The sequence below is a fragment of the Microcaecilia unicolor genome, chromosome 4, assembly GCF_901765095.1.
Source record: "Microcaecilia unicolor chromosome 4, aMicUni1.1, whole genome shotgun sequence".
NCBI lineage: Eukaryota > Metazoa > Chordata > Amphibia > Gymnophiona > Siphonopidae > Microcaecilia > Microcaecilia unicolor.
Genome location: NC_044034.1, coordinates 253,094,999 through 253,544,606, shown reverse-complemented (window position 1 = coordinate 253,544,606; position 449,608 = coordinate 253,094,999). Strand labels below are relative to the sequence as shown.

General features: G+C 43.7%; 4 protein-coding genes across 6 annotated transcripts; 1 reads left to right on the top strand and 3 right to left on the bottom strand.

The window, feature by feature from the left end:
- Positions 1-23,210: 23,210 nt before the first annotated feature.
- Positions 23,211-34,008, bottom strand: RPL31 (ribosomal protein L31). The gene is made up of 5 exons (XM_030201430.1): positions 33,918-34,008; positions 33,318-33,424; positions 24,185-24,310; positions 23,897-24,009; positions 23,211-23,281 (listed from the first exon to the last, which is right to left on the bottom strand). The coding sequence occupies exons 2-5, from the start codon at positions 33,422-33,424 to the stop codon at positions 23,250-23,252; spliced, it is 378 nt and encodes a 125-aa protein (XP_030057290.1). The 5' UTR covers positions 33,918-34,008; the 3' UTR covers positions 23,211-23,249.
- An 8,909-nt stretch (positions 34,009-42,917) lies between these two features.
- NPAS2 (neuronal PAS domain protein 2) lies at positions 42,918-291,455 on the bottom strand. Of its 3 annotated transcripts, none has more exons than XM_030201427.1 (21): positions 290,257-291,455; positions 202,669-202,722; positions 191,901-192,049; positions 181,777-181,868; positions 163,792-163,881; positions 151,117-151,231; positions 149,734-149,847; positions 133,662-133,780; positions 129,427-129,509; positions 121,166-121,272; positions 118,112-118,259; positions 104,448-104,532; positions 100,449-100,590; positions 91,917-92,026; positions 88,640-88,732; positions 84,612-84,758; positions 77,130-77,345; positions 68,077-68,237; positions 54,481-54,573; positions 50,744-50,894; positions 42,918-48,569 (listed from the first exon to the last, which is right to left on the bottom strand). In XM_030201427.1, exons 1-21 carry the CDS (start codon positions 290,574-290,576, stop codon positions 48,402-48,404), a joined length of 2,757 nt encoding a protein of 918 aa, XP_030057287.1. In that variant the 5' UTR covers positions 290,577-291,455; the 3' UTR covers positions 42,918-48,401. The 3 variants fall into 3 exon arrangements, with proteins under 3 accessions (XP_030057287.1, XP_030057288.1, XP_030057289.1); XM_030201428.1 differs by having other exon boundaries at positions 84,612-84,746; XM_030201429.1 differs by having other exon boundaries at positions 88,640-88,711.
- Positions 291,456-379,797: 88,342 nt separating this feature from the next.
- PDCL3 (phosducin like 3) lies at positions 379,798-416,745 on the bottom strand. Its single transcript, XM_030201425.1, has 6 exons — positions 416,521-416,745; positions 405,172-405,292; positions 399,152-399,242; positions 392,754-392,897; positions 391,917-392,125; positions 379,798-382,844 (listed from the first exon to the last, which is right to left on the bottom strand). The coding sequence occupies exons 1-6, from the start codon at positions 416,524-416,526 to the stop codon at positions 382,702-382,704; spliced, it is 714 nt and encodes a 237-aa protein (XP_030057285.1). The 5' UTR covers positions 416,527-416,745; the 3' UTR covers positions 379,798-382,701.
- Positions 416,746-417,003: 258 nt separating this feature from the next.
- On the top strand, positions 417,004-422,097 carry LOC115469110 (putative nuclease HARBI1). The gene is made up of 3 exons (XM_030201424.1): positions 417,004-418,595; positions 418,738-419,132; positions 419,624-422,097. Exons 1-2 carry the CDS (start codon positions 417,896-417,898, stop codon positions 419,127-419,129), a joined length of 1,092 nt encoding a protein of 363 aa, XP_030057284.1. The 5' UTR covers positions 417,004-417,895; the 3' UTR covers positions 419,130-419,132; positions 419,624-422,097.
- Positions 422,098-449,608: the final 27,511 nt, after the last annotated feature.

Here is a 449,608-nt window from a genome sequence, read left to right as displayed (position 1 = left end):
CTCACTGATGGGTGACGTCCACGGCAGCCCCTCCAATCGGAATCTTCACTAGCAAAGTCCTTTGCTAGCCCTCGCGCGCCCGCGCGCACCGCGCATGCGTGGCCGTCTTCCCGCCCGAAACCGGCTCGAGCCGGCCAGTCTTCTTTTGTCCGCACTCGGTACGGTCGTGTTTTCGCCGTGTCGAGCCCCGGAAAGTCGACCTCGCGCGTCCTTTTCTTTGACGTGTTGTTTTTTCTTCGGAAAATCTTTAAAAAATTGTCGGGAAGTACTCCGGAAGCCCCTCTGGTTTCGTTTTGCCCCTTCCCGTATTTTCAGTCTTTGCCCCGGTAAGTTTTCTTTCGTCGTCGGGGTAGGCCTCTTTTCGGCCTCGGTCGAGATTTTCTCCCTAAAAGTTTTTGGTGCTCATTTTCGTCATTTCGGATTTTGATTTCGCCGGCGTGATTTTTCCGCCCATGACATCGAAGCCTTCCAGCGGCTTCAAGAAGTGCACCCAGTGCGCCTGGATTATCTCGCTCACTGACAGACACGCGTCGTGTCTTCGTTGTCTGGGGGCCGAGCACCGCCCTCAGGCCTGTAGTCTGTGTTCCCTTTTGCAAAGGCGGACTCAGGTAGCGAGATTGGCCCAGTGGAACGTGTTCTTCTCGGGCTCTTCGTCGGCATCGGCACCGAGGGTATCGAGTGCATCGACGTCTTCAGCGTCCAGAGCTTCATCCTCGGGTGCCAGTGCATCGAGGCATCGGCCCTCTGCATCGGCGCCGGGACTTCGGATTGCTGCATCGACGTCGGTGGTACCGGGACCTCGTCTGCTGATGTCGTTGGACGGTGGTGCATCGTCGGGAGTGCAGGTGAGGGCTGTCCATTCCCCTGCTGGTGGCGGTGAGCTTTCGGGTGGGTCTCCTCCTACCCTGAGGGCTCCTGCGGTACAGCCCCCCCGAGACCGACCTCCTTCGGCCTCGGCCCCGAGGAAGCGACGGCTGGATTCTACGTCCTCCTCGTCGGTGCCGGGGAGCTCCGGTGACATGCTTCGGAAGAAGTCGAAGAAGCATCGACACCGGTCTCCTCCCCGCGTCGGCACCGAGAGCTCTGGGTCGCCGAGGGAGTCGGCACCCAGCAGGCATCGGCACCGAGAGGACCGCTCACCCTCTGTTCAGGAGGTGTCGATGCGCTCCACTCTGGACAGCCCGGAACAGCCTCCTCGCCCGGAACAGGTTCTGACGTCGACGCCTGCATCGACCTCTCTGCCTTTCTCTGCAGCCGCTCTGAACGAGAGCCTCCGGGCCGTTCTCCCAGAGATTCTGGGAGAGCTGTTGCGCCCTACCCCTCCGGTACCGGCGGCGCTTGCGCCTCCAGTACCGTCGAGCGTGGCGCCGGCTGGCCCATCGCCCGGGGTGAGGTCCCCGACGTCGGTACCGCGTGCGGTGCCGACTGCGGCCACCTCCCAGGAGGGCTCCCCGACTACGTCGGCGGAGGGAGCTTCGCCGATGCGGGCGAGGGAGTCTACCTCTCGACGCCCCCATCGTGGACGTGGCTCCACAGAGTCGAGCCGGGCGAGGTTACAGACACAGGTTCGTGAACTTGTGTCTGACACCGAAGGTGAGGCCTCGTGGGAGGAAGAGGAGGACCCCAGATATTTCTCTGACGAGGAGTCTGAGGGTCTTCCTTCTGATCCCACTCCCTCCCCTGAAAGACAGCTTTCTCCTCCTGAGAGTCTGTCTTTCGCTTCCTTTGTCCGGGAGATGTCTACGGCCATCCCCTTCCCGGTGGTTGTGGAGGACGAGCCCAGGGCTGAAATGTTTGAGCTCCTGGACTATCCTTCTCCACCTAAGGAAGCATCCACTGTTCCCCTGCACCATGTCCTAAAAAAGACATTGCTGGCGAACTGGACAAAACCATTAACTAATCCCCACATCCCCAAGAAAATTGAGTCCCAGTACCAAATCCATGGGGACCCAGAGCTGATGCGCACTCAGTTGCCTCACGACTCTGGAGTTGTGGATTTGGCCCTAAAGAAGGCTAAGAGTTCTAGGGAGCATGCTTCGGCACCCCCGGGCAAAGACCCTAGGACCTTAGACTCCTTTGGGAGGAAGGCCTACCATTCTTCTATGCTCGTGGCCAAAATCCAGTCTTACCAGCTCTACACGAGCATACACATGCGGAACAATGTGCGGCAGTTGGCAGGCCTGGTTGATGCTCTCCCCCCCGAGCAAGCCAAGCCTTTTCAGGAGGTGGTCAGGCAGCTGAAGGCGTGCAGAAAATTCCTGGCCAGAGGGGTGTATGACACCTTTGATGTTGCGTCCAGGGCCGCTGCTCAAGGTGTGGTGATGCGCAGGCTCTCATGGCTGCGTGCCGCCGACCTGGAGAATAGACTCCAGCAGCGGATTGCGGACTCGCCTTGCCGTGCGGACAACATTTTTGGAGAGAAGGTCGAACAGGTGGTAGAGCATCTCCACCAGCGGGACACCGCATTCGACAAGTTCTCCCGCCGGCAGCCTTCAGCATCTACCTCTACAGGTAGAAGATTTTTCGGGGGAAGGAAGACTGTTCCCTATGCTTCTGGCAAGCGTAGGTACAATCCTCCTTCTCGACAGCCTGCGGCCTAGGCTAAGCCCCAGCGCGCTCGCTCTCGTCAGCAGCGTGCGCCTCAGCAAGGCCCCTCGGCTCCCCAGCAAAAGCAAGGGGCGAGCTTTTGACTGGCTCCAGCAGAGCATAGCCGAAGTCCAAGTGTCAGTGCCGGGCGACCTGCCAGTCGGAGGGAGGTTGAAAGCTTTTCACCAAAGGTGGCCTCTCATAACCTCCGATCAGTGGGTTCTCCAAATAGTCCGGCAAGGATACACCCTCAATTTGGCCTCAAAACCTCCAAATTGTCCACCGGGAGCTCAGTCTTACAGCTTCCAGCACAAGCAGGTGCTTGCAGAGGAACTCTCCGCCCTTCTCAGCGCCAATGCGGTCGAGCCCGTGCCATCCGGGCAAGAAGGGCTGGGATTCTATTCCAGGTACTTCCTTGTGGAAAAGAAAACAGGGGGGATGCGTCCCATCCTAGACCTAAGGGCCCTGAACAAATATCTCGTAAAAGAAAAGTTCAGGATACTTTCCCTGGGCACCCTTCTTCCCATGATTCAGGAAAAAGATTGGCTATGCTCTCTGGACTTGAAGGACGCCTATACGCACATCCCGCTACTGCCAGCTCACAGACAGTATCTGCGATTTCAGCTGGGCACACGTCACTTCCAGTACTGTGTGCTACCCTTTGGGCTCGCCTCTGCACCCAGGGTGTTCACAAAGTGCCTGGCTGTGGTAGCAGCGGCACTTCGCAGGCTGGGGGTGCACGTGTTCCCATATCTCGACGATTGGCTGGTGAAGAACACATCCGAGGCAGGAGCCCTGCAGTCCATGCAGATGACTATTCGCCTCCTGGAGCTACTGGGGTTTGTGATAAATTATCCAAAGTCCCATCTTCTCCCAGTGCAGAAACTCGAATTCATAGGAGCTCTGCTGGATTCTCGGACGGCTCGCGCCTTTCTTCCCGAGACGAGAGCCAACAACTTGTTGTCCCTCGTCTCGCGGGTGCGAGCGTCACAGCAGATCACAGCTCAGCAGATGTTGAGATTGCTGGGCCACATGGCCTCCACAGTCCATGTGACTCCCATGGCCCGCCTTCACATGAGATCTGCTCAATGGACCCTAGCCTCCCAGTGGTATCAGGCCGCTGGGGGTCTAGAAGACGTGATCCACCTGTCCACGAGTTTTCTCAAATCCCTGCATTGGTGGACGATTTGGTCCAATTTGACTCTGGGATGTCCTTTCCAAATTCCTCAGCCACAAAAAGTGCTGACTACGGATGCGTCTCTCCTGGGATGGGGAGCTCATGTCGATGGGCTTCACACCCAAGGAAGCTGGTCCCTCCAGGAACGCGATCTGCAGATCAATCTTCTGGAGTTGCGAGCGATCTGGAACGCTCTGAAGGCTTTCAGAGATCGGCTGTCCCACCAAATTATCCAAATTCAGACAGACAACCAGGTTGCCATGTACTACGTCAACAAGCAGGGGGGCACCGGATCTCGCCCCATGTGTCAGGAAGCCGTCAGCATGTGGCTCTGGGCTCGCCATTACGGCATGGTGCTCCAAGCCACATATCTGGCAGGCGTAAACAACAGTCTGGTCGACAGGTTGAGCAGGATTATGCAACCTCACGAGTGGTCGCTCAATTCTCGTGTAGTGCGACAGATTTTCCAAGCGTGGGGCACCCCCTTGGTGGATCTCTTCGCATCTCGAGCCAACCACAAAGTCCCTCAGTTCTGTTCCAGGCTTCAGGCCCACGGCAGACTGGCATCAGATGCCTTCCTCCTGGACTGGGGGGAGGGTCTGCTGTATGCTTATCCTCCCATACCTCTGGTGGGGAAGACTTTGTTGAAACTCAAGCAAGACCGAGGCACCATGATTCTGATTGCTCCTTTTTGGCCGCGTCAGATCTGGTTCCCTCTTCTTCTGGAGTTGTCCTCCGAAGAACCCTGGAGATTGGAGTGTTTTCCGACCCTCATCACACAGGACGAAGGGGCGCTTCTTCATCCCAACCTCCAGTCCCTGGCTCTCACGGCCTGGATGTTGAGAGCTTAGACTTTGCCTCTTTGGGTCTGTCAGAGGGTGTCTCCCGCATCTTGCTTGCTTCCAGGAAAGATTCCACTAAGAGGAGCTACTTCTTTCTATGGAGGAGGTTTGCCGTCTGGTGTGACAGCAAGGCCCTAGATCCTCGCTCTTGTCCTACACAGACCCTGCTTGAATACCTTCTGCACTTGTCTGAGTCTGGTCTCAAGACCAACTCTGTAAGAGTTCACCTTAGTGCAATCAGTGCATACCATTACCGTGTGGAAGGTAAGCCGATCTCAGGACAGCCTTTAGTTGTTCGCTTCATGAGAGGCTTGCTTTTGTCAAAGCCCCCTGTCAAGCCTCCTACAGTGTCATGGGATCTCAATGTCGTTCTCACCCAGCTGATGAAACCTCCTTTTGAGCCACTGAATTCCTGCCATCTGAAGTACTTGACCTGGAAGGTCATTTTCTTGGTGGCAGTTACTTCAGCTCGTAGAGTCAGTGAGCTTCAGGCCCTGGTAGCCCAGGCCCCTTACACCAAATTTCATCATAACAGAGTAGTCCTCCGCACTCACCCTAAGTTCTTGCCAAAGGTTGTGTCGGAGTTCCATCTGAACCAGTCAATTGTCTTGCCAACATTCTTTCCCCGTCCTCATTCCTGCCCTGCTGAACGTCAGCTGCACACATTGGACTGCAAGAGAGCATTGGCCTTCTATCTGGAGCGGACACAGCCCAACAGACAGTCCGCCCAATTGTTTGTTTCTTTTGATCCCAATAGGAGGGGAGTGGCTGTGGGGAAACGCACCATATCCAATTGGCTAGCAGATTGCATTTCCTTCACTTACGCCCAGGCTGGGCTGGCTCTTGAGGGTCATGTCACGGCTCATAATGTTAGAGCCATGGCTGCGTCGGTAGCCCACTTGAAGTTAGCCACCATTGAAGAGATTTGCAAAGCTGCGACGTGGTCATCTGTCCACACATTCACATCTCATTACTGCCTGCAGCAGGATACCCGACGCGACAGACGGTTCGGGCAGTCAGTTCTTCAGAACCTGTTTGGGCTGTAGGATCCAACTCCACCCCCCCGAGGGCCCTGTTTGTTCTGTTCCAGGCTGCACTCTCAGTTAGTTGGTAAATTTTTTTAGGTCAATCTCAGTTATGTCCTCGCCGTTGCGAGGCCCAATTGACCATGGTTGTTGTTTTGAGTGAGCCTGGGGGCTAGGGATACCCCATCAGTGAGAACAAGCAGCCTGCTTGTCCTCGGAGAAAGCGAATGCTACATACCTGTAGAAGGTATTCTCCGAGGACAGCAGGCTGATTGTTCTCACAAACCCGCCCGCCTCCCCTTTGGAGTTGTGTCTTCCCTTGTATTGTCTTGCTACGTACTGGACTGGCCGGCTCGAGCCGGTTTCGGGCGGGAAGACGGCCGCACATGCGCGGTGCGCGCGAGGGCTAGCAAAGGACTTTGCTAGTGAAGATTCCGATTGGAGGGGCTGCCGTGGACGTCACCCATCAGTGAGAACAATCAGCCTGCTGTCCTCGGAGAATACCTTCTACAGGTATGTAGCATCCGCTTTACTGACCTGCAGAAGGTATTCTCCAAGGACAACGGTACATAGATTACCATATCTCCCCTAGGAGTTGTATTCTCTATACTGTTTTATCCAAAAGCTTCAAGAAGCTTCTGAATGCTGGACAGTGTCCCTACCAGGGCGCGGTCAGCATGATGTTACTCATCTGTGGTAATCTACCGTATTTTTCGGACTATAAGACGCACTTTTTCCCCCCAAATTTGGGAGGAAAATGGGGGGTGCGTTTTATAGTCCGAAGATAGACTTCTCCCTACTCACGCAATCTTCCCTGGTGGTCTAGTGACGTCGGGACAGGAAAGAGCCTCCTCTTTCCTGCCCAGTGCGCTGCTCTCCATCCTCCTGTATGCAGCCTGACGGTCTCGGCGAGATTCAAAATGGCCGCCAAGACTTCAATTCTTGGCGGCCATTTTGAATCTTGCCGAGACCGTCAGGCAGCAATGCATACAGGAGGATGGAGAGCAGCGCACTGGGCAGGAAAGAGGGGGCTCTTTCCTACCCCGACGTCACTAGACCACCAGGGAAGATCGCGTGAGTAGGGAGAAGTGGTGACAGGGGCGGGGGGAGGGCGATCCCGAACTCGGAGGGAGGGAGGGATTCGGACAAGATGCACCGGAGCACCTAGGTTTTAGAGTTGGGAAAAAGGAAAAAAAAATTTTCCTATTTCCCTCCTCTAAAACCTAGGTGCGTCTTATGGTCCGGTGCGTCTTATAGTCCGAAAAATACGGTATGTCTTGCTGTCCTCGGAAAACACCTGTTATAGGTCAATAACCTTGCTTCCCTTCAGGATAATGCAGAATACTGACAACATGCCCACCTTACTCTGCTTTGAGGCTGTTGACTCAAAGAAAATCTACTTCAAGAAGTAAAGAAAAATGTTGACCTTTAAAACGGTATACTATTTGGGGATAATTTTATAAGAAGGGTGCCTATGTGAAAAGTCCAAAATAAATGCCTATTGTATAAAAGCACTGAAAATATAGCTGAAACAAGTCTTCCATGGTAGGAGATACAATGAAAAGCACAACTAACGCCTATGTTTACTAAGGTACACTATGGGCATGTTAGGGTTTTTAACACATGTAAATGGTTTATGTGCATTAAACGCTAACACCCATAGAAATGTATAGGTGCGTTAGCATTTAACACACCTTAAATTTAAGGGTGCATTAGAAACGCTAGCGCACCTTAGTAAACATACCCTTAAAACCTGTAGCTATTAGTATATCACTATATATCTAGGACCATCAGAAGCATTCATCTTAGAGACTAAAGTTGAAAGATACTTGTAATGCCTTTAATTCCTCATAGGTCCATATTATTTTTTATTTTTCTTCCATAGTAATCCTTCTTATAGATAATCCTGTATAAAAGTACATTTGCGTACTCTGGTGCAAAGTTTTAAAAGAGCTCTTTTTTGCACATAGAACAAGCACGGTTCCTGGCCGGTTAAATTGTTTGTGCAGGGCTATTCACTGATATTCAGTGGCACTTGACTTGTTAGTGCTGCTGAATATCACCACAAACTGCTAAACTGAGAGCTGGCTATTTTGTGGGTGGTAGGGAGAGGAGTAATCTCTTTTGAGGTTAAGTACTGATAGCACTTAACCAACTAAGTTAAGTGGTCAAATTGGACTACATAAAAGTCCTATCTTTGGGGCCCTTTTTACTAAGCAGCGGTATGCCCACTGCGGACTTGCCATGTGGCAATCCAGAACTACCACCAGGCACTGGTGGTTGTTCCATCCCCAATGTATGACATTTCCGGCACTAGCGGAAACATTTGAAAAATATTTCTGCAGGGAGTTATCAAGCAGTAATGGGGCAGCACCAGGTTAGCACAGGAGCCCTTAACAATGAGTAGAAGTACTCCCCCCTCCCCCCCCCGAAATGGCCATGCAGCCATTTCATTTTGGCTATTTTTATCTGCTGCAGTAAAAGGGACCCTAGTGAGTGGCAAAAACGACTGCTGCTAGCACAGAGCCTTTTTATCGCAGCCTCGTGAAAAGGGCCCCTTTATGAGGTGTTGCTTAGGCGGTTAAGTGCTGAACCTAACCAAAAAAGAAATAGCCAGCTTCATAAATCCAGATATTCAATGCCAGTGCCCAGATATGGTCTGACATTGAATATCCAAGAGTAATGCCGCCACCGGCTAAAATTAAATGCTCACCGTTGGCAGCTGAATATCTTACCCCACACTTTCAAAATGGTTATAAAAGTATTCTCATCAAAACTGTCAGAAAAGGATCCAGAGTTACTAATAAAGAAAGACATTTATTTACTAAAAGACTACATTCTTGTCTCTTCCTCCAGTAGTTTAACTTCAGTTCTCTTACTCTTGAAAGTATCTATCAAGCAAGCATTGATGCCTTCAACTGATATACAGTGCCTTGTACAAGTTCACATGTCCTTGTATGTTTTTCACATTCTGCTGTCTAAAAATGCAATTCAAAATGTCTTAAAGTAGGTCGTTCTTTCACTGATCTATACAACATGCGCTGCACTTTCAATATGAAAATACAATTTAGAAATACTCAAAAACTAATTAAGAATAAAGAAAGACCTCAAAAATCTTGATTACATGTTTTCATACCGTTTATCTTAGAAAATACAAACTAGCTCTGTTTTCAGAAATTGTGTTAACAAGGCCCGTAATAAGATAAATAAAAACCCACTGCTTAGTCAAAGTTGATTTCAATACTATTGAATGAACAATCTGTTTCTGTTGTATAAAGTGAATGTTTGTATGTTTGGGAAGCTCGCCAGGTGCCCTTGGCCTGGATTGGCCGCTGTCATGGACAGGATGCTGGGCTCGATGGACCTTTGTTTTTTTCCCAGTGTGGCATTACTTATGTACTTCAATCAAAGGTCTAAACAAGCCAAACATGATGCTGTCAAAGGTACTGTAGAATAAACCTACTTGAAGGTGCAGATTGGTAAATGACTATAAGGAAATTTCGGTTCCTTTGGGGCATATCAGATCCATCACCAAAAGGTGGAAACTGTTTGCCATCACTAAGACACAGCCTCATATGCCTTCCTTAGAAAACTGCTGAGAGGTGTCACTATGAAGCCTGAGTTTATTTTGAGTACTAAAAAAACATTCTGGCTGGAACTAGAGAAAATGTTGACTGTTCAACAATTTCAAGACTATTTTACAATCCTGGGCAGTATAGGAGAGTAACAAAAAGAAAGCCACTGCTAAAGACAAGCCATATAATATGCCCACAGTGTTTGCAAAGAAACATTTAAGGGACACTGCACACATCTGGGAGGTAGTTTTGTGGTCTGATGACAACAATGTGGAACTTTTTGGTCTCAGTACTAAATGAAATGTGTGTTGTAAAACTGATTTCATTGGTTCTTTTCCTCACTTCTTTGTTTACTGTGTGTGCTTCATACCTGTGAGGAATTTGTTCTCCTTTGCTATGTTTGCGTGTTGTAAAACAAACTCAGCGCATTGCCTTGCTAACACCATCCCTATAGAAAAGAATGATGTTGGCAGAATTATGTTGTGAGGAGTCTTTGCAGCAGCGGGTTCACGAAGAGCAAGGCAAAAATAGATCAGCAGTTCCCACAACTGGTCCTGGAGGCACACCTGCCAGTCAGGTTTTCAGGATATCCACACTGAATATTCATGAGATAGATTGACATGCAGTAGAGGCAGTACATGCAAATTCTTCACTGTGGATGTCCTGAAAACCCCGACTGGCTGGGTGTGCACTACTCAAAAATAGTTGGTAGTTGCCCAGTAGTTAAACTACATTTTAAAGTAGCTAATTACTAAGTAGTTCAATTACATTTTAAATAGTTAACAACAAAAAATCTTGTTGTGTTTAAGTTCTTCTGCACTGCTAGTGCAGTTCTCTTGTGATAATTTCTTTGGTTCTGAAGAAAGTGATGGGGATAAAATGAGAAACTGCACTGTGATTGGATGAATAGGAAGGAAGCATTGTGATTGGATAAAATGAGAAACTGCATTGAGGACATTTCTTTTGTGTTATGGCATAGTTAGTGTTTGTTGTTGATTTAGGAATCAGTTACTGTTTAAATAAGCCAGAATGAATAGTTTAGTAGTGAGGGAATTTTATAAGAAACTGAGACTGAAAAGTGATAAACTGAATGAGAAAAGTTTTGTAGCAAACTAAATTCTCGTCATTCTTTCTCATAAAAGCATTGATGTTTTCAACGTGAGATCATGTTTTGCCTTGACAGCATCTTCAGGAGAACGTATGAAAGCCTATTGCTTGGTCATCTGGGGTTAGAAATCTCTCTCCCTGCTCCTTTCTTGCTTACGGATTTCTAGCCCGAGATGACCGAGCAATAGGCTTTCATACATTCTCCTGAAGATGCCGTCAAGGCAAAACGTGATCTCATGTTCAGAACATCAATGCTTTTACAAGAGAGAATGAGGATTTAGAAAAGTTATTTTGAGCACGCATGTCACAGTTTGATATATCATATGCCAGCAAGCACCACAAGATAGGACACTGGACCTTACATATGGACCTACTACAAGATATAAGATAAGGTACACAAATATTTGTAGTTGAAGTGATAACGAATAGAGACTGGCAATAATTTGAAGTTGCATCCAGTTGCTTTGGTAGGAAGGACAGGTAGGGTTCAGTGCAATGATGGTATAACAATTGTTGTGCTATAAGCTGGAACCCTTATAAATGGTTGATTTTGCACTTCAATGCACACCAAGCACTAAAAAAATTTTAAATTAAGCATTTGAATATCTACTATAATAAAACGCAGCCTCAACGTTCTGAGGACACTGAAGTCACTCACACACCGGTTCGTGGTTTCATGGTGGTGAAGCCACACAACATCTTCATGCCCCGTCCTCACGTCACACGTGATGACATCGAGGGCAGAACACCAAAACAAATTAACGCATGGCGAGTAGTTTCCCTACGCCTCCCCTTCCAACAAATCCCAGCCACCACCGACGTGCAGATGAACCCGGCCCCTTTTGCCACATAGCCCCGCCCCTTACAACTTACCGCCCCGCCCACAGTAGCACACGCTTAACCTCACCAACCTCCCTCCCCCCGTCACCTCCCCTCCCCTTACGCGTGTATCCCTGGTAGTCTAGAGGTACCTGTTCGGTCGGGCCAGGAAAGAAAGAGCCCCCTCTTTCCTCCGTAGCGGTGGCTTCCTTGCTGCATCGTGTGGGAGTCCGGCTCTCGGCGTTTGAAAATGGCTGCCGAGACTTCAAGCTGCCTGCCGAGACTTCAACTCTCGGCGGCCATTTTGAAACGCCGAGAGCCGGACTCCCACACGATGCAAGCTACCACCACCGCTACGGGCAGGAAAGAGGGGGCTCTTTCTTTCCTGCCCTGACCGAACAGGTACCGTAAGGGGAGGGGGAGTCCCATGCCCGCTAGCGCCCGTTTCATCGGCGCCAGAAACGGGCCATTTTTACTAGTTATTAAATATTGTTCATAGTAATGGTTTAAGTATTCACCAACTGGTATGAACTAGTGAATGCAGTTAAAAATTTTTTTTTTTTTTTGCTAGTAGTTATTCTTTTTTTTTTTTTTATTTATCTTTTTATTAGAGTTAACAATTTTCAGAGCATACTTTAACGCATATTGACAATATATGCCATACATTTTGCAGTACCAACAAGAAAAAAACAAAAAGCCCCCCTAAACTCCCCCCTCCCACCCCTCTCAGGAACACATCATCAAAAGGTTACACATTGTTTTGCCACAAGAGTCACCAAATATACTCCTCATCCTGTAAGCCCTCGCCACTCTACATAAGTGGACCAGGTTTTAAGAAATCTCATCATTCCTCCTCTTCGCATGGCAGTCAATTTATCCATCATACAGCAATAGTCCACCTTGGTAAGTACTTAGTCCACAGTGGGCAGTGTTTGTTGTTTCCAATACTTTGCAATTAAAGTCCTGGCTGCTGTAACAATGTATCGTAAAAGTGCTGAGCAGGAGCCTTTACTCTCTTTTGCAACTAAATTTAACAGACATATGTCAGCATCAAACTTTATCACCAGCCCCATCCCGCTCTGCAGTCTGGACTGTAAGTCCTGCCAGAACTGCTGTATCATTGGGCATTCCCACCAGATATGCCAAAATGTACCTTCTGCCCCGCACCTACGCCAGCAGACTGCCGATCCATTTTTAAAAATGCGGAAAAGTCGGCTCGGGGTCATATACCATTGATACAACATCTTATACCCATTTTCCAATAAAGGAGTAGCTACTGAAAATGCCAATAAACGTTTAAATATTCTTTTCCAGACCAGTGGATCATATGTGGCACCCAGTGTCGTCTCCCATTTCTTAATGTATTTGCCCAGTGGTTGGGTCTTATGCAACATAGCTCTGTAAATGCGGGAAATCCCCCCTTTGCCTTCCCCTGATCTCATGGCTAACTCAAGCTCTGTGTCTGCAAGGGCTAAGTCCTCTCTCGCTTTTCTCTGTATAAAGTCTCTAATCTGCATGTACGAGAAGTAGTCTTTGTCCCCTAACCCAACTTCCTCCTGAAGTGTGTGAAATGAATGGCACTTCCCATCTTCCCATATTTGGCCCAGCAAGCGCAACGAGGCTGCAGACCAATGTCTATATACCCCATCTGTCCGACCTGGAGTGAAGTCGGTTGCAAAAATGATAGGGGTCATCACATGATATTTACGCCCAGGGAACCATGCCGCTCTACATCTAACCCATTCCCCCAGGATCACCCCCATCGGACCCCATATTCCCGAAATAAGGTCTCGTATGAGCGGCAAGGGGAGCCACGCTACTGCCCATATTGGCACCCCTTTTAAGCCCCATTGCGCATCGTAGGTCCACAACTTATTCGGGCCTCTCTGTACCATGGACAGCATCTGAAATAGGGCAGCTCTATAATATAGGCTAAAGTTAGGCACTCCCATACCCCCATCTTTCTGTAGTTGAAAGAGGACACTACGGGCCACTCGAGGTGGTCTTCTACGCCAGATAAAGGCGAACATTTTCTTATGAAGAGTGTGAAAAAATGTGTATGGTATATGAACTGTCACTGCCATAAACAGATACAGGAGTTTGGGGAGCAGTGTCATCTTAACCGCTGCTATTCTACCCATCCATGACATGTGTAACCCTCCCCATCTGTCCAGTTCTTGCAAAAGTTCGCGTAGTTTAGGTAAAAAGTTCTCCCGAAATAGGTCCCCAGTGTCTGGCGTTAAATTAACCCCCAGATATCTAATATACTGAGGCGACCAGAGGAGATGGAAGGAGGTTTGTAGCTGCTCCTGTAGCTCATTCGAGCACTGTATGGGCATGATCTCAGACTTCTGCATATTAATTTTGAGACCAGCCACCTGGCCGTATCCCTGAATTATCTGCATTACAGCTTGCAACGATATCTCAGGCTGCGACAGTGTCAGCAGTATATCATCTGCATAAAGCAGTAGTTTGGTTTCATGCCTCCCAATTCTAATGCCTTGTACTGCAACTTCTGCTCGAATCAAGATTGCTAGTGGTTCCATGGCTAGTGCGAACAGTAATGGGGAGAGGGCACAACCCTGTCTTGTACCTCTAAACAATTCAAAAGGCTCTGTTGTCGTGTCATTAATTCGCAGCCGACTCATCGGCTGTTGGTAGAGCGCCGCGACCCAGCTTAAGTATTGCCCGCCAATTCCAACCTTCCATAGCAGTTCAAACAGGAAGGGCCACAGCACTCTATCAAACGCCTTCTCGGCGTCCAGTGACACAAACACTGCCGGGTGTCCCAATTGTTTAATTCTATCCAGTAGATATTGTGCTCGCCTAGTATTGTCAAAGGTCTGTCTATTTGCTATGAACCCGGCTTGGTCCTCGTGAACCAGATATGGGAGTACTTTCTGCAGCCGGGCAGCCAAGATGGTGGTCAATATTTTATAGTCAGTTCCCAGCAGGGAAATAGGCTGATATGAGCCACAACTTTGCGGATCTTTATGTGGCTTTAATAATAAAACCACCTCAGCTAGGCGCCAAGATCTTGGGAGCCCGGTATCAGCCTGTATAGTATTGAATACTCTAAGTAGAATTGGTGCCAATAACGAGTTAAAACATTTATAGAATCGGTTATTATACCCATCTGCTCCTGGAGCTTTTCCACTAGGCAGACCCTTGATTGCTGATGTCACCTCTTCTAGCTCTATGGGGGCAGATAGCATCTCATAATCATTCCCCCTGAGAGTTGGCATATCTATGTTACTCAAATAGGCCCGAATGGCCTCCTCCTCCATCCCCTCCTCTGGGCTATAGAGTCTCTGATAGTATTCCACAAAGAGTCTCTTAACCTCTGCCGGTTGATCCCAAAGCCGCCCATCCTCTGTTCTCACTCTACTAATGACATTCCTTTGCCTTAACTATCTTAATTTATATGCTAGTAATTTACTAGCTTTGTTATTGAATTCATAAAATTCCTGTTGTGTCTTCTGCATCTGCTCTTTAATAACCTTGAGGTCCAAGTCCAGCAATTGCACCCTAGCTCTATGCAATTCCTCTTGCTGACTCGGGGAGGCCTGATTCTGTTTGGCTAATGGGTCTAACCGATGTATTGTTTGTCTCAGAATTGTTTCTTTTTCCTTATGGTCTTTCTGTAGAAAGGCTTGTATGGAGATCAAGGACCCCCTAATCACTACCTTCAGGGTTTCCCATAGAATCTCTGGTGCTATGCCCGGGACATCATTAAATTGCAGGAACTCCCTGATCTCTCCTGCGAGTTTCTGAACAATTTTTGGATCGTCTAATACTCTATCAGGGAGCTGCCACCTCAACTGTCTATCTTTTACTGGGAATCCCCGGAGTGTTATAGAGAGAGGGGCGTGATCCGACCATGTTCTTGTATGTATTTCTGAAGATTCCACCTGCATAGTCACACCCGCGCTTCCCATCCACATATCTATTCTTGAATAGGAATCATGGGGAGCCGAGAAGCATGTATAGTCCCTCTCTCCCCCATGTAACACCCTCCAAATATCCACCAGGCCCCACTGATTTAAAAACTGAAGCAAGTTATCCCGATCTGATTGCGCATAGTTCGCTGTCCCACTTGAGTTGTCTAACGAGGGGTCCATCGTCAAATTAAAGTCCCCTCCCAGCAAAAGCTCCCCTTGCACATTGCGTGACAGCTGAGCGCCCAGTGTCTCAAAAAAGGCTCCTTGCGCGTGATTCGGGGCATAAATGTTAACTAAGGTGTAGGTATGACCCCCGAGACTCCCCACCACAATCACAAACCTGCCCCCCACATCTCTCTTGACCATTTGTATTTCCCATTGGTGCCCTTGTTTAAATAGTATCCCCACACCCGCTGTTTTTGCTGGTTGCCTATTAGATGCCAGGAATTGGAGTGGGTATCTAGGGTGCTGTAGCAGATGTTCATGTCGGGGTAACAGGTGTGTTTCCTGTATAAAGAGAACTTCAGCCTTCACCCTTAGTGCCTCTCGGAAAAGCCTCCTACGTTTTAGAGGAGAGTTAAGACCTCGTACATTTAATGATAAGCATGTAAACCCAATCATGGTGGGGCCTTATCTGTAATTCTATCAGCCTTCCTCCTGATCCGTTGCAACTTATCTAAACCATGTGTAGTGTTATCAGTTTCCTGAGAGATCCCCAAAACCCATCCCCCTCCCTCCTCCCTTCCCCTATCCTTCTTTAACCGATGGGAGAACTGTATCCCACCTCCAAAATTGTGAGAACGGTGACTACCCATTCGCCAGTAGATATCCAACTATCCCATATCCTTGTCTATAACTACATTCTTATCTCCCTTACTTTCCCCATACATATCAACTCGTGGGCACACACATCACATCAACCAAACCTTGAGCCTCAATGTTCATAATACAGCAGTCAAGTTATATTAAATCGTGCTGATGTCAGCTGCTTCTCAGATTGTTGTCTAGTGAGGCGTCCCTTGCCTCTCGCCACTCACGTCCAACGTTGTCTTATCGGGCGTGCATCCCCCTCCACTCTGGTCTGTTCCTCCGGGGGCCTCCGGGGTGCCTCTACTTCTGGCCATTTTTCCCGAGCTTCCTCCGCAGTAGTACCCCTGTGCCATTTTCCATCTTGGTTATATGTCAAAGCAAAAGGGTGCTGCCATCTGTAGGGTATTCCTTTATCTCGCAGGTATCTGGTATAGTTCCGCAGCTCCGCCCGTCGTTTTAATGTGGCAGGGGCAAGGTCTTGATAGATTTCAATAGGGAGGGATTCCCAATGCACCACTTCCAATTTCCGTGCCTTACGGAGGATAGCTTCCTTTGTTTTGTATTCCGTGAAGCATGCAATAATGTCCCGGGGCACGTTAGCTTTCGTGCGTGCCAGCATTCTATGCGCTCTGTCTATTTTGATCATGGAGGGCGTCACTTCTTGCCCCTCTTCAGATAGCAGCATACTCGCAATTTGCTGTATGGCCTGTTCGCAGTTCACATATTCAGCTTGCTCCGGTATGCCTCTGAAACGTAAATTAGCTCTCCTCCCTCGGTTTTCTAGGTCTTCCACCTTCTCACTCAGGGACCTGCACATGGCCTGTTGCGCTTCCAGCGTAAGTTCGACGGAGCTCAGGGCTTCCTGCTGGCTCTCCATTTGTTCATCCAGCTCCACCACGCGGTGTCCCATCTCGGAGACCTCGCCCCGGAGCTCAGCTGCTAGGGTCGCGAAATCTTCGCCGACCCCTTTAATATCCGCTCGAATCACCTCCAGCAGTGCCCAAAAGTCTCTTGCAGAAAGTTCCCCCTCCACCGCAATATCTACTGGTGATCTATCGCGTCGGGCCTTGTCGGTTTTCCCGCTTTCTTCTGCGGGCGCCATCTTGTCCGCCAGCTGCAGCGGCCGGTAAGAGAAGTCTTTTAAAGATTTGCGGGGTCCAGACGCCTCTTTGCCTGCCATCCCCGTGCTCCGCTGCTCCGCTGCTCCTCTAATGCTCACTAAGTCCGATCGTGTGTTCTGATTTCGCCACCTGTAGTTATATATTATCGATCTTCGTTACTGGCGTGTGGAGCTGTTCTCTCACACAGCCATCGCTCAGCGTGACGTCACCGCTCCCCTGCAGTTAAAATTTAATGCCAAGAAGTGTAGAATGTTGCACTTGGGGCTAATATTCCAATTAAAGTATGAGTCACTCCTTTGTTGGTAAAATTTCACTGACTTCCTGTTGAACCATAATTCCACTGGTTAATTAACTGCATATGATGCATAATAAATATGGGGAGCTGAGCTTTAGTCTCAATTGCTAACCTTTGAAAGCTAATCAAGAAATGTATTATGTCCAATAAAAAAGGTAGCATCTTATTTTCTTTTCCATGTTTTATTTTGTTTGATTTCTATTGATAACCTTACATCCAAAATACTAGTTCATAGGCTGCCTTCATCAGTGGAGCCAAAAGCATGATTATTTTGCAAAAATATGGGATGAAAGCCAGTCTTATGTAAATCTGTTTTTGAAAAACTTTCTAATCTTCTTATTAATATTTCCAGCATCATGGATTCTTCTCATTATTTGTGACCATCTCTAAGAAACAGATGAGATTTGAATGAATTCTGATAAAACCAGTAGCAAACGCTTAGGGCCTTCACTGAATCCCCTTCCCTCTGCACATGCTTTTTTTTTTTTTTAAACCGGATCAGCAGATTGGGTGGTGGCATGGCAACAGTGATGTGACTCCGCCTCCTGAGCTCCCCTCAGGGCCTTCAGTGGAATTAGTGGATTCCTAGCTGCTTTTATATTTACCTTGGAGAATTCTTGCAAAATGAGCTCTATAGAATTAAAATGAGATATAATTTGTTCTCCAGTTGGAAACTATCGTGCAGAGTGCAGACACTCTCAGTAGTCTCCTCTTTCTCCTATTCTTTTCAACATTTATATGAGTAGCTTCCATGTGGGTCTCCAGAAATTAGACCTGCATTCTCATGTGGATATTTTTAATTCTTATACCAGCAGAAAAAGATCACACTCAAAATGTTGCTTGAATTGATTATTGCATTACTGCCGTGGAAAGCTGGAGCTCTTCACTTAAACTAAAACTTAAAGTATTATGATTAGATAACTACTAGCTTTTCTGAGAAATCATTTGAATTGAATTTAGATATTATTTTGGATACCCTTACCTTTTTTATATCCGACCTAGGCAATCATGTTTTCATTTTAGGCACAGTACTTAATCAGTTCTGCTTTTCTGAGAGTCATTATAGCAGTCAAATCATACTAGCTGTCTCTCTAGATCTTGCCTCAGTTTTCGATTGAGTAGCTCATGACATTTTGCTTTTGTGATTCTGTACTATAGGTATTATTGATGTGTTACTTTGTCCTTTTTTTACAGGATTGGATGTTTGTGGTATCAAGAGATTAATGCATTATCTAAAAAGTATTCATTAGAATGTGGTGTTCCTGAAGGGTCCACCCTATCTTCTGTTTTATTCAATATACTTTTGAGTCTGTTGGGCTCTTTGATGCAGGTTTAAGTGCTTATATCTATCCAGACGATATTTTGCTGGTAGCCCAGGTACTTCCAAAGACTCTTGATTGTACTATTACAGCACTGTTTAGATTTGATGTCAACATGGATGAAAGAAAATTATTTAATTCTAAACATACCTAAAACACCTGATTATAGGGAATTTGGATTGCCCTGAACCTATTTTATTTGGGACACCTATTGCACCTGTCTATTCTTTCAAATATTTAAGGATAATTATCATCAATTGACATTATTGCAGCAAATTTCAATTATTTATAAAAAAGTTTAAAAAAAATTTTTGTACCACTTGTGCTCCTTAGAGAATATGCTTGAAAATAAAGCTATGCACTCTTTGATTCATCTCTGCTTATTTACAAATTGGATTATGGTAATGTTGGTTACACAGGTCTTTCTAGTATTTCTTAACAATTACAAACGCCACAAAATTCTACAATTAGTCTATTGGGAAATGCACATCGCATGATCATGTTAGCGATTTTTTTTTTGTTTAAGTTCATTGGTTGCCAGTAAAGTTTCAGATTATTTAAAATTCTGGCTCATTAGGACTACTATGACGAGGTTCTGAGTTATCAAATATCATTAGTGTTGCCTCTTAGATCTCTAGCCAAGTTCAGGATGGTAATACCTAATAATTTTCTTTCCTTTAGTTGCAGCAGATGAATCCAGGAACTTGTGGGTTGTATCCATCTACTAGCAGGTGAAGATAGAGAACACCAAAAGCAGACATTGACCCTCTGTGTACCAGTCCTTCTATCTTCAGTATAGCAAGAATTCCAAAGCAGAGAAGAAACAGGAACATCACTTAACTCACAATAAAAAAAACACACTTAACCGGAGTGAACAATACTCATAATAGAGTAACCAATAGCACTATCTAATGCAGATTTTGCTAAAATTGACCACAGACTGCAATAGGGAGGGATCCTGGATTCATCTGCTATGACTAAAGGAAAATTATCAGGTATGTCTTAATTTTTCCTTCCTTAGTTTCAGCAGCAGATGAATCCAGGAACTAGTGGGATGTACCCAAGCACTCCCTAAACTGGGCAGGAAGTTGCAGCTCCCCAAGAACTGCCGCTCCAAAATGCGCATCCTCCCATGCCACAACATCCAGATGATAATGTTTAGCAAATGAAAGGTGTGACGCACACGTCGCCGCCCGACAGATGTCCAGAAAACAGGAAAGGCTCTGTCCAAGAAGCCTGTGCCCACATGGAATGCTCTTTCAAAGCCTCCGGCGGAGACTTTCCAGACAAAAGGTAAGCCGAAACAATCGCTTCTTTTAACTAGTGCGCAACTGTGGCCTTACACACTGGGAAACCTCATCATGGCTCTGAAAAAAGGACTAACAAGTGATCAGAGCAGCGAAACTCATTTGACATCTGTAAGTACTGCAAAAGAACACACTGGACATCCAAAAGGCGCAGCTGCCGAAAAGACTCCGGGCAGTCCTCCTTCCGAAAAGAAGAGGCTGATTCAGATGAAATGCCGACATCACTTGAGGAAGAAATGAGGGCACCGTGCGAACCATGACTCCTGATTATGAAAACTGCAAGAAGGGATCCTGACACGACAGGGCCTGAATCTCCGTGCCGACGCCAGGGCCACCAAAAAAAAAAAAACCAAACGCCTTAAGCGTAAGATCTTTTTGTGAAGCCTAAGTGGCTCAAAGGGTGCCGACTGCAAAGCATGCAAAACAAGTTGCAAACTCTAAGTAGGGCACAGAATACGCAACGGAGGACGAAGCTTCAACACTCCACGCAAGAAGCGCACCACATCCGGATGAGCCGCAATCGACGAACCCGCCACTGCTGCCACTTGCACCCGAAGAGAATTGTAGGCTAGACCTTTCTGCAGACCCTGTTGCAAAAAAGCCAACATCTGGGAAACCGAAGCTCGCATAGGCAACCACGTATGCGCTGAACACGCTTCAAAAGTATGCCAAACCCAAGCGTAGGCTGTAGTCGTGGATCGGTTGTGAGCTCTCAGTAAAGTAGTTATCACTTCATCAGAATAACCTTGAAAGAGCCAAGCCGTAAGACCAAAGTGACAAGGATCTTCCATAGCCACAGGTCCCTGATGCAGAAGGTCTAGGAGAGGAAGACAGAAGCAGGAAAGTATCAGAAAAAACAGCACTGGTAAGCAGACGGGGAGAAAAGGGTAAGGCAGGTACCTGAACCATAAGTATGCCTCCAAAGTGAGAACCATCAGCCACACACCCCAGCTCAACTGGAACACCCAGGTGCCCCCCCTAAGCAGAGAATCCAGGAGTTGGTAAGCTCCGTCCACCATCTGCTGGAGATAGAGATATACTAAAGGTAGAAGGCCTGGTACACAGAGGGTCAATGCCTGCTTTTAGTGTTCTCTATCTCCACCTGCTGGTAGATGGATACAATGCACCAATTCCTGGATTCATCTGCTGCTGAAGCTAAGGAAATATTTTTTTTAAATGCTCTCTAGTATAAATATTTGTTTACGTTCCTGTACATTATTTGGAGTTCCTTTCTGTTTTAAACTATTTACTATCGTACACCCTTGTGATCCTAAAAGGCTAAGCTGGTGGCTCCCAAACCCGTCAGATTTTCAGGATACCTACAATGAATATTCATGAGGGATCTGCATGCACTGCCTCCACTGCATGTAAATCTATCTCATGAATATTCATTGTGGATATCCTGAAAACCTGACTGGCTGGGCTACTTCCAGGACCAGGATTGAAACCAGCAGCAGTATATAAAATTTTAATAAACTAAACTTTTGAATTGCAAGTCAATATAAGGGTACGTTGGTTTTTCTTTTTTTTTTTAGATTGAGATAGATATGTTCAAGATTTTTTTTTTTAAATGAAGAGTATTTCCAACGTGTAGTCAGTTTTAATCTTTGCACATTTGGAGCACTGCAATGCCTTGTATGCAGGGTTATCTGTTCAAATCAGCTGTTATAGAACACTGCTGCTAAATTAATTTTTAAAGCCCTTAACAATGATGATGTAACACCACTGTTGACACACCTCCATTGATTACTGTTTCAAGCTCGAGTCAAGTTGGTTTGCCTGGTGTCTAAGTCATTTGAGGGGATAAGTTCTGAATGTTTTTTAGGGCAATGAACCACATGTCACTGCACTTCCCAACTACACTGTAGAAAACCATTACTCTGTTCTTTTTGAAACAGTTTGTCTATACTACTACAATTTCAGTCATCAAATAATCATTTTTTAAAATTAGTAAAGACTTATTCAGGAAATTTTCATTTTTTGTATTAGTATATGGATGAAATAACTAGTTTAGACATTGTTATACTTCTTGTTCATCAGCTACCTTCTTGTAATCTGCATGGGAAGTGGGCAAACTCACCTATTCTTTTTGTTCTTTTCATTAGCTTCCAGTTAAAAAAAACCATTGTATTTTCAAAACACTAGTGTTGGCATTTAAACAACCCTGTTTACTAAGCCATGCTAGTGCCAACAATGGGCATTGCCGCGCATCTGAGGGGAAAATGTTTCACTGCATGCCACATTGCCAGTAAGCTGCTAATTTATACTTAATCCGCTGCGGTAAAAAGGGTCATGGCCCGTGGGGAAAACGGCCCCTTTTTACCGCAGTTTGGTAAAAGGACCCCTCAGTTTCTAAGATGCCTTTTTAAAAATGCCTTACATTATGCTTATATTCCACAATCATCTGTCAAATTCATCGTGGATAACATCAAAAACCACCAGCTGCTTTAACTAGGAAACTACAGAAAAAAAGTTTAGCTTACAGTTTATTCAAATAGTATCCAACTTCTTCCTGAATCTCATGTAATTCATTTCTAACCTCACCCCATTAGGAAGGAATTCCACATTCTAGCTGCCTGATAAAAAAAAAGTGTGTACCCTATTTATATTTCATCTGTGATACTGATGGGAAATTAAGCATAAGATGACTTTCAGAACGAAGACCCTTCGTTAAAAAAAGGACATGACACAAGAAACATAAATGGAGGAGCTAAACCATGAATGATGCCCTTGCCTCTATTGGGAGCAAAACAGTTGCATGCTCCCATTTCACAACTTGGCTGATGTATTCTGAAGCGTTTGATGGTGCCTACACCATAACAGCAATTCACATAAAGTAAGTTACAATAATCAAGTTGACTTATTGTTAAGGCCTGAACAGTTAACCTATACTGATGTAACTGTTGCAAAAACACCAAGTGAGATGCTGCTCTTTTTTTTTTTTGAAATATTTTGGCACTTATGCACAGAGATGCTATTATTCTAATTATTTAGAAATATAAATCAGCACATAACTGTTCACACATACTTTATAGAATTATCTTTACTGGTGCACTACTACCCATTCTTATACATGTTTTACAAAAGGCTCTGCTCTCAGGGAACTTTTTACAGAATACCTGGGAATTTCTTTACATCCTGACTTATGCATTCCCTTTCTAAGCTAGATGTAGTAAATGCTACTCTCAAGCGAACTGGTAGGGTCTGTTGCAATTATGAATATAACACAATAAATAATTTAATTTTGATTCTTCAGGTTAAAGTAAGTAACATTCAATACAACCAAAACAGTTTTATAACTTTATTTGAACAAATGCAGAACTCCTCAGTTTTCATCTACGTTGACAGTCTGCAGCCCTGAAAAATAAAATCAAATCAGGATATTTAGTGCCATGCTGCAATTACCCAAATCAAATTATCCTTCATTATATGTCTAATTTTGCTGCAAATCTCTCAAGCCTTTTGATATGAACTGTTGTCTAACATACTATTGTAATTCTGATGCAATGCGGGATCTTTTATACCCTTTTCACATGTATTTATCATTTTGATGTCCCACGTGGTTCAGCACTTTTAAATAGTAAGTCATACATATTTTTGAAAACAATTTTTTTTTTAAATTATGAATGCTCGTTATTTATTCATACCGTTAATTTGAACATATATAATTAAAAACCAAACCAACAGCCCCCCTACCTCTGACACAGCCTGTTGAGGTAAACGTGGCCACATCAGGTGCTTTGTTTAAATAAATTGCACTTTTCTATATTTGCTATTCTGCGCTGTTTACCTGCTGCAGTTGGTTGCAGATCACCGCCTCGCTGTACTGCATTGCTGCAGTTTACTTTCTCATTATTTGTGGTAGAAGCAGCGCACTGCTCTACCGCACAGCTTTCTGCATCGGCCCGTGTGTCTTACCATTAAGCCATAGACATGCAGAAAGCCTCTGCAGAAACAAACTGTCACGCTCACCTTTGAAAGTGGTGACTGGTACATAGGTGACCAGTGTGTATAGCTTATTAGGTGAATCTTCATCCTCATTACGCTTTCTGGAGAGACGCACGCGAACGCGGTAGGGAACATTCCTAAAACAAAACCAAAAAAATACATACACTTCAGTGCTCAGAGACTTTCTAAAGGAAGTCTCTATAAACTTTCAAATCTGATAAAATATGAAATCTAATCGTGATTTAAAAAAAAAAAATCCCCAGCAATAAGCAAGACATCTCAATTTTGGTAATTTAAGAAACCCTAACTGACCTTATTCCTTTGGCCCAAACAGCTTTGTTCAGTCTGGTGTCAATTCGCACATCTGGAGTCCCCATTTCTTTCATAGCAAATTTACGAATCTCTTTTAAAGCACGGGGTGCACGCTTCTTGAAGCCTCTAAAAAAAGGAAAAGAAATATTCAGGAAGTGGCTTGATGAGAGAAAGGAGGAAAAACACTTCAGAAGCTCAGCAACCTGCACTATCGTGAATATGGGACTTTCAGCTGAGCAGGCTTCCTCACCAGTCTTATGTAATTATATTTCTTTAATTTTCTTCAAATGTTTCTTACTTTAAAACCATGGTCTTATAACATATATTAGTTCTTAACTTGAGTAATGAAATTAGAATGCTTATCTGAAAAATGAAGATTCTTACTGGTTCGCTCAACAGAGCACCACTGTTTCACTTAGAGCTTCTTCAGGAGAGTAACCCATAACAAATACCAAAAACACGTCCTCTTTAGTGCAGCTGTCGCTTCTATAAGAACACGGTTTTAAAATAATATGAGAAAACTGAAAAAATGAAATTACAAGGAGAGTTTTTTAGATTTCAACAATTTTTATTGATGATCCATCAAAGTGATCAACACACTCAATATACAAGTTGTGAACAAAACCATCTGAATGCGAATAAGGTAATAGTCGCACCATCAAAATTTTTAACATTTTTCTCTCCCCCCCTACCCAATCCCGTAACCCACCCCTCCCTCCAGATTTATTATTATCTAAGTTTATTTATTAAAGTACATAAGCATATGAAACTAAATTCCCAAAACGGTCATATAAATCCAACCACAAAAAGTCAAGGTTCAGTATAGCTATGCATGCCCTGCACCATTTTGTAAATGTAACAATAGTCTCTCTAAAATCCCCCAAGCGCGAGGCCATGTCTCTTATAGCCTCTCGCTTCCTATGTACAAACATTCCCGTAAAGGATCATCCAAATATAACTCATGCAAGACATACAGCCTTCAAACAGCCCACATCATCAAGTGACGCAGAAACTTATCCCCCAGAACACCCCACCTATACTCACCCCTCCCTAATGCTTAAAAAAAAAAATCAACAATCTGGAAAGGAATTTAAGACAAAACTTCGAGCTCTAGAGGACAAAGACTGTATATATGGCTCCCAAGTTGCAAGGAATTGCTGGCACCTCTGAGAAGAGAACCCAACTACCCAGCGTTCCAGCAACAAAAGCTCATGTAGTTTATTACGTCAATGCCAATAGTCAGGTGCTGACTCTCCCTTCCACATGCACAAAATAACCCGTTCCCCCAACATACAGGCTTTTGCATACTAATTGTTCTGCTCCCTTACTATTTAAAGCAAAATTCTCATATTTATCCAAAAGTGCTCCCAGTGGGGAAAACAGTATCCGGGTCCTCAACAGGACTTCCAAAAATTTAAACAAGGACCCCCAAAATATCTGAACCCTGGGGCACTCCCAGAGAGAATGAAAGAGCCCACCGCTCGCCCGCATTTAGAGCAAAGAGACTCATCCACTCCTCCCATTTTAAAGATTTGCTTTGGTCAGATACGCTCTGTGTAAATTACGATATTGACATTCACGCAGATCCACATTTATAGTCAGTGTAGGGAATACAGGCTGTTAGCTTATTAGTGTTAAGGCCGGGTGCCTAAAATCTTGTACCCAGCCTTATCCTTACTTGGAGTCAACCTTGTTAGTGCCCTATACTAGCCCGAAACCAAAAGACGTTCCCCCAAGGAGGTTCTTTTTAAAGACTGGTCAGGAAGACTGCTCAGCTGAAAGTCCCATATTCATGACAGGGCAGGTCTGAGGGGTCCTTTTACAAAGCTGTGGTAAAAAAAAGGTGGCCTGTGGTAGTGTGGGTGCGTCTTTTAAGCGTATGGTGGGCCATTTTTTACCGTGGTTGGGGAAAAGGCTGTCACCCCCCCCACAGTAGAAAATTATTTCCTACCATGGGATTTGCCGCACGCAAAACTTGGAATTACTGCCGGGCGAACGCACTACCTCGGCAGTAGTGCTGATTGGGCATTCAACTACCCGTGTGTTAACTGGACCACACCTTTGTAAAAGGGCCCCTGAGCTTGTGAAGTCTTTTTCCTCCTTTTTTGAAAAAAATATATTGGTTGATATACTTGGACTTAGTGACAATAAATATAACTTGTGTTTGCTGAATACTGGATTATTTCTTAGAGCAAGTTTATTGCTTATGTGTACTGATGGGAGAAAGGAAATTCACATCAGGAGGTATGATCACTGGGAAAATGCAGTACTACTACTACTAAACATTTCTAAAGCACACATAAAAACCAAGGAAGGTTTGACATCCTGTTCAGATGACATGTAAAAACACAGACTATATGTAACAAAAGGTACATTGGTTGCTAGTGATGTAATTTATACATTTTCTATGACACAGACTCAAAAGACATTATGCCTCCCTCCCTAGTTTGTTTGATGGCGATGGTGGAGGGGCGGGAACATTTTTCAGGCAAAGCAATGGAAACTTTTCTACATTCTAGTTACATGAAGCTATCCAGTAAAGGGAGAGGAATATGTTTTAACTGTTAGTTGTGTAAAAAAAAAAAAAAAAAAAAAAGATAAGATTGGACATCCACCTCCAGTACCACAGTTCCCTCCCTTCTTTAGGGCCTATTCTTTTTGATTCACCAATCCCTGCAGTACAATCTTTTCAATATCTAGGATTAATTTTAGATTCCCACCTCACATTCTCGCAACACATTTCAACCATTCGCAAATCAGGTTCCACAAACCAAGATCAGACAGAAGTACTTTGGATTTTGAAGTGTTATATAGTCTATTCCATGATTTGTCAGTTGAAACTCTCTGCTCAGTGGGTGGCGGCTAAGAAAGAAAATAGAATATGAGGTTATTAAGAAAGGAATGGAAAACAAAAATGAGGACGTTATGCCTTTGTATCGCTCCATGGTGTGATCGCACCTCAAATATTGTATTCAATTCTGGTTGCTGCATCTCAAAAAAGATAAAATTTTTCTTCACTCAATGTGTAATTAAACTCTGGAATTTGTTGCCAGAGAATGTAGTAAAAGCAGTTAGCTTAGCGAGGTTTAAAAGTTTTGGATGGCTTCCTAAATGAAAAGTCCGTAGACCATTATTAAAATGGACTTGGGGAAAATCCACTGCTTATTTCTAGGATAAGCAGCATAAAACATATTGTACTTTTTTGGAATCTTGCCAGGTACTTGTGACCTAGATTGGCCATTGTTGGAAACAGGATGCTGGGCTGGATGGACCTTCAATCTGTTCCAGTATGGCAATGCTTATGTACTTATGACTATTGCAAAGCTCAATATGCTGGACTCAGTCCAATCTTAAATGGCTACAATCTCATCAAAACATGGCCATCTATCTTTGTGCAGAGTTAAAGACATGATCATATAACTCCACTATTTTTGCAGTTACACTGGTTACTGGTGAAATACAGGATCCAATCATGATTTTAACTTAAGACACTACATACTCGTAATCCTGGTTACCTATCATACCTTACGATACCGTATGTCCCTGCATGTTCCCCTTCTTCTTTCAATGACCACAGTCTAGTTTTCCCTAAACCCTTCCATGTGAAATGAAAATCCATAAGTAACTGGGCATTTTTCCTTATGGCGCCCATCTTTGGATTAGCTTGCCTCTGCCCCTTTGGTCTGAACTTTCAAATAAATCTTTCAGAACATTACTAAAAACTTATTAGTTTTGGCTTGGCATGCGGCGAGCCACTGGGAGTTTAGGTGAATGGCCCAGATATTTGTAGGATTTATTCAAAAATGTTATCAATTATTAAACACTGCTATTTCCATCCATTTCAGTAAGGCCAACACACAATCCCTCAACCACAAACATTATGCACAAACGTGCAAACACACACCCAGAACCTTACTGTACCATAACAGCACTAACTCCGAGGACTCAAAGAGCAAGAACATTATGCATGAAAAGGCAGCACTGTAAATATTACACTGGGCAGACCTTAATATACCACCCATATGGAAAACACAGACCGTCAACAATTTGAAACAAGGGATCATAATATCACAATTCCTCATGTACAACCACAAAACAACCTTTTAGGGTGGATAGTGTTCACAATGAGCTCCTTTTATTAATGACCAGATAAGAGATAAGAGTTTTCAATTTTGGCACAGTATAAGTCATCACAAGAACAAAATATTTATTTTTAACTTATAAAACCTCTCTCTCTGCCCCAATCCAACACTGCCTGCCCCAGTCTTGCCCCCTAACCACCATCCAACATGTCTCCCCATCTCTCTCTCTCGTCCCTTTATCATCTACTGCATCATCACCCCTCTGTTTCTCCTCCCTCACGAGTCACCATCATTTCCTATTTCACAAAAAAAAGTCTTAAGAATTGCTAAATGAAGCATCTATATATTTTCATAATCGGGTGACCAGGCAGTACCATGTGTTAATGCATTGCTAAATCTCCTCCTAGGACTCTCGTTTACAACCACCCTCTCCTGTTCAGCAAAGCAACAAGAGACCCAAATACTCTTCCCGTCCCGTCCCCCTTCCATCACTTGCTCGATCCTCTACCTCCCTCGGTTGGTGACTGACTGAAAAGAGCCGCATGCTGCAACACTCAGGCTCACAGTCACAGCCCCAGGCTCTGCTGCCGAACATACGGTGCAGGTAGTGGGGAAGGGGCTGCCTTAGGGAGATAGCAAGCAGGCAGCCGGCAAGAAAAGAAGTGAGCGGGCTCAGCAAGGGGTAGGCGCTGGCGGAAGATACAATTTTGTTAATGGCTGATCCAGGGCTGAATTCGAGGAGGAGGCAGGCGGGGAAGGTCACGGTTTGGCTGGGGAGGCGTAGCCTTCCCAAGCCTCTTATATGGGGCGCCTATGGGTACAAGCAAACTTGTCTGGTGGTTGGAGAATCCTTTTTAGCATAAAGCTAAGGCAATGTGAACCAGATGCCTGCCACCTTTAGTCCATATTGCTTGGAGCCATATTATTGCTAAGGGAATTACTAGAGGCCAAGGTTCCATATCTCTCAAAATTAACCCTAACAGAAGATGAAAAATGAATAACTAGTTAGTCATATAGAGGCAGAGAAAAAAAAAAATACGTACCTGAAAAGGTAATGCTCAGCCTTAAAGGAATAGCCAAACAAGGGAAAATGGAGAACGCAATAAAAGCAATGGGGGGCTCACTTTCAAAGCACTTAGACTTCTAAAGTTCCGTAGCTTACTAAGAAACTTTGTAAGTCTAAGTGCTTTAAAAATACACCTCAACGTTGCAACCTAAAGCTGACATCTATGAGCCTGCCCTGGACTCAGGCTAAAGGAGACAGGGGCATAATCGACCAGAAACGCCTATCTCCATGGGCGTTAATCTCCGAGAACGGGTCCGTGAAGGGGCGGAGTGAACCGTATTTTTAAAAAAAAAATAGACGCCCATGCTTTATTCGCCAAGGTGTGAGCTGGGCGTTTTTGCTTTTCACCGATAATGGAAAATGAAATCGCCCAGCTCAAAAACGAATAAATGCAAGGCATTTGTTCGTGGGAGGGGCCAGGATTCATAGTGCACTGGTCCCCCTCACATGCCAGGACACCAACCGGGCACCCTAGGGGGCACTTTTACAAAAACAAAAAAAAAGGTAAAAGAGCTCCCAGGTGCATAGCACCCTTCCCTTGGGTGTTGAGCCCCCCAAATCCCCCTCAAAACCCACTGCCCACAAGTCTACACCAGTACTATAGCCCTAAGCGGTGAAGGGGGGCACCTACATGTGGGTACAGGGGGTTTGGGGGGGGTTGGACGACTAGTAGCATTAAGCAGCACAATTGTAACAGGTAGGGGGGGGATGGGCCTGGGTCCACCTGCCTGACGTCCACTGCACCCCCTAACAACTGTTCCAGGGACCTGCATACTGCTGCTTGGGAGGAGGGTATGACATTTGAGGGTGAAAGTAAAAAGTTGTGAAACATCATTTGTTGTGGTGGGAGGGGGTTAGTGACCACTGGGGGAGTCAGGGGAGGTCATCCCCGACTCCCTCTGGGGGTCATCTGGTCATTTAGGGCACGTTTTGGGGCCTTATTCGTCAAAAAACAGGGTCCAGGAAAAGTGCCCTAAATTCTAGCTACAAACGCATCCATTATCGGCGAAGGGCGCCCATCTCTGTTCGGGTGATAACCACGCCCCAGTTCCGCCTTCACCACGCCTCCGACACTCCCCCGTCAACTTTGTCCGCATCCGCGACGGAGTGCAGTTGAAAGCGTCCAAAGTTCGGCTTTCGATTATGCCGCTTTATTTGTTTTTGTGAGAAGAACGCCCATCTCCCGATTTAGGTCGGAACTTGGGCGTTATTCTCGTTCGATTATAAGCAGGTATGGGGCTCATTTTCAAAGCACTTAGACTTATAAAGTGGAGGAGCAGCCTAGTGGTTAGTTCAGCGGATTTTGATCCTGGCAAACTGGGTTCAAGTCCCACTGCAGCTCTTTGTGACTCTGGGCAAGTCACTTAACCCTCCATTGCACCAGGTACAAATAAGTACCTGTATATTCTGGCAGCATCTCAAGTCCCATTCTCTTATTCCCAGAAACTATGTTTGAATGATGGAAAACCCATATAAGAAGGAATAAACACTGATAGAAAAACTCTTACCAGAAAGGCAGTTTAAGGGAAGTACCTTTACCTTTACCTCTGATATCCCTCCATAGAAACTGCAGCTCAGGAGGGGAGGAGAGACCTCAGCACCACTGGGTATCATCCCAGCTCCAATGAAGATACGGCCTCCAAAACTGAACACAATACTCCAGGTGGGGCCTCACCAACGACTTATACAGGTGTATCAACACCCCCTTTCTTCTGCTGGTCACACCTCTCTCTATACAGCCTAACAACCTTCTAGCTACGGTCACCTCCTTGTCACACTGTTTCGTTGCCTTCAAATCCTCAGATACTATCACCCCAAGATCCCTCTCTCCGTCCGTACCTATCAGACTCTCCCCGCCTAACACATACGTCTCCCTTGGATTTCTATTCCCTAAGCGCATCACTTTGCATTTCTTCGCATTGAATTTTAATTTCCAAACCTTAGACCATTCTTCCAGCTTCCTCAGATCCTTTTTCATGTTTTCCACTCCCTCCCGGGTGTCCACTCTGTTACAGATCTTAGTATCATCCGCAAATAGGCAAACTTTACCTTCTAACTCTTTGGCAATGTCACTCACAAATATATTGAACAGGATGTAAAAAGAATTGAAGCGGTGCAAAGAAAAGCTACGAGAATGGTATGGGATTTGCATTACAAGACGTATGAGGAGAGACTTGAACTAAACTTGTATACTCTGGAGGAAAGGAGAAACAGGGGTGATATGATACAGACGTTCAAATATTTGAAAGGTATTAATCAGCAAACGAACCTTTTCCAGAGATGGGAAGGTGGTAGAACGAGAGGACGTAAAATGAGATTGAAGGGGGGCAGACTCAAGAAAAATGTTAGGAAGTATTTTTTCACGGAGATAGTAGTGGATGCTTGGAATGCCCTCCCGCGGGAGGTGGTGGAAATGAAAATGGTAACGGAATTCAAACATGTGTGGGATAAGCATAAAGGAATCCTGTGCAGAAGGAATGGATCCTCAGGAGCTTAGTCGAGATCGGGAGGCGGGGCTGATGGTTAGGAGGCAGGGATAGTGCTGGGCAGACTTATACGGTCTGTGCCACAGCCGGTGGTGGGAGGCAGGGATAGTGCTGGGCAGACTTATATGGTCTGTGCCAGAGCCGGTGGTTGGGAGGCGGGGATAGTGCTGGGCAGACTTATACGGTCTGTGCCCTGAAGAGCACAGGTACAAATCAAAGTAGGGTATATACAAAAAGTAGCACATATGAGTTACCTTGTTGGGCAGACTGGATGGACCGTGCAGGTCTTTTTCTGCCGTCATCTACTATGTTACTATGAATCCTCTAGAATATTTAAAAGGAGCCAAAACCATAATGAGACTCCACTGCTCAACAGAGCCAGATATCACTGGATCAGAAGCTGGTTGAGAAGCACCAAAAGGAGCTCCCCGGTCCATCTACCATCCACTTGGAGTCAGAATACTGAACACTCCAGTATGCACAACACCCTTAAGGGGCAAGTCACAAGAACTACTTTTCTTCTGTCTCCATCCACTGGTGGGTAGCTATAACCTAATAGTCATGAACTGGGCTGGTATGGACACTAAGGAAGCATATTTGCTGCCCCACCACTTACATCCCCTCTTCTCCGAGTCCAATCCTTCCATTTTCTCTCACCTTCAGCCCTGGAGCAGGATGCCTATTCACACACAAGTCCTGCATCCCCAAAGCAGGACATGCCCATGCAGACCCCCAATTTTGCAGCACAGGCACAGAGAGGCAAATGCACGCATCCTGCCCTGCATTACCAAGAGCGGAAGCAACCCCTGAACTGAAGGGGTTGAGTCCATGAAAAGTGAGTCAAGGTTAAGCTGTAAATTGTGAGATCAGAAGCATTTGAGTATTTCACTTTTGGCAGACTGGAAGCTGTGGTTATTTCCTGCCCAGTCAGCAGGGAAGGAGGAGGAATTAAACTGCAACAAGAAAGCTCAGTCAGCACAGAGGGAGGAGGGAAAAGTAATTAAGATCAAGGCTGGGCTGCTCACAAGCTATTAGATAAAATTCTAAGCTATAAGAGGGAGCTGCAGGCATAATCTCATGGGGGCCAGGAAAGGCAGGCGGGATGGGGTGCAGAAAAAATTATGTTTCAACCACATTTGAAGACCCATGTCTCTACCATGACATGGTGAATTTACACTATGCTAAAGCCCTCACTGAAGAGTCAGCAAAGGCCAATCCTGACCTACTTACTTCACCTCAGAAATCAAGAGTACCACCCAACCCCTATAACATATGAAATGCTCCCCAATAACAAAAAACAAAAAATGAAATACCTCTATACGAGGAAGGCCATATCATGATATGGCATCACCGCTCCGTGCGGCAGGAACAATCAATGCATTTCACCTAAGCCCTATACTACGGTTACAAGTTCCATTGAGCGACAGAGATAAACCTGAGCACCCCAGACACTTATTTCACGTCAAAGTGTTCGGCACAATGCGGCGAGAAATACTCACACTCCATGGATTCGTTTGTGCACGTTGATGGTGTATTCCCTCGTAACCACCTCGTTGATGGCAGATCGGCCCTTCTTCTTTTCTCCGCCTTTCTTTGCCGGAGCCATCTATATGCGAAAAAGAAAATAAAGGCATGTCAGTCACTGGCGCTCCACTCCCGGCAGCACTTCCGGGATCCGCTTACCCCCTCTGCCCAATCCCTGCAGCCCTGGGCCGCACAGACAGTGCGCTACCTGCTTCCCACCGGGGGCCAGAGCTCCGGCCCCTGCAAAACAGGGCGCGTGACCAGGCCTGCGTGTGCCAAACAGCGTCTCACACCTCCACGTTCAGCACCCATCTCCCCCTAACCCAATACACGCCCCCCAAATTCAGCACCAGTCTGCAACTCCGCATACGGGCTCTGCAGAGACCAAGACAGTAATGTCCGGGCAGCCGGCTCAATATTGAGCTGCCAAACATCACTTGAAGGGAAAATACAACTTTCCCCGGGTAACAGAGATGCTGCACAAATATTCCACCCGAATCAATTTAGGAACTCTACTACCAATTAGAAGGATGATGCTCGATTAGAAAACAGAACTCGAAAAAAAAGACACTCACTTCTACAAATAAAATGTCAGAAAGGAAGTAGAAAGGTATTGTGGGAAAAACAGCCCACCCCCGTCCCGACCGGGAGTATTTGCTTCCAGGTCATTAAAATAGACTTAAAACAACGGAAATTAGGAGGTTCAAGGAAGTAGAAGAAACAAGAGACGGGATGACGTATTTAGGTTGAAGCCGCTGAGGTGAGCCTTTGTTTCCTCTTCCCCGCGCAGCCGTCATCTAGTACACTCACAACAAAGCAAAGGAAACCGAATGAGCTGCTGCATCGTCGTTGTCGTTCTTTATTGTTGGTAGCATTTTTATTTAAGCTCACAGTTAGAGTACTAATTTGTTCTACATTTTAAATCATTCTATTATTTGGCGGAGCTGGCTATAGGCACTCCCAGCAAAGGAGCCAACTTTTCAAAATTATTGGGGGTGGTAAGCCCAATGGAAATAACCCTCCCCCCCCACACATACAGGGAATTTTCTCAATATTGGGGGTGCTCATGCACCCACAGCACCCACAGAGCTGGCTTATTCGTGCAGAGATGTTTTCACTTAGTAAATGGCCACCAAAACAGACATCAATGTTATGAGAATCAGGTACTTAACAATCAGACTTACTATTTATAAATACAATTAAAAAAAACATTCATTAAGTTGAAATTGGGAGTATTTAACATTTTTTTCTTGTGCCTGCCTACATCAAAAGAAAAAGATGGCATGTGGGAACTTGCTCCTTTTTGTTTTGTGGAATGCAGTGGTATATTACTAAAAGTGCACTTGCTATTTTTCATTACTACTATTTCACAGATATTATTGAATAATGAGGTGGGGCTTCCTTCATGCAGATGTTCTGTCCAGAGGCAGTCTAAATGTGCTAACATTGTCCAGTTCAGCACACTATTAGCCATCAAGTTAATACAAAGTTAATTATGTTCAATGGGAAATAAATCTGTTGGCTCAGGCTAATTGCTATGTGAATATTCCATCACTGTTTCGTTATTGATACCAAGTATTACATATTAAGGGTATTTGCTGTAAACTTTGTTTTAGTTCGTTTATCCAGCCTTACATGCACATAGTTTTGCTTTTTAAACCCAAAGGTGAATCCTAAGGGTAGTTGAACAATTAGGTATAAACTGTGTTGCTATTGTTTGTTTCTTTTTACTTTACTTGTTTTGGACTACTTTGGGTCCTGCTGATCTGTACATATGGTGTCTGGAATTTTGGAAGTTGGAAATGAGAAAATAAATTTTGGATGTACTCTGTAGAAGTTGTTGTTTACTTTTGCAATGTGTGCATGGATGCCTGTTCTGATGACGGCTGCATGGAGGAGAGGGAAAAGGAGATGAACCTAATTGACTTCAGCTTTTTTACATCATGCCGTCTTTTAATCTAACCTCTTTGGCGTATACTGTATGAAGGAGAGGCCAAGGAGTTTAGATTGAGATCAGGAGATGGCATAAACCTATCTGGCCTAAGGAGGTTTCATGACAGGAGGCGGCATGAGCTTGTCTGATCCATTATCTGGGCTGAAGCTAGTGGGCGGAGCCTGCCACTATATTGGCTTGTCTAAAACAACTGCAACTATATGAGTTTTATATTGTTTTATTAACCCTCCTAAGTTTTGCATTCTCTCTGTTAGGAGGGGATCGGGGGAGGGGGAGATGTAAGGGGAGTTGAGGGGAGTGGTTTGGGGAGTTTTCGAGGGGTCAGTGAAGGGCAGTGGCGTAGCCACAGGTGGGCTTGGGTGAGCCAGGGCCCATCCATTTAGGGTTCAGGCCCACCCAACAGTAGCACACGTTTAGTGGTATCTGGTGGGAATTCCAAGCTCTACCAGCTGAAGACTTCCCCCTGATGGTAACAAAAACGCTACTCTCCATGATACTGGCACCTGTGCATGCTCAGTTTTCAGGGCATGCCTGCTGCAGACTGCCAAGGTGGAAAGAAGCGTGTTCCCGCCAGCTGAGATATTTTTTTGGTGGTTGGGGGGAGGGGGGACACTTGGTGCCCACCCACTTCTTGCCTAGGCCCACCCAAAATCTGTTGTCTGGCTACGCCCCTGGTGAAGGGAGGAATGGTTCTATTCAAAATGATTTTTGTCAGTGCTCCAGAGCTTGGTTTGTTATTTGCAATGCTGTATTGTGGAGTTCCGTGCTGCACTATCCCCTAGATTTAGGGTTACCATATGTCTGGATTCACCCGGACATGTCCTCTTTTTGAGGAAGGACATGTCCGGGCAACCGGGTGGGTTTTGCCAATCTGCCCGTTTGTCCGGATTTCTGGAGAAACGGGCGGGCCATCCTATAGGACGGCCCACCCGCCAGCCTGCCCGTTTCTCCAGAAATCCGGACAAACGGGCAGATTGCTAGCCTCCCCTCCCCTTACTTACTACTGCCCTGGTGGTCTAGTGACCTCTTCCGCCTTCGGGGCAGGAAAGAGCCCCCTCTTTCCTGCCCGGAGCGCTGCCCTGCATGCATCCTTCCTGTTCGTGATCTCGGCGCTGATTCAAAATGGCCACCAAGAGTTGAAGTGACCTCATGAGACTTCAACTCTCGGCGGCCATTTTGAATCAGCGCCGAGATCACCAACAGGAAGGATGCATGCAGGGCAGCGCTCCGGGCAGAAAAGAGGGGGCTCTTTCCTGCCCCAAAGAGGTCACTAGACCACCAGGCCAGTAGTAAGGTAAGGGGAGGGGGGTGACGGGGAGGGGGAGTGATGGGATGTGTGACAAGGGGGAGGGGAATATGTGACAGGGGGCGGAGTAAGGGCGGGGTGTGAAAGGGGTGGGGCATGTGTCCTTTTTGGGGGACAAAATATGGTAACCCTACCTAGATTCTATATAGCGCGCCAAAACCGGGGCAGATTCAATAACAATGCATGTAACTGAACAAGCTTAATAAGCTAATGAGTGCTGATAACAGCACTTAAACAATAATGGGCACTAATTTGCACTGATTAGAATTTACACGCACAACTCACTAAGGTATTCTGTAATGAAGTGTACTGAACTTCTAATGCACACAGGCAAAAAGGGGCATGGAAATGGGTGTTTCATGGGCGTTCCAAAATTTATGCATGTTTGTAGTTATAGAATATGGCCCAGTGTGTGTAAATCTACAGTGGGGGAAATAAGTATTTGATCCCTTGCTGATTTTGTAAGTTTGCCCACTGACAAAGACATGAGCAGCCCATAATTGAAGGGTAGGTTATTGGTAACAGTGAGAGATAGCACATCACAAATTAAATCCGGAAAATCACATTGTGGAAAGTATATGAATTTATTTGCATTCTGCAGAGGGAAATAAGTATTTAATCCCTCTGGCAAACAAGACCTAATACTTGGTGGCAAAACCCTTGTTGGCAAGCACAGCGGTCAGACGTCTTCTGTAGTTGATGATGAGGTTTGCACACATGTCAGGAGGAATTTTGGTCCACTCCTCTTTGCAGATCATCTCTAAATCATTAAGAGTTCTGGGCTGTCGCTTGGCAACTCGCAGCTTCAGCTCCCTCCATAAGTTTTCAATGGGATTAAGGTCTGGTAACTGGCTAGGCCACTCCATGACCCTAATGTGCTTCTTCCTGAGCCACTCCTTTGTTGCCTTGGCTGTATGTTTTGGGTCATTGTCGTGCTGGAAGACCCAGCCACGACCCATTTTTAAGGCCCTGGCGGAGGGAAGGAGGTTGTCACTCAGAATTGTACGGTACATGGCCCCATCCATTCTCCCATTGATGCGGTGAAGTAGTCCTGTGCCCTTAGCAGAGAAACACCCCCAAAACATAACATTTCCACCTCCATGCTTGACAGTGGGGACGGTGTTCTTTGGGTCATAGGCAGCATTTCTCTTCCTCCAAACACGGCGAGTTGAGTTCATGCCAAAGAGCTCAATTTTTGTCTCATCTGACCACAGCACCTTCTCCCAATCACTCTCGGCATCATCCAGGTGTTCACTGGCAAACTTCAGACGGGCCGTCACATGTGCCTTCCGGAGCAGGGGGACCTTGCGGGCACTGCAGGATTGCAATCCGTTATGTCGTAATGTGTTACCAATGGTTTTCGTGGTGACAGTGGTCCCAGCTGCCTTGAGATCATTGACAAGTTCCCCCCTTGTAGTTGTAGGCTGATTTCTAACCTTCCTCATGATCAAGGATACCCCACGAGGTGAGATTTTGCGTGGAGCCCCAGATCTTTGTCGATTGACAGTCATTTTGTACTTCTTCCATTTTCTTACTATGGCACCAACAGTTGTCTCCTTCTCGCCCAGCGTCTTACTGATGGTTTTGTAGCCCATTCCAGCCTTGTGCAGGTGTATGATCTTGTCCCTGACATCCTTAGACAGCTCCTTGCTCTTGGCCATTTTGTAGAGGTTAGAGTCTGACTGATTCACTGAGTCTGTGGACAGGTGTCTTTCATACAGGTGACCATTGCCGACAGCTGTCTGTCATGCAGGTAACGAGTTGATTTGGAGCATCTACCTGGTCTGTAGGGGCCAGATCTCTTACTGGTTGGTGGGGGATCAAATACTTATTTCCCTCTGCAGAATGCAAATAAATTCATATACTTTCCACAATGTGATTTTCCGGATTTAATTTGTGATGTGCTATCTCTCACTGTTACCAATAACCTACCCTTCAATTATGGGCTGCTCATGTCTTTGTCAGTGGGCAAACTTACAAAATCAGCAAGGGATCAAATACTTATTTCCCCCACTGTATGTGCTGGGATTTATGCCACATTTTCATTGGTGTAAATGGATGCATGTAGTTTTAGGCACCAAGATATCAACTAAGCTTATTCTATAATCGGCACCTAAATCTAGGCGCCAGTTATAGAATACACTTAGTCAGCACTGATTTCAGCGCCAATTTTTTAGGCACCATATATAGAATCTCCCCCTATATGCCTTTCTTTTTGCTTATGATGACAATAAAGATATTTCTATATAAAAAAATAGTAAATGCTTATGACTGCCAATGCATGTGTTTTTTTTTATTTGACAGCTTCTTTATTTATTTGAAACCTTACCATATGTAGGTATATATCATGAAATAAAATTGAAAATCATCAAAACAGCAAAAAAAATACTAGGCCTTGGCTGGGGCCCAAGGGCTCACATTTTGAGGATCAAGTGAGCAGGCCAGGGATTAAGAGGGGATGATGAGAGATTTAGGGGCCCTACTAAGCCACGTAAGTGCTTATGTGCGTCAATTTGGAGTTACCGCCCGGCTACCGCGTGGCCCTTGTGGTAATTTCATTTTTGATGTGCATCCGCTACACTTGCCAGAAAATATTTGTATTTTGTGGCGTGTGGGCTGTAATTGGGTGGTAATCGGCATTTTACACACGTAGACCATTACTGCCTGGTTACTGCATGAGACTTTACCACTAGGTCAATGGCTGGGGATAAGGTCTCAGACCCAAAATGGACGTGCAGAAATTTTCATTTTGCCGCATGTCCATTTTCAGCAAAAACTTTTAAAAAGGTACTTTTTACAGGTGCTTATGTACTTATGACTAGCTGTAGAAAGCCTCTGAAGCAGTGTTCTGCTAAGACCTTCATGGGCATCATTTTTTTTTAACAGCTAAGGGGCCCTTTTACAAAGGAGCAGTAGGACTACTGTGCAGGTAGTGCGTGGCAAAATGGCACTGCCGCATGGCACAGTGTGGCGCCCTGCAGTAGTTCTGTGTTTTTTTTCACTTGGCGTTTCCCGTACCAGAAAATATTTTTCTATTTTCTAGTGTGGGGGGAGTAGGCGTGCCCGGTGGTAATCATCCATCAGTAGGCACTGTCCGATTACCACCAGGCTAGCGCGTGAACCCTTACCATCTACTAAATAGGAGGCAGTAAGGGCTAAAGCAGTAAATAATCTTGTGGCAATATTTTAATTAGCGCACGGCCATTTACGATTTCCATTTATAATAATGGAAATGCTGCGGTAAAAGTGGCCTCGGCGAGCAGCAATTTTCACATGCCCACACTACGGCAGGCCACTTTTTACCACAGCTTTGCATAAGGACCTCTAAGTGCATAATTCATGTTTTTTTTTTTCGTATTTCATTGTGTGTAGTGAGCCCCTGAAGAAGTGTTCTGTGAAGCAAAATGAAGAATTTCGTGGGTGTCAAGCTTTTTTACAGCCAAGTGCATAATTCATGTTTTTTTATTTCATTGTGTGTGGGGATTTGGAAGTCTGGAGTAGAGAATGATATTTTGTTTCTAATGTGTTTCTATATTTTTGAGATTTTTGGGACGAATGATTGTGATAAGAGTTGCCTTGGCACAGTAAAAAATAGGGACCAGTATCTGAAGAATTTGTAGTTGATATCATGCAAACCAGAGTGGCTAGGATATTTTCAGGAATAAAGTTAAGAAATACTGGTGTAGGGGATAAAAATGATGTGCAATGTTAGTAGCTGTTCTCTGGCCTAGTTAGAAACAGCCATAAATTAGGGCGTCTTGAACCTGTGTTTGGGAAAACCCAAAGCAAGTCTAGTTTTTAGGATCACCATAATAAATATAAGGTACATTTTCATATGTGAAGTCTGTAGTGTATGCAGATTTATCTTGTGCATTTTCATTGGGAAGATCCTGAAATGGTCCTTTTACAAAGGCGCGCTGAAAAATGGCTTGCAGTAGTGTAGGCACAGGTTTTTGCAGCGCGCCACTCCATTTTTCAGTGCGCCTGTGAAAAAGGCCTTTTTTTCAAAACTTTTTGCCGAAAATGGACGTGCAGCAAAACGAAAATTGCTGCGCATCCATTTAGGGTCTGAGACCTTACCGCCAGCCATTCACCTAGCGGTAAAGACTCACGCGGTAACCGGGCGGTAATGACCTACGCGTGCCAAATGCCACTTGGTGTGCGTCAGTTACGCGCACCAGAAAATAAAAATTTTTTTTCAGACTTACATAGCGGACGCACACCAAAAATGAAATTACCACAAGAGCCATGTGGTAGTCGGGCGGTAACTCCATTTTGGCGCACATTGGGCATATGCAGACGCTTATGCGGCTTAGTAAAAGGACCCCTAAGTATTTCAAGGACATGTTTGAGAAGGTCTGCTATGTTTCCTTTATGAGAAAACTAGCCGTTGAGCCCGTAAAAACGGGCTGGTATTGGAGTTTTCCTCCCCCCCCGCGAGGTCACCACCGCTCCCCCCCCCCCTCGGAGTGGCCGCCGCTGCTGCCACTCCTCCACCCGGCCCGGGCCCTCTCTTCGCTTCTGAACTTACACATCCGTTTGCCGAACGCAGCAAGGCACATCAGCTGAGCTGCCGTGGGCCCTTCCTTCTCTGCTTGTGGCCCCGCCCTCCTGTGACATAACGTCAGCAAGGGCGGGACACAGGCAGAGAAGGAAGGGGCAGCTCAGCTGATGTGCGTTGCTGCGTTCGGCGAATGGATGTGTAAGTTCAGAAGGGAAGAAAGGGCCCGGGCCGGGTGGAGGGGTGGCGGCGGCGGCGACTCCGAGTGGGGGGGGGAGGGGTAGCAACCTCGGCGGCGCAGTTTCCCTCTCTGTCCCGCCCCTCCCGTCATCACGTATTGACGCGGGGGCGGGACAGACAGGGAAGTCTCTACTGCGCATTTGCGAGTGAGTACGGTCACTCGCCGTTTATATGTTTGATTTGTTTTAAAAGGCATTTTCATAAATGCAGTAGTGCTTTACCCACAGAAATGTCCTTTTATAACACTGTCCTCTTGATATGCAAGTAGCCTTATAGATATGTATTTTTATTTGCATTTTGGAGAAGTATTCCAGGATCCAGATGGGAATTTTGTTTATACTTAAAGACTTTTAAAAACATGCACATACATTTTCACAAAAAAACTACCTGCACCAGATAGGGGTTGTTTTGGAAGCGAACTTGCATGTGTGTGTTTGGTTTGGAAAGCAGTATCACTTATTCACAATTCAGCATGCACGTGTATGCAGGCTGCAACAAAATTGCAAAAACACAGCTATAGAGAACCCTGGCTAGGTGTGACCCCTACTGGTTGCTAGGTATCAGTGGTTCAGAGGATCTTTCCCCACCAGCTGACAGTATTGCTAAGTACTTCATTCGTTCCTTGCCATTTATAACAAAACACACAAGAAAAATCTTTTGAACTTGTGAAATAAGTTGGTATTTCATATGCAAAATAATATCCATATGATTCTATTCAAAAATTTTATTTTACATAGAAATAGGTCATTATTACAACAACTGTACAATACTTTTCATAATTACATAATTTTCTTTTTCTTAAAAACATATCAACATAACAATCAATACAAAAAAAACAAAAGCAAAAAAAGTGCTTCTTTTAAAAGAAATATTTACTCCTAAATAGTATCAGGAAAGAGATGCAACATACCCTTAAATGGGTCAAAAACAAGGTGCAGCTTCCTCCTGGATCTCTTGCTATGAACTCCTAGGATGTGTTGGTTATGCTGCAAATAGATCCTTACCAAATCACCAGACAGTCTGAAAGGAATATCAGCTGTATGACTGAAACTGATCATGGTCCAGTGTTTTATTTAAAGCAACTATCAAGATGAAGGTTTTTAGCCAAATAATTTTCTTGCAGTACCTGTGCACATATGCACTGCCTCCACTGGATACAAGTCTCTCTCATGAATATTTATTATGGATATCCTGAAAACCTGACTGGCTAGGGAGCCCCAAGGACAGCTTTGGGAATCACTGCCCTATATTGTAGCTGCATTTTGTTAAGTCCACGGGCTGGAAAGTTGCAGGACCTTCAATAGTTCCAGCCCCTCCAGGGGTATCTATGGTCAATTTTCAGTAAACCATCTTGGAAACAATTGTAAATGTCTAATCTACATGTTTGTAATTATTCCTATATCCAGATGTACTGTATGTATAGCTAGCGCTGCTGAATATGAAAGTATAAATTATACATATAGGTACATATATGTATATGTACAATATTGGGGCTTCTACATCTAAGATATACACAGGGCGAGATTAATGCAAAGACAAATTAGGCCTGCGCCTAAAGGTTTTTTTTTGGGAGGGGGGGGGGGGGCTCAGATGTGCTCAGGATTCAGGAGGCTAGGATTGGCCACTGTTTGGATTTTTTTTCAGAATGCCATAGATTTGTATATCAATTGCCTCAAAGCCAGAAGGATGGCTAAAGCGTCTGGATATTTTTTCCGAGCTTAGCCTTCTATAGAGTGTGTGCCGAAGAGTGAGACTACACAGGTGCGTAAGCATGAGACACATGCATGCGTGTGTCTGAGATTGAGCGTGCATGTATATCCACGTGTATAAATCTGAAGAATGAAACTCGGGCATGTGTGTGTCTGAAGAGTATCCCCCTCGTTCTGGAACTGGGTGCTTAAATTTACACACTGATTGTATATATGTTTTAAGATTTGTAAATTATTGTGTGTGTAAATTGTAAACCGTTGAGAACTTTTGGATTGTATGGTATAGAAGAGATTAAAATACATTTAAAAATACACAAAAAATATGTGCATTTATAGACTACTCGCATGGGTAAGTGCACACTATAATGTATGTAAGTGGGCATGCCTAAATGTAGGCACATTGATGGCAACTTATTCTAGTATTCTATAATGGCATCTTGGCACACAGATGCCATCACAGAATTGGCAGAGCATGGCATTGGTGCACCTAAATTGTAGCACCCAGTGATAGAATTGCCCCCTAAGAGTGTATGATTGTGCATGTGCCTATGACTGAAGTACGAGAGAGTGCAAGCATGTGTGTGTATGTTTCTGTGTCTCTGGTGAAGACAGTCTCATATAAATACAGCTTCTCTTTTAAAACTTTGAGCTGGGGTGGAGAAGTCCTGTATCTGTGTACATGCCAAGTGAAGGGCCATTTTCAGCCCGTGGAATTTACCCAGCTAAAGTCCTTTGAAAACTGGCCTAATACAGTCTCTACTCTGTCCGTAACCTTTTATTGTCTTTTGCTTCTTACATTGCTGAAGTTTATAAATTTATACCTCAGACACCTTATCGTAAATCTCACTCTTTGAGGCTGTCCACATTTGACATCTCTGGTTTGTACCAAAGGCACAGGAGGGTGAAAATGTTCCCTTAATTCATTTTCTTTTATTTTTCTTATCTCTCCTCCCCTTGTCCTTCCCTAATCCTATTCCCTGCAGAATAATCTACCTTCTGTTTCAGACACTGCTTCTCACCCATCTCCAGTATGCACAGTTAAAACAGCATATGTCCTTCCTTTCACCTGATGACTGCATATATACTGCTATTGGTAAATAGCTTCCTCATTTAAGCACAGCACTCTGGCTGTACATGTGGTTCCTTCTCACATAGCCAGGGCCACCGAGGTGGAGGGGGGGGGGGGGGGGCCGGGGAGAGGCAAAATTCTCCAGACTCAGCCTCGGGCCCGGCAAGATTTCTCCTGACTGCTTTCGGGTCTGTCCTCTCCTGCTCCTGCATGCTGCCCAGGATCCAGATGACTGCATTAACGTGATATTGCGTTAATGCAATCATCTGGGCCTCAACTCCCAGCACGGACAGGAGCAGCGCAGGAAAGGACAGAGCGAGGGAGCAGACAGAAAGGTGAGGGGGCGGCAGCCCGAGTGTCGGAGGGGTGGGGGCATGGCATGGCATCAGCGGCCCAGGTTGGGAGGGAATGGGGGTGAGGGTGCGCGCAGCTGTCCAGGCCTGCCCCAAGCTTGGCTGTGTCTCTCCGCGGCCCTGCACATAGCTAGGACAACTGGACATACTCCTGCTCTGTCGCCATACTTGTGCCTCAATTTATTAAATCCACTTGTTTCAGTCTGCAAGCCATCCTGCTGACTAATGATCACTTTTGGAAGAAAGTTCCTTCAACATACAATTTTGCGCTGTGGAGGGAGGTGAGAGTGAGGACAACTGTTACTGGCCACATCATTAGCCCACATGAACTGAGAGATACTGGCAGCAGCAGCATATTAATAGTCCACAAGGGAAAGGTGAAGGAGGAAGCAGCATCATCACCAACAAACCCCCCCCCCCCCCAAGTGAACAAAGAGGTTGTGAGGTTTAGATGTTAACAAATAGAGGCAATGAAGGGGACTGTCCTGAAGGGGGATGATGGAGGGAGAGAGTGGAGGGGTCAGGCCTAGGGGAAGGAGAAGGGAGAGAAAACACTAATAGGATGGGTATGGGTTAGGAGGAGGAGAATGTGGTCAGGGAAGACCCAGGGAATGGGGAGAAATAATCAAAGGGTCAGACCTGAAGGAGAAGGGTGGAAAACAGAGAGAGAGCAGTGGGATAGGGCCTGGGGGAGGAACAAGATTGCAGTGGGGTCAATGACTGGGGTGGTGAGAGGCAAAAAAAGCAGAAGGGGTGGGCTTGGGAGAGTGGAGGGAATGGGCCTGGGGATATGGAAGACAGAGAGAGCGCCAAGTCTAAAGGGAGGCTGTATGAGCAGAGTGGAAGGGGCATAGCATGGCAATGGAACAGAAAGTAGTTGGGGTCTGGTATGGGAGAGGAGATAAGCGTGAAGAGATCAGGCCTAGGTGAATGGGGGAGAGAGAGTGAAGGGAGTCACAGATGTAGTGTAAGTAAGGTGGGGGGGGGGGGGGGAGGTAGGTAGAGAGAGTGGAGGAAGTAAGACCTGAAAATGGTGTGCAATGGGGATTAGACACAGATGAGGAGTGAGAAGAGGACAGAGTCAGGCTTGCTGGGTGAGGGATTTTTCACACTAAGGGACTGGGGTGAAAGAATGGAAGAACTACACTTATTATATACTCTGACAGTATTCCTGGAGGAATTCTTCACAAACATAAAAAATATTCTGCACTCAAGATTTGCAAAGAGACCAAGAATGGCTGAATTGAAGAACATACAAGTGTGATATGTCAGGTTCAAGGAGCCACATACTTTGCATCTGCTGTTTTGTATAGATGGACATGAGGGACCACCCCCCACCCCGCCCCAAAAAAAAGCCGTTAAAGAAACAGTATCCAGATAGAACAAGTTGGAAAGCGCATACTAGTTTGGCATATTGCCAAATTTCTCCCTTTCCCTATGAACATAAACTTACAAAAGTCCGGGTCAGACAAGAGCCTGATGGTACTTCTCTGTATAGATGTGCAAGGCCATCACAATGAATGTTTCTTTGCTAAGCTCTGCCTCCTCTATGTGCAGGGGACGAGGCTTGGCAAAGGAATGTGCACTGAAAGCAGAGTGCAGGGCACTGGAATCTTTTTGGTTGGAGGGGCCAAATGAGTTCAGGGGAAGGAGCTGTCAAGAAATAAAGGATTATAATTTTTTTGTGTCAAAGGACAGATAAAATGGATATCTGAAGAGTAGATTGAGCTCCAACCGTGACTGCCAGTGACAAAAATGTCCTGGATTTCTCAGTGCTGTGGTGGCAATTATATAAATCATTTCAACATGTAGTGCAGCGTTTTACACTCTCAAGTGAGGGTTTATTAAGTAATCCAGGGATATATGTGCATAAAAGTAGGTGCTCAGACGACATAGGACTAGATTCAGTAAATAGCGCCAAATTTGAACACCGAGCAGTATTCTATAAACAGCCTTCTGAGTTGGGAGCTGTTTACAGAACAGTGCTTAGTACCGGTTATAGATTTTACAACCGAAACCTGGTGTAAATCCTCACACCTAAATTAGGCCTCGATCTCCCGTATTCTATAATACTGCACACATTTTAGTGAACGCCCCTGACCTGCCCATGCCCCTTCTATGGCCACGACCCCTTTTCAGTTACGTGCTAAAATTCTACGTGTATCTTTATAGAATAGAACCTAGCACGATGTGTGCGTAAATCCAAATTTGATGCCAATTGGTGCCAATAATTGATAGTTAGCACCCAAATATTGGCGCTAATTGGCTCGTTATTCAATTAAATTGCACATGCAAAGTGGGGCATGTCCAAATTTGCATGCTCAATTCTGAGCACCATTTATAGAATTTGAGGGAGTGCTTACTTTTATGCGATATAGGCACTGGTGTTTGGAGGAGGGAAGAATGGGTGGTGGGATTGGCACATATGTGTGCATTTTATAAAATACCCACATATAAGCCAGTTCCTATTAGTTAAATCTTTCTTGGCTTTTGGGGTAGGCTATTTTATAAAGGCACATAGGTGCATATGCTGCATTTATAAAATAGGCGTGCCTATCTACCTCGACGGCCTAGGAGCCCTGGTGTAAAATTACTCTGCACAAGGATAACTTTCAAAGGCATTTTCACAGGTAAAGCAGTGTTTTACACACAGAAATGCTCTGGTACAAAACTGCCTGTTCAATATACAGGTAAATTTACATTCATACAACTTACATATGTATAAGGTCACCTGTTATATGAAGAGGTGTTCCTGGGGGTGGCGTTGAGGTGGGGTTTGCAATTACATGTATACTTCAGAAAATTCAGACATATGCATATATTTTAACCCAGAAAAATTGTGCTCTCCAAAGAGCAGGCGTAATTTTCCTGAGGTAATTTTCAAAGTGGAAATATGCACGTACTTGCTTTGAAAATCCAGCAAAAGTGTGCACAGAGAAAACACGTACCTTTTACTCATGGCACAGTTATAAAGTTACTCTCCTGGAAGCAGTTTTTAAATAGCCGATGCACTTGCACAGTTACAGGCACTTTTGGTGTACATGTTTTATATTAATTCTCAAACAGAAAGAATGCTGGTAGTACACACAAAAGCACATGTTAAAGGTCCCTGTGTACTTGGCATCTGCTGTTTTGTGCAGACGGTTGAGAAGGGGCAAAAGGTAAGTGTTTTTGTTGAAATGCTATGTACGTATGTAATTTTGCTCCCCTGACCTAAGCTAGCCTCTGAGAACATCTCCTCACAGGCCAGCTACAAGTACATGTGTTATGGAAGGCCACACATACTTTTAGCTTGCCAGAACAGGCCAAGTTTTCAGCTAAGTCATTTCACTTCGGTAAATGGCTTTAAAATTTGTCCTCCACTTTTGACATGAGTTGATATGTTTTCATACTATAATTCTTATAATCAGTCCAGGTCTGATTTATAATTTCTTGTATATAGTCATCAGGGTAAATAAACCCTTTCCAGTTTGCAGAAAATGATGAGTTCTTTTTTTTTCTTTCATCTTTGTAGATGTACAAAAACATCTCTTTTGAGAGATCTCTCCTCTAGATTTTAATCCAACATTTGTGAAAATGCCAAAGAATGTCTGGCAATCAGAGACCAAGTGCCTTATATATACAGTTCCCAATTTCTGTAGTTTGAATACTTGTGGTGATGTACCCAAAATATCTTTCTTTTACCACAAATTGAGCTGAAATGAGTTTGCAGGGCACGGTGCTCATGCTCTATTAATGTACATCTCAGCCTGCTTCTGTGAGACTGAGCATTTCTGTAAAAAAAAAAAAATGCCAAGTGTTTTATTTTGCAAAGTCCATTTTGAGTAGTGCTTTGCGATGGGAGGATGAGGCTGATAGAGCCTGAAGTGCATAGTGCATGGTGAAGCTGGGTTGGGCTATTCCACTTGCAGACTGTGCTGGTGGAGTCTACCGTGAGGGCTGTTGCAGATTTGAAGAGTCTGATAGGCTGCCCGTTCTCCTTGGTGCATGCTGCTGCTGTGGAGGATGGTATCCCATGGTTCCTTGCTGCTGTTGGTAGGAAGGCAAAATCAATGGCTCTGGTTGCTCGGTGTGCATGGAACTTTGCGTCTGCACCTGCAGGATTGCATGAAGTTAATTTTTTAATGGAAATTACATTCTTCAAAATCTTATCATTGAATAAAAAATATATAATTTAACATGACTAAAAATAATAGTAATTACATCACTTTTAATTGTAAATTATTGTATTACAATAAGAGGGGCATTTTCAAAAGAAATGTCTAAGTCGGAATTTGGATGTTTTACAAAGATGTCCAAATTCGGAGGCGGGGAGAAGGTCATTTTCGAAAAAAGATGGACGTTCATATTTCATTTCGAAAATACCAAGGACGTCTTTAGATTTGGACGTCTTTGATTTTTGGCAATTTTCGAAACCAAAGACGTCCAAGTCTAAAACGTACAAATGCAAGCCATTTGAATGTGGGAGGAGCCAGCATTTGTAGTACACTGGTCCCCCTGACATGCCAGGACAGCAATGGGGCATCCTAGGGGGCATTGCAGTAGACTTCTTAAAATGCTTCCAGGTACATTGCTCCCTTACCTTGTGTGCTCACTACCCCCCCCCCCCCCAACTGTACACCACTACCATAGTCCTTACGAGTGAAGGGGGCACCTATATGTGGGTACAGAGGGTTTCTGGTGGGTTTTGGAGGGCTCTCTTTGTCCTCTACAAATGTAACAGGTAGGGGGGTATGGGCCTGGGTCTGAAGTGCACTGCACCCACTAAAACTGCTCCAGGGACCTGCATGTGCTGTCATGGACCTGAGTATGACATCTGAGGCTGGCAATCCATATTTTAATGATGTTTTTTGAGGATGGGAGGGGGTTAGTTACCACTGGGGGAGTAAGGGGAGGTCATCCCTGATTCCCTCTGGTGGTCATCTGGTGAGTTGGGACACCTTTTTGTGCCTTATTCGCAATAAAAACAGGTCCGGGTGAAAATGTCCAAGTTTTAGTCTTGGACGTCTCTGCTTTTTTCCATTATGGCTCAAAGACGTCCAAGTCTTAGGAACGGCCAAGACCCTCCTTCACCACACCTCCAATATGCCCCCCTCAGATTTGGACGTCCTTGCGATGGACTTTCGCTAGAGACGTCCAAAATCGGGTTTTAATTATGCCAATTTGGACGTCTCTGAGAGATGGCTGTCCAAGTGCCGATTTATGTCGCAAGATGGACGTCCATCTCTTTCAAAAATGAGCATGTAAGTCACATATATATAATGTTACTTTAAAAATAAAAGGCATTGCACTCTGGTAAGTAGGTTTGTTTCCAGTCTGCTGTAGGGAGGATCAGGGAGAAACAGAACTGCAATGCCCAAGCTATTTGCTTTACAAATCTCTACTTTGAAGAAGCCTGTGGTAGTTTACATTTACACCAAATTGTTATATGTGAAAGATTTGGAAAATAAGATGAGTATAATTAAAATTAAAGCATGATATTTTGATAAAAAGAAGAAAAAAATGTGTAGGTTTTTCAGACCGATGATTGGAGCATAACATATGTTTGTGTATCATGGGTGCTAGGAGAAAAATCAGAGCATTAGGCAGCATCACGTTGCATTTTCAGATAATCTTCAGAACTGTCCTGATCATATTAATGGCACAACTGATGTCTCTTGTGCTATATAAAGTACCATGTTACTATTTATTTATTTTCTTCTTCCTATTGAAGTCAATTTTCAAAATGATATATACAGATAAAAAGCATTTTACATATTTTAATTGGTTATCTGAAAACTGCCCTTTCTTAAAGCAGCTGAAAGTTCATGCCCTGCTCTACAGCTGTAGCATAGCCAGATCGCCAATTTTGAGTGGGCCTGAGCCCAAAGTTGGTGGGGCTTCTGCCCACCTGGGTCCACCTGTAGCTATGCCAGTGCTCTTCAGCCTGAATACTTTTAGCCACACTAAGAAGCAGAATTTCTAGGGGTGTGTTTAGGATGACAGAAAGACATACAGTGCAGAGACTGCATTTTCAAACAGCTGTATTGTTTTCCATGGAAAGTGTAACTGCAGAGAACAGTAGGTGAAAATATTTACAGGCACAAAGCATCTGGAGCAAGTTTTTAAAGTGAAATTATGTACATACTCTCAGTTTGAAAATTACTGCAAAGTCTGCAGGTTAAAAGGTACTCACAACTTTGCTTCAATGTAGAGAGTATGAAAATTGGCCACATTCTGTGCTTTGTAGGGAGAACACAATATCTCTGGATGTCACACTTTCTCCTTACCTGAAGATAGTGTTGTTGCTGGAGTTGTATGGGCTGCTGCGTTGCAGGGAATGCTGGATGTAATACTGCTTGTCCCATCAGAACGATAGGCGTACTGCTGTTGCTGGTTTGTACTTCCAGGCTTCCAAACATTTGTTGATCTTGAGAATATCTATTAGAAACATAGACAAAGAGGGGAAAAGCATAAATATAAATGGCCTTTCCGGGTGTGGAATGTAGTCCTTTATAATGTAAACATAAGAGAAGGCAAAATAATCACAATGTTCAATCTCTGCTGTATTGCAGGTGCTCCCCTATGGGTCAGAACTGCAGAAATAATTGAGAACTTTGTCATTTTCCCTGATCTCTTTGGTTCTTATTATTATGATCTAATACATTCCAACCTCTAATCAAAATTTCTTGGCCCTGCCTTAGCAAATAAAACTTAGTAGAAAGGGGTATACAATCAGTCAACCTGAATTAGGATAAGACACCCACCTCTGTATTATTAATAGTCAGTCTAACCATAGTAAATATCAGTGGTTTCCAAACCAGTCCCATTGACCTCATAGCCAGTTGGGTATGAGATATATCTGCATACCCGGGGCTCCCAAGATGACCATAATTTAGCATCAACTTTTACAAAATACTGCAGCTAAAGTTACATTGTACAAAGGTAATAGCAGTTGGCGGATTTGGATTTAAAAAAAAAAGGTTTGGACAAGCTCCTGGAGGAAAAGTCCATAGTCTACTATTGAGATAGACATGGAGGAAGCCACTGCATGCTCTGGGATTGGTAGCATGGAATGTTGCTATTAGCATGGAATGTTGCTATTATTTGGGTTTCTGCCAGGTACTTGTGACCAGGATTGGCCAATGTTGAAAGCAGGATACTGGGCTAGATGGACCATTGGTCTGACCCAGTATGGTTATTCTTATGTTCTTAAGATAAAGATAAAATGAAGTAGCTTAACAGAGTTATCAGTCAGCAACATTAAAAAGAGTAAGAGAGCTACTAAACAGAGCCAGTACTGCCAAGAACCTACTTCTATGTGTTGGCCAAGGTTGGAAAGGCCTGAGTAAACAGGTGGTTCTTCAGTCATTTCCTAAATTTAGGGTAGGAGAATTCACTATGGAGTCCAATTGGAAGAAAATTCCAGAGGGTAGGGGCCAGATTTTAAAAAATGCACTGTGTTGGGTAGCAGCAAATTGACTGTGATAAACAGAGGGAGTAGACAGTCGATCTTCAGAACTTGATCTTAGGGTAAGGGCAGGAGTATAGAGAGATATCATGGATAATAAACAGGAAGATAAACCAGTATGTAATGCCTTGTGGGTTAGAGTTAGAATCTCGTATCCTGTAAAGAATAGGAAGCCAGTGATAATGGAAAAAGAGAGGAGTGAGGCGGTCAAACTGACAAGCAAATGACAAAAGTCAGATAGAGGTATTTTGGACTGCTTGAAGCCATTTGAGTAGAGCAGAAGAAAGACCAGCATAGACACTATTGAAGTAGTAAAGTCTAGATGCCATTAGTGTGTAAAGAGAGTGGCACAGAAAGATTAATCTCATTCAATCAGTAGTTTCCTGACTGATTAAATGAGACCCAGTGAGACGACTTGACTCACTTGGTGCTCAAAGGAAAGTTGGTAGTCAATGTGGATTCCTTTTGCTATGTAGGGATCCACAAGATTAATTGATAGTGGGAGAAAGCGAGGATGTCCCGATATCCATGATGCAAAGGTTTCATGGGGATTTATTACCAGATGATGAGTTGAAGGCAAGGCAAAACAGCATTTAGGAATCTTTTGGGTTTTCACTTTCCTTTTCAGCTGCTTTTACTCCCATGTCTTATGTGCACTTTTCCAGGGATAGCTTAACCCCTAGCCCTCCTCCTCCCTTACTTAACTTCTGGTAGACAGAATCTGATTCCTGGGGCAGCCAGTGGTGTTCCTTGGTCAGCTGCCACCTGGGGCAAATCGCCGCTGTGCACCCCCCTCCTGGATTCAGCATGACACCCAGCGTCATCCCCCCCGGCACATCACCTCCAAGCCCCCCCGGGTGCATTCTTCTTACCTGCTGGGGTGCTTGGAGCAGCCGCACGGCTGTCAGCTCCGCTGGTTCCCTGCTCCCTCTGCCCTGGAATAGGAAGTAACAGCAGAGGGAGCAGGGAACCGGCAGAGCCGACAGCTGTGTGGCTGCTTCCTACATCCCTCCTGCAGCGTGCACCTGGGGCAGACCGCCCCCACTGCCCTGCCCGTGGTACGCAGCTGGGGGCAGCTTCTCTTCAAGGTTCCCTTTCATCTATAGTGCTCTACTTGTCCTAGGGCTCCTCCTCCCACTCTGTGCCTGGAGCTTCCTAATATAGGATTAGTCTTCTTCACAGAGTCAGAAACGCCCTCCTCCACAGCTTGAGAGCAACTAATGCAGGGGTGGGCAACCCTGGTCTGAGGGCCACAACCCAGTCGGGTTTTCAGGATTTCCCCAATGAATATACATGAGATCTATTTGCATGCATTGCCTCCATTTTATGCAAGATCTCATTCATATTCATTGGGGAAATCCTGAAAACCTCTGGGTATCCCAGAAGTGGTGAAACTGAAAGGGGGTAGGTGCAAACCCCATTTGCTCCTGCCCCACCACTTTTGTAATACAAAAGTGCCAAACAGAAGCAGCAGGTCAGTTGGTGCTGCTTTGTATCATGGCAGCGATGCAACAGGAGTGAGTGGAGATTGATGCTGCCTCCTTTTGGATCTACTCCGCAAACACCTGAGCAGTCCACTGCAGATTTATATAAAGAAAAACACTGGACCATAACTTTCTAGGAAACACATATTAGTACCTAACTAAAATGAGTAAATTAACTCAGAATCATTTCTCAAATAACCATGTTTTTAAGATTTTTGAAACACCAGATAGTTAGAATTGATACAAATTTCCAAAGGTAAGGAATTCCATACTGCCGCTGCTTGATAATACAATGAAGAATTAAATAAAGATTTATATAATTAAGCATCAAATTATGTGTATTATAAGAAGACTTAGACTGAAGCAGACTAGCCCACTTCTGAGGGAGGGGTTTTGACAATGGGGCAGGGTTTGAGGGTCAGGGGATAGAACTTTAACAATGGCTTTTTTAAAAAAACTTAATTATTAGCAAGGGGTAGTGTAGGGGCTTTAATTTGCCCCAGAAGCCAGTAGGGAGTTTTTGAGGAAGTTGGAGAACATGCCAAAAGGCCTTGTAACCCCTTAAGCAAATGGGCCATGAACATAACCTGGCAGCTTAGCCTTAAAATTCTCCCAGAAGAAAGTTAGATAAACCTTTTGAGACAAAACTAATGTTCAGAGTGAACTGAAAGGCATGCTCTTGTGTTCAGCTTTACTCAGGCTCTTAACAATGAAAACATTGTTCTATCATTCTTCTATATTCTTTTTCATGTGTCTGACACTGGCCAATGAGTTTGTTCATTGGAGGAAGAAAAGGGAGACTCATTACAGAACCTTTTTGTAGTTATGAGACCTGAGATGAGTAAGGCTAAATTGTTCTGCTCTCAATGTAATGTGCATGCTCTCTCTTCTTCAGTCAGGATAAACATACCATGCTTGAACTTTGTAGTTACCACCTGATATTTTGTCAAATTTGTCACACTTTGGGACCAACAGAATGATACATTAATGTGCACCAGTAGCACTGCAGGGGCCCCTTCCCACCCCATCAAACCATCTCCAGCCTGGTACTTCCTGCTAACATGCAACCTACTTAGCTTGCTGTCCGGCCACAATAACGTCAGAGGTTTGTCTTGTGCCACAGGAACTGGGCATCATTGGCTGTATAGGCTGACTGAGCAGCAACCTTGAAAATAAAATAAAATGAAACAAGAAATGTCTTAGTTCTAAGAAATGGAATAGTTCATATTTGGAACCATGTCTAGCCTAAACATGTAAGCCAAAAACCCTCTAATTTCAGTGCTGCATTGTACTTACGGGTCTCTGTTTCTTGCTGTAAGGCGCTGAAGGTTACACAGAATGCAGCAGCGTGATTGATACTACAGCATCTAATTATATGTATGTGACACTCATATTGAAGCAACTGCACTGGTAGGATACAATTCAAAGTATTGACACTTATTCACCAGGATCTCTATGAGACACCACCGTGGTACTTTTTGAAGGTTTTGAAAGTATATCAACCATGTCGTGCTTTGTGATCTGTGAACACGAAGGTGCTCATTTTCAAAGCACATAGACTTACACAGTTATGTAGAGGCTCATTTTCAAAGCACATAGACTTGCAAAGTTACACAGGTTACTGTCAGGCTTATTTTCAAAAGAGAAGGACGCCCATCTTTCGACACAAATCGGAAGACGGGCGTCCTTCTCACAGGGTTGTCCAAATCGGTATAATCAAAAGCCGATTTTGGATATCCCCAACTGCTTTCCGTCGCAGGGATGGCCAAAGTTCACGGGGGCGTAGTGAAGGCGGGACTTGGGCGTGCCTAACACATGGACGTCCTTGACCCATAATGGAAAAAAAAGGGCGTCCCTGATGAGCACTTGGACAACTTTACCTGGTTGTGTTTTTCTTACGACCAAGGCACAAAAAGGTGCCCGAACTGAACAGATGACCACCGGAGAGAATCGGGGATCACCTCCCCTTACTCCCCCAGTGGTCAATAACCCCCTCCCACACTAAAAAAAAAATCTTTAAAAATATTTTGTGCCAGCCTCTATGTCAGCCTCAAATGTCATACTGAGGTCCATCACAGGAGTATGCAGGTCCCTGGAGCAGTTTTAGTGGATGCAGTGTACTTCAGGCAGGTGGATCCAGGCCCATCCCCCCTACCTGTTACACTTGTGGTGGTAAATGTGCGCCCTCCAAAACCCACCACAAATCCACTGTACCCACTTCTAGGTGCCCCTTCACCCATAAGGGCTATGGTAGTGGTATACAGTTGTGGGCAGTGGGTTTTGGGGGGCTCAGGGAAGTCTTGTCTCACTAATCTACTGCATTTCTTTGAAGGGGTAAACAAACATGTTGACAAAGGTGAGCCAATGGATATTGTGTATCTGGATTTTCAGAAAGCGTTTGACAAAGTCCTTCATGAAAGGCTCCAGAGAAAATTAGAGAGTCATGGGATCAGAAGTAGTGTATTGTTATGGATTAACAACTGGTTGAAAGATAGGAAACAGAGTAGGGTTAAATGGTCACTATTCGCAATGGAGAAGGGTAGTTAGTGGGGTCCCTCAGGGATCTGTGCTGGGACTGTTGCTTTTTAACATTTTCATAAATGACCTGGAGGTGGGGGTAACTTGAGAGGTTATCAAATTTGCTGATGACACAAAGTTGTTCAAGGTCGTCAAATCGCAGGAAGATTGTGAAAAGTTGCAGGAAGATCTTGCGAGACTAGGAGACTGGGCATCTAAATGGCAGATGACGTTTAATGTGAGCAAGTACAAAGTGATGCATGTGGGAAGGAGGAACCCAAACTATAGCTATGTCATGCAAGGTTCAGCGTTAGGAGTCACGGAACGAGAAAGGGACCTGGGAGTCATCATTGATGATACGTTGAAATCTTCTGCTCAGTGTGCTGCTGCAGCTAAGAAAGCAAATAGAATGTTAGGTATTATTAGGAAAGGGATGGAAAACAAAAATGAAGATATTATAATGCCACTGTGTCGGTTCATGGTGCGACCGCGTCTAGAGTATTGAGTTCAATTCTGGCCCCTGCACCTCAAAAAAGATATAGTGGAATTAGAAAAGGTGCAGAGAAGGGCGATGAAGATGATTAAGGGGATGGTACGACTTTCCTTTGAGGAAAGGCTAAAGCGGCTGGGGCTCTTCAGCTTGGAGAAAAGGCGGCTGAGTGCAGTGGAACAGATAGATGTGGAGCGTCTGCTTATGCTTTCCAAAAATACTAGGACAAGGGGGCATGTGATGAAGCTGGAGTGCAGTAAGTTTAAAACAAACAAGAGAAAATGTTTCTTTACTCAGCGCGTAATTCGACTCTGGAATTCGTTGCCAGAGAATGTGGTTAAGGCGGTTAGCTTAGCAGAGTTTAAGAAAGGTTTGGACGGCTTCCTGAAAAAAAAGGCCATAGAATGTTATTAAATGGACGTAGGGAAAAATCCACTATTCCTGGGACAAGCAGTACAAAATCCTTTGCTCTGTGGATATTATCGGGTGATTGTGACCTGGGTGGGCTACTGTCGGAGACAGGGTGCTGGGCTAGATGGACCTTTGGTCTGTCCCAGTGTGGCGATGCTTATGTCTTAAGGTAAGGGAGCTATGTACCTGGGAACAATTTATGAAGTCCAAAGCAGTGACCCCTAGGGTGCCCGGTTGGTGTCCGGGCATTTCAGGGGGACCAGTGCACTACGAATGCTGGCTCCTCCCATGACCAAAGGGCTTGCATTTGGTCGTTTCTGAGATGGGTGTCCTTGGTTTCTATTATCACCGAAAATCAGAAACGACCAAGTCTAGGGACGACCATCTCTAAGGATGACCTAAATTTCAAGACCGTATTATCGAAACGAAAGATGGACGTCCATCTTGTTTCGATAATACGGGTTTCCCTGCCCCTCCATTGGGACGTTTTGCAAAACTTGAGCGTCCGTTTCGATTATGCCCCTCCATGTAACTTTGTAAGTCAATGTACTTTGAAAATGAGCCTTTTTGGAGGTTGAGCTCTAACCACTAGGCCACTCCTCCACTCCTTAGGCGCAAGCACTTAACGCTAGCTATAGAGCAGGCATAAATGTATGTTCCTATGTTCTGGAGATAGATATGTAACCTATAATATTTAAGTTAAACGTGTCTCCTGCCCACTCCCCGCCCACACTTCACCCATGTGTACCGTATGTGCAAAATACACGCTGTAGGAGATATGCACACAGTTACAGAATAGTGCTTAGGCACAGCTTTGGCATACAAGGGTGTATGTGTGCACACATTGTTGTATATGCCATTATTCTAATCATATACATATGCAATCTGTATGTAGATATTAACATGTACTTTACAGAATTACCCTCAATCTGTGCTAAAGTAGCTGGAAGCATCTTCCCGTTTCATCATGAGAGTAGCAGTTCTGCCACTTCATACTGTCTCTGTCAGTCCAGTCTAACCATTTCATTGTTAATATAAATGATTTTATTCAAAGAAGCTTTTAGAATTTCAGGACTGACCATAATATTGCTGAGAATGCACAGAATGCAAAAAAAAAAAATCAAAGTTAGCAAAACAGCTTGAAGGTGAGGAAAATGCATCCAATCTTACTATCACAATGGTCAGTGATTAGGGTTTATTTTCTAATCTACAGTGAAATAGTAAATTCTCCCACTATTATACCATGGGTTATTTCCTGCAGTATCTACTGAACTGCACCATCTCAGACCCGGAGATTAATTAAATACTTTGTGAAATTTCCTTGAGTTGCAATGACCAGGAAATTCATGCATAAAGGGGCAAGACCCTTTAGCATGCTCCCCCCTCAACCCCTCAATGTGGCCTGTGGAGGCAAGTTAAAGTTCTCATGTTACTTCCTGTCAGGAGTATAAGGGGAAGTCCATTTTTGGGGGGGCCTGGGGATGCATGCATTTCCTCTCATTTCTTCCCCCCTCCAGGAGAAGTGGGTCAGTTGGTGCTAAGTTGTATCATGGCAGCGATGGAGACAGAGATTGATCCTGCCTCTTTTTGGATACATCACTTCTGAGGTAAAACTGAGGAGGGATGGGGGCACAACATCCAAGGGAGGGATTTTGACAATAGGGCAGGGTTTGAGGGTCAGGGGATTAGAGTTTAAAAACTGATTTTTTAAAAAACTAATTATTAGCAAGGGGTAGTGCAGGGGTTTAATTTGCCCCAGAGGCCACTAGGGGCTGATCTTAGGACATGTCACCATATATGATAAATGGCACCTCTGTCCTCACAGGCTCTCCAGCATTAGTCAAGAGAGCTGAGGATAAATCCAAGATGGCCGCTCAGGGATACAATACCAGCAGTAAAAAAAAAAAAAAAATCTTTAAACCATTGTCAATAAGATTACTAGCTAGAATTAAACAAGAAAAATCCACAACATGAAAATGAGACAGATTCATAAGTAATCATGAAAGGAAGGAAAAAGCCTCAAAGAGCTCTGAATCATATAGATTTATAGAGCTGAAACAGATCAAATGATCTTCTCTTCATCATTGGCAAAAAACCTTCCCAACAGAAAAATATATCTTCTTCAAGATCTTTTAAATCATCACATTCTTTCAGTTTTTATCTTAATGTGCTTTATAGGACTGAAGCAAGCTTATACAGCACATTAAGATAACAACTGAAAGAATGTGATGGTTTAAAAGAGCATGAAGAAGATATATTTTTCTGTTGGGAAGGTTTTTTGCCAATGATGAAGAGAAGATCGTTTGATCTGTTTCAGCTCTATAAATCTATATGATTCAGAGCTCTTTGAGGCTTTTTCCTTCCTTTCATGATTACTTATGAATGTGTCTCATTTTCATGTTGTGGATTTTTCTTGTTTAAATCTAGGGAATATATAATTCCACACCCAAAACCTTTTTTTTGTTCTAGTGAATAAGATTACTAGCTACAGAACCCTTAAACAAATACTGCACTATGGATTTTTTTAGGAAGTTGGAGAGCCTGCCAAAAGGCCTTGTCATCCCTTAAACCAATGGCCCGGGAACATTACCCGGTACCTTAGCCTTTAAATATTCCCAGGAAAAACTTAGCTAAACCTCTTGAGGCAAAACTAATGTTCCCTGAGCAGTGCAGCTTGTGGAGTCTTTTCATGAGCTGTACCACTGATTGATATAGTGCTGAACCAAATTTGCATGTGAAGCATTTCTGATCAATGTGATAATAATGGGTGACTTTAATTATCCAAATATAGACTGGGTAAATGTAACATCGGGACACGCTACAGAGGTACAATTCCTTGATGAAATCAAGGACAGCTTTATGGAGCAGCTGGTGCAGGAGCCGACGAGAGAAGGAAAAATTCTAGACTTGGTCCTTAGTGGAGCGCATGATCTGGTGAGGAACGTTATGGTACTGGGGCCGCTTGATAACAGTGATCATAATATGATCAGTTTTGATATCGACCTTGAAGTAACTGTACATAGAAAGTCAAGTACGTTAGTGTTTAACTTTAAAAAAGGAGACTATGATAAAATGAGAAGAACGGTAAAAAAAAAAAAACTTAGGGGGGCAACTGAGAGAGTAAAAACTGTACAACAGGCGTGGACGCTGTTCAAAAATACCATCCTGGAGGCCCAGGCCATACATATTCCGTGAATTAGAAAAAAAAGACGGAAGTCCAAAAGACAGCCAAGCCTGGTTGAAAAGTGAGGTGAAGGAAGCTATTAGGGCTAAAAGAAACGCCTTCAGAAAATGGAAGAAGGAACCGTCTGAAAATAACAAGAAACAGCATAAGGAGTGTCAAAGCAAATGCAAGGCGCAGATAAAGAAGGCCAAGAGGGATTACGAAAAAAAGATAGCATTAGAGGCAAAAAAACATAGTAAAAATTTTTTTCGGTATATTAAAAGCAGGAAGCCGGCAAAAGAATCGGTTGGGCCGCTGGATGACCAAGGGGTAAAAGGGGCGATCAAGGAAGACAAAGACGTAGCGGAGAGACTGAATGAATTCTTTGCTTCGGTCTTCACTGAGGAAGATTTGGGTGGGATACCGGTGTCGGAAATGGTATTTCAAGCGGACGAGTCGGAGAAACTTACTGACTTCACGGTAAACCTGGAGGATGTAATGGGGCAGTTCAGCAAACTGAAGAGTAGCAAATCTCCTGGACCGGATGGTATTCATCCTAGAGTACTGATAGAACTGAAAAATGAGCTTGCGGAGCTACTGCTAGTGATATGCAACTTATCCTTAAAATCGAGCGTGGTACCGGAAGATTGGAGGGTGGCCAATGTAACGCCAATTTTTTAAAAAGGCTCCAGGGGAGATCCGGGAAATTATAGACCGGTGAGTCTGACGTCAGTGCCGGGGAAAATGGTAGAGGCTATTATTAAAAACAAAATTACAGAGCACATCCGAGGACATGGATTACTGAGACCAAGTCAGCACGGCTTTTGTGTGGGGAAATCTTGCCTGACCATTTTACTTCAATTCTTTGAAGGAGTAAACAAACATGTGGACAAAGGGGAACCGGTTGATATTGTGTAGCTGGATTTTCAAAAGGCGTTTGACGAGGTACCTCATGAAAGGCTACAGAGGAAATTGGAGGGTCATGGGATAGGAGGATATGTCCTATTGTGGATTAAAAACTGGTTGAAGGATAGGAAACAGAGAGTAGGGTTAAAGGGTCAGTATTCACAATGGAGAAGGGTAGTTAGTGGGGTTCCTCAGGGGTCTGTGCTAGGACCGCTGCTTTTTAATATATTTATAAATGATTTAGAGATGATAGTAACTAGCGAGGTAATTAAATTTGCTGATGACACAAAGTTATTCAAAGTTGTTAAATCGCGACAGGATTGTGAAAAATTACAAGAGGACCTTACGAGACTGGGCGGCTAAATGGCAGATGACATTTAATGTGAACAAGTGCAAGGTGATGCATGTGGGAAAAAAGAACCCGAATTATAGCTACGTCATGCAAGGTTCCACGTTAGGAGTTACGGACCAAGAAAGGGATCTGGGTGTCGTCGTCGATAATACGCTGAAACCTTCTGCTCAGTGTGCTGCTGCGACTAGGAAAGCGAATAGAATGTTGGGAAAGGTATGGAAAACAGGTGTAAGGATGTTATAATGCTGTTGTATCGCTCCATGGTGCGACCGCACCTTGAGTATTGTGTTCAATTCTGGTCGCCGCATCTCAAGAAAGATACAGTAGAATCGGAAAAGGTGCAGCGAAGGGCGACTAAAATGATAGCGGGGATGGGACGACTTCCCTATGAAGAAAGATTAAGGAGGCTAGGGCTATTCAGCTTGGAGAAGAGACGGCTGAGGGGAGACATGATAGAAGTATATAAAATAATGAGTGGAGTGGAACAGGTGGATGTGAAGCGTCTGTTCACGCTTTCCAAAAATACTAGGACTAGGGGGCATGCGATGAAACTACAGTGTAGTAAATTTAAAACAAATTGGAGAAAAAATTTCTTCACCCAACGTATAATTAAACTCTGGAATTCGTTGCCAGAGAAAGTGGTGAAGGCGGTTAGCTTAGCAGAGTTTAAAAAGGGGTTGGACGGTTTCCTAAAGGACAAGTCCATAAACCGCTACTAAATGGACTTGTGAAAAATCCACAATTCCGGGAATAACATGTATAGAATGTTTGTACGTTTGGGAAGCTTGCCAGGTGCCCTTGGCCTGGATTGGCCGCTGTTGTGGACAGGATGCTGGGCTCGATGGACCCTTGGTCTTTTCCCAGTATGGCATTACTTATGTACTTAAGTACTTATATATTTCTGTAAGCTGCAAAGAGCACATATTACTGCCACTTCACAGCTTGGAGTGGAGGAGTGGCCTAGTGGTTAGGGTGGTGGACTTTGGTCCTGGGGAACTGAGGAACTGAGTTCAATTCCCACTTCAGGCACAGGTAGCTCCTTGTGACTCTGGGCAAGTCACTTAACCCTCCATTGCCCCATGTAAGCCGCATTGAGCCTGCCATGAGTGGGAAAGCGCGGGGTACAAATGTAATAAAAATAAATAAATACCCAATAGGCTCCTTAATGATCTGTCTCTAGGATCAATATCCTCCTATCATACAAATAATATTGGTTAACCATTTAATCAGACTTGTTATACCGCATTTTTGTCATGCAAATCAAAGCAGTTTACAATCATATTAAAAACCAATGGAAAAGGAACTCCATAATTAAAACAGGACAGAAGACAGTTCATTAAGGACTGCAGTAAATTCCAGTCACAGCTCTCCTCATCTCAGGTTTTATATCTAGAAAGCCACTGTTTTACCATCTCCTGTGTATACCTTGAAAAAAGACTCAGGATTCCAAAGTTTATAGCCTAAAGGACCTCTAACATATAACATTTGACAGACCCGAGTGAGAGATGAAGTGGTCAGTCCCAGGCCCTTTATGGGGTAACACCTATAAAATATTGTACTTCACCATTACCAGGAAATGGTATGACTGCAGAACTAAAAAGAAAAAAAAGTGGTGGGTGCTGTATCCAAGAGATTACTAGAGATTGCGAATGATCCCGGGATGTCTCCAATCTCGTCTCTATTCCCCTCCTTCCCCCCTCCTCCCTCCCCTTCTCATGCGCCTTGTGGAATGCCCACTCAGTCTGCAACAAACTGTCTCTCACCCACGATCTCTTTATCTCTCGCTCCCTTCAACTGCTCGCCCTAACCGAAACCTGGAGCTCACCGGAAGACTCTGCCTCAATTGCAGCCCTCTGCCATGGAGGCTATCTCTTCTCCCACACGCCCCGCCCAGTTGGCCGCGGCGGAGGCGTTGGGCTACTACTCTCACCCTCCTGTAGTTTCCAACTCCTCCACCTACCGCAGTCTCACTGCTTCTCATCCTTTGAAGCCCATTCCATCCGGCTATTCTACCCGCTACCACTCAGAGTGGCAGTCATTTACCGCCCCCCTGATAAATCCTTCTTTTCCTTCCTCACCGACTTTGATGCTTGGCTCTCCATCTTTCTTGACCCTTCATCTCCGTCCCTCATTCTCGGAGACTTTAACGTACACGCTGACGACCTATCCGACCCCCATGCTTCTACGTTCCTCACCCTAACATCCTCCTTCAACCTCCAGCTGTGCTCCACCACCCCTCCTCACCGTGACGGCCATTGTCTTGACCTCGTCCTCTCCTCCTCCGGCTCACCCTCCAATTTCCACGTCTCAGCTCTTCCTCTCTCCGATCATCACCTGATCACATTCACACTTCTTCACCCCCCCCCCCCCTCCACCCCGTCCAACTTTAACCACCACCTCCAGGAACCTCCAGGCTATTGACCCCTCCACCTTATCATCTACTATCTCTAATCTCCTCCCCTCCATCACGTTCTCCGAAACTGTCGACAAAGCGGTCTCCGCTTACAACACCGCTCTCTCCTCTGCTTTGGACACCCTCGCACCATCCATCTCCCGTCCCACAAAGCGCACCAATCCCCAGCCCTGGCTGACTCCTTGCATCCGTTACCTTCGCTCCTGCACCCGATCTGCTGAGTGCCTCTAGAGGAAATCTCGTACCCTTTCAGACTTCCTCCACTACAAATTCATGCTATCCTCCCTCCACTCCTCCCTATTCCATGCAAAACAGGACTATTACACCCAATTGACCAATTCTCTCAGCTCCAACCCTCGTCGTCTCTTCACCACCCTTAACTCCCTCCTAAAAGTGCCCCCCGCTCCTACTCCCCCTTCTCTCTCTCCTCAATCACTGGCCGACTATTTCCGCGACAAAGTGCAAAAGATCAACCTTGAGTTCACGACCAAGCCACCACCTCCTCTTCACCCTTTAACCCTCTCCCTCAACCAACCTACCCAGGCCTCTTTCTCCTCTTTTCCTGAGATCACCGAGGATGAAACTTCCCGCCTTCTTTCCTCCTCGAAATGCACCACCTGTTCCTCTGATCCCATCCCCACCAACCTACTCAACACCATCTCCCATACTGTCTCCCCCTCCATCTGTCGCATCCTCAACCTTTCTCTCTCCACTGCAACTGTCCCTGACACCTTCAAGCACGCCGTTGCCACACCTCTCCTCAAAAAACCTTCACTTGACCCTACCTGCCCCTCCAACTACCGCCCCATCTCTCTTTTACCCTTCCTCTCCAAAATACTTGAGCGCGCCGTTCACAGCCGCTGCCTTGATTTTCTCTCCTCTCATGCCATCCTCGATCCACTTCAATCCGGTTTTCGCCCTCTGCACTCGACAGAAACGGCACTCTCTAAAGTTTGCAACGTCCTGCTCCTGGCCAAATCCAGTGGTCACTACTCCATCCTCATCCTCCTCGATCTTTCTGCCGCGTTTGACACTGTCAATCATGATTTACTTCTTGCCACGCTGTCCTCTTTTGAGTTCCAAGGCCCTGTCCTCTCCTGGTTCTCCTCTTATCTCTCCCACCGCACCTTCAGGGTACACTCCCATGGATCTTCCTCCACTCCCATCCCACTATCTGTTGGAGTTCCCCAGGGATCTGTCCTTGGACCCCTTCTCTTCTCAATCTACACCTCTTCCCTGGGCTCGCTGATCTCGTCTCATGGTTTTCGGTACCATCTTTATGCTGATGACACCCAGCTATACCTCTCCACACCTGACATCACCGCGGAGACCCAGGCCAAGGTATCGGCCTGTTTATCCGACATTGCGGCATGGATGTCCAACCGCCACCTGAAGCTGAACATGTCCAAGACCGAGCTCCTCGTCTTTCCTCCTAAACCCACCTCTCCTCTTCCTCCACTCTCTATCTCAGTTGATAACACCCTCATCCTCCCCGTCCCATCTGCCCGCAACCTCGGAGTCATCTTTGACTCCTCCCTCTCCTTCGCTGCGCATATCCAACAGACTGCCAAGACCTGTCGCTTCTTCCTCTTCAACATCAGCAAAATTCGCCCTTTCCTCTCTGAGCAAACCACCAGAACTCTCGTCCACGCTCTCATTACCTCTCGCCTTGATTACTGCAACTTACTCCTCACCGGCCTCCCACTCAGCCATCTATCCCCCCTTCAATCCGTTCAGAACGCTGCTGCACGTCTTACATTCTGCCAGAACCGATATACTCATATCACCCCTCTCCTCAAATCACTTCATTGGCTTCCGATCAGATATCGCATACAATTCAAGCTCCTCCTCCTTACCTACAAATGCACTCAGTCTGCGGCTCCTCACTACCTCTCCACCCTCATCTCCCCCTATGTTCCCGCCCGTAACCTCCGCTCACAGGACAAAGCCCTTATCTCAGTACCCTTCTCCACCACTGCCAACTCCAGGCTCCGCTCATTCTGCCTTGCCTCACCCTATGCCTGGAACAATCTTCCTTTACCCATACGCCTTGCCCCCTCCCTACCCATCTTCAAATCTCTGCTTAAAACTCACCTCTTCAATGCTGCCTTTGGCGTCTAACCGCTTGAGAAATATAGAATGCCCCAATCTATCCACCCTATCAGATTAACTCGTCCTCTAGATTGTACATTTGTCTTTAGATTGTTCTCTTGTCTTTTAGATTGTAAGCTCTTTGAGCATGGACTGTCCTTCTATGTTTAAATTGTACAGCGCTGCGTAACCCTAGTAGCGCTTTAGAAATGTTAGTTATTATTATTATTATTATGTGCATTCGTTAGCGAGCCTTAAAAAAAATTAGCAACCCAAAAAAACTATTTAACACGTCAGCTTATGAACTAATGCATGTAAAGTCAATTTCCATATATTAAAAAATTCTAGGGCTGCACGTTAATCACAGTTAACACCGCGATTAATGCATTAATTATTAATGGCAATTTAAAAATGTAATCTCAATTAATAATTAACCTGTCTCCCTCCCACCCCACCCCCCCCCCCCCCCCGAAGATGGTCTGGCATCTCTTCTTCCCCTCCTGGACCACCGGCAGCTCTCTCTTACCGCCCCTTCCCATCCAGTTTATGTTTTCAGTAAGTCTTTGACCCTGCAGTAGCAGCAGCCATACTGAAAAGCTGCCTGCAGCCTGCACCAGGCCTTCCCTCTGACTCACCCTGCTTCCTTCTGATGCAACTTCCTGTTTAGGATGGGTCAGAGGGTAGGCCTGGTGCAGGCCGCAGACAGCTTTTCGTATGGCTGCTGCAGGGTCAAAGACTTACTGAAAAATTGAAAATGTAAACCAGGTGGGAAGGGGAGGCGAGAGAGAGCTGCAGACGGTCCAGGGGAGGGAGGGAACTGAGAGAGAACCTTGGGCGAGTGAGCAGCGGTGGTGGGGAGGGAGGAATTGAGAGAGAAGCTTGGGGGGGGGGGGTGGTGGTTGGAATTGAGAGAACCTCAGAGGGCAGAGGGGGAGGAGAGACAACATCAGTGGCTGGTGGGGGGGGGGGGGGGGGGGGGGAGGACAAGGGAGAGATAGGACTGGATCAATGTGTCCTCCTTTTTCTGGAGTCATATAGAGGCATATTTTCAAAGCACTTAGCCTTCCAAAGTTCCATAGGTTTCTATGGAACTTTGGAAGGCTAAGTGCTTTGAAAATATGCCTCATGGTATCCTTAGGGAGAGAGAACCGTGGACAGGGCTAAAAGGGAAGGGACAGATGCTTGACTGTGCATGGAGGGAAGGGGGAAATATGGAGAGATGCCAAATTGAGGGAGAGAAAGAAGGAAGGAGGGAGGGAGGAGAGTGGAAGGAGAGATGTTGGGCTCAGAGAGACTGACAGAGAGATAAGTGACCTGGGGTGGAGAGAGTGGAAGGAAGGAAGAAAATGAGTGGTATTGGTGGGGGGGGGGGGGGGGGTTAGGAGAGAGGGAAGAGAGATATAATGGACCTGGGGGTAGAGAAGAAGGGAGAGAGAGTTGGAGCTGGAGATGGGAGAAAGGAAGATGCTGGGACCTTAATCAGTGGCATAGCTACGGAGGAGGGGAGAAGAGGGGCTTTGGAGACCTGAGGCCCCTCCAAAGCTGCTGTACCTGCTCAATGGCTGGTGGGGTAGTTCAAGCCCCACCAGCTGAAGAACTCCACTGCCTGAGTCACCTCCTTCCTCCTCATACTACCTCAGGAGTGAGGAAGTCAGCGGGGTGCCTCCAGCCACCAACGCATGCATGCCCCAAGAATGCTCAGTTTGTACATGAACTGAGCATGTTCAGGGAGTGCCAGCATTGGTGATTAATCACGATTAAAATTTTTAATCAACATGCAGCCTTCAAATATTCTAATGAGCTCTGAAAAATTATTAATCAAAAAAGTTTGAAATGAATCAAAACAATGCCTGAAAAATTGGGGGAAAAGTCTGAAAATGATTCAAAAACAAACCAAAAACATTTTCCATGTGAATCTGTTTTGATTACCCATAGAGCAAAACCACCCTGTACATGTGCAAGAAGCAGCTGGATATCATTCTTTATAAAACGTAATTTGAATCCAGAACTGGATTTAAGATGTGTTCCAGTGACATGAATATGTGTTCACAGAACTGATTCTCAGTGATTACCAGTCTCTTTTGAGTCTCTTCATATCTTTTACAGTAATTCTACAACCTGTGGAAAGGAGGCGATAATGATCAAATGTTTTTACATAGGTAACACGTGCTTGCCTATGTAAAAATGCAGTCTGATTATTGTCTTGTCCTTACTCTGGGTAAAAGTATGTATGTTTCAATGTGCTGCACTGACAGCAATCTACCAACCATTTCTACAGTATCTCCTGGCAGATGAAAGTGATGGAGAGACAAAGAACCTCCTTACCTGAGCTGTCGGTCATGGCTGAAATCTGGACTAGTGTGGCACTGACTGTTATCCAGCGGTATAGCAGCAAGTGGCGCCATACTCAAGCCTTGTGAGAGAACTGTAGAACTGCACAGTTGTGAAGACAAGTTGCTAGTGTTAACTTGAATCGACTTCTGACCCTACAAAAATGTTTACAAAGACTGTATTTGCCTGTAGATGATTATACAGTAGTTTATGCTTATGAATTCCAAAAAAAAAAAAAAAAAACAATTCAAGAGATAGCAGTTCTACAAGGAGGCTGGACCACTCAATCTGGTCTTAATTTGGAACCTCTACTTCCTTGCATCTACAGTTGCTGAGGAAAGTAAGTCCAGTAGCAGTTATATGCAACTCCCAGTAGGAAGAAAGTGGGACCAGCAATGGTGTTGATGATTCAGTGAACCAAAGGCTAATTTTTGGAGATAGCTTTGCATGATGTGTATTTGTTGTGATCCCATCTCCCAACCCACAGTGGGTTCCTGAGCACTCCTTGCTTGCCTTGCAGGAGTGAGTAAACTGGGAGGGAAGGGGAAAGGTAGGCAGGAAGAAAGCAGCTAGAATTTCAGAGGGGAAAAATCTACCTTCCTTCCTTCACTCTGTGCAGTGGAAACCAGAGTAGCAGTGGCTGAAGGCCAGCAGTATGGGGACAAACTGAGAACTATGCTCCCAGGTCCAACGGTTGTCCCTCCTCAGGCTGTGTGCACAACCTGTTTAGAAAGGAAGCATGCATGCTATATGGAAAGGTGGCGGTGGGGGGGGGGGGGGGGGGGGGTGAAAAAGCAGTTGTGGGAACTGAACAGCTTTCAGTCTGTCCCCAAGATATTGGCCATCATGCAGAAGCTACTGCTCCGACTGCATGGCAAAGATTGGGGGAAACGAACCTGAACATTTGTAAAGGTATAAGGAAGGCACAGTTGGGAAAGTTGGGGTGGGGAAAGAGGGAAAGTGGAAGGATACAGGTGTACCCAGCAGTAATCGGGCAGTGCTGCAGGCTGCCCAGTTACCACTGGGGTTAACATGAGAGCCCTTACCGCCACCTCAATGGGTGGCGGTAAGGGCTGCCCCCTCCGAAATGGCCACACGGCCAGTGTTTTACTTGCCGCACGGCCATTTCCTGCAGGAAGGTGAGACTTCCCTTTTACCAGCTGCAGTAAAAGGGGGCCTCGGTGCACGTGTAAGACATGCGCCGATGCCAGCGCTGGCCCCCTTTTGCCGCAGCTTGGTAAAAGGGGCCCTAAGAGCACTGTTTACTCAAATGCGTTAGCATTTTTAGCATGTGCTAAAATTAGTGCACGCTAAATGCTATTGACACCCATATATTCTATGGTTGTCTATAGTATTAACGCTTGCTAAAAACACTAGCGCGCCTATAGCGTGGCTTAGTAAATGGCCCTAAAAATGTGAATGGACAGAGGAGATGGTAAAAGAAGAGGCCTCTGAGAGAGGATGGCAATTTGAAACTTGGACTCCAGTCTCAAGTGGTCTGTCATCTGAAAGATTCTGTAACTCTGTTCCAGGCGTAGCAAGGGCGGGGCGGTCCGCCCTGGGTGCATGCTGCTGGAGGGTGCAGAGAGCAGCCGAGTGCCTGTCGGCTCCGCTGGTTCCCTGCTCCCTCTGCCCCGGAACAGGTTACTTCCTGTTCCGGGGCAGAGGGAGCAGGGAGCCAGTGGAGCCAACAGGCACAGGGCTGCTCTCTGCACCCTCCAGCAGCCAAGAATGTACTTGGGGGGGGGGCTTGATGCGCCGGGGAGGGGTGGTGTCATTGCGCCGGGGGGGGGGGTGTCCTGCTGCACACTGGGGGGACGGACGCCGCTGCACCCGGATCGCCACTGACCAGGACACAGATACTGACCAGCTTCTCCATGTCGACAAGGGCTATGAAATGCACAGCCATCTGCTGAACCCAATCCTGCCTTCTCCCCCCTCCCCCTTCATGCCCTGCACTGCGCCTACAAAATGCAATTCAGCCTGGTGGCCCTGGCAAGATCCTGTTTGAGGAGCACTATTCTTAGAATAACCAGCATAGGAAGATCTAAATTCTCATCTGCCCTTGGCCATGTAAACACATAAGGTTGTCCCTGGGCTTATTTCGCAAACTTAATTTTAGCCAGTAAAATAATTACTTTATAGAGTAATCTCTCAAGTATGCATGCTGCTTGGGATGTAAATGAGACCATTTCAACCTCAAAATCATCACTTGCAGACAGATGTTACAAAACAGTCACCAGTTTTCCAGATTTTCATAATGGAACTCAGATGCAACAGGCAATAGAGTCTTGATTATCCGATGTAAACAAGTCTGACAGGTAGTTGGATAATACAGAAAAAGTGGATGAGGGATAAAAGAGAGGCATATTGAATGCATGTTTTAAAAGAGGAAGCAGTAACAAGAGTTTACTAGCTCAGGGCTACTTTTACTAAGTTGCGCTAACGATTAGCATGTGCTAAATACTAAGAAGCCCTTAGGAATAAAATGGGCTTCTTATCATTTAGCACACTGTTTAAACATTGCAGCGGACTAAATCCATTAGCATACCTTAGTAAAAGGAGCCCTTCATGCACCCAAGTATTTTACTAGCACTGCTGTTTTTTTTAACTAAACGCGACACCAAGAAAGAGAAAGAAATCCGCATGCATCTCATTCATGATGTTGTGATGTCACCTCGGTATGTCAGATAAACCAGAATGCTGTGATGTCACCTCATTATGTCAGATAAGCAGGACTCTACTGTAATTCAATAGGATGGATACTAATTTTACATTATGCCCAATAATGCAAACCCACATATCATAGTTATCTTTACACTGGCAGAAGAACACTGCAGGACTTTGATGCTTTGTCATGCAGCTATTTATGATTTTATGATTTTAAATTTAAGATTCTATGTCATAAGTAAACTTGGGAGCTTTCTAATAGCAATGCAAGGGTATATTTCATTGAGATAACGACTGTAGAAATGTGTTGTACCTAGGCAGAAGGCTCTGGCAGGTTACTCAGTTAAATTTGGTACTTGCTGGATACAAGATTACAGTAAATAAGTATATAATCCAGGCTATCTGAAATTACAAAACATTTAGTAATAATTAAATGTTTGTAAAAATAACTTCATTGTATTTAATATACAGAAACAATATAATAACTTTAAATATTGTGAAATGTGCTCAGAAAAACAGAATGTAACATGGTAAATGGTCACTGTTCTCTATCATCACACACAGTTTTAATCTTAACTGGTTCTACTGATATTATTCTTAAATGACATAAATCATCCCAGGACTTATCTTAATTCTCGATGAGATATTGATCAACTCCAGTCTGTAATCTGAACTATGCCACCTCCAACTCTGCCGTATTTAATATTGCTCAAGCTGTTTCCGCAATCCAAAAGAGGGCAAAGTTCATTCCATAGCGTCCCACAGATCAATCCAGAGGTTTGTGGGTTGTGTCCCTCTACCAGCAGGTGGAGATAGAGAGAACATCCGAGGTTTGCTATATGTGGACCTGTGCAGCCAAGTAAACCTCAGTATTCTCTCTATCTAGCAGGTGGAGGGACATCTCTGTGCAGCTCTAGTTTGATCTGGCTACTGGTGTCCTTTGGGCCTAGTTTAGCACAGTCAGGGGTTGAGTGGCTGTTTGTAGCCTGGTGGTGCCAGGTCCCTCCCGGTCTCCCCCTACCTTTCCTCCATCGCTCGGGGTTGTGGGCCTGATCGGGTGTTGCCTTTCTCTCCTGAGTACAAAAAAAAAGGTAAGCGTCTCTTTAAGAGACTGTTTTTGTTTAATCATACAGAGGAGCTAGACGGGCTGCCGAGTTTGTTTGAGGGGCAGGCGTTTGTGGAGCATGTCAGTGCCTTCTGAGGCAGCTGAGCGCTGCTCCCGGTGTGGGGGCCGGACAGCAGCGTCAGGGGAGTGTGAGTCGTGCCGCCGTCAGCCCACAGCGGGTGTTCAGCGTGATGGGGGTTCCCCTCAGGTATCCGGTTAGTCGGAAGCGCAAGGGATAGTTTCAGCATTTTCCTCGGGGACAGTTAGTGCAGCGCACCATTGGTGCGTGCCATTTTTTCCTCGCAGGCGTGACCAGCTCCGCACATGGTGGTTGACAGACAGGAGGCACAGCGCGCTTCTGTGGCACAGGCTCCAATGGAGGAAAGCAATTTAGAGGGAGCAGGGAGTCCCTTTCAGTTCCTTTTCCCCCCGATTTTGTTTTATTAATGCACAGTGTTTTTCTTCTGAAGAAGTCAGGAGCTTCTCTTGAGGCAGCCCCGTCTCTTCCTCAGCAAACTTCGGTTGCTGCACCCTCTTAGTTTTTCCTGCCAAAACGTCCCCGGGTGGAGATTTTGGATCCCGAGGAGTTATCTGACACAGATGGCCCGGTTTTGTCTCCGGGCTCTCCCTCAGAATCATTGGATTGGGCAGATGAGGTCACCCTGCCTTCTGAAGAGGGGGATGACCCGACGGCTGCCCGCCTTTTTCGCAGGGAAGAGCTTCCCTCCCTGATTATTAGGGCTTTTGAGGTTTTGGCCATTTCACCCCCTGAATCGTCAGGGGGAACAGATCCGGTGCCCTCTATTATGTCTGGCACCAAATGCCCACCTCATTCCTTTCATGTGCATGAGGCCATGAAAATCCTTATTTCGGTGCAGTGGGATATGCCGGACAGTGGGCTTAAGGTTGCTAGAACTATGTTGCGTCTTTGCGTGCTGCCTGCTGCTGACTTAGACGTGCTAAAGGTTCCTACGGTGGATTCATTAATCACAGCGGTCACTAAGAAAACTACTCTCTCTGTGGAGGGTGGCACGGTGCTCAATGACACTCAGGATTGTAAGTTGGAGACTTGCTTGAAGCTGTCCTTTGAAGTAGCGGCCCTTTCACTGCAAGCTTCAGTTTGTGGCTCCTATGCGGTGCGGGCATGCTTATCGTGGGTACAGAAAGTCTCCTCTCCAGAAGATCTCGTGGCTGTTTTGCTGGCCTTAGAGTCCGGTTTAGCCTTCCTTGCGGATCTTCTTTATGATCTTTTGAGGGCTTTGGCGAAGGAGGTTTCCCTAGCGGTCACCTCGCGTCGCTGGCTGGGGTTGCGACATTGGGCTGCAGACATGGCCTCTAAGTCACGGCTGGCAAGGCTTCCTTTTAGGGGAAAGCTTTTGTTTGGGACAGACCTAGAACAGATTGTGAAGGACCTTGGTGACTCTAAGGGCCAGCACCTCCCGGAGGACAGGTCCAAATTTGTGCGACCAGACCTAGACCTAAGTTTAGGGATACATGTCGTTACCGTCCAGGTTGAGGGGCCTTTTTTCAGAGAGCAAGGCCTTCTCAGATACCTCAGCCCTTTTGAGGTGAAGGGCGGGCCTTTCTTTCTGGTAACAGACACCAGCCCGCAGCCAGGCCTGCCCAATGATGGGCCCTGGTCCACCTCCAGCCAGTTATTGGGGGCAGGCTGTCCCTATTCCTGGTGGAGTGGACCAGGGTAACATCTGACGGATGGGTCTTGGAGGTTATCAGAGACGGCTAAAAGTTGGAATTGGCTCGTCCGATAGTAGACTCGTTTCTGGAATCTCCTTGCAAATCTCCTGCCTAGGTGCGGGGCAGTTCGTCACACTCTCCTCAACTTACAATGACTGGGAGCCGTCCAGCCTGTACCCTCAGTAGAAAGAGGGTGCGGTTGATACTTCATTTATTTTGTGGTGTCTAAAAAGGGCGGTTCTTGGAGACCCGTCCTAGATCTCAAGTGCGTCAACAGGTCTTTACAGGTTCGGCATTTCTGCATGGAAACCCTCCGCTCGGTGATTGCAGCGGTACAGCCAGGGGAGTTTTTGACAGCTCTCGATCTCAAAGAGGCCTGTTTACACATTTCATTTTGGCCTCCCCACAGGCGTTTTCTTTGCTTTGCAGTGCTCAGTCGTCATTTTCAAATCAAGCGATGCCCTTCGGTCTAGCCACATCACCTCTGACTTTTTCCAAGGTCCTTGTCATAGTGGCGGCCTATCTCACAAAGGAAGGGATTCAAGTCCACCCTTATCTAGATGACTGGCTTGTGCGGGCATCTTCTGTCGAGGAGAGTCGACGGCAACCGACAGAGTGGTCAGGCTGCTTCAAGTTTGGTTGGGTGATCAACTTCCCAAAGTGCAGCCTTACGTCCTCCAAGACGCTGGAATATTTGGGAGTGTGCTTCGATACCCGAACAGGGATAGTTTCTCTTCCTTCAGCTCGAGCACAGCGGTTGCAGGGTCAGTTGCAAGCTCTGTTCCAAACTCCGAACCCGCGAGCTTGGGACTATGTACAAGTTCTGGGTTCCATGGCCTCCACCTTGGACGTCGTAAAGTGGGCCAGAGCTCACATGCGCCCCTTGCAGTGGCACCTTCTGAGCCGTTGGTCTCCTCTCTCGGAGGATTATGAGGTTCGGGGGCCATGTTCGACCCGTCTGCACACAATCATGCACTGGTGGTTAATTCAAAAGAATCTGGTGTCGGGCATTCCACTGTAAACCATGGAATGGAAGATCATGACCATGGATGCATCGCTGTCTGTTTGGGGGGCTCATTGCCTCCAATAGACGGCCCATGGAATTTGGACCTCGACGGAGGCGTCTTGGTCCATCAACCGCTTGGAGTTTCAGGGGATTCGTCTGGCCCTTCGGGAGTTTCTGTCTCTTCTCCGTGGTTGCCCAGTTCGAGTTCTCTCGGACAATGCAATGGCAGTCGCCTACGTGAACCATCAGGGAGGCACCAGGAGTGCACCACTAGCGAACGAGGCGGCCCTAATCTGCCGTAGGGCAGACATTCATCTCTCTCTCTTGACGACAGCTCATATAGTGTGGTCACAGAATGTGCAAGCGGACTTTCTCAGTTACCACCAGTTGGAGCCGGAGGAGTGGACACTCTACCCTGGCCTTCGATCAGATAGCTGCCCATTGGGGGATGTCGGTGATGGACTTATTGGCCACCGCATTCAATGCGAAGGTTCCCTGTTTCTTCAGCAGAGGAAGAGAGCTGGGCTCGGAAGGCATCGATGCTCTTCTACAACGTTGGCCTAGGTGCCTGCTCTATACCTTTCCCCCATGGCCTATGGTGGGAAGGTTACTGACTCGCATTGCCAGTCATCCTGGTCGACTGATTCTGGTGGTCCCGGATTGGCCCAGACGTCCCTGGTACGTGGATATGGTCAGACTCCTGTTCGATCATCCTCTCCGGCTCCAGGTGCAGGATGGTCTCTTGCTGCAGGGACCAGTCATGATGGAGGATCCCTCCCCCTTTGGTCTTACAGCCTGGCACTTGAAAGGGCGAAGTTGAGAAGGAAAGGGTATCCGGATGCAGTTATCGCTACGATGCTTCAGGCTCGGAAAAGATCCACCTCGATAGCTTATGTTAGGGTGTGGCGTACCTTCGATTCGTGCTGTGCGAGTTCAGGATTGTCAGTGGCTTCGGTATTGGTTATCCTCGCGTTTCTTCAGGAGGGTGTATAGAAATCACTCTTGTTGAGTTCTCTTAAGGTGCAGGTGGCAGCTCTGGCATGCTTTAGAGGCTGGCTTCAGGGGGCGTCCATCGCCTCCCACCTGGATGTGGTTCGTTTTTTGAGGGGCGTATATTGGTTGCGTTCTCCGCACGTGCCAGTTCTGCCATCCTGGAACCTTAATCTAGTTATAAAAGTGCTTCAGCATCCTCCTTTTGAACCCTTATCGGGGCTTACGGTTAAGGATGTAACCTTGAAGGCGATTTTCCTAGTAGCCATTACTTCGGCTCAGAGAATTTCAGAGTAGCAGGCTCTTTCTTGCAGAGACCCCTTCCTGCGTTTTACGGAGGCGGGCGTATCGATTAGGACAGTTCCTTCGTTTTTGCCCAAGGTGGTTTCTCGTTTCCATTTGGGGCTGTTTCTGCATTTGCCGACTTTTCGCCGGGAAGATTACCCCGAGCAATTCTGGGCTCTTCGCTGCCTCGACGTGAGACGGGCTCTTCTCAGGTATTTGGAGGTGACGAATGAATTTCGTCTTTCTGACCATCTCTTTGTCCTTTTTGGAGGCAGTAAGAAGGGTCATATGGCTTTCAAGGCCACCATAGCCTATTAGGTGCGGGAGGCCATCACTTTGGCCTACATGGCATTGGGCAAGCAAGCCCCTGCGCAAATTTGAGCTCATTCTACGCGAGCTCAGGCTTCCTCCTATGCAGAGTCCCGTTCGGTTTCTCTGGAAGATATCTGCAGAGCCACTACATGGGCTTCGGTCCATACGTTCACTTGTCATTATTGGGTGGATGTGGCAGCTCGGCAGGATGTGGTGTTTGGCTCATTGGTGATTTCTGCCGGGTTGGCGGTGCCCGCCACAAGTCTCTGGATTGATCTGTGTGACGCTATGGAAGGAAAAATACAGCAAACCTTGGAGGTTCTCTCTATCTCCACCTGCTGGTAGAGGGACACAACCCACAAGTACCTGGATAGATCTGTTGGGACTAATGGAAAGAAAATTATCAGGTAAGAATTAATTTTTCCTTGATTATTGTGATAGCTAAAGTGCCACAATTATAAAGCAGCATTAACACTGCACTCCAACATGGATCCATGTTTCACCTTTCCAGCTTCATCAGGGGAAACTTTCAATAGGAGGTGGGCAAGCACCCCCATTTTCAAAATGATGCAGCTAGAGTCCAAACCACTAGCTGCACCATTTTGAAAACAGGGGTGCTCGCTCGCCTCCTATTGAAAGTTTCCCCTAAAGAAACTGGATTAAGACTAACAACTGTGTGCAATGATAGAGAACAATGAACATGAATTTCACATGTGGTTACATTTTGCTTTTCTAATCACATTTCACAATAAATTGTTTTTGCATAAGAAAAACATGGTTACTTTTACAAACATTTAATACATTTTTTTGTAATTTCAGATAGCGTAGATTATATAATTATTTAATGAATGCTTTAACCTAGGATATACAAAAAAAAAAAAAAAAACATTTTTATTTTTCTCAAGCAGTATCTAATTGATACAAGATTACAGTGTCAGGAGTCAAGGCACACATGGGACACTGATGGATAAAATGTTATTGTACCTGAGTTGACAGATTAGAGTCTCTTAGTATTTGCCGAGATGAGGCCGGCTGCTGGCTCACTATTTGGGAAGCTGTGATTTGCCCTTGAAGTTGTGGGCTATGGATAAGTTGTTGCTGTGAAATGACCCCTGACCTCTGCTGCAGCTGCTGTTGCTGAGGTTCTTGCTGCTGGACATTGCCAAAGCTCAGAGACACTGTCTGTGGCTGTAAAAACATCTGTGAAAAGAGAGCAAAAACAAAACTAAAATCCTCTATTGAATTTTCTCTATCTTCAGCTAGTTTTTCTATCCTAAAAGATTCTAGAATACATTTCCTTTCAGAAGTGGGGGGCATAAAAATTTGGGGGCAGCAATATGGCTCCGGCATGGCAGAAGAGCAGTATCAGAAGGGGGAGAGGGCAGGACCTTGGTAGCACTTCAGTGTGGACCTGTGCTCAAGGTCCTGTGATGGTGGTAGTAGTCATGGCAGAGCCTTGGGAAGGGGAAGGAGATTTTGGCCACCTAGGCGGCAGGGGTTGGGGTGCAAAGGGAGATGCTGGCCACCTGGGGGTAAAAGGAGAAGAAGAAATGCTGGCCACCTGGGAAAAAGGAGGTGGGGGAAGGGGGAGGGGGAGAAGCAGGGCGCTTGGGGAGATATGGAGAACAGCAGAGAAGTTGGATTACAGCAGGGTTTTGATCTGTCCTGGGGTTTGGGTGGGGGGGGGGTAGTGCTTTGAGCTGCCTTGGGAATGAAAGTGGGGGGGGCATGGCTGAAGGTTCAGGTTTGGCATCAGATACCCTTGGGCTGGCTCTGTGTGTGGAGAAAAAGATGAGAGACAGAGGCATAAGAGTGAGGAAAGACTGAGAGACAAGCTAGAGGAAATATGTGAGGAAAATGGAGAGAAGGGACAAAACTGAAGACATAACAGAGTGGACACTCGGGAGGGAATGGAAAACATGAAAAAGGATCTGTGGAAGCTAGAAGAATGGTCTAAGGTTTGGCAATTAAAATTCAATGTGAAGAAATGCAAAGTGATGCACTTAGGGAGTAGAAATCCACGGGAGACGTATGTGTTAGGCGGTGAGAGTCTGATATGTACGGACGGGGAGAGGGATCTTGGGGTGACAGTATCTGAGGATCTGAAGGTGACGCAACAGTGTGACGAGGCGGTGGCCATAGCTAGAAGGTTGCTAGGGTGTATAGAGAGAGGTGTGACCAGCAGAAGAAGAGGTTTTAATGCCCCTGTATAAGTCGTTGGTGAGGCCCCACCTGAAGTATTGTGTTCAGTTTTGGAGGCCGTATCTTGCTAAGGATGTAAAAAGAATTGAAGCGGTGCAAAGAAAAGCTACGAGAATGGTATGGGATTTGCGTTACGTATGAGGAAAGACTTGCGGACCTGAACATGTATACCCTGGAGGAAAGGAGAAACGGGGTGATATGATACAGACGTTCAAATATTTGAAAGGTATTAATGCGCAAACAAACCTTTTCCAGAGATGGGAAGGCGGTAGAACTAGATGACATGAAATGAGATTGAAAGGGGGCAGACTCAAGAAAAATGTCAAGAAGTATTTTTTCATGGAGAGAGTGGTGGATACTTGGAATGCCCTCCCGCGGGAGGTGGTAGAGACGAAAACTGTAATTGACTTCAAACATGCGTGGGATAAACATAAAGGAATCCTGTTGAGAAGGAATGGAACCTCAGAAGCTTAACCGGGATTGGGTGACAGAGCCGGTGGTGGGAGGTGGGGCTGGTGGTTGGGAGGCGGGGCTAGTGCTGGGCAGACTTCTACGGTTTGTGCCCTGAAAATGGCAGATACAAATCAAGGTAAGGTATACACAAAAAGTAGCACATATGAGTTTATCTTGTTGGGCAAACTGGATGGACCGTGAAGGTCTTTTTCTGCTGTCATCTATTATGTTACTATCCACCTTATAATCGAAAGAGAAAAACGCCTAGATTTCGACCCAAATCGGGAGATAGACGTTTATCTCACAAAAACGAATAAATCGATATAATCGAAAGCCGATTTTGGACGTTTTCAACTGCACTCCGTCGCGGATGCGGACAAAGTTGATGGGGGCGTGTCAGAGGTGTGGCGAAGGTGGAACTGGGGCATGGTTATCGGCCGAGGAGAGATGTACGCGTTAGGGCGATAATCGAAAAAATAAAGGCGTTTTTAGCGAACATTTAGGACACTTATGTTGGACCCTTTTTTCACACGAACAGGTCCCAAAAAAGTGCTCTAAATGACCAGATGACCATCGGAGGGAATCGGGGATGACCTCCCCTGATTCCCCCAGTGGTCACTAACCCCCTCCCACCACAAAAAAATGATGTTTCACAACTTTTTATTTTCACCATCACCACCTCCCTGACAGCAGTATGCAGGTCCCTGGAGCAGTTGTTAGGGGGTGCAGTGGACTTCAGGCAGGTGGACCCAGGCCCATCCCCCCCTACCTGTTACAATTGTGCTGCTTAATGCTTATTAGACGTCCAACCCCCCCCAAACCCACTGTACCCACATGTAGGTGCCCCCCTTCACCCCTTAGGGCTATAATAATGGTGTAGACTTGTGGGCAGTGGGTTTTGAGGGGGATTTTGGGGGGGGCTCAACACACAAGGGAAGGGTGCTATGCACCTGGGAGCTCTTTTACCTTTTTTTTTTGTTTTTGTAAAAGTGCCCCCTAGGGTGCCCGGTTGGTGTCCTGGCATGTGAGGGGGACCAGTGCACTACGAATCCTGGCCCCTCCCACGAACAAATGCCTTGGATTTATTCGTTTTTGAGCTGGGCGCTTTCATTTTCCATTATCGCTGAAAAACAAAAACGCCCAGCTCACAAATTGTCGAATAAAACATGGACGTCTATTTTTTGCGAAAATACGGTTCGGTCCGCCCCTTCACGGACCCGTTCTTGGAGATAAACGCCCATGGAGATAGACGTTTTCGTTCGATTATGCCCCTCCACGTGATAGAGGGAAGAAAGACAGAAAGAAGAGACCCAAAGCAAGAGCCCGATGACAAAGGCAAAAGAGAGCTAGAAATAGGAAGGACTGAATATTTCTTATTCATCTGGGTATGGTATTAGCAGATTTCTATTCCGCTTTCAACTAATGCTACAAAGTGGATTGCAATAAGAATAACTTCACATTACAAGGAAATTACAATGTAATTATTTGCTTCCGCTTTGCATTGTTAGGGTTTTTCTTTTTTACACGGTAAATGTTTTTTTTACTTTTTTAAAGAGGGTTGGGGGAGCAGGTATCTTCACTTAAGTTTAGCACCTCCAAATCATTTAAAAAAAATAATGAGGTGAAGCAATGCAGTGAGCCAGAAGGCAGTGTTTTTTCTGAGCTCCTCAGCTTGCTCTCCCCCTTTGGGTTCTATCTGGAGATATTCTGCTCCATATAAGTATTCTTAGCACATAAGGTGGTAGTTTAAAGATGCATGGACAAATCTGTATACAAAAATGCTTTGGATATCTCCAGGATAAAAGATTGGTCTGTCAGGTCTAAATTAAAACTTAATGCTGGCAAAACCAATATATTATAGTTTTCAATGGATCTTACTAAAGTTCCCAAGGTGATTATAGATAATAGTGGTTTTCAGTTGAATGTAGAAAGAATTTCTAAAGTTCTGGGTACAATATTGGATTCATCTCTGATTCAGGCTAACAGTTTGGTTAGAAAAGCTTATTTTAAATTTCAACTGCGTTTTTGAGATCTTATTTTCTGGAAGATCATTTTAAAATTATTGTACAATTAACAATCATGTCTTTACTAGATTATGGAAATTCTTTATATTTGTGTCTCTCATCTAAACAAGTTCTTAGACTTCGGATGATACAGAGCTCAGCAGTTAGGATGATATTTCAGAAGTCTCATTTAGATCATGTGAGTCCACTATTGGACACAATGCACTGGTTACTTGTGAAATTTTGAGTTGTTGTGGTAAATGTTTTGAACTCGAGGGCAGCCACTAGAAGATGTAATTATTTACTACATGGTTTTCCTTCCATTCAGTAGTTCAATTTAAAGCAATGTTTACCCAATCATTTTTTTTCTAGTAATCCACCATTGGAACAATTTACCTAGAGAGATACATCTAATAAGGAATTATCTTCTGTTTTGTAAAGTTTTAAAAAACATATTTGTTTTCTAGACCCATAGGGTTTTAGAGAAAAAAACCCCATAATAATGATCACTAGAATGTTACATTCATAGTTTTATTATCTGTGCTTCCTGATGTTTCTTATCAGCTTCCTATTCAAGACAATTCAGTGGTGAGTGACGTCTTAAGGCAAAAAAATTACAGATGCGGTGACTATAGCATTGGGCACGAGGATTGACCCATTAAACACAAATTTGCAATCTCTGTCTATCTCAGTGGCCGAATTTAATAGCTGCATTGAAAGACGAGTGGAGAGACGGTGAATGGAATCTCTTCTGCAGTTTTTCTCTGGGTAGAGGGATGAGACAAGGCTGCCTTCTCTCTCCAGCCTGTCCTATACCAGCTTAACTGGTGTTCCCATTGGTAAAGAGCAAGTTAACTGTATGACCTTTGCAGATGACATTATGTTCATACTTACACAACCAGAAAAGGCCTTGAATGATGCACTGTGTATATTTTTAAGCCATTTGGGGGATCTATCAGGACTAAAACTTGATGCTTCTAAGTCGGAGGCACTTCCATTAAATTTTAGATTACTGGGCTTCCTTTCCGCTGAAAGAGGCTCAGGGGACCGTAAAGTACTTAGGAGCGTACATACATTCCAATATGCAACACTTGTATGAGAATAATATACAGCCTCTTCTTAAGAAATCTATTGGCTGCATGCCTATGTGGAGTGCATTGGTTGTACCTTCTGAAAACTGTACCAATTTGGCTATGTAGGGGAGATATAAAGAAGTTTCAGAAAGTGCTTTCAGAGACCCAAAATGGACGCGCAGCAATTTTGATTTTGCTGCACGTCCATTTTCGGGGAAAAAAAGAGGCCTTTTATACAGGCGCACTGAAAAATGATTCTGCGCACACCCAAAACCCGCGCCTACACTACCACAGGCCACTTTTTACCGTGGCTTAATAAAAGGACCCCTAAATTCCTGTCTTAAAATTTCACTTGTGTGTAACATTGAATCAGCACTGTTTAGAAGGGGAGGCCATGTGGATAATTTATCAGAAGGTAACACAGTTCTGTTCATTAATTAGTGAAAAAAGTAATCTTGATTTTGTGGACAGCACATACTGCACCACAATTCTCGCAATGGAAAGCTCTTATGTTTGATCTTGTCCTACTGGAAAGGAAAAGGGTAGACAACGATGACACTTATACATGTAACATTTTCCAAAATATTTGTGAACCATACTGGAATACTTTAGCTCATAAAGAGCACAGTTTGCTTCTGAATAGATAAGTTGGTTTGTTCATATATAAAAGACACTAAGGGCTGATATTCAGCCAGCAAGAGGCAGCCCGTATAAGTACTGCAGTTGCCGCTGACTCCAGATATTCAATGCCAGGCCATTTCCAGTGACCGGCACTGAATATCCGAGTTTCTTTTGGCTGGTGCTAACTTAACTGGCTAAGTGAATATTCAATACTGGCCAGTTAAGTTAATAGGATAGGACTGCTATATTTATGTGGTTCAATTTGCCCGCTAAATTTAGCCAGTCATCGCCGAATATGGCCGGTTATCATGCGATATAGCTAACTTTCCGTTGCTGACTGTGAATATTCAGCGAAGATAACTGGTTATCTCGCACTGAATACTCACGGTTAGGTGCCAAAATGATATTTAACTGGTCAGCAGACATTTCTGGCCAGTTCATAGCTTTGAATATCGGGGGAGGTTGTTGTTTCTAGTAGAATTTCATGTTTTTTTTAATGGGTATTGAGGTGGGTTTGAGGAAAATAACTCTTTTGATTACACATTTGCTTAAGGTCTGATATCTTGTTTAATTTGTTTGGAGTGATATCTGGCTACATTTCCATTTTTTCTTCTTGCTTTATTTGCTTTGTGCTGAAATTGCAATCAAATAACTTTTAATTCTTTTTGATCTGGAGGGATAATGGGATGAAGGGATTTGTCTAATAAAATGGAAAATGCACAGTACCATTAAGATATAGTAGAATTATAACTACGATGATACAGGTTTGGCTTATTTGCTATTTGAATCATGCACAGAGCAGAAACCGCTGCGTGCTTGGAACCACAGTTGATCTGATGTTTAAGATACATTTATATTCTTGATTGTAGTGAATAAAGAGAGTTAAAAAAATAAAAAACATTAATGATGCTGTGTGCATTTCATTACTGTACCAGGCCCCAATTTTGCTCTGCCAAAGATCAATATTATTATAGACCCAGAGAAAAGCCCTACCTTACTCTCAGGATTTATTCCTGTTGCCCCATTTCAGTCTCCCCAAACAATTGAATCATCATCTGTTTTCATCCCTTCATCTATACTCTTTCAACCAAATCCCCTATCTCACCTCAAAATCCTTTTAAAATCTCCTTGCTGTCCTTCGCTGATTCACCATCTCTTCTCCTCTCCCTGTTTATTTTCACTTTCTACCTGCTGATTCACAATCAACCTGCTTTCCCCTTGCAGATCCCCCCACTCCAGCACCAGTATGGGTTAGCAGTGTTTCAGGCCATATGCTTCTTTCAAGCTGCCTGGCATCCACACTACCGCTTTGAACTGCAGAAGTCAGAAATTCTGGGATCTTGCTGTTTTCTGAGGTGCATGAATTGTCATCATGGCATACAGGGCAGGTCTTAGCAATTGCGGGGCCCTGTGCCGAACAGTTCAGTGGGGCCCCCAACCTATGCCCGACCCCCGTGCCCCTCCACCCACATCTGTGCCCCCTGCCTGCGCCCCCTCCCCACCCACCACCATAAGCCATAATTTATCAGAGTTTAAAAGGAGGTTTAGAGCTCTCGGAACCCCACCTCACCCCATACCTTGATGTGCATCCACCAAGTTTCAGCAGAGAGCAGCAGACAGTGGCAGCGATTTTCATAACCTGTCGGCTGAAGAGCCCAGAGCCTCTTCGCTGCTGCATCCCACCCTTGTGGAAGAAGGAAGTGACATCAAAAGGGGCAGGACGCAGCAGCAAGGAGGCTCTGGGCTCTGCAGCTCACGAGATATGAAAATTGCTGCCGCTGCCTGATGCTCTCTACTGGAACGTGGATGCACATTAAGGTATGAAGCAGGGATGTATTCCGAGACAGGAGGACAGACGTGCCAGCGATACGGGGCCCCTAGCAGCGAGGGGCCCTGTGCGACTGCCCCTGTTGCCGCTGCCTAAGACTGGCCCTGATGGAGGAGTGGCCTAGTGGTTAGGGTGGTGGACTTTGGTCCTGAGGAACTGAGTTCGATTCCCGGCACAGGCAGCTCCTTGTGACTCTGGGCAAGTCACTTAACCCTCCATTGCCTGCCGCATTGAGCCTGCCATGAGTGGGAAAGCACGGGGTACAAATGTAACAAAAAAAAAATACCTGGATGTTAGACTCCTGGACCATGCACAGCTGCTCCTGGATTTTCTGTAGCTCCTCCTGTTGCCACTGAATGTTGGCTTGGATGATCCGCGTCCGCTCTTCTAGTTGATCCTTGATGGTTCTGAACATGCCGAACTGTGCAGAGAACTTTAAAAGCATGAAAAAAAAGAAATATGCTATCGTTCTTATACCTAACTGAGATTTGAGCTCCAGAAAGCTGGTTGCTTTTAATTTCAATGATTATCCTCAGTGACATTTTATGAAATACAAGCATTTTCTCAGAGCTGAATTTAAGATTTTGGGTGCCATAGGCAGGACCAAATGATGAGGGCATAGATCTTCTCTTGTAGCTCGGAGATCTGAGAGGGACTTCCAGGACAGTGGAAAGCAGGAATGGGGGTATCGGCCAATGTGGCCTAGATCTGGTGCTTCTTTGAAGTGGCACCAGTGGATAGCCCTAAAATAAATGGGAGATGGCACCTTTTTGGCTTGGATACTTTGCGCCTTCAACATTTAGCATCATAGGCAAATGCCCATGTTGCCTATACCTAAATCTGGACTTGCGTTTTCTCACTAATTATGCTCATCTGCCTTTAGAATCACCAAGACATGCTGGAGTAAACATTGCTGACCACCGGTGGCATTATTCATGGATATGAAATGCCAGGCCATGACCAGACTTTGGCACTGAATATCCGGTTTAATCGGCGCCGGCTAACACATGGCCACTTGTTGATATTCAGAACATAAGCAGCCATGGGTTACCGCATAAAGGGGCCCTTTTACAAAGGCGTGTAGGTGCCTCTGCGTGTCCAATGCATGTCAAATTGGGACTACCAGTCGGCTACCACGTGCCTCAGGCGGTAATTCCATTTTTGACGTGTCCAAAACAAGCGGTAGAATATATTTTCTACCGTGTGGTGTTTACCCGGCAGTAATTGGCAGTTTACACGCGCTGATGCTTACAGCCCGGTTAGCGAATGAGACCTTACCACTAAGTCAATGGGAGGTGGTAAGGTCTCAGACCGAAAATGGATGCACGTTCGTTTTAATTTTGCCGCACATCCATTTTTGGCCACACAAAAATATGAAGCCTTTCTTCCAGGCATGCTGATAAATGGACTTGCACACGTCCAAAACACACGCCTACACCAGCGCAGGCCGCTTTTAGGTGTGCTTTAGTGAAAGGGCCCCAAAGATAGGACTGTGTTTTATGCAGTCCCATTTGTGCGGTTACCCTGGCCGGTTAAGTGCTGAATATCGGCACTTAACCAGCCAAGTGCCAACTCTGCCCCCGGAACGCCCCCCCTAAATAGCCAGTATTCGTTTAGGTGCTAACTGCTAATTTTCAGCAGCAATAGCTGCTCAAGTGCCGCTGAAAAATTGGTGGATTGCCCCGAAGAAGTGATTTAACCAGTCCGTGGCTGTTTCTGGCCAGTTAAATCATTTTGAATACCGACCAGAATGTAAGTAATTCTGTAACTATGCAACCGTATATGAGGCCAGATTGGTGGATGTTCTATATAGTAAAGTAGATGCCCACTTTCCTTTACAGAATATTAGTGCAACCAGATCTAAACATGCATTGCCAGCCACACAGCTAGCGTTAAGTGTATGGGCCTGTGTTTCAGAGGTACATGTGTAACACAGTCTTCTATGAATTATGCCCACGACTTTACCCCCATCCATGCTGTGCCCCAACTCCACCTCTCTGTATGCCCAGCTGTAAACTACGTGCTACTGAAGATATCCATGTAGCTATAGAATAGACTTAGGTGCACATCTGACATTAGACTAGGTCGATATCTCACTTGTACATGTTCATGTGCACACACACACATGTATACTCTAGCAGTTACTTTATAGAATTACCCCATTCAGAGTATCTTTTATTTGAAAACAGCTTGAATGAGAAGCAATACATCATCCAAGCACTGTTCCCTCTAAGCTGAGCAGGAATCCTCCAACTGCATTGCTGCCAGGATGCAGGGCAAGGGCAGGTAGCACTCCAGGCAGGAAAGAGGGGGCTCTTTCTTGCCCCGAAGAGGTCACTAGACCACCAGGGCAGATAGTAAGTAAGGAGAGGGGAGGGGAGTCCCACGGCGCCGCTCACCTGCCCGTCCGCCCGCTTGTCCAGAAATCCGGACAAATGGGTGGGCGGGCAAACCCCCCGGGACATGTCCTCAAAAAGAGGACATGTCCGGGGAAATCCAGACATATGGTAACTGTGTGTGTGTGTGTGTGTGGTGGTGGTGGTGGTGGGGGGGGGGGGGGGTTCAATGTTGTGTTTTTAATCTCTAGGGACAGGCAGGTTTCCCTGGAGTTCTAGATAGCATGTCTGTCCCTTACTATTGAATCTGTGATAGTGAAACAGCACCCCCCCCTTCCCACTGGCAAGAACGTACATGGAGGACATCCCACTCAGCTTAGAGGGAACAGTGCATCCAAGTACCTTTATCTAGTATAACAATTCATGTACAAGTCTGTCTTAAGTGTAGCATGCGTACTCAAAAAAGGGAATTTTAGTAATATCGACTTAAGTAGCCAAAGAGGGGTGTGGTTATGGGCATTTTGTGGGCATTCCATAATTGACATGCACTGACATGACAGGATTGTGAAAAATTACAAGAGGACATTACGAGACTGGGAGACTGGGCGGCTAAATGGCAGATGATGTTTAATGTGAGCAAGTGCAAGGTGATGCATGTGGGAAAAAAGAACCCGAATTATAGCTACGTCATGCAAGGTTCCACGTTAGGAGTTACGGACCAAGAAAGGGATCTGGGTGTCGTCGTCGATAACACACTGAAACCTTCTGCTCAGTGTGCTGCTGCGGCTAAGAAAGCGAATAGAATGTTGGGTATTATTAGGAAAGGTATGGAAAACAGGTGTGAGGATGTTATAATGCCGTTGTATCGCTCCATGGTGCGACCGCACCTTGAGTATTGTGTTCAATTCTGGTCACCGCATCTCAAGAAAGATATAGTAGAATTGGAAAAGGTGCAGCGAAGGGCGACTAAAATGATAGCGGGGATGGGACGACTTCCCTATGAAGAAAGACTAAGGAGGCTAGGGCTATACAGCTTGGAGAAGAGACGGCTGAGGGGAGACATGATAGAGGTATATAAAATAATGAGTGGAGTGGAACAGGTGGATGTGAAGCTTCTGTTCACGCTTTCCAAAAATACTAGGACTAGGGGGCATGCGATGAAACTACAGTGTAGTAAATTTAAAACAAATCGGAGAAAATTTTTCTTCACCCAACGTGTAATTAAACTCTGGAATTCGTTGCCGGAGAAAGTGGTGAAGGCGGTTAGCTTAGCAGAGTTTAAAAAGGGGTTGGACGGTTTCCTAAAGGACAAGTCCATAAACCGCTACTAAACGGACTTGGAAAAATCCAAAATTCCAGGAATAACATGTATAGAATGTTTGTACGTTTGGGAAGCTTGCCAGGTGCCCTTGGCCTGGATTGGCTGCTGTCGTGGACAGGATGCTGGGCTCGATGGACCCTTGGTCTTTTCCCAGTATGGCATTACTTATGTATGTACTTATGTACTTATGCCCCTCTGCACCTAAATCTACGTGCTGGAATTTATGCCACATTTTCCTAGGTGTAAATGGATGTTCATAGTTCTAGGCGCTGGGATAGCAACTAAGAGTACTCGATATACCTAAATCTAGGCAAGGCTTACAGAATACGCTTAGGCAGAAATTTATTCTGTGAAGATTTTCCAGGTGCCATATATAGAATCTAGCCCTATGCACATAAGTCTACCCACATATGGAGCAGACAATTGTGTAAAAGCCTATTTCCATCATTTTACATTTTGAAATGGTTTTTAAAATTGTCCACTCTAACCATAAAATACCCATCAGGTTTTACCTTCAATGCCATCTCTAGTTCAAGCATAGCAAAGGCTGTCAAAGGTAGTCTCCACTACATAAGAACCACTATGGACGTTCTAATCCTGAAGATCTTGGCTACCCACACTCCACACTTTACCATACATTTCAAATTCCAGACTAACCTGTCCCATAGGCGGTGGTGGACTTTGCAGAGCAGGCTCTGTTAGTAACTGCTGGGGAAGAAGCTCGCAGGACTGTTGAGAAGGCAAAGAGGCCTAGTTAAAAAAACATACAGGCACAACATTATGAGGGAACAATTACATCAAAGTCTAAAGTACATCTCTTGATATGAAGCCAAAGCTCATTGATTAAAGTTAGACAATCAGCTGCAACATCCAGCAACTACCCTTTTCCTCACTGGAGAGATGACTTTTAGAGCTTTGTAACTGAAGCAGCACTGGGAAAATATGGACAACTTTAAATTTGTTTTTGAAATCATTTTCCTAAAAACCAAGTTCCCTGTTTGGAAGAAGGCTTTATCATGTGAAATAAGCTTTTGAAAATTTTTTTTTTTTTACATTGTTAGCCTTTAACTCTTAACATTGAGCTTAAGCTATGGGCAATTCCTTCAACAGACATTACACTAACATGGTAAGAGTCACATAAATATGCACACATCCAACTGGAACCCTGTTTTCAGATTAGGGACTTGGAAACAGGGAGGTCAGCATTAGAAGCCATTTATCTAATCTAATCTGATCACTTACAGGCGTTTATTCTCCTGGGGGTACAGAGTAGTTTACAAAAGGTTAACCAGAATAGTTATTGGGAATTACAATCAACACACAACAAATTTTAACCCTCCATTGCCTCAGGTACAAACTTAGACTGTGAGCCCTCCAGGGACAGAGAAATGCCCAATGTGCCTTCATGTAACTCACCTTGAGCTACTACTGAAAAAGGTGTGAGCAAAATCCAAATTAAAAAATAAATAAAATAGTCACAACATGGTGATTTGCTAGGTATACTTTAGGAATTAACTAGATAAGTAGCTCATTTTAAGTAGAACGGCATACACAGTCCCCCAGATAAGATCATAAACGTTGTCATACTGGGACAGCCCGAAGGTCCATCAAGCCCAATATCCTGTTTTTGACAGTGACCAATCCAGGTCACAAGTACCTGGCAAGATCCCAAATCAGTACAATACATTTTATGCTGCATAAATCTGTTTTACTCCTTTGAGATCTTGCTAGGTACTTGTGACCTAGATTGGTCACTGTTGGAAACAGGATACTGGGCTTGATGAACTGTTAGCCTGTCCCAGTATAGCAACGCTTATATTTCTTATGTTGCTTTTTTTTTTTTATATTAACAGCCACATGCGGGGCCTTCACTTACTCTCTCAATACTTTACACAGAGTTTACCATTTCTAAGATTATTTTCCTTTTTACATGTTCGCTCTTATCACCCCTTTTTGGCACTTGATATCCTGTTTGGGGCTTCTATATCTGAAAATTAAGTTGTTCGATTTCATTGTAGATGTATTTTTTGACAACATATTCTAGAAAAAAAGCCTTCAGCATCTTTAAAAAAAGCAAACGGTGTGGTAAAAATCCATATCCAGCATGGATACTTACTCATATTGGCCTGGATTCAGTAAATGCTACTCAAATTTGGGTGCCGGAAAAATTCAGCATGGAGCACTACTCTATAGAGTGTGCTCTGAGTTGAGCGTTCTCTGTAGAATAATGCTTACAGCCCATTCCTAAGCCCAAATTTGGGTGCCGATAATTATACCAGCTGAAACCTGGAATAAATGCTGGCGCCCAATGCTTGGCATTTGGGCGTGGCAACGGTGGTATTCTATAACTTTGTGCACAAAGTTTTGGAATGCCACTACCATGCCCCCTTACGAGTCACACACGCTAGGGGATTTAGGTGCGTAGGAAGATGCACGCGCAAAATCTAATGCCAATTAACTGCAATAATTGATTGTTAACATAAATTTATTACTACATAGCTTGTTAGCTAATTAATTTGCACATGCATCTAAAATCTGTGTGCAAATTTCAGCACCATCCCCCAGATTCTATATAGTACGCAACTTAATTGGCTTAACAAGCTAATCAACAATGATAACACTTAACAAGCAATAATAAGCACTAATCAGTAATAATTAGGATTTATGCGCACAATTTGCTAAGCATATTCTTTAATCAACTGTACCTAAATTCTAATGCATGCAGTTCAAAAGTGGTGTGACTATGGGAATTTCATGGGCATTCTATAATTTATGTGCGTAGTTATAGAATATGGCCCAGTGCGCACAAATCTACACGCAGGGATTTACACCACATTTTCACTGGTGTAAACGGAGGCGCACAGTTTTAGGCTCTGGGATATCAACTACGCATATTCTATATACTGCACCTAAATCTAGGCGCTGCTTATAGAATACATTTAGGTGGAAATGTTTACCGCACGGATAATTTAGGTGCGTTATATAGAATCTGGCCCCATATATGGAATCCAGGGGATTATTAGTAAAGAACAGTGACGTAGCTACGTGGGGCCTGGGGGGCCTGGGCCCCCTCAGATTTGGCCCTGGACCCCTCCCCCGGCGTCGCCAACCCTCCCCCGTCGCCTTTGAGTACCTGTGTTGGCAGGGGTCTCCAATCCCCGCCAGCCGAAGTTCTGTGTCTTCAGCCCATCCCTGGGCCAGCGCGTTGCTGCAGCCTGCAGCAGCTGATCTGATTCTGCAAGTGGGAAGCCGATTCTCTCTGCGTGGTATGAATCGTCCTGACGATTCATACCACGCAAAGAGAATCGGCTTCCCGCTTGCAGAATCAGATCAGCTGCTGCAGCAGTCTGCAGCCACGCGCCAACCCAGAGACGGGCTGAAGAGTCTTCAGTGAAGACACAGAACTTTGGCTGGCAGGGATTGGGGATCCCCGCCAGCACAGGTACTCGACGGCGACAGGGGAGGGTTGGCGACGCCGGGGGAGGGGTCAAAGATGGCGGCGGGGGGGAGGTAAAAAATGGCGGCACGGGAGGGGGGGGGGGAAATGTGCTCTCTCACCTTGGGCTCTGGCCCCCCCTTCCCGCCGAAGTCTGGCTACGCCCCTGGTAAAGAATAACATAGAACCTGCAGTAAACAGTGCATATGCTATTGTAGTACATCACGCTCTAAGTCTGTACCTTAGGAAATGTATAAACATACATTTATTTTATTTATTTATTGCATTTGTATCCCACATTTTCCCACCTCTTTGCAGGATCAATGTGGCTTACAGTACATCATGAATAGTGGAAATATATAAGAGAATATACATTTAGTATTACAATAAGGATGTTGGGTTACATGACATATAGATTTGAGGGGGAACTGTATATTTTAAGATGTGTGTTTGGTACGGTATGTGAAGTACTTGAAGTGATTTTGCTGGTACACTTACCTGAACTGAGGCAGGCTGATTGAGTCTTTGTATGCTTAAGTCCTGCTGCTGACAGGGCGTCCTCTGAATGGGGGCTGTGCTGGATTCGACAATCAGTTTTGTTGGCGTGGCTATAAGAAAACAGTCATTCAGCAAACAGCATGTAATTAAAAAGTAGCATATTACTCATGATGCAATAAGAAGAGCTGGCCTATAAAGTTGCAGTGCAGTGGTTCTGAATCCAGTACTTGAGATCCAGCCAAAAAATCTGGTTTTCAGGCTATTTACTGCCTTTTGAAGAAATTCATCCAAGGAGGTGTACTGAAAGTATTACCCTGGCATTGACAATAACAGCAGTATACGTTGGTGCTCATTTTTGAAACAGGAAAACACCCAAAAAAGTGGCACAGAGGGGCAGATGGACCTTTTTTGCCAAAAAATACAAATCGCTATTTTCGAAACCCATTTTAAGATGTTTTTCTATACAGTTTGTATGCAGTGCGTCCAAATCACAAGAGGGTGTGACAGGCCTGTTGGGGGGGCATGATTTGGGTGTTCCCCAAACCTGGATGTTTTTCTGTCATAATGGAACAAAGCAAAAACATCCAGGGCTAAAAGATGTTTTGGTCTAGACACGTTTCAATCACGACTAAGTTACAAAAAGGTGCCCTAAATGACTAAATGACCATTAGAGGGATTAAGGCACAACCCCCCTTACTCCCTTCACTGGTCACTGACCCCCTCCCACCCCCCAAAGATGTGAAAAAAACCCAGTACATACCAGCCTCTATGACAGCTTCAGATGTTATGGCAAGGCCTATTACAGCAGCAAGCAGGTCCCTGGAGTAGTCTAGTGGTCGGTGCAGTGTACTGTAGAGAAGGCAACCTAGGTCCATATCTCACTCTGTTGCACTTGTGATGGAAAGTGTGAGCCATCCAAAACTCACAAAAAAGCCATATATAGGTGACACCTGCAGCCATAAGGGCTATTGTAATGGTGTACAGTTGGGTACAGTAGGTTTTGAGGGCTCACCATATAAAGGGGTAAGGGTGAGATGTGTACCTGGGACCTTTTATGTGAAGTCCACTGCAATGCACCCTAAGGTGCTCGACTGCTCTGCTGGGATGTCTATGTGGCCAGTCTACTAAGAATGCTTGCCCCCCATACATCCCAATGGCTTGTTTTTGTGCATTTTTCCCTTGGATTTTTTTTTCAAAAATGGTACCAAAAGATGGACGCACAGAGCACAAAAACATCTAGGCTACATAACTTCTGTGGCAGGCACGTGCATAAATTATACTAATTTTCTAAGGGAATGTATGGGCAGAAAGTTGAGCTGTCTCTGTAGACAGTAGGGGAATGTAGCCACACTGTACGGCGACATCATCCGAAAGATCCAGTGTGCCAGAGCTCTCCTCCGTGCTCGGTAGGTCTCCTCCTCCTAAGGGGGTCTTTTACTAAAGCTTAGTTCGAGTTATCTCCAGCAGAGCCCATTTTATTCCTATGGGCCCTGCTGCAGATAAATCAAGCTAAGCTTTAGTAAAAGACCCCCTAAGTTAGATGGTTAAAGTATGATTCATCACTGGCAGGAAAAGCGGACAGGAAAGTGTGGCTGCATTACCCTGCTATCTACAAAGAACTTCCATTACAGGTAAGCAGCTGGGGAGAATCAGGCACGCTTTATGGTGAGGGTCACACTGTTGAGTGTTTGCCAGTGACCCAGAAAAATGTATAGGATGAACAGAACTGTCAGAAAGTGAAGAGGTTGCCTGTCCAAATGTAATGTCCCCGAAATATGGAGAGTCCAGACAATAGTGCTTGGTAAAGGTATGGACCGACGACCAGGCAGCAGCCTTACATATATCTGCAATTGAGTTAGTTCTAAGATTAAGAACAGAGTCCACTTTGGCTCAGAGGTGATGTGCGCTGACTTTAGCTGGATGGTGATGATTTGACTGCTGATAACAGAAGTCAAGCAATCAAATACCCAATTGGAGATGGACCACTTAGTGATGGCCAGGTCTGGGTTGTTAAGCTGAAAGTAACGAAAAACTGAGAAGTGTGACCAAGGTCCTTGGTTCCATGTAAGTAGTAGACAAGAGCACGCTTACCCCCAAGTTCTATAAAAAAGTGCTACAAACTGCATGTGCAATTTAATTGATTGAGCCAATTAGTGCTGAAAATTGAGATCTTAACAAGCAATTATTGATGCTAATTGGAATTATAATTTACACGTGTGAATTTAGGCATGAGATCTGCGTGTAACTTTTACGTGTGGGTCCAAAAAGGGGGAGCAGCCATGAGTGGGTCATGGGCAGATCAGGGGCACTCCTTTAATTTACATGTGTTATTACAGAATAAAGGGAATCTGTGCCTAATTTAGTTGCGGGGATTTATACCAAGTTTTCGTTGGTGCAAATGGTCATGACTAAATGAAGCTGCGGTTCCTGGTTCTGGATTCTTTACCGCTAGGTCTATGGCTGGCAGTACGGTCTCAGACCCGAAATGGACGCGTGGCAATTTTGGCAAAAAAAGGGAAAAAAGGCATTTTTTTGTAGGTGTGCTGAAAAATAATTCTGTGTGCGCCCAAAACACGCGTCTACACTACCGCAGGCCATTTTTCAGCGTGCCTTAGTAAAAGGACCCCTAATATTTTTCCAGGAATCAAAAGTCAAAATGTCAAAGAAGAAACTTACTGGTTTTAGTTGTCAATTGAAATGCCTTAAGATGCTTTCCAAGTACTGCTGCTTTAACACTATAATGTTCCCAGTTCTACAATAGTGGTTTTATATAAATCTCAAATTCTCTACCCTTCTGGGCACAGTTCCAGTTAGCATAGGATGAATGGTCATCAGATGAACTTTCAATTAACTGATTAAATAGACTTGTGTAGGGATTCTGCACTATTGAAGTGTTTGCATATCAGAACCTTTCTATTTGGGACAATTATTTTTTATTGGTATGTTATGAAAAATAACTACACCTCAAACGTTTTTTTCTTTGTTTACAAATAGGATTATTTGTACATTTTCCACCACTTCAAAGGGATCTAGCCAGCCAGAGACATAGCCAAGCGCAGGCCTGGGCCCTTTCACTTTTGCCTCAGGCCCATCCAACAGCTGGGTACATTATTTATGTAGCTGGTGGAGATTCCCCTGTCAGCTGAAGAAATTACATGGCTGCCTCAAATCAGCTAAAGAATGGAAGTCAGTAATTGCACTTTAAACCGAGGTATTAGCCCCTGGATTCAAAAAGATTGTCCAAAGTTGGACGTGGATCCGAGATCTGTGTGCCAGGATGAACAGATGGATGTAGAAATGTTATCAGAACTTAGGGAGGCTAACAGACTGGGGAACACAATAATAATGGGTGATTTCAATTACCCTGATATTGACTAGGTAAATGTAACATCAGGGCATGCTAGGGAGGTAAAATTCCTTGATGAAATCAAGGACTGCTCTACAGAGCAGCTGGTATAAGAGCAAACATGAGGAGGAAAAATTCTAGACCTAGACCTTAGTGGAGCGCATGATCTGGTACAGGAGGTAATGGTGATGGGGCCGCTTGATAACAGTGATCATAATATGATCAGATTTGATATCAGCTTTGGAGTAAATACACACAGGAAATCCAATACGTTAGCATTTAACTTTCAAAAAGAAGACCATGATAAAATGAGAAGAACGGTGAAAAAAAAACTTAGAGAAGCAGCTGCAAAGGTCAAAAATTTACATCAGGCATGGATGCTGTTCAAAAACACCATCCTAGAAGCCCAGGCCAAATATATTCTGTGTATTAAAAAAGGAGGAAGGAAGACCAAATGGCAGCTGGAATGGTTAAAAAGGTGAAGGAAGCTATTAGAGCTAAAAGAAAATCCTTCAGAAAATGGAAGAAGGATCCAACTTAAAATAATAAGAAACACCATAAGGAATGGCAAGTCAAATGGAAAGCACTGATAAGGAAGACAAAGAGGGTCTTTGAAAAAAAAAAAGATTACATTACAGGCAAAAACACATAGTAAACATTTTTTTAGGTATATTAAAAGCATGAAGCCGGCAAAAGAATCAGTTGGACTGCTAGATGACAGAGGGGTAAAAAAGACACTCAGGGAAGACAAACCCACAGTGCAGAGATTAAATGAATTTTTTGCTTCAGTCTTCACTGAGGAAGATGTGGGAGAGATACCGGTGCCAGAAAAGATATTCAAAGCTAATGTGTCAGAGAAACTGAATGAAATCTCCATAGACCCGGAAGATGTAATGGTGCAATTTGACAAACTGAAGAGTAGCAAATCACCTGGACCGGATGGTATTCATCCCAGAGTACCGATGGAATTGAAAAATGAACTTGCAGAACTATTGTTAGTAATATGTAATTTATCTTTAAAATCAAGCATGGTACTGGAAGATTGAAGGGTGGCCAATGATACGCCAAATTTTTAAAATGTTTCTAGAGGTTACCTATTGCTTCAAGAGTGGACTTTAAGAAAGCTTGCTTAGTTCACAAGATTTTTTATGGATGTTGTCCATTAGATCATATTAATTTAATTCAGAACATATCACAAAATTGGCCCACTCAGTCAACATTCTTTAAATTTAGATCTTCCTTCACTGAATAAAATTTGCTATAAATGTTTTTTGGATAGCTCTGTTAGCTATTATGCTGTCAAACTATGGAACTCTATTCCTACTTGTGACATTTCAGATTATTATTTGTTTAGGAGATCTCTAAAAGATTTCTATTTCAGAAGTATTTTGATTTTTGACTTTTGCCTGTGTTTCACCATTCACTGATACTGTTTGTGTCTTGATTTTTATTGTAACCTGCTATGACTCCTTGAGGGAAATTAGCGGGATAGAAACGCTGGAATAGAATAGTATAGCATTTAGCATGCGCTAAAAATGCTACTGTGGCTTAGTTAAAAAAAACCCCTTTGTGCAGCTGCTGCAGCTACAGTGGGCACATGAGAGGTAGGGGTACCAAAATTACAACCATGTCCATTGGTTTTCAGTGTCTATCCTCGGTGCAGTGGGTGGGTTGGGAGCACTTGGGGCGGGCCACACAGGGCGCGTTGCCAGCTTGGGATGCTCCAGTAACTGGGTATATAGTTGAGTATGCAGTTAGGAAGGCTTGCACCTAAATGCTGGAGACACATATGTACCCTACAGTATTCTATAAGTTACACGCATAAGTTTGAGTCCCGTCCACATTCTACCTATGTGTATGCCTAACTGTAAAATACACACTACATAAGATATGCACCTAGGCACAATCATTTACTTGTGAAAAAGCATGTAAATGCTAGCACCCGTTTTATAGAATTACCCCTATATGTGTGAAAATGACTTTATAAAATTACCCCATACCCCCAGATTCTATATAGAGTGCCAAGATTTCCATGTGGAAATTGAAGCATATTCTATAACAATGCGCATAACTTAATTGGTTAACAAGCTAATTTGTGCTGATAATTGGATGTTAACAAGCAATTATCAGCATTGGCAATAATTAGAATTTCCGCACAGAACTCGCTAAGTGTATTGTGTAATGTGGCTCGCGTAAATTCTAATGTATGCAGCCAAAAATGGGGCATGGCCATAGGCATTCCGATAAACTACAAGCAGGGATTTAGAATATACCTGCTTTGTGTGTAAGTTAGGCACCGGTATTTGCACCAAGTTTTACTTGGCGTAAATGAAAGCAACTAGAGCTAGGCGCTGTCATAGCTACTAGGTGTATTCTATATACTGCGCATAAATCTAACAACAGTTTTTAGGATATGCCTAGATTCCGCGCCGATTTTTCTGGTGCTATATATAGAATCTGGCCCGTTATGTTTTCTACAGTGGACAGAGCATCTGTTTAGTATTCATCAGCATTATACTTAGATAGAAACACTGGGCCCAATATTCAAAACGAGCAATGAGTTTGCCAGCAGATGCTGAATGCATAACTTGCTTATCAGGTTATTTTTGGCCATTACCTGGATAAGACTTATTTATTTATTTATCTCACTTGTACCCCACACTTTCCCCAACAGTGTCAGGCTCAATGTGGCTTACAACGGACCACAGAGGCAGACGCCAATGCAGTAAAATGAAGCTAATATAGCAGAAAAACCTACAAGAGATATTGGGGAAGAGTAGGAATGGACGGAAGGATTAGGGAAATCTGGAGGGAAGGGGAATGTGTCCAAAATGTCTCTAGATCGATGCACTTCCAACAGTGGAGACACATGCAGAGGCAGTGGGATAAGCACTTCCAAATAACATGGTCTTTAGAGATTTCCTGAAAGTTAGATGGTTGGTGATGGTTTTAATGGTCTTTGGCAAAGAGTTCCAAAGCTGAGTGCTGATGAAAGAGAAGGAGGTAGCATACGTGGATTTGTACTTGATGCCATTGCATTCTGGATAATGAAGGGTAAGATATGAACGGGAGAATCGAAATGTATTCCAGAGAGGTAGGATGATGAGATCAATCATGTAGCCAGGTACCTCACCGTATAGGATTTTGTGAACTAGAGAGCAAAGTTTAAAGGTGATTTGATCTTTGACAGGTAGCCAATGTAGTTTCTCTCGGAGGGGCGTGGCACTTTCAAACCTTGACTTTCCACAAACCAATCTGGCCGTTGTATTTTGGGCCATCTGCAGTTTCTTAAGTAGTTGCTGCTTACGTCCTGCATAGACTCCGTTACAGTAATCCAGATGGCAGAGAACGACGGACTGTACGAGGTTGCGAAAGACCACTCGTGGGAAATATGGTTTAACGCACTGATTGGGCCAATTTTACCTGGATAATAAGTACTGAGGGGGTCTTTTACTAAGGCGCACTAGTGTTTTTAGTGCGCACTAAAAATAGGTGTGCGCTAAACACTAGAGATGCCAATAGGCGTCTCTAGCATTTAGTGCGTACCTATTTTTAGCCCGTGCTAAAAATGCTAGCGCGCCTTAGTAAAAGACCCCTGAGTTTGGGAAGGGGCAGAAGCAGAGCTGACAATTATCCATTTAACAGTGATATTTAGCCACTTAGGACCTTAATTCTGTAAATGGCACCCAAATTTGGGTGCCAAACCAAAATGCGCAGTAAGCAGTATTCTATGAATAGCATGCCAAGTTGGGCACCGTTTACAGAATAGGGCTTAGTGCCGGGATCCGCGCCCAAAAGATTTACACAAACTGAACCCTTGCGTAATTCCCTGTGCCTAAGTCAGGCACAGACCCCCTGAATTCTATAACACTGTGTGCAAATCCTAGAAACACCCCTGACCTACCAATGCCCCTCCCATGGCTGTGCCCTGTTTTGGATTTGCATGGAAAAATTTACATGCATATCTTTCTAGAATAGCAACTACAAAGGTGTGTGCATACATTCCAATTATTGCCAATTAGCGCCAATAATTGTTAGCCAATTATCGGCGCTAATTGCCTTAAGCAATTAAATTGAATGCTCAGTTTGGGTGTGCACTCAAATCTGCACTTGCAATTTTGAATGCTTATCTATAGAATCAGGAGTAAATGGAGACATTATCTTTTTAATTTAGGCAAGAGCGGTCACAGCCTAAAAGTGTATTCAGCTGCGCTCTTCAAGTGAAATTCAGCTGTGCTCTTTAAGTGAACAATGCTGCTGAATATTCATATGAATTTAAGCGCCAGGATAGATGTTTATCTTTAAAATAGTGAACACCCTGGCCAAACATTTGGCTAAGAGAGGGTAATTATACATGAGCATCTCTGGGAAAAGGAGACTAAAGTCACCACAAATAAAAAATGAAGTTTTAATGAATTCTGTTAGAGCAAGCAATTTGTAATAGAACAGTCCAAACTGCAGACTTTTATGTGAAAAAATTAAAAAGCTATAGAAGTTCAAAAATGTAACTTTTTCAGACTGCTTGTGAACCCACGAGATGAAAAAAAAAAATTGGCCACTCTCATATTTTGGGTCCGCTACTTTAGTCACCTGTTCCCAGAGATAGTCACATATACAGATCCATCTAAAATTAGATGGCAAGAATGCGCATAAATGCCAACATGTTGACACATATGCCCATACGTAACTAGCATACCAGCTAAGCACTATTCTGTAATCATGTGTGTGTGTGCCATACTAAGTAGTTTACGGGTGGTCATTCACATAGGTGGAATTTGGGTGCAGCAAGAGTGGGGCACACAGTTATATGTGCAAATTATAGAATGCCATATGAATGCATACTTTACAGATCCAGGTGCGAACATTTACAACAGTTGTATGGCTGGTGTAAGTGTTTGCGTCCAGCACATAGGCCTGTTCTTGAAATGTTACACTGGTATTCCATAAGGAAAAGTTGGTACCTACCTTTCTTTACAAAATAGGCTCCACGTAGGTGCCCTAAATGTAGGCCCCTCTTTATAGAATTACCCTCATATTGTGTTAGAACACATGTGATCTGGAGGCCGCAAAAGTCTTGCTATCTAGTGTTATACTTTAATGCGTGAAAACCAAGTTTCTACCCTTTCACCTGGTGTTTGCATTGAATTGGAGGAGCAACAGTTCAGCTACAAGAGAACATCACGTACATGCAGGTTCTGACATTGGAGTTTGAGAAGATTTGTGAGAACTCCTAGAAGACACTGAAGGCGTATGGCTTCTGTTGAGAACTGAGGCATCTACTTCAAGTGTGGTAAAGCGCTGTTCTCCATCTAAATTTAAATATTTCTCCTGAAATACAAAAAGGTAAAAATTAAAATCATGCTTTGTCCAGGTATACTTTTGTTTGATTATTCAATATTCACAAAGAGTACAGGATTTGAGTGTGTAATAGGTTCAATACTCATGGACCCTGTCCCATTTCTTTTGGCATAGCTCCTGATCATGCCATTCCCAAAATGGCGGCTGCAACCTCCCACAGCAATCTTGTGAACCTGCTGTGGGAAGTCGCACCTGCCATTTTCACAATGCAGCCAGTGTGGGCAGGAGGAACTCGGGATGCTCCTGCCCTAAAGGGGCCACTAGTCCATTAGTGCTTTTAGAAGGTAGGTGGGGGGGAGGCGGAGTTGGTGTGCGGGCCAGGGAGGAAACAGGTTTTCTGTTGGGGGGGTGGGGGGAAGCTGGTTCGTGGGGATGGGTTTGTGGTGGCGGAGGGGCCATGGTTTCAGTTTCGGTTTTTGCCCACATATTCAGTTTTGGCTGGAACCAAAACCACTGGTTCTGGTTGGTCTCCAGTTGCTTTGCTGTCATTGTCATAATAAGTAGCATAGAAAGTCCCAAATAAACAAACATTGAAAGAGCTAATGAACTGAGTAGAACGACATACAAAAGGATAACGGGGGTGGGGGTGGGTGGGTGGCTGAGGTGCAGGGTCACTACAGAAGAGAAATGGTTGAATGGATACGATTACATGAAGGGGAGGAATACTGAGAGGAGATTAGGGATTATCAGATGGTGTACTTACATTATTTTATACTAGCTGACAACTGCAAAACGTTTGCAGTCAAAAGAATCTTTGTACTCAAATAATCCTTATCCCTGAACCCCTCTTCCCTCTACCTTTTAGAAAAAGGTTCTATGTCGGCAGATCCTTTCCTAAAATACCATTGGAACTGAGCACATTTCTGATCTCTACGTTGCATGTAAAATGTAGCTCCATGTGAATTATATATCTAGATGGTCACAACGGAGGCTTTCAAAGTAATTAAAAATATCTTTAAAAATCTATACACATAAAAATTAGAGCTGTACCGAATAGCATATTTTATTATTCGGCCGAATACGAATAATGAAAAATATTATTTGGCCAAATACAAATAATGGGCACTGAGTTTTAACATAACAAATAATAAAAGGAGCAATGTGAAATCAGAGATCAAGTGTTTATTTCAGTAGGATTTAGCACACTATAGCCCTGGATTATTCGTATTTGAATTTAAATTACTATTTGACCCATCTTGATATAGCGGAATTAGAAAAGGTTCAAAGAAGAGCGACCAAAATGATAAAGGGGATGAAACTCCTCTCGTATGAGTGGTGTAGAATGAGTAGAAGTAAATCGATTTTTTATTTGTTCCAAAAGTACAAAGACTAGGGAACATGGAAATAGTTTAAAAACAAATAGGAGGAAATATTTTTTCACTCATCGAATAATTAAGCTCTGGAACTCTTCGCTAGAGGATGTGGTAATAATGGTTAGTGTATCTGGGTTTAAAAAAGGTTTGGACAAATTCCTGGAGGAAAAGTCCATAGTCTGCTATTGAGACAGACATAGGAAGCAACTGCTTGCCCTGGGATTTATAGTATGGAGTGTTGCCACGATTTGGGTTTCTGCCAGGTACTTGTGACCTGGCTTGGCCACTGTTTCGAAAACAGGATACTGGGCTAGATGGATCACTGGTCTGACCCATATGGGTACTCTTATGTTCTTATGTTGTTAACCACCAAAGAATGAAGGCATCTGAGGAAATCGAGCACAAGGAGTATGGAGAAGACATGGGAGGAACAAGTATGAGAGGTATGGAGAGAGAGAGAGAAGAGGTAAGAGGGGAAAAGTGAGCACTGGGGGGATGGGCACTGACAAGCGAGCATAACTGGTGAGGGAGAGCATGAGAAGGATTGATCGTGAATGGAAAAAAAGACAGGAGTACAGAAAAAGAACTGAGAGAAGTGCCAGTGGCTGCAAAGGAAGGAGTATAGAGAAAACTGTGGAAAGAAGGGGTAGAGAGGCAGCATGGAGGTTATTAGATGATCCTGACTGTACAGATATACTTATAGAAGCCATGAGGTACTAGCAGGCAGATGATCTAAAGCCCCGCGCAGTTCCAAACAGCGCTCTAAAATAGCGCTGCAACAGCGCGGGGCGCTATTAGACCTATTATCAGAGATAACGTATGCAAATTTAAGCAGCGCAATTATCTCTGATCATGGGGTAGAAGTTCGGGCGAATTGTGCCCAGCATGCGCTCAGCACAATCCTCCCGCACTTGTTTGACAGGTCTGGGCTGTCAAAAGCCCAAACCTGTCAAACACAGGGGCTGGAGGTCCATGGGACCACCAGGCCCTGACTACCCCTGCCCCGAGCAACGGGGGCTGGAGGTCCAGCGGACCTCCGGTCCCCCTGACGATCCCATCCCCCCAGGTTCAGGAAGGATTGGAGATCCGGTGGGTCTCCAGCCCCCCCAAACCCCCAGAAAATGGTCCCTGGTGGTCCAGTGGCCGCCGGCCAAACCCCCTCCCAGCGAGCAATAGGGGAGGGGCTGGAGGTCCGGCGGACCTCCGGTCCCCCCCTGACGATCCCATCCCCCCAGGTTCAGGGAGGGCTGGAGATCTGGTGGGTCTCCAGCCCCCCCAAACCCCCAGAAAATGGTCCCTGGTGGTCCAGTGGCCAATTAAACAGTGTCCGTTAAAAAGAACCCCCTACCGGCCCCCCTACCTTAGTTGGAGGAGATAGGTAGCCTGCCTCCCTCCTCTCCCTTGGGTTGACACAGCTGCAAAATGGCGGCTCCCAGTCCCTCCCCGTGCATCCTGGGATGCGCTGGGCGGGGCTACAGACCATATAAGGGAATCACTCCCTTATATGGTCTGTAGCCCCACCCACTGTTTAGCATGTATTAGCATGCTACTTGCGCAAAGAGCCCTCGAGCGTGTTGCTTCACATGCTCGAGGGCTCTCATCATGGGCTGGCGCTAGTATGGCGCTAGCAGCCTCTAGCGCCGGCGTTTGCTTTTGATCATCTGCCTATAAGAGAGGTGAGAATAGATAAGAGAATAATGTGATCGAGCATACTGAAGGCAGTGGACAGGTTGAACAGTACAAGGATGCTAGAATGTTGAGAAGAAATAGAGGGTTGAAGGTGCTTAGAGAAAAGAAGTGGCACAGTTTCTGTGGAATATAGTGATCTGAATCTGGAGTAGAAAAGCCACGAGAAAACAAAACAAAACTTCTAACTGTAGATGATTCAAAAGGGGATACAAATATGTTGTATGGTGAAAGAAACAGAAGAGTAAAAAGATGATATGACAATGCACCTGCAAGTTCTATAGCAGTAACAAAAGGAAGTCATTTTCACAGACACGGTTCCAAGTGTTTTTTTCATATCATAAAAAGAAGAGAGACTGAGGAATAAATCTTAAAGAGGAATCTACCAAATATAAATGAGATCAGTTTGCATTCACTGTAGACTCAGTACATGTGACTTCATCTCATGCATATTCACTGAGGATACCCAGAAAACTCAGCTGGCTGTTGGGCCCCCAGGACAGGTTTTAGAAGCCCTGCTTTATGGTTTATGTCACTGGAGTTATAACAGGAAAGCAATAAATAAAAATAATACAATAAATAAAACTTGATTCTATATTTAACTTTCAAACAACTGGCAAATAGGGGGCAGGTACAAGTGGCTATACAATGACATTCCTTTAAAGTACCAAGGAAAAAATGCTAAAGTATCCAGAAATGTCACCTTTCTATATATTGTACCTCCAATCATGTATTGCATCTTGCAAATCTCTACCTGCTGCATGGTGGACCACATTCTCTCTAGGTACAGTCTACTTTGCAATTACTTTCTCAAGAAACCATGTATACCTTTAGTGGTGAAGAGGTGATTACTTTTGGAGCCGAGTCTTCCAAACTCAATTTCTGTCTCCTTTCCACTCGGACATCTGTGTAACTAATAAACAAAATGAACAAAAAATGCATAGACAAAGAATTTCTACTTCTGGTATTATGGAATCTATTACTCAAAGACAAAACACTACATTTCTTGTACAGTTATGACTACAGTCTCAGCCACATCTGTTTTCATTCATGTGCTGAACAGCCCATAATTAATCCACTTCTTACAGGCTCCAGCTCTATGTGTCCTTTAATTGCCCTTTCCTATGTATATTTCATAAAGCGATTTTATTTACATGGTTCCAATCACTCTTGCTTTTTAGTCTGCATAATTCTAACTACAATACAGTATGTCCTACACTCCAAGGTATCTCATTTTTGATGAATATGAGTTTTGTCTGACTTACCTGGTAGGTCCCATGATGTATAGTTCTGATGCACAATATTATAACAGGAAGCCTAGTTTAAGTGGGGAAGTAGGTATCTACTTAGACACTAAAGACACATACATAGAGGGCCAGAGTCTATAAATTGCATCCAAAATGTGCACTAGAAAAGATTGGCGCTAAGCACGATTCTATAAAGAGTGTATACCCTTTATAGAATCGTGCTTACCACCAACAACCAAAGCTTTAAGCACTGGAGTTACACCTGTTGAAGCCAGGTGTAAATACTGGTGCCTAAGTTGGGCACATTGAGCCACTATTCTATAACTATGCGCACAACTTTTTGGAATGACCTGACATGCCCATGGCCATGCCCCCTTTTGAGGTACGTGCAATGGGAGTTAGGTGTACTGCCAACAAATTCTAATGGCTGCCAATTAACTTCAACAATTGGTTGTTAGCAACCAACTATTGAAGGTTCACAGCTTGTTAGCCAATTAATTTGCATGTGCATTTTGGAAGCATGCCTAAATTTAGACACACAAATCTGGGTGCCATATATGGAATCTAGGGGATACTGTATGTGTGTGTGTGTGTGTGTGTGTGTGTGTATAGAGAAACAGATATATGCATATGCATATATATGTGTGTGTATATATACACACACAGGGTAATGAGCAGCAGCTGGGGGAACCCGGGGCGGAGGAAGACATGGAATGGGATAAAGAGGAAGTGGGGGAAGAGGGGGAGGAGGAGTGCATGGAGGTCTCAGGTCTTGCTCAGACTCCAGCAGGAAAGGTAAAGGGTTTTGTGGCATCAGTATGGGCTAAACTGTGGACAGTTGGAGAAGAGAAAATAATACAGTGGCGAAGGAACTGGTGGAGAAAGCTAACCCATTAACTATCTGAGGATAGAAGACAGTGCCTGTGAGGGTTATGCTACAATTGGGAACAAGGCAAGGATTTACTGCTTTGTGGTATTCTGAATTAAGATTGAACTGTGTTGAGAAGGTGAATGTGAAAACCTGAACTGAATCTTTCATTATTGGTGATGAAACTAAGTGAAGACTAAGACTGTATTGAAGGAAAAGATTCTGTGAAAATAAAACCCTGTATTTTCAAGAAACTATGAGAATGCTGAGTTTTTGTGTGACCCTGCATTGAGCAGGAAAAAGGCTCAGGCCAGCCGGAGAGCGGCCAGACCGGGGCAATTACCAAACAGAGGAGAGGTGGTTTGGATCCTATACATTGGAGGGAGACAGCTAAGCTAAGCAGGGTTAGCCCTGGCCCCCAAGTGGAAGGAGGACCCTGGTTATACCATATGCAGTATATCAAGAAAATGTACTAAATAAATAAATACTGCTAATAGTGTATTATGGGTGAAAAATGTTACTGATGGTTCTTTATATTACTTGGAAAACATATATATATATATATATGGCAACAAGGAGAAAAAAATCTGAAGGAAAGGCTGAGAGAAGATGAGTAACAGAAAAAGGAAACAATTAGAGAAGAGAATAAATGTGGAAAAAGGAAAATTAATTAAGGGAATGCTAACAAAAACATCTAAATAAGAGAATAAAGAAAATAAGAAATAAATTGAAGAAAAGGTCAAGGAAGAAACAAAGGAAGATGAGACAGAAAACTGGTCACAAAAAATGGGGGGTACCAGAATGGATGTCATCACAGTTTGTGGAGTTATGTGCAAGATATTGGTTGTTTTCAGGTATCTGACCATGATCCTGCATGGCTGGATTTGGGTGGGTTTTGGGAAGAAACTAAAAAAGACTTCTGGAGACTTAGGGTCCTTTTTATAAAGGCATGGTAGGGCTACCACGCACCAAATCGGCCCTACTGCTCGGGTAGTACAGGAGCCAGTGGTAGTTCCAAAGTTGGTACATGCTGTCTCCTGCGGAGGGCATTCCCGGCAGCACAGTCACATTGCTGCGTGCTGCCCAATTACTGCAGGGTTAGTGTGTGAGCCCTTATCGCCAAGTAAATAGGAGGCGGTAAGGGCTCATTCGGTAAATGGCTAGCTACTACTATTACTATAAATCATTTCTATAGTGCTACCAGTCGTACGCAGCGCTTCACAATTGAACAAGAAGAAAAGACAGTCCCTGCTAAAAAGAGCTTACAATCTAAATCAGGACAGACAGACAGGACCAATAAGGATAAGGGTAAGACAGACAGAAGGACACATAGGGAAAGGGACTATTGAAGAGAGGAAGACAAGATAAAGGTTATGAGCAAGTGCCAAGTTAGGAGTCAAAAGCAGCATCAAACAGGTAGGCCTTTAGCCCGGATTTGAAGACGGCCAGGGATGGAGCTAGTCTTAATGGCTCAGGAAGCCCATTCCAGGCATAAGGTGCGGCGAGACAAAAGGAACGGAGTCAGGAGTTAACGATGGAGGAGAAAGGTGCAATTAGGAGAGATTTGCCTAGTGAACGGAGTTCCTGGGAGGGAGTGTAGGGAGAGATGAGGGTGGAGAGGTAGTGAGGGGCTGCAGAGTGAATGCACTTATAAGTCAATAAGAGGAACTTGAATTTTATACAGAAACGGATAGGGAGCCAGTGAAGTGACTTCAGGAGAGGGCTGATATGGGCATAACGACTTTGGCGAAATATTAGTTGTGCAGCAGAATTTTGAACAGATTGAAGAGGAGAGAGGTGGCTGAGTGGAAGACCTGTGAGAAGCAAGTTGCAGTAATCTATGCGAGAGGTGATGAGAGTGTGGATAAGGGTTCTGATAGCATGTTCAGAAAGGAAAGGGTGAATTTTGGCGATATTAAAAAGGAAGAAACGACAGGTTTTAGCAATCTGATGAATATGTGCAGAGAAGGAGAGGGAGGAGTCAAAGATGACCCCAAGCTTACGAGCAGATGAGACAGGAAGAATGAGTGTGTTGTCAACAGAAATTGAGAATGGGGGGAGAGGTTGGTTTAGGTGGGAAGATAAGGAGCTCAGTTTTGGACATATTGAGCTTCAGGTGGCGGTGAGATATCCAGGTAGCAATGTCAGAGAGGCAGGCAGATACCTTGGACTGGATTTCTGCCCAGATTTCTGGTGTGGAGAGGTAGATCTGGGAGTCATCAGTGTAAAGATGATAATGAAAACCGTGGGAAGAGATCAGAGCACCAAGGGAGGAAGTATAGATGGAGAAAAGGAGAGGTCCTAGGACGGATCCTTGAGGTACACCCACTGACTGCGGGATAGAGGAAGAGGAGGATCCACCAGAGTATACTAATTTGGGACTCAGCACCTGGCCATTATTGCCGAAAATAGAAATTTTCCTTTTTGGCAGATGTGCTAAGAGGTGGCCTGAGTGCATGGGAAAATCATCCACTAAAAGTAGCGAAGGACACTTTTTAGCGGGCCTTTGTATAAGGGCCCATTAATGAGTCTTTATTAGGAGATTATTAAATAATGATAATGGGGAAGTAAATGATAGCTTCTCTGGGATGCTTTAAAAGAAGCAGTGAGGGGACATTTAACAAAATGAGGAGCACATAAAAAGAGAGAAACAGACCATCAAGTTCTTAATGTAAGAGAAAAATTATGTCAATTAGAACTTCACCAAAAACAGCACCCAAGTGAGGTATTATTTAAGGAACGTCAATAAATTCGCACAGATTTGAGAGTTGCAAATAGCAAAAGGTAGATTTCATGTGGAGACAGTTAAAGCAAAGATTTGTTTTAAATTTGGTAAGAAGTCTGGCACAATGTTGCTAGATGTCTGCATAACAAGAGAGTAAAATAAGTTATTATAAAAATTATACTGATGTGGAGACTGGTTCCCAATTTAACGCATTTTATCAGAAATTATATAGTGCTGAAGGGGATTTCAGTAAAGCTGTAATAGACCAGTATTTAGATAACACTGAGCTTCCTAGGCTGTCTCCAGTAGACTGAGATATGTTGGACACCCCCTCACTTTCACATATATTGAATGGGCAGTTAAACATTTGAAAAGTAGAAAAGCTCCGGGACTGGATGGATTCTCTCAAAATTCTATAAAAGTTATTTGTAGGGGATATTGGGGAATTATTGCTTAGAGTGAAAAACACTTGCTGCAGGGTAATCCTTTAGGCGGGAGTTTTGATCTCATTGAAACTGGGTAAGGACTTGCATTATGCAATTCCTATCAAGGCTCTGGTAGAGTCAGAGCCGGTAAAAATGTACCAACTCCATCTTCAAAAGAAAAAAGTTACAACATTTATAATATATGGTTAAATTTATCGTTTTATATTTACATATTTTTTTGCCTTGTTAAAGCCTAATATTAAATCACTTTTTCCAGGGCCATTAATCAATAGGAATTCACTAACCCAATGTGACACATTCTATGATTGATTGATGACTAGTATTTGAGCCCTCAATCACATATTTGGAATTTTGTTTGACAATTTTTTAAAATATAAATTCATAATGTCAAAGAAGCTTCCCGTGAAGTCAGCTGTACTTGAGCATTTCACCATAACTCAAGATGGAAAATATTTTGTGTGCCATGTATGACACAGGACCCAGATGATTTGATGACAAGATCAGCACTTATTCAGGCAGTGATAAAAATGCTCCTCCAAGATCTTCCAATCTCAAAAGACATTTACAGCGCTTTCATTCCAGAAGTATTCAAAGCTGTGGGAGAGAAAGATGACTGCAAAAGCAAGGAACCAATGCCCAGTACTTCTAGCCAGGCAATAGGACCAGAAAACTTCACAGGCATCACATACGCTGTGTTGTGCACAATCTGCAGCTGGCAATAAAGCGAATGCTACATACCTGTAGAAGGTATTCTCCGAGGACAGCAGGCTGATTGTTCTCACTGATGGGTGACGTCTGCGGCAGCCCCTCCAATCGGAATCTTCACTAGCAAAAGTCTTTGCTAGCCCTCGCGCGCCGATGCGCACCGCGCATGCGCAGCCGTCTTCCGGCCCGAACCGGCTCGTGCCGGCCAGTCTCATATGTAGCAAGACAAAGAGAAGGGAAGACACAACTCCAAAGGGGAGGCGGGCGGGTTTGTGAGAACAATCAGCCTGCTGTCCTCGGAGAATACCTTCTACAGGTATGTAGCATTCGCTTTCTCCGAGGACAAGCAGGCTGCTTGTTCTCACTGATGGGGTATCCCTAGCCCCCAGGCTCACTCAAAACAACAACAATGGTCAATTGGGCCTTGCAACGGCGAGGACATAACTGAGATTGACCTAAAAAATTTACCAACTAACTGAGAGTGCAGCCTGGAACAGAACAAACAGGGCCCTCGGGGGGTGGAGTTGGATCCTAAAGCCCAAACAGGTTCTGAAGAACTGACTGCCCGAACCGACTGTCGCGTCGGGTATCCTGCTGCAGGCAGTAATGAGATGTGAATGTGTGGACAGATGACCACGTCGCAGCTTTGCAAATTTCTTCAATGGAGGCTGACTTCAAGTGGGCTACCGACGCCGCCATGGCTCTAACATTATGAGCCGTGACATGACCCTCAAGAGCCAGCCCAGCCTGGGCGTAAGTGAAGGAAATGCAATCTGCTAGCCAATTGGATATGGTGCGTTTTCCTACAGCCACTCCCCTCCTGTTGGGATCAAAAGAAACAAACAATTGGGCGGACTGTCTGTTGGGCTGTGTCCGCTCCAAATAGAAGGCCAATGCTCTTTTGCAGTCCAATGTGTGCAGCTGACGTTCAGCAGGGCAGGAATGGGGACGGGGAAAAAATGTTGGCAAGACAATTGACTGGTTCAGATGGAACTCCGACACAACCTTCGGCAAGAACTTAGGGTGAGTGCGGAGGACTACTCTGTTATGATGAAATTTGGTGTAAGGGGCCTGGGCTACCAGGGCCTGAAGCTCACTGACTCTACGAGCTGAAGTAACTGCCACCAAGAAAATGACCTTCCAGGTCAAGTACTTCAGATGGCAGGAGTTCAGTGGCTCAAAAGGAGGTTTCATCAGCTGGGTGAGAACGACATTGAGATCCCATGACACTGTAGGAGGCTTGACAGGGGGCTTTGACAAAAGCAAACCTCTCATGAAGCGAACAACTAAAGGCTGTCCTGAGATCGGCTTACCTTCCACACGGTAATGGTATGCACTGATTGCGCTAAGGTGAACCCTTACAGAGTTGGTCTTGAGACCAGACTCAGACAGGTGCAGAAGGTATTCAAGCAGGGTCTGTGTAGGACAAGAGCGAGGATCTAGGGCCTTGCTGTCACACCAGATGGCAAACCTCCTCCATAGAAAGAAGTAACTCCTCTTAGTGGAATCTTTCCTGGAAGCAAGCAAGATGCGGGAGACACCCTCTGACAGACCCAAAGAGGCAAAGTCTACGCTCTCAACATCCAGGCCGTGAGAGCCAGAGACTGGAGGTTGGGATGCAGAAGCGCCCCCTCGTTCTGTGTGATGAGGGTCGGAAAACACTCCAATCTCCACGGTTCTTCGGAGGATAACTCCAGAAGAAGAGGGAACCAGATCTGACGCGGCCAAAAAGGAGCAATCAGAATCATGGTGCCTTGGTCTTGCTTGAGTTTCAACAAAGTCTTCCCCACCAGAGGTATGGGAGGATAAGCATACAGCAGACCCTCCCCCCAGTCCAGGAGGAAGGCATCCGATGCCAGTCTGCCGTGGGCCTGAAGCCTGGAACAGAACTGAGGGACTTTGTGGTTGGCTCGAGATGCAAAGAGATCTACCAAGGGGGTGCCCCACACCTGGAAGATCTGTCGCACCACACGGGAATTGAGCGACCACTCGTGAGGTTGCATAATCCTGCTCAACCTGTCGGCCAGACTGTTGTTTACGCCTGCCAGATATGTGGCTTGGAGCACCATGCCGTAACGGCGAGCCCAGAGCCACATGCTGACGGCTTCCTGACACAGGGGGCGAGATCCGGTGCCCCCCTGCTTGTTGACGTAATACATGGCAACCTGGTTGTCTGTCTGAATTTGGATAATTTGGTGGGACAGCCGATCTCTGAAAGCCTTCACAGCGTTCCAGATCGCTCGTAACTCCAGAAGATTGATCTGCAGATCGCGTTCCTGGAGGGACCAGCTTCCTTGGGTGTGAAGCCCATCGACATGAGCTCCCCACCCCAGGAGAGACGCATCCGTGGTCAGCACTTTTTGTGGCTGAGGAATTTGGAAAGGACGTCCCAGAGTCAAATTGGACCAAATCGTCCACCAATGCAGGGATTCGAGAAAACTCGTGGACAGGTGGATCACGTCTTCTAGATCCCCCGCAGCCTGAAACCACTGGGAAGCTAGGGCCCATTGAGCAGATCTCATGTGAAGGCGGGCCATGGGAGTCACATGAACTGTGGAGGCCATGTGGCCCAGCAATCTCAACATCTGCCGAGCTGTGATCTGCTGGGACGCTCGCACCCGCGAGACGAGGGACAACAAGTTGTTGGCTCTCGTCTCTGGGAGATAGGCGCGAGCCGTCCGAGAATCCAGCAGAGCTCCTATGAATTCGAGTCTCTGCACTGGGAGAAGGTGGGACTTTGGATAATTTATCACAAACCCCAGAAGCTCCAGGAGGCGAATAGTCATCTGCATGGACTGCAGGGCTCCTGCCTCGGATGTGTTCTTCACCAGCCAATCGTCGAGATATGGGAACACGTGCACCCCCAGCCTGCGAAGTGCCGCTGCTACTACAGCCAAGCACTTTGTGAACACCCTGGGCGCAGAGGCGAGCCCAAAGGGTAGCACACAGTACTGGAAGTGACGTGTGCCCAGCTGAAATCGCAGATACTGTCTGTGAGCTGGCAGTATCGGGATGTGCGTGTAGGCGTCCTTTAAGTCCAGAGAGCATAGCCAATCGTTTTCCTGAATCATGGGAAGGAGGGTGCCCAGGGAAAGCATCCTGAACTTTTCTTTGACCAGATATTTGTTCAGGGCCCTTAGGTCTAGGATGGGACGCATCCTCCCTGTTTTCTTTTCCACAAGGAAGTACCTGGAATAGAATCCCAGCCCTTCCTGCCCGGATGGCACGGGCTCAACCGCATTGGCGCTGAGAAGGGCGGAGAGTTCCTCTGCAAGTACCTGCTTGTGCTGGAAGCTGTAACACTGAGCTCCCGGTGGACAATTTGGAGGTATGGAGGCCAAATTGAGGGTGTATCCTTGCCGGACTATTTGAAGAACCCACTGATCGGAGGTTATGAGAGGCCACCTTTGGTGAAAAGCTTTCAACCTCCCTCCGACTGGCAGGTCGCCCGGCACTGACACTTGGATGTCGGCTATGCTCTGCTGGAGCCAGTCAAAAGCTCGTCCCTTGCTTCTGCTGGGGAGCTGAGGGGCCTTGCTGAGTCGCACGCTGCTGACGAGAGCGAGCGCGCTGGGGCTTAGCCTGAGCCACAGGCTGTCGAGAAGGAGGATTGTACCTACGCTTGCCAGAAGAGTAGGGAACTGTCTTCCTTCCCCCGAAAAATCTTCTACCTGTAGAGGTAGATGCTGAAGGCTGCCGGCGGGAGAACTTGTCGAATGCAGTATCCCGCTGGTGGAGCTGCTCTACCACCTGTTCGACCTTCTCTCCAAAAATGTTATCCGCACGGCAAGGCGAGTCCGCAATCCGCTGCTGGAGTCTGTTCTCCAGGTCGGAGGCACGCAGCCATGAGAGCCTGCGCATCACCACACCTTGAGCAGCGGCCCTGGACGCAACATCAAAGGTGTCATACACCCCTCTGGCCAGGAATTTTCTGCACGCCTTCAGCTGCCTGACCACCTCCTGAAAAGGCTTGGCTTGCTCAGGGGGGAGCGCATCCACCAAGCCCGCCAACTGCCGCACATTGTTCCGCATGTGTATGCTCGTGTAGAGCTGGTAGGACTGAATTTTGGCCACGAGCATAGAAGAATGGTAGGCCTTCCTCCCAAAGGAGTCTAAGGTTCTAGAGTCTTTGCCCGGGGGCGCCGAAGCATGCTCCCTAGAACTCTTAGCCTTCTTTAGGGCCAAATCTACAACTCCAGAGTCATGAGGCAACTGGGTGCGCATCAGCTCTGGGTCCCCATGGATCCGGTATTAGGACTCGATCTTCTTGGGGATGTGGGGATTAGTTAGAGGTTTTGTCCAGTTCGCCAGCAATGTCTTTTTCAGGACATGGTGCATGGGGACTGTGGACGCTTCCTTAGGTGGAGAAGGATAGTCCAGGAGCTCAAACATTTCAGCCCTGGGCTCGTCCTCCACAACCACCGGGAAGGGGATGGCCGTAGACATCTCCCGGACAAAGGAAGCGAAAGACAGACTCTCAGGAGGAGAAAGCTGCCTTTCAGGAGAGGGAGTGGGATCAGAAGGAAGACCCTCAGACTCCTCGTCAGAGAAATATCTGATGTCTTCCTCTTCTTCCCATGAGGCCTCACCCTCGGTGTCAGACACAAGTTCACAAACCTGTGTCTGCAACCGCGCCCGGCTCGACTCAGTGGAGCCACGTCCACGATGGGGGCGTCGAGAGGTAGACTCCCTCGCCCGCATCGGCGAAGCTCCCTCCGCCGACGTAGTCGGGGAGCCTTCCTGGGAGGCGACCGCAGTCGGTACCGCACGCGGCACCGACGCCGGAGACCTCACCCCGGGCGATGGACCAGCCGGCGCCACGCTCGAAGGTACCGGTGGCGCAAGCACCGCCGGTACCGGAGGGGTAGGGCGCAACAGCTCTCCCAGAATCTCTGGGAGAACGGCCCGGAGGCTCTCGTTCAGAGCGGCTGCAGAAAAAGGCATGGAAGTCGATGCAGGCGTCGACGTCAGAACCTGTTCCGGGCGTGGAGGCTGTTCCGGGCTGTCCAGAGTGGAGCGCATCGACACCTCTTGGACAGAGGGTGAGCGGTCCTCTCGGTGCCGATGCCTGCTGGGTGCCGACTCCCTCGGCGACCCAGAGCTCTCGGTGCCGACACGGGAAGGGGACCGGTGTCGATGCTTCTTAGATTTTTTGCGAAGCACGGCACCGGCGCTTCCCGGCACCGACGAGGAGGACGTAGAATCCAGCCGTCTCTTCCTCGGGGCCGAGACCGAAGAGGGTCGATCTTGGGGGGGCTGTACCGCAGGAGCCCTCAGGGTAGGGGGAGACCCACCCGAAGGCTCACCGCCACCAGCAGGGGAATGGACAGCCCTCACCTGCACTCCAGACGAAGCACCACCGTCCGACGACATCAGCAGACGAGGTCCCGGTACCACCGACGTCGATACAGTCGTCCGATGTCTCAGCGCTGATGCAGAGGGTCGATGCCTCGATGCACTGGCGGCCGAGGATGAAGGTCTGGACGCTGAAGACGTCGATGCACTCGATACCCCCGGTGCCGATGCTGACGAAGAGCCCGAGAACAAAAAGTTCCACTGGGCTAACCTCGCTACCTGAGTCCGCTTCTGTAAAAGGGAACACAGACTACAGGCCTGAGGGCGGTGCCCGGCCCCCAGACACCGAAGACACGAAGCGTGTCTGTCAGTGAGCGAGATTACCCGGGCGCACTGGGTGCACTTCTTGAAGCCGCTGGAAGGCTTCGATGTCATGGGCGGAAAAATCACGCCGGCGAAATCAAAAGTCGAAATGGCGGAATTTGGCACCAGAAAATTAGAGGAAGGAAATTTCGACCGGGGCCTAAGTAAGGCCTACCCCGACGACGAAAGAAAACTTACCGGGGCGAAAAAAACTCGAACTAGAGGAAGGGAAAAACCACAAGAGGTCTTTCCAAAACAATTTTTAGAGTTTCTAACAGAAACGAGTCGAAAACAACGCGCGAGGTCGACTTTTCGGGGCACGAACGGCAAAGCACAACTGTACCGAGCGCGGAGAAAAGAAGACTGGCCGGCACGAGCCGGTTCGGGCGGGAAGATGGCCGCGCATGCGCGGTGCGCATCGGCGCGCGAGGGCTAGCAAAGGCTTTTGCTAGTGAAGATTCCGATTGGAGGGGCTGCCGCGGACGTCACCCATCAGTGAGAACAAGCAGCCTGCTTGTCCTCGGAGAAAAGACAGTCTACAAGAAGAACATGCTGCTGCTCTGATTGACAAGGTGAAGAATGTAGTTATTCCTGCCAGAACACCTAAAGTTGTTTCCATTTTGAAGAGATGTGATGGAAAAGTAGCAATGATTGATCAAGCTATACTCTGGGGCAGTATCACCTGAGGATGAATTTGATTTTGAAAGATCTCTGGATCACCAGGAGCGTGCAAAGTGTCTCTGCACAGAAAAGGATTCCACTGAATCCACAGAGAAGAAATTGAGCTCCTTGAGTATTGCATTCAGTTCTGGTCACCGTATCTCAACAAAGATACAGCGGAATTAGAAACGTTTCAAAGACGAGCAATCAAAATGATAAAAGGGATGGAACTCCTCTCGTATGAGGAAAGGCTAAGGAGGTTAGGGCTCTTCAGCTTGGAAAAGAGCTGAATGAGGGGGGATATGATTGAGGTCTATAAAATCCTGAGTGGTGTAAATCGATTTTTTTACTCATTCCAAAAGTATGAAGACTAGGGGACACTCAAGGAAGTTACATGGAAATATTTTTAAAATGAATAGTTAAGCTCTGGAACTCTTTTCCGAAGGATATGGGAAAAGTGGTTAGCGTATCTGGTTTTTAAAAAGGTTTGGACAAGTTCCTGGAAGAAAAGTCCATTGTCTGTTATTGAGACAGACATGGGGAAGCAACTGCTTGCCTTGGGATTTGTAGCATGGAATGCTGCCACGATTTGGGCTTCTGCCAAGTACTTGTGACCTGGCTTGTCAACTGTTGGAAACAGGATACTGGGCTAGATGGACCATTGGTCTGACCCACTAAGGCTACTCTTATGTTCTTATGTACATTTCAACTAAATTTCTCACTTAGTAAAAGACTTACTCTCATTTCTTCATAAAACAAGTTTCTGATTTAATCAACAAATGGTCTTCTCTATGTCTATGTTGGTGGGGAGGGCTAGATACAAAAAAAATGATGCTCGTCCCAAAGATTAACTTCACACTACGTATGCTTCCCATACTTCTCCACCCCAGCACATACAAAATGCTTGAGAAAATCTTGTCTACATTTTCATGGGCCAATAAACAACCATGCATTGCAATGAAGAAGTTGAAAATGTCCAAATCTCATGGTAGATCAATTTCCCTAGATATCATGTAGCTTTCTTTTATGCCAGAGCTCATAATGGAATTACTACTATGGACATTTCTTCTGCACCATTGTGGCTAAGGTTTGAAGCTGAACGATGGTCTAAAACTCCCATACACTTTCTCCCTATAACCTGTCTTGAAAAACAGTTCTCTAATGAATTACTGACTTCCTCTCAGATTGCTTTTTCTGAAGTGGACAAATACATTCAAATTCCCTGGTCTTCCACATTCTCCTATGGAATAATCTGCTCTTTCAAATCCAAAACAAATGTTTGAACTGGCCGTCTTGGAGAAATGCTGGTACTGTATTGGTAAATAATCTTATAGATGGCTCTTCTTGGCTTCCTTTTGCCTCTTTTGATAAACAGATACGGCCTGTCACCTAATCATTATTTTCAGTAGATTTAATTTAAACATTGCATATCCTTTAAGTTGTCCATCTCTACAGTTAATCCTGAGTTACCAAGTTGCTGGGAGCTTTGTCAGTCACTCTCAGCTGGTCCTAAGATTGCCTCTAAATGGTATGTTACTGCAACAATGGAAATTCACATCGAGTCTTGAGCTAATGCCTCATGGGAAAAAGACCTAGACATTACTACTCCTGGGGAAAAATGGCAAATACTGTGGCCCTTTCTCATCAAATCCACTTGAGCTGCAGCCATTATTCAGTCCATATATTTCCTCCTACACAAAGCACTATGGACTCTGTACAAGCTTGCCAAAATTTCTGAATCTTCAGATAGGGAGCCCTTTTACTAAGTCGCGCAAGCGTCTATGCGCACCCAACGTGCGCCAAAATGGAGTTACCGCCTGACTACCATGTGGCTCTTGCGGTAATTTCATTTTTGGCGTGTGTCTGATACTCGCGTCTGTAAAATTTATTTTGGGCGCGCGTAACGGATGCGCGCCAAGTGGCATTTGGCATACATAGGTGATTACTGCCATTTTGCCGCACGTCCATTTTTGGCAAAAAAGAAAGGCATTTTTTGTAGGTGTGTTGAAAAATAATTCTGCACGTGCCTAAACATGCGTCTACACTACCGCAGGCCATTTTTCAGCGCACCTTAGTAAAAGGACACCTAGGTGACTACTTGCCCTCTTAAGCTATGTGTCCTCTTATAAAATGAACCTCTATATGAGTAGGAGGATTGGCAAATATAATAAATGGGATCATACCTCATCACAGTGTGTGTACATACAATGAATTCAGGCTTGGAGTTCCACTGGTGGTAGGTAATATAGTAGTGTGTCTGAAGCCAGATCCATTGCTGTCCTTTGGTCAGAAACCGATAGCAGCAAGATTTCCCCTTGCCAAACTGCATCACTGTTAGCAGGAAATACACAGTGCACATAATAAATTTTAAAATTGTGAACATGATAACACTCTCTCAAAGAATCATTCAGTAACAGAAGATGGCAGGATCCTGATCCAAAAAAGCTAACCAGAATCAAAACTATAGAACTTTCAGGTATGAGCTTTTTTGGATTGCAATTCCCATCCAACATAACTTGCTTAAAAAGAATTAAGATAGCATCAGGACAGTCTGGATAATGCCAGGAAAATCTGGGTATGGCCCCACTGAGTGGTACTTATCCAGGTAAGAGTTGCTCCTACCCAGATAGATACCACAGATTTAAAAAAAAAATTGTGGGCTGTGGTGATATTAAGTCTAGTGAATAGGATGCATTATAAAGCTGCACTCAAAGTAAAATATACTCAGATTACAAATGCTGAACATCTCATAGGCCTCAAAAATGCTGCAAACATTTGGCTATGATAGCTTGGCAGAGTTAAAAAAGGGGTTGGACGGTTTCCAAGAGGAGAAGTCAGTAGACTGATACTAAATGGACTTGGGAAAAATCCACAATTTCGGAAATAACTTGTATAAAATGTTTGTATGTTTGGGTAGCTTGCCAGGTGCCCTTGATCTGGATTGGCCACTGTCGGGGACGGGATGCTGGGCTCGATGGACCTTTGGTCTTTTCCCAGTATGACATTACTTATGTACTTATGTAAAATGCACCATCATTCTGGACCATTTTAGATAATTATGAAACAGAAATGTACAACGGGATTACAGTCAACTGCTGAAAAATGCAGTGTACAACTGACACCTTACAGAGAAAGGACTATGGAGCTCTTTCACTAAGCTGTGTTAAGCAGCTAGCATCAGTTTCACTGCATGGTAGACATTAGCACGGACCTGCACTAACAGATACTGTTCATTAAAACCAGCCAATGAGGCAAAAAACTTGCACTAGCTGCTTAACACAGATCCTGCTTAACACAGATCCCGCTCCCCCCGTTTTCTATTTCTGTTGATGGCTCTCTCATTCTCCCTGTCTCCTCAGCTTGAAACCTTGGGGTCATCTTTGACTCTTCTCTCTCCTTCTCTGCTCATATCCAGCAGATTGCCAAGACCTGTCGTTTCTTTCTTTACAACATCCGTAAAATCCGCCCCTTTCTTTCCGAGCACTCTACCAAAACCCTCATCCACACCCTTGTCACCTCTCGTTTAGACTACTGCAATCTGCTTCTTGCTGGCCTCCCACTTAGTCACCTCTCCCCTCTCCAGTCGGTTCAAAACTCTGCTGCCCGTCTCATCTTCCGCCAGGGTCGCTTTACTCATACTACCCCTCTCCTCAAGACCCTTCACTGGCTCCCTATCCGTTTTCGCATCCTGTTCAAACTTCTTCTACTAACCTATAAATGTACTCACTCTGCTGCTCCCCAGTATCTCTCCACACTCGTCCTTCCCTACACCCCTTCCCGTGCACTCTGCTCCATGGATAAATCTTTCTTATCTGTTCCCTTCTCCACTACTGCCAACTCCAGACTTCGCGCCTTCTGTCTCGCTGCACCCTACGCCTGGAATAAACTTCCTGAGCCCCTACGTCTTGCCCCATCCTTGGCCACTTTTAAATCTAGACTAAAAGCCCACCTCTTTAACATTGCTTTTGACTCGTAACCACTTGTAACCACTCGCCTCCACCTACCCTCCTCTCTTCCTTCCCGTTCACATTAATTGATTTGATTTGCTTACTTTATTTATTTTTTGTCTATTAGATTGTAAGCTCTTTGAGCAGGGACTATCTTTCTTCTATGTTTGTGCAGCGCTGTGTACGCCTTGTAGCGCTATAGAAATGCTAAATAGTAGTAGTAGTAGTAAGTGCAGGAGGGGCTGATTGTGACATCTAATGTGATTGCGTGGCTGCACTTAATCCCACTTAACGTGAAGCACAGCCTCACTACCAGCAGTCTGTGCTTGGAGGTGATTATACGGGCTGGATTCAGTAAATGGTGTCGAAAAAATTCAGTGCTAAGCGTTATTCTATAAAGAGCATGTGTCTTATATAGAATAGCGTTTAGCACGGATTCTGCGCCTAACCTATGCCTGTTAAAACCTTGTGTAAATGCGGCTGCCCAAGTTAGGTACGGTTAAGCAGTATTCTGTAATTCCGCATGCAATTTTCAGAGGCCCCCGATATGCCCTTGGTCATGCTCCCTTTTGAGATACATGCCATGGGAGGTGCTGTGCCTTATAGAATAGTGCACAGAGAGATGCGCAAGCTAATCTTAATGAATGCCAATTAACATCAATAATTGGTTGTTAGCATCCCATAACTGATAGTTCAGAGCTCACTGTCCAATTTATTTGTATGCACATCTTGGAAGTGCACCCAAATTTGGGGGGGGGGGCACATCTTTGGATGCCATATATAGAATCCGGGGCAGTGTAGGCATGTGTCTTAGAAGGGGGAGGGAGTAAACAGACTAGGGGAGGAGAGGTCGGGGGATGTGTCACCATGGCATTTTGTTTTCATTTTGAATATTGGGCCAGCATTGCATTGCCTTTTCACAGATATCATGGGTGCTCCTGTGCTATCTGCCAATGTATGTGATGTGATGTCCATATGCCAGTGGTTCCCAAGCCTGGTCCTAGAGGCAACCCAGCCAGTCACGTTTTCAGTATATCCACAATGAATATTCATGAGATAGATTTGTATGCAGTGGAGGCAATGTATGGCAAGGAATTTACATAAAAAGCTTTTCAAAGTGTACCTTTCCAAACTCACTTCCTGGACAAAGAGGTGGAAATGGTTGATTGGACAGGTACAAAAAAAAAGCACAGTGTTAGGTGTGGGGTGGAAGAGAACTCATTTGCCACCTAAGCTCCTATCTGAACCAGTTATAAGTGTTCAGGTAAATTTGTGCACAGTGATACTTACAATGCTCATGGCATCTTGCTAGAAGCTCCAAGTCATCTACATGATAATAATCATAGCCAGAAGTACCCAGCACTTCAAAAGGTAAATACCCTATAACTGGCGGAGCCCTGTATACGAAAACAGAATAATGCCACTTAAGAATACAAAATATTTTATTTTATTTGTGGGAAGCACTTGCGAATAAGAAAGCAGGCATTCTCTTTCTTCTGGTTATAATTTCCACTGACTTCCTGTAAAATGTTGCATACAATGTAAGATGAACTGTTTAGTCTGGAAATGCCTGCGCAAACTGAGTGTCTGCCAGCTTCACACAGTATTACAGAGGTACAACATATGCCCAGTCATAATTTGCATTCTACATCAAGGTAGGGTTACCATATGGCTCCAGAAAAAGGAGGACAGATTGAGTCAGTCAGTCTGGGTTTTACTTCCATTGCTTTCAATGGAAGCAAAACCTGGACTGGATCAATGTGTCCTCCTTTTTCTGGAGCCATATGGTAACCCTACATCGAGGGCTTTGGAAATGCCTATCTTTAAGTGCGGCTCATTTAGGGTCTCTTTTACTAAACTGCGCTACCAATTCCTGGGTAGCAAAAGTGACACAACCCATTCAAAATGAATGGGATGTGGCACATTTTCTGAAACCAGGAATCAGTGGCGTAGCCACAGGTGGGTCTGGGTGGACCGGGATCCATCCACTTAGGGCTCAGGCCCACCCAACAGTAGCACACATCTAGCGGTAGCTGGTGGGGATCTCAAGCTCCGCCAGCTGAAGACTTCCCCCTGATGGTAACGAAAACACTACTCTCCACAATACCAGCACCTGTGCATGCTCAGTTTTCAGCACATGCCTGCTGCTGACTGCCAAGGTGGAAAGAAGCGTTTTCCCACTAGCTGAGATATTTTTTTGGTGGGGGGGGGGGGGGGGGAGAACAGTTGGTGCCCACCCATGTCTTGTCTAGGCCCACCCAAAATATGTTGTCTGGCTAAGCCCCTGCCAGGAATCGCTAGCAGTTTTGTAAAAGGGACCCTTAGTTACCATCCACATTCTCAAATTTGTTTCGTGTTGGGACCAGTATTATGGAACCAGCTGCCACTGAAGGTTAGGAAGAAATCAGGCTTCCTAAGCTGTAGTAAGAAGGTCAAGATTTTTGGTTTAAAAAATCATTTGCAGTTTGATTTACAGGATGGCTATAATTAGTTAAGGAGGTTGGGAAGAAATAGTGCAAGGGATTTTATGTTGACTTGTGATGTCAATTTTGTTGTTTTGTGATGATAATTTTATTACATATTTCTGCCATAACTCGCTTAGGGGTCCATTTACTAAGGTGCACTGAAAAATGGCCTGAGGTAGTGTAGGTGCAGGTTTTTGGTGTGCGCGGATCCATTTTTCAGCGCATCTGTAAAAAAGGCCTTTTTAAAAGTTTTGCCGAAAATGGGCGTGTGGCAAAAATAAAAATTGGCGCGCGTCCATTTTGGGTCTGAGACCTTACTGCTAACGGTAAGGTCTCACGTGGTAACCGGGCGGTAATGACCTATGTGCGTCAAATTCCACTTGACACGCGTAGCTTGTGTGCATCAGAAAATAAAAAGTATTTTTCAGGCGCACAAAGTGGACACGCACCAAAAATGAAATTACCGCATGAGGCATGTGGTAATCGGGCGCAGGGCCGGTCCTATGGTCTCTGGCGCCCCCTGCAAACTATGAGTTGGCACCCGCGTGCCCCCGCCCCCCCAGCATCTCCTTTCTCTCTTCTCCCACCCTGCCCCTGTCCAGCGATTCTCCTTCGCCCCCATCCCCCGCCGCCCTTGGTGCTTTAAATCTTTAATTTACCTCCGTTCCAGCAGCCGTGTCATTTGAAAGCCTTGCCCCGACTCTAGCCTTCCCTCCCTTCGTGAGTTCGTTCTGCAGTTCCGCCCTCGAGGAAATGACGTCAGAAGGCGAGACTGTGGAATGAACTCACGAAGGGAGGGAAGTCTAGAGACGGGGCAGGGCTTTCAAATGATGCGGCTGCTGAAACGGAGGTAAATTAAAGATTTAAAGCACAAGGGCGGCGCGGTATGGTGGCGCAGTGCCGCAGCAGCACCCTTGAAGGCAGGCGCCCCCCTGCGGCACTTACCCCGCTTACCGGGTTTGACCAGCCCTGACCGGGCGGTAACTCCAAATTGGGTGCACGTAGGTGCCTACAAGGCTTAGTAAAAGGGCCCCTTAAAAGTGCCATAATAGGTGAAATAATAATGATAATAATAATAATCTAGGATGATTAGAAGTCTCAGATTTGCTACATGACCAAATCAAAATGAATACTAACTCAAACTGTATCAAGTACACTTGAAAAATTCTAAAATCAAAATTAAGTAGCTGTAATGTAATTAATACCTAGTCATTAACTAATAGATATTATCGCTCCTTTATCAACTAGACAACCTGTTAGAATTACTCCTACCCCATGGTTTTCTGTAGATATAGGTGAATTAAAAAGAGGCTGCAGACAAGAGCCTGAAGGAAATATAAGGATTTCCAGACGCACTTAAATTGGAGAATTCAGACTACGAAATATAAATTAGTGGTAAATGAGGCAAGGAAAATGTACATAAGTATTGCCATACTGGAACAGACCAAAGGTCCATCAAGCCCAGCATCCTGTTTCCAACAGTGACCAATCCAGGTCACAAATACCTGGCAAGATCCCAAAAAAGTACAAAACATTCTATACTGCTTACCCCAGAAATAGTGGATTTTCCCCAACTCCATTTAATAATGGTCTATGGACTTTTTCTTTAGGAAGTCGTCCAAACCTTTTTTAAACTGCACTAAGCTAACCGACTTTACCACATTCTCTGGCAACGAATTTCAGAGTTTAATTCGTTGCCAGAGAATGTGGTACTATAACCAGAAGATTAGTTCATCTAATTTTTCCTCCAAAACACTTTTTAAAGTGTTTAGGGGCTCTTTTACTAAGGCACATGGGTGTCTACGAGCGTACAACACGCATCAAATTGGAACTACCACCCGGCTACTGCGTGCCCCAGGTGATAATTTCATTTTTGATGCCTGTCCAAAACACACAGTAGAAATTTTCTACTGCGTGGCACTTACCCAGCGGTAATCGGCAGTGTACACACGCCAACGATTACCACCTGATTAACGCGCGAGACCTTACCATTAAGTCAATGGGTGGCAGTAAGGTCTCAAGCTGCAAACAGACGCGCACTGATTTTAATTTTGCAGTAGGTCCATTTTCAGCCACAAAAAAGGTCTTTGTTGTAGGGGGTACTGGTAGTGCTGCACAAATGAAAAAAATGCTCCTGATGAAGCTGGTGTGAAACAGCTGTTGAGTGTTGCAGTGCTTTCTCAGATAAGTGCCTGGGAGATTTCAATTTATTTGGACTGTTTAAATTGTCACTATAACAGAAAATGCTTTAAAAATATGCTGATAATATGTTCAATTAAAGGAGGCTTTTCTGGACTCGTGAAGAAGTATGGCAGGTCATTAGTCTGAGCTTGTCTCTAGATATGACTTTAGCCACTGAAATCCTTTTCCTTCTCATTGTTTCAAATTGTTCAGCAATTCCACTGTTACTTGCTAGTTGGGTATAATGACATTGGTTTGAAGAGAAAATAAAGCCAACAAGTATAGTTGTGTGTAATTGTTATGATAATTTATAATTATATTGGAGATCATTTGATGATTCTTGATGTACTTCTTAACAGAACTATGTTAACCGCTTGCTTGTGATCCCCTTTGAATCTTTTGAGGAATAAAGCGGAATAGATTAGATTAAAAGTAACCTAACAGAATCTTATTATTGGTGTTTAAGGTGCTAAATAATCTGTTTTCTCTCATCATTGCTACAATATTGCAAAGCTAGGATTTGAATGTCTAAAACTGCAATACGTCCATAAGGCAAGGGGGTGTATTTTGGGCAGGACTAGGGAGGGGTCAAATATGGACATCCAACTCCGATTTCAGAAGGGAAGGAACCTCTATGTCCAAAAAGATGGACATTGTTATTTAGACCTGGTACTTGACATGTCAAGGTTACAGAAAGTTGCTCTGATTAAGCAGCTTCCCACTGGAAGAATTAAGGCAAGTCACCTTCTACGTTCCCCAGAAGTTGCTAGCTCCCTCCCTCTCCTCAATGTGAAACTAGCAAGAGATATGGGGCTATATGACAGCTTCAGGAACTATGCAGAGCTGAAGAGAAGCCTAAAGGTTAATGCAGTGTCCTGAAAACCAAGGAACCGAGGTTCTAATCCCACTTCAGCTATTTCTGATTTTTTTTTTTAATTGTGAGCTCTTCAGGTACAGGAAAATACCTACTATATCTGAATGTATATGAAACCTGCCAAGACTGAAAGCTATTGAAGTGATGTATATTCAGGTACTGTAGGTATTTTTCCGTTCCTGGAGGGCTCACAATTAAAATAAAAAAGTCCAAAAGAGCTGAAGTGGGATTTGAACCACTGCTCTAACCATTAGGCTACTCCTCTGCTTTGCATGAAGTCTATGTAGCCCTTTTACAACATGGATGCTCCTATGCTGCCACAAAGACATCCATGTCCCTTGTTTTTCCCCATTCAAAATTTGGACTTTTCATTTTGTAAAATACATGTTCATGCTGGATGTCACCAGCACATGGATATCCATTTCTCATGTATTGTCGAACATGTTGTATGTGAGCAGACCCTGTTCTAAAATGTGTAAGAAATCGACGTCCATATTTAATGTAGAGACTTGGATGTCCGTATTCTGATTTGGACATCCTTTCTAAAATGCCACTCCACACAAACCAAGAATCCGAGGAGGCAGAGGCCTGTTACAAGCGAAGCAAACTGTGTAACAAGAAAAGCATAAACTGGAAAATTTTAAAAAGTATTTCCATGGGTAAAACGGTGTTTTATGTGTAGAAACTGGCTTTTATAAACTATCCCTCGGATCTGCACTTAAACATATGCACATGCAGCCTATGGTAGCAATTCTATAAAAGGGTGCCTCGATACAGTGTGGGGAGCACCTATTCTATAATGGCATCTGAGTGCCTACATTCCATTATAAAATACCAGCGTAAATCTGCATCGATGCACCTAAATGCAGACATGCCCATTTATACCTGGTCAATGGCAGGTGCAAAAGGGTGCACCTATGAGTGGCAAGCAGTGTACTCAAGGCAAGCAGGGTACTGAACTTATGGTAGTAGAAGTTGCATACGTAATTGGAAGACACGCCCAAGTCCTACCCATGCACACTTCCTCCTGGCAACTGCATGCTATAGAACTGAACGTGCACCCTAACAGAATAACGCTTAGGGAACTTATGAGAGTAAGTACTACTTTGCTTTGCAATTACCAATGTTATGCGTGCAAAAGTGTGGGTGTGCAGTTATAGAATTTTTCGTTACACGTGCAGAAGTTTGCCCACCTTCAGCAAGTTATTTGTGGAGGTGGGGGTTAGGAAAGGTTAAAACAGAAAAAAGGAGAAGTCCAAAACTCCACAAAAAGAACCAAAGACAAACAAAGGGTGGAGTAAAAACACGTAAAAAGGTGTGCAAAAAAATTCAGCTTTTTATTGAAAGGACTCTCAGCCTTTGTTAAATGGACTCGACAGGGTCACCATGTTTCGGCTGAAAAGGCTGCATTAGGAGACAATGTAAATTCTGGCTGATATTTTAAAAGTAAAACATCATGTATATGGAGTCAACGAAGCCAACACTGAATCCCGCTGTGGAAAAACGCCTTCAAACCAGTTTTTGGTTCCCACGGCATGAGAATCATAAAATGTGCTATATTGTTTGCTTAATACCACTGGTGCTATTGCAGACATTTTTCCACAGTGGGATTCAGTATCGGCTCCGTTGACTCCATGTACATGATGTTTTACTTTTAAAACATCAGCTAGAGTTTACATTGATTCCTGATGCAGGCTATTCAGATGAAATAGTGACGTTTCTTTGCCACACTGAACTCTCTCCTCAAAGTGCCTTCACCTCCAACTCCCTCTTCACTTTCTCCCAAGACTCTGGCTGAGTACTTTCATGATAAGGTTCACAAGATTAAACTTGAATTCTCAACCAGGTCACCTCCACCTCTCCTTTCCTTAGTCCATTCTCTCAACCCTCCAACCCCTGCCTCTTTTTCTTCCTTTTCTGAAATCACTGAAGAGGAAACTACACATCTTCTTTCCTCCTCGAAACTAACTACCTGTTCCTTCGATCCTATTCCCACCCATCTACTTAACACTATCTCTCCTACTGTCATCCCTTTTATCTTTCATATCCTCAATCTTTCATTTTCCACTGCGACTGTTCCTGATGCCTTCAAACATGCCGTAGTCACACCACGCCTTAAAAAAACCTTCATTGGGCCCTACCTGTCCTTCCAACTATTGCCCCATCTCCCTCCTCCCTTTCCTATCCAAGATACTTGAACATGCTGTTCACCACAGTTGTCTTGACTTTCTTTCCTCTCAAGCTATTCTTGATCCACTTCAATCTGGCTTTTGCCCCCTTCATTCCACTGAAACAGCACTTGCTAAAATGTGCAATGACCTGTTCCTGACCAGATCCAAAGGCCTCTATTCTATCCTCATCATTCTCGATCTATCTGCTGCTTTTGACACTGTTGATCATAGCCTACTCCTTGATACGCTGTCCTCACTTGGATTTCATGGCTCTGTTCTTTCCTGGTTTTCTTCTTATCTCTTCCATCGTACCTTTAGTGTATACTCTGGTGGATCCTCCTCTACTTCTGTCCCACTGTCAGTTGGTGTACCTCAGGGATCAGTCCTGGGACCTCTTCTTTTCTCCATCTATACTTTTTCCTTTGTACTCTGATCTCATCCCATGGTTTTCAGTACCACCTTTACGCTGATGACTCCCGGATCTACCTCTCCACACCAGAAACCTCAGCAGGAATTCAGGCCAAAATATCAGCCTGCCTGTCTGACATTGCCGCCTGGATGTCTCACTGCCATCTGAAACTAAACATGACCAAGACTGAGCTTCTTATCTTTCCCCCTAAACCAACCTCTCCTCTTCCCCCATTCTCTATTTCTGTGGATAACACTCTCATCCTCCCTGTCTCATCAGCTTTAACCTTGGGGGTCATCTTCGACTCCTCTCTCTCCTTCTCTGAACATATTCAGCAGACTGCTAAAACCTGTCGTTTCTTTCTCTACAACATCAGCAAAATTTGCCCTTTCCTTTCTGAGCACAGTACCAGAACCCTTATCCACACTTTTATCACCTCTCGCTTAGACTATTGCAACTTGCTGCTCCCAGGTCTCCCACTTAGCCATCTCTCTCCTCTTCAATCTGTTCAAAATTCTGCCGCACGACTTATATTCCGCCAGCGTCGCTATGCTCATATTAGCCCTCTCCTGAAGTCACTTCACTGGCTCCCTATCCGTTTCCGCATACAGTTCAAACTCCTCTTATTGACCTATAAGTGCATTCACTCTGCAGCTCCTCAGTACCTCTCCACTCTCATCTCTCCCTACACTCCTCCCCGGGAACTCCGTTCACTGGGTAAATCTCTCTTATCTGCACCCTTCTCCTCCACCGCTAACTCCAGACTCCGTTCCTTTTATCTTGCTGCACCATATGCCTGGAATAAACTTCCTGAGCCGGTTCGTCAAGCTCCATCTCTGGCCGTCTTCAAATCTAGACTAAAAGCCCACCTTTGTGATGCTGCTTTTAACTCCTAACCCTTACTCACTTGTTCAGTACCCTTATTTTATCATCCCCACCTTAGTAATTCCCTTATCTTTTATTTGTCCTGTTTGTCTGTCCTAATTAGATTGTAAGTTCTGTCGAGAAGGGACTGTCTCTTCATGTTCAAGTATACAGCACTGCGTACATCTAGTAGCGCTATAGAAATGCTAAGTAAAAAAAAACATGTCGGATCCTTTTAAGAAAGGGTGAGGGTCCTTTCAATAAAGGCTGATTTTATTCGCACACCTTTCTATATGTTTTTACTCCACCCTTTGCTTGCCTTCGGTTAGGAAAGGTTAACATTTACACTCATACTTTACAAAATATGTGAATATATACATAAATTAACCCCTGAAATCTGTGGATGCCAATCAGCAGGTATAAATATATGTGCATAAATTTCCTGGGGTAATTTGAAAAGCAGAAGTATGTGCATACTTGTGTTTTGAAAACTCACAGGGAAAAATATGTACACACCATTTATGCATCCACACAGTTATAGAACTACTCTCTTAATTTGTAAACTGGATGCCTAATGCGGTACCAACCTGTGATCCAAGAACAAAAACTTCCATTCCAGGCTGTGCCTGGAAGTGAATTCCTCTAGAGGCTCTTCAACTATGCACATTTCCTGCAAAGAAAAGAAGTGCTTTATTTGGAGAACTTGTCATCAGTTTACAATCTAGAAGTGTGAAGCAAACTATCTAGTTGAATATTTAATAAATTTGATCAAACAATATGTGACACTGGGTTATTTCCGAGTTTGATGTGCTTATCCTTTCAAGCACCATAGAAAAAAATTTTGAATATCTCAGTTCTCATCTTTCCTTCACACTCAAATTTCCTATCATGGCCTACTATTATTTATTCATTTCTGTAATGTTGCTGTCCAAAGGCTATGTTGAATTAATTTAATAAAGGAGGCATAGATCACATTGGGACCTGATTTTACTTTATATCTAAATGAATATTTTTCTATTTTTCCCATTAAACAGGCTTTCTTTATCATAGATACCCAGTTTAACTTACACAAAGGCTGAACTATTAAAGTGCAAAATAATTTCACAGCTGAGGTGTTACAGAAATATTCATGAAAATACTATGAGAGTTTTTCTATGCAAAGCCTGAACAAGTAAAAAAAATGTCTGAAATTTGGACCTTGCAGTAGTAAAATTTCACATATAAGTTATTATTAATGAGTTTCCATGAAGTATAACAATTCAAAGTAGCTCATTAACAATGCATTTTTAATTGAAAAAAACCATCATATGAAAAAGGCTTTGCATGATTTTTGCAAATGAGAAATCTTGTTGAGGTTACTTTCTTTGCTGGACTTTTCTATGCAAAATTTCTAGTGAAAGCTTGCTACACAGCTCATTTGTGTTCCTAGCAAACTCACTCAAAAGATTGCTAACCAATGGAAAATCCTATGGATCACTACACCAACCCCCAAACCCACAAATTCAACAGTATAACATTGCAGTACATAAGTACATAAGCACTGCCACGCTGGGAAAAGACCAATGGTCCATCAAGCCCAGCACTCCATCTCCGACAGCGGCCAATCCAGGCCCCAAGAACCTGGCAAAAACCCAAAATTTAATAACGATCAATGGACTTTTCCTTCAGGAATCTGTCCAGCCCCCTTTAAACTCAGCAAGGCCAGCTGCCGTCACTACCTTCTCCGGCAATGAGTTCCAGTACAAATCTCATCTTCCCAAATTTACACTACTCTCTTTTTTTTCCCCCCTCCCCTTCCTTAATTAAATTTAATAGTAAAAATATCATCGGATTAGATCATAGGTCTCATGTTTCCACTGAGAAAATTACAGATGTGGACGACTTATGTATTTTCTCCTTTGGCTCAATTGTACTTTATAAAGGAATACACGACTGGCCTTCAAACACTTGGCACAGGTTTACAGATTACACAGCTGTCTGGAAAACCCTGCACAGAACAGCAAAGTGGCAGTAGTAGATACATGATGTTTTGCACTACATCCTATTTTGCACTCCACATGGAATTACCCATCTTTAGTCAAATAAAAACAGACTGCTTGATTCCTTTTTGAAGTAGTTGTCCTCATAAATACTTTTACTCAGGCCCAGATGCACTGCCACTGCCTTGGGTGAATTCCTTCAAAAAGACGGTAAATAAATCCTAATAAATAATGTGCTTTTTAATACTGGTTGTAGCCGGTTAAGCGAGCACAGAGTTCAGCGGGCTCTTTTCCCGTCATGGTAGCAGCTAACAATAATTGTATGCAAAGTTATTTTAATGAGCTAATTACTATTCAAATGTGCATTCTGAGTGATGTACAGCCGTTTTCCTAGCGATGCACAGAAAGTTTTACAGGTGGTCAGGAGCTGCCAGTACTGCTATTTGCTGCCCGTTACCGCTAATAGCAGTTGCCCCATGGCTGCAGGGCCGGCATTAGGGGTGGGCAAACAGGGCAATTGCCCTGGGCCCCCATGTCACTGGGGGCCCCAAACCTGTCTGAAGTTGAAAGATGGATAATCTGCCAGCAAGCTTTGGGGCCCACTCCCTAGTGTCTTCCCTGGGCCCCATCATGTCTAGCACCGGCCCTGCATGGCTGAGGAGAGCTGCAGCATTTGTAGAGCCTGCCCCCCCCCCCCCCCCACCACTCGCCAAGCATGTAGGCAGAGCCCTTTGCTCTCTCCTTCGCCTTGCTCTCCCTTGCTTCTCTCACTGCCTGCTTGCAGAGTTGACACCGGCTCCATGGCTGTACTGCTGCCAAGGGTCAGATCAGATTTGGCAGGTCTGGCTGCAGGAAAGTGAGTGCTGCAGAGCAGGACAGCTGGCTGTGATAAAAAAAAGTTTGAAAACAAACAAAAAAGCTACACACTGCTTTCATACATGCAGCATATATGCGTGTATGAAAGCCGTCTGTAGCATGTGCAGAGCAGCCACGCTTAGTGATTGGTTGTTCTGTGCATACTCGGCTGACCGATTGGCTTTCCCTCTGCCGAGCTGCTTGCTGTTTTTGTAAGCTCCTCATTTGCATCCTATTTTTTTTGCACATCCTTTGCTAGTTCCACCTTGGTAATTTTTACCGAGGTGGAAATAGCGATTGGTGGTTTAGTGGGACTTTGATGCATCTGGGCCTCAGTCATGAGCTATGTTGACATCTCAGACCACACTGCTGCTGATAAACCATAATGCCTGACTATGCAGTTCCAATTTGAGCATTGGCAATTCAGGCACACCTAATACACTTTTCATATGGCTCAGTGCCCCTTTACCTTCATATAGGTCCATAAAAGAAAATACATTAATTAAAAAAGATTGGAAAATTTAAAAAAGCACAATAAATAACAAAGATGCAAGCAATGTAGATGAACTGCTTAGATACAAAACATCACATCATGCCATTTTTGTCAAGTCTGAGGTAAGCCAATACTTATCCTTCTTATCACCGTTTCTACTGATATAGCAAAGATCTAATGGAGTGAATTCATAATTCAAAGTGGATACTGCTAATTCCCACCGGGGAAGATTGGTTGAGGGGCGTAGTTATCAACTATAACAGCTATATGGTAAGCTGCATTGTAGAAAAGCATTAGCATCATAACTATGTTAGTTCAATGTTCTAATGCATGCTTATTAGTTTCATTAGTATTATGCTGACATTGTATTATATCTCTGGTATTTGAATTCCAGCGCTGTTACATGTGTATATTTTTGATACTGTTACACAGTAGTTCTATTATTAGGTTTCAATTTATTGTTTTTAAGTTTACCTCATTTATTGTATTTATGCTTATACTTGGTTATTTCACTATTGTTATGCTGTTAATCAAAATTGTACATATTATGTTAAACTGTACCTGACACAGCCTTGGGTGAATCTCTTAATAAAGGCAGTTAATAATTCCAATAAATAGATAAAATAAATAAATAAACATAAGCTACCATTAAGGTGGGAATTTATAACTTATGTTCTTCCATACAGGTGATGAGGAAAGTGATGAGGAAAGTGATTTCTCCTGGATTCTTTATAGGTCGCACAAATTTGGGTGAGCAGGGCAGATATGTGTGCAAATTAATTAGTTAACAAGTCGTTCATTATTAGCGTTAATTAGTACTAGTTCGTACTTATGCATGCATCTGCCTACACACTATTCTATAATGCTGCACACTCAAAGTGTTTCATGTGCAACCGAAAGGGAGTGTGGCTATGGAAGGGCAGGTCAGAGGGCATTCTAAACATTTATGTGCAAAGTTACAGAATTAGTGGGTTGTGCATCCAACTTGTGTGCCAGGATTTACACCAGGTTTCAGCTGAGTGAGGGAATCACCGCAACACACTATTCTATAAAGAGCACTTTGCACGGAGTGCTCTTTATAAAACACAAGTTTAACGCAGATCTTTCCAGTGCCCAAATATGGACATCATTTACTGAATCTGGACTTTTGTAGCTGCACTAAGATTATGGAATACATGGAAAGAAATTTTTTAAATTGTACTTTTTCCATTTGCTATCCTCAGGTGTTATCGCCTTGGTATATTGTTTTGGCACTGCTGAACAACTGTGTGTGTGAGTGGGGGGTGTACCTAAAATTTGCAGGCATTTTCCCATTTTCTTTTTTTTTCCATTTTAATTGAATATATATTTGTTTTGTGATTTATTTTTATTATGTTTCTGTATTGTGCTGCATGTCGATCTGTTTCAATTGTATGCATTGTACACCACTTTTATTGGTTGTTTTGGACAATGGCATAGATGTTTTTATAAATACACTTGAATATTGCATACTTACCTTTAAAAACTGAGGTGTTGCTAATCGAACAGTAGCAACGAAACAGACTTGCTTTCCAAGTGGTAATCTGTAAGCCCTGGAAGCAGCTCCATCGAAGCCATTACAAGAGGTGTTAGGCACTGTGAAGATACAATGTTAACGATAATTATACTCCAATTTCACTAATGGCTACCACTGATAACAACAGAGCTTTTCATCAATCTTACTTTGGATTTTGATTTAGTTAACTTTATTTTATTGAACACAGATAAGAAAGCATGGAACAACAGTTACCAAAGCTTCAAAGAGTCACATCTACAAACCAGCGTATTCCATACAAAAAGCAAAAATAGGTCACATTTTTTAATGGTTTTGTAAAAATTAACATATTGCTAGCCATGCCTACCTTGGATCTTATAGCCTCTCACCCCTGGGACCAATACCCTCGAAACCACTAACTCTCTGCAACACTCACCCCCCCCCCCCCCATCTCCCCTCATCCCATCCATCAAACCCTAACAATAATAATAATTATATGGATGTGTATCAGAATCAAAGATAAAGTTATGGCTTCAAAACATCAATAAGCATTAGAACTACAATCTATTGAAGATAATGCTCCTAACAATATTCTGTAAGTTATGTATGTAACTGGGAGCCCCCCCTCCATGTCCCACCATAAAAGCATCTTCTCTAGTTACCTGAAACTCCTCACAAAACTGGGAAAGTTGCCAAAATACAACTTTTTCCAAGAAGTTTCAATAAAAAAATGTAAACTAGAATCCGGACGATAATTAGCACAGACAGCACTGTCAAGATGTAAGTTAGAGAATGACACGGGGATGGGGACAGGGATGCATGATAACGGTAATAATTTAAATAGGGTGGGGGACAAACTCTGTCCTCGTGTCATTTTCTAATGAGCAGTTTCCAGCTAATTGATATTCTGTAAGTGTGTACTTAGAATAGGCTTCAAATAGGAGCTATTCTAATACCTAACACCGTGATTCCCATACCTGTTCTGAAGGAACCCCAAAGGCAAGTAGAAGCTGAATGCAAAAATCCCAAGGGAAACAACAAGAGATGAGAGAGTGGGAAATGGAGGAAGACTCTGCATACAACGGGACTTCTGATGAAACAATGCTTTACTGGTACAAAAAGGCCTTCAGCTGTACAAAAAAACTCTTCTTTCATAAAGAATCAAGTAGAGAGGTGTGGTAGCCGTGTTAGTCCACGTGTTTTCCGATCTGACGAAGAAGGGCAACCTTCGAAAGCTAATCAAGAAATGTATTAAGTTATGTCCAATAAAAAAGGTATCATCTTATTTTCTTTTCCATGCTTTATTTTGTTTGATTTATAAAGAATCAAAACACTCTTCTTTCATAAAAGACTCGACATGGCACCATGTTTTGGCTAGTTACATGGAAATACTTTCAAAACAAATAGGAGGAAATATTTTTTCATTCAACGAATAGTTAAGCTCTGGAACTCTTTGCCGGAGGATGTGGTAACAGCAGTTAGGGTATCTGGGTTAAAAAAAGGTTTGTACAAATTCCTGGAGGAAAAGTCCATAGTCTGCTATTGAGACAGACATGGGAAACAACTGCTTGCCCTGTGATTTGTAGCATGGAATGTTGCCATGATTTGGGTTTCTGCCAGGTACTTGTGACCTGGCTTGGACACTGTTTGGAAAACAGGATACTGGGCTAATGGACCATTGGTCTGACTCAGTATGGCTACTCTTATTCTATATACTTGTCCCACACTTTCTTGAATTCAAATCAGAACATAAGAGAGGAAGCGATAGGTGGTACGGATGGGCAGACTGGCTAGGCCAGTGATGGCGAACCTTTCAGAGACCGAGTGCCCAAACAGCAACCCAAAATCTAATTATTTATCGCGAAGTGCCGGTACTCATTATGGGCGGGGTCACCACATATGGCTCCACCCCTATGATAGCCACACCCCCTTACACCAGCCATGGCGCATATAAACAGACATCATTGAAAATATTATACTAGTATAGGAGAAAAAAATAACATGATTTTCTTTCATTATAAATCATTTCTGTAAGTTGTTACAGCTCCAGTATACCCAGTGCAAAATAAGACAGCAGATATAAATTCTCAAATTGGACATATTCTAAACACTAAAATGAAAATAAAATGATTTTTTCTACCTTTGTTGTCTGGTGATTTTGTTTTTCTATCCATATTGGTCCTAGTCGCTGATTCTGCTGCTCTCTATCTGTTCTCTTAACTCCGTTTCCAGGGCTTCCTTTCCATTTATTTCTTTACTTTCCTTCCTCCATTCTTCTTCATTTCTTGCCCTCCATCCATGTCCAGCAACCCTCCTCTCCCCTCCAGCCACAAATGTCCACCCACCCTCCTCTCCCCTCCAGCTGCCCATGTCCAGCCACCCTCCTCTCCCCCCCAGCCGCCCATGTCCAGCCATCTTCCTCTCCCCCCTGTCCTCCCAGTGGCAGGCCTCCCTCCCACCCAGCACCAGGCAGGCAGGCCTCCCTCCCACCCAGCACCAGGCCTCCCTCCCACCCAGCACCAGGTCGCCAGGCCACCCAGCACTCCTACCCACCGAGCACAAGGCCTCCCACCCAGCACCAGGCCACCCACCCAGGCCACTCAGCACCAGGCCTGCCACCCACCCAGCACCAGGCCTTCCTCCCTCCCAGCACCAGGCCTCCCAGCACCAGGCCACCCAGCACCAGGCCTCCCACCCAGCACCAAGCCTCCCTACCTCCCACCCAGGCCTCCCACCCAGGCCACCCAGCACCAGGCCTGCCACCCAGCACCAGTGTTACCACCCCTCTCAGCTGGACTGTAGTGATGTGCTCCCAGATAACTGATGTTTGTAGTCGTGGCGAATATCCAGGGAACACACACTCGCAGCCGAGGGAGTGGAACAAATAAACTAACCTCGTCCTTTACTCTCAAAGATTAAAGGAGGAAAAGAAGCTAAATTTAGGATTTGTTCCTGAACTGGAAGAACCCCACCTTCAGATTTACAAATTATCTTTTTCTTTATTGAATACAAATGCAAGCAAATTTTCATTCAAATAAACTCAAATTCACAATTAGTGTGAGGCTTAATAGAACTGCAATAACTTATTCAGCATTCAAATGTACATGTATACCCTTAACTTTGTCTGTTTCACCTAGAAAGGCAGAAAAGAACCTTTTCAGATAAATATTTAAACTGTCTTTATATCAAAATCAGATAGTTGTTTTAATACTCTTTCCTTGCTATTGATGTCAGAATTTTAGTCTTTATGGGTATTATGGATGTTTGTGCAAGGATCTCCGTTGAACCCAGAACACTTAGGCAAGTCAGGAAAACATGGGTTTTTTTTTTATATTAGATGTTGTTCTGTTCTTTAGTTTTCCCTTGAAATGTTGTAAACCAAAAAGAATGATATGTCTTTCAACACCCTTTGCCAATATCACTTAGCTGTGGTTGAATTTATTTAGGTGAGGTCTTTCTTGCGTTGGAGTTCAGCCGGAACCCTTCAGAGGATAATTCACCAATCTCTTCTCCCTAAACCTCACTTATAAAGAAAATAATCAGGGAAGCAAAAACCTTAAACTCCCTGCTTGTTCAGGAACAGACTCCACTCTGGTGACAATTAGTCAGTTCTCAATACTGTGGCCACACTCTCTAATTAAAATAAAATAAGTTAAAGGTTTTCTCACTACAAAACCTATTTCTCACTGTTGTTTCCCTAGTCTAAAATCCAGCAGGCTTCAGCGCTGCATTCAGAACCATCACACAGTAACACATTCCATATTCAAATGGTGATTCAACATTCCATCTCACACATAAAAACATAACATTTCCCTGCACAGCTATCAGATCTATTTTGAAAATACAGCACACTCATACAGAAGCAGTGCTTAATCTGCCATCTGACAAACCTTGTTCTGCTATCAGAACATGTGCACAAAACACACCTTCCACACAGCCATTGCCTACTAGCAACTTTCTCCAAATATCAGATTCACCTCTCAGTTCTTCCAAAATCCTTACACATTTTTTTTCTGACACCCTTATAGGCTTTCTCGTGTAGTATAATTCCCACCACAAATCAAAGACTCTCTCACCCTAAAATGGTAAATCACTTATCTCTGGAAATTCAGTGCTATACTGGAACATTCACACTCACCTCAGCTCACTTTCAATATCAAAGCACCCTTTTTCAATGTCACTTATTTCACTTTAAACTCAAAATATACTTTTATTTCTTACATTTCACATACTCAGCATACGTTTCTCTCCCAGTCATTCCCTGCTCTGGTCTTCAGTTCACTCAGCAGTCTCCCTGGCAACTCACCCCCCCTAGAGGCAGGGTTGCCAGGTGGAAAATTTTTTTCCCACCCAAATGAGCCCAAATCCAGCCCAAAACCCGTCCAAACTCAAACCCCGCCCCTGACACCCCCACCCCCGCCCCGCCGTCATCAACCCCGCCCCACTGTCATCGGCCCCGCCCTCCGTCATCGGCCCCGCCTCCCCCGTCATTGGCCCCGCCCAAAACGTCACTAACCCCGCCCCCCGCGGCCGAAAAAAACACTCAAAAAACCGCCCAAAAGACACAAAACAAGCCCAAAAAACCGCAACCTGCTGCGGGCAAAAATTTCCCGCGGCGGGTCGCAGAAAACCGCCCACCTGGCAACACTGCCTAGAGGAACACCTGATATCACTCAACCAATCAGCTTGTTAGTTAAAGACTGTTTTTTTTTTCTCTGATCTGTTTAGAATCTTGGCTGCTCTCCCTCCCCCATAGAAGTTACTGCAAAACTTCCTATATAGAGAGTTTCAAAGTCAATTTTAACCTGACTTGTACCCAAAACAGCAAGGAACATTTTATAGTACAATCCCCACTTAATCATGGTTTATTTCTTGAAAAATAAAACCATATTTAAGAAACATCTCACACTTTCTTCACCTAACTCTATTAATAATTCCCAAACTAACTTTAAACCTTTTCCAGTCAGCAGCATCCACCAAAACTCTGGAACAGCCCCCCCAGAGCCCCAGGAAAAAAACATTTAATATATGTTACCATATATTACACCAGGTCTGCCACCCATCCACCAGACCTCCCACCCAGCACCAGGCCACCCACCCAGCATCAGGCCAGCACAAGGCCATCCACCCACCCAGCACTCCCACCCAGGCACCAGGCCACCCACCAACCAGACCTCCCACCCAGCACCAGGCCGACCTCCCACCCACCCGGCAGCAGGCACCAGACCACCCTCCCTTCCATCCACCCGGCGTCAAGCATTCCTTCGTCCCTCCCTCCCACCCGGCACCAGCCCGCCTGGCCTCCCTCTCTCCCTCCGAGCAGGAAATTTAAGTGTCTTCCCTTGTCGGGGTTAAGGCAGCGTCAGCAGTAACAGTGAAAAGCGTGCTGCTGGTTCGGCGCACCTTCAGCCTTCTGTCTCTCAAACTCTGGTCCCGCCCTCATTTCCTGTTGGGGCGGGACCAGAGTTTGAGAGACGGAAGGCTGAAGGCGCTCTGAACCAGCAGCATGCTTTTCACTGCTACTGCTGACGTGGCGTTAACAGCGACAAGGGAAGACTTTTAAATTTTCTGCTTGGAGGGAGGGATGGAGGCCGGGCGGGCTGGTGCCGGATGGGAGGAAGGAAGGAATGCTTGGCATCGGGTGGGTGGGTGGGAGGGAGGGCTGGAATGGGCTGAGGCAACAGGTGGCGCGCGTGCCCTCTCTGGCACACGTGCCATAGGTTCGCCATCACCGGGCTAGGCCATATGGTTTTTTAACTGCTTTCATTTTTTCTGTTTCTATTTCCATAACCAAGAAATACAAAAAGTCATATTGTATTCCTTTGATTAATTTGAAATCAACCATTCTACAGGTAAACCAGAATTCACCACATACGAGTCACAAATTATTTTCTGAGCACATCATATTCATTATTTAAAAGATTAAAAAATAACAGTTTTTTGGTTTAATATATTGTTCTGGCAATTTTTGTAATTAGGTTTGTCTACCAGACAAGTGAAAATTTATTATGGTAACATTTGGGCTCCCAGTTTTTGAATAAATATATGGGGGTAACATAATACAATAATACATCAGTAAAAGCACAATAAAAAAATCATTAAATTTGTAATACCATATCAAATTAATCAATATAAACCCAATGGAAATAAAATATTAAGCACATATAATAGTAAATTAAGGCCTTTTTTTTTTTTTACTAAACTGTGCTAGCGATTCCCAGTGCAGCAAATGAGAGGAAGCCCAAGAAACTGAATGGGATTTCTCTCATTTGCCACACGGGAATTGCTAGTGCAGTTTAGCAAAAGAGGCCCTAAATTAGCTTAACTTATTTTTACAATAATAAAATTTTTCACAAACAGTCATTTTTAAAGCCCAAAACTCTTGCTGTAATTTTAATTACATCACAACTCCATTAAAAATCCTTCACTAGGAACCTCAACGCAAACTCTAGCCCCTCCCCACTCACTAAGAAAAGACTGCATAGGAGTAACTCCTGTACACAATATAAAATTCCACTCTTACCAAACTAAACATTCTTATGATATCAAAACAACCCTACCTGCCAGATGTACTAAAATGCTACAAAGTGTTTACTGTGCAAAAACTAAAGTGAAACATACTTTGTTTTCTACACTAGTTGCTTTTTTGCATTTGCTTTCTCTGGTCTTGTATGTTAAGACTAAATACAAAACACATGCAGACCAGGGGCGTAGCCAGACCTCGGCGGGAAGGGGGGTCCAGAGCCCAAGGTGGGGGGGGGGGCACATTTTAGCCCGCCTCCCCAGCCACCGACCCTCCCCCACCACTTTCAACCCCCCCTGCCGCCGCCACAAGGTATCTTTGCTGGTGGGGGTCCCCAACCCCTGCCAGTCTTAGTTTTCTTCAACGCCGTTCTCCGGCACGTTCGCTGATCTGTGCTGTGAATCCTGACGTACAGCACAGATCAGCGAACGCGCCGGAGACTGGCACTGAAGAAGACTAAGGCTGGCGTGGGTTGAGGACCCTCGCCAGCAAAGGTACCTTGCGGTGGGTTGAAAGTGGCGGGGGAGGGTCGGCAGGGGGGTGTCAAAAGTAGAGGGGGCCAGGACTAAATCTGTGGGGGCCTATGCCCCTGAAGCAGACCATTGTTTAGTGGGATGGGGAGCATAAAATTTGAAATGTCTAATTTAAATGGGTTCAAATTATACATGGGTTCAATGCTACTATTCATTTAGGCAGTGCTTTTGAATATACAGGCAAAGTGGATGTTTCAATTATGACTGCTCATTGTGTAGCCAAATAGATGTATAATATATACATCTAGCAACTGAATATTGCTCTTATATGTATATACATGTAAGCACAATAATCAGCTGCTAATAGTCACTGTCCCTGGAGTATCCCACAATCCTGCAATTTTTGGCTGTATAATCCTGGACATATAACAATGTATATATCCAGGAAGCATTGTTCCTCATCTGTATCAGGTGTCTTCTATAGACAGCGAGATTGATCAGGCACACATGTGGGTAATGTCATCTTATGTCGCTGGGACAGAATTGCTCTCTCAGAGCTCAGAACTTAATGTAATATTTTGGGCATGCACACCTCTTCCCATTTGCAGGGGTCTCAGCTTCTCAGTTAGTGCCAAAGTTCAAAACACTTGTGCAACTCTCGGGGAGCTGGGGGAGGGGGGGAGATTGTGTGCTTGATCAATTCTGAAGGAAAAGTCCATTGAACATTATTCATTTGTTTTTGTTTTTTTTAATATTTTATTTTATTTGGGGGCGGGGTTGCCAGGTTCTTGAAGCCTGGATTGGCCACTGTTGGAGACAGGATGCTGGGCTTGATGGACCCTTGGTCTTTTCCCAGTATGGCGGTGCTTATGTGCTATCTACAGAAAACATCTATTACAGGTGAGCAACAACCAGGATTGAGTTAGGCACATAAGCGGGTGACTCCCAAACTTAGCACTGCTCACTTTTTTTGCATGGTCACATAAATAACAGCAGCCTACAGTTTAAAAATGCAGGACTTACTACTTCATGTGAATAGACTGGCCAGCATATCTTGACCAATGGTACTGTCCTGTATTGTGGCTTGGTCTAAACAGTAGTGTGGTGACTGTATAAAGCAAGGACCATGTCATTGCTTTATTGATTGTATTATCCAGTAAGGCAGACTTTACAAGAGCCACTGTGGCTGCAGTGACTCTTTATTTGGTGAGATATTTCTTTAGGGCCCAGAAGAACATCCATTTGTTCATAACAGAATTGGATGCAGAATGCCAACCAATTTGCTAGAATTCTTTTGGTATGCCAATTCTGCTGGGGTCAAAGGAGACTTCCTGATTGACTCTGTTCTTTTAAGATAGTATGCCAGGGCCCATTTACAGTCTAGCGTGTGAACAGCTCTCATCTGTTTTGGAAAGAACACAGGAAGCATTATTTCATCGTTGATGTGAAAGATATTACTAACAGGAAAAACTTGAGATGAGTTTGTAGAACTACCTTGTTATGATGAAATTGTGTGTCGGTTTTCTAAACTACCAGTGCTTCGATTTCACTCACTCTCATATAAGAGGGAATAGTTACTAGGAAGAGCACTTCTCATGTAAGGTGCTTCAGAAAGGCAAACTCCAGTGGTTCAAATAGTGCCTTCACAAGGGAAGTTAATTCAAGATTCAGGTCCCATGCAGTTTCTGCAGGGGTGGTTTGACATCAAGAAGTCCTTCATGAAGCTTGAGATGATGGGACACTAAGAAGGTGGAAGGCTACTGACTAGAGCATGATAGGCAGAAAAGGCACCAAGATACACTCTAATCAAAGATATATAGAACACAAGATCATTTAGATGATATAAATACTGAAGTATGGCAGTAGGCCAATGAGTGGTAGGATTGTGACGATTCATGAAGTACCTTTTTCATTTGAAAATGTATGTATGCCTAGTGGACAGTTTTTCTTGTAGCTATCAGAATGTCTTGGATCGGTGTTGGCAAACCTAAAACTGAAAGTAATGTCTGCTTAATTTCCAAGCTATGGGGGATAGAAACTTCAGATTTGGATAAAGAATATCGCCCTCATGTTGAGTGATTAATGTTTGAAACTTTTGAAGCCTGTGTGGTGGTAAAATCATGGTTCTTGGCTGTTGTTGGAATTTGTGCAGAATTTTTGCTATGAGAGAAATGTGTGTGTGTGTGTGGGGGGGGGGGGGGGGGGGACATGAGTAGAAAATAGATCATATCCAAGGGATCACTAGACCATCTGAAGCTGGAAGTCAGGGGATTGAAGGACAGAACAGAAGAGTGAAAGTTTCATGTCTTGCTGCTGGTGAAGAGGTTGATCTGAAGAGTCCCCCACTATTGAAAGACAGTTTGCACAATCTCAGCATTTAGGGACTTGTGAGGCTGGAAAACTCTGTTGAGCTTGTTGGTTAGCTGGTCGTAACCCATACATACTCACTACTAATTAGAATCTAAAGTTAAGTGGGTACCTAAGATAGCTTGAGATGTGACTTGCCCAAGGCTATGAGGCATTTCAAATGCAGAATCTGAACCCTGGTTTCCCTGGTTCTCAATAACCACTGAACTAAAGGGCCCATTTTTAGATAGGTCATGAAGAAGGGAACTGAAATGTCCAGGTTGAGACCTGTTCAATTCTTCCTGCTGAATGGAAAGCCTCTTGTAAACTATACATATACATTATAAGGATGTGCAGGGGTGTATGTGTATTTGCTGGCACATCCAGCAGAAGGTACAGTTTCATTTTAAAAACTCTGTGAAAAAAGGGCATCCAAAGTGCTTCAAAAAAGTGTTGCTGTAGCCAGAAACACTGCAGGTTCCTGGCTGTTGCAACTCAGATAGCAGGTCCCAAGTTGGAGCCGCTATTCTAAAAGATGGTGGGATAAGTAACCTTTGACTCTACTCTAGCACTCAATCACCCCAACTCTCTGACATCATCATCATCTTCTGGTTTCCTCCCAGCCCCTGTCCTTGTAGCAATCCAACTTCTTTCTCCTCATCCGAACCGGTCTACCTTAAAGATGGTCTTCTGTTGATCCTCACCAGCTGCAGCGTTCCACTGGTCCAAAGCATTTCCTCTGACCTGTCCCACCCAGGCAGAAACCAGAAATGATGTCCGAGGAGGGGGAAAACTTCAGAGTAGGCCACAGGGAGAATATGTGCATTGCTGCCACTCCCAGAACCAGAAGACCACCTTGAAGGTAGACCAGCAGTTGTATTGAGAGAGGGGGGTAGAGAACCCTGGGTGGGGAAAGACGTGAGCTGCAGATCTGTAAGCAGAACTGGAGGGGTCACTGATGGAAGCTATGACCCAAGGCAGTAAGCTCCAGAAGCCATGAGAAGAGTTTGGTGATACTCATGGGGGTGGGGTGGTGAGAGAGAGAGAGAGAGATAATGGACCCAGGAAAGAGAGAGAGAGAGAGAACAGACCTGGGAGAAGAGGAGAGGGAGGGAAGGTTGAGAAAGGGAGAGATGTTGGATCTGGGGGTGGGAAGGAGGGAGATTATCAGTCCTTTAGGGAAGGGAAAGGAAGGGAAGGGGTGGGATTATCAGTCCTTTAGGGAAGGAGGATTGCATTTGATATACCAGCTTTCTGTGGTTACAATCAAAGCAGTTTACATATAATATACAGGTACTTATTTTGTACCTGGGGCAATGGAGGGTGAAGTGACTTTCCCAGAGTCACAAAGAGCTGCAATGGGAAATAAATAAACAAATAACACCTTAAATTGTGCAAATTTTAATCGATCTGCAGCCCTTGTACTAATAGGTACAGGGGAAAAGTGATGGTGCAGGGGGTAGGGAAAAGTATCCAGAAAGTTGCACTCAGACTTCTTGCTATTGGTTGGGCCACTTGGCTTTTCTTCTCTTGAGCTTGCCTCTCATGAAAGTAATCTTCAGGGCCAGTGCACTAGCAGTTAGGCTCTAATGAGTGACAGAAGGGCCTCAAACAGTGTGGTATGAGAAAGCCTTTAAAAGAACATCATACACTCCTAAAGAGTGAGACTTAGCATTCTGATTATCTGAACAAACAGACTAAAAAAAGAGAACCATTACTGAACATGAAACAGAGCACAATTCTGCCATATGACGCTTTTTATTCAGGCATCTGTCATGGGGTTATTCAAGTTTCTCAGTGTGTAGTGATACATTCAGTTCAATAGCTTCTTCTTTACTAACCAATTCTGGCACTTACTAACCAGAAATTAAAAAAAATAGATTAAAAAATGAAATCATAAAAACAACAACTGTTCTGGGAAGCAAGGAATTGAGGAAAAGATATGTACTCTTCACCACTTGTTTTGCTCCATCTAAAATAACATACTTTTGAGCCAGAAAGTGGACTTGGATGACTACTGAAGGAGGAAGTGAAAGAAAATATTGTGTGGTTTCTGGAAGGCACACTGGGGAATTTGTGCTGAGATGACCTATTTGGAATGAAACCAGCAGCCTTTGTCATAATGCTCTCTAGAATTTAACTTAAGACAAATATTTATGTAAAGTGTTGATTAAAAAAAAAAAAAGAGGGAATGTCACTTTTCTGGCTTTAAATAGAATTCTGACAACCTTCATGTATTCATTAGAGTACATTAAACAAAGTGTATTTATGCCAGCACAAAACCTTAAAGAAATAATGTGCATAGATAAACAAAGACTTGTTGAATGCCAGGTAACACACAAAGACACACACCTGGTTTTTACTTGGGTTAGAGAACAACTCTCTAGAATTCTCATAAGAATGTAAAATCTTAATTTAATTTATGGAAATCTCTTGATATTTAACACTGAGGAATGTGGAAAGGCCCATGACCCTTCCCATCCGACCCTAAGGAGTCCTGTGAACGCCTGCCCATTTCCCTGGCCAAACCCAAGCAGCTGCAAGAAGGCCTGCCTCAGGAAAAACAAAAAGTCCCATGATTAGTTAGCACCAGCCATGTTTCTGTCTATAATGCTCAAAGAAAAGAATATGATGTAAGCATACTTTTACATCATGACATTAAACCAGCCTTTATTATTATTCACTCTTTCCAAATCTTAACAGGAGCTAAAGGTCTGTTATCTGAGAAATAAGTAATCTCAGTAAATGGATGCCCCAAAAGGGTCACGCCAAAAAAGGTCCATTTGTCTTAAGATGCAATTCAGTAATTTTGGTAAGTTTAGAGTTAATAGGACAAGCAACTCTCAAGTTATAAGTAGGATTTCTTATTTTAAGGTTTACAAATTGCATATTTAGGTGTTTATTTTCTAGTCATCTGGGGATTAAGGTAGTAGCATTCTGTGTATATCTATATTTTCATATAGGCACATTATGGATTTCATTTTTTACATGACCTTCTTATTAACAATTTTAATTTGGTATACTCTTTCTCAGTTCCCCACCCAGTCTCTTTCACCTTTCTCATTCCTCCTACCCAGCCTCTCTCATTCTTATTTCCCCCCCCCCCCCCCCACACACACACAAATCTAACCCAGAAGTCTCTATTTCTCAATCCTCCCATCTCAATTCTCTCTCTTGCTCTCACCCCCCTATCCACAGCTGTCTCTTGTTCTCCTCTGCTAAATTCATCACATGGATCTTAGTAGGTTTGCACCATGTAGTACAGATCTCAAATCTTGGAAATCTTGCGATGGTCACATCAATGTAGTTCTTGCACCATGTTGCTCTAAGAGCCATGTGAAACATATACGATGGCAGATAAAGGCCATATGGCCCATCTATACCATCTACTATCTCTTCTTCTCCATTAGAGATCCTATGTGCTTCTCCCATGCTTTCTTGACTTCAGATATAGCATTCATCTCCACTACCTCCAACAGGAGACCTTTCCACACAACCACCACCCTTTTCATAATGAAGCCTTTCCGTAGAGCGCTCCTCTTTCCCCTTCCACCTTTATACTAGGTCCCCTCATTTCTGAGTTTCCTATTCATTTGAAAGTGACTTGTCTCCTCTGCATCTATGCCGGGGGGGGGGGGGGGGGCGGTATTTAAATGTCTATAACATATCTTCCCTCGGTTGTCTTTCTTCCAAAGTAGACATTTTGAGATTTTTAATTCTGTCTCCATATGCTTTATGATGAAGACCACTGACCATTTTAGTAGCTGCCCTCTGAACCAACTGTATCCTGTTTACATCTCTTTGAAAGTGCGGTCTACATAGTACTTTAAATGTGGTCTCACTACTTATACTATCATGAAAAGAAACTCTTGGTTCTTTCAGTGCAGCAGCCTGAGCTGGACAGACAAACAAGCAGGTCCTACTCTGATGGTATCATCTAGTTGTGGTAGTCAGATAACATCACTGGAGCTCTTGTCTTCAAAATCATATCTTCCAATGAACCATTATACCTCTTCCATCTCCTCATCCTTTATTGTCCAAAAATGAACATTAACATCAGCACAGCAGAACCAACTCATTGTTCCCTATTACTGTTTGCTTCCTCAGTTGGGGGCCTTGAACATGTTTTTCTGTTCAAGGCCCCCGACTGTGGAATGCTCTTCCCATTTCATTGAGATTACAATCATCTCTATCGAATTTTAAAGCTGATTTAAAAATGTACTATTTGCTGATGTCTATCAATAATATTACCTACTCATGAGTAGCTAGTCAGGATTAGCTGGATTTTGCAGAGCCATCCTATTGTTTCACCCTATCCTCTTTACTATTATGATTGTAGTTCTAGTGAGGATTACATTGTTCAGCGAGGTTCTCTGAAACTGATTTCTGGAATCAAATACAATTTGGATCTGACTTGGTTTCTGTAGGTGGTATATGTTAAGGGTAGGTAGGTGCTGCATTCTTTGTTCCCTTTCAAAGGTGGAGTTGGCTGTGCTTGACTATTAGCGATAATGTCATTCATGAAGGTTACAAAAAGCTTTCTCGTCTCTGCCTTCCTTTTTTGTAATGAAGCAAGCCATGAAAGAGCATGGTTCCTATTGTTAGGAAGCTGAGGTGTGGGCATGTGGAAAGAAAAAGCAGATATGTAGCTATTTGACTCATCCTTAAATATTTCTTTGTCCGTGATTCTCAGAAATTCTTTTCCTTCTATGGAAAGAGTGGGCTTATCATCACTCTCTTGTAACCCAGAGCACTGAACTTCCCAAATACTCTTCCAAGTCTGGCAAAACTATGTTATGCAAGTTATATGAGCGCTGTTACAGCAGAAGCAAAGTGGGAGGTCAGGCTTGGTGCATGTGAAGAAGAGTTTGAAGTAAGCTCAGTTCCTGTGTGCATGCGCCAGGCAAACCCAAACATAAAGCACATATTGGCGTCTCTTTTCTACACCTTTAAATATAAGCTTTTCAAAAATGTTTTTTTTGATTGGAAGACTTATATTTAAAGGCAGGAAACAGGCGCCAACATACGGTTTCACTTTTGGGTTTGCATGTACTCGTGCATATTTATTTCTCATTACTGGCGCTTAGGGGCTTGCACAGGCTTCCTTCTGTTTCGACATTAAAGAAAAACCGGCAGATTTTAAAGAAAGAATCATGAGAAATCCTCTCTTCAAACACCCTAACGCCTGCTCTGAGCTGGTATTAGGTTTTTTTTTTTTGTTACATTTGTACCCCGCGCTTTCCCACTCATGGCAGGCTCAATGTGGCTTACATGGGGCAATGGAGGGTTAAGTGACTTGCCCAGAGTCACAAGGAGCTGCCTGTGCCTGAAGTGGGAATTGAACTCAGTTCCTCAGTTCCCCAGGACCAAAGTCCACCACCCTAACCACTAGGCCACTCCTCCAGCAGTAATGGTGGCTTTGAAATGTGCGCTGTTCTATAAGCATTGGGAGGGATTAGGAAATGGCCTCTTTAACATCCTTTTGACTGCATTAGCATGCTATTTGCACTCATCTTTGGTGCACTTGTCGTTTCCTGCGCTACAGCCTCTGAGCATTCTGTGCTCACTAACGCGGGTGCTAGTCTGGCGCTAATGGTCTCTAGTGTCTGCGTTTGCTTCTGCGCATCGGGGCCTTAGTATGCAATCCATATAGCAACTACAAATACACATGGGCGGAGCATAGGTGGGTCCCACACTTAGGTGCATAACTTATAGAATACTATGTTACGTGCTAAAGTGCAACATTTATGCGCTAACATGTACAGCTGCTTTTTACAATGGTGTAAGCGATAGTTTCTAAATGTTGGAATACTGACTTACCCTCTATTCTATAATGGAATCTGGGTGCCCAGAGAGTTTGATAACCACCAATTTACAAGCTTTCTTTTCTTTGCAATATACAAATGATTTATAATAACATATCCTTCAGGAATAAGGAATTAACATGTAAAAGAACCCAGCTGCAGAGTGAAAATTTTTCATTTTGGAATTCCTTGTTCCCACTCCTCATAAAAAGATAAGATTATTGGTTCTGTATGACCTTCACTGCGGTTTTTCTGCCTAGGTGAACTGAAAAGAGTAGTGTGCTAGGTGTGATAGATTCAGTATGGAAATTAGGTCAAATGACACAGGGAAGCTCAGTTGAATAGCCCACTTTCTTTATATATAGAGGTGAACAGGCGCTTCAATGCAGCTATTTCATCCCTGAATCAGGGGCGGATTGACAGTGATCTGGGCTCCCAGGTAATAAGGTTCATGGGCCTCTAACTACCCATATATTGCTGGTTATTACTGGTTAGGGAGACTATGCCCCTACTACTTTGGGCCCTTAGGCACTGCCCTATTGACAGACTGGTCAGTCCAGCCCTGCCCTGAATTCACTATGCAGATGTCTTTTGAAATGCACAGATGTGTTTCATCATTGATCATGAAAGAATTAGATCTTCTTGAACCACTGCTGTTGTAGCTGCAGCTGCCACTGCTGTTATACACTACCACAAAGAGGACACTGAAATCTTTTAACAGAGTTAAAGTCAGAAAAATATTCTCATGTGCTCCAATACAGGACCAATACGCATTGGTTCCCTCAGTGGATTTAACCTGACTCTTCATGTCGCACTCATTGGGTTGGAGCATTTCCTGAGACCTGAGCTTGCCTGCATGACTTGGAGGTATTTCTATATGTCTATATTTTTATATAGCTTAGACTTACCATTGTTGCATGATCGAAAATTTCCCACAAATTTAATGTATTCATATGTTGGAAATTCCTTTGGATTCAAATTGCCTCTCAGGAGATGACAACAAAACTCCAAATCACTGTCAGCTGAATTGTTGGAAACAAACAATCAAAAGATTCAGAAATTATAAAAGTTTATCAAGGACACACACACAACCCCCCCCCCCCCCCCCAACGAAAAACAATGTTTGGTTAGAAAAGTTTATACAGGAAAACAGGTTTTATGAATGCTTTGGTCCAGTCCCCTCTCAGGGAAATTCAGACACCTTGGGGGTCATTATATCAGTTACTTCAGTGTGAAGAACAGAGACCATAAGAACAAAATATAGCAATACTGGGTCACAACAATGGTCCATCTAGCCCAGTATCCTGTTTCCAACAGTGGCCAAGCCAGATCACAAGAACCTGGCAGAAACCCAAAATGTGGCAACACTCCATGCTACAAATCCCAGGGCAAGCAATTGCTTCCCCATGTCTGTCTCAATAGCAGACTACGGACTTTTCCTCCAGGAACTTGTCCAAACCTTTTTTAAACCCAGATACTCTAACCGCTGTTACCACATCCTCCGGCAAAGAGTTCCAGAGCTTAACTATTCGTTGAATGAAAAAAATATTTCCTCCTATTTGTTTTGAAAGTATTTCCATGTAACTTCATTGAGTGCCCCCTAGTCTTTGTATTTTTGGAATGAGTAAAATATCGATTTACTTCTACTCATTCTACACCACTCAGGATTTTGTAGACCTCAATCATATCTCCCCTCATCTGTCTCTTTTCCAAGCTGAAGAGCCCTAACCTCTTTAGCCTTTCCTCATACAAGAGGAGTTCCATCCCCTCTATTATTTTGGTCGCTCTTCTTTGAACCTTTTTTTTTAATTCGCTATATCTTTTTTGAGATACAGCGTGATTAAGTTGTAGCACATGGTTATAAAATTGCTCCCGTGGGCTGGACTCTATAAGCAGCATTCAAAAACGGATGCCGGAAAAGATTAGTGCTTAGTATGAATCTATAAAGGGCAAAACTGGATTTATGGTAACCCTAATACAGGGGGGTCTTTTACTAAGCCATGATAGCATTTTTGGTGCGTGCTAATGATTAGCAAGCGCTAAAAGCTAGAGAAGCCCATATATTCCTGCTGCAGCTTAGTAAAAGACCCCAGGAATGAGCAACAGGTCTTCTTTATGGACTACGTAAAAATATTTTCCTGCGCTCTCTCTTTGTCAATGCCATTAGATGACATCACCCACTTGTATGACTGGTCCATCCTGCTTGTTGATGGAGAAAAATCTTTTAGCATCTAAATTTCTCTTTTAGTTTTAGTTTTTTTGCTTTATATACCTGGTAAAATTATACTCACTGTTATCTGGAGAGGCAGGGTCCGTAACAAGCAAATGGGAGGATAGCAGTTTATAAATGTCTGAATGTTCTTGTTCTGGAAGGAAATTTAACAAATTCTGATCCATGACGTCAGCCTGCAGCAAAACAAAACAAAAAACACATAGACCTGAAGGAAAAAATCTTCCAGTATGTTGTCACAAATGCTTTTTGCTACTAGATTAGTTGCTTGAGTATAATTACTGTATCAATTGAAATTCATTAAAAGCACCACATTGAGAAGAACGCCTAGAAACATTACATTACGGGAAAAACACCCAATTGGACCATCTGAACATTTTAACATATTCACTTTGAATTAAAATTTCAGCTTTTTAATGATTAGCCCCCTACTGGCAACAGTTTGCTTTGACAATTGTTTACTTTGTTTCAATGGAGCTGTAGGGCCTGATTTCGTAACAGGAAACCTATGTGAACAGTCCAAAAAAGCGCCCGTTTTAAGTTTACTTTATCAAGGCAACACAGGAAGCCAGAACCACCCCAAATATTGCAATAAATGCTGATGTACACATTTCACCTGCTCCAGAGTTAGTGTAAATGTGTGCATGACCTGTAGGTACTCATATATTCTATAAAACACACACATACATTGCAATTTCACTCCTGCTGTGCCCAAACTATGCCTTCAGGGCATAGTGATGTGACATGTGGAGGGGCATTTTTGAAAGGACTTCCAAGTTAGAACATCTCAAACAGATGTCCATCTTGCATGAATTTTCAAACAGGATCCATGTGCTGGAAACGCCCAGCATGAACATCTATTTTACAAACTGAAATGTTCAAATTTTGAATGGAGGAAAAACAAGGGACATAGACATCTGTATAGTGGTATTCCTAGAAATGGCCACACAGACACCCATGCAGAGCAGAGGGTCAGCCTAGGGGTTAGTGCAGTGGATTGTAAACCAAGGGGTCCAGGTTACAGAAAGGCACTCTGATTGAGCAGTTGTCCACTGGAAGGATTAAGGCATGAGATCTTTTTAATCCTCCAGTGATTGCTGCCCCCCTCCCTATCCCCTGAAAATTAAATTGGAAGGGGATACCAGGCTCTATGACAATTTCCAGTATTATTGGTATTCTTAACAGAGCAGGAAGCAGGGCTGAAGAGTAACCTGGTGGTTAGTAGTGGATTATAAACCAGGTATAGATTCCATTTCAACTTGCTTTTTTTTTATTGACAGCTCTCCAGGAACAGAAAAATATCAATCATACCTGAATGTATACCACTTCAATAGCCTTCAGGCTTGCAGGTGTCTTACATATTTAGGTACAATAGGCATTTTTCTGATTCTGGAGGGCCCACAATTAAAAATAAAGTTGAAGTGGGATTTGAACCTGGGTCTCCCTCTCTCTTGTAGAGCTGCCAAGGGGTTTCAATCAGTAGGAGATTTAGGGTCTGTCCCACCCCCAGTTCCACCCCACCCATCATCTCCTGCAGCAGTGGGGGTGTGGGATCAGCGGTAGCAGGAGATGGTGCTTTATGAGGGCGCTTCCTGCTGTCGCTGGACGGGAGGCCACAATGGGAAAGATCTTGATTTCTCGGCGGGAAATGACCTGCAAAAAAAATGGGAGACTTGGCAGGTCTGTTCTTTTGAGAATCAGGATCAGATCTTCCTCATGAGCTATTCTTCCCCTCTTCTCTGGCACTCTGTGCCTCATTGGACAACTATGGATCAGACTGCAATCCAGATCAGCTTAATGTCTTTGGGTACAGCTTTTCAGCATGCATCAGGAGATAGCTGAGGACCGTTACTGAATATTCAATGCTGAAGCCCAGACATAGTCTGGCATTGGTATCCAGGAATAACACCAGTGGCAGCCATTAAAACGCTCACTGCCGCCGGTTGAACATCTACCTCCAGATTTTTACTGTGTGTATATATATATATATATATATATACTGTATATATATATATATATATATATATATATATATATATCTTTCCCTGTCATACAAAAAATGATGGAAATGCTTTAATTAAAAAAATTATATTCTTTTCTTTTTACAGCTCAGTTGAAAATGTAGGGTCGTAGTCTGTCTGCGTTAATTATTACAGAGAAATAAACTTTTCTGTTTAATTACAATCAAATCTTGAGTTAAAAACTGTTTGTACCAATACTACCCAACACCAGAAATGCTATAAAGAAAGAAAAAAGCAAAGCTGAACAAAATGTTCTCTTTCTGCATCAGTGTGTCTATTGATTGTACAAGAAGGGAGATTATACAGTCTGAAAAGTGAATGGAACCCTTTCAAATTGATTAAGCTGGAAAGGCTTTATTTTGACTGCTAAAACCTAATTATTACTATGTGATAAAGAAGTGCTGTCAGAGCACACAGAGCTCATCCATGAACAACCCCCCCCCCCTCAAAAACCAGGAACTGCATTCTGAGTAATAGGACTCAAAAACCATATGTTTTCAAAACTAAAGTTAAATATATTTTAGCTAAGTTATTTATTACAGGGATTTGTACAGAATACAAAATAATTAATTGATATAAGAACCATACATCCATTTCCAGATGTGCCCTTGAATTGAACTGACTCTTGGTAACCATACAGTGAGGGATCCCCCTTGTGCTTTTCTTGGCATGATGCAGGAACATAGGGGGGGGGGGGGGGCAAGACCCAGACTATCAATGCTTCCAGAACCTGCCCAGCATCGGACCCAAGACATGGAGGGTTTTAAGTGACTCGCCCAAGGCCACAAGGAGCTACTGTGGAATTTCAGCCTAGATTTCCTGGTCCCCAAGACTGTTGCTCTAACCATTAGGCTACTCCGCTGGTCCAACCATACATTAGGAGGGGCAAAGTTAACTCTGGGGCAAAAAGAGATTGACAGCTATGAAGACAATGTATAGATAGCAATGGAATCAGGGTAAGAGGCCTGAAACAAATAGAAGCAACAGAACTAAAGATCAAAGGACACAGCAAAGATTAAAAAAAAGATGACCTGGTAAAGAGTGAGTATCAATTCAATAAATCATTTGTGGGGAATAATGTAAGGGGATCCATTACCAGCAAAGATCAAAATGTCAAGGTGACTGGGGTGGGGGGAGGGAGTAATCTATAGAATAATATCAATGGAGGACATTTGATATGAAGCCCTGGTGACAAAATGCACTATAAGATCTTTAAAGTAAACATTAATCTTTAATGTTAACGAAGTTGGGCTTTTACTGCATCTTAGTTCACTGCAGGAGTCACTAGCCTGTTGCAGCTCAGTACCACAGGTTACTGACTCAAACAATATACGAATAATGCAGCTTTCAATAAACCTTACAAGCTGTGTTATTCATAATGTCCTGAAGCATTGGGCCCAGGCAGAATGAATAGTCAATCTTAAATGGACTGGGCATTAACAGATTAATCTCTTCTTCCTTCCGAAGCCTACCCACTCCAGAAACACCAATCTCCCAAAGAGCCCCTGTCAAACCCTCTCCAAAGAGCCCTCCCCCCACAGAATTATCCCCCTCCAAAGAGTACCTCTTTACAAGTTCCCCTACCAATGAGCCCCTCAAAGATCCCCCACTCTCCTGTAGGCTCATCTGGGCTTATCTGTAGAAATTCCTAGTGTCTAGGAGTTAGGAGACAACCCCCCCCCCCCCCGCTTTACATATACATATATGTATGTACTTATATCCATCTCAAAAAGGAAATACCTATATCTATAATCAAACAGGTGTCAAGATCTACATTAGCATATAATGTGCACACCGACACCAACCCAGGCATTTGCACTGGGGATGTTTGAGGGAGTTAGGATGACCATGCCAGATCAGTCACAGGGGAAGGAGGCCTCTATCTTCTGTGGGCCAAGCTGCAGCAGTTTCCAGGGAAGCAGGCCTTGAAAGGAAGGCAGGCAATCTTTTCTGTGTCAGCTTCATTGGAAGCAGAACTGCTGGGGTCACATGAGGATCAAGAAAATGACTGGGGAGGCTGAGAAGGGCTGAAGAAAGTGACTCAGTAGCATAGCCAGATGCTAATTTTAGGTGGGCTTTAGCTCAAAATGGGTAGGCATGAAACTTTCTCCCTGTCTCTCTGTCCCCCATTCTTTGCCTCCTCTTAAGGCAAAATATAACTACCTGAGCTGGCAGGAGTCTTCAAGCTCTGCCAGCTTTTGATTTCCTCCTCCGGTGGCCAGGACTCTTAGAAAGAGGTGGGACTTGGGGATCTCTGCCAGCCATAGCAAGGACTCGGTCAGTGGCTCAATTGTTTAGGAAGACTAAGGGGGTCTTTTACTAAAGCTTAGCTTAAGTTATCTGCAGCAGGGCCCATTTTATTCCTATGGGCCCTGCTGTAGATAGCTCGAGGTAAGCTTTAATAAAAGACCTCCTAAGGTAGGTGGGACATGGTGGAACAAGTTGAAATCCTTAGGGGAGGGAACACATAAGTCAGCAGTAAAGAGATAGTAGTGGCCCTTTTGAACACAGTAGGGAAGGACCTCTTCAGTGTGTATCAGCTGTCTCTTTCTTGTACTTCTGTTTTTGATGATATTATGTACACTGAATACACTCCAAGGAATTATGAACCAAAAAAATCAAAATAATGCACACCAAAATAATACAGCATATTAAACAGAATAGTATTTGAAGTACTCTTCAAATATATGCAGGAACTTTAATACTTGGACTCCAGTCAGACCTAACTCTCCAATCCAGCATCTTCCTGCTGGCCATGTGATCAGTGGTGTTCAAGCAACACAAACAGAAATCCTGTGGTTACAGACAACCATAAAATGATTTACCTATCAATGTTTTAGGTAGCTTGACAAATAGCCATCAGGTTTCAGCTTCACTAGTCTGCAGTTTACTATTGAGTTGGCAAACATGTTTGGAATATGTATTATCTATATTAGCTGTACCTAATTTTTACAGCAGCAGAGCCAGAGTTCAAATCCCAATGTCACTCCTTGGGATCTTGGACAAGTCATTTAGCCTTCCATTGCTTCAGGTACAAACTAGATTGTAAGCCTTCTGAAAATACCTACTGTACGTGAATACAATTCACCTTGAGCTGCTATTGAGAAAGATATGATCTAAATACAAATACAAATTCTAGTACCAAGCACATTGTGAAGTAATACAGAACACTACAAATGTCACTCAGGACCTAAAGAATATATGGCAAAATTGATTAACACAGCAGGCTTCAAAACAGGTTTGGACAAGTTTCTGGAGGAAAAGTCCATAAAAGATTTGATAGACTTGGGAAAGTCATTGCTTATCCCTGGAAATCAGCTATGAGAAATTTAATCTATTTTTTGGGATCTGCCAGGTTCTTGTGACCCAGACTGCTCACTGTCAAAGACCAGATGTTGGGCTTGATGTGCCTTAGTCTGACTCAGCATAGTTTTTCTTATATAACATGACTTGTTGTCACCTGAAAGGATGGCATTTTGTGTCATACTTTCATTATGGGCTAGATTCTATATATGTCGCCTGAAAAATCCATGCGGAATAAATTTCCACCTAAGCGTATTTTATAAGCGGTGCCTAGATTGAGGCATGGTATATAGACTATGCTAGGCTAGGCTACTCCTCCACTCCAAAATCTACAAAAAAGTTGGGATATCAACTAAGCTTAGTTGCTTAGTTGATATCCCAACGTCTAGAACTATGCACATGTATTTACACCAAGGAAATGTAGAATAAATACTGGTGTGTAAATTTAGGCGCAGAGGACATGTGCACATACATTTTGGAATGCCCATTTCCCTGCCCATAACCACGCCCCTTCTTGGCTCTGCATATTAGAATTTATACACTGCGCATTACGCGCATTAGAATTTAGACACTGTGAGGCATATTTTCAAAGCACTTTGGGAGGCTAAGTTCCATAGGTTTCTATGGAACTTTGGGAGGCTAAGTGCTTTGAAAATGAGCCTCTGTGTGTTACAGAATACGCTTAGCGAGTTATGCATGTAAATTCTAATTATTGCTAATTATTGCTCATTCTTGCTTAAGTGCTGTTAAAAACACTGATTGGCTTAAGCCAATTAAGCTACATGCATTGTTATAGAATACGCTTTGATTTCGGCACGACACGCTAAGCGTGATATATAGAATCTGGTGGTATGTGTATGTGGCAAATGTCTGTCAGAACGCTCCATTAGTACAAATAATAATGTGACAATTTTCCTCCATTCTATAAGAAGACTAGAAACAGCCATACTTAATTGTATTTGTTATGCAGGGGCCATGGGACAGAACTGCTTGTAGCTTTACTCAGTTTAAATGTTTCCTTCCTCAATTATTCCCACCTATAATCCACATAGTTCAGTTATTTCCTTTCATAGTTCATTTATTTTAGTCTGTGTACTTTGTCTGTCTATCCTAACCAGCAGGGCCGTGCCGATGCGGTAAGCGAGGTAAGCGCCGCAGGGGGGCGCCCACCTCTGGAGGGCGCCGCCGCGGTGCTTACCCTCGCCCCGGCGCCCCAGCCCAATCGTGGACTTCGGACGTCCCTGCTGCCCTCACAAGCGTAGCGCTTTTGCGAGGCAGCTCGGGCTCTCCCTCCTTCCTTCCTTAGTTCCCGCTCTGGCTCCCCCCCCCCCTGCGTGTTTTAACCTTTACGCGATATCAATCAATGAAGAACGCACAACAGACTCGTTTCCAGCTTCTCTCTTCACACAGTGTCCCGCCTTCAGCGTCAGCGATGATGCATTTCCTGTTCCCGCGAGGGCGGGACACTGTGTGAAGAGAGAAGCTGGAAACGAGTCTGTTGTGCGTTCTTCATTGATTGACATCGCGTAAAGGTTAAAACACGCGGGGGGGGGGGGGCTGCTGATCGGGGAGCCAGAGCGGGAACCAAGGAAGGAAGGAGGGAGATCCAGAGCTGCCTCGCAAAAACGCTGCAGCCTGCCACATGTAGGGGGGAGGGCAGGGGGAGGAGAATTGTTGGCCATGTATGGATGCAGGGCAGGGAGAGAGAAGAAATCACTGGACAGGAGGGGAGAGGGCAGAGCAGGGGAGAGAATTGCTGACAGGCATGGATGGGAGGGCAGCAGCAGGGCCCAGGGAGAGGACAAATTGCTGGAAGGGGAGGGGAGAGAGGAGGATTGCTAGCTATGGATGCAGCAGGGAAGGGCAGAGAGGGACAAGGATGGACATGGGGGCCCAGGGAGAGTACAATTTGCTGGAAATGGAGGGGAGGGGAGAGAGGAGGATTGCTGGCTATGGATGGAGGAGGAGGGAAGCGCAGAGAGGGACAAGGATGGACATGGGGGCCCAGGGAGAGGACAATTTGCTGGAAATGGAGGGGAGGGGAGAGAGGAGGATTGCTGGCTATGGATGGAGGAGGGAAGGGCAGAGAGGGACAAGGATGGACATGGGGGCCCAGGGAGAGGACAAATTGTTGGAAATGGAGGGGAGGGGAGAGAGGAGGATTGCTGGCTAAGGATGGAGGAGGGAAGGGCAGAGAGGGACAAGAATGGACATGGATGGGAGGGCAGGACCCAGGGAGAGAGAAGAAATTGCTGGAAATGGATATAGAGCAAGAAATGAAGAAGAAAGGAGGAAAGTAAAGAAATAAATGGAAAGGAAGCCCTGGAAATGGAGTTAAGAGGACAGATAGCAGCAGACTCAGATACTGGGCCAGCATGATCGGAAAAAGAAAGTCACCAGACAACAAAGGTAAAAAAAAAATCATTTTATTTTCATTTTAGCGTTTGGAATATGTCCACTTTGAGAATTTACATCTGCTATCTTATTTTGCAATGTATAGCAATTTGTTTCTAAGAATATTGCTGACAGTTCCTGTCAGTGTGGCAAGTGGTGAGCGATCATTTTCACCGGGGGGGGGGGGGGGGGGGGGGGGGGGGCGCCAACTGATAGTCTGCAGGGGGGCGCCAGAGACCCTAGGCATGGCCCTGCTAACCAGAATGTAAGCTCAAAGGAGCAGGGACAGTCTCTTATGTGTCTCGGTACAGTATTGTGTACATCCAGTATTTGCTATACTAATGATTAATGATGATGATGATAATAATAATAACGTAGACATTAAAACATTTTTACAAAGTAAATGTGCCTCAAAGTGTCTGTTTCTTTGCCATCAAATGGCATTTCTATTTATGACTGCAGTGAAAACAGAAGGGATCTCTATTTTATTCTAAAAGTAAAATGAAACTTGTTTCTTTTCAAACTGCCAAAGTGTTCCTGTTCATAGTTTGGAAACTGTAGTGCTGGTAGCTTGTGGGGCTCATTTTGAAAGCACTTAGACTTACAAAGTTCCATAGGTTTCTATGGAACTTTGTAAGTCTAAGTGCTTTCAAAATACACCTCTATATGTTCTAAATTGTTCAGAAAAGCATTATTTCAGAAGAGATGGGATGTCCTAAAAAATATACTCATGAGTTCTCTCAAGCCCATGTGGCCATTAGAGCATCACTCACTAAATATCCTTCTCTTAGAACTGTTCTTCTGTCTCTTCCCTGTGAATGGCCCTAGCGAGTGACAGGATTACTAAAAAGAAAACATGTACAACAAGGACATGCCAAATGAGTCAAAAAGATCCAATTTCTTTGAGCTGCAGCTTCTGTTGCAGGTCAAATCATCATCTCAGCTGCTGCTCAGAAAAAATTGTCAGTTTAAAATAAATAGGATACTTCCAATTCCATGGTCAGATCATTTTGCTATTTTTTTTAATAATTTTTTTTCTTGGTGAAAAAGGATGGATTGAATCAAAGGGTTTGTTTGGAAGTCAGAGTAAAATTAAAGTGGATGTTGTGGCTTTAAATTTGGGGGGGTTCTTTTGCGTATACAGATATTGATTAATTAATGGAAGATTGGAATATGGAAACTAGTACGGTGTTAAATAGAGTTACCTTATTATATAATATTAAAATGGGACCAGAGGGATGAAATCCCTGGCTTTCTTCAGATTTAAATGAGATTAGGAAGCTAGTAAGAAAACTAGAAAGAGTTTGTTAAAGTTCAAGGGGTCCTTTTACTAAGCTGCGGTAAAAAGAGGCCTGCAGCAGTGTAGGCGCATGTACTGGGCGCACGCCAGGCCAGTTTTTACCGCATCTACAAAAAAGTTTTTTTTAATTAATGGGACGGGAAAAGGGCCTGCAGTAAAAATGAAACAGCGAATGCCCAAAACCGGCCTGAGTTCTTAACGTCACCCACTGATCTAGAGGAAAAGGCTCATATGCTACATGCATATACTTGAAGTCAATGCTTCCATTAACTGACTTGGATTGTCCTCGTATTTCTTTGGATGTGAGGACATGCTTACAGTCATTTTCACCCATTAGGCAGGATAAAGTGAGTAAGCTGAAACACTCACATATGCCACTTGACCCAGTTCCAATGTTATTAATTAAAGAAAATTCAGGGATTATAATGATAAATATTTCCTTTTTTCTACAAGGCTCTGTTCTAAATTCACCAGAGGAAGCTGTAGTGAAACCAATTTTTAAAAAGGAGGATTAAATTTAAGGCTGCGTGAACATTGTAGACCTGTTTCAAATTTACTTATGAGGCCTTTTTAGGAAGGCAAACTAAAAAATGGCTGGCGCTGTTGTCAGCACGTGGGTTTTCTGTGCACTGCAGCCACTTTTAGCATGCTGGTAAAATGGCCGCATTTCCATATATATATTTTAATGACAATGCGCTTATTACCCAATTAGCACATGGCCATTACCACGGGAGCCCTTACTGAAACTTATATTGTTGGTGCTAAGGGCTCCCGTGCTAACCCTGTGGCAATCAGGCAGTGTGTGGCAATGTGCTCGTGCTACCTGCTTTGCGCAGGACACGCCTACTCTCTGCCCATAGCCATTTGGGCGGAGTGCCAGAGAAGAGAGGAAGGCTGGATCATGAGGGAGATCTGATCCTGATTCTCAAAAAAGCAGACCTGCCAAGTCTCACGCTTTTTGCAGGTCATTTCTCGCCAAGAAATCGGGATCTTCTGCTGAGTGGCCTCCCGTCCAGCGACAGCAGGAAGCGCCTTCATAAAGCACCATCTCCTGATACCGCTGATCCCACGCCTCATTGCTGCAGGAGATGACATTTTATGAAGGCGTTTCCTGCCGCTGCTGCTGGACGGGAAGACCACTTCTGCAGCCGCTGGCTGCAAATCAGCTGAAGTGGGGGAGAAGGAATGGGCAGAGTTGTAGGTGGAGCTGGGTGAAGCAATGGGCAGGGCTGGGACAGACCCTAAATCTCCCACTGAGTGGATTGGCCACTTTGGCCGCTCTACCAAGAGAGAGAGGGAGACCCAGGTTCACATCCCACTTCAACTTTTGTTTTTAACTGTGAGCCCTCCAGAATCAGAAAAATATTTTTCAGCACAGGATTGGCATGTATTGATGGGCACACGACTAAGGGATACCTCAGTATGTCCCACGGCAGTGCTTTTTGCCATGCACTAGGCATGTGCTAGTGCCTACCATGCCTTCATAAAAGGGCCCTTATGTTAGCTAAACTGACAGAAATATGGTTTTTTCAAATTAGTGCCTTTCTGGATGCAAATGATTTGTTGGACCCTGGTTTAATGGGATTTTAGAAGAGGGTCTAGTAGTGAATCTTTATAAAGGGAAATGTTAGATGAAATCTATTACTGGAGAGACAAAGGGAAAAAAGTTTCACTGATTTCTCTTAATGTAAGCACTGCCTTTGATCTGGTAGAAAAGATATAAGGAGTTGGGGATTTTTGGCTCTGCTAATTAATGGATTAGGTCTAGGAGATTTAAGGTTTGGTATGCCAACTCCTGGTCAAGTGAGAAATTATTAAAGCAAGATGTTCCCCAGGGGACCTCCCTCTTGCCTTTACTTTTTAATATTTATGGGGCCATTTTACTAAGCCGCGTAAGCATCTACACACGCCCAATGCGCGCCGAAATGAAGTTACTGCACGGCTACCGCATTGCTCTTGCTGTAATTTCATTTTTACTGCACGTCTGATACTCACTGCCAAAAAATAATTTTTATTTTCTGCCACGCGTATCGGATGCATGCCAAGCTTTTTTTTTTGCAAAGTGGCATTTGGCGCGCTTAGGTCATTACCGCCCGGTTACCGCGTGAGACTTTTCATTTTGACGCACGTCCAGTTTTGGCAAAAATTTTAAAAATGCATTTTTTACAGGTACACTGTGCACGCCCAAAACCCACGCCTACACTACCACAGGCCATTTTCAGCGCATCTTTGTAAAAAGACCCCATATGTCATCTTTAGAGAAATTAGGGCCCCTTTTACCTTTCACTAAAGTGCGCTAACAGATTTAGGGACAGTGAAACGTAGCAAGCACAGTCAAAAATAATACCGAGACATTTTAATTGTCGGAAAGCAGCACAGAGGAACTGAATAATTAATCACATCTGCCTCATCTTTGCAGCTGAGCGATTATTTAGCTTCAGATGTACTCTGGTAAGTTGTCTGTTCCGGTCCCATCCATAGGATGACACTAAAATATTATTCATAGATTGTTAAAATTTTATAAATGACTGTTGCCGGCAAATGCTTCCTCTAAGCTGCAAGATTCTGTTTTTAAAAGCCTGATGTAAGGGGGTTTTATTTGGTGGGGGGAGGTATTACAGTTGTACAGCTCACAATTAACTTTCCATCACAAGTCTGTAATGCCTCCTTTTTCTGAGTTTTTACATTATGTTACGAAAGACATACATGATATTAAGGTAATAATATAAAAGTAGGGGATCAATATTCAAAGCAATTTAAATGGCCAGATATGGCTCCTAGCTGGTTAAATCGCTTCTTTGGGGCTAACCAGTAATATTCAACGACACTTGACTAGATAATGCCACTGAAAATGCCTCGTTAGAACCCAAAGTGAAATTGGCTATGTTGGGGGTGTCCTGGGGGCGGAGTCAGCAGTTGGCCAGTTAAGTGCCGATATTCAGCTCTTAACCGGCCAAGGTAACTGCATAAGTAGGACCACACAAAAGTCAGTCCTATCTTTATGCTGTTCACCATAGCCAGTTAAGTGCTGAATATTGCACATAACTGCTATGGTCTTGCTGGCTCCTTATTCCCGGAAATTCAATGCTGCATCCCAGACATGGCCTGGCATTGAATTTGTGGGAATAACGCTGGCAATGGTCAGCAAAACACTAATGGCTACTAATTGAATATTGGATCCACAATATTTTCCCAAATATTGCACCTTGTTTTGATTACAGCTTTTAATCAAGAGCTTCTGCCACACAAAATTGTCCACAGATTTGGTCAGTAGACATTTTTGCACATGGGCTGGAAATTTTGCACACCACCATCAATCCTTAGAGAGAACATTGTCTAGGAGGCATTAAGGGGTGGTGTTGGATTAGGGGAAGGAGGTATGCACATTGATCTGAATAATCAAAATTGCATGCATACTTCTGCCTTTAAAAATTACCCACAGAAAAAGTAGGTAACATTTTTATGGGTACTTTTCCTTTGGCAGTAATTAAAGAAAAACTACACGCTTTGTTTTGCTTCGATTACTGCAGCACGCCTCAGAGGTATAACTACCCACATAGATTGCTTGACGACAGGTAGTTTGATAATTTCTCCATAGCAGACATATGAGACCTTAAAATCCTGAAACAGAAACACAGATAACACTATATGATTTTAATTTTGGATTTTTATGAATGTTCAAAGAAAGTAAAGACCTACAAATGAGATGATCACTCACCGGCAGATGTCCAAGAAGAGGTGTAATACTGTCAGAAACATATATGATGCTTCCATCTGTAGTTACAGCTATTACAAATCCATCTAGTGCCTGAGTAAAACAAAATAAAAAGGGAATTTTTAGCAATGTTGAGATTTTCGCTTAGCATTGGTTTTACTACTTAGAACCATAATATTACAAGCAATAGTGTCGGCTCAAGTTTAAAACACTACAAGTAAATTGATGCACATTAAGGGGCCCTTTTACTAAGGCGCAGTAGGGCTACTGCGCAGCTGGCATGCGCCAAATTGACCTTACTACTGGGGTAGCACGGGTGTCCGGCAGTAGTTCCGAAGTTAGAGTGCGCAGTTTCCCGTGGTAGAAAATAATTTTCTATTTTCTACTGTGGGGTGGGGGTGGGGATTTTTGGCAGTAATCAACACGGCCACATTACCGCACAAGTAGTGTGTGAGGCCTTACTGCCTTCTAAATAGGTGGCGATAAGGGCTCAGGCAGTAAATAGCTGCATGCTAATTTTAATATTAGGATACAGCCATTTACTGCCCCATTTTAAAAAAAAGCCTTTTCCCCACCACAGTAAAAAATGGTTCAGTGCGCGCCAATTTCACACGCCAAAACTAGCACAGGACACTTTTTACCGTGGCTTAGTAAAAGGGCCCCTATCTAATTGCACATTGAGGATAGATTCTAAATATGGAGCTGAAAAAAAGCGCTATTCTATAAGCTGCACTTATAGTCAGGCACAGTTTACTGAATACCGCTTAAGTTCCAGGAGTCGCATGTAAATTTAGGTGTGTCCATTTGCACCAACGAAAACATGATGCAAATGCTCTCACCTAAATTTACATGCAGAACCCCCTTATTTTATAATTGCATGAGTAACCGAAAACCACACCCATGTTGATCCACCCCAAACCACCCATGACCCTCCCATTTCCACAGCCCCTGTTTCAGGACGCGCGTAAAATTTAGGCATGGATCACATTCCTAAATTTTCACACTTACAACATAAATAGTACCAATTAGTACCAATAATTGCTTGTTAAAAAGCCAATTATTGGCACTAAATTGGCTTGTTATTCAATTAAATTGCGCATGCAAATTGAGTGCACAATCAAATTTGTACGTGCAATTTATGGTGACTTTTATAGAATTAGGAGGTGAATGTGGTCTCATGAGTTTCTCCATCAGTCAGTGGCGGTCAGAGTAGTGAGCAAACACATGCTATTGGTGACACCAGTGAATATTAATAATAACTATACAACACAATGCAGAATGTGCAACAAATATTAATGAGCTGTGTCACATGTAAATGTATGCAAACAGCTCATTAACATTAAAAAGGCTTAATACACATTGTAATAAACCTAGTGATCCTTGATAAGTATAAGAAAGTTAACTACACCTTAAGACAGTGGTTCCCAAACTGTGCACCGCAGCACCCTAGGGTGCCACAGTGAACTCACAGGGGTGCTGCGGCATATTTTTCCCACCTCCCTCCCGCTGCCACCCAAGCTGCCACTTCTGCATCTCTAGATGAGCAGCAGCAGTGGCAAAACAAGCTGCAGCCATCATGGGGGCCGGACTTTCCATACATGCAGCTGAAAGTCCTGCCCCCTTGGACATCATTTCCCGTTCCGGGGCACCGCCGGCAGCCGTGTGAATTGAGAGTCTTGCCTCATGGTGGCTGAAGCTTGCTTTGCTGATCTGATGCTGCTGGTCTAGAGAAGCAGCAGTGGCAGGTGTGTGTGTGGGGGGGGGGGGGAACGGAGGAGGCAGACACTGGATTGAGAGGGGGGAACAGATGGGAGAGAAGGAGGGCATGTTTAGGAATGCTGGCATCAGTGGTTGAAGCATGCTACCGATTTGCTTGCTGCACAGGCAGCATGGAGCTTGGGCCTCAGTCATTCCCGCCGGCACAGGTAGGACTCAATACTAGGTGGGAGGGGAGGAGATCAGAGAGGAAATGTGTAACCTAGGGGTGCCGTGACCCGAGAAAGTTTGGGAACTACTGCCTTAAGAGGTCAGTAGCTGTGCATTAAGGAGACTGTCGAGGAAGGTCACTGTGAGACCTAAGATCACATTCAAAGAAATACAGAGGTCTCTGGCTGTGACAGGGGAAAATGTTGAGTACTAACAATTTCAAGAGCATTCTACAAACATGGTCTGTATGGAAGTAATATTTAACTACTATCTACATATGGGTAGATCCTGCCTTTGCTGATGTTTTGGAACTGTATGGAAGATGGGGGAAGAAGGAAGCCATTGCTGAAGGAAATCCATATGGGGCCAGATTCAATAAATAGTGTCCAAAGTTACTGCACCGGGAAGAATCCGTACTAAGTGTGATTCTATAAAGGTTGCTCTGGGCTGAGCGTCCTTTATACAATAATGCTTGGCGTAGATTCCCGCACCCAAAGGACTTACTGGCAAATCCTGCTGTGTAAGTTGGATGCAAACCCCCTGTATTCTATAACACTGCGCCTAAATTTTGAGAACACCCCTGACCCACCCATGCCGCTCCCATGACCATCGTCCCTTTTGAGTTGTACGTGAGGCAATTTAGGTACGCAGTATAATAGAATAGCGCACAGGCAGATCAGCACGTAAATCCTAATTACTGCCAATTAACATCAATAGTTGATTGTTAATGTCTCGTTAACTAGTAAGTTTGCCCGTAGATCTGAGATCTGTACCCAAATTTGGGTGACCTTTATAGAATCCGAGGGATGATGTGCTGCATCACTTTTGCAACGGTCATTGCACAGATCAGGAGAAAGTTCTGTGGTCTGATGAGACCAAAGTGAAACTTTTTATTCCCAATGCCAAATGAAATGTGTCAGGTAAAACAAAGAGCACATCACCCTGCAAACACCATCTGTACAGTAAAGTACAGTGGGTTCATGTCATTGATTAAAAATGTACTTCCAATTTGGCTAAAAGTCACTCATAGCAGTTTACAAATTATAAAAATTCAAAATTTTCTTCACCCAACGTGTAATTAAACTCTGGAATTCATTGCCGGAAAATGTGGTGAAGGCGGTTAGCTTAGCAGAGTTTAAAAAGGGGTTGGACGGTTTCCTAAAGGACAAGTCCATAAACCGCTACTAAAAGGACTTGGAAAAATCCAAAATCCCAGGAATAACATATATAGAATGTTTGTACGTTTGGGAAGCTTGCCAGGTGCCCTTGGCCTGGATTGGCCGCTGTTGTGGACAAGATGCTGGGCTCGATGGACCCTTGGTCTTTTCCCAGTATGGCATTACTTATGTACTAAAATTCATCCATTAACTTATTAACACATTAATAACCCATATAATCTAACATACAATTAACTATAGCATGACCATACAAATGACTGGTGGTAGCACTGTGTTGTGGGGATGCTTTGCGTAGCAGGGAGGCTTGTGAAGATCGAGGAAAGATGAATGGTGCAATGTACAGAAGATTCTGCAGAAAAACGTTTTCCAGTCTGTCAATGACCTGGGATTGAGCAACAGATTCACCTTTCATCAAGACAGTAAACCTAAGCAATGGCAACTGAGGAGTCACTCAGCAAGAAGAAAATAAATGTCCTCAAGTGGCCCAGTCAAAACTCACACCTGAATCCAACAGAAAATCTCTGGCAAGACTTGCAGTCCACAGATGCTCCCCAGCTAACCTGAAAAGAGCCTAAGCTACTCTGTCAAGACGAACGGGTAAATACTGTTCCATCCAGGTATGCAAGTTGGTAGACTATTAACCTAAATGACTCATAGCCGTTATTGCTGCAAAAAGAGCTTCCACCGAGTATTTAATTAAGCAGTATGGAAACTTATCAAATCAAGATTTTTTTGGTTTCTAATTCACTGTGAGACCTACAGTGGGGGAAATAAGTATTTGATCCCTTGCTGATTTTGTAAGTTTGCCCACTGACAAAGACATGAGCAGCCCATAATTGAAGGGTAGGTTATTGGTAACAGTGAGAGATAGCACATCACAAATTAAATCCGGAAAATCACATTGTGGAAAGTATATGAATTTATTTGCATTCTGCAGAGGGAAATAAGTATTTGATCCCTCTGGCAAACAAGACCTAATACTTGGTGGCAAAACCCTTGTTGGCAAGCACAGCGGTCAGACGTCTTCTGTAGTTGATGATGAGGTTTGCACACATGTCAGGAGGAATTTTGGTCCACTCCTCTTTGCAGATCATCTCTAAATCATTAAGAGTTCTGGGCTGTCGCTTGGCAACTCGCAGCTTCAGCTCCCTCCATAAGTTTTCAATGGGATTAAGGTCTGGTGACTGGCTAGGCCACTCCATGACCCTAATGTGCTTCTTCCTGAGCCACTCCTTTGTTGCCTTGGCTGTATGTTTTGGGTCATTGTCGTGCTGGAAGACCCAGCCACGACCCATTTTTAAGGCCCTGGCGGAGGGAAGGAGGTTGTCACTCAGAATTGTACGGTACATGGCCCCATCCATTCTCCCATTGATGCGGTGAAGTAGTCCTGTGCCCTTAGCAGAGAAACACCCCCAAAACATAACATTTCCACCTCCATGCTTGACAGTGGGGACGGTGTTCTTTGGGTCATAGGCAGCATTTCTCTTCCTCCAAACACGGCGAGTTGAGTTCATGCCAAAGAGCTCAATTTTTGTCTCATCTGACCACAGCACCTTCTCCCAATCACTCTCGGCATCATCCAGGTGTTCACTGGCAAACTTCAGACGGGCCGTCACATGTGCCTTCCGGAGCAGGGGGACCTTGCGGGCACTGCAGGATTGCAATCCGTTATGTCGTAATGTGTTACCAATGGTTTTCGTGGTGACAGTGGTCCCAGCTGCCTTGAGATCATTGACAAGTTCCCCCCTTGTAGTTGTAGGCTGATTTCTAACCTTCCTCATGATCAAGGATACCCCACGAGGTGAGATTTTGCGTGGAGCCCCAGATCTTTGTCGATTGACAGTCATTTTGTACTTCTTCCATTTTCTTACTATGGCACCAACAGTTGTCTCCTTCTCGCCCAGCGTCTTACTGATGGTTTTGTAGCCCATTCCAGCCTTGTGCAGGTGTATGATCTTGTCCCTGACATCCTTAGACAGCTCCTTGCTCTTGGCCATTTTGTAGAGGTTAGAGTCTGACTGATTCACTGAGTCTGTGGACAGGTGTCTTTCATACAGGTGACCATTGCCGACAGCTGTCTGTCATGCAGGTAACGAGTTGATTTGGAGCATCTACCTGGTCTGTAGGGGCCAGATCTCTTACTGGTTGGTGGGGGATCAAATACTTATTTCCCTCTGCAGAATGCAAATAAATTCATATACTTTCCACAATGTGATTTTCCGGATTTAATTTGTGATGTGCTATCTCTCACTGTTACCAATAACCTACCCTTCAATTATGGGCTGCTCATGTCTTTGTCAGTGGGCAAACTTACAAAATCAGCAAGGGATCAAATACTTATTTCCCCCACTGTAAGATCACATTCAAAGAAATACAGAAGTCTCTGGCTGTGACAGGGGAAAATGTTGAGTACTAACAATTTCAAGAACACTCTACAAACATGGTCTGTATGGAAGTAATATTTAACTACTATCTACATATGGGTAGATCCTGCCTTTGCTGATGTTTTGGAACTCCTACACATATATCCAGAATTGCCTTAGATATTTGCTTGTTATACTACTATCATGCTTTATCATTATCATCTTACCCAAGATCCTTAAATATCTATTTTCTAATGTATTTCCACTATTCATGATGTAATGTAAGCCACATTGAGCCTGCAAAGAGGTGGGAAAATGTGGGATACAAATGCAACAAATAAAATAATAAAAATTACTTTTTAAATATTTGTACAGCTCTTACATGTTGAAAGTTGTAGAGTATGCTGTGTAAATCAATGAAACCAACTTTTCTTTATCATCTGTTAGATCAGTCAACACCAACAGGTTGTGAAACCTTCTCAACCCATAGATGGAGGTAGAAATACTGAAACATTCCAGTGACATCACCTGTATAAGGGCTGGTGCACTACTTTCTACCTTTAGTGGATAACATTACCCTTATATGTTGGTTGGGCTGGTGCAGCTGGTCCTAGGCCTGACTCCCCAGTCTATGGTCTATGCTCCTTGAAGCCAAGTCCTTGGGCCTTCTGCTCCTGTGGTTTGGGCCACAGTCCTTACCTCAGTTGAGCAGAGTGTTGATTCTTCTGCAGCTCCAACCTTTGACCTAGATGCATCTGTGTCTTTACAAACTAGCCTCACAAAAACCCTCACAATAGCAGCTCAAATGCATTTACTTCTGCTGGACAGTATGCATATGGGTGTGCACTTTATAACCCACAACCCAAAAAAGGCTTGTGAATTTCACCCCCACACTTAAAAGCCAATATTTTTATGTGGAATTCTGGTTCAAATACACTCTTATCCACTCACACTGAGTCACCACACAGAAGGAGGAAAAAGAATTCAGTGACTGAATTGGCTTATGACAATAATTGCCGAAAAACCTCACAAAAACATCTCCTAATTTTATGTAAAGGTTTAAAGGTGAGACTTTTTTTTTTAATGAGACTTTTTTTCTTTTTGTTCTTTACACTCCAAATATTATAGAGCTCAATGACTCAATTCAGATACAATGTTCATAAAAATACATATTATTCAGTCCAAGAGATTTCCAATGCAATAATAAATGTACTGCAAATGCTTCTCAACACTTACGTTTGATGCTGTACTCATCTTCTCAATGGAGGCTTTTGGGTTCATTTTCGAAAGAGAAGGCTGCCCATCTTTCGACATAAAATTGGAAAATGGGCGTCCTTCTCACAGGGTTGTCCAAATCGGTATAATCGAAAGCCGATTTTGGATGTCCCCAACTGCACTCCATCGCAGAGACAGCCAAAGGTCAAGGGGGCTTATCGGAGGCGTAGCGAAGGTGGGACTTGGGCGTGCCTAACACTTGGATGTCCTTGACCCATAATCGAAAGGAACAAGGACGTCCCTGACGAACACTTGAACGACTTTACCTGGTCGTATTTTTCTTATGACCAAGGCACAAAAAGGTGTCTGAAATCACCAGATGACCACCGGAGAGAATCGGGGATGACTTCCCCTTACTCCCTTAGTGGTCACTAACCCCCTCCCACCTTCAAAAAACATCTTTAAAAATATTGATTGCCAGCCTCTATGCCAGCCTCAGATGTCATACTCAGGTCCATCACAGCAGTATGCAGGTACCTGGAGCAGTTTTAGTGGGTGCAGTGCACTTCAGGCAGGCGGACCCAGGCCCATCCCCCCTTACCTGTTATGTTTGTGGAGGAAACAGTGAGCCCTCCAAAACCCACCACAAACCCACTGTACCCACATCTAGGTGCCCCCCTTCACCCCATAGGGCTATGGTAGTGGTGTACAGTTGTGGGTAGTGTGTTTGGGGGGGTTTGGGGAGCTCAGCACACAAGGTAAGGGAGCTATGTATCTGGGAGCAATTTATGAAGTCTACTGCAGTGCCCCCTAGGGTGCCTGGTTGGTGTCCTGGCATGTGAGGGGAACCAGTGCACTACAAATGCTGGCTCTTTCCACGACCAAATGGCTTGCATTTGGTCGTTTCTGAGATGGACGTCCTTGGTTTCCATTATCGCCGAAAATCAGAAATGACCAAGTCTAGGGACGACCATCTCTAAGGATGACCAAATTTCAGGAGTTGGGTGTCTCTGACCATATTATCGAAACGAAAGATGGACGTCCATCTTGTTTTGAAAATACAGGTTTCCCTGCCCCTGGTTGGGGACGTTTTGTGAGGACATCCAAATAGAAACGAGGACGTCCCTTTCGATTATGCCCCTCTTTGTGTGCATAAATAAAATAACAACATCTGTAGGGCTTCCAAGAGCAAAGAAATATAGGGAAATAGGCTGATGTATGATCTATCAAGCAACAGAAGAAGAAAGATTCACAGTCAGTGACTTTTTTTTTTTCGCTGTTAACAGGAGAATACATAGTTTCCTGCCATCTGGAAAGCACATTTTTGCAAATCTGTAATCTATAAAACATCTGCATGTTGTCTTTTATAGTAGTGACTCAAAATGATTCTATTATATTATAGTTATTCTAAACGCTCACATTGATTTTCTCCAGAACTTCGGACCCTTAAGCGCGAAGGACGGAAACTGGAGATGATGTAAGTTTCGCCTAGATGAGGACAGGCTAAACTGGAGGAATCACATGACAAAGTACCGCCAAGCCTTAACAGCAGCCAAAAAACAATATTTATCTCAATATATTGAACAGGCTGCCAATTCAATCAAGCACCTGTACAGCATAGTGAACAGCCATCTGCAACCCTCACAACAGAATTAGTCTGCCCAGTCAAAACTGAATTGCAATGATTTTGCTGAATACTTTGCTAACAAAACTAAAAGTCTCTGCCAGGATTTACAGGAAGTCCCACCCAGTTTCCAATCAGCTAACCAGGAGAGCACAAATTTGCCCCCACCTGATACAGATACATGAGACTCTTTTAACCCAATAACAGATGAGGGCCTTCACAAAATCCCAAGAGACCTTCAACCAACTACTTGCTCCCTCGAACCCTGCCCTTTAAAGATAGTGTGGGGGAGTGGGTTTTGGGGGGGCTTGGGGGGCACAGCACACAAGGTAAGGGAGCTATGCACCTGGGAGCTTTTTCTGAAGTCCACTGCAGTGCCCCCTAGGGTGTCCGGTTGGTGTCCTGGCATGTGAGGGGGACCAGTGCACTATGAATGCTGGCTCCACCCACGACCAAATGCCTTGGATTTGGTCGTTTCTGAGATGGGCGTCCTCGGTTTCCATTATTGCCAAAAACCGGGGACGACCATCTCTAAGGACGACGACCTAAATGTTGAGATTTGGGCGTCCCCGACCGTATTATCGAAATGAAAGATGGACGCCCATCTAGTTTCGATAATGCAGGTTTCCCCGCCCCTTCGCGGGGACGTCCTGTGAGGACGTCCTCCGGAAAACTTGGGCGCCCCGTTCGATTATGCCCCTCTTTGTCACCCCTGCTGTTTGCTCTTATCATGGAACCGTTTGCTCAGTGTATCCATAACAATCCTGATATTAAAGGGAAATTGGTTGGATCTCGTATTCATAAAATTTCCTATTTGCAGATGATGTTATATTATCTTTAACACAACCACACAAATCTCTATCTATCATTCTTCAGGAGATGAAGGACTATGGCAATGTATTAGGATTTAATGCCAATATCGATAAGATGGAAGCACTTAACCTTAGTTTGGAAAAGAAATTATTGGAAACTCTTAAGGCTAATTTCCCTTTCAAATGGGTAACATCATCTAAACATTTAGGAATAAAGGTTACTTCCTCAGTTGACCAACTTTTTTCTGCTTACTATGTCCCAGTGGTGAGGCAGATACAAACTGATCTTAGAGAATGGAACACAGGTCCCTATTCTTGGATAGGCAGGGTGACAATTGTGAAATTGCCTTGCTTCCTATATCTCTTTCAATCCTTGCCCATTTCTGTACCTTTTAAATTGCTGGAACAGTGCAATACATTTTATTTCACTTTATTTGCCAGTGCCTGGCCTGCCCCCCCCCCCCCCCCCTTTGAGGCAAAGACAGAAAAGGGGCGGGCGGGAGTGGCAGTGTGAGTGCGTGTGTGTGGGGGGGGGGGGGGGGTTGTGAGTGATGGAGGCAGCCTGCAGTGGTCCAGTTCTGCCCCAGGCCTGGCTATGTCTCTCGGTGGCCCTGCATTAAAGAAAGATATGGCAATGCGGCCATTTTACCACTGTGCTAAAAGTGGCCGCAGCATGCAGAAAACCCATGCACTGACAACAGCGCAGGCCACTTTTTATCACAGTCTGGTAAAAGGGCCCCTTCATTGCATTTCCCCCTTAGCGCATAAATGCAAGCAGTGGCGTAGCCAGAAGGCAATTTTTGGGTGGGCCAACAGGTTGGATGGGTGGGCACTAGAGTTGCCAACTTTTTTGAAAGAGAAAAAACAGCAACCTGATGCACTCATACTCTGTCCATACCCCACTCCCCATAACTTCAATGAGGGTTCTAGTGCAGGCTTCAGTGGCTGCAGGCCAATTTAGAGCTAAGGGAAGTACAATAGACTGCACTATTCAACCCCACTGAGCCATGGTCCTCCAACACATATATGGTATTGAAGCCAAACACATTCTGCATCCAGAGAACCTCCTGGCCCTCCACCAACAATGGATACAGAGCACAGCAAGGACAATTCTCCATAAAACTCATCATATAAAGAAATTTTGTTTTCTAGTGTAATCTCAATTACAGATATATTATAAATTAACTTTAAAAAAAATCTATAAAACAAAAGTCACTCAGAACCTAGAGCAAATCTACCATGCCAACACTAACTTCCAAAAACAAAGATCCTACCTATGAAAAAGAAGTGCCTTAAATATTATAGTAGGGCCCTAAAATACAAATACATTTATCAGGAAAGCTGAACAAGCCAAATTACTACAGAATGCTACATGGAAACTTCATGCTAACAGAATACCTCAGTCACACACACAAGACACAAATGCCAAATACAGAATAAGTGACCACAAACTCTAGAAATATAAATTAAACGGAACCCCCAAGAAACTAGACCTTGCATGTAGTACAACACCAGAGAAACAAGAAAGAAAGGCATTTGCTCCTGTGTAAAATATAAAGATGGCACATGCCAGGGATGGTGTTAGTGGTTGCAACTAGGGCAATTGTGCCTGGTTCCCTGGCCAGAGAAAGCCCACCTGCTGGAAGCTGAAGGCATAGCCTGGTAATGGACTTTGGGGTCATTTCCTAGATTTCTGTCCTGGACCCCAGCCATGTTTAACATCAACTTTGGCAAGATGTACATTTCAAATCCAACATGTTATATTCACAACAGTGAAAATAAAATATTTTTTATACCTTTTTGTTGTCTGGTCATTTTTTCTCAAATCATATTGGTCCCAGTCTCTGGTTTCTGCTTCCCTCTGTCTTCTCTTAACTCACTTGCCAGTGTCTCCTATTTGACATTTCTTCTTTCTTCATGTCCATCATCCATCTCCCATCTCTGTTTTCCTATATTTCCTTGTCCAGAAGCTCCCCTGTGTTCATATCCCCTCATCCATCATCATTCCTCTGTGCACCTATGCACCCTATGCCCAGCATATCCCTTCTGTGTTCCTATTCTCCCCCTTGTCTGGTATCTCCCCCCCTCTGTGTCCATATACCCCCCTCTCCAGTGTCCAGCATTTTATCTCTATTCCATATCCCCGCCCCCCCCCCTTGTCAGGCATTACCCCTCTGTGCCCATGTGCCATCCCCATACAGCATCTCACATTTGTGTCCCTGTCCCCATGCTCCCACCTAATGCCCATAATCTCCCTTCTGTATCTGTATACTTCCCTATGTCCCCTTTCTCCCTCCTCCACACCAATGTGTCCCTCTCCTCTCTGATCCCACCCCCCAACCAGCTTCTCTTCCTCTCTTTCCTTCCCCTTATGCATCTGGCTCTTTCTCCCTGCACCTCTCTCCCTTCTCTCTAACCCCTCCCATAGGTCCAGCACCTTTCTCCCTTTGCTCCAGCCCTCCTTGCAGGTCCACATCTGTCTCCTTTCCTTTCAGCCATCATCTGCATATCCAGCACCTCTCCTTCAGCCCCCCCCCCCCACATGTCCAGCATCTCTCTCCCTTTCATCCAGCCCCCCCTACATGCACAGCATCTCTCTCCCTTTCATCCAGCCCCCCTACATGTTCAGCACCTCTTTCTCTTTCATCCAGCCCCCCTACATGTCCAGCACCTCTCCCCTTCACTTCAACCCTCTGCGTATCCAGCACATCTCCTTTCCCTCCACCCCCCCCTGCATATCCAGCACCTCTCCCCTTCCCTCCACCTCCCCCTGCAAATCCAAAACCTCTTCCCTTCCCTCCAACCTCCCCTCTGCAAATCCCAAACCTCTCCCCTTCCTTCCAACTTCCCCTCTGCAAATCCCAGATCTCTGCCCTTCCCTCTAACCTCCCCTCTGCAAATCCCAAACCTCTCCCCTTCCCTCCAACCTCCCTTCTGCAAATCCCAAACCTCTCCCCTTCCTTCCAACTTCCCCTCTGCAAATTCCAAACCTCTCCCCTTCCTTCCAACCTCCCCTCTGCAAATCCCAAACCTCTCCCCTTCCCTCCAACCTCCCCTCTGCAAATCCCAAACCTCTCTCCCTTCCCTCCAACCCTCTGCCCCTAGCAAATCCAGCACCCTTCACCCTTCTGTTCCCTCCCCTTCCCGGGCCAGCACCCCACTGACTTCCTCACCCTCTCCCACCCCTGCAGCGCTTCTTTTAATGCTGTCAGCTGCTGTGCACAGTCTCCCACCCCCGCGGCAGCGCTTACACTTCGCTATGGCGCTGCCTGCCTGACAGCAACTCTATAGATGCGTCACCGACGTCCGACGTCCTGCTCCGGGGCCTTCCCTCTGCCGCGCCGATGTAACTTCCTGTTTACGGAGGCGGGACGCGGAAGGCCCTGGAGCAGGACGTTGGATGTCTGTGATGCATCTGTAGAATTGCTGTCAGGCAGGCAGCACCGTAGCAGTATAAGCGCCGCCGCGGGGGTGGGAGACTGGACAGCAGCGCCGACAGCATTAAAAGAAGCACTGCGGCAGGGGTGGGAGAGGGTAAAGATCTTCTTCTGGGCGGGCCTGAGGCCAAACTGGGTGGGCCTGGGCCCATCCAGGCCCACCCGTAGCTACGCCCCTGAATGCAAGGGAGTGTTCACAGGGGAGGGACATGGGTGGGGTAATGTGCAGGTCTTTGTTGTTCGGTTACCTTCTGGTTTAATGTGCAGGTCTAACATTCACACACATAACTTATACAATACTGTAAGTTACACACATAAAGTGTCAAATTTTAGCTTGCCCACTTTTGCCAGCCATAGACATGACATTAATGTGCACATCGAAATATGGGCACAACAATGCTGACTTATACTAGCATTCTATAAGAACAATTATGAGCTTAAGTATTCTTACAGAATAGGCTCATAGCCTGCCTAATGTGGGTGTCTAAATTGTGGCACCCAGTTATAGAATTGTCCCCTTAGGGCCAGATTTAGTAAATGGAGCTCAAAATTTAGTGCCGAAAGATATTTGATAACGGGCATTCTAGGATCAGTGCCGTTTATAGAATAGCATGTAGTGCTGGATCTGCGTTTTCTTTGGGCGTGAGGAGTTACACCGACACCAGATGTAAATCCCAACATGTAAGTTGCATACAGATATGCATTATTCTATAACACTGTGTGAATTTTAATGGAACACCACTGACCTGCCCATGCTCCTCCCATGGCCATGCCCCTTTGCAGATCTGCACGGAAACATGCTCTATTTTTAAATTGGTGCGTAAGTGTATTTTCACATAGATCTGTCATTTCTGCCCCATTCTGGCGCTTTGCATGCCTTAGAACGCTTTTCCACGCCTAACCTTTGGCACTATATATAGAATTTCACTAGTAATATGCATAAAAATATAGAACGTAAACAGGTTTTCCGCTACACACATATAGTCCTTGGAGTTTTGGCACAAAGGCAAAAGGTAGGAGCCCTGAGGATTGGTGTAACCGCTCACAAGTTTCAGACTTCATCAGATTCAACCTTGGCTTTATTTTGTTTGTTTGCTTTGCTATCATGTGTCCATATACTGTATAATCTAGAACTGCACGTGCACTTCTCTATCCTGTTATTTGTCTTCCTCTCACACAAATATCTACATGTTTCTAACACACCCAAATAAGTACAAGCCAGAAAAGAGGGTGGACTCCCACAAAAGGGAGACAATTCCAGATCAAACTTGATTGCTATACTAAAACCAGTGAGTTGGACAAGTCCTACTGTAATGTTTACAGATGCATATGCCACTTCTCAATCACAAAATACTACCTTAAGCAGGACAACATCCTCAGTTTTTCTTTTTTGCTTGCCCTTCCCTCTCAGATCTTTTTTCACTCCTCCCCTCTGCTTTATCCTGGATTGGCCACTGTAGGAAGCAGGATACTAGGCTAGATGGACCATTGGTCTGATCCAGTACAGCTATTTTTATGTTCATATGTTCTTAAGTGAAAGGTTAGGAATTAGCATACAACAGTAAATGTCATTTTTGTTTTCAAGAAGCAAATATGATTTTTCCAGTGTTCAGCACCACTTTTTTCATAAAACCACTTCTATTATTTTTTTTTCTTGCTGATGCATTTTATTTGAAAATAGGTGCTGTGAACACAGTAGGGGAACTACAGCACCGGGGAGTGATGGCAAGTGACAAGTGCATGTCACACCACTAATCTTCCCTGTTTGTTGTACCTTTTCAACTCTGGCTGAAAGAGTTGCATTCTTAGTATTTGCTGTGTGCAGTATTCTGCAGTACGATTTGACACAGTATTTATCATCAGATGCCTGCTCAAAATGAATGCTCCAACTGACTTAGATAAAACAAACATAAAATTACAAACACAATGAACATAAAACGACATAACTATTACATATATAAAATACAGATCAATAAAATTATCTATAAAAGGTTTCCAGATACAGCCAAGTCTTATATGCCTGATGCAATGCTGAATGCCCCAATCTGCACTGCAGCAGTTTTTGAGCATAATTCCAAATCTCAGCTAGAAAATACCCTTTTCCGTGACTTAGCATAATGCAACTCTGAAACCCCTAAAGACTGTAGTAAAGAATACTGAAATGAGAGCCACATGTAACCTTCATTCTCATGGCAACCGGAGCATCTAGAAATAAAACCTTAAAAATAATTGATAAAGCCTTAAATTTTTCATATGAAAAATCACCAAGAGACAATGCAATGCACTGAAGGCAGGAAATATATGATCACTTAACTTTCAATCCCAACAAAAAATCCCAGCAGCTGGATTCTGAATATAGTGTAACTTCATCAACTGTTTCATAAAGAGACCCATATGCAAGATGTTATAATAATCAATACAACTCAACAGAAAAGCATGAATCTCAGTGGCCAAACTCCTTCTAGATAAGTAAAACAGCAGACTGTGAACCCTCTGCAGCTGTGTCAACCTTAGCCTACATGGACAATTTTGCATCCAAGATCACTCCATGTACCTTCACTTCTATCCATAAAGAAATATTAACACTGCCCCCCTCCCCAATAACTGCAGTGAGGTTCAAAAATCTCCATGCCACAACCAAAGAACCTCACTTGTATCAGTGAACTGGTTCACCCTCATCCAATTATGCACCAATTCCCTAATTGTGCTAAAGCAGAACCCCAGCCATCCCCCAACTCAACCAAAAATCTGATTATTATCTGTCTCATTAAAGCAATCAAAACCAAACTGTTGAATTAACCCTCTTAAAGGTAGCATGTAAAGATTAAGGGCCCTGTTTACTAAGGTGCAGCTAACACAGGGGTCCTTTTACCAAGCTGCGTGAAAAAGGGTCCTGCGCTAGCAGCGGGGGGCTGTTTTCCCACACAACAGAGCCCTTTTTACCACAGTGGGTTAAAAAGCCCCCAGAACACATTGCCATGCGGTAAGACAACTCTTACCAAATGGCCATGAGGCAGGGAGCCCTTACTGCCATCTACTGAGGTGGCGATAAGGGCTCTGACGCTAACCCAGCGGTAACCAGGCACCAGGCAGTGCCCGATTACTGCCAGTTTATTGCCATGCAAGCCATTTCTGGGGGGTTTCTTTTTCCCCTGGAAATGGTGCACGCTTGGAGCGGGACTACTGCCGGCGTCCGAGTTGGGCCGACGGTAGTCCCAGAAGAGCAAGTGGTAAGCTTGAATTGGGCTTACTGCAGCTCTGTACAAGGGCCCCACAGGTTTTACAGCACAGAAGACATAAGCACAGAGCTGCTATTGCTGCAGCAAGCGCAGTATAAAACCTGAGCTAGCTGCTTAACGTGGGAGTGGATGGGAGATAAGCATGACATGGGCAGGTGGAGAAGGGGTCACCTGTGACAGCTAGCACATGGGTCGCAAGCACAGCTGCAATTACTGCCACCTCCAAGAGGAGGTGGTTAAGTGCAGCTGCACTATTGGCAGTATTTGTGTGTGGCTGCTGTGATTGGAATTGAGATGGTGCGTCTTGGACACCTCTGACCTGGCATTGCATGTGATGTGATGCTCTTCTGATAACTGTATCCCTGTGTGATAAATGCAGAGCAGATTCAGGGCATACCTCCTACATTTATCACACAGGCTTTATACTTATTGTACCTTAAGTTTTCAATTTAAAGTGCAGTAAGTGAAAATCCTTACTGCACTTTAGTAAATAGCCCCTTAATTTTCAACAGAAAAACTTTTACCACTGTTTGATGTTGTCCTGGTTTATGGATCCATTTATCTTTCTATTAAGGATGTGCATTCCATAACTGCCATTCAGTTTGGTAATGATCCTTACAAAATTTTGTGGGTGCTAAATCAATTTAACTTGCATTAATCTACAAATTAAAGTGTGCTAAGTTGATAAGTATGTTTTATTAAAATGAATGTGTGAAACAAGTTAAAAGTCCAAAAATCATGAAAAAAAGGCCAAGCAAACTGAAAAGCAACTGTACTGTACATCCATCCATCCAAGTTTCAAAGCAAACAGTCCATCTATCTAACCCAAGAAGATTTTATTGACAGGAGACGGAGTCACATGACAAGGCTGAAACCATGGACGCCATCTTGATACACTAAAACCAAAGCAAACTATTAGTCCACACCAAGCCACTCATAGGTGGTCCTTATGTCTAATAAGTGTTTGCTATAGTTTTGGATGACTCAGTATGGTAGCAAGCTCCGCCTACTGGCTTCAGGCCAGATAATGGGCCAAGCATGCCCCTGACGTCTCCTGTCAATTAAACCTCCTTGGTCTAACCTATGCTGGAATCCAATTTATTGTAGCTAAGATTTGTATATAGGTATGCTTTCTTCTGATGGTTGCTAAGTGCTTCTTCAGCAGAATTCCCAGCTTCAGCCAAATGGAGAGAAAAGAATCTGAGCAGGCTTTTCAAGCTTGATTACTCATTGTTCACAGCATAGGAACTTTTATTTACATCCAAAAAAGAGGAAGAGAGAAGTTAGGAGAGGGATGGTCTGTATGGGACTCTTAGTTGAAAGTTCTGTGTGCAGTTTCCACACACAAGTTTGCACCTGCTGAACAGTAAATGCAAATATATGCAGGTATAGGGGACCCACTTCCTCTCACTGGCTAGATATTCAAAGGAAAACTCTATATGGGCGTTCCCTTTGAAAATGTGCCTGCAAGCCTGCTAGTACAATGAATTTATCTGCCTCTAAGTATAACAAGCTGTCTAAAAACTGTTCTGTAAAATATTAGCCTATCATATTTGGCTGTTTAGTGCCACTCTCAGAAAAACTACTACTCTGGCAGAATGAAAACAACTTAAGAAGTTTGGCAATTATGTACATGCTCTTATTTACATGTGTAAATCACAAATAGGGCTTCTAAAATAGCAACACTTAAATGTATACCCTGAATAAATGTGGAAAACCCAGTTTTAGAAAACCTGGATTTACACATGTAAATACATGCATATGGGTAAGGGGTGTGGTTTTGGACCATGAGTGGGAGAAAAAATATAAGTATATCTCCCATTTCAGAGGGTGAATGCACATCTATGATCCAGGTTTTTCATTGCATAAAATGTGACCTGTTCTAAAATAGCATGAATTAGTGGTAAATAATCCGTCTTAACAGCAGCTTGTACTGATAACTTCCCCCCTCAGATATGTATGGTGTAAGTTGCCCTCTGTTGATCTTTTAGACATTGACATATGTAAAATGGTTGCGCCCATCACATATAACCAGGACATGCAAATGCATTGCCACATGTATTTAGAAAAGGCTCTGTGTCAGCATACTAAAATACTACTGGAACTGCACACATCCCAATCTGGACATCTTTCAATTCTGATTTCTATGATCTATCTAAAAATGGGACTCCATAAGTAAACATTGTTTTCTTACCTCTAACATAAGTTGAGTGAATTCCTCATTGCTGAGAAATGATGGCTTCCAGTCCTGATGAATATCACAGATTTCTGTCTCAGCTGTGACTTCTAAACAAAATTAAAAAGCAGGTTTTTTCAGGATAATAAGTACTCTTGGCTTGCATATTTGCATACATCATATATATTCCGAAGTACAGTCATTGAAAAACATTTATTTATGCAAAATTCTAAGAGTGATATTGGTTCTGAAAAGAACCGGTCTCGTAATAGGCTGTGATACCGTTTTAATGGACCAGTATTACAATTAAAAGACATATGTAACACATGAGCATTTACAAGAAGGATCTCTGTATTCTAAAAACCTCATGTATACTATCATCTTAAAATAATACTGAAGTTGACTCAATTAATTAAAGCTATGCTATTTATATAATTGTAATTTATTGTATTACATAACATAGAGGGGCATTTTCGATATGACGTCTAAATCTGAATTTGGACGTTTTACACAAAACGTACAAATTCTGAACAGGAAAGAAGGTCATTTTAAAAAAAAGAAAAACGTCTATCTTTTTATTTGAAAATACTATGGACGTTTTGTATTTTGGATGCTTTGTGATTTGGACATTTTGTTTTTGGGTCCATTAAAAAAAATCGTCCAAGTGCAAAACGTACATAATCAAGCCATTGGGATGTAGGAAGAGCCTGCATTTTTAGTAGACTGGTCCTCCTGACATTCCAGGACAGCAATAGGGAACCCTAGAGGGCACTGCAGTGGACTTCATAAAATGCTCCCAGGTACACATCTGATCATTGCTCCCTTACTTTGTCTGCTGAGCCCCCCCAAAACCCACTACCCCCAACTGTATACCACTACCATAGCCCTTACGGGTGAAGGGGGCATCTAGGTGTGGGTACAGTGGGTTTCTGGTGAGTTTTGGAGGGCTCACAGTTTCCTCCACAATTGTAACAGGTAGGGAGAGGTAGGAGGCTGGATCCACCTGTCTGCAGTGCACTGCACCCACTACTAGACTACTCCAGGGACCTGCATGCTGTTCTGAGGACCTGAGTATAACATTTGAGGGTGGCACAGAGACTAGCAAGTAATGTTTTTCATTACATGTTTGGGGGGTGGGAGGGGGTTAGTGACCACTGGGGGAATAAGGGGAGGTCATTCCTGATTCCCTCCAGTGGTCATCTGGTCATTTAGGGCATCTTTTTGTGCCTTATTTGTAATAAAAACAGGTCTAGCTCAAAACGTCTAAGTTTTAGTCCTAGACGTTTCTATTTTGTTCCATTACGGCTGAAAAACGTCTAAGTCTTAGGAACACCCAAGTCCCGCCCAGAACACGCCCCTGAAATGCCCCCTTGAGATTTGGACATACTTATGACGGACTTCAGAGAAAAACTTCTAAAAAGAGGTTTTGAAAATACTGATTTAGACGTTTTTGTGAGAAAAATGTCCAAATGCAGACTTATGTCACTTTTTGGACGTTTTTCTCTTTTGAAAATGAGCCTGATAGTAACATAGTAGATGATGGCAGATAAAGACCTGTATGGTCCATCCAGTCTGCACAACAAGATAAACTCATAGCATTAGGTATGATGTGATACTACATATGCATACTTGATCTTGATTTGTCCTTGCCATTTCAGGGCATAGACCATAGAAGTCTGCCTAGCACTAGCTTTATACTCCAACTATTGAAGCTGTCATTGAAGCCCACTACAGCCCATCCAAATCTGACCAGCCATTATCAGGGCAAAGGTTGTACAAGTCTGCCCAGCACTGCCCTATCTTGTACAGCTCCACTGGATTTCTGTACCCGAAGTGCATCACTCTGCACTTTGCATTAAAATTTTAACTGCCACAACTTTGACCATTCTTCTAATTTTTGGAGATCTCTTCCCATGGTTCTCATGGTAATTGATGCCTAATAGAGTCTATATCTTTAAGGGAAGGTCTGCTTCCCGGAGAGTTGGGAATTCCTGAGAAGCACTACAAGCCTGAAAGCTAAGCTTTTCTGAATTTATATATTTTCAGATTTTTGTGTGTGGTTTGATTCACAGATTCTATACTGCTCTCTTACCTGTGTGTATGTCTCTCTAATTTCTTCCTAGAACATTGCTGATGCTACCCCCATCTAACCTATACAGGAAAACAAAAAACAACCCCCCCCCCCCTGAAAAAACCCTTCTTTTCCTCTCAGTTGCAGAGCTGCTTGCTGCTATATTTCTGTCCTCCTGCTGAAAATGTAGAGGAGAGTCACTGTATGTGAAAAATAATATCAGAATGGCAGAAATGCAAGGAACCTGCAGAAAGGAAGAAGCTATATGGATCACCCTGGAAAGAGAAGATGGAACATGTATCTACAGATCTCCAGCACAAATGGAGAAGCTGAACAAGGATCTGATCAAAGATATCCATAAGCTTGGAGTGAAAAGGGAGGTGGTGTTGCTAGGAGATTTCAACTTGCCTGATGTGGATTGGAACGCCCCATTGGCAGAATCAGAAAGAAGCAGAGAGATCATGGATGCCTGTGAAAGTGCTTTGCTCAGACAAATGGGGACGGAAATGTTGAGGGAAATGGCAACTCTGGATCTAGTGCTCACAAATGGAGAAAGTGTTTCCAACATCTGGTGGGTGCCCACCTAGGCAACAGTGATCATCACATGATATGGATTGATGTAAGAGCAAAAGCAGAGTGCAGATGCACAAACCTCAAAGTACTAGATTTCAGACATGCTGATTTTGGTAAAATGTGGGAATACCTGAAGAAAGAGCTGATGTCATGGGTAGGCACAGAAGAAGTGGAAAGGTAGTGGTCCAAGCTGAAAGCTACTATAAATATGGCAACAGATCTTTACACAAGGAAAGAAAACAAAAACAAGAGAAACTGGAAGCCTATATGGTTCTCCAAACAAGTGGTACAGTCAATGGTAATAAGTCATCTGGACTACTGCAATGCACTGTACGCCGGATGCAAAGAACAGACAATCAAAAAACTCCAAATTGCCCAGAATACGGCCGCCAGACTCATATTTGGAAAAACGAAATATGAAAGTGCAAAACCCCTAAGAGAGAAACTTCACTGGCTCCCACTTAAGGAACGCATTGCGTTCAAGATCTGCACGATTGTACACAAAATCATTCACGCAGATGCCCCAATCTACATGCTAAACCTCGTGGACCTACCTCCCAGAAACGCCACAAGATCATCCCGCAAATTTCTCAACCTGCACTACCCCAACTGCAAAGGACTCAAATACAAGCTGATGCATGCCACTACCTTCTCTTACATGAGCACGCAGTTATGGAATGCATTACCTACAGACTTGAAAGCAATCAACGAAACAACTATCTTTCGAAAATCCCTGAAGACATTCTTCTTCAACAAGGCCTACAATGAGAACCTACAACCTCACTAAGACACCTTACCAACCACTCAATTATGAAAGCCTACCTTCTATAACCACCCTAATCACTCCCTTCCTACTTCTTTCTTCCCTTCCTTAATCGCTACACATTACTAACTTTATCTGATATCCTGTAATGACAATGTTAACAAAACTATGTAAGCCACATTGAGCCTGCAAATAGGTGGGGGAATGTGGGATACAAATGCAATAAAATAAAAAATAAATAAATAAGTGGCTGAAAAAGTAAGGGCAAAAGAGACTGCATTCAAGAAACATAGAAGAATACAACAAGAGGATCACGGAAAAGATTACTGGATTAAACTCAAAGAAGGGAAATATGGCTAGTGAAAGCACAGGCGGAAGAAAAAATGGCTAAAGATGTAAAGTGAGGTGACAAGACCTTTTTCAGATATATTGGGGAAAGGAGAAAAGCTAGGAATTCTCCATTTTGCTCACACCTTTTTCAGTAGTAGCTCAAGATGAGTTACAGTCAGGTACACTGGATATTTTTCCGTCCCAGGAGGGCTCACAATCTAAGTTTGTACATAAGGAAATGGAGGGTTAAGTGACTTGCCCAAGATCACAAGGAGCAGCAGTGGGATCTGAACCAGCCACTACTGGATTGCAAGACCGGTGCTCTAACCACTAGGCCACTCCTCCACTCTGGACTTGTAAAACTAAAAGATGCCGAGAACAGCTATGTGGTGAGTGATAAGGATACAGCAAATATGCTAAACAAATATTTCTCTTTGGCATTCATGTAAGAAAAACCTAGAGAAGGACTATGGTTAGCTGCCAAGGGTACATCTAGGAATGGAGTGGATATTGCACCATTCACAGAAGAAAGAGTTTATAAACAACTTGAAAATCTGAAAGTGGATAAAGCTATGGAACTGGATGGGATACATCCCAGGATACTGATGGAGCTCAGAGAAATCCTGGCGGGACCTCCTAGGGACTTATGATTTTTAGAGAGAGGAGAGGTTCCACGGGATTGGAGATGAGCGGATGTGGCCCCTCTTCACAAAGGTGGGGACAAGGAAGAAGTGGGAAACTACAGCCCAGTAAGCTTCATCTCAGTGAAAGGAAAAATAATGGAGTTGCTGCACAAGAAAAGATAGTTAACTTTCTAGCATCCAACGGGTTGCAGGATCGAGGCAATATGGTTTACCAAAGGAAAATCCTGCCAAACGAAGCTGATTTCTTTGGGTGGCCAAAGAACTGGATAAAGGACTTGCACTAGATGTAATCTACTTGGATTTCAGTAAAGCCTTTGATATGATTCCTCACAGAAGACTCTTGAATAAGCTGAGAGGGCTGACCTTAGGACCCAAAGTGGTGAACTGGATTGGAAACTGGTTGACCAACAGGCGACAGACAGTGGTGGTAAATGGAATCTGCTCGACGGAAAGGAAGGTGAGTAGTGGAGTCCCTCAGAGGTCTGTACTGGGGCCAATTATGTTTAATATATTTGTGAGAGACATTGCTGAAGGGTTAGAAGGAAACGTTTGCCCTTTTGTGGCTACCATAGAGATAGCCAACAGAATGTATAACTCAGATGGAATATTGTACAATTGTATTTTATTGTATAATTTTTATGTTGATTATGTGTTTTATTATATTCTTTTTGTCTTTGATTTGATTATGTCTTTCCCTATGTTTTAACTAAGGTCATATGTTATATTATTATCTGCCTAGACTATTAGATAACGAAAACAGAAAACCAAGAAACCTCCAAAAGAAGTCAACAAAGCAGTGGAAGACACTACAAACAAGTTCCAAGATGGCCAATGAACACAATTTATTTTTCAAATTCAATATGCATGGAATGCTGACAAGATGTACCTGACACATACTGTGTTTTGGCTTGAAGGCTTTCATCAGGGGTCCTGTCAAATGCTATCAACCTTGCGATTTTAAGTTTCGTTTGTTGGTACTATCAATAAACACAACTACCACAATACTCACTTTTTACTCTTTGGTGACTCAGTATTTTCAGGTACATTTATCCATTTTAAAAGGGAAAGGGAAAGGGGACTTGATATACTGCCTGAGGTTTTTGCAACTACATTCAAAGCAGTTTACATATATTCAGGTACTTATTTTGTACCAGGGGCAATGGAGGGTTAAGTGATTTGTCCAATGAGCTGCAGTGGGAATTGAACTCAGATCCCCAGGATCAAAGTCCACTGCACTAACCACTAGGCTACTCCTCCACTGCAAGAAACACAAAGCACAAATTAACTATTCTTTCTCAACCTGCTTCTACTATAACACAACTTTAGATTAAAGATAGGGTTGAGATAGTAAAACCCAATGTGATAACTGAAAGCAATGAAATGGTTCAGTTTTCTTTAAAATGTTTTAAATGCTCACAACTCCTCAGATATATCACCTCCTTTAGGTATCCTTTGCTATGTCTTTGACCTGATTGATTAAACTTTAGCAGTGGTCATCAGTGAACCTCCTATTCTGAAATAGAGAGGACAATTTTGACCAGTATACTGACTGCTTAAATGGATAAGAAATCTTTTTAAAGTTATGCAGATTTGTGATGTAGTAAATTTCCAAGTATCACCACAAAAAAATCCATGTATAACTTTAAACTTTAAAGCTGGACCTGGTATTCATGTGCTCAGAACTCAATGCATAAGTTATATGGAGAGCATACACGCATAGAGTACACGCAAATATTTATATCTTCTTTGGAGCAGAGGTAAATTTGTGCATCAGCATTTGTGCACTATTCAGGCCGGACCTGGGAATCTATTATATAAAAGGCACATTTATTTTATTTATTTTTCCAAATTTATATCCCATTTTAAACCAAAGTGGTTACAAACACACATAATTTAAAATAGACAAAAATACATCAAGCCACATTAAACCAATTTAAGTTCATATCTCAGAATATCTACTTGAGTCCAGCCTGAAGGTGTCAATGTTGCCCTTATAAAACAATACACAGTTAAATAGGCTCAAAAAAATAGTCACATGGTGGAAGTAGTGCATACAATATCATCCAATAGACACAACTCTACTTTAATCATAATAAATACTTTAGAAACCAATTTCAAGAACCTCAGCGGTACCACTCTGGTAGCTTATAAAACCATTGCTACCTAAGGGGCCCTTTTAGTAAGCTGTGGTAGGGCTACCGCACGGGTAGTGCGCACTAAATCGGCCCTAAAGCTGGGATAGCGCAGGAGCCCGGTGGTAGTTCCTAAGTTGGCGCGCGCAGTTTCCCATGGTAGAAAATAATTTTCTATTTTCTACTGCAGGGGGCATTCCCTATAGTAATGGGCAGCATGGCCACATCACTGCATGCTGCCCGATTACTGCACGAGTAGTGTGTGAACCCTTACCACCTTCTAAATAGGTGGTGGCAAGGGGCTCAGGCAGTAAATAGCCAGGCCATGGTAAAAAGTGGCCCAGTGCATGTCAATTTCACGTGCCAAAACTAGAGCAGGCCACTTCTTACCGCAGCTTAGTAAAAAGGCCCCTAAAAGTTTTATGTAGCAAATTGTCATTGGTTCTAAGTTTTGAAAGAGTTATTTTAAACGGTATGCAAGCTTAGGGCCAAACACGTTGGTAAAGTAGGTCCCCATACCAATGCTGGAAACTAGCTTTAAAGCTGATTCAGTTGGTATTGCTACTGTTTAGGATTAAGGTGGTAGAACTAGAGGACATGAATTGAGATTGAAGGGGGGCAGACTCAGGACTAATGTCAGGAAGTATTTTTTTCATGGAGAGGATACATGGATATGTGGAATGCCCTCCCGTGGGAGGTGGTGGTGATGAAAACGGTAATGGAATTCAAACATGCGTGGGATAAACACAAAGGAATCCTGTTTAGAAGGAATGGTTCCACTGAATCTTAGCGGAGATTGGGTGGTGGCACCGGTTATTGGGGAACAAAATGGGAGCAGGGCAGACTTCTACGGTCTATGCCCTGATCGTGACTGAATAGATAGGGATGGGCTGAAGTGTAAATTTTAAGGGGTTTCGACGTTAGCTTCAGAACTTAGTACAAGAAAAGTGCTGGGCAGACTTCTTCAGTCTGCGCCCTGACAAAGGCAAGGACAAATCAAACTCGGGTATACATATAAAGGATTACATACCATGTAAATGAGTTTATCTTGTTGGGCAGACTGGATGGACTGTACAGGTCTTTATCTGCAGTCATTTACTATGTTACTATGTAAGTGCTTCCCTGACTTATACATTTATGTACTAAGCTAGTGAACTAGAACATAAATAAAGAAACTTTGGGGGATATTCTATATATGTAGCCTGGAAAATCCGCGTGGAAATCATTTTCATCTAAGCGTATTCTATAAGATTTAAACGTGGTATATGGAATACACTTGATTGATATCCCAGTGCCTAAGACTATGCTCATTAATACCAACAAAAACGTGGCGTAAATCCCTGCATGTAGATTTATGCGGACTGGGCCACATTCTATAAAGCCACATGTAAATTTTGGAACGCCCATGAAACACCCATTTCCCCATCCATAACCACGCTCCTTTATGGATGTGTGGATTAGAATTTAGGCACAGTGAGTTATGCGCAGAAATTCTAATTATTGCCAATTAGTTAAGTGCTGTTAATCTTCTAATTATTGCTTGTTAAGTGCAGTTTGAATACACAGAGAGGGTACAAAGTACAAGACAAAGTCCAAAATAGCAGAAAAAAGCACTAACAGCCTTCAAAACTGGGACACAAATCCTTTTAATTGTATAATTTGAATACCAATCTTGTTTTAATGACCCAAAACGGGCAGTGTTTCGGTGCACAGTGCCTGTGTCAGGGGTCAAAGACTGATCCTTAAGCAATTCTGATTGAAAAATTCCGACGTGTAATAGAAGTGCCTCCTTTCCCGCACAATGCCAATAGAGTGGAGTTCCCTACTCCTCAATTTCAAATACGAAACAGTCCTTCCTGATCTGATCATGACCCCTGACGAAGGCGATGTGCACCGAAACACGGCCCAGTTTTGAAGGCTCTTAGTGCTTTTTTTCTGCTGCTATTTTGGACTTTGTTAAGTGCTGTTAACACTGATTGACCTGTTAAGCCAATTAAGTTATGCGCACTGTTATGGAATACTCTTGGATTTAGTTGCGGAACACTAGGCACAATATATAGAATCTGGCAGATGGCGTTTAAAATAAATTTTTCAAAATTTAGAACCAATGACAATTTGGTACATAAAGAGGGGCATAATGGAACGGGGTGCTCAGGTTTTCATGAGGGCGTCCTCACAGGATGGCCCTGTAAAGGGGTGGGGCAACCCGTATTATTGAAACAAGATGGGCATTCATCTTTCGTTTCGATAATACGGTTGGGGACGCCCAAATCATGAAATTTAGGTCAACCTTAGAGATGGTCATTCTTAGGTCGTTTTTGAGATGGTCGTCCCCAGTTTTCGGCGATAATGGAAACCGAGGACGCCCATCTCAAAAATGACCAAATCCAAGCCATTTGGTCGTGGGAGGAGCCAGCATTCATAGTGCACTGGCCCCCTGACATGCCAGGACACCAACCGGGCACCCTAAGGGGCACTGCAGTAGACTTCAGAAAAAGGTCTCACGTACATAGCTCCCTTACCTTGGGTGCTGAGCCTCCCAAACCCCACAACTGTACACCACTACCATAGCCCTTAGGGATGAAGGGGGGCACCTACATGTGGGCACAGTGGGTTTCTGGTGAATTTTGGAGGGCTCACATTTACCACCACAAGTGTAACAGGTAGGGGGGGGGATGGGCCTGGGTCCACCTGCCTGAAGTACACTGCACCCACTACAACTGCTCCAGGTACCTGCATACTGCTGCGATAGACCTGAATATGGAATTTGAGGCTGGCATAAAGGCTTGCAAAAAATAATTTTTAAAGATTTTGTTTGAGGGTGGGAGGGGGTTAGTGACCACTGGGGGAGTAAGGGGAGGTGATCCCCAATTCCCTCCAGCGGTCATCTGGTCAGTTCGGGCACCTTTTTGATGCTTGGTCATGAAAAAAAATGGATCAAGTAAAGTCGCCCAAGTGTTCGTCAGGGATGCCCTTCTTTTTTCCGTTTTCGGCCGAGGACGCCCATCTCCTAAGCACGCCCCACTCCCGCCTTCGCTACACTGCCAACTCGCCCCCGTGAACTTTGGTCGTCCCCGCGACGGAAAGCAATTGAGGGCGCCCAAAATCGGGTTTCGATTATGCCGATTTGGGTGACCTAAGTTGCGAGCAGGACACCCATCTCCCGATTTGTGTCGGAAGATGGGCGCCCTTCTCTTTTGAAAATTCACCTGAAAGCTTAGGTTGCAATGATTTTAGGAGATACTGGATTGGAACCGCTGAGTTCTTGAAATTGGTGTCTATGGTGTTTATTATGATTACAGCAGAGTTCTGTCTACTGGATACTCTTATAAAACAGGCTTAAAATAGGAGCCTTTTTGGACTCCTCATACAGGGGTCCTGCTTTAAAATCAGGCCGATAGTGATTTATAACATAGTTAAGCATCTGGCAGCCCAATATTTTCCACATCAAAGGCCTTATATAGTCAGCATTTGCAACTTACCACCCTTGTTCTTTTGAATACTGACCTGAGAATTCTGACCAACCAAACGTTTGGTAAATGTTTTCAACCTGTGAACACATTTCTGATTATAACCTACCCTAAAACAAATGATACGCATGGGAGTAACTACAAAGATGGCAGAGTTACCATTGTGTTTCTGGAGGAAGCCAATAACTTTTTCCAGTACTGTAGTTTTGTCCATTTTGCGTGTACTGCCTGGAAGCATGGAGCTGAGCTCTTTGATAAGAACATTAAATTGGTCCCGCCTGATTTTCTCAGACTTATTGCGTGAAGCCCTGTAATGACAGAAAATTGGTGACTAGCGAGGCAATTTTGAAGTTTCATAAATTTCATAAGATATATGACCAACTAGTCAGAATGTGAGACCTTTTTTCACTTTCTGGCTAAGGTTCCTGCTCTTCAGGTTGGATGGCAGATGACACAGGGCAGCAGCATTCAAAAAGAAAATAATACCACATTTTTTCAACACATCTATTTTTTCAAGTGTTGAAGTGGGTTTTTTTTTCACTTTGGGGCCCTTTTAAAAAGTGCATTAAGTTTTAATGACAAACATTAATAAGTAGAAAATGTAAAGACCATAAAGTAATTGTTAGGAGCGTGCCCAGTATATCCTCTGCAGTTACCACACTGAAATGTTCTTTAGTGCATGTTAAACCTGTTTGCAATTAGTGTGGATGCACTTAGCATGAGTCCACGCTAACTGCACAAGTGACAGCATGTGGTAAAATACTGCACGCTAACTGCAGTATTCAATCCCTGTCCATTTTCCACCCAATTCATGCTTCCTAACACAATAGTTATAGTGCTAATTTGCATATTAACTGCTTATCACACTTTAGTAAAAGGGATCCTTTATCTCCTATATAGTGGAGGAATAGCACAGCCATGACAGCAATAGGGAGTAGAGGGAAACATGGGTGAGAACCGCCTGGACCAGAGCTTGAGAGACAGGGAAGGCCGAAGGCGCGTCGAGCAAAGCACAGGCGCTTCGCTGCCGCTGCCGACGCACACCGCCTTAACCCCGACTCCGAGGAGTACGCTTTTTAAATTTTAGGAGGAGGGGGGTTCCTGGTGCTGGGAGGGAGGGAGGACGGGTGGGCGGCCTGTTGCTCGTTGGGTTGGAGGGAGGGCAGGAGGAAGGCCGAACTGGGAGGGAGAGTGGGCCATAGGTTCGCCATCACTGTCCTAGAGTATGGGTTCTAAACCCAGTCTTCAGGACACATCTAGCCCAGTGGCGTAGCCAAGGGTGGGCCTGGGTGGGCCCAGGCCCACCCAGTAGCAGCATACCTACGATGTGGCTGGCAGGGATCTCCAAGCCCCACCAGCCAAAAACTCCTAACAACTGTCCCTCCTGCATACCTTGTAAATAGCAGAGCTTCATCTGCAGTGAGCAGTGACTGATACATACTGCTTGCACTGACCCCACAGCCTTTCCTCTGATGTATTCCCTCCTATGCGGAAACAGGAAGTTGCATCAGAAGGAAGGCTGTGGGGCCTTCTGCCCACCAATCTTGGGCCCAGGCCCACCCAAAATTGGGTGTCTGGCTACGCCCCTGATTTCTAGCCAGTCAGGTTTTCAGGATACATACAATGAATATTCATGGGATAGATTTACATACAATGGAGGTAGCACATGCAAATCTATCTCATGCATATTCATTTTGGGTATCTTGAAAACCTGACTGGCTAGGTGTCTCGAGGACTCCTCCGATCTTATTTTTTAAGTTTATGGGTGAGGAGATGGCCCGACATATTCCCCCATTTCAAAATATTCTTGTTTAGTCCTTTGCAATGTCCAACAATGGAGTCTGAGGCCAAGACCATAGTCTATACACTCAGTCTCACCAAACCTCGGGAAGTAGTGTGTCCCATTACCCAAGAAATGCAAAGGTGATGCAATCCACACAATCCATCCAAGGAAACAATTAGCGCTGGGCGTTTCTTTGAGAACCGTTCTGTGAGGGTTTGGTGACTTGCTGCTAGTGAGGAGATCCAGAGTTCTTGTCCCTAGACCATGTTGCTGCAGGTTCATCTCTCTCTCTGTTCACAGCCGGCAGGCTGGCTTCCACAAAGTAATGCTTCACCTCTACTACTATGTACAACCTGCCCTGGTGAAAGATAAGTCAATAGGGCAGAGCCATCTATAGCGTAGCTGCTATTGTCAAAGTATCTCAGTTCATCCCCAATTTTCACGGCAACACTGCAAAGTGGCAGGAGCCACATCAGCAAAAAGTTCAATTTCCGTATCCTTCCAAGTCATAGTGTTTCTCTGCCATCTCACAGTATGCAAAATTTGCTCCTTTTATCTTGAAATTTCTGAAAACATACAATGACATCACGGGGCGTATTGCAGTCCCTAGGGCCTGCTAACTGGTGTGCCAATTCACTATCAAGAGAGTATGTGCAGAATCAGAGGCCTCCTCTTGCAGGATAGATTGGAAGATCTCTTGTATTACTTCCCAGCATTGGAAGTCCCTGACCGTCTCAGGAATTCCTCAAAATCTCAGATTAGATCTCCTGGACCTGTTCTCTAGGTCCTCCAATTTTAATAGCATATCTTCCCTTTGTTGCTCCATGCTGGTGATCTGCTCATGCATGTGAACAATCTCCTTACCATGATCATCCACATGAGCTTCCACCTCTCCTAACCGACCTCCAAACTTGGCAAGATCTTTTTTAAGTTTCTCAAATTCGAAATTTCTGCTTTTAGTTCCCAAAACCCTTGCCGGATCTCCTCACGGATCATGGACTAAGTAATGAGCGAGTCCGAATCCCCCTCAGTTGCACCGGCACTATCCACCACCATTTTAGGGTTGGGTCTTACCGCTTGTGATAGCACGTTATGTGAGAAAGCCTTCTTAAAATTAGTCTGCTGCATTTTAGAAGTCACGGAATCACCTGAAGCCAAATAACCTCTGGGACTAATCTCTGCTTCCCACTCCAAACACTGAACATTATGGCCTGGATAAAAGCGATAATTATGCCTGCCTGCTTCACAGCACGGCTCCTAAGCAGTCATCAGTATCAGTGGCATCACTTCCTCCCTTCACAGAGCTTTTAACACAGTCTATAAAGGTCATAGCAGAAAAGATTATGAGTGGCTAGAAATTTTCCCCATTATCAACTTTCACCATTCTAGACAGTCCAGCTCATTTTGTTGAGTAAATTAATTGAATCTCTGCTTTATTTACATTTATAACCTTTAATTCAAAAACATTAATTTGTCCAAAGCAGTTAAAAAAATTACATGCATAAAACATATTCAGGGCCGCCGAGAGGGGGAGGTGGGGGGGGGGGGGGGAATTCCCTGGACCCAGCCTCCAAGGGGGTGCTGGCGCTGGGATCTCTCTCTCTCTCTCTCTCCTGATGGGACCCAAGTGATTGTGTCCCGACAAGAGCAAGAGCAAGAGCAAGAGAGAGAGAGAGAGAGAGAGAAAACTTCGGCGCTGGGCCCCCCTTGGAGGCTGGGGAGGAGCAGACACAGCAGGACTTTGAGCCAGGTCCTCTGGATTGGCGGGTGTCCCCACCAGCAGAAGAGATCCTCCTCCAGCACTGCTCTTCACTCTGCCGCATTGCCTGCCCTGCCCCTGTGGCTGCTTTTGCCCTCAGGCCACGCACGCTCAGTTTTGAAACAGAGCATGCACAATGTGAGAGAAAGAGCAGCCACAGGGGCAGGGCAGGCAATACGGCAGAGTGAAGAGCAGTGCTGGAGGAAGACTTCTTCTGCTTGCGGGGCCTCGGGATCCCTGCCAGCCAAAGTATTTGGAGTTGTGGAGGGGGGGGGGGCAGCAGTGAGAATCCTGAGGGGGGGGGCAGCAGCGGCGGAAGCGATCCTAGAGGGGGCGACAGTGGCAAAGATCTTGGGGGAGGGAGGGGGGAGGGGGGGGGAGGGGGGGGTGGAGGCCCGGCTCAGTCTCTCAGCGGCCCTGAACATATTAACAATACAAAAAGCATCAATCAAGAAAAGGAAGACTTATAAAGATAGCCTTAACTTTAAGGAAGGAAAGAAAATCATTCTCCTCCAGAACAGACTGACAGTGATCTGGGCCCTGGACAGTAAAGTTCATTAGGCCCCATCGGCCACTGCGGCCCCCCCCAGCCCTGTACCCAGCTTTGTTTCCAGCACCCCCTCCTGCATACTACAGCCCCACTTTCATTTCCAGCCTCCCTCCTGCACACTACAACCCCCAACTTTGTTTCAAGCCCCCTCCTGCACACTACAGATCCCATCTTTGTTTCCAGCCCATCTCCTATACACTACAGCCTAAGGTTACCATACGTTTGTCCGGGTTTGCAGGCGGGAGGGTGGGCAGGCTGGTGGGCTACCCCAGAAATCATCAAACTCCCTCCTTCCAATCCTCCCCCCAACTGTGGGAACATCAAGCCCCTCTCTCCCCTCCCACCCCAGAAATCATAAAACTCCCTCCTTCCAATCGAGGGAACATCATCAAGCCTCTCCTTCCAATAACCTTCCCTCCCAGTCCCCAGAATATCACTAACTCCCCCCTTCCAATCCTTTCTCCTACCGGCATATGACTCCGACGGGCCAGCCTCAAGGTGTTCTCCCCTCCCCTCCTGTACCTTTTCCTTTTTGTGCCTGGTGGTCTAGTGGCCCCTCTTTCGTGGTCAGGTATTCTGCAGCCACTTCAAAATGGCTGCCGATAGTTCCAATGGTGACCTCACGAGACTTCCGTCTTGAGAGGTTACCGCTGGAACTCTTGGCAGCCATTATGAAGCAGCACCGGCAGTGAACGGGCTGAGTAAACCACAGGCAGGAAAGAGGGGGCTCTTTCCTGCCCTGAATAGAGGCCACTAGACCACCAGGCAGTGCAGGCACAAAAAGGAAAAGGTATGGGACAGGAGGAGAGGGGATGTGGATTGGAATCATGTATTTGGGTGGGTGAGCGGAGGGATGAAGCTGTAAAAAAAGATTTGGAAGGGGACATACATGGGGGGGGGGGGAGGGAGGGAATCTTCTTTTTTTGTCACAGCAAATATGGTAACCCTACTACAGCCCCCACCTTTGTTTCCAGAACCTCTCCCCCTGCACACTACAGTTCCCCGGGCCTACCTTGAAGGGCCCTGGTGGTCTAGTGGCCTCTTCAGGGATGGGAAACAACCCCACTCTTTCCTGCCCCCTGCTGCTGCTGTACCTGGCTGCGCCACCGCTTCTTCTTAATGGCTGACATGACTTCCTTCAGTAATCTTGCGGGTCTTGGCAGTACTGCCACAGGAAGTCTCAGAAGACGTTTTGAAAACAGCAGCACTGGGCACAGCTGCCCCCGAAGAGGCCACTAGACCACCAGGGTCCTTCAAGGTAGGCCCAAGGAATGCCCACTGAGGCTCGGGGGGCTGTAGTGTGCATGGGTGGGTGTGTGGGGAGGGGGGGGAGAGAGCGGCACTGGGCCCCCCAGAGTTTCTGGGCCTGGTTGCCTATATGGTCAGTCCTCCACTGGAAGGAGCTAACAGCAGGCCTGTAACTAAGTCTTTGGGTATACTTGGGAGACTGCCAGGTCTTGAATGTAACTAGAAGCATCCTTACGTAAAGCACAAAACATAAAAACAATGACTTTGAATCTTATCCACCATTCTTATTTTGTGTTTAGATCCTTTAAAACATAATTTAGATTTCACTGGGTGAATTTTCAAAAGGATTTTTACTGATTCTAACATCCAATATTCATATTATTCAGTCCATATACAAACAGTGGAGGGCTGAACATCTAGCTGCATTGTCACTATCCCCTCATTCTGTAATCTCAGTGCCTAAATGTATGCTAAGATTATACACTACTAGCATTTACACATGTGAATGTAACATTCATGCAAGGAAGTGCCAGTTGGGCAGGGCACTAAGCAGTACTCTACAGGCCTAGCACATAACTGTAAGGGGGGGGGGGAGTGTGCATATGTGAGTGGATCATGGGCAGGGACACGCTTACATACGTAACTTATAGAGTATTATAAATTACACACTCAAAATGCAATATCTATGCACTAAAATTTATGTCTGCCTTTTACATGGCGTTAAGTGATAGAAGTTGCAAACTAATGGTGGGGCGGTAGGTGCGGTCCACCCTGGGGACAGGCAGCAAGGGGTGCACTGAGCAGTCGTTTGGCTATTGGCTCTGCCGGTCCCCTTGCCCCAGAACAGGAGGCTAACGTCAGAGGGGGAAGGGGACCGGCAGAGCCGATAACCGAATGACAGCTCAGTACACCCCCCTGCTTGGAGGAGGGAAGGCAGGGAAGGTTGATGCGCCTGGAGGGGGGTGCTCAGCTCCGGGTGGCAACAAAACTAGGTACCACTGACTGATAGTGCCTAAATGTGGTGCGCAAATGCTGATTTACACCCTATTCTATCTAATATAATAAAAGGCACCCTCAACGTTCTGAGGACAACGTTCTGAAGTCACTCAGACTCCCAGAACGGTTCGTAAGTTCGTGGTGGTGAAGCCACTGAACGACTTGCTGCCCCGCCCTCGCATCAAACGTCATGACGTCGAGGGCGGAAAACCAACAGAAAAATGAAAGCAGGGACCGCATCAAGGAAGGGGGAGGAGTAGGGAAACACGCGGAGCGTGTTTCCCTACTCCTCCCCCTGCCAAGGAAACGCTGGCTACCAACCGCGCCGCGCGTGCCTCAGGTAGCCCCGCCCCTACCGCCCGAGCACCACTCTCCCTCCCTCCCAAGTTCAGCAACGCGTGACGGCGACGTGGTGGGGGCGCTCCGCCCCAGATGTCAACGGGTGGGGGGTGCTCCGAGTCCTCTCCCAGCGACGGCGACGTGGTGGAGGCGCTCCGCCCCAGATGTCAGCGGGTGGGGGGGTGCTGCGAGTCCGCTCCCGGCGCTGTCCTGCCTTTAAAACCCAATTTAAAGCGCTGGAGTAACAGGCAGCAGCGCCTCGCGTCTGCCCTTCTACTAAAAATCTCTTCGACGACGTCATTGGGCCTTCCCACATTGAGTCCCGCCCTCCTCTCAGGTAACTTCCAATTACCGCGAGGGCGGGTGGGACTCAATGTGGGAAGGCCCAATGACGTCGTGGAAGAGATTTTTAGTAGAAGGGCAGACGCGAGACGCTGCTGCCTGTTACTCCAGTGCTTCAAATTGGGGTTTTTTTTAAGGCAGTGAGGGTGGTGGGCCTGGGCGGCAGGAGAATGGAGCTGGTAGGTGGGGAGGGACTCAGATGGGAGAAGGGTGGGGGGAGGGGGTTCTCAAATGGGAAGGAGACTGAGGTGGGAGGGGTTCATGGATGGGAGAAGCAGAAGGGGGTGGGGAGGGGGTTCTTGGATAGTTGAAGGGGACGGGTGGGGAGGGGACTGGGGTTCTTGGATGGGAGAGACTGGGGAGGGGGTTCTCGGATGGGAGAAGGGGACGGATGGGGAGAGGACTGGGATTCTTGAATGGGAGAAGGGGACTGAGGTGGGGAGGGGGTTCTTGGATACTTGAAGAGGACGAGTGGGGAGGGGACTGGGGTTTTTGGATGGGAGAGACTGGGGAGGGGGTTCTTGAATGGGAGAAGGAGACTGAGGTGGGGAGGGGGTTCAAGGATGGGGGAGGGGGTTCTTGGATGCTTGAAGGGGACGGGTGGGAAGGGCACTGGGGTTTTTGGATGGGAGAGACTGGGGAGGGGGTTCTCGGATTGGAGAAGGGGAAGGGTGGGGAGGGGACTGGGGTTTTTGGATGGGAGAGACTGGGGAGGGGGTTCTTGAATGAGAGAAGGGGACTGAGGTGGGGAGGGGGTTCAAGGATGGGAGCGCTTCATGAAACCCCATACACACACACTCACTCTCTCATCTGGCAGCGCTTCCTGTACCCCCTGCCCCCCCCCCCCCCCACACACACACTCCCTCACTCTGTCATCTGCCATTGCTTCCTGAACCCCCCCCCCCACACACACACACATACTCACTTACTTTCATCTGGCAGCGCATCCAGAATCCCCCACACCCCTCTTCTTCCAAGCTGAACCCCTCCAACACATCCCCCCCACCCCACACACACACTCTCTCTCTCTCTTCCTCTCCTCCAGCACACCAATTGCTTAGGTGCAGTGGCAGCAATCTCAGACACCAGAGAAAGAGGGGGGCCTGACACCATAGAGAGAGAGGGAGGGAGGGAGGGAGGTATCTCTGTCACACACACACACACTCTCTCTCTCACAGACAATGTGTTTCTGTCTCTCACTCTCATACACTCTATGTCTCACATTGTATCACATTCACTCTCTATGTGTCACACAGTCACTTACATACTCGCTTGGTCTCATACACTCAGTCTCACAGACAATCTGTGCCTCACACACACACTCTCATTCATGCACACACTGTTACTGTGTGAAACACACTCTCTCTCTCTCTATCACACTGTGTCTCCCATACGCAATTGCACACACTCTCATTCTCACACATACACACTCTCTCACAGACACGCTCACACCCAGACTCACTCTCTCTCTCACACACACACACTCACACTTTCACTCTCTCTATCACACACAGTCACTCTCACATACACTCTCCAAAACATACACATTATGAGGAAAACCTTGCTAGCGCCCGTTTCATATGTGTCAGAAACGGGCCTTTTTTTACTAGTTATCTATAATGTATTTGGGAGCCCAGATTCCATCTCAGCACCTTGCATTTTAGCACTTTCAATTGTGTGACCTTTATAGAATTGACCCCTATCTGTGTAGGACTGTACTGGGGTGGAATAAGGGCAAAGCAAGGGCAGGACCCTTTCCTCAACTTTTTGGAACACAATTCCTCTCCAATTGTGAACAGAACTGTCATTCCTATGGTTTAAGGCTAATCTTGAAGCCCATTTTTTCACCAAAGCATTTCCTTCTGAACCTAAAGGAAGCCCATAGCCTCCCCTACACTTTCACCGCCCCATTGCAGCAAGATCCCCCTATTCACTGTCATGTCAATTCTTTTCACAATCCATTCCCACCATTTGTATCTTTCTCTTTTGAATTTTAGGTTTATTACCTCTCTCTTAGATTGATTTGACTCCACCTTTATCCTACTTTGCTTTTTGTTCTATTGCCCACCCCTTCTAACTTAATTATGATTGATTATAAACTGCCTAGATAACTGCTTTTATTTGCAGTATATTAAATAAAACTGAGCTGTGAAATTATTTGCATAGGCCTAAAGTAAATGCATAGGCTGTCTGTACAGTGTCCGGATATTGATACTATACAGATTATGACCAGAGATTAGTGGTGAATACACGCATTCACCATTACTGCCTATCTATGTAGTGGCATTGAATACACATTTTTTTTAATGCTACAGTCAACATTGCTTTGACAGATGGCTTTAACTGACCCCCTCAATTTTGAAGGAATAACCTTAGGTTAAATTAAAATTGGAAAGATGAAAACTATTTGATGTTTGACGACTTTGTTGTGTTGAGTGACACATCATTATAGATTACATTTTCCTTATGAAACAGGAAAAAACCTGCATGGAATGTTGTACCAGATTGATCCATTCTCTGCCTCTTCTGTTCTGACACTCACTCACTCAGGCTTCTAGAGCCTACATTGTTTACAGATTATTCAGCAAATCTCTTCCTGATTCTTCTCAGTTTTCCTACTGTGCTTGCCAGCATATAAGCATGGGAAACAAATCCTGTCTTGTTGAACAATCAGGCTAGGTTAAATAAATTCTTTCCTCTTTCCTTTATTCCTTTTAGTAGGCAGATGGTTGTTTCTCGAATCATACTTTTATTAGGCAAAAAAAGTATGGGGAGCTATATGCAGACATGCAAATTCTGTACTTCAGTTGTGTTACGAAAAAGGGCAAAACAAAGAGATAAGTAGAGTATTAGGATTAGGAAACAAAGAAACTGGTTGAACTAGTTCTGCTTAAAGTGGAAATGTTTAAATTTAAGACAGCTGGCAAACAGAGAATGTGATCAACAGTAGGCTGTTGTCTCCTAACACCTAAACCAAGGAATATGCTGGCAGCAAAACTCCGCTTGCCCCCTCAGCTGTCTGTGAAGATGTTTCATTGTATTCTACTGATATCGTGAAAATCGGATCTATGTTATTTGAATGTTCTTATGCGTGCCTATTAAGGCGTGTCATTTGTATTATGTTGACATTGTTTTTATCATATCTATATTATATAAATCTCTAACATGTTGCCTATTTGTATTGTACTGACATCGTAAGCATCACTTATGTGTTATATAAATGTTCTTCCGTGCTGCCAATTAAGAGGTAGGATTCCTACTCTGCTGACATTTACCACATTTCTGTTACATGATTGTTCTACTGGGCTGTTTTAATTTGTATATTTCTGACACTGCACCATGTTTTTCCTATTATTACGATTCAATTTGCCTATCGCCAAGTTTACCTCATTTATTGTATTTTGCCACTGTCTGGCTGAAATTGAAGGCTATGTATATTCCTGCATTCAAGTTTTTGAGCTACCCAAGAGTATTGCGGAATGAAGCAATTGGGTATACCAGGTAAAACAAAAGCACACCGTGTACCTTATATTATATGCCAGCAACTTTAAATTACTATAAGAAGCAACTTGATGCTATATTTGTTCTAGAAAATAAAAAAGGGCATGGTTTCCTAATGTAAACAAAATATAAAGAAGAGCACTTGCTGGTTGTCAGAAGGTGCAGCAAAAAGTAAAGCAGTTGTTCCGCATTTCAGCCAGAGATTAATCCAGCTATGTTACTGATTGATTCTATTCACTAGTAACAGATGCTTACTAAGTTTCTGAGTCAAATCTTTCATCATTTGGCTTTTTTTTTTTTCAATTAGAACAGATGCCATACCCTGGCAGGAAAGTAGTATTAATGCCATGTCAGGGAAGAACATAGAAAAACAAAGGGGGAGGGGGAGAAAGGAGAAAACTCCACTTACCTCTTTACTCTGACTTTTTCATCTTCATCCATTAGACTGTCCACACTGCCCTTCCTGTGAACAAAAGGCAAAGTCACAACTTGCCATTGGTAATTTTTAGCACAGCTTTCTGGTGAACATTTCCAAACTGAGTCACTTCTGCTTCACTGACAAACCACTTCTACAGTCTGTGCCTGCCCAGTGCTGTGTTCTTAATTTCAAGAAACAGCTAATGCTGGCGGGCATTTCTTATTTTAATTCCATTTGTTGTCTTGCCATGTCTTCAGCTTATATCTACTTTTAATTAATAAATATAAGTATATGCAAAACTGATAGTTCATTTTAGTGAGTTCTAGAGGATTCGCTTTAAATCTAAGTTTATACTAGGAGGGGAATAATTGAAAGGGGCACCCAAGTTTTCCTGAAGATGTCCTCGCAGGACGTCCTGGCGAAGGGGCGGGGAAACCTGTATTATCGAAACAAGATGGGCGTCCATCTTTCGTTTCGATAATACGGTCGGGGATGCCCAAATCTTGAAATTTAGGTTGACTTAGAGATGATCGTCCCCGATTTTTGGCAAAAATGGAAACCAAGGACGCCCATCTCAGAAACAACCAAATCTAAGCCATTTGGTTGTGGGAGGAGCCAGCATTCGTAGTGCAACCGGGCATCCTAGGGGGCACTGCAGTGGACTTCACAAATTGCTCCCAGGTGCATAGCTCCCTTACCTTGGGTGCTGAGCCCTCCAACCCCCCCCCCAAAAAAAAAAAAATCACTACCCACTACTGTACAACACTACCATAACCCTAAGGGGTGAAGGGGGGGGCACCTACATGTGGGCACAGTGGGTTTCTGGTGGGTTTTGGAGGGCTCAAATTTACCAGGTAGGGGGGATGGGCCTGGGTCTGCCTGCCTGAAGTGTACTGCACCCACTAAAACTGCTCCAGGGACCTGTATACTGCTGTCAGGGAGCTGGGTATGACATTTGAGGCTGGCATAGAGGCTGGCAAAAAAAAAAAAAAATTTAAGTTTTTTTTTTAGGGTGGGAGGAGGTTAGTGACCACTGTGGGAGTAAAGGGAGGTCATCCCCGATTCCCTCCAGTGGTCATCTGGTCAGTTTGGGCACCTTTTTGAGGCTTGGTCGCAAGAAAAAAATGGACCAAGTAAAGTCGCCAAAGTGCTCATCAGGGACGTCCTTCTTTTTTCCATTATCGGTCGAGGACGCCCATGTGTTAGGCACACCCCCAGTCCTGCCTTCGCTATGCTTCCGACACGCCAGGGGGCCCAAAATCGGCTTTCAATTATGCCGATTTGGGTGACCCTGGGAGAAGGACGCCATCTCCCGATTTGTGTCGAAAGATGGGCGCCCTTCTCTTTCGAAAATAAGCCTGTAGGTCAGTGTTTCTCAACTCAAGTCAAGGACCTCATTTCAATTGTGTACTCATGAGCTCTGATCAACAGAGATTTTGAAATAGACATTCCAAAAAATGAAATATTCTAATCACAAAATAGAATATAAAATTACTTTTTCTACCTTTATTTACTCGTTATTTTATTTTTTTTAATTGTGTTGGTCCAAGCTCTGGTTTCTGCTTTCTCCCATCTTCTCTCAATTCCCTTGTCATTTTTTCTCTCCTTTTCCTTTCAGCTTTCTTCAACTTATTTGTCTGCCTCTCTGTCCAGATTTAATTCATTCTTACTACCCAATCTTCAATTTCCACCTTTTTACTGCATTTGTCTACAGCTTTCTCTTTCCCTCACCCCAGCTCTCCTATTCCCCTTCCTCTTATTGTCATCTTTCACTAACTCTGTCCTCTTTTCCCATTCCATCCAGCATCTCTCCTCTCTCTCTCACCCCACCCTTCCATTCAGTGTCTTCCCCTCTATCTCTCTCCCCTCCCATGTCTACCCTCAACATCTTTGTCCTTTCCCCCTCCTCCCTGACTGCTGCTTCTCCAGACCAGAAGTGGCAAAACCACCTAAAGCAGTCCCAGGGCCAAAGTTTTCATGTGTGCACTGTCAACTCTGCCAGCCCCTGCCCTGAACAGGAAGATGACATCAGAGGGGGTGGGGAACCAGCAGAGTTGACAGCAGGTGCATGAAGACCACAGCCCTGGAACAGCTTTATGTTGTTTTGTCACTGCTGGTCTGGAGAAGCAGCAGCAGGGGTGGCAGTGGGAGGGAGGTGAGAATGGTCCTCTACTGCTACTACTACTTAACATTTCTAGAGCACTACTAGGGTACGCAGCGCTGTACAATTTAACAAAGAGAGACAGTCCCTGCTCAAAGAGCTTACAATCTAATAGACAAGTGAACGGTCGGTCCGATAGGGGCAGTCAAATTGGGGCAGTCTGGATTCACTGAATGGTAAGGCTTAGGTGCCGAACGCAGCATTGAAGAGGTGGGCTTTAAGCAAAGACTTGAAGACGGGTAGGGAGGGGGCTTGGCGTAATGGCTCAGGAAGGTTGTTCCAAGCATAGGGTGAGGTGAGGCAGAATACCCTTGGGGTATGCATACCACATGGTGAAAATCTTTGCTCTAGGTCACATACACTTCTCATAGATCTATACACATGCACACTCTGCAATACGTTTCTCACGAAAAATGGAAACAGAATTTATTTTGAAGAATGTTGCACATTTTTCTGTAATACATTTTTTCTGTATTATTAAAACTTACACAAAACCTAAACACTAAGACACTTTATTAGCTTGTGATATTTTACCACAGGTCCAATTTTATTCAATGATGTTACAAATAACTGTAGTTAATAGTAACATAACACACCTTAGTGGTAGCCCATGTTGATAACTTCCCTCCTTAGTGTTATATGAGATATGACATTGATGCTGCAAAGCTCAAGACTGAAAACAAAGGACTAGATTCAGTAAATGTCACTCAAAATTTGTCGCTGAAAAAAAATCTGTGTGAAGCGCTATTCCATAAACGGTACTCCGAGCTCAGCACTGTTTAAAGAATAGTGCTTTGAGCTGAATCCTGCACCAAACTTTGGGCACAAGAATTTACATCAACTAAAACCTGGTATAAAATCCTGGTGTGTAATTTAGGCGAGGATCCCTGGTATTCAGCAATACTGTGTGCATCTTTAGTGAATGCCTCTGACCTGCCCATGCCCCTCCTATGGCCATGCCCTCTTCTGAGTTGCGCGCTATAAGATTTGTTTGTGAATCTTTATATAATAATGCGTAGCAAGATGCGCGCAAATCCAAATTGTTGCCAAGTAACATCAATGATGGTTAGCACCCAATTTCTGATGCTAATTAGCTTGTTAGAGTTGTGTGCACATTCCAGAATAGCATGCAATTTTGCTTACGGAAATGTGCACGTCATTTATAGAATCCGGGGAAAGAGAGCAGAAAGAGCGAATAAGGTTAAGAACAGGACTTACTCAAGTGTGTAAAATTACTATGGAGTCTATTTTCTAGCACCAGGGTAAAATAATCAATCACAATTTGCATAGTGAAGTATCTGTCAGTTTGAACCACAGGTCCACTTTTTATGTTTTATAAAATCAAGCAACACATTTTATTTTAGCAACCCTTTTCCCGATTATTTGATGAGGGCAGAAGAACCTGAGCTAAACAATCCATTTTCACTCAGTAGTGACTGTGAGAGCAGAATAATTTAAGGTAGAATACTTTGCAGTTAAACCCAGAGATTAGAGGTTTACAGAGCAATTCTAAAAAACAAAACTAGATAGAGTAGGACCAATTCTATTCCAGCACAGGGATTGAACAAAACAAGTTTTTATTGTCACAAACTTTAAAATAAGACTTGATGCAGATCTGCGCTTCGGCGCACAGGCACCTGCCTCAGGAGTCAATAGTATCGGTATAGATAGTATTAAATAGGAACAGCAACAATTACATAAAAAAAGGAACAAACCAACCTCAGCGTCTTCAATGAGGATAATATCAACCATGTTCAGTGGACTGAAGAAAGGCATACTCCGAAACTATGTAGAAATGGACGCTTGATCTAGTTAATGGCTCTTTATCCTGGGGGTCATGCCTCATTGATTAAAAGAAGCTGTAGTTACCAAAGGAAGGGTTAGATGACAGTGATTATACTAATTTTAGACCCATTCCAACTTGACATTGCTTGCTAAATTAATAGAGAAGGAAGTAGTGCTTTAATAGAAGGATATCTGGAAGACAATAGTTTTCTAGACCCTCCCCAGGAAGGTTTTCAGGTGGGAAGTGGCACAGCTAGTTGCTTTATTATACTGTGTTCGTTTTTATCTGGATAAGAATATTTCAGTGCTGTTGATACCATTAATTCTTCATCTGCATTTGACTTAATGGAACCCCTATTGTTGCTACACAGAGATCAACAATTGAGGATGGAAGGAAGAGTTTTACAATAGGTTTTTTTGTTCGATGGATGAAGGTTTTGGGCTCCTTTTACAAAGTGGCGCTACCAATTAATGTGCGCTGAATGTGAAGCACCTCATGGGAACTGAGTGGGCTTCTTTGCATTCAGTGCACACTAATTTATTTATTTATTATTACATTTGTACCCCGCGCTTTCCCACTCAGAGCAGGTTCAATGCGGCTTACATAGTATTGATGAAGAAAAAATAAGTTAAGTATATCAGAATAAAAAGAAGTAAGTAGGTAGATATGGGCAAGAATGAAGGGAGTAAGAGAGGTATTAGCAAGGGTAGGTGAGCATTGGAGGAAGGGTAGAGGAGGCAGAAGGGAGGTGGGACATGGGATAAGCATAGGGAAATTAGGTGGGAGAAATGGTCTAGGTCATTATCGTTGTCTCCTGGATATTTGATGTATAGATGGGTTCATAGGATTAGTCTTGGTTATTTGGGTAGGCTTGCTTGAACAGATGGGTTTTTAGTGATTTCCGGAAGGGTAGGTAGTCACTAATTGATCGGATAGGTCTGGGGAAGACAGAATATTAGGTGTAATTCTGGGGTCTGAGGGTTTAGGGAAGGAACATAGTATGGTGGTAACCAAAGGGGCTTTTTATAAAATTGAAGTTTATCTGCCAATTAAAGACTATTATGATTGCACTGGCTTCCACTTTTGGAAAGATGCCTATTTAAGTTACTGGTGCAAATTTTTAAAGTTCTCCATACCCATAAGCTGGGATATTTCTTATGTACCTAGCCAATCTATGTAGTCTCAGCAAGAAAATATACTTGTGGTCTCTTGATTAGACAGTTTTAGGAAGCAAGATGGTGTTCAAGAGCTTTTAGTATTATAGGCACAGAGAAGTGGAATAAACTACCACCTGTTGAGACATGACGTTAATTTACTGTACTTCTGAAAATTTTTTAACACTCCTTTTCCTAACCAATTGTTGGAATTTAGTAATTTGCTTTTAGAAGACATTCCTTATTTTCCCATTTTTAACACATATTGGGGCTGATATTCAAAATCACTGAACTAGGTAGGAAAGGCTCCTAACCATTTAAATGGTACTCAGCTGCCTTTCTAGGGATATCCATGGCACTTACACCTGGATATTCCTTCTAACTGCAAAAATGGAAGCTGACTATTTTATGGGCAGTCCAGGTGCAGAGTCAGCACTTATTTAGTTAAGTGCCATCTGCCTTTAACCGGATATGTTAACTGGACAAATAGAGCCACATAAAAAGCCGTCCTATTTTTGCTACTACTACTATTTAGCATTTCTATAGGGCTACAAGGCGTACACAGCGCTGCACAAACATAGAAGAAAGACAGTCCCTGCTCAAAGAGCTTACAATCTAATAGACAAAAAATAAAGTAAGCAAATCAAATCAATTAATGTGTACAGGAAGGAGGAGAGGAGGGTAGGTGGAGGCGAGTGGTTACAAGTGGTTACGAGTCAAAAGCAATGTTAAAGAGGTGGGCTTTCAGTCTAGATTTAAAGGTGGACAAGGATGGGGCAAGTCGTAGGGGCTCAGGAAGTTTATTCCAGGCGTAGGGTGCAGCGAGACAGAAGGCACGAAGTCTGGAGTTGGCAGTAGTGGAGAAGGGAACAGATAAGAAGGATTTATCCATAGAGTGGAGTGCACGGGAAGGGATGTAGGGAAGGACGAGTGTGGAGAGATACTGGGGAGCAGCAGAGTGAGTACATTTATAGGTTAGTAGAAGAAGTTTGAACAGGAAGTATGAGATTAATGAGATTAATGAACCAAGGGAAGAAGTGTAGATAGAAAAGAGGAGGGGACCAAGAACAGAACCCTGAGGTACGCCGACAGGCAGAGGGATAAAAGTAGAAGAGGATCCACTAGAGTAAACACTGAAGGTGCGGAGGGAGAGGTAGGAAGAGAACCAGGAAAGGACAGAGCCCTGGAATCCAAGTGAGGACAGGGTATCGAGGAGTATGCTGTGATCGACAGTGTCAAAAGCAGCGGAAAGATCAAGAAGAATGAGGATGGAATAGAGACCTCTGGATTTAGCCAGTAATAGGTCATTGGAGACTTTAGTAAGCGCAGTTTCAGTTGAGTGGAGAGGGCGAAAACCAGATTGTAGTGGGTCAAGAATAGCATGTGAGGAGAGAAAATCAAGGCAGCGGTGGTAAACAGCACGCTCAAGTAATTTGGAGAGAAAAGGGAGGAGGAAGATGGGTCGGTAATTAGAGGGACAAGTAGGGTCGAGTGAAGGCTTCTTAAGGAGAGGTGTGACCACAGCATGCTTAAAGGCAGTAGGGACAGTTGCAGCGGAAAGTGAGAGGTTGAGAATGTGACAGATAAAAGGAATAAGAGCAGGTGAGATGGCATTAAGAAGGTGGGTGGGAATGGGATCAGAGGAACAGGTGCATAGGCGGTTGGTGGCCCAACTGTTTGGGGAGGCTAAAGGGGGTGGGGTTAGGGTGAGGTTGAGGGCGGGGCCATGGGCGGTGCTTACCTCCATAATTGTCTGACAACACACAGAAAAAAAAATAAGTAAAAATAAAATAGTCACAATTAATACCTTTTATTAAATTTAGATATTAGATTGTAAGCTCTATTGAGCAGGGACTGTCTCTTTGTGTCAGGTGTTCAACGCTGCGTGCGTCTGGTAGTGCTATACAAATGTTAATAATAATAATAATAATATTAGATATGTATCATATGTCAAAGAATAAAGTGGTTGCTCAAAGCATAAGCTAACCACAATCGCTCAACTGCAAAACACTATGCACAACTTTGTGCAAAAACACACTCAGAACCTTACTGTACCATAAATATTACTCTGGACAGAACCTAATACACCAATATACCACCCATATGGAAAATGCAGACCATCAAGAATATGAAACAAAGGATCATAATATCACAATTCTCATGTAGAGCCACAAAACACCCTTTTAGGGTGGATAGTGTTCACAATGAGCTCCTTTTATTAACAACCATATGTAGATCCTTCAAGAGGTAATGTCATGATTTAGGCTCTACACCCTTTCTGATGTTTTGGTGCCACCTCAGTAAGGCCAACACACAATCTCTCTACTGCAAAACACTATACACAAACTTGTACAAAAACACACTCATAACCTTACCAAACCATAACAGCATTAATTACAAGGACAGGATGAGCTACAACCTTATGCGTGGAAAGGCAGCACTGTAATTACACTGGGCTCTAAAACACCAGTACAGAAGCTAGTGAAAAAAATAAAAAAATAAAAAGGGCTGCAAATACTACACGCTAGCTGAATACTGCACCTTGATCACACATGAAAAACACATGACACAACAGATATGAAGGCAAAATACTGAACTGGAAAGTTACCTCAAGAAGTCAAACTCAGCATGCAGCAATACTAGAAAAATTTAAACTTGCATGCAAAATATCACAGATGCACATTTCCAAAAGCTGACATATTCCAATTAATACATTCTGAATAAAAAAATGTTTTCTACCTTTGCTGTCTGAGTATTTAGTTTTTCTGTTAGCTTTGCTCCCAGTTTCTGCTGTTGTATGCAGTGTCTTCTTTCCATTTGATATTTTCTCTCTCACCATGTCCACCATCCTTCTGTGTCCTTATGCGTCCTGTCTACCATCTGTAGCCCTGTCCCTATCCTTTCTCCAGTTTAAACATCTGCCCTCAAAGTGTTTCAATCCAGCCCTTAAATTCAGCAATTTCCCCTCCATCCATATCCAGCATTTCTCCTCACTCCCTTCTGTCCCTGGATCCACAATCTCCCTCTTTTTCTTTTTCTTTTTCTTTTTCTCTTTCCCCTCTAGTGTATATCTATCCCTCCCTCTCATCCATCCCCATGTACAACCTCACTTCCCTCCTTCTTCTCTTCCACTGCCCACATCACTCTCAGTATCTCCCTTCCTTGCACCCTGGGCCCAACATCTATCTCTTTCTTCCTCTTCCTTCCCCTTACAGCATCTCTCTCTTTCTGTCTCCCTCCCTCCCATTTCCATGTTCAACATTTCCCCTTTTCTCTTGCTGTGCATCTGTCCCTCCCTCCTCCTTCACATCCAGCATTTCTCCTTCTCTCTCCCCATGCATCTCCCCCCCACCACCAACATTTCCCACCTCCCTCGCTCACCTACCTAACATTACCCAATCATCCCAACAGTGCTCCTGTCTCTCCCTGTCTCCCTGCCATCAGCCAACATGCTGCCTCGGTCTTCCCCGCCGGCGCTGCCTCAGCCCCTGACTCCCTGCAGCATTCTTGTGTTCACCCATACCCGTCGCCGTCAGCGCTGCCATTCTTTCTCACAGGCAGCTCCGTTCCCGCTCCCCTTTGCCGCGTCCTCCGGCTCTCTCTGATGCACTTCCTGTTTAACAGGACGTGCATCAGAGAGAGCTGGAGGAGTGGACGCGGCAAAGGGGAGCGGGAGCGAGGCTGCCTGTGAGAGTGAATGGCAGCGCTGATGGTGACGGGGCGTGGAAACACGATTAAGGCAAATTACGAGGGGATGTTGAGTGGGCCCTGGCGGGGGGTGGGGGTTACGTGCGGGGGGGGGAGGCAAGGAGGGCTGTCGGTCGGGGAGAGCAGGAAGGAAGGAGGAACGGTGTGGGAGAGCTCCCTGGCTGCTGCGCAAGCCCTGCGTTTGTGAGGGCAGCAGCCAGGAAAACGTCAAGATTGGGCTGGGGAGGCTTAGCCTCCCCAAGCCTCTTATACGGGGCGCCTATGAATAGGTGGTACATTTTGAGGAAGAAAGGAGAAGTGTAGTTTCCTCTATAGTAACTTCAGGAAAGGAGGAAAAGGAATGAGGGGAATATCTGGAGATAAAGCCAGCAGCAGTGAAAAAAATCTCTGACATTTACCCCATTGTATTTTACACAGATTACTTAGGGGGTTGTTATCTGCAGCAGGGCCCATAGGAATAAAATGAGCCCTGCTGCAGATAACTCAAGCTAACCTTTAGTAAACAACACCTTTAATCTTAATTAGTTTATTTATTTATTGCATTTGTATCCCACATTTTCCCACCTCTTTGCAGGCTCAATGTGGCTTACAATACATCATGAATGGTGGAAATATATAAGAAAATAGGGATTTAGTATTTCAGAAGGATCTTGGGTAACATAATAATGATAAAACATGATAGTAGTATAACAAGCAGATATTATAAGACAGTTCTGGATGTATGTGGAGTTCACATTTGTTGATCTTTGTGGTATACCTTGTTAAACAGATGGATCTTCAGTAGTTTGCGGAAGTTAGTTAGTTCATAAATCGTTTTTAAGTTGTGCGGCAGCACGTTCCAGAATTGTGTGCTCAGGTATGAAAAGGTTGACGCATGCGTTAGTTTGTATTTTAGACCTTTACAGTTGGGGAAGTGAAGATTAAGGAATGTGCGGGATGAATTTTTAGCATTCCTGGGTGGTAAGTCTATCAGGTCTGACATGTAGGCTGGGTCATCTCCGTGAATGATTTCGTGAACTAGGGAGCATATTTTGAACGTGATGCGTTCTTTAAGTGGGAGCCAGTGTAGCTTTTCTCGTAGGGGCTTAGCACTTTCATATTTTGTTTTACTGACTATGAGTCTAGCTGCAGTGTTCTGGGCTGTCTGAAGTTTCTTGATTATTTGCTCTTTACAGCCAGCGTAGAGTGCGTTGCAGTAGTCTAGATGACTGAGTACCATTGATTGTACCAGGTTACGGAAGACGGTCCTTGGGAAGAAAGGTCTTACTCTTTTTAATTTCCACATTAAGTGGAACATCTTCTTGGTTGTGTTTTTTGCATGATTCTCATGTGTTAGGTGTCGATCAATGGTAACTCCAAGAATTTTTAGGGTGTCCGAGATTGGGAGATTCAGTTTTGGTGTATTAATGGTGGTGAATTTGTTCATGTTATGTTGAGAGGTGAGTATTAGGCATTGGGTTTTTTTCTGCATTGAGTTTCATCTGAAATGCATCCGCCCATGTATGCATGATATGTAGACTTTGGCTTATGTCATTGGAAATCTCCGTTAGATCTTGTTTAAATGGGATGTAGATTGTTATGTCATCTGCGTATATATATGGGTTGAGGTTTTGGTTTGATAGTAGTTTGGCCAAGGGTATCATCATTAAGTTGAATAGAGTCGGTGGGTTTTGGGGCGAATTTGTCTATGGTTACTTGAACCCTTGCTTCTGTTTATATCTATTTGATGCTGTAAACCATTTTGAATGCATTTTATTCAGTAAGATGATATAAAACCTGTTGAATACATAAATAAGACTCTAACACATTTTTATTTGGATCTGTCAGGGCTGAGCAGAATCAAGAGCCGGGAGATACATGAATCCATGATTTCTGAGACTCATTTTTGAGTAATATAGCCGCAAATCCACTGGGGTGAATTAATCCCACGGCCCACCAGTGGAAGTAGAGGAGGCCAGCACGTTTAAGATATTTTGGGCATACTGTGAGAGGCTAGGTGAAACATAAGGTGTTTTGGGGGAGTGGGTAGAGAACTGGTATCGGTTTACACTTGGGAATATATACTCTTGTTTACCCAATCTAGCTGGGCAGTCTGGACTAATTTGATCTTTTTCTGTTGTAATTTATTATCCTGCTATGAAGCATGTTACCCTAGTAAATATCCACAGCCTCCCATACCAGTAATGAACAGAGTGAACTAGCATTCATCATCAACTGGACACTGCCATCTTTATAGCTAAGAGTTCTTTTGGTTTGTCCATCCTCCTCCAGCCTTGCAAAACAAGATTAACCCATCCTTGGCAAACAGCAGAAAGTAGGTCAGTCTAGCATCTTTGCTTCAGGGTGATGATGTGATTGTAATAGCCTTGCTAGCAGGATCTTTCATGTAAGTTTGTAAGAAATGAAGTAACTAGGTTCATAACAGAGTACATAATAAAAAGCTTACAGCCATAGACTTTACAGAAAACAAAAAGCACAGCAGGTTCAATTTACTTGCAATTTATTGTACCTTTTTCTTCCCAAAAATAAACCCATTATGACTTGAAATAACACATTTTCAAGTTTAGAAACTTGCAATCAGATTGTCCCTTTGAAACCTTCCACAATTTAGAAAAAGACAAAAAAGATGTTTTAAGAAAACATTTGAACCAAATGTTATGTTTCATATATTCCTTGTCATCTAATGACTATAACCAAACTATAACATACGACGACAAAGAGTGAAGGGCGCTATCAGGTATCAATGTTGAAAATTCATCTGCAACTTTCAGGTGAATCATCATATTTGATCTCTTACAGTTACATAAAAGGTTAATTATGTTCTTTCAAATACTTCAGTTAGCTAGTATTAAACACTCTAAAGTATGTAGTCATTACTTAATAATTTTATAACGGGCCACCCATAGGCGGGTCAGTGACTCAACTGTTTGAAGAGGCTAAGGTGGGCATGGCAAGTTAAAACCTTTAGGGTGTGGGGGTGGGGCAACACCTACTTCAACAGTAAAGGGACAGTAGGACACTTTTGAAAACAACAGGGAAAAACCTTATCTGCTGCCTCCTCCTAGTACCTCTGTTACTAATGGTTTCATGCACACTGAATACACTCAAGGAAAATATGTGCCACAAAAATCAAAATATACACCAAACTAATTCAACACATTAAACAGAACACTATTTGCAGTATTATGTGCAAGTACTTTAACACCGCTACCAATCAGCCCTAGATCCCCAGTCTAGCATCTTCCTGTTGACCATGTGAACAATGGTGTTGAGCAACACTATAAGAAATCCTACAGTTACAGGCAAAGCATGTTATGGCCTCCTATCTGTTGTTGTTGTTTTTTTTTTTTTTTTTTGGTAGGTTGCCAAATGGCCACCATGCTTCAGGTCTGCTGGTCTTTAGTTTATTGTTGAGTTAGCAAATATATTTGAAGAAGGTATTATCTGTATTAGTTGTACATCATGGTTAGCGCAGAGGGTTGACTACCGGGGAAGTCAGTGTTCAAAATTCTACTACTGCTTCTTGAGATATAGGACATGTCACTTAACCTTCCATTGCCTCAGGTGCAAACTAGATTGCAAACCCTCCAGGAACAGGAAAATACCTATTGTACCTGAAAGTAACTCACCGTGAGCTATTACTGAGAAACGTGTGATCTAAATTCAAAACACTACAAATGTCATTCAGGACTTATAGAGCAATTCCACCATACCATTATAATACTAACTTCCAGGAGTCACACAAGGGCTCACATAGGAAAAGTTGGCACCATAAATATTGCAATGGGCACAAAAATATCAATATACCTATTGGAAAACTAAACAAGTCTGATTACTACAGATTGATCCTAGACAGACATTTAGTGCTGACAGAATACGTGGAGGCTCATTTTCAAAGCACATAGTCTTACAAAGTTACATAGGGTGCTGTGTAATTTTGTAATTCTGTGCTTTGAAAATGAGCACCTTCGTCTCTTTCCACATACAGAACACAGATAGACCTTCACCAAGTATAGTAATCACAAACTAAAAATAGAAATATGTAAACAAGAAGCCAGATGTGGCATACGTTTAACCATGAAAGAGAGAAAAGCAGTGAGGCATGCCCCTCCCCCACCTGTATTCAGCAAAATATAAAGATTGTGGGTATAAATTTCAAAATCTGAAATTCCAATCTGTATATTAGAGATTAGAGAAAATAAGGTGATACCTTTTTATTGGTATAACTGCAAGCATCTAAATATTAGGGGCACCAATACTGGGTTACACTAGTATTCTATTATGGAACCTGCGTACCCAGTTTCTGTTACAGAAAAGGCTCCTATTGTGCAGCCTCAGGGCCTATGAAGGCACTCAGTAGTAGAATTGCTCCCAAAGTATATAAAGTTCCAAAATTGTCAACTTATTCTATTTAAAAATTCCATTATACCAAAAACTCATGTCATACGAAGCATAATAGGCAGCCATCTATGTAAACGCTGACTCACAGAACCAAGTTTATATTGCTTCTTAAAAGCTGTTGTTATCAAGGCAGATTTTAGAAAGGACGTGTAGAAATTCAAACACTTAAGTAGGAATCCAAAAACACCTAAGTTAGGACATGCAGAATTCTCATACTATTTTTAAGAGGCTCTTCCAAATATAAAGCCTCTTGTAAAATAGGAGCAGGGCTGCACATCCTTGCCCCTTCATGTCCAGAAGGAACAGTGATTTTAGATAGCTGGATGTAGGGGGGGGGGGGGGGGGGGGCATTGTTTTTCCCCTTATACAGTCATGGGAGCAGCTTTCTAAAATTTCTTCTCCCTCTGCTAAGGGCCCTGATCCCAGCATCGTCAACCCCCTCCCAGATGGCAGCTTCCCTTCTCCACCACTACTACACGAAACCCCCTCAGCGCACCTGATCCCCTCCAGCAACACCAGGAGCAGGAAAAAAGGGAGGAGGTGTGGCATTATATGTAAAAAAAATAATATTAAAGTGACAGAGCTGCAGGATGTATGGGGTAAGGAAGAAACACTGTGGGTTAAACTGGTAAGAGGGAAAGGAAAATGTATTTACATTGGTGTAATATACAGGTCACCTTTGCAGTAAGAAGAAATAGATAGAGACTTAATTGAAGACATCAACAATGGGGATGGATGTATGGTAGACTAGGACTGATTCTCAGAAGACTGTTTGTGAGGCACAAGTTAAACTAAAAGTAGATAAAGCGATAGGGCCCGATGGGATATATCCGAGAGTACTCAGGGAACTTGGAGATGCTCTGGCATCTTCACTTTCTGACCTCTTCAATGCTTCTTTAGAGTCTGGAGCTGGAGTGATCCCAGAGGACTGGAGAAGGGCAGATGTGGTCCCTATAGAAATGATAAGTAGTAGTAGTAGTAGTAGTAGTAGTAGTAAGGAGGAGGCTGGGAACTACAGACCTGTTAGTCTGACATCGGTGGTGAGTAAACTAATGGAAACGCTTCTAAACCGGAGGACTGTGAGGTTTCTCGAATCGAATGAACTGCAGGACCCGAGGCAGCATGGTTTTACTAAAGGCAGGTCGTGTCAGACAAATCTGATTGATTTCTTTGACTGGGTGACCAAACAGTTGGACGTGGGAGGGGCACTAGATGTGGGTACCTGGATTTTAGCAAAGCGGGAGGAGACAGAGGGTAGTGGAAAATGGAGCTTGCTCTGAGGACAGGGATGTTATCAGTGGTGTTCCACTCAGATCGGTCCTTAGGCTGGCTTTCTTTAACATCTTTGTGAGTGATATTGTGGAAGGACAGTCTGGTGAGGTTTGTCTTTTTGCGGATGATACCAAACTCTGTAATAAGGTGGACATCTCAAAAGGTGTGGCTAGAATAAGGAAGGATCTGGCGAAGCTCGAAGAATGGTCCAATAATTGGCAACTAAGACTGAATGCTAAAAAATGCAGGATCATGTACTTGGGTCACAAGAATCTGAGGGAAAGGTACAATATAGGGGGTGAAGAGCTTCTGTGTACAGAAGAAGAACGGGACGGGGATGACTGTGTCTGATGACCTTAAAGTGGACAAACAGGTAGATATGTTGATGGCCAAAGCCAGAAAGATGTTTGGGTGCATAAGGAGAGGGATGACCAGCAGGAAAAAAGAGGTGATAGTGCCCTTGTACAAGTCCCTGGTGAGGCCCTATTTAGAGTACTGCATGCAATTCTGGAGACCACACCTACAGAAAGATATAAACAGGATGGAGTCGGTCCAGAGGGTGGCTTTAAAATTGGTAAGCTGTCTCCATCATAAAACATATAAGGAAAGAATTATGAACCTCAACATGTATATGCTGGAAGAGAGGGGATATGATAGAGACGTTTAAATACCTCAGTGACATTAATGTGCAGGAGGAGAATCTTTTTCAATTCAAGGAAATCTCTAGAATGAGAGGGCATAGGATGAAGTTAAGAGGAATAGGTTGAGGACGAATCTAAGAAAATACTCTTTTATGGAAAGGATGGTGGATGCATGAAGACAAAGACTGTCAAAATTCAAAAAAGCATGGGACAAGCACATGGAATCTCATGGGAAAAGGAGGAGTTAGTGGCTACTGAGGATGGGCAGACTAGATGGGCTATTTGGCCCTTACCTGCTGTCATGTTTCTATACCAACAGTCCCTTCAGGGAACCCATGTAACCCCAACATACAATACAGAACCCTTTCAGAGCACCTATCCCCCCCCCCCCCCCCACCAATACCAACAACCTCTTCAAGACATTCAATTCAATCCCCGCCCCCAACAAGAAAGCCCCTCTGGATCCCTCCTAGGAAGCTCCCATATCCAGGCCTGAACCTAACACATGGTAGCCGCCTCAGACCAAATCACCCCCCTTGGGGGCCCAAGGTGTCTACACTGGCCCTTGGGCCCTACTTGGCCCCAACCTCACCCAGTTCCTGAGCTTACCAGGGTCCCTGGTCTAGTGGGGCAGGACCAATGCCTGGACTTACCAGGGGTCCCTAGTGACTAATGGGGCAAGAGCAATACCCACTCGCTCATGCCTCATTGACACTGAGGCCTCTAGTGGTAATACGCTCATACTCCCCACACCTCCCTACCATCTGGACGTACTCAGCTTCCCTTCATCTGAACCACCCCTATTCTGAAATGGCATTTTAACATCTTGGCCTCTCTATGTTGAGATTTGAAAACAGTGCTCTTTTGGCTAGGCCTTTAATTGCTGCTCCTGTTGGAGGTGAGAGCTAATAGACATGTAATGCCAATGTCCTATATATTTAACAAAAGGCACAAACCTTTTGTAAAATGCTAAGGCAGTCTTTTACTGAGCAGCGGTAGCGTTTTTAGTGCGTGCTAATAATTAGCACATGCTAAATGCTAGAGATGCCCATATATTCCTATAGACATCTCTAGCGTTTAGTGCATGCTAATCATTGGTGCACGCTAAAAATGCTACTGGGCATTCCAAAATATACGTGCATAGTTATAGAATATGGTGTAACTGGAGGCACGTCTTTTTAAGCACTGGGATGTCAACTAAGCATATTCTATATACCACACCTAAATCTAGGTGTCACGTTCTCAAAACTGGAAACTAGGTTGTGAGCCCTTGGGCCACTGCCGAGGAGCGGCAGTGGCAGGCAAAACCACCCCACTCTAGAAACAGGGCAAATCTCAGGCAAGCAGTTAGGCTTCACCTGCACTTGGCCACTTTTCACCAAGAGTTGAACTCTGGGCTTCAGGTGGCCGGCAGGACTTGCTGGACAGGGCAGGACTGGATAACAGCAAGGCAACACAGGGACTGAGGGTCAGAGGGGAAAGGGAGGAACATGGGCAGCAAGGCAGGAGACTGGGCAAGGAAGGGAAAGCTAAAGGGCAGAACAGAAAGCTGCAGAACAGCCACTAAACAGGGAACAAACACTGACTCACAAGACACAGAACTAAGAGCTGCAAGCAGCCCCAAAGCCAGAACACAGACAAACAGAAACTAAACACAGAATTACAAACAAGAAACCAGGCAAGGAAAGCAAGTAAAACCTAAACTAAACTAAACACAGACTAACTAGAAACAGGCAAGAATCTCAGGCAAACAACCGGACTAGCAGAAATGCAACAAGCACCAACATACCAGGGCCTTAGACGTAATGCAAAGGCAAAGCAGCAAGGTTTCAGAATGGCTAATAAGCCCAGCAGCACCTGGAGCTCAGCTGCAACTATCACCAGGAAACTACGGGTGCTGTGTAGGTTCAATCCAAGCAAGCAAGTCTGGCAGCCCAGAAGATCCAGACCGGACTGGGCTGAAATCTGGAACGGGTGACGGTCCACAGCAGCCACCGGTTCTGGCCACCAGAGGGCGAGGTGAGCACAGACGTGACACTAGGTACCACTTATTGAATACACTTAGTTGGAAATGTTAACCTGCGGATTTTTTTTTAGATGCCATAAATAGAATCTAGCCCTAATCCTCAAATTCTATAACCTTATTGCCTAAATTTAAGTGTTAATTGTGCGCTAAGACTATAGAATACTAGCATTTAGATGAGTGTGTCATTTAGGTATGCAACTGCTATATGTATGCACAATGACATTCTATAATGTGAGTGCACGTTGCATACCCCCAGATTCTATATATGGTGCCCAATGTTGTTGGGTGTGTTTCCAAGATGCATGCACAAATAAATTGGATAATGAGCTCTGCATTAATAATTGGGTGCTAACAACAAATTATTGATGTTAATTAATACTCATTAAAATTTGCACTTGTATCTAGATGCGAGCTATTCTATAAGGCACGGTGCCCAACTGTCGAGGCACATATCTTAAAAATCGGGCATGGCCATCAGCGTGTCCAGGGTGTTCCAAAAAGTTGTGCGTGGAATTACAGAATACTGCCTAACCACTCGTAGCTTGGGTGCCAGCATTTATACCAGTTACAGCAGGTGTAAGTCCAATGCCCAAATGTTAGGCTTGGGATCCGCACTGAATATGCCCTTTATAGAATAGCTCTTAGCAATGAATGTTTTGGTATTGCTTATTGAATTCCCTCCAAAGTGTCCTGCAAGAGGTATGTTCACAGGTGAAGGTGCATGGGCAGGGCATGGGCGTATCAAACAATTATGCATGTATGTTACATATTGCTAAGTGCCTAATTTTGTCACACACATTTACGCCTGCCACTGACAAAGCACACGTGGGCATGCCTAAATGTTGGCAGATAAATATCAACTAATATTCTAGAAAGGAATCTGGGTGCCCAGATACTGTTATAGGATTTGTGCTCTGTGCTGCATTTTGGCACCCTTTACAGAATTACCCCCAAAATACATATATTACAAATGAAGAGTGAGAATATGAATTCATACTGGGCCCCAAATTCAGCTTTCTGGTGGTCTGAAAGAGTGGATTTCACCATTAATATCCAAATTCTATCTACCTATTAAGAATAACCCAAAGCATGCTAACATTGTGCCTCCAACACCTAGGACCTTGATCTTCAAAGTAAAATACTACTGTCCATTATATCAAACTCAGTTGTCGGGTGAAGACACAAAATAACCAAGTCTAAAACCCTGTCAAGAGACCTACAAAAGTTTGGTGCAGCTTCCATGTTAAAACCTGCATGGCAACCAGATTAGTGGCAATCTAAGAGATCCCTCTCCTCTAACATGTCATGAACCTATATTTCTACTGCTCTTTAAATAATTTTCCCCCAATAGGGCAGATTGGAAATTGGATGCAATATTCTTTCAAGGTCTTATCCAAATTCATCATAATGGGGTCATTTTCGAAACAGAAAAACATCCAGAAAATGGCACAAAGCGGCAGATGAACTTTTATTATTATCATTATAATTACAGTCTTATATTCTGAAACTACCAACCAGTTCAATGCAGGTTGCAATCCAGACATTGAAAAATTCTTTAACAAAATACATATTATATACAACAGAATATTTCAGAATTCAACAACCATAACAATAATCATACAGATGAAAATATTTCCTAAAAAGAAAAGTTTTCAGCGTCTTTCTAAATAAGCTGTAATTTTCCAATTGCCTAATGGGAGGTGGTAGCATATTCCAATAAGTTGCTGCTTGATAGGGAAAAGACTTAAGGGGACAAAAAGCCTTCACCTGTCTAGTGTAAAACTAATTCTAGATATTCTAAAACCATCCCTATTCAAAACCAAAACATAATTGGACAGGTAAGCGGGGGCATCTCCATAAAAGGTGAAAGGGAAAGGGAATTGGGCTTGATATACTGCCTTTCTGTGGTTTTTTGTAACTATATTCAAAGTGGTTTATATAGTATATACAGGTACTTATTTGTACCTGGGGTAATGGAGGGTTAAGTGACTTGCCCAGAGTCACAAGGAGCTGCAGTGGGAACTGAACCCAGTTCCCCAGGATCAGAGTCCGCTGCACTAACCACTAAGCTACTCCTCCACTCTAAAAGATCTTATGGACCAATGTTAGCATCTTAAATTCTAGTCTGGCCTCTATCAGTAACCAGTGTAGTTGTTTCATTAAAGGAATAATAGAGTTACATAGTAACATAGTAGATGACGGCAGAAAAAGACCTGCACGGTCCATCCAGTCTGCCCAACAAGATAAATTCATATGTGCTACTTTTTGTGTATACCCTACCTTGATTTGTACCTGTCCTCTTCAGGGCACAGACCGTATAAGTCTGCCCAGCACTATCCCCGCCTCCCACCGCCGGCTCTGGCACAGACCGTATAAATCTGCCCAGCACTATCCCTGCCTCCAAACTACCAGTCCCGCCTCCCACCACCGGCTCTGGCACAGACCGCATAAGTCTGCCCAGCACTATCCCCGCCTCCCAACCACCAGCACTGCCTCCCACCACCGGCTCTGCCACCCAATCTCGGCTAAGCTCCTGATTTATGTTTACCTTGAGTTATGTTTATCTGCTGAAAAGATGACTCTGAGAGCCTCATTCTGCACCCTTTGTAGCTTGTTTTTTAAATTCTTTTTACAGCCGATATATGTAGAGTTGCAGTAATCTAATTGGGAGAGGATTAAAGATTGCACTAACAAATAGAAAATCTCCTGATCAAAAAACTTTCAAATCATCCTCAATTTTCTAAGAAGATGGAAAGAGTTCTTCACTACCTCATTAACCTGATGGCTTAAGGACAACTGACAATCCATTTCCACTCCTAAAATCCTGGAAACAGGAACTGGTTTAATTTTAAGATCTCCTAGCGAAAATACAGAATTGGCTCTTACCAGGTCTGGTGAAATCAACCCATAAAAATGTTGTTTTACCCTTATTCAGCTTTAGCTTAGAAGATTAAACCCAGGCTTCCACGGTTTATAAACAACATAAAAGATCCTACTCATGGAGTGGGTCTCCAGGAGTAAATGGAATAATGACAGAAATGTCATCTGCATAGATGTAAAACTGCAACTTAAGTTTCCCTAGTTGATAAGCTACTGGTTGTATAAGTTTATTAAATAAAGAAGGTGAGAGCAGAGAACCCTGTGGCACTCTGCTAGCGACTTCTCAAAAATCATCCCTGCATTTTTACTCTGATTTTTTTAGAAATCCCTGAGTCCAGATAAAAACCTTACCATGAATCCCAAAGATGTCCAGAAGGGTCAGCAAAACATCGTGGTCGACCAGGTCAAAAGCACTGGAAAGATCGAACTGTACAATAAGCGTGAACTGATCCTGACTCAATATTTCCTGCACAGAAGCAGTTAAAGCACTGACCACAGTTTCTGTGCTCAATCCCCTCAGGAAACCAGATTGGGATCCATGTAACAACTGGAAATTGTCAAAATAAGAAACCAATTGTTCCATCACTCAACCCAAATCACAAGGAGGGCATGTTGGGAGCGGGATTTGAGTATTCCCAGAACTTGGACATTTTTCTGCCATAATGGAACAAAGCAAAAACATCCAGGGCTAAAAGTTAGATGCTTTGGTCTAGAACTGTTCAATCATAATTATAAGGTGCCCCAAATGACCAAATGGCCACTGAACAGATTAAGACATTACCCCCTTACTCCCCCAGTGGTCACAGACCCCCCCCCCACACCCCAAAGATTTGAAAGAAACAGTACATATCAGCTTCTATGACAGCTTCAGATGTTATGGCCAGTCCTATTAGAGCAGCAAGCAGGTCCCTGAGTAGCCTAGTGGTTGGTGCAGTGCACTGTAGAGACCCATATCCAACTCTGTTACACTTGTGGTGGAAAACGTGAGCCATCCAAAACCCACCAAAAGCCTACTGTACCCACCTGCAAACATAACGGCTACTGTTGTGGTGTACGGTTGGGTACTCTAGGGTTTTGGACAGCTCACCATACAACATAAGGGGGTAATGGTGAGATGTGTACCTGGAACCTTCTATGTGAAGTCCATTGCAGTGCCCCATAGGGCACCCCACTGCTCTGCTGGAATGTCTGTATGGACAGTCTACTTAGAATGCTGGCTTGTTTGTTTTTCAAAAATGGTCCAAAAAGATAGATGCACTGAGGACAAAAACATCTAGCAAATGGCAATTTGTGAAACAAAAATATAGACTTTTTCTGGTTTGAAAATTGCTATGTTCACCACTTGATTTTTAGACATTTACAGCAAAATGTCTAAAATTGGATTTAGACGTTATAGCGAAAATGCCTCTCCACATATCTCACTGGTTCTAACAAAGCACTAAAAAGTACAGTTATTAGATGTTCAAGGGCTCCAGTTGCTGAAAGCTGGATGACAGTTTCGCCTCTAAAGCTGGTCTTTCCCAGAATGATACTAAATATGTGATGAGTAAGTCTGGATTAGCTCTGAACGTTGTGTGAATATGCAGTTATGCATAAAGGAGCAGGGTTGATTCAACTTGGATCACTTTAGTCATATCCAGCTTTGACTGGAGGTCATTTCTGCTACATCTGTTCACAATTGTTTTGTCCCTCAAAAATACGATTTCATTTATGCTCCTGTTTTCAACACTGGCCAGCTCAGGTCTTTTTACTAACTAGTAACACATGTTACTTGTGGGTTTTAATGCCAGTAGTATATTGAGTTTGAATGCTCAATGTACAAAACCAATAAAATGAAGAATATTGCAGCATTAACATGGTTGCATTAAAGGCAGCACAGTTCTGCGAACACGCTGCTGCATTCAGCAACTTCATATTTTCTTGTACTAACTGGCCCAAAGTGGAAGGGACAGTCAGTATGAAGAGCCCCTTTCATCACTCCTAAACTGAAAGACGGGTAACGATGAACCTCTGACACCTCTTTCTCCAAGACTTCTCAGCTTTCCAAAAGACACAATTGGGCTTTTTCAGTCCCCCAAAATGTACCTCCCTGCTATGTGCAGCAGTGGCGTAGCCAGAAGTCAATTTTTGGGTGGGCCAACAGGTTGTATGGGTGGGCACTAGACAGTGGTGTGCTGGTAAATGTTTAACAACAGGCTCTCTCCCCGGTCCACCTCTGCGCCCCCCCCCCCCCCCCCCCCCCGTCCACCTGTGCACCTCCCCTTAAAATTGCAGAGCTGGCTATAGCCGGGGAGAGAGCCTGGGAGGTGGGGGAGGCAATGCATTACTCTATCCAGGAAAAAAAACATTAAATGATCCCAGGTTCCAATCTAATTCATGTTTAATGTGGGATAAAATGCCATAAATAAGTAAATAAATATAAACTTTTAATGTTGAGCACCTGATTCTCAAAGTGGACATGTTCCAATCATTATAATGAAAATAAAATGATTTTTTTCTACCTTTGCTGTCTGGTGACTTTGTTTTTCTGATCATACTGGCCCAGTATCTGATTCTGCTGCTATCTGTCCTCTTTACTCCGTTTCCAGGGCTTCCTTTCCATTTATTTCTTTACTTTCCGCCTTTCTTCTTCATTTCTTGCTCTGGGTCCTCCGCAGACTTGACTGTCCAGTGGATCCAGCTTCTGCCTATTTTCTTTATCCATGTGCAATTTTCTCCTCTCTTCCTTTTCCCTCATCTCATCTCCTTCCTCACTCTTCCCTCCCCTCCATCCATGTCCAGCATTTCTTCTCTCTCCCTTCCCTCTCCTCCATCCATATCCAGCAGCCTCCTCTCTCCTGCCCTTCCCTCCATCCATCCATGTCCAGCAACCCTCCTCTGCCCCCTGCCCTCCCCTCCATCCACCCATGTCCAGCAACTCTCCTCTCCATCCATCCATTCCCAGCAATTCTCCTCTCTCCCCTGCCCCCCACCTCCATCCATCCCCAGCAATTCTCCTCTCTCCCCTACCCCCCACCTCCATCCATCCATCATCCCCAGTAATTCTCCTCTCTCCCCTGCCCCCCACCTCCATCCATCCATCATCCCCAGCAATTCTCCTCTCTCCCCTGCCCCCCACCTCCATCCATCCATCCCCAGCAATTCTCCTCTCTCCCCTGCCCCCCACCTCCATCCATCCCCAGCAATTCTCCTCTCTCCCCTGCCCCCCACCTCCATCCATCCATCCATCATCCCCAGCAATTCTCCTCTCTCCCCTGACCCCACCTCCATCCGTCCATCCCCAGAAATTCTCCTCTCCCTTGCCCCCCACCTCCATCCATCCATCCATCATCCCCAGCAATTCTCTCTCCCCTGCCCCACCTCCATCCATCCATCCCCAGCAATTCTCCTCTCTCCCCTGCCCCACCTCCATCCATCCATCATCCCCAACAATTCTCCTCTCTCCCCTGCCCCCCACCTCCATCCATCCATCTATCCCCAGAAATTCTCCTCTCTCCCTTGCCCCCCACCTCCATCTATACATCCCCAGCAATTCTCCTCTCTCCCCTGACCCCCACCTCCATCCATCCATCCCGTGACTCTCCTCTCTCCCCTCCCCTCCCGCTCCCATCCATGTGTCCAGCGATTCTCCTTCACCCCCCATGCATCTTTCCCTCCCATTCCACCTGCCCGCCCTCTCTCTGACGGCAGCGCTTCACAGACGCTGCCTACCGCCGCCACGATCTACCTCCTCCCTCTGTCTCACGCTCAACAGCAGTGGTAGCGATTCAAACACGCTACCTCCTGCTTCTAACCTGGAAGCGTCTCCTCTGCAGAGCAGACGCTTCCAGGTTAGAAGCAGGAGGCAGCGTGTTTGAATTGCGACGCTACCGCTGCTGTTGAGTGAGACAGAGGGAGGAGGTAGATCGTGGCGGCTGAGGCAGCGTCTGGGAAGCGCTGCCGTCAGAGAGAAGGAGGCAGATGCAGGATCAGCGCTGCCTGCTCCCTCCGCTGCGCTGCTGGGTGGGCCTGAACCCAAACTGGGTGGGCCTAGGCCCATCCAGGCCCACCCGTGGCTACGCCCCTGATGTGCAGGTCACTGTGTCAGTGGCATCTTTTTGGTTTTGGCATCCAGCTACAGGAGGGAGCTGGTTTCCTTCCTGTTGGGGAGCAAGATTTTGAAGACTCTGGGGGGAGGGGGAAATTGGGTAGTGGAGAAGGCATGAAGTGTCAGGTCATTACAGAGTTCTTCTTTTCCAGGATGGGGAAGGGAGGAATTTTGACCCTGAATCCCCTTGCTTTCCAATATAGGGGGAGGGACATTGACCCCTCCCTGTATGGCGCCAAAAGTTGTGTGCCAAATTTTCAGTGCAGATCCAAGATGCACGCACAAATTGGTTAATCAATTAATTGACCTTATCAGTTACTGAACTTGGTTTTGCACGTGCATCTATCTGAACTATTCTACAACACTGAGCCCCTAAATCCCATTGCATGCAACTCTAAAGGAGGTGTGGTCAGGGGAGGGGCATGTGCATGTCAGTGGCTTGCTGAAAAATTGCATGCAGTGTTAGAAAATAGCACCATTTATGCATTGATAGGTAGCTAACTGAAGACAGATGCCAGTATACACACAGGACTAGCCTTGAAGCAGCTTTTGCGAAACATGGCCCATGTCGACTATGGGATCCTCTGTTTATAATCAGACTGCTGGGATTAAGGTAATTGTGCAATGTGCAGTCTTTAAATCACTTACTTTATGACAGTTTGAATGTTTAAAATTTTCTGGAACAATCTCAAGATTTGATTGCCAAAAGAACTATATTGATAGTAGCTCTCCAGTCTGAAGATCAAAAATTGGCTGTGTTGAAAGCATATGCTGACATTGTATTACATCTCTGTTATTTGAATTCCAGTGCTGTTAAATGTGTATATTCTTGATACTGTTCATGATAGTCCTATTATTAGGTTTTAATTTGTTGTTTTCAAGTTTACTTCATTTATTGTATTTAAGTTTATATTTGGTCATTTTTACTATTATTATGCTGTTAACAAAATTGTAAGTTTTATGTTATACTGTAACTGCTGTACACTGCCTTGGGTGAATCTCTTCATAAAGGCGGTTAATAAATCCCAAAAAACAAACAATAAATAAATATGAACAAATTAAAGAGAAATTGTGGTGATACAGTGTAATATGCCTGATACTGTAAGAGTTTTATTTTATTTTTTCTTTTCACTAATATGATACATATAAGGTAAAACAAAGAAAAATAGTAATAAATCAGCATGAAGTGTACATTGCGGAGAGGCTTTCCATTAGTTTTGAGACAAGAAAACAAAATCACATAACCAAAAGTTAAAGCATCTGGGCACAGCAATACAAAAGAACCCTTTTAAAATATCCACACCTGCTAGGAACGTGAGTCTTCCTGGTCCACCGACTGTCAATTAGGTTTTTCATCAAGACATTTTTCTAAATGAATATGGTCTAGAAACTGCCTTCATGTGACCAGTCAACTATAAGGAAAACTGAAGCAAGAAGGAAGCTCCCATTGCTAAAACCTTAAGCTTCAGCTACAGAAAGGCTTTCCTTTGTAACTGAGTGGTTCTGGCCACATCTGGAATCATTGTAAACATCTGTTCACAAAAAAGAACTTGTTTTTAAAGGAAAATATGCTTTCAACACTGCCAATTTTTGATCTTCAGACTGGAGAGCTACTATCAGTATAGTTCTTTTGGCAATCAAATCTTGAGATTGTTCCAGAAAATTTGAAACATTCAAACTGTCAGGTGAAGCAATGGAATCCAAAGCTCCCCCTTCACTGATCACCTTAGTGCCCCTCAGTATGTATAATGCATTCACCACACCCAGTGAATCTGGGTGTAGAATCTGTAAAATTTCTTTCAAGTACATATTTAATAACTCCAAGTAGTGTGTCAAGGGAAAATTCTAAATTCTGAGCTACAGATTTATTTTCTGGTGCTTCAAGCTTCATATGAATTACTAAACTGTCTTTCACAGTTGAAACCACTTTAACTTTGACATTTTAGACTCAGTATTTACTAAACACACTTGTAGCTATGATTCTCTTTTCCTGCTCTGCCATTTTCCCTAAGGAATCCTCAGAGAACTTATAAAGTTGAGTTAATATTCCTTTTATGTTTCAACTGTTTTATTAACACTCAATATGGTACAGCACAATAATAAAAGCAGTATTACAGAATGTTTCTAATGTACAGTGCATAGATCTCCCAGAATTTAACCAGGGTCAAACTTTTATTTTTTATCCCTCCACTCTTCCCCCCTCCCAGTCTCCACCCCACCCCCAGTTGTACTTCGCAGTTAAGGGAGCATAGTGGTGATGTACTGGATAGACTGAAACATGTAGCCATTCATAACTCTCTGTGTGTCTAATAATAATCCATCTACTCAATATCCAATCTCCATCAAAAATGGGACTTCTCGTTAACCTAGGAATATCAGATCATGTTCATGTTTCCCTGCAACGGTGACTTATTACCAGAGCCATACGTTAATATTCCTTTTAAACTATTTTTCATCCTTATCACAGCAGCTAGAGCATTTTTTAAAGTAACCTCAGTATTAGGTAAGAAAGTCTCAGTTCCAAAATCAGAAGCAAAATGGATGTTGTTTACTAGAGAATACAATGGCAACATGTTCCTAGTCTTTAAACACTGGGAACCAGAAGAGGAATTCCCATTCATAGTAAAAGTAGATCCGGGGGGTGGGGTTCACATGACCTTCCCCAACACCTGTATATAGCTATACATCAGGGGTGTACAATGTCAGTCCCTCAAGGGCCGCAACCCAGTCAGGTTGTCAGGATTTCCTCAATAAATATGCATGAGATCTCATGCATATTCTTTGTGGAAACCCTGAAAATCCGACTGGGTTGCGGCCCTCGAAGACCAACATTGAACACCCCAGCTGTACATGCTAATTTATAGGTCCTTGATAGGAACAGTTCTAAAACTACTCCCCCTGGCTTTCTTTTTCCCCATTGAGAAGAAAAAAGGCCACAGTCTCCTACTCCTCAGTGTCTTCAAAGGAACTCCAAAGTCCTGCCCATAAGGTTGCCCCTTTGGCTATGCATCTATAGCTAAACACCTGCATCTGTGTACCATGGTAGAACTTGGGGTTATGAAGCAAACTGGACTTCTTGATCTAAAACAGCAGCCTGATAAAAATTTTAAATGGTATGCAAAATGCAGCTGAAGATTTTAAGGGTGTGTGTCCTGGGCATGGTTTGGGAAGTCCAAAAAGCTATACTTGTATTTCCCATTTTACAAAAATTCACCATCAGCCTTTACATCTACTCTGAGGTGGATGCAACTGTCAGCTACCTGTTAAATTCAACCCAGGGTCTCCAACAGTGGATTGAGGGGGCAACTGTGCTTACCTCAGTGGTGTCCAACACCACCTCAAAAATTGTTTTTTGAAACAGTTATTTCACTCAATTGGTTCCTCTTGTACATGCAGTCTTGTGAAAGCCAGTACTTATCCATGCAAGTATGATCAAATATATGTGTGTATTGTGAAATTGGCACCAACATGTACAGTGGGGGAAATAAGTATTTGATCCCTTGCTGATTTTGTAAGTTTGCCCACTGACAAAGACATGAGCAGCCCATAATTGAAGGGTAGGTTATTGGTAACAGTGAGAGATAGCACATCACAAATTAAATCCGGAAAATCACATTGTGGAAAGTATATGAATTTATTTGCATTCTGCAGAGGGAAATAAGTATTTGATCCCCCACCAACCAGTAAGAGATCTGGCCCCTACAGACCAGGTAGATGCTCCAAATCAACTCGTTACCTGCATGACAGACAGCTGTCGGCAATGGTCACCTGTATGAAAGACACCTGTCCACAGACTCAGTGAATCAGTCACACTCTAACCTCTACAAAATGGCCAAGAGCAAGGAGCTGTCTAAGGATGTCAGGGACAAGATCATACACCTGCACAAGGCTGGAATGGGCTACAAAACCATCAGTAAGACGCTGGGCGAGAAGGAGACAACTGTTGGTGCCATAGTAAGAAAATGGAAGAAGTACAAAATGACTGTCAATCGACAAAGATCTGGGGCTCCACGCAAAATCTCACCTCGTGGGGTATCCTTGATCATGAGGAAGGTTAGAAATCAGCCTACAACTACAAGGGGGGAACTTGTCAATGATCTCAAGGCAGCTGGGACCACTGTCACCACGAAAACCATTGGTAACACATTACGACATAACGGATTGCAATCCTGCAGTGCCCGCAAGGTCCCCCTGCTCCGGAAGGCACATGTGATGGCCCGTCTGAAGTTTGCCAGTGAACACCTGGATGATGCCGAGAGTGATTGGGAGAAGGTGCTGTGGTCAGATGAGACAAAAATTGAGCTCTTTGGCATGAACTCAACTCGCCGTGTTTGGAGGAAGAGAAATGCTGCCTATGACCCAAAGAACACCGTCCCCACTGTCAAGCATGGAGGTGGAAATGTTATGTTTTGGGGGTGTTTCTCTGCTAAGGGCACAGGACTACTTCACCGCATCAATGGGAGAATGGATGGGGCCATGTACCGTACAATTCTGAGTGACAACCTCCTTCCCTCCGCCAGGGCCTTAAAAATGGGTCGTGGCTGGGTCTTCCAGCACGACAATGACCCAAAACATACAGCCAAGGCAACAAAGGAGTGGCTCAGGAAGAAGCACATTAGGGTCATGGAGTGGCCTAGCCAGTCACCAGACCTTAATCCCATTGAAAACTTATGGAGGGAGCTGAAGCTGCGAGTTGCCAAGCGACAGCCCAGAACTCTTAATGATTTAGAGATGATCTGCAAAGAGGAGTGGACCAAAATTCCTCCTGACATGTGTGCAAACCTCATCATCAACTACAGAAGACGTCTGACCGCTGTGCTTGCCAACAAGGGTTTTGCCACCAAGTATTAGGTCTTGTTTGCCAGAGGGATTAAATACTTATTTCCCTCTGCAGAATGCAAATAAATTCATATACTTTCCACAATGTGATTTTCCGGATTTAATTTGTGATGTGCTATCTCTCACTGTTACCAATAACCTACCCTTCAATTATGGGCTGCTCATGTCTTTGTCAGTGGGCAAACTTACAAAATCAGCAAGGGATCAAATACTTATTTCCCCCACTGTATTTTCTGGCACTTACATTATAAAACCTCACGTGATGCTGCTCGTTTTTAGGACATGTAATTTTGTGAAACTGATGCACAACAAAAATTATTAAATGGATTCCTTATGAAGAAAGACTTAACAGATTGGGGCTTACATGCAAAACTTACCAAAGGATGCCTGAGTGTGCCCCACGGTAGGCCATTTTGAGGTGCTTACCGCAGGTTAGTAAAAGGGCTCCTAAGATACTAATGGAACTTCAGACGTCCTGACTTGGGCATCTAAATTCTGATGTGGGCGTCCATTCTGTAATGCCACCCTAAATGAATTCTTTTCTTCTGCGAAGGTAGCTACCATGCCAGAAATGGTATTTAATGGTGATAAATCAGAGAAAATGAAACAAATCTCAGGGAACCTGAAAAATGTAATAAGCCAAGTTGCACAGTTGGCGAAAGTAGAGGTTGACAAAGGACGAATCACCACCGGAGATGTAAATCCAACAGTCTTTATTATTATGTTAAAAAGGAGGACCCGACACAGGCTGTGTTTTGATGCACGCAAGCGTCTACATCAGGGGTCAAACAGTAAACTCTAGAACGGAGCACAGGGCTAGCTTCTTATAGTGGCTGTTGGAGCTAAATTTTTTGCGAATTTAGCTCCGACAGCCACTATAAGAAGCTAGTCCGCTTGCTTTAATTGCAACAGTATTTGTGTACGGTCTACAGTTTTTTAGCTTAGCAGGACTGCGGTCCTGTGCACCGTTCTAGAGTTTACTGTTTGACCCCTGATATAGATGCTTGCGTGCGTCAAAACACAGCCCGTGTTGGGTCCTCCTTTTTAACATAATAATAAAGACTGTTGAATTTACATCTCCGGTGGTGATTCGTCCTTTGGCAGCCTCTACTTTCACCTACTGTGTTTCCCTGTCGTAGAGGCATTTTTTCCTGTTTTGTACTTTGGATCTTATAAGCCAATTGCCAAATTAAAGAGTAACAAGTCACCTGACTCGAACGGTCTGTGTCCCAGAGTGCTGACAGAACTCAAAAATGAAATTTCAGATCTAAGCTTAGTAATTGAAATTACTCATTTTTACAGTTAAGCTTCCCTAATTTCTGTTAATATTTCATAATCCATTCATTCTGGACAGGCGGATAGTAGAATAGTCCAATCACTATTCTCTCTCCCTTTACACCTGGAATTTCAATCCATTAAGATTCCACAATGCCTTCTGTTTCCTGCATATAATACCATCCTTCCACCAATTTGATTCACCCTGTCACTGTGATATAACTTAAAAGAAACTTGTAGTGTCCTCTGGCTCTAGTATTATTTAAGATTCAAAAATATGATCAGGATTGAACCACTGTACAAATTAAATTGAATAATCAGAATACAAGCAGGGTTCTAATTCAATATGGCACAAGTGTGTAAATGGAGGGAAAAGCCTCGAGAAAACTCCTCTTGTACACAAACAGATACTTTAATCAGAGTTGGACTTCCTCATCATCAGCTGAAAAAACCTCCAAGTGTTTAATGTCAAGGTGAACAGAAAAACTTTCAAACTTAGCTTTAATGTCCTTTGGTAATCTTGGTCTCAGTGTCTTTCTATAAATGTTGGCTGTGATTTACGGCGGCCAGCGTTTCGAATTCCTTCTGCGTCAGGATCACAGACCAAGTGATCTCCGTTGAATCAGTTGTGACCGTCGGCAAGATTGAGCGGAGAGCACTTGGTCTGTGATCCTGACGCAGAAGGAATACGAAACGCTGGCCGCCGTAGATCACAGCCAACGTTTATAGAAAGACACTGAGACCAAGATTACCAAAGGACATTAAAGCTAAGTTTGAAAGTTTTTCTGTTCACCTTGACATTAAACACTTGGAGGTTTTTTCAGCCGATGATGAGGAAGTCCAACTCCGATTAAAGTATCTGTTTGTATACAAGAGGAGTTTTCTCGAGGCTTTTTCCTCCACTTACACACTTGTGCCATATTGAATTAGAACCCTGCTTGTATTCTGATTATTCAATCTAGTATTATTTAAAACAGCAAATAACCAATCCTATTAATTTATTCCACACTATTTAGAATTTTGCAAACATCTTGGTCTATCCCCAGCTGAAAAGCCCCAATCTGGTAAGTCTGTCTTCATCCATTTTATAATTTTTGTTGTACTTCATTATTCTTTTTTTAGTCGTGTTACATCTTTTTGAGATGGAGTGTCCAGAACTGCACACAATACGTTCAGTTGATCCATACAGAAGCAATATGATATGCAAAGTGTTATTTTTGGTCATTCCAAAGATTTTATTTTCTCTGCGGTACACTCACCCCCAGATTCTATATAAGGTGCAGCAAGTTGTAGACGTTAAATTGGGTGTGCATCCAATTTATGTACGCACCTTGAATAATGAGCCAATCAGTGATAACTGGCTGATAACAACCAATTATCAGCAATAATTGGAATTTAAATGCGCTTCTTTTTAGGCATATTCTATGTAGAGGCATGCTTAAATCCCAAAGTGTGTTTTTGAAAAGGGTCCATGGCCATGGGAGGCTTGTGGGCGTGTCGGGGGAATTCCTCAAGTTTACACGTGTGGTTATAGAATTCGGGGGAACGTGCCTACATTTAGGCACAGGTATTTACACTAGGTTTTCAATGGCGTAAGTGGCTGTGCCTAAATGTTAGGCACATTCCCTGGCTCTATGTGCTATTCTACAAACTGCGCCTAACTTTAGGCATGGTTTATAGAGTAATGCTAAGCACTATTTGTGGACATGCCAATTTTTTAGATGCCATTTACAGAATCTGGCCCTCAATGTGTAATCCACAGTTCTAAGTGGTAATTTTTAATATGTTAACCAGGCACTAGGTACATGTTTTGGTGGTGGTGGGGGATTTCTTAATGTGCCATCTATGTGAGGTCCAAAAGGGCCCCTATTTTATACAGACACCTATGTGTCTTTATAAAATAAACCCATGCAAATGATCCTAGTAGTACATAACTACTCTTGCATAAAATTACACCTTCTCAGAAGAATGCGTAAATATGTGCAAGTACTCTAAGCCTGTACTAACGCATTTTATAAAATATGTACGTACGTTGCATCTATGTCTCTTCTCCATCAATACAATGCCTGAAAATGCCTACATGCAGCCACGTATATGTTGTCTTGGTGCCATTCATACTGATATACAATTGCACAGCTGAATCAGTGGCGTAGCCACAGGTGGGCCTGGGTGGGCCAGGGCCCATCCACTTAGGGCTCAGGCCCACCCAACAGTAGCACACGTTTAGCGGTAGCTGGTGGAGATCCCAAGCTCTACCAGCTGAAGACTTCCCCCTGATGGTAATGAAAATGCTACTCTCCACGATACTGGCACCTGCGCATGTTCAGTTTTCAGCGCATGCCTGCTGCAGACTGCCAAAGTGGAAAGAAGCATTTTCCTGCCAGCTGAGATGTCTTTTGGTGGTGGTGGTGGGGGAGAACATTTGGTGCCCACCCACTTCTTGCCTAGGCTCACTCAAAATCTGTTGTCTGGCTACGCCCCTGCTTAAGCTAATGAACACTGATAACTACTACTAGTACTACTTAACATTTCTAGAGTGCTACTAGGGTTACGCAGCGCTGTATAATTTAATAAAGGACAGTCCCTGCTCAAAGGAGCTTACAATCTACAGCACTTAACAAGCAATAATAAACACTAATTAGTGCTGATTACATTCGTATGTGCTATACATGTCAGAAATCCTTTATAAAATTACCCTCATACTATAACTAGGATAATTTTCCACTATGTAGAGCCTTGGGTCAGCTAATGCCATTTTGAATGATGATACTCGCAGCACAGAAACAAGCGGGGATTCTTTATGTTCTCGGACAGACCCAAACTTTTATAAGCAGGATAAAGTGGATAGAAGATGGGGGTATGGGAAGACAGCAGGGATGGCATGCTGAAGATTCTGAATGGAGAGGGATTTCAACAGCAGGACTTAATCTTGGGGGCAATATGGTGTTGAAAAGCCTTTGTACTACAAGAGGTACTAGTTAGGATGTACTGCTTCTTTACGAAATGATAACAGTGCTACGAGAGCATCACAATCTAGGAAATCCTGTAGAAAGCATCTCATGGTAAATGACACAGGAAGGCATTATTTTTCCATGGGTGGTTAAACAAACCCCTATAGAGGAGATTCCATATATGGTGCCTAAAAAAAAATCAGTGCTGAAATCAGTGCCAAGCGTATTCTGTAATCGGTGCCTAGATTTAGGCGCCGATTAAAGAATACGCTTAGTTGATATTTCAGTGCAGATATCTGCGCACATCCATTTATGCCAACGAAAACCTTGTGTAAACCTCAGCATGTAGATTTAGGCGCACTCGACTATATTCTATAACTAGGTGCCTAAATTTTGGAACGCCCATGAAATGCCTATTTCTCGCCTATAACCACACCCCTTTTTGCCTCCGTGTATTAGAAGTTCGGTGCACATTACAGAATACGCTTAGCAAGTTGTGCGCTTAAATTCTAATCAGTGCTAATTAGTGCTCACTATTGCTTGTTAAATGCTGTGATCAGCTCTCATTAGCTTGTTAAGCCAATTAAGTTACGCGCAGTTATAGAATCTGCGCCGATTTCAGCACCTAAATCTAAGCACACTATATTGAATCTGGGGGTATATGCTTCACAATTACTTTGCATTGTATTTTACTATGTTAAAGTGGCAATACTCAGTTCAAATCATAGGCTACACGTAAGTTAAAATATGGCAGCACATAAAAAAAGCTCTGTACTAATATTTGTAACAGAGTATTACAGCCTTGGCACAAGTATGAAGGAATTTTTTTAATGAAGATTACAATAGAACAATAGGTTCCTGTATAAGATTCAGTTTGCAGCCAAGTAGCCTTCATCTGCTGCCATAAAAGACAGAACTCACCCCCCCTAAAAAAAAGAAGAGATCAAAGGGTCTCCCAAACTCCTGCAGAAATATTTCTGTGAAATTAAAACACGGCTTTAAGGCATTTATCAATCTTTATCTATCCATTAGTATCCAATGTAAATTTAAAAAAAACTAATTAAAAGTGTCCTTACAGATACATCCAAAGCATATAGAAGTGTGTCTTATCAGCGGCCACTGGCTCATGCTAATAAAGAAGCATTCACTAATGTACTGAACTTAGATTTTAAATTAGTACTTTAAAAGCTAACATAAAGTAATACTTTTTGTTGTTGTTGTAATGCCAATAAATTGACCTTGTCAAATTATGAGGTCAAGAAGTTACAAAGAGGGGCATAATCGAACGGGGCGCCCAAGTTTTCCTGAGGGTATCCTTGCAGGACGTCCTCACGAAGGAGCGGGGAAACCCATATTATCGAAACAAGATGGGCGGCCATTTTTCATTTTGATAATACGGTCAGGGATGCCCAAATCTCAACATTTAGGTCAACCTTAGAGATGGTCGTCTCCGGTTTTCAGTGATAATGGAAACCGAGAATGCCCATCTCAGAAACAACCAAATCCAAGCTATTTGGTCGTGGGAGGAGCCAGGATTCGTACTGCACTGGTCCCTCTGACATGCCAGGACACCAACCGGGCACCCTAGGGAGCACTGCAGTGGACTTTACAAATTGCTCCCAGGTACATAGCTCCCTTATCTTGGGTGCTGAGCCCCCAACCCCCCCTACAACCCACTCCCCACAACTGTACAACACTACCATAGCCCTAAGGGGTGAAGGGGGGCACCTACATGTGGGTACAGTGGGTTTGTGGTGGGTTTTGAAGGGCTCACATTTACCACCACAAGTATAACAGGTAGGAGGGGGATGGGCCTGGGTCCGCCTGCCTGAAGTGCACTGCACCCACTAAAACTGCTCCAAGGACCTACATACTGCTGTCAGGGAGCTGGGTATGACATTTGAGGCTGGCATAGAGGCTGGCAAAAAAATATTTTAAAAGGTTTTTTTTTTTGAGGGTGGAAGGGGGTTAGTGACCACTGGGGGAGTAAGGGGAGGTCATCCCCGATTCACTTCGGTGGTCATCTGGTCAGTTCGGGCACCTTTTTGAGGCTTGGTTGCAAGAAAAAACGGACCAAGTAAAGTTGGCCAATTGCTCGTCAGGGACGCCCTTCTTTTTTCCATTATCGGCTGAGGACGCCCATGTGTTAAGCACGCCCCAGTCCCGCCTTTGCTATGCTTCCAACATGCCCCCGTGAACTTTGGACGTCCCCGCTACGGAAAGCAGTTGAGGACGTCCAAAATCGGCTTTCAATTATGCCAATTTGGGCGACCCTGGGTGAAGAATACCCATCTTGCAATTTTTGTCAAAAGATGGGCACCCTTCTCTTTCGAAAATAAGCCTGACAGGGTCCTTTTACTAAGCTACAGTAAGCGCTAGAGCTCGCTTACTGCAACTTAAAATGGCTTTCGTTGGACACGCTCAGGCATCCTACAGTAAGTTCCAAATTTGCACACACTGCCCACGTGCCAAAAAAAAGAATTATTTTTTTGTTGGAAGGGGTATGTCTGGGGGGCGAGTAGGCATTCCTGCAGTATTCAGTTTGCACTTTCGCATTACCACGCACTAACTGGTTAGTGCAGGATTATCATGTGAGCCCTTCCTGTCTACAAAACAGGTGCCAGTAAGTGCTCCCGCTGTAATTCTTTTTAATGGCTGCGCGCTAATGGTAACATTAGTTCATGGACATTAAGGGAAAAAATAGAAAATCGGCTGCAGTAAAAATGGCCTTAGCGAGTATGAAAAATCCATGTAAGGTCACGTTAGGGCCACTTTCTACTACAGTTCAGTAAAAGGATCCATAGTTAGTTTGTAAGAAGACCACTGGAAATTCATCTAGTCCAGTTAATGCTGTCTACTAGGCTGATGTGGTTTTCTTTGGCATTAGCACTGATTTTCTCTGTGCTTCATATATAGAAAGGGATTTAGCATATAAATAAAAGGTTAAGCTGATTTTAGTATACTAACTTACTTCCATTGCAGCCCAGAGTGCTAAATCTTAGCACAAAAATACTAAACATATAAACTCTCTATCCATGAGTTTTCAGCGGTGCTATATGTATAGTGCCACTGAAAATGCTTTCAGACCACCCTGGCACTATCTGGAGAAGTCCAGGGCAGAACAAGGGCAGAGCGTAATCATTCCATTTAAGTGTACCGATAGCTGGTTATATTCAGCTACTAGTTATACAGCTAAATGGATAAGTTTACACTAGCAAAAAGGCTGTCTAAATGTATCCTTATAGCTATATAGCTGGCATAAGTACTCATGCCTTAACTTTAGGTGTGTATTTCTCCTGTCATGCCACTATTCTATATATAGGAACGTAGGTGCTCCCATGCGCTAAAAGTTAGCACACATGTTCACTTCTATTTTTTTCTTCTATAGGGAATAAATCAAAGTTAAAATAAAAAAAAGTCACCAACAGACCAGGGCTCCCCAAACTAGAGATTCATGGGGACTGAAATGCCAACTAGGCAACCCTCACATAAAGGCAGTTCAAATCCAAGATCCCTACATTGTCTCCCCCACTCCCCCATAATTTCATACATGATATCATTATTTTCATTTGCTCTAGCAGGTATACCCTTTAGTTGTTTAATCCAGAAATAAAAAGGTTGGCTGCAAGATTCCTTGAAAAGTGTAATCCTATCTGACACTGCTCCTTTTAAGTGAAAGCAGAAAGTAATTGCAATTTTTAGTAGTTCAGGGAGAGGTCTGCTATTTATCAAATGAAGTGCTCCTAGTCAACAGGAGCTTTCCTGTAATTATTTATTTGACAGACTTATTACCTGCTTTATCTAAAAGGGTCATGGTTATAGACAGGGAAATGGGCATTTCACGGGTGTACCAAAATTTACACGCGTATTTATAGAATATGGCCCAGTACACCTAAATCTACACGCCAGGATTTACGCCATATTTTCGTTGGTGTAAATGGAGGGGAAAAATTAATTCTTACCTGATAATTTTCTTTCCATTAGTCCCAACAGATTAATCCAGAGACTTGTGGGTTGTGTCCCTCTACCAGCAGGTGGAGATAGAGAGAACCTCCGAGGTTTGCTATATGTGGACCTGTGCGGCCAAGTAAACCTTAGTATGAACGATACCAAAGCAGTGGAATGGAAACAATAGAAAACTCTCCTGACATTGTCAGATCAAATGCCCAACATACTTCCACCACTTCCAAATTTATTTTATTATTTAATCAAACCAAGGAACATTCAGAACAACGAAACCTGAAAAAACTAACCAACCAAAACAAAACTGCAGACAGTAAATCCAGGGGGGGGGGCCTCTGGATTGATCTGTTGGGACTAATGGAAAGAAAATGATCAGGTAAGAATTAATTTTTCCTTCCATAGATCAATCCAGAGACTTGTGGGATGTACCCAAGCAGTCCTCAAGTTGGGCGGGACACCCCCAACCCGGCAGAAATCACCGATGTGCCAAACACCGCATCCTGCCGAGTTGCCATATCTACCCGATAATGGCGAGTGAACGTATGGACCGAAGCCCATGTAGCGGCTCTGCAGATATCATCCAGAGAAACCAAATGGGACTCTGCATAGGAGGAAGCCTGAACTCGTGTAGATGCAGACATGCCCCCTACATTTACTGTATAGATTTTGCACTTATTTCACATTAATTTTTGCTCTCAATGTGCAGTAAGTGCAAAACATACCACATTTTAATAAAATAGCTCCTTAATATGGTATTAATTACATGCCTGGCTTTTTAAAAGGCGTTGAATGTCTCCCTGAAGTTTAGGTGATGCATCTTATTTCTCAATTCAGTTGGGAGGGAATTTCCTAAAATGGGACCCACAATACAGAATGTTCTGTACTTTCCCCTGCCAGTCTTCTTAGGAGGCTTTCCCAATCCAGTTCTGAATAGTTGCACCTGCCCATGCAGAGAGCAGACTAACCTAATGTGGATACTCTATTAACCCAGCCCACTGTTTTCTTTTTAATTATATGTCTGCTAAAATCATCTTTAGTATGGTAGGCACTACTGTACATTAAGCAGTGTCTTAATTTATTCACTGACAGGAAATGTATTAACCCATTTATTTGCAGTTGCAGTTAAGTAATATAACCGTGCCTGTACCATGGACTGAAACAAAAAATTCTATGCCAGCATGTGCACACTGTCCACGTAATCACAGGGGCTTTTTGTATGCCTTATCATGGACAGAAATCCCATGATGGCACAGGATACTCTATGATGCCAGGTAGGAATTACTTTTCTTCGACTGAACACAAAGGTCAACATCAGAGGGCTGCGGTCTCTGGTAGGATATGTTTTGCAAAGGCCAGTGTTTCATTCTCTCTCATTTCTTTTACACGTTTGTCTCTGGTGCTGTATGACTGCATATCAACATCAGATTGATAAATGGATATCTCTGTCAGAAACTAAAGTCTTGAGCGAGCTATCTCTGGCCAGTCGCTCCTGGAAGCAAAGAGCAGAAGTTAAGCAAGTCTCAGCCTCTCTCTTTCTGTATATCACATGCAAAAAAGGAGGAGTCCCAATCTGTGTGTTCGGAATGTGGTGCATGATACAAAAAGAATCATGTTGACATCTTTAAAAATACCCAAACTATAAAAAAGGGAACGATGTAGCTAGGATATAAAATCATAGCCACTAATGCAGATCAAGCTCAGCTCTCCATACACAAAAACAAACCTTTCAGTGAAATACAAGCAGCTCACAAGAAACTCAGATAGCTTCTTGGGATTAATTGTATCAAGCTCTAATTAAATGCATGAGCTATTTTGGCAGCCATTTGTCTGGAATTTACAATGTTAGTCACTCTTTGTCTCTGCTGTGCGGTAGTAAAATTTGGCAGCAGCAGTGATAAATGAAATAGAATTAGTTTCACTAATATTAGCACAGTAAAAAAGTATGTTCAAAAGGTTAACATATAGTGCAGTGATTTTAAACAACAACAACAACAAAAAGCTTCCTTACAAACACTTTTCTACCGATGGCCCTTCGGGACAAGTTAAGTTTCCAGTAGAAGTCCAAAACTCCGGACTGCTTGGGGATCGAATCAGTCCAGATTCTCAGGTAGCACTGAAATATCACTCTCCCACGCCACCCCCCTTCAACTATGCTTCCCCCTGCCTGCATGATCCAGCATCTTTCCCCACATTCCTGGCCTTGCCCGCGTGCTCCCTTCTCTAACCTGACAGCCTGAAGTTTTTGGAGTGCCAGAAGTAGCCTTGCTCACTGGCTGCCTCTGGGCCTTTTGCCTCTGACCCATAACACCCCTTTTGATGCAACTTCCTCTCTTCGGAAAAGGCAGTACGGGTCAGAAGGGAAAGGCCTGGTGAATGCCTGAGGCAGCCAGTGAGTCAGTGGCGTACCAAGGGGGGGGGGAGGGTGGGGGCGGTCCGCCCCGGGTGCACGCCGCTGGGGGAGGGGTGCCGTGCGCCTGTCGGCTCTTCGTTTTCATGCTCCCTTTGCCCCGGAACAGGTTACTTCCTGTTCCGGGGCAGAGGGAGCATGAAAACGAAGAGCCGGCAGGCGCGCGGCACCCCCCCAGCGGCGTGCACCCGGGGGGGGGGGTTCTTTCGCCGGGGGGGCGTCGCGCTGTTCCGGGGGGGCGCTGCACCCGGGGGGCGGGGCGCATCGGCAATCCACCCTGGGTGTCTGCCCCCCTAGGAACGCCACTGCAGTGAGTAAGGCTGTCGCTGGCACTATGAAGGCTTCAGGACTTCAGAATAGAGAAGGAGCAACGGGCAGGGCTGGGAGTGGAAGGCAAAATGCGGGATCGTGCGGGAAGGGAGGGGGAGGGAAGGAGGGGGAGGCATAGCCACAAGGGGGCCTGGGAGAGTGAGTGAAGGACCGGGAGCAAAGGGAGAGCATGCAGGGCCGGGAGAGAAGCTGAACCATGTGGAGGTGGGGAAGAGCAGGGGGGGGGGGGGGGGGGAGGGAATCCAGATTTTGGGGCGGTTTTCCAGATTCTCGGGCGGTCCACAAGAAAATGTGAAGCATTCGGATTCTCGGGTGGTCCTGACTTCCAGCATCCGGATTTTTACGGTATCTCTTTTAAATAAGTCTCTGAATGCTTGTTGCCACATAATTGAGACAATTCATTAGGAATGTGTGCCAGCAGCAGTGTGGATGCCTGTACTGCCCTAGCAATGCAGTGAAACCATCGACTATAGGGAGTCTGTATTTGAATTTGAAGCTTAACTGGGTGCAGCTGCTGGAGTAGCCACTGGAATGCTGCAGTACATATATGAACAACATAAAACTGTAGGAAATGCCATTTGGGGTCAAACCAAATATCCATCAAGTCCAGCAGCCTGTTTCCGACCATGGCCAGTCCAGGTCAGAGCGACCCGGCAGGATTCCAAAAGAACAGATCCAATCTTTCTTGCTCATAACCAAGAATAAGCAGTGGCTTTCCCGAATTTACTTAGATAATAATCAGATAGAGATTAACACTATATTGGCTCCTAGGCAAACATACATTTCTGGGCCCTTATCATGGACCCTCCATATACTTTTTTTGTCAATTCATATCCCCCCTCCCCTCCCAGAGCAAAATTCACTCTTTTCTTCCTCTCTTCTGGGATCATGGGGCTATGCAAACATCGCTTCCAGGAGACTAGAATAATGGTTAAAATAATAGATTGGGACTGAAGCTCTGCTTCCTTCTAGAGTCTTGCGCACAAAATGGAATTTCAACTTTTTCCTAAAGATCTAAGGGGCCCTTTTACTAAGCCATGTAAGTGTCTATGCGCGCCCAATGTACACCAAAATGGAGTTACCGCCCGACTACCACGTGGCTGTTGTGGTAATTTCATTTTTGATGCATGTCTGATACGCGCGTCTGAAAAATATTTTTTATTTTTGTGCATGCGTAATGGACACACGCCAAGTGGCATTTGGCGCATGTAGGTCATTACTGCCCAGTTGCCATGTGAGTCTTTACCACTAGGTCAATGGCTGGCAATAGGGTCTCAGACTCATAATGGACGCGTGGCAATTTTCATTTTGCCGCACGTCCATTTTTGGCAAAACTTTTTAAAAAAGGTCTTTTTTACAGGCGTGCTAAAAAATGGATCGGCGTGTTCACAAAGCCCATGCCTACACTACTGCAAGCCATTTTTCAGCGCGCCTTTGTAAAAGGACCCCTAAATTTGGCTTCCAGAAACTCCCTCTTGCACCCCTTATGCCATTCTTTCTAAAAATCCAGTGGGCTGTAAGGCCTCAGGCAACATCATGCCACCGATTTTTTTTGACTGGGCAGCCAAAGAACTAGACTGAGGGCATATGCTGTATGTGGTCTTCTTGGATTTCAGCAAAGCCTTTAATACTGTTCCTCATAGCAGCCTCATTAATAAACTGAAAAGCTTGAAGTGAGAACCCAAGGTGGTGAACTGGATTAAAAACTGGTTGACTAACAGATAACAAGAGGTTGGTGGTAAACAGAATTCACTAGGAAGAAAGAAAGGCGAGTTATGAAGTGACTCAAGGATGGGTCCTAAGGCCAATTCTGCTCAATAATCTTGTGAGCAATAATGCTGAAGGGTTAGAAGAAAGGTCTGCCTTTGTATTTATTTAATTACAAAATTTATATACTGCATTATATAAAAGCCTAAGCAGGTTACAAGATGGCATACATAAAAACAGTGCACCAAAAAGGGGAAGGGAGGAAGAGAAAAAAGTACCCCTACAAAAAAAACCTAGTAAGTAGGAAAGAGAAGGGGTGAACCAATAATTTTTCAATGTGTCAAAAAGTAGACTTGAGCTCCTCACATTCACCCTGAGGATTCTCTTCTCACCAACTGTCGCATACATCTCCTTTGGAGTTCTGTACCCCAAGTGCAACACTGTGCCATTCTTCTAATTTTTGAAAAGAACTAAAGACCTACCTTTTCAAGAAATTCTACGATTAAACTATGCACACTAACAATACTTCATTAATCATTCTGTAATAACACTGCACCAAACAACCTTGTAACTGAAACGCATCAATGTAATCTCTAACTGTTAAATGTAAGCCATATTGAGCCAAAACTCATTTTTAGATAATTGTGGAATACAAGCATGAATAAACATGAATAAACTTAGGGCAATCATTATGGATGGGATACAAATGTAATAAACCAGGGGTCCTCGAGCTCCACAACCCATAATTTAATTGAATAAGCCAATTAGTGCCAATAATCCACACCTAAATATTACCCACGTCCTGATAAAGGGGGCGCAGAAATGGGAGAGTCATGGGTGGTTCAGGATCATGGGTGTGGTTTTGTGTTATGCGTGCAATTATAGAATAAGCGGTTTCCGCACATAAATTTAGGTGGGGGCATTTGCACGTTTTCATTGGTGCAAATGGATGTGCCTAAATTTACACCGGAACTTAAGCACTATTCTATAAACTGCACCTAACTTTAGGTGTAGTTTATAAAATAGCGCTTAAGCGCTTTTTTTTCAGTGCCAATTTTTTTTAGGCGTTATTTACAGAATTCACTCCAAAGCACCTACCCCGTGAAGCCTGATGTTGCGAAACACATCTAGGTAGGAATTGGGACATCTAGGTCAGGATGCACAGTTCTCAGAGTGTTTTACAAAAGTTCTACTGAATACAGAGCCTTTTGTAAAATGCTATAGGGATGTCTAGAAATACAGAAGTAGAAAGCAGCACATACAGCAGAGAAATTCATTTCAGAAGCACATAATAAAAAGCGCAGCGTGTACTGTAAATGCTGGCACTTGCACTTGTTCTTGCTGATTTCACAGACTATGAAAACGTTGGCTCTTACATGCAGAAGCACCAGATTTTACATGGCTGGAACTCCGGGAAGAGCCAATTACAAAGCTGTGGTAAAAGGGGGCCTGAACTAGCATCACTGTGTTTTTGACATACGTTGAGGCCCTCTTTTATTGCAGTGTGCAAAAGGCTGTCTTTTTATCTCAAAAAGAAATGGCCGTGCGGTAAGTGAACCACTTGCCGCATGACCATTTTGGGGGAGGCACTTACCACCATCCACTGAGGTGGCGGTAAGGGCTCCTGCGCTAACCTGGCGGTAACTGGTGTGAAGGATCCCTCCGCTCCTCTCAGGAAAACTCTGGCCTCCGGCCCAAGTTTTCTATATGATATTCCACTTAGGGACAACTTCCTGTAATCCTCCAGGTGTACCCTCCGACCTGAGGTACGTCAGCAGTACTATTCCAGCACAGCTCCCGAGATATCCGCCGGGGAAATTATCCCAGTGGTTTCAAGAATGCAATCACAAAAACTAAACAGTTTAGAAAAAGTAGTTTTTAATAATGCAGTTCAGGAATCTCCACAGCTTCAAAAATGCAGTTCATAAACCAACAGGACATGAATCTCACCAGTCCCAATGATGCCATTCAAAATAAGTAATCCCAAAAGTAAAAAATGTTCCACAAAGAAAAACAAGCAGTTCAAATAAAACAAGCACTTCCAAACAGGCAGTTCAAACAAGCAGTTTAGAAATCCCATCAGCAGTTCAGAGGCAGAGAGCTCCCAGGGGTCCTCTCCCTCCTCTGGCCAGCTCTATTTCCTGGCTTCCTCCCATTTGACCCAGTCGCTCGCTGGCTGCTCCACGATAGCCACTGCCTTCCCTTGTTTACCAAGACCCCACACAAAGCGGTTACCTACTGTCTGAACCTTTAACTTTTGGATCTTGCCAGAGCTGCAATCTCCATCGGCTCCTCTTGCCTCACTTCTTCCTCCTTTTCTTCCCCCTTCCATTCCATGGGCTCCTCGCCCCACCCATTCCCCAGCTGATCCTCCTCCCCCTGATCAGCTCTGCTTAGAGGCTCCCCCTCCATTCCTGGCCTCCCCTCCATGTCTTGGGTTTCACCTTTACCTGCCTTTCCCTTGGGCTCCACTGGGGGCTGCTGGGATAGGAAGTCTTTGATTCTGTTATAAGACTTCCTCAAGGGCTGCTAGGAATTGTAGTTCTTACCCTGCTTCCAGCCCTCTGGGGAAAATGATCTATGCTTTCTCCTGACATGTGGAACCCCCTGAGCTAAGAATCTGGGTTGTCCCCTCCTCTGGGCCTTATCTTCTCCTCCGCCGGTACCCCCCCCATCTCTGTTCCCTTATCCCCTTCTTCACAATGGGCAGTGCGCGGCGCTGCCCGATTACTGCCAGGTAAGCACCAGCACTACAAAGATGGAAAATACTTTGTAGCGCTGAAAATGACACGCACTGGGGGTCAGAACTACTGCTGGGTTCCTGTGGTAGTTCCAGATTGGCACGCGGCAAGTCCACTGCCACGCGCCAAACCTTTAGTAAAACGGCAATGAGTGAAAAAAAATTTTTTTTGGTTTTAAACACCACAGAGGAAAGCATAATTGTACCTTCGTGCAAAGCACAATTCCAAATGAGCAGTTAGACAACATGCCTTCTTTGGACAGGGTTGTAATTGGCAGCATCCAGGTACTGCTGTTACACAATTAGAAATGCACACATACTTTTCCAGGCCAACCAAAGCATGTCCACCACACACCTCCTTGTAAAGTGTATTGCAATCTACAAAGGTAAATATAGGCTTTCTAAAATAGCTATTTATATGCACTAATCATTTACATTTGTAAAAGCCATGAAAGCCATTTAAATGATCTTACGTACCTAGGCAAATGAATTTCAGGTCTAATCTAATCTTCAATTTGTAGACTGCACTAATCCCAGCAAGAAGTTCAAGATGGTTAAAAGAGCAGCTCAGACAATCTGAGGAATTACAGAGAACTAAATCATATTAATGTACTATTAAAATTTACCAAACAAGGAAGTCTTACGTTTTTTATGCAAGTGCATATAATTCATCTCAGAGCAAATTTGCAAAGACAGAGTGTTCCAAGCGGAATGTGCCCGATAAGAGAACAATGCATCAAACTGACGCTTAATTCGAACACCCTAAAATGTAAGTTTAATTTTCTGCCAAAAAATTTGGGGTTCAAAATTTAGATGAAAATCCCCTCAAATTTAGGGCCCTAAAATTTATGAAACAAAGCCTTTTTTTGGAAAACTGATTTCATACTAACATAGTAGACAATAGATAGAGACCAATTCAGCCCAGTTATTTTTGACTATACTGCAAAGATATATCTCAGCTGCCAGTTACAGAAGCTTGACTGCTGTTGGGACTCCTTAACCAAGTCACTTTTTGTTTTATTTATTTGTTTATTTGGATTTTGCTCATACTTTTTCAGTAGTAGCTCAAGGTGAGTTCCATTCAGGTAGACTGAGTATCCTTCCCTATCGGTTCTCTACCATAGCAGATTATGCACATTACTGAAAAAAAGTATACATAGGACCAGATCTAGCATGGAGAAAAAGAAAAAAAACCTTTGCTAAAGCAGATTCCTTAGTGCTAATGTAACTTTTATTAAAATAATGATATAGGCCTGTACTTGCTTGCTCACACCAAGAAAACACTATGTGCTGCCAGGCAGGCAGGACCGCACAAGAAATCAGCCCAAGAACTATGGTACAGATTGTAGTTTACCTCATTTGCCCCCTCAGGAAGACAGAAAAAAATTTACCGCTGTGTATGCCAGACATTTTATACCAGAAATTCAATATGGCCAAAACAGTGTTTTCAACATAGCAAATCTGTGTTTTAATTTAATTTGGCATTTATAACTTGCTTTACCGACAAGTTCTAAGTGGTTTACATTTAATAGTGTGTTGTCAGAAGTTAAACATTACTTAATAATTAATAATATCTTACAGTGTAACGGTTGACTCACATTGTGCACAGATATATGAAAAATGAAAGTGCGTCTAGCAAAAATAATGTAAAATGGGTGTGGGGGGGGGTGTTATATAGGTGGAGAGTAATTAAAATAAAACAGGTTTTCTAGGCAGAAAGACCAAATGCATCACAAAAACCTGCAGAAATCATAAGTAAAATTCACCTGTGTGCATTTATATCTGGTAAGGAACAGGTGTAAATTTACACAAAGTTCCCCGGATTATATAAACGGTAACTAAAGTTCCACATATAAATCAGCATGTGTAGCCGATTTGCACGCGTTACTTAATTGGTTAACAAGTCAATCAGTGCCGATTGGATGTTAACAATTATTGGTACTAATTGCCACTAATTAGGATTTACATGCATAACTCGCTAAGTGTATCCTATAAAGTGATGTGCGTAAATCAGACTGTGTGGATCTCAAAAGGGGGTGTGGCCATGGGAGGGACATGGGCTAGTCATGGGGGTTCCAAAAATGTACAGGCACTGTTACAGAATACGCCTGACCTGAACCTAAATAAGACATGTGCCCTTATACCAGGTTTTAGTTGGTATAAATGCACCTAAATGTTAGTCATGGGACAGCCACTATCTGCCAGATTCTATATAGCGTACCTAGAGATCTGCGCCGAAATCCAGGCATATTCTAACAACGTGCATAACTTAATTGGCTTAACAAGCTAATCAGCGTTGATAAGAGCACTTGACAAGCAATAATGAGCACTAACTAGCAATAATAAGAATTTATGCACACAACTCTCTAAGCGCATTTTGTAATGAACTTTGCCTAAATTCTAATGCGTGCAGTTCAAAAGGGGCATAGCTATGGGTGGGGAAATGGGCAATCCCAAATTTATGCAAGTAGTTATAGAATATGGCCCAGTGTGCGTAAATCTATGTGTGGGGATTTACGCCACATTTTACATAAGTACATAAGTATTGCCATACTGGGAAAGACCAAAAGTCCATCAAGCTCAGCATCTTGTTTCCAACAGTGGCCAATCCAGGTCATGAATACCTAGCAAGATCCCAAAAAAGTACAAAACATTCTATACTACTTATCCCAGAAATAGTGGCTTTTACCCCAAGTCCATTTAATAATGGTCTATGGCCTTTTTCTTTAGGAAGCCGTCCAAACCTTTTTTTAAACTTCGCTAAGCTAACCGCCTTTACCACATTCTCTGGCAACTAATTCAAGAGTTTAATTACATGTTCAGTGAAGAAACACTTTCTCTGATTTGTATTAAATTTACTACATTGTAGCTTCATCACATGCCCCCTAGTCCTAGTATTTTTGGAAAGCGTAACAGACGCTTCACATCTACCCGTTCCACTCCACTCATTATTTTATAGACCTCTATCATGTCTCCCCTCAGCTGCCTTTTCTCCAAGCTGAAGAGCCATAGCCACTTTAGCCTTTCCTCATAGGGAAGTCGTCCCATTCCATTTGTCATTTTCGTTGCCCTTCTCTGCACCTTTTCTAATTCCACTATATCGTTTTTGAGATACAGTGACCAGAATTGAACACAATATTCGAGGTGCGATACAAAGGCCTTATAACATTCTCATTTTTGTTTTCCATTCCCATCCTAATAATGCCTAACATTCTATTTGCTTTCTTAGCTGCAGCAGCACACTGAGCAGAAGGTTTCAACGTATCATCAACGACGATACCTAGATCCCTTTCTTGGTCTGTGACTCCTAACGTGGAACCTTGCATGACGTAGCTATAATTCAGGTTCCTCTTTCCCACATGCATCACTTTGGATTTTCATTGGTAAAAATAGAGGCGTGTAGTTTTAGGTATTGGGGTATCAACTAAGCATATTTTATATACTGTGCTGAAATCTAGGCACTGCTTATAGAAAATGCTTATGCGGAAATGTTTACCGCATGGACTTTTTAGGCACCTTATACAGAATCTGGCCCTATGTGTATTCTATAAACCATGCCTAACTTTAAGTGAGGTTTATAGAATACCGCTAAGTGTGTGTTTTTTGGTGCTGATTTTTTGGTGCCATATACAGAATCTGGGCCAGTATGTATGCATATATATATATATATATATATATATATATATATATATATAATTTTTTTTATTTATAACCATTTAAATTTTTACAAGCGATAAAACAACTTGCCGGAAATACAGAGAAAGTAATATATAGGAATTATTTCATGCATATATTTTATAAACTATACCTGTACTTTATGATCCTGCCCATGTGCCAATCAAACTCTTCCCCTCAACATTCACTTTGGGGTCCTTTTACTAAGCTGTGGAAGAAAGTGAACTCGGCACGCCCTTACGTGGGTCTTTCCCACATACTAAGGCTATTTTTAGCACAGCCAGAAAATGGCCAATTTTCCATTTTCCAAATTAATGGCAGTGTGCTAATGTTGCCATTAGTGTGTGGCCATTAACAAAAAATTAGCATATGAGCACTTACTTTGTAGGCAGTAAGGGATCACATGCTAATCCTGTGCCAATCAGTTAATGCACGGTAATGATTATGCAGATGCGCTGATTCATATAGAAATGCCCACTCTTCACCCCAGGCATGCCCCTTCTGCGAAAAAAATTAAAATTATTTGTTAGTGCGTGGTTTGCACGTGCAGGTTGCAAAAATTACTATGGAATGCCTGAGTGCATCTCACATTAAGCTCTTTTAAGTTGTGGTAAGCACACACTTGTGATAACCATAGCTTAGTAAAAGGAGCCCTTTGTATGCGTGTAACCCTGGGGTAATTTTATACAAAAACACTTTTCCACAGGTAAAACAGTGTTTACCCAGAAAAAAAGTTTATAAAATTACTCCCAATATGCCACAGATAGGAGTTCACTAAAGGCAGAAAGGTTTCCTCTTGCTTTGTGTCTGAAATATGAGGAAAGCATTAGGTATTCTGTGTACGAGTAAAGCTGATGACACTGCGATCTGCGGGAACTTTGTGTTTTGTTTTGACTATTCTTTTAGCTTGTAATGGAGTTCCTATTTCTTTTTAGATTCTTAGGGGCCCTTTTACCAAAGGGCGATAGAGCTACCTGCTGGCTTGGCACGCGGCAAATCAGCCCTACCGCACATCCATTTACTGACCCTTACAAAAAAGGCCTTTTTACTGGCGGCAGTAAAAGGTGGCTTCGGTGCGTGGCAATCCCATGTGCCGATGCCATCGTGGGACACTTATTTACTTCTGTTTGGTAAAAGGGCCCCTTAGATTGTGTGCAATGCTTCTGTCTTTTTAGTACTGTGAACCGCACTGCTGTGTATACATGAAAGGGCAGTATATTAAATAGACTATAAACCATAAACCATATACATGACTGTTTTGCTTCTTGCCTTTTTATTATTCAATAATGAATTAGGTTCTTTATGACTATGCAAATACAGGCAAGCAAGAATAAAAGCTTCCTTCATAGTAACGTTTTTGTTGCAATAATCTGTCAAAAGAATGCATAATGTGGATTTATCTGCTATTCAAGTTGTTCTTTCTCCAATGAAATATAGTGAAAAGTGCCAGCACTTTAGGAAATGTTCTTTCCTTTGGAACAGAATTTGCTATGGGAGGGTTCTATTATTAGTTTCAGTTCAGTTTGAAGAAAGGATTATTAGATTGTACTGATGTTTGTGGCTGCTGTAGTTTCTATTTTGTTAGGTTGCATGAATGAGTAATATCCTTTGAACAGTTTGCACTAAGCTCACCAAATGTTGATGTTGAGATAAGTTGTTAGGGGTTTATTACTTTTCAGACTGTGGTGTGCTTGTAGGGAGACACAAAAAGGGCCAGAATAGGGGATTTACTATAGAAAATGCATTTAGACTTGAACTGAGGTTAAATAAAAATCTTCTTATGCTGAATATGGACTTAGAATTATCAAAAAGTTGCTGTTATGGCCCACTGTGGAGAGATGAAACTACAGCATGCTCTTTTAAAATACAGGGTTGCAGATAACATAGGGCCCAATGCAATAAAAGTTTATAGTGCTGCAAACCTACATTGTATTAGAATTGGCACAAAGCAGATTGGCCCTTATTTTTAAAGGCTTATTTGCGATTTCAATGTGGTAAATTCCAGCATTTGCATGTGTAAATTACATCCATGTGTAAATGGTGATTTTAGCAAGGGCTCAGTTTACACATGGATGTCTATAATATGTAGAAATTGTAAGGGTGCGTGATTGGGGTCGTGGTTTGGACGTGGCCTGGGCAGGTCATAAATCTATGTGTATTTCCCATTTAAGAAAGGGAATGCACATACATGATCTAATATTTCCATGTGCAGATTCACAGCTGCTCCCTAGCATGTTTATGTTTTTTTTTAAGTTTTCTTTTCAGGCAGTCCTTTAGAGGATGAATTATGAGAGGTATCCTTCTTAATCCCATGTTGTCCATAGAAAAATTATGTCTTACCTGATAATTTTCTTTCCTTTAATCACAACATATGAGTCCAGAAAATTGTGGGTTATGACTATCTATAAGCATGTGGAGATAGAGGACAAGAAACTGAATCCTCTCATATAGGATGGTGAGCATTTTAGTCAGGCAGTATTTCTCATAAAAAAGCAGAAGGAATATATTACAGAAATCAAACTTCTCCTTCTTCACAGAAAATAGAAACCAATAACGCAGGAATACAAACTCCATATAGCAAATCTAAACAGAGAAGCTACTATGGGGGAGGTTTCGGGATTTATCTGCTGCGATTAAAGGAAAGACAATTGTCAGGTGAGACATAATTTTTTTTTCCTTTTCATCAGCAACAGACGAGTCCAGAAAATGTAGGATGTAGCAAAGAAGTTCTCAAATAGTGCAGGAAACAGAAGCAGCTGCGGAAAGTCCCGATGCTCTGAAGGATGCTTCCGTCCAAGCTAAGACATCCAAGTGATAATGTTTGGAAGAAGTGTGCAAAGAAAACCACATAACCGATCTGCAATTTCTTCAAGGGAAAAAGCCTTAAGAATACTTCTGTGACTACCATGACCTTGGAAAATGTTCTCAGAGCTCAACATAGTCTGAATGGCACTGTCCAGAACTGGAAGTGTCTTCTCATTATCGCAAAACACAAGAGGCACTGATCGGAGGGCCAAATTAAAATGTGGATATAAGTCTCTTTGAGATCTAATAATGTGAGAAATTCTCCTGCTTGAACCAATACAATTACCAAGTGTAAGGTTTCCATTTGAAAATGCTTGACTGGCAGAGATCTGTTCATCTGCTTGAGGTCAAGAACTGGACAAAAGGAGTCCCATTTCTTTGAAATAGCGTCCCTGACCTTGTTTAGGAAAAGGAACTGACATGACCATTCCTAACCGCTGCAGATTTTATAGAGTGGAGAGTACTGCTCTTTTCTTTAATGGTGCCTTGCATGGGGATTTAAAAAAAAAATCTTTGATTGGAGAGGAGAACTCAGAGGTGTAACCCTCTCTGCAAACTTCAAACCAGTAGATACTAGTGCTTATCTTGGTCCACTCATTGTAAAAATCAGTCAAACACCCACCTATCTTTTTTCTGCGAAGAATGGACTAAGACCCCATCATTGTGAAGGGCGAGAGGCAGGAAAGTGTCTAGAGGACTGATTAGAATTTTATTTATTAGAATGAAAGGACTGCTTCTGAAGATATCTAGGTCTCTCAAAGGCAGAAGCATGTCTAGGATGGTACCTTTTTGTGTCTCTAGAGCAAAAACAAAACTGATTTGATCTAAAGAAGACTTAGGCTTGTCCTCAGGTAAGCGCTGAGTCTTAGAGTCTCCTAAACCCTTGACCAGTTTTTTCCAACCCACTAAATATGCTAAACCCATTTCAATAGAAGGCAATTCTAATGAAGCAGGATTGCTAAACTCGGCTAAGGAATCAGCTGCCTTCTGGACCCAGCTAAGGCAAGCTCTGGCTGCATAAGAGTTATAAACTGCCACCTGAAGGGATAATGCAGACACTTCAAAGGAACGTTTCAAAGTAGATTCTAGCTTCCTATCTGAACATATTTGAGAGCTATACTTCCCTCCACAGAAGGGTTGTCTTTTTAGTCACTGCAGCTAGTTAGACCTCTACCTTTGGAAGCTTCAACTTCTCTAATCCCTCAAGAGAAACAGAATAGAGATGTGACATAGCCCTGGCCACTCTGAGTCTAGCATCCAGAGTGTCCCGCTGTGCGGTAATCAGTTCCTATATAGCATCATGTACAGAAATGGACCTTGGAATTTTCTTAGTACTTGTCATCATAGTATTAGTAGTAGCAGAAGATTGTGACAGGTGCAGAAATGTTAAGGACCTCTATGGGTTTAGTGATAAAGGTAGGAAATTCTTCCTTATTTATTTGTTTGTTACATTTGTATCCCACATTTTCCCACCTATTTGTAGGCTCAATGTGGCTTACATAGTACCGGAGCGGCGTTTGTAGACTCCGGTGTAAACAAATACTAAGTGATGATTGTGGTAAGATAAAGTTCATGTGGCACAGCCACATTAGGGAAGCATACAACAGAAGTGTTGTGGTATGTCCTTTACGTATTTTAGTATTAGTGTGTTGTAGAAATCGGCATTTATGTTGGGTTGGTAGGGTATGCCTTTTTAAACAGGTTAGTTTCTAGTGATTTCCGGAAGTTTAGGTGCTTGTATGTAGTTTTCAAGGCTTTTGGTAATGCGTTCCACAGTTGTGTGCTTATGTAGGAGAAATTGGATGCGTAGGTAGATTTGTATTTGAGTCCTTTGCAGCTTGGGTAGTGCAGATTTAGGTACGTTCGTGTTGATCCAGATGGGTTTCTAGTTGGTAGGTCGATCAGGTCTGTCATGTGTTACAAGAAATGATTTTGCTGGATCATATATACTTAAGATCTTGAACGTTCTCACGCCAAAGGATACACTTGCAGCAATAGCCAAATTTAGCAAAGAGAAACCCCTTTGTCTTGCCAATTCAATAGCTCCCTCCATCTGTTCTGCAAATTCCGGTTTAATACAGAGACGGATCACTTTAATTGATTCGTCTGCATCAACCCTCCCTTCCTGTTCTAATTTCCATAGCGCTATGCAAGCATGGGGGAACTTATCAGGGTCTATCTTGCCTATTTGTCTTGCTATTACTTCTATATCTGTCTGTGAGAGGGCCTGGGAACTGATCGTCTGGGTGAGTCCTCCCGGTAGCGGTCTAGACTCAGATACTTTTACCACGGCTGAAACAGACATGGCTGTGGCTGTATTTGGAGGGGCATATGGAAGGCCTGAGATAGCTGATATCTGCACATGAGAATCCTATATTTTTTGTCTTACATGGTCCGTGTTATTCTCACCTATAGGGGACGTCTGCAGTATTAGCTCTCTGGTTAGTTGTTTTAGGCCTGGGACCTGATTTGCCTGCACTTCTAAAGCTAAAATTTGGGCCTTCATTTTATTTTCCTGAGTTTGCTGGTGCTCTATCTGCTGCTTAGAATAGTCTAATTGATAATTTAAGCAATTAGCCATTGTGATCAAAAAATCCTTTTCTGTGCCTATCTGCTTGCATTCTTTCTCTTTAGCTAGTAATTTATCGTTCAATTCTGCATGCTCTTTTAAGGCTTTCTTACACATGGCCCACATTAACCAGAGACAGGCAGAATTCCTCTTGCTCCCTGACTTAATTGAATATAAATCAAATTTTGTTTCAATATCAGAGGGGGTGGAAATATCATCAGTTACATTATGGGTCCAAGGATTAGGGCCAGAGGATTCTACGCATTGCTTAGGCAAAGTGGGGTTATCTATGTCCTTCTCAAAAGAAACTGCAAAATTGGTTTTTATTTTATGCCAGAGCATGCCTAAAGATTTGATTATAAAATGCATAAGTACCTAAATAAGACCAAACATCCATCCAGCACAGCATTCTGTATACCTGAAAACCTTATCAATTTATCAATCGGAAATTTAATTAATGAAACCTGATACTCAGTTCACTATAAAGCAGCAAAATACAAAAATATAATTTAAGAACACCGCTACCTCACTCGCACAGTATTGCAGCAAAATACAAAAATATAATTTAAGAACACTGCTACTTTACTCGTAAAGTATATCTGCCCACGTTTTCCACCAATAAAAATGTTACAAGAAATGATTTATCTTGGGGGAAAGAGCTCTAGAGCACTCGCTACTGTTTATAATTTAAGAGCAGACACTGTATTTATAAGTTTTAGGATATTAATTTCTCCACCAATCACCAAAGGTGATAATTGCAATAAATTAAATAAATTAAGTATATATAAAAGATACCATATACTCAGAACACAAAGAGACCGTAATTTTAGCTTCAAAAAGGTTGATTTAATATACAATTGCACACGAGAGGAAGGTTTTTTAAGAGATCTTTTACAGATAATCTGTACTTAAGTAAGGTAAAGTAAAGTAGCAGGTCTAGATCAAAAGTTATGTTACTTACAAGTCCTTGTTACATAGTATGAACAGCATGAGGTAAGCACATGTTTTCAGAAGAGGTCCTTATAGCAGGCAGGTGGGCTACAGGTCCCAGGAAGAGAAGAATCTGTGTTGCAGTTGAAGGGAAGCATCTGCTTGTCTGGAACAGCTTCTATCTTTTATACTCTTGCAAGCTGCAGGAAGACATGCCATGTGTATCTCTGTCCTGGTTTCCTGGTTTTTCACATGACCCTTGGGCATTTGCAAAGCATTGTGGTATCTTGGTCTCATGTCTTATGACATCACAAGACTTGCTGCCTGGATCTTGCTGACAAATGGTCTTTTGATGTGAAAAGGCTTCCTGCTCAGTCTCTGGACCAGATACACATTATAAATCCTTCCTTTCTGCACATGTCTGAAAGCTGATGGGAGGGGGCAGGTATACATATCTGAGGTAACTACCAAATGGTTTGACAAGCAAATGTCTTGTTTATGGTTTCCCCTCTGAAGTCTTTGTTATCAATAGCTGGAGTTATGCCTTCTCCAGACTATCTGTCTGCTGGTGGAGATGTCTATGTGATTCTTCAAGTATCCACCTTAGTCATGCTTTTGTTCAGTCTTTTTAGGTAGGAGGGCAGAGAGAGTTTTATTTCTCTTTGAAGCACAGTACCTTTTTGTCTCTGTTAAGTGTTTGTAATTAACTAGTCCTGCTATCAGAAGTCCCCAGGAAAAGGGGAAGGGGAGATGAAATTCAGGCTAGCTGATCTCAAAGCTGTATTTTTATATGTAGCAAAATATCATGCTACATATTTCAATAATAAACGGATACCATTACATCATGTATCCCGGGGCTTCGCCGTAGATAATTTTGTGAACCATAGTGCAGATTTTGAAGGCAATGCGTTCTTTGATTGGGAGCCAGTGTAGTTTTTCGCGGAGGGATTTTGTGCTTTCAAATCTCGTTTTACCAAAGATAAGCCTAGCTGCCGTGTTTTGAGCGGTCTGAAGTTTCTTTAGTGTTTGTTCTTTGCATCCCGCGTAGATTCCATTGCAGTAGTCCACCTGGCTTAGTACCATTGATTGTATCAGGTTGCAAAATGTTTCTCTCGGGAAGAATTGTTTTACGCATTTGAGTTTCTACATTGCGTGGAACATTTTCTTTGTTGTGGATGTCACTTGGCTCTCTAGTGTTAAGTTGCGGTCTATTGTAAAGCTGAGTGAAACTTTCTAATGGCCTCCTTTTAGCAGAAGAGTCCATCAATGAGGTGTGAGAATCTAGATTAGGCTCTGCACCCGACTGAGCCCTCTTGAATAAATCTGCTTGGTGTAATAAAACAACAAACTCCGCCCTAACTACTGAAATGTAACTGTAATGTATTGATTTTAATTAGTTCATTGTAAGCCGCTTTGGGGCTGCAAAACTGCGGCAAAAGGCGGGGTATAAATGATCTGAAATAAATAAATAAATACTTCAGTAACCACAGCAGGAGAATTCTGAGAATCCAACACTGACACAGAGAAAAAATGCAGGTGTCTGCAGAGATGTGCTGGCAGCTGAAGGGAGAGACCAGAGGGGTGCAAAGCGAGCAGCTGCTCCCCAAACAGATTTTGAATAAAGTATCACTTATGTATACAAATTAAGCCTGCAGACTTTCACAGGTACCTATTTTACAAAAGGTTTGCTCCCCCTGACATCCAAATCAGGCTACGCTTGGGCGAGACCCAAGAGAATCAACTTGGCCACTGATACCATGGTGTGAAGGGATGACTGAAGAGCATGTGAAGAATCCAAGCACCACACCATGAAATTCGGCAAATCTGAGGCAGACAAAGTTAAAACAAGTTGCAAACTGTCCCAAAGATGCTCTCTACATTCCACAGCAGGAGCAGCTCTCAGCTGTAATAAACCAAAAGAAAAACAAAACCACTACTAAATGGACTTGGGAAAAATCCACAATTCCAGGAATAACATGTATAGAATGTTTGTACGTTTGGGAAGCTCGCCAGGTGCCCTTGGCCTGGATTGGCCGCTGTCATGGACAGGATGCTGGGCTCGATGGACCTTTGGTTTTTCCTAGTGTGGCATTACTTATGTACTTATGTAATTAACACCCAACAGTGCAGAAAAATTTAAAGTGTTATTCACCCCAATGAATAAATCTTACCGGGACTGGAAACTGACAGTTTCTCTGTACGAATTATTGCTGGCTTTTAAAAGACTATCACCCTTTCCCTATAGGCAGCCGCAGTAAACACAAACACAGAGTTTATGTTTAAAACTCTCTTTTTTTTCTGGGAGGAATGAGAAGACAATGGCAGGAGGGGGAAAGTGGAGGAGGGACATGGCACCAAATGTACCTCAATGTAGGCACCTAATAACACCTAGCTCAACTAAACTAGGAAACCCTGAACAGGAGCAAATTCCTCACAGAAGAGCAGAAGCTGCTAGGAGACCATCTACCGTCTGCTGGGGACAGAGGATATACTGACTGACAAGAATGCTCACCGCCCTATATGAAAGGATTCAGTTTCTTGCCCTCTGTATCCACCTGCTGGTAGATGGTAATAACCCACAATTTTCTGGACTCGTCTGTTGCTGATGAAAAGGAATTATGTGTTATTTCCAAATCTAGGCGGCCCAAACTGAACCTAAATAAAGTACTGCTAACTCTGTAGTTAATTAGGATCACTCATACGTATAGGCTTGCAAAATGGCTGACGTATATGTATACGTGCCAACAATTACATCATGTATAAGCTGCAAAATACCAACTTACACATGTAAGTGTTGGCCCTTACGTACAAGTTACCATGTTTCCTCCATTAATATTTTTACATGTATATATTTGTAAAATGGATGCTTCCACTGCACCTGCTGGCAAATACACATGCACTCCTGCATGCATTTTAGAAAAGGATCTATGTCAGCAAATCCTTTTCAAGACACCATAGGAACTGAGCATCTCCTGAACATCTTAGTTCTGATCTTTGTTATATGTAAAAAGAGCCTCCCTGTGCATATATACTTTTGTTCTGCAGTTAGCTATATTGTAAATACAATATTTTTTTTACATCAGTAAATACACAGTTCTGCATGACAGTTGCCTCTGCTTTTATCTATTCTGTTTTTGAAAGTACAGAGGGCAAGCAAGAAGTAATATTCCACCCAAATCAATTAATCATTTTCCTGTTCTGTTACTGCTTGTAAAATCCCCTTAACTGCCAAACATAGCTGTGACCTCTACAGTCAATGGAATCTGTGTGCCACACAGTTTTTAAAACATGTTTTTTTACAAATGCCTTTTTGCATATTTCCTACATAGGCTATGCCCAATCATTGTCACGATTTGACCTGTTTACTGATAGAATGTGCATATCTGTACCTTTATGTGTGACTAAAATTCTTCATAGTAAAATACAAACAAAAGCTATTTTAAAAAAAATAAATGAAAGTATGTCACGTTTTGCTGCTAGATAAAAGGGTTCACAAAGCTGAATTTGACTGTAATTGTTACATACAAAATAGAAAAATGATGACTGTATTGAGAAATAAAATAGAATCATCCTTACAGCTATAAATGAAACATGCTGACATCAATTTGTCTAAATAAGTTAATGCAATGAATAAGCCCCATAGAGCTTTGGAAAAAAATTGGTCTCCAAATGTGATGCTATATTTGAAAGACAGAAATAACTATTGTACATATTGTGATGTTGAAGAGCAATGATTTAAAAAAAAAAAAAAACAATATCTGAATTATATTTTACTTCATCTAAATATACCAATAACAACTAGACCTATTTAGATTCTCCAGCCCTAGAGGCTTCTAAAGAAACCAGAAATTATCTATCTTACCATTGATAAACCAATATTAGAAAAAAAAAGTCTTCATTATGTGCAATATGTTTAAATCAAAAGGCTGGTTGGAAGCTTTGGAACAAGAGTGCATAAGATGAAGCTGAAGGGGACAGACTCAAAAGTAATCTAAAGAAATATGTCTTTATGGAAAGGGTGGTGGAATGACCTCCCGGTAGAGGAGGTGGAGACAAGGACAGTATCTGAATTCAAGAAAGCATGGGACAGGCATGTGGGATTTCTTAGGAGGAGAAAGAGATAGTGGATGATATGGATGGGCAGACTGATATGGTCTTTATCCCCCTCCGAAGGGACACCACCTTGTAGAGGTGGAGGGGCTTGTGTGTTTCAATGACTTAGAGGGCTATGCTGAAGGGTTACCCATATCAGGCAGGCCTCTGAGGAGAAACCAGACAAAGAGTGTCCAAAACTGGGAGAGTGGTAAGATGGTGACCTGAAGTTCATATGCCCAACGGCCCAGCTGCCCTCTGAAGTTTCGTCTTCTTTATGTAAATTTCCTCTCTGCAATTGCAGTTACCTTAACTGAGAAGAAGGGGACAACCGGTGGTCAGTCGCCGATGGCCAGCGTTTTATCCCCTGAGCAGCAAGTGCAGGACCGCTGCGTGACGAACTGCCCACAGATGAAAGGGTTGGCGAGTCCTTTGATTAGCGCCGGTGAAGGAGCGTCGACGCTCTTGGACCTGGAAAAAACAACTCCATCGCTCCCGAATTATTCAACCACCATGTCCAAAGGAGTGGAGGAGTAAGTTAGAGGTATATGCTGAAACGGAGGACGTTTACTGGACATGGTTCAGGTGATCCTTCAAAGTATATATATGAGGGAGGGGGGGGGGGTAAGTCTATAAATGGCACCAAAAAACACTGCCAGGAAAACTCCATACCAACTGCTATTCTATAAAAAGCACTCTGGCCTGAGCACCTTAGAGCCTCTCCTGCCTGCTTAAATCACCTGTCACTGCCCAACTGCTGATATTCAGCAGCACTAAAGTGGGGAGTGACACTGAATATCACCTCTGACCGGCCCATTAAAAAAAATTGGGCTGGTCAGGACGCAGCACTGGGGAGGAGCCGGGGCTTATGCGGGCGCCAGCAATATTCAGCCAAGGTCCAAATAAGTTAAGCGGGTGAATTCAGTTCAGCGCAAAAGCTATCCTAAATTCACCTGTCACGTTCTCACAGCTGGAAACTAGGTTGTGAGGCCTTGGGCCACTGCCGAGGAGCGGCAGTGGCAGGCAAAACCACCCCACGCTAGAAACAGGGCAAATCTCAGGCAAGCAGTTAGGCTTCACCTGCACTTGGCCACTTTTCACCAAGAGTTGAGCTCTGAGCTTCAGGTGGCCGGCAGGACTTGCTAGACAGGGCAGAACTGGATAACAGCAAGGCAGCACAGGGTCGGAGGGTCAGAGGGGAAAGGGAGGAACATGGGCAGCAAGGCAGGAGACTGGGCAAGGAAGGGAAAGCTAAAGGGCAGAACAGAAAGCTGCAGAACAGCCACTAAACAGGGAACAAACACTGACTCACAAGACACAGAACTAAGAGCTGCAAGCAGCCCCAAAGCCAGAACACAGACAAACAGAAACTAAACACAGAATTACAAACAAGAAACCAGGCAAGGAAAGCAAGTAAAACCTAAACTAAACTAAACACATACTAACTAGAAACAGGCAAGAATCTCAGGCACACAACTGGACTAGCAGAAGTGCAACAAGCACCAACATACCAGGGCCTTAGACGCAATGCAAAAGCAAAGCAGCAAGGTTTCAGAATGGCTAATAAGCCCGGCAGCACCTGAAGCTCAGCTGCAACCATTACCAGGAAACTATGGGTGCTGTGTAGGTTCAATCCAAGCAAGCGAGTCTGGCAGCCCAGAAGATCCGGACCGGGCTGAAATCTGGAACGGGTGACGGTCCACAGCAGCCACCGGTTCTGGCCACCAGAGGGCGAGGTGAGCACAGACGTGGCATCACCTGCTTATTTTATGCGGGTCCCAGCTGAATATCTGGCCGGGACCTGTATGAAAAAAAAATTCTTGTCCCCCTCGATTCCCTCTCCTCTCCCCACTCCCACAAAAGGGGATAAGAACTTTTTTATTATGTGGGTTCTGGCCCGATATTCAGTTGGAGCCTGCATAAACTTTCTTATGCAGGCCCAGTTGGTCCGCATAATCTCCGGTAGCCTGCCCGCCCAAAATTATCCCATGATATTCAGGACTGGTGGCCAGACTTGGCCCAACACTGAATATCAGGGAATAATTTAGCCGGTGACGATCAGAATTTTAAAAAATGCCGACTGCTGATGGCTGAATATCAGGGGGTAGGGTGTTTTCTGAACACAAGGGCAGCGATTACAAGTCTGCTGGATTACTGTTAACTCATTATAATCACAGACCAACAACAACAAAAAACCCCAAAACAACATGAAAAGGTTGAAGTTAATTCAAAATACAGCAGCCAGGTTAATTATTGGAAATAAGAAGTTTGATCATGTAAATTTGATTTTCAAGGAGTTACACTGGCTTTCAATTACCACACAAATTTCACTCAAGCTGTTGTGCCTGGTTTAAAAGGCTTATTTATTTATTTTGCTCACACCTTTTCAGTAGTAGTTTAAGATGAGTTACATTCAGGTACACTGGATATTTCCCTGCTCCTGGAGGGCTCACAATCTAAGTTTGTACCTGAGGCAATGGAGGGTTAAGTGACCTGCCCAAGCTCACAAGGAGCAGCAGTGGGATTTGAACCAGCCACCTCTAGATGTCAAGACCAGTGCTCTAAACGACTAGACCAATCCTCCACTCCATAAGGGAGTTCCTAAGTATCAGCCAGAAAAATGAAAGGTGTATGTTCCTTCATGATCTTTAGGCTTCTCACAGCAATTTTTATTGCAGTTGCCATCCTTAAAAGCTGTTAAGAGCTACTGGAAACAGGGCACTTTGTTATGCCCAGCCAGCTTTATGGAATGTCTTGCTGAAGGACTGCATGCTATTCCTAGATATTTGAATTTTTGAAAAGCCTAGAAAACAGACTAAGAGTAAACTTTGGTACTGACTAGTATGATTCACATTGCAATTTGTTTATTAACATTGATTGTATGAGTATGGTAGTTTTTTATGTTATATATATTTTTTCTTAGAAATTATTGAGGGCCTCTTTTACAAAGCCGTGCTAGCAATTCCCATGCGGCAAATGAGAAGAAGACCATAGGAATTGAATGGGCTTCCTCTCATTTGCCTCACAGGAATTGCTAGTGCGGCTTTGTAAAAGAAGCCCTTAGATTGTTAAACTGTATTGTGTTAGATGTTTAATTTTAAATTGCATAATATTTTTTGATTTGCTTATTGTAAGCCATTTTAATACCCTAGTGCTGAGCAGTATATAAAGTATTACAAATCAAGTCAAATATCCATTTTCCTGCCTAGATATACTATGCGAAGTTATCCTCTAAGTTTAACATTTATTTATACTAGAAAGTTGAATTAACACCTTAATTTAGCAGCCTATTTAGAATAAAGTGTTTCATGCTCCATTTTTATAGGGAAAAGAATTTCACTATGATTACTAATCGTAATTCTAACTGGTCCATAGACTGACAGACAAACATTCTGAGCAGAGACATTTAATTTCAGAAAGCCTGCTTTGCAATTTTCCTGGCTGCATGCTTTCCAATTCTTTTTTCCCCAGAGGGAAAAATGCTTTTCCTCCCAAACCACATAGGAAAAATAGTGTTTAAGAGTGTGTTGGAGCCAAACATAGGCAAGTTTTTGAAAAGCTTCTACTTTCGAGAAGCTTGTACTGAGTACATCCACTGAGCTACTGCGGAACAATAAGGGGGAATCTGACCATCCTCTCATCTACTCCTGCACAATCCTCTCTTCCTATCCTTCTCTGATCCTGTCCAAAACATGCCTTCCTGACTCTCCCCCTTCTATCTCACAGCCCTTTCTCCCATCATGATCCTCTCTTTCTCCCCTTGCCTTTAGTTCATTTCTATGTCAGTTCCAGTTGGCAGGGACCAGTGAGTCATCCTGTGTTAACCTCCTTTGCTAGTCAGGTTCCGTTTCAAGATTTGAACTGTGCTGTGCTGACAAGTCCCACAAAATTACTTGGCATCTTGAGGTTTAAACCACAAGAGTGGGCCCAGTTAGAATAGGCTGACTCAGCCTTAAAGGGGTAATATGCACACATGTGTGCACATATGCACATAAATGCAAAAATTCCGCTAAGTGCTATTATGCAAATACATGCATATCTTATAATACATAGAGCACATTTGACAGATGGGCATAAACATAGATGGAGTCTGGAAAGCACAGGCAGGATTTACATTTACATGCAAAACATAGAATACTCTAAGTTATGGGCTAGATTCTATATATAACACCTAAAAAATCGTCGCTGAAAAAAAATTCTTAAGTGGTATTTTATAAGCTGCACCTAAAGTTCGGTGTGGTATATAGAATTAAAGCTTAAGTGGAGAGTCAGGCATAAATTTAGGCACCATTTGCACTAACGAAAATGTGGTGCAAATCCCTGTGCCTAAATTTACGTGCGGAGCATAGTTATTCTAAAATTATGTGTGTAATTCAAAACCATGCCCGATACAACCTGAAATGCCCATGACCCTCTCATTTCCATGACCCCTTTTTCGGGCCACAAGTAAATTTTAAATCTAATTAGTTCCAATAATTGCTTGCTAAAAAGCCAATTATTGGCATTAGTTGGCTCGATAGGTGACAGAGGGTGGCAAATGGAATCCACTTGGAGGACAGAAAGGTGAGTAGTGGAATGCCTCAGGGGGTCAGTACTGGGGTTGATTCTGTTTAATATATTTGTGAGAGACATTGCTGATGGGTTAGAAGGAAAAGTTTGCTTTTTTGCAGATGATACGAAGCTAGCCAATTCAGTGGATACCCCAGAGGGAGTAGGAACCATGAGAAGAGATCTCCAAAAATAGAAGAATGGTCAAAGGTCTGGCAGTTAAACAGGAAACAGGAAAAGGAAATAAACTTTGACTGAAGCACCAGTTTTGTTACTATGCACTCGGTTTGGAGAAGCACATCGCCATTATCATTACCTGCCTGACCATTAGCATTAAAAGATAAGTGAATTCAACATAATTGTTGTAGAACTGGAAAGCATTTTAGAGTATGCAGGCAGGGAGGGCGAATGCTATGATGGTTGTAACGAGCATCTGATTTGTTTCTGAGGGTTTACTTTCAATATATGGAATGGCGTCACTGATACACTGAGCAGCAAAAAATTTAAAAGATTTATATATTTGATTTTTATAACATTTAAACATGGATTTTTTGATATATATATTTTTTTAAAAGTTAAAATTTAATGCCAAGAAATGTAGAGAGATGCATTTGGGGTGCAGAAATCCAAAAGAGATGTACCAGATAGCAGAGAGATCGATAAGCATGACTCAGGAAAGGGATCTTGGGGTGATGGTGTTTGAGGATCTCAAGGAGATGAAACAATGTGACAAGGCAGTAGCCACGGTCAGAAGGATGCTAGCCTGCATAGAGAGGGGTATAACCAGCAGAAGAACGATGTTGATGCCCCTGTGCCAGTTGCTGGTGAGGCCCTACTTGGAGCACTGTATACAGTTTTGGAGGTCGCATATTGCTAAGGACATAAAAAGACGATGCAGTTCAGAGAAAAGCTACAAAAATAGTATGGGGTTTGCGTCGCAAGACATATTAGCAGGGGCGTATCTGGACTCCGGCGGTAGGGGGGGCCAGAGCCAGAGGGAGGGGGCACATTTTAGCCCCCCCCCCGCCGCCGCCGCCGAGCCCCCACCGCCGAGCCCCCACCGTCACCAATGACTCTCTCTACCCCCCTCCCGCAGCCAACCCTCCCCCGCTGCCGTTCTTACTTTTGCTGGCGGGGGAACCCAACCCCCCGCCAGCCGAGGTCTGCTTCCACCTGCCGCTGCCGTAAAAACTTCTTCTTCAGCCGGCGGGGGACCCCAAACCCCCGCCAGCCGCCCCGCGGTGTTTAAAATTCATCTTCGGCCTCCGTGGCCGTGCTGCTGTGATAGGCGCTGTTGAAATCCACTTCGGAGTCTGACGTCGCAGCACGTACAACGTACAACGACGTCAGACTCCGAAGTGGATTTCAACAGCGCCTATCACAGCAGCACGGCCACGGAGGCCGAAGATGAATTTCAAACACCGCGGGGCGGCTGGCGGGGGTTTGGGGTCCCCCGCCAGCAAAAGTAAGAACGGCAGCGGGGGAGGGTTGATGGCGGTAGGGGGGTCCAGGGCAAAATCTGCGGGGGCCCAGGCCCCTGAGGCCCCACGCAGATACGCCCCTGCATATTAGGAGAGACTTGAGATCTGAACATGTATACCCTGGAGGAAAGGAGAAATAGGGGCGATATGATACAGACATTCAAATATTTGAAAGGCATTGATCTACAAACAAACCTTTTCCAGAGATGGGAAGGTGATAGAACTAGGGGACATGAATTGAGTGTGGGGGGGGGGGGGGGGGGGGGAGGGGAGACTCAAGAATAACATCAGGAAGTACTTTTTCACAAAGAAGATGAAAGTGCAGGAAGTGATAGAGATGAAAACAGTAATAGAATTCAAAAATGCGTGGGATAAACAGAAAGGAATCCTGTATGGAAGGCATGGAACCAAAGAAGCTTAGTAGCGATTAGATGGCAACACCAGGAATTGGGAAGCAATGCCAGTGCTGAGCAGACTTCTACTGTCTGTGCCCTGATCATGGCTGCACAGATTCAGCTTCAGTAGCTGGAGAACAAGGACAGTGCTGGGCAGACTTCTACAGTCTGTGCCCTGAAAACGGCAAAGGACCAGTGGCGTTCCGAGGGGCACTGACACCCGGGGCGGATCGCCGATGCGCCTCGCCCCCCACCCATGCAGCGCGACCCCCCCGGCGAAGGGACACCCCCCACCCCAGCGAAAGAACCCCCCGGTGCACGCCACTGGGGAGGGGGGTGCTGCGTGTGGAAACGAACAATGCTGACCGGCGCGCAGCATCCCCCAGCGGCGTGCACCCGGGGCGGACCACCCCCACCGCCCCCCCCCCCTTGGTACGCCACTGCAAAGGACAAATCAAGTATACATATGTAGCATCAATCATACCTTATGCTATGAGTTTACTTTGTTGAGCAGACTGAATGGACCGTACAGGTCTTTATCTGCCGTCATCTACTATATGTTAAATTGCATGTACAAACTGGGGATGTGCCTATATTTGCATATGCAATTTTTGGCAACTTTTATAGGATCAGCAGCTATGTGCATATCTCTGGCATTTAGAATGTGAGCATTTGCACCAGCTCTATGGCTGGTGTATGTACTCATGCCTAAATTACAGGTGTGTTATTCACCTGTCACACCAGTATTCTATAAAGGAAAGTAGATGCCGACTTTTCTTTATATACTAGGTGCCACATAGGTACCCAAATAAAAGTACATTGTTGCAGAATGATCTCCTAAGTGCCACTCCCTCCTTCCAGTTCAGGTTCAATACGGGGCAGGTAGCCACTGGTCACTGAACCCGTAATGCTCGCTTATAATGCCAGGTCCACAATTAAGGCTATTATAGGTGAGTAGCTGTGCAGAAAGATTTGGTACAATGCACCAAAATATGAAAAAAATATTTAAAACAAGCCTAAGCCTGAGCCAGCCAGGTAAACTTATTTTGTGCCTTCGATGCCAACTTATGATCATTTTACTTTAAGACAGTTTGTTTTAAAAATAAAAAAATATACTAAGTTTTGGAAACCTTCTCTGTGATTATATTGTTTCTTTACTATTACTGGGGAAATTTATTTGCCTTCTGCTGCTCCTAAACTACAGACGAAAATGAAATACACATAAGCAAGAGTTTATCTTCTAAGTCCATGTTGTCAATATGGCTATGAAGGATTCAGGATAAAGGCTGTCTTCAAACAGCTGTCTACTCAATTTGAAGGATTCAGGATAATGGTCATCTGCAAACATCTATGTATTGGAAACTGAAATAGCTATCATCACAGTTTCAACTTCCATATATAACAGGTGTTCCATATATATACAGCTAACTAACACGGTATCACTGTGTACACTTGACCTGAAAGGCTGGGACAAACACTCCTAAGTCCTTCAAACAAAAAGGCTGCAATGCTAGAATCATTTCCATGATGACTACATCTTCACTTAAAAACACCCATGTAAACCTACTGCAGTACAAAGACAAGAAACACACACAGTAACCCAACGCTGAAAAAATAGAGAAATGTTATGAAGGTCCTAAAGCTACCACTCCTGGATGATAAGAATCTACAAGAAATATTCTCTGCTCCTCTGGTACATAAGAACGTAAGAGTAGCCATACTAGGTCAGACCAACAGTCCATCTAGTCTAGTATCCCGTTTCCAAAAGTGACCAATCCAGGTCACAAGTACCTGGCAGAAACCCAAATAGGAGCTGAAAGACTAGTAGGTACTAGTCCTGCAGCAACAACTGGACCTGAAACAAAAAGGTAGCACAAACTCTTGTAATCACAACACTGCAAAAGAAATACCCAGTGTACCTGAATGTAAGTCACTTTGAGCTACTACTGAGAAGGTGTGAGCAAAAAATCCAAATAAAAATAAATAAACATATTAGCACATTTCACAGGACCCCACAGCTACACACACTGGAAAGACATTCAGCATATGGGAACTCTGTTCATGCTTCCTCTCTGATGATGAATATTTTATTCATCATATTATGAATGTGATTTTTCCCATGGTCAAAAGTAGTGCCAAATGGAGAGGTGGGTCTGAACATTGGCTTCCCTGTGTCACAGCCTACTATTCTAACCACTAGGCCCTCATCTTCTCTCCAATGCATCATTAAACACTTCCGAACTAACATAAAAGAACTTTAAAGGTGCCTGTCACCTTCATGATATCGTGCTAACACATCAACCTTCTGTTCCACCTTCTCATTCACACCACCACTGTAATGTAATCTATGATTCACAGGCATGTTTCAGATAACCTCATCTTTTGCTCTGACCTGATATAGGAAGTGTTTTCTTCTGAGAACTATTCAAGAAATGTGTTTTGTCCAATGAAAAGGTATTACCTCATTTGTTCACTGACCTTCATTTCTATGCAAAAGAAATACATAAACTGGCGACTCTAAACCATAAGGAATTCAATCACGCAAATGCATACAGACTAATCAAGTACTTAAAATACAAAGTTTAAGGAGAATTTAGTTTACTAAAATGCATTACATTTTGCAGTTACCATGCCTTAACGAAAGAAATTAACATGCGGTAAGAGCAAATTTAACAAGACATCTATTAGGGGTGTGTCCAGCATTTCTTTTGCAGGTCACGTGTGCTATTTGTGCACTAGTTGCAGTTAGAGCAGATGAATTTAGTGCCTCCTAAGTAGACCCATGCTAACAGCAAAATTGTTGGTTAGCGTATAGTAGTTGCTATGTGATAACTGCAATATCGTGTATCGTATTTTACTATACCGTCAATTCTTGCCGAAGCAAATCAAAATGGTTTACATTAGGTCAGTCGTTCCCAAACCTGGTCCAGGAGGCACCCCAGCCAGTTAGGTTTTCAGGATATCCACAATGAAAATTCATGAGAGGGATTTGCACGCACTGCCTCCTTGGTATGCAAATCTCTCTCATGAATATTTATTGTGGATATCCTGAAAATCTGACTGGCTGGGGTGCCTCCAGGACCAGGTTTGGGAACCATTGCATTAGGTAAACAATTAAAAAATACAAAACATAAAAATCTTAAAAGAACTCCATTAAAATATAAGAAAGAAAACACAACTTTCATACAAGAGGCACATCACCTAACATTCATTCACTAACCTTCATACAATCAAAATTTTGTACATTATCTAACCAAAACCATAAACTTTCAAAAAGTTGCAAATCATCAATTCAGGAATGAAAAGAGAAAAATATATGCTCTATGCCCATTCATCACCTAAGCCCCACCTAGTTACACCCCCTAAATGCCCTCAATACATGAATTAGAATGCACTAATGATAAAAATAGTGCTATGGTAGCCGTGTTAGTCCACTTTTAAAGGTAATACATAGAAATAAAACAAAGAAAACAAGTTACCTTTTTTATTGGACTAACTTAATACATTTTTGATTAGCTTTCAAAGGTAACTCTTCAGATCAGAAATAAGCAAATGTTAATAAATAGTATTCTAAGTGAAACACAAAAGCATTCCAATGATAGTCTCACAGGAAGAGGATGAGGGTAGGTTAGGTAAGAAACAGGGAGAGCTGGGTGGGTGAGAGACAGGGACAGATGGATGGCTGATAAAAGGGTGACAAAGAAGTAGAATGTTATGGTTTATAACGGGCTAGGAACCCCAGATCTTTGTTAAGTCCTGTTTGGTAGGTGTCAAACTATTTCATCATTTTAACTTCAAAGGTCTTATGTTACTGGATTGACTTTAAAGTTTCCTTTTAGACAATCCAGGAACATTGGAGGGGGGATCCTGATCAAAGGGGATATCTTGAGAGGGTCTTGATTAGGGGGGGATTGTTGGGAAAGTACTGTCTGGGGGAGTCAGGTTGTGCTGCCTGAGTGCTGAAGTTTTGGTCTGTTTGCATTGAGGCCCATGTTACATGCCTTTTTTCCCCCCACATTAAGCACATGTTGGTGCATGACGCAGTTAAGTAAAAGGCCCCCTTAAATCTTAAATTGCCTTGGTGAGATGATAGTATTAATTTATTTTAAAACATATTTCACCATCATGTCCTCAGCAGATAACAATGAAAACAAAAGAAATGAACACTTTTACTATCTCCCCATTATTTTTATTTATTGCTCCCATGTTATGCACAGATACAGACAGATATAAAATAAGGCTGTGCCATTCTTTAACTGAAGTGTGTAACTGCACTCAACATTCTTTCTCTGTAATTAAGCAATCTTGCATTGCTGGAGCCATACGCCTTGTTCTATGCTATGCCCTCCAGGAAGCTGGTCTGTCAAGGAAAGCTATTTTACTGAATTCCTCTCAAATATTTCTGTTAAATATGCTAATGTATTATTAGTAGGTGATATTAACTTGCATCTTGATAACCCTAAGGATGTCAAGACAAAGAGTTTATTGATTTTCTTGCCTCCTGGTGATTTCTTCTGCCACATTCCCAATTCTCCTACATTAGGGGTCATCTGCTGGATCAGCTGGCTTATAAAACTATGCAGATGGAGAATTTCTACTTGGGAACCCCATCTTGGTGTCATGTCCCTTGGTCAGACTATAAGACTCTGGAGTTCACTGTCACCTCACCTTCTTTTAAATCAAGAGGCAGAATTGATCCTGTAAAATTCTGGTCTGGAATCCTTGATAGTCCACAACGTCCAGACGCAGACAGCTAGGATTTCTTGTGTAAGTGGGATGAATTATGTAGTTCTACCCTGGATAGTATGGTTCCCATCAAAGTTTTGCCCAAACTCACCTATAGGGTGTCTCCCTGGTACAAGCAGGATATTCTCCTACTGAAGAGGCAGTGTAGAAAATTAGGGGCCCTTTTACTAAGCCGTGTAAGCATCTACGCACGTCCAACATGTGCCAAAATTGAGTTACCGCCCAACTACCACGTGGCTCTTGCAGTAATTTCATTTTTGGCGTGCATCTGATATGCGCGTCTGAAATTGTTTATTTTCGGGCACGTGTAATGGATGCGAGCCAAGTGGCATTTGACACACGTAGGTCATTACCACCCAGATTCTTTACCGCTAGGTCAATGGCTGGTGGTAAGGACTCAGACCCAAAATGGACACGCAACAATTTTGATTTTGCTGCATGTCCATTTTCAGCAAAAAAAAAAAGGTCTTTTTTACAGGCGCACTAAAAAATGGATTAGCACGCCCCCAATGTCACGATTGTGGTCGTGACCCCTCTCAGACTCACCTTATTTCCGGCGGTCAGCTTCTGAACGGGCTTCTGTCTGTTCTTCCTGAGTTAGTTCTGTCTCTGTCTCTGTGTGCTGGCTGCTTCCAGCATGGCTCTGATTACTCCACTATACTGCACCTGTGTGTGTTAAGCCTCTATGTGCTTCAGTATGCTTTCTGCCTTTGTCTTGGTTTGTGTTCCTCTTGCCCTCTGGTGCCCAGAACCGGTGGCTGCCATAGACTTTCCAGACTTTCTTTCTGGTCCGGTCCGGTCCAGATATTCCAGCCCTCCAGACTTGGTTTGTAGTTTGGCAGCTAGCCTCACCCATAGCTGCCTCATGATTCCTGCAGCTGAGTTCAGCTGCTGATGGATTTATTACCACCTGGAAACCTTTTGAGTTTGCCTTTGCATCATCTAATGTCCCTGGTTTGTTGGTGCTTTGTTGCACTTCTGCCTAGTCTGGTTTCTTGTTTAGTTCCTTGTCTGTTTCTAGTTATCTGTGTGTAGTTTAGCTTAGGTTTTTTGCTTACTTCCCTAGTCTTGTTTCTGGTCTGTATTCCTTGTCTAGTTTCTGTTTGTCTGTGTCTCTTGCTTAGTGGCTGCTCTGTAGCTTTCAGTCCTGTCTCTTGTCTGTCAGTATTTGTACCCTGTTTTAGTGGCTGCTCTGCAGATTTCAGTCCTGTCTCTTGTCTGTCAGTATTTGTACCCTGTTTCAGTGGCTGGGTGGCAGCTTTCAGTTCCTGTCCTTTAGCTTGTCCATTTCCTGCTTTGTGTAGTATTGTCTGTCTGTGAGCCCTAGCCCAGTTTTCTGCCTTGCTGCCCATGAATATTCCTTTCCCCTCTGACCCTTAGTCCCTGCTCAGCCTAGTTGGTATCCAGTGCCTGCCCTGTCCGGTAAGTCCTGCCGGCCGCCTGCACACAGGGGCTCAACTCCTGGGGAAGGGTGGTCAAGCGCAGGTGAAGTCTAGCTGTTCCTGTCAGAGTTCTGCCTTGTCTCTGGTGTGGGGTGGTTTTGCCTGCCACTGCTGCTCCACAGCAGTGGCCCAAGGGCTCACGAACCTAGTTTCTGCCTTGAAAACGTGACACCCAAAACCTGCACCTACACTACAGCAAGCCATTTTTCAGCGCACCTTAGTAAAAGGACCCCTTAGAGAGGAAGCGGTCCAGACATAAATCTGATGAGAATAAAATGCTTTTGAGGAAAGCTATCATGGATTATAAGAAAAAGACTGTAGAAGCTAAAACCCTCTACTATAAAAAGCAAGTTGGTCACAACCAATTAAACACCCATAAGCTCTTTAACCTTATTAATAAGCTTGTATCAACCTACAACTTAATATCAATAACTGTAGCCATTCCCTCTGCTAATCAATTAGCTACGTATTTTGAACAAAAAGTAACTAACATTAGGGGGGCTGTGTTGCAACTTAAGGCCACTGATGTTCAATCTTGCTTCACGTAGCCTAGTCTGAATGTTGGCATTGCGGCTGACCGACTGTAGTCCTCCTTTCTGTTACCCACTCATGAGACTGTCAAATCCTCTCTCACAAAGTATTCTCTCTCTACTTCCTCTACCTTCTGGATGCTTGTCAGAGTTATTTAGCTGAAAACCTAGCCAGCCATTAGCCTAATGATGAGAGATGGACTAATCTAGAATTTGAAATCCCAGTATCATGATTCGTGAGTCCTCTTGACATATAATCTGTGACTCAATCAGGCTTTTTTAAAATCACATCTTGTGATTCACAAATTGTGATACATTATTCACAGACCAAGGTCTGCGATTCATAAAGCATGTCTGAGTCATTGATCATAATTTTAAAAGAGCTCAGTAAACTAAATTCTAGTCAAGACTATCACAAAGAGGATGCAATTAAATCCCAGAATTTAACAGCACGACTAAAGCAAAGTTAAGAGGCAGTGACTATCCTTTCCATACATTGATTTCTGTCTTCTAATACAGAAATATTTTCCATTCATTATATTACATGGTAGAGATATGTGTCGATTGCAGACTTGGTAGGAAACTTTATATAGGGTTATTGGAGGATAACATGATGCACTGCAGAAACTTTCACAAAGCAATAATGACTTCCAATTAGAGGCTCATTTTCAAAGCACTTGAATACACAAAGTACCATAGGTTACTATGGTACTTTGCATGCCAAAAGGACCCTTTTACTAAGCTGTGGTAAAAAGGACCCTGCGGTAGGAGCAGTGTCCATTTTTCCCACATGCCAGGGCCCTTTTTACCACAGCGGGTAAAAAGCCCAAAAAAACACATGGCATGTGGTAAGCTTGCACTTACCGAGTGGCCATGCAGGGGGGAGCACTTACTGCCACCCAATGAGGGGGTGGGTAAGGGCTCCTGCGCTACCCTGGCGGTAACCCACTGCGGTGTTTTTTTTTAATCCAGCAGTGCCAGAAATGGCGTGTACTGAAGGCAGAACTACTGCCGGTGGCCGTGTTGGGCTGGCGGTAGTTCCGGGTTGCCACACAGCAACCCTTTAGTAAAAAGGCCCCTAAGTGCTTTGAAAATGACCCCCTTTATGTAATTTAGTGGGTTGTGTCATCATAGAATGCTGTGCAAAAGCAACTACAATATGTTAATGCACAATTACTAAACCCCATACACTGGACTGGATTTAGTTCACACCTTTTCAGTAATAGTTCAAGGTGAGTTACATTCAATGGCTCCATTAACCCGCCAGAACCTCTCTGAGCTCCCTCAATATCCTGGGGTGGATCCCGTCCGGTCCTATGGCTTTGTCCACCTTTAGATTTTCAAGTTGTTCATACACACTCTCTTCCGTGAATGGTGCTCTATCCACTCCATTCTCATATGTACTTTTGCCAGTCAATCGTGGTCCTTCTCCAGGATTTTCTTCTGTGAAAACAGAACAAAAGTATCTATTTAGCAAATTTGCTTTTTCTTCATCATTATCTACATAGCGGTTCGCAGCATCTTTCAGTCTCACAATTCCCTTTTTAGTCTTTCTCCTTTAACTAATGTACCTGAAGAAATTTTTGTCACCCCTCATTACATTTCTAGCCATTTGTTCTTCCGCTTGCGCTTTCGCCAGACGTCTCTCTCTCTTGGCTTCTTTCAGTTTCATCCGGTATTCCTCTCCGTGTTCTTCTTCTTGAGTTTTTCTGTATTTCAGGAATGCCAGCCACTTGCTTGGAGAACCATATCGGTTTCCTTTTTCTCTTGCTTTTATTTACTGTCCTTACATAAAGGTTTGTGGCCATATTTATAGCTTCTTTCAGCCTGGACCACTGTCCTTCCACTTCTCGTACGTCCTCCCAGCCCATCAGCTCCTTCCTCAGGTATTCCCCCATTTTACTAAAGTCAGCATGCTTGAAATCCAGGACTTTGAGTTTTGAGTGGCCGCCCTCCACTTCAGCTGTCATATCAAACCAAACTGTTTGATGGTCACTGCTGCCCAGGTGGGCACCCACTCGGACATTTGATACACTATTCCCATTTGTGAGCACCAGATCCAGTGTCGCTCCCTCCTTCATGGGTTCCGTCACCATTTGTCTGAGCAGAGCACTTTGAAAAGCATCCAGGATCTCTCTACTTCTTTCCAATTCCGCAGATGGAACCTTCCAATCTACATCCGGCAGATTGAAATCTCCCAGCAACAGCACCTCTCTCTTCTTTCCCAACTTTTGAATATCTGTGATCAGATCAGATCTTTATCTAGTTCCTCCAATTGTGTCAGAGGTCTGTAGACAACACCCACTTGGACAGAGGTTCTATCATCTCTTTTTAAGGTGATCCATATCGCTTCTTCCTTTCCCCAGGTCCCTGTTATTTCAGTCGCTGCGATATCATTTCTCACATACAGAGCTACTCCTCCACCTTTATGACCATCTCTATCCTTCCTAAATAGATTATAGCCTGGTATATTTGCATCCTATTCATGGGAACCATTGAGCCATGTCTCCGTGATTGCAACAACCTCTAAGTCTGCCTCCAACATCAGGGCTTGAAGGTCATGAACTTTATTGCTCAGACTGCGAGCATTTGTGGTCATCGCTTTCCATCTACATTTCAGTGGAATTTTTATCTTCTGTTTAGTTTCTTGTTTAGTCTCACTTTCTGCTGTGTTGATAAGAAGTGATTTGCTAAGATTGTTGTTTTCATTGCTTTCTTTTCTACTAAGGCATCTTGTCTTTAGCTTTAGCTGGGGGTGACCACTTGAAGTAACCTGCCTCCATATGCCACCCCCACCTTCTAGTTTAAATGTCTAGAAATATATTGTCTGAATTTCTCCCCAAGGATTTTTTCCCTGCCACAGTGAGATGCAGCCCATCGTTACAGTATAGTCTTTTGTTTTTCCATGTATTGCCCCATCCTCCTATGTACCTAAATCCTTCTTGGTGACACCAGGCTTTGAGTCAGCTATTGAAATTCTCAGTACTTTGCTATCTTTTCTCTCCCTTTCCAAAGGTAGGTAGTACTTCAGAGAAAGCTATTGTTTGTATCAAAGGTTTTAACCCCTCTCCCAGCTCCTGAAAAGCTACCTGCGTGGCAAGTGGGGTATTACTGGACAAATCATTTGTTCCCAGGTGGATAGCAACATCAATGTTTGACTCCTTAGTTTCTTCTCTGATTATAGAGATTATTTGCTTGGTACTCCTGGTAGCTGAAGAGCCTGGAAGGCATTTCACTTTGCATTGCCCCTTGAACTGTGTTTCAAAGTGAATGCCTCTGATAATGGAATCCCCTAGTAGCAACAGTTTCCTGGTATGAGTTTCAACATTAGTGATTTGGGGGGGTGCCTTTTCTCTTTGGGTACCTTCATATCTTTTTGTTCCACCTTCATTGCTTTTTCTTCAGCCTCAGTTTTATTTTCAGGAACATCACAGTGCTGTAATGCAGCAAAAGAATTCTGTAAGGGCAACACTTGTGAGGGCGGATGCTTCTGTGTCACAAAACAAAGTCTGCCTGAGCCTACCGTGAACCATCTATTCTTAGGTGGTTTTATCCTTTGAGGCAGTGGTGAGAAGTTGGTATGATTCTGTGCAGTCCTAGAAGCTGTTTTAAGTGCATCCAATTCCTGCTTTACTTTACAGAGCTCCTGTTTTAAACTAGCAAGCTGAAGCCAGATAGGACAAGCCTTAAGTCTCCAGATGATTGGCCTTGAAACTAAAGCACCACAATTATTACAGAGAATAAAAGTCATCCTGATTGGTTGAAATGGGTATGAACAGGTGTACTATGATGGGTTAACAGTCTGCAAGATTGCCTGTGTGTGACTGAGAAGTTAATGAGTTTTGGCTTGTCTATATATGGCTGGAAAACCTTGGGGTGGGTGAGACTATAAGTCCCAGTGAGTTAGCCAAGTGGTATATCAAAAAATGTTCTCTAGGTATGAGCAGAAATGATACAGTCTGATCAAAGAATTTTCAGTTGATTTAACTTTCAAATTCCACTAGAATATAACTTTCCTTTAGTAAATAAATCTAAATATTCCCAATAATTATAGCAGTTTCATCAATGTAAAATGCAAATTTATAACCAAATTTATAACCACAATACAGATTCACAGGACAAATTAATTAAGTAATAAGCATTTAATTAAAGAGAATATCAGGTACCTAAACATATAGCCAAAAAGTTGAGAAGTTAGAATAAAATAATCAGAAATCACTTAGCAGTATTTTGGTTCAGGTCCAGCACACAGGGAACAGCTGATTTAAAGTGACCGTTGCGTTGAAAATTCTATATAGTTAATCTTTTAATTCCAACTAATAGAACACATGCCAGTCAATTTTGTTGTTTAGTCCCATAGGTTCCAATGTTTTCAATTTAAATGTCCATTTAGCCTCTCTCCGTTGCAGCATTTTCTATTGCCTCCCCTCTGATTGGTTTCCACTCAATAAAGGACACAACACTTAAGATCTTCAAATTTGTGTTTGAATGTAGTGCAATGTTCAACCATTGATTCTTTCATATTCTGGCTGACAATGTTTGATCTATGTTCTAACATTCTGATTTTTAATGCCCTCATTGTCATTCCTACGTAAAGTTTATGACAAGAGCACTAGATGACAAACTACAAAATCAGTTCTACAATTGGTAAAGTGAACTAAAGCATATTCTTGTCCATCCAAAACATCTTTAAAACTTTTAGTTTGCAATGTGATCTTGCAAATTTGGCATGTGCCACATTTGTAGTGTCCCTTGATCTTTCTGTTCACATTCACTTGCGATGGAAGTGCAGTGGGGCTCAGTTCTTCCTTTAAGTTCCTACCTCTTGCAAATGCTATTCTTAAATTTGTGTTCTGGAACGCGGGATTAGTTTGCATGATCTCCCAGCATCTTCTTACCATTTTGGAGATTTTTGGGCTTGATGATGTGGTGGAGAGACAAATATGAGAAGCTGAAAATAAAACAGTCTGATCTAAGCAGGGCCGTGCCGATGAGGTAAGCGGGGTAAGCGCCGCAGGGGGGCGCCCACCTCTGGAGGGCGCCGCCGCGGTGCTTACCCTTGCCCTGCGCCGCCGAGGACTTTAAATCTTTTACCTCGGTCACAGCAGCGTCGCAGCAGCGTCAGTGAAAGCGCTGCCGACATCTCCCTTCCCTTGCACTCATTGGTTCCCTCAGTGTCCCGCCTTCTTCTAACGTCAGAAGAAGGCGGACACTGAGGGAACCAAGAGCGCGAAGGGAAGGGAGACGTCGGCAGCGCTCCGCTTTCACTGACGCTGCTGCGACCGGAAGTAAAAGATTTAAAGGCCTTCTGTGCTATGTGCCATTTGTTTTTTGTTGGACGTATTTCACAAGGGAGACCGTTTTGCGCCAGGTTGCATGGCTGTGTACCAAAATTATGTCTAGTACACGATAAATTGGCTTACGTTTTTGAAAAAGGTTAGACTAAGGATTTTTTTTTTTTCACGTAGAGGTGGGGGTGGCAGCCTTAGAATTCTAAACGGTGTGTGTGATAGAGCGTCAATGACATTTGTCTGTGTATTATGATCTGGACGAGACAAGGTGCTGGGAGAATTCTGTGGATTTTTTTTTAAATTGGTGCATACAAATTTTAAATGATAAGAGGGCGCGGAGGGAAGAGCAGAGAGGCATGGATGGGAGGACAGAGAGACAGGCATGGATGGGATGGCATGGATGGGAGGGCAGCAGGGCCCAGGGAGAGGACAAATTGATGGAGGAGGGAAGGGCAGAGAGGGACAAGGATGGACATGGGGGCCCAGGGAGAGGACAATTTGCTGGAAATGGAGGGGAGGGGAGAGAGGAGGATTGCTGGCTATGGATGGAGGAGGGAAGGGCAGAGAGGGACAAGGATGGACATGGGGGCCCAGAGAAAGGACAAATTGCTGGAAACAGAGGGGAGGGGAGAGAGGAGGATTGCTGGCTATGGATGGAGGAGGGAAGGGCAGAGAGGGACATGGATGGGAGGGCAGGGCCCAGGGACAGGACAAATTGCTGGAAATGGAGGGGAGGGGAGAGAGGAGGATTGCTGGCTATGGATGGAGGAGGGAAGGGCAGAGAGGGGCATGGATGGGAGGGCAGGGCCCAGGGAGAGGACAATTTGCTGGAAATGGAGGGGAGGGGAGAGAGGAGGATTGCTGGCTATGGATGGAGGAGGAAAGGGCAGAGAGGGACATGGATGGGAGGGCAGGGCCCAGGGACAGGACAAATTGCTGGAAATGGAGGGGAGGGGAGAGAGGAGGATTGCTGGCTATGGATGGAGGAGGGAAGGGCAGAGAGGAACAAGGATGGACATGGGGGCCCAGGGAGAGGACAAATTGCTGGAAATGGAGGGGAGGGGAGAGTGGAGGATTGCTGGCTATGGATGGAGAAGGGAAGGGCAGAGAGGGACAAGGATGGATGTGGATGGGAGGACAGGACCCAGGGAGAGAGAAGAAATTGCTGGAAATGGATATAGAGCAAGAAATGAAGAAGAAAGGAGGAAAGTAAAGAAATAAATGGAAAGGAAGCCCTGGAAATGGAGTTAAGAGGACAGATAGCAGCAGACTCAGATACTGGGCCAGCATGATCGGAAAAAGAAAGTCACCAGACAACAAAGGTAGAAAAAATCATTTTACTACTACTACTACTTAACATTTCTAGAGCGCTACTAGGGTTACGCAGCGCTGTACAAATTAACAATTAAGGACGGTCCCTGCTCGGAAGAGCTTACAATCTAAAGGACGAAATGTCAAGTTGGGGTAGATAAGTTTTCTGAGAAGTGGTGTAGTGATTAGGAGCCGAAGGCGACATTGAAGAGGTGGGCTTTGAGCATTGATTTGAAGATGGGTAGGGAGGGGGCACGGCGTATGGGCTCAGGGAGTGTGTTCCAGGCATGGGGTGAGGCGAGATAGAAGGGACGGAGCCTGGAGTTGGAGGTGGTGGAGAAGGGTACTGAAAGGAGGGATTTGTCTTGAGAGCGGAGGTTACGGGTAGGGACGTAAGGGGAGATGAGGGTAGAGAAGTACGGAGGGGCCGCAGATCGAGTGCATTTGTAGGTAAGAGAAGCTTGAACTGTATGCGGTATCTGATTGGGAGCCAGTGAAGTGACTTGAGGAGAGGGGTGATATGAGTATATCGGTTAAGGCGGAAGATAAGACGTGCGGCAGAGTTCTGGATGGACTGAAGGGGGAGTAGATGGCTACGTGGGAGGCCGGTCAGGAGTAGGTTGCAGTAGTCAAGGCGAGAGGTAATGAGAGAGTGGATGATAGTTCGGGTGGTGTGCTCGGAGAGGAAGGGGCGAATTTTGCTGATGTTATAGAGGAAGAAGCAACAGGTCTTGGCTATCTGCTGGATGTGCGCAGAAAAGGAGAGGGAGGAGTCGAAGATGACACCGAGGTTGCGGGCAGATGAGACGGGGACGATGAGGGTGTTCTCAACTGAGATAGAGAGTGAAGGGAGAGGGGAAGTGGGTTTGGGTGGGAAGACAATAAGTTCAGTCTTAGACATATTCAGTTTCAGGTGGTGGTTGGACATCCAGGCAGCAATGTCGGATAAGCAGGCCGAGACTTTGGCCTGGGTATCCGCAGTGATTTCTGGTGTGGAGAGATAAAGCTGGGTGTCGTCGGCATAAAGATGATAGTGGAAACCATGAGAAGAAATCAGGGAGCCTAAGGAAGAGGTGTAGATTGAAAAAAGAAGGGGCCCAAGGACAGATCCCTGAGGAACTCCAACAGAGAGCGGGATAGGGGAGGAGGACGAACCATGAGAGTGTACTCTGAAGGTACGATGGGAGAGATAAGAGGAGAACCAGGAGAGGACAGAGCCCTGGAACCCAAGGGAGGACAGTGTGTCAAGAAGTAGGTTGTGATTGACAGTGTCAAAAACGGCGGAGAGGTCGAGGAGGATGAGGATGGAGTAGTGACCTTTGGATTTGGCGAGGAATAGGTCATTGCAGACTTTAGATAGTGCCGTTTCTGTTGAGTGTAGGGGGCGAAAGCCGGATTGGAGCGGATCGAGGATGGCATGAGAGGAGAGAAAATCAATACAGCGGCTGTGAACGGCGCGTTCAAGTATCTTGGAGAGGAAGGGTAGGAGGGAAATGGGGCGGTAGTTGGAGGGACAGGTAGGGTCAAGTGATGGTTTTTTGAGGAGTGGAGTACCACAGCATGCTTGAAGGTGTCCAGGACAGATGCAGTGGAGAGAGAGAGGTTAAGTATATGACAGATGGTGGGGGTGATGGTGTTGAGTAGGTTAGTGGGGATGGGGTCAGAGGAACAAGTGGTGGCTTTCAAGGAGGAGAGGAGATGGGCGATTTCCTCTTCGGTGATAGCAGGAAAGGAGGAGCAGGAGGCCTGGGTAGGTTGGATGAGAGAGTGAGATATAGGCTGAAGAGGAGGAGAGGGAGTAGTGGTGAATTCGAGGTTGATCTTCTGGACCTTGTCACGGATGTAGTGGGCCAGAGATTGAGGAGAGAGTGAAGGGGGGGGGTGGGTGGGAGCAGAGGGCACTTTGAGGAGGGAGTTGAGGGTGGCGAATAGACGACGAGGGTTAGAGCTAAGGGAATTGGTCAATTGGATATAATAGTCCTGCTTAGCGAGGAATAGGGAGGATTGGAAGGAGGATAGCATGAATTTGAAGTGAATGAAGTCAGTAAGGGTGCGAGATTTCCTCCAGAGGCGTTCAGCCGAACGGGCGCAGGAGCAAAGGTATCGGGTGCAAGGGGTCAGCCAGGGCTGGGGATTGGTACGTCTTGAGGGCCGGGAGGTGGACGGTGCAAGGGTGTCTAGAGCAGAGGAAAGAGTGGCATTGTAAGTGGAGACAGCTTTGTCAACGGATGTGGAGGACAAGATGGAAGGGAGGAGATCAGAGATAGTAGAGGATAAGGTGGAGGGGTCAACAGCCTGGAGATTTCTGGACGTAGTAGTTAGTGTTGGGCGAGAGTGAGGGGGAGGGTGCTGAAGTGTGAATGTGATAAGGTGGTGGTCGGAGAGAGGAAGAGGTGAAACTCAGAAAGTGGAGGGTGAGCAAGTAGAAGAGAGGACGAGATCAAGACAGTGGCCAGATTTGTGAGTAGGGGTGGTGGGGCTCAGTTGGAGGTTGAAGGAGGAGGTAAGAGTGAGGAACTGAGCAACATATGAATCGGAAAGGTTATCAGTGTGGATGTTGAAGTCACCGAGAATGAGGGATGGGGATGAGGGCTCAAGAAAGACGGAGAGCCAGGCATCGAAGTCGGTAAGGAAGGATGGGAGGGATTTATCAGGGGGGCGGTAAATGACTGCAACTCTGAGTGGCAGTGGGTGGAATAGACGGATGGAGTGAACTTCAAAGGATGAGAAGCTGTGAGACTGAGGTAGGTGGAGAGGTTGGAAGCTGCAGGCGGGCGAAAGTAGTAGTCCGACGCCGCCACCGCGGCCGACTGGGCGGGGCGAATGGGAGAAAAGATAACCTCCGTGGCATAGGGCTGCGATTGAGGCAGAGTTGTCCGGGGTGAGCCAGGTTTCATTTTAGCGTTTGGAATATGTCCACTTTGAGAATTTACATCTGCTATCTTATTTTGCAATGTATAGCAATTTGTTTCTAAGAATATTGCTGACAATTCCTTTCAGTGTGGCAAGTGGTGAGCGATTATTTTCATTGGGGGGGGGGGGGGCGCCAACTGATAGTCTGCAGGGGGGCGCCAGAGACCCTAGGCACGGCCCTGGATCTAAGACCTGGGAGAAAATGGGAAGAAAACGAAGAGAGGCCTAAATGCTGAGGAAGAGAGGCTACAAGATTCTCAAGATAGGGTATATAGTACCATATTTATACATTGAGAAAAAATAATAAAAAATATATGGCAAGAATATAGTAATGCAGGGAAGGCAGATTATCTGATGAGTTTACTGCGATGTGATGCAAAATGAGTGCAGGGCATACAGAGGAAAAGGAGGAAGGAGAGTCAGCTGGCTTAGATCTAGAGACAAAATAAACTTACAAGAGCTCCAGCATATTTTCATACTGAAAGGACTTCCTTCCTCAGTAATGAACTTCATAGGAATTTCACAGGTCCACTGGGAGTTTACATAATTGGGCCTCATGTACTAAAGGGGTTTTCCCAATTTGTGCTTATGGTACAAAAATTCAGTATATTTGCCTAAGTCTTAAACCAGCTCCTCTGGTTTAAAATACCCTTGTAGGCATAGAAGGGAACCCAGCCTTTTTGAAAATGATGGATTAATCATGTTAATAAAATTCATAAAATAATTTAGCACATCTGTGGATTTTTAAAAATATGCTAAACCCACCTTACAAGTACTCCTATTACAATGTATGAGAAGTCAACAACCATCTTAAAGCATCTGCTAAAAGAAGTAAATCCTATTAGTAAACAGGCTTTGAATATTTTTATCTGGCATTCAGCATGCTTTTGTAAGAACCTTTAAAGTGCCTATTTATTCCCATAAACCTCACAGTATCAACTGACAACCATCTGCATAACTGCTGTTCATTAATTCATATCCTCAAAAAAGCAAACAATATGTTAAGTTGATATGCATGAAAAAGGATCCTGTTACTTATTCATTCTGAAAACATTCCAAAACATCATTAGAAGCTGAAGTCAAACCAAAATTCATTTCCACTGTTTCTCTGAAGCATCACCCCTGAATGCTATTCAAGTTCTCCGCCTTTCTTTCCCTAACAACAGGAAGCTTAACATCACAGCTTCTAATCAGTAAAGGCTGCTGAGGTGAGATCAGGGGTATTGAATAATATCCTATGAAGCCATGTCAGAAATCATGTCACAATAAGATGCTTCAGGAGACTGGTCAAAACAGCTTACCAAATTATCAAATGAAAAATAAATAATAATTGAAACCATCTTAGCTTAGCATATTAGTGTCTTTCATTGCTTTACCCTGACACTATGGAATATAACTTACTTTTTCATCTTTCAAATTAAGGGCTCCTTTTACTAAGCTGCGGTAAAAAGTGGCCTGCGGCAGTGTAGGTACGTGTATTAGGTGTGAATGGGCCAGTTTTCACCACGTCTGCAAAAAAGGTTTTTTTTTTTTTTTAATGTGACGGGAAAAGGGCATGCAGTAAAACTGAAACCAGCGCGCGTCTAAAACTGGCCTGAGCCTGTTCCATCACCCATTGATCTAGCGGTAAGGGCTCACGCACTACACGCGCGGTGACCAGTCAGCGTGTGCCAACTGCCGATTACCACTGAAAACAGCGCACGTGGTAGGAAATAATTAATTCATCCAGGCGTTAAGAGCATGCGCCAAATATGAAATTACCACCAGGGGGGCATGCTGGCCTGGCGGTATTCTTATTTGGGCATGCGCTGCATGCACATAGACCCTACCGCGGCTTAGTAAAAGGGCCTCTCAGTTAGCAAAGAAGACAGTAAAGTCTCAGCTACTACAAACTGAATTAAATTGGTGTTAAATGTAGTTATTAGCATTCTGCTGTTCCCTGTATTGTGATGAATTAGCAGGTGAGCTGACTCATCCCCATCTTAAGCCTTTACACTGTTTGCAGCTGCTATAGCCCTGGCAGGGTTTCTACTGAAATTTACTGATAACAATATAAATACTTCCACTTTTCCACAGCATCCATGAGCTCTTTTGTTTGACTATGTAACTACTGTTATTATTTATCTTATGTATCCAGTGAAGGTGATAGATGTGTAATAAGATCATCTAGCATTCTGGCACAACGTTGGGTCTTAAAATTCAGGTTTAATTCTGTCTGTAATAAAATAAATAGTGACAAAACATGAGAAATACCCAACTGTTCTAGAAGAAATCCAGTTTCATCTACATGAATGCCTGTGACTTATTTTGTTCATCTTTCTAAATAGTCAGTAAGGTAATTGTCATGTTTTAAAGAGATCAGGGGAAGCAGCTTCTCCGCATAAAACTTGAAATGAAAATGAAGGGTGTGTTGTCGTGAAAAGGTTCGTACACAGATGTAGCTGCCCTACATGAATAAAACTCAGTTTTAAATAAATGATGTTCTAGGGCAGTGGTTCTCAAACCAGTCCTTGAGGCACACCCAGCCAATTAGGTTTTCAATATATCCACAATGAATATACATTAGATAAATCTGCGTACAAGGGAAGAAGTGCATCAATCTATCTAATGCATATTTATTGTTATCGTTTATTCTTGTTTGCTATACTGCTGTTATTGAGGAACAAATCAAAGATGTTTACAACAGGATAAAAGCAAATAAAGTGCTCCAATTTAAAAAAAATAAGAAAGGTAATAAACAGAAATAAAACAAAACATAGAAAAGAAAGTAAGATGATACCATTTTTATTGGACTAGCAATGCATTTTTTTGATTAGCTTTCGAAGGTAACCCTTCTTCTTCAGATCAAATTTCTGATCTGAAGAAGAAGGGTTACCTTTGAAAGCTAATCGATAAATGGACTAACATGGCTACCACATCACTCTACTCAATTTTAATAAGAATTAAAACATTCAAAAACAATCACACGTTTGTGTAGAGCCTTGTGAATCAGCACTGTAGCTAGTCCAATCATTACAAACTTCGAGGGTTATTAAAGGCTTTTCAATAAAGGTAACTTTTGAGCCCTGACCAAAAATTAGCATAGGAATGTTCAGTTCACAAGGAAAGCAGGAGAAAAAGGAAATAAAAAGCACTACTGCAGGCTGATTCCCACTTAGCTCTTGATGAGGGTGGAAAGCACAAGAGGATGGCCATGTAGAGAATGAAGGCATCGGGATGGGGTGTACAGAACAGTCAGTGAAGCAAAATAGTCATGTTAGCCCTCATGGAGGGCTTTGTGTGTTAGAATAAAGACTTTGAAGTGTATTCTGTGTGCAGTTGGGAGCCAATGAAGTTACTATGGGAATCCTGAAAGGGGAAGGGGAAGGGGAAGGGAAAGGGAACTTGATATACCACCTTTCTGAGGTATTTTGCAACTACATTTAAATTACGGGTACTTATTTTGTACCTGGGGCATTGGAGGGTTAAGTGACTTGACCACAGTCACAAGGAGCTGCAGTGGGAATTGAACCCAGTTCCCCAGGATCAAAGGCCACTGCACTAACCACTAGGCTACTCCTCCAAACATTTAGGTGTACCCCAAAGAACTTGGTTGAAAACCACTATTCTAGAGTAGTAGCGTTCCCAAGGTACCCAGTTCCAGGAGGGAGATTTCAGACCAGTCCTGTATTTTTAACAACCTCATACTGATGCATTATGGGACCTGTGGCACTGATTTCAATTCTTAAAATCAGGGACTAGAAATCCCACACTGCTTTGGGATGCAAGTTCAATATCAGGATTGGCCAAAAAGTCTCCATCCTGGATCTAGATAACGTGGCAGTTCTAAGACTTTGTAAAAGGAACCCTTAGATAATCATTTAAATTCATTTTGGTTATGCCTTAAAGGGATATTAAACACTTGGGGCTCTTTTACTAAGCAGTGCTAAGAAGCGGCCTATGTTCTCCCCAGCACGGGTCTTTCCCGCACTCTAAGGCCATGTTTAGCACTGCCAGTAAATGGCCGCATTTCTTATTTCTATGATAATGGCCATGCACTAATTTCCCATTAGCACGTGGCCATTACCGCCTGAACACTTGCCGACATCTATTTTGCAGGTGGTGGGGGCTCACGAACTAATCTTGCGCTAATCAGCTAGCGAGTGGCAATGCCCATGTGCTAACTGATTAGCAAAGCCACACCCACTCTCGTCCCCAAACACACCCCAAGCGCAAAATTTTTTAGCATGTGGGTGACACGCACACATGCAAAATGTACTGTGGGATGCCTGAGTGCTTCATGGTAGTGCATTTTAAGTTGCAGTAAGCATGCATTAGTGGTTACTGCAGCTCAGTAAAAGGGCCCATTAAACTGTTCAGAATAGCGGAAAGTCCAGGGGCGTAGCCAGACTTCAGCGGGAGGGGGGTCCAGAGCCCGAGGTGAGGGGCACTTTTTAGCCACCCCCCGGCGCTGCCGACACCCCCCCCCCACCACCACCACTATGAACAACTTTGACCTCCCCCCCTGCCGACGACCCTCTCGACCCCCGCCCGTCCCTGCCGTCGCCTACCTTTGCTGGCGGTGGACCCCAACCCCCGCCAGCCAAAGTCTTCTTCCTTTGTTTGGTTTCCAAGTCTGACGTCCTGCACGTTGTCAGACTCACAGATACAGAATGAAGCCCTGCAAGACTTCGTTCTGTTTCTGTGAGTCTGACGTCCTGCACGTTGTACGTAGACTTGGAAACCAAACGAAGGAAGAAGACTTCGGCTGGCGGGGGTTGGGGTCCCTCGCCAGCAAAGGTAGCAGACAGCGACGGCGGGTTGGCGGTGGGAGAGGGGGGTTGAGAGGGTCGTCGGCAGGGGGGTCCAGGGCCAAATCTACGGGGGCCCAATCCCCTGTGGCCCCATAGTAGCTACGCCACTGGGGGAAACTGCTAAGCAGAAGAGTTTTTCAAACACTTTAATGTGCCCTTTTACTATAAGCTGCGGTAAACACTAATGCATGCTTACTGGTTAGCAGTTTCAGCCATTCTGAAGCTAGGTTATTCAAAGCACAATCTACATCAGAGCTCCAGACAGAGAAAACATTGATAACATGTAGAATATGGGCAACTAAAAAGAATGGAAATAAAAATATATCAGGGAAAAAAACCTAAACAAACAAGCTAATTAGATATTTTGAAGCATCCACTTTCTGCTGATGCTTTACAATTTACTTTCATCAAGGAAGTTAAAAGAAATTATGTCACTGTGAATTTTAGTTAATATTTTGTAACGAGTCCTTGTAGCTTGTTAGCCACATTGAACTTGAAATTGTGAGGGAAATTGTGGAGTATAAATGTCACAAATAAATAAACAAATATTTGGCTTATTCTTTCATACTACGCTTTCAGACTAAAAACATTACATAGAACTTATGTTAAAATCCAGACAGAAGCAAAAGAAGATTCTGTTGATGTTTGTTGATATGATCCTAAATACATTATTTCTGCTGAGGACCATATGCAACGCTCTGATAAAATCACAGGAGACGTGCTGGGTGGGGTTGAATTTAAAAAAAAACTGCCCCGGAATTGCAATCATACTTGCTTAAAAATATTTTTTTTAATACTCATGAAAGTGTGATGGGTTTTGCTCTCTTTTGCCAATCACACAGTGTTTTCTAAAAACATGCGATTAGTTTTTCTTATATAGATTTTGACATCCACTTGTTCAGCTCTAATATGATGCCACTGGTAGGGAGTCACCTGGCAATTTCTTCAAAGACCTCGACATTCTGCATGCAGTACAGTTACCTAGAAGTCCTGCCACCGTATGCCACCTGTTTAGCTAAGTGGACTATGTAGAGAAGAGGGTTCCGTCCTCTGCCCCTCCTCAATTATGTCTATGTGAAAATATTTAGGGGGTTTTTTACTAGTGCATTTCATCTGACACAGGCCCGATTTTATTTCTATGGGGCCTGCGGCAGATAACTTGAGTCAATCTTTAGTAAATAAGGCCCAAATGCTAAAATAATTCTGTCTTCCTCTAGTTTCCTACAGTATGATCTTACTGGTACCACTGTATGTTTTGAAAATCTGCAGCTAACTGAGACACATCAATTTGCCAACTGGGATTCTTGTCATTTACCTGGTGGCACAGTATTAAGAACTACGTTATTGGTTTCTTTTGCAACTACAGCTCTGAATTGGCTTTAGTTACACAAAAAGTCAACATAAGCAGTTCATCATGCTAAGATACAGGTGTAGTACATACTTGTTGAAGATTTCACTTCAGCTGCAAGTTGGCACCGGCAAGCACATGGCTATCCAAAAGAGTAATGCAAGCAATAGACGTTCTGCATTACCTGCAACGTAATTCCCAAACCACCTTCTACTTGTTTGCAAAATGTAGTCTTAATATTTTTTTTATTGATTTTTGTAATAAAGAAGAAATAGCAATGTCTCTGCCAAGGGAGCGCGGACTAGAAACCGTTCCGCACTGATCTATGCGCAGGTAGTTTCCTAAGGTGTGATGATCCGCGCGGCGGCGCGCTTCCTCTTACCTGCTGCAGGAGCGGGGCGCGGGCTGGGAGGCGCCGCTGCTGTCGGCCGAGGCCACCTGCGCGCGGGAAAAGACGCCCTCGCGCCCACCGCGGCTCTCTCGCTCTCTGCCCGCGCACTTGGGCTTGCTTTTCGCTTTGATTTTGCGAGCTCTCCTGGCACTCGGGTCGTCGCTGCCGCCTCCTCCTCCTTCGCCGCTGCAGCTGCCGCCACTGCTGTCAAACTCGGGCCTGAGGCCAGAATCTGGCTGCAAAGTGTTAGTCAGACAGAACAAGCCGAGACTCTGGTCCGCCGCCTTCCCGCTGCAGCTGCTGTATCTCATGGTGCGAGGGGCCACTGCATGTCACAGTGCTCCAGTCAGTTCCTCAGTTCAGCTGGACCGCGGGGGCCCCCAGGGGCTGGAGGGGGTGGGGGATGGTAGGGGACACAGGCAGCTCCACTCCACACAGCAAGACGGGAGCAAAGGCTTTGGCGCTGTTTTTTGGGGGGCAAGTTCCCTCAACTAGCGCGAGGGGAGAAACTGAATCCGCTCATATAGGACGGTGAGCATTTTAGTCAGGCAGTATTTCTCATAAAAAAGCAGACGGAATATATCACAGAAATCAAACTTCTCCTTCACAGAAAATAGAAACCAATAACGCAGGAGAAGGAGCAGCAGCTGCCCAGGTGCATCGCGTGCGCTTTTCACGGCGTGGGTGGGTGGCTACCAAGAGCATTTTAATAATTCAGCTGTCTCTCAAGAGGGAATGCACCATCCTCTCCCGGCTTCTCTTCTCCCCCTTTTTTCGCTTGAGCAACGCTTTTGCCAGAACAAGCGCAGTGTCGGTGTGAGGCGAAGCTTCCTCGTTCGCGAGGATGACGGAGGGAGCAGAGAGAGAGAGCGAAAGGTATCGCAGCCGAGAAAGAGGGGGAGGGGAAGGGAGCGGCGGTGCCGTAGCCCGCCTAGAACGGGCTGTTTATCCGTGGGCACAAAAAGAAAAAGAAAAAAAAAACAGCCAGACTGGCGTCGAAAATGAATGAGGAGATAAAGAAAATAAAAGAAATGAACGCTTAATGGCGGTACTGGCAAGTAGGTAGGTGGTTTACTTTGGGATGAGAGAGAGCCGCAGCGAGCGCTCTTTCTCACAAGTGCAGGAAATGTTCCACTGACCTACATATTTTTCCAAACAGACGTGACCTTTTTTTTTTCTTTCTCTCCCTGCTGAGTGGGAGGAGACGGGCGCGCATCCAAGAAAAAGAAACCGGCGGAACAGAAGAAGTGGAGCAAAAGGGACCTGAAACAAACCTAAATAAATAAAGCCGAGAGGTTTGCGAAGTAAAAAGCAAGCACCGACTCGGATTTGTTTAAAATTATTATTGCTATTTTTATCCAGCGGTTTTTTTTTTTCTTACAGAGAGTTCATACTGGAGAGGCCCTGAAACATAAAATGGGAATTTTTTTAAAAATACAAGATCAATAATATGAGGTTTTGATGCCTTAGGTTTGGTTCAGAGCTTAGGTGAGAAGGTGTAGGGACCCTTTTACTAAGTGGCAGTAAGCACTAATAGGCAGTACTGCGGTACACGCTCAGGCGTCCTGCATTAGTTCTGGGATCATCATTTGCTTTACCCAAATGCTAAAAAAAAAGGTTTTTATTTTTAGCATGGGGGCATGTTTGGATGCGGGAAGTAGGCGTGCCCTGCAGCTCCTTGCAGTGGCGATCCTAGGTTGGCTGCCACCCGGGCGGATTGCCGCTGCGCACCCTCCCCCCCAGGTGCAGCGGCGTCCGTCCTCCCAGGGTACAGCACGACACTCCCCCCCAGCGCAATGACACCCCCCTCCCCGGTGCATCAAGCCCCCCCCCCAACACAATGACACCCCCCTCCCCGGCGTATCAAGCCCCCCCCCCAGGTGCATTCTTGGCTGCTGGAGGGTGCAGAGAGCAGCCCTGTGCCTGTCGGCTCCACTGGCTCCCTCTGCCCCAGAACAGGAAGTAACCTGTTCCGGGGCAGAGGGAGCAGGAAACCAGCGGAGCCAACAGGCGTGCGGCTGCTCTCTGCACCCTCCAGCAGCGTGCACCCGGGGCGGACCGCCCCTACTGCCCCGCCCTTGCTACGCCACTGGCTCCTTGTGACTCTGGGCAAGTCACTTTACCCTCCATTGCCCCTGTTACAAAAATAAGAACCTGAATATATGTAAACCGCTTTGAATGTAGTTGCAAAACCCTTAGAAAGGCAGTATATCAAGTCCCATTTCCCTGTCCCATTTCCCTTTCCCTGCATTAATTGGGTAGTGAGGGAACATCACTGCCCAATTAGTGTGAGGTTAGCATGTGAGCCCTTTCTGACTAGTAAATAGGTAGCAGTAAGGGCTTACACTCTAATGGCCATTCGTTAATTGGAAAATTAGTGCATGGCCATCAATGGAAAATAGAAATTGCGGCCATTTTACAGCCATGCTAAAAGTGGCCTCAGCGCAGTGCCGTAGCTACGTGGGGCACCAGGCGAGCGGCCACTCCCACAAACGGAGTTCTGCCAGTGCCTATTTTTGTCTTGTCGTGTTGTGCGCCGGCGGAAGTCCGCTTTCATTCCCCCCGCGCCGTCAACCTGGCTCCACTTCTGCCTCAGCGTGCAGGAAAGCCCAATGCTACTGCTACCGCAGACCACTTTTTAGCACAGCTTAGTAAAAGGGCCCCTAAATCTATGTTTAGAGAACAGATAATCCAATTTTCAACCAGTCTAGTCCCCTAATTTTGAGAGCTGGTGCCTAAACTTGCCCTCTTGAAAACCAATTAGGGCAGAGTGCATATATTTAGGTACTTAAATTTAGGATCCTAAAAAGAAGAAGGCTATTGAGAGGATTTTGCACGAAGAAAAGATGTTAAAAGCTTAACGGTGATTTTCTGCTCAAGAGCGCTAGGATGAGCTATATGCCCTTGAAGTGTGCTATCGGGCCTTTTTACTAAACCATGGTAAAATTTGTAGTTACTGAAGCATAACATGAGAATATACTGCACAGTGGGGCTCTTTTATTAAGGTGTGTAAGCGCGTACATGTGTACAATTGCGTGTCAAATTAAGGCTACTATCCAGCTACCGCGTGCCCCGGCGGTAATTCTAATTTTGACATGCATCCAAAATGTGCGGCAAAAAATAATTTCTATTTTCTACCGCGTGGTGCTAACTGGGCGGTAATCGTCAGGGTATGCAAGCTGACGATTACCGCCCAATAAACGCATGAGACATTACTGCTAAGTGAATGGCTGGTGGTAAGGTTTCAGGCCCAATATGGACGTGCGCTGATTTTTATTTTGGCTGCACGTCCATTTTTGGCAAAAAAAGGCCTTTTTTGCAGGCATGCTGAAAAATGGACCTGTGTGTGTACAACACATGCGCCTACACCAGCTCAGGCCATTTTTTCGGCACACCTTAGTAAAAGGGCCCCAGTAGTTGCACATGGCAGCCTGTGGGAGCAGAATCAGCATTTTCTAATGCTGGTCCTGTATTACTGGCAATTATTTATTGTTTATTTATATTTTGCTCACACCTTTTTCAGTAGTAGCTCTAGGTGAGTTACATTCAGGTACTCTGGATATTTCTCTGTCCCAGGAGGGCTCACAATCTAGGGTTGTACCTGAGGCAATGGAGGGTTAAGTGACTTGCCCAAGATCACAAGGAGCAGCAGTGGGATTTGAACTGGCCACCTCTGGATCTCAAGACCAGTGCTCTAACCACTAGGCCAGTCCTAGCATGCAGTGCCTAGCAACAGCTAATGTGGTCTGTGTTAGCCAGTTAAGAGGGAATTTTAGAAATAATGCTTAAAAATCGCTGGCAGAAAAAAATTGGTGTTAAACATTATTTTATAAAGAGTGCTCCAGGATGAGTGCCCTTTATAAAAGAGCATTTAGAGCCAATTCCCGGGGCTAAAATGTGAACGCCGGTACTTACGCCAGCTGAAACCTAGTATAAATGCTGATGCCCAACTGATGGTAATATAAATCCTTAAAGCAATACAGTTCAAACTTATACCAGTCTTTTGCAAAATATCCCCCTCATAAACAGAGAGGTAAAATACTAATGCACTTTTTTTTAGTTAAAAAGTACTCTAATACTCCTTGGAAAATTTTATATTAAATAGGAAATGTCTTCAGATTGTTCAGATTCTCTCATATAGAGTCCACCAAGGGACACCAATTTTTTAAGGCCAATTATTTGAACAGTTGTGTGTGCCTCTTGGATCTGTGTTGAAATTTGGGCGCCATATGTAGAATCCAAGGGTTAGTGTGTGGTAATTGAATCAAACTAACTGACTAATGTTTCCACATCCACGCTATGCCCCCTGACAGAAAAATTTAGTAATGCAAGGTTTATCGCATTGCAACAGGCAAGCTACCTGGCCTGTTTCCGTGCGTTAATTGCGCATTAAGCCACAGATTCCATATATGGCTACTAAATTTGCACGTGGGAATCAGCACACTTTGCTGACTTGCACGCACAACTTAACTGATTAATGAATCAATCAGAGCCAATAATTGGCCACTAACAACCAATTATTGGTGTTAATTAACCTTAATTAGGATTTATGCATGGATCGTATTCTATAACGTATAAATCAGAGAAAGTGTATTGGGGGGGGGGGGGGTGTTTAGGGGCATTTCAAGGGCGTTCCTAAGAATTATGTGCATTCTTATAGAAAATATCTGATCCATGCCTAATTTAGGGGCCAGCATTTACACCAGTAAATGCTGGCAATTTAAGTTAGGTACGGATTAGGTGCTTAGGTGCTATTCTATAATTTTTTTTTGCACTGATTTTTCGACATGATTTACTGAATCTAGTCCTAAGTGCTTAACACACTGTAGTAAAAGAGCCCCTTTATTGTCTCCATTACATAAAATAACACACTTTAATGTCTGTAACACTTTTTGTAAACTTAATCCCTAGGCTCTTTAATCTAGTACAAAGAATAGCAGACCTAAATTTGGATGTTGTGGGTTCTGAGTTGTAGGGTTTGGGTGAATTTTCAACTGTAGAATAAAAATGAAACAAAATGGCATGAAAATATAACAGTTTGCACACCTCTAATAATTAGCCTCCTATGTGGGACAGCATCAAAACCTTACTGAAATTCAGGTATATCAGATAAAAAGAGATTTTTTTTTTCTAAGCTTATACCATTCCTTCAGTTTTGTCAATTCCTTTCCCTATCCAAAGTAAAATTATACTTGTGGAATTTTAAAATGGAATTGACTTTGGATTCAGAGAGGGATATTAATGTGAAGTCATTCCAACATCTGAACATTTTACTCGGAGTAGAGCGGTGACCAAAAATTGTGTACTTACATGTTTCCATTGTAATCAAATTTACCTCATGCATATTTATTATAGATAGCCTGAAAACCCAACTGACTAGGGGTTACTCCGGGACAAGGTTGAAAACCCTTAGTTTAGACTGTTGGCATTTGGTAGCTGAATGACATCATGAGATCTAGTTATTCATTTAGTGCTAAATCTCCAAGTAACTCTAAAAGACAGTCTGTTTGAAGTCCAGTATAATTAATGGATATATATTCATTTTCAAATCTCTCTTGTCCTGTCACCAAACACAGCTGTTGTGCCTAATGGAAAAAAAAAAAAAGAAACTGGTGCAGAAAGTTGTCAGGGTTAGTACTTCATGGTCACAAAGTGGCACTGAACATTTAGATCTACTCAAAAAAATATAGATAGCTGTCATTTTACAAGCCCCATTAATGTTTGATACATGCATGAACTGGCACTTAAACATTTATCTTCCATAACTGTCTGTCCCCATTTTAACAAAGTCGGGATATGCATGTATCAAACCCAAGTGCGTAGAAAAGTCAAGGGGGCATGGTCTGAGCATGTCAGGTAGGACAAGGGCATGGCAAGTTCATAGATGTTTATTCCCCATTTTTAAAGATGCTGTTCTTGGTAAGTAACAAGCCAGAGCCCATTTACAATCCAGCATATGAAGGACTCTTTGTCGAGAATTCAAATGAGGCTTCAGATAGAAGGAAGGAAGCATTCTTTTCTATTCTGTGGAAAGACATGACAACCTTTGGCAGAAATTTGGGATATGTTCGAAGGATGACCTTGTAAAAATGGAATTATGTATATTTGGCTCATGAGTTACCAAATGACTGACGTTCACTACCTCTTTTAGCTTAAATGATAGCTACAAGGATTAGCAGTTTCCTAGTGAAGAACATGAGAGATGCTTTTTCTAGAGGCTTAAAAGGAGACTTCATGAATGAGGCAAGGAGTAACTTTAAGTCCCAAGGCACAGAAGGCTTCTGTAGCAGAGGCTTTACATGAAGGAGGCTTTTCATGAAGCTGTGATTGAGAAAGTAAAAGGGTGTTCACTGAAGCATGGTACATTGACAGTGCAATTAGATGTACTCTGATAGAAGAGGTTTGTATACCAAGATAATACGGTGGTATACATACTGTAAAATGATCATAGAAAGACATGTAATAGGGTCATGGCCATTAGTAGAGCACCAAATTGAGAATCTTCCACTCAAAAGTATAGGCTTGCCTAGTAGAAGGCTTCTGAGCAGCTATCAAGATATCCTACATTGACTGCAGAACACCAAGCATAGATGCTAAAGATTGCTCAATTTCCAGGCCATGACTTACAGAAACTTTAGATCTGGATTGTGACACCCCGAGTGAGGGTTGAGGGTGGACCTGTGAAATAATACAGCCGGACAAAGGGATATAAATGAAAACAAGTGTTTATTTAATTGAATTCTGAGGCCTGTTATGTCACAGGACCAGGAACAAAAGATAAAATGCCTCTGTAGTTCAATAAGCACTCTTAAGCAGGCCTCAGGCTAGCAAGGCCTGAACACAATCTGTGGCTGGTAGGGCGGCCCTGCCCCAAACACAGCCTTTGAGTCTTGGTTCTTTGAGTACTAGGGTTTGGCTCTAGCCAGACTTCAGAGCAAGGCTTGTCAGTCTCAAACAAGAAGCAAAAGCGGCTTACCTCATCCAGGTCATAATTCTTAGCCATAGGTGGTGGTGGCGTGGCATACACTGGGGCTTCAATTCCTTCTTCTCTTTAACCTCAGTCAGGCCCTGTCTTATACACCTCCTGGTTTAGGCTCCACCCCTTCTGGCTCACTTCCTCCTGGGCAGGAGTAGTGCTCTTAAGGTGGCAGGCTGTCTAAGGGACTGTTCTTAAGAGTGAGGGGCAGAGTTCAAAAATCCCCCTCACATGGATAAAGAAGCCAGCCTTTCTGCTATGTGATTAGCATTGGGAAGTGGTGTAACTTTCATCGAAGTAGAACATAGTGCATAGTACATGACGGCAGATAAAGACCAATATGGTCCATCCAGTCTGCCCAACAAAACAAATTCATTACATATGGTACGTGAGACTTCATATGTATACCTGAACTTCTAGGCTCTGGAGAAGAGGGAACCAGCTCTATTAAGGCAATAGGGCACTATTAGTATCGTACAATGGCTCTGCTGAAATTTGTGGGGCAACCTTGGAACAAATGGAATGAGAGGGTAAATATAAAAAAACAGTGATGCCCATGGAAATGCTAGTGCATCTGGTGCAAAATATAGTGTGGAAGGAAGAACTGAATAGTACAGAGGAAGCTTTGCATTCTCTTTGCTGGCAAAGAGGTTGATTTGAAGTATCCCCCACTCTTGAAAGAGGATAGAGACAGTCCAGAGGGTGACTACGAAAATGGCAGTGGTCTTCATCATAAAGGGTATGGGGACAGACTTAAAGATCTCAAAATGTATACTTCGGAAGAAAGGCAAGAGAGGCGAGATATGGTACAGACATTTAAATACTTCCATTGCATAAAATGCACAGGATACAAGTCTCTCTTTCAATTGAAAGGAAGTTCATAGGATGAAGGTGAAAGGGGATAGACTCAGAAGTTAGCTGAGGAAATACTTCTTCACGGAAAGGATGGTGAATTAGTGGAACAGCCTCCTGGTGGAGGTGGTGGAGATGAAAACTATATCTGAATTTAAGAAAGCTTGGGACAAGTATGTAGGATCTCTAAGGGAGTGAAAGGGAGAGTAGATGGCATGGATAGACAGACTGGATAGGCCATATGGTTTTTATCTGCCTTCTTTTTCTATGTTTCTATTTTTCTAACATTAGGCACACCCACTAATGGCATGTATATGGTAGGCATAATTGTGCGCACCTAAATACTGCACTTTGGTGCATAAATAACACTGTTCTATAATATGTGTGTGCAATTGTGGGATATACCTATGCCTTGCCCGTGCACTGCCCATGTGAACCCCCCTCTTTGCAATTGTATGCTATGCAAGTTGTGCACTAAGATTATAAAATATCACTTAACACTCAACTAGCACTTATGCAAAAATATGTAACATTCACATGGGTAGATGCTAGTATTCTATAATTTGAGCATGTAAATCATGCATGCATTTAGGTACACAGGTTATAGAATGAGGGAGTTTATGTCCTTAGCCAGATACAGCCTCCAAAACTCAACACAATACTTCAAGTGGGGCCTCCCCAATGTCTTGTACAGGGGTATTAACAATGGATGCAGGTCATAGAATTAACCTGTAAGAATCACTGTGCCTAGAAGTTGATGGCTTCTCCTGACTTCAATGACACATATTTTTCGAATGAAGCATGAAGGCTATCAGAATGAAAGTGCTGAACCCCACAAACAAAACTGAGCAGCTGAGGAGACTGCAGTGCTTGGTAAGGGCCACATAAGCTCAGAACTTTACACTGAGTTCTGAGCTCTGTGAAAGCACTTCCATCTCAGTCCTGTTGGATGATGTCACCCACTTGTGTGCCTGATTCAACCCTTTGGTTGATTGAAAATTTCTTATTCATGTTATTGAATTAAGATGTCAGCATAGCATTAAAATCTTCCAAACTGAACGGTCACTGTTCTTATTCAAATGTATTTATTTATTTTGGGGGAAAGACAATGTTCAACAATGTTCAACATGATCATATCTTTCTTATGAAATCGTGAATTCTTTATAAAACATACAGGACACCCATTAAGCAAACAGGAAGATTTATCAGGTCATCTGAGAATGTAGACATATCAACCACTGCAGATTTATTTATTTAATTTATTTGTTACATTTGTATCCCACATTTTCCCACCTCTTTGCAGGCTCAATGTGGCTTACATATATCTGTTAGCTGATTCCGGTCTGCAGATATGTTCGAAGGTATCAAATCTCTTATTTTAGTAATCTTATCTGAAAAGTAATTTGCTAAGCTGGAGGCAGAAGGACCAGAAGCTTGATTATCAATGTCAGGCTGACTCACCAACACAGATTTTCTTAAACATGATCCCTCATTCTCAGACACCATATAGATCTCAGTGGTGTATTTTTGTACCATGTATTCAATAAAGTTAGCTGCACTATCTTATTTGTTCTCCAATATTGCAATCAAGCAGCACAGTAAGTACGTCATCAGTTTTCTGACTTTAATTTAACGTCAGTCAGAAGCAGCATCAAAACATTTTCTTATCTCTGCAGTTCTGGAAGTCTTCACTAATGTTTTTCTTTAAGCTTTCACTGATAGAATATTGCCTTTTCTCTTTTCACCATATTGGCTGCATTTATGACTCACGTACAAAGATTTCCAGTTCAGTTTAATCAAACAAGTACTCTGCTTCAGACCACTGTACCTGTATCAGGCTGCTGATCAAGTGCTTTTATTTTATGCTCCTGTTTGGAACATTGTGTAATTTCTGCTGGAATCATGGCTGATAAATTTTCCTGTCAACAGCACATTTCTCTGTCTAATAGCCCTGCCATCAGGACTGCATTTGCTGCAGATTTTTAATGTGCCTGCTGTTCATCATAGCAGCAATTAAAGACAACCTGCAATGGACCTTTTCCAACTCTGTTTGCAGGCAGAACTTGCATTTCTGTCTTCTCGCCAGGAGAAGTCAATAGTAAGGTTCAAACGGCATCTTAATAAGTGAGCCCATGTTACACATTGATGTTTCAGAATTTTTAAAAAATTTGAATTCACAATGTTACCACAAAACTTGAAAACAGAAAATATATTCCATCAGTAGTCACATATTAAATATAAGGGAACAATATATCATATATTATACAATACCATAAAACAGAATGTCTGTTCTGCTATATACCAACAGAGGATCAATGTGGATTATAATTTTTCATAAAAACTAGGCCAACACTAGGAAGAGATACAAATCATATAAAAACTGTCTAAACTATCGTTATGCATTATACAATCTCAAAATTACATTAGATATATAAAAAATAAGTGAGTCTTTAACAGCTTACAAAATCTAAAGTAGGAGTCCTCCAATCTCAACTCCAAAGGAAAGGACTTGGAAAGGACTTCCAGCATTGTGCTGAGCAATAAACAAAGCCAGAACTATGAAAGAATTTAAACCTCATATTTTTTTACCATAGGAAATTGCAAAGATCAGCAATCTCTAGATCTAAGAGGGTGTACTACTGTTCCCATGGCAAATAACTCCACTAAATAATTTGGAAGAAAACTATTAAAAAATTTATGGACTACATAGTAACATAGTAAATGACGGCAGATAAAGACCTGTATGGTCCATCCAGTCTGCCCAACAAGATAAACTCATTTTACATGGTATGTGATAATTTATACCCGAGTTTGATTTGTCCTTGCCATTCTCAGGGCATAGACCATAGAAGTCTGCCCAGCACTCTTCTTGTACTAAATTCTGAAGCTAACATCAATGCCCCTTAAAATTTAAACTCCAGCCCATCCATTTCTATTCAGTCACGATCAGGGTGTAAACCGTAGAAGTCTGCCCAGCACTGGTTTTGCTTCCCAATTACCGGCGTTGCCACCTAATCTCTGCTAAGATTCCATGGATCCATTCCTTCTAAACAGGATTTCTTTGTGTTTATCCCACACATGTATGAATTCCATTACCATTTTCATCTCCACCACCTCCCATGGGAGGGCATTCCACATATCCACCACCCTCTCAAAATACAAAGCTTAAACTTGCATCGTGCTTCAATAGGAAGCTGATGAAGAGATCATAGTGAAGGAGTAACATGCTCAAACTTATGTCTACCATAGATCAATTTTGCTGCAGTATTTTGTAAAATTTGCAGGCATTTCAAAGATATCTGAGGACACTGAATTGCAATAATCAAGCTCAGACAGCACCAATGCCTGAACCACAGTTTGACAATGAACTTGGCTCTTCATATGTTTATTACATTGGAGCTGTCTTAGCCTGAGAAACACTTTCCTAGTTAATGTGAAATTTGACCCTTCATAGTTAAGTGACAGGCCAAAAAAATCCCCACTACCCTCAATGATGATTCTAAATAAAAATGAGAATCTCAATTTTGTCAAAAATGAGCTGAGAGGAGCTCTAGTAGGAGGGGACATACTGTAAAGTTGGTCCTCTTTCCTCCTGGGTTGCAGCTCTTCCAAGCAAAAACCAAACGAGAAAAAAAAACACACTCCTGTATGGCTCCCTTTTTCTCAAAATCAATTATAAGGAAGGTTTTTATTGAATAGGAGGAACGTCTCTCCTTCTCTCAATTGCTTCTCCCAAAACAACAAACACTGCTACACCGTGCAGGCTTCAACCGCTGCTTTCTCTCCCGGTCCCCTGGAGAGTAGCAGGAAAAAGAAAAAAAAACACCCAGCGCAATTCAGCCCTGGTTTCCAAACACAGTTCAATTTTTAGCCAAGCTTCAAAACACAGCTCAGTCCAGCTAGGCTTTTTAAACACAGTTCCTTTTTTTTTTTTTAAGCTTTCAAACACACAGCTCAGTTTAGCCAGGCTTTCAAAGCACAGTTCAGTTCTAGCCAAGCTTCAAAAACACAGCTCAGTTTAGCCAGGCTTTCAAAGCACAGTTCAGTTCTAGCCAAGCTTTCAAAACACAGCTCAGTTTAGCCAGGCTTTCAAAGCACAGTTCAGTTCTAGCCAAGCTTTCAAAACACAGCTCAGTTTAGCCAGGCTTTCAAAGCACAGTTCAGTTCTAGCCAAGCTTTCAAAACACAGTAATGGCTCTGCGCGGGCTCAAAGCCTAGGGTCCCACCCTCTTGGTCAGTCATACTCCTACCTGACCTCCTCCCGCTTGACCCGGCTTGGCCCCGCTACTTCCTTGGCTTTCGCTGAGCCAGAGCCGAAAAGTCCATCGGCTCTTCCAGGGTGTTCTCCGGTTCAGTCACCTCCATAGGGCTAGGCTCACTCTCTGCCTCTCTCTTCTCAGGAGCCCAATCCATATTCTCCTCGCCCCGCCCTTCTCCCAGCTGCTCACCCTTTCTTTCATTAAAGCTCTTTTGTGGCTCTTCTTTCCCCACCCACCTGTTCCACCACCTCTTCCACCAGGTTGGAGAATCAGCCTTATTCCTTCCCCTGCGGCCCTCCTCTGGAGACTCCTGGGAATGCACATAGTTTCTCTTATCCCCGGTCTCCCTTGGGGCATGCTGGGAGTTGTAGTTCTTTATTTCTAGTTTTTTCCTGGGGAATGCCTGCCTATAACGGGGGTATTCTGGCCTATCCCAGGGTTCCTTTGAGGCAGGCGGGGAGTTGTAGTTTCTTGCTCTCCTCTTTTCTTTCTGTTCCCCAGAGCTGCCTACATACTCTTTACATACCCCCCCCCCTTAAACTTCTATCCCCCCATTCTTTCTCATTCTCCTCCTCTACCCGGGACAGGGCATCAACATTTCCTAAACATCTCCAGGGGCGATGCTCCACGGAATATTGGAAAGGCTGCAATGCTAAGTACCATCGCATTAGTCTCCCATTATTATTCTTCATCACATTCAACCATTTCAAGGGAGCATGGTCCGTTACCAACTTAAATTTTCTCCCTTCTAAATAGACACTACACTCCTGCACTGCCCATCGTATGGCTAAACACTCCTTTTCTATGGTGGAGTAATGTTCCTCATGAGGCAGGAGCTTCCGGCTTAAATAAAGCACCGGGTGTTCCTCCCCTCCATGCTCTTGGGACAGCACTGCGCCTAACCCCCTCCCCGAAGCATCTGTTTGAAGGACAAAGGGCTTTTCAAAATCAACTGCTTTCAGCACAGGTTCCTGGCACAGGGCCCTCTGCATCTGTTCAAATGCCCTCAACTCCTCCCCTCCCCACCTCAAGTGGTCCGGATTCTTCCCTCTCAGCATGTCAGTTAAGGGAGTGGCCATTGCGGAAAAATGAGGGATGAACCTGCGGTAATACCCTACCATCCCCAGGAATCTACGCAATTGTTTCTTGGTGTTTGGTCTGGGAAACTCTTGGATGCTTTTAACCTTATTCAATAAGGGCCGGACCTCTCCCCTTCCCACATTATACCCTAAATACTTCACCCGGTACTGCGCAAAATAGCATTTTTTTGGGTTTAGGGTGAGACCTGCATCCCTAAAAGCCTGCAGCACTGCCTCTACCTGGTTTAAATGGGTGTTCCAGTCTCCACTATGTATTACCACATCATCCATATAGGCGGCGGCATATGCCTGATGTGGTCGGAGAACCCTGTCCAGCAACCTCTGGCAGCTTGCAGCCGCTGAATTAAGGCCAAAGGGCAATCTTTTGAACTGGTACAGGCCTATGGGCGTACTAAAGGCGGTCTTAGCTTGTGCCCCTGACGTAAGGGGAATCTGCCAGTACCCTTTTGTCAAGTCCAGGGTGGTGAGATATTGTGCAGATCCTAGCCTGTCCACCAGCTCCTCAATATAGGGCATAGGATATGCATCTGCTTGAGAGATATTATTAAGCTGGCGGAAATCTATGCAGAATCTCCACTCCCCTTCGGGTTTTGGTACTAACACCACTGGGCTTGACCAGGGGCTATTTGACTCTTCGATCACCCCGAAGTCTAACATTTCCTGGACCTGTTTTATCACCTCCCTCCTTTTCATGGGGGACAGCCTATATGGCTTTTGCCGAACTACTTTACCCCTTTCCGTTATGATATCATGCTCCACTAGGTGAGTATTTCACGGGCAGGCCGTCAACACATCATCAAACCCTTTTAGGAGCCTTCCTATCTCTTTCTTTTGGACTTGTGTCAACCGGGGATTAACCCCTGGTTCACCCGGTTTGAAAATATCTCTTATTTGCGGTCCCAATTCCTCTCCCTCCTTTTCCTCCCCCCTGGTCTGAAATCCTACCCTTGCTATCCAGGGTTTCATCAGGTTAACATGGAAGGTTTGGACCCATCCCTTCTCGTTCGCTACCTCATATGTGAGAGGCCCTAGTCTCCTCTTCACCACCCAGGGACCCTTCCACCTAGAGGCAAACTTATGAGGATCCTCCGAAATTAGGATAAGGACCCTATCTCCTACTACAAACTCCCTTTCCCGAGTACCTTTATCATAATATTCCTTTTGTTGATTTTGGCTCTGTTCAAGCCTATCCTGGGAATATTCCTGTAACTTATCTAATCTGGTCCTCAGATCCTGTAGGTATTCGACCACTGACTGATCGGAGGTGTCCGGGGGTACCCAGTGTTCGTGTAAAATATCTAAAATGCCCCTGGGCCTCCGTCCAAACATCAATTCATAAGGCGCAACTCCTAATGAGTCTTGCACCTTCTCCCTATAGGCATATAGCACGAAGGGTAACAGTTGGTTCCAACCCGTCCTATCCTCGCCTAACGCTTTTTTTAACATACCCTTTAAAGTTCTATTAAAACGTTCCACCATCCCATTAGTTTGAGGATGGTAGGCCGCTGTACGGATATGTTGTATCCCAAAAGCCTCCCACACTTGCCTTAAGGTACTTGACATAAAGTTGGACCCCCTGTCGGTCAAAACTTCTTGGGGGAATCCACCTCACAAAAGATTTTTATCAGTTCCCTGGCAATGACCTTCGCTGATATGCTTCTCAAAGGAATGGCCCAGGGGTACCTAGTGGCCATATCCATAACCACTAAAACATAGAGGAAGCCTCTTTGAGATTTTGTTACCAGGCCAATAATATCCATTGCGATTCTCCTCCCCGGTTGTTCCACTCTAGGAAGGGGTTTTAACGGTGCCCTAGGCGGTAGCCGGTCTGTCACCTTCTGACAGTTGGGGCAGGACTTGCAATACCTCTCCATCTCCCCATAAACTCCTGGCCAATAAAACCGGCCCAATATCTGAGTCAGGGTAGCTTGGGAGCCCTTGTGCCCCCCCAAAGGGTGATCATGCGCGAGCCTTACTACTAGGGGACGGAAAGCTTGGGGAACTACTAGCTGTCTCCCCGCTTCAGAGTTCTCCCAATTGGGTACCCTGCGATATAGAATGTCCCCCTCTATCATGAACCCCGGGGCTTCCTGGCCCTCCCCCTGTCGGGCCCGTTCCCAGGCATATTCTAAAGTAGGGTCCGAGGCCTGCTCCCTATGAAACTGGGGAAACTGCTCGCTCAATTCTTTCGGGGCCACTGGCAGATAACTTTCTTTTCTTGCCTGCTCCAAGGCCTCCCGTCTGCCCCTCTGCTCCTTTTTTTTCAAAGCTTTCCCCTTTCTCTCTTTTCCCGGCTCCCCTAAAACCTCCCCTTGAAAAGGAAAAATACCTCCTATTCCCTCTTCCTCAGCCTCAGGGTCTCGCCGAGCCTGCGAGCGGGTAGTGACCAACACTCTTTTTTCACTAATACACTCGGTAAAGGGGGGCCAGTCCCTTCCCAAAATCATCTCCTGTGGCAGTCTGGGCAGAACGGCAACGGCTATCTCTATCTCCCCTGTAGGCCCCTTCACGTGAACCCTATGGAGGGTATAACGAGTACTGGCCCCATGTATACATTGAATAGCCACTGCTCCCTCATAGGTATCCTTACCTCCTGTCCTCCTCTTTCTTATTTGTTCCCATAACCTCCGGGAGATCATGGACTGGTCTGCCCCGTCTAACATGGCTACAATCGGTAAACCCTCAACCTCCACCTTAGCAGTATACCGAGGTCTAAACCCTTGGGCAACCTGCGAGGTCCATCCCTCTCGACCTGGGCAATCCCTCCGGAAGTGCCCAGTCTTCCCACACTTATAACAGAGTTTTCCTTCATACGAGGGGGCCTTTTTTTCAGGGCCTGAGGGCACTACGGGCTTTTTACCACCCCAGCCAGAATCGGGTTTCCCTCCCTGGGGATCTGGCTTAAAGAAGGAACTTTTGGAACCCCAGCCTCCCACAGGTCGGGACTTACCACCCTCCAGGTCGGGTTCTCCCCAATGTTGGGCTTCCATATAACACTCCAACCCGGATGTCACGGCCTCCACCGTCTTACAGCCCCTTTGGACCAATCCCGCCCTAATCTCCCTAGGAAGGCCCTGCAGGAACTGCTCCACTACTAATTCTTGAAGAATCTCTCCTGTGGTGTGGCGATCAGGTTCCAAACATTTTTTTACCATCCCCATCAGTCTAGTGGCCACCGCTTTAGGGGTTTCCCCCTTTTCCCATTTAGTGGACCTAAACTTACGCCTATAAGCCTGGGTACTTAGTCCATATCTGTCTTTAATGGCCTCTCTCAACCTCCCATAGTTGGCTGCGTCCCCAGGAGCCAAGTCTCTAAAGGCTCCTAGAGCCTCCCCAGATAATGAAGGCACTAACCGCATGGCCCACTGCTCTTGTGGCCATCCTGCGGCCACTGCCACCCTCTCGAAGGCGGTCAGGAAATCATCTACATTATCCTGCTCAGACAACTTTCCCCAAGTAAGTGAGTTCAGGGATAAAGGTCCTACCGCACCGCTTCCTCCTGGCCCCTGTCCAGTTGCTCCGGCTCCACCGCCCCTGGGAGCCTCGATCCCTCGCTGGAAAAAGTCCTGGAGCATATTCAGCACCGGTTGTTGCTGCTCTCGTGCCGCCGTCAAGGAGTCTTCCACCATCTTCCCCGTCAGTTCTTGCTGTTTCTGGAACTGCATCGTCATCCAAGCGAAGATCTCCTTGGGGTCCATCCTGGCTCCGGAACAGCGACTCCTGGTGGGGGAAAAAAACAGAGGACACCTCCAAGTGCGGTTTCACCACTTATGTTTCCCCCTTTCACTAGGATCCCTTTATTTCCCCCAATCTAGGCCCCGCTTACCGGAACCCCAGACGGGTCTGCGCCTTTCTCAGCGTTGGCCCCTCCGTCGGGCTTTTCTGTCCTGCTGGTCTTGGCCTCCTCGAGCGACAGGTCCGCGAAGCGATCCCACTTCTGACACCAATTGTAAAGTTGGTCCTCTTTCCTCCTGGGTTGCAGCTCTTCCAAGCAAAAACCAAACGAGAAAAAAAAACACACTTCTGTATGGCTCCCTTTTTCTCAAAAACAATTATAAGGAAGGTTTTTATTGAATAGGAGGAACGTCCCTCCTTCTCTCAATTGCTTCTCCCAAAACAACAAACACTGCTACACCGTGCAGGCTTCAACCGCTGCTTTCTCTCCCGGTCCCCTGGAGAGTAGCAGGAAAAAGAAAAAAAAACACCCAGCGCAATTCAGCCCTGGTTTCCAAACACAGTTCAATTTTTAGCCAAGCTTCAAAACACAGCTCAGTCCAGCTAGGCTTTTTAAACACAGTTCCATTTTTTTTTTTTAAGCTTTCAAACACACAGCTCAGTTTAGCCAGGCTTTCAAAGCACAGTTCAGTTCTAGCCAAGCTTCAAAAACACAGCTCAGTTTAGCCAGGCTTTCAAAGCACAGTTCAGTTCTAGCCAAGCTTTCAAAACACAGCTCAGTTTAGCCAGGCTTTCAAAGCACAGTTCAGTTCTAGCCAAGCTTTCAAAACACAGTAATGGCTCTGCGCGGGCTCAAAGCCTAGGGTCCCACCCTCTTGGTCAGTCATACTCCTACCTGACCTCCTCCCGCTTGACCCGGCTTGGCCCCGCTACTTCCTTGGCTTTCGCTGAGCCAGAGCCGAAAAGTCCATCGGCTCTTCCAGGGTGTTCTCCGGTTCAGTCACCTCCATAGGGCTAGGCTCACTCTCTGCCTCTCTCTTCTCAGGAGCCCAATCCATATTCTCCTCGCCCCGCCCTTCTCCCAGCTGCTCACCCTTTCTTTCATTAAAGCTCTTTTGTGGCTCTTCTTTCCCCACCCACCTGTTCCACCACCTCTTCCACCAGGTTGGAGAATCAGCCTTATTCCTTCCCCTGCGGCCCTCCTCTGGAGACTCCTGGGAATGCACATAGTTTCTCTTATCCCCGGTCTCCCTTGGGGCATGCTGGGAGTTGTAGTTCTTTATTTCTAGTTTTTTCCTGGGGAATGCCTGCCTATAACGGGGGTATTCTGGCCTATCCCAGGGTTCCTTTGAGGCAGGCGGGGAGTTGTAGTTTCTTGCTCTCCTCTTTTCTTTCTGTTCCCCAGAGCTGCCTACATACTCTTTACAATACACATGATCTTTGTCTTGTTAGTATTTAGTTTAAGTTCATATTTTGAAGCCCATTGCTCTATCAGCTTTAGGTGATTAGCTATTTCCCCAACTCTATTTCAACTTGTCAAGATAACGGAAGTAAAATTGTTATATCATCTGCAAACAAACATTATTTTTTGAAAAATCAAAAAACTTCCTCAGAGTGGGGATAGAGAGGAACCATGCAGAATCCCCACTGTTGGACTCCAAGGTTGTGACTTTAATTGTTCTTTAAAGAGCCTAACATACCCTTCTTCCTAAAAACAACCCAAAACAAAACTCTCAAACCTTTGTATTACTTCTCCTACTATGCCTAGATTTCCTAATAACATCCAATAAAACTGAATGGTCTACCAAGTCAAAAGCAGAAGAGAAATCACATTACAATAAAATGACTTGGTAGCCTTGAGACACTAAAACTCTGGATTGCACTAACAGTGAATCATTGGTACTATAACCCTGTCTAAAACCAGATTGCATTCGCAAAAGGAAGTCATATCAATCCAAATAATAATCTTCCAGCTGTCTAGCCACCAATCCCTCCATGATCTTAGCAAACATTGGTATGTTAGCTATAGGTCTAATGCAATAGTTAAGAAAATTTACGTATGACAGAATGTATTATAATCTAACCCCATTAATTAGGAAAAGAGGGAGGAAAAGGACAAGAAAGGGAAAGTTGGAAGTCATTATCCAAATAATACATTCTAAGTAATTTCTTAATAGAGGAGAAAAATGAAAGCTTCTAAAGAGACGCCCTAGCAGCTGCAGCACGGCAATGCCAACACAGCCCATTCAAAGTGGTCAGTGCTGCTGTATGCGCATGGGTTTATCACACGCTGTGGCCGCTTTTAGTGCAGCAGTAAAATGGCCACATTTGCTATATTTCCCCATTAATGGCCACACACTAATTTCACAAAAACAAAAAAAACCAAAGAACAATTCTACATACGAAGCTTAGCTCCAAACCAAAAAAATGTGGAACTTTGATTCACCTATAGAAAAACTACAATAACAAAATTTGATTCTTTCTTCTTCAACGTTGTAGTACACAATTTTTAATTCATAAATATCAATACTAATGGGAGGTCAGCAGTCACAAGTTCTTGCTGTGGAAATCAGGCATTGTCCAATCAGCTCCATCATTATGACAAGAGTACCACAGCAGCCAGTTGACTAAGACCAATCATCAGCAAAAATCTCCCGGAAATTTTAAAAAAATTAATTTTCAATACTTGTAACACAATACTTGCAGCAAACTATTCCATGCCATGTGCATGGTAACAAGTGTCCAACAGCACAATAAAATGGCACTTAGCTTTGAACATGCTCTGTCTCTGACCCGATCTCAATGGGGACCTGTTTCACCAACGCAGGCTTGTTCAGGGGAAACTGAGGGTCATATAAGTCACCCTGCTGTCAAAAACTCTATGTTTGCCAGTGATCACAGCTGTCCTTTTGCAGGTCCTTTTGGTGTCCTAACATTATGTAGTTACTTAGCTGGTTGGCAGGCTGAAAATCGTTGCTAACCGGTTAAGTCTGTGCTCTGCCCATGCCCCATCCCCGGCCTGCACCTGCCCCATCCCCAGCCTGCACCTAACCTTGCTGGGTAGGGGATTGCCGATTAGCGGGGATATTCAGTGGCACCAGCTTATTAAGTGCTGCTGATTATTCCCAGATAGCCCCAGGCAAACCACTTAAATGGCCAGGAGCCTCTCCTGGCCATTTAAATGGTTTTGAATATTGGAGCAGTGTTTTTTTTTTTCTGAATTGCTGAGCTACTGAAGCTAAAGCTTTGAGTACTCCAACCTGGGTGAAGGTGGAGATAATTTGCATATTCATTGCTACCAAACCCTCTTGATTTCTGTTGTATTTTGAGGAATAAGAATTTGATTTAAAAGAAGAGAAATTTTGTGAACTGCATGATGGGAGCAAATTCAGCCTAAGAAGTCTTGTTGATTTTAAAGGAAAATTCATTCTGTTTGTGAAAGGGGCTAAAAGGAGAGACCACAGCTGGATTATCTGTTGGTGTGGATTCTTCCAACTGTTAAAGTGGTGAGGAGTCCTTAGCTCATGGTCCTCTTATGGCAAAGGATGCCTGAGTGACAATATGCACGCTGTTGGGAAAGAGTGTGCACCATTTGCAAATATTGTGCACTGTTTTGAAAGAATGTGCACTACTATTAGCACATGAAAAAACCCCACAATATGTTATTTTTGTTTGTTTATGATATGCAATGACATGGAATGTGCCATTAACATTACAGTTTCCATGTTTTTGCAAATGACAGCACATCCCTAAAGAATTCTATAATTTGAAAACATACCTTTGCATGTTGCCTAAATTCCACCCATGCACATGCCTAACTGGCAAAGTACGTGCCATCAAATCCTATTATATACTTTTCCACTAGTCGATATTCTATAAAAGGTCAATTATACACGCAAATGACCACTTACATACGTAAATGACTGGAATACTGCCCTTTGCGTGGTTTCCTGCTGCCTAAATCTAGTTGGCTCCTTATAGAATGACCCCCCTGGTGTTCTTTTGAACTTTATTAAAGGGTGACTTTGTGATGTTTCATATTTCTGTAGTAAGAAGCTAAGGGGTCCTTTTACTAAGGTGTGCTAACAGATTTATTACACACTAAATTCCACACAGCCCATTGTATACCTATGGGCTGCGTGGCACTTAATGCACATTGAATCGTTAGTGTGAGGTAAATCTGTTAACTTATCTTAGTAAAAGGACCCCTTAATGCTCAGATAGTTGTTACTGAATGTGCAGTGTAGAAATATTTATTAATAACTAAAATAAATATATCCTTCTAAGATGCAAAGCTCTGACTATCCTGCCAGGTTTCAGGTTTCCTCATGGATTGTATTTATGCTTATATTTGGTCATTTTACTATTGTTATGTTGTTAACAAAATTGTAAATTTTATGTCAAACTGTACTTGCTGTACAATGCCTTGGGTGAATCTCTTCTTAATGGTTGTTAATAAATCACAATAAATACATAAAATAAAATCTTTTATCACTGACAATCCCACATGCTCCTGGAAGAATCCTCCGTTCACGCCATGAAAGCTGCTTATTCACCCCACCCCACCCCATTGGATTCCACATGTCAGTCTGCCTTCTTTTGTGCAGCCCCCTTACTTTGGAATACACCACCCCCGTCCCTTTGTACAGAACCATCCTTTCCAAAGTTTATGGCAGAACTTAAAACCTACCTTTTTAAGTTGTCATTTGTGGTGGTGGTGGGAGGGGGGGAGTGCAGGGTTAAGAGATTATTGTGCTATCATAATATGCTGTCCCATGAATGATGCCTGTGCTAAATCATCCTGTGCTCTCCCTCTCCCCCGTCCTTTTCTTTTCCCTCTTTCTCCCATATTTTTTCTTGACAAAATGTAATTACTACCTTTAATAATAAATGTTATTAAAATAGGATACCAGATTCCTTTTGCTTAAAACTCAGTCATTGATTTAAATGAATTAATTATGTTTATTTCTATTACTAACGTCTTTAAGAAATGTGTAATCAGATGTGCTCCTTTTAATCCAAATTGGAATTAATTAAAGATCAGTTTGAGCAACATGTTCTCTTACTTATTATTCAGGAGCTGATTTGCTAAGCTTTTTATCCCACCCCCTTCCCCCATAGACACAGAGTGAGAGAAGTGTTTATGAGACAGATCCTAAGAAATCCTTGACCACTTAAGTGTTAAGTACATATGTATGAATGTTGTTTTAAATAATTTATAGTGATATAGAGCTATATTTACTTGTCTTTTCACAAAGCACTTACATATGAATTGAAAGGGAGGATAAGTAAAGGGGGAGAGGACATATGCTCACAGGGACAACAAATGTGAGCCGGGCCATATAGCATAACTTCCGTATTGGGCATGCCTGCAACCCACTATCTCACACCACAACACCCTCTGCCCCCATCATAATGTAAGTTGTGTACATAGCACACAACACACTGAATGAGATGAAATAGGAGATACATGTTGGAGGAATGTAGCAGGACAGATTGTCAAGTCAATGCAACCTGGTCAGGCTAGCAGTGCCATCCCTGTGGCACATATGCACTAAGGAACTTTCATATGACAGCACTAGAAGCCTGAGCCTATACACATGATATTGTTGGAAGCACTCTCTGTCAATACACAACGTTTAGGGTGGGCCAAGCAAGGTTGTGAATGGAATTTCTGTGGGGTGAGAGTGACTCAACCTCTTTCCCTCCCCTCTCCTTTTCCACACAAATTGAGGACCTGAATAAGAGGACCAGGTACCTGCAACACAGGAGACCAGAGTGATACAAGGTATTGGTTTTTAAAGTGTTATTGGGCTTAATGCCTCTGGTAATTTCATTTGCTAAACTGCTCTAACTGACGGAGCAGAGCAGAGCTGGTGTACAAGCTACAATATGTTTAGAAAAAGAAAGGAACTCCATTGTATGATAGGAAAGTATCGCAAACACACAAACCGACTAGATCTCTTAAGGTCAACCTCACTGAAGGAATTAGATGTGCCCTCCTTTAGGATGATTTGATTGGAGGAATATAGAGCATCAATCTTTTATGTTATTGGGCCTATTCTGTGGAATGATCTTCCTTTGTCTCTGAGAATGATTGATAAGCCTGACCAGTTTAAAAAGACGTTAAAAACCCATTTATATCAGTGTGCCTTTCACATGGTCATTTGAAACGTTAGAGTTAGTGAAGGACTGGAGAGTGGCAGTTTTTGGTTAATGTCCAAGTCATGAGTTAATGTATAGTATGGTTTGATAATATAATGGTTTATATATGTGAATATTTTGTATGTATGTTGTTAACTGCTTAAAATTCTAGATTATGCAGTCTATAAGTTTTAATTAAACAAAATGGAGTGGCTCCAAGGGATCCATGCCAAGTATTCACATATGCTTCCACATTGAGGGCATCTACACATTACTGCTGTTACCACAGCTGACCCAGCCCTAGCATCAACTATTAAAGTTACATTGACCTATCACATTGAGAGCCCATATCCAGTATGTGCCATTTGAATACACATACACACAGCAATTACAACACAACTTGCAATGCTGCCACAAGGATTTATGTGGGGCCCCTCTTCCATACATGAACCTCATGAGTGCCCCCTCACAGCTGTGATCCTGACTGCTGAAGAAAACCAGCCGACGGGGAAGCAACAGGTAAGAAACACTGCTCACCGTCAACTCTTGCCTACTGCATTACATTTTAACTTCCAAACTTTGGACCATTCTTCTAACTTTTGCAGATACTTTTTCATGTTTTCCACTTTCTCCATGGTGTCCACTCTACTACAAATCTTGGTATCATTCGCAAGAAGGCAAACCTTACCTTTTAACCCTTCAGCAATGTCACTCACACATATTGAACAGAATTGGCCTCGGCACCAATCCTAGAGGCACCTTTCCTTCCTCCGAGTGAATCCATTGACCACTACTGTCAACCAGTTTCTAATCCAGTTTGCCACTTTGGGTCCTAGCTTCAGCCTGTGAAGTTTAGTCAAGAGCCTCCTATGAGGAACTGTGTCAAAGACTTTGCTGAAATCCCTTCCCCAAGGGACCTTCATAAGGAAATGCCTGGTCCCGTTGCCCCTGGATTCTGATTCCCCCTCTTGGATCCCCCCTAACATGATAAGTCCCCTGACAAGTTCCAAGTCCTCACCTGGACCCTCCAACATGACAAGCCCCCCAACAATTTTTGATTTACCCTCCTGACCCTTCCAACATGACAAATCCTCCAACAAGTTCCAACTGTTCTGCAGGACCCGTCAAGATGACAAACCCCTCCCCAACAAGTTCTGATCCCTCCTGCTGACCTCCCCAACAAGACAAGCTCCCCATGCCCTAGTTTGGAGGGGGGCTTCTTGCAGGGGGTTTGTCATGTTAGGGAGGTCTGGGTGGGGGATAGGAACTTGGGGAGGGGGACTTGTCATGTTGGGTACTCAGGATGGGGGGTCAGAACTTGATTTTGGGAGTTGGGAGAGAGGGGAGCAGAGGTGAGGGATGCAGGCCACTACATGGAAGCTATAGGGGTGCCATCTGATATTCAATGATGGTGCTCGCATAACCGAGGAGCCACAATTAGGACAGCCTTTTGTGCATTCCTATTGGTTGTTTAGTTATGTGGGTATTAGCACTGAATATTACTGGCAACCCACATTACTCCCAGTTCCTCCCCGACTCTAACCCCTGGAATGCCCTCTGCTGCTCGGATTTGAGATGGCCGATTAGTACCGATATTTTATATTTTTTAGTGCGGGATTGGCGTGTGCTGATCCCAGAACTATCATGGGACGCCTGAGAGTGTCTTGTGGTAGTGCCTTTTTAGTGTGTGGTAAGGATGCATTAGTACTTACTGCAGCTTAGTAAAAGGGCCCCTTTATTTGCAATAGACAGTGTAGTTTTCTAGTCTCTGAACAACTCTTTATTTTTATTGTATTGATTAAAAAAAGGTTTACCAACTTTAAAAACAGCTTTGTCTAGCATGCATTTCAAAAGCATACAAAAGTTCAAGCAGTCATTTATAATTACTAAAGATCATTCAATAAAATCAATAGCCACATGCTTCACTGAGAAAACTCAAGCTTTGATTTAAAAAAAAAGTATAAAAGAACTATGAAGGAGGAGACTGAAGTCTTCAATTTACACTTTAGAAAAATATTGGATTGACATTTGGGCTTATTGTCATGGCCATGAAGTGGATGACAGATAGGAACTGTTAGGGCTCACAAGTGGGATATTCACTGACAGGTACAAGAAATAGACCCAAAGACGTTTGAAAATGCTTATTACAAGAAGCCCTACTATAGTATCTTAGCAACATGACCAAGGTAATAACATGATGGAGGTGAAGTTGAGGTCAGAAGCCAGGATGGTCAGATGAGTAGGGTGCAAGAAAAAGCAGGGAATAATCCCAGGATAGGTCAAAAAGAAATAAAGCAGAACAAAAGCTGATGCTGAACTCAAGAACAGGAAACAGTACTGAACCTTTTTTGAAGAACTACTATTCACCAAGGGGTCTACCTACTAGCCTGTGTAAATCTTTGCAGAGTAGTACCCGTATTTACAAAGTACAAAAAGCAAATGAGTTCAAATTGGGTTTATCAATAACTTGGTGGCTCAGTGGCCCAATGACCCCCTTCTGAAGCCCCAATGAAGGCTAGAACCTTTTAAAATCTCCTCTCCCAAAGCCCTGCCTCTTCAGAAAATCAAGGATCCAATCCAACTCATCCACGGGCACACTTCTTCCCAGTTTACAAAATAAAAGGGCTTATCTGCTCCCTCTGCTCCCTGACCCGTGCCACCCATCTGGAAGCCAACTCATCCCAAGGGTTCAGGGGGAGGATGGGGCAGGAAAGATCGTCACTTACTCTTGCCCCAAAAACTACTGGCTGCAAAATGGTGCAACCTGACTCCTAATGGTGGACTCAGGGTATTACTGTTAAAGGTCAAATTGTCAAATAAGGAACACATTTGTTTTCATATTTTTATGCATTAATGAGCTGCTTTGCAGTAGTTTGTTAATGCTGAATTTACATAAACTTTTGTGCAAAGTGGGCTTCACATGAAAGTCCACTTTGTGCAAAATATAGCACAAAACACCTGCACTTTAGCATTTTAGCCCATTTCTAGGCATTTTGCACTATTTCTCATGCACTTCTGCAAAATCACTTTGACTTTAGTACATAGTGCCCCAAGCGTGTGATAATTAAAATTAAGAAACCTCATGATCCCATAGGAGCACACTTTTACTTGTTGAATGTAACTTAATGATACTTTTACCAAAGCTTTGCTTTTTGCTAAAGAATCCTTGAACCCATGAACTTCAAGGTGGCTCCAGAGAGTAATCTGTGTCTCCATGCTGCATCTGTGCCTGTTGAAGGCTATGACACCACTGATTATACAGTAGAAGCCCAAAATTTCAGACTGGTCAGGGATTGGGTCAGTCTGGATTTTTATTTTTTTACATATTCTCAGGCAGCCTTTCTGCATCACTCTCTGAGGCCCCTAAGGCCCTTCTGTGACTACGTCTCCCCTTTCCTTCCCTCCCTCCCGCCCCACACAATCCGGCATCTTTCACTTAACTCCCAGCCCTGCCTTCTTGCTCCCTCTCTAACCTCAAGTCCTGAAGTCTTCACAGTGCCAGTGGCAGCCTTACTCATTAGCTGCAGGGTTGCCATATTAAAAAAAAAAAATTCCCACCTAAAACAGCCCAAAACCCACCCAAAAACCGCACACACCCCACCCCCGCTGTCATCACCCCCACCCCTTCCGTCATCACCCCCACCCCCGCCGTCATCAGCCCCACCCCTTCCGTCATCACCCCCGCCATCATCAGCCCCGCCCCCACCGTCATCGCCCCGCCCAATACGTCGGCAAACCCCACCCATGTCATAAACCCCGCCTATGTCACCATTAGCCCCACCCCGCCGGCCGAAAAACCACCCCAAAACCCGCCCAAAAAAAACAAAACCAGCCCAAAAAACCGCAACCCGCCGCGGGCAAAAGTTTCCCGCAGCAGGTTGCGGAAAACCACCCAATTGGGCGGGAAAACCGCCCATCTGGCAACCCTTTGGCTGCCTCTGGCATGCCCTGAGCCTTTCCCTTCTGACCCGTCCTAGGTCCCACCCCTTCCAAAGACAGGAAGTTGCATCAAAAGGGGCAGGACACGTCAGAGGAGAATGACCCGAGGCATACTGGAGTGGAGGCAGCCAGTGAATAAGGCTGCTGCTGCCACTGGACTGTGAAAACTTCAGGACTTGAGGTTAGAGAGAGAGAGCATGCGGGTAGATCTGGAAGTGAGGGGAAAGGCAACGGATCATGCTGGGAGGGAGGGAAGGAAGGAAGGAAGGAAGGAAGGAAGGAAGGAAGTGGGAAGCATAGCCATGGGGGGGGGGGGGGGCCTTGGGGGCCTGGGAGAGTGAGTGAAGGATCATGTGGGGAGAGCATGCAGGGCTGGGAGAGAAGCTGAACCATGTGAGGGGAGGGAGTCCAGATTCTCGGGCGGTCGGCATGAAAATGAGAAGGGTCCGGTTCTCAGATGGTCCGGATTTCCAACATACGGATTTCCGGACTTCTACTGTATAGTGGATTGTGCAGTCAACAAAAGATGCATTGAAAGAATCATTGAAGGAGAGTGGCCTACAAGGCTTGTCTGATTCCTTATCTGGCATAATATCACACCTTATCCAACTACAGGGATAAGTTCAGCAGAACTGCTTATGAGACTACTACTACTACTACTACTACTATTTAGCATTTCTATAGCGCTACAAGGCATACGCAGCGCTGCACAAACATAGAAGAAAGACAGTCCCTGCTCAAAGAGCTTACAATCTAATAGACAAAAAATAAATAAAGTAAGCAAATCAAATCAATTAATGTGAACGGGAAGGAAGAGAGGAGGGTAGGTGGAGGCGAGTGGTTACGAGTCAAAAGCAATGTTAAAGCGGTGGGCTTTCAGTCTAGATTTAAAGGTGGCCAAAGATGGGACAAGACGTAGGGGCTCAGGAAGTTTATTCCAGGCGTAGGGTGCAGCGAGACAGAAGGCGCGAAGTCTGGAGTTGGCAGTAGTGGAGAAGGGAACAGATAAGAAGGATTTATCCATGGAGCGGAGTGCACGGGAAGGGGTGTAGGGAAGGACGAGTGTGGAGAGATACTGGGGAGAAGTTTGAACAGGATGCGAAAACGGATAGGGAGCCAGTGAAGGGTCTTGAGGAGAGGGGTAGTATGAGTAAAGTGACCCTGGCGGAAGATGAGATGGGCAGCAGAGTTTTGAACCGACTGGAGAGGTGACTAAGTGGGAGGCCAGCAAGAAGCACATTGCAGTAGTCTAAACGAGAGGTGACAAGGGTGTGGATGAGGGTTTTGGTAGAGTGCTCGGAAAGAAAGGGGCGGAGACAACCACCTTAAGACATGTTTAGATTGACCAGGGCCGCCAAGAGAAGCTTAGGGGTTCTGCTCCTGACTTCCACCTCTAGACCACCAGGATCTCCTCCAGGTAGGCTCCAGGGATGGGTAGGAGATCTGGGGCTGCTGTGGGGGGAGGGGGGAGAGTGGTAGCATTAAGGACTGATGAGAAAAATAGGAGTGCAAGAGAGGATTGGGAGGTCAATAATGGTGGGGGGAATCAGCCTGGGTGAGGTAGAGCCGTAGAGGGTATGTTCTGGAGGGAGATCAGCTTTAGTGAAGGGTTTTTTCTGGGATGGGGGGGGGGGGGTCTGATGATGGGGGAAGGGTCTGATGCAGGGGGGAGGAATTTGATGCCAGGAGGAGGAGTCTGATGCTTGGGGGGGTCTGATACAAGGGGGGCTCAGTGTAGCTGAACTAGATGTTGAGGCAAGGTGTTTTTTGGGGAAGGGAGTAAATGCAACCTTACCTCCTGCCCAAAGGAGTACCTTGCCAAAACATGTTCGTGAGATACAGTAGGTGTAAATCCCAAAGTACAGGTGTCAGGGCATATACATATATGATCCACTGAGCGAAAAGGTAACAAAGGTGGGGTTACAAATAACAGAGATAAAAGCTCTAAAGTTTGGAAGGGTAGAAAATTTTGTGTACTATTGGGTCAGTAGAAAGGGACTATGCAATTTTTGCACAATTTTGGATTACAATGTTTTCAGTTTGCTATTTTTCAAACACATTTTTCTGAAAAACATACTTTAAAAAATGTAATTAGTCCATACCTGAGGCTGAAATTTTGCAGGATTATGCAGTTGATATCCCTCTATCTTGTGATATAAATAAGTCACATACCCCACTTTTGATACCTTTTCACTCAGCAGATCACATATATTCTCCTTCTGAGATGGGGACCATAGGAGTAAATATCAGGGCTGCCCTCACCTGTCCAATCCACACCCCCTTGCAAAATACACCAAGATAGTGCATTCACATGTAAATACCTGGCTTTCTGAAATGGGATTTTACAAGTGCATGGTATATACATATGTGAGTGCTGGTATTTACATGTGCACGAGCTTCTGCAATGAGGGCCATATTGTTTTTGAAGGAATATTTCTCCCTGATGTGCAGTGCAGATGCTATAAGAGTGAAGCAAAGGCAAAATGTTGCATGCGCAATATACCATTTTATAATCTCTTCCCTAACTCCTCTAGAGCTCTATTTTCTATCTGTAGGAGCAAAACCAGCACTATGAAGCACTATATATGTATTTTCCCATACAACAAAGATATAAGGGAATATAATCCATGGCACCATCCAGCATTAATAACCTGACTTTCATATGCAGACAGACATTCCATCTCTAAAGCCTGTATCTGAAGAAGCCGCAACCTTGCATGCAGACAAAGACTGCTAACAAGATTCTCAGTGTACTAGAATAACGAGGTTGTCATTCTAAATCGACATCATGGCTAGAACAGCCAAGGACTTTTGCAATTATCCTTGCAATTGGGAGATGCTGTGGCTAGCACAACTGCACGTTGTTCATGAGATCCTGTCTCTTGTTCAAGGTGATTACCTCAATGTGGTGCCAGTGAAACATTAATGTGGCCCGGAAGTCACAACAATGGGGATAACAATGCTATCTGGACGTCATCCACAAGGCCAGACCATGCGTCATCAGTACAGCTGTAGTCCGTGATTTCTTTATAAATAGGAGCTCTTATCAGGGATGGGGGCTGCTGTATCAACTTCCAGCCTGAGGAGCAAGCCGGTGTCCAGACCAGGTTGTCTATATGCTGTGTACCTTTGTGTTAGTGCTCTATGGGAATTCCATCTAGGGATTTATTTGCATTTACTCTGAGATATTTCTGTGATGAGATTGGCTTTGTCTTAATTCCAGCCTTTCTTATATTATATTTGCTGCTATTGTATATAAATAATTGCCCTATTTTTATAATACTTGGGTGTGAAGTTAGTTCTTTCTATTATTTTGGTGCAGTGGTCTTGGATCTAAGGATTACATACAGTACTACTACTACTAATCATTTCTATAGCACTAGATGTACATAGAGCTGTACACATTATATGCAGGTATTTTCCCAGTCCCTAGAGGGCTCACAATCTAAGTTTTATACTTGGGGCAATGGAGGATTAAGTGACTTGCCCAAGGTCATAAGGAGCTGCAGTGGGAATTGAACCCAGGTTGCTAGGATCAAAGCCTGCTGTACTAACCATTAGGCCACTCCTCCAGTCCAAGGATCAGAGGGTACAAATCTGACTCTGACACTTCACTCACTAATGTTAGTCTTGTTTGGGACTAACCCCAAAAGTGTGTTATCTGTACTGCACCTACATACAGTATCTCCTTATAAATATGAGAATGAGAGCTGTTCCCTACAAAAAAAAAAATTCTGTTTTTTATTTAATCATCCATGTTCCCAAAGAGTCCCCAAGACCAGGGCCACATAAGTGCACTTGCTCATATTTCAGTGCAGCAAATTGTGATTAGAGTGGGTGATTAAAGTTTGACTTCTCACCAATAGTTTGAGCTGGCATCAAACATCAAAGAGGGAACCTACTTATTGCAGTTGCTCCACCCAGTTGCAAAAGTTAGTGATATCAGCAAAACAACATCTCGTATCAAGAAAGGGATAGTGAGAATCATTTGTATTATTATTAAATTGATAATGTATTACTCTATCCCATAAGAATGTATGACATTCCATGTTGGGTCTCACTAAAGGTCCATCAAGCTGGGCATCCTGACTCCAGTGGTGGACAAGCTGAGTCACACACTACAAGGCATACACTAGTGCTGTATGCAATGTAAGAGATATGCAGAGCCTCTGAGCTATGGCTTTGTGATTGTTTTTGTTGACCAAGGGTCAACAAATGATGTCTGGCCATAATTTTTTCTAATACTTGAATATGGGTGATTTAGGCTTACTGTGTGATGGAGTCTGTAGGACACGGCCACTTCCCCTTAAGGATACTTCCTCACAGTGTTAGAACCACCTTAAGGACCATAGTTCCACACAAAAGGGAAGTGACACAGGAGGGTGGAGTCAGAAGAGCAGGAAATAGGAAGTATAAAAGCTAGGGGCACAGTTAGATTAAGGAGGCTGAGAGGGAAGCAGCGATGCCCAACCACGTTTGCCTCCTCTACCAATAATTGCAGCCATGATAGTCAGGTAGGCCCAGTGCCACTGGGGACCTTGAAGAACCATATGCTTGATCCAGTCAGGGGCCAACTGGTGACTGTTGTTAACTAAAGACTCGTGCATGCTGTGGCCGGCAGAAGCAGAACCATGAGAAGACTTTTTGCTTACACGCAAGGACTATTTTATGTTGTTTGCCCCTTGCTAGACAAGCTAGCAGGACCCCCATACCTAGCACCTTTAATAAAGTATTATTATTTTACTGACCTTGACTGCTGTGTGGCTCCAGTTTATCCTGGCTCTAGGGCCTGCCGTTATTCACTTTACCACAATATGTAAATGTTCAAATTGAACCATCTTTTTTGTCAATTTAGAAAAGTGTTCAACCCATTGATTTTCACCGCCAGAGATGATTGAGTGTTCAACGAGCATGACACGGTCTTTACATTTCGAAATCCCAACCCGATTAAATGGAGTCCATGCTGGAACAGTTTGTACTTTCAGTCTTCCAATCTGTCACTTCTCTGCTTTATTAAGTTCCCAATTTAGAATCAACATCCCTCTGTTCCCAAATTAATTTTCAACTGGTACAAGAGAGATAAACATCTCACATCCAGGCCTTCATTAAATGATGCTATATAAAGAGTTCCTTTTTTAAAAGCAACAATGTACGGGAAGCACAGCCACGAGCTGTTTAAATTGGGAGAAAAAAAAAAAGCCACAAACAAGTGAAAGGCATATACCGCACAATAAAAGCGATGGTGAGTCACTGCTGGAAGGGTGATTCACACATCAGCATAACAGCGTAACTATTTTAAGAGTGCGAGACTGGTTTTAACTTGGTTGGATTAATCAGAATGAGGCTTGCTTGACACTCTGCCCATGTTTGTGCTTATAAGAAGAATGTACTGGTTTTACAGTCTGTGGCACAGTGGCAAGTTGGAACACATTTGCAGTCAGATAATCTATTTAAACATAGTTAAAAAGAACACAATATCCAAACTGAAATCCTACTTATAAAGGGTTCCTAATTAGGGTACCTAATTTAGGGACCCTTCCACTAACCTTATTGAACCTAGCTTCTCCACTATTGAGCACTGGGCTCAGGTGTTTCGGTTTAAACTAAACAAGGATAAAACTCAATGTCTCATACTCTCGTCCCCCCATAACAAAATAACCGATACAACCCTTCCCATTATGGATTATGTTCTTCCAATTTCCAACAATCTGCGGCTTTTAGGAGTGAATCTGGACATGCACCTACAGTTAGACAACCATGTGCATTTAGTCTCCAAAAGAATGTTTAATGCTATGTGGAGGATCCGGCGCATAAGATATTTCCTTACAAGAGAGCTGTTCCGTACACTTGTGCATTGGTTAGTCCTATCCCACCTAGATTATTGCAGCGGGATTTATGCGGGCTGCAAGGTCTCTTTATTGAGAAAGTTCCAGACAGTCCAGAACACTGCCGCAAGACTGATCCTGGGAAAACAACGATTTGCACATGCTCAGCCTCTGCGCTACAACTTACATTGGCTACCTGTAAAGGAACGTATTATTTTTAAAATCTGCTCTTTAACCCACAAAATCATCTATGGCCTTGCTCCGGACTATATGCTCAACTTGATTGTTCTTCCACCGAGGAATGCCACGCCTGCAGCACAGTCTTATCTCCAACTACACTTTCCAAACTGCAAGGGCGTCAAATATAAGCTGATTTTCAACTCTTCTTTTCGCTACTGGAGTCCCAAATACTAGAATGCTCTTCCGCAGCACCTCAAAATGCAAATGGACCACATCCTCTTCAAACAATTGCTAAAAACTTACTTCTTTGTTAAAACGTACTCCCCTAGTTACTCTGCTGATTGATACACCCTGCACACTCCCCCACCCTGCTCAGTTCCCCACTGTTAGCTACTGCTCCCCTTGTCTTTCCTTTGTCAACTTTCACTGTATTTTCTTAATTTGTAATTTTCCTAATTTTCTGTAAGCCACATTGTGCCTGCATGTGTGGGAAAATGTGGGATACAAATGAACCATAAATAAATAAATAAAGGTCGTTGAGATCTACAGCGCATTTAGTGCATGAAACACAGGCAACTGCAAAACACGTTAAAGGGTTTTGTGGTATTGGCCTTGTGTGTTAACAATTTTTTTTTAATAATTTTTTGAAGGGGGTGTGTCATGGGATGAGAATGGACATGAAACGTTAACTAGCTAGCACGCTCGCATTAAACACTTCTTTTACAAAGCCGCACTACCGATTCTTGGTGCGGCAAATGAGAGGAAGCCCATTTTAATTCCTACGGGCTTCCTCTCATTTGCCGCGCGGGAATTGCTAGCACGACTTTGTAAAAGAAGTGTTTAATTAGTTAACAAGCCAATCAGCGCTGATAATTGCCAACAAGCAATTGTTGACACTAATTGGCATTAATTAGAATTTATACGCACAACAGTCTAAGCATATTCTATAAGGTGATGCGCGTAAATTCTAAGTTGCATAGGGGGCATGACCATGGGCATGGAATAGGTGAGTTGTTGGCTATATAGAATAGTGTTTTGCACGGATCCCGTGCCTCACTTTTGGGCATTGAACTTATGCCTGGTAAAACTGGTATAAATGCCGGCACCCAACATAGGTGCGGGTAGGAAGTATTCTGTAATTCCGCGTGTAACGTTTTGAAATGCCACTGATATGCCTATGGCCACACCCCCTTTTGAACTACGCGCAATAGTAGTTTTGCACTGTGCCTTACAGAATAGCACGCATCCAGATGCGTACGCAGATTTTAATGAGTGTCAATTAACATCAATAATGGGTTGTTAGCACCCAATTATTGATGTTTCAGAGCTTATTATCCAATTTATTTGCGTGCGCATCTCAGAATCACACCCAAAGTTGGGCGCCATATATAGAATCCAGTGGTAAAGTATGAGCAATTTTTTTAATCTTCATTTTCCTATCAAGCCATAAAGTTGTGGAATATGTTACCTCTTTTCATTAGACCTGAAGCAAATTATATGATTTTTTTAATAGAAAGTTGAGAACATTTTTATTTTCCTAATTCCTTTAAGAATTTAAGTTTCTGACTATTATAATTCCCGGAAATGACTGGTTAATACTCTGTTGCTCTAGTGTACTAAGGGGCGGGTGGTGGGGGCGGTCCGCCCTGGGTGCAGGCAGTAAGGGGGTGCCCTGAGCACTCGCGTGGCTGCTGGCTCTGCCGGTCCCCCGCCCCGGAACAGGAATTGACTTCAGAGGGGGTGAGGGACCAGAAGAGCCGACAGCCATGCAAGTCCTCAGCGCACTACCTTGTTTGGAGGAGGGGATGCTCCGTCCTGGGTGGCAACGAGGGTAGATATACCACTGCTCTTTTGTAAATCCAAACTGAATTAAGACATTTTTTTGGTAGTTGCGGTAAAGAAATATCTACATTGTATTGTTGTTTTGCGCTTAACTTTAGGCTTGAGCACCTAAGCTAGCTCAATGGGAGGTGTACATACTTGTACCTAACTGCTGTCAGGCACATGAGTGCTAGGCATGCCTTTGACCCACCCATGCTCCTCCTAGGTACACGCCCCTTGTAGTTGCACTATGGGCTAGATTTTATATTTGGCGCCTAAAAATCTACGCAGAAATTATTACTACTACTACGACTACTACTTAACATTTCTAGAGCGCTACTAGGGTTACGCAGCGCTGTACAAATTAACAATTAAGGACGGTCCCTGCTCGGAAGAGCTTATAGTTGGCGCCTAAAAATCTACGCAGAAATTATTCCCACCTAAGCATATTCTATAAGCGATGCCTAGATTTAGGCACAGTATATAGAATGTGCGTAGTTGGTATTTCAGCTCCTAAACCTATGCACGTCTATTTACACCAATGAAAACCTGGTGTAAATCCCAGCACATAGATTTACGCGCACTAGGCCATATTCTGTAACTGCACGTGTAAATTTCAGAATGCCCATGAAATGCTCACTTCCCTGCCCCTTTTGAACTGCGTGCTTTCAATTTTAGGTGCAGTTCATTATAGAACTTGCTTAGCGAGTTGTGTGCATAAATTTTCATTATTGCCAATTAGTGCTCATTATTGCTTGTTAAGTGCTGTTAAATGCGCTGATTAGCTTGTTAAGTCAATTAAGTTATGCGCTTAGTTACAGAATGAGCCTGGATTTCCACGTGGATCTCTAGGCACGCTATTTAGAATCCGACCTGATATTCAGACTGCAGGAGGTAGCCGGGCTGCCTCCTGCAGTCGACACTCAGCCCGGATATTCAATGCCAGGCCATTTCTGGTGACTGGCATTGAATATTCAGGTGTTTTTTGGCCAGTTTAAATTTAATCAGCCAAGCCGATATTCAGTGCTGGCCAGTTAAGTTTAAACCAGCCAGAGATATTTCAGCTATTTTGGCAGCCTAATTTGGCCATCAAACTTAGCCAGCGATGCACTGAATATCAGTGGATAGTCGGTTATATCATGTGATATAACCGGCCATCCACTGAGCGTTAACCGGCAATATTCAGCGGGAGATAGCCGGCTATCTCCCGCTGAATATTGCCAGATAGTCAGTTAAATGCCATTTAACCGGTCAGGAGCTGTTCCTGGCTGGTTAAATGGTTTAAAATATCAGGTGTTATGGATTTTGTGCACTCAGGGGCTGATGCAGAAAGCAATGGCGGGCTTAGCCACGAGGTTACCACAGGTTGAATGTGGGTTGTATGCACTGAGCAATGCACAGAGGACTTGTGCACGGGTGTTAACGTGTGTGGAAGACATAGTGGCAAGTTGTATTTAAATGTATTTCATGCCATGATAAGAAGAGCACAATGTGAGAATTTTTTCACAAGGGTCGGGGATGGCACAGGTTTTGTGAAGAGGATTTCTAGTCAACCTTTCAAGTGTAGCTGCTGGCTTCATCTTGTTTTGTGAGCAGAAGGAAGCCCCTGCAAGCTTTAATAGCAGATGAAAATTAACAAACATATGCGCGTGTTAGAACAAAACTGAAAGTGAAAGCACACAGCAACGCTTGTTCTTCTGCGCCTAAATATTAGCCTAGCAAAAAATTTTATGTGTAAGTAATTTTTCTGCAAGGCTCATATTTAGGTGCAGAGGAACAAGCGCTGATGTGTACTGACACTCAGTGGTGGCCCTACCATTAGGCCACCTGAGGCAGGGACCTGAGGCGGCACACTCCAGGAGCGGCATTCTCCCCTCCCTCCTCAACCCTTCACCTTATTTGTTTCTATTCCAAAAGGTGGTAGTGGCAGCAATTCCCATAGGCTACCCTGCCGCCAGCACCGGCCTCTTCTCCCACTGCGACCCACCTCTTGACATAACTTCCTGTTTCCTCAGAGGCAAATTGGTGCCACTGCCATCTTTTGGAAAAAGAAATACAAGGTAAACGCGGGGAAGTGGGGAGATGCTAGACCGAGTGCGGGCACATGGGCAGGCAGCATCTCATCCCTGCCTCGGGGGGCAGATTGCCTTGGGCCACCCCTGCTAACACTCGTTTTTTTGCTTGGACATGTGGACAAGAAGCTGCGCTTACCATGAAACTGAGCAACTTTGTGCACTAAGCATTACATTTTGCATGCAAGTTTATAGAATTAAGGGGTAAGTGCTTAAATTTACACCTGGTTGATGGGGCACACAAAATTATCTGGCTTAATTTATGCGCTGATGCTTGAATTTTCAAAAGTCTATGTATAAGTGAAAACTCTACCCTATCCTCCCCCCAAGAAATGCCTTTTTTAATACAGGTAAAATGTGCATCCAGGCTATATGCAGGTACATCAATCTGCATACTGGGTCAGTGATTTTAGAAAGTCCATTTCTGTGTGAAAAACATTGCTTTACCCATGGAAATGACTTTAAAAATCCCCCCTTTCTGCTCTTAACTAAGGTGCCTACTATATTCAGACCACGGGAGTTAGCAGGCACTGAGCCCAGATAATCAATGCTGGGCTGTTTCCGGTTACCGGCATTGAATATCCGGTTTATTTTCGGCAGGTTCAAACTTAACTGGTCAAGCCAATATTCAGCACTAGCTGGTTAAGTTTGAACTGGCCAAAGATAGGCCTGGTATTGATGCGGCCAAATATGGCTGCCAAACTTAGCCGGTGATGGGCTGAAAATCACGATACAACCGGCTATCCACTAGCCGCTAACCGTGAATTTTCAGCGGACCATGGCTGGACATGTCCCTCTGAAAAGTCGCGGATAGCTAGTTATGGGAACATAACTGGCCAGGTGCTGATTCTGGCTGGTTAAATGCTTCTGAATATGGGGGGAAATGTGCCTACCATTAGACAAATTGCAGGTCTAAATTTAGGAACCTAGGGGTTCACCAGGTAGGCCTCTGCCTTGTTAAATCATGCTGACTGTGACCCCACAGTGTATACTCTAGTGGATCCTCTTCTACTTCTATCCCACTGTCAGTTGGTGTACCTCAGGGATCTGTCCTGGGACCTCTTCTCTTCTCCATCTATACTTCTTCCCTTGGTACTCTGATCTCATCCCATGGTTTTCAGTATCATCTTTACGCTGATGACTCCCAGATCTACCTCTCCACACCAGAAATCTCAGCCGAAATCCAGGCCAAAGTATCAGCCTGCCTGCCTGCCTGTCTGACATTGCTGCCTGGATGTCTCAGCGCCATCTGAAACTAAACATGACCAAGACTGAGCTTCTTATCTTTCCCCCTAAACCAACCTCTCCTCCTCCCCCATTCTCTATTTCTGTGGATAACACTCTCATCCTTCCTGTCTCATCAGCTCCTAACCTTGAGGTCATCTTCGACTCCTCCCTCTTCTTCTCTGCACATATTCCACAGACTGCTAAAACCTGTCGTTTCTTTCTCTATAATATCAGCAAAATTCGCCCTTTCCTTTCTGAGCACACTACCAGAACCCTCATCCACGCTCTTATCACCTCTCGCTTAGACTATTGCAACTTTCTTCTCACAGGTCTCCCACTTAGCCATCTCTCTCCTCTTCAATCTGTTCAAAATTCTGCTGCACGACTAATATTCCGCCAGGGCCGTTATGCTCATATTAGCCCTCTCCTCAAGTCACTTCACTGGCTTCCTATCTGTTTCCGCATACAGTTCAAACTCCTCTTATTGACCTATAAGTGCATTCACTCTGCAGCTCCTCAGTACCTCTCCACTGTCATCTCTCCCTACATTCCTCCCTGAGAACTCTGTTCACTGAGTACATCTCTCTTATCTGCACCCTTCTCCTCCACTGCTAACTCCAGACTTTGTTCCTTTTATCTTGCTGCACCATATGCCTGGAATAGACTTCCTGAGCCAGTACGTCAAGCTCCATCTCTGACCGTCTTCAAATCTAAGCTAAAAGCCCACCTTTTTGAGGCTGCTTTTAACTCCTAACCCTTGTTCACTTGTTCAGAACCCTTATTTTATCATCCTCACTTTAATATTTCCTTATCTTATGTTTGTCCTGTTTGTCTGTCCTAATTAGATTGTAAGCTCTGTCAAGCAGGGACTGTCTCTTCATGTTCAAGTGTACAGCGCTGCGTACGTCCAGTAGCACTATAGAAATGATAAGTAGTAGTAGTAGTAATATTCAGTGCCACATATCTGGAAAGGGCAGCTGAATATCCTATTTGACAGACACTGCATCAGGCAGTCTGAGGGCTGAGTCAGGAATATAAAGTGACAGTACCCAGATAATTACTTTTTTTTTTCCTGAGGGAATATTCAAAAGGAAAACATTTTGGTGCTTTCCCCTCTGAGAAACTGGATCAAAGTTTGTAGGTAAAAGCACCCACAGACCTTGCAACTACCTACAAACGTTTGAAAATTCATCTTGCAATGACTCAAGAAAAGATATAATATACAGAAAAAGGCACACAACCCTTAGAGTATTTACCTAGATAAAACAATCTGACTGCAAACTGCCTTTTTCAAATGTGACTAACAGTTAAGGTCACCAGATTTTAGATGAGTAAATCTGGGACACCTGCTCCCCCTAGTGCTTGTAGTGAGCAAGTGGTTCATTTAAAGGGATGTGGGGAGGCAGAGGGAAGAGTGCAGCGTATTGACCCCATGGATAACTGATCTGGTGTTCTCTCCTGATATACCTAAAACTACATGTTTAAAGTTTCGTTACTATAAAATATTTCAGACCCAATACAAAAGCCTTGGGAATAGTGGTTATATCCTGCATAGAAGAGAAATAATTGTGTAGCCCAAAGAAATAAAATCAATCAACAAAGTCCTGGTGTTCTCACCTTGTAAGTGGAAGACACTAGCCCTAGAAATTTTGAACTGGGTCTTAGGATAATTTACACTAGTGAATTATTAATCCTCTGTAACGGCCAAAAGTTTCCAATTCTTAGTGTCCCTAGCTTGATTTTCTGGCTCAGTATCAAGGAGCTCATTCTTTGAACCTGTCTTTATTCCTTTTCTTGCTCCCCCCTTCTCTTTGGTGAGGTCCCTTTTTCTTTTCTGTTTCAATTCACTTTCCTTGTCTCTTTCCTTAATTTTATTTGTTACATTTGTATCCACATTTTCCCACCTATTTGCAGGCTCAATGTGGCTTACATAGTACCGTAGTGGCGTTCGCCAGTTCCGGAATGAACAAATACAGGTGTTATTGTAGTAAAATAGGTTCATGTAAGGTAGGTATATTAGGGGAACTTAGGAAGGAAGAGGGAAGTTGAGAGTGTCTATTACGATGTTTGGTTTTGTTGTGTTGCAGGTGCTCAGGCTTTTATGTTGGGTCGGTGGGATATGCCTTTCTGAACAGGATTGTTTTTAGCTCTTTCCGGAAATTTAGGTGGCCGTACGTTGTTTTTACTATTTTTGGCAGTGCGTTCCATAATTGTGCGCTTAAATAGGAAAAGCTGGATGCATACGTTAATTTGTATTTGAGTCCTTTGCTGCTTAGGTAGTGAAGATTTAGATATGTTCGTGCTGATCTTGTTGCGTTTCTGGTTGACAGGTCTATGAGGTCTGTCATGTATCCCGGGGCTGCGCCATAGATAATTTTATGAACCAGGGTGCAGATTTTAAAAGTGATACGTTCTTTGATTGGGAGTCAGTGTACATATAAGCACATAAGCACTGCCACGCTGGGAAAAGACCAAAGGTCCATCAAGGCCAGCACTCTGTCTCCGACAGCGGCCAATCCAGGCCCCAAGAACCTGGCAAAAAACCCAAAATTTAATAACGATCAATGGACTTTTCCTTCAGAAATCTGTCCAGACCCCCTTTAAACTCAGCAGGAGGCCAGCTGCCGTCACTACCTTCTCCAGCAATGAGTTCCAGAGTCTAACTATGCGCTGAGTAAAGAAAAAACTTTCTCCGATTTGTTTTAAACCTACCACATTCTAATTTCATCTTGTGTCCCCTGGTTCTATTATTGTTAGAAAGCGTAAACAAACGCTTCACATCTGTCCGCTCTATCCCGCTCATTATTTTGTAAACCTCTATCATATCACCTCTCAGCCGCCCTTCTCTCCAGGCTAAAGAGTCCTAGCCGTCTTAACCTCTCCTCAAGGGTAGTCATCCCATCCGTTTTATCATTTTTGTCGCCCTTCTCTGCACCTTCTCCAATTCCTTTATATCTTTTTTGAGATGAGGCGACAAGAACTGAACACAATACTCCAGGTGCGGTCGCACCATGGAGAAATGTAAGGGCATTAAAACATCCTCATGCTTGGTTTCCATCCCTTTTCTAATACTACTCAACATTCTGTTCGCCTCTTAGCCGCCGCAGCACATTGAGCTGAAGATTTCAACGTCCTATCCACGATGACTCCCAGATCCCTTTCTCGGTCCGTAACTCCTAACGCGGAACCTTGCATAACATAGCTGTAATTCGGGGTCCTCCTTCCCACATGCGTCACTTTGCACTTGTCAATGTTGAACTTCATCTGCCATTTGGACGCCCAATCCCCCAGTCTCACGAGGTCTTCTTGTAATTTTTCACACTCCTCCCGTGACAAGATGACCCTGGATAATTTTGTGTCATCTGCGAATTTAATTACCTCACTAGTTACTCCCATCTCGAGGTCATTTATAAATATGTTAAAAAGCAGCGGTCCCAGCACAGACCCCTAAGGGACCCCACTAACCACCCTTCTCCATCGAGAATAATGGCCATTTAACCCTACTCTCTGCTTCCTATCCTTTAAACCAGCTCTTAATCCATAATATACACTGCTCCGATCCCATGACTCTCCAGTTTCCTTTGGAGTCTTTCATGCGGCACTTTGTAGTTTTTTCTCGGAGCCCTTGATCCATTTGAGTGTATTTTCCGCTGATTCCGAGTAATCTAGGAGTCTTAGTAATATATTATGGTTGACCATGCTGAATGCACTAGACATGCCAAATTGTAGGAGAAGTATACTTTTACCTCTTGCTATTTCTTGCTTGAATTTAGTTAAGAGAGTAGTAATACTGGTTTGGTGCTGTGTGGGGGCGGAATACTGATTGTGATTCGTGCAGTATTGTGAATTTCTCTATGTAATCATTTAGTTGTTTGGTTACCAAGCCTTCCATTAATTTGACTACCAGTGGGATAGATGCTACTGGACGGTAGTTGGTATTTTGATAATTTCTGTTCTTTCTCTCTCTTTATGCTCTTTTATCCTGCTTCTCTTCTTTGCCTTCTTTTTCCTGTGTTTTCTTCTCTATTCTTTATTCTCTTTCTCCCATCTAATCACCCTGGATTGCTTCCCTCCCGGAATCTCCTCAATTTAGGCTTCTGCTCTTTCACAGTTTCCATCACCAATCTTCTCTTTCTCCGTCTCTTCTCTCTCTCTCTCTCTCTCTCTCCATTTATTTTGGATCTTGTCTCACTTTTCCTCCATTTTCTCCCTTGTCCTCTCTTTGTCTCTTCCGCCATTCCACATATTGTCTTCCCTACCGCCTCCCTCTGATTCAGGAAGGTTCTACTCACCACCGCTCACCCAAGATTCCTAGTGTTCTCAGTCATTCCATGATCTCCTGTACTGGTCTGCTCTTTTCCCCACATACATCCTGACCCACAGAAGCAGCATTTAATATTGAATGGGCTTCCTCTGCCACACATGACCAGTCTCCTGGTATGAGCAGCACAGATCATGCAGATCAAATTACATGACCACTTGACTTTTGAAACTGGCTTGTTATTAAGCACTACTACTGTTGCTGCCTATATGGGAACGAGCCAAACAAAAAGGAAGACAAAAATAATGGTGGAAAAACTTTATTTGTAATACCCGACATAGCACCGTGTTTCGGCCAAGTGCCTGCCTCAGGGGCCTGAAATAAAATAAAACAACAAAAAAACAATATAGGACAAATAAATAAGTAAAAAAAATATGCAAAAGAATAAATTAATCAGTAAATAACATAGAAAAGCGTATATACTTAAATAAGACTTATAATAAAGATTACATAAATGGTAAAAAAGCATAACAACAAATGAAATAAGAAAGCATGAGATAAAAAGGCATAAAATAAAAATGCATACATTAGGTGTGAACAAATATGGTGTATAAACAGAGTAAGAAAAGAAAGCCGCCATATAATACATATGTAGAAGGTATAAGCATATGAAGTATGACATATAACAGAGTCATATAAAAATGAAAAAAATTGGATTTGAAGAAACGCACCTTAGTGTTGAAAAAAGCACCTTTATGTAAATAATCTTGCAGGAGATCAGATTGGTTGTGCCAGATCTTGTGTCAGTCAGATGGACTGTAATACATTAGGGAGTAAGGGGAACGAATCATATAGGCTTTGGTGTACTGGGAAGGCAGAGAACTCCTGTGTTTGCAACTCCCCTGCGCTTGCTTGAATCAGGGACTGGAAGTGGCCAGGGATGCTGGTACCAAACTAGGGTCAATCTCTGAAAACTGGGGATGTATGGTAACCATTTTATACTCGGAATGTAGAACAGGTAAAAGTGAATCAATATTTTATTCTTTCAAAAAGTAAAAAAGACTAGAGGACACTCAATGAAGTTAGATGGAAATAATTTTAAAACAAACAAGAGGAAATATTCTTCACTCAACAAATAGTTAAGCTCTTGAACTCATTGCCAGAGGCTGTGACAACAGCAAATAGCATACCTGGGTCAAGTTCCTGGAGGCAAAGTCCATAGTCTGCTATTGAGATAGACATAGCGGAAGCTGCTGCTTGCCCTGGGATTGGTAGCATAAAATGTTTCTACTATTTGGGTTTCTGTCAGGTATTTGTGACCTGGTTTGGCCACTGTTGGAAGCAAGATAGATACTGGGCTACATGGACCATTGGTCTGACTAAGTATGGCTATTCTCATGTTCTTATGTAAGTATGTGCTACTGAGTGATAGTGGGGAGAGGATTAGGGAAAATTGATAACTTTTGTGCATACTTATCGGACTCAAAATAGTGTCCTTGAACCAAGAGTTACTGTTTATGTTTTTACCTGCATTAAAAAGAGACAGCTTGTTCACATAGACCTAAGAGATTATTTTACAAGCATCTAGACGTGTGAATGGCACCATTTATATGTAGCGATTTTATAAAGCCAATATTTGTATGTGTATTAGCCCCCTCCATTACACAGCAATTGAAAAGGTATGGTGGGAAATTTGCAAAACTGTGACATATGGTTACATAGTAATATAGTAAATGACAACAGATAAAGACATGTACAGTCCATCCTGTCTGCCCAACAAGATAAACTCATTATACATGGTGTGCGATACTTTATATATATACCTGAGTTTGATTTGTCCTTGCCATTTTGAGGGCACAGACCATAGAAGTCTGCTCAGCACTGTTCTTGTACTAAAATTTCTGAAGTTAACGTCGATGCCCCTTAAAATTTACACTCCAGCCCTTCCATATCTATTCATTCACGATCAGGCACAGACCGTAGAAGTCTGCCCAGCACTGGTTTTGATTTCCAATTATCCAATCTCTGCTAAGATTCCATGGATCCATTCCTTCTAAACAGGATTACTTGTGTCTATCCCACACATGATTGAGTTCTGTTACCGTTTTCACCTCCACCACCTCCCGCGGGAGGGCATTCCTTATATCCACCACCTTCTCCATGTAAAAATACTTCCTGACATTACTCCTGAGTCTGGCCTCCTTCAGCCTCAATTCATATCCTCTAGTTCTACCACCTTCCCGTCTCCAGAAGAGGTTTGTTTGCGGATTACTACCTTTCAAATATTTGAACGTCTGTATCATGTCACCCCTGTTTCTGTTTTCCTCCAAGGTATAGATGTCCAGGTCAGCAAGTCTCTCCTGTGGTTTGGGAATGCCAAAAAACTAGCCATGGCCTTCTCATTTTATACTGGGAATCCACATCCATATTAAAAAATATATACGTCAGCTTTTGCATGTGCCCTGAGGCACTTGCAAATGCCAGCTTGAAGGGGCAGGTACAAAGGCTGATTGAACCTTGTCCCCTCACCATGAGAGACCCCCTCAATACAATTAAAGCCCTCCATACCCTGGACTTACCAGGGGTTTCTGTGGTGATCTAGCAAGGAGCATGATTGAGCTCCAGTTGCTCATATTCCATGGAGCACCCAGGTTCAAACTAGTACCATTGACCTCTAATGGTAGTCTTACTTTATTACTACCAGGGCTCAAGCCGCCAAATAAGAGGGCGCTCGCTTGTGGAATGATTTTCCTGTCTAATTGCAAAGATTGAGAATTGCCTTCAATTTAGAAAAATTGCTCAAGGCTTATTTTTTTTTGGGGGGGGGGGGCGTTTATTTTAATTTCCATACTGTTTTGAATATTTTGGATTTCAGATTGTATAGTTATTGTTTTTGATTGTAGATTTCTTATGTTCTTATGTAACAATTTAAACTCACAATCTTTGCAGCTGCTCCTTTTAGCTTTTTTTTAAACCATTTTCTTATCATAGTTGTATAGGTGGAGGGACATTTTTGATATGACATTTAAATCTAATTTGGACATTTGCCTTAATCCCTTCAGTGGTCATCTCATCATTTAGGGCACCTTTTTGTGACTTAGTCATGACTGAAACAGGTCTAGACCAAAACATCTAACTTTTAGCCCCAGAGGCCCAAATCCCACTCCAACATGCAGGGCTGTGGAGTGCTGTGCCGTGCCGTGGAAGGGCCCATCTAACTTAGATCTGGGCCCATCCAAAATACTCGGTCTGGCTACGGCACTGCCTGAAGCAACCCCTTTGGCCATGTCACGCATGTATATATAAAACCTGGTAGTTAAAGTAGTGAATAAAGCCTGTAAATTTCATACAGTCTGCTCTTTTCAAGACACTTGAGGGGCAATTCTACAGAGGCTGCCAAAATGCGCATGAAATGGGCTTTAAGCACTATTCTGTAACAGTATCTGAGTGCCTGGTGCTTTTATGGAATAGAGTGTAAGTCAGCATTTAAGCACCAATATTTAGGCAAGAGATCTAGCCTATGGCAGGTGGAAATGCATGTGCCTAAATGTTGCATTTAAAAGAAAACAACCAACCCTATGGTAATCCACCAAAAAAAGCAAACAGTAGGGTAGTTCAATAGGCCTTCAAAGTAAAATCACAAAGTAGGGAATCCACAAAGGGCAATCTTTATTGAACATCAATTCTGTCCAGGACCCAACATGGATTCATGTTTTGGCATGGAGCGCCAGCTTCAGGAGTCTCAAGAACTATGTACAAGCACAAAACATAAATAAATAAACAGTCCAAACATCCATATTATAGCTTTTTGGGGTTTTCTTTGCATTTTAACACATAAGTTATTATATTGAATGTTACACACATACATGTGGGACTTGCTCATGCCCCGTGCCATATGCCCCCCTTGCAGTTACGTCCTATATAATTTAGGCCAGTGGTCTTCACTAATGTTTTAAGTGAGGGCCACTTTGAATCCAAAGAGCTGAAGGAAAGCTTCCAAATATCTTCCCATTTTGGGCCGTAACACTGTTAACCAGATTGTGTCAACGGCATCCATGTTCTCTTAGAATTCTGCAGCTGGCAGCATGATTGTTGCGGTTCTCCAGGGTCTTGCCGCAGCACGATGCTTGAATTATCGCTTCCACTTAATCAGACGCATAGGAACTAGACATCCTCAATAATAATGAAATTCATTCCCCACCAGCCCACCTTCCAAGTTTCCATTCCCTTTGTCTATTGAGAAATGTTTTCTTCTTCAACTATTTGGCTCTTTCCCCATCCACTTCCTTTTTTCTGTTGTGAGCTTGGTTAGAGTAGCAGATAGTAGCAGGAAAAAAAACTCAGAAAAATGATGGGGCTCTCCAGAGGTCTCCAGGGGCCTCCAGGCTTTGCATTGAAGAACACTGATTTAGGTATTAACTTTATAGAATAGTAGCTTACCACAGTTATGCGTGTAAGTGAAAATTTAAGCTAATTACTGCCAATTAATGTCACAATGCCAATTATTGCTCCTTAGTGCCAATTGAAGGTTAAGTGGTCCTTTTACTAAGGTGCACTAACAGAGTTAGGGCCCTTTTACTAAGGCACGGGAGGGCTAACTTGCAGGAGGTGCATGCCAAATCAGCACAATTTCAGGAATACGTTTGTACGTTTGGGAAGCTGCCAGGTGCCCTTGACCTGGATTAGCCACTGTCGGGGACAGGATGCTGGGCTCGATGGACCTTTGGTCTTTTCCCAGTATGGCATTACTTATGTACTTATGCCGGGCTAGTGTTTGCACCCAGTAGTAATTCTGAGTTTGAAGCACGCTGAATTTCGAGGTAGAAAATGCTCTTCTATTTTCTACAGCAGGTGGCGTTTCCAGCAGTAATCAGCAGTTGACACATACAGCATGGTTACCGCGGGGGTAGCGTGTGAATCTTTACCACTAAGTCAATGGGTGGTGGTAATGGCTCAGGTCATAAATAGGTACACGCTAGTTTTAATTTCAGCGCAAGCCCATTTTCCAGCCCATTAAAAAAAGCCCTTTTTCCCAGCTGCGGTAAAAAATGGCCCAGTATGCCCCCAAAATATATGCACATACTACCACAGGCCATTTTTACCACAGGTTAGTAAATGGACTCCTTAGTGGATGCTAACGATTATTGTGCACGAAATGATAAGACATCCGTAGGAATATAATGGCATCTTTTTTAGCGTACGCTAATCATTAGTGCACCTTAGTAAAAGGACCCCTAAGTAATTAAGTTGCACTCATAACTCTCGTATTCCATAACATATGCATGCAATTTCACGCACAATGCGCATAAATGTATGTGCAATGCTATAAAGTTAGGGGGGGGGGGGGTTGATAGTGTCTTTTGCTGGTTTTAGTATAAATTTGTTGCTGATCTGTTTAATTTGCTGTCTAGTGGATACTGTGCTGAATTTTTTCCAATGGAAATTTTCTCAAAAGCATATTGTCCACCTGTTAATTTCATCTAGATGATGGTATGAAGACACTTTTCAATCTGTTGACTGCAAAGAGCTCTGTCGGTCCTTGAAAAGCTATTAGCAGAACACAAAAGCTGGTGCTAATAGAAAGTTTATGTGAAGGACTACATCTGGAACAGGCGGCAAGAACCCACTCAGTGTTACTAAACATACACAAAAGAGCAAAATGGGTCTGAAAAAGAGACACTTAATTGCACATCATATTACGTTGACAGGCTTTCATACGCACACTAATTAGTGCATATGCAGAGAACATAATTACAGGGGTGGGCGTAAGGGAACGCAAGTGGGATGACCCTAATTCTGTGCCAAAAGGAGCCCTGTGAGTGCTGGTTTGAACACATGCAACAGCCTCCTTACAGCATCTTGTACTTCCCTGTACTCTCAAGAGGCTGCCCTTTATGCTTGGTTATAATTTTCCTTTGGAATAGAAGTAATATAACCAACTGAGTCCTCTCTGGTTGCTTAGCTATTGGTTTACACTCACAGATATTTACATTCTCCAAAAAGTATGGGATCTATTCAACTCATTCAGGGGTCCTTTTACCAAGTTGCGGTAGAAGGGGGCCTGTGCTTGCATCAATGCGTGTTTTTGACACACACTGAGGCTCCCTTTTACCTCAGCGGGTAAAAGGCTTTCTTTTTTTTTTCTAAGAAATGGCCGTGCAGCAAGTGAACCATGTCGGGATTACTGCCACTTCGTGAAAAAAAAACCCTCAGCATCCCCTAGGTAAACAGCAGCAAATAAACATTCTTCCCTGAATATCAACTTCCGTAAAAAAAATGACTATTCAAAAGGTATCAAGAATGAAAAAGGAAGGAAGTGGAACACTCACAGACCTCTGTTACCACCCTGTTACCACCCTCAGAAACAGTCAAAAACAGATCGATCACCTATATGTTTATTCTGCTTAGTTTAGTTTATCCAGATATACTGCCTCTGAAAAAAACAAATAAATAAACCAAGGTGGTTTACACAATCTCCAGAAATAAAAAAAAAATTGCAAAAAACATTACAAAACAAAAATGGCCAGTAATACAAGGACAAATAAGCTAAAATCACAAAAAGGGGAAAAATGGATTATAATCATACAGAACTTGTGCAGAATATTTTACACTATGCAATAGTGGCCCCAAAACAGAGCCTTGAAATACACCAGAATCTGATTTTATTCACCTTCCAGAAGCCTCCACACAGAAATAAATCTAACCAAGCTTCCTTTTGCTATGCTTTGTAGGAGAAAATGTGCTCAAATGATCACCTCTCTCTTATGGAAACCTCAAAACTGCACTTTCTTACACTTTCATATTCCATTTATATGGAAAATGAAAGAAGTGTTAATGCCCAAAGGAGAGAACAAGATGGCGTACTGAAGAGAACGCAGCAAGGCGGTTCTGTTTCCTACCTTCTCTAAATATTAAAATTGATCTTCTGTTTCCTATGCCTAAAAGGTGGGATAAGCAGCGTGTTGGCCCCGCTACACCTGCATTACCTTCGGAACCAATGGACCGTTTTGCAGTGCCTGGACGCTTTTCAGATCTGGATTCCTTGCTGCTGGAGGGAGCGGTGGCAGGTGACCCGCTCCCCCAACTTGAGGCCAAAATCTCTTTCAGCCCCGATGATCAGAGGCCCCCGCTTATGCCGGCAGTGGAACTGCGGCAAGTTCAGGAAACCCCTTGCTTTGACGCTCAGGGAGTCCTTCCTGTAGCAGGGTCAGGTTGCAGCATGGATCCGTTGGATTCTTCCAATGAAGGTGAGGCACAGGAAAGAGTCTGCCAAATTTTCAGTCCCCGGCTGAAAATTTGACTGAAATTACTTCACTCAGTAAGTCTTTTCTGCCTTTAAAACCAGCAACTATCACCTTAGACACTATCTGGGAAGCTCTTTTGGGGCTAGAAACTTCATTTTCTCAAAAATTAATCTCTGTGATTCAATGTACTAAGATACCTTCAGAAAAAAACTTCTATGTTGGAAACAAAAACATCAACCACGGAGAAAAAAATGGAAACTAATATTAGTAATATAGGATCTCGTCAACAAACCCAGGTTAATTTGATTAAAGAAAATACGATATTACAATACAAGATTGAAAATCTGGAAAATCAATAGAGAGCTAAAACTTTGCGTATGATAAATTTTCCTAAAATGCTTTCCATTGCTCCTCTTATAACTTTCAAAAAGTATTTATCGGAGATATTGAAGGTCCCTGAACAAGCTTACCTGCCAGTCTCTAAGATATACTATTTGCCACCATATAAAAAGAAGAGTACTAATCAAGTTATTGATGAAAGGGCTGATGTTTCATTTGACACTTTAAATCTTACACAAATACTTCAAGATGATGATGAGATGGGCTATAAACCTACAACTTTAATAGTGACTTTTGTATTGCAACCTGACCGAGACTGGATTCTAAGACAATTTTTCCGGCATAGAGATGAACTCTTTATGAATTAAAAGATTAGAATATTTCCTGATATTGCTTGAGCAACCCAAAAGAGGCGTCACCTTTTTCTAAAGCTTCGCCCTCGGGTTGTACAATTAGGTGGTTTGTTTTGGCTTAATTTCCCCTGTAAATGTGTACTGAAAGTAAATTCAGTTAAATATGTTTTCTATGATCCAACTCATTTGAGTTCCCTTTTAGACTCGATGACTTTTGTAACTTCTAATCTACAGCCAATAGTAATATCTTTGTCTACTCCGTAATTAATGACTGTCCGAGTTTCTCTTCTGTTACCTAGCTTTAAGTAGTGGAACATATATTACATGGAGTAGTACCTTGTTTTCTCTCTTCAATTGTGGACTAGAGATTGGAAAAAGTAAATATTGCCTGTTATACATATTTGTGTAATATGACTTTAATATTGCCTAATGTTACTACTACTTCTACTATTTAACATTTCTAAAGCGCTACCAGGGTTACGCAGCGCTGTACAATCTAACAAAGAAGGACAGTCCCTGCTCAAAGGAGCTTACAATCTAAAGGACAAAAAAGTGCAGTCAATCAAATTGGGGGCAGTCTAGATTTCCTGGATAGAGGTACTATGGTTAGGTGCTGAAAGCGACATTGAAGAGGTGGGCTTTGAACAAGGATTTGTAGATGGGTAGGGAGGGGGCTTGGCGTATGGGCTCAGGGAGTTTATTCCAAGCATAGGGAGAGGCGAGGCAGAAAGGGCGGAGCCTGGAGTTGGCGGTGGTGGAGAAGGGTACTGAGAGGAGGGATTTGTCCTGTGAGCGGAGGTTACGGGTAGGAGCGTAAGGGGAGATGAGAGTAGAGAGGTAATGAGGGGCTGCAGATTGAGTGCATTTGTAGGTTAGTAGGAGAAGCTTGAACTGTATGCGGTACCTGATCGGAAGCCAGTGAAGTGACTTGAGGAGAGGGGTGTTATGAGCATATCAGTCTAGGCGGAAGATAAGACGGGCAGCAGAGTTCTGAACGGATTGAAGGGGGGATAGATGGTTAAGTGGGAGGCCAGTGAGGAGTAGGTTGCAGTAGTCAAGGGGAGAAGTAATGAGAGAGTGGATGAGAGTTCAGGTGGTGTGCTCGGAGAGGAAGGGGCGAATTTTGCTGATGTTATAGAGAAAGAAGCGACAGGTCTTGGCTGTCTGCTGGATATGGGCAGAGAAGGAGAGGGAGGAGTCAAAGATGACTCCGAGGTTGCGGGCAGATGAGATAAGAAGGATGAGGGTGTTGTCGACTGTAATAGAGAGTGGAGGGAGAGGAGAAGTGGGTTTGTGTGAAAAGACAATGAGCTTGGTCTTGGCCATGTTCAGTTTCAGGTGGTGGTTGGACATCCAGGCAGCAATGTCGGATAAGCAGGCTGATACTTTGGCCTGGGTTTCCGCAGTGATTTCTGGTGTGGAGAGGTAAAGTTGGGTGTCGTCAGCATAAAGATGGTATTGGAAACCATGAGATGAGATCAGCAAGCCCAGGGAAGAGGTGTAGATTGAAAAAAGAAGGGGTCCAAGGACAGATCCCTGAGGAACTCCAACAGAGAGCGGGGTGGGGGTGGAGGAAGATCCATGAGAATGAACTCTGAAGGTACGGTGGGAGAGATAAGAGGAGAACCAGGAGAGGACAGAGCCCTGGAACCCAAATGAGGATAGAGCAGCAAGAAGTAAATTATAATTGACAGTGTCAAAAGCGGCGGATAGGTCGAGGAGGATGAGGATGGAGTAGTGACCTTTGGATTTGGCAAGGAACAGGTCATTACAGACTTTAGTGAGTGCCGTTTCTGTCGAGTGTAGAGGGCGAAAAACGGATTGAAGCGGATCGAGGATGGCATGAGAGGAGAGAAAATCAAGACAGCGGCTGTGAACGGCGCGTTCAAGTATCTTGGAGAGGAAGGTAGGAGGGAGATGGGGTGGTAGTTGGAAGGACAGGTAGGGTCTAGTGATGGTTTTTTGAGAAGTGGTGTGACTACGGCATTCTTGAAGATGTCAGGGACAGTTGCAGTGGAGAGAGAGAGGTTGAGGATATGACAGATGGGGGGGGGGGGGTGACAGTAGGAGAGATGGTGTTTAGTAAGTTGGTGGGGATGGGATCAGAGGAACAGGTGGTGCATTTTGAAGAGGAAAGAAGGTGGGCGGTTTCCTCCTCGGTGATATCAGGAAAAGAGGAGAAGGAGGCCTGGGTTGGTTGGTTGAGGGAGTGGGTTAAAGGGCGAAGAGGAGGAGGTGGCTTGGTAGTGAATTCGAGGTTGATCTTCTGCACCTTGTCATGGAAGTAGTCAGCTAGTGATTGAGGAGAGAGTGGGGGGGGGGGGTGGGAGCAGAGGGCACTTTGAGGAGGGAGTTAAGTGTGGCGAAGAGACGACGAGGGTTGGAGCCGAGAGAATTAGTCAATTGGGTGTAATAGTCCTGTTTGGCAAGGAACAGGGAGGACTGGAAGGAGGATAGCATGAATTTGTAATGAATGAAGTCGGTATGGGTGCGAGATTTCCTCCAGAGGTGTTCAGCAGATCGGGTGCAGGAGCGAAGGTATCGGATGCAAGGGGTCAGCCAGGGCTGGGGTTAGTATGCCTTGTTGGACAGGAGATGGATGGTGCAAGTGTGTCCAGAGCACTGGAGAGAGTGGCATTGTAAGCAGAGACAGCCTTGTCGACAGACTCGGAGGACATGATGGAAGGGAGGAGATTAGAGATACAAGAGGATAAGGTGGGAGGGTCGACAGCCTGGAGATTCCTGAAAGTAGTGGTTAGTGTTGGGCGGGACTGAGGGGGAGGGTGATGAAGTGTGAAGGTGATCAGGTGATGATCTGAGAGAGGAAGAGCAGAGGCGCAGAAATTGGAGGGTGAGCAGGTAGAGGAGAGGACGAGGTCAAGACAATGGCCAGTTTGGTGAGTAGGGGTAGTGGAGCTCAGCTGGAGGTTGAAGGAGGATGTCAGAGTGAGGAACTGAGAAGCGTAGGAGTCGGATGGGTCATCAGCATGTATGTTAAAGTCTCCAAGAATGAGGGATGGAGATGACGTGCTGTATCTTTTCAAATCAAGAATTTCTTGACTTATTTGTGAATGTTTAAAAATAAAATTAGAAAGAAAGAAAGGAGGACATGGAACGGAGATCCAAGATGGCGACAGTTCGAGCAGCTTAATCGGACACGCTCGGAGTTTGCAGCAGCTGACTTTTGTGAGAGCGTCTTACCTGTCAATCGATGGGGAAGAGGAGAGGCAAAGTCCGGGAGGCTCCCCAAGAAAGAAAGAAAGAAGTGTTGATACAGAGATGTCAAAGCTACCTTGGCAGCTTTTACAGAGACAGTACAACCTTCTTTGCTTTATGCCTTTAGGGGAAGAAAGCTAGAACATTTTTGTTTCCTGTTGATTCCCATGTTCTTTCTGTGAATGTTTGTTTTGTTTAGGTTTTTCCCCTTATGTCATCACAGGATCAATGTCATTATGAGTGCACACAAATCTTTTGAAAGAGCACACACTCTTGAAACAGTTCACATTATGGGCTAGATTCTATTTATGGTGCCTGAAAAATCTGCGTGGAAAAAAAGAGAAAATACGCCTAAGCGTATTTTCCAAAGTATGCCTAAATTTTATAGAATAGGCTTAAATTTCTGCTTGGTAGCTAGAATACTCCAAGTCCCTCTCCATGTGACCAAATTTGGTCGCACCTATTTAGGCCATGTTTTACTTGGCATAAATCCCGATGTTTATAAGGCACAAAGGAGGAGATTCTATATATGGCGCCTAAAAAAATCGGTGCTGAAATCAGTGCTGACGCAGCGTATTCTATAATCAGTGCCTAGATTTAGGTGTTGATTATAGAATACGCTTAGTTCATATTTCAGCGCCTAAATCTACGCGCATCCATTTACACCAGCAAAAACTTGGTGTAAATCCCTGCGAGTAGATTTAGGCTCACTAGGCCATATTCTATAACTAGGTGCGTAAATTTTGGAATGCCCGTGAAACACTCATTTCTCCACCATAACCATGCCCCTTTTTGCCTGCACGCATTAGAAGTTTGGCACACTTCGTTACAGAATACATTTAGCAAGTTGTGCGCGTAAATTCTAATTATTGCCAATTAGTGATCATTCTTGTTTGTTAAGTGTTGTTATCAATGCTGTTTAGCTTGTTAAGCCAATTAAGTTACATGCGTGGTTATAAAATACACCTAGATTTCAGTGCGGATCTCTAGGTGCGCTATATAGAATCCAGGAGTAAGGCAATTTCTTGCACAACTGTTAAAAAGCCTTTCTTTGTATTTGTTTCATTGATGGCCATGCACTAATGTGCATGGCCTTTAGTGCGTGGCCATTTAAAAATAATTAAGGGGGTCCTTTTACGAAGCTGCAGCAAAAGTGGGCCTGTGCTGGCGTCAGCGCATGTTTTTGATGCATGCCGAGGCCCCCTTTTACCACAGAAAGGAGTGGAGGAGTAGCCTAGTGGTTAGTGCAGTGGACTTTGATCCTGGGGAACTGCGTTCGATTCCCACTGCAGCTCCTTGTGACTCTGGGCAAGTCACTTAACCGTCCATTGCCCCTAGTACAAAATAAGTACCTGAATATATGTAAACCGCTTTGAATGTAGTTGCAAAAACCTCAGAAAGGCAGTATATCAAGTCCCATTTCCCTTTCCCTATTTGAGATTCTACATGGGATGTTGCTACTATTTGAGATTCTGCATGGAATGTTGCTATTCCACTAGCAACATTCCATGTAGAAGCCTGCCCTTACAGATCAGCTACGTGGTTGCGCAGGCTTCTGTTTCTGTGAGTCTGATGTCAGACTCACAGACTCACAGAAACAGAAGCCTGCACTGGCTGCATTGCTGATCTGCAAGGGCAGGCTTCTACATGGAATGTTGCTAGTGGAGGAGTAGTCTAGTGGTTAGTGCAGTGGACTTTGATACTGGGGAACTGAGTTCAATTCCCACTGCAGCTCCTTGTGACTCTGGGCAAGTCACTTAACCCTCCATTGCCCCTGGTACAAAATAAGTACCTGAATATATGTAAACCGCTTTGAATGTTGCAAAAACTTCAGAAAGGCGGTATATCAAGTCCCATTTCCCTTTCTTTTTTTAAAGAAATGGCCTTGCGGCGAGTAAAGTATTTGCTGCGCGGCCATTTGGGGGGGGGGGAGCACTTACCGTCACACATTGAGGTGGCGGTAAGGGGCTTCTGCACTAACCCGGTGGTAACCAGGCAGCCCACAGCACTGCCCGATTACTGCTGGGTACACACTGGCACTACAAAAATTTGTATATTTTTGCAGCAGTGGAAATGGTGCGTTGGGGGAAGGAACTACTGCTGGGCTGCTGTGGTACAATGGTACTTCCATTTTAGCAAGTGGTAAACCCACGCTGGGCTTACTGCTGCTTCGTAAAAGGGCCCCTTAGGCAGGAGGCCTTAATGACAAAAAACATAAATCCCACCACTTAGCACGCACAAATGGTTTAAACTAATGTAGGACCCTGTAGTGCATCCCACGTTAGGCTATTGCTGAGTTAGGTGCACATTAGCACCTAATGCAGTTTAGTGAAGGGCCTCTTTGTCTGAAAAAAATATAACTACCCTTAATGAGGTGTCATTTTTTTCCCCCAAAAAACAGATGTGAAGCATATTTTCAAAACTGTATTACAAATAACCTGCTTTACATGTTTTTACCTTGCACAGGTATAAAGCTTTCACAAGTAGCAGATTACACATGGATAACATTTGCAAAATGTTTTTTGTAAGTGAGGCTTTGAGTGGAAAAACACACTAGACCCCTCCCCCCAAAAAAACAATTTTATGTTTGCTGTATATCATAAACCCTAACATTCTGTGCTGTAAAAATAGAAATAGAATTTAGTCTACAGTTGAAAAAACAACAGTAGAAAAGAAAAGAGGTGGGGTAATATGGGGGATGATAGGGACACAAAGACAGAGGAAAGCAGAAACTCTAAGAGACTGGGACCAAAATAATTGAATAAAATGGTCAGAAAACAACTGATAGAAAAAAAATCATTTTATTTTCTATTTCATGATGTTAATTTTTGGAGTGTACAGCTGCCAGAGCATGCTTGGATATGGCTAGGGCCCAGAGCAAAAATGTGGAAGAGGACCCCAAAGCCCATTTCCAGGCTGCTCCTTCCTCAGCTTTGGGCAGCTTAAGGTCCTCTCTGGCCAGGGCCCAAGGTAGTTGCACCATCCCTAACACAATCCCTGGCATGTGGTATCTTTATATTTTGCATAGTACAGGAGGAAATGCAGCTCTCTATTTTTCTTATGTTGTGCTACATGCATGGTCTGACTTCTTGGGATTTTGGTTTAATATCTGTTTCTAGTTTGTGGTCACTTATTCTGTATTTGAAAGGGGAAGGGATTTTATATACTGCTTTTCTGTGGTTACAGTAAAAGTAGAACACAACATCTGGTTCCCAGCTTGATAGTTTCCACAAAACTACAGTCATGAGTGGCCATCAAGTTCACCGCCGTAGCACCCTCCTCTATATCTTGGCAGTCTCTTGTAATATGACTTCTTCCTTCACATCTGAATCAAGTGGGGGAATATACTTCCTGTGCCCGAGGAAAAGGGCCATGGTAGGTTCGCAGGGATGAGGGCTTCCATCGCTCCGATCCCGGGCTGGAGGGTGATTTCTGCTCCCTTGGGGTGCCAATTCAGTTTTCTCTCTTCTCCTCCCAGGACTGCTGCTGCACCCACTGCTTCATAAGTAGTGGTAATCCTTCTAGGAACTGCTCCAGGATTATTCATGCAATTTCCAGACCTGTCTTTCCTTGTGGTTGCAGCCATCTCCAGGCAAACTCCTTGAGTCGGTAAAAGAACTCTGGGGGGTTTTCTTTGGCTTGCAGGGAACCCTTTCGGAACCATTGCCAATAGGCCTCTGGGATGCAGCCTGCCCTCTCCAGGATGGCTGCTTTCGCCTCCGCATAGGTGGCTGTCGCAGTGGGATTAACATCCTGGATCACGTCTGGCTGCTACCAGTCAGTAAATTTGCCAGATAAGCAGTCCATGATGCCTCTGACCAACCAGCAAAACAAGTGTTTCTCTCAAAGCTGGTCCTGAAATAGTCCAGGTCATCCTCCAGCACCATTTTCTTTAATATGGAAACCGGAGGAGTCACTGACAGGCTGGGTGCCTGGGCAGCTATCCCTGCTTGGGCCTGAGAGCCCTGTTGTAGCTCTATGAGCTTCTGCAACACTTGCTGCTGTATCTGTTGTTGTTGCTGCTGCTGCTGCTCGAAATGTGCCTGAATAAATTGTTGCTGTTGCTGCTTTTGCAGGATATCCTGCTGTTGCTGCTGGCCGGCCCTCCACCAAAGCCTGGAGTAACTTTTCCATGTTTTTACTGTAAGTGGCTCGGACCATGCAGTGCACCAGAAAACAAAAGTCTGCCTGTCTGGCACTAGTTATACGTCCCCCCTTAACTAGGCCAAGGCTAACCCCTTTTGCCTGCTGTCACAATGTTGTCTTGTCGATAGGCTAGAGCCCTGGAGTACATGGATCTGGCTTCCTTAGGCAGGACAAGCACTGGATCTCATCACTGCCACTCCGAGCAAGGGTTGGCAAGTGGGCCGGTAAAATAACACAGCCAGACAAAAAGGGTGAAACCAAAATAAATATTATTCAAAGTAAACCTTGGGTCTGTTCCTTTCACAGGGCCTGAGATATAGGTTATCAAACTTCTGCAGTTTAGTACATTCACTCTTAGTGGGTGTCTGGCGGTAGAACAAACACAGTCTATGACTACCGGGGTTGCCACGCCCCAATCACAGCTGTATTTTCTCAGATCTCTGTCAAGGTTCAGGTCTGGCTCCTGCCAGCCCTCAAAGCAAAACTTATAAGTCTTAACAAAACACAGGGTTGGGTTACCTCAGCCTGGTCACAGCAGCTAGACATATTCAGACTGGGCATAGACTGGGGCTCCTATTCTTCCTTCCCTGGGCCTCCTTAACTTCAGCCTGACCCTGTCTTTTATACTCCCAGGTATGGGCTCTGCCCCTGCCGGCTCGCAGGACCAGTGCTCTTAAGGTGGCCCAAGCTATCAGAGGGACTTTTCCTAAGGGTGAGGGGCAGCATCCTATAAACCCCCTCACACACCACCATTTCAGTAAAAATCCTGCAGAAACGCAACAATTGTGAATAGAGCAAGCTCTTTTTGATAGGATGACTGCTGTCAAAATGCAGAATGGCATTGCGATCCATTGGTTTTCTGACTACACGAGTTAGAAATGAACATTCTGGACATCCAGAAAATTCAACATATCGTGCGAGTGTTGACAAGTGAATTTGATATTACAGTTGCGATTATCAAGCCAATCCTTAAATTGCAAAATGTATTTATTTTTTCGGATTTATTAACTGCCTTTATCAAGACATTCTCCCAAGGCGGTGTACAGTTTAACATCAAACTTACAATTTTGTTAACAGCATAACAATAGTAAAATGAACAAGTAAAGACATAGACAGAATGAAAGAGGAAAAACAGGATCATGAATACACACATTTAACAGCATTGAAATTCAAATAACAGAGATATAATACGGTGTAAGCATAATAGCCATGGAGTATCTAATAAGCACACGATTAGAACATTCAAATAACATTGCTATGATACTAAGGCTTTTTTACAATACAGCTTACCATATAGCTGAGGGGCCAAGTGCAGATATATACATGGTCTACTGTGTACAACCATAAAACAAAAATATAGTCAATATAACAACACTACCTAAAAAGCTTGTCACCATAAGGGGCTTTATCCAACCATTTGTCTTCAAAATCAATCATATAAAGACATGCAATAGATGGAGTGAAAGTAGCACCCATGGCAACTCCAGACAATTATAAATATAACTCGCCTTTAAACAAAAAGAAGCTTTTAGTCAGGGCAAGTCGAGCTGTAGCGATAAGAAACGAAGTGGGCACCAGATGTGGACGCGGTCAAGAATCCAAAACCCGTGACAGGATATCTAAGGCAGCCTGCTGAGGGATAGATATATATAAAGAAACAATGTCCAACAAAGCCATCAAAAAAGGAAAATTCTGGCTAGGAATTTCTTGTAAAATACATAAAAAATGAGTAGCATCCCCTATGTAAGACATATTTATTTGAAACATCAAACCAATTGCAATAGTGAGTTTGTTGTCTTTGTGATCAAATGTTCCTGCTCTAAATTATATGTGGGGAAGACGAACAGACCTGTTCCAATAAGGGTGAATGAACACCGTTCCTATCTGCAAAGAAATAAATTGGAAACTTTGGGTTCTCATTGTATTTCTATGTCCCACTAATTTGAAACCTTATGCTGCTTTATTATTGATCACATTGAACCAAGTATTCATGGTGGTGATCGGGCACATTGGCTGTTACAATTGGAATAGCATTGGACCCATAGATTGAAGAGCTTGGAGTCTCATGGGTTAAACATCAGTATTGATTGGAATACATTCTTTTAAGTTTGCGGTCCCTTTAAATTTGGAGTCTATCCTGATTGGTTTCTGAATGGATGGCGTCTTTATAGTTTGGGTGCCATCTTGGGAATTGGATTGATAGTAAGCAGGGAAACAGGTTCTTGCGAAGTACTGTGAGTATTTGCACTGCTGTAATGTCTGAATATGGATGTAGTTGGGAATACTCTGTAATAACATACTTCTTTATTTTCTACTTAAATATTGGGAATTTGCTCTTGAAGAAGGCTTGGTATAGCGAAATGGAAGGTTCCGTAGAGCCTGTAGCAAGATAAGTTCCCTACTTGAAGTTCAATTAAGGTTGATTATGACAATATAAATGACTCTAAATGTACAAATGAATATAAATGAATATGTGGGAAAATGTGACACAGTAATTTGGTATATATTACAAAGGTTTTATGAGCGATGAAAGAATCTACCTCATAAGAATTTATCTCCGCTACAGAGTGATGAACTACCACTGAGGTCTTTTTTCCTCCTTGTTATGAGGAAGCTTGTAGATTATGATTTTGCACCGCTTAGTATAGTGGTTTGCTTTATACTAGCCTACCAGTATCTTTAGCTTTCAAAAAGGAACATCGTAGATGATGGCAGATGAAGACCCATGCATTCTGTCCAGTCTGCCCAACAAGATAAACTCATTACATAAGGTATGATGTGATTCTTCCTATGTATACCTGATCTTTGATTTGTCCTTGCCATTTTCAGGGCATAGACCATAGAAGTCTGCTTGGCACTGTCCTTGTTCTAAAATTTATGAAGTTGTCATTGAAGCCCCTGAAAAGCTGCACTCTAGCCCATCCAAATCTATTCAACCACGATCAGGGCACAGACTGTAGAAGTCTGCTCAACACTGGCCGTGTTCTCCAACTTCTGAAGCTACGTCTGTCCAGCCACAATCAGGCCACAGACCGTAGAAGTACAGCAGTGAAGCTGCTTATATGAGCTGGAACAGGTCTCCCCTTTTTGGCATCACAGCACTGGCTCTTAATGGCTGATCACATTTAGATCCTCAGTTTTGTGCATAGGGCACTATATTCTGACTAGCCTTCATTCCTAGCTGGCCCACTCCTTATAGACCTTCATGGATCTTTTGCTTATCTCATACTTCTCTGCTTCTTGTTCCTCCCCCCTTCAAAATATAGCTCGAGATCTCACACCAGTCCTCATTTGCAATCTCAGCCTCTTCTCTTTGGAATGCCCTACTTTTATACCTGTGTGTCAGGAGCCCTCACTTCTCAAATTCAAGAAAAATCCTAAAGTTTTATTTTTCCAGCAGACATTTGGACTAAGACCTTAGGGAAAAGACTGGAGAATCTCTATATGCTTGGGGTATCTATCATGTGTCTGTCACGTCTTGTCTTGTACTATATTTTACATATTAAACTGCCTAGGGGGGCTTTGAAAAGTTGTCTAGCAAATGTCTGTTATAAAGAAAAAAATAAAGAATAACTGTGCCCAAATTCAGCTGTTTTGAAAAGCTGCATGGTGTCATATAAAAGACACAGGGAGTACCCAAAAATCCAGCTTTCTGATCTACATTATCTGGATAATCCAGATAACAGACGAAATATTGGACTAGCCAGAGAAGTTCTGGAACCACCCTGGTCTCGCCCACATTCCATCCTGACACTATCCACATAGGGGACAATTCCATAACAGGGTGCATAGTAGGAGCCAGTGGCATAGCTAGAAGACAATTCTTGGGTGGGCCAATGGGTAGAAAAGCACTGCAGTCAAAGCAGCTCTGAGCTGCTGACACCGGCACTCCAGGCATGCTCAGTTCTCACACATAAACTGACAATGCATGAGAACTGAGTATGCCTATGGTGCTCATGTTAGCATTTTGGAGAACCACCAATGACTGTTTTTGTTTTTTACTGGGAGTTTGGTGGACTGTTGATATCTTTAGCTGGCAGGGCTTGGAGACCCCGCCAACTACATGAATGGTGCACCTTGGGTCGCCAACTTTTTGAAAGATGAAACCATGGCACCTGCAACTACTGCCCTGCTCAGCTACTGTTCTGCCTCTTGTCGCATTCCATCCTGCCAACAAATAATTGCACTGAGGGCAGCAGTACAGGATTCAGTACCCGCAGGACACATTGAAGGCTGGGAGGGAGTAGTACAACAGGTTGCACTCTTCTGCTCCCATTGAGCTAGAGCTTCCTCTCTAGTCCCTCCACATGATATGCTTCCTCCATACACTATTAAAGTCAAACATATAATTGCATTTGCAGAATCACTTGGATTCTCATCCAACAACTGGTGTAGAGCAGAGCTGGACATTTCCCCATAAAACCTGTTGTACAAAAAATATATTTCTTTCTAATACAATGTAGAAACAGCAACATAAACCCTGTAAGCATATTGTGAAGTAATACAAAAGTGTACAAAAATTCACTCAGGACCTACCATAAATCTACCATACAGGCATAACTTCCAAAACTCACAGAACAAGGACCATACCTAGGGAAATGCAGCACTAAACATATGTAGTGGCCCTAGAACATCAGTAGAGCAATTGGGGAATCTGAACAAGCCAGATTGTTACAGATCCTTTCATAGGAACTCCATGTTGATTATCTAGCCTTGGTCACTCACAGAGAACACAGATAGACCCTCACCAAATACAAATTAAGCAACAATATATTAATAGAAGTAGATAAAAATTCAACTGAATACCCCTCCTCAAACTAGACTCTTGCATGCAAGACAATACCAGAAATTTCCCTTGTACTACTACAAAGATAGCAGATGATAGGGCCAGCACTTGTGGGGGGGGGGGGGGGGGAAGACTAGTTGCAATCAAGGCAATAGCTCTGGGCTCCTAGCCTGCTTGACGCTGAAGGAGGCACAGTCTGTAAACAGGTTTTGGGGTCCACTCCCAAGTTTCTGCCTTGGGCCCAGGCTCAGTCTAATACCAGCTCTGTACATTCCAAAAAGTGACATATTCCAATCAAAAATAGAAACTAAAATTCTTCTGTCTACCTTTGTTGTCTGGTTATTTGATTTTTTTAATCACATTGTCCCAGCCTCTGGTTTCAACATTCCTCTGTTTTCCAATATCTCCTGTCCATTTGACATTTCTTGTCTCTCCATGTCCACCATCCATCTCCCTTCTGTGTCCCTGTCCTTATCCTCCCATGTGTTCAGCATCCCACCTCTGTGTCCTTGTTTTTATCCTCAGCTTTGGCTTTATTGCTCAGCTTTGGCTTTCTCGTTTTTTTATTTCCTCACTCCTTTTTGCTGACAACACTAACATAGCAAGGTATCAGTAGGCCTAACATTTAGGCGTGATCATTTAAACCGGCCAAAGAGCTATGTAAGTGTGAGTACCAAGTTACACATGTGACAGCCTTGTCTATGCCTTGTCCACTCTCTGCCCTTGTGTACGTCCCCTTGCAAATATATGCTGTATGAGTGTAACAGGTATTTGCAGACGAGTTCTTAGGTAGCGTGTTAGCATGTATGCATGGGTGTACATACGCACATACATGTATCATTCCAAACCATTACATACATAATGCATGCATACATGCTAGCACCTGATAGTGCTGAAGCAGTCTGTAAGGATATTCAGAGGCACTACCTGGACAGTACCTCTGAATATCCTAGTCAGCTGCACTTATCCGGGTAGCTGATTCTGTTATACAAATAAGCCATAGAATGTTATTGAATGGACAAGGGAATAATACAATATTTCTAGGATGGGCGGGACAAATTGCTTGTTCTTTTGGCTGCTGTCGGTGACAGGGTGTTGGGCTCGAAGGACCCTTGGTCTGTCCCAGCATGGCGATGCTTATGTAATTATGTACTTTTGAAAATTGACCTGGGCAATTTTAAATGCCCAAGCTTTATTGACCATGTCGGAACTGAGGACAGCTCCGAATCTGTATTTATAAAGGTTAAACAAGAAAAATAGAGAATTGATTGTTACAGTTCTAGGGGTCTTGCCGTATCTGAGTACGTGGAACTGACGTTTCAGCCATTGTGCTCGGGCTTTCTTCAGGGTAGGCTGACAACCGTATGACCTGGACAATTACAACAATCATGGCACCAGCCACAGAAGCCTGAGGAAATAGAGAAGCAGCTTCGTAAAAGAACCCCCTTCATCTTGAAAACTCTCCTCTGGAAGTTTGTAAATAAAGAAAAATAACTAGAGCAAGTTAATTCAATAGATGTCCTCCAGGTTATTCTCATTTGACTTATGACAGTCAGCCCCTTGGCATTTTGGATTTCATTACAGAAGTGTGGGTGGAACAGCCATTAAATCAGAAAATGTTCTCAAATACATGCGACAAGTTTACACATCACAGGCAGGTTTGCACAGGAACTGTTGAAAGAAGCATAGATCCTGCAGGCAAAATGCTACAATTGGTAGGCTGGGAAAGGAGAATTCTTACCTGGAGATAAAATTCTGCCATATTTTCCTTCCTCAGAATGCACACTGCAGGCAAAATGGTAGAAGCCATATTTTATTTTTTATTTCACAGTTTCTATACCACACTGTTCACAGTGCTAGGCAGTTTACAAACTCAAATGTTCATAAAATCATAACAGAACACAATCTCACAAATAAAACATAACTAGCAGAGCAAAATAACCAATTCAGAACTTAATGACTCTTGACAAGAAATGCAGAAGTAGATTTTGAAATCTCAGAAATAGAAATCCAGATCCAGATATACCCTCGACTCCTGGTGACCACACAGTGAAGGATGCCATCCTCCCCTTGAACTCCCCCTCTTTGGTTGCCTTGGAATAATACAGGAGTGGTTTGCCATTGCACAACCAGAAAAGAGACAGATGTATCATGGAAATTTACTTAATACCCTGGAGAGAGGGGGAGAATTTGTCACTCTTATGGTAGAGAAATCAGATCTTTGTCCAGAAATTTCAGAGACATCGAGTCCCTTCATGCAGTATTGTTTTACACTTACCAAGTGTTAGCTACAGACATTACCGCATACTGAGCTGGATTCAGTAAATCATGTCCAAAGTTAGGCATCGGAGAAAATTGGCAATAAGCACTATTCAATAAATAGTGCATGCCCTTTACTTAATAGTTTGTAGCGATGATTCCCATGTCAAACTTTGGGTGCCAGACTTACGCCAGCTAAAACCTGGCAATATTCTGTAACGGTGCATCCAACTATTGGGACTGCCTGTGACCCATCCATGCACTAATCTTGGCTGCACCCTCTCTTCAGTTGTGTGGGAGGTGTAAGTGTGGTTCTTTATAGAATCACGCATAGGCAGTTGCGCACGCAACTTCAAATTAGTGCCAATTACCACTAATGATTGATTGTTAACACTCAATTATTGGTTGTTAATGGCTCATTAGTTAATTTAGTTGCAAGTGCAATTCACAATCTTGTGCAAATTTTGGTGCCCAAATATATACACCCTTTATAGAATCCTGGGACCATGTGCAAAGCTTGTGAACTAGCTGTTTCCCTACAGTTAGCACACAGAAAAGTTCTTCACCATGCTTAGGAGGTGGTAAGTACAGCCACACTATCTGTACCACAGGCAGCTAGTATACAGTTAAGTGACTGTGAGCTAACTGCAATGTGCAGTCCATGCCCATCCCCAATTCCTAAACTGACTATTTTCCACCCCATAATAGGCTATGCCGTTGGGACCAGATTCTGTAAATGGCATCAAAATCTAGACACGTCCAATTAACGTGCCTAACGCTATCTAACTATATAAATGAGAGGTGACCGACTCACCTGCAAATGCACAGTAGAGAGCAGCTGTTCTGCGCATGTGCGGCACATCACAGGTCTCTCCCGACGTCAGCTGATCATAACCGCAACACCTACTACTACTTATCATTTCTAAAGCGCTATACTAAACGTGCGCAGCGCTGTACAGTGACCCTCCTCTCTCTCCTGCCCCCCTCCAGCCATCCATGTCCAGCGACTCTCCTCTCTCCCCTGCCCCCCCTCCAGCCACCCATGTCCAACGACTCTCCTCTCTCCCCTGTCCCCCCTCCAGACACCCATGTCCAGCAACCCTCCTCTCCCCTGCCCCCCCTCCAGCCACCCATGTCCAGCGACTCTCCTCTCTCCCCTGCCCCCCCTCCAGCCATCCATGTTGTCCAGCGAATTCTTCGGGGCAGGCAGGAAAGATCCCCAGTCTTGCCTGCCTGCCCGCTGCCAGCGCTGACTCTCCCCTGCTGCCGGATCGCTCTTCAAAATGGCCGCCGAGACTTCAGCAGCACTTTTATAGAATTAGCCCTGGATTCTATATATTGCACCTAGATTGCCGTGCAGAAATCCAAGTGTATTCCATAACAGTGCCTAACTTCCAGGAGCATCTCCTACCCATGCCCCTTTCATGGTCATACCCCTTTTGTATCTTACACTCGGGGAAAAGTTAGGTGCAAATGATATAGAATAGTGACTGGGGCAGATTCCTGCGCAAATCCAAATTATTGATTGTTAACGCCTTGTTAATTGATTTGCACTTGGATCTGCCTTGCACACCAAAACTTTAGGAGTCCTTTTACCAGGCTGCTTAGGCACCTAAGCGTGCCCAGTGCGCATCAGTTTTGAGTTACAGTCCGTCTACTGCATGGCCCTTGAAGTAATTTCATTATTGATGCGTGCCGGCTAGGTGCGTCGGAAAATATTTTTATTTTCTGGCGCGCAGGTGGTAATCGGGCAGTAATCACCATTCTACGCACATACACCATCACCGCCCTGTTACTGCGTGAGACCTTACCGCTAGGTCAATGGCTGGCGGTAAGGTCTCAGACTCAAAATGGGCGCACAGTAATTTTCATTTTGCCGCACATCCATTTTCGTCAAAAATTTTAAAAAGGCATTTTTTTTTAATTGAAAGAAGTCTTTATTCGATCAATGGAAGATAATACAAGGTACACCAGATGATAAAAAGTCATCACATAGGAAATATAGCATACTCGACAACCAGATGTATAACATACCTAACATAACTACCATATATACGAATCTCCCAGAAAGATAGAAATAGCAAATATATTTCATTTTTTATAGATGTTTCAATAATAGTTCAAAAACCCACCCCCTCCCGTCCCCTACACAAAAAAAGGGAAGGAGGGGGGAAGAGGGAACCCTCCAACTCAACTCACCTCCGGAAAGGGTGAAACTTCAGCAAGAACAGTGAGCCAAAAAAGGAGTCCAAATGGCTTCCCACTTAGTCATCGTTTTAGTACGCTTAGCCCAGAGCCTCTCCATTTCACACAAATACCAAAGCTTATTGAGCCACTTAATACAGGAGGGGACCAATGGAGACTTCCACGAGGCTGCCAAAGTGACCCTAGCAGCCATCATGGCATGCCGAACCAGATGCGCTGAAAAATGATTCTGTTTGCGCCCAAAATACACGTCTACACTACCACAGGCCATTTTTCAGCACGCCTTTGTAAAAGGGTCCCTTAGTGAGCAAATTTTGGTGACATATATAGAATCAGGTGGACACATCTTTTCACTCTAGCCTTTGATCTGGGTTCATGCTGTCAACTACTGCGGCAATGGCAATCTGAATCAGAATTTGAATTCAAATTGATAAGCTTTATATATATATAATTATTATTATTATTTATTTTTTTTGCTATTTTCTCTAGTTTCTTGTTTTTAGCATACATTTTGTATAATGTAGTATGCTCGTAGCAATCTTTTTGAATGATTGTGCACTATCCTATTTTAAGTGGTGTTCCTTTCTTGCTTCTTTTATAATTTTTTAAACCGCTAAGGTTTGGCGATTAATCAAAACCAAAATAAACACAAACATACTGATTCATTCACTAACTGCTTAGTGCATTTTAGAAAAAGGGCTCCATAGTACCATTATGAAACACTGAGACTTGCACTTACCCATATGCTACGGCTTCCATATTGTGTCTAATGAAAATGACTTTGTTTTGGAAACTCAGGGGGTCTTTTACTAAAGATTAACTTGAGTTATCTGCAGCAGGGCCCATAGGAATAAAATGGGACCTGCTGCAGATAACTTGAGCTAACCTTTAGTAAAAGACTCCCTAAAGCTGCCAGGCAGTGAAAACAGATCTTCAGCAGAGTTATTGACATTTTCCGAATGATTATTTCAATGCATGATGCCAATCTGCTAGAGAAAAAAGTATTATCCAATGCTTCATATCTCATTTTCACTATGCTCTTAACTGAGGTATAAAAACATTTTTTAAACCTGTCATTGAATAGCTGTCAGCAGCGATTTCCAGAACAGACTAACACAACTCTAGTCTCCATTTTGTATTTAGTGACTTAATTTTATCCCTGGAAACACACTTTAATCTTAGCCATCTGCTATGGATTCTGAAAACAGATGTTTAATGCATTTTTGGAAGCCACTTAATGGACCTTTTCCATGAGTTTATGCACATCAATGAGTTGCAAAAACACATAGAATGCTTCTGGTTTTCTCAGTGCAATGAATTCAATTCGATCCTTATTTTGGAATAATTTAATGCTACCAGTATCCCACTCTGAAATAATGTTGGTTAATATAAACTAATGAAAGTGAAGATGCGCTGTGGCTTTGCTTTGCATGTGGTTGTACATCTGCTAAAGATCTTTCTTTTCAGAAAATCTGTTATTACCATGTTGATGGTTCAGGTCAGGCTACAAAAAAAGCTGCTGTTTCTTTCTGATCCATTAAATCCACTTTCTGCTTTTGGACTCAGGGCTGGCCCAACCATTAGGCAAGACTAGGTGGTTGCCTAGGACAGCAGTTTCTTGGGGAGGGGGGGGGGGGGAAACAAAGAACAATTAGGACCTATTGTTCTCCTTTGACTCTAACAGCCACATACTTTAACCTGTATATAAAATGTTTGTGTGATGATAATGATTGTTGATTTTAATTATCAAAGTCTATGAAAGTTTATGGGGTGTGGGAATAAAGCTGAAGGTTTGCCTAGGGTGCTCACTTCCCTTGCACCAGCTCTGTTTGGACTGCATGATTAGCAGGGAAGCAGTCTGGAGAAAAAAAAAAGGGGGGGGGTCCCCAGTAAATGTTTTTACAATCTATTCATTAAGATTGCCCAGAAGGAAGCCAGAGCTCAATGAAATACACCACCCATTCTATCACACAAGTAGAATTAACACAATTAAAAAAAAAAAAAAAAGATGCATGCAGGTTCCATGACCTATTTCATTTATGCTGTCTACAGTTTCATCATCCTAATGGTCCCTGTCAGTAGGTCCAAGGTTATAAATCTGTGAAGGAAAAAAAACAATCTCAAGTTACAGTCAAGCTCACTTATACTGAAAAGTAGGTCAGTGGGTCATTCAACAAAACAGTGCACTAGATGAAACCCTGACTGAATAAGAAAACTATAATATGTAGCTACACTACAAAGCAACTTATTTATATTTAGAGGATGTAGTATAAATGTGCAGTATAATAACAGATATGCACTCAACCATAGAAAGCCCAGTGTGTGAATATATATATCTGGTGTAGGAAACAGTTTTTCTCTTGAATACTTGAGCTTAGGTGGAACATGTTTCATTTACCCAGCAAACTGAGACCCACCCTTGCTTTAGGGGCCGTTTTACTACACTGGAGGAGGATCAACCCACTAGTAATTTGAACAGGCTCCCAGTCATTAAAAAATGACAGATGCCAGAACCCAGGATTGAATTAATAATATTTTGGTTCCTGATACATTACAATCCGAACAGAGGAAGGGGGAAGAGGATAGAGTTGGCTAGGAGTTTTCTGTTTTGTTGTTGTTTAATAAGAGATGCTTTTGGAGAAGGGGCAGAGGGTGATGGGGATATGGGCTGCAATATATTTTTCAAAAGACCTACTGGGAGGTTATATTTTTCAAAAGAATGTCCAGGAGGGAGGGTAAAGAATGAGAATATCAGAGGGAGGGGGATTCTTGTTTTCCTAAAGAGCCATCAGGAGGAAAAAAGGGAAGAGAATGAGAATGTGGGAAGGATATTTTTTTTCATTTGTACATGGTGGGGGGGGGGGGGGGGTGGCTGATCAGATTTGGGACCATTTGTGCAGCATCTAAATTAGAGTGCAGCACAATATTGCGGGAATCCCGTGAGTATGGAAGAAGTTGCTGTGAGATTCCCACAGGAGTGTAGTCAATCTATGGTGACTTCAGAATGAAATGTATATAGGGCACTCCCTTCTTGCCTCTAAAAGGGAGCTGAACAGAAGAGACTAAAAAAAGCAAGCCCCCTTTTATCAAAGGAAAAACACTTTAGAGTTCAGTTTTTCTTTTTTATAATAATGCTAAAATTTATTAGAGTAAATAAATGGTTACAATAACAATTCTTTTATTCCAGTGTTACAGAAAATTGAATTCTTATTTTTATCAGTCCAAATTTCAGTATAAGGAAAATAAAATCTCTCTCTCTGTGTTTTTCCTTCAGAAGCTGTCAGATTCTGTTCTAGTACAAGATGTACTCAGGCTGAATTCTGAAGCTTAATTTTGTCCAATCACTTAATGACTTATATTTTCTCTCTTACTTATCTGGTATTCTTCAACTCTGACCTCTAAGGTCACCTTCACATAATTTTGTTTCTTTGGTATTTTTCACAAATATTCATCATTTGCCCTTTGTAACTCCAAATCTCCCTGAATATCTTAACGCTCATATTTCCTTCACTGAAAATGTCCCTGTATTAATTCAGAACCTGTCTGAAATAAAGAAACAGACAAGCCTCTCTATGGTTTGTGAGAAAACCAAGACACAAGCTAGCTAATTGCCCTACTAGATCAAAAATAAGGGAATGTTACATTCAAAGCTGTCTGATCTGAAAAACCAAACAGCGCTATACAGAGGATTGGAATGTACTGAGAGAGGCAATTGGAGCACCAGAATGAGGCTTGGAACATATGGAAAGGGGGCAGCTGGAGCACCAGAATGAGGCTGGAACATCAGACTGATGTTTAGAACATTTATTGGTTGAATAGTGAATACCATCCAAAAAACTATGGGAGGCTGTTGGGGTTGGGAGGAAACAGAGGGCTGCAAGTAAGTAAATAATAGCATTGACTCCTGTAGGTATGGGTGGGTATGGGTTAGATTCCATTGGGGATGGGTGAAACTTCTGTCCCTGTGCAATTCTCTAATCTAGATTTGGCCAGCTGGTTTAGACAGCTAATGCTGAAAATCAGACAAAGAGGGGCATAATCAAACGCGGACGCCCATCTCCATGGGTGACTATGTCCGAGGACGGGTCCACGAAGGGGCGGGACAGACCGTATTTTCGAAAAAGATGGGCGTCCATCTTTTGTTTTGATAATACAGTTGGTGCCGGGCAAATGCATCGGATTTGAGCTGGGCGGTATTGGTTTTCAGCGATAATGGAAACCAAAGCCGCCAAGCTCAAAAATGAACAAATCCAAGGCATTTGGTCATGGGAGGGGCCAGGATTCGTAGTGCACTGGTTCCCCTCACATGCCAGGACACCAACCGGGCACCCTAAGGGGCACTTGTAAAAAGTTTTTAAAAATTAAAATACCTCCCAAGTCCATAGCTCCCTTACCTTGGGTGCTGAGCCCCCCAAAACCCACTGCTCACAACTCTACACCATTACCATTGCACTTATGGGTGAAGGGGGGCACCTAGATGTGGGTACAGTGGGTTTTGGGGGCGGTTTGGAGAGCTCCTATTTACCAGCACAAGTGTAACAGGTAGGGGGAGATGGGCCTGGGTCTACCTCCCTGAAGTCCAGTGCACCCACTAACAAGTGCTCCAGGGACCTGCATACTGCTGTGATGGAGCTGGGTATGACATTTGAGGCTGGCATATAGGCTGGCAAGAAAAAGTTTTTAAAGTTCTTTTTTTGGTGGGAGGGGGTTAGTGACCACTGGGGGAGTCAGGGGAGGTCATCCCCGATTCCCTCCGGTGGTCATCTGGGCAGTTGGAGCACTTTTTGGGGACTTGTTCGTGAAAAAAAGGGTCCAAAAAAAGCAGCTCAAATTCTCGCTACTGCCACCCTTCTTTTTTCCATTATTGGCCGAGGGCGCCCAGCTCTCCTCAGCCGATAAACACGCCCCAGTCCCACCTTCACCACACCCCTGTCAACTTTGTCCGTTCCCGCGACAGACTGCAGTTGGAGGCGCCCAAAATCGACTTTCGATTATACCGATTTGGGCGCCCATGAGAGAAAGGCGCCCATCTTCCGATTTGGGTCAAAATATGGGCATCTTTCTCTATTGAAAATAAGCCTGCTAGTCACCTAACTTTCATCTTTCATCCTCCTAACTTTCATCCTGTTCTTGCTGCCAGACCCACCCATAATTTTACCAGCTAAATTTAAGCACCACATGAAATTTAAGCTGCTATATTTAAAATCAAGTCAAATCAATCTTATATACAGCTAATATCCCCTTTCCAGGGTTCAGTGCAGTTTGCATTCTAGGTTATCTAAGTCAGTTTTCAAAAAACTTTGATCTAACAGGGTAGATATTTTTGAATATTGACTTCTAATATTTAAAAAGTATAATTAGTGGGCAAGAAGTACATCTTATCCATAGTCACTTGATATACTGTAGATACTACCCCACGTGACCCTCTTCACCTACCAACACAGCATGACTATGATCGAAGAAGACATCACACAATCTTCATCCATTCCGACCCTCCACTTATAGCTCATACGATCACTGTACAACTTTGTATTTGTTATCCACCGACTGGGCAAACGCCTTTGACGGTACTATGTAAGCCACATTGAGCCTGCAAATAGGTGGGAAAATGTGGGGTACAAATGCAACAAATAAATAAATAATAATAAAAAATACTGTAGTGTAATCTTGTGTTCAAGAAATATAGCCCATCATGTATTGTTACAGTGACATCTAGAGGCCAAACAAAATATATCACTCTGCTTAGCCGGTGGTGGGAGGCAGGGCTGGTGGTTGGGAGGTGGGGATAGTGCTGGGCAGACTTATACGGTCTGTGCCCTGAAAAAGACAGGTACAAATCAAGGTAAGGTATACACAAAAAATGGCACATGTGAGTTTATCTTGTTGGGCAGACTGGGTGGACCGTGCAGGTCTTTTTCTGCCGTCATCTACTATGTCACTATTTATTCTGTGAAACAGTGACTCGTTCCTTTAATTCTGTTCATATTCTGTTTTGTAAGTAAATGCTAATGTCTGTTTTGTTTCAACATATAAAATATCCTTTCCAATAGTACCTTGCATTTAAATAACCAAAAAAATACAAGAAGGTGCTAGGGAAAAAATGAGAATTTGTTTTTTGAATTTTGACCTTTTCTGAAGTGGAGGAGTGTGGTAGCCGTGTTAGTCCACTCTTAAGGTTATCAATAGAAATCAAACAAAATAAAACATGGAAAAGAAAATAAGATGATACCCTCATCCTCCCACCCTGTCAGACTGTCATAGTAATGCTTGAATGTTTTCACTTATATACACTGTCAGCTAGAACATTTGCTTATTTCCGATCTGACGAAGAAGGGCAACCTTCGAAAGCTAATCAAGAAATGTATTAAGTTATGTTCAATAAAAAAGGTATCATCTTATTTTCTTTTCCATGTTTTATTTTGTTTGATTTCTATTGATGACCTTCTCTGATACATTTCAGATTTTTATTGATTTGTTTCATACAGCTTTACACGCATTGGGCCATATTCTCTAACTGCGCATGTAACTTTTGGAATGCCCATGAAAGGCCCATTTCCCCGCCCATAGGCACACCCATTTTGAACTGCAATTATTATTTATTTATTAATTTATTTTATTTATTAGGATTTACCGCCTTTTTGAAAGATTTCACTCAAGGCGGTGTACAGTAAGAATAAATCAAACATAGGCAATAGACAATTGCAGCAGTAACAATATTCAAATAACAATACAAAGTATGGCATAGTATACTACTTACAATGTCAACACAACACGTAATAGAACATTTTAATAGACAGTGTCGGGCATAAGCAAAGATGGAACATATAGAAGAGGATTTGGAAAATAAAATGACTAATTTAAAGAGAGTTACATATGAGGTCAGAGAGATGATTAAATGTTATCTCAGCTAGGGTAGGAGTGGATGACGCAGTTCATTACAGAATACACTTAGCGAGTTGTGCGCATAAATTCTAATTATTGCCAATTACTGCTTATTATTGCTTAAGTGCTGTTCTCAACACTGGTTAGCTTGTTAAGCCAATTACGTTACGCTTGTTGTTATAGAATACGCCTGGATTTCAGCGCAGATCTCTAGGCGTGCTATATAGAATCTGGCAGTATTTGTGCACTTAAATCTATAAAATAGTGCTATCCATGCATATAAGTATTGTATAGCCAGTGGCGTAGCGAGGGTGGCTGACACCCGGGGCGGGTCGCCGCTGCGCACCCCCCCGGGTGCAGCACGGCGCACCCCCCCCTCAGCGCACACCCCCCCCTTGGAGCGCATTCTTACCACTGGCGCTCCGCCCCGAGTGCATGTCGTCGCTGGGAGCTGCGTCGGCTCCGCTGGTTCCCTGCTCTCTCTGCCCTGGAACAGGAAGTAACCTGTTCTGGGGCAGAGAGAGCAGTGAACCAGCGGAGCCGACATCCCCCCAGCGGCGTGCACCCAGGGCAGACCGCCCCCCCTTCCTACGCCACTGTGTATAGCAACCCTCTTGCCTCTAAAGGGCGGAAACAGGAAATGAGGGCGGGACCAGAGCTGAGAGAGAGAGAGAAGGGCCGAGCCTGCACACCTTTTACTGCTGCTGACGTCCGCCGTAACCCCGACTTGGTAAGTGAAGATGACTTCTAATATTCGGAGGGAGGGGTGCTGGAACTGGAAGGGAGGGAGGGAGGAACGATGACCCTGGAACTGGGAGGGAGGGGGATCCTGGAAATGGGAGGGAGGGAGAGGGGGGACCCTGAAACTTGGAAGGGAGGGAGGGAGGGAGGGGGACGACGACCCTGGAACTCAGAGAAAGGGAGGGAGAGGACGATCCTGGAACTTGGAGGGAGGGAGGGGATGACTCTGGAACTCGGAGGGAGGGAGGGGGGGACGACCCTGGAACTTGGAGGGAGGGGATGGACCACCCTGGAACTCGGAGGGAGGGGGGACACTGGAACTGGGAAGGAGGGAGGAAGGGAGGGGGGCCCATGGCACACAAACTCATTCTCACACACACACTCTCTCTCTCACAGACACACTCGCACCCAGTCTCACTCTCTGTCACACACACATGCACTCGCACATTCATTCTCTCTCACACAGTCACTCTCACACACACTCTCTCAAACATACACACTCCATGGAAAACCTTGCTAGCGCCCATTTCATTTGTGTCAGAAACGGGCCTTTTTTTACTAGTGTCATAATAAAATATAAAAAGAACTCCATAAAAAAACAGTAAAGTACAATCACCCAAAATCATATTCTATAACTAGGCACGTAAATTTAGGAATGACCACAAACCATTTCCCCGCCCATAACCATGCCCCTTTTTGCCTGTGCATGTTAGACGTTCGGCACACTTTGTTACAGAATACAGTTAGCGAGTTGTGTGCCTAAATTCTAATCAGTGCCAATTAGTGCTCATTATTGCTTAAGTGCAGTTATCAGTGCTCATTAGCTTGTTAAATTATGCGCATTGTTATAGAATCCATGCTGATTTTGGTGTGGATCTCTAGGCACACTATATAGAATCCAGGGGATAAGGACTAATCCCATGACTCTGAATCACAGTCACAAGCAGGTGGTCCACATGTGTGCAGCTCCTCAATTTAGCATTGCATGGTAAATGAAGAGGGCCCCCCCCCTAATTAGCTGTCATTGGATATTCTGTACATTCTGATTTCAGCAATGTTTTTTTTCCTTATAATAAAGCAATAACATGTATTGCAACAATATAGGGACCTCAGTGCATATGACCCTGCCTATGTATGGTGCTTACACATGAGTTCTGCCATGATCCTGGGGGAAATGCTTCACACTCACCTTTTCAACCTTCTCCTTATGGATCTCCATGGCCACATGGAGAAACTGTAGGGTGGGAGGGGGTGGGGGTGCTTGAGTATCTGGCTCCTGTGCCTGAGGCATAGGAGGACCAGAAGCTCCATTTCCTGCATAGAGAAATTTGGCTTCCTGCACAATGCCACTGTTGTGCAAACGGAGGAACATTCCTCTACATGCAGAGGTATATATATGCATGTTTTGCAAGTGGAGGGAATGTCCTGCCGTTGACACGGGGACCCGTACCAGCATTGCACATTTCACATAGTATATTTTTGATTGGCAGAAACAATTATTTCCAGATGTCTAGGTAGAGGAGTGTGGTAGCCGTGTTAGTCCACTCTTAAGGTTATCAATAGAAATCAAACACAATAAAACATGGAAAAGAAAATAAGATGATACCTTTTTTATTGGACATAACTTAATACATTTCTTGATTAGCTTTCGAAGGTTGCCCTTCTTCCTCAGATCGGAAATAAGCAAATGTGCTACCTGACAGTGTATGTAAGTGAAAACATTCATAGTAATGCTTGAATGTTTTCACTTACATACACTGTCAGCTAGCACATTTGCTTATTTCCGATCTGAGGAAGAAGGGCAACCTTCGAAAGCTAATCAAGAAATGTATTAAGTTATGTCCAATAAAAAAGGTATCATCTTATTTTCTTTTCCATGTTTTATTTTGTTTGATTTCTATTGATAACCAGATGTCTAGGAAATTTTCAACATGTCCTCTTTCAAAAACATTTTTTTTCAGTGTATTTCCGAATACCAGAAAACGTTTCTTCTTCCATTATGGACTTCAGTTTTAAATGTTTTCCAATAAATGTTTATTTCACCATTTAGAAGTCATATCGAAAATGCCTCTCCACATCAATCAAATCATGTCTACCAGGGATCATTTCTAGTTCTTTTCATGGCAACATATAGGCCAGAAGGAGCATTCTACCAGAAAGCCAGGAGATGGCAATGTTTTGATATGTTATCAATATTTCTGTCTTTATGAACCCTGCTCAGAACAAACACTGTAAAAAGATTTACAGCACTGGTGGTTACTCTTACAGGATGGAATACTAGTCTGAAATGTTGCTAAACAAAACTGTCAAAAAGGATAACAATTTCCAGCCAAAATAGAGAAAATGGAGAAGAGCCAGGGATTAATGGCATCAGATAAACATACACACACTCCTCTTCCTTGTCCATCAATATAACACATAAGATAAAGTGCCTAGGTTCTTGGCCTCTTGTCATACTCTCTCTGCCTCTGCCAGGAGATAAATCTGAGTTATAGGCCAAAGTGCTGAAGGGATTTGGGAGGCCAGTACCAGTAATGTCACAGGGTCACAGGAGGACAGAGAAGTAAAGTTGGGTTGCCAGACCTTAAGGAAAAAGTTATATATATATATATATATATTTTTTTTTTTGGGGGGGGGGGGGTGTATTTACTAAAATAAGTACAAAAGAAATTATTTTTTAATTACATTCACAAAATGAAAAAAATTAATTACGTGTACATTCCTATAAATCTCAAAGGGGTCGGTTTCCTAATTTGCATTTAAGTTTTACCATTTAACACGTTAACAACCAAAGTTCAGGTGCTTTCAATACAAACCTTCCATGGTAAATGTAGGGGGTCGTTTCAGACACTCGGGGAAGGCAATTGTGTAGCTAATGGAGGCAATGATTGTTACTTCATATTAATGGCATGGCCACTAACACAGATTTCACTTAACTACATCTCTGTTAACTGTTCCACATTATCTGCTGCATTGTGGAGTGGCAAAGACCAGGGAAATAACTACATTTATAAAAATCAGAACACGGAGTGAACGGGAGAATTCTAACTCTTGTCGTTCTCTCTTTGTACCTCATGTCTTAATGGACTGGATTCTCTTTAGTACTGTATGTCACAAGGTTAACTGCCATGTAGGACTTGCATCAAAATGTAAAACAATGTTAGGCAAAATGACAATTAATCCTGTTACAAATGAGTTAGTGGAAATTTCTCTCAAGAAGAAAAGGATGGAGAACAAAACTGAGAATACCATTATGTCTCCAGGGTTGGTTTTAGACATGGTGGGACACAGGGCAGAAATTAAGGAGTGGGCCCCTGATCCCCCTCCCCCAATCTCCCCACCTGCATTGCTACTATGTAGCCCAAGCATCTCTTCCCCTTCTCCCCACCACAGTCCATCTCCCCCCCTTTCCCTCACCTTGCTCAGAGAAGCCCCGGCATGACCATCCTCACAAGCTGCCTCCGCCTGTCCTGAAGCTTTCCTTCTCTGCCATGATCTGCTCAGGTGGAAACAGGAAATTGCATCAGAGGGAGGCGGACCCAGTGGATTTCGGCAGAGAGGGAAAGCTTCAGGGCAACTGCAGGTAGCTTGTGAGAGTGGCTGCCGCACTGGAGCCCCTCTGAGAAGGGAAATTAAATTTTGAAGATCGGGAAAGGAGGAGACAGACTGTTGTGGGGAGAAGGGGAAAAGATGCCAGGACAGCGGGGCCCCCTGGAGCTGCGGCAATCCTGGAGTTGTAACGCCCAGGGGAGCTACCCTGTTTGCCCCCCCCCCCCCATGCTGGCCCTGTATATGTCCATGCATCTTGTGTGCAGTTGTGATCACCTCATCTGAAAAAGGATATAGCGGAACTAAAATGGTTCACAAGAGGGTGATAAAATGATAAAGTGGATAAAACACCCCCTTTATGAAGAAAAGCTAAACAAGTTAGGGCTCCTTAGATTGGAAAAAGATGACAGAGAGGATATGATAGCAGTTCATAAAATCAGTGGGATGCAATTAAAAGAAGAGGACACTCCAGGAAACTAATGAGCAGCAGATTTATAACAAATCATAGAAAGTATTTTTGTATGCAACATATAATTAAAGCTGTGGAATCTGTTCCCAGGATGAAACAAGGTGATTAACACAGATGGGTTTGAAAGAGATGTGATCCCCTCTCCTAAAAATGCACTGCTGCAGGCTTAAAGTGGGAGGATTTTCAGGGAGGTCACTAACACAACAGGGGGATAGGACTGCCAGCCTGGTGGGAGGTTTTGAGAAGGACCAGCCCATGGGGGCAGGGCAAAGAAGTAATAAAAGGCACTGCATGGAGAAAATTCTGGTCTTTAGTAGCAAAGTTGCCAGGTGGGCGGTTTTACCGCACAATTGGGCGGGTTTTCGCCAGCGGCGGGGGGAAAATTTCACCGGCTGCGGGATGCGGTTTTTTGGGCGGTTTTCCCATCGCCGCTGTGCGAGTTCAGCGGCTTTTTCCGGGGCTTCTATTGGTTCAATTCGGTCCAATAAAAGCTTTTCCGGGGCGGGGTTGACGTCAGGGATGACGTAGGGGGGCGGGGCTAGTGACATGGGAGGCAGGGCGTGACATGGGGGCGGGGTTAGGTGATGCAGGGCGGGGTTGGTGACGCGGGGCGGGGTTCGGTGACACGGGAGACGGGGATTGGCTACGGGCAGGTTTACGGCTCGTTTGGGGCTGGGAAAATTTTTCCCAGCTGTCAACCCTGTTTAGTAGCCCACCCTTGCCGACACCCTGGGCACCGAGGGGGAAGTCCTGGGAACCAAAGCAGGAGGATGTTACAGTGGGTGGTGATCAGGGCTTTTTTTGAGGGGGTACTGAGTACCAGCACCTTTTCCATTGTCTGCTAAAATTGACCCATGGTCCCCAAGTTTTAATGAAAGAGCTCAGGCTCTACACACCAATTCTGCCTTGTCATAAATTCTGTGACTGGTTGCAGGGGGCCTGGCTATTGTGGGGTGGGTCCCTCAGTGATCACCCCACCCCTGAATGGTGGCCTGGCATTTGAGTACCGGCACCTTTTTTGCTAGAAAAAACGCACTGGTGGTGATTAAAGCGCCTGCTACAGGACAGAGGGTGCCTACAGAGTGTTCTCAGTCTGGGAACAAGGAGGAGTGCTTGGAGAAAAAGACACCCCAGGTCGGAACAGTGGAAGTGCCTCACTTCTGGCAGGACTTTAATTGCACATATGAATGGCCAGGGAAATAACTACATTTATTTGTTCTGGAATGGGACAGAGAGTAATTGAAGAGATTATGTGAAGCTGATTGTGGACTAAGAATTTGATCAAGAGGCGATTACAGAGTCCTTTTTCTAAGGTGTGCTGAAAAATGGCCTGCGGTAGTTTAGATGTGCGCACAGAATCATTTTTCAGTGTACCTGCAAAAAATGCCTTTTTTTAATATTTTGCCGAAAATGGACAAGAGGCAAAATGAAAATTGCCGCGCATCCATTTTGGGTCTGAGTCCTTACCGCCAGCAATTGACCTAGCCATAAAGTCTCACACGGTAACCGGGCGTTAACAACCTACACTCACCAAATGCCACTTGGCGTGCGTAGATGACGCACGTTAGAAAATTAAAAAATATTTTTCAGGCACGTGTAGCAGATGCGCGCTAAAAATTACAGCAAGGGCCATGTGGTAGCCGTATGGTAACTCCATTTTGGCGCACAAAGGGCATCAGAGATTTGTTTTGAGATAGAACTGAACTGTGATTTTTGAATGCCCTGGTATCACAGGAGATTACATTTTGTGCCGTACTGACCATCTGAAAGACTCTGAATTGTACAGACCAAGTTGACAAGTTTATGAACTGCGTTTCCAAGTTACTGTTAGTAAAGCATGTTGAAGCTGCAAAACGGAGACTGCTGCCTATTTTGCGAGTGCGTGTAATAAAGGGTCCCCAGAAGAATACTCTTCAGCCTACTAGGATTTAGCCCGACCCAAACCTGCATCCAGCTCGTCCCGTAAACATCTGTTTTTGTACATCCCGGTCCGAGCTTAGCTGGTGCCCGTGAACTGAGCAAGTGGGACCAGAGTTACAGAGGTTTGAACAAGTTCATAGAGGAAAAGTCCATAAAACACTATTAGTCAATTAGATGTGGGAGAACCATTGAGGCTAATTCTTTAAATTGTCGCTTCAGTCTAGATGCCCCAGTGTTGTGGGCTCCACGTTGATTCTGTAATGGCACCAGTTTTTGGTTATAAGATTAATTTTAGAGCTGTACCGAATAGCATATTTTATTTGGCTGAATATGAATAATGCAAAATACTATTTGGCCGAATACGAATACCAAATATGAATAACGGGCATTGAGCTTTACCATAACAAACAATAAAAGAAGCAATGTAAAATCAGAAGTATTTGTTTTAGTAGGATTTAGCACAGTAGAGATTCATATCCAAATTTAAATCGTTATTCGGTCGAATACAAATAATATATTCAGGGCACTAGTTGGGGCCAAATCGAATATGAATATTCGGTAACAGCCCTAATTTATTAGTGTAATGTTGGCATTGAGGCATCCATGTTTAGGCATGCCCTCTTACGCCATATTAATGGCAGATGTAAATTGGTGTACCAAAGTCTGCCACACAATGTGTGAAATTTACAGTATTCTATAAACTACATGTGTAGAGTGAGGCGCGAACATAACGGGAGAGAGGTTGGGGAAATGGGCCAGAGGACGACTGCAACAGACGGCCGGTGAACCGGTGAGCCGTAGCTCACCGTGTGACAAGACCCAATAAACCTCCGGCAATTGGGCCCCCACGTGGACACGTCCTGACCGCGTGGAACTGATCAAGTCGCCTGTTCCAGTCCTGCTCCAGCTTGTTCCAGTCTTGCCACTCCGCTTCCTTCTGCTCCAGCTTGTTCCAGTCCGTCCACTCCAGCTTGCTCCAGCCTTGTTCCAGCCTGCTCCAGCTTGTTCCAGTCTTGCCACTCCGCTTCCTTCTGCTCCAGCTTGTTCCAGTCCGTCCACTCCAGCTTGCTCCAGCCCATCTGCATTGCTTATCCCAGCCTGTTCCAGTCCATCTGCTCCGCCTTGTTCCAGTCCGTCCGTACCAGCTCGTTCCAGTCCATCTGCATGGCTTCTTTCAGCGTGTTCCAGTCCACCTGCTCCGCCTTGTTCCAGTCCGTCCATACCAGCTTGTTCCAGCCCATCTGCATGGCTTCTTCCAGTATGTTCCAGTCCGCCTGCTCCAGTAGGTTCCCGCCAGTCTGTTCCTGCTTGCTCTACTCCAGCCACTCCGGTTCTGACTGACTACTACCCAACAACCCACCTGCCTGCCTGCCTGCCTACTAGCCCATCAACCAACCGGCCTGCCTGCCCGCTAGCTTCTCAGCCCATTGACTTACCTGCTCAGCCCTGCCTGATTTTGCCCTCCTGCCTGCTTGACTAGTAGCCAATCAACCAACCTGCCTGCCTGTCTGCTACCCCATCAACCAACCTGCCTGCCTCCCTGCCTGCTAGCTCGCCAGCCCATCAACTTCTTCTCAGCCTCCCTGCCTGCTAGCTTGTCAGCCCATTGACTTACCTGCCCTATCCCTTCCTAATCTTTTCCCCTCCCCCTTCTGCTGTCTACCGCTGAAATTCACTACCCACCCATGTCCTCCCCAGTCCTACTCACTACTGCAATACCCTATTCACCCCTGTCCCTCACCACCTCACCATCTCTCCTGTCCCCCTCCTCCTTCCTAGCTCTCAACCTTCAACACTTCCTTCCTACCATTAACCCATCCCCATTCCTCCTAAGTCCTTCCTGTCTTCGTTGCCTTTGTCGCCCTACCTCCCCCACCCTCCTCCGCACTCTCTTGCTCCTCCTCCTGCTATCCGCGGGAGACATCAATCCCAATCCAGGTCCCCCCACCTGTCCTCGTCCTATCCCTGCAAACGATTCCGGGATGTCTCCAATCTCATCTCTATTCCCCTCCTCCCCCCCTCTTCCCTCCCCTTCTCATGTGCCCTGTGGAATGCCCGATCAGTCTGCAACAAACTTCCCTTCACCCACGATCTCTTCATCTCTCGTTCCCTTCAGCTGCTCGCCCTGAGACCTGGCTCTCCCCTGATGACTCTGCCTCAATCGCGGCCCTATGCCATGGAGGTTCTCTCTTCTACCACACTCCCCGCCAAGCTGGCCGCAGTGGAGGCGTCGGGCTACTACTCTCGGCCTCCTGTAGTTTCCAACCCCTCCTCCTACCGCAATCTCACTGCTTCTCATCCTTTGAAGCCCACGCCATCCGTCTATTCTACCCGTTGCCACTCAGAGTGGCAGTCATTTACCGCCCCCCTGATAAATCTCTCTCTTCCTTCCTCACTGACTTCGATGCCTGGCTTTCTGTTTTTCTTGATCCCTCATCTCCATACCTCATTCTCGGAGACTTTAACATACACGCTGATGACCCTTCTGACTCTCACGCTTCTCAGTTCCTCACTCTAACATCCTCCTTCAACCTCCAGCTGTGCTCCACCACCCCTACCCACAAAAATGGCCATTGTCTTGACCTCGTCTTCTCCTCTTCTGGCTCACCTTCCAATTTCCACGCCTCAGCTCTTCCTCTCTCTGATCATCACCTGATCACCTTCACAGTTCTTCACCCCACCTCAGCCCCGCCCAACATTAACCACTACTTCCAGAAATCTCCAGGCTATTGACCCTCCCACCTTATCCTCTAGTATTTCTGGTCTCCTCCCCTCCATCATGTCCTCTGAGTCTGTCGACAAGGCTGTCTCCACTTACAATGCCACTCTCTCCTTCGCTCTGGACACCCTCGCACCATCCATCCTCCGTCCCTCAAGGCGTACTAATCCCCAGCCCTGGTTGACCCCTTGCATCCGTCACCTTCGCTCCTGCGCCTGATCTGCTGAACGCCTCTGGAGGAAAACTCGCGCCTATTCAGATTTTCTTCATTACAAATTCATGCTATCCTCCTTCCAGTCCTCCCTATTCCTTGCCAAACAGGACTACTACACCCAATTGACCAACTCTCTCAGCTCCAACCCTTGTCGTCTCTTCGCCACCCTTAACTCCCTCCTCAAAGTACCCTCTGCTCCCACCCCCCCTCACTCTCTCCTCAATCATTGGCTGACTACTTCAGCGACAAAGTGCAAAAGATCACCCTTGAGTTCACTACCAAGCCACCTCCTCCTCTTCACCCTTCAACCCTCCCCCTCAACCAACCAACCCTGGCCTCTTTCTCCTCCTTTCCTGATATCACCGAGGAGGAAACCGCCCGCCTTCTTTCCTCCTCAAAATGTACCACTTGTTCCTCTGAGCCCATCCCCACCAACTTACTTAACACCATCTCTCATACTGTCATCCCCTCCATCTGTCATATCCTCAACCTCTCTCTCTCCACTGCAACCATCCCTGACACCTTCAAGCATGCCGTGGTCACACCTCTCCTCAAAAAACCATCACTTGACCCTACCTGTCCCTCCAACTACCGCCCCATGTCCCTCCTATCCTTCCTCTCCAAAATACTTGAACGCGCCGTTCACAGCCGCTGCCTTGATTTTCTCTCCTCTCAGGCCATCCTCGATCCGCTTCAATCTGGTTTTCGCCCTCTACACTCGACAGAAACAGCACTCTCTAAAGTCTGTAATGACCTGTTCCTTGTCAAATCCAGAGGCCACTACTCCATCCTCATTGATCTATCCGCCGCTTTTGACACTGTCAATCATGATTTACTTCTTGCCACACTGTCCTCATTTGGGTTCCAGGGCTCCGTCCTCTCCTGGTTCTCCTCCTATCTCTCCCATCGCACCTTCAGAGTACACTCTCAAGGATCTTCCTCCACCCCCATCCCGCTCTCTGTTGGAGTTCCCCAGGGATCTGTCCTTGGACCCCTTCTTTTTTCAATCTACACCTCTTCCCTGGGCTCTCTGATCTCAACTCATGGTTTTCAGTATCATCTTTATGCTGATGACCCAGCTGTATCTCTCCACACCAGACATCACCGCGGAGACCCAGGCCAAAGTATTGGCCTGTTTATCCGACATTGCTGCATGGATGTCCAACCGCCACCTGAAACTGAACATGGCCAAGACCGAGCTTATCGTCTTTCCACCAAAACCCACTTCTCTTCCACCGCTCTCAATTTCAGTTGGTAACACCCTCATCCTCCCTGTCTCATCCGCCCGCAACCTCGGAGTCATCTTTGACTCCTCCCTCTCCTTCTCTGCGCACATCCAACAGACAGCTAAGACCTGTCGCTTCTTCCTCTTTAACATCAGCAAAATTCGCCCTTTCCTCTCTGAGCACACCACCCGTACTCTCATCCATGCTCTCATTACCTCTCGCCTTGACTACTGCAACCTACTCCTCACTGGCCTCCCACTTAACCATCTATCCCCCTTCAATCAGTTCAGAACTCTGCTGCACGTCTTATATTCCACCTGAACCGATATACTCATATCACCCCTCTCCTCAGGTCACTTCACTGGCTTCCGAGCAGATACCGCATACAGTTCAAGCTTCTCCTTCTCACCTACAAGTGCACTCAGTCTGCAGCCCCTCACTACCTCTCTACCCTCATCTCCCCTTACGTTCCCACCCGAAACCTCCGCTCACAGGACAAATCCCTCCTCTCAGTACCCTTCTCCACCACCGCCAACTCCAGGCTCCGCCCATTCTGCCTCGCCTCACCCTATGCCTGGAATAAACTTCCTGAGCCCTTACGCCAAGCCCCCTCTCTACCCATCTTCAAATCCTTGATCAAAGCCCACCTCTTCAATGTTGCCTTCGGCACCTAACCTTTATACCTTTCAGGAAATCTAGACTGCCCCAATTTGACTGCCCCTTCTTGATTGACTGTACACTTGTCCTTTAGATTGTAAGCTCTTTGAGCAGGGACTGTTCTATGTTAAACTGTACAGCGCTGCGTAACCCTAGTAGCGCTTTAGAAATGTTAAATAGTAGTAGTAGTAGTGTAACCAAGAGATAAAATGGCCCATCCATGCTCTACTCACATGTATCTCCCCCGCGCACCATGGCATGTTGGAAGTACTCTATAGAATGCCTAGTGCATCTATGGCTAATACTGGAGACTCGAGACCTCGGCAGACAGGAATAGAAAAATTGAGAAAGTTGGATGTAAGTGATTTGACTGCTGTTCTTGGTTGATTGCTTTCTTTCCTATTAAAACCTTGGTGTTCCTTTCTTTTAGTGGTTTTTATTTTTTGTAAACTGCTATGAGCTTTTATTAGAAATAGCGGTATATCAAATACATTAGTAAACATTGATCATCTAAAGTTAGGTCTAGTAAACATGTGTGTCTAACTGTAGACATTTAGGTGCATCACTGTTAGCATTTTATAGGCATAACGCTGACCCACTCATGCCCCTCTCAGGTTCACGCCCCCAATGCAGTTGCCTGCTATAAAGTTTGGGCTAGATTCTGTATATCACACCTAAGAAAACAGCACCAAAATGAAATTCGCCTAAGCGTATTCTATAAAATACGCCTTAATTTAGGTGTACTTTATATAGTAAGTCTAATTTTCCGTATGGCATATGGAATACACCAAGTGCCAGTCCTCACGACTAAAATTTGCTGCAGGCAGTTACGCCAAGTAAAACTTGGTGTAAATGCAGATGCATAAATTTGGCATGGACAGGGTGTATAATCACGTGCATAGATTTTAGAAATGCCCATGACCCACCTATTCCACGCACATGGTCATATCCATTTTTCAACTAAGCAACTTAGAAATTACGTGCAGCATGTTATAGAATATGTTTAGACAGTTCTGAGCATAAATTCTAATTAATGCCAATAATTATGCTTAATTGGAAATTATCGACTCTGGCTTGTTAAGTAAGTTGTGCACACAAAAACAGAATACAACTGTTTGTGTGCACAACTTACAGCATCCTATTGAAGTGCAGTTATACGCGTAACTGATCATTACTGCTATTTTTAAAAAAAAACTTCTTTTTTTATTGGGAACAGAAACAAAGAACCACGTAATCATCTGGACCACCTGGGACATCTGGCCCTCAACATAAGTACAATGAGAAACAACAACAGTATAAAAAGTCAAAGCAGACAAAACAGATAAGCAGTTTCAACACGTGGGATATGCAGTGGACTCTAATCCCCACATCCCAACAGACTGTTACCTATGAAAATAACGGTGCCCCTCTTAGGGGAGGAGGCATAATAACACTTTTACCCATACCATTTTCAATTTTTGATGTTCCAACAAGGAGAGATTGGTTTCCTGTAAACAGACAATATCAGTTTTATATCTTTTCAATGTCTGTAGAATCTTAGTTCGCTTAAATCAGAGAATTGATGCCAGACATATTCCACAGAAAGATTTTAAGCTCTAAGAGCCATGGTCATCCAGAAAAACAAAGACTTGAATTAGCAAATAAGTTCCATAATTAGCACCATAGCAGGAGTGCCCAGCCCTCACTCCCACCATCAAAGGAATACAAAGCATCAACCGTGCTACCAGCAAGTGTAAGGATCACCATTCCCTACCCAACCACCCCTCACCCACCTCAAACCCAACCCTCTCCACGTTATCCAATAAAATTCCCCCAGAACACCTCTATCCCTACTATCCTGTCCAAATATCACCACTCACACCCTTGGATCACGTATAACACACACCAGTCACTCCGTTTCTCCCCCCTCAAATAATAATAATAATAGGAAGAATAAGGCTCAAACAACCATACAAGCGCCAGAAATCCAAATCCCCCACAAGTATAAACAGTAGAATAACATGCAGAAATCCTGGGATTCCAACAAAATGAAAGGCGTCCTTGGCAACTGGAAGTCCCATCTGTCCACAACCACTAGCAAGGCGCATGCAATCTACCATGAGCAGAGAGACCAAAGAATGGCATGCCAGTCCAGGTATCCAGATACCAACTTCGTCAGGGATGCCACAGAAACTTCCAAAGAAGAGACAGTAAGTACCAGTCCGATAAAGGCCACAAAACAGAGCTAGGCCCACAATGCAGTTCCCTGGCACAGGTGTCCTACCAGAACCAATAGGGCATCGCAGATCCAACCATAATAGAAATGGTGATGATCCATCACCAATACAGTAAAGGTCAGTGGCATAAACATCCACACTGTAGGTAACTATCCCAAAGTACTAGAAGCACAAATCCAGAACAAAGCTGCTCCAAGAAGCCAGGCTTCCAACAAAGGCCTGTGGTTCATGGATTGCCACTGACGTCTGAAGGCACTACAAACCAAGACCACACTGCCTCTGCTGCAGCCTCCGGGGAGTCAAAAAAAAAAAAACCCACCTTACCCTCCTCGTAGACCCTCAAGTGGGCAGGAAATTGCAAGATGAAATGATGCTGCTTATCCATGAGTGTCTTTAAATAGTGCTGTAGGCTAGTCTTTTCTCCACCACTGCAACAGAATAATCTTAAAACATCAGCACTCGCTGGTTACCAAATTTGAGCTCTTTCTTCTGATGGTACTGCCACATAATATATTCCCTATGAGCAACGTTAAGGATCCTCACTATCACAACCCTGGGCTGACCAACTTCCACCTGAGTTCTTCCCAGCTGGTGCACTTGCTAAATTCTCAGGGGGTCTAGGTGGTTGCTCTGCAAAAATTCTATGGTAAGCCACTTTTCCAGTGCTCCGAGCAGTTCATTGTCCTTCAAGGTCTCAGATAATCCTACAAATCATAAGTTATTCCTGCATGATCTATTTTCTAGGTCATCGTTTACTTTCGCAAGTAGTCACCAACCCTTACAGACGATGTAGCTCATCCCTGGCTTCCTTCATGCTGTCCTCGGGTCCACTAATCCGGGTCTCTATCTCCGCTACTCATTTGTTATTCTACTACTGTCTAAGTATATCAAGTTGGTCTTTGATAGGGGTCAAGTCAAAGTCCAAAGCTTCCACAACAGCAGCTTTAATTTGAGACAGCAGGTGATCTGGCATCTCTGCCAGCTCAGGATCCCCGTCGCCATTTAAGGATCTGCTGAGGTCGAGGCTGCACTCTCTTTCTCTCGCTTTCCAGCTTTGGAGGTCATATCTCTCAGCGGTTTACTTACAAATTTGTCCATGAAAATATATTATGCAGGGCAAAGCTCAGGCCAATGATAGCCGCTGAGGGTAGAATTAAATGGAGCAAACCAGGAGCTCAGAGGAAACGCTGTTCCTCAGCTCATTGCACCATGTGACCTCAATTACTAATTATAACCAATTATAGCAGATAGCTGCTAATTGGCATTAATGACCAATCGAATTAAGTTACAGGCATATCTCATAGTATTCTATAACTTGTGTGTTCAACATTATGCTTAGCGCACAAAGTTGCATGCATAAATTTTATTTGAACATCTCTGGGAAAAGGTGACTAAAGTCACTAGAAACAAAAACTAAGGTTTTAATGAATTCTGTTAGAGGAAACAATTTGTAATACAATAGTGCATACCCCATCCTTTAATGTGAAAAAATAAAGTACAGAGGTTCAAACATGTAAGTTTTTCAGACTGCTTATAGACTCATATGACAAATTGGCTATTCTCAACATTTTCAATCCGTTACTTAATCACTTTTTCCCAGAGACAGATGCATACATGTATGCCAAAAAGATGGCATACACTTATATGCATACCACATGTAAGTTTTCCTGGGGCATAGTTGTGATCTATCTACATATTTTACATACATATGCATGCACACACAAACACACATTTACACTTGCTATGAAACCGTGTTAATGTATCCATGGGCTTTTGTGCACTACTGGGGCTGGCTCTGGGAATCTACTTCATAAAGGTGAAAACAGACATTTAGTTATAAAGTTAGGCCCTAAATAATTACATTTAAACATTTCACTTTTATAATTCTGTTCAATAGTCATCTTTTACAGTGCTTGCAAATATTTCATACAAATTTAATATGTACTTAAGCACAAAATATTTGTTACATAATTTATTTTCTTTTTTTTTTTCGTTTTAAGGAGCAAATACATTATGGGCCCCCGGCCACAATAAATACTGGTTAAACAGAGTATAAGGCATCTTTTGTGACTTGACATTTATTGCTCAGCAGGCCCTTAACAATTGTTTCTATGAATGTCAGGCAAAACCTTCAGGGTCTTCTTGTACAAATTATTTACATCTGAAAAAAATAGGGCACGGTGCCACCTGGCCTATGCTCACATTACCACAAAGCTGGAGAGAAAATGTGGAACACAAAGATGTTTTAAATTTATATTCCCTTCTTTACACCCTGCTTCAGTGGGTAAGAAATGGTGTCAAGACTCACTAAGCATCTTCACTGAGATGTAAGTAATTATTTCATAGAATGAGTGGCAGATATAAGAAAGTGACTTAGTAGTGGTATAGAGTTAGGGGATCCAGAAGTGGGAAAGCATGGTTACAGCTTAAGATCAAACAGGCTCTGAAGTATGGAGGAAAAATGGGCATACCTCACAATTTTCAGATGAAGGTAAAAAGAGGTCAGTTGCTAGGCACATCCAATCGGCAAGCACAGAAAGCAGCAATAGGAAGTTGTGAACAATACATGGTTTAAAACCTAAATCATTCATATATAGTCAGCAGTGCCGAATATAAATATGACCACTGTGCTATATGTATAGCAATGATGCTCAGCCACTATCTGTATAGCTAAATGGTTTAGGGGCCCTTTCACTAACGTGCGCTGAAAAAGTGGCCGGTGCTGGTGTAACACATGTATTGGACACGCACAAGTTCATTTTTCAGCGCACCTGCAAAAAAGACCTTTCTTTTAGCAGAAAATGGATGTGCGGCAAAATGAAATACTATGCACAATTTTCCCGACCGCCCATGCCCCTTCCCATGGGAACGCCCCCTTTGCAACCGTGCATGGATACACAGGCAATATCCTATAGCTGGGCTCGTATGTGTATTTCCATGTTGATCTGCCATTTCAGACTCGTTTTGGCACCTTGCATCTGTCAGAATGCATTTCTGCGCCATTTATAGAATTCCCTAGTTTATGTTTAGTGGTCACTGCTAGATATGTAAGTGCTTTTAAATAACGTTCTGCTAGATAATGGTACCAAACTACTTAATAAACAAGGCATAACTAAATTTATTGTGATTGTCTAATCTTTAAACAACCCATTAACTTGGTTTTGTCATATCTCTCCTGTAAGAGATCTTATATAAATGTCCACTTATGCTAATCTTCACTGTAACATTTTGTGCGTAACACACTGATTGCATAAACATTCATAAACATTCACAGTTGGTTCTGAAATGTTTTGTCTTCACTTAAAAGCCTTATCTAACAGGATTTAAATACCTTCTTCTTTTGGGGCCTTATTTTCAGATCACCTATTCAACATGATCATTAATAAAACACATGATAATGATACACAACTATAGCAGATGGGTATCCATATGATCTGCAAGCCAGGGATTGTCACACTGGTCACATGACAGCTGGAGCCAATTGTGTTCCTATCAGTTGACCCTGCCCACCTTTCAAATGCAGAACCAGAAGGCAAAAGGATTTGGCTGAAGGGAGGGGACAGGAATAAAGCCAGCACTAGTATTGCAAGTCTGAATCAAGCTATTTTGGATTATAAATTAAAACCCTTTAAAAAAAACTATCATAAATAACTCTTTTCTCCTAAAGCTTTAGAAAGATTAATGCTAGTAACCGATTTTTCTGCCTATCTACACTCTTTAAAACAAACAAAAAAAAGCCAATTTTCATTGGGGAGTGAAAGCTTCTTCTTTCATGTAATATGCTGTTTAGTATGTGCTGCAGTTTTAACATCCCATTCAAAACAGATCTTTCAAAGTTCTGCTGAATGCATGTTTTATAAGCTTAAGATAAGCTGCTCTTATGATTAAGGTTGTCCTTATAATTTGTTAATGAGTCTTATTATGAGCATTTGCTATCTAGGCAACCCAATAAGTTGAATGTTGTTAAAAATTAAGAGAATTAAACATAATGGGGATTTGCTTTGGGACAGCTGTTAGAAGTATTATTGAACAATTTTTCTTATATTTATTTCATCTACTTTCTGCTCTGCAGTTTCCTCCTCTTCCATTGGACCTCCAGTTCAATCAGACCTAGCCCCTCCATTGAAAACAATATGTAGACAAAAAAAAGAGAGACAACTGGGGAAGAACGCAAGCTAAAGATATGACTAGATCAGGTGGTAAGCAGTGCCACATTCCCTGATTGTAGGTATTAGTGTAGATCCCAACAGCTTGGTATCTATGTCTGTACAAGCATCTATATAATTCCAGGGAACTATGACAGATTTTTCATATTGAAATACTTTATTAACAAATCTTAAATATTTAAAATTCAATCTCATATTTCCTAACTAATTTCATCATGTAACCATTTTATCTTTCTCCAACAGTTTCACCCAAACCGATAAGAAAACTTTGCCGGTAAAACTGCTTGGGAAATATAAAATGGATACATCGTGAAATTAGTTAGGAAAACTATGTGTGCAATATGAGATTTGAATTGTAAGTATTTGTTAATAAAGTATTTCAATATGAAAACTCTATGATAATTACCTGGAATTATATATCATTTATGTGTAGTAGCTATATTGGAATCGTGAATACCCTTTGTATACATAGTATAAGTAATCTCTGATATAAACCTTCATCCATTCTTCCCCTCCACCCCCTCAAAAAAAACAAAAACAAAATCCTGTGCCTCTCCTATCCAGCATAATGCAGGTACAATGCAATGTGTGCAAAAAGATTATACGACGATCTCAAAACATATCCAAAAATCAATGCTCACAATGCACATCTGCAGATCAAGGACTTTTCAGTGGGCTAGGACTCTGCTTAATCTGATGCTGGAGCTAATCGAAATACAGGATGAATTGATTGAGAGTTACATTTCAGTTTCTCGGTCTTGACACGTTCTTAGAAAATGGGTAACATTAGTACACAAATTATTCATCATCAGAATCACTGTCTTTCTTGCTGGGAACAGAACACCGCACTGAGCTCATCAGCTGGTCCTCAATCTGCTTCCTGGGGTTTTCCTCCAATTCGGTCTTAATTGCACCAGACTCTGAAAGCTTCCACTCCAGTTCTAAGACACAAATAGATAATAAAATGTCTAAGACAAAAAGGGACAAGTCGCATAAAAATAAAATCTCATGAAGGAAAAAGAACATTTATAGGGTAGGGAAAAAGGGACAGAGGGACAGTTTCGAAAAGTTATCCAAGTCAGAATTGGGACGTCCTGCTCATAAGCATCTATCTCACAGCTAATTTCAAACAGGAAAAATGTCCAGATTTTCTGTTTGAAAATGGCTGGGAGATGGAAGTCTTTATGCTGAGAAAATCCAAAATGAATAGCCATTTTGCAAAATGAAATGTCCAACTTATGAACAGCAAACAAACAAGGAAAGCGCCATCTGTCTGGTATCATTTTGAGAAAAATGGCCACAGAGACATCCAGGCAGAGCAGAGGGGTAGCCTAGTGGTTAGTGCAGTGGATTTTAAACCAAGGAACCCCCATTCAAATCCCTCTAACTCTTATTTTATAATTGTGAGCTCTCCAATCCCTACTGTACCTGAATGTACACCACTTCAATAGCCTTCAGGCTTGCAGGTGGCTTATACATTTAGGTACAGTAGGTATATTTCTGTCACGAAACGCCTAGCACCCACCTGGGGCTACCTTGCGGCCACCTAAAGGGTCTGCCCAGCACTGCCCAGACTCGCCTGCACCTGGGCAATGCTCTATACTAGCATCCTTCTCCCACTGGCTGGGTCCCACTTGCCTCGGGGCTAGTCTCCCACTCTCAAGTTATTCCCTGGTGATTTCTAGGACACTGGGGCCACACTCCAGGGGTCTCACAGTTTCTAGAAAGCACCCACAGACCCAAAAACACAAACCAGGATTCTTAGTCAGTCCAGAACAAACAGGGTTAATAAATTAATTGATGTAATATCATGAAAAATTTGAACAGTGAACGTTTAAAAAAAAAAAAAAAAACAGATGGAAAAGTACAGCAAGCAATAACAGAGAACCAAAACAAGGATCAACATTAAAGCTTGTTACTACCTGGGTAGCACCTGGGGAATTCAGGAAATTAACTGTTCACAAGCCTTCTACAGGATCTTAGGACAGAGATGTTTCTCCTCTGTAACCCCACACTGAGATTAAAAAAAGATCCAGTACCTCCAGGCTACATTTGAAGTCCAGACCCAATCAGAGTCCAGAACCAATCAGAGCCCAGAGCACCAACCTTTGAAAATATCTGGCCAATGGTACTGCAAGTTTTCCTTTTCTCAAGGCTAAATTGGAAAAGAGAAAGCAATCTTTTCTGCAAGAGCTTTAAAACTGAAAACAAGTGCCACCTGCTGGCCAGTTAGAAGAAATACATTTCCATAAAATTATTTATTAGAATCCACAGGCCTGAAAACCCACTTTTCATCACAATTTCTGTTTCCGGAGTGCTCACAATTTTAAAAAATTGAGTTAAAGTGGTATTTGAAATGGGAGCCCTTGATTTAAAATCTACTGCACTGACCACTAGACTACTCCTCACACTTGCTTCCTGCTTTGGTCAGAATGCCTGTAATAACCCGAGGCTCTCATAAAGCCTTGAATCTTTCTAGTTTCACTTTCAGGGGAGAGCGTGGGGGACAGTAACCACTGGAGAATTATAGAGGGGTCATCCCTTAATCCCTGCAGTGGTTAGCTGCTAAAATAGAGCACTTTTGTTTTTTCTTTTACCTTGGACGTGCTTGAAACAGGTTTAACTTAGACCGTCATAAATCTAACACGAACGTTTCTGCCTGTTTGATTATTGCTGTTTGATGTCCATTTTTGGGCCCTCACTACTCCCACCCAAAACATGCCCCCTTGCTATTTGGACAAACTGCAATGTTGGAAAGTTTTTTCCCACCTTTCCAAAATTGCTATTTGGATGTTTTTGGCACATAGACATCTCAAAATACCCCAAAAAGTCTATGTGCTTTGAAAATGAGTGCCATACAGGGGCATAATCGAACGGGGCGCCCAAGTTTTCCTGAGGACGTCCTCGCAAGATGTCACGGCGAAGGGGCAGGGAAACCTGTATTATCGAAACAAGATGGGCGGCCATCTTTCGTTTCGATAATACGGTCGGGGACGCCCAAATCTCAACATTTAGGTCGACCTTAGAGATGGTCGTCCCTGGTTTTCGGCGATAATGGAAACCGAGGACGCCCATCTCAGAAACGACTAAATCCAAGCCCTTTGGGTTGTGGGAGAAGCCAGCATTCTTTGTGCACTGGTCCCTCTCATATGCCAAGACACCAACCGGGCACCCTAGGGGGCACTGCAGTGGACTTCAGAAATTGCTGCCAGGTGCATAGCTCCCTTACCTTGTGTGCTGAGCCCTCCCCCCAAAACCCACTCCCCACAACTGTACAACACTACCATAGCCCTTACAGGTGAAGGGGGGCACCTACATGTGGGTACAGTGGGTTTCTGGTGGGTTTTGAAGGGCTCACATTTACCACAAAAAGTGTAACAGGTAAGGGGGGGGGGGGGGGGTGGGACTGGGTTCGCCTGCCTGAAGTGCACTGCAGTACCCACTAAAAATGCTCCATGGAGTTGGGTATGCCATTTGAGGCTGGCAAAAAATATTTTTAAAGTTTCTTTTTTAGGGTGGGAGGGGGTTAGTGACCACTGGGGGAGTAAGGGGAGGTCATCTCCGATTCTCTCTGGTGGTCATCTGGTCAGTTCGGGCACCTTTTTGAGGCTTGGTCGCAAGAAAAAATGGACTAAGTAAAGTCTGCCAAGTGCTCGTCAGGGACGCCCTTCTTTTTTCCATTATCGGCCGAGGACGCCCATGTGTTAAGCATGCCCCAGTCCCGCCTTTGCTATGCTTCCGACCAGGGAACTTTGGTCGTCCCCCCAACGGAAAGCAGTTGGGGACACCCAAAATCAGCTTTCGATTATGCCGATTTGGGCGATCCTGGGAATAGGACGCCCATCTCCCGATTTGTGTCGAAAGATGGGTGCCCTTCTCTTTCGAAAAATAAGCCTGATAGTGTGAAACTGTCCTCTTTCATAAAATTTACTATAAAATGCCATCACCAAAAGAAACCTGCTCCATACTGAAGCAATATTATTTTTAGGGCAATACAACATTCCCGCTTCAAAAATATTAAAATGTATTTACTAAATAGAAAGCAAAAGACCACTACATCTTCTAGTACTCTTTCACCTCTTCCCTGGCCTGCCTTGTATCTTCCACTTAGTTATTGTTCCTTTTCTGTACTAACTCCTAAGCAATAGAAATGTACATATGTAATTCACTTGTGTAAAATACCCAGCCAACAGTACTTGCGGTGTAAAAATGCTGATAAGCAATTATTTTTTGGACTTCTGAGTAGCTTTTAATGAGCTGGAAAATAAACACTTGAAACTTACAATTTGTAAACACCTAAGAACAGCCTAAGGGGCCCTTTTACTGAGCTACGTAAGCACCTACACACGCCCAATGTGTGTCAATTCGGAGTTACCGCCCGGCTACCGCATGGCATGCGCTAATTTCATTTTTGACGCGTGTCCACTACACGCACCAGAAATGATATTTTATTTTCTCGCACGTGGCGAAAATCGGGCAGTAACTCCAACTTGATGCGCGTAGGCGATTACCGCACGGTTAACGTGACAGACTTTACCGCTAAGTCAATGGCTGGCGGTAATGTCTCGGACCCAAAATGGACGCACGCCAACTTTTATTTTGACACACGTCCATTTTCAGCAAATATTAAAGAAAGGTCTTTTTTACAGGTGCGCTGAAAAATGGATCTGCACATGCCCAAAACATGCACCTACACTAGCGCAGACCATTTTTCAGCGCACCTTAGTAAAAGGACCCCTTAGTATATTCTTTTTGAGTGGAGAACTAAAATCTATGGCATAGCACGGCACTTAGAAACACAAATTAACGAATAAAAAACCTTGCAATTTAATTATACGCTTAGGTACTCCATATATCTAAGCATACTTAGTTTTCAAAAACGTTATTCCTCGCTTCACCTATTTAGCTTTGATCAAGTTACAGAACTCAACATCATTAATTAAGACATGGAAACAATACACAGCACAGTAAAATAACTATACAGCAAAGAGGCAGAAGCTCCTACCCTCCCCCTCAACTCAAGACTATCACTCAGAGAAGAAACCCAATGCCTCCCATCATAAACAAACCTACATCCTGGAGAAGAAATCGTCAGATGGTCACTCTAGAATTAAACAAATACCTTACTAAACAGCCAGGTTTTGTCCCTGTAAGAAAGAGCAGGCAACTACTCTCCTGTTGCAGATCTAAAGGTGTTGGTCATTCCACAACGGAGGAGCAAAACCAACAAATGCTCTCCCTCAGGTAGTTGTAAAACTTACTCTGCTTCATACTAGAACATGTAACAGTAGCTTTTGAGAAGAGCACAATGCTTCAGTGGATATAATTACATATCGGACTTGATGGGTAAGTAGGGCCCTGATAGAGCAAGGCCTTAAGGGGGTCTTTTACTAAAGCTTTGCTTGAGTTATCTGCAGCAGGGCCCATTTTATTCCTATGGGCCCTGCTGCAGATAATTTGAGCTAAACTTTAGCAAAAGACCCCCCTAAATGTCCAGCATAAAATCCGGCCTGTATCCTGCATTCAAACTGGCAACCAATGAATTTTCCTAAAAATTAGCCAGAGTCCTAGCTTTTCTCATATTTTATCAGGCTGGTGCCATGTTCCGAATCAAAGGTAAGTATTTTTTGGGCAGGAGAAGAAATAGAATATTACATTAACTAAAAGAATACAGAAGAAAGATCCTTAGATTCCACAAAATTCCCAACATATCTTAGCAGTCAAAAACAAATGATGCCTTCACCAGAGATCAACTCTTCCACTGAAAGCGTAGGGTCTAAGAATACGAGCTCAGGGTAAATATTTAGCCAGAGACATTCAGCGATTTTTTTCGCTGCCTCCGGCTATATGCCCAGGTATTCAATGCCAGGCCTTGTCCGAGCACCGGCATTAAATATCTGGGCACTATTAACACGGCAGATAACAGTTAACTGCATTGTGATTTATCTGCAATGCAGTTTATATGCAGTAATGAACTTTTCTCTATACTAACCATTTGGAAAGCAGTTGGGAATTCCCTAAATCCCCCCCTCCCAAACAGTTAATACAGATGCTTTGCAGTTACTACATGTTAATTCTGGCAATTACTATGTAACAACTGCAAAACTTTGGTGCAGTTTAGTAAATAGGCCCCTGTGGTCTATCAGAGAGAAAAAAAAAACTGCACTTGGCTCCATACTTTGCCCCCGAGCCCGAATTCCCTCAATCTAAGCGGCAAGAGTGAATCACTAATTGTGCCAAACACTGCAGATAAGTCAAGAAACACCAGTAGATTATCTCATCCCGAATCATCCACCTCATATACAGTACTTTTATACTTTGCAGGCAAATAAGAAGGCTTGAATAGAGTAAATCTTCTTTAAGAAATGTACTGCTATTTCAAAAGAAATACTTTTCTAATTTGTTCTTTAGCCTGAAAACTTTAAAAATAAGAATAAAATGGTTTCAATCACCAGCGGTAACACTACTTTATATGGTCTCATAAATTGGATGACTTCCCAGGAGATCAAAATCAATTTTAGAAATTAAGCCCATGTCCTCTCTTGTTCCCCACTGGCAATTCAATCTTTAAATCTAACTCACGTCAGACAAAAGGAAATTAATAACTATCACATCACATCCCTCAGCCCCCACTAAATTTCCCATTTTCATAAAAACATAAAATGGAAATGAAGACAAACTCAAATGCAAGTCTCTAATAGTAACATAGTAAATGACGGCAGATAAAGAACTGTACGGTCCATCCAGTTTGCCCAACAAGATAAACTCATTTTACATGGCATGCGATACTTTATATGTATACCTGAGTACTAGGACCTTCTTATACAAGTGTAAGATTAGATCCCTCACCCTGCTCTTGTTAACTGAAAATCAATTCCTGGCACCCTAAAATGGAGAACTGATAGCTGTGGGTAATTCCACGACCACCCGTTAATCTGATATAAAATTAAAACTGAAGCCCATTTTTTAAAAAAATCAGCTCTCACTTATGAAACTGATTCCCCACTACAAAATGCTCCAAAGTAAAACAATGGTTTTAATTCTGTTCTCTGGGCTCATTAATTTCTCTCTCTCAAATAATATATTTAAAATGATTAGTAATTTACCTAGTAAAAATTAATTACATAAGACAAGATAAAAAAGCTTACAGGATAATTGCTTACATGACATTTTACGCTGAATGCACAGCAACTGAACACCAGTGGATGTGGTTCCCTGGCCTTCCCATTTACTACAAAACCTCTCTGAGGGGCCCTTTTACTAAGCTGTGTAAGTATCTACCCACGCCAAAATGGAGTTATCGCCCAGCTACCGTGTGGCTCTTGCGGTAATTTCATTTTTGGCACGCGCCCGATACGTGCGGCCAAAAAATAAATTTTATTTTCGGACGCGCATATCGGACACGTACCAAGTGGCATTTGACACACGTAGGTCATTACCGCCTGGTTACCGCGTGAGACTTTACCGCTAGGTCAATGGCTGGCGGTAAGGTTGCAGACACAAAATAGACACGTGGCAATTTTGATTTTGCCGCATGTCCATTTTCAGCAAAAATTGTAAAAAGGCCTTTTGTACAAGCGTGCTGAAGAATGGATTGGTGCATACCCAAAACCCGCGCCTACGCTACCACAAGCCATTTTTCAGCGCATCTTAGTAAAAGGACCCCTGAACCTCTTGTGCCATAATGCTTTGCTAAGTGTAATCTGATGACATGTAGCAATGCAAACACATGCCTCTTAATTATATTTCACTATTAATATAAAATGCACAAGACTGAAGTAAGCCAAAAAAGCTAAGGCCTGAGAACTTGGGTTTCATTTAAGTAACAGCCCCCTCCAAATTCTATACATGACCCTCAAGGTTAGGTGCACAGCTGGGCACACACGTATAGAATAGGGCTAGCTGCATGCACAACAATTAACTAATTGCACCACATTGGCGATAAATACCAATAATTGGAATTAACTTGACTTTGTAACTTCTCTCGCATACGAATCAAAGGAGGCTTTTAGGGGCCCTTTTACTAAGCAGTGGTAATTCCACCGCGGGCTTACCGCACGCCGAACAGGAACTCTTGCCGGGCTACCGCAGCAGCCCTGCGGTAGCTCCCACCCCCAGCGCACGCCATTTCCAGCGCTGCAAAAATATTTTCTATTTTTGTAGCGTCGGTGTTTACCTGGCAGTAATTGGACAGTGCTGTGTGCTGCCCAGTTACTGCTGAGTTAGCACAGGGGCCCTTATCACAATGGGTGGCAGTAAGTGCTCCCCTCCTGAAATGGCTGAGCAGTAAGTGAAAGGGAGCCTCAGATTGCAACAAAAACATGCACTGACTCTAGTGCAGGCCCCTTTTTACCATAGTTTGGTAAAAGGACCCCTTAATGTGGGAGAGACATGGGCGCATCAGGGTTGTTCCAACTATTCTTGCACGCCGTTTATACAACAGTTGCATTATGCATCCAACTGCTGCATTTAGGTGCCACCATTTATGCCAGCCGTAGACACTGCATAAGTGGTCGCATCTGAAGTTTGATGTATAGCTGTGGACTTACTCTAGTATTCTATAACAGATTTGGGGCCCCTTTTACTAAGCTGCGTAGGCGCCTATGTGCGCCCAACGCAAGCCAAATTGGAGTTACCACCCGGTTATCGTTAGCCCTTGCGGTAATTTCAATTTTGGTACGCGTCTGAAAAATATCTTATTTTCTGGCGCGCGTAGCAGATGCGTGCCAAGTGGCATCTAACGCACGTAGGTCATTACCGCCCAAATTCTTTACTGCTAGGTCTATGGCTGGCGGTAAGATCTCAGACCTAAAATGGACGCGCGCCCAAAACCCGCACCTATGCTACCGCAAGCTATTTTTCAGTGCACCTTTGTAAAATGACCCCTTGGTGTGCAACTCTGCTGTTATAGAATATGTCTTACTTTTAACAACTTATGCTGAATTTACCCCACAACAGCAGCAAATGACTTTTTCAAAAAATTCCGAGAGAAGAGGACATTTCTCCGGTAGCTCATCCAGCGACCTCAATTAAGTGTTAAGGTGTGGGGAAGTAGAATACTTGCATAGGTTGCTGAGTCAGCTTCAAAGAGACTGTTTTAAAAAGGCCCCTTAGATTCAAAACTATATAAAGAGGAAAGGTCCCACTGAACTTCCTTTCTGAGAAGTTCCGAGAGACAAGGACATTTCTCTGGTAAGAACGCTATTTTGCTTTGTGCTTTGGGAACTTAAAGATTGGGGCTTAAAGGAGGAATTGTAGGTAAGTGTTAGGCAAAATAAAAATACAAAAAGCAAATTTTATCAACTAATCTCCATAGTGTTTTCCACTTAGATTTAAAAACTTTGTACCACAGAATTAACAGAATCTAGCAGGCACTACAGGATCTAGTTTAGTCTTCCCAATCACCCTCCCCAACACCCGCCCACCCCTAGAACAACTCTTCATTTATTGTAATTAGGGTAACAAGCAAGCTTACAGAGTTTTAAATACATTTCATTACCATCTAAGAAGGAAACACTAAATAAATCATACAATATACTATATTTATTTAGATTTGGCTCACACCTTTTTCAGTAGTAGCTGAAGGTGAGTTACATTCAGGTACACTGGATATTGCTCTGTCCCAGGAGGGCTCACAATCTAAGTTTGTACCTGAGGCAATAGAAAGTTAAGTGACTTGCCCAAGATCACAAGGAGCTGCAGCGGGATTTGAACTGGCCACCTCTGGATTGCAAGACCGGTGCTCTAACCACTAGGCCACTCCTCCACTCCCATTGGAAAACTCAATGGAATACTTCCATTGGAATAAAATGGGCCCTGCTGCAGATAACTCAACCTAAGTTTTAGTAAAAGACCCCCTTACATATCTTCACTAAAAAAAGATGTGCTGAAACTATTAAATATTCTAAAAACTGCCATTTGAATATCCATTAAAAAAAAATCCAAACTTTTAAAAACTGTTTTCCATTTGAATTTTTGCATTACCTCTATAAATAGTCAAGAAATTCACTTACCATCTTTTGATAAATTCATGCCTCCAAACACTAGCGGTCCAATGAACTGTGCCCTGATATCGCCTTCAAAGTAGACAAAAATAGAAGGAAGGTTCTTGTCTGGGTAATTGGGGATACAGGTTGTAGAAATAGCTTTGATGAATTTGACATCTGGGAATTTCCTTGCCAGTCCAGTCAAGTGCTGGTTTATTAAAGCACAGAGAGGAATGCTGAGAAAACAAAGAAAAACGAGAAACTGTACAAATACCTACAAGATTGCTAATACAGTTACAGGCCCTTTTACAAAGGCACGTAAGGGCCTACGCGTGTACAGCGGGCACCAAATCGGCATTACTGCCCAGCTACTATGTGCCCCGGGTGGCAATTCCGAATTTGGCCTGCGTCAAAAACACGCAATAGAAAATATTTTCTATTTTGTACCATGAGGCGCATACCCGACAAGTAAACAGTGCAGTTGAAGCACACTGCATGCTTACTGTCCAGTTAGCGCATGAGACCTTACTGCTAAGTCAATGGGTGGCGGTAAGGCCTCATGCCAAAAATGGACGCATGCTGGTTTTCATTTTGCCACACGTCCATTTTCTGGCCCCTTAAAAAAAAAAAAAACCGTTTTCCAGGGCGCGGTAAAAATTGGCCCAGCGCATGCCCAAAAGACACGCTCGCACTGCTGCAGGCCACTTTTTGCTGCGGCTTAATAAAATTGCCCCTTAGTAATCAGAACATGGCACTGAAAACCTGTAGATACTGCATGGACTAGTTTTGGTGAAATAGCTATTTTAAAACTTTCACACTTCTGAAGAAAATACAAATTGAACATGTTATAAAAGGTTTACTTACCCCTGTTTATACAGATGCAAAACCACCCACAGATCCTTTCCAGCTTTTGTTACTTCTTGAACATAGTCCTGTCCTGATATCTCCAACACTTCTCCAAATTTATTCCTTAGCTGGGTTGATTGCCACTGTGCTATCCTTTGCTGTCTGTGCGATAATCCAACAAAATTAACTTAAAAATAGATGCTACACATAACCCAGACACACCCCAGCCCCCAACTTCCTGTTACTACTGATCACTTCTATAAAATTACTCAATGTATAGCAATTCAGGATAGACTCTTTGGCACTAGGTAGCAAAATCTACAGAAACATTTCTGAAATTCTGTATAATTTTTTACATAATTTTATATATTAGATAATACATATTTTATTGTAAAATAGAGATTTTTTTTTAAGCTGACAAACTAATTTACATATCTGAATAATTTTGTTCTTTTTATACATGGGGACAAGGATCTCAGGGATGGAGAGATAAAGTAGAAAGAAACTGAGGAGAGAAGAGAGGATGGAGAGAAGGAGCAAGGGAAACGGGATAGGGAGGAGATTTCTCTTCCCTCAGCTTTCACCTCTTCAAGTGCAGTGCCATAACTATTTGAGAGTATAAAACACCTCACTCCACCATTCAGTGCCCCCACTCCCTCTCTCCTACTTCCTTCCACCTTCCAAGCAGACACCTCGGCTGCCCTGCATGGTTCAACCACTATATAATTGCTTTTAATTGCTCTCTTTCTTCTGTCCTATATTTTAATGGCGTTCCTTTCAATTATATATAATTTTTATTTCACTGTAAACTGCTTTGTTACGGCAGTATAACAAAAGATAATAAAACAAATAGAATCAGGGCTTTTGTCTGTTGGTACTTGAGTGCTTAGTACTGGCACCTTTTCTTTTCTCTGCATCAGCCTCTGGAAAATGACAGGAGGGAAGAGGCTGGCTTAAAAAGCAGAGTAACTCCCTGATTCTATCTGCTCCACTCTCACTGCTGCCCTCTTGATTTTGGGGTTGGGTGAAGCACAGGCCAGTTCTCTGCAGGGCACTAATAGAGCTGGCACTCCAGTCCTATATGCTGTGACCCGGGGCAAGTACAACACAACATTAGCACCTAGCAACAGTCCTACTATTAACAGTGATTAAAATTATAGGAAGCAGGATTATTATTAGTGTTTATGCATTTTTCTCTTCTTTTAATTGCTACAAGGGTGACTGTAAAGCATTTCACACATGTAAAGCAAGTTCTATGTACAGAAGTTGGCCATTATAAAATTGTACATACAAACACACAAGCTAACGAGACCACATGTACTTTTGTATGTACAATTTTATAATGGCCAACGTCTGTACGTAGAACTTGCTTTACATGTGTAAAATGCTTTAAAATCACCTTTGTAGCGATTAAAAGAAGAGAAAAATGCATGAACACTAATAATAATCCTGCTTCCTATAATTTTAATCACTGTTAATAGTAGGACAGTTGCTAGGTTCTACTGTTGTGTTGTACTTGCTCTGGATCACAGTATATAGGACTGGAGTGTCAGGTATTACTGCCCTGTGCTTCACCCAAACCCCAAATCAGGAGGGCAGTTGCTAGATTCTTCTGTTGTGTTGCACTTGCCTCTGGTCCACATATAGGTGTTCTTGGCGCAGCATCTGGGTAGCACTGGGCAGAGTTGCAACTTAAGGACTAAATTACATTTAAACTCTGGACATGGCATACAAAAGGGAGGCTGCATGTGGCCCACTCCCTGCAAAAATCGAACGATATCCAGGTGAGCCGCAAGAGACGTCTTCTGTAGCTGGCCTCTAAAACAGGCCAAAGCCACAAACTGAACTTTTAGAGAACCCAACGCTGGTCTTTTCTGAAGACCTGCTCGAATGTGCGCATTCTGAGCAGAGAAGGAAGATGGTATTCTGAGTGCAAACTAGACTTGTACGTCCTCCACACCCTCACATATACCATGGATATAGAGCGTTTCCAAGCCTGAAGCAAGGTAGCAATGATGAAATCAGAATAACCTTTTCATCTCAACTGAGCCCTTTCAACAGCCAAGACGTAAGACCAAAGGGGCACGGATCCTCCATGAGCACTGAACCCTGCATCAGTAGGCCGTGTACCTGTGGAAGATGGAGATGACCCTCATCCTGTCCTGCAGTTAAAAATCAGGTCTGCATTCCATGGCCTCCTTGGCCAATTTGGGCTACAAAACTTATTCGATCCCAGTGCAATGTGATCCTTTTTAACATGCGACCAATCATGGGCCAAGGAGGGAAGACATACAGTAGATGCGTCTCCAACCAGGGCATCGACCCTCATCAAACCAGTTCTGTCCAAAGGCTTTTCGTTGCCATCAAGTCTAGAAGTGGAGAACCCCATCGGTCCACTATCAGCTGAAACCTCTGGACAGATAGTTCCCATTCTCCCTAGTCCAAGGAGTGCATGCTGAGAAAGTTCATCTCCACATTCAAGGATCCCATGATGTGAGCTGCTGACAAGCAGAGAAGATTTTTCTCTGCCTGAGTCATGAGGGAGGCCACCTCCACCACCATCGGACAACTGAGGGTCCCACCTTGCTTGTTGATATAAGCCACCACGGTCTCATTGTTGGAGAAAACTTGTACCGGGGCCCCAGCCAGTAAGAAGCAAAATTGCATAAGGAATTCTGCACTGCCCAGAGCGCCAAGCGATTTATCGACCATCAAGACTCCTGTTCAGTCTGGGTGCCTGTGCCAGATGGAACCTGTAAAGAGCTCCAAACCCAACTTGCTGGCATCTGTTGTCACCACCTCCCATTGTGTTATCGAAAAATGAGCTCCGACAGTCAAATTTCTGGCCGACAACCACCCATGCACAGTCCGTCTGGAATTCAAGAAGACGAAGGTCATACTTCTGTGACCTCGGAGACCAGCAGCTGAGATGAGACTCCTGTAATGGCCACTAATAAGCCCTTGCCCATGGCACCATTTCCATCACCGCCATCACTGACTCCAGAATCTGCACATAGTCCCAGACCCTGGGCCTACCTTAACTATGGAGAAGAGTCAGTTGAGCCAGCTTCGACCTCCTGAGCTCCGTGAGGAAGATCCTCTCCCATGCTGTGTCAAACAGAACGCCCAGATACTCCAGCATCTGCGATGGAGTTAGTCTGCTCTTCCTGATCACCCAATCCAATGATGACTGCAGAAGACAGGCAATTTTGTCCGTCGCCAACATACTGTCTGAATAGAATGACGCACGAATGACCCAGTTGTCGAGATACAGGTAAACTCCGATTTCCTGGCACCATAGAAACAACGCCACCACCACTATATCCTTTGTAAAATGTTCTTGAAGATGTGGTGAGACTGAGGGCAAAGCCCTGAACTGGAAGCAACAGCCCAGTACTGAAAAATTTAAAACTTTGATGCAGTGGCCCTATGGGTATATGAAAGTATGTCTTCTTGGGATCGAGGGCGGTGAGAAATTCTCCCACTTGAACCAAGGCTATGACTGCTCTTAGTTTCTCCATGCAAAAGCGAGACACTCAGAGGCAGCGGTTTAGACATTTGAGATCTAAGGTGTATCTAAGGTGCCTTCCTTCTTTGGAACAATGAAGTAGATGGAGTATCTGCCTTGTCCCTGTTTGGCCTGGAGAACTGGAAAAATGGCCTGGAGTGCCAGCAAAGAATCTATGGTGGCCTGAACCTCGACCACCTTGGTTCCCAACTCCAACTTGTAATGTTCTGCAAGAACCCCTGGTCTGACATGATTTTGGCCCACTTCTCTCAAATCTCCTGAAGACGTCATCCTACCAGAGGAAGAGAAGAGTGGACTAGTCTTGCATCATTGCGAAGCTCTGCAGGAATTGGCCATTCTAGCTGACTGATAGAAGGACTTCCTGTCCACATGAAAGGAAGACTGGTGTGCCTGAAAGCAGGACATCTGATCATACTGCTGACAACCAGCCGGTACCATCTGCTGTTTCAAAGAAGAGATCAAGAGTTACCTGAAGATGGACAACCAGAAGCTTTTGGTTTATCCTCCGACAATTCCTGTGGCTTAGTTTCTTCCAGTTCTTTCACCAAGTTACTGAGGTCTTCTCCAAATAGTCACTTGCCTCAAAAAGACAGTTTAACTAGATGTGACTTTAACGCTGCTTCCACTGCCCAGTGCCGCAACCAGAGTTGCCGATGTGCAGTGACAGCCAATGATATACTTTGGGCCGTAACCCCTAACATGTCATAAATAGCATCCGCCAAGTGGCTGATGCCACTTCAGACATGCTCTTGCCACAAACAAGCTGCACAATATTGCTTGAAGGCCCAAAGAGGCCACTTTAAAAAGGCTTGTTTCAGTGAGCCTTCTAGCTTCCTATCCCTTTAGATCTTTTAGGACAATGACCCCTTCCACCAGCAAGGTGGTCTTCTCAGTCACTGCTGTAACCAGGGAGTTCGCCCTGGGAAGCTGCAATTTATCTTTCTCCTCCAGAACTAACAGGTAGAGGCGAGTTATGGCTTTTCTCCACTCTCAGCCCCACGTCCAGTGAGACCCATTCTGCTATAATCAGGTTCTGAATGTCTGGATGCATCGAGAAGGCCTTAGAAGGCCTTCTAAGCCCCTTCGTGATTTGACAAAGATGGAGCTCCTGATGCTGAAGCAGAAAGCTCCTCACAGGAAAGCGCTGCCAGGCTCTCAGAAATAAGAGTAAAGAGCTCCTCTTTATGAAACAACCTCAGTACTTTCAGATCATCCCCCTCCTCTAATAGCTCCTTCAATGATAGCTCCTCTGAACAGACCAAGGCCACATCAGATAAGGAGGGAGATGCAGAGATAAATGCCCACTCCTGGGAGATCTCTTAGGAGACAAAGAGGCAGCAGGGCGAGAAAGTGAACCATCTTGCATCAACTGTGACAGTCCCTGCTTCAGTCAATAGGCCTGGTGTAAGAGCAATATAAACTCCGGAGAAAACAAAGACTCCAATGCAGCTGAATGCTCTGTTGGGCCCTGAGTCTATAAAATGGTGGCTGTGCTCCACGGATGATCAGACAGAGGCTGCTCCTCACTGCCAGTCAGCCCCCACCCCCCCCAAAATGGCTCCTGTTACCATGCTCTCCTGCATCAAACTGAATACTGGCCCTGATGGAGAACTTGACGAACCTGGCATATTCGGATGCTGTGCCAAATCTGAAGATGTGCTGCCGCTGACTGTTTCCTCTATGTCCTGCAGGACTCCCAGCTTCCACACACTGCAATGCCCCAACGGCGGCCACTGGGTTCCACATTCAGAACACCACTTAACTGCTTCCATGGGAGTCGCAATCACCCCGACTGTCACAAGCACAGTACAATGTGTCCCCAAGCAGTAAGTCAGCATCTCTCCCCTGCACCAAGTAGAACTTGCAGCCTTCCAAGTGGTTCCGAGTCAAAGTTTAGTCAGACATACCACTGCTGGCTGCTTTCCCCCAAGCTCACAATCTCCACAAGTCTTTAACACAGATGAGAAAGGCAGTACTGATACTCTGTCCCATGCTCTGCAGCAAATCTCTTCCTTCTCCTTATTATTTTTTTTTCTATAAGGTTGTTGTGCTGCAAAAGAGAGCTCCACAAGAAACAGGGGAAGAGGTGAAGGGAGGGAAGAAGAAGATTTGCAGGGCATCAGAGAGAGGGATCTGACGACCTCCAGATATGACTCTGCAGACTCAAGTCATCTGCAAAGCTCAATGGGGACCAGCTGACCAACTGGACCAGGAGCAAAGCACTGAGAACCAGTGGCTGAAAAGTGGGTCCATCTACCTGCTGGAAATAGAAAATACTGAGCAGCTGGACTGGATGCCAAGAGAGAGATGTCTCAGTTCAATTTTTGGCTCTCTCTGTCCATCTGCTGGTTGAAGAACACAACTATCCCACAAGTTCTAGAATAATGGAAAGCTACAAGTCTAGCCTTATATTGGCATATTGAAAGCAGCAGGATCTATGAACCATTGTTATCTTCTGACAACTGAGATCCCCCCTCACAATAAAAATGTATTCACATTTATCTATAGCTTTTTTCGTGTATGCCAGTGTCCTATTTAAAAAATATATATAGGAAAATGCTTTTTTCTATTGTATCTTATCACAAGCATAATTAGAAGGTTAAGTAAACAAAAAGACAAAAAGGAAATCACTTATGATCAAAATAAAAAAATAGATTTGTAATTTCAGTTGAGCAAATCTGTTCTTTTCTTTCCTACAGTTTTTCCTCACATGCATTATATTCACGAAACTAATTAATTTAGGGGGTCTTTTACAAAGGTGTGGTAGCATGATTCGCATGCGCTAAACATTAGAGATGCCAATAGGAATATCTGCGCCAAAATCTATAGCGCTCATTTGTAAAAGGTCTACTTAGGTAACTACAGAAGCAAAAATGATTTTTCTGACCTGTACATCTCTATGGCTCGTTCATCTTCCTCATTAAAGTCATCTTCATTTTCTTCAAGCTCCTCCAAGGTCATGTCTTCATATGTTTTCACTGAAATAAGCAAATATATTGGCATGAGGCACTCTGCACCAACAGCAACTTCCAGGAGCTTCTTACAGTGCAACCAACCTTTTCTGCATTCAGACAACTTTCAGTAGTTCTTGTGGTAAAAAAGACAAAATGTTGTTGTGGCCTGGACATCCTTTATAGAAGAAGACAGAGTCGCAAGGCATGTCATGGGAATATCATTTTATTTTTCAGTAACCACATATCATTAAAAGTGACACAAAAGTCGATGGCATCTTACAGACTGATTTACTGAGGCAGGGGCTGAGGACAGGAGCCTGTTCTGTCACGTGCATAACTTATATTGCCGTTGTATTATTCCATACAAAGAAGACATCCAAGCCAGGCCCAAATGGCTTCTGCAAAGTCTCTATCTAGGCCTGCTGCCATGATGTCTCCTATCTTATAAAGTAGTACTAGCTCACAGTAGCAGCAATTCCAGCCAGAAAATTCAGCATGGAGTCCGCAAGGCCTCACGTGCTGCCAAACTCTGTACTGTAACCTTCACTCATATGAAGTTCATCTGGCTTTTAAAAATGACAGTACCTAAGGTGCTAATTTTTGAAACAGAAAAACGTCCAAAAGATGGTGTAAAGTAGTAGATGGACGATTTGGACGTTTTTCTGCAATAATGTTACATGGACAAAACGTTGAGCCCAAAAAAATAGAACACTTTTGTCCAGACCTGTTTCAGTAATGACTAAGTGCTAAAAAGGTATCCAAACTGACCAGATGACCATTGAAGGGATGAACGTATGATTCCCACCTAATCCTCCAGTGGTCAATGACCCCCCTCCCACTCCCCTAAGAAGTGAAAGCAACAGTACATACCAGATACTATGATAGCAGCAAGAAAGTCCCTGGAGTAGCCTAGTGGTTGGTGCAGTGGACTGTAGAGAAGGGAACTCAGGCCCATATCCTACTCTAACTGGTACACTTGTGGTGGAAAGTGTGAGCCCTCCAAACCCCACAAAATACCTACTGTACCTACATAAGGTAACACCTGCAGGCTTACAAGCTATTGTAGTGGTATACAGGTGGGTACAGTATATTTGTTTGCTATTTCTGGAGGGCTCACCATACAATATAAAAGGGTTATGGTGAGATGTGTACCTGGGACCTTTTATGTGACTTCCATTGAAGTACCCCCTAGGCTATCCCAGTGCTCTGCTGGGATGTCTGTGTGGTCATTCTACTAAAAATCCCAACGCCCAGACATCCCAATAGTTTATTTTTGTATGCGTTTCCTAGGACATTTTTTTTATTTAATATTGTACCAAAAGATAGATGCATTGAGTACAAAAACGTCTAGAAAATGGCAATTTTTGAAACAAAAAACCAGCAATTTTCGAACCAGAAAAACGTCTATGTTCACCACTCGATTTTTGGACGTTTTCAACAAATCATCCTAAATCGGACTTAGAAGTCATATCAAAAATGCCCCTCCAAGTTTTTAACATGTTTTTTTACCCTTGAGTATTTATATTCTGTTGAGACATATAAATTCCTCTAAATCCCGGTTACTGCCGGGTTAGCGCGGGAGGCCCTTACTGCCACCTTAATGGGTGGCAGTAAGTGCTTCCTCCCCTCCCCCCCCTGAAATGGCCGCACAGCAAGTGCTTCACTTGCTGCATGGCCATTTCTTGAAAAAAACCGAAGACCTGCCTTTTACCCGCTGTGGTTAAAGGGGGCCTTGGTGTGTGTTTTTGATGTGCACTGAGGCCCCCTTTTACTGCTGCAGGTAAAAGGACCCCTTAATGAGTGACTGCTATTTGGCAGTAATCAATTTAACGCTGAGGCTGCAGTAAGTCACTTTCACCCAAACAATGACTGACTGTACACTGAAGTCTCCCCATTCACATAATAACATTTTCTTTGAGTACTGGTTTACAAAAGGGTTTCTTCTTAGGCCTTTATAAAATATGCATCTTATTTTTCTAAAAAGGAGTTGCTTTTTTGTGGACAGAAGATATATATATATTCCCAGATGTGGCCAAAGTGATGCAATTAAGGCATAAAACCTTCTTGTAGCTAAAGTCCAAAGTTTTAGCAGCAGGAGGCACTTTCTTTTTAAATTTCCCTGTAAGTGCCTGCTCAATCTAGGTAGTAAATCATATATTTTCATTGACCCTTTACAATTAGGAAGTTTTCTTGTAACTAAGGTTGGATCTCCTCCCTAGTTCTTAATTTCAGCTGGGTTGTTAGTTAGGGGTATAATTTAAATTTCTCAAAGCCAATGGTTTTTACTTTTTGATCACTCAGTTTGGGCAGTTTTTATGTTTGTCTCATCCTCAGCTCTCTATAATGTGAACTTGTATGCCATTGGTATACGTAATTTTTTCTTTTTTGCTTAATGATTTTCTTGCATATTGCCTTTATTATTATCACTGTGTGATAATTAAACAAACTTTTCAGAAATAAAAAATATGCATTTTTTTTGGACTTCACAAAGGTATCCTCATAAAATTACTCCTTCAGAGTTTGCCTCTAATGCAAGTAGTAGAAAATGCTCAAGTTCAATACATGAAGGGCCCTGTTTACTAAGATGTGCCAGTGTTTTTTAACACGTGCTAAACTTAGAGACACCCATATATTCCTATGGGTGTCTCTAGCATTAGCGTGCTCTAAAAACTCTAGCGTGGCATAGTAAAGAGGGTCTGAAGTGACTTAGCAGAGCTGAGTGTTGTTTTAAACCTTTTCTACCTATATCTAACTAAAGCTGTAGACACCTAATCAGTATAAAATACTTATGAAATGATTTTGTACAAGAAACAAACCTGATTCATTTAGTCTACAATACTATAATGCTCCCCTCACTTTTGTTACAACTTGCATGTCCTTCTCCATTAATAGAATAAAAATCAGAAATTTTAAAAAGGAGTTTTCATATGTAAACCATGATGCAGGCACGTTAAAGGCCTCTTATAAAATTACACCACATGTCACCACATACAGTATATGTGGTGACAGAAGAATCATGCTTTTTAACTTATACCTTTCTCCTTTGGCTGTATTATGTGAGAGCTGGGGTTTTAAGTTTCGTTTCTTTGCAGATGATATCCAAATCATTATTCTTATGAAGGAGGATCAGGTGCAGGTCATGTCTGACCTCAATTGCAAACTTGTTCTTTTGGAAAAATGGTTAATGGATCATGATTTGATTTTGAATGTAAATAAATCTGCCACTTTGTGGCTTCCTCAAAAAGGTAAGCCTCTGACTATTCTTCCTTCCATTGGTGGTTGTCTCATTCCCTTTAAGGTCGATATATTGATTCTGGGTTTTTATTGTGATAATGCTTTGAAATTTGATAAATTAATCAGGTTATTAAGTCTTGCTACTTTCAAGTGAGGCAAATCCAGCAGCTTAAGCCTCTTGACTCGATCCAATCTGATTAAGTCATGCATTTGAGAAAAGCAGAATTGATTATTTTATTTGTTACATTTGTATCCCACATTTTCCCACCTATTTGCAGGCTCAATGTGGCTTACATAGTACCAGAGATGCGTTCGCAGACTCCGGTGTGAACAAATACAAAGTGATGTTGTGGCAAAATAAGGTTCATGTGGAACAGTCAGCGGAAGAGTTGTGTTGTGTCCATTATGTACTTTTGTTGTGTTGCAGAGATCAGGCATTTAAGTTGGATCGGTAGGGTATGCCTTTTTGAACAGGTTAGTTTTTAGTGATTTCCGGAAGTTTAAGTGGTTGTACGTTGTTTTCAAAGCTTTTGGTAATGCGTTCCACAGTTGTGTGCTTACGTAGGAAAAACTGGATGCGTAGGTTGGTTTGTATTTAAGTCCTTTGCGGCTTGGATAGTGCAGATTTACATATGATCGTGTTGCTTTGGATATGTTTCTGGTTGGTAGGTCAATGAGGTCTGTCATGTATCCCTGGGCTTCACCATATATAATTTTGTGAACCAGAGTACAGGGTTTGGCTTTAACCAGCCAGAAGGGGCTTCAGCTTGTACAAAACACTGATAAGTGTAAAGTAGTCAGTGGGAAGAGAACTTATCATATAACACTGATTTTAAAGGATCTGCATTGACTACCTGTATCTGCTTGACTTGTTTTCAAGACTTTGTGCTTGGTCTTCAAGGCTTTTTTTTTTTTTTACATTCTCCAGAATATCTTTTAGAAATTTTGGTTCAACGGGATCAGCATTTTTTTCTTTGCTCTTCACAGCACAGTTTATTGCAACTTCCTTCACTTCAAATGATTAAATTAACTTCCACTAGAAAGACAGCCTTCAGCTATTTATTTATTTAGATTTTGCTCACACCTTTTTCAGTAGTAGCTCAAGGTGAGTTACATTCAGGTACATTGGATATTTCTCTGTCCCAGGAAGGCTCACTATGTTTGTACCCGAGGCAATGGATGATATTCACTACCTGCTAATGTCATCAGAATGACCAGCTAATTAGGGTTTCAAAAAAGTACTGAAAACCTGGCTTTTTAAAACTAATTTTATTTAAGTGTCTGATTGTAACAGTTCAGTTTTATTGTTCTGTTTTGAGCATATTTTTTTGTAAACCGCTTTATGTACTGAGAGGTATATCAAGTCAATAAATCCAATCCCATTCATACTTTTAAGCAACACAATAATAGGCACGTTTAGGAGGAGCGTGGGCAAAATCATACAACATGTGCACATTTACACCAGTCCTGAGCTGCTCTAAGTGTGGGTGGCCACGTTTAGCCATGATTGTGGCATCTTTGTATCTTTATAAAATAGCCTCAAAATAGATGCCTACTTGGCTTCCCAACCTAGGTGACCTGTAATAAAATTGCTCTTATAATGTGCAGTTTGGAGAAAAGAAGCATTTTTCTATTTGCAGTGTGAAAATTGGAAATCATCAAGTGTTTGACAAGATTTTCGTATCCAGGAGTCTCTGGAGATATTTATAGACCTCAGTAAATCATAAACCGAACACAAAAGCTCTGCTATCTCGTTAACAATACCAACCACTGCATAAAACATAACATCAACCTCAAGAAACTCATTAGATGTATAGCATGTTTTGCTAATGTTGTAATGAACAAAATATGGATTATTTCTAACACAGATATATACAAAACTAGTAAAAAAAGGCCCGTTTCGTTATGAAATGAAACGGGCGCTAACAAGGCAATCCCCCACCCTCCCTCGCTGTCTCGCTCTGTCACTGAGTTCCAGACCCCCCTCCCACCCAGTTCAAAGCCAGCCACCCTCCCTCCCACCCACAAAGGCCTCCCCCACCCACCCATTTCAAGGCCCCCTCACGCCCCTCCCACTGAGTTCCAGAATCTCCCCTCCCTCCGATTTCAACACCCCCCCCTGTGTTACGGACCCTTGGACCCCCTCTGCCGCGACCCCCTCCTTCCCGACGAAAACACTCCCCCGCCGCCGTCGCATACCTGTGCTGACGGGGGACCCCAACCCCCAACAGCCAAAGTTCTCTTCTCGTCTGTGCCAGCGTGTTGCTTGCTGAATGATCATCTGTTGAAGTTTCTGTGCGTGCGTCTGATGTCAGACGCACGCACAGAAACTTCAACAGATGATCATTCATGAAGCAACACCCCGGCGCAGCCGAGAAGAGAACTTTGGCTGTCGGGGGTTGGGGTCCCTCGTCAGCACAGTTACGCGATGGCGGCGGGGGAGTGTTTTCGTCTGGAAGGGGGGATCCAGGGGGTTGCGGCATGGGGGTCCAGGGGTCCGTAACGCGGGGGGGGGGGGGGGGGGGTTGAAATCGGAAGGAGGGCGGAGTCTGGAACTCGGTGGGAGGGGCGTGAGGGGCACACATCATGATGGTGCCTAGCAGACCACAGGAGCTACGGTCCCAGGCAGGACAGAACGTTGGAGGTGAGAATTATATATATAGATCTGCCAAAGAATTTCTAAACCAAAACATCTGGTATATGTTGAAGCCTCACGCACCGACTGACTGTTGCTGCAGTATCTGCTCTCCGTCCACCTCTTCTTCTTTTGTTTGCTCCTTGGGTGGAAGAATTCCCTTTTTACGTAGAATGTCATTCCACTCTGTATCTGCATTGGGGTCCTAGAGCAGAAGAGAAGATTTTATTATTATTTCTTTCTTTAATAGAAGACTAACTTTTTTCCATGAAGGATCAAAAGAATTTCCTGCCTGCTCCAAAAAATATTCCGATATAGCTTATGAATACACTCGGGCCAATATTCAGTCGGTGGCAGTCAATGTTTTTATGTTCACTGCCAGCTGTATTCTTGGATATTCAATGCCAGGACAAGTCCGGGCACTGACAGTGAATATCCGGTTATGTGCTGGCTGCTAAAACTTATGTGATTAAGTGCAATATTTAGCCCTTAACTGCATAAGATGAACTGCATAAGACTGCTTTTTATGCGGTCCAATCTATACAGTTAAGGGCTGAATATTGGCATGCCTAGAGATCTGCGCTGAATCCAAGCGTATTCTATAACATCGCATGTAACTTAATTGGCTTAACAAGCCAATCAGCGCTGTTAACAGCACTTAACAAGCAATAATGAGCAATAATTAGAATATGCACAACTCAAGAGTATTCTGTAATGAACTGTGTGTAAGTGTTCATGTATGCAAGCAAAAAGGGGCATGGTTATGGGCGGGGCGCATTCCAAACTTAAGCGCATTATTATAGAATATGGCCCTCTGCGCCTAAATCTAAGTGCCAGGATTTACGCCATGGATACGTATAGTTTTAGGCACTATGATATCGACTAAGTGTATTCTATACACCGCGCCTAAATCTAGGCGCTGCTTATAGAATAAGCTTACACAACTTATAACGGACAAAAGCAATTATTGCATAATGTATCTGTTGGGTGGTATGGGTGTCTCATAACATTTTCGGACACTATAGGTCCGTCAACTTGTATTGTAACTCACAAGTTTTTTATGCCTGATAATTAATAGCCTTAATAGTGGATAAAAAATAATATAATATCCAGGCCTAAATATATGACAGTTATAGGGTACTACTGGTTGGCTGGGGGTGTTCGATGATTACGAATTTATACAAACTTGTGAGTTACAATACAAGTTGACGGACCTATAGTGTCCGAAAATGTTATGAGACACCCATACCACCCAACAGATACATTATGCAATAATTGCTTTTGTCCGTTATAAGTTGTGTATTTTTACAATATAATTTTTGGACAAAGCATAGCCATTACATTTGTATATTTTCTTATACATTTGTATATTTTTGTATTGTATAGAATAAGCTTAGGCAGAAATGTTTTCCACGCAGATTTTTTAAGTGTCATATATAGAATCTGGCCCTAAGTGTGAATATTCAGCAGGGCTAACTGGTTAAGTGCTACTGAATATTCATGGTTAGCCATGGACAAGCAATTTAAACAGCTAGGAGCCTCTCCTGGCTGTTTAAAATTGCTTTGAATATAAGGTGGACTATAGTCAAATCAAATCATCCTTCATATCAGCTTTGACAGAATTGTTTAAATTGGGGACCTATTTTTGGATACTGGAACTCGCTTGATGTGCAGATGAAGCCATTAAAAAATGGAAGCCCAAAAGGTGAAAGACCAAAACAAGTGAAGAATCCCTTCCAAATGTTCAAACATCAATGGACTGTAGGGGTATTTCCCTGTGTGTCTCACATTGCTGGTCTTGGCCTGTATAATCCTATGGCATCAAGATGGAGGCTGTAACCTATGACCTGCACAGCAGTGATTTAGCTAATTCAGCTTACTGGAAAATCACTAGCAGACATGTCACACCAAGGACATGCTGTGGGCAAACCAGCCCCCCCTTAGGGAGAGAACCAGAAAATGCATACCACAATGTAACAACTTGAAGGTCAAGAACAACGGACCCTTCTTGTCATACAGTGAGGTGAAGAAGATCCAGATTGGGTTCCTGCAGTCACCTGACCGAGAGGTACGGGGAAAAGCGGGAATAAGGAGAAATCAGTTAGTCGGAAGCCCTGGAAGAGGGTGGAAGCGGACAAGAAGACGAGTGAGAGAGACCTGATAAGGTCCACCATCTTGTGAACTGTGTTTCGGGAGGAAGTAGCGTTGGTTCAGCCGTACCAGCCAGAGTGACTGTGACCCTGTTGTGCAGAGGCCCTGGGATAATTCTGAGGCTAAGACTCGCTGTAAAAGTCAGCTTGAGTCGGAGAAGTAACCTGTGCCCACATCCAGGAGACTGCCCGAGAGAGAGACAGCCTGGTGAGTGACACAGTGATTTATTTCCTATTAGTCTGGGATTATTGTTCAGAGTTTGCCTTAGCCAGGATAGGTTACCTCGTGACTCTTGGTCAGGAAGATAAGCTGCTAATAACTGTACTACCTCGTAACATAGTTGTAGCTTTACCATTACCAATCAGTGGTGTGATTCATACAGTAACAGTAAGAATCAGTGTGCAGTTGTGACAATATAGTTTGTAATTTTATCAGCCATATTTTTGTATTCAGCTAAAGCTTTGCCAGAGTTTCTATATTTGTAACTTATCTATAATTTTCTTATCTATAATAAAGATAAGATATATATTTCAGCCTGGTTTTTCAGTTTCATTTCTCTCTATCGGAAGTAATTGGCGTAGGGCCAATCCAAGGTCCCCCCCCTCCCCTAGACCGAGTACAGAGTATTTTGCTTGCAGATAGTTCTGTTTGGGGAACCTTGGCCACCGTTGACGCTGGGGGGGGGGAAGGGGGGGGGGGAGATTTCTCTAATCAGTATCACCTGTGCTACAATCCTACAGGACAGATTTACTGAAGATCTCATTTTATGAAACAAGACCTGCTTACTAACAGCTTATATAATGCATTGTTGCTAAGATCATATTTACATGATAATTAAGAAATGGTGTGTCATCCTGATCCAGTCCGAGTGGTAGGTCCTCATTAGTAGAAGCTCTATGCTGGGCTGCCTTCAGCATGATAACATTGCTTTAGCCGTTATCTCCGAGTGAGTACTAAGCTATTTATTTATTGGAATTTATTAACCACCTTTACTAAGAGAATTCATCTAAGATGGTGTATGGTAAATCTAGATTTACTAAATTTAAATCTAGCCCAATGTTCTCACCCAAGGATTTGAGTAAAACAATACTATCATAGTGGGGAAAGCCCAGCGTGGAGCATCTATTAGTGAAGACCTACCAGTTGGACAGGATCAGGATAACACTCCGTAATTTAGTTATCACTCAAATATGATCTCAGCAACACACTCCAGTACTGAAGACATATATCTTTAGAAACCAACATTATTACAGCATTGCTCAACTTTGCTGTTCAATGTGTATGTTTTCTGATTCTGTGTCATGTTACTTCATTTCTAGGATTCAATTTGCCAACCCCAAGTTTACTTCATTGGTTTTATTTGCACTTCTGTTTGATCATCTCACTGTCCATATGCTGTTAACAAAATTGTAGGTTTTATGTAAAGCTGTACCTGCCTTAGGTGAATCTCTTCATAAGGGTAGCTAACATACATACTTAATAATAAAATAAAATAATGTTTTTGAAAAAAGCAGTACATGTACCTGTTTAATATAATGAACAAGCACTTCAAACTTGTGGCTGTAAAATGTGGGCAAGGTTGAAATGTTTCCTATCTTTACAATATAAGGCATCAAGGCGGCATCTATTTGGAGCCTGTCCTATAAAAGTAGGCATCTAAAACCACAGAACTGATGTTAAGTCCTTGTATCTAGCATAACTGTACATCCCAACCATACTCCACCCATCATCAAACTATGTGCTATCACATTTAGATGCCATGTTACAGAATAGGTACCGTCGGAATATTGGAATTCACATGCCTATGTGTTCACATATGCTAGTATTTGGTCATTTATGCTTATTCTTGACACCTAATTGTTTGTGCCCTCTTTTTAGAATTATCCCCATATTTATTAAAATTTTATGCTATTTTAAAGAAAAAAAAATCATTCTAAATAGTTTGCAGGTACAAATAAAACCATTTAAAGGATAAAAACAAGAATGATTAGTTAAGCTAACCGTAAGCCTGAGCAAATGTTTTTAACGCCTTTCTAAAAACCAAAGAATGTTGTTCTTTCAGCTCCAGTGGCAGCTGGTTCCAACGCTCCAACCCTACCACTCTAAAAATCTGCTTTCTTCACGTCACCTGCTTTTTTTTGTTTTCAAATAGAGAAAGAGAGAGACTAATGGGCTCACCTTCTACTGCCTGCTGGAAACTGAGAAAATACTGAGGCTGGGGTCACATGGCCAGGGCTCTTATTGGCTCTCTAGAGTCAGAGGTTTCTCAGTCTCTACCTGCTGGAAGGTGTGCACAACCCATCAATCCAACCCTGGGCCGGTCCGGAGGGACGCTAAGGAAAAATGTGTCGTCTTCACATCACCTGCCTAACATCACCTCTTTCTGGATTTATAACAGAGCGGTTTTTTTTGTTTCAGATCTCAGAGCTCTCTTTGGAATAGAAAATATCAAAAGTGCCCTTAGAAATTGTGGTTTCGAATTCTGAAGTACCACTACCGTAGTACCATCAATTTATTGACAATGCTCCTTCACTGCAAGCCAATATAACTGAAATAATAAAAGGTAAAACACTCATCTCTTTTCCCCAGCAATAACCTAGCTGCAATATTTTGGAGGAGCTGGAGTTTCTTCAAAAATTTTGCCATGATCCCAATATACAAAACATTGGAGTAATCTAAGATAGACAGCACTGTTCTCCAAATAAGTTTGCAGCTGTCAAATAGCCTTTAGTTTTAAAAACAGCACCGAGTCACATAACCGATCTGTTCCTGTCCTACCCCATTATTCTGCCAGACATCTCACTACAGTTACCCAAGAGATATCAATGTATGATCTAGCTGAAGAACCAAAGTAAGATCTCCTTGGCCAACAGCTCCTAATCCTCTTCTATATATCACCATTATAGTGTACAACAATCAAGCAACCTCTGTTTATATTCAGCATTTAGCCCATCTCCTAAAGTTCAAAAATAATGCCTTGCTCTGTGATTTTTATTTTGGCTGGTGATGAAAACATCTGCTTATTGGGAACTAGACTGAAACTTCAAACTCGTGTCACCAAGCAGATTTCAATCCCTATAACCTGAGTATTTAAACCAAATGACTCAAGCAGAGGTGGACAAACTATGTCCTGCGAGTTAAATCCACACCGTAGGAAATGTCAATCTAGTCTGCGATGGCAAGAGCACGTTATTCCTGCTCAGAAGTATCATCGAACCATATGAACTCCTAGGCCCACATGCACCTTCTTCCCTGCCATCTTAGACTTTTACAAAGTCCTGTGGCCAAGAAAATTGTCCACCCCGTACCAGTGGAAAAAAAGACATATCTTTGTGCTTATTCTCCATATGACTGTGTATTCCTCCCACCATCTCCTACAGAGCAAGCAGCTTTTCATTTTATAAAGCTATTCTCGGTCTTGGAGGAAGCATAAAAACATGTTTTAACACTATACATCCTCAGAGAACATTTTAACCTTTATTAATTTGTTAACAAGATTTAAGTGCCTGTAAAAACAGCAAGAGGTATCTATTGACACTAATCAAGTGGCTATTTCCCCATACATATCAGGGGCAATTCCAAGTAGCCTGAAGAGTTGTATGGTATGGGTACTCTTACTGCACAAAGGAAAAGGGTGGTGCAACACTATTGGGCCATAAGATCAAACTGCATGGCGTGTCAATGGATAATGAAAGAACAATCTGTATCCACTTTCAGAGATGAACAGCTTCTTTTTAGGCTGAACAATCATCATGTCTCACACTGTGTTTAAATAGAAGAGAATGTGGAGGCTGTATCCATGCCTGCTGAGACTCACAATTGAGTTTACAGGAATAACTAGAACTGAGCAGAGGGGTCCATTTTTATTGCCTTTATTTTTGAAGTACCTTGATATGCAGCAGTTAATGGCAATGAGTGTATCCGTAGGATTTTAGAAAAAAAATATGGAGAAGTGTTTTTCTAATTCTAAAATGCAAGAGTTGAACAAAGGGGCCCATTTACTAAACCGCTTTAAGAAGTTAGAGAAAGTTTAGCATGCACTACAAATCCCACATTAAGGGGGGGCAATTCTATAACTTGCACCTCCAGTTAGACGTGCCAATTCTGTAAAGGCATTTGTGTTGCCAAGATACCATTATAGAATACTAGTCTAACCCTGAATTTGCATGCCTACATTTAGGCACGACCATTTACATCAGGTCAATGACAGTCATAAATGGGCAAGTTTAAGTGTGTCATGCAACGTGTGTAACTTATAACTTGTATTCTACGCACGCACTACGCACTGCTTCTCTGGCAGACAAAAAAACAAATAAATACAGAGCTGCAAACAGATTGTAAACCACACCTACCTAAGGGAGAAAGAAATTAAGAAGAGGGAAAATGTGTCTCTAGTATGTGAATTGTCAGATAGTGTTTCACAAACTTCATTAGAACTGAAGACTGTGCAAACAGGGGAGGCAAATGCTCTGCTCTTGTAGTTTGGCAAGGAATAGCTTCCCACATAGCCAGTTCAGTTAAACATTACAGAAAGAGAAACACAGCAGAGAAATATTCCAGTAAATCTGACAGTTAGCCTTCAAAATTAATTATTTGTTACATTTGTATCCCACATTTTCCCACCTATTTGTAGGCTCAATGTGGCTTACATAGTACCAGAAAGGTGTTTGCAGACTCCGGTGTGAACAAATACAAAGTAATGTTGTGGTAAGATAAAGTTCATGTGGCACAGCCACATTAGGGCATCGTATAACGGAAGAGTTGTGTTATGTCCATTGCGTACTTTAGTTTTGTTGTTTTGCAGATATCAGACATTTATGTTGGATCAGCAAGGTATGCCTTTTTAAACAGGTTATTTTTTAGTGTTTTCCGGAAGTTAGGTGATCATACATAGTTTTCAAGGTTTCTGGTAATGTGTTCCACAGTTGTGAGCTAATGTAATCCCTATTACTGTGTAAGCCGCATTGAACCTGCTTTGAGTGGGAAAGTGCGGGGTACAAATGTAATAATAATAATGTAGGAAAAACTGGATGGGTAGGTTGATTGGTATTTGAGTCCTTTGCAGCTTGGGTAGTGCAGATTTAGGTACGTTCATGTTGATTCGAATGTGTTCCTAGTTGGTAAGTCGATCAAGTCTGTCATGTGTCCCGGGGCTTCACCGTAGATAATTTTGTGAACCAGAGTGCAGATTTTGGAAGCAATGCGTTCTTTGATTGGGACCAAGTGTAGTTTTTCGCAGAGGGGTTTTGCGCTTTCATATCGCGTTTTTCCAAAGATAAGCCTAGCTGCCGTGTTTTGAGCGGTCTGAATTTTCTTTAAGGTTTGTTCTTTACATCCCGCATAGATTCCACTGCAGTAGTCTACATGGCTTAGTACCACTGATTGTACCAGGTTGCGAAATGTTTCCCTTGGGGATTGCTTCACGCGTTTGAGCTTCCACATTGAGTGGCACATTTTCTTTGTCGTGGCTCTCTAGTGTAAAGTAGCGGTCCATTGTAACGCCGAAGATTTTTCAGGCTGTCTGAGATAGTGTAACCCGGCCCCTCTCCTGAGCCAATTCACAAACCACAGTAGTGTTCTAAGATTCCTTTCTTAAATAGTCAGGACCGAGTACCATAAATGCCTGACTCAGGAGAAAGGGAAGGATACAAAAAAAAACTCAATAAAAATTTAATGCATAAATTTTTATTTAAGACAATCAATAATCCCTCCAATTAAACCCCTATGCATACCCCAAACATCCTTTTCTAGAATCTTAAATTATAAAACATTACAGTGAAATGCAAACTTTCTTCACAGGACCGCAGGTAAGTATTCTTTTATTTATGTATTTATTTGGGTCACCCACTTAGCTCAGTCCTTGGCTTCCAGTTTTAAATTCTCTTTCTTGCGTGGGGGCCCAATCTCTCAGTGGCTGTAGGAGCATTCCAACGCCGTTCCGTCTCCACCTTTTCTCTCTCGGCTTGTACGTGTTGCTGACTCGGATGTCAGGAACCAGGAGCCTGTACCTACTACTCTAAGCTATTAAAAATCAATAATAAAAATCCTAACCCCTAACTAAGGTCATTATTCAGTTATCCCACCAAACTTAAGAGTGCACGTCCCTAACTAGCTTTCCCATTAAACACAAATGATAATTGTTTGTCCCTAATCTAATCCCTCCCACAAATTAGGTAACAGGAGTATTAGCGGAGAGAGAGAGTTCCCTCTTAAAACTTCAGGGAACCTAAACCCGTTGGGATCAAAGTAACCCCAGCTGCCAAATACCTACACTGTCATTTAATTACAGTGTAATTACATTTCTTTAAATAATCATTTCTTGGAAAGCTTTAGTTCCAGGTAGCCTCTGAAACCCGTTGGAGTAAATGGAATGTCCAAGTACCCTTCACCCAGCTTCTAAATATTTTACATATGACACTTGGCTAGGATGTTTCCAATTTACTCTCTCCTTAAAAACATTTAACCATCTAAAAGCATATTTTCCTTTCACTTTGATCTCCTCCGCTTCCCAGTGACTGCAGACCACCTCTCTAATAGCCCCTAAACTCGCGATGGCTGTTCAGGTTAAATAATTAAGCTTATTTCTCTCACCTCACTCATAAACCACCCTTAAAATACTCCTTATCCTTTTTAACACGGATTACTAATATCAGCTGAGCACCACACCTTTGCACAGGTTCACTCAGCATCAGACTTACCTCCCAACTGCCTAACAGTAACATTTGGAACTCTGTCTATGTCATACACAGCACAAGCCCAGCACAAGCCTCTGCACTGCTCACTGTCTCCACACCAGATCCAGAGGAGCCAGGTAATCTTTTAAACTTTAACCCATAGGGTTACAATAGGGAGGGTGTAATCTGGGGTATTGATGATTCTGGGGTTGTCTGCACTGTGTTGGGATGAGAGGATTAGACAGTGTGTTTTTTCTTTGTTGAGTTTTCGTTGAAATGCATTAGCCCAAGAGTCCATGATGTTCAAGCTTTTCTTGTTTCGTTGGTGATTTCTGTCAGGTTAGTTTTGTAAGGAAATGTATATTGTGACATCATCTGCATAGATGAAAGGGTTAAAGCCTTGTTTGGATAAGGACTTGGCTAGTGGGGTCATCATTAGGTTGAAGAGGATCAGTGATAGAGGTGATCCTTGTGGTACTCCACAGTCTGCTTTCCACGGTGATGATATGTTTGAGTTTGATTTTACTTGATATGTTCTTGTGGTTAGGAAACCCTTGATCCAGCTAAGTATGTTTCCACCGATCCCAAACTTATCTAGTTATCTTATTAATATATTATGGTTTACCATGTCGAATGCACTAGACATGTCGAATTGGAGGAGGAGGATGTTTTTGCCTATTGCTATTTACTGCTTGGATTTGGCTAGAAGAAGTAGTACTGTTTCTGTGCTGTGGAGGGGCGAAAACCTGATTGTGATTCGTGTAATATTGAGAATTTGTTTATATAATCTGTAAGTTGTTTGGCTACCATGCTTTCCATCAGTTTGACTAACAAGGGGGTGGATGCTACTGGACGGTAGTTAGTGATTTCATTTGTTTTTATTCTTGGTGTCTTTTGGTATCGGGGTAAGTAGAATGTTGCCATTTTCCTCAGGGAAGAAACCTTGCTGAAGCAGATGATGTCACTGATGGAGCTGGAATAACAGCAATGATAAGTTGATCTGGAATCCAGCAAGTATCGCGTCTTACCGGCCAATAAAATGAAGTAGCGGGACCTTGAGGATGCATAAAGCTTATAAAAGCATCTTTCTGTTCAACTGACGTTGGAAGCCTAAGTGCTTTGAAAATATACCTCTATGGAACTCTGGAAGGCTAATGCTTTGAAAATATGTCTCCAAGGGGCTCATTTGGAAGGAAAATATGCCTCCAAGCGTACAAAATATAACATAATTTGACCTGAGTAAAAGGCTACTTAATGGTGGCATTGCAAAACAAAAACATATCAGTGTTGTAGAGCACAATTTTCTCTTTCAGATGACACTGTTCATAAGCTGATTCAGGCAGACTCTTTTTTTAATAATTGGCTTTGAACTTTGGTACATTTTACCATTTGCGCTGACAGTGCCAACTTTGAAGAGATCCTGCAGGGTGGTTAGAGATGCTGGTTAGTTGCAAATCTGGCAGTATTAAGTCCAGCACAAGCATAATGCTTGTACAAAATTTCAAGTCCGTATCTTTGTTTGCATGGAAGTTGTTGCGGTCTAAATATTGGTCCAAATATGTTCCGATGAGTCGCGACCAATTTTGATGCACACTTTGAGTCAACTTGTTTGACTGGATTTTGCATCCATAATGTTAAAATGTATTTCATCGGAATTAGCATCAAAAACTGTACAGGATTTGAATTTTTTTAGCCGTTCTTATAAATGTGTTTGGATTTTATTAGACCCCAAAAATGGCATTTTGGTAAATGTCGCGCACTCGTGGACTGACAACCTTTCAGAAAAGGGGGTCTAGATCTGCAACTATTGCAGTTAGAGACCTCAAATTTTGGGAAACTTCGTTTAACACCTGACTCGCGCAACAGATAAAATTTGAACAAAATTGGAGACATGATGGTGGGAAGGTTTAAGACCACTTGGCATGGAATGACCCTACTGTCATCTACCAACATTTGCTTATTTCCGATCTGACGAAGAAGGGCAACCTTCAAAAGCTAAATCAAGAAATGTATTAAGTTATGTCCAATAAAAAAAGATATCATCTTATTTTCTTTTCCATGTTTTATACCGCTTTAGAAACAGTACATTTTAGAAATTAACAATAACACTGATCTGAAGAATGGCATTTAGTCCAATAAGAACATAAAAGTAGCCATACTGGGTCAAACCAATGGTCCATCTAGCCCAGTATCCTGTTTTCTAAACAGTGGCCAAGCCAGGTCACAAGTACCTGCCAGAAACCCAAATCGTGGTAACACTCCAGACAGTACAAATCCCAGGGCAAGCAGTTGCTTCCCATGTCTGCCTCAATAGTATCATCTTATTTTTTCTCTATTTTGATTTATTTCTATTTATTACCAATCACACACACAAGCACACTTGAATACTCCTGCTGTATTGCAGTACCCGTAGTGCAAATTCTATAGGACAAAATCTGACCTAACAAGATAAGAGTGAATGCACTGTGCTGGGGTCAGATATAATGGCAAGCCCCGGGCCTCCTCTCGCCAGTCAGACACTACAGAAAAGCCGGACAACTCTCCTCACGCAGCTCCAATAGAGACCGTGACCCCTAGAAAAATAAAACACCGTCAATCGCGCTCTTACCTGCATTGTAGTGGTCGCCGAACACCGCCTAACCAGAGACTACCGTTCTTCCGAATCTGCAGCAACACACGCGAAGCGGTGTAACGGGGTCGCACTCCGGCTCGCAACACAGAGTCCAGCCACAATTCCACCCCCCCCCCCCCAACATGGGAACCTATTCCTGCTGCCTCACTACCACAGCCTAAATTAGATTATTTACAAATAATAATAATAAACACAGACTCGCCCGCTTATTATAATCAACTTAAAGCGCGGGACCGAATGAACGCAAGGGGGGGAAGTATGGCCATAAACAGCACTTTGTTGTCATGGGGAACATAAAGAATGCGACATCATCAGCGCTCGGCTTCTTTCTCCTTATAAGCTCATAAGGGCCGCGCATGTAACTTAGATTGAGTCCTAATGTAATCATCATCCTTGCTTTGAAGCCACGGTGGCGGCTTCTTGCGAATTGACGTAATGACGCTGGCGTCGGACGTCGTGGAGGAGCACTGCGTTTTGGTTGAAGTCGTTGCTTTTCGGACGCGGTGTGGATGGAGTTGAATGAATTCTAGGACAAATCGGTTATTCGCGTGTGACAAAAAGTGTACAACTGGACATTGATAGGGGTCGCGATGAAAGCACACCAGCTAAATTATACTTCGGTTACTTTTCCCAATCAGTATGAGCCGGATTTGAACTACTGAGTGATCTAGGAGAGAAAGGCGGATGATCTCGTTGGGCAGGCTAGGCCTGTAGGGCTCGGAACAAGTTTTTCTTGTCTTGTAAAGTGTGTGCTCCCAAGTGAGGGGGTGGGGGTTATTTTATATAGATTTAAGTTCCCATGTTCGCGAGTAGGCTATATAGGGGATATGTGGCAAATTAGGCTTATTTATAAAATAATGCATAGCACGTAATATGCGCATAAGAAAGCAATGGTACCCACAAGTATGTACTCGCAAAAGGGGGCGTGTTTTGGATAGAGAGTGGGGTTTGTAGGGGGCGGAGGTTTAGGTACCTAAATCCGTTTATAAAATCTGTGTCCTCAAAAGTGACAGCCCACATTTTATACCTCTTTTTAAAAACACCCAAAATAGAAGCTATCAATCATTAGGGCCCTCTAGTGTTGGTTGGTGCTTGGTATAGGTGTTCAGTGATTCTGTGTGGCCAGTGTTTTTCTTCTGCCCTCCTTTACATCACCATAATTTCACTGTCTTCTGTGCCTCTTTCTTACTTCCGTGTCGTCTGGCCAGCTTCTGCCTGCTTTCTAGCTCCAGTTTTTAAAGCCCTGCCTCCCAACCCTTACCTTCTGCTTGCAACCTGTGTGTGTGGGTTAGCAGCCTGTTTTAGTGAGTGTGCCTGTCTCAGTGTTAGGGTGGTGGATAGATTATCTACCATGAGTGCAGTGCAGCTATGGCTCCTGTGTGCTATGGCTCGCAGGAGAGAGAGGCAACAGAGGAGGAGGACTTACCCTCTGCAGAGGGTCTACAGGCCCAGAACACAGTTCCTAGACTTGACAGAGGACCAATGCATACGCAGGTACAGATTTAATAAAGAGACTATTCTGTACCTGTGTAACCAGCTGGAGTCTGACCTACTGCCCACTGCTTGGAGGGGACAAGCCCTGCCAGTGCATGTGAAGGTCACCACTGCCCTTGCCTTTCTTGCCTCTGGAAACTTCCAGACGCCCCTTGGGTCCACCTCTGGTATCAGCCAGTCAGCTACCTCACGCTGTATAGCTCAGTTTCTAGAAGCTTTTCTCAGGAGAGACACTGAATATATTGCCTTCCCTGAGCAAGAGCAGCAATTACATGAAACCATGACAGAATTTTATGAGCTAGCACAGTTTCCTTCTGTGGTAGGAGCTATTGATTGTACCCACATACCAATTAGGCCACCTTCAGGTAAAGAGGCCACATACAGGAACAGAAAGTCCTTTCATTCCCTCAACATGCAGGTGGTCTGCAATGCCTCCAATATCATAACTGATGTGTGTGCATGCTTCCCAGGTTCCTGTAGCAATGCCTATATTCTGTCACAGTCGGGCCTACATGATCGTTTTGAGAGTGGTCAGATCACTGGAGGATGGCTTCTGGGTAAGCGCTTCATTCATGTTCTTCCAGTTAATATTCTTTTCTTCTCTCCACAGCACTCTCTCTAATTTGCTTCTGTGCGGCCTTGGAAGCATCACCTACCATCATGGACAGTTGCTCATTTGTCCTTTATTTTCTCCCACAGGTGATAAAGGCTATCCTCTCAAGACCTGGCTCATGACACCTGTTGTCAGCCCTGAGGAGGAAACAGAGAAGAACTATAATATGGCCCACAAGCAGACCAGGGCTGTCATCGAGAAGACTTTTGGCCTGTTGAAGACACGTTTCAAGTGCCTGGACAGATCAGGGGGACAACTGCTCTACACCCCTGGCAAAGCACGTGACATATTCTTGGCCTGTTGCATGCTACACAACCTTGCACTCACTCGCAAGATGCCTGATCCAGAGGGTCCTCAGCTGCAACACACAGATGCTGATGAGGAAGGAGAGACAGCACAACATCAAGAAGTGTCACACTTGCAACCACATGAGCAGGCAGTGGCTGTGAGGAATGAGCTCATTCACGGACATTTTTAGTGTGTAAGTAATGTTTTTGAGTAACATGAAACTGTATATAGTGTGGCTGTTATAATTCTCTAGGCCTTCCACCACCTCAGGCACTTCTTGAACTAGTTGTCCTCTGTGGTAGCCTCTCCCCCTCATTTGTACCCTTTTGCCTTGCTTGGCTTGGTGATGAAAATCTGAGAAATCCAAATGCTGCTGGCTTACTCTTGGGGGAACGGAGGCAGAGGTTGCAAGTAGGGGACTAAGTAACGGGGGAGTATTGAGAGTGGCTGCTAGGCAATGATGGAGAGTCTGGTGGTGGGAGCCTGAAGCAAGTTGATCAGGGAATTGAATTCAAAGATGTAGTGAAAGGCCCTGCATTGTTTCATGTGTGCACTGTTTATCTGGCTATATGGTGATGATATATAGGGATTTCCATCTCGGAACACATTCCTGCCACCTCCTTCTGCAGTTGGTGATCCTGTGATATTTCTCCCGTCGATTAAGGATCTTCTTGTTTTCTTCAGGTGGATGGACCTCTGTTACCCTGGGTTGGTGGTGCGGTTCTGCCCACACTCCCCTGCAGTGGCTGTTAGCATCTTAAACCTGGACTGGGTGACCTGTTTTTCATTGTCAGCCACCTCTATCTCTAGCCGCCTCAACTTCGCCCTACTCTGATGGGTCCACTTGTTCTCTGGAAGCGCTTTGTGGTGCTTGAGGTGGTGGTGGTGTAGCTGGAATGTTGATGGTCTCGCTCTGTCCTCTGCTGCATCATTTACTGTTATGCTGGTCCTGCTGCAGCACCTGCAGGATGGAACACAGGAAGAGATGCCTTTGAACTGATGGATGCATAGACTTTTTGCCTGGCAATGTGACATTGGAATGCAAAGTGATACATCCAGACCCCCATCTTCACTACTGCATCAATACACTGTTACTTGTTTTTAATTTATTGTAAACCATTAAGCTGTTTCTTAGAAATGGAGATATGTCAAGAAATAGAATGGAATGTGTGTGTTCCCTGCTAAATTGATGGCCTAGATTCCACAAAGGTATCATTTGCAGTGGACACGTTATTAGGTCACTGTGGAAATGGTAAAACAGAGCAATTGCTGTGCAGATTTGTCTGCTTTTTGTAAAGAAATAGCAAATCTTTACATTGCTAAGTACAGCCTGTGCTGGGGTTGGCCACATTGTTTCATAAATGTTGTAATATGCTGTGTCCCTACACTAGTAATGTGATTGTTGGAAGGATCAATGGACAGGTGGGGAGGAAGAACAGCCAGACATATCCCACAGCCAGCATTGAACAGTCAGCTGCACTACATGTGACAGACCTGGTTCTGCCCTGCAGAAATATCGCTAGCTTGTGGGGAGGTGCAACTATTTCAGCAGTCAGGTAGCAGGGCATTATTTACTGTGGAGCATAATTGTCTGTGTTTGAGTGAGGATACTCTGATGCCCAGTCTCCTTTCTTGCACAGGCTGCCATTTTGCTTTCTTTTTTTCTTTCTCTTTCTCGGATCTTTCTCTGTATCCTCAAAATCACAGTTGTGATAGGATTTGCCTGGTGCCAGATGCTCCTCCATCGGTACGATTCCTTTTTTTTGTACTGGCTGACTCTTCCCCATGCTGTTATGATTTCCTAGCTGAGATCCAGCATCCCAGGGGCAAAATTAGGCTTCAGAATATTAGTGGAGGATCAGAGTGTGTTTGTACATGCCTATTTTGTAAGCATTTGTGTAGTTGTCACCAAAGTAGGTTATGTCAGAAGGTGCTAATTAGTTCAACCCCTTGTAGTTATATAATAACTAATATGAATACATGCTTAGACTGTAGGAGTGTACTTTGAGATTATTGGAGACCTCTGTGGCCCTAACCTGCCCTCTTCTGGTTGTTGTTGAGAATTGGTTGCTGTGCTCCTAGCCTCTCTGACTGCCACATGTAGTTTTAGCATACATGCAGTGCTTGCCAGTAATGCACTAACCTTTTGTTTCTACACCCTTAGCTCCCCATGCTATTGCCATTTCAGACTCTAGCCCTTGAGCTGGCGGTAGACCTTTTACTTGTTCTCATCCTTTGTAGTACTTACAGCCCTTATAGCTTGGCTTGTTTGTATACCCTCCTTGCGATGTTGGTGTCTTCAGAGTTTGTGAGGTAAGGCTTTGGCTCTTGGGTTTGGGCCTCTGCTTTGTACATTCCTACAAGCTCCCTTTAAGCAGAACCCTCATAGGCGGTAGAATGGTTGTTTTTCCATTTCTAGACATCTGTATAGCCTCCTGTGATGTTTGTTTTTATGTGCGTTTCACCCATTCTTGATGTACCATAAATATACAGCAGTTTTCCTAAATGAAGCATCTCTCATGAAAAGTCAGACCCAATACTGTGCCTATGTATCTTAACGCCTTCTGGGGCTGATGCAGAAAGCCTTGTGTTAGAGTTACATTCAGATGGCTGAGCATGTGAATTCTGCCATGAACTAGCTGTGCCATGCATTAAGTTTGTAACCTGTAAATTTCGAGTGTACAGAACTTGGGTGCGTTATTTGGGGGAAGCCTGCTGGACGCATGTACAAAGGTACAGCAATGAAGTGGCATACTGTGCGCTTGTCCGAACAAAACAAAAGTACCAGCACATAAATATTGGCCTTGAAAAAATTTATTCTTAAAAATTTTGCCAGGCTGATAGTTATATGCAGGAAAACAGGCACAGATGTGTGCTGGTATTTGGCTTTTGTTCAGACGTGCAAGTGAACTGTTACCTCCTATCTGTCTTTAAAAGTTGCAGGCACTTGTTCTGATCACTGAAAAAAGGCAAAACTGGTATTTAAATGTGCAAAATGGGCATTGAGGGCTAGATGCACTAAACTTAACGAGCCCTTACTGAGCAAGTAGTAAATCCTGGCATGCACTAAACGCCATTGCACTAAACGCCATTTCCCGATCACGGTAGCAGCTAACGAAAACAGAATGCAAATCATTATAATGAGCTGCAGTACCATTGCAAGGCTATTATAATATGCACTAACATTTACCGATTCCCCTTATGGTGGAAACCCTAACGTGAGGTCTGCACCTCTCGTTAAGCAGGGGCTGCTATGGGAAAGGAAAAAAAAAGCTGTGCGTCTGTGTCTAACATTGACATCCTTCAACGACGTCCCTGATGAGCACTGCTTTCTTTTTTTCCCTTCCGATGCCCCCCCACCCAATGTCGCCGCCGCTCCCCCTCCCCCCTGCATTGAAAGAGCTTTCCGCAGCCCCGGGCTCCCCCCCCCCCGAGGCCGCCGCTGCCACTCCCCCTCTCTTGAAATGACAGCTTTCCCGCCATCCTCTGCACCCCCGTGGCCCCGCCGCTGCTCCCCCCTCCGTCTGCCACCGGGCCCTCACAGCGCCTCTCACCCCCGTGTGAAGGCGCTGCACCGGCCGCAGCAAGCAACAGCTGATCACTTGGCTTCGGGACTTCCCTTCTTTCCTCCTTGGCCCGCCCTCGTCTGACGTAAGTTACCTACGTAAGTTACTTATGTCAGACGAGGGCGGCTCAAGGAGGAAAGAAGGGAAGTCCCGAAGCCAAGCGATCAGCTGCTGCGGCCGGTGCGGCGACGATGACCTCAGGGGCGGGGCCACGGGGGTGCAGAGGATGGCGGGGAAGCTCATTTCAAGAGGGGGGAGCGGCGGCGGCGACCTCGGGAGGCGGGGCTGCGGAAAGCTCTTGCAATGCAGGGGGAGCGGCGGCGGCGGCAACCTCGGGCGGGGGAGGGGGGGGGCAAAGGCCGTCCATAGGCACGTCTTTTTTTTTTTTTTTTTGTTTTATTTTTTTACGTCCTTGGCATGCGCAGAGCAGCCAGCATAACGCTTGGCTGCTCTTCGCATGCTCTACCGGCCGATTCTCCGACCGTTTTACGAGGGATTAGAGAATGCAAGTGAGCTGCAAAGAGCAGCTCATTTGCATTCCCTTTCTTTGATGCATTGGTAGGGAACGGCTCTAATGACGACTTTAGTGCATCTGGCTCTGAATCTTCTCATCCAGTTCTCCCAGACCTGGTGAAAAATCCACTGTTCCTTCTGTGCTTTGTGGAGGAAAACTTAATGGCTTTGTTACCTCCATTTTGACACAGAGTTCAGCCATGTGTACCACACAAGTTAACTCTCACGCTCAACCCCTTTTTGCATCATTTGGCTGGGAACGAGTGTGCAGACTGCTTAACCACCTGCCTCAGCATGTGGTAACTTTCTGCATTGGCCTCTCAGTTAGTTGCTCTGAAATTGGACCTCCCCTCGCTCCAAAACGTTGCGTGTGTTAGCTGAAAGTGCAAGTATTAATGTATCTCTGACGGCAGAACCTTTGGGCAGGAGAGCTGGAACCTGTATTTTAATCATTTCTTGGAAAGTGGGGGTTGCTCAGCCTTTGTGTCCCTCAGCTGATAAAAATGCTTTGAGCATGTCTGTGGGTAATTTTAACTTAAGTTGTGATGCTTTCACCTGCTGTCTTGTACTCCACTGGAAAATATTTTAGCACCACTTTGTATACATATCTTTAATATTTTATATCCTCTCTTGTATATTTCCACATATCAGAAAACAAGGAGACATCAACAGGTGTCTTAATTGTCTCTACTGCTATTTGCTTTCTTTGTCATGCTACACTGTTGTCATTTCTCTTTGTAAAGTCTCTTGTATATATCTCTACGCAAAACTTGTCTAGCTCAAGCTTCATCTTGGACACTAACAATGCTGCCTTTTGTATTCTTCACTGCAATATAAACACCTTGTTTATAAAATTAGCATAGATTTATATCTAAATTTGTGCACTTTTAAACTTGTGAATTCCTCTCACAGTAAAAATATATTTAAAAAAATGTAGGGTATATAATAAGAAAACACACATTTAAGAGGGCGCCTCTTTTAAGGTGATTTTGTACTAGTTCAAATGGCTAAAACGTGTGTACACTAAGCCTTACAGCTGGTATGTGTCCACATTTAGATGTTAGCGTGCATGTGTTATAGTGTTTTATAATTTACATGTATGCTGTGCCCATATACCTACATGCTATCCAATCAGGATGTGTACTTTGGTGCTATTAGTATACTATAGGAAGTCACTATGTCTGTGTGGCCAATTTACATGTGTAAATGACCATGCATATAGTATGGGTTTTTTAACCCGGAAAGAAAAGCAATTTTTGATCACGGAACATCCCTTTGTCCCCACGATTTATATTCTACCCAAGATACATAAATCTATGACTCACCCACCGGGTAGACCTATAATTTCAGCTAATAGTTCAGTGTTGGAACCCCTATCTATATTTACAGATTATTTCCTCAGACCATACGTTCCCAAAATTAAATCATGCGTACGCGATTCAGCTCATTTTATTAACGTTGGAAGAATATAATGGTGACTTAGATAATTTATATACTAACATACCTCAATTGGAAGCACTGATTATCATTGAAGAAATCTTGTGTGACAGAAAAACGGATCCCTAATAGACTCATTTTGGCCTTGGCCACAATGGCCATGACTAAAAATTACTTTTATTTCAATGGTAATTTTTATCTACAGAGTAAGGGCACGGCAATGGGGGCCTCTATGGCCCCCGACATAGCTAATTTATATATGGCCAAATTTGAAGATTTACATTTATCAGATCATCCATATAAACAGCATGAAACCATATAAAATGTACAAGAGGTATATAGATATTTTTATTTTGTGGAAGGGAGGCAGTGATTTATTACAGCAGTTTCTTGAATGGATAAACACATGTGAAACTAGCTTGAAATTTAAAATGCAATTTGATATGGACAATATTCCTTTCTTAGATATTATGGTTAAAAAAGATAAATACTGGCTTACTACTTTCATTATACAGAAAGCCCACCGATAAAAACTGCTATTTACACTACTCAAGTTATCACAATAGAGCATTAAAAGACAATTTACCCTTTTGTCAATTTCTAAGATTGAAGAGAATATGTGCTGATGTAGATGATTACCACAAACATTCTAGAGATCTAAAGAACAGATTTAGACAACGTGGGTATCTGGACAAATGTATTACAGAAGGCTTTAAAAAGGCCAGCCTAGAGAAGAATTGTTGGATTACGGGCGTTAGATCCAAACCACATCCGGATTTAGTTTGTGCCCTTAGGTTTTCATTTTTTAGTCATTCTTTTAAGAAAATTATTTTAAAACATTGGCATATAGTCCAGATACATCCATGCTTTAAGGAGATTGTTCCCACTTTTGCACTTTCCCGCAATCCAAATTTAAGAAATCATCTAGTTCCATCATCTCTTCCAATGATTAGAGACAACTCGATTCATAACTTTGGTGGACACAGACCTTGCAACTCTTGTACTGTTTGTGCTCACTCACTTCAGCTAGATTTATTTATACACCCCACCACAGGTAGAAAATACAAGTTGAAATTTGACAGTGACTGTAACTCTGAAAATGTTATTTACATTATTTTATGTCCTTGCAATATGATTTATGTCGGCAAGACCAAAAGGAAAATAAAAACTCGGATTATTGAGCATCTCAGCTGCATTAGGAGACAGATTAAATCAGCTCCATTAGTAGAACACTGGATTGATGCCAAACACAGTATAGATGATTTAAAATTTTTTGTACTGCATCTTATTAAATGAAATGTCCGTGGTGGAAACACTGATCAAGTTCTGTTGAGAGCAGAACAACGTGCAATATATCAAGCTGACTGTGTAGCTCCTAAAGGGCTCAACAAGGAAATTGAATACTTACACTCTCTGTGAGTGCTTTTTTACTTTTTGGCAGTTTTTCCAATTTTTATTATTTTTATTTTTGTATATATTACTATGATTATTACTATTTTTCCTTTTTTTCTTATTTTTCTTATTATCTTATTATAATTTTTTCTCATATTTTATATTTTTCCTTTTACAGATTCCATGATCAGTATAATTATTTTTGGCAAATTTATCAGTATATTACATTTATATTTTTTCCCTGGATGTCTTTTGTCATTTCCTTTTTTTGGAAGCCTTGGGTTTTATTATTTTTTTGTCATTATTATTTTTTCTTATTTTTCTTATTATTTTTTAAATAAAATTTTTTCTATAGCCATTATCATTTTTTTTGTTAATATATTATTTTTTTTGTTAATTCCGGACATTTTTCTTGAGTCTGCCCCCCTTCAATCTCATTTCATGTCCTCTCGTTTTACTGTCTTCCCATCTCCTGAAAAGGTTCGTTTGCGGATTTATACCTTTCAAATATTTGAATGTCTGTATCATATCACTCCTGTTTCTCTTCTCCTCCAGGGTATACATGTTCAGGTGCGCAAGTCTCTCCTCATACGTCTTGTAACGCAAATCCCATACCATTTTCGTAGCTTTTCTTTGCACTGCTTCAATTTTTTTTACATCCTTAGCAAGATTCGGCCTCCAAAACTGAACATAATATTCCAGGTGTGGCCTCACCAACGACTTGTACAGGGGCATCAAAACCTCTTTTCTTCTGCCGGTCACACCTCTCTCTATACATCCTAGCAACCTTCTAGCGGTGTATAATCTAAAAACAATTAGGAAAAAGGAAAGAAACTCCATTAATGATAGGAAAGACATGCATTCAAAACTGGAGAAAGCGAGAGAGTAGAGAAAAAAACTTAACCTACTCCCCCAATGTGGCAATTAACATATTTTTCAGTGGAGCAAGAGAGAGCAGGTAAAAGAGTTGATTTTGAAAATTGTTTCTAATTATTCATGCCTTGGTATGAAATCATGATCTGTGCTATCTGGGGAAATTTTCACTTTTTGTTGGGTAAAGTATGAAGGCTTGGTCTTCCAGTGGGTGTTTTTAGAATGGACATGTACTGGGGAGTGGGGGGGGGGGGGGGCATGGTTTTTGGTTATGGGTAGATTAATAATAGCAGGAGAACTTGGTTACACAGACTTCTGATGGCTAGGTCATACCTACATGCTGGGGGCAAGGGGAACTAGAGAAGCATAGTTGCCACTAGATGACTTATGTGACCTCCCCTCCCCTACGTAGTGGTTGTCCTAAGCTAGCCTTCCAACCCTTGTGGCTTCATTAATTTCTGAGATCACCATGGCATGGATTGTACTTGCCTACTGGGCAGCTGACAGCATGCAATGGAATGACCGAATCAGAGGAGGGGCTTGCACAACTGCCCTCTCTGGTGTGTTGTGCCTAGAGTGTCAGAACTCCATGTGGCTGGGGTACCAGCGTTGTGAGATTACCATCATGTGGCCTGTTAGGGGCTTAGACAGTAGATCAGGGGAAGGTCTAGTTTTATCTATACAATGTTAGCTTTTCTGTCATGGCTAGTAGCTTTGAACATGAAGAGGTTTGCAAGTAAATAGTATGCAGAAGGGTAAATGTGTGGTAAATTTGTTGCCAGTCATGTTTTATGTGTAGTTTTCACCAGTGTCATGCATATCACTGGTTGCATTCCTAAATAAAGATACCATTTCTAGAAGCTGTGGTTCTCTGTATCTGTCATGAGAGGCAAGGCCTTCATCTGTTGAGAATGGGCTCAGACTTGTACTTTGGCGTGGAAATTAACAGTAGAGCCGGAAGGATGGGAAGAACCAAGTGTGCTCCAGCCTGTGATATTGGCTGGAGCTGCATCTGGTTCATGTAGTTGCTTGTATCATCCTACTGAGAAGCTGTTATCAGACACAGCTGATATAACTCTCACTGCTTTGAAATATATTACCACACAACAATAGGGGTGGGAAGAGTCAGCCTACTCCACCAGAAGGAGTCACTTAAGTGCAAGTTGTTAAGGAAGCTCACCCTAATAGCAGGGAAAGCCAGAGGAAGGCTTTTCTCATGTCACCTTCCTACTGCACCTGGCCTGTGTGAAAGGTGGCAGAGGTGAAACTGAAAATGGAGGTGCAAACGGAGCTTGTATGAGGAGTTAGAAAGGATGTATGTGTTTTCTCTATGATTATGACAACTTTTGCCATTCAAGGTATGGGGCTATTTTCAGCTGTGACAGGCTTGGGACATCTTACAGAAAAAAAGATGTGAGCAGATTTTTGCAAAAATATAACAAATATTTCAATAAATATCAAACTGGCAAGGAGCTGGGGTGGGAAGAAAAGTAGTCAAAGTACCCCAGGGAGAGAAGGAGGTGGTATGCCTAGAGCGGCTGATGAGAGGGTATGAAGAGGAGTTCTTCATAGTCTAGGGTGACTAATATTAACATTAAGGATGTCAAAACATTCACTTCAGTACATTGGATATTCTTTCACCCTCCTGCATTCTGTCCTTCATGGCAGCATCTCTTCTGGGCCCTAAGACAGGAGCTGGAACACATTCCATCGCTCCGGAAGGAGATGGTTCAGTGGCTATGTGAGGGACAGCAGGTGGCTGTCGGGAAAGGACAGAAACTTACTTCCTGACCTACACTTTCTCCCTAGGCTAATATTGGATGGGGGGGGGGGGGGGAAATGAGGAACCTGTGAGAAAAGGAGTTGAGTGTTAGAAGGAGAAAGTGAGGGACCTTTGCTGCTGGTACTGGTTGGAGAGGAAACAGTCCTGTGTTTGCATCACTGGGGATGCTGGAAAAGGTAGAGCAAATTCAAGTTGGTTTCTTGATTTTGGGGAACACACATTAGACCAGGTTCCTTCAGTGCCTTGTTATTGGCCTAAGAGTGGCATCCTAGCACATGGGTTCCCAAACCAGTCCTTGGGTCACACCTAGCCAGTCAGGTTATCAGGATATCCACAATGAATATGCATGAGAAAGAATTGCTCACACTACCTGCAAACCTCATTGTGGGTACCCTGAAAACCTGACTGGCTAGGTGTGTCCCTAGGACTGGTTTGAGAACCCCTGTCCTAGCGGGAGGTAAATGTAGAAGAATCAGGAACAGAAGAAATGGGTTTGGAGTGTGTTGAGCAATAAATGGAAAGATTTCCCCATGTTGCAGATGGTGCATGAGCATTGGTGAGGGGGGGGGGGGGGGGGGGGGAGATTAACCATCAAGGTGAAATAAGATGGAATGGGTAGTGAAAAGAGTGGGGATTTTGAAGGTGGTAGCCTCGCTGTCCCGACTGTGGTTGGGCGTTAAGGATAGGTTTTACTGGAAGGTATGTAAAGTAGTGTGTGGAGAGAGAAGAGGTAAGCATACAGAGCAGAGCAGCCTTGAGTGGAAGGGGATGGGGGGCTAGCATAGCAGGAAACCGTAGCTGGTTGTGGCAGGTTTGAGCTTTATCCAATAGGCTAGACTATGAAGGAAATGTCTTCATTATGGCTGCACAGAGCTAGGCAAGGTGCAAGGCAGAGCCTGCTGTGGCTATATATATATATATATATATATATATATATATATATATATATAAAATTTATCCATATATATGCCTAGGGAGGAATGGAGAAAGTTTTCCTGAGGGCTTTATACTGACCTGCTTCCTCTTTATTTTGGCCTCCTCCAGCCATGGTTCAGGTGAAGGATTCTGGTCCTTTTATTCAGGTCCCTCAGTCTGCACAGAGATGAGAGTGAGTTGAGCAGGTCCCAAGGAGTAGCCCAGTGGTTAGTGCAGCAGACCTTGATCCTGGGGAACTGGGTTCAATGCCCACTGCAGCTCCTTGTGACCATGGGCAAGTCACTTAACCCTCCATTGCCCCAGGTACAAAATAAGTACCTGTATATATGTAAACCGCTTTGAATGTAGTTGCAAAATACCACAGAAAGGTGGTATATCAAGTCCCATTTCCCTATCCCTTTTGCAGGGGCTACCGCTGACATCTGAAGGCTTCCATAGAGTCCATGTGTGGTCTTGAGTACCTGGTGATACTTTTTGGAAGTAAGTTGGGCAATAATATATTACTTTTAAAAGTAATGAGTAACTGTAGTGATTACTTTTGTGCAAATACAAAATAAATGTAATACATTACATTTTTCAGTAATGAGCAATATAATGTCTAGTTACTTTATGCAGTTACTTTTTAGTGACACCCATCCAGTTTTCTTTGCATCACTAAGCATATTGTTTGTCTACTTCCAGTTTCCGGCAAACTTCCTTTTCAAGGAAATTGTTCAAGCACGAGGTGATAAAGATGCTTGACACCTTTGACATTTAAGAGCTTTGTTTATGTGAAATATTTTTGATTTAGTAAGAAAAAAAGATAATATTTATATTAGATGCAAATTGTGTTTGACGAAGTGGCGTCATTGCCAGCAAAGAACTAAAATCTTGTTTGATGAACAGTTGATTTTAACCATGACATAAGTGTCAGACTGAAGTGGATGACCTCATCACAAACTTGGTACAGACCTTAACTATACCTCATCTTGGGTTCGTGCACTTCAACGTGAGCTCAATGAGTGTTCTCTGGCCATTATCTTGGCTGCAAAGATTTGCTTCTGGCAGTAGTTACACTGCCACAGTTTCGTCTTCATTGGGTTGAAGGCAAGGAAATAAAGATGAAATACAAAGAACTTTGTATTGCTTCAACAAGAAGAACTTCTTTTTGAAGCAATGACGAGTGAAGCTGTCATCAGAACAAACTGCACCTGCTTCATCCAGCAGTGATGTTGATGGCAGTGACAGCAGTTGTGTTGCTGCTGAATTTGAACTATTTCCTTTGAAGTAATCTGTGTATCACCGGTTTCTCGTATCTCAGTAACATAGTAAGTTACGGCAGATAAAGATCTGAATGGTCCATCCAGTCTGCCCAACAGTCATGTTCATTCTCAATTCTAGATTAAATCAACAATGAACATGATATTATATACTCGATCATTGTCTTTCTTTGTTGTTTCTGGGAAATAGATTGTAGAAATCGTCCCGGCTCTGTCCTTATGTTTCAACTACTGGAGTTGTCAAAGCCATTCTAATCTGTCTTGTCATAAAAATCTGCCCAACGCTATCCTCACATTCCAAATTACTGCAGTTTCCATTGAAGCTCTACAGCCCATCCTAAACTGGATTGCTGTATACGGGACTCAGAGCATACAAACCAGCCCAGCACCGGCCTTAGTTAATACAGCCAGGGTTGCCATCTAAGCATCATTTGACATGCAAACAGATATGCAATCTGCCACCGGTTTTTCTCCATCACCTCCCTTGGGAGGTCATAACAGGCACCAACCACCCTCTCTTGTGAAAAAGAAGTTTTTGACATTACTCCTAAGTCTACCACCCTGCAAACTCAATTCATGCCCTCTAGTTTTACCATTTTCCCTTCTCTGGAAAATGTTTCTACATTAATACCTTTCAAGTATTTAAACGTCTGTATCATATCTGTCCTGTTCATCCTCTCTTCTAGGGTATACATATTCAGGTTTTCCAGTCTCTTCTCTTATGTCTTTTTTCAACATAATAAATTATCACTTGACACTAGTTAAATCTTTATTACAACCTTCAAAAATTAACCCCAAGGTGGTGTCACTGCAAGATGGCAGTGCAGTTTTAATAAAAGATAAAGGTTTCTACATTGTAAAAATTGAATTTATGGGAAACCAATTGAGGAGGAACAATTTAAGGTTCTTAAATTTCCTTAAATACTCTTTAATTCTAGTACTGGACATAGTTTGAAAAATACCTCAGGTATTTTTCCCAAGGGAACATCAAAAGGTTGTAGATTTAACTGGATTTTTGAATCATCTTTGGATATAGTTACATAGAGGACCACCTTGGTGGTAACCTTTCTGTTGGAGCCTGACCGCAGTTCATGTTTGTTTTTACTTCAAGCATTTTAATATTTATTTTAAATGTTTTCTGTTTGTGTATGTAATTATGAAATCTCCTGAGAACGATGAATCAATCTAAAAATAAGATATTTGCAAACCATATTCAGTACTAGAATTAAAGGGTATTTAAAGAAATTGAAGAACCTTAAATTGTTCCTCCTCAATTGGTTGCCAATAAATTCAATTTTTACAATGTAGAAATCTTTATCTTTTGCCAAAGCTGCACTGACATCTTGCAGTGACTCCACCTTGGGGTCAACTGCTTTGAGGCCAGTAGCATGGTTTTATAGTTTCTGTGCCTGATCCGCTAACCCTTGAGGGGTAATATTAACTTCATGTATTAACTTGGTAGTACTGTAGATAGAGAAGAATTGACCCCTTGAATGGCTTTTCAACTTTATCCAGAGTAGGGGAAGAAATAGCCTCAGGAGTTCCATTGAGGACAGGATTGGTATCTCACTACCATCATTGCCAAAAGTCTTGTCTCCTGCACCATGACTAGCACTTCCAGTCTGTGGGGGGGGGGGGGGGCTGTGATGTCTTCAGGGCTTGATGACACCCCTTCCATACTGCTACCTGCTACTATGTGCCTGACCAAAGCAAATGCAACTGCTTCAAAGCCCGGTGGATCCAGGGTTTGCTGTTTTGTTATGAGGTTCAATCCAGAATGCAAGGGATAAGCTCTGATCTTTCCCTTCCATTTCCTTATTGTAATGGGTAGTGGAACAACATGACAAGGTCAGTAATCCTAGAGCAATATGGAGCTTGTATGCAGACATCTCTGCACACTGCCATCTTGGCCCCAGCTACCTCCCTTTTAAGGCATCAATCTCCAATCTTTCTGGACGCCAGATCAGTGAAAAAGACCTGCTACTATCCTGAAGAAGGTTCAAAACTTTGGTCAGAGTCGGCCATGGCGTATGGATGGTACAGAGCAGCATGCACAGATAAGTTTATTATTTTGTAAATTCACTTCGGTACAGTGTTGTAGAGAGCATTCACATAAAAATTTGAAACCTAAAGGAGGTTGGAGGCTTTTTGGCCTATGATGACAAAGACAGCTCCTTGAAAGAGAAAGCAACGCCACAGAGAAAGGAGTCTTTTTGAGGCTTTTTCCTCCATATTTTCCTTTTTGGTTAAATAGAAGATTAAAATCTCTGATAAAATTGAGGCAGGCAAAAGAGTAGGTGTGATAGAGAGAACATGCATTTTTTTTAACATAAGCATTGTCATGGACGTGGTCTGAGTAAAGCACATGTAGAATCAGGAAGTATGCACTTTGATGATAAAGGGGCCTTTATACTTACCTGCGCTAAAAAGTGGCCACCGCTATTCCCAGCGCAGGTCATAAGAATAGCCATGATTTATCTTGCTTCCAATAGTGACCAATCCAGGTCACAGGTACCTGGCAGAAACCCAATTAGTAGCAACATTCCATGTTACCAATCCCAGGGTAAGCAGTGTCTTTCCCCATGTCAAGACTATGGACTTTTCCTCTAGAAGCTTGTCCAAACCTTTTTTAAACTCAGATATGCTAACCACTGTTACCACATCCTCTGGCAGTGAGGTCCAGAGCTTAACTGAGTGAAAAAATATGTCGTATTTGTTTTAGAAGTATTTCCATGCAGTCTCATTCAGTGTCCCTTGGTCTTTGTACTTTTTGAAAGAGTGAAAAATCGATTCACTTCTACCTGTTCTACACCACTCAGGATTTTATAGACCTCAATCATATCCCCCCTGAACTGTCTCTTTTCCAAGCTGAAGAGTCCTAATCTCTTTAGCCTTTCCTCATATGGGAGGAGTTCCATCCCCTTTATCATTTTGGTCGCTCTTTGAACCTTTTCTAATTCCGCTATATCTTTTTTGAGATACAGCGACCAGCATTAAATGCAATACTCAAGGTGAGGTAGCACCATGGACCAATACAGAGGCATTATAATATTCTTGGTCTTATTTTGCATCCCTTTCCTAATAATTCCTAGCATCCTGTTTGCTTTTTTGGCTGCTGCTGCACACTGGGCAGATTTCATGTATTGTTTATAATGACATATCAAAATACTACACTTTCCTTGCACTAGAATGATACAGAAAAATCAGTATGTCATACTGGGATTATAAAATGGAGGAAAAAGAGCCTCACAGAGCTCCTGGACAATATAGCTGTCTATTAGAGCTAAAACGGATCTTAAATTGATCCTCTGTTCATCATTGGCTCTGAAAAAACCTCCAAATTAGTACTACCACAATAATGACAAATATAATGATTCCATTCAATTGTTGCCCCACAAAATATTGGAACTAAGTGTAAAATAAACACTTATCTATAACTCTAGAAGACTTCAAACACTCTTCTTAAGGCGCTTGGAGCGCCTTAAGAAGAGTGTTTGAAGTCTTCTAGAGTTATAGATAAGTGTTTATTTTACACTTAGTTCCAATATTTTGTGGGGCAACAATTGAATGGAACCATTATATTGTCATTATTGTGGTAGTACTAATTTGGAGGTTTTTTCAGAGCCAATGATGAACAGAGGATCAATTTAAGATCCGTTTTAGCTCTAATAGACAGCTATATTGTCCAGGAGCTCTGTGAGGCTCTTTTTCCTCCATTTTATAATCCCAGTATGACATACTGATTTTTCTGTATCATTCTAGTGCAAGGAAAGTGTAGTATTTTGATATATTGTTTGAGTCTTACTTTTCCATACCTTGTATACTGTTTTTTTGTTTATAATGACACCTAGATCTTTTTCTTGAGTGCTGACTCCTAAGGTTGACCCTAGCATCAGGTAACTATGATTCAGATTATTTTTCACAACATGCATCACTGCATTTGTCCACATTAAATTTCATCTGCCATTTGGATACCCAATCTTCCAGTTTCCTAAGGTCTTCCTGCAATTTTTCATAATCCGCATGTTTTTTGGCAACTTTGAATAGTTTTGTGTCATCTGAAAATTTAATCAACTCACTCATCATTCCGTTTTCCAGATCATTTATAAACATGTTAAATAGCACTGGTCCCAGTACAGATGCTTGCGGCACTCGACTATTAACCCTCCTCCATTGAGAAAAATGGCCATTTAACCCTACCCTCTGTTTCCATCCAATAACCAATTCCTAATCCACAGAAGGACATTGCCTCCTATCCCATGACTTTTTAATTTTCTCAGGAGTCTCTCATGAGGAACTTTGTCAAAAGCTTTCTGAAAATCTAGATACACTACATCAACTGGCTCACCTCTATCCACATATTTATTTTCGCCTTCAAACCATGTTTGTCTATATGTTCTGTAATTTTATTCTTTATAATAGTTTCCACTATTTTCCCTGGCCCTGAAGTCAGGCTTACCAGTCTGTAATTTCCTGGGCCATCTCTGGACCCCTTTTTAAAAATCGGCATTACATTGGCCACCCTCCAATAAACTGTTACTAGAGGGAGGAGAGGAAAGAGAGGAGGGGCAAAGCCTTAGGAATGTAACAAGAGAAAGGGCAGAAGCACAACAACTTAAACCCACATACATACCCTCCTTACTTGGCTTTGCATAGCTCCTCTTGAATACAGACATTCTGAATTTGTTACTATAGCAGAGAGGCAGAAAATATTCCCCTGCAGAAATACACCAGGAACTGTGTCTCTTTAATGCTTTTTTTTTTCTTTTTGTCAGCAATGCATCAATTGGGATTTCATTATGATCTCATTATAGCGTTGCAGTTCACCTAGTCCCTTGAAAGTTTACAGCAGCAGCTGGTGGTGGCGACTGCCAATGTAATTCTGTTGATTGGTATTGTATTGCAGGGGTGGGGGGGGGTCGCTTAGTGGAAATGTCTTTTTAAAAATATAATGTTGCATCTTTGTCACTGAACTGACTTGCCAAGCTTACTGCATGTTAGCGTTGAATCATTTCTGATCAGTGCTTAGCTCACACATTGATGCGTACATCATGGGTCATTGTCCATCATGAATACACAAAGTGAAAGATGCATCATATACAGCAAACCAACCTCTACCACCAAATTTCTGTAGTTAGCAGGGAGGGTTCAGAAGCCATCTAGATTTAGACTGGTATTTAAGTCACTTACATACATATGTGAACACAAATGCATGTAAATGAGTGGTTTTTGGCTATGCGCATACCGTTCTGAACTCAACTCAGTGTTAAGTACTGAATCTATTCTCAGGATTAAACCTGGGGCTGCTTGTTACCAAGAATCTGTTGGAGGCAGTAATAAGATACAAATGTGTGTACTGAAGATCACATCACAGCTTTGCATAGCTCCTCAGTGGAGGCTGGCCTCAAGTGGGTTACCGATGCAGCCATAGCTCTGACATTCTGAACCATGACATGATACTCAAGAGTCAGCCCAGCCTGGGCGTAAATAAAGGAGATGCAATCTGCTAGCCAGTTGGATAAAGTGCGCTTACCAATCGCTGTCCCCATCCTGTTGGGGATCATAAAAATAAAAATCTAGGTGGACTGTCTGTGGGCTTTAGTCTGCTCCAGATAGAAGACTAAGGCTCACTTGCAATAGACTCCAATAATGTAATTTAGTTGATGACAAGATAAAACAATCAGTTTTGTTGTGACAGATTAGGGATTCTGTACTTACAGATTCATTGAGACAGATTAGGGATTCTGTACATACAGAATCAGTCTGTGTCTGGGATTAGCCCCTCTCTCAGACAGGAGGAACTATCAGTGCTTGGTAATTTGAATACTGAAACACAGGACTAACAGTTACTGTAGCAGCAGCTGTACTAGGTGAAAAAATCACTATGGATTACTACCCTGAGAGGAAAAAACAAGCAGCAGTTCACTGCTTCAATGTGGAGAGTAAGCTCTCTACACGCTGTATCTATGACCTGGGTAAATCTACCATCATTTTCCTCAAGAAAGCATTTTGAGGGAGGGGGAATTCTGCTCCTCACAGCATGCCTAGAGGCAGGCAATAACAAGAAAGCTCCAAAAGGCATTAAGAGGCAAACACAAGTTTGTAAAGGCTAATCACAGAGGACTGCAGAAAAGCAGGGACCTGGGCCACCATATACAGCTTAATAAGTATACAGACATGTAATCTGTCACAACAGACAGCACAAGCTGCCTCATGCAGTAGGGGAAGGTATTCCCTGCCTGGTATCTGTAGATACCACTATTAACCCTTTACCAATAACTAAAAATTTTAGGCATGCAAGTCTATATAAACTGAATCTTTTGTTGCTTGACAAACTTCTTGTCCCTTCAGGCTTTCTTTCATCCAGGTGACTTTTCTCTATCTCGCAGGAGCTGAAACAACAGACAGATAACATAAAACAAACAATATAAAAGAGAGAGAGGAAAGTCTCTGAGGCTCTGGACTGGGCAATGGTCCATGGAGTTCTTGCCTCTTTGTGGGATATATAGATCATTGGTTCAGAGATGACTTTGGTGAATCAGTATATTGTTTTCTCCGGGAGTTAAATTGTCATTAATAATTTCAGAATCTGCATCTCTGATGGTACTTTGATGACAGGTGTTTGGTCTTTCATCAGTTGGTTGATGAAATGAAGATGCAATATGTATGAGGTATGCTTTGGCTCTTCTGAGTGTCACTCAGCTTGAGAAGCGAGAGATGTAATGAGCTCCCAAGCTGCTTTCAGGAACAACACATACGTTACAGGTATATGCTCACATCACTGGAGTTTGGGTAGAGCACACAGTCTAGACACAAACATTTACACCATCATGCCTAAAATAAAGCTCCATAGTTGACCTGTTGTACTAGTATTCTCTAAAGAAAAGTAGGCACATTCTCCAAATAGGCACATTTTGGCACTTAAAAATAGACACACATTGAAGTACTCTCTTTCAAGACAATTCTATAATATTGCACCTATCAATATATATAAAAGGTGAGTGTCGTACTCGCTCGCAAATGCGCAGTAGAGACCTCTGCCCCGCCCCACGTCAATACGTGATGACGAGGGCGGAACAGAGAGGGTCTGTATGCAATTTGCAAGGGAGGGACACTGCCGTTGCTAACGCTTCCCCCACCCGGAGTCACCGTCGCCACCCACACTCCACCCGGTTGGGCCCTCACTCCGCTACTGAAACAGCGAGGGTCTGGGAACGCAGCACTGAGCTCTGCTCAGCTGCCGTCGGCCTTCCTTCTTCTCTGCCTGTGTCCCGCCCTCGACGACGTTACGTCACACAAGGGCGGGACAGGCAGAGAAGAAGAAGGAACTTGGAAGGCCGACGTCGGCTGCTCAGCAGAGCTCAGTGCTGCATTCCCAGACCCTCGCTGTTTCAGTAGCGGAGCGAGGACCCGACCGGGTGGAGGGTGGGTGGCGACGGCTCCGGGGGGGGGGGGGGAGAGGCGAATTCAGAGGGGGAGGGGCAGTGGCAAACTCGGCGGCACGGGGGGGGGCCTTTCAACCCCCCCTTTCTATAATAGCCCGTTTTTACGGGCTCAAAGGCTAGTATTTAGATAAACCACAACACAGATCAACTTCACTGAACACAACAGCAGATAATCATCAAAACACCACACAGTGAAGAATGACTAGTCCAAGGGGAAAAAGATCTCATACACCTGTGGCACTCTATAAGAATTTCTTATGCAAACAGTGCATAAGAAATTCTTATAAATTGCAACAGGTGTATGAGATCTTTTTCCTCCTGGACTAGTCATTTTTCACTGTGTGGGTTTTTGACCTATATTTAGATGCCAAGGAGGCTCTTATTCATTAAAGGGAAATGAGACTCAATATCTGCCTTTCTGAGGTTTTTTGCAACTACATTCAAAGTGGTTTACATATATTCAGGTACTTATTTTGTACCAGGGGCAATGGAGGGTTAAGTGACTTGCCCAGAGTCACAAGGAGCTGCAGTGGGAATTAAACTCAGTTCCCCAGAATCAAAGTCCACTGCATTAACCACTAGGCTACTCCTCCATTAAAGAATGTAGGCACCTACTTTTCTTCATAGAATATTAGCATAACGGCCATAGAGCTGGTGTAAGTGCTTATGCTTAAATTATGGAGATATGCACATAATTTATAATATCCTACAAGTTATCCCCAGGATTTTATATAGTGGGACTTAAGTTGTGCATACAAATACAGTTGTATTCTGGATTTGCACATGAAACTTAAGTAGTTAACAAGCCAATCAGTGCTGATAATTGCCACTTAATTATTGACACTAATTGACATTATTTAGAATTTACAAGCAGAGCATCGTAAGAGTATTCTATAACATGATGCATATAAATTCTAAGTCGCAGAGTTGAAAAGGAGGCATGGTCATGGGTGTGAAGGGTTGTGGGCATTTCAAAAATCTATGCATGTGGTTATAGAATACACCCGGTCCACACGTAATTTAGGCATCAGCATTTACACCAAGTTTTACTTGGTGTAACTGCCCGTGATTAAATTTAATTGCACAGACGGATGCTCAGCATATTCTATCAACTGTGTGAAAATTTAGGCTTATTCTATATAATATGCCTAAGTTTAGGCATATATTCTATAGAATATGCCTAGGTGTAGTTTGTTTCAGTGCTGATTTTTTAGGTATGATATACAGTGGTGGAAATAAGTATTTGATCCCTTGCTGATTTTGTAAGTTTGCCCACTGACAAAGACATGAGCAGCCCATAATTGAAGGGTAGGTTATTGGTAACAGTGAGAGATAGCACATCACAAATTAAATCCGGAAAATCACATTGTGGAAAGTATATGAATTTATTTGCATTCTGCAGAGGGAAATAAGTATTTGATCCCCCACCAACCAGTAAGAGATCTGGCCCCTACAGACCAGGTAGATGCTCCAAATCAACTCGTTACCTGCATGACAGACAGCTGTCGGCAATGGTCACCTGTATGAAAGACACCTGTCCACAGACTCAGTGAATCAGTCAGACTCTAACCTCTACAAAATGGCCAAGAGCAAGGAGCTGTCTAAGGATGTCAGGGACAAGATCATACACCTGCACAAGGCTGGAATGGGCTACAAAACCATCAGTAAGACGCTGGGCGAGAAGGAGACAACTGTTGGTGCCATAGTAAGAAAATGGAAGAAGTACAAAATGACTGTCAATCGACAAAGATCTGGGGCTCCACGCAAAATCTCACCTCGTGGGGTATCCTTGATCATGAGGAAGGTTAGAAATCAGCCTACAACTACAAGGGGGGAACTTGTCAATGATCTCAAGGCAGCTGGGACCACTGTCACCACGAAAACCATTGGTAACACATTACGACATAACGGATTGCAATCCTGCAGTGCCCGCAAGGTCCCCCTGCTCCGGAAGGCACATGTGACGGCCCGTCTGAAGTTTGCCAGTGAACACCTGGATGATGCCGAGAATGATTGGGAGAAGGTGCTGTGGTCAGATGAGACAAAAATTGAGCTCTTTGGCATGAACTCAACTCGCCGTGTTTGGAGGAAGAGAAATGCTGCCTATGACCCAAAGAACACCGTCCCCACTGTCAAGCATGGAGATGGAAATGTTATGTTTTGGGGGTGTTTCTCTGCTAAGGGCACAGGACTACTTCACCGCATCAATGGGAGAATGGATGGGGCCATGTACCGTACAATTCTGAGTGACAACCTCCTTCCCTCCGCCAGGGCCTTAAAAATAGGTCGTGGCTGGGTCTTCCAGCACGACAATGACCCAAAACATACAGCCAAGGCAACAAAGGAGTGGCTCAGGAAGAAGCACATTAGGGTCATGGAGTGGCCTAGCCAGTCACCAGACCTTAATCCCATTGAAAACTTATGGAGGGAGCTGAAGCTGCGAGTTGCCAAGCGACAGCCCAGAACTCTTAATGATTTAGAGATGATCTGCAAAGAGGAGTGGACCAAAATTCCTCCTGACATGTGTGCAAACCTCATCATCAACTACAGAAGACGTCTGACCGCTGTGCTTGCCAACAAGGGTTTTGCCACCAAGTATTAGGTCTTGTTTGCCAGAGGGATTAAATACTTATTTCCCTCTGCAGAATGCAAATAAATTCATATACTTTCCACAATGTGATTTTCCGGATTTAATTTGTGATGTGCTATCTCTCACTGTTACCAATAACCTACCCTTCAATTATGGGCTGCTCATGTCTTTGTCAGTGGGCAAACTTACAAAATCAGCAAGGGATCAAATACTTATTTCCACCACTGTATAGAATCTAGTCCTATGTGTGTAAATTTAAGTCCTGCCTTTGGCTTACCTAGGAGTACACCTACCTGTTGAATAGGCAGTTTGTAAGATAAGTGCGATTGACACAAAAGCTACCACAACCTTTTCCCCGTCAAATCTCTGTCTCTTCAAAAACTCTATGAATAACCACACAAACAATAGATGCCCTCTCTACATTGCATAAGTCAGCAGGTATAAGTCTGGCACCCAAAAGTTAGGTGTGGGATCCACGCTAAATGCTATTCTGTATAAGGCACATGCCCTTTATAGAATAGCACCCAAGTTTCGGCACGTTTACAGGATTTCCTCCTTATTGTTTTTTCTCCATGGATAATCACTGAAAAGTTTTGATGGCCATTCAATAAGTACAGATAAGCTCCGCCTGCAGATATATTACAAAACTGGGCAAATGCAACTGCTATGGGAATAATCTTAATTTGTTTCAGTCAGATCTGTTCCTTCTTTAGATATACAGAGAAAAAATGAAAAAACAAAAAAAAATAATCCAAACAAAATAGGTTTAAAAAACATATTATATAATTATTTAAGAAGTGCTCAGTTCAACCGTCAGTCATGTGAATAGTGACTAGCTGAGTGAAGAACCATCATCGCACTGCTTCCATTCTTATAAATACAGCTTGAGTAAAGCTGTCACTCTGTGTTGATATAAAGCAATCTAATTAACTCACATATATGTATGGTACTTAAGTATATATTCCTAGATTACTTAGAATAAGCACAGTAAACAGATTATAATACATACATTAGGGTAACATCAAAATTGTGTAACCCAAAAGAGCAATTCATAAAAAAATAATTAAATGAAGAAAAACAGGACTATAAAGGACCAAAAGGCAAGGGATTGCTGGGCAATTCCGGACTCAACACAACTCAGAAGGAGGACCCAAAGAAAGACTCTACAGCTGGTGAGTCTAAAGAGTTGGAGATTGATTGCTCTCTTTTTGAAGGTGAGAGACATCTTTTGCTGAAAATTGTGGCCTGATCTTTTATTGGAGTACTACAGTGGACCATGCATTGACTTCTGGTGGAAGGAGCAAAGCCGGAGGATGATGATCGACAGGGATTCACCAGCTTTTGGGCATTGCAAGACTTCTAAGGTCTTTTCCTCCTAAATTAAAGTACTGAGAGTGATATTCAACTCACGGTAGTCAGCAGTTTGTAAGCTGTTGACCACCATGGGCAGAATTAACCCTGGATATTCAATGTCTGGCCATATCCAGGTCTGGCACTGATTATTCAGGTATGTGCGGCCACTGGCTGATATTCAGATCAGTGCCCAGTTAGCACGGTTCCTTTTGCTGTTCTAACTTTATTCGCTTACTTAGGAGCCCTTTTAGAAAGATGTGTAGGCAATGTGCATCCAGCTGGCACTACTGCCCAGCTACTGCATGCCTCGGGTGGTAATTCCATTTTTGGCGCACCCAAAACATGTGGTAGAAAATATTTTCTACCATATGGTACTTACCCGGCATACTCGGCAGTAGATGCGCGTTGACTGCTTACTGCCCGGTTAGCGCATGAGACCTTACTGCTAAGTCAATGGGTGGCGGTAAGGTCTCAGACCAAAAATGGATGCGTGCTGGTTTTAATTTTGTTGCATGTTCATTGTCTGGCACAAAAATATGCCTTTTTTACCGGTGCTGAGGAATGGACCAATGTGAGTCCAAAATATGTGCCTACACTAGCGTAGGCCACTTTAGTGGAGGAGTAGCCTAGTGGTTAGTGCAGTGGACTTTGATCCTGGGGAACTGGGTTCAATGCCCACTGCAGCTCCTTGTGACCGTGGGCAAGTCACTTAACCCTCCATTGCCCCAGGTACAAAATAAGTACCTGAATATATGTAAACCGCTTTGAATGTAGTTGCAAAACCCACAGAAAGGTGGTATAAAGTCCCATTTCCCTTTCCCTATTTGAGATTCTACATGGAATGTTGCTACTATTGAGATTCTGCTGCTATTATTTGAGATTCTACATGGAATGTTAATGTTGCTAGTCCACTATCAACATTCCATGTAGAAGCCTGCCCTTGCAGATCAGCAACGCGGCTGCGCAGGCTTCTGTTTCTGTGAGTCTGACGTCCTGCACGTATGTGCAGGACGTCAGACTCACAGAAACAGAAGCCTGCGTAGCCGCGTTGCTGATCTGCAAGGGTAGGCTTCTACATGGAATGTTGATAGTGGAGGAGTAGCCTAGTGGTTAGTGCAGTGGACTTTGATCCTGGGGAACTGAGTTCAATTCCCACTGCAGCTCCTTGTGACCGTGGGCAAGTCACTTAACCCTCCATTGCCCCAGGTACAAAATAAGTACCTGTATATATGTAAACCGCTTTGAATGTAGTTGCAAAATACCACAGAAAGGCAGTATATCAAGTCCCATTTCCCTTTCTCTTTTAGGCGCACCTTAGTAAAAGGGCCCCTTACCTAGTTAGCAAACTGAATATTGCAACTAATCAGTTAAGTTCCTGCTCTGCCCAAGCTCCGTCCAAGCTTTAGCCATAGACTGCCCTGGCACTAACTGGACAGTTCAGGGGCAGTTAGTGCTGATAAATATCAGTAGATAGGCAGCCACAAGTAATTTAACTAGGCAGGAGGCTCTCCTTGCCTGTTTAAATTGCTTTGAATATATACAATCAGTGCTTTTTTTGTGCCGGTACGCACCTTTTTCTCCTCCTCCCCTCCCCTCCCATTATTTCCAGCGATTCTCCGCCTCTCTCCTGCCCTCCCATCGACGTGCAGCGATTTTTCCGTCCCTCCCCTGCCCTCACCTCTCCCATATCCAGCGATTCTTCGTCCCCCAGCGTCCTCCTTCACTGCCTGCCAGCCAGCGTCGGATGCAAAAGTGAACGGTGCAGGCAGCGATTGGCTGGCAGCATCGTAGCTTCCCTCTGCAAGTCCCGCCTATGCGTAAACAGGAAGTTGTAGGCGGGACTTGCAGAGGGAAGCTACGATGCTGCCAGCCAATCGCTGCCTGCACCGTTCACTTCTGCATCCGACGCTGGGTGGCAGGCAGTGAAGGAGGACGCTGGGGGACGAAGAATCGCTGGATATGGGAGAGGTGAGGGCAGGGGAGGGACGGAAAAATCGCACGTCGATGGGAGGGCAGGGGAGAGGCAGAGAATCGCTGGAAATAATGGGAGGGAAGGGCAGGGGAGAGAGAATTGCTGGACATGGGATGGGAGGGAAGGACAAGGGAGAGAGAATTGCTGGACATGGGATGGGAGGGAAGGGCAGGGGAGAGAGAATTGCTGGACATGGGATGGGATGGGAGGGAAGGGCAAGGGAGAGAGAATTGCTGGACATGGGAAGGGCAGGGGAGAGAGAATTGCTGGACATGGGATGAGAGGAAAGGGCAGGGGAGAGAGAATTGCTGGACATGGGATGGGAGGGAAGGGCAAGGGAGAGAGAATTGCTGGACATGGGATGGGAGGGAAGGGCAGGGGAGAGAGAATTGTTGGACATGGGATGGGAGGGAAGGGAAGGGCAAGGGAGAGAGAATTGCTGGACATGGGATGGGAGGGAAGGGCAGGGGAGAGAGAATTGCTGGACATGGGATGGGATGGGAGGGAAGGGCAAGGGAGTGAGAATTGCTGGACATGGGAAGGGCAGGGGAGAGAGAATTGCTGGACATGGGATGAGAGGGAAGGGCAAGGGAGAGAGAATTGCTGGACATGGGAAGGGCAGGGGAGAGAGAATTGCTGGACATGGGATGGGAGGGAAGGGCAGGGGAGAGAGAATTGATGGGATGGGAGGGAAGGGCAAGAGAGAGAGAATTGCTGGACATGGGATGGGAGGGAAGGGCAGGGGAGAGAGAATTGCTGGACATGGGAAGGGCAGGGGAGAGAGAATTGCTGGACATGGGATGGGAGGGAAGGGCAAGGGAGAGAGAATTGCTGGACATGGGGGGGAAGGGCAGGGGAGAGAGAATTGCTGGACATGGGAAGAGCAGGGAAGAGAGAATTGCTGGACATGGGAGGGAAGGGCAAGGGAGAGAGAATTGCTGGACGGGATAGGAGGGAAGGGCAGGGGAGAGAGAATTGCTGGACATGGGATGGGAGGGCAGGGAAGAGAGAATTGCTGGACATGGAGGGGAGAGAGGAGAATCGCTGGATGGGGAGGGGAGGACAGGGAAGAGAGAATTGCTGGACATGGAGGGGAGAGAGGAGAATCGCTGGACAGGGAGGGGAGGACAGGGAAGAGAGAATTGCTGGACATGGATGAGAGGGGAGAGAGGAGAAATGCTAGAAATGGATGGAGAGGAGAGCATGAGATAGAGGAGAATTGCTGGACATGGATGGATGGAGGAGTTGGCTAGGAGAGAGGAGAAATGCTGACTTGGATGGAGGAGAGGGGAGAGAGAATTATTGCTTTATATGGATACAGAGGAGGGAAGAGAGATGAGAAATGCTGGACATGGATAGAGGGGAGGAGAGAGGAGAAGTGCTGGACATGAATGGAGGGGAGGAAAGAAAAAAGAAGATGCACATGGATGGAGATGAGGGAAAGGGAAGAGGAGAAAAACTGCACATGGATGGAGAAAATAGGCAAAAGCTGGATCCATGTTATACCTCCTCCAGTCAATTCCATGGAGGAGGACCCAGCTTTTACTTATGGATGCAGGGCAACAAAAGAAGAAGAAAGGAAGAAAGTAAAGAAATAAATGGAAAGGAAGCCCTGGAAATGGAGTTAAGAGAACAGATAGCAGCAGAATCAGAGACTGGGACCAATATGGATAGAAAAACAAAGTCACCAGACAACAAAGGTAGAAAAAATCATTTTATTTTCATTTTAGTGTTTGGAATTTGTCTTATTTTGCACTGGGTATACTGGAGCTGTAACAGCTTACAGAAATTATTTATACTGAAAAGAAATCACATTATTTTTTCTCCTATACTAGTTTAATATTTTCAATGATGTCTGTTTATATGCGCCATGGCTGGTATAAGGGGTGTGACTAATGTGGGTGTGGCTATAATAGGGGCGGTGCCATGTGTGGTGACCCCGCCCACAATGAGTACCGGCACCTTTTTTTCTACAAAAAAAGCACTGTATACAATCCACATCTTTTCCAGCTTTTGTGCTATTGAGTGGTTTTATAAAATACACCCACATGCACTGCTACCTGCAAATACTTGTTGAAAAAGTATGTCTGCCTCAGAGTAGGAGTAACTGTGTACTGTCAGGAGCTCCTATTAATGCACAGAGTAGACTCAGTAAATAGTATCTCCCAGATTCTATACAGGTCACCCAAAGTTGGCCACACAAATTTGGGCACCTAGGCTAGATGACACCTCATTAACCCATTAATTTGTGTGTGCAACAATCAATAATTGGATTTAATTGGCAACAATTTGGATTTCTGTGTACATCTGTCCTAGTCGCTTTCCTATAACATCTAACATAGTAAATGATGGCAGATAAAGACCTGAACAGTCCATCCAGTCTGCCCAACAAGCTAAACTCATTTTACATGGTATGTGATACTTTGTATGTATACCTAAGTTTGATTTGTCTTTGCCATTCTCAGGGCACAGACCATAGAAGTCTGCCCAGCACTCTTCTTGTACTTAAAGTTCTGAAGCTAACATTGAAGCCCCTTAAAATTTACACTCCAGCCTAATGATGTCTATTTAGTTATGATCAGGGCGTAGACCGTAGAAGTCTGCCCAGCACGGGTTTTGCTTCCCAATTACCAACGTTGCCACCCAATCTCCGCTAAGATTCCATGGATCTATTCCTAATAAACAGGATTCCTTTGTGTTTATTCCACGCATGTTTGAATTCCATTACCGGTTTCATCTCCACCACCTCCCGCGGGAGGGCATTCCACGTATCTACCACCCTTTCTGCGAAAAAATACTTCCTGAAATTACTCCTGCGTCTGCCCCCCTTCCATCTCAATTCATATCCTCTAGTTCTACCACCTAAATTTCATAATAGTGTGCTACTCAAAGGTGGCTATGGAAGGAGCATGGGCAGAGCGGGGGATGTTCCTAGAGGTTTGGCGTGATGTTATAGAATACTATGGCTGCGTGCCCAACTGCCATAAATTGGGTGCTGGCATTTACACCAGGTTTCAGCTGACGTATATCCAGCACCCAAAGTTAAGTGCAAGATCTGCACTAAGCTACCATTATGCAAAGGCACACACCCTTTGCAGAATACTAGTTTAGCGCAAATCTTTCCGGAACCTAACGTTCAACACCATTTACTGAATTCAGCCCTACGTGACTTCCCTTCCTACGTGCCCTGCTATAAAATTACCCTTTACACACATGGGGTGATGCACAGGGTCCTGCAAATTTATGTTCCCACAGATTTATGTTTTTATTAGGCTCAAGTCACCATGCTAAGAAATTCACTCAAAATCTCTTTCAGGTCACAGTTGGCCTTTGTGTGCACTCTAGTAAATAGAATCGTTAAGCAAGGTTTGCTGAGACAGTACATGGCCGCATGCTGCTGCTGTTTCCTCAGTGCTTCGTCTGTGCTATCTGGGTGCCGCTGCAGTTCCCGTTTGAGGATCGCCATGCCTGGACCTGTTCGAACCACTCTGTTCTGCCTGGATTTCCATCATCCCTCTTGGCTCACCGTCCATCTTAGTCTCTCTTCCCTTTCCCTTCTTACCCTGGCCTTTCGCCCTATCTAATGTAATTGTAATTGATTTCACTGTGCATTGTAAGCCACTTTGAGTCTGCTTCATGTGGAAAAAAGTGGGGTATAAATGTTCATAAATAAATAAATACATACATAGTATTTGGTAGAAGTTAAACAGGATTTATTTGAAACATTTTAATGTCTGAGAGCAAAATTACATCATCTGACAGAAGTAATATACCGTTGATGGAAATAATGTGAGATCCGACAGAAGCTATGATCCATGAAAAGGTAAATGGATAGTTGAATCTTTGAAATGACACTGATTTTGTTGCTGAGCAAGGGAGTAATTTTATAACTGAGTACATGCGTAAACGGTTTGCACCTGCTGTTCCCTGTTCAGGTACCAGTAGTTTTTCGAAAGAAAACTATGCACATACTTCGGTTTTCAGAACTTACCACACGGAATTTATGCTGTTATTTACGACTGCTCTCTAGCACACACAAATTTTCTGGTTGTTGTACACAAATGTGAACGTATTTTCAAAAATATGTACATAAATGCAAACCCCACCGAGAAACTCTTCTGCCCAGTTCAGATAAAGTTACAAATGTACCGGCTGTGCGCATGTAACTTTATGCGCATATTAGAAGTACAATTTTATCAATGTCTATTTCTTGGCAGGAAGCAAGACATTGCAAGCAGAAATGGGTTTTAAAATTGCCCTCATAATTAGCATATTCAACAGAATGTGATTTTTCTTTTTCTTTTTTTTTTTAATCCATCAACCTGCATGAGTCATTGTTTCCATTCTGTGCTATTTGTTCCAAATATGCAAATAAATTTGGTTTATATTTCCTTCGTGTTAAAATGCCTTTGTAAGACACAAAAGAAGCATAACTAGGAAGCCTATTCTTAGGTGTTTCTAACCTCTCAATGTAGTTGTTTATTTTCCATTTCCTGTTGCATTAAGTAAGTACATTTGCTTAGCCCTGAAAAATGATCAGTTTGGGAAAGGTACAAAATCAGACTGAAGGATCCCAGGCATCAAAAGCATTTTATTGGTGTTTATTAATTCAATCCTACAATCAGAACACAGCCTAATGTCTCTTTGTTGAGTAGTTACAAATATTTAGGGTCCAGTGTATTAAACTGTTTTTCCACCTTTAGAGCTGATTCATAAAAGCTTTTTTTCCTCATTTTGGGGACTATTTTTAAAACTACAGTAATGTTTTACAATTACGACGTGGCAATTGCCAAAATGAATAGGTAGGAGGATGTATATTTATTGGGGAAATCCTGAAAATCTGACTGGGTTGCACACCTCAAGGACAGACATTGAGCACCTCTGACTTATAGTATTCTGTAAGTTAGGTGTGTATGTGGGAGCCCTGCCTGTTTCCCACCCATGCTCCTCCTGTATGTATGCCCCCTTGCAGATACATGCTAGGTGGGCATTCTGGCATATACGTGGGTACATGCACATATATTTATTTATTTAGATTTTGCTCATACCTTTTTCCAGTAGTAGCTCAAGGTGAGTTACATTCAGGTACTCTGGATATTTTTCTCTGTCCCAGGAGGGCTCACAATCTAAGGTTGTACCTGAGGCAATGGAGGGTGAAGTGACTTGCCCAAGATCACAAGGAGCAGCAGTGGGATTTGAACCATCCACCTCTGGATTACAAGACCGGTGCTCTAACCACTAGGCCACTCCTCCACTCCTATGCTAGATTTCTAAACATTTGTGTGCACAATGGAAGCATAACTACTAGCACCTAGATTAGAGAATTGCCCTTTAAGTCGTCTAAGTGGGGACCTTCATTTAGGCGCCCCAATGACACATGGAGGGGCATAACCAAAAGTGGGTGCCCATCTCCGTGGGCGGCCATGCGAAAGGGGGGGGACAAACCGTATTTTCGAAAAAAGATGGGCGCCCATCTTTTTTTCGATAATACAGGTTTTGTGGGCCAAATGCCTAGGATTTGGGCGTTTTTGAGCTGGGTGCTATCGGTTT

Excerpts from the sequence above, each read along its gene's own strand:
- RPL31 (XM_030201430.1), bottom strand. The coding sequence starts at position 33,424 with ATGGCTCCGGCAAAGAAAGGCGGAGAAAAGAAGAAGGGCCGATCTGCC. Across the intron at positions 24,311-33,317 it reads CACAAACGAATCCATGGAGT|AGGCTTCAAGAAGCGTGCAC; the intron begins GTGAGTATTTCT and ends TCCTTTTTTTAG. Across the intron at positions 24,010-24,184 it reads GTTTGGGCCAAAGGAATAAG|GAATGTTCCCTACCGCGTTC; the intron begins GTCAGTTAGGGT and ends GTTTTGTTTTAG.
- PDCL3 (XM_030201425.1), bottom strand. Across the intron at positions 392,898-399,151 it reads CGAGCCATAGAGATGTACAG|ACAGCAAAGGATAGCACAGT; the intron begins GTCAGAAAAATC and ends ATTATCGCACAG. Across the intron at positions 382,845-391,916 it reads CATGAATTTATCAAAAGATG|AACTGGAGTGGAAGCTTTCA; the intron begins GTAAGTGAATTT and ends TTTGTGTCTTAG.
- NPAS2 (XM_030201427.1), bottom strand. The coding sequence starts at position 290,576 with ATGAGATACAGCAGCTGCAGCGGGAAGGCGGCGGACCAGAGTCTCGGC. Across the intron at positions 121,273-129,426 it reads TTTTTGTTCTTGGATCACAG|GGCTCCGCCAGTTATAGGGT; the intron begins GTTGGTACCGCA and ends TTTCGTATACAG. Across the intron at positions 48,570-50,743 it reads AGCAACAACACTATCTTCAG|GTGCAGACGCAAAGTTCCAT; the intron begins GTAAGGAGAAAG and ends GCAATCCTGCAG.
- LOC115469110 (XM_030201424.1), top strand. The coding sequence starts at position 417,896 with ATGAGTGCAGTGCAGCTATGGCTCCTGTGTGCTATGGCTCGCAGGAGA. Across the intron at positions 418,596-418,737 it reads CACTGGAGGATGGCTTCTGG|GTGATAAAGGCTATCCTCTC; the intron begins GTAAGCGCTTCA and ends TTTCTCCCACAG.